The sequence below is a fragment of the Mauremys reevesii genome, linkage group 6, assembly GCF_016161935.1.
Source record: "Mauremys reevesii isolate NIE-2019 linkage group 6, ASM1616193v1, whole genome shotgun sequence".
Taxonomy (NCBI): domain Eukaryota; kingdom Metazoa; phylum Chordata; order Testudines; family Geoemydidae; genus Mauremys; species Mauremys reevesii.
This window is the reverse complement of record NC_052628.1, coordinates 32,675,518-33,154,161: the sequence shown is the minus strand read 5'-3', so window position 1 is coordinate 33,154,161 and position 478,644 is coordinate 32,675,518. Positions and strand designations below refer to the sequence as shown.

General features: G+C 42.2%; 8 protein-coding genes and 1 non-coding gene across 18 annotated transcripts; 7 read left to right on the top strand and 2 right to left on the bottom strand.

Annotated features, from left to right (window-relative positions):
• Positions 1–10,872: 10,872 nt before the first annotated feature.
• On the top strand, positions 10,873–88,974 carry SLC38A9 (solute carrier family 38 member 9). 5 transcript variants are annotated; one of them, XM_039544324.1, is made up of 15 exons: positions 10,873–10,981; positions 19,496–19,643; positions 35,874–36,006; positions 37,123–37,244; positions 37,383–37,446; positions 37,574–37,667; positions 38,194–38,364; positions 39,086–39,145; positions 45,004–45,204; positions 47,630–47,737; positions 54,787–54,893; positions 72,177–72,290; positions 73,896–74,044; positions 85,891–85,980; positions 87,740–88,974. In XM_039544324.1, the coding sequence occupies exons 2-15, from the start codon at positions 19,525–19,527 to the stop codon at positions 87,903–87,905; spliced, it is 1,698 nt and encodes a 565-aa protein (XP_039400258.1). In that variant the 5' UTR covers positions 10,873–10,981; positions 19,496–19,524; the 3' UTR covers positions 87,906–88,974. The 5 variants fall into 5 exon arrangements, with proteins under 5 accessions (XP_039400258.1, XP_039400262.1, XP_039400259.1 ...); XM_039544328.1 differs by lacking the exon at positions 19,496–19,643 and having other exon boundaries at positions 10,930–10,981; XM_039544326.1 differs by lacking the exons at positions 10,873–10,981; positions 19,496–19,643 and adding an exon at positions 27,563–27,724.
• Positions 25,060–25,219, top strand: LOC120408781. The gene has a single exon (XR_005600959.1). It is a non-coding gene; the product is annotated as a U1 spliceosomal RNA (small nuclear RNA).
• Positions 88,975–112,066: 23,092 nt separating the features above from the next.
• Positions 112,067–229,724, top strand: PLPP1 (phospholipid phosphatase 1). 2 transcript variants are annotated; one of them, XM_039545915.1, is made up of 6 exons: positions 112,067–112,271; positions 157,143–157,294; positions 163,436–163,716; positions 195,255–195,312; positions 224,538–224,714; positions 229,322–229,724. In XM_039545915.1, exons 1-6 carry the CDS (start codon positions 112,214–112,216, stop codon positions 229,448–229,450), a joined length of 855 nt encoding a protein of 284 aa, XP_039401849.1. In that variant the 5' UTR covers positions 112,067–112,213; the 3' UTR covers positions 229,451–229,724. The 2 variants fall into 2 exon arrangements, with proteins under 2 accessions (XP_039401849.1, XP_039401848.1); XM_039545914.1 differs by lacking the exon at positions 157,143–157,294 and adding an exon at positions 132,387–132,541.
• MTREX (Mtr4 exosome RNA helicase) lies at positions 229,672–311,988 on the bottom strand. The gene is made up of 27 exons (XM_039545913.1): positions 311,701–311,988; positions 310,872–311,009; positions 309,293–309,359; positions 306,404–306,466; positions 305,790–305,902; positions 304,201–304,375; positions 301,451–301,541; positions 300,545–300,669; positions 298,682–298,780; positions 297,241–297,343; positions 296,953–297,084; positions 295,525–295,604; positions 292,539–292,649; positions 289,169–289,270; positions 287,821–287,946; positions 270,760–270,910; positions 267,903–268,075; positions 267,409–267,477; positions 255,430–255,558; positions 248,599–248,709; positions 248,003–248,191; positions 246,630–246,793; positions 244,718–244,823; positions 240,624–240,680; positions 238,910–239,072; positions 230,468–230,572; positions 229,672–229,970 (listed from the first exon to the last, which is right to left on the bottom strand). Exons 1-27 carry the CDS (start codon positions 311,793–311,795, stop codon positions 229,918–229,920), a joined length of 3,090 nt encoding a protein of 1,029 aa, XP_039401847.1. The 5' UTR covers positions 311,796–311,988; the 3' UTR covers positions 229,672–229,917.
• Positions 311,989–312,009: 21 nt separating this feature from the next.
• On the top strand, positions 312,010–348,109 carry DHX29 (DExH-box helicase 29). Of its 3 annotated transcripts, none has more exons than XM_039545911.1 (27): positions 312,013–312,351; positions 314,939–315,012; positions 316,675–316,788; positions 317,851–317,980; positions 318,878–319,014; positions 319,702–319,827; positions 320,372–320,498; positions 320,803–320,958; positions 321,636–321,801; positions 323,393–323,513; positions 324,512–325,114; positions 328,077–328,220; positions 328,328–328,504; positions 329,833–329,973; positions 332,103–332,247; positions 332,524–332,641; positions 333,282–333,360; positions 334,019–334,107; positions 335,567–335,695; positions 336,850–336,925; positions 337,747–337,971; positions 340,643–340,779; positions 341,475–341,568; positions 342,536–342,838; positions 344,834–344,965; positions 346,570–346,666; positions 347,343–348,109. In XM_039545911.1, exons 1-27 carry the CDS (start codon positions 312,162–312,164, stop codon positions 347,396–347,398), a joined length of 4,086 nt encoding a protein of 1,361 aa, XP_039401845.1. In that variant the 5' UTR covers positions 312,013–312,161; the 3' UTR covers positions 347,399–348,109. The 3 variants fall into 3 exon arrangements, 2 of the variants coding, with proteins under 2 accessions (XP_039401845.1, XP_039401844.1); XM_039545910.1 differs by having other exon boundaries at positions 312,014–312,351; positions 333,276–333,360; XR_005600914.1 differs by lacking the exons at positions 344,834–344,965; positions 346,570–346,666; positions 347,343–348,109 and having other exon boundaries at positions 312,010–312,351; positions 333,276–333,360; positions 341,475–341,673; positions 342,536–342,654.
• A 4,060-nt stretch (positions 348,110–352,169) lies between these two features.
• Positions 352,170–356,108, top strand: CCNO (cyclin O). The gene is made up of 3 exons (XM_039545032.1): positions 352,170–352,684; positions 354,178–354,363; positions 354,869–356,108. The coding sequence occupies exons 1-3, from the start codon at positions 352,346–352,348 to the stop codon at positions 355,322–355,324; spliced, it is 981 nt and encodes a 326-aa protein (XP_039400966.1). The 5' UTR covers positions 352,170–352,345; the 3' UTR covers positions 355,325–356,108.
• An 8,185-nt stretch (positions 356,109–364,293) lies between these two features.
• MCIDAS (multiciliate differentiation and DNA synthesis associated cell cycle protein) lies at positions 364,294–366,562 on the top strand. Its single transcript, XM_039545448.1, has 3 exons — positions 364,294–364,488; positions 364,841–364,951; positions 365,241–366,562. The coding sequence occupies exons 1-3, from the start codon at positions 364,294–364,296 to the stop codon at positions 365,691–365,693; spliced, it is 759 nt and encodes a 252-aa protein (XP_039401382.1). The 3' UTR covers positions 365,694–366,562.
• Positions 366,563–425,240: 58,678 nt separating this feature from the next.
• Positions 425,241–477,149, top strand: CDC20B (cell division cycle 20B). The gene is made up of 11 exons (XM_039545772.1): positions 425,241–425,312; positions 446,728–446,953; positions 448,140–448,270; positions 454,461–454,560; positions 460,514–460,633; positions 462,429–462,625; positions 464,354–464,448; positions 467,174–467,402; positions 469,726–469,851; positions 470,639–470,756; positions 474,794–477,149. Exons 1-11 carry the CDS (start codon positions 425,250–425,252, stop codon positions 474,892–474,894), a joined length of 1,506 nt encoding a protein of 501 aa, XP_039401706.1. The 5' UTR covers positions 425,241–425,249; the 3' UTR covers positions 474,895–477,149.
• On the bottom strand, positions 434,313–442,547 carry GPX8 (glutathione peroxidase 8 (putative)). 3 transcript variants are annotated; one of them, XM_039545774.1, is made up of 4 exons: positions 442,348–442,547; positions 440,001–440,050; positions 439,087–439,348; positions 434,313–435,141 (listed from the first exon to the last, which is right to left on the bottom strand). In XM_039545774.1, coding segments are annotated over exons 1-4 (477 nt in total). In that variant the 5' UTR covers positions 442,349–442,547; the 3' UTR covers positions 434,313–434,977. The 3 variants fall into 3 exon arrangements, with proteins under 3 accessions (XP_039401708.1, XP_039401707.1, XP_039401709.1); XM_039545773.1 differs by lacking the exon at positions 442,348–442,547 and having other exon boundaries at positions 440,001–440,356; XM_039545775.1 differs by lacking the exons at positions 439,087–439,348; positions 442,348–442,547 and having other exon boundaries at positions 440,001–440,373.
• Positions 477,150–478,644: the final 1,495 nt, after the last annotated feature.

The window sequence follows — 478,644 nt, the reverse complement described above, 5'->3', positions numbered from 1 at the left end:
AGGGAGCCTACATGCCTAATTCAGGCTTTGTGGATTGCAGTGTTGTCCCAGTGATTTTTTCTAGGTGCCTAAGTCCATTTGTGGATGCAAGTCTTCAATGTAAAGTGGTACAAGGGAGATTGGAAAACTGGAATGATTTTGCTCTCAAAGCCTGACTACATTAGAGCACTGCACCATTTCAACCTCACAGGTAGGCAATTATAACACCATTTGCTTATTAAATAGTTTAGTGCATCTGCATGCATTTACTCCAACTATCCACTGCGAGTTATCTATTCCACAGTTCTCAACACCACACATCCCTGAAATCTGGGTTTGTAGGAGACCCTAAAAGGCAGGGCTGTCCAGGGGGGGTGGGCAAGTGGGGCAATTTGCCTTGGGCCCCACAGGGGCCCCCACGAGAATATAGTATTCTATAGTATTGCAACTTTTTTTATGGAAGGGGCCTCCGAAATTGCTTTGCCCCGGGCCCCCTGAATCCTCTGGGCAGCCCTGCTAAAAGGTATTGTGGGACCAAAAGAGTATTTGAGAAAACTAGGGGTTTATCCCAGAATTGTCTAATCACTGCCATTTTCTTCAATTATCCCAACAGGGGATAATAGCTCCTCTGTATTGCAGAGGAGCTAAGCCATCTCTTTACTGTTTTCTGATGGAAAGACTGGCAATGCAGAACTGAATGGCTGTCAAGGCTGACAGACAATAGTAGAGGGAGTTCCTGCTGCTGGAGGGCAGTTACTGAAGAAAAGGGGCTCTGGCTTCTGCTACCTTGTTCAGAACTGGCTTGGATGCCTGCTCATTATGGACCATTATTGGATTTTTTCCTGTGCTCATGCCAGGACCATCCTCCGGTGACTGGTGGAACAAGATTTTGCTGAAGTCTAGGGATGAGGGTAAATAGCAGCAAAACTTATGAATTAACGTTTCTATCTCTGTGAAGAGCTTACTGGAGCAGACAGTGCAGGTGAGACAGTGCAGGTGAGAGCTCTGCTCACTGTGAATAATAAAGTGGATATTACTCTATGACAGCTGGTAATTCTAAGCAATTATCATTCAGTGAGATATACTGTATGTTTGAAGTTGAGAAATTCACAATGGCAGCTGGCATGTGGGCAAAGGCACAATGCACCTGAAATTATTGAGGGCTTTTCCAAGCTATATGTTCAAACTGTCCTGGTGCTATATAAGAGATAGCACTGATAGTCCCATTTTGTGCCTACCCAAGGAAGCAGGTAGAATATGTCAACCAAAAAGGCTGCTAGCCCTGCAGCATCAGTTATGCTATTTCCTGGACATTTAAAAAGGCTAGCCAAGCAAAGTACGTGTCATATGCATTTTCAGGAAGCCAGTGTTATTCAGGAGTAGACAGACTAACACATTCTCCCTACCCCCATCCCTAGATAGCCTGGAAACAGCAGGGACAGAGCAATCTACATCTTTATTTTGCTCTCATTACATTAACAGAGACAAGTCTCACACTTTAACCACTGCTTCGCCAGAAGCCAGATGGTGACTGAGTGCTGTTAATACCAAAACACTCAAGTGTAGATGTGGCTAGAGAGTTCAAGCACCAGACAGGGGACAGGATTTTTCTAAGGGTATGTCTAAACTATGGAGACTATAGCTATTTCGGCAAGGCATAACTATGCTGGCAGAGCCCCATAGTGTACACAGCCTACTCCAACAGAGGGTTTTTTTCCATCACTATAGGAACACCACCTCCCTTAACAACATTAGCTATGTTGACAGAAGAAGTCTTCTGTCAACATAGCTATATTTACACTGGGGGGTTATGTCTGCATAGCTAAGTTGTTCAGGGGGGTGTTTTTGTCACATCCCTGACTGACTTAGCTCTGCCAATATAACTTTCAAGTGTACCAAACCTAATACCTAATGTAAGCAGTGGAGTTAGAGCACAGGTTCCAGGAGATGTTTTCTGGGAGTGAAGCTTCCTAAAGCTCTGAAATAAGACCTATTCTTGGGTACAGATTTATACTAAATTGTAATTTTTAAAATAAAAATATGGGGCCAGATTATCTTTTATAATCAGCAGTGCTCAAGTCCTTTAAAAAAAAAAAAGAGAGTGCCAGAACTCCCCAGACCCATCTCCCTGCTCTGGAAAGAGAGATGAGTCCAAACTCTGAGGGGCACCCCCTGGGCACAGCTACCTGCTCGGAAAGGAGAGATTGTTACTGAGCGACCATCTCTTCTTCCAGAGCAGACCTGGAAGTAGAAGAGGTGGAGGAAACAGTGTGAGGAAATGCTGCCCTTGCCTCTTCCACCTCTTCTCCTTCAGGAACAGGGAGGCAGAATGCTATGCTGCCACTCAAAAAGATGCTGGAATGCTGTTCTGGTGTGACTTGGTCACTGATTATCAGGTTCAATAGCACCAGTTAAGCAGTGCACAGGAGACAAAATCTGTCTGTAACTGTCCAGCTGGCCAGCTGGGATATCCACCAGCTGCCCTTAGGCTACTTTGAGGTCATGGCTACACTTGCAAATGTAGAGTGCTTTGAGTTAAACAAGCCTTCGTAGAGCGCAGTAGGGAAGGCACTGCAATCTGTCCACATTGACAGCTGCAAGCGCACTGGCATGGCCACATTTGCGGCACTTGCAGCAGCCACAGAGAGTAATGCATTGTGGTAGCTATCCCAGCATGCAAGTGGCTGCAATGTGCTTTTCAAATGGGGTAGGGTGGGGTGGAGTGTGACAGGAAGTGTGTTGTGTGTATGTGGATGAGAGAGAGGGGTTTTTTGGGGGGCTGAGAGCATGTCAGCATGCTGTCTTGTAAGTTCAGACAGCAGCAGATCTCCCCTCCCTCCCACCTCTCTCTCACACACACAGCTTTCCATAGAAATGGTTTGTTTTGATATCTGCATTCCTGCAGCGATTCCAAAACAATTACTAGAGTGGCCACTTGACTTAAGGGGATTAGGGGACATTTCCAGAGGCCGATCAGAGCGCAGTAATGCAACACCTCGTTCACACTAACACTTGGGCATTTCACCCGAGGCACACCAAGCATTATGTTTCTCACCGAGGGGGAGTACGAGGAGTGCTGTAGCCATGGAATCAGAGTGCCTTGCCAGTGTGGACAGGTCGTGAGTTAGGGCACCCGGGGCTGCTTTAATGCACTGTAACTGACAAGTGTAGCCAAGCCCTAATTCATGCCAGTGGCTTGAACAGCTGTGAACTAAGAAGCATGGTCCCCTTTACCTCCCAACAATTGCACCAAGTGAATCTTGGTGCATGAGAAAATGTGATGAATGAAGAGCAGCTTTTCCCTAAATAATGTATTACAATACTGAAAATTAGCATACTTTAGGAAAAAACATGTAGATATTGTAACACTAAAAAGGCACTGAAAGTTTTGTATATACTGGAATACAAATTCAAACTGCCTTATTTCATAATTGAGATAGTGAGATACAATTTATATGTGATCAAAAATGAACTTTGGTCTCAGTTTTGTTTTTTCGTGTCAGCTTTTTTTTTTTTTTTGGCATTTGCAAACACCCTTGATCCTTTCACAGGCTCTAGTCTAGAATAACTCCTACAGCCTCTATCCCACATCTCTCTTCTGACCACAGCGCTGAGTATGCAAGAATTGATGATTCAACCCAACTTCTCTTTTTCTTTTGTACCACCAAAAGTTAAAGTAGTAAGAGTCACTGAAAAAAAAATAGTGTCAGTGATTACATTCCTTTGGGGGCACTAGATTCAGCCCAGGTTTGAAGTGAGCTGGGTCAGTCTGGAAGTTCTTTCTAACACTTTTCTTGCAGTATCTTGAGTGTCAGTTTCCCTTATAGTTGCAAAGAAAAATCTTCTTAATGCTCTAGTGTAATATTGAAACATCCAGGGCACCAGCCTCATTACAATAAGATGGTTAAGTCCTGTCCATGCTAAAAAAAGTTAATGTTGTAAATAAGACCTGATTCCATTATATTTATAGCGTAGCCTAGGCCTTCCTCAGTCTGCAGAGAGACACCCAAAAATAATAGCTCTAAAAAAGATTTATTATTAATTATTATTTGTCCAATCTACTCCTTTCCGTCCCTGTTACATGTAGAATGTGTGAAGGAGCAGAGTGTAAGGGGCCAAGACATAGATGGTCTGGCCTAACGGTCACCGCTGGGCTGAGATCTGCACACCATGGACAGTAGTCATCAGGCTGGAGTTGGAAGAATTGCAAGAGCCAGGTTCCGTAAGTGAGAGTCAGGCCAGGGTTGGAGACCACTGGAGATAGTACCAGGATGGAATCAGGATGCAAGAATCAGAGTCAGGCTGGAGTCAGAGACCAGAGGCAGTACCAGGCTAGAATCAGGGTCAGAGACTGGAAACCAGGAGATCCATAAAGTCTGATGTGGCAGTTGACCAAAATCTGTGTGCTTGCTCAGACAACTTCCTGGTCCAACCCCTGAGGTTAAATAGGGCACATAGCCAATCAGAGGGCTGCAGGGCACTGTCACTCTGGTTCTCTTGGGTGGTGCCAGTAGCATAGCTAGCGGGGTGCAGGGGAAGCAGCCGCTTCCCCTCAGCACATTTTCAAAAAGCAGCGCCTGCCAGGCCGGCACTAGCGGCAGCACGGCCGGAGAAGCCATGAGTGCGGGAGGGCGGCAGGCGCTGCCGGAGGAGCGAAGAGGCCAGCTCCTTGGCCATCGCGCCCCACGCTCAGCACGGCCCCAGCATCGCCGCAGCCATCTCCTGCGGCGGCTCAGGGCTCGGTGGCCAAGCGCTCCCCGCCCCTTGCTAATGTGGCAGGCGAGGGGTGGCCTTTAAGGCCGCCTGGCTGGAGGGACCCACATGGAGCGCACCGAACACCGGGAGCAGGCCGGGGACAGGCAGTGGCACAGGGCAGAAGGTGAGTGGTGGGGGTCCAGTGCTTTGCACTGGGGGGTCTGGGTGAGGGGCTCCCCGGGTCTGGGTCCGCAGGGCAGGGGCGCAGGCCATACTGTCTGGACGGGGGACCCTGGCACGGTGCAGGAGCCTGGAGCGGGGGGGATGGGACCCCGTGGGTGGGGCTGGGTGGCGCAGCCTGACGGGGGACACCTGCAGAGCGTGCTGGGCAGGAGAGACTTTCCCGGGCCTGCAGGGGGACGGGGTATCTGCACCCCCGGGAAGCCCGCAGGAGTCCTGAGCCAGGCCCGGAGTTAATCTGGGGGGGAAATGGGAGGATCCAAGGGGGGCGTGGCCAGAGGAGGAGCCACGGGGGGCACCTTTTTTATGTTTGCTCCCCCTACACATAGAATCTGGCTACGCCACTGGGTGGTACTATTTGTGGTGCTTACTATCCATAGTTCTCTGGGTATGCCTCCTGGTGGCACCTTGGGAATATCAGCAGTCTCAGGCTCTTGCAGTTCTGAGTTTTAGTTCCTAAGTCCTTACACAAAGTATACTCAGAACACATAGAGGCCTTCTCTACACTACAGATCCTTTGCCAATATTGCTATATTGGTATAGCTTTACTGGCAGGACCCCCTTACCCTCCACCCCCAAGTGTAGATGCATCTTATGCCAACAGAAGGAGTTTTTCTGTCAGTATGGTAATGCTGCCATGCCCCCCTCCTCCCAAATAAAAAACAACATTATCTATGCTGCTAGAAGCACTCTATCAGCACATCAGCATCTAGACTGGAGGTGGGAGTAGGGAGGAATATTTGTTTCACACCCCGACCAACATATTTATGCTAACAAAATTTTGTAGAGTAGACTTGGATGGAATCACTGGGTATTTTAGGTGCTAAACTAGAAGTCTGTACTGAGAATGTGAAACAGATTTTTTTCAAAGGCTTATAACTTGTTCAAATCTGGGTGCATTTTTGCAAGAACAGCAAAAGATGCTTCTCTGACACAAAGCAAATTTCGAGTCTCTGTTTCAAAGCACAGGAATGCTGGAGTATTTCAAAGAAAAGTTTACCAGAATTTTTAAATGACAAAACATATTCTTCCTTAATTTTTAGAAATGGCTGAACTGTTTTGGTTGAAATATTAAAAAATGTTAGTCTGAAGCAGACAACTGGCATGGAAAACTTCAGCCCAAACAGTTGAAGTTTGGCAAAGTTATAAGAAACTGAAAGCAGGTTCTTATCATGGGAAATACAAGGCAACACTCATAATAGGTGGTGATAATGGTTCCTCCTATAACATTAATAAGATTTTTATTTAAAAACCTCATTGGAACACACACAACAATTTTTTTTAACCTAACAAAGAATTAGACACTACTTTAAAGTTAATTTATAATGAGGGAGTATTTACACACACTCATCCAGGACAATGAGATTTGGCAGCAGGTCTGCCTGTGCTCCTCAAGGAACAATAATTAGGCAGGACTGAAGACTTTGGCAGTATGTCTCCAGTTCACAGTGGAGATATCACAGTTTATAACAGAGACCACCATAGTTGCCTTTATTGACATTCTCATAATTAGGCTTTGATGGATTAGATTTTTATCAGTAGAATCATAGGGTTAGAAGGGACCGCAAGGGTTATCTAATCTAAACTCATGCCAAGATGCAGGATTTGTTGTGTTTAAACCATGCAAGACAGATGGCTATCCAGCCTCCTTTTGAAAACATCAAGTGAAGGAACCCCCCACAGCAGTCTGTTCCATTGTCCCACTGTTCTTAAAGTTCGGAAGTTTTTCCTGAGATTTAATCTAAATCTGCTACGCTGTAGTTTGAACCCATTGCCTTTTGTCCTGCCCTCTGTGGCAAGAGAACATCTTTTTTATGGCACCCTTTCAAGTATTTGAAGACCGCTATCATGCCCCCTTAATCTCCTCTTTTCCAAACTAAACATACCCAATTCTTTCAGCCTTTGCTCATGTCTTGCATTCCATCCCTTTGATCATCTTTGTTGCTCGTCTCTCAATCCTTTCCAGTTTCTCCACATCCTTTCCTTTCTATACATTGGTGACCAAAATTGGACACAGTATTCCAGCTGAGGCCTAACCAGTACTGACTAGAGTGGTACTGTTACCTCCTGTGACCTGCATGCAATTCTTCTGTTAATTCAACCTAAAATTGCATTTGCTTTTCTTGCAACAGCATTGCATTGCTGACTCACGTTGAGGTTGTGATCCACCACAACCCCCGTATCCTTATCAGCAGTGCTGGTGCCAGGCCAGTTATTCCCCATTCTGTATTTGTGCATTTGTCTTTTCTTCCCTAAGTGTAGCACTTTACATTTTTCTTTGTTGAATTTAATTTTGTTGTCTATAGCCAAATTCTCCAATTTATCAAGATCCCTCTGAAGTTTAGCTCTATCCTCCAAAGTGTTGACAACTCTCCTCCAGCTTTGTGTCATCTGCAAATGTAGTTATTGTCAGTAAATATCAATTCACCATACACACACAAACCAATGAAAAAATATTGCCATTGGTAATAACAGAAATTTACAGATAGGCTTAGTAAGGAAATGTTGCTTGTGAACCTTAATTAGAGTTTGATTTAAGGATATTTATTTAATATATTTTGACATGTGATGTTAACAATTTGTGTTTTAACAGTTATAAAGCTTTAACTTTTTTAATCTCAGCATCTACTGTCATTAAATAATTATTACCAGATCCACCGTGGTTTCCCACAACTGTGCAAATTAAAATCAATATAAATAAAAATATGCTTCAAACCCAGACTTTTGTAAAACTGTAAATATTTAAATCAATAATTTTAAAATGTTTAAAAATAAACATTGATATAATGTATTGACATGATTAAAAAAAATCAGTTTCTGTCAAACCTACTCCTAAGAAAGACCCAGACTGCACAGACATAGTTATTAATGTCCCCTTCTTTCAGTCTCCAGCCTATCATACATTAGAATATGTTGTACCTGTTTTCCAACCACAATGCATCTGAACTAGTGCTAGCAATAGTCTTTGGCATTTTTATTACTCTATCATGAAAACCTGCAGATACTCCCTCATGGTTGAGGCACACGAGGAGAATCTTGCACCCACTGATTATGCCATGGATGCTCTTCTATGGATAGGTAAAAGTAACTTCACTTCCACAGCTATGCATTGAGCACATCTCACTATCTCTAAATTCACATGAAAACATTCAAAAAATGTTTCTAAGTGGCCCTTTCCCCACTCAAAGATTTTCTTCTCTGCATGAAAATGCCAGTCACTGGGAATTACTGAGTTTTCCACCATGTGTTATTCTTACTATTAATGCTGCTGCCCCCCTAACATGGAACTCAACAACTTTCCCACACATCTACTAATTAGGTTGCCAACCCTCTAGCATTGTCCTGGAGTCTCCCGGAATTAAAGATTTTTAATTAAAGATGATGTCAAGTGATGTCCAGGAATAGGTCCAACCAAAATTGGTAACCCTATTGCTAATACTCTAAATATTGGCCTTTAGAGGTATATCTTGGCTAGGGCCTTGTCTTCACTATGAAATAAGGAATATTCTACCTTGAGTTATCTAACACCTTTTTCTGTTGTGGTGAAGACAAGACCTAAAATAAAAAACTGGGCTTGTGTGTGTTAACTAGCACATCCTAACATATTCTAGTGTACCCAAGGCAAGTTTTACTTTAGCACAGAGTGAGCCTAGGGTTCCTGGGCCAATCTTAGAGGGGGGCAGGCTGGGCCCCTGCCCAGGGTGTGGTACTCTAGGGGGCATTGCCCATGCTGGTACCTCACAACCACCTGACCTGCCAACAGCCAGTGGGGCTTAGAGGCAACCAGGCAGGCACGGCAGCGTCTGAAGAGGGCGGACGGACTGAGCTGTGGGATGGGGGGAGGAAGGGAGAAGCAGCTGGACCAGTCAGGTGACTCCTCTGAAGCAAGGGTGCCCCTCCTTTCCCGCTGCCCTGCTCTACTGCCATCTGTATCCGCTGCTGCTCCTGCCCCACTCCCCCCACCCATGGAGTCACTCAAGGTCAAACTGCTCAGAGCTGGAGCCTGGTTCCTGTCTGCTGCAGAGTGTGTGTGTGGGTGGGGGGGTGTCCCTCTCCCTCTACCTGTGTGCCCAATTTCTGCTGCTCTTGGGTAGGGGTCAGGGAGAGCGTGTTTGTGCTGGTGCCTCTGGGTCTGAAGTGGAAGCTGCCAGTGCTGCTGTTCAGGCTCCCTGATCATGCTGACATGATCACTCATAGGCGCCAACTTTTCCCAGCGCTGATGGGTGCGTGACCCCCCCCCATCACCTCCAGCCTCACCCCCATTCCAACCCCTTCCCCAAAGTCCTCGCCCCAACTCCGCCCCCTCCCTACCCTTATTGGACTCCTTCCCCAAATACCCGCCCCGGCCTCACCTCTTCCCCGAGCATGATGCCTTCCCCCTCCTCCCCCTCCCTCTCAGCACTTGCTGTTTCGTGGCAGCAAGTGCTGGGAGCTAGGATGAGAAGTGGGTACGTCACGTGCTCAGGGGAGGAGGCAGAGGTGAGCTGGGGCAGGGTGGGGAGCTTGGCTGCCGGTGGGTGCAGAGCACACATCATTTTTTCCCCATAGAGGCTCCAGTGGGTGCTCTAGCCCCGGAGCACCCATGGAGTCAGTGCCTATGTGATCACTGATCACTCAGACACACACTCTCTTCCATCCACCCACCACACACTGTCACTGTCACACACACACACACACACAGTCATACATACAGTCCCCCAACACAACACACACATTCTCTCACTCATACACACTCCCCCCCAACACACACACACTCCCCCAAAACTCAGTGCTGGGCACCCAGCCAGTGCAAATTAAACACTGTGGGGAGGGAGGAAACAGCGGGGCCTAGAGGTGATGGGGTGAGCCCTGGGAGTCAGGGCAATATGGGAGTGGGGTGCTGTCAGGGCCAGCGGCATAGGTGCTGGAACTAGGGGTGCTGCCACACCCCCTGGCTTGAAGTGGTTTCCATTATCTATAGGGTTTATGGTTTGGTTAAATGGCACCCCCACTATAAAAGTTGTTCTAGCACCCCTGGTCAGGGGCACCAAAATACGTTTGCCCAGGGTACCATTTTCACTAAGGCCAACCCTATTCACCTCTACCAGCTACCTTGTGCTAAAGTACACTCTACCTGTAGAGAAAAAAAGGCAGGGCATAAAAGTGTGTGTGTGTGGGAAGGAAATCAAGGGGTCATAGACCTGGCCCAAGAAAACCCACTTAAAAATCAAGCTGGGCTGTGGAGCAGCACACTTTATATACTGTTTAAAAACTACTGCTACCAGAATAAGACAGATCGTCACCTCTTTTTTCCAGACCATTAGGCACTGAAAAAGGTGCTTTTTCCAATCAGGTTAGCTCAATTCCGCTAGTTTAACTCATTGAAAATACCACAGCAGAGAGTTTAATGCCTTCATCTTGACTTTAGCACAGCTAAAACTCAACCTTACTACAATCGAGCTATGGGTGTCAAACTGTGTCTACACTGGCTGTAAGCATGGAGCAGGGTCCATCAAATTAAACAGTGGCTTGAGATAACCTGATGGAAATAAAGCACCCTCGCCTTCTCCCTAGTCAGCAGGAGGCAACAGAAAACAGGCGTTAGGGTAGACACACCCCGTGTGCGAGCCCTGACACAGCCTGGGAGCGCTCAGCTTGGTAACAGGTCTCAGGGCGGGTGGGGGAGAAGACGACTTAGCGCGCAAGTCACTCTGGGAAACGTAGAGTGGTAGCTGTGTTCGTCAGTATCAGCAAAAAGAGAAGTATTTTGTTGGTCTCTAAGGTACCACAAGTACTCCTCCTCCTTGCTGGGAAATGTAGGCAGTCGCTCTATCCTGCTAGTTGCCCTCCCCTGGGAGGAGTCCGGGGGGGGGAGAGCCTGACGCAAGGCTCTCTGGGAGTTGTAGTCCGAAGTAGGCAACCGTTCCCTTCGCTAGCCTGAGCGACTCGCCCACTGAAAACTTCCTAGCCCATTCGCCCTATGGGCGCCAGGCCCGCTCCCCGGCAGCCGCCCCGCCCTTCCTGTTTGTGCCGGCGAAGCGCCGGGCGAGAAGGGGCTGCGGCGGAGTGCAGGTCCCGGCTGCTGAAGGTACAGCCCTGCCATTGCTTGGTGCTGGGCCGGGCGCTGCCGTTCCCCGGGCGGTCAGCGAGCCCTGGGTCTGGGGCTCCTGCCTGTGGGGCGAGAAGAGCTACATGGACACGAGCAGGCTGTTAATGCTGCCCCCAGCCCGCCTCAGGCGGTGCTTTGGGGCACTGGCTGCAATGTTGTTGATAAAATCCTGTCTCGGGGGCCGGGGGAATAGCTAGGAGGAGCGTAGTAAGTAGTTGTTTCCATATGCAGAGATTTCTGTAAAACACGAGGCGTGAAAGCTGAGCCCCACCGATGTTAATGGGAGTTTTTCCATTGAGTTCAGTGGGGGCACACTTTCACCCTAGCTCCTTATTTCTCTTCCTTGGCTGCTGCGAGTCAAGTGACAGCCACGTTTAATGTTCACAGTGAATATCTTACAACTGTAGGTAAGAGATTATATCTTGCATCACATGGAAACGACAGCCGGGGCACAAAGCTTGGAAACTAAGTATTTCTAAAAGCAGCAATGCTCAGCATGAAACTGTTTTAAACGAGTGAACTAGGATATAGCCAGAAAGTTGGGGAGAGTTATAGATTTTATGGTTTATAAGTGATGGATTATTTTCTACAATCTAGCTGCACTGATGTGCAGTACAGCACATATTGTAATTAAGTAGTGCAATGCTTTCATCAGACTGATTTACAGCATTTGGTACATCTCTCTGTTATGGAACTTTTTTTGTAAGAGTTGTAGAGATCATGTGTGGTTGTAAAGAAAAATAATGTAATTGTCCTCTATCACATAAAATTAATTCTAAATATAACTAGTATTGCCAGCTTAAAGTGATTGATAACATCCTCTACTTCAAGTGTAAGAATTTGGTTGGAAAGTTTAAAGGAAGTGTGCTGTTCTGAAATCTCGAGGCTGTGGCTAGTGTATTTGCTAGCTGTCTCACCTCAGATCCCAAAACAGAACACACATTGATGAGTTTAAGTCAGCCTTAGCATCCAGATGCTTCCTATTGTAGCATTCCCCTTCAGCCTAATGAAGAAGGTGGTAGAACTTGAGAGTTGGTCCATGGACAAGATAATTGTTTTAAATTGAATATAATTTGCAAAAATCTTTGCAGATACTGTCCAGTAATATCTGCAAGAGCTTGAATTGTTTTTTTGTAAATGTTAAAGTTATTTGAATGTGGAAATTACTTATTTTAGGTTAAGATATATTGGCTGACAACTGCTATGTCTATTGATTTGTTTCAGATGCACTTAACTTGGAACCTGCACCATCTTTATGTAGTATTGTCTTTCACCTATCCAATATATTTTATCAAGATAGTTAGTTTCTGTTTCGTGATCAGTGGAATGACATGAAGTGGTTTAGTTAAGAGTAGGAAAGATTCATCATATTTTGGTAGTAGTTCAGTTTCCTTTGAGTAGATTGTGCTAATTTCATTTGAATATTGTCATTAACATTTAAAAATGAGAGTTTAATTATAAAATGTTTAAATAAGGGTTTTATTTATGCAGACTAGGCCATCTATAGTTGGTTCCCAACCAAATGAAAAAACTGGTTAGAGAACAGTTTAGGAAAGTTGTTTTAGCACACTAGCTAAATTGCTAAAATCCAACCAACCAAACCAAACATTCTAGGGTCAAAGTACCAAGTCTTGCTTGAACTGTGTTAAAAAGACATGCCTTAAGTTTGTTTTTAAAATGTAGTTCTGATGTTCTAGCTTTATTCATAATAGCTGGACAAACCAGAGTGAGCCTTCTTACATTAGGGAAGGTTACAAAACTGTTGGTAACAAACCCAGTTGCAAGAGTTTTTGCAATAGTGGAAACTCTAATGGAGACACCTCTCTGGCTCCAGCAGCTATTTTTCAACACTGCATGTTGAGCTTCACCAGTTACTCCTGGGGGAATTCTGTGCAAAAAATTAAGTTCTGTACACATTTTAAAATTCTGCACATTTTGTCAAACACTACATAATCACCAGTTTCAATTATTTTGGTAATGTATTTCAAAACACCCATCAACACCACAAAAATCGCCCCCGGCTTAGAAAGTTGAAGAAACCCATACAACCCAGTTCCTACTTCTCCCCCCCACTCCAGCCCAGACAGACAGACAGACACACCCTTTCCCCCAGACCCCAGCCATGGGCTCCTGCCCCACCCAGACACTCTCCCCCTGCCCCCCCCCAAAATCCATAAGAACTGCCATACTGGGTCAGACTGAAGGTCCATCTAGCCCAGTATCCTGTCTTCTGATAGTGGCCAATGCCGGGTGCCCCCAGAGGGAATGAACAGAACAGGTAATCATCAAGTGATCCTTCCACTATGGCAGAAGCTGGGAATGGGCAAGTCAGGCTAGTGACACCATCCCTACCCATCCTAGCTAATGACCATTGAGGGACCTATCCTCTATGAATTTATCTGGTTCTTTTTTGAACCCTGTTATAGAATCCTCTGGCACAGAATTCCACAAGTTGACTGTTGTGTGAAGAAATACTTCCTTTTGTTTTAAACCTGCTACCTATTAATTTCATTGGGTGACCCCCTAATTCTTGTGTTATGAGTAAATAGTGCTTCGTTATTTACTTTCTCTACACCAGTCATGATTTTATAGACCTCCCTCATATTCCCCTTAGTCGTCTCTTTTCCAAGCTGAAAAGGCCCAGTCAATCTTTCCTCATACAGCAGCCATTCCATACCCCTAATCATTTTTGTTCCTTTTCCAATATATCTTTGAGATGGGGTGACCACATCTACATGCAGTATTAAAGATGTGGGCCTACCATGGATTCATATAGAGGCAATATGATATTTTCTATCCCTTAATGATTCCCAACATTCTGTTCACTTTTGACTGCCACTGCACATTGTGGATGGTTCTCTGAAAATATCCACTCAATGACTCCAAGATCTTTGACTGGTAACAGATAACTTAGACATTTTATATATATAGTTGGGATTATGTTTTCCAATGTGCATTACTTTGCATTTATCTCTGCCATTTTGTTGCCCAGTCACTCACATCTCCTTCCCCAGAGCCCAGCTGTGAGCCTCCCTAGGCCAGAGACACTCATCCCCTCCTCTCCAGAGCCCAGCTGTGGGGGCTCCCCCAGCCTAGACATTCACAGACCTCCCCCCCCAGCCCAGACAGTCACAGACCCTACCCTCCTAGAGCCCAGGGATCCAAGGGGAGAAAGCCTCATGCTGCCCCCTGCCTTCAGGGCATGCTAGGAACTGCAGCTGCCAGGAACCCTCCAGTCCCCCCCGCCCCCTTCCAACAGCCCTGCAGACAGTTTGTGTTTGGTGGTGTGGGGGGAGGAAATTCTGCACACCCAACAGTAATTTCTGCAAAATTCTGCATTGCACAGTGTTGCAGAATTCCCTCAGGAGTAACCCATTGTTAATGGAATTGTTAGAATTCTTTAGGGAAGACAGGGCCATTAAGTCTAACTGTTCCAATGTGTGGTTGTATGACAGGTTGGATATCTGTTCTAACAGTCGTGTCTACTGTGGATAACATCTTAGGGAACAATATTACATGGCTTAAGGCAAGGCTGTAACTATTCCCTAGAAACAGTTCTATAAAATGGTTGTCCCAGCCTTACTACAAACAAAAGAAATTAGAACACACCTCTGTGTCCCATGACTGACATGGCTAAATTCATAGTGTAGACAAATCTCCTAGTCCTGTCATTCATTGTGGAGAAGGCCAAACCATGTTATAACTATGTTCACATACAGAATTCAAGGGTTTAGACTTAACACTTTCAGTGTCCTTAAAACTTAGATGCTTCTCATCACAGGCTGGCTGGTTACTTTTCAGTCCGGCTCTCCCCTTTGATCAGCATTTCAGTCGCTTGGTGGTGGTGGCTGCTGTAGATGTAGGTGGAAAAGAGACAGCATGGCAAATGTCTCACCCTTTTATCATGTCCTTTCTTTCCTCTTGGCTTTGTGCCCTCATCCCCCACTTCAGTCAGGTGAGCACTACCTCATTGTGGTTCCAAACTGACTAAAAGAAGGGGGTGACTCCCTTGAGGCAGTAAGATTCTTTTGTTGCTGCCTAAGCCAGTGTCCATTGTTCCTGTGAGGCTGGGCTGGTCCCATCCATGCCCTGACAAGGTGTGAATTGCCTCTGTTCTTAGTTTTTGCATGGGTTTGCTTTAAGTCATGAGGATACATTTTCAACCTCAATTATTATATACACGAAATTATAACCTATAACATTACTGTAACAATTACTGTGTCACTATAACAACCATGCTCAGTGTGTCATGAGCCTTCTAAAGACACCCAACATGACAAACTTTGTATTGATACCACACAATCATTTATAAAGATGAACATGGGGGTGTAGGGTGTTCCCAAGATACAGAGTGTCATGCTTTGTACCCAGGTCTATTTGGGGCTCCTTCAGGAGCCCAGAAGGAAGAGGAGTTTCAAGAAGCTGCCCTTTACTTTAACACATTTATAGTGGAGCGTATGACTAGATCCAAGATCATTCAGCTCCCCTGCTTTCCAGTCTTGTCTGCCTCATGTCTTCACTGGATTAGACAAGCAACAGGGACCCCCAGGCTGGAAAAACACTGTAGTTATTTCTTAGCACTAAGACAATTCCTGCATTATTAATATTGGCAGCAACAGTTGCACATTTATCCTTTAATGTTGAGCTTTACTTTTCCTCCTAACTCAATTGGTTCTATACAGCTTTGGCTAAATTAAAGTTGTCTCTTCCTGTTTTAATTTTGACAGGTTTGTTTTTATAGTACATTTCTTTCCCATCTCTCTCCCTTTTAAACTGCAAGTATTCACTAGTTTCCCCTGTGGAAACCTACACCACAAGGACTCCACTCATTTTCACATCAGTTTATAAGTGAGAAGTTTAAGCCATTTGGTGATCAGGGCCCTCCCTGACCTGCCCCCAAATAAATATTTTAAAACATTCTGCTAAAAATCACTTTGAAAAGGCTGCAAGGAGATTGCTGTGCAACAAAACCTACTAAACTGAGTAACTTTGTTTCTTGAAAAAACGACTTCCTGATTTAATATAGTGAGTGTCCTATATTGTGTGCAACTATTGTAGGACTCAAGTTACAAAATTTAAGATGTTTGGATCTGGGGGTGTAGTTTAAAATCCATCTCTACTTTAAAAACAATTCTGTAAAAAGGAAGAAAGATGGTCTTTTAGCTAAAGCAGAGGACCACAAGGCATAAGTAGTCTAGGTTCTTATTCCTGACTCCTCCAGAGACATCCTGTGTAGCTTTCAGTAAATCAGGGGTTCTCAAACTGGGGGCAGGCCCCCCTCAGGGGATCATGAGAGGGTTACATGGGGGGGGGTCATGAGCTGTCATCCTCCACCCCAAACCCTGCTTTGCCTGCAACATTTATAATGGTGTTGAAGTGTTTTTAATGTATAAGGGAGGGGTCACACTCAGAGGCTTGTTGTGTGAAAGGGGTCACCAGTACAGAAGTCCAGGGCTGCCCGGAGGGGGGGCAGCAAGTGGGGCAATTTGCCGCAGGCCCCACAGGGGCCCCCCATGAGAGTTTTTCAGGGCCCCTGGAATAGGGTCCTTCACTCGCTCTGGGGCCCCAGAGCTTTTTCTGCTCCCGGTCTTTGCCAGTGAGGGATCCTTCCGCTCTGGGGCGGAAGGACCCCCCGCTGCCAAATTACCACCAAAGTGGGACCCCCAGCCGAAGTGCAGCCGGGTCTTCGACGGTAATTCGGCGGTGGGGGGCCCTTCCCTTCCGGGACCCGCCGCCGAAGTGCCCCAAAGACCTGGCTGCACTTCGGCAGCAGGTCCCGGAAGGGAAGGGCCCCCCGCTGCCGACTTACTGCTGAAATGTAAAGTAGACATTACAGCAGGCCTGCACAACTCCTAAAGTGGCGAGGACCATATTACCCCAAAGAAAACAGAGGGCCAAAGCCTCCCAGCACCATCAAGCCCCCCAAAAACACCCCCCCCAGCACCTCCCACCCCACAGAAACAAACCCTCCTTCCCCAGCGCTGCCCCACTGAAACAGTATTGAACCTTGGTAATATGTTATAGCCAGCCCTTAACGTAGTATAATTAAGGTAAAAGAAAAATATCTTTTTGCTAGACGTAGAATAAGATCTTCCCCCAACTTTGTAATCAATTGCCCTGTTGAATGAATAAGGTGTGAATGAGGAAGGCATGGGAGGCAGGTACCTCCAGACAGCTGCAACCCTTGGAGAGGCAATGGGAGTCAGACCAAATCAGTAGAACAGGTCAGCCACTGACTTCTCACTCACCTCCTCAGCCCGCCACCCCCCAGCTCGCCTCCTCAGCCCCCACCACTGCCTGCCCGCCTCACCTGCTGCCACCCTCCCCCCACTGTCTGCCCACTTTCCTCTTCAGCCCCCCGACCCCCCTGGCTTGCCTCCTCACCCCCTGCCACTGCCCACCTGCCTCTTTAGCCCCCCCCCTCACCCACTGCTTGCCTGCTCACCCCCCATAGGCCACACAGTGAGCCCATGCCGGCCACATGTTGTGCAGGCCTGCATTACAGCAACTGAAGGGATTCTTTATCACTGTAGTTAATATGCCTCTGAGAGGGGGTGGCTAGGTCAACAGAAAAATTCTGCCATTGACCTGCCGGTGTCTACACCAAAGGTTAGGTCAGCTTAATTACATCACATAGGGGACAAGATTTTTTGTAGTTAAGCCAGCTTGACTTAACAGTGTAGACCAGCCTGTAGTGTTTGAAAAAGGATAGGAGGGAGGAATTGGAAGTAGTAAGGCTGGAAAAACTAGGAGTCCAACATTGACATGTGCTGACACTTTGGGGAGGTCAGAGAAGAGGCTGTATGATGGGGTGCAATAGGAGAGGTGATGTCAGGTGGGAGGAGCCAGGTTTCAGGGAATGCAAGAAGAGATGATAAATATTCCTGCTCCATCTACAAAACTTACCAATTCCAGAAGCAGCCAGGGAAGGAAGGAGGCAGGAACAGAGGAATAAGCACAATCAGATTGGTTAGAACAGAGCCAGTGGGACAGCAGTGGTGGCACGGAATGATTCAACAGAGGGATGACAGCCAGCATTAGGGCAGAGATTGCCAGAGGTGAGAAGAAGAGTCAGAAGAGGCTGCAGAAGTTATACATAGATTTAAGAGGGTGAGGGGAGAAAGAACTGCAAAGGAGAGGTGAGTTCAAGGAATGGGAGATGATGCTTTTGGAAGGAGGGGTAGGGAAGGAAGAGAGGAGGAAGATTTGATGGAACAGGTGAGGAGTGTGGTGAGCACTTTGGGAGAGGCTGAGTGGAAGTGGTGTAAGGAAGTGTTGCATGTTGCTCAACATTCAGATGTACATCTGCCAAATTCTGAGATGTCTGTGTAAATTATGCACAGTATTTGTTACCTAAGCTCTTAAGCATTTAAATTTGTTTGAAGCATTTAAATTTGTTTCAAGCAAATATTGCAAATTTTGTGCAAGCATAAAGAATATGGTTTGTATTTAAATTGTACCCTCAGGGATTTCCTCAGGTCTTCTTTGATATACCACTACAATTCTGATTAACTCATTAATTGTCAAAGATTCTCTTGCCTCCACATGAAAACCAAAATAAAGAAAATAAAATCTTGTGTGTTTAAAGTTGGATTCTGATCCCAGATATATTAGTTTCAAACTGGTGTAACTCATTTGAAGTCAGTGGCATTACACCAATGTATGCAAGATCAGAATCTAGTCAGGGTTCTTTTCCAAAACTATCATACACATTTATAATCCATTATAAGTAGGAATATGGACAACTGATTCCTTTTAGTTTGGTGGTGGCTGAACATGAAATATTACAATACTACCATAATCTGATCTTTATTTTGGGAAATAGACAAGAAATCTTTGTGCAACTTTTAGGATGTATTTTCTGGAAAGTTTGCACTAGTGGAATGAAACAGCAAGGCATTTAGTCCACTGAACGGGATAAACTCTGTTCTCAATTACACAGCAGCAAACAAAAAGTAATTTCATTGAAATAAGTGAAATTATTTCAGTTACACCGGTGTAAGCTTGAGAACAGAAGAGAGTCTCATGTTATGAAGGTCTGAACATGACAAAAGCTTAAAAGGAAGTCACCCTATTTAATGTTAATTTGAATGCCATGGGCCTGATTTCCATTTGTGATCTGCATAGCCTGGGAAAGGGGAAGAATGGTGGTGGTGGCCGCTGGATTCTGAGACCAGCTAGGGAGGGACCAGTCCTAGTCCTCAGCAAGGGTGCTCTAATTTATGCATGGCTATTCCAGCAACTGGAGAGTACTGGTATTCTGGCAGCATCCCTACACTGGTAGCAGAAGTATGCTGTAGAGGCACACTATGCCAGCTATCCACCACCAACTAAGTTCCTTTTATGAAAGGGGAATTACCAGGTAGCTAGTTAAGTTGGCTTTCTGCCTCCCTTGTACCACCTGGACTCTATATGCATGCAGGCTTCTGCCCATGCCAAACTCATAACAGGACCTTAATTACTAATTATAATTGTCTTGTTTCACTTGTTTAGGTCAGAATAATTTACAGGATCTAGAAGAAATGCATTCTTCAAATCTGGAAGAGGATACCAAACCTCTCCTGATCCCTGTTGGAGGTGATGAAAGTGATTATGGAATCATGAGCATTCAGTTTAATCCAGCAGACCTAAAATGCAAGAGGTGAGGGGCAGTGTAACCTTATACAGTGATCATAATAGTAGGGTGACCTGATGTCCTGATTTTATATAGACAGTCCCAATTTGGGGTTCTCTTATATAGGCTATTACCTCCCACTCCCTGTCCTGATTTCACATTTGTTGTCTGGTCACCCTACATGATAGTGACGGTCTTATCTTTACCTTTAGAACAATTCAATAAAGATAAAATAACCATACTAAAAAGGTTTGGCTTCTAATAAACACCTCCTGAGCTAAATTATAAATATGTATTTTTCTATTCTAGGAAGAGACAGGTCTATTGAGTTTGCTGAAACCTTGACAATTCAGGGAGGGCAGTGGGAACTTGTTAGAAAAGATATATTGGTAGCTTTCCAAATCTATCTTAAACTGAATAGATGTAGTGAATACATATTGATTTCCAGGTCTATTAAAATTTTTAATCTTATTAGACAATTAAAACCTCAGACTTAAATGGTGAGAGTATGCAAAAGATTGAATGGCTTGTGTGAACACAGGTATATAAATAAATGCTGTGTGCATGTGTATATGAATTCATAGGCATGTAGGAGTTTAAAAAAACGTGCGCATGTAAGAAGGGAAACCCACTGACATGCTGCTTGGAGGGCCTCCAGAAAATTATGCTTCAGAAATAGGCAATCCTGCAGCATTCTTAGGGATGTGATGGCAACATGTCAGCTATACTTAGTACGATTATAGGTGGGGCTTGTAACAACCTATTAAGGCAGCCTGACACTTCCCTTTAAGACTGCAGTTGTTCACAATTTTGCCAAACACTTCAGGCTGAACTTTTCCATGCTGGGTGTCTGATTACCTCAGGCTCAATTTTTTTGAAACTAAAAATGTTGAAACTTTTGAATTGGAGATGCAGGGGGAAAGGAGACAGGTCTGACAAAGAGCTGGAGTGCAGAGGGACAACTGGGACTGGCTGGGCAAGTTGACTGGGACTAAGCTATGGGGACAATTGTCATGACTGGAGCTTGGGTGGTTAGGCCCAGTGGTCGGAGCAATAGCAGTCAGAGGGCAGGAACCACATCAAAGGTTGGAGCTGGAGTCAAGAACCAGGAGTCAGAGCCAAGGGTCAGGAACCAGGAGTTTGCTCTTTGACTTCTGACCCCAGCTCTATCTGAGAGGCAGGTCCATAACTATAGCTGGCAGGTGAATCCACCTGATTGCACAGACACTTCCTGGAATTCCTCCTGGGTTTAAATAAGGCACCTGGACCAATCAGGGGCCACAAGAGAAGCCTTCCAAGGTGTTTGTCTCCACAGGGTTCAAGTGGAGATGTATACTGCCCTATCATGGCTGCCAGGTAGTGGCATGGAGGTGTTGGCAATCCTGCAGACCCCAGCTTCTAGCTTCCATAGAACCTAACAGCAAGATTGGAGTTAGAACAAGAAGCCCAGGAAGAGACATTGGGACTAGTTGTCTGTGTGGACAAGGAACATGGGTAGAGAGGGTATGTGATGGGAGGTCAGTGGTGGGGCAAGAGACCGATCAGATAGGAGCTAAGGGCAGGGAGAACTGGAACTGGCTGGTCAAGGAGATTGGGACTGGAAATGTGTGGGGTGGGACTTGGACATGGAGCCTAGAGGGGTGAGACTAGTACAGTCAAGGAGACTGGGATGAGAAGCCTGGGGCAGAAGCAAGTATGATCATGTAATGAATAATCAATCCATACATACAAATGGGCTGAATTAAGGATGCACAGACAGCATTAATTGTCATTTCCTAACTTAAGTGCTTGACTTTGAAACCTTAGTAATATTTTTAGTAGAGTGTGTGTGTAATTTCCTAGGTCCTTAAAAATGCAAACTAAAAAACAGATTGCATTATGTGGCATCATATTCACACACATGGTCAGCAGCAGGTTGGAATCTTTAGATCTGCCCCACAGACTTGGGTTAACAGAGTAACTGATAGCAGTAATAGGTTGTCATCCTCTATATGGACCAGCATTAGAGGGGGATGGAACACTGCCAGTTTTACAGATATTTGCTTACAGCAGAGGGATGGTGAGACTCAAGAATCTTAGCTTCTGTTCCAGGCTATAGAGAGGAGCAGGCTCTAGTGGGCTCAGACTCTTCTACCCATTCCCCCAACCTTGACCCCTTTTGCCTATTCCCCTCCAACCTGTCCTTGTCTCAGTCCTATCACTTCTCTACCCTAGGCTTCTTATTCCAGTCTCAGTCTCCTCACTGAGGGTACGTTTACACTTACCAGGACGGTCGACGCGGCGAATTCGACTGCTCGGAGTTCGAACTATCGCGTCTGATCTAGACGCGATAGTTCGAACCCCGGAAGCGCTAGTTCGAACTCCGGTACTCCACCGCGGCAGGAGGAGTTGCCGGAGTCGACCTTGGAGCCGCGGAGTTCGCTTCCGCGGCGTCTGGACGGTAAGTAAGTCGAACTAGGGTAGTTCGAATTCAGCTACGTTATTCACGTAGCTGAATTCGCGTACCCTAGTTCGACCCCCGAGCTTAGTGTAGACCAGGGCTTAGAAATTCCTGGTCTTTATTCCTCAGGTTTCACATCCCAGGCTCCTTGTCCAGCAAGTCCTCATCTCCCACTCCAGACACCAAGTTACAGTCCCTCCCTCACACCCAGTCTTCACTGCTCCCAGTCTCCTTGCCCAGCCATTCCTAGTTCCCTTCCAACCCTCCCCAGTTCCTTTCAATTGGTCTCTTTGCCCAGCCAGTCCCAGTTCCTCCCTCCCAACTCATCATCTAAGTCAGTGGTTTTCAAACTGCAGGTCATGACCCAGTACTGGGTCATGGCAGCTCTGGTCAGCACTGCCAACCAGAACATTAGAAGTCCTGTCAGCAATGCTGCCCAGGTAAGGCAGGCTAGTCCCTACCTGTTCTGACACCGCACTGTGCCCTGGAAGTGGCCAGCAGCAGGTCCAGCTCCTAGGCAGCAGGGCCACAGAGCTCCACATGCAGCCTGAGCACTGGCTCCACACTCCCATTGGTTGGTTTGGACAGTGCCTGTGGGAGAGCCACGCGGAGCCAGACCTGCTGGTCACTTCTGAGGCTCAGTGTGGTCTGTGGTGCCAGGACAGGCAGGAAGCCTGCCTCTGCACCCTGGCTGCACCACTGAGTGGGAGCCACTGGAGGCAAGTCTGTGCCCCAATGCCCTGCCCCAGCCCTGAGACCCCCAAACTTGAAACCCCTTCCTGCACACCAAACCCCTCATCCCTGGCCCCAGCCCAGAGCCTGCACTCCCAGTGCAGAGCCCCCTCCCACACCCTGAACCCCTCATTTCCAGCCCCACCTTGCAGACCTCACCCCAACCTTCTGCCCCAGCCCTGAGCCCCTTCCACACCCCAACCCCTCATCCCCAGCTCTGTTGGATCAAAGGCATCAGTTTTCTTTAACTGGGTCACCAGAAAAAAGTTTGAAAACCACTGATCTAAGCTGTCTCTCCCCTTCCCCCATATTCCCCATCCTCACTGGTTCCCAGTGCCAATCTGCCCTCCTCATCCAATCTCAGTGACTCATGCCCCAGGCTCCTTGTCCAGCCTCTTTCAGTTCTACACCCACCTCGTGTCTCACTGGCTAGTATTTCTCCACTCCTCTCTCCACCTCACTGATTCCTAGTCCCAGTCTCTTTGCCCACCAAGTCCTAATCACCCCCCGTTCCTCATTTTAGCCGAGGATGCTTTCCCCAGCCACCAGTCCATCCCTGCCCATTTCCATCCCGAGACTCCTTTTCCAGACAGTTTCATTCTCTACCCTCACCTCAACTCACATTTCAAATTTGTCATCCCTGGCAGCCTCCAGGGTCTCTCTCAATCAGCTTCCCCCATTCTCCCTTCCCCGTCATCTCCTCCCACCCCAATTCTGGTACTTTGCCCTGTGCACTCAAATAAAACAATTTCCTCTTTCCTGCTGCCTGGATCCAGTGAGGGATGGGTGGGGTGTTGTCATTGAGGGCACAGGAGAGACAGGCTCCCTATTCTCAGCTATGGTGCCTGGCCCACAGCAGTGATGGCAAGGGAAATTTTGCTCATCCCCAAGTAGGAGCATGCTCAGTGCAGATGGAATAGTCAGGGAATTTTAGTTGCAAAGCTCTAACAAGTCTGAGGATCTGTAAGCTTCACATTTTCAAAGGTTTATAACTTGGACAAATTTGAGCAGATTTTCATTGAGACAGCAAAAGGCACATCCCGGACACAAAGGCCACCCTGCTGCCACATTTTGAGTTCATACTCAAATGCATGGGGCAGCAGAGGGTTTCAAAAGGTTGCCAGAATTTATTATGGGCAAAACAGCATATTTTTCTTTGGCCTCATTCTTGGAAGTGGCTTAACCATTTTGGCTGAAATTTTCCAAAAAAGTTTAGTTTGAAGGACACCCCCAACATGAAAACAGAGCCCAAACCTAAACTGTTGGTAACATTGTAAGCAACTGACAACAAGGTCTTATAGTGGGAGGTGCTGGGAAACCTTAATGTTAGGTGGTGCTACTAGCCCGGCCTATAACTTACATTCTTAACATTCAAAATTATTCTGCAGTTGAAAATAGAATAGAGTATGCCAGGTACCACTGCATCCCTTTAATAAATACTAATTGCAAGACAGTAACATTTAGTAAGTGGGAGGGAAAGCGTGTTTCACTATTAATGGAGCCCCTAACCTACTTTCCAGATGGAGGGAATAGCACCATGCTCTCTCGGACATTTGGCTCTGCTACTTTGTCTTTTCACCAAGCACCATATCTCTGGGATGCAGTATGCACAAAAGGGCTATAGAGGGCAAGGTCTTCTCTAGAAAGCCTTACTTCTCTGGCAGAGGAATGAGGTCTGCATAGAAGAGTCCCCCCAGCATGGGCTGGGGTGACCAGATGTCCCAATTTTATAGGGATAACCCCAATATATGGAGTTTTTTCTTATATAGACACCTATTACCCCCCTCCTCTCCCCATTTTTCACACTTTATCTAGTCATCCTACCATGGACACTAGTGCAGGAGCACATCTGTGGGCTGATTTCCTGCCATCCACTTTTGCTGAGACTCCAGTGACTGAAAGGCTTCAAACTTACATGCAAGTCAAGGGCATAGAACCTCCAAGACATGGGTCTCTACTTACCTTCCCTGGGCAAGGCAGGGAAGGAATGAGATGATGGATGTCTGCCTGAGGCAGCTCACAAAACAGGGGCATGGCCTGTGCAGGTAGATTAGAGGCAACAGAGTACTCTGGGATGAGGAAAGAGGAAGTGCAGGACAAATTCTTGCCATGTACTTAATACTGAAAAGTGTCTGGGGCCCTTGTGGCCCAGCTAGCATGAACTGGGCTACCATGTAATACAGCTGTATGGCGCTGCAAGTGGCAGGGGAAAGATTTGCCATATGCTAAGAATGGTGGGTGAGAGGGTGACACATGCAACAAGTGTAGCTTATACTTCCCTGGTGAGGAAGATACTATGGTTAGGAGAGTGGTTAGTTTATGCTTTGGTTCATCCATTGCACTCCAGAAGCACTGACTATCCCATATTAACAAACATCACTCAGCTGTGTCATTTGTGGTCATGAGGGGGTTGTGTTTATGCTTTTCCTTGGCATTTAGTCATCCACAAAGAAACTAAAGCATGAGCTCTGTTAAGATACCTGAGCAACAGAAACTAAACAAGAAAGCTTAAGGTGCCTGTAGGCTTTTCCTGCTCCTGCCTTCCTGTTTTGTTTCCCTCATTGCCTGTGCAGGCCTGCTGTTTTCTGATCCATGCTTGGCCTTTCAGGGCAGCACTGTTTTTCGATACAGCTCTGCCTATAGTAATGGCAGGCTTGCTCCCCCCTTGGCTTGGCTGGTAGTGGGTATGTTGACAACTGTGGCTGGAAGGTGAGATTCCCAGTACGGGTAGACAAACTCACTACCTCAGCTCAAGCTAGCATGCTAAAAAATAGTACTATGGATGTTGTTTCATGGGCAGCAGTTCAGCTAGCAGCCTGATTGTAAGGCCACCTGGCTGCTGGTCCAAGCTTAGGTGGCTAGTCTGAACCACTGCCCAAGCCACAATGTCTATGCTGCCATTTTTAACATGTCTGTCTACCTGTGCTGTGAATCACACCTCCTAGCTGCAGCATAGACATATCCTGTAGGTCACTGTCTTGAGGGTTGTCCCCCTCCAAAAAAATCTCCCTACCTGGCCTCAGCCCAGTGGTACTGGAAAAACTTACTGTGGGGGGTGCTAAAAGCAGAAGCCATGTATTTGGGTTACTACTAGAAGCCAGGGGGTGTAGCAGGACCCCCAGCACCCATCATTCCAGCACCTATGATTAAGCTGGTTCTCTTGATTATTTGTCCTTACTTGGGTCTAATCTGTAGGCAGCAGCTGCAGCAAAGGAAAGGATTTTGGTTAGAGAGCTACAGAAGAGTGCTGGGAGCAGACACTTTCTCTCAGAACTAGCTGCTTTCATCTTGAAATAGATCTGGTGATTTCTGCTTGTTACAAGACTCACTTTCTTTCTTGCCTTCCCTGGCGGCAGCAGCCAGTGCTGCTAGAGCAGAAGGAAGGGAAGGGCAAGGCCAGATGCTCTGACCCACTTCAGCTAAAGGCAGTTTTGAAAGAAGTGCAGTCAGTGCCCCTGCTGCCTCTCAATCACCCAGATTGAGCTTTTCAGCCCTGCTGCCTTTCTGATTACCAAGCCTGTGTCTGTGAGGTGCAGTTTGCATAAAAGACACAAAGATGGCACTGTTGTCTTTGGAAAGTCTTTTTCCTCTCCACCACAGATTTAAGATTGATAGCAGCATTATAACAGGGGTTTTCAAACTGGGGGTCAGGAACCCCTCAGGGGGTCACAAGGTTATTACTTGCAGGGGTCACAAACTGTCAGCCTCTACCCCACTCACCATTAGCATGGCATCTCCTCCTAGTCACTCTGGCAATTAGCTCTCAAAGTCAGTGCCCCTTCCCATGGTTGCATGCCTAGGTCTAGGGTTGCCAACTTTCTACTTGCACAAAACTGAACACTCTTGCCCCACCCCTTCCCTGAGACCCCACCCATTCCATCCCCCCCTCTGTTGCTCACTCTCCTCACCCTCACTCATATGCTCATTGTCACTGGGCTGGGGCATGTGAGGGCTCTGGCTGGGGGTATAGGGATGAGAGGTTTGGGGTGCAGGAAGGTGCTCCAGACTGGGATGAGAGGTTCAGATGGCAGGGAGGAGACCAGGGTGCATGCTCTGGGCAGCAATTACCTCAGGCCACTCTCCTCAACAGCTCCTATGCAGAGGCACGGCCAGGCAGCTCCACATGCTGCCCTTGCAGCTCCATTGGGCACAGTTTCCAGCCAATGGGGGCTGTAGAGCTAGTGCTTGGGGGGCAGTATGTAGAGCTCCCAGCTACCCCTAGGCTGGATGACCAGAGCCACCAGGGTCCCTTTTTGATTGAGCAGTCTGTTTGAAAATTGGACACCTGGGAACCATACCTGAGTTAGAGGTCTGTAGGTCCTCTCTCATCTTAGGGAGAACAGTATTCTCTGCATGACTTAGCCTACTAGCTAGGTCACTTACCATTCCCACTTTCAGGATATAGCAAAGTCCTTTTTTCACTAGTCATAGGCAGTCTTCCTATTCATTGTTTTAGGAGCCCCTCCTTTAGCATCTGGTAGGGGAACCACAGGTCTATACTTTACTCCAGGAACCTTTAGCCCACCAATTTACTTCTTTCATGGATTACTTCTCCTAACTCCTGATAGCCCTCCTTGTTCTGAGTGCAATTGCAGCCTTTCTCTAGGGCCAGTTTCCTGGCTTTATAGGCCCCACCTATTCCTGCCCAGCTGAGCCTGCTTTCAATCGCCCGGCTTCCCCTCCAGGTGTAGCCTATGGAGTTAATTGGCCTGCCTGGCCATCATAACCTCTTCTAGTTGTGAGTGTGAGGTGGATTGACTAGCACAAAGTAGGTTACCTGGTTGTATGGTTTTAGGAGCCATACCTAGGAGAAAAAAAAAATCTGCCTTATGCTAAAAGTAGGGGGTGAGAGGGAGTGGGAGTAGGAGCAGTGCAGGTGTACTAACAGAAGGCTTTTTTTAAAACCTGTTCCTGTGAATACCATGATCAGAAACAGGTTTGTGGTGTTTTCTAGTATCCTTTGTTGGTTGGTTCTAGAATATTCTTTTCTTGTGTTTAAAGACATCATGTTGTATTTTTATGTTTAGTATTTGTCTATTGTATATTGTGGGATGTTATTGTTTGTTTCATAGTTGACTCTTTTCCTAGTTAATAAGTTAATTATTCTGAGTAGCCTTGGATGGATTTTTAAAAACTATAAGGTGACCGATTGGGTTTGTTGGTTTAAGATGTGTTGTTGAATTGCCCAAAAAATAGTTTTTTACTGGTATGTAATTATGTCTCTTAATCTAGTAAAGATATTTTTTTTTACTTTGTTTAACAAAAAAAATACACTAGAGATGTAAATGGCTTTAAGTAATATAATACAAGTCTATTAAAGTAGACACTGTTGCTTTTTTTTATTCCTTTAGAATTTCTAATTATTCAGTATGAATGATTTGCTAATTATGTAATTTTTAGGTTGTTGGTAATCTTAACATAGTAATTTTGTACACACCTTAATTTTGGGATGTCACTATGAAGTTGCAGCAACGGCACCTGTTGAACTAAAGTTAGGGTGGGGTTTTTGCCTTTCAAGCTCTTTGATTATAACATTTTTATGTAAATAAATTTTGTAACTGTCTTAAGGAATGTTTGGAGTTGTGAGGATGGTACTTGAAGGCATTTGTGTTAGAAGTAATTCTCCAGTGTAAAAGTGTTTGAAAACCACTGTAGTGGATGTTCCTAATGTTCCTGGCCTTTAACTACAGGGGAAAACAATGGGAGAAAAAGGCAGGGAATTTAAAAAGAATAAAAGGGTGGAAGTTAAGATGAAAGAAGATTCAGGAGCAGTCAGTATGAAAAATAAACATCTCTAAATTTCACTACTGAAAAGAATAATAGTATGGGTGAGGGAGCTAAGGAGTTTCTTTTCTTCAGAAGTGGTTCTTTTTACCTCTTTTAAAGTTTTCTTGTGAATTTAGAGATAGTGAAGGATGCTGGATAGATATCTTTGGAGGGTAAAATCTTCTAACTACAGAACAGATGTAGCTAAGGGCCTAGTGCAAAGAAATAGACTATGTAATTGAGCAAAAAGGTTCTTCTCAGTGTTTTCTTTTTGCAGGAAGGGATTCATTATTTCAATAGCTGGGTTAATATCCATAGTATTTAATGATTAAATTATTACAAAACTCAAATATTGGGGCAAGAGGAGGTCTGTGGTTTAATTTAGCATTATTATTTGTCAGTTTGTACAGCATTTTGTAGAATAAAAGCTACGTTAGTGTGAAGAACTATAAATAACCAATATAGGTGTACTGATAGATGCCTATATCAGTATAAGAACACTGATTGATAGATATTGTAACTGAACATGATATGCTTTCCACAGAAAAATATGCTAAACAAACACAATCCCTGCCACAAAGAGTTTATCTGGCCCTGTTCCTTCAGTTGGATCTGCATGGGTAGATTACTTATCCCATGCAGATCTAGTTGCAGGATAGGGGTCTGCAGACATGAACATGTGAAATATGCACAGTTAGGACCCAGATTAGCCTATGAACAGTGCTGCTGGTGAGTTTCATAGAGCAGATTGATTTCCATGAGTGAACTGGAGAAGAGGGAAGGCCCTTAGTACATCTACAGGCCTGAACCAGATTGAAGCCCCATTGTGCTAGGTGCTCTACAATCATACAGTGAATGGCCATGCCGGTCAAAAGACATTTTTCTTCATTTAAACAGTAAGGGCTTGGCTACACTTGCAAGTTGCAGCGCTGGTAGAGGCTTTCCAGCGCTGCAATTAGTAACCGTCCACACCTGCAAGGCACATCCAGCACTGCAACTCCCTGGTTGCAGCGCTGGCTGTACACCTGGCCAGGTTGGGGTGTAGCGATTGCAGCGCTGGTGATCCAGCGCTGCTCATCAAGTGTGGACACACACCAGTGCTTTTATTGGCCTCCAGGGAATAAGGAGATATCCCAGAATGCTTTTAACTAAATTACTCCCTTTGTTTTGTTATGCAGCCTGTCTTTGTTTTGTTGTGAACCTCCGGAGCTCCGAGCTCCATTTCTATCGGAGCTGCTTATCAGCTCCTGTTTGCTGTGATCAATCTGTGAACAATCAAATGAGATCCTCCTCCCTGTTGTGAACAGCTCTGTGGAGCTCCTCCGTTGCTGCTGCTGCTATCTAAAAAACAAACAGAGCTCCTGTTTGCTGTGATCATCTGTACTTGGCTGTAAACAATCAAATGAGAGGCAGGCAGGGAAACAGCGGGGAGTCGTGTTGCCTGCAGGCTGTTTGCAATTAAGAGTTAAGACTAAGGGGTCAGAAAAATGTTCTGATTTTTCAAGTCAGGAAGCTAAACACACAGTGTTGGCTCCAAAAATCCCCTCTCTCTTTCCCCCCACTCCCTGTCACACTAGACCCCACTCCACCCCCCTCTTTTGAAAAGCACGTTGTGGCCACTTGAATGCTGGGATAGCTGCCCATAATGCATCACTCCCAACAGCGCTGGAAATGCTGCAAATGTGGCCACACACCAGTGCTGGTAGCTGTGAGTGTGGCCACACACCAGCGCTGCTCCTACACAGCTGGATGACCAGTGCTGCAAACCGTAAGTGTAGCCAAGCCCTTAATGAAGTCTCCTTTCTCTCTCTCCAGCCCCAGAGCATTTAACACATTAGGGAGCATACTGACAGCTCACACATTACTCCCTCTTCAGCTTTGTAGCAGCTCTAAAGCTTCATATATGAAACAAGTAAAGTGTCTTCAAGTTGAAATGTTGCGAATGTCTTCGAGTTATGGTGAGACAGTATAATTTGAACACAAAGTAAATGTTTCTATGACTTGAAATGTTAGTGTCATGGAGGAGCACTAAAATAATACAGTGAAGTAAAAAAAAGTCTTGTTTTAAAGGCCTCATTCTGAATATTATTCAGCAGATGTACAGCACTGGCTATTCAGATCCAAACAAGGCTAACTCTATGACATGAAATAGTATGTTTTCCTTCTCCACAGAGTGGCCCTAAACATACCCCTTTCCAGTTATTGTTCTGAAATGTGCATTCCATTTTGTAGGACTTCTAAAATATTACTCATCACTATTTTCAGAAAAGCAGAATATACCAGTTTTTCAAGATAATGAAAATTCCGGCAGATTTCAGCACACAACTAGACTAGCCAAATTTATGCCATATTCTGCCCTTTTCTGTTGGTGCAGTTTCTATAGCCACATTTTTGCACATAAATAAATAAAAATCCACGTTTAATCTACATTTACATTCATATATGGGACTTCCTTTACTCTTTTTGCCATATGTATCTTTCTGACAGTTCCATCCAGAAAGATTTTAGAGGGTTTCTTTTCCTGGACCTAATGCAGAGCATCATCGTATCTGAGATTATGATTATAAAAGAAAGAAAAGATATGTATTTCTAAAATGGCAAGGAATAACCCTGAGATATAGTAGGTCTTGGAAATTCAGTCCTTCATCCATATTTTTATTAATATGTGCCTCAGTTGTCCTGTGATCCTTATGAATGTTAGTCACAAAATGCATATAGCTCAGCAACTGAATTCTCCTGACCAGTGGTATTGTACCAAAAAAAAAAAAAAAAAAGGCTTCAAGAAATTTCCCAGTCCTTTGTATTGTCCAAGATGTGATATTTGGAAATAAATAAAATGAAAACTAACATGTCTGATTAGTATCCAGGGTTCCTTGCATTAATCATGGACCAAGTACACAATATGACTAAGGAAGCTGGGGAGGAAGCAGTTCGGTTCCCTGGCAGTGGAGCAGGGGTGGCTCCAGGCCCCAGCACACCAAGCGCATGCTTGGGGCGGCGTGCCTCAGGGGGCACTCTGCCGGTCGCCGGGAGGGTGGCAGGCGGCTCTGGTGGACCTCCCGCCGATGTGCCTGCGGAGGGTCCGCTGGTCCCGCAGCTTCGGTGGAGCCGCGGGACCAGTGGACTCTCCGCAGGCACACCTGCGGGAGGTCCACCGAAGCCGTGGGACCGGTGACCAGCAGAGCGCCCCCCGCAGCATGCCGCCGTGCTTGGAATGGCAAAATGTCTAGAGCCGCCCCTGCAGTGAAGCTGCAGTAGCTCCACGTTTACTGTGCTATCGTGCATTAGAGAGAATGGTTAGTGGGTAAATGTAATAGCCAATCCCATGGCCTCCTCCCATTGCATGTCCCAAGTGAGCTGCTGGCCTTGGTGTCCCATGCACAGAACAGTTGTGTGTTGTGCAGGAGATGTAAATCTCTAGTGTGGAATTCCAGCATCCTGTCTGTACCTACCATTCAGTGGTAAACACACTGGTTCCCCTGTGGTGGAATTTCTGCCCCGAAGTGAAGAATATTGTCAGCTGGATTAATATTTAAATGTAGAGTATAATAGTATGTTGTCCTGGGAAAAAAAGCAGATACACTGAACTCTGCTGGCCCTCCATTTACTCTTTCAGTGCTTGGGTGTCACCCACACTATTGTTTCTATAAATTAACACTCATAGTCATGCCAATTTCCCCCGCCCCCATTATGCCTCTTTTGATTCCTATTGCCTTTTGAGTGACCCCATGTGAGTTCCCTCCTGAGAGTGAAGGTTTCTCAGTGATCTGATAGAGCTGTTGAGCTTTATGTTGATGGCATTCCCAAGCCTCTTTATTCTATACGTGGTCACCACCAAAAGCATCTCCCTGATACTCTGCTCTCTATGGAATACTTGGTCAAATTAATGGTCTCTGGTCTCCATCTGTAAGGTGCTCTTTGGCAGAGGTTCTCGAGCTGTGGTCCGTGTTTCACCAGTGGTCTGTGAGCTCCATTCAGATGATCTGCGGATAGTTTCCCTCTAAGGTGTGTGCCTGGGTGGCTGCACATGAGAGAATGAAGGGCCACCCACCTAATTAGTGGCCGTGCAGGTGTGGCTCCACTAATTAGGTGCCTGGACCCTGGAGAAGATGTACATGTGAGGTGGTGGCCTTCAGGGGAATGGGGAAGGTGGAAGGGGGCAGTGGAGTAAGAAGAAGAGGTGGAGGGAATTTGGGACATGCAGGGCTATGGAACACCAGCAAAAGAGGCTACTTTCCCCAGCTCCAGGGCTGTGGCTGCTGGGGAGAGATGGCCCTCCTTCCCACCCTCAGCTCTGTGGCTGCTATGGCGGAAGAGAGAGGGAGAGACACCCCCGCCTCTTTCACAGCCCCAGCTTGGGGGCTGCCACGGTGGGAAAGAGAGGGCACATCAATCACGTTAGAAAGGTAAGACTACTGATATTAAAATGAGTTGTTTGATTTTATTTGTAGAACAAAAAAAGTGTATTATTGTGTTTCATTTTGTTTTTAAATATAGCGCTTGTATCCAAAGTGCTTTACAATAGTTAGCTAACAGTACAAAAAACAGTTGGCAGACCACTTAATGATCTTTCCGAGACCCTCAGCAATTTTCAAGTGGCCCTTGGGGCAGGAGGGGTTTGAGAACCACTGGTCTTGAATATTGGCCCACACTGCTCTGTCTCAGAACCTGATCTCCTTCAACAGCTTAGTGCCACATAGCAAAGGGAAGAGCTTTCATGGCAGCTGGTCCAAGATTATTGAGCGCCATTCCAGAAGAGGCAAAGTGGCAGAGATCTCACACTCCACTTCCATGTGCTAAGCGTCACTTCTTTAGTGTAGCTTTCCCACAGGAACAACAGAGGAGATGTGCCAACAATATTAATTCCAGGTGGGGCAGAAGAAGCTAGACCTCACTGGATTTTTATACTGTGCATTCAGTCTGAGTAAGGTATAATTAGATGTACATCTCTCATGCCACCATATCCCATATGTGGAAAGCAGCATGTGACAAAAACCCAAATGAGAAAGAGAAACAAATTATTCATGCAGGTCATTTTAAAAAACTGTGGGTTTCATCCCTTTATTATGAATAACTTTAACCTTAGTTTCCCAGATCTTGCTTTTGTTGTTGAAAGTTATTTACATTAGAAGTGCAGGGAGACCAAATGTATAGAGAATCAATAACTTCTCAACTAAAATGAGTGTGCCTTGAAATGAGATCTGTGCATAGATATGTCCTTTCTGTACCTATGTTGAACTAGTTAACCCTTCATTTTCCACACTTAACTAAATTCAGCAACAGTTTTACTTCATGATTGTGTTCTAATATATTTAGTTAAGAAAAAAATAAATCCTAATTCATATAGGTACACCTCCATGTCCCAAATATAGATTAAAAATAAAATTAGTATTTTCCCCCTTCATAGTTTTATAGTCCAAAAAAGTAATCTTGATTGGGAGTACTTAAATTTTTTTTCATTTTTAAGTGATGAGATGTGGGAAAGGATCTAGTGAATTAAACCATTTTTTTTTCCAAGAGGGGGAGAGAGAATGAGGGGGAGGGATGGCTCAGTGGTTTGAGCTTTGGCCTGCTAAACCCAGGGTTGTGAGTCAATCCTTGAGGGGCCCACTTAGGGATCTGGGGCAAAAATCTGTCTGGGGATTGGTCCTGCGTTGAGCAGGGGATTGGACTAGATGACCTCCTGAGGTCCCTTCCAACCCGGATATTCTATGATTCCTTTAATACTTCCAGATGGACAAACTATTTGCAACTTGTACAAAGTACCATGCTTTTCCTATCTGCTTATATCAGCTCAGAGAAAAACATGCATTTCTGTCTTGTGCTGTTAAGAGTGGGGAGTATTACAGAAATGATTTTCTCAGCATTCAGGGCTTGAGCAGCAAGTTCCATCTCTCTCAGGTGTCTCCTAGCAGCCAGTCACTGAGATGCATTGCAGTTCCAGATCAGGCTTTATTAACCTCCTGATGCAAGTTTGTGCTGTGATATAGATGCTTAATTTTGTAGCTGGGAGGAGGATGGGAACTTGTTCAGGGAAAATGGTGTTCCAGAATGAAGGCGGAGTTGAAAACCATGCAACCCTTTAGAGAGCATCCTGTTATTGGGAGCTGCTGTAAAGGGAACTGGCCACCATCTTTATGTGTCTTGGCTCAAACTCCACACGTTCAAATAGACCTGGTTCTTATTGCAGGAAAAATAAAAATTTCTTCATGACTCGGTTTTTGCTGCTGCTGTTGTCTGTAAGAGCTGTTTTGATTGTTACCTGTAATTTGCTGGGGGGGAGGTTATTTTTATAACTTTTTTGCTTTGAGTGTGTGTAAGGTGAATTAACAAATCTGAATATTGTTGTTGTGTTTGTAAATCTTAGTGAGTTTAGCCAATAAAAGCGGAGGTGAAGAGAAGCAATAAAAGTTTAGTAAGGTTTGCAAGCAAGTAATACAACTTTTATTTCTATTATCTTGAGAAATAAACCCTCATGTGACTTTGGCTAATGTCTTACTAAGCCAATGGAGTCCTGTACCTATATAGAAATAAAGAGTTCTTGACAAAGCATTCAGATTCTGTGTCTATATATTGCTATGATTCAGAAGTGGAAATTATCATTTTTCTTTACCTTAATTGGGGTAAGATTCTGTATTAAGGGCAGTGAAGAAGCAAGTCCAGTGAAGGAACTGAGCCCACTGCCTACCCCTGTCCACCCAATCCCTACATTCCTATGTTTGAGGAACTACTGGGTGTGGAACCTCTACATCCGATGCTGGAAGGAGAGATGAAGATATTATTCTGTACGGTGTATGCTGCCGCATGACTGCTTAGGGATGGGCCATAATCTGTCCCTTGGTATTTTTTTGTTCCTGAGAGTCATGTTCCTAGTGATTAATCAAATGCCATTCAAAGGGAAACAGTGAGGTAAATGAGAACTAAAAATTGACTTTTTAAAAATATTCTGGTATAAAGCTAGAACAACTATTAACTTAATTGAGCTTTGGAGTTATGCTAGTGTAACACAATGCAATTTGGTCCAGTATTTTTAACTAGATACTGGTCACCATTCTGCTCTCAGTTATGCAGGTGCAACCTAACACATCAGACTTTGGCCCAATTACCTTTTAAAATGGGTTATATAAGGAGATAAATATTGCATTTGTGGTATGTTCCTTGCCTTCTTTCAGTTAGAAAGCAGTGCATTAAGGAGTTGCAATGTGTTAATGGATGGTAGTCTATATTCCTGAGGGATACAAAATCATTTTCTGAATATCTAATTTATTTCTCTTCTGTTAAGTTTCATAAAGGTTTTTTGTTGTGCCTTTTCCCTTTAGGCCATTCCACGTAGAGCCTTCAAATATTGTTAGTGTGAATGATGACACACACAGAGTTACAGATGAAGCCTCAGCGATGAATAAGCGGATTCATTACTATAGCAAGCTCACTTCTCCTTCAGATAGGGCACTGGTAAGGAAAGGATGGGTTAAAGATGCCATTAATTAATGGACATGACATGCGGGGTGTAGTGGGTATTGTAAGTGCCCGACTTCTGCAATTTACATCTGAAAAATAAAAAGGAAAAACCCCGGTTAAAACAAACCTAGCTCATAGAGTTCATAGACTTTAAAGTCAGAAGGGACCGTTATGATCATCTAGTCTGACCTCCTGCACAATGCAGGCCACAGAATCTCACCCACGCACTCCTGTATCAAAGCTGTGCCTGAGCCATTGAAGTAATCAAATCATGGTTTAAAGACTCCAAGTTGCAGAGAATCTTTCAGCAAGTGACTCGTGACCCATGCTGCAGAGGAAGGCAAACCCCCCCCCCCGGGCTTCTGCTGATCTGCCTTGGAGGAAAATTCCTTCCCGACCCCAAATATGGCGATCAGTTAAATCCTGAACGTGTGGGAAAGACTCACCAGCCAGACACCCAGGAAAGAATTCTCTGTAGTAACTCAGATCCCACCCCATCTAACATCCCATCACAAGCCATTGGGCATATTTACTGCCAGTAGTCAAAGACTAATTAATTGCCAAAATTAGGCTATCCCATTATAACATCCCCTCCATAAACCTTGAGGATTGCTTCTAAATTAGGTCTTACTGGCTGAGCATGCTTGAATTTACATAGAACCACAAGTTACAACTGCCTTCTTAGGTGATGGAAAAATATGACTAAGATATGCAAACAATCCTGAGTCTTACAATATTGGCCTAGTCTTAATACTTTGTCACCAGAACTTTCATAAATACATATTTAAGTTGTCAACATGGAAATCTATGCACCTAAATTTAGGTATCCAAGCCTGATAACTTAGGGCATTTTCTGTGTATAGCTTGTCACTGAGAAAATATTTTCATAAAGTAGTTGGTGGATTGTGATGTGGATGAGAGCAAATGCTGTATTCTACAGAAGAATAATTCAAAGCCATCAATTTTTCTTTAAAAATAGAACAGATCTGCTTGAAAATGTACTTTTCATTAAAAGTTTCATGTTTTTCTTATAGTAAGTAGTCTGCTTAGTATAACTGAAACATCAGAGATTCTTTGTTATTAATACATCTTGTTTTATCCATCTATTAGATTGCTCCTGATCATGTACTTCCAGCGCCAGAAGAAATTTATGTGTATAGTCCATTAGGAACTGCTTTCAAAATCGATGGTTGCACTGATGGTTATGGCAAAAACTCCAGCATAGTGACAATGTATGTTAAATACTTTCTTGTATGGTAGCCCAAAATTGCATTATATTGGAAGTTGTCTATTGAAATTTAATAAGTTTTATGTTTTTCTAAAAAGGTGGAATGAAATAACAATGCTCCTTAATTCTCTGTGTTCTTCAGATTTATGATCTGGAATACGATGATGGGCACATCTATACTAAGTATGCCATGGGGAATAAAACAAGTAAGATCAATGTTTATTAGAAAAAAATATTTGCATGGAAAACCATTTACAGTGTTCTTTTGTTCCATTTGCATCAACATTTATTGTTAATGTGTAAAAATATAACTGTAATTCTCTTCTTAAACAGGCAGGATTTACCACTGGAATCTGTTTGATCTTGCTAATGGGCAGCTTGACACTTTATTGCTGTTACAGAGTTGTGAAATCACGGACAATGATACGTAAGAATCTGTTACATTACACAAAGTGTTCTTGTGTAAAGTTTGAGATCTTGAATGATGATGATTTTTATTATTACTGTTTGTGTTTCTGCCAGTGTTTGTCTGAATATTTCTTTGATTTACTGTTCGTTAGATATGGGACTCAAACAAAAACTCCTCATTTGGATCCCCCTGAACTTTGGGGAAGTTTGGGTTCTGGTTTGAGACTTCGTGTCTTGGGGCCCATCTCCACCTGTCATTACCTCTTGAATTTATAGGGACCTGTTTCTTTTTAAGCAAATTTAACCACCTCTGAACTCCTTCAGTCAAACTCCACCAACCATCTGATGTAATAGAAATCAAGTTATGGAACAGAATGTTGTCCCCTGACAAGTGTTGTACTTTAAGTTGGTGGCATTTATCTAGCAGTAGAAGGAGACTTTTACTTTGAGTCAGAGTTTTATGTAAACAGCACAATCTCTCTTAATCAGAGTATTCTCGTGTTTAATCACCCTTTTTAAATTTTTGTATTCTTGTCTTTATTCAGCTTTAATAGATACCTCAAACTGGGAATTCCCAGATGTTTGCAAGTACTATTTTGGATCCTTTGGTCAATGGTCCAGTCTTTTATTTTCAATGGTGTCTCTTGTTGGAGCCATGGTTATTTACTGGGTACTTATGTCCAACTTCTTGTTCAACACAGGAAAATTTATATACAGTAAGTATCAGTGTTTTGTCTTTCAATTTGGTTTGAATCAAAATTCTAGGTACTGAAACACAGGAACAAATTGTTAAAATCAGGGTTTTTTTTTTGTAGCACCAGAGAAATTTAATCTTGGGCACCATAATTATAACCTCTCTAAAAGTTCTATAATTCTCCAGGTGCATGCCTTTCTTTGAGTGATTTCCAGTTAGACTTTCTTTAAAGAGCATCACAAAGCAAGGATGACTTTTTTTGTTGCATCTTCTGCTTGTTCTGTGTGTGTGGTCTATAGTGATATACGTACACACAACAGATTTGGTCCTATGGACTTCTTTAATTCAGTGAATGAGAATGAGTTTTTCACAGAGGTAAAGCAAGGCATCTTATACAAAGAAGACAATGTTCTGATGTTTATCATGGGTTATAATGCCCTGAGTCACTGGAGAATCTCTCATAGCTATGGGAGAAGTTCAATGGGTATATGAGAACTCACACCAGTAAATGACCCATGTCATCTAAAGCTGCTTTTAATATTGTGGAGATAGACAATCAAGCTGCAAATGAAATAATCCGGTATCTTTAGATGGGATTGAGACTATTAATTTGGGAGTTGGTGAGACACTGCAAAACTCCTATTCTACCTCTCTCATTTCAGTTCCATAAATTTACAGAAAGAAGGAACAGGATAGCAGCAGGAGTAGAGCAATCATAGTAAGATTGTTTTTCTTATTTTCAGATTATGTTCATGACATCAACATAACAGATCTTGTTCCTGGTACTAATGGGAGTAATAGAGGTAAGAAACGCACAATAGTACTATGTTCCACAATAAAATAACTCTAAGGGATATTATATGCAGTGTTGTTGTAACCATGTCGATCCAAAGATATTAGAGAGAGCAGGAGGGTGAGGTATAGTAAAACCTCAGAATTACGAACCCCTCAAGAATGGAGGTTGTTCGTAACTCTGAACAGAACATTATGATTGTTCTTTCAAAAGTTTACAACTGAACATGACTTAATACAGTACAGCTTTGAAACTTTACTATGGAGAAGAAAAATGCTGCTTTCTTTTTATATTTGTTTAATACCGGTAATTTACATTTAACACAGTACTGTACTGTTTAATTCTTTTTTTTTTTTTGTCTCTGCTGCTGCCTGATTATGTACTTTTAAGCTTCCAAATGAGATGTGCGGCCCAATCAGCACACAGCTGTGGCCCATGTGACATCCTATGGGCCATACAGGCAGTATTGGATGTGGGCCACAATGGTAACTAGGTTGAGAACCACTGTCCTACTGCAATTTATTTTATTGGACCAACTTCTGTTGGTCCGAGAGACAAGCTTTTGAGCTTACATAAAGCTCTTCTTCAGATCTTCAGGGTGAAAATTCAGACCTGAAGAAGAACTCTCTGTAAGCTCGAGGGTGTATCTCCCTCACTAGCAGTTAAGAGGGAAATCCTGGAGCCTGGAGTTTCCTGTAAGAACAGGAGAGGCTGAGGGAACACTCCGCCCAGCTCTGGGAGCCTTTTATCGTAAAACCCAAATTTATCTTGAATTTGAATGGGTTTTTGTACTCTGCAAATACTTTACACAGCCCTACACTAAAAACCCACACTAAGGCCTGGTCTACACTAAGAAGGGGGATCGAACTAGGGTATGCAAATTCAGCTACATGAATAGCGTAGCTGAATTCGAAGTACCCTAGTTCGACCTACTCACCCGTCCAGACGCGGTGGGTCGAACTCCGCGGCTCCCCCGTCGACTCCGCCACCGCCGTTTGCAGTGGTGGAGTACCGGAGTCGACCGCAGCGCTTCCGGAGTTTGAACTATCGCGTCTAGATCAGACGCGATAGTTCAAACTCTGAGAAGTCGAACTCACCGCGTTGACCGGGAAGGTAAGTGTAAATCTACCCTAACTCTGGGTATGTCTAAACTGGCAGAGTTACAGCGCCAGCAATTACAGCACCACTCAGAGAGCGCTGAAGGGAAACCGCTGTTGTGTGTTCACACTGTCAGCTGCCTGAGCATAGCGTGTTACACTTGTGGCACTTGCATCAGTGTTCGCAGCAGTGCACTCTGGGCAGCTATCCCACAGAGCACCTCTTCCTCTTCTGCCACTAAGAGTTGTGGGAAGGCGGAGGAGGTCGCAGGGCATCCTAGGTCCTGTCCCAATGCCCTGTGATGCATTGCTTTGCATCCCAGCAATCCCTGTGCTTCAGTCCACATTTGTCACCATCTTTCAATGGTTTGTGTACTGCACACTCTGCCTTTTCGGTCTTCAGGAATGGATCCCGCACTGTTGACCAATATGCTGCTTTCTCTGACCAACATGTCACAAGTGGCAGTGGAGTTATTCCTTAAACTACAAAGGCAAGAGGAGTGCGATATTGATCTCGCCACATGTAGTAGCTACGACAAGAGATTGCTTCTGTCAAATAAGCACTGAGTGGTGGTATCACATAGTCATGCAACATCTGGGATGACAAGCAGAGGCTGCAGAACTTTCGGATGAGGAAAACCACCCCAGCCTTGCAGTGCAAGGATATGAGAATGAGAGCTTCCCTGTTGTTGAAGTGCGTGGCGATTGCTATGGAAGCTGGCTATTCCAGACGGCTACCGATCAGTCGCTAACCAGTGGGGAAAGTCTACCGTTGGACATGTATTGACGGAAGTGTGCAGGGCTGATAATCACATCTTGCTCTGAAAGACCATGACTCTGGGCAACATGTGTGACATTGTGGATGGCTTTGCACAGATGGGCTTCCCTAACTGTGGAGGGGCAATAGATTGCATGCATATTCCAATTCTGGCACCAGACCACCTAGCCACCGAGTACATTAATCACAAGGGGTATTTCTCAATGGTTCTCCAGTCGCTTGTGGATCACTGTGGGCATTTCAAGGACATTAACACAGGCTGGCCCGGAAAGATGCATTATGCACACCTCTTTCGGCCTGTTCAGGAAGATGCAAGCAGGGACTTTCTTCCCGGACCAGAAGATCACCGTAGAGGAAGTTGAAATTCCCATTGGGATCCTGGGAGACCCCGCCTATCCCTTAATGCCGTGGCTTATGGAGCCATACACATGGCACCTTGACAGCAGTAAAGAGCGGTTCAGCAACAGGCTGGGCAAGTACAGAATGACTGAGTGTGCTTTTGGCCATTTAAATGCCCAGTGGCGCTGCCTATGTGGGAGGCTGGACCTGGCTGATGACAATATTCCTGTGCTTATAGCTGGGTGCTGTATACTCCATAATATCTGTGAAGGGAACGGTGAAAGCTTCACTCGGGGGTGGGCCGCTGTGGCTCAGCACCTGGAGGCTGAAGTTGAACAGCCAGAGACCAGGGTTATTAGAGGGGCTCAGTGTGGGGCCATAAGGATCATGGATGCCTTGAGACAGCAGTTTGAAGCTGAAAGCCACTAATATTTGTTGCTATGCTCAGGAGTGCAGCGCTTGTAATGCGAGGAGGTGATTGTGATTGGTGCAGATGATGCACTGTGAAGGTGTAAGAAAATTGCCTGTTGCTTTGCAGGGCTCTGTTTGCTTTCAATTAATGGAATAAAGATTGCCTTCAAACCAAACCAATTATTTTATTTAAAAAACCACAACTGGAGGAGAGAGAGACAGACAAAACAAAAAACACATCAGCACTGAGGGGGATGGGGGAAGGAAAGGTCCCAGGAGGAGGTGGGGTCCCAGGATGGTTAAAGATTTGTGTATGTCCAGGTATCATATGCAGCCTTGTCCTTTGAAGTACAGTGCAGTGGGCACTGTACTTCAGGGCTAAACTGCAGAGGGATGGGGGTTGAGTGCAGTGGGTACTGGGAGTACGGAGTAGGAGTGGAATGCAGCAGGTACAGACTGTAGCCAAGAGGTTAAGAGTGTGTGGGTGTGTGCATGTATGGGGGGGGTGGCGGCATGGGGAAGAGTTTTGTGACAGCGGCAGCAGGGGAGGGCGGGCGCAGAGCTCCTCAGTTTGCAGTGCTAGTAGCACCTGGAGCGTGTCCACTTGGTGCTCCATAACGTGTAAGAGCCACTCCATGGCTTCGTTCTGACGCTTCACATTCTCCTCTCACTGTCCCACCACTCTTTCAATTCTTGTTTTTTGGCCACAGAGTGCATCATGACCTCATAGAAAGTCTCTTTAGTTCTTTGTGGCCACTTTCTAATTCTGTTCAGCCGGTGATAACAAAGAGGGAGGCTGGGCTCCCAAGGTCACATATGTGAAGCCAAAATGCAACATTTTACAGAAACAGTATTGGTTGCAACACAGGCCACTGATTTTAAAACAGCCACTATTCACATACCTGGCACTAACTGGCTGACCCCAGGCAAGCACACACGAGCCCCAAGACCCCCCAAAATGGTGAGTAACCGCAGGGGCAGGGGAAATCAGTGTTCCAGGAATGTACTGTACACTGGGCACGTTGCTCTTGGGGAGAGCCAGCACTATGCGGGGGCCTTATAATCATTACTGTCCCCACATTTTCCACAGGCTGTGTTCATTAAGGAAGATATCTCACTGCTGAGGATGAGCAGGGAATCAAGGGAGGGGCTTCTCCAAGACTGCAGCTTCTGCCCTGGCCCTTATGTGGCTTGTGTATGCGCAGCAATGGTTCCACCCCACAGTGACAGCAGAGTGGTGCAGGAAAGTTACCCTTAATGGGGCAAGAAACAAAGCAGCTCTGCTGAAGAACCTGCGGCAGCAGATTGCTCGGTATCTCCATAAGAGTTTCCTGGAGATCTCTGAGGCAGATTCCTGTGAAGTGAGGGAGTCAATCCTCGCCCTGTTCTGCTGTTCAGACTAGACATGTGGTGGGAACCGGAGTCTCTCTGGGGAACTGGTGGTTGGAGCCTCTCTGGAGAGGAACGTCTTGGGGATTCAATCTGGGAAGTAGCTGAGGCACTCAGGGGCTCTGTCACTTACTGTCCCCGCCAGCCAGGTTACTCACTACTATTGCTGCCACCCTGGTTGCTCCTGCACTTTCTCTCACTATTGCCACACCTTTCCCCATTCAGCTCCAGCAGAAGGTGCAGTCAGAGGAGAAGCAGACATTCTGTCAGGCTGCCTGAAGCCGTGTGCCACAATCTTCTCCAGTGACCAAACAGTGCAACTGCAGCTTCGCAAGCAGGCAGAACAGGGCTGTCAGATGCTTGAATATCACTTGGCAGCCCTGAATACTTCTCTGCTAATCAGAAAGGGTTCAAATCAGTAGTGACAAAAGCATTTTTCAAGGGTTTGTGAAACAATGGAGAGAAAACCAATTAGAAAACAGTAATTAAAATGACTGTTTAAATTTCAGAAAAGTCAAAACACTGTCAAGAGTTTTGTCTTTAGGTTATTGTAACCTGGCAGGCATGCTGCCACCGTGGGAGGAAGAGATTAACAGGGTATAAAGCATTATGAAGTACGAAGGTATAAATGGAGACTAGGAGAACATTAGAACAGGTTCATATTTCAACATATAAGATAGGAATTGCTGTTGACATTTTTCCACAAAAAGCCCCAAGTACACTCCATATTTTAAAATGTAAACATTATAAGGGTCCCCTGTTGTAGGTGTCTCATCCTCCCTAACATTTGGTGGCTGTGGTTGGTACACCAACAATATGATACTGTAACTTATGTTAATTCAAGGGTTTTAGAACAGCCACTGATTGTATTTATTCTCTTGATGTGTACAAAACCATGTGTGCACTACTGTTAATGCAGGCACCCATGCACCCAGCTTACACGCACAGCCAGATATGTTCACTTATGCACTCAGACATGCATTCAGCCATGTATTTGCTCATATGCACAGAGGCAGCTTTGCAGACACTGCTATGTGTGCATGCACTGCAGCACAGGCAAGCTGCTCTCTCTCACACACACACACGCACACACACAGGAACCCATGTATGCACAATGGAGTAAACACAGCTACATGCACACGCTCATGCATACAGACAGCTATGCATGCATGTCCTGCATCCATGCCCCTGGATGTTGATCCTGTGTAGCAGTCAGCTCAGACTGCAGGCCTAGTTGGTATTGCCTATCCTCACATTCAGCTGTTAAGTTATGTCAACTCTCTCTGCACTCAGTGCTGAGGTGAAGGAGGTACCAGCTGAGAGTGCAGGGAGAACTGGGTATGGCCCAGCAGTGAAAACTTAGGCTATGTCTGCACTTGGAGCTGGGGGAATGATTCCCAGCTCACATAGACCTGCTCATGCTAGTTCTCATCAAGCTAGTATGCTAAAAATAGGAGTGTAGTCACGATACCATGGGCAGTGGCAGCACAAGCCAACTGCTCCAAGTACACCCCTACAAAATCTAGTGGGTTTAGGCTCAAGGCACTTAGCCTGTGCCACTGCTTGCCGCTGCACATGCTGTAGGGGCTACACTACTATTTTTAGTGCCGTAGCACAAATATATTCTGTTCAAGCTGGGAATCACACCTCCAGCGCCAAGCATAATGCACCCTTAGTGGTGGGCCGTAATGGATGGAGACAAGCAGAGGAGCAGCAGCTGAGCTGCCAGAGTGCTGCTTCTGAGTGCTTCTAGGCTCCCAGTGGTAAACTTTACTCCCTTGGAGATTAGGTACTGAATTTGTTGATTCATTGCATAGCTTTTGTGTAAACAAGCCCTGTTGTTTGTTCTTTCAGTCATCTGTCCAGGTACTGCCAATGAGGATCAAGGAGGCAACAAAAGTGGGCTGTTTCCTTTTGTCAACAACAGCACAGGTTTTGAGCTGTTTGAGGAGTGGTGGAGCAAATCTCGAACTGTGCCATTTTATCTGATTGTTGTTGTTCTGCCCCTTCTAAATCTTAAGTCTCCCTCTTTCTTTGCCAAATTTAACATCCTAGGTAGGTAATAACATTCCTGGATTGTTCGTTTATTATTGTTAAAATACATAGCAAATACAGTGAAACCTGTAGTAATGACCCCACCTCCAGTGGCCAACTTCTTGTCTTAAGCAAAGTCTTTGAAATATCTCCAAGGTTTCCAGTACTGTTTTGTTTGTCCTTTAGAGAATGATCAGCCTTTGCAAGGGAGTTGGGTATTGCTGCTCCCTTGGGTAACCCTTTAAATAGGTTTAATTGTATTTAGAGTAAATATTAAGTGGTTAAATATACACTGTTCTTATTAGCATTTTACATAGAAAATAATATCAGAACAACAGCATTCAGCAGAATCTCAACCCTCCCTTGTGTTCATGCCTGAAAATAGTCTGCCATTATCTCATTGTTAATTATTTAACAATTCAAAACTAATACCTTATAGAATACTGAAAACTGAAATTGCTTATAAAGCATTACGTATAATAAGTTATGGTGTAGTGCATCTGCCTTTCAGTGTTGGCTTTATTTTTAAGTCAGCAAATTGACAGGTTTTATTTATTTATTTATTTATTTATTTATTTATTTATGTCTGTAGACATACAGAAACCTAGGCCAGTTTAGAACATTAGGAGATTGTGCAGCATGTTAGCTTTAAATTGATCTTCATGTTCAGAACTGTTTTCTTATTTCATTCCTTAACTTGTTCTTTATATTCAGTGAATGAATAATTCCCTTCATTTATTTTGTTACCTTGAAGACAGTTCTCAACTGAAATCCTGTCTCCCGCCCCCAGCCTGTTTTCTAAACTGTTGTGTATATACTCGTTCATAAGCCGAATTTTTTTTAGTAAAAAAGGGAAGCACCAGAGAAGGGGATCAGCTTATGAACAGGTATAGAGAGGGAGCGGTGGGACACAGCCTCTCTCCCCAACAGAGGGAGCAAGGAGAGGCAGCACAGCCAGCAGACACAAAAGGGAAGAGGCGGGGCCAGATTCTGGCCACGCTGCTCTCCCCGCAGCCTCAGGAGCAGCTCCAGCCAGGTCAGACATTCTCCCCTGGCCCTCCTCAGATAAGGTGGGAAGGGATGGGATGGGGAGAGTCCCGGGCTAGGGGTGGGGTCATGTGGGGGGTGGTCCCGTGGGGTCCCGGGCTAGAGGTGGGGTCATGTGGAGGGTGGTCATGGGTTACCCCCTGACTCCCAGCTTCCCCCCCCCCCCCGCCAAAAAAATTTCCCCACCAGTTGCTGTCCCAGCCTGTCAGGGTAAGCAGCTGGCGCATCGGGACACTTTGTTTACTTAGGTTTACCTCTGTCCCTGCGGACGCTCGAGGTAAACAAACCATCTTGGCCCACCAGCGACTTATCCTGATGGCCTGGGAGCCAGTTTGCTGACCCCTGAATTATAGGGTCGTCTTATGAAGGGGTCATAAAATTTTTCCATTTTTACTTATCCATCTTGGGGGTGAAGGGGGGGTCAGCTTATAAGTGAACCGGCTTATGGTCGAGTATATATGGCATATAAATCCTGCTCTTCCCCTCACATATATTTATAAACTTTTCTCTGATGCTCATCATTGTAGCATCAGGATACATCTCAGTTTTATAGCATTAAAATAAATGGACAGATTATTTTTCAGTCTCTGAATAATTATTGACCTTCTTTATAATTTTCTGGGTTTCTTTCCCTCTATTCTTAAACTGGGGGGGCCAGAACTGCACATTCTCATGCAGTTGTAGTCAGACTAAGGCTGTAGACTTGGTATTGTTACCCATCTCTGATTTTATATGTGATCCTCTGTGTCCCCGTGGGACATTGTATGACTCCTGGGAATGATATAATAAAATGTGGATCCTGGCATGTCTAAGTTGCTAGCTCAGATGAGGTATAAGTCAGACGTGACCAAAGGTCACTGCAGCTAGTGTCAATCCTGGTCTTACTGGGGAGTTCACAGTTGCAGTTTGCCCTAACTGGCATCTTGGTGAATGATTTCACCCAAAAGGCCAACAACTAAATGGGTCTGGAGAAAGCTACTTTGCACTACGAGTGATAGTCCCTGCAGGTACACTGGAGGAAGTTGGTTGGGAATCTCATTCTGCTGCTGCCCATGCTCAACCAGTGCTGTGGATAATTGGAGACATTAGTTTCCTGGGTTATTAATCCAGCACCTATCGAGGGAACTAGACTCACTTAAAATTTAAATAAATGGATGTAGTGCAGCAGCTCTCTCTTGTGCACATTCTCTCTCTTTACAAGGAAAAACGGTGATTTGGGACCAGAGAACTAGTGTTTAAAATTTGGGATTGTCCTGCAGTCTTCAGGATGACTAGCACCCCAATTTCTTTGGGCTGGTGGCAACTAACTAGAGGGAGCCAATGTAGAATGGAGCATGCATAAATTTCTATCACAGTTTATCCTGATGATGATGGTTGATTGTCTCTTTTGTGTGTGTAGGTACTGTTTCAGTTGTCTACTTAGTTTTTCTTGTTACTCTGAAGGCTGCACATCTGGGATTCCATTTAGAATTCAACTGGTTTACAGCTGATGAATTTTTTGTACCAGGTAAGATAGCTAAAATTAAACACAGTGATTAATTTTAAGCATGTATATTGTGCTTTTAATCTTTAAAGCACTTTATAAACGTTCATTTTTATCCTCCCAACATCCCTGTGAGGTACAATAGGTAAGTAAATGTGCTTATTAGTGCCTTCTGAAGGGTGAGTGACAAAGGTACAGGGAACCCCTTTCTTCCTCCTTCCCAGTTCTCCTTCACAGGAGATAGTAATAAAATTGCTGCCTGGGGTCCAGAAACACAAGGGTTGAAGGCTAGTCATTGCCTGGTACCTCCACTATGCACCAGCTCAGAGAAAACTTGTCTGTGGATAGGCAAGGTGAGGCCATGATCCCATCACTCCTGTGTGCGGGCACCTTTTCCCCTGCTTCATTATTAAAGTAGTGCTCACTATAGACAAACCTAAGAGAGAGTGATTTATAAAGTGTTGCAAGTACTCCACTAAGTTCTTATGTGGTACCCATCCCCATGTGTCCAAGTGCACCTCACACCTACTTCCCACTTTCTCGTGGTCCTCAACCCATAATTTAGCCCTGTATTTTTAAACTCCCATTAACTGGCGTATACCTTTCTCTGTCTCTTCTTGGCAGCATTGGTTGCCAGTTGTTTAAGGGATATTACAGTTCAGTATATAGGGTGTCACAAACACTTTCTTGTGGAAGACTTGGGAAGAGACACTAAGGTCATCTCTCTCTTTACAAGAGGCAGCATTACATTGGAGCTCTGAAGAGATGTATGCGTATAGTATCTAATTAGATCGTTCTGACTTCGTCTGGGAATGGGGGAGTAATTTTGCCCTTCATTAATATTTAATTATTGACTCAAGCATAATGTGAAGCTCGGGGACATTCATCCATCTGGTACATTTGGTTTCCCTTGTGGGTTTCCATCTTCTTTCTGTGTACTGCTTTTCAGAAGAAAGAAAAATACATAGGTTTCCCAGTCATGATACAAGTTACAACAACAACTTTATAAATGCGACACTGGCTATTGTTACGATGAAGAACGATGACCTGAAGAGGACAACTAGGATAATCAAAGATATGAGGAAATTTTAAATGGATATAGTACAATAAAAGAGGACTAGATGGTGGATGGTTCCACAAATGATGAGCAGTGGTGGAATCTGTCTAATCAGTGAAGTTAAATGTCCACCATTGCCACCAAGTGTCACTCACTTCCTCCATTAGGACATTGATTAGGATCAGTTAGAGATCAGTCAAAAATCCACAATTGAGGAAGACTATTGTACGTGGGTTTTTTTTGTTTTTTTTTAAAAAAAACACCTGGTTTAGAGGGGAAGTGAGGGCAGCTATAAAAATATAGAACAAATGGAAGAAAGGGAAAGCTGCTGCTGCTGATGAATATAAATTAAAAGCTAGGAATTGTAGAAAATTGATAAGGGACACATGGAGAAATCTAAGGTCAGCAGAGTTATGGACAATAAGAAGTGCTTAAGTATGTTAGGAACAAAAATAATTTTAACAATGGTATTGGTCCATTACTAGATGGAAATTACAGAATTATCAATAATATTGCAGAAAAGGCAGAAGTGTTCAATAAATATTTCTGTTCTGCATTTGGAAAATCAACATATGATGATTATACTCTTACATCCTCCTGAGAAACCAGTAGCTGCTCTTTTTTCGTTCCACTAAAGTTAGACATTTTTAAATCGGCAGGTCCAGAGAATTTGTGTCCAAGGGTTTTAAAAGAATTGCTGAAGATCTCTCTGGACCATTAATGTTTTGTCAATAAGTCTTGGAACACTGAGGAGTTCCAGAAGTCTGATTAGAAAACTAATGTTTTGCCAATATTTAAAAAGCATAAATGGGATGACCTGGTTAACTATAGGCCTGACAGTCTCTCATAGGTCCCTGGCAAGATATTAGAATGGTTGATATCAGAATCGATTAATAATTACATTACCCTCCTTTAATTCTTTGATGCCAATTAACATGACTTTATGGAAAACCGATCCTGTCAAACTAACTTGATCTCTCTTGTAATCTCAAGTTTCATTGATAAAGCTAACCGTGCTGATGTAATATACTTAGACTTCTACAAGGTGTTTGACTTGATACCGCATGACATTTGATTAAAAAAACTAGAACAGTATAAAACTAGCCTGTCATATATTAAATGGATTAAAATTTGGATGATAGGTCTCAAAATGCAATTGCAAATGAGGAATCATCCTCGAGCAGGTGTGTTTCTAGTAGGCTCCCGCAGGGATCTCTTCTTGTCCCTATGCTATTTAACATTTTTTGTCAATGATCTGGAAGAAAACGTGAAAATGTCACTGAAAGTTTTCACTTGACCCCATAAATTGAGAAAGTGGTAAATAATGAAGACAGGTCACTAATACAGAGCTATCTGGATTGCTTCATAAGCTGAGTGCAAGCAAACACTATGCATTTAATATGGCTAAATGTATACATCTGGGGGGGAAAAAATGTAGGCCATATTTACAGAATGAGGGGCTCTCTCCTGGAAAGCAGTGACTTTGAACAAGATTTTGGGATCGTGGTGGATAGTCAACTGAACATGAGCTCCCTGCGCAATGCTGTGGCCAAAAAAGCTGATGCGATCATGGCTGCATAAACAGGGAAATATCAGGTAATAGTAGATAGTATTTGGCATTGGTGTGACTACTGCTGAAATATTGTGTCCAGTTCAGGTGTTGTAACAGGGTGCTGGCTAGGAGAAACAAGCCAGTCCCCTGTTCCAGAGGAAGGGTATTAGTTGGGCTGGCTGAGAGGCTATGCCCTAATTACCAGAGTGGATCGGCCCGGGTAGCCAGCCTGCCCTATAAAGCTGGCTAAGACAGGAAGCAGGGGGAGACAGGAAAGGGAGGAGTGTGGGCTCTAGTTAGTAGTCTCTCTAAATATCTATAGATAATAGGTGGTGGGAACGGACACAAACAATAAAAGGACACGGGTGCTGCACTTCAGTTGGTCTCTGACTGTGTTTGTGGAGGGGCTGAGAGAAGGCACCACTACAGGTGTCCACAAATCAAGAAGAAGGTTGATAAATTGGAGAGGTTTTAGAGAAGAGCCACGAGAATTATTAAAGGATTAGAAAACCTTCCTTATAGTGATAGACTCCAGGTGCTCTATCTATTTAGTTTAACAAAGAGAAGGTATGAATTGATTACAGTGTAGAAGTACCTTCAATGGAAACAAATTTGCTATTGCGGGTTTTCAGACTAGCAGAGAAAGGGTATAACATGATCCAATGGCTGGAAGTTGAAACAAGACAGTTCAAATTGGAAATAAGGTGTACATTTTTAACAGTGAGTAATTAATTCATTAGAACAATTTACCAACAGTTGTGGTTGATTCTCCATCACTGTCAGGTTTTTAAATCATGATTGGCTGTTTTTACTAAAAGATCTGCTCTAGAAGTTATTTTGGGCAAGTTCTATGGCCTGTGCAATTTGTGTGTGTAGCTTGGCCTATCTCTAATTGCCTGGGTGAGGTCTCTTGGGCAGCTACAGGTGGAAGTGGGAGTCTTTTTTTTTTTTTTTTTTTTTTGTAGCTCTAGGTTATTGGACATCTAGGACCCAACAGGCCCAGAGCTAGTGAACCGATTTATTAATCTGTAGCGAGACACTCTCTGCATAGAAGGGGATTAATAAATAGGCAAATGCTTGTCAGTAAAAGCCAAATAAAATCACTGCATTAATTTTACTGTAACATGAGGAAATAAATGTTTGCCATTACCACGAATGACAGCTTGACACCACGGGCTGTATTTCCATTAAATTTGCTACCAACTTCTCTGGAATGTTTTTCCAGCTACGTTAGCTGACTCATTGCTGGGGGTGATGAGTCTTGCAAAGAAAGCTGAAATAAGATAGAGACATTATCTGAATATACTTCTCTACCACCGAAAAGTATTATATAGGTATTACACAGCCACAGTTGTGTGGTGGTGGTTTTTGCAGGAGGAGAGAGAGTTGTGTGTGGATTTAGTTTAATTAAACTCAAATTGCACTGGTGTAGAAGGTGAGAAACTAGACAGACTGGCCAGTGTGTTCTGTGTATTCCTGGCTAAGAATACTGCTCTAAAATCAGTTTTCCAGCTAGTACCTAGCCTCTGATTTTTGTTCTTGAATGTTTTCATGAATGGAGGTCAGTGGTGCCTGTTCTTGAAAAGAGGACCTCAATACTAGGCAACAAGGGGGAATATGGATAAAGTAGTTTCTTTATCTCAGCCAAAATAACTTTCCTTTCTGGTTGCAACACTCATCATCTCAGAGGCAGTAAATTCTTGCTGGGTGCAGCTGTACACAAGACCAGAACATATACCTTTAGGGTGTACAAGGTGCAAGAATGTGGTTGGTAAGTCCCTAAGGATCCTACTGGGCTAGTGATCTCGAGATTCTGAGATCATCAACACACAAAGCGTCATGTCAGTGCTATCTAACCTTCTCTCTGAATGCAGCAGAGGGAGAGGACTGGGAATGAAGAGGAGTATTTTAGGGACAAGCCAGTTAGTTTTATTTGTTGTAACAATTTCCACTCAAAGCATTTGATGCCTGACCTCTATAATAATGACATACCTCTGATGGTATGGCATTATTTCCACTGACAGATGGAATTCAGAGTAACTTGGTAGTCTGGGCCACTCGGAGTCAACTAATGAGACAAAAAGGTTATGTCTTTGCTCTGATGCATGACTTGTATAGGTAAGGTGGACTGCTATCCACACATCCAGAAGTTAGGACTTGGATCCTGGGAGCTTTTCCCTTGCCAAAATCCTATAGTAATATGTGTGATTAAAATGAGTCCTAAAATAATTGGTTTCTGGCTGTTGGTTGGTTGGTTTCCAGCAATAGATGGTTTCCAGCTAGCTAATTAAATTAAGAATGATGAAGTGCTACTGTTGGCTGCTTCTTGACCGTCTCAGGCCTGGTCTGCACTAGAGCGGGAGATTGATCTAAGTTAAGCAACCTCAGCTACGTGAATAACGTAGCTGAAGTTGACGTACTTAGATCTACTCACTGCGGTGTCTTCACTGCGGTGAGTTGACTGTTGCCGCTCCCCCGTAGACTCTGCCTGTGTCTCTCGTGGCGGTGGAGTACAGGAGTCGATGGGAGAGCGCTCAGGGGTCAACTAGACGTGATAAATCGACCCCCGCTGGATTGATTGCTGCCTGCTGATCCAGCGGGTAGTATAGACATACCTTCAGACACAGAGGCTAGGGTTAAAAATGTCTATGGTGTATCCAGCTGTATCAAGGAGCTCAACTAAAATACAGCCCCCCTGCCCCCTTTCTCTGAGAAACCCCAAACTGAACTTTGTCTGAAAACGTTCTTTGATTTTGAATTGCACCAGCAAACCGTCTCAGAATGTTCAGAGTATTTATGCATATCCAAACAGGTCGAAAAAAGTTCATCTCCAAGCTTGCTGAATAGTCTGGATGTGAACAAAACTCAAGCAAACATACCCCAGGGCTGCTAACCAGCAGTCATGTGAAACTAGACTGGTTTCAAGTGCACTTGAGGTTCAGATCCAATGTTCTATTGAGCAGCCTTGGCATAGATTGATTTACAGCAACGCATAGTGCCGTATGTCATCATAAGTTGTTATAATTCTGTCTGCAAGATGACCAGTGTGCCAAAGATATAGCCAGACTTCCATACGTAGAACTTGCATCTATGATATATACAGCATAGCTTCAACTGATGTCACTATGGTGGGAAGGATACAACACAGGGTAATGAGTGATTTTGAATCTGCCAGTGTGACTTATTGTTAGGATTAAAGTAGTGGGAACTAAGCCTAAAGTGAGACTTTTTTTTTTTCTTCTCTTTCAGTTTAGCATTGGTACTGCTTCACTGCTAATAAGATATTAAGGAAAGACAGTGAAACCAGCATAACACCCTAGAGCAAGGGTCGGCAACCTTTCAGAAGTGATGTGCCGAGTCTTCATTTATTCACTCTAATTTAAGGTTTTGCCTGCCAGTAATACATTTTAACATTTTTAGAAGGTCTCTATCTATAAGTCTATAATATATAATTAAACTATTGTTGTATGTAAAGTAAATAAGGCTTTTTAAATGTTTAAGAAGCTTCATTTAAAACTAAACTATAATGCAGAGCCCCCCGGACTGGTGGCCAGAACCTGGGCAATGCGAGTGTCACTGAAAATCAGCTCGCATACCGCCTTCGGCGCCCATGCCATAGGTTGTCTACCCCTGCCCCAGAGATACAAAAGTGCTCTATTACTTTAGACCAGCTATCTGTTTGCTAGTACTTTGGTACTACCTCTCAAAATGGTGCTTAATGATGTTCTAGCTTAAGGAAATTCGCACGCCTGGCCTAGTAGCAGCATTACCAGAACTACTGTCTACTGGATGGAACGCTTCTGAGAATGATGCTAAAAACAGCAGTGCTGTTTTCGGGGGATAAAGACATTGGTTGGCTGGTGCCCATTATATTCTCCCATTTAAAGGGCAGTCGAAATGGTATCTTGAGGCTTTCCTAATCCTTTATTTTGTAAGCAATCATTTGAATCCCCTCTCTTGTAAACAGCAACAGATGTCTCTTGTCCTCCTAAAGTGAGGGTCAGCAGCCTCCTCAGAGTTCGACTCTTGTTGACTAATCCAGAGAGCATTACCAGAGTCGATCACACAGCAAACAGCTTTTCCTGTCCTCCTCCCCGTGCTGGTACACACACAGTCTCTCCAAAACTGGTTTCCCCCATCAAGGCATTGGGATGTCCATGAACTGCAGTGCTGAGAAGCAGAAAAGTTTATATTGTTCAAATCATGGAATAACAAGACCTCTAAGTACTGGGAGTTAGTGGGAAACTTTCCCTGAGAGCAGGTTTTTGCTCCTTCTGCTGAAGCAGCTGGAACTGGTTGCTGTCTGAGACAAGATACTGAACCAAATGGACTGGCCTGATCTAGAATAGCAATTTCTACATTCCTAACATCTAGAAATAAACTTTGAGTGTCACTTTGGCAGCTATTGTTTATTTCACTGATGCAAATATAAAAACAAATGTTTATTTTCTTTTGTTTTCCTAGAGTTTAGAATTCAATTTCCTCAGCTCACAGGGGTCCTGACGCTTGCTTTCTTCATTCATAACTGTGTTATCACGCTCCTTAAGAATAACAAGAACCAGGAAAATAATGTAAGTAACTTCATGAGAAATCGTTGGTTTAGATATAAAGATGGTAGACCACACTAATGTTCATCCAGAAAAACATCTCTCAAAATAGATCTGGAGGCTGTAACAACTGCAGAACACAGATCTCTCTTGCTTTTTCAGATAAGAGTGAGGGAGTCATTTATACCGGCTTTCCCCTGGCTGCTGGTGGACCAAAAGTGCATATAAATAACTTACACTCCAGTTTCCCATTCCAAGAGCTATTTATCCAAAAATTGTAGTTATCAGAATCCACAGTGTGCCCCCCTTTAGCCCAGTGTTAGTTAACTTCTCAGTTATCGTTTTAGCATTAGTGCTCATTAATACAAAGCTGTTTATTAATGCTAACAGACTCTGAGAGGTTTGTTAATTAAGAAGCTATTCGCAAGCTAATTAACTAATATAGAGATCTGGGGGACACACTGAATTCAGATAACTAGGATTTCTATATCCGTGAAACTGCATCTCAAAATAGCACTTCTGTATATTCATACGCCTGGTTCTCCAAACACTTTGGCTGTCCCCCAGGCCGTTTGGATAAATGGAAGTGTGCTGTAATTCAAATGTAGTCAGGCTTTTCAAACTTATTTGTTGTCAATTTGACAACAAACTTGCCAAATTTCAGCCAAGAAGGTGCAAGTTTGAAGCTGTAAAGGCCCTGAAAAGGACCATTTAAAGTGAAAACACTTGAGCAGCCTTAACTATAATTATTACTGTGCCTAGGGGGCTGAACTATAATATTCAGATCTAGATGCAATTTTTCCAAGAGTTTAGAAGTGTTCAGATTCAGGGTTCCAGTCCAGGCTTATCAAGATATTCAATGAAAATGTAATTACTTACATCACAAAGTAGATAAATGTTCAACTGTGGTTGAAGCTCTCACTTGACAGCTCAAAAGTGAGGCTCAAACTGTCCCTAGATGTATATGATACACCATAAAATCACCCAGTATTTAATGATCCTGTCAGTAACTTCTTAGGCATGTTGTGGTAACTCAAGGATGGATGGGCAACAAGTAAACTCCTTTAGGCAGGGACATGCCACCTTTTCTGTTTGGAAAGCATCTTGCATGTTATGGGCACTACTGAAAATAAATTAACAGGGCTGTCAAGCGATCAAAAAAATGAATCACACTGTTAAACAATAATAGAATACCATTTATTTAAATATTTTGGATGTTTTCTACATTTTCAAATATATCGATTTCAATTACAAAGTGTACAGTGCTCACTTTATATTTTTGATTACAAGTATTTGCACTGTATTAAAAATAAAAGAAATAGTATTTTTCAATTCATCTAATACAAGTACTGTAGGGCAATCTCTTTGTCATGAAAGTTGAACTTACAAATGTAGAATAATGTACAAAAAAGAACTACATTCAAAAATAAAATATAAAACTTTAGTGCCTACAAAGTCCATTCAGTCCTAGTTCTTGTTCAGCCAATTGCACAGACAAGTTTGTTTACATTTGCAGGAGATAATGCTACCTGCTTCTTGTTTACAATGTCACCTGAAAGCAAGAATCTCTCCCTAGGTTAAAAATTTCCTTGCTTGTATAAGCTCAGATAATATCCTTAACATGTCAAGGCTGTATTCTTAATTTCCTTTCTGATATAATACTTGATAGTTCTACAGCACCTTCTCATCCAAAGATCTCAAAGCACTTTTGAGACCTTAATTAAACCCAAACGCTTCTGTGTAGCTGATGCATCATTTAATCCTGTAAGTGGTCAACAAGCAGAAAGTATGCATCTGTTAACAAGTGCTAGCCTGTATTAGATGCTCCTGGGTGTGATAGTAACTTACTCTTACAGATTTGCACTGAAGAGATTTTTCCAAGTTGTCATAGAATTTCCACTCTAACCTGTTTTGGGACCAAAATTTCATGGGTTTATGTGGAAAGTTCTTTTTTAACTCAGCCAAAAAACAGTTTTTGTTCTTCAGTCAGTCCTCTTTTGATGAGGAGTCTGTGAAAAGGCACAGAAGAACACAAAACTGAGAGTATATTACAGCCTCATAAAATCAGAGAAATGTGGAGTTGGACTAACCTCAAGAGGTTGTCCAATCCATTTCCTCCTTGCTATATGAGGACCAAGTAAACTTAGACCCTTCTAACAGGTGTTCGGCTAACCTGTTCTTAAAGACCTGCCATAATAGAGGTTCCATAACCTACCTTAGTAACATGTCCCATTACTTTTCTAAACTTAGTTAGAAAGTTTTTTTTCCCTAATAACTAGCGTAAATCTCCCTTGCTGCAGAATAAGTCCCATTACTACTTGTCCCACCCCTCCGTGCACATGGAGAACAATTGGTCACCACCTTTTTTTTTTTTTTTTTTTTATTTTATAACAGCCCTTAACAATTTGAAGACTCTTAGCAGGTCCCCATAGTCTTCTTTTCTCAAGATGAAATATGCCTGGTGTTCCAAACCTTTTATCATTTTGTTGTTCTCCTTTTAACTCTCTCCAGTTTGTCCACATCTTCCCTAAAGCATAGTGCCCAGAACTGAAGCTTCACCAGTGCCAAATTGAGTAGTGGGACAATTATCTCCTGTGTCTTAAATACTACACTCCTGTTAAGACACCCCAGAATTATATTAGCCTGTTTTTGCAACTGCATCACATTATTGGCTCATGTTCAATTTATGATCCACTATAACCCTCAGATCTTTTTTTCAGGAGTACTGCTGCCCAGTCAGTTATTCCCCATTTTGTATTTGTAGGGTTTTTGTTTTGGTTTGGTTTTTTTCCTTTCTAAATGTAGTGGTTTGCACTTATCTTTATTGAATTTCTTGTTGTTCATTGCAGACCAATTCTCCAATTTATGAAGGTCATTTTGAATTCTAATTTTGTTCTCTAAAACATTTGCCATCCCTCTCAGCTTGGTGTCACCCGCAAATTTTATAGGGATACCCTCTACTCCATTGTCCAAGTCATTTAATGAAAACATTGCATAATACCAGACCCAGGAAAGACTCCGGCAGGACCACTATTTACACCCTCCCGGTTGGGCAGTGAACCATTGATAACTACTCTTTAAGTGTGTGGTTGTGGTTTTTGGTTTTGGTTTTTCCCCAACCAGTTTTGCACCCATCTTATAGTAACCTCATCTAAACCACATTTGCCTAGATGAGAATGTTTGCTTCTGGTTAGACATTATTATTTATTATTTATTACTATTCATACATAAATGAGAATCTGGAAGGTTCCTTTTAAAATGGGAAAGCAGAGATACGTTTGTATTTTGAGTCAGATTCTGTTTATATGCAGATCACTTGAACAATCTGAAGTTGCGTTGATCAAAAGCTATTTCCTCTAATACAGCAGTACTAAATACCTGCACTTATGTAGTGCCTTCAGTCTGAGAACTGATGAGTGCTTTACAAATGCTAATTAAGTCTCACTGTACCCCTGAAAAGTGTAGAGCTATTGGCTGAGATCCTCAAAGGTATTTAGGCACCTAATTCCCATTGGTTTTTTTTGATGCAAGTTAAGGAGTCTAAAGGTCTTTGAGGATCTGGGCCTATTATCTCCATTTGTCCCTTGCCAGCCCTAACCCCTTCCCTGTGGTTCCCCCTAAAACCTATAAACCGAACCACATTTCAAAACCCCTTTCTGTAAACCACCCTACCATTAACTAGGAGACAATGCAGGCAGAAGCCCAGCAGCAGAGTGGGGGCAATTCAGTTTATTGCGCTGAGTGTTGCATGTATGATTACCTGCCCTGTGGGCGGGTGGTGTATGTGTGCAGTCGGTGCAAGGAGCTCCTGGCCCCCAGAGACTATGTACGGACTTTGGAGGCCAGGGTGGCAGAACTGGAGGAGCTAAGAGAGGCAGAGAGGTATGTTGATGAGGCTTTCCGGGACACTGTAGAATTGTCCCACCTCCAGTCAGACAGCCCCTGCGCTGTTGAGGAGGATGAAAGGCCCAGGGAAGCAGAGCAGTCAATGGGAGCAGAGGGAAACCTTCCTGTAGTTGGGACCCTCCTTCCAGATGGTGCTGGGGTTGCCTCTCGCACTGAGGTTGCCTCTCCGGGGGAGGGAACTCCGGTTTCAAGGAAAAGGCAGGTGTTAGTAATGGGAGATTCGATTATTAGAAACATAGATAGCTGGGTTTGTGATGACCAGGAGAACCGTATGGTGACTTGCCTGCCTGGTGCGAAGGTTGCGGATCTCTCGAGGCATCTAGACAGACTTATGTGTGGTGCTGGGGAGCAGCCGGTGGTCGTGGTACATGTAGGTACCAATGACATAGGGAAGGGTAGGAGAGATGTCCTGGAAGCCAAATTTAGGCTGCTAGGGTAGAGACTGAAATCCAGGACCTCTATGGTGGCATTCTCAGAAATGCTCCCAGTTCCACGTGCAGGGCCAGGTAGGCAGGCGGAGCTTCAGAGTCTCAATGCGTGGATGAGACGATGGTGTAGAGAGGAGGGGTTCACGTTCATTGGGAACTGGGGAAACTTCTGGGATGGGAGGAGCCTATACAGGAGAGATGGGCTCCACCTAAACCAAAGTGGAACCAGACTGCTGGCAATATACATTAAAAAGGTTGTAGAGCAGTTTTTAAACTAGGAGATGGGGGAAAGCCGACCGCTGCAGAGGAGCGTGTGGATCGGACACAGACTTTTCTTAGGGGAGAGTCTGATGATAGAGAATCTCCAGGTTATAGTCAGGAGCAGAGGACTGAAGAGTATAATGTAAGGGCCGGATCAGATGATAAACAGTCACATAAAAAAGAATCTGGCACATCAGAAAAAGGCAGGCTAATAAACAGGGACAAGTTTTTAAAGTGCTTGTACACAAATGCCAGAAGTCTAAATAATAAGATGGGTGAACTAGAGTGCCTTGTGATAAAGGAGGATATTGATATAATAGGCATCACAGAAACCTGGTGGACTGAGAGCAATCAATGGGACACAATCATTCCGGGGTACAAAATATATCGGAAGGACAGAACAGGTCGTGCAGGGGGAGGAGTGGCACTATATGTGAAAGAAAGTGTAGATTGAAATGAAGTAAAAATCTTAAGCGAATCCTCATGTTCCATAGACTCTCTATGGATAGAAATTTCATGCTCTAGTAAAAATATAACATTAGGGATCTATTATCGACCACTTGACCAGGACAGTAATAGTGATGATAAAATGCTAAGGGAAATTAGAGAGGCTATCAAAATTAAGAACCCAATAATAGTGGGGGATTTCAATTATCCCCATATTGACTGGGAACATTTCACTTCAGGACGAAATTCGAGAAATTTTATCTCTGCTACTTTAAATGACTGCTTCATGGAGCAGCTGGTACGGGAACCCACAAGGGGAGAGGCAACTCTAGATTTAATCCTGAGTGGAGCGCAGGAGCTGGTCCAAGAGGTAACTCTAGCAGGACCGCTTGGAAATAGTGACCATAATACAATAACATTCAACATCCCTGTGGTGGGAAGAACACCTCAACTGCCCAACACTCTGGCATTTAATTTCAAAAGGGGGAACTATACAAAAATGAGGGGGTTAGTTAGACAAAAGTTAAAAGGTACAGTGACTAAAGTGAAATCCCTGCAAGTCGCATGGGCTCTTTTTAAAGACACCATAATAGAGGCCCAACTTCAATGTATACCACAAATTAAGAAACACAGTAAAAGAACTAAAAAAGAGCCACCGTGGCTTAACAACCATGTAAAAGAAGCAGTGAGAGATAAAAAGACTTTCTTTAAAAGGTGGAAGTCAAATCCTAGTGAGGCAGATAGAAAGGAACACAAACACTGCCAACTTAAGTGCAAGAATGTAATAAGAAAAGCCAAAGAGGAGTTTGAAGAACAACTAGCCAAAAACTCAAAAGGTAATAACAAAAGGTTTTTTAAGTACATCAGAAGCAGGAAGCCAGCTAAACAACCAGTGGGGCCCCTTGACGATCAAATTACAAAAGGAGCACTTAAAGACGATAAAGTCATTGCGGAGAAACTAAATGGATTCTTTGCTTCAGTCTTCACGGCTGAGGATGTTAGGGAGATTCCCAAACCTGAGCTGGCTTTTGTAGTTGACAAATCTGAGGAACTGTCACAGATTGAAGTGTCACTAGAGGAGGTTTTGGAATTAATTGATAAACTCAACATTAACAAGTCACCGGGACCAGATGGCATTCACCCAAGAGTTCTGAAAGAACTCAAATGTGAAGTTGCGGAACTATTAACTAAGTTAATAGTCCTGTCCTTTAAATCTGCTTCGGTACCCATTGACTGGAAGTTAGCTAACGTAACTCCAATATTTAAAAAGGGCTCTAGGGGTGATCCCAGCAATTACAAACCAGTAAGTCTAACGTCGGTACCGGGCAAATTAGTTGAAACAATAGTTAAGAATAAAATTGTCAGACACATAGAAAAACATAAACTGTTGAGCAATAGTCAACATGGTTTCTGTAAAGGGAAATCGTGTCTTACTAATCTATTAGAGTTCTTTGAAGGGGTCAACAAACATGTGGACAAGGGGGATCCGGTGGACATAGTGTACTTAGATTTCCAGAAAGCCTTTGACAAGGTCCCTCACCAAAGGCTCTTAAGTAAATTAAGCTGTCATGGGATAAAAGGGAAGGTCCTTTCATGGATTGAGAACTGGTTAAAGGACAGGGAACAAAGGGTAGGAATTAATGGTAAATTCTCAGAATGGAGAGGGGTAACTAGTGGTGTTCCCCAAGGGTCAGTCCTAGGACCAATCCTATTCAATTTATTCATAAATGATCTGGAGAAAGGGGTAAACAGTGAGGTGGCAAAGTTTGCAGATGATACTAAACTGCTCAAGATAGTTAAGACCAAAGCAGATTGTGAAGAACTTCAAAAAGATCTCACAAAACTAAGTGATTGGGCAACAAAATGGCAAATGAAATTTAATGTGGATAAATGTAAAGTAATGCACATTGGGAAAAAATAACCCCAACTATACATACAACATGATGGGGGCTAATTTAGCTACAACGAGTCAGGAAAAAGATCTTGGAGTCATCGTGGATAGTTCTCTGAAGATGTCCACGCAGCGTGCAGAGGTGGTCAAAAAAGCAAACAGGATGTTAGGAATCATTAAAAAGGGGATAGAGAATAAGACTGAGAATATATTATTGCCCTTATATAAATCCATGGTACGCCCACATCTCGAATACTGTGTACAGATGTGGTCTCCTCACCTCAAAAAAGATAGTCTAGCACTAGAAAAGGTTCAGAAAAGGGCAACTAAAATGATTAGGGGTTTGGAGAGGGTCCCATACAAGGAAAGATTAGAGGCTAGGACTCTTCAGCTTGGAAAAGAGAAGACTAAGGGGGGGATATGATAGAGGTATATAAAATCATGAGTGATGTTGAGAAAGTGGATAAGGAAAAGTTATTTACTTATTCCCATAATACAAGAACTAGGGGTCACCAAATGAAATTAATAGGCAGCAGGTTTAAAACAAATAAAAGGAAGTTCTTCTTCACGCAGCGCACAGTCAACTTGTGGAACTCCTTACCTGAGGAGGTTGTGAAGGCTAGGACTATAACAATGTTTAAAAGGGGACTGGATAAATTCATGGTGGCTAAGTCCATAAATGGCTATTAGCCAGGATGGGTAAGAATGGTGTCCCTAGCCTCTGTTCGTCAGAGGGTGGAGATGGATGGCAGGAGAGAGATCACTTGATCATTGCCTGTTAGGTTCACTCCCTCAGGGGCACCTGGCATTGGCCACTGTCGGTAGACAGATACTGGGCTAGATGGACCTTTGGTCTGACCCGGTACGGCCTTTCTTATGTTCTTATGTTAAAACTGAGGCACAGAAATTAAGTGTTTGGTTGGTTTTTGGTCTGGTGTTACACAAGAAAGTTGTGCAAAACCAGGCATAGAACCAATGTTACCAGGCTCCCAGTCCTGTGCCTTAGACCACAAGTCATCTTAAGGTAATCAGCACTAAAATGATTGATTTACATTTGTGATTTTATGTAAGTAATTGATGCAATTAATTTAAATTTGTGAATAGTTTCTTGTACTTTCAAATCTCTCCATAATCTAACCCCACCCCACCTATCCAACCAGTAACCCAGTAAGGATAGGCAGGTGGCAAACTGTAACCACTATTATTGACCAGCTATGAATAGTGCTCATCCTGTTATATTTATTCATGACCACATCTTCTCCGGCCAGCTTGTTTTTCTCATGCATCTGCCATGTCTTGTCTTTTAGACTGTAAACTCATTGAGGCAAGGACTGTCACTTAATATAGATACAGTGCTTAGTACAATGGGGCCCAACCTATATGAGGCTTTTTAGGCAGTACTGCAACAGAAATATTTTTAAATAATGCAACTGCATGCCCATGTTTCTAGATTTAATCACCTTTGTGTCTCATTACTCATAATCCCTTCTGAATTTTATCTGGAATGATGTCTTCTAAAAGCTGTTCATACTCAGTTTTTGGAGACTGTTCTGAGGCTGGCTTAACAATAATAAACAAAAATTTTAATTGTTTGCAAATAATGACCATATGTTGTTCAAATACAATCTGAGTCAGGAAAAACAAGCTGGGACAATTGCAACAAGGGAACTATGTATGTGCAGCCTGTACCACCAAATGAACTCCTTTTTTGGCTTGCAGAAAGTATTTAGAGCTAAGGGTTGCTTTCTTGATTTCTCTATTTTTATTGATTGATTTTTTTTGTATTGCAGTAACACCTGTAGGCCAGGGTCCATTGTGGTAGGCACTGTAGAAACATATAACAAAGAGAGTGTTCCTGCCCCAATCTCAGTATAAATAAGAGACAACAGGTGGTACAGTATACAGCTAGAGGGAGCATAAAGGGAACAATGAGAGAGATGATATTGGCTGATATAAGCAGTGGTCCCAACAACTGTCTAACCATTATTGAGTCTAGCTTTAATAGCCATCTGTATCGAGGACAGTCATGTTAGTCATTCCCCTTCAGGACATTTTCCCTCAAAACTACGAACAGTAGTCACAAGAAAGAGTCTGTTAAATATAACATTTACTGACTGCAGGCAAAATATAAATAACAGAGAGGGAGAACTCAGGAGAGGAACTATATACATAGTTTGCAGAAAAACTACGTTACTTGTATACAGGAAAACCACTTCAAATAATTATTTTTAAACTAGAGTGAGCACAGGTACTTATGTTCTATAGAAGATCTAGAATAAAATGTTAAAAATCACCTAAGCTTCATTTTCAAATATAACTTAGGAGCCTCAGTCCCACTGACTTTTAGTGCCAAAGTCACTTTTGAAAATGAGACTGAGGCTCTTCAATCACTTAGGAGCTTCTGAAAATGTTATCCCTGATCTCATACAGCTTCTCTGATCATTCAAGAAACATCTCCTGGTTGTCAGCTCAAGTAATTTTGAGAAAATTCCAGTGGTCAACCCTTTCTTCTACCATGTAGTATCAGGAAGGAGGTTCCAGCTTTAAGACTCCACCCATATTTAAAGGCTGTCTGGCTGTCCTACTGTTTCAAGAAACACCCTTTCCAGAACACAGCCTGTCAGTTACACCTTCTCCCAATGGGTGTCTCGCCCTCAAAGGACGCTGGAGAGAGGTGCATAGAATGAGTATGTTACCTAGACCTTAGAACAGAGGTCTTCAATCTGTCGTGTGTGCCCCCTTAGAGGGGCACGGGCAGTAGCATAGCTGGAGGGGAGCAGGGAGCGCGGCCGCTCCCCCTGAGGACATTTCCCAGACTCTGCACCTTTCTGCAGCCAGCACTGGGCTCTCAACTTGGAGTCTGGAGCTGGGTTTTGCATGCAGCCACCGGCTGGTTCTAGGCTCCACACTGCCCGGCTCTAGGCTCCACACCACCCTGCCCCCATCCCCAGCCTGACTCACTCCGGGGCTGCAGGCGGCAGCAGCTGGTTGCCTGGCTCCCCGGTGAGGAGGAGGAGGCTCCTGCCTGCCTGCAACTGCCCAGCTCACTAAGCCGAGCCCCAGCAGGGGTGGGCCCTGCCAGGAGGGGAAGGGGCGGCAGTGCAGCCCCCCAGTGTGGCGGCGGTGCAAGGGGCTGAGGAGCAGCAGGCTCATGGAGGCAGCTCAGTGCCGCTACAGGGTCACCCCCTGCCTGCCTGCCCTGCAGCCTCTGCGCCGCCTGCTCCCTCACTCACCCTGCTCTGCCTGGCGGGGGCTTAGGACGCTCAGCCGCGACCGGGGCGGCTCGGGTCCCTGCAGCCTCCACACACGCCGCACTAGCTCTTGCTTTTCCCCACAGCTTGTATCTTGGCTTCCTGAGCCATTTCAGTCTTATATTTACATAGCTGACCCGGACGATGTAAGTCAGCTGTAGCTTTTATCACATAAACAAACATAACATGCAGATCACACAGAACATCAGTTACACGATTTCTCCCCTCATTATTAAGCAGGTCATATTTTGTCATTTGTCTGCTGCAGGATACTTAAAATAAAATGCTTTCAATGCGATTCACATATTAAACCATTTCTGCTTTGCCAAAGCAGAGTCTTTTTGTTATTAATGTATTATTATTATTAATTATTATTGTGAATCACTTCAGAACAGGAGAAAATACAAATAGGGGAAGCTTTCAACATGGCACAGAAAAAAAATAGACTTAACACTCTCCACACAGTAATAGGGGACTTGCAGGTTTAAGGCACAGGGATGCCAGTTTTGGTTGCATATATTCCTGCAGGTTTTATCACATGACATAATCTTTAATTAAAGATTAATATTTAATTCCTGGAGATTCCAGGAAAATCCTTGAGGGTTGGCAACCCTAAAGCTACTGGGCATAAATCTGCCTAATTTTTCAAAGGCTTTTAGGTGATTGATTACCTTTCAGTGTCAGAGACATGATTGATTAACTTCTGGTCCCAGGTTTTTTAATTCTCCTTGTTAATTATGCCTGGTGGGAGAAGGGAATTGATGCCAATTTTTTGCCCCTAACTCACATCCTCACATGACCAATCCTGGACATGGAAAACAACTCTACTATACAGACTGTCCAAATTAATGCTGATCAACAAGGTGACCAACATCTGCGTGTGGGACAGAGAGAGAAAGCGAAAGCAAGAATGAGAGAAATCTGTGTTGCTACCCCAAGTTCTCTGAAGAAATGGACTCATGTATAAATCATCATCTCATATCGTTAGAATCTGCTGTGAAGGGTCTATCTTGTAACTCCTTGACTGTACTGCTGATACAAAATCAGTGACATGCAGGGCCATAACTGCTAAGTGCAGCAGCATAAAAGATGTGCTGCCACGTATACCTAGGACATTCATTTATCAGCAGTCGAGTAGTAAAATTATACTACGGTTTCCTAAAAAGAGACTTCCTTTAAATTGCACTCCTAAGCAGGCAATGAGAGACTGTTTGCAGGGACTGAAAGTGCAGGGATTTTGTACTAGGCAAAGTGAGACTCAGAAAGAACCAGAGCATCTCACTATTATCTCTGCTCAAGGCAAATTGTTTAGTGGAATTTCTAGGGTGGGCAAACAGTGCGGGGGGGGGGGGGGGAAGGGATTGGAAGACAATATTTTCAAATGGGAAGTGGCCTGCCTACAACAATACTACCTTTGGCTGGCATCCTGTCAGCTCTCACAACCTTAGCGTGGTTTGGCCAGGTTCAGGACTTACAGGGGAGACCTCCAAAACATGCCTAGCTTACAGTAGGTGCTGCTAAGTATGGTGTTGGTTATTCCGCAGATAAGTACTCTTCCATCTGAATAGGTATTGACCCAATATCCTGCGCCGCAGCCTCCTTCCTGCCCCTGCCCAAGCACGTTACCCCGGCCTGTCCCCACTGGAAATAGCTCCCGCGGCGCTCGGTTCTGATCCGCGGGGGGCTGACGGGGCCATGCAAAGGGTCAGCGGGGAGGGGAGCTGAGCTGACTCCGTCCCCAGGCCACCTGGCCTGTATTAAGGGGCTCCCTTTGGGGCCCAAAGTCCTGCACCAAGGTGGTGCGTTAGGACCCTGCTGCCCATCAAGCGTTTGACCAGCTCCTGCGCTTGGGGGGAGCCTGTCTCTCTCTGTGCTGATCAATGTGGGGTTTGCCCTTGACTTCAATAGGGGAAGGGGCAGGATTTCACCTTTCCTGGTTTCCGAGCAGTGCCTGTGACTTACCACACAATGTCTTATGGTGCCAGGTCTCCCAACAATAACCTTTTGTCCTTGATTTTTTTCATAGGGATATATCCTGGATGGCCTTGAAAAGCAGGTGATTCCCTTACTAGTGCTAATGCCAAGCACTCAAAAAATCATGAGGCAAGCCCCCAAATATCCCGAGATTGTCTTAAAAATCATGAGATTTTAAAATATAGTACAGTTGGGGTTCTTTTTATTTGCCTTCTGGTTTTTGAGCTTTTAGGGTTCCTGTTTTCCAGCTTTGCCCTTCTCCCATGAGGGCCCGTATCTTGTATTTCTTATTGTTAATGATAGCTGAGATTCTCACATACTCACAGGTCTCTATGAGCTGAGGCTCTAAAAAGAATAATGTCGCTAGATCAGTGCTTAATTCGTAATGAAAGGTGCCAGGGCTCAAGCTATTTTTTTACTTTCATAACTGTCTCAGCAAGCCCAAAGGTACCCAGGCTATGAATTGCCAAGCCTACAGGTGCTGGGAGTCAGCCTTGGCAAACCTTTGCACAATTAAGCAGTTTGTGTACAGCTTAAATTGGTTAAAAACCCAAACTTTCAGTACTCAGTGTTTCAAAAATGTTAGACTGCCAACCTGTGTCGTAGAGATGTCTTTCATTTAAAAAACAAAACAAAAAAAAAACAACCATGAATAAAGCTACTTTAAGGGAAATTACTGCTTTGTCCAGCCCCGAAGAGCTATGAGATCTTGTATTTGTCGTGCCTTTTTGGTGACTTTAGTATTACGATCTATTACAAATGAAGTGCATTTCATTGATTGATTTTAAAATGAAATTAGTAACTAGAAAAAATGGCCAGTATTTTTTTTTAAAACCTGTGACAATATAAACTACTGTAATCTGTCATTTACTTTGTAGAATCTAAAGTATATCTAAGTATAATCTAAAGTTCTCCTGCAAAATGCCGGCTGTGCAAACCCTTCCGTGGTTGGATCATTCTTGTGTTTTTATTTTAAGTACAAAATAAATATGTATAACGAATTTAAAAGTATGTAATTAGTAATTTGATATGTCGGGTGGCGCCTTTTTTTGTGTGTTCGCTCCCCCTGATGTTAGAACCTGGCTACGCCACTGGGCATGGAGTAACGTTCAGGGGGGCGCAGCTGGGGCCCAGACCAGCCCCCAGATGGGGCGAAGAGGAAACTCAGCTCTTGGCTCCAGCCCCAGCTGCTGGCCCCGCCCCCATCTCTGGGGGAGGGAAGCAAGGACGGGGTGTCCAGGGGAGATGTGAGGTAAAAAGTTTGGGGACCACTGCCTTAGAAGATGTTGTGAAGACATATTTCCATATTCCATAGCACCGAGCAGCAACTCTTACATTACAGTTGAGTTTTGTTTAAAGTGGCTGGAGACTACTGCACTCCTAAAGTGTAGCTGCACTTTGAAAAGTGACTATATAAAAATGTTTCCATCACAAGCATTTTATTCATTGTATGTATTTTAGCTAAAGATGACTCTGAATAATCTATCTCCTTAGAAATAAACTTATTTGGCTGATGCACCAACAGAATTGTTAAACTCTAATATTTATATATCACAAAGGTTTTACTAAGCCAAAAGAACCCAACTTGCCTTTCAGGTTTCAGGGCTGGATATTGCAAAAAACATCTTTTTACTGGCAAACAGTGCAAAATTGCTCTGGAGATCATTGGTACATATAAAATATGGAACTCCATAATGCCATTTTTACACAGTCACTTTTCAGACTAGAACCACACTTTAATCAAAATATCCTTTTTGTTGTCTACTTCTCCATTTTCCAGATCAAATTTATAGTAAATCTCCTGAGTCTAGGTCCTTTATATGGTCGTGTAGCATTAAACATTGCAGCTTTTTTTTATCAGAATCTTCCTCTGCTGTAGTCCATAGGTATTTTGAATGGTTGTATCCACCTTCTCCAGGTATCGGGTACATTCTGGCTAAAACTTAACTGCTAATGTGGGGGATGCACATCTTCCATTGTCCTGCTAAATCCTTCAGTTCATTTCCAAGACACCACCATCACCATGTTTGAGAGAGAAGGTGGCTGAACCAACTTCGCTTGGTGAGAGAGACAAGTTTTCGAGCTTTCACAGAGCTCTTTTTCAGATCACCACCACCACCACCACCACCGTGTAATATTTATACCATCCACTCAGACAAATTGGTCAGGCAGTATGCTTTGTCCTACCGTCTCCTTGTTTGCTTCCTGGCTAAGTAGGAGTGTAGCAATGCATGTACACCAACATTTTCCAACAGTAGGGCATAAGTTACACACTCAAAATATACATGAACAATGCATTGTATTGTCTGTATATATCTTAGCACTGTTATTAGTAGTAGTATTATGTTATGTATTATTATTGTATACATGTGTGTTGTTTTTGCACATTCTGTGATGTCTTTTTTGCAATTTTATTTGCATCACATTTAGTAAAATTTCTCTTTTTTTAATAACACAGCAAACACACAAATGTCTGTTGAGTCTCTAAATTGTCATTTTAGACAGTACTTATCAGATTTTGTTGGGCTTGGTTATGTTTTTACACTTGATAGAGCCTAATGTTTTAATTAAAAGGTAATCTAACACATTATGTAGCCATTACATTAACTCATTATGCACTGGTAGGAGCTGGGTAAATGCATCCAAAAAAAGTGGAAAAAAAAAAAAAGAAAAAAGAAAAAAAGAGAGAAAAACATATGAAACTAAAAAGGTACTACTGATGGGTACCACTGCTCAGTTGTTAGTGGGTGCTCAGTTATTAGTGTGTGTGGATAAAGTAAAAAGAAAAAGAAAAAAATTAAACTATGAAAAGAAAAGAAAACTTTGAAAAGATATAATAATAGAAAGACTACTAATGATAATGAGGCTACTATAAGTCCAAGTAAAGCTATAAGTAAAAAATAAAAATGTAAAAAATCAAAAGTGATGTCAGTATCTTTAAGTTGAATCATTTAAAATGATTGTGAAGTGGTAATAAAGTGGTAAGAAGTGAGAGTGAAGAAAAGAAAAAAAAACAAATATAATACACAAATAAAAATAATAAAAAAAAAAAAAACATAACCAAAAAAAGTAAAAAAAAGTAAGAAATTAAAAAAAATTAAAAGCATAATGTTAATTAATGTTAATGTAATTAATTAATAAGTAAGTTTCAAATTCAAAAAAAAATTTTTAATCAAATTTTTTTAAATTATTAATTAATATAATAAGTATTAAGTACAAATTTTAACATAATAATACATATTATATATATATTTATATTTTTAGTTTTTTCAAGGTTTTTTTTTTTGTTGTGTTTTCTAAAGTTCTATTTTTGTATTTAGGTATTTAATTTTAATTAATTTGCTGTGTGGGTAATTAATTCCAGTAATTTAATTGGAAGCTATTGGGTCCTCAGCACAATTTCAATCATCATTCAATAATTATTAGCTACCGATTTAGACACCCACTTTGAAAAACTTTAACCACTTTGAAACTTAATTAATCTTATACATAATAATATGTACAATATACAGAACACTATAGTGAAGGCAAATAATTATAGTGAAAAGATTTAATATAAAAATAAAAAATAATATTATATAAGCATATATAATGCCTGGGGAGTATGGGGAAATGGAAAATATATGGTTTATTCTGGATCTATTTATCTATCTCTAAAAAATAAAAAACCAGCTCTCTCAAAAAAAACCATTGTTCCACATTGTTGTGTGTGTGTGTGTGTTATGTGTGTGTGTTTTACAATATAAATATTAGATTATGTTATTTTATTTTCTTTATTTACATACACACATAAGATGTGTATGAATGAAGATGTGTGTTTTTTTTTTTCATTGTAGACAAAGCACATTGTTAAAAAAGATCATTTTCGTTATAGCTTGAATCTGGCCTGCTGATATTGCTAGCTGCTGTGCCAGTTGCCAGTTTTGACAGACTTGACATGGTATCACATGACTCTTCAATTATGCTATCACTTCTCTGCTAGTTGAATGTGTCCTGTCCTGAGGTGAGTGTGTATGTGGGTGTAGAGAAAGAGGAAGAGGCTCTATTTAGTCTTTATATTCTTTGCATGATTGTGGCGGTTAGCAGTAACACCCTACATCTGTTGAGGAAGCTGTTTCTGGGATCCTTTTGTTGTCTGGATCTAAATATATCTGTAATACCTGCCTAGTGACTGCTTTTGTGAACTTTCTTCCTGCTTAAAGGACCAAATTTGCCTTCATTCAGGCAAATTGCCCATTTAACCCCATAAGAATTTAACAGATGTGACAAAGTTCCTCCTCTACCTTGGTGGGTCCTGCGCTTATTGGTGGATTTGCTCACCTCACAGATTCACCCTGTGGGTCGGGAAACAGCCCAGAGACCTTTCCCCTCTGGTAGAAGCCACAGTCCAGGCCAATTCCTCCTGTGTTTGAGTTGGGAGGTTTGGGGGGAACCTGGGCCCGCCCTCTACTCCGGGTTCCAGCCCAAGGCCCTGTGGATTGCAGCTGTCTAGAGTGCCTCCTGATACAGTTGCGCGACAGTTACAACTCCCTGGGCACTTCCCTATGGCCTCCTCCCAACACCTTCTTTGTCCTCACCACCGGACCTTCCTCCTGATGTCTGATAACGCTTGTACTTCTCAGTCCTCCAGCAGCATGCCTACTCACTCTCTGCTTCTTGCACCTCTTGCTCCCAGTTCCATGCATGCACTTCCTCTCCTCTGGCTCCCTTCTACTATTCTGCTGTTCCCAACTGGCTTGGGTCTATCACACAGAGTAAGGACAGCAAGATTTGGCTCATATTGAATGTACTAGACTTCATATTTTTGCAGAAGAGGGGAGCATACTTCAAAAATCTGTGCATGGGGTCCAAATCCCAATGATGTCAATGGGATTCTTTCCATTGACTTCAATAGGATCAGACTCCAAAGCTAACTTTGTCATTGTCTAAGCTAAGATTATCAGTGTCTTGTTCAGAATCTTGCAATGAACTATTTTCATGTATAACTATTTGCATTAATGCTCCACATTTTATCAAATAACTTGCTTTACAAAGAAACTAACCTAGCATGGTATATTTAGTATATTGTCAACCAGTAAGTTAGTTCATCAGATTTGTACTTTGCTATGTATGTTAATGCCAAAATAAAAAGAGAATTTTATTTTTGCAGGTGAGAGACCTTTCCATTGCTTATTTCCTGGTAGGATTAACATATCTCTATGTTGGACTGTTAATTTTTGCTGCATTTCCCTCTCCACCGTTGTCCAAAGAGTGCATTGAACAGGTAGAGAAAGACGCTTTACTGCACTGTTTCCATCCCTGCCCTTCTAATTATTGTGTGTAAAAAAATCCATACTTGTTCCTCATCCGCTAACTTCTGTCTATCTCTGTGACTGGCTCTTTGGGGCAGGGACTGTCTGTTCTTCAATGTGTGGAAAGTGACTAGCATGTTGTGGGCACTTTGAAAAAAACATACTGATGATAGCGTTGACTCACTAATCTACCGGCCACTACTTGATAAACATGGTAAAACAGATATCTAACCGTTTTGACTAGGAAAACCAAAGTGTCCTAAAAAAACCAATGAAATCAAACTTGTGAGCTGGCTGGGTTTTATTCATTTTGTGTGGGAGAGGCGCTACACTGGCTAATTTTGTCTGAGGGCATATTGACTATGAGCTGAACAGGCTTCCTTAGGCTCTGATCCTGCAAAGATTTATGTATGAATGTAAGTTTATGTGCAGTGACTAATTCCACTGGAGTCATTGGGGTTACTCACAGCTGCTAAAATAAAATACCCGCCTTAATCCATACATGATTGGTGGTTTAGACGGTAAACTATCTGGGGGCAGGAACCATCTTTTTGTTATGTATGTACAGTGCCTAGTACTGTGAGGGGTCCTGATTGGGGCCTCTGGGCACTAGTGCAATACACTGGCAGGAAGACTATCATATCTTCCACTCCCTCGTCCATCCATCCATTGGGCCACCCTGATCTCCTTGCCTCAGGCTGCTTCGAAAAGAGGTGGTCTTTTCATGAATCATTTCATGTAAGATGCTGTGCGTGTCCTGTTGAGAATTCAGCAGTGGAGCACCACATGGAGGGAAGCTATAGCCATATCAGGACTGAAGATAATGTTTAACCATGAAGCTCTTCTGTGAGCCATTTGAAAGAATTTCATGGGCTGATGAGCTATGATTAAATAATGGCGGTCAAACACTTCTTTCTTTTATTGTTAGTAATTATACAAAACATTTATGAAACAGTTTTGTACATTTAACAGATGTTTCAAATTGTCAAATCCCTCCATTCCGTATGATCTGTAAAGGATCCAGCTTGAATTATTACAAATAGGTTTGCAAAAAGGTGGCTTTGTCGTGGAGCTGCAGTTTCTGAAAACAAATAAGGTTTTATGAATTTTTCACAGGGAGGAAGGATACTTTCACTTGCACCAAGAGCTGTTTATGCAATTTATTGGGCAATTAGATGCCTGCTGGAATATCATGATTCCCAAGGTAAAGGGACCTAGAGCCAATAAAATATTCTTAAGAGTTATCAGTAATTATGTAAACGTGGATAATAGGAGCATTTGAAATCCTTTGCATATGAAGTCGGGTGCCAGCTCCATATTCGGTACTCAGGGATGTGTGCTGTTTGGAAAAATAAATGTCATCTAGTGAGGGCAATACACAAGTTAAATCACTGGCCTTTCATATTTACAAACCTTAGGTTGTATTTAGTTGTATACAAGCTGCACAAGAGAGAGTTCAATTTTATGTCTTTGATTTGAGAAGCACTATTCAGGCTTTGTTTTTCCCCCTTGTAACACTTTTTAGGAATCTAATACAACTGTTGTCAATCCTGCCTAATTAGCCTTTCTTATTTTAGAATTTTTTAGACAATTTTCCCAGCAATGACATCATGTCATTTGTTGCAAGATTGTTCCTGCTGTTCCAGATGATAACTGTGTACCCGCTGCTTGGCTATTTGGCACGAGTTCAGCTATTAGGACATGTCTTTGGCAATGTTTACCCAAGGTAAGGACTCTACCCGGTGTCAAGGGGTTGACATACAATGCTTCACTGGTTTCTTTTGTGCCAGATATTCTGCTAAGGTTATGGAGTTTGCAGTCGGGGAGACGTGTGTGTTTCAAAAACTACCCCTGCAGTTTTGCAGTGACTTATTTGATGGCCAAGTTTGTGAAGGCTAAAGATTGGATGAGCATGAAAAAATAAACTATGCTCTTGCCTTCAGAAGTGGGCTCTGCAGGTCAGGGCAGAGACACATTTGTTGGGGCAGGATGAGAAATATTGCATTTCAGCTGCCTGTTGTATGGAGCCCTTAGGCTTTAGATGTAACCAGGCTTGTGCCCACCCACCCCAGGAACTCAATAGGTGCCCATCCAACAGAGTGGGTGCTATCTGAGGTTCTCTGTTCAGTGTCCCCCTCTGACTCCCTGCTTTTGACCCTCATTCCCATCTGTGTGTTTTCATGTGGTGTTCCCCCCATATTTGCTTGAGCCCTGGGTTCAGTGGTTCCTCCCCTTAGGCTGGGGGAAGTACTTTAGATGTGGGCAGGTTTGCACACCACCCCCCAGAATGCCATAGGTACCTGTTCTGTAGATAAACAGTCAAAGCCAAAAGTCTGAAGCCAGAGGGGAGCAGAGATAGGAACAAGGGCAAGCACAGCTACAAGCACTGTATGCCTTGAACAGCCACTAAACTGCTGTGAGGGCTGGGCTTTTGAGCAGGACTGCTAAACCAGCAGGCATCTAGGCTGTGGCCACTCTGACAGTGCTAAGGCAGTGCAGCTGGCTCATTAGTTGCCTAGCAGCTAGGGTTGCCAATTTTGGTTGGATGTATTCCTGGAGATTTAATCACATGCCATAATCTTTAATTAAAGATTAATCTTTAATTCCTGGGGACTCCTGGCCAATCCTGGAGGGTTGACAACCTGGAGGATTGGCAACCCTACTAGCAGCAGTTAGTCAGGGAGCAGACCAGCAGCTGTTCCTAGCCAGTCTGGTCCCTGATAACATATAACTGTTTGTTTCTTCCCAGCTGCAATCAGGAACAGAGTTTAGACAAAGGATAAGCATCCCTCTTTGGGCAGAATTTTCTCTCCTGTGTTGACTCCACAACTCAAATTGGTTGAAGGGGAACTTTTTGCCAGTTTACATTCCAGCAGATTCACTTAGACAAACCAATGCTAGTTAATTAAACAGTTATAGCTTACTTGACCCCATAAGGAAACAAAAAGCTCCGGGAGTCCTACATAGGCAAGTCTGCTAACTCTTCATGGGGAAAGGAAGGGAATGCCTCATTGCTCTAAGGATACGTCTATACTACTCGATCAGTGGGTAGTGTTCGATGTATCGGGGATCGATTTATCGCATCTTGTCTAGACAAGATAAATCGATCCCTGAATCGACGCCTGTACTCCACCTCGGCAGGAGGTGTAAGCAGAGTGGACGGGGGAGCCGCGGCAGTCGACTCGCCGCTGTGAGATGGCCAGGTAAGTCGAACTAAGATACTTCGACTTCAGCTATGCGAATGTGAAGTCGAAGTTGCGAATCTTAGTTCAAACCCACCCTGCTAGTGTTGCCCAGGCCTCAGCTCTAGCTCTCACTTAGTGAAAGGTGAACTATTTCACAGTTGCTCCAAGGAAAAACTTGATCTTTTGAAGAAAGGGTTCTCCTCCCTGCCATGTTCCAGTTCCTGGTAAATAAGTGAAGGATCTCCACCAGGTATAGGTCTGCTAATGTGGGGAGTGTCCATCTCGAAAACATTATTCCAAATACATTAGTTCTCTGGTACCTTCACAATTCATTGTGCTAGCGTCTTTTTGCACATATTTGCCCCACTGCTTTTCTTCACCGGTAGCTGAAGGAGTTAAGTCAAAAGGGCAGATAATTTTCTTGTGGTCTTCTCTTTGTCAAGATATGTCCTGAGTTTGTAAATTGCTAGCGTAGGAATTGCCACACTGGGTCAGACCCAAAGTCCATCTTGTCCACTGTCCTGTCTGCGACAGTGGCCAGTACCAGATGCTTTAGAAGATCAAAAAATCTTGTAGTGGAACTATGGAAAAATTGGACCATTGGTAGGAAGATGCTTCCTAATCACCATTATTTAATGGTTAGTTTATGCTCTGGGGCATGAATGTTTTATGTCCTATCTAATGTAACTATGAATGTTCTCTTTGCCTATATAAATGGCTAATCCTCTTTTAATCTTGCTAAGCTCTTGTCTGTCTTGATATTTTGTGGCAGTGAGTTCCCCTGATTAATTATGTGTTGTGGGTTAGATACAAAAAGATATTTCATTCTGTGAGTTTTAAATTTGTTGCCTCTTGTATTGAGAGGATAAATAGGCTGATATAAAGAAATCATTGAGCATCTCTGCAATGTTTTTCCTCCTTATTTGCTCCCTTTTCTGCCTGGTAGCCCAGCAGACCCATCTGTCCTCTCACAGGCTTGCCACTTCTGCTATAGTTCACTATTGAGTGCTAAGAGTTAGTTTCTCAGCCTTTTTTCACAGAGTCAGACCTTCCCCCAGATCCTGGCAGCCTGAGCAACAAAATGGCAGATGAAATTCAATGTTGGTAAATGCAAAATAATGCACATTGGAACACATAATCCCAACTATACATGCAAATCGATAGGATCTAAATTAGCTGTTACCATTCAAGAAAGATCTTAGAATCATCGTGGATAGTTCTCTGTAACATCCACTTAATGTGCAACAGCAGTCAAAAAAGCTAACAATGTTATCTACCCATGCCTAATGGTTCCTAACAAGACAGAAAATATCATCATGCCACTATTTAGATTCATAGTATGCTTCCACCTTGAATATTGCATGCAGTTCTGGTCGCCCCATCTCAAAAAAGATGCATTCTCTGTACTTTTTCCAATTCTAATACAACAAAAATGATTAGGGGTTTGGAACAGCGTGCATATGAGGAGAGACTTTAAAAGACTGTGGCTGTTCAGATTAGAAAAGGGATGAGGGGAGATATGACAGAGGTTTATAAAATCATGAATGAGGGAAGTGTTATTACCCCTTCACATAACACAAGAACCATTAGCCCAGATGGTCAGGGATGCAACTCCATGCTCTGGGTGCCCCTAAGCCTCAGATTGCCAGAAGCTGGGACAGGATGACAGGGGATAGATCACTCAAAAATTGTTATGTTCTGTTTGTTCTCAGAAGCATCTGGCATTGGCCACTGTCTGAAGACTGGATACTAGGCTAGATGGATCATTGGTCTGACCCAGTATCGCCATTCCTATGTTCTTAGAGATTAACTCTCCAACATGAAACATCCCTGAGACTTTATTAAGATCCCAATGCTCCTCTGTTTCCTGTTGCTGTTAGAATAAAGGGGCTAGAATTGCTGTTCCTTCAAAGTGCAACTCAATACAAGGATGGAGTTGGGGGTGGAACATAGATGGCTTTCAGCCATCTTTGCTGCATCAAAATTGTGGGACCATCTGGGGTTCTACCTTGCTACCAGTGTAAATTAGAACTCTCCTGAGGCTACTCCTAACTTATGCTTGGTTGCAACATCTTTTAAGGGGCTGTTCTGGCAACTGAATATAGCTAGTGGGCCACACTCCCATCTAATCCTCCAGGCTTCCTCTACTATTTTCTTGATGGTGGAGGCTGTGAGAGGGAGTGGTACAACCACTGAGTCAACTATGTCCCACCAGGGGAATTCCCCAGTAGGCTGGCTACGGGTTAAGGGACTGATACAGAATCAGATTTAAGGTCTCTGAAATCTTACAAATGTATTCTCAGTAAAATCCTAGACTTTTCTAGAGAGGGTAGCACCATCAAGACTCTGTTTTTGCAGTGATTATGGTGATTAGGGTTGTTAGGTGTCCGGTTTTCGACCAGAACACCTGGTTGGAAAAGGACCTTGGTGGCTCCGGTCAGCACAGCTGACCAGGCCACTAAAAGTCCGGCTGGCTGCAGCGGCCAGCTCCACATGGCTCCTGGAAGCAGCCAGCTGTTTCCTGTGGCTCCTAGGTGTAGGGGCAGCCAGGGGGGCTCCACACGCTGCCCCTGCCAGTGGCGCAGGCACTGCCCTGAGCACTGGCTCCGCAGCTCCCATTGGCTGGGAACCATGGCCAATGGAAGCTGCGGGGACAGAGCCTGTGGGCAGGGGCAGTGCACATAGCCCTCTGGCTACCCTTCCTCCTATGAGCCAGAGGGACATGCCAACTGCTTCCAGGAGCCGCCTGAGTTAAGCACCAACCAGAGCCTGCATCCCGAACCCCTTCCTGTACCCCAACCTCCTGCCCCAGCCTTGAGCCCTTTCCCGCACCCAAACTCCCCCCCCAGAGTCCACACTTCCGCCTGGAGCCCCTCATACACCCCAAACTCCTTATCCCTGGCCCCACCCCAGCTCCCACACCCCTTGTCAGAGCCTTTCCCGCACCCCTGCCCCAGCCTGGTGAAAATGAACAAGCGTGGGGAGGGAGCAAGCGACATAGGGATGAAGGATGGAGTGAGCAGGGGACGGGACCTTGGGGAAGGGGCAGGGAAAGTGGTATTCTGTTTTCTGCAATCAGAAAATTGGCAACCCTAATGACCGCACCCCTCTAGTCAGATTATACCTGAATGTATTGTACCTACCATAATGTTGAAGGTTCTGTGTAATAACTATCTTCCTGTTGAATGTCTCCCATCCTCCACCCCCCAAGAAAAAATCCTAACATTTGAGGGCCTTTTTCTAGCAGCTGTTTGTGTCTGACCCCTGTGTGCTTGAGGTAGCAACCCTGCCTTACAGACCTCCTTTCTTAATTATTTGTAAGGATAACTTTGTTATAGAGATTTTGTTTTCATTTGTTCACACGTCCTCCTAAATTACATTGAAACTAGGAAATTGTTGTCCTTCCATGTGCCATTCGCCCTAGAGTGAAGATGAGGTATCCTTATAGCCTGGAGATAGAATGGGCTGTGAATTTGTACTTAAACAGAAGAAGGGGCTTGCAGGTTAGAAACATAGCAATTGCCATATCAGATCAGACTAATAATCCATGTGGTTCAGTAACCCTGGCCAATAACCGATATCTCAGAGGAAGGGGCAAGTGGGGTTATAAGAGATAATCTGCCTGTAGGGAAAGTTTCTTGCCCTGAAGCAGAAGGGTTTAGATCTTTCATTGTAGCTGTTGTTTAATCCTAACAAATATGACTGCTCAGCTCTTGGCTTCAATGATATCTTAATAATTGGAGATATACCAATCTCCTAGAACTGGAAGGGACCTCAAAAGGTCATTGAGTCCAGCCCCCTGCCTTCACTAGCAGGACCAAGTACTGATTTTTGCCCCAGATCCCTAAATGGCCCCCTCAAGGATTGAACTCACAACCTTGGGTTTAGCAGGCCAACACTCACAGGCTAATTGCGTGTTTCCTTTTATTAGCTTTAAATTTGCTGCCTTTCTATGTAGTTGAATGTCCCCCTGTTCTTGTATTAGGAAAAGGGTAAACAGCAGTGTGCAGTTTACCTTCTGAATGCCATCACCAGCATTGCCAGCTCTTGCAATTTTTATCTCAAGTCTCACAATATCTGGTGTTTTTCTTTGGTCCTGCACATCACCAAGAAATCACTGGGAATCAGTGAGGTCAAAGAGCCAGAACAGCTCAAAAAGATATGTCACCAAGACAAAAGGAAAGATATGACAGCAGAAGAAACAGTCCAAATCTAGAGGAACAAGATTAGTATATAGGGTAAGATATCATGGCAAATAATGGATATTACATTCATATGGTTTTAATGGTGTTGAGATAGAGTTAAATGAAAACTGGACTGTACAGCACCCAGGGCATTTTAGGGCATGTTTATGCTGCCGTGTAGCCCAGACTATGGGGTGTGAGTCAGTTCAGCACTTTGGTGCACACTGCTAAACTCCCCCGTGTGAACAGGGCAGGCACACACTTCAAGGTCCCCGGTTCACACTAATGCAGTCTTCTTCAAACAGGACTGCATTAGTGTGAACTAGAGACTTGCACTTCATGCCTGTAGTATCCCCACAAAGGATTTACAATGCAACACTTTGGTACACAAAGCTATTTGCACCCCCATAGCCAAAACTATGGGGCAATGTAGACATATCCTGGGTTCTGTACTGTCCAGTTTACATTTAACGCTCTCCTTTTATCATTATCACCACATGGATATAAAATTCATTATTTAGTGTAATGTCTTAGCCCATATACTATTTGCCCAATTTAGAAAATGAGGATCTGGTGAATGTCTAGTGGGAGATGTATAGTCTCTGACATCTAGATTCATATTGTTCTGCTACTCATGGGTTTTATGCCAGATTGATCTGATTTCTGTTTCTTGGCTAATTTGGTTTAAAAAGGTAATTTGGGAGGTATAACTTGGTCTGATCATTCCCCTGCATATATTAGATTAAAAGTCTGGGACTCAGTGGAAAAACAAAGGGCCTGGTTGAGTAGAACTTTGTTATGAGATCCCCTTAGAATTCAAGACTTGGAAAAAAATGTCCAGAAATCTATAGAAGAAAACGATAAGGATGGAATCAGTAAGTACTCACTGGGATGCTAGTAAGACAGTAATGAGGGGGACTCTCATAACTGAGAGAGTCTGGTAGAAGAGTTCAGTTAAAGAACTGTCAGATTTGGAAGGTAGACAGACATAAATCTACAGGATCTAAAAGAGTATACAAGAAAACAATTGAGATGAGGAAAAATTAACCTGTTACAAACAGGTAAGGCTCAGCAAACAGTTAGATGTAGTAAACAAAAATATTATGAAACAGGCAATAAAGTTGATAGGCTTTGAGCCAGAAAGTTTAAAAAGAAACAAGATAAATCAGCTATCGCTCTGATTAGAAATAAAACGGGAGATTTAGTAACTGACATCACACAGATCTCTGAAATGTTTGCTAACTTTTTCCATACTTTGTACACTTCAGAACAGCCAAATTCTGAATTCATAAATAGATATTTGAGAAATGTGAAACACCTCAGCTCTGAGGATAATGTGGCAGCTCTTGATAGACAAATTGCTGCACAGGAAGTTGAAGATGTATTTAAGAACTTAAAATCCACTAAAGCTCCAAGTCCCAAGGGGGTTTCTGGGAAGCATTACAGAGCTCTAAAGCAAGTGTTGGCCCTAGTTTAACTGGGTTATTTAATGGTATATTTCAGGGGAATGAGATTCCAGATTTAATGGAAAGAGGCAGAAATTGTGGTCATTCCTAAAGAAGGAAAAGATCTTTCCAATTGTGCATCATACCGACCTATTTCTTTAATGTGGATGCTAACATTTTACGTCCAGGTGCTAGCAAACAGATGGTATCATTTTGCCCAAATGTATTCACCCAGACCACTCTGAATTCATTGCTGGCAGGCACCTATCTGATGTATTAGAACTCTGAATTTGATCCGTAATGTTAATTCTTATAATTCTTCCTGTATGCTGCTTTCACTCAACACTGAGAATGATTTTGACAGGCTGGAATTGGGGGTACCTTAGCTAGATTTTTGGTAAGGTTTGATTTTGAAAATCAGTTTTATAAGGGCATATCAGCCTTATGTATTCATCCTCGAGCATCTTCTTTGGTTAATGTTCATCAATCCCCTCCTTTTCCTTTTATCCAGGGGTACAAGCGCAGGCTTGCTGGTTTGTTTTGCTTTGGCTATGGAGCCATTTTCCATCAATGTGAGAAATAGCCCCTTGATAAACATCTTGTTTAGAACACAAAATAGCTTTGTATGCTGACAATGTCCTGTTATATTAGCAGGATCCAGAAGCCTCGTTAAAAATGATAGAACAATTGACTTTAGAATTTGGGCAGGTATTGGGCTTCAAAATAAACAACGATAAAACTGAAATTCTGGGAATTAATGTTCCTGAAAGAATCAAAACCAACTGCTGTCAGTTAGATAAATGTAAATGGGTAAGGGAATCTTTACAATATTTTAGGAATAAATATTGTCGAGAAACATAAATCTTTTAAAGGAAATTAGCCTCCAATGTAGAATAAAATAACAAAACAAATAGAAAATTTCTTGGCTAGATAGAGTAGCCTCGGTAAAGATGACTGTCCTCATAAAGTTGTTACTGTGGGTGCCATTTATTAGCAGACTCTTGGTTCCCAGCAAAAAGTTGCTAATAACAGGAGGTTGCCAATAAACAAAAGGCTGGTTTGCAGGGCAGCAGCCAGGGAAATAAATGCTGGAACATGCCAAGCCCAGGCTATGAAGCTAGGGCAGGGCACAGCCTGGAGAAAGCAGGGAGAGGTACCATGCAGGCCCACTCTCTCTGAAGAGCCCTGGCATCCAGGTTGCAGCCTCCCTCCCTTCTGCTGCCTTATCACAGCCTCCTGTCCCAGCCCACAGCTCTGGGACTCCAGCAGGGACTCCCCTGCTGAGAAGGATTGTGGGCCCTTTACCTCCTGTGCAGGCAGTGGGACCCTGGCTGCAGGCAGGTTTGCAAGGTTGCAGCCAGGAAAGGAAGTGCTGAGCCCAGACCCCCAGTACCAGGGCAGGACACACCTCTCCCTGTGCTCTTGGGCTATCGGGAAGCCCCATGTGCTTCCTTCCCTGGTTGCAGCCCCGCAAACCTGCCTGTGGTAGGGCCTTTCTTTCCAAGACCGTTGTTAATAAGTGGTATGCATATTGCCACTATCCAAATCCCATTAACATTGAATTCAGTGTCGCTATTAACCAAAAGTTGTTAATATTGAGAGCACTGTTAACTGGCAGCCACTATGTGTGTTTGTTTGTTTCACTGCATCCCTGTTTCATCCCTGACATTAAAAACATGGCAGGATGCACTATTAAAACCATATGTAAACATAAAAGACAAAGGGTGAGTTCTAAGCTCTGTCTAAGCCTACAAAGTAAGGTGGACTAGCATTCCCTAATTTGGTTTATTATTATGTATTACAATTAAAATATCATCAATTGGGTTAACAATAGACCATCCAAACACTAGGTAAAACTTGAACAAGACTGAAGCCTAGATATAGCTGTTCATAGTAATTGTGAGATTAAAAAGAAATTTAGATCACCAAAAATAAAAAATCACCCATTCATCCAGACCACCTTAGCAGCTTTGGACCAATTTTTAAAATTCCTGTCACCCAGGGCCTTTCCCTTAGCTACTTTCATTTAAAAATCAGGAATTTATCCTTAGGAAGTATGCGATTATTTGTTGTGAGTAAGAGCTGAGATTAGTGAATTGGGACAGCTCTTCCTGGGTTCTGATCTGAAATCCTACTACTAGATATGTGATAATGTAAAGGTCCCGTATTTTTCAATATTTACAAATCAAACACTTTATTGTGAAATCTGGATATGAGGTGGCTCTAACTGGACCTTTAACAACATTTCAGGAATTAACCCAGGAACAAGCTGGAACAAAAGGTTTAATTTCTAAGATACAATTTAGAATGAAAAAGATGTTAATAAAACAACCCAAATGAAAAGAATGGGAGGGGGATTTGGACAAAGAAATTGATCTGGATAAGTGCATCCCTTTATGGGAAAGGGGATATATATCTTCAATTTGTGCAGCTCATAAAGAACATTTTAATAAATTACTGCATAGATAGCATTTGACTCTCTAATTAATATCCTCCATATTTTTGCTATTAGGGAGGTGCTCTGTTGGAGAGGCTGCGGGAAAAGGGGAACGTAGTTGTACACGTGTTGGTTGTGTTCCAAGAATTAGATAGTTTGGGAAGGAAATTATTAAGAAGAGTCATCTTATGATAAAGTGCTGGCTTCCTAGAGATCCCCTGACTTGGTTTCTTAATGCTGCAGTAAAGGCTCTCCATTTAAATAGAAAAACAATTAAAAAAAATTGTCAGCAATAAGACTCTATATATTGCACATTACTGGAAATACATGACCCCTCCTCCTGTGGAATTGTGGTAGTAAAATATGGACTGTCCTTGTAATGGAAAAGCTTTCACACGAAGTATGTACACAAGAGAAGTGCTAAAAAAAAAAAAAAAAAAAAAGGATGGGTATTTAGAAATTTGGTCACCTTTTCTAGTGTATTCAGAGAAGGAGGACCTCCCAGCCAGCAAGCCAATATCTTAACCAGGTTCTCTGAATACAAACTAGATGATGAATAAGTAATAGGTTATGTAGTATGTTCATGTTTTATTGTAACTTTGCCTTCATATAAAGTTTCAAATATTTAGTGTTTTTCTTAAAGCCGCATCTGGTATTTCTCCAATGGACAACTTCAATCTAATACCCACCCTTTCTTCTTGTACTATTAAAATGCTAGCTGTGTAATTAAGGGTATTCATTTTACTGTCCTTCTGAAATGTTCCTTTAAGAACAGTTGTTAGTGCTGTCTATCTTAGTTTATTCTTTTAGGTTAGAAGTTATCCATTCTTCTCCATAGTTTTATAAGATCTCTTTATTTAATGAATTTTATTAATTTAACTTCCTACCTTGTAAATTAGCACTTAACATTTCAGCCCTTAAATTGGTCACTCATGCCAGTTCAAGTGTGATATAGTTAGAAGCTCATCTATTTAGAGACTGACCTTTTCCATCAGAGAAATACCTTTGATGGGTAAGCAAAAATGGTGACTTCAGTCAAAATGAAATAAACACAACAGAGTAGGTAAACAAAAGCCATAAGTATTTGTGTCTTTACTGTGTTTGGTATTTTTCATTCCCAGATGAACATCTGTGTGACTAATACATCCCAACATTTTCTAAGTCAGATCTTTCCTGATACTTAGATGTAAACATTTTTACAGGCCCTAAAGGCAGGTGACATTTAGGTATTTTCTGAGTTCAGACTCCATGCACAGCCCTTTCACTAGTATCTAAACAACATTAATGCTTTTTGTGCATTAGAAGGTTCATTCAAAAAGCAAAACCTGTTCAAGTTTACTCACTAAATACAAAATGTAAGAGTAGAAAATACATTGTTTATCCAAAAAAAGCAGTCTAATGTAAATTGTAGGTCACGCATTATGTGAAGTTCAGAAACGTAAACATTTGTCTTATCCGTCAATCAAAATGTGACAAGTAATGTATTAAGATTTCTTGTTATGTATTCTATATAATGCTTTCCATTATGTGATGCATCTTTCTCTGGTATCCATTGGTTAGGGTGACCAGCTGTTAAGGGGAAAATATCTGGATCGCCGCAGGGCCCTGTTGTTTTTTTAACACTCATCAATTTGGGAGTTAGGCGGCAATTCAGCGGAGAGCCCTTCAGTCGCAGATGGTCTTCGGCGGTATTTCAGCAGGGGGTAGTAAACCTTGCTGCTGAAGACAGAAGCACCCACTGCTGAAATACCGCCAAAGACCGTCCGCGACTGAAGGACTCTCCGCCGAATTGCCACCGAAGACCAAGAAACAAAATTATCGGGAGAAATGGTGTACCGACCGTACTCTGGTCGAGACGCAGGACAAACTCCTCAAAATCGGGACAGTCCTGATTTTATCAGGACGTCTGGTCACCCTACCATTAGTCCACTCATATAGCTCAGTTCATTCTCTGGATCCAGGCACTTCTTTCATGTGGGAATTCAATTATACAGTATTGTTTCTTTGTCTTCGGATGTTTCAGATGGATTTTCAGATGCTAGAGTATTAAGTATGTTGTTTTAAGAAGAAATGCCAAATTATACATCATCTCTGCTGAAGAATTATTTGAGTCTGAGTCTGTTTAGAATCTGGTACTTGACATCTACAGAATATTGCATGTTAACTGTGAAATTAATTAGCTCTGAGAGGATGAGTCATACTAGTAGAAACACTCCTACTGGATGTACATTTAAATTGTAATACAATAAGTGAACGATGTTCTTATTTCATAGTGGTATTATACATATATTAACTGTTTTTTTTTCCTCTCCTCGCTCTAGTATTTTCCATGTGTTGGTTCTAAACATAGCAATTGTAGGACTTGGAGTGACAATGGCCATATTCTATCCAAATATAGGAGGTATCATAAGGTAGGTACTAGTCCTGAATATTAATGAAATTTACTTTTTGGTGTCAGACAAATTCTCAGAGATCAATCTGTTGTCTCTTTATTATTGTTTATAATCAATATGCAAAAAATTAGTGATATCAGAGGTTGACATGTGGAGCTCAGTTTAATCTTAGTTCTTGGAAAGGGACATTCAGAGGGTTGAGGAGATTCCCAATTCACATCTGTCTGGCAATAAGTTTCCTTCAGATTTCATCCAGGGTCACCATAATTTACCTGCTTATTCTGAATCAGATGCATCATTTTTCAGCATAAAGTCACTAAGTTACTGTATGGCCCCATTTGTATGTTACCACCAATGGTTTCTGTGGAGATGTGTGGTTGGCTTTGTTTGTTTGTTTTAATTTTTTAAAGACCGTCTCTTTTAAATCAATTTTTAAATTGTGATTAAAAACAGCAAAAATGAATAAATAAAAAAGCAGAGACAAAAGGAAGGCCAAAATAAAAATCACACTTCTGACTGATTTTTATTTAAACCTACTATTGTTGCAATTAACTCCTGTGATTTCTGTAATTGAGAGAGATTGAGAAAATATATTGTCCATTTTTTCCAGAGGGTTTACTTTCGGCATTTTGGAAATGCTTTGGGAATAGTCAGTTTCCCCTGCTAGTCTGGGTTTTTACACAACAACCAGAAAAGGAAGGCATTAAAAAAACAGGAATATGTGATTATAAAACCACAGCAATTGGTATTGGGGCCAGTGTAGTCACTGTAGCTACTCCTCACTCATTTTCTGAAACTGGCGGACTCAGATTTTTTTTTTTAGCTCCTTTTTGTCTTTTTTTATTTTTTATAATCTCTATTTAATTTATTTTTAGGGAAAACTTCTATCCTCCGATAATAGAACTAGTCAGATTAGTCACTGAACATAAATTACATGGTGTGTTCAGCATGTTTTTCTGTTTGCGAATTGATCCTGATTTTTGCTAATGTGTTCATTACTGATAGTTGCCAAACAGTTTTGGGCAAACAATTTTCAGCCTGTGGGTGGTTCATGAACTGTGTAGTTCAACTATTTGTTATTCTTTGGCATGCGATTGTTCACCTAAGTAATACGTTGCTGTTTCTGCTCCCTGATTGGACAACTGAAACTTGTTGAATAGGAAAAAATGCCTGTGAATAATGAATACTTGGTAGCACCGGGGGTTTGATAGCTGTCAAAGAGCCAGACTGGCACTGGGAGAGGGTAGTGAGAGCGCTTTGGTAGCTAGCAGAGAGTCAGGCTGGGAGTCATCACTGGAAGGAGGAGTAGGAAAGGGTTTAAATAGCTATGGGTTGGTCATTCCTGGTGCTTGCCTCACTTCATGTTCTTGCAGTACCAGAGAAATGCTTTTTAGGAGTTCATACACATTTTGTTTAAGCCCCTGGGATGTTACCAGATTCATATCTTTGATAATTACATGAAACAGTAACAAAAGATATTGTCTGGCCTTGTTCTGACATATATGTAAACAGATTCCTCAACCAAAAACAAAATACATCAATATCAAAGTTAGGAAGTCTGTCTCCAGAAGCATCTGGCACATTTGACAGTAGGATTACTCTGGGGGGAAATGCTTTATCAAGTAACTAAATGCCATTGGAGGAGGAGGCAGATAACGAGGAACAGAAAACAATGTTTTTTTGGCTGTGGCCGCAAATAATCATTATTCAACAAGACGGTTTTGGGAAAAACCCCAAGGAACCAGAGTTAACACCAAGCACTTTTATTTTTTTGCAGATATTCTGGAGCAACGTGTGGTCTGGCCTTTGTATTTGTGTATCCATCCCTCATCTACATGATCTCCTTGCATCAGTCAGGGCAGCTGACATGGTCAATGCTCATTGTTCACATCTTTATAATCATCCTAGGACTGGCTAATCTGATCGCACAGTTCTTGCTGTGAAAACGCTCATGCTGGCTTTCACAAGTAGTATTTTGAGGTTTGACAACAGACTCTATCATAAAAGCTGAGAACCTCCTGTCTGTCAATTTCTTCCTGAGAAAATCTGCTCCTTTGAAAGCAAAGGATAACTGTGTCCTAGTAACAGTTTTCAGGGGTTTGTAGGGAATCACATCTTTGGAAATGCTACATCACAATAGACAACGTGGGCCAAATTTGTAAATGGCCCAACTCCACTGACTTTGAAAGTACATCAGGGATGATTTTGGCCAAAATGTTTTTATTTTGTAGAGAGAAATATTTCCACACGGATAAAACATGCCGCCCTTCACTTTTAGAAGTAGTTACTTTTCAGCTTTATGCTACAGAATTCTTTTCTTCCTGCCCTTACTAGCAAACAAACCCTCGCAATATTCTACAGTGACAGTTGCACTAATTTTCCTATGCTGTTTTGGAGTGTTACTGACAACAGGGTTGTATTTGTAAAGCCAATTTATAGCCAATCAGATGACAGCATACTGTTAATATAATGTTGTGTAACCTTTTAAAATATATATGCAAGAAACCTCAGCTATGGAAACAGCATAAGAAATCAATACCATTTCTACCTGCAACCGGGATGCTGCAAGCACACTATCTGGCCTTCGAGAATAGGTCAAGTAATGGGGGGTGTCCAAAGTTACAGAGCAAGTTGATAGTTCAACTAGAAGTTGGACTGGGATCCTCCTCGTTCCAAGTCCTATAACTGTTACCATTGGAATAGATACGTGTTGTGTATTTTCGTGGGCAGATGTACTTCATATATGTACATAGGACACAAGTGTGCAGAGCATTCCTGTATGTCCCGTGTAGTTCTTGTGCCCCTGCAGGATTTCAGACTGTGAAAATTCCTTGCTGTGGGAAAACTGTGCTTTTCAAACATCCATTCTATATGTGTTATGACAGTATAGTCAGAGAGATGTACAATACAGGCAAACTGACAACAATAACAAATTAAGATTGTGTGAAAATTTAAAAATCGTGTTTCAGTGTAGCTGCTTAATATTTGGTATTAAAATGCACTATAATCTAATACACAAAATACACGTGCTGTATATTTTATGCAATATGGCGCAGTTTCAGAATCACTAGTGCAAAATTGAAAATGCATCATCTGTATATGCAATCACCATGCACAACTGTGCCTGCAGATGGTCAGCTAGGTGGCTAACTGGTCACATGTACTTAGAATTACTGTGACTGAAGGTACAGTTGCACATGTGCAACTCTGAAAATCTGAGTCTATCAATGTGCAGTGAGTAATAACAAGGCACTACCTTGTAGGGAGGCCCTTAGGACTTTATGGAAGTATGCACATAATTGGAAATAATAATCTCAGTCTTTGTGGTTTATATATGTGCAAGTCCACAAAAGGTCCATTTCTGCTCCCATTGAAGCCCGTGGCAAAACTCCTATTGTCTTCACTGGGAGGAAGTTCTGGATGAGTAATCTCCGTTTTGGTGGGAGAAGAGTGTCTCTGAAAAGCTGTTGCCCCATAGCCAGTATCTGTTAAATGTCACATGATGCAGGTGTAATGCTGGTTTCTGAGTGATGGAACAGTAACTTCTCTGAGAGAGCATCTAATCGAATCACAATCTCACACCTGCTGCACACACAAGTGTGAATGCACATATTCAGAGAGGGAATTGTTGGTGTGATGTTTCTATATCAGACAATCCTAGTACTCCATCAGCCTGGTGATGGAATTAAACAAATGTCAGATTTCATTGCCTCTTGCCAAAATGAAAAATGAATTTAGAGGTGCTTTTGGTTAGAAGTATCAGAGTGTGGAAGATTGGTGAGGAAATAGGAGTCTGAGTTGGTGGAAGAGGACTTGGAGACCGTAAAGTTTGTGGGTCAGGTTTGGGTCCATTGTGGAAACAGCCCAAAACAGACAATCAATGCTATGCAAAGTATGCCCCAGCCCCCCACATCTCCCTGCACAAATGATTCTTGTCAGATGGGCACATGCATATGCACACATCTGACCCAGAACACTTTTGTTGTGACTCTTGTTGCAGGGTGGCTGGGGAATGTTTTTTCTTTGCAGGTTTTGGGGGAAGCAGAATGCTCACTCTCTGCCCAGAGCTTTCCTGTCATATGCCTATGCACACCTAGGAGCCAAATTTTGGGGGCTGTAATAAAAAAAAATTGACAGGTGTAAATTGAGTGGAATGGTCTTCTGAGAAACTGAATTCTAGAATAATTAAAGGGAGAAAAGTTGAATGTTTCAATAGTTATAATGATGTGGGGGATTGAGAGAAGCTGAGAACTGGGAAAAGAGAATTTAATTGGGGGTAAGAATTTTTGTTTTTATCTGAAAGTAGAATGGAAGGCATAGTCTAGAATAATCTTATTGTATTTCTCTAATAAATAACCTGAGATTTTAGAGGTGATCAAGGTCATATTAATGTCATGGCCAGAGGTCCTCAAGCTGTAGAGGGCCCAGGCCTTCCATAGTATTGCTCAATATGCAAGAAATATATAAGAGAGTAGGTCAGAAGTAGTCACTGTGGAGTGAAAGAACTGCTTCAAAGCAACTACTTTTCTTTTTACCTTGCACAACTTTGTGCCTTTCAAGCAGGACTGCTGTGTACGTGTACCATATGTCCTATGCCAGAGAGAAATGCTTGTCATTCTCCTGTGTGTCCTTATCTTTGGTATTTCTTAGTTCTCTGCAGCATATTTTACCCACCCTTTTCTCACTGCCTCACAAAGATCTTGATCCTGCAGTATTTTATGCAGTCAACAAGGGTGTTTGCCTACAGGATTGTTTGCATGTTTACTGCAATATTGGGCCCAATCCGTCATCTTAGAGCATCTGCACTACAGCGTTACAGTGGTGCAGCAGCATTGGTGCAGCTGCACCGGTGTAAGCTCGGTGGTGTAGCCAGAGCCGGCTCCAGGCACCAGCACAGCAAGCAGGTGCTTGGTGCGGCCAAAGGAGAGGGGCTGCACGTCCGGCTCTTCGGCGGCAATTGGGCGGCGAGTCCCTCGCTCCCCCTCAGAGGAAGGGACCTGCTGCCAAAGAATGAAGCGGCAGCAGTAGAGCTGCCACCAAAGTGCCGCAGATCACGATCGCTGTCTTTCTTTTTCTTTTCTTTTTTCTTTTTTTTTCCCCCTCTCTCTCCCCCTCCTGCTTGGGGCAGCAAAAACCCTGGAGCTGGCCCTGGGTGTCGCCTTAGCCTAGATATTTGAGGACTTCTCATCTAAAAGGACAGACTGATGCGGCAAGATGCCTCCTGCTAGATACTGAGAGCCCTTTAACTATTGTTGAAGTTAATTGCAATTGCAGATGCTCATTACCTCTCAGGCTTAGGTTGTTAGTGGGCCATGTCCAAAGCTGGTGTATATGGGACTTCAGTGTTAATGGTGTTGGAGCAGGTCTGAATTTGACCCAGTGGGTGAGATCCTGGCTCCATTGAAGTCAATAGCAAAACTCGCATTGACTTCAATATGGCCAAGATTTCACCCAGTGTGACTTACCTTTTTGAAGAATATTGGTGTTTTAAACGCTTCCAGTATAGATGGTTTTTTGCAATTATTAAAAAACCTATAAATTGGTTTGATTCTGTACAAGTTATGATAAGCAAGTTAAAGCAATTATTTCTAGCATATTGGGGGTACATTATCAGAAAAAGGGACATAGCATAATGAAATATATTTAAAGGTGAACATACCACCTTGTTTTCTTGCTCTAGCAGTTCTTGGGGAAACCAAATGATGGCTTCAAGTATATACTTTCAAACATAGCTCCAGATTTTTTAATCTAGAGACCTCCCATTTAGAAGGAGACTGTCTGGGATGTCAGGTATATGCTACAGCTGATTTTGCTGTTGTGTACAAAGAAAGATGGGAGTTGGGGTAGGCCTTATAAAAATTGATGACCCTGACATAGATATGGCCTCTTCACTGTATCTCTTTTCCCAAGAATTAGCAAAATGCCTGTAATCTTTGGACTGAGACTTCTAGTAACTTGGCTCATAAGCAACATTTAAATGTTACCATTCAACAAAAAAACTCCTGAAAGAGGAGTCCGTGGCAAGGCATCTATCTTCATCTCTAGTCTATTTCTTGTTCTACCTAAGTATTAAAGCCCAGTGGCCTAAGATGGGTTAGTAATTGGTAACTGATTGTTTAGTGCATTTAAAACCAAAAAAAGAAAAAGCCCAGCTTCGGTCAGTATTGCAAAGACTTTGTGATGTTTTATTTAAATCCCTTTGCTGAGGAGTTTAATTATTTGGGCCATAATGATATCAACAGGCATTATAAGTTGATTTTAGTACTTAATGAAAGTGGTGATTTTAAATACCTTCTTGCAGTGCCTCCACCTAAAATATAGACAATAGAAACCAAAGCCTAACTTTTAGAACATTGTAAAAGTTGGATTTTTCAGAAGTGCCTAAGTGACTTAGAAGCACAAGTTTCCTTGAAAGTCAATGGGGCTTGTGCTCCTAACTCACCTAGGTGCTTTTGAAAATCTCACTCGACACCCCCCCCCTTTTTCTTTTTTTGGACACTGGTTTAAACACAGCTTAAATGAGTATCATGTACAAAGTTAGACAAAAAATTAATTGTTATACTTGTCTGTGTGCCAGGATGAAACTAATTTCCCCCATACATGCACACACTTAATACTAGTGTTGACCCATTTTGGAATTTATTGTATGTAACCGTGGCCAGCTAAATCTGATACTCTACACTGTGTAATCACATATTTTTAACGGAAGAGCGAAAAGAACATCCTGACCTAAACACTGTTTTGTGAAATGTAATTTATTGTCTTTTTATAGGAAAAAAAATTAAATTTGACTGGAAAAAACCCCACAAACCTGTATGTTTCTTAGCTTTGTTTTTTGCTTAAATATTTTTGGCAAAATAGGAGTGCTCTGGAAGGTAAGAGGCTGATAGATCTGGCACAAGCCAAGCATTGAGTAACAGTGCAAGCTTTCCCACAGTTTTGCCAGGCTCGCTCTCTCCTGAACTGCAGAATTCCCAGCTCTTTGCAGTCTGGGAATTCAATTCTTCATATTATGTGGTAGTTCTATGATGCAAACTAAAATACCTATTGCACAAGCTTAAAGCCACTGTAATCAGTCTCTCTCACGATACAAGTCACATTGGAATCCAGGTCTCTGGCTGTGAAAGACGTTAACCCAGACTTCCACTTTGGCCCAGCAACATCATTACCACTGCTGTACTAGGAATACCTGGGGGCTGCCCAGTGCTTCAGAATGGGACGAGTGGAGAAAAGATGGATCAGGCTCCCACCCCCACATCCACCACATGGCCCAGATATACATGTCTCACTGGGGCCACCACAGGGGCCATAAGGTTCCTCACTTCCCAGAAAGAGAGAGACAGACTTGCAGAGCTCCCATTCCAACTATCTATTTCCACCCATGGGACTCAGTACATAACCCCCGCAGCATTTCCCTCTGCCTTCAAGGGACCACATGGGAGATCCTCCCTTCCTGGAACCTGGGGATGGAGGGGGAGCACTGAGCAGCCCTTATCACCACTCTGCCTCCAGTGTCTGTCCCTACTAGTTCATCCCTTTTCCCTATTTGGAATAACAGTCTTTGGCTGCTCTTCGGTAATGTTAGTTTTGTAGCTCAAGTGGTTGAAACCTGAACCTTCAGCTCTGCAGCACAGGGTTCTATCACTTGAGCTACAAGACTAACTACATTATTTGATAGCTGGGAAAGGCTGTTATTCCAAATAGGAAAAGGTGGTGACCCACTAGGGACAGATGCAACATCGACTCTTCCCCTTTACTTGATATTTTGTAACTGTCCTTTGGGTTTATAAATGAAGCTCAGTTTCTGATTCTGTTGAGAAATGGTGGTTCAGAATCATTTCATGGTGGAGCTGAGCCAGAACAAGTATGATTTAGCCAGTCCTCCACTTTTTATACTTTAGGTTTTGAATTAAATGGAACCCAGATTTCATCGTATCACAATTGTTTTACAGTTGATGTTTTGAAACACCAACTGATCTGAGGTTTTGTGTTAACTCATCCTGGGGTAGCTTTGCCTCTATCTCTTTCTGTAATCTATAGATTATACAGTCTGGATGAAAAATGCAGCACTGTCTGAAACATTTTTCAAGCTTTCTATCCTGTGTTCACCAGCTTGGCTAAAGCAAATTGAAATGTGTCCAATAGTCCCAATGAATAATTAAAAACTGCTGCCCATGTGTTTCTTTTCATCTGTATTTGAATGTTGTTGTTCATGTTTGACATTTAGTCAAAATGTTAAGAGGACACTGAGATTAATCAGGTCATTTCAAATCAGCACAGCAGTATCATTCAGCTACAATGTGTGGGGAGGAGAAATGTCTTCACATTACATTCCAGATACTAAATGCCACACAAAATAGAAACATTGTCCCTGCTGCACAGCTGGTTTGATCACAAAACAAGCTAAGCCTAAATAAAACTAAAACAAGGGAATCAAAATATAGACCAAGTTTAAGGGATTGGCATTTATGACTTATTAAAAAATGGTTTATATTTTTGATGGATTTTCAGCTGTTTGCATAGAGTAACAACAATAGCCCAGATTCTGGTCTGTGTCCCCTGTAGGCAGATTCTGGACTGAAAGTTGGTATAACTGGACACAAGAGGCTTACCCCAGCATAGAAGGATACTCTGGTGTCAGAGCCAGGGGCCTAGACCAGCACAGGATTGAGAAAGTGGGAGGGACACCTTTACGCCAAGTTTCCCTGATCTCCCATACCCACAAGCTGTTCTGTGTTGTCTCCAGCAATAGAGGACATTCTGGGCCAATTGCTTTCATTTATATAACACTTTTCTTTCTGAAAGAGCCCCAAGTTCTTTACAAACTATGGGCTGGATCTTGGAAACCCTTGCTTGCATGAGTAGTCTATTTGACTTCAATGGGGGAACTTGCCTGAGTAAGGATTTCAGGATCAGCTTTGCATTACAATCTTCAGTGGTTATTAAAATGCAGCTACATCTTGAACAGGGTGGTAGCCAAGCTGATACACCACCTTGTAAACTTCACAACAGTGGGGAGCTGAAGGGGCACTTTTGGCCACAGACATGGGAAAGTTGTTGTGGGAGATTTACTCTTGTCATAGATGCTTCCCCCTTCTTATAAGTGAAACTAATGCTAATGACCAATGGATGTAACTTACATTTGTTTATGATGCCACTTAATTGAGAGACTATGGACTATTTCAGGAAGTGAGTAATTACAGTGATCACTGCTAAACATAGAAGTGCTCTTGCTGTACATAACTTTCAGTAACTTTTAAATAGGGATAAAATGTTATAGACAGAAGGGATTTACTGAGGCACATCACAACTTCTCATGTTCTTCGGGAGAGTTGACCTAGTCATGAGCAGCTTCAGGAGTGCAGTTTCTCCCTCTGATTCCCAGGCAGGTGTAGCTCTCCTTCCCCCTGACTCTGGGGAGCTACCCCCTGAGGTAGACAAAATCTGTATTAAAAAACTAGGAACTTAGCAAACCAAAACTATATTTAAGGACAAAGTTGCATCCGGACAAATGTCATGCACCTAAAAAGCATGGAAATAAAGCATTAAGGGAAAAGACTTGTGCATTCCTTTTCACCTCCATATTGCTTACAACACTGTTGATAGCCCAGTCCAATGCACCAGAAGGCTTTCACTTCCATCTCCAACAGATACCTGTATGTAATACATACACAAGCCTCAAACTGGCACTCAAAATGCAAAACCTTAACAGTGACCTCATTGTTAAGGCAGAATACCTTCCCAACTGCATGGAATGAGGAACAGTCAGATGTGCCTATCTGTGATTATAACTGATAAAACCATCTAAGGTCACTGTTAATGTTTTGTGTTAGTGTGCAACCCTCATGGGGTGTTGGAGACCATTATCTAGTATTGCAGACAATATGAAGGTAGAAAGCAGTGCACAAGTCTCTCTTTACAGCTTCTGAGCTCTGGGTGGTTGGAGTGTCTTACTGCAGCAGGTAATTTTTGTTTGCTGATTTAAAATGAGTCTTGGAGCAAGGAAAGATTTCCTTTCACACACCATCCTAAAAACCCTCAGGCTGACCCTGCATTAAACAACTAGACTGTCACATGATTTGTTTCTGTTGTGAAACTAATACTATTATAGACATGGCATTTAGAGTTTCTTTAAGTTTCAAGATGACCAAATTGTTCCAGTAATTTCTGATCTCACTGCCAGTTTATTAGTGCAGTTGGCTATAAACAAATTGACTGATGTCGGTTTCATAATAAAGAATGACAACACTGGACAAGAGGCCCATGGGAAGGTGGAGGAGTTGGAGCAAGATGACAAGATGATTTTCTGCTTTTTATAGCAATAATGATCCAAGAGGGTTTTTTCCCCCCTTGTTCGGCATATGTCTGTGCATCTCTCACTCGCGCTGTCCTTATTTCAATAGAGTACATAAATATGCTTATTTAGCATTACCAAATACACTATTTAGCATGACACAAGAAAAGATTCCTCAAGATAAATTATCAATGGAATTAGCTACACTGCCAATTGGTATTTCAGATTTCCTCCTTGTTGTTATATAAATTAATATTAATTGTGAAATAACCTTTGTCATCCAGTCGATTCAGCCGTCCTGTGCACAGCCACAGCCCTGCACCCACACAGAGACCTGTTGACTTCATTGGGGTTCAATGGGAAGAGTCATTGGCCAAGTTATCACTTCGGGAGCCCCCATTGTCCTTCTCTCCCAGTTTTCACTTAGTTCTGTTCTCCCATTATGCCCTGTCTGTCACTGAAACCTTTAATAAGAGCCTTTTCCAATGAATGTCCTTGCTAGCAGGGTGCTGCTATAGTTTTCCTGGTCAGTGCAGACAGCAATGAATAACATTCTAAATTACGTTACATAGACTGGTGAGTGCTTTATGGATAAAACAGTTACAGTACTTGTAGACAGGGCTTTAGGCCTTAGGTCCTGAGCTGCCAAACATGTGCTTGCTTAACTTAACTCAGCCTTAGTGAGACTTGACCTCAGCTGCCCTGCTCAAAGTCTTACAGTTAAATACATGCGTAAGTATTTACAGGATTGGGTCCTTAGGGATAACCGTTGCTGTAATGTCTCTACACTTTGTGGTGGGCTACTAACAAAGCCATACTACTTATTATTTTTGAAGCAAGGTGCATGTGGAATGTACCTTACTGTTGAATATTTCAATAAAAAGTTTATGGATAAATACACAGTACAACAAAACCATTCTTATTCATCCCAGTACACTGAAGTATTTTTATTTTAATTCAATTCAGAGCCAAGCTCCAAGTGAGTAGGCTTGTGATTTCTGGAGCTACAAATTTGCCCTGTGATCTCAATTGTGAAAAGTGAGTGAAAGTTCATAAAATGATACAATAACCTATAATGATAAATGTAAATGGAAAAAGATGCAAAAGGGAGACAAGACTAAATTAGTCTAAACAAAGAAGACCTACTATTATAACTCAAGGACTGTGTTAAAATCATGTCTCGTAAACAAGAAAGGTATGGGACTGGAAATCAATGAACCAAAATTCACATGTTGGAAATTAGGCCTAATTTGTGGGCAAAATAATGAGAGGATGGGCTATTCTCCCCATCACTCACTTTTGGGATCCTCAAAAAAAAAAAAAAAAAAAAAAGCTTTTGGGGAAAATGCCAGCTACCACAACACTGGCTCCTGGCTGATTGAAAGAAGGGACAGGAACCAGATCTACCATCATGGCTGCCACCCCCACAATCTCCTGGGACCCCAGACCTTCTTTGTCGTAATCCTGAGAGATGTCCTGACCAGGCCAGACCAGAGAGAGGGACACAGATGACACTGCCATCAGCTCAATCCCAAACATCACTTGGAATGTGCTATTTTGTCTCCTGCAGAGTGTGTCCTTTCCCTTCCCTACCTTATTTCTTCCCTTTCCTATTTCTCTCTTTGTTCCTTCTGTCTAATGAAGGTCTGGATTAGCTGGCCAAGACTGCATATGTTGCCACACTGCTCCAAGCCTGTGACCAGAAAGGCAGCTAAAAAGCAAAATCCTGAGGCCTCACCCCCACCTCACGGCAGCTCCCCTTATCCGCCCTGAAGCACCCCCTCCCCCACGGCAGCTCCCCGCCCTGAGGCACCCACCCCACCCCAGCTCTGCACATGAGCACAAGCACCCTGAGCATGCCGTGGCTGCTTCACTTCTCTCGCCTCCCAGGCTTGCGGCACCAATCAGCTTAGGCGCCGCAAGCCTGGGAGACGGGAGAAGTGAAGCAGCCACGGCGTGCTCAGGGAGGAGGCGGGGCAGGGGTGAGCTGGGGCAGGGAGTTCCCTGCGTGCTGCCTCCCCCCCTTACTTGCTGCAGGCGGCCCTCTCTGCGCTCCCCTGCCCCAGTTCCCTCTGCCTAAATGCTGGGTGGCAGGGGCGGCCAAAGATCTGGCCACCACGGTTGCTGCTGAAGAAAATGGCGCCCCCCCAAATCCCAGTGCCCTAGGTGACCACTTACATCGCCTAAATGGTTGCACCGGCGAATACTGGTACAAATTTGACAGGTCTCGGAATGGCTGATCAGACCATGTGTTGGGCCTGTGTTTTCCAGGTGCAAGGCTGCAAGTGAGAGTCAACAGCAGAGACAGAAGCTGCATTTTCTATCTTTGTTGTTCCTGTCTCTCCCCTTTTGTGTGTTTGGCTTGTTTTGTCTTCCAGGAAACAGGATCAAGCTTTAACAGCATCAGCAGTGACAGCTCCCGTCCATCCCAGTAACTCCTCTTTTCCTCAAAAGCAGAGTTATGACCATCTTTAATACTATCTAAGAGACAGCCAAACAAGGGGTTTTTTCCTTCTAAAAATGCTCTAAAGTTAAAGGGAACAAGAAGTGCTGTTAACACACAAAAAATATTTAATACTTTACATTTCAAATGCTTTAATCTTTATTTCCCCTTTTTTTTCTGTGTCATAAATAAAAGGTTAACAAAAACAAACTATGTGTTTGCCATGGTACTAAGCAGGTTGGGGTCTCTATATGCCAAACACCAAACCTTGTTTAACACTGTTTAACGCTGGACAGTGACTGGGTCATGTTAACACCTTTGACTCTTTGGGCCTATTTATTCAATCTAAATGAGTACAATAGCAACAGAAAGAAGCAAAGTTGCCTAGAAGGAACGATGAGGTGAGGTGAAGGGATCCCCTGCTGTCGCTGGAGATGAGATGAGCGAAGAACCAGGCTGCTTTCTGTCTACCAGGGCTGCCAGCGGCCTTAGAATCATACAATCATAGAATATTAGGGTTGGAAGAGACCTCAGGAGGTCATCTAGTTCTGTCCCCTGCTCAAAGAAGGACCAACACCAACTAAATCCCAGCCAGGGCTTTATCAAGCCAGGCCTTAAAAACCTCTAAGGATGGAGATTCCACCACCTCCCTAGGTGCTTCCAGTGCTTTACCACCCCCCCCTAGCAAAAAAGGTTTTTCCTAATATCAACCCTAGACCTCCCCCACTGCAACTTGAGACCATTGCTTCTTGTTCTGTCATGTGCCACCACTGAGAACAGCCTAGCTCTATTCTCTTTGGAACCCCCTTCAGGTAGGGGAAGGCTGCTATCAAATCCCCCCTCACTCTTCTCTTCTGCAGACTCAATAACCCAGTTCCCTTAGCCTCTCCTTGTGAGTCACATGCCCCAGCCCCCTAATCATTTTTGTTGCCCTCCGCTGGACTCTCTCCAATTTGTCCACATCCCTTCTGTAGTGGGGGAGATCAAAACTGGACACAATACTCCAGGTGTGGACTCACAAGTGCTGAATAGAGGGGAATAATCACTTCCCTTGATCTGCTGGCAATGCTCCTGCTAACGCAGACCAATATGCTGTTGGCCTTCTTGGCAATGAGGGCACACTGCTGACTCATATCCAGCGTCTCATCCACTGTAATCCCCAGGTCCTTTTCTGCAGAACTGCTTCCTAGCCATTCGGTCCCCAGTCTGTAGCAGGCCATGGGATTCTTCCTTCCTAAGTGCAGGCCTCTGCACTTGTCTTTGTTGAACTTCATCAGATTTCTTTTGGCCCAATCCTCCAATTTGTCTAGGTCACTCTGGACCCTATCCATCTCTCCCCCCATTTTAGTGTCAGCTGCAAACTTGCTGAGGGTGCAATTAATCCCATCATCCAGATAATTAATAAAGATGTTGAACAAAAACAGCCCAGGACTGACCCCTGGGGCACTCCACTTGATACCAGCTGCCAACTAGACATCGAGCCGTTGATCACTACCCATTGAGCCTGATGAGCTAGCCAGCTTTCTATCCACCTTACAGTCCATTCATCCAATCCATACTTTTTAAACTTGCTGGCAAGAATACTGTGGGAGCCCATATCAAAAGCTTTGCTAAAGTCAAGATATATCACATCTACCGCTTTCCCCATATTCACAGAGCCAGTTATCTCATCATAGAAGGCAGTCAGGTTGGTCAGGCATGACTTGTCCTTGGTGAATCCATGTTGACTGTTCCTGATCACCTTCCTCTCCTCCAAGTGCTTCAAAATGGATGCCTTGCACTCACAATCCTGCTGTCTCTAAAGAGGGGGAACAGGACACCAGCGGTATTATCCCATAAGCCAACTGTCTTCTGAACCTTGACAGCAAGGACCCCACCCCCACCCCAACCCTGCTGTCTCAAGGGGGAGAGAGGAGCTGGGGACCTCTGAAGAGCCTGATAGATGAGGCCACAAAGCTCACTTTTTCCCTTGCAATAGCATAGACTGTCATAATGACTGATATTTATCATAGCACCTCCTAAATATGTATGTTAGCATGTAACTAATTATCTTATTCTCCCTTTCCAGACTGCCTAGACATAATCTGCAATTAATTTTGGAGGAGAGCTCCTGATATTCAAAAAAAGAAGCAAAAAGGAGCCTTAGTCCTCTTTTATGTCTATTTCCTAGTTCATACATTGTCATAACTCACTCAATTATATTCCTGTATAGTCTTTACAAAAAATCTGGAGTCTGGTTAAAGTTTGTAATGCTAGAAAATTACTTTTATTAATTTTTTTAGTTCAATGTTTTATTTAGATTCTAGGCACTGATGGTGAGAAAAGAGGAGAAAAAAAATCAGCAGTGAAGGAGATAGAAGGGTAAGCCTATGGGGTGTTTGATGAATGAGGAACATGTACATTATTACATATCGAAAATGAGCAAGCATTACTGAATTAGAACCATTTTAAAATGGAACAGTAAAGGAACAATATATTTGTGATGGTGCTATGAGCAAGGAGAAATGGAGAAGTCTGAAAATATCAGATATCAATGTTTGCAACAACAGAGATTAAACGGTGTTCATGAGCTTGCTCTGAAGCCGCTTTCAATGAAAAGAAAGAGGGGAATAGTTTGAGTTCAGTAATGATAGTACAGTACTGTACTTTGAATATTTTATATTTGTACAGCTCCTTTCCCCTTGTAGATTGTATTAGTATTTGGCTAAAGGGAAAGCATAAAGGAAGATGACAAAGATGGATTATAATGGTCCACTGTTAAAATGCTGGATAAACTAACTTTGCAGACAACCTTTTATGCTTTCCAAATTAATTGTACATCAGTGTAACTAGAACAAATATATGCAGAAAAGGGTCACAAATTCCAGAAGGGTCAAGTGAAGTGACTCATATTTCCAAAACAGTAAACAGTATTATAACAAATTACTGTCCAGCTTTTCCACTATGCTATATCTGATGCACAAACCATGCTGTACTGACACTTTTCCCTCTGAGTCAGTACTGAACCAATGCCCCAGCTCAGTGTTAGAGTTCATGCTGGAGTCTGACTTGTGAAAGGGATGAAAAAGAAATGTCTTGATCACCTGGGCTCATTAATATTCCATGGCCCATTTTACAAAAGTGGGAGTGCTAACTATCCCCTCAGTTATATCTACAGAGAACCTACACAAGTGGCAAGTCACAAGGGAATATGGGGCAGTGTATATGGTAGTGTCCTCATTTGGATGGCCTCAAATCCATAAAAACATTAGAAGATCCACAGATTCCAAGGACCAAGTTACTTGTTCATTCTACAAACACAGACACCTGAAATAATACTCTATGGGTACCTTGCAGCTTTTCCCTCTTCTCTAACCCCCTTTCCCAAGTTTTACTATTGGAAGAGGTGCTCTGGAAATCCTGCATGCCATAAATTTAATCTGAAGGGTCAGAGAGTTATTACTACTACTACTGAATGATCTGGAGATCATAGATATAACATCAGAGGGGTAGCCGTGTTAGTCTGGTTCTGTAGAAGCAGCAAAGAATCCTGTGGCACCTTATAGACTAACAGATGTTTTGCAGCATGAGCTTTCGTGGGTATTCACCCACGAAAGCTCATGCTGCAAAACATCTGTTAGTCTATAAGGTGCCACAGGATTCTTTGCTGCTTCTAGATATAACATGGAATTAGAAGTGAAGGGTCTTAACTGGAATACCACAACTTAAAGGTAATGGCAGGGTGACTAATGGGAACCAGGATATGGAGGTGGAAATTACCACAACTAAAGTAGAAGTTACACTCAAACAGTTTAATGGGACTAAATCAGAGGTCCCAGGTAATCTCCATCCAAGAATATTAAAGGAACTGGCACATAAAATTGCAAGACCAATAGCAAGGATTTTTTAATGAATCTGTAATCTTGGGGGTTATATCATATGACTGGAGAATTGTTAATATAGTATCTATTTTTAAGAAAGGGAAAAAAAACATTATCCAGGAACTACAGGCCTGTTAGTTTGGCCTCAATTGTACAGGAAGTCTTGGAACAAATTTTGAAAGAGAAAGTAGTTAAGGACCATGACAAAATTCCTTCTCTGCCTTGGTGGGTCCTGTGCTTTTTGGCAGATTTGCTCACCTCAGAGGTTCACGGCAGCCCTCAGTTTGGCCACTTCTTCTAGAGGCTCAAACCTGCCATTCACTCAGCTAACCTCATCACTGGCCAGCATGGGGGAAATGGCGAACAATTCCCACTGTCCCTGTGTTCCACCTAGTGGATCAGGGACAGGCCAGATCCCTTTCCAAATTAGACCTTCCCTTCTGGTGTTCCTCACAGACCAGGTCAACTCCTCCTGTGTCCAATCAGGAGTTGGGGGTATGGGGGGAACCCAGGCCCATCCTCTAGACCAGGTTCCAGCCCAGGGCCCTGTGGATAGCAGCTGTCTACCTGTCCTGTATCAGCTGCATGCTGGGCCGGCTCTAACTTTTTTGCCGCCCCAAGCAAAAAAAAGCCAAAAAAAAAACCCCCGAGTGCTGCCCCGCCGAAACAAAAACCAAACCCCCTGAGCACTGCCCCGCCAAAACAACCCGCCCCCAGCGCCGCCCCGCTGAAACAAAACCAAAACCCCTGAGCGCTGCCCTGCCAAAACAACCCCCCCGAGCACAGCCCCACTGAAACAAAACCAACCCCCCCCCAAGTGCCGCCCCGCCAAAACACCCCCCCCCCCAAGGGCCACCCTGCCAAAACAACCCCCCCACCTTCCCGAGGGCCGCCCTGCCAAAACAAAAACAAAAAACCTTGGGCTCCGCCCCACCGAAACAACCCAGCAGCGCCCTGCTGAAACAAAAACAAAACGAAGAAAACAGAGTGCTGCCCCACCACCCCAAGATTGGCTGCCCCTTAGAAGATGCCGCCCCAAGCACGTGCTTGGTCGGCTGGTGCCTGGAGCCGGCCCTGGCTGCATGACAACTACAGCTTCAACTCCCTGGGCTACTTCCCCAGGGCCTCCCCCCAGCACCTTCTTTATCCTCACCACAGGATCTTCCTCCTGAAGCCTGATCACACTTGTGCTCCTCAGTCCTCCAGCAGCTCACCTTCTCACTACTTGCTCACCCTCCACTAACTGATGGGAGGTCCTTTTTAAACCAGGTATCCTGGTTATTCTGCCTGCCATAATTGATTCTAGTATGTTCTTAATTGGCTCCAGGTGTCTTAATTAGCCTGCCTGACTTAATTGCTCTAGTGCAGCCCCTGCTCTGGTCACTCAGGGAACATAAAACTATTCATCCAGTGGCCAATATATTTGCCTTCTACTAGATTCCTGTATCCCATTGGTCTGGGTCTGTGACAGGACATAGAGATGAATGGTCATAGGGATAAAATATAACTTTTTTCTTTTTTTTTACAAAAAGTAGATTGTGCCAGACCAGCCTGATTTCCTTCTTTGAGAAAATAACTGATTTTTTAGACAAAGGAAATGCAGTAAATCTAATATATCTGGATTTCAATAAGGCATTTGATACAGTTCCACATGGGAAATTATTAGTTAAATTGGAGAAGATGGGGTTAATATGAGAATTTAATAAGATTGAATTGAATATGAGAAAGGTGAGTAAGAATCTGGTTGAAGGGGAGACTACAACAGGTCATACTGAAAGGTGAAATGTCAGTCTGAAGGGAGGTCACTCATGGAGTTCCTCGGGGTCGGTCTTGGGACCAATCTTATTTAACATTTTTATTACTGACCATGGCATAAAAAGTGGGAGTGGGCTAATAAAATTTGCGGATGACACAAAGCTGAGTGGTATTGCCAATATGGAGGAGGACTGGAATATCATTCAAGATCTGGATGACTTTGTAAACTGGAGCAATAGAAATGGGATGAAATGTAATAGTGCAAAGTGCGAAGTTGTGCATTTAGGGACTATCAACAAGAATTTGTGCTAAAAACTGGTGATATATCAGTTGGAAGTGACAAAGGAGGAGAGAGACCTGGGTATACTGGTTGATCACAGGATGACTATGAATTGCCTATATGATGCAGCTGTGAAAAAGGCTAATGCAGTCCTAGGATGCATCAGGCAACATATTTCCAGTAGGGATAGGGAAGTGTTAGTACCATTATACAAGGCACGGATGACACTACTGGAATACTGTGAACAATTCTGGTCTGCCATGTTTCAGAAAGATTAATTCAAACTGGAACTGGTGCAGAGAAGGGCTACTAGGATGATCTGAGGCAGGAGTGCCGTAACCTTGGTAGAAGTGGGAAGGCCACAAGGGCCCACCTCCCTCCATGGCCCCACCCCGCTCTTCCTCTTCCCTTAGGGCCCTGCCGTGGTTAGAGCCATCCAGGAAGCCTAGACTGCTCTAGGGAGCCCCACACCCTCCACCTGCCCTGGGCAGCACATCCTGGGGGGCAGGGTTACGGGCTGGGGGCTGCTCTTGGGCAGTCTATGAGTCTATTGAAGTTGGAGGAAGTAAGAAACCAGGCACAGTTCCAAACTTTGTGGTTTGGGCCCATGTCTAATTACTGGAATCTTCCACAAATAATATGAATGAATCTCTTTTCTTTTCTGAATGAATTGACAATTTACTTGTATTAGAGACTTTCCAAGGACTTATATGGCTTCTCTAGAAAACATTAGCCTTTTGTATACAGAATTATCCTGCTTTTCCCAGAATTGTTTGATAACATGTTGAACTCTGGAAACCAAGCTGAACTCTTCGAGCCAGTAGCGGAACTGAAAGTTTACTCTTTGATGATTCAAGGCTCAATTTTTTCCAGATTGCACTATTTGTCTGTTGAAAAGTGGGAAGTTTTGCAAAGGTTAAGTATTGCCTCAGGTGCATTGGGAAATTACCTTTGCAGGTTTGGCCTGTACTAGGATGAGACTTGAATTGTTGGAAAGATTTACATATTTACATTGCCCAAAGGTTTGGAAAGTTTTTATCACTAGCAAAGCACCATAGACCACAGAAAATATACAGAAGTCCAGGCACAGAAAAAATCAAGTGAGGACACTGATTGTGACTGAATTTTTCTTTATGTTATTTTTGAAAAACGGAGGGCCAGATCCTCAGCTGACTTCAGTGGAGCTGTACTGATTTACACCAGTTTGACATAATATATTGAAGCAATGAAGGTCCCTTGCCTGGCAGAATAGATCTCTGTTCTTAAACGGGATTCTTCATATTTTTATAGTGTACACATAGCTGATGCTAGTCTCATCTGGATTCTTGCTGGGATATAATGTTCAATAAGAAGTTAGGACATAGGGCTTGATTCACCTTGATTTATGCCTATGTGAGGCCACTGAAATCAGTGGAGCTACAATACTGGAGTGTATGGAGTGCAACTGGAGTAATGCAGTGAAGATCCAAGCTTTGTGGTCTTTAACTGACATTTAAGCTGATTAATAGGTCTGTACTAGAGAACTGGTTCAGTTGCTATGTATGCTGGAGACCTATTCCCAAGTGCACCTTTGACAGGGCAGCTCTAATTTCTGATTTGTCAAATCTCTCTAGGGGCTGAGATGCCAACCAGGGATCATGCTCTGGATCTTCATGTTGGTGGAATCCTCGGCTGCCTGTTTTGACCCTTTCATGGCTATAGTGATGCAAAAGGCCTATAGCGTGGGCTAGAATTTGGCCCATTAATCTGTACAGGACTCCAGGATTAGGGTCTGCATCCTTGTTCCCAGAAACCCAGTACCTCAGAACAATCTGAAACATGCCAACTGCTAAGTGCCAAAAGTGCCAGCTGCTAATTATAGCACTGGCCCAGATCTATATCAATATTCCCTGTTTTAATGTCCTTACAGAGGGGTTCCTACAAGTCCCCCTCTATAGGGGAAATAATGACAGCGCTTCATTATTGATATTGCTACAATGTAGAGGTACGGGCAAGCCAATGAAAATTGTTCAGGTTCTTTATCTGAAATGTAGAGACAGAGCTTATCCAAGGGAAGAGTCTGACCTAAAACCTATTTCTAAAACCCTACAGTGAATGGGTGTTTGGAATTGCTATACTACCACTACTAATTTTAAATAGTAACATTTCCAAACCCCCCTTAACTTTGGAGGGGTTAAATACTAATTCTAAATTTGAGGCTTGATCCCATCGTTAGTTCATTCCTTTCCTCAGCAGCACCGGTATTTATGAGACCATTTTATACATATAATGTGTTTGTGTTCTCTTCTGTAATCACAGAATAACATTTTTTAAATCTGTAAAGTTAAAAAGACCAGAGAATGGTTTTACAACACTATATTGCACATTGTTTATATCATGTGAGAACTGCTTAGCTATAGTCCATTTCGGAAGCACAAGTTATTGCAAAATTTGGAAGTAATTTTAGGAGCCCAAGGACCTTGTGGTCCAGGGACTCACTCCCTGAAACTCCCCAGATGTGGAGCCACTAGGCAGATGGTGGGAAATGTGTTTTTACACATTTATCTGTTAATGCAAAGGTCCCAGTGCAGATATTAGCACTAGAAAGCGTTATGTGGATTTGGAACAATCCCTGGAAGAGTTGTGTTCCATAAAAAATGATTCTGACAATCTGTGACAGAGATAATCCTGTCTTATTTCTATACCAAAAACCTGGCTTCCAATCAAGAAGCCAGATCTAATGAGCCAGACTCACTCCTGTACCCACACCAGTACTGGGGTGCTGCTTCCACCACTCCAGCCACTCTTCACAGCAGCACCTCAGCCCAGTGATGACATTATTACTATTCTTTTAATTTTTGTTCATTATTATTTTAGGTCAGAAAGAAGCAGCAACAATGCTGGGAATGATAAAGTAGTAGAAACAAATCTTGCATTTTTTCAGTTGTAGAGATGAATGATGAGGATGATGATGATATATTTGTAGTACAGTAATGCCTAGAAGCCCCATCTGAGATCAGAGCCTCATTATGCTAGGTACTGTGCAAACATAGTAAGAGACAGTCTCTGCCCTTAAGTCTAAATACAAGGCAGATAAAGGGGGGGGGGGAACAGAGGTGATTGATCCACCCCACTCTCTGGGTGAGCCAAGAATAAAGTTCACATTTCCCAACTTCCAGCCAGGTGTCTAGTCACTGGACCACACTGGTCAGACAGTCTACAATGTTTTACAAGTGTTCTCAAATTATGACAATTTAAAAGGTATAAAGAAAGCCTACACTTTTTTTCTTTAAAGGGAGGAGGAGAAGAAGGGGAGAGAAGAAAGGAGGTTCTGCTTCCTTTCATTATTAGAAATTCAGGTCTCGCCTACAGAGTTCTTTTTCAAAAAGACTCTGTGAACAACTTGAGAACTAATAGTCTTATGGTAATGATGTCAGAGACACCAAGTGAGTAAAATCTGGATCCTCCAAGTTTAGAGGCACACCCATGTGTCATTACACAGAAGACAAATCCTGTTCCCCTGATAGAATGATGTAGGGGAAATTTGGTATGGGGATCTTTTCAGAGCTTTCCTTCCCCTTAATCTCCTCCTGCAGTTATTACTGCACACTAAGGGTGACAGAATCAGGCTCTGAGTGCACCAAAAGTCCTAATTAATTTTAATTTTGCATGTCTATTATAATTGCTGAGTAGCCTTCCACTAAAGCTAAATCCTGAAATGGGTGATTCATCTGAAAGCTTGGGAAAATCTCGTCACACACTGAAGTCACTTGTCTATTTGGTTACTAATTGCATTTAAGAGTCCTGTTTGGCTACTCCTACTCAACAAGTAAGTTTCACCAGAGAAAGATAGTAGGTTTCCTAAGACGTGGGTAGTAGCATAAACAAAGCTATTAAGGAGGATGGGGAAAACATTATCGATAATTTCTGGGATAACCAGTAGAGGCAAAACAAATTCAGAGGACATTAACTTGGTCATAAACATCCTTTATTACTCAACTGCTCCACAAGAAAATACAGGGGGAATGGAGAAAAGAAAATAAAGAAAGAAAGAAGGAAAGAGAGGGTATTTTGTGGTGTCTGGGACAAATTACATTATCAAGTAAGGTAATTTTAATTTTAATTAAAGGACAATGTCTTTTGAGAGTATCATCTCCTGCCTTCTTCCAACCTTCTACTCCAAAAGGAGATGCACAGATTTTGAGGTCAGAAGAGACCATTCTGATCATCTAGTCTGACCTATATAATATAGAAACGACAACATGAGATTAATTTGAACATAATGTGATTTCACTGCTTTACTGGAGATTCCTAAGAGGCAGATAAGGTCAAAGATAACCAATACACATTGGAGGGACTGAACATTTCAGCCACACTCTGTGGTCCCAGTTCAGCAAGGCACTTTAGCATGTGCCTAACTTTAAGCAGGTGGGTAGTCCCATTGATTTAAATGGGACTAATTCTGTGCTTAAAGTTAGGCATGTGCTTAAGTACCTTGGTGAATCAGTACCTGGACAGGAAAGTGTCTCTTTTTTTGTAGTCAGGGTCCCAATTAATGGTTGCTCTATGATCCTTAACAACAGTTCTGCCAGTATACATGAGACATACAGTCACTGTAACTGATCACTACAGAATGTTCCTGGCACAGGGAAAATTGGATTGAGATTTGGAAGTTCCGATGTTTATTTTGTATGTATTAAATGTTTAAAAAAACAACCTTGATGTTAAACATGATTTCTGCTTCTGCCAGACATCTCCACTACAAGCTACATATCCAATGATATAGCTCAACAACAGGGATAGTCAAAGAATAGTTAATGTGGATAATATAATTACCGTATTATGATCACAAATTACAACAACAATCATATTGGTCTTTATGTGGGTGTGTGAGGAAGCAAAATTCCTTCCTGAGCATCCCCAAAGGCAGGGCAGAGAAAAACCACCCCCAACATGAACTATAACTAAATGGTTGTGGTTCACCCCCTACCTTCTGTGGGCTGGCCTCCATAATGGTGCAAATAAGCCATGTCCCACAAAGACATGTACCAGTGGGAAGTGCTCTACCAGTACACTGGAAAGCTTGGAGCTTTCCGAGACTGATTTCTGACCCAAAGTCTTTTGAGACAGTGCAGAGCTTCCTCCCCATCCCAATGCAGGTTTTACCTAACTGGCATAAATGGCTTCTAAGTCAAAGGACTTAATTTGAGGGATTGACCCAAGGATTTCAACGTAACAAAGTACAATTAATTTATCCTGTGCCTTAGGCTGCTAAGCCTCCATTTTGAGGTGTTTTATGCTGCACTGCCACCACTATTGCTAATGACATTCATCTCGATAACTTTTTTCCATTTAAACTAGACGAAAGCCACAGGAGTGTGGATGAGAGGAGCTGTCTGAAGTTTGATCTGGACAAGACAAAGATAATGTGGTGGGTAAAAGGAAAAATCCACAATACTTGTGGGGGTATCTGTTTCCCTCTTCTCTTGATCAAATAAGTTTGCAACTTAAAAGTTCTTTTGGACCATTGTCTGCTTCTGAATTACAGGGTAGAAGTAGTGGCCATAACTCCAGTTACCAAAGCAATTGCAAACTTTCCTTTCAGAAATGGATCTCACTATGAATAGTCAAGTCTTTGTCACTTCCTGATTGTACTACTGTGATTCACTCTACTTGGGGATATGCTTGAAGACCACTCTGAAGTGTTACTTAACGTAGAATATGTCAGACCAGTTGTTTAGAATTGTGATCTCTGCAAAGCACATTACATCCATGCTCTGCATGTGGTCTTGACTTCATATTTGCTTTTGAGCACAATTCAAGGTGTTTGTGTAGGCCTCATCTACACTTAAAAATTAGGTCAACCTAGCTACATTGCTCAGGGCTGTGAAAAATGTCATGCTCTGAATGCCATAGTTACGCTGAGCTAACCCCGTGTAGATGCAGGTAGGTCAACGGATGAATTCTTCAGTCAACTTAGTGACCACCCCTTTGAGAGGTGGATAGACTACATTGATGGAAAAAACCCTTGCATTGATGTCGGAAGCATCTGTGTTACAAGTGGCATAGCCGCAGCTGTAGCGCTTGTAATGTAGACATAGCCTCAATCTTTAAAGTCATATTGGCTCAACTGCTAGCTGTTCAAGACACCTCCCCATATGTATTACCTTGAGAGATGAGATCAGCTAAGTTGCTCATTGACAGTCTCTAAATTTGAACTCTAAGGGATTGGAGATAGAGCATCTTTAGAAAAGCATCTTCAACCCTGCAACTTGTTTCCCTTGTTGATCTGCCAGAGCCTGTTTTTCAACCTTCCAGGCATAGCACAAAGCCCATCTGTTTACTGACAGATATAGTAGAAGGTAGGTAGGATACATGGGAAATCTCAGAATAGTTTGGGTCTAGTGTTTCTGCGTATAGTGTCAGTAAATCTGTCTGCAATTTAATGTTTCTTAAGAATATGTAGATATGCTCAGGGGCTTGAATGATGGATTTTTGTTTTACATCAGTACTAAACTAGTGATTTTTCCATTAGCATTTTGCTGGAAAAAGCCATTTCAACCAAAACAAAAATGTTCACAAAAGGTTTTCATTTGGGTGAAAAATGTTAGTTTTTCAATTAAAATTTTCTAAATTAAAAATTCTTTCTATTTTGGTGAGGGAAAAAAAGTTTCTCTGACTTTTTTTTTACTTTCCAGTCCCTTTTCCAGTGATGGTGGTGGGGAAATAAGTAAAAAATAGTGTTTTAAAAAATTGCAGTGGCAACCTTAATCCTGGAATGTCCTGGCATTTTAGTGCTTGACGTCACCACATTAATGTTCTTTTAATGCAGTTTTGGATGTAATTTCCTAATTTACAAAACAACAACCCTGAAAAACTGAAATTCTAACATGTGGAACCATATATAGTGACCCCCTCCCAACTTGGGTCATCAGCAGGGTTTGGACGGCTAGAGCCACAGCACAGGCTGCTAGGGTTTGCGCTAGGACAGTGACTGATAGAAGTAGTAGGCTGTTATCCTTTATGTGGTTCACAGCTCCTGGCTGCCAGCAGGGGACTGCAGAGACTCTGGACTCCCGGGTTCAAGAGGGGAGTAGTGTCTGGGGTTACAGACCACTCTGCCCCTCTCTCCCCCGCCACTGCCCGGGCTGACCACGCAGCCAGCTCGGGCAGTGCCCTCACACCCGGCTCTCTAGGGCCTGGCCCAGCTGGGCGGTCACCGAGGCGCGGGCTGCACGCGACCGCGCTCCAACCGCACAGCAGGAGCTGAGGTATCACGGCCAACTCCCGCCTTCCCTCGCGGCCACCAGGGGGCGGGCCACGAATCTCGGTCGCCGGGGCGGGGGCACGTAGCGCGCGGCGGTGCGAGGCGATTGGCCGGCGGCTGTTGCGCGGTCCCGGAATGGAACGTCTGCACAGGGGCGGCCGCACGCGCGCCGCAGCCCGGCCGGGGCCCGCCCCTTCCTTAAAGCCGCATCCCGGGTAGGAGCCGCAGCGGCGGCAGCAGCAGCAGCGGCCAGTGCCAGGCGCCGTTGGCTGGATGCGGCAGAGCCCCTCCCGCTACCCCCAGGCACCAAGCCCCGCCGGAGCCCGCGCCCCTCGCAGCGCAGCAGCCGTCGCCGGCGCCCCGGGCTGGCAGGATGTTTGACAAGACGCGGCTGCCCTTCGTGTTCCTGGACGTGGTCTGCGTGGTGCTGGGTACGTCTCCGGCTGCCTCGGTGCCTTGCGCTCGCTGTCTCCTGCCCCGCTTGCTTTCCCCGGGCGGGCTGTGCGGGGCGCGGGGCTTGGCACCCTCCTTGCCGCGGCGTGGGGTGCGCGCCTGGCTGCAGCAGGGCTCCGCTCGGCTCGCGGTGCGGGTCGCACGCTAATCACGGGCTGTCCGTGCTCCCCTGGGACGGAGGCTGCTCCACAGGGGCAGCCTTCTCTGGCTGACTGCTTCCACTGCTCTCCCATCACCTCCCCTCCCCGCCCGCTCGCTTCTCCCTCCGCGACTGGGAGACTCTCTCCCTCCCCACCCCTTCACCTGGAGAAACCTGGTCGCTGAGACTGCCCCACATCAGGATGATCAGCAGCTGGCTAACGCAGTTAATGGCTTTAAACAAGAAGCACGTATATAGTCCTACCGCGGTTCGTTCCCGGCAGAAGTGAAGCATTGGAGGGGGTTGCCCCGTGGCAGAGCTAGTTCCGCAGGAAAGCAGATGGCTTGGGCTATTTTTCTGTAGGTTTTTGAGGTTCACTAGGATTTTGTTCCTTTCTTTACCTAGGTATGTTAATGTAGTTGACGAGCTTGTGACAGTGGTGATGAAGAGGAAATGAGCGTTTGTTTCTAGAAGGCGAAGCCTTACTAATTTTGTCTTGTGTAATGTGATGCAAAGCTGCTCTCTCAACTTCTTCCAGGTCTCTAACCTTTTTCGGGTTTTTATTTTTCATCTGCTTTGACAGTCAATGAGTAGCAAACCCATTCTGGTTACAGCTCAGGAAACTTCTGTATTTTGTAGGCTTTGTCTTTCGGAGATTTGTTTTTCTTTCCTCCTTGGTTTAGGTAGCCCACTTTCTTCTGCAGAAAAATCAACAAGAGGGCTAGTTGGGAAAATGTGTTTTGTGGCATGAAGGATGGGTACACAGTAGTAATGATGCAGTAGATGAAATATATACAATAAATCCTTTCCTGCTTCAAATGAATAGGCTTATCCAAAATGTATTTGTCCTCATCTTAATAGGTTATTGTACTATAAGCCTGGTCTAACAAATCCCTGATGATTAGAGCATCTGGTTGTTGTCCATGTCCTCCTCTCTCCAACCCTAGGCACTTGTAAAGATAACTTCCAATTTACATAGCTAGTCGTGGGAAAACCACTCTTTAGTAAAAGCTGATACAAGTAAATGGATGGAATTCTAAGTATAACTCATAATCTCGGCAGCAGGCTCGTGGTGATGTAGCATCTTCTTCCATAAGCAGATGTTAGTATTGGACTTGGTGGAGACTAATAGGAATGTTTAAGGGTTTACAAGTTCTTTCACTACTGTTTACTAATGTCTACTGTCTAGCATGCCCCAGCCCTGTTAAAACTGTTAACAGCATTTAGTGTGGCATTAATACCCATCTTTCAGTAATAGTGCAAATGGTAAAGGGCTAATGGATGGTTTTAGTGTCATGTCATCAAAACCTTGCCATACTGCTGAGAGGATCACATATCCAGTCTTTGGGCTGTAGGTGAAAACATCCTTCAGTTGATCCTAAAGACAGATCTATTTTTTTTAAATGGACCTTAATAAGAAAGCATAGCTGTAATCTTGCTGAAGAAACAATTTCATGTTATCAAATAATAAATGCAGTGGAATATTTTAATGTCAATTTGGAACAACCCCTCCTTTCATTATTTATATCTAGATCTGCATCTAATGATCACTCACTTTAAAAAAACAAAACCACCAACAACAAAAAATATATGCATGCAGTGAAAACATTTCCAAAATGGCCACGAGCATGCAACCATCTCATCAGTTTTTAGTGATATACTGCCAAAGCAGTCGAGTCAGATTATAATTGATGCTGATTGGCCAACTTGGAACTGTAGTATTCCCTATCTGCAGCTCCATTAGTCATCATAATACATCGACATCAGTAGGACACTACTTTTGGAAAGCAGATTTGGCTCCATGTAGCCAAATGGCTGCAAGTTGTGATCAGTTACAAAAACTTGGAATATTTTTAACAGCCTTGCTATATTAAATTTGATACCTTTTTTGTGGCCTTCCAAGCGGTTGTCTTAATTTTATATTGGGATTTTTTAAATGCCTTTTTAATGGGTCAAGTATTTAGCATTACACATACTAAATACTTGACCCATTATCTCTGTACAACTTCACATAAGTGATGTACCCGAATACTTGGATGCTAATATCTAAACTGTATTCTTAAATTTATTCACCTAAATTTGAGTTATTGCTGATTATGTACTCTATGTATCATATGACTTAAAAACAAACTGTAGTATTCCCTATCTGTAAGTCGGGTACATCACTTATGTGAATTTAAGACAGTAAAATTTTCTTTAGTTTAATTTAAAATATGTAAAATATATAAACACTTCACAGCAAGTTAAAATTAAGGGAAGGTGACCAAAAAAATTACACGAATCTTAAATTTCCAGTGATGGATACTATTAAAATCTGAGCCTGTTTCTCTGACCTCCCCTTAAGTCTGTCGGATCAAACTTAACATAGACTAAAATTTCTGTTTTAGCTTTCTCCTCCCCACTATCTCCTTTATTGATTACTGTGGACAACACTACCATTCTGCTTGGTACTCAGGCCTGGGCTTTCTCTCTGACTCAGACATCTCTCTAGGTTCTCTCACCAAGGTTTATATAGAAGCCTTGCAGATATTTGTGCATAACATCCCTAAAATATGGCCATTTGAATCCACCCACATAGCTAAACTTCTCATCCTGGCTTTTCTCATATTGATTACTGCAATGTCTCTTTCTCTGGCCTTGATAAATCAATCCTGCTGTGCTCATTTCCATTCAGAATGTTGCTGCAAAGATCGTTTTCCTACCCTGCTGTTTTGACCATGTCATTCTTCTCTTTGAAGCCCTCCACTTGTTTGCCTTTTGATAAGAACTGATTAAAAAATGTAATTAAAGATAATGTTAAAAAAACCGTATGTAATACATAGGTTGAGAAAAGAGTGCCTGTACATCTGGGTGTAGTGCTTAGATTATCCACAAATACAGAGTTTGTTTTTAAGTCGTATGATACATAGAGTACATAATCAGCAATAACTCAAATTTAGGTGAATAAATTTAAGAATACAGTTTAGATATTAGCATCCAAGTATTCGGGTACATCACTTATGTGAAGTTGTACAGAGATTTGGTTGTGGAAAGCAAAGTATATCAATGAGTGGAGATTGTCCCTCAGTAAGTGAGAACTAGGGTAGGTTGTCCATTTAGGGAATACAATCTATCAGGGAAGTCTTTCAGTCACTTTCCTTACTATGCTTCTCATTGGCACTATAGCATCAAACATAAGCTATTTGTCTTCACTTTCCAGGCCCTTCACAATCAATCCTTACCCTACCTATTCTCACTCATTCAATATCTTATCAAAAAGTTGGCACCTACCTCTGGCTCACAGCATCATCACCTTTATGCTTTCTCCTATGCTGCCCCCCATGTTTGGGAGTAGCTTCTTGTAAACATCTGCAAACTAACTGATTATTCTCTTTCAAAATCCTCCTTCGCCATGAAGCCTACAGAAAACTTGACAACAGCTAGGCTGTCAATGTGCTGACACCATAGCCTAATCAGTCTGACCAATGCTATCTCATTGTTTCCTTGTACTTTTCCCCCATCTGTCTGTATGCATCTGTTGTCGTCTTTGGACTGTAAGCTGTTTGGGGTAGGCACGGTCTTTGTTCTGTATGCAGCAGTTAGCACAGTGGGGTCACAGTCCATGACTGAGGCTCCTAGGCAATACAAATTATTATTAATAGAATGAGCTCCTGCATGGCCCATGAGTGAACACTCCTCTTGCTCAGCAGCAGAATATTCTTCTTCTTTGCATTCTTGGACCCTTCTTGAGAAAAGAACGCACTTAGGTGCCTTGCTGCTTGGAGTACTGGATAGCTGAGAGTCTCTTCTACAAACGCATTTTCTTTAGCCTAAGCTAGTTAACAAGATTGGGGGAGGAAGGGAGGGAAATTTGACCAGTGTGTCACATGAAGAGAGTTGTTCCATGCCCGCAGGCTTAAGTGCATTAACCAAACCTGACAGACGAGGTGGGGGAGGTGCTATCTTTTATTGGACCGACTTCCGTTAGCGTGAAAGCTTGTCTCTCTCACCTACGCAGAGCTCTTCTTCAGGTCATCTCTAATTCATTAAGATATGTGGGCTGTACTCTTTGTAAAATTAGGGAATGGCTTAGTTTATACCTGAAGGGGATGGGACGGGAATAGACTTTGGTGCTAGATTGTCTGTCTTGAGTGAGGTGAGCGAGTCCCTGGGAAGAGCACCTGATTTTAGTTCAGTGTATTATGGAGAGTGTGGCTTTAGCCTCAGGTCTTCATGAAAGATATTTACACTTCTGAGGAAAACTCCTCCCTGATATGAAATGCTTCTAGTTCTCCAAACATCCTTGGGTCTCACCTTGTGCTACTCAAATGATCTGTGTGCCTGTGGGACTAAAGATAACCACAGGTCCCCTACTGGAGATTAAACTTAATGTTTCATGAATGTGACCACTGGGAAGTGTCTGATATATCAGGGGAAACCCTCCTTAGCAGTGTCATTCAAAACACTTCTAGCTTGATAGACCAGCCAGAGTCTGGGACCAGCCTCAAATTTTGATATGCTATCATAAAAAAGGTTGTTACACTATTGGGGGATGGTGGGCGGTTTGCTAAGACTTTATATATAAACTTTCTTTTTGGAGTCTACTACAAAATTATTCGAATTTCGCTGTGTCTTGAGTGTCTTTTATTTTTTTACCTTTCTTTTCTCTGTAGTGTTTCCTGTACTGGTCTGCAAGACGGTGGGCAATAACCTATTTTCAAGGTTATTGTACTGTATATCTTTGCTTACAGGGAAATATTTTCTCTCTCCTCTAGAAAATACAGATTACCTCCTCTTCCTGCACACCCCAGAACATCCCTCTTTTCTAGTGGAGAAGTGTGTGTGTGTGTTGTCCAAGTATCTTGCAGTTGAGCCCTCACTTGTATATTAAGATTACCATAGAGGAACACAATGCTTACAAGATAGTAAGATGCAGTCCTTGCCCCAAAGAATATACAGTGTAATACAAACAAGACAGAATGAAAATGCAACACCCTTACAAGTAACACTGGGTGTCAAAGTGCCATAGAAACTGGTCAGTTTGTTTTCTAATTAGACAAGTTTGTAGTATTTACAGGGCTTTTTATTTCCTGACTCATGTCTTCCCTGAAGATCATAGTTGTTTGCACTCTGGGCCCACAGGTAAAAGCACATGACATTTGCCTACAAGATGTGCTGACTTATTGAAGAAGGTGAACAAATTCATCGGTTTGAACAACCGAAAAAATAAAACCCCTTAATCCATTACTTAACCCATACAGAATAAACTATTGACTTGACAGTTGATGACAGGGATTTCTACCCCATAACTGACTGTAGGTACAATAAAGCTGTAAGCTATGAGGAAATAGAATTTTTTTCTTCTTCCCGTTGATGAATTATTAACACTGCTGATGTCTTAACATGGTTGATGAAACACCTGTGACGCTGTTAGATGAATACTCTTCCAACTAGATAGTTTAATTCCTCAAGTTATTTACAAAAGGAGAGGATTACCTATCATTTTTCTTGTATTGTGTTGTGTACATCTAAAAAGATGAGTAATTTCTTTTATAGCGCAGATCATCTTGTCTACCTCTCATAAAGCTGGTGCAGTGTGACAGAAGCAATAATATGCAAATATCAATTAGTCACGGACTATAATTATGCTTTTGTGTTTAATAATACTTCAGATAAGAGAGTGCTGACTCTGTTAGATTTAAATCAGCTTCATTTTTAAAATATTGAAAGTGATGGAGTTGTGAAAGTTGCAGAAGAGTATTGGATCACATAGAGCATTGTGTTATAATTTGTCTGGAACAAATGTGGACCAGTATCTCTCTTCCACTCTGGGTGGATCAGAGACTAAGGCGATGTCTCTACTGCCAAAAAAGACAGTGGTGTGGGTCTACAGAAGGATAGCTGAAGTGTTTAGTCATAATCTTGCTGTAAAAATCCTAGTTAATGAGCATTAACCATCTCTGGTTTTAAACGCCCCTTCCCCATATTTTTCCCACATGGTGTGTCTATACTCCATGTACTCTATGCTGCACACTTCTTTTGGTGAACATGTAGCCCCTGCCCCCAGCACAAATAGCAGCATAGCAGGTGGGGCACAGCTTAGGAAAGCAGCAAAAAGATGCCCTGAAGGGAGTGGTTATGTATGTGAGTACATACCCTAGACACTTCCTACTATCCCAAGCATTGCTTCCTGTCTACACTGCTATTTTTAGCAGCATAGCGTCATGCTGCTCCTGTGCTGCTGGAGCCCTTCCCTGCTATAGGGAGAGGCTCCAGCAGCAGCAAGGTGCAGTTCTGTTTTTTGTTCCCCCACCCTGCTCTGTCTGCTCCCCACCACCGAAGTATTTCACTGATGTGCAGCTACACCAGGGGTGAGCAAACTTTTTGGCCCCAGGGCCACATCTGGGAATAGAAATTGTATGATGGGCCATGAATGCTCACAAAATGGGGGTGGGGGTGCGGGCTCTGGGGTGGGGCCAGAAAGGAGTTCAGGGTGCAGGAGGGGGCTCTGGGCTGGGGGTGAGGGTTTGGGGTGCAGGAGGGTGCTCTGGGCTGGGATTGAGGGGTTTGGAGGGTGGGAAGAGGATCAGGGGGTTGGGGTACAGGGGGAGGCTCAGTGGTACAGGCTCCGGGCAGCGCTTACCTCAAGTGGCTCCTGGAAGCAGCGGCATGTCCCTTCTCTGGCTCCTATGTGGAGGCACCACCCCGTCCGAAGGCACTGCCCCTGCAACTCTCATTGGCCGCAGTTCCTGGCCAGTGGGAGCTGCGGGGGCAGCACTTGGGACAGGGGCAGCGTGCAGAGCGGAGTCCCCTGGCTGCCCCTACATGTGAGAGCTGGAGGGAGGCTATGCTGCTGCTTCTGGGAGTCGCATGGAGCAGCCCCTGACCCTGCTCCCTGGCTGGAGCCGGGCAAGCCTCAGACCCCGCTTCCCAGCGGGAGCTTGAGGGCTATAGTTTGCTCACCCCTGAGCTACATGCTGCTGTGTGTGTGTGTGTGTGTGTGTGTTGTAGATATAGCCTCAGTGAAGGCAAAGCTTAAATGACAGTTGAGGTGTCAGTGCTGATCAAACAATGCCTATTTCTGTGTGGTGTTGCAGTTCCTGAATGCTGTAGTTCACTAGCCTTGCCACCTCTACCTTGGCTTCTTGTGACTCACAAACATACTGTTGGCACCACTTCCAAGTTTCTCATCATGTAGATGTTAAACTTCTAGAATGCAAATTGTTGTTGAATCTTCAGAGTCAGGTGAAAGGGGCAACTTGTCTTCAAATTAGCTACAGCACCCGTGAGAGAAGCATTCTCTTCTAAAATCTACTGAGAACACAGGTGACTGAACAAAACTGCAAGGCTTTTTCTTCACCCTGTTTTTGTTCTTCCTAATCCTTAAATGCTTTTGCTGCCAAGAACAGCACCCAAAAAACTCCCTTCGCTTTGCATAATGTGATCCACCTCATGCAGAAGCTGTCACTTCTGCCATATTAGGAAGCAAAAATCCAGAGTTAGTCTTTCTAGTAAATGCTAGATTTAGTAGCTGTTGTTTTAAGCTGCTGGTCTGGCTCTTATGTTTTAGATGGAAGCACCTGGGTTTTAGTAGCTTCAGTTCAAACTGTATATAGTTTATTTACTGTAGTTGTTTGCCTTCATGGAAAACTTTTTTTATTTTCTCTCCACTACCTATATTTTAGGTTAGTTCTCTATATTTCTCATGTCTCCTGATGGATTAAATTTTAAAACCTTATCATTCTCTCCTTGGAATAATGTATGAAGATGCAGGTGAGCACTTCAGCTGATCAGTAAACATCTCTACCTATATTAGGTGGTTGCAGGGGGAGGGGAAGGATGGAGATCAAATGAGATAGTCAAAAGAAAGTAAAAGAGGTTCTCTTACACAATCAGTTAGGGAGCAACTGACTAAAGAGACCTTTTACATTGGGCAAACAACATAGAGGGTCTTAGCCGCCCCCCTCCCCCCACACATGACTGGTGGCAGCACTTATGCGTGGAGGTGGGAAGAATGTCTTCAGGTTTAGTTCAGCTGGATCGAATATGTGAAACCAACTATCAAAAGTGTGATGACTGGAAGAACACAATATATAACTACAAAAGTTTTAAAATTCCCTACTAGTCACAAAAGATTAAGCTCAATAAAAAGTAATCACTTAGCAGGTTATGTTAGAATTCTAGACTCTACTTACGGAAATCAGAGATGGTAAAGACCCATAAGTACAAGCAGTCAATCCTCTTGGTCTGCCAGTGTGGTTTGTTCCCTTTCATATGGTCTTGAGTGCTCCATCCAACCTGCTTTTAACTGTCCATTTAAAAAAAGGGAGGGGGGGCTTCCCCCCCTCTTTACTGGGAGTCTGCTTCAATAAAATAAGTTTGGGCCTCATTCAAAGCCTGTTGAAGTCGGTGGAAAATACTGACTTCAGGAGACTTTTTTTAAACAGTAATTGTCTGGATTTCAGGCATCAGTGTAAAATTAAAATAAAACTCCCAGTTTTGCCAATTCCGTACGGTATATTTATAGTCTGTAATGAAGCATGGAAACCCTAATGTAAATTTTTTCACCATCACCTGTCCAACTCCTGCTGAAATCAATGGCAAATCTCCTGATTGACTTCAGAGGGAGCAAGACTGGGCCATGTGAGATTAACATGAAGACATCACAGTGGTGCTGTGTATGAGAAATAGGATACTCTTAAAATATACTTTAACTTCTTGGGATACATTGTTACATGACCACAGCATTGCAACTACTATGCATTAACTGATGTGTGGCTACAGTTCTGACCACAGAATAAACTTGCAGCATAAAACCAAATTATAACTGCAAAGATTCTGGATGGGGGGAGATGTTTGTAAATTGTAATGAGGATATAGTAACCCCCTATGGCAGCGGTGGGCAAACTACGGCCAGGGGGCCGCATTTAATCTGGCCCTCAAGCTCCCGCTGGGGAGTGGGGTTGAGGGCTTGTCCTGCTCCCCACATGCTGTGGCTCCGTGCGGCTCCTGGAAGCAGCAGCATGTCTCCCCTCCAGCTCCTACATGTAGGGGCAGCCAGGGGGCTCCGCACGCTGTCCCCACCCAAGCACTGCCCTCACAGTTCCCGTTGGCCAGGAATGACGGCCAATGGGAGATGTGGGGGTGGCACCTGCGAGCAAGGCAGTGCACAGAGCCACCTGGCTGCACGTCTGCATAGGAGACTGAGGTAGGACATGCTGCTGCTTCCAGGAGCTGCTTGAGGTAAGTGCTGCCCGGAGCCTGCACCCTTGGCCCCCTTCCGTGCCCCTGCCCCAGCCCTGATTCCCCTCCTGCCCTCTGAACCCTTCAGTCCCAGCCTGGAGCACCCTCCTGCACCTCCAACCCTGCATCCCCAGCTCCACCCCAGAGCCCGCATCCCCAGCTGGAGCCCTCACCCCTTTGCACCCCAGCCCAGAGCCCCCTCCTGCACCCTGAACTTCTCCTTTCTGGCCCCACCCCAGAGCCCGCACCCCCAGCCAGAGCCCTCACCCCCTCTCATAGCCAGCCCCAATTTTGTGAGCATTCATGGTCTGCCATACAATTTCCATACCCAGATGTGGCCCTCGGGCCAAAAAATTTGCCTACCCCTGCCCTATGGGATATTACGTTTGTGCCCTTTTTTTAGGGGGGTGAAGGCTGGCTCTTTGAGCTAGTTTTTATTAGAGAGAGAGAGAGAGAGAGAGATATTTTTTTTTTAAAGCGGAGGTGCGGGGGGACAACTTGGCAGCAAATCTTCCATCTTCTTCTTTTTGGTCCAGATATGAAAACTTTTGACTGTTAATGATCTAAAGCAGGAGAACCCCTTAATGATTTGGGGAGTGCTTATACTCCCAGTGTCTGCGTATGTTCTAAGTGATAGGTAGAGGGGTGGGTGGGTGTGTGTGTGTGTGTGTGTGCGTGCGCGCTCAGGTATCACTTCAGAAACTCCTATGCAGTCCTAGTGCAGATATTCAGAAATTGGCCCCTTTTCATTAATTGTGGCTATGCTGTTTCCTCCTACTGCAGACTTACTCATGGGAGACCTAGCCATTCTTCCAGGATGACAGGGAATGAGCTCACCATTTGATTATAACTGCTTTCCAACCTTAATGCTGAATTGCTTTATTGCCATTGTTTGGGTTCCACTCTGGTTAACTTCTCCAACTAATATTAATCTGAAAACTAGTTAGATGCTGTCACTTTGTATTCATGAATTTTTTTTAATATTAAACTTTTGAGCTGTGTAAGTCATTGAAGAGATTTAGCTTGTGAAATCAAGATACTTTTAAAAGAGACCTACAAAAGATGTAAAAAAATTAAATTTTCTGCCCCTTGTGCTGCTTGTATAATATAGTCTCCTTCTTGACATAGAAATATCAGCAAAGGTTTGTTCTTTTTATAGTTTTTTCTTGACGATGTTCTGTGGGACTCCAATGTTCACTGTACCCCTCCAATTAAGCTGTAAGAATTTAATGTCAGCTCTTTAACTGACATCCTTTCTACCAAGTGACAGTAGATATTGGCATCAAATGGATATTAATTTAAAATTTTTTTTAGACAGGTTGAGTAAAAATGTCTCCTCCTTTTTTTTCTTTGGTTTAGCTTTCAGCCTCCTGTAATGTCACTTCATGAGGCTCTCCTGCCTTTTTAAGATGATTCTGTGGTAACTGATCTGATTTTTTTTTTCTTTTCTAGCTAAAATTAACCTTTCAGACCTCCTGCCTATTTTGTGGTTGCTTCTTTATATGCAGAAGTCCACTTCTTCTACTTCCATCCTCCCCAATACACACATTATTTGCTTTCATGTTTACAGTTCTTTCTGTGGCTTGTATTAAAAACAGAATTTCATTCAAACTCAGGACTCCGTCACCTCTTATTCTCTTCTTAGATCTGTGGTCACATCAGCATTGGAAATGGAATTTTCTTCCCAAAGGGAAAGTTCTTAATAACGGACATCTAAAATATATGGCAAGGCAGTTGTTGATCTGTATATTGCTAATGGTTCTATTATAATCTTCAACAAGGCAGATAATACCTCTACACACATGAAATATTGTGGTATCTAAGCACTTACTTCCCTATATCACCTAGCTTCCTTCTTATTCATACAGATAAAATGTGAGAAAAGTTAGATGAGATGTATCTGAACATACTGTAGAACCATTCTGTGTACTCAAATGTGACAATTACATAAAAAGCTTATTGCTTTTAAACTAACTCTGAACAAACTTGTCCAGCTTCAAAAGTAGAAATATTTTTTTGCAAAAACAAATACTATGTCTAATTACTTAAATGTGCATTAAAATGCAGTTTATTTTCAAACACTATAATAATGACAGTTTAAAGACACAACTGGTGTGCTCTGGAAACAGTTACAAGTTATGAAAACTCCAGTTTGCCAAGAGAATGCCTGGCTCTGATTTACTAAAATAGTTCTCTTATTTATATTCTGATGCATGCTATTGTGATACAGTATGGAAAAATGGCATGGTCTTAGGGATGGTGTAGTGTGTTATGGAAAACCTGTAGTTTCTCTGACACTGCCATCATAACCTGGATCTGTTAAGAACCTTGTTTGTTTAAGTAGAACACTGCTATGCTACATTCTTACTAAGCTGCACGGGAAAGGAGAACCATTGCGTCTTTCCATAGTTAAAAATCAGTCATGTATACAGGTTCATGGTCATTGACTTGAAATTACTTTCAGCAGTTGCAGCCCAATGTATACTAGCTTGGGGTGGGGAAATGGTCAAACCATCTAACTTGACAGGCTTTTAATAAAACCTGAATCGCTAGATTCATTTTACACACAGACTTTTAAGCAGAAAATCTGTGATTGTAGCTGCAGAACTTCTCCACCTGTTTGACAGTCTGCTTCCTTTCTGGGAATAGGGAAGGCAAGATAAGAGTGGGCTGGACAGCTACAAAATCTGGAAAAACAAGGTCTTGACCCCAGGTTGATTTCCTTTTTAATAATTTTACGTGATCACGCTAGTGCAGCCAGATTCAAATTCACTGTATATTCCTACCTGTACTACTGTGATAAAATCAATTATTCTAATATGTGCTGAATATTTGCAGCAGAATGTACAGGTGGCTTTCAGTAGGATTTACAGGCAGTCAACAACTCTGAAAATCAGGCCACTGACCTCTCACTGCCTGTATTTTCTCCGTCTGTAAAACTCAAATTGTATTTGTTTGCATACTTAAAACAGGAGTGGTGAAGATTAATGAGCTCATGTTTATAAGGCACTTCAAAGATGTTATGTGTAATTCATTTTTAAGTGGGGTGGATAATGTAGATAATGAACTAGAATCTCATTTCCCATAGAACTAACTTTAATTGGAGGTGAGAGAATAGCTTTAATCCTTACAATAAATGATTTAAACAGAAATCTTCACCCCTCCCTTTGCCTCCTCCAGCCCCAAGAATTTCTATGAACAGTCTCCTCCGAGCCAGAGGACAAATCCTTTCCCCCTCCCTACTTCTGCACTCCTGAGCGGCCACAGCCATCCTTATCCAGCAGGAATGGCACAGTAAATGACTTCCTCTTTGAGGTATCATCAGTATCACAACCCAGGCTGGGCCAGTGAGGTGGCTATTAAAGAGCATTGTGGTTATTACTCTTCTTAATCTTGTTCCTTCTCAGCCACTCAGCAAATTATTGGCATGTTTTCACTAATGAAAAAAGAACTTAGCTCAGCTTTATTATAGCTAGTTCAGTTTTAATCAAATGTGTACCCTCTCTGTTTACAAGAGGGCTTTCTTAAATTACAGTATCAGAATCATTAGGTTGGTATAAACATGATAGTATTAAAAATGCTTCAGCTAACAATCTTAGGCACTTACAGTCAGGACAGGAAAGATCTACTAGCCAGGTATAAATAGGAAAGACAAGGTAAAGGGAACCTGCCAGTGAGGTCCAGGGGCAGCATTCTGGCAAACAGCCCAGTTTTTCTCCCTTCACTCATTCCTGGCTGCTGGGAATAAAGAGGGTGCATTGATCTCCACCTTCTGTATCTGCCTCTGTCTAGCTACTAGGTGTTTTGACAAATTCTAAGCACCTCTTTCCCTCTTCTGTTTCAAGGAGCTTTCTGTCTCTTCTCTCTTCCAGTCATTGCAGAACCCCCTGGCTGTTCTGAGGGGCTCTCTCTCTATTGGTCTATGCTTTGTGCCAGCCTCCTGGCTGCTCTGGGTAAGGTGGGCAGGGAAGAGGGCTCTGCCAGCTCTACTCCTCCAGCTAAGGTGTCTTTGAGGTGGTCTTCCCCTAAGTGAATAGTCCCAGCACCTTTCTTGGTGGCAGCTGCTCACTGACCTTCCTCAGCAATGTGAATCTTTCATTGCTGGCCGTAGGATTCTGATAAGCTGTGGCAAAACTCCCACTGATTGCCAAATTGAATTTTTAATAGTACTGGGCACTAGCTTCCCACAGAATCTATCCTTCCATTATCCTATAGGAATGTTTGTATAACACTTATATTTGCATAGTTGATAGGGAAAACACAATTTTCCCTGTAGCTTGAATCCTGAGAACCTATGGTTATAAGGTTTGTAATGGAATGTTAGCTGAGTGCTGGGCTAGGTCACAGCATAATTCTAGGAATTAAAATACACTTTTACAGGTCACATTCTTAATTTAAAAAAATCACTAAACTTTGCTAATGAATAGCATTCAGTTGGAGACTCCTTGTGTGGAGAGGTGTGACCTGCCTGAGTGATAGGGTGACATGATTTTTGCAAAGCAAGAATACCAGCTCTCCAGCATAACTCCAGGAATTAGCAGGTGTGGCATTTTGAGTTTGACAAACGAGTTCTGACTACATTTAAAGACAAGTTGAAGGAAGACATTGGTGTGGATTTGACAGATTCGCAATCCACTTATATTACACAGACTGGATAAAAATCAATTTTTTTTATATTAGGTTTTCTAATACATAAACCTATTTGAAATTATGGCATCCTCTGTTAAGGCCAAAATTTACTCTAATCTATTAATCACTTTGCTTAATTTTGTAAAAAATAATAATTTGTATATGTTTACTGACAATGTTTTAAAAAAGAAATTAAGACCAATAAACTTCTGGAAGCCACTGGCTAAGGACCTGGAACTAGAGTTTGTTGAAGTGCTAAAACATCTTTTTTTACAGTATTGGCCTTTTTGCAAGCACAGAGAGAATATTTTCTTCATTTCAGTTTATTTAGCTAGTTTACTCAATGATTCATTCATTCAAAGTTAAAAAACCAGAAAGTTTCCTCATCCAGTCTATGAATAAAAAATAGGTGTGAGAGGATGAGATCTACTAATTCTAAAACTTTGAAAGGGTGACAAACAATCCAATTCATGACCTGCTGATAATACTTGTATTGGTTAATAAATGCCAAACGTGCTTTGATAAGAAGAACTCTTTTTGATGCATTTTTATGTATCCAGCAGTTTTAAGGTAGCCTTTTATAACTAATCAAAAGAAAACAACCGACTTTAAAATGCTGTTTTTGTGGATTTTAATTGTATTATATTCCCTTCCAAATAGACTTGAGACAAATCACAAGTAAAAAATTAATACTATTTAAAAGAGGAAATGATGAATAATGCATTTCTTTACATAGCAACAAAAAAACTAAGAATTGGAGTAAATATAGGGTAAGCTATATAATTGCTTGAATAACTATGTATAGATATACCCTCCTGGTTTTGAGGAAAGAAGCACCAAAGACAGTGTAAAGCAGGGATCTCAAACTCAAATGACCACGAGGGCCACATGAGGACTAGTACATTGGCCCGAGGGCTGCATCACAGACACACCATCCCGCTGCCTCTGGCCCTGCCCCCACTCCACCCCTTCCATGAGGCTCCGCCCCACCCTGCCTCTTCCCACCCCTTCCCCAAAGTCCCCACCCCAACTCCACTCCCTCTCTGCCCCTATTCCAACCCATTTCCCAAATCCCCGCCTCTTCCCCTGAGCATATGGCTCCTCGCTCCTTCCCCGCCTTCCTGGAAAGCGCTGCCAAACAGCTGTTTGGTGGTGGGAAGTGCCTGGAGGTAGGCAGAGGAGCAGGGACGCAGTGTGCTGGGCAGGGTGGGGGCGGCAGGTGAGGGGAGCTTGGCTGCAGGAGGAGGGGGTGCTATGGGGAGCTTGGTGGGCTGCAGCAAATAACTCCGCGGGCTGTGTGTTTGAGACCCCTGATGTAAAGTCTATACTTAATTGCGAATAATAAACTAGGAGGAAAAAAAATCATGTCATTGGGTACCCCCCCCCCCGCCATGATGTTCTTACAGAACTGGAGCTTCCCCCCTTATTGAGCAACAAAAATGCTCTTGAAATAGAAGAAAGATTTTATACACAAAATAGAACGAACTACAAAAGAAACCTTCGAATTTGTAAGCATAATAAAGGGGTTGTGTAAAGAGCTGATTGGAAATCTTCCAGTAAAACTAAGTTTTTTGTTGGAAAATGCCGATTCGGTAGAATGAAATGTTTCAGTGAATCTTGTATAGATTCCACTAAACTTTTGTTGAAACACAGCAGGGTGCTATAGCTCTGCTTCCCCCAGCTCCTGAGAAGTGAGGGACAGAGTAGCTGAGTTCTCCAGCAGCTGGCCTGAAAGCACAAGTGAAATTGACACAACCTTGAGAGCAGCTGGAAAACCATAAAATTAAGTTTGCCTACAGTGAAATCTTTCTTGAAATGTGAAAATTTTCACATTTCATGTCATTGCATTTCAGGATGGAACTTTCTCAAAAACACAAGTTTTTCGTGGAAAGGGTTTCCTCCTTTTAGGTCAGCTCTAGTTTTGAACACTGGTGGAGCCTAATGCTGTTTCCTGTCAAATAACGTTCTTGTCTATGGGAAATACTGTAGCATTTCAGCCAGCTATAACATGCTCCTGAGTAGAAGCAGATTTTAATCCTGAATGGCAAATCACTAGTTAATAAAACTGTATTCTGAGTATCCCCTTGGTGAAGCCCCTTCACTGTCAGAATGAGTTCCCAGAGACCCTCAGACAATATTCCAGAGTTAATAGTCTTGTGGTATAAGAAGCTAGTTTAGCGAGCTTTTTCTTGGCCCTGATCTCTGTTGCTGCTTCTGCTGGCTAGCTTGGAGGGGAGCAGAGGGTGAGTCATGGGGTTTAGGAGATAGTGTCAAAGAGAGGTTGGCTTCTAGACTCGCCCTCCTGTCACTAGCTGCCTTTCTCCACATTGGTCAGAGGTAGGGTTGCCAGGTGTCCAGTTTTTGTCCAGAACATGGTCAGAGTAGCAGCACCACTGACCGGGCCATCAACAGTCCGGTCGGCGGTGCAGCAGGGCTAAGGCAGGCTCCCTGCCTCCCTTGGCTCTGCGCAGCTCCTGGAAACAGCAGCATGTCCCTCCATCTGGCTCCTAGGCATAGGGGCAGCCAGGGGGCTCTGTGCAGTGTCCCCGCCCCAAGTGCCAGCTTCGCAGCTCCCACTGGCCAGGAACCACGGCCAATGGGAGCTGTGGGGGCAGTGCCTGCGGACGGGACAGTGCGCAGAGCCCCCTGGCCATGCCTGTGTGTAGGAGCCAGTGGGGAGGATATGCTGCTGCTTCCAGGAGCTGCCTGAGGCTAGTTAATAAAAGAGCCTGCACCCCCTCCTGTGCCCCAGCCCTGATTCACCCCCCTCTGAACACCTCAATCCCAGCCCGGAGCACCCTCGTACACCCCAAACCCCTCACCCCCAGCTGGAGCTCTCACATCCCCTGCATCCCAACTCCCTATCCCAGCCCTGATCCCTCTCCTGCACCCCAAATCTCTCATCCCCAGCACCAGCCCAGAGTCCCCTTCTGCGCCCCACCCTGGAGCCTGCCAAGTATTACTCTGTTTGACTTCTCATATTCAGGTTCCCCATTCCCAAGTTTTGTTAATTTAAAATATTTCATTAGGTCCCTACAAAGTTTTTTCAGTTTTGAAGTGAAAATAAACTGTTTTGCTTTTCCTCTTAAATTTTGGGGGGCTATGCCATTTTTGGCTGCAGCCAATTTCTTTTTTCTGTTAGACAAGAAGAGTAAGAGTTTCAGGAACATAGTTATGTGCTTAACTTTATGCTGTGGTGCTGAGTAGTTCCAGTGCATATGCATAACTTTGTTTTTTATTTTTGTGACTAAAACAAATGCACATGAGTATATGACTGCAGCCCAGACTATGAAACTTGTGTGCCTAAAACTACTTTTGTTTCAGGTTCAGTTAAACAAAAGTGTGTTGTGTCCAAAACATTCCCCTACAATGTTTGCAAACCAAATACTATATAGTGTGACTAGTATGTGAGAACCAAGAAGTGAAATCAGTGATGCCTAAAACTGAAAAGAGCTACAATAGGTTTCTGGCTACCCAAATTGAGGAAACGGGAGAAAGAAGGGTAAGTAACAGCATAATTACAAGTAAACTAGACGCTTATTCATGTAGCCAATATTAAAATTGGCTTCATGAATAAGGAAATTAGACTTAAAATCTGAGATTTTAAGTTCTTGATGATGCCTTTTTAAAGAACAAGTGTCACCAAACTAAAAGAGTAACTTGTGATTTTTGTTTTTAAATAAAGTGAGGAAACTTTTTTTTTCTTATCATGAACTGAGACCTGTTCTTAGAACTGTACAGTAATGCCTTTGTCCTTTACCCCGAGTTCAGGATCCAATCATAGAATCTCAGAGTTGGAAGGGACCTCAGGAGGTCATCTAGTCCAACCCCCTGCTCAAAGCAGGACCAAACCCAACTAAATCATCCCAGCCAGGGCTTTGTCAAGCCTGACCTTAAAAACCTCTAAGGAAGGAGATTCCACCACCTCCCTAGGTAACCCATTCCAATTCTTCACCACCCTACTAGTGAAAAAGTTTTTCCTAATATCCAACCTAACCCCCCCCCCTCTGCAACTTGAGACCATTACTCCTTGTTCTGTCATCTTCTACCACTGAGAACAGTCTAGATCCATCCTCTTTGGAACCCCCTTTCAGGTAGTTGAAAGCAGCTATCAAATCCCCCCTCATTCTTCTCTTCTGCAGGCTAAACAATCCCAGTTCCCTCAGCCTCTCCTCATAAGTCATGTGTTCCAGCCCCCTAATCATTTTTGTTGCCCCCCGCTGGACTCTCTCCAATTTATCCACATCCTTCTTGTAGTGTGGGGCCCAAAACTGGACACAGTACTCCAGATGAGGCCTCACCAGTGCTGAATAGAGGGGAATGATCACGTCCCTCGATCTGCTGGAAATGCCCCTACTTATACAGCCCAAAATGCCATTAGCCTTCTTGGCAACAAGGGCACACTGTTGACTCATATTCAGCTTTTCGTCCACCGTAACCCCTAGGTCCTTTTCTGCAGAACTGCTGCCCAGCCATTCGGTCCCTAGTCTGTAGCAGTGCATGGGATTCTTCCGTCCTAAGTGCAGGACTCTGCACTTGTCCTTGTTGAACCTCATCATATTTCTTTTGGCCCAATCCTCTAATTTGTCTAGGTCTCTCTGTATCCTATCCCTACCCTCCAGCGTATCAACCACTCCTCCCAGTTTAGTGTCATCTGCAAACTTGCTAAGGGTGCAGTCCACACCATCCTCCAGATCGTTAATGAAGATATTGAATAAAACCGACCCTTGGGGCACCCCACTTGATACCGGCTGCCAACTAGACATGGAACCATTGATCACTACCCGTTGAGCCCGACCATCTAGCCAGTTTTCTATCCACCTTACCGTCCATTCATCCAGCCCATACTTCTTTAACTTGCTGGCAAGAATACTGTGGGAGACTGTATCAAAAGCTTTGCTGAAGTCCAGAAATAGCACATCCACTGCTTTCCCCTCATCCACAGAGCTGGTTATCTCATCATAGAAGGCAATTAGGTTAGTCAGCAGATCCATTACGTAACTGCTACTACAGTAATAATCACTTTGGCTTATCTTATAAATTATGTTGAACAAAGTTAATGCCTGTGTTTAACTTTATATTCTGTCGTCAACTTCTATAAAATAAGGAAGAACAATAAGTTTAACAGAAGGTATGTAATGCTGTGGCTGCAATAAGAGACAGTTGCAGCCTATTCCTTTTGTTTTAGATTGGTGGTACAAGACACTCCTGTTGCACAGCCAGGAAACTTGAAGATGGCAGCTGTACATGGAGTAAAGACTTTTCCAAGAAACTTCTAATTCTCATGTAGCCCAAGGGGCTACATATGACCTGAAATGTAGAGCATGTGTGACCTCATTGTCAAGATTACTAGTACTTGGTTATTTGTCTCACAGCTACCTTTTAGAAATGATATATTATCAAATCGATGAGATTACTACTGGAAGAGTTCAAATATAAAGGGCCATATCCTATTCACTTTATGCATGTCCTATTTAAAGCCTACAATAATTATATATAACATGAGGCAAGCACGTTTTTTTTTGGTCACAATGTTTTTTAAAAAAAAATTATAAACTAGCTTATTCCATTCAGGATGTCCAGTTTCCTGACAGTGTCTTTGAAATTCCCCTCCTCTTCCCATTTCAGAACTGCTTTTTCCCATCATGAGACTTGGTCCCTTCTTATTTTTCCCTTCTCCAAAAAAAAAAAGTTTGAAAGGTTCTCCTTCCTTTGGCTTAAAAACTCAAATTTTTAATGAGATATTTAAACTGTTCTACACACTATTAATTCAATGAAAGGTCAATGTCATTTAAAAAAAGAATGAAGTACCTGGCAATGTTTTCATCAATTAAAAAAACCAAGACTTTGAACTCCTTTACCTCCCTCCAATTTCTGCGATTATTGGCAGGTGACATTATGTATTGTTCCTAACTAAGAGGCAGCCTTTACATTGGCTATAGCAAGGGTTGGGCAAGCGTGTGCGTTGCATGGTATCTAATATCCTGCACTGACTCAAGGGAAACTTAAGTTTTGCATGTTGTTTTGAAGTTTTCTCCATGCCTGATAAAGTGAATTTTAATTTAACCCGTTGTGTCTTTTTTTTTCCCCCTTCCCCCAACAGCTGGCTTACCCCTGGGTGTTCTAAACTTGGCCAAAATAAAGCCATATCAGCGAGGCTTTTTCTGTAATGATGACAGCATCAAGTATCCATTCCATGACAGTACCGTCACATCCACTGTCCTCTATGCAGTGGGGTTCACCCTGCCCATTTTCTCTGTAAGTAGCCAAATTTCTAGCCATCTGTGTGCGGGTGGTGGGGAAAGACTTAAGAGGGTTCCAATAGGTCAGGGGTAGGTAACCTATGGCATGCGTGCTGAAGGCAGCACGCGAGCTGATTTTCAGTGGCACTCGCACTGCCACCGGACCAGGGCGCTCTGCTTTTTAATTTACTTTTAAATGAAGCTTCTTAAACATTTTAAAAATCTTATTTACTTTACACTGTACTGCACTGTATTGCATATTGTACACAGTTATAAAGCTAGAACTTATGACTGCCTTCTGAAAATAGACACAAATGCCATAAAAATGGTTAAACAAAAGTTCTACAAATGTTTCAGGGAGGGAACTAACTAACATAAAGCTCCAAAACCAGAAAATTAATATATTGGTTTTTGTGTCTTTAAAATATGAAATTTGGAATTCATAGAGTAAACTGAAATTTTCATCTCAGTAATCAAGGTGAAACTTCATATTATATACTTTCATCATGCCTTTTTGCAAAGAAAAGTGTAACACATTTCAGGACTCTCACAAAGATGCAGGCTTTATCAAGCCTTAAGGAAGCCTACTGCAAACTGGCCAATAAATATTAAGTTTTTCAGGCACAGATGTGAAATCCACCACTGGCATGGGCACAGGTGAACATGGTTATTACATATCTCTGTCTAATTTCAGACGTGCAAATTAGATGTACTTGCACATTTTTCAAGTGCAATGAAGGATAGCATCAGAAAAATGTAAACTATACACAATAGTATAAAACATCTCCTTATCTTTTAGACTTCAACTTAAAAAACTAAAAATAGTCTCTCCATCCCAAGCTTATTTAGGCTTAAACTTTTTTGCCTTTCAGATAGGGGCAGTCATGTTTGAGCCTTCTATGACAGCTATGTTATATAGGACTTTTTGTAACTTTTAATTAAGAGAAATATATATACCCATGTACTGCTTTTTAGATTGAGTGCCTGAAATATCCTTAACTGCAAAGATTTTATTGTTGACTTATTACAAACCTGCTTCCTGAAACCAATACTCTGATCAACTTCAGAGGACTTTGTGCAAGCTCTGTAATTCTTGGCTTTCTGTGCTCTTGTGTTTTTTCTTTACTTCAAGATGTGAAAGTTACTGGCGATTTTTCCCCCCCACCCCTTATTTCTACTAGCAGGCAGCCACTGGGGAAAAGCAAAAGCCTCACATACACAGTAACCTAAACTTTTAAACTGTCTTTTCTCCTCTGCCTTAAAGCAAAAAAAGAAAACTAGCTCGCAACCGGTTTTCACTAACCAGATAGCCAAAGTACAAAGTCTGGCAACCACCAATCAAGTGTTAACACGGCAGGGATCTTGTCTAAATATGTATAAAAATCTGTTTTACACAAATTTTATAAAGTCTTCTGTGCCTAAATGCAAGGGCTCTCCTTTCTTCTGCAAAATAAAGCAACCTTTTCCTTATCCCTGTCAGGCTGTTATTGGCTCTCAGCTAGATGAACCCAATATTTCGGTAACAAGCACATGACATTACTATGTTAATATTCCAGATCTCTGATAAGGCAAACAGATTTGTATATGCTGCCTGACACCTTCTACACAAATAATTTAACTAGCATAAGGAATTGTGCCAAAAAAAAGCACAATAGTATTGTATTTCAACAACTCAAATGAAGAGATTCTCAAGATTTTTTTTTTTTTTTTTTTTTAGTAAAAGCATGGACTTAAAGCCAGAACTTCAGACACTGATTGAGAGCATACACTATGTTCCTTTGCAGGATATGCAAGGGAAAACCTTTCTGAACCCGTCTTACCTACTTCATATCAGATTAAGGTCACTAAATCTGTTTACAGTTTTTTCCAACTGAGTCACTGGATTTATTTCTTTGTGAAGTCAACCGATTGATTCTTCTGGATAATTAGTTTGGCACTTTATAGAATGCCACTGACGTGGATAATTAGTTCATACACCCTGAGGTGCAACCAAGTGGCCTTAGAAAAAAGATGACTTAGCTTTACTATCTGAAAGTTTTGTGCTAATATATGATGATGCATTCAGATTGCAGGCAAAACTGATATTATATATTGGCTGTCATGTGTGTAGGTCCTGCATCTAGGAATTGAGAATATAGGCTTTGCTTTTAGGATGGGTACTGCTTTTTAAAGCAGAGACACAGTTGGGAGTTTCTGGTGGATAACCAACTCAACTTGAGCTCGTAGTGTGATGGATTTGATCTCAGCCAATTCTTGGATGTGTATGTAGGGGGAATGTCAAATAGAAGCAGGGAGGTGGTGATACTGCTGTGTATGGCAGTGTTCTTCAGTTGCAAGTGTTACATTGGGCATCAGCTGTTCCCATCCTGCTCCCCTCTGGGGGCTCTGTTGTAAGAGCAGCACTACTAGCTGGCTCCAGCTCTGCTTTGGGACTCCTGACAGCTCCAACCCACGCACTACCCTACTGGTCCTGGCTGTAGCATCCCTGTACGGGCCTGCTTTTGAGAGGCCCACCCCAGCCTCTGCCCAGGCCAGCACGTGCCAGCTCAGAGGATGCCTTGCAGCCAGGGAGGGAAAGGGACCAGAGTTCCTGAGATTCCAAGCTGGATAGAAGGGAGGAGGGGGCAGCAGGGAGTAGGATGGAACAGCTGATGCCCAATGGGCCAAACGGAAGGCCCTCCTGGGCAGCTCCAGCCCCTGTGGTCCCCTGCTAGGTGGCACCTTTTCCTTCCCGGCTGCAGAGTATCTTGCAGGGGGAGGGAGGGCACAGAGGCAGGTCAGCATGGGGATGCTGCAGCCAAGATTGGTAGCGACTGGAGCTGCCAGGACTCCAGCGCGCAGCCAGAGAGCTGATTGGCAAGGCCATCCTTGGTTGGAGCTGGAGCCAGGTATCAGGGCCAACCTTACAGCAGGGTCTCCAGGTGAAAAGAGGAGAAACAAACTGAAGTGCATCCCCAGCTGTGCACTTGATTGGATTAACAGTCTGCGTGCCATTCAAAAATCAACTAGTGTGACATCTTTGGCATGCATGCCATAAATTCTCAATCTCTGACAACAAGGCGACGAATTAACTTGGTTTCACTAGAGAGCACACACCTGAAGAGCCCTTTGGCCTGCCAAAATTTGGACATTGCCTTATCTGGTATCTCAGAAAATGTTGTTTAATGCCATTGGTTTATTGCATTAGTGAGATGGCTACTGTAGCCAGTTCTGGTACTACTTCAAAAAAGGATTTTGAGAAATTGGAAAGGTTCAAAAAAGAGTTACAAGAATGACTTGAGGTCTGGAATACCTATCTCACAACAAGAGACAAATATTTGTATTTAATCTATTAATTTGCCCAAGAGAGTGTGAAGAGGTAGATAAGTGATGACTTGATTACTGCCTATAAGCCTCTACGTGTCTAATTTAGCAGACAAGGGAATAACATCCAATGGCTGGAACCTGAAGCTAGACAAATTTAGACTAGAAACAAGATGCAAAATTTTTAGTGAGGGTAATTTAACCACTGGAACAACTTACTAGGATATGATGGACTGTATACAGAGTTACATGGTGATGCAGGAGTTGCTTGGTGAAGTCCTGTATCAGTCTTAGTCTAATCTGACTCCCTAGAATATCATAATGGTCCCTTCTGGCCTTAAAGTGTGTGTGTGAAATTTTAGTTTGTACTGACATTGTTAGTGCTTTTTATGTAGTCTGTTGTAAAACTAGGCAACTAGACAAGTTGATGTATCCTCTGGAAGACTTCTGCATATTCCCAGGGATACATGTACCGCTGGTTGAGAATCACTGAGCTACAAGACCTTGAGGCCTAGGAAGTAAGTAACTTCAGACAGTCAGTTCTAATAATCTGAGCGGCTCATGTCCATGAGATGTCTGCTATCATGTATCCAAGTAAGAGGAACCTTTGACACACCCATCCCTCATGTAAAGATTAGATCTGCAAATGTCTGACTCCATATTATCTAATAAATGTCTTGATGTCTGTCAGTATTCTTGTAACTTCTAGTAATAGAACAAATACACAGTAAAACAGCATCGCTGATGGCTTTCAAAATCATTTAAAATATTGATAGGTAACATAACAGTTTCTTGTTTGTAAGTGGAAGTGTGAAGCATTTTTGAACAGTTAGGTATTTCAAAAGTGACAACTCTTTATGGTGTGGTTGGTTTTTTTCTCTCCTTTTCATTTTTTTCCTCTTCGAATTTTTTTTTCCATCTTCTCCTTTGGATTTTGGCAGGTGGGTCTATTAAAGGTCTTATAGTAGTTTAAAATTCTCCTTTGCTTTGAAGGCATGTAGAATGACATGTTTAAAATATGTAAAGTTTGGGTGGTCGTATAGCGTTTTGTCTGCTGCTTTTAAATTAAGACTTATTTGACTTGGCAAAACTGGTCTCTAAGTGGCATGTTGTCTGTCTAAAAGGGCATCTACTACCTTTGTTCCTTTGCCAACTTTAACATGCTAGGTATGAAGCTTAATGATACATGTGGTAAGAGAACTTAATCAAAACACCTAAAGGGAACTTTCTGAAAATAATACTCTGACTCAATTTTTTTTTTCCAGCGAACTGCTGTGGTGCATGCTTTGGAGGCCTCTTTGTCAAGATCTGTGGGGAGATGCCTTCTTAGGCAAAGGCTCGTTATTCTATAATGTGGAACAGTAAAAATATATTGCATTTCTGCAAAACCAATATAAAATAGAACAGGTTTTCACACATACAGTAACTGCCTACTTTTTTAATCGTAAAAATGATTAACTTTCAAATAAAATCTAGCTGTCACCCCACTACTTGGAAAAGACTTAATAGCAGAGTGCTGTAGTGAAGCCTCTTACTATCTAAATCTTCATTACATTGGCAGAACATGTCATTGCCACTGTACACACTTCATTTATCAATATTTTTGTAACTAGTTTAAACGTGTTATAAATATTTTTAATGCTGTATCCTTTGTGAATGAACAAACTTGGTAATGTACAGAAGGTCAAGCATTAGTTAAAATAGCAATATTCTATTAGGAACTTAGAGTACACACACACCACCCCATCCCACAGAAAAACTTTTTTGTAAAAGGGTAATGAGCTTTCATATCTTACAGAACTTTGGTCTCCTCTTCTTCCCCTGCACGCCCCTCCCCCCCTCAAGTTCGCTATCTCCTGGGAAGCTTTCTGGGCAATACTAGTGAGTTTCATAACCTAACAATTTGATCGCACATCTCAAAACAATCATCAAATAGCCTCCATTACATTTCAGATAACAATGGTTTATCAAAGTGCTTGAACTGTTGCACTTAGCTGTTTTCTCAGAATGGGAAATCATGCCTTTACTATGCTCTGCTTAATGCAAGTCAGATACTGTAATATATTATCTCAAGTGAATATGACTCAATTGTTTTGATTAAAGGGTAAGGTTTGTAAATTGGTGATTAGAGTTTGTAAGAGGTAATTAAGCTTAGAGAAATGGTGGTGTTTGAGTGGGTTGGCTTTTTAAATGTGCTCTACAATTGGCAGTGGCTGGAGCAACCAGGGTAGTTTGTAGTACTACATATCTTGTAAATACCATGATTATACCTTTTGCTTGAAGGACAGGTATTATGGATACATATTCTCTCAATAGTTAAAGTTGCAGCCCACTTCCATTATAGATGTAACTGAGGAAGAGAACTTGGATACCTTTCCAAAGTTTACACTGGCATTGCCATATAAGTCAATGGATATGCGCCGGACTGATCAGGTCAAAGGTCCGTCTAGTTAATTATATTGACTCCAACAATGGCCAGTGCCAGCTGAAGGTGTTTGGAAACCTTATAGTGCACATATTAGGAAGAAGTTTGCGTAACTTGTCAGTTACTAGTTATTTTATGCCTCGAAGCTTGAGGATTAATACCAGTCTACACTGATGTTCTTAACTGTATCTAGTTATCTGTTGGCCTCGTTACCTTTTGATAATGAATTCAGTAGCCTAATATATTATGCACTTAGTTTTTTGTTTTTCTCAGGCCATGTCTACACTACAAAATTGTCGACCTAACTTACATCTGCATACGATCACCACAGTTATTAAATTACTTGTGTGTACACTTGGCTTCTTGTGTCAGCAGTGCATGTCCTCACTGGGAGTGCATGCATAGATTGTGTTGTCAGTGTGGGGCGGCTCCTGAAAGGCAGTAACAGTCGATGTATAAAATGCAACATCTACACAGATGCTGCATCGACCTAATGACATTGACTGACTGACTGATGGTACGCTACTTGGGGAGGTGTTACTAAATCGGCATAACATAAGAACATAAGAATGGTCTGACCCGGTACGGCCTAAGGTCCATCTAGCCCGGTATCTGTCTACTGACAGTGGCCAATGCCAGGTGCCCCAGAGGGAGTGAACCTAACAGGCAATGATCAAGTGATCTCTCTCCTGCCATCCATCTCCATCCTCTGACGAACAGAGGCTAGGGACACCATTCTTACCCATCCTGGCTAATAGCCATTTATGGACTTAGCCACCATGAATTTATCCAGTCCCCTTTTAAACATTGTTATAGTCCTAGCCTTCACAACCTCTTCAGGTAAGGAGTTCCACAAGTTGACTGTGCGCTGCGTGAAGAAGAACTTCCTTTTATTTGTTTTAAACCTGCTGCCTATTAATTTCATTTGGTGACCCCTAGTTCTTGTATTATGGGAATAAGTAAATAACTTTTCCTTATCCACTTTCTCAACATCACTCATGATTCTATATACCTCTATCATGTCCCCCCTTAGTCTTCTCTTTTCCAAACTGAAGAGTCCTAGCCTCTTTAATCTTTCCTCATATGGGACCCTCTCTAAACCCCTAATCATTTTAGTTGCTCTTTTCTGAACCTTTTCTAGTGCTAGAATATCTTTTTTGAGGTGAGGAGACCACATCTGTACATAGGATTTGAGATGTGGGCATACCATGGATTTATATAAGGGCAATAATGTATTCTCAGTCTTATTCTCTATCCCCTTTTTAATGATTCCTAACATCCTGTTTGCTTTTTTGACCGCCTCTGCACACTGCGTGGACATCTTCAGAGAACTATCACGATAACTCCAAGATCTTTTTCCTGACTCGTTGTAGCTAAATTAGCCCCCATCATGTTGTATGTATAGTTGGGGTTATTTTTTCCAATGTGCATTACTTTACATTTATCCACATTAAATTTCATTTGCCATTTTGTTGCCCAATCACTTAGTTTTGTGAGATCTTTTTGAAGTTCTTCACAATCTGCTTTGGTCTTAACTATCTTGAGCAGTTTAGTATCATCTGCAAACTTTGCCACCTCATTGTTTACCCCTTTCTCCAGATCATTTATGAATAAATTGAATAGGATTGGTCCTAGGACTGACCCTTGGGGAACACCACTAGTTACCCCTCTCCATTCTGAGAATTTACCATTAATTCCTACCCTTTGTTCCCTGTCCTTTAACCAGTTCTCAATCCATGAAAGGACCTTTCCTTTTATCCCATGACAGCTTAATTTACGTAAGATCCTTTGGTGAGGGACCTTGTCAAAGGCTTTCTGGAAATCTAAGTACACTGTGTCCACCGGATCCCCCTTGTCCACATGTATGTTGACCCCTTCAAAGAACTCTTATAGATTAATAAAACACGATTTCCCTTTACAGAAACCATGTTGACTATTGCTCAAGAGTTTGTTTATCTATGTGTCTGACAATTTTATTCTTTACTATTGTTTCAACTAATTTGCCCAGTACCGACGTTAGACTTACCGGTCTGTAATTGCCGGGATCACCCCTAGAGCCCTTTTTAAATATTGGTGTTACATTAGCTAACTTCCAGTCATTGGGTACCGAAGCCGATTTAAAGGACAGGTTACAAACCTTAGGGCTAGTCTACACTTACCAGCCGGGTCGACGCGGTGAGTTCGACTTCTCGGAGTGCGAACTATCGCGTCTAATCTGGACGCGATAGTTCGAACTCCGGAAGCGCCGCGGTTGACTCCGGTACTCCACCACCGCAAAAGGCGGTGGCGGAGTCGACCTTGGAGCCGCAGACTTCGATTCCGTGGCATCTGGACGGGTGAGTAGTTCGAACTAGGGTACTTCGAATTCAGCTACGCTATTCACGTAGCTGAATTTGCGTATCCTAGTTCGACCCCGCTTCTTAGTGTGGACCAGCCCTTAGTTAATAGTTCCGCAACTTCACATTTGAGTTCTTTCAGAACTCTTGGGTGAATGCCATCTGGTCCCGGTGACTTGTTTAATGTTGAGTTTATCAATTAATTCCAAAACCTCCTCTAGTGACACTTCAATCTGTGACAGTTCCTCAGATTTGTCACCTACAAAAGCCAGCTCAGATTTGGGAATCTCCCTAACATCCTCAGCCGTGAAGACTGAAGCAAAGAATCCATTTAGTTTCTCCGCAATGACTTGATCATCTTTAAGCGCTCCTTTTGTATTTTCATCGTCAAGGGGCCCCACTGGTTGTTTAGCTGGCTTCCTGCTTCTGATGTACTTAAAAAACATTTTATTACCTTTGGAGTTTTTGACTAGCCGTTCTTCAAACTCCTCTTTGGCTTTTCTTATTACACTCTTGCACTTAAGTTGGCAGTGTTTGTGCTCCTTTCTATTTGCCTCACTAGGATTTGGCTTCCACTTTTTAAAGGAAGTCTTTTTATCTCTCACTGCTTCTTTTACATGGTTGTTAAGCCACGGTGGCTCTTCTTTAGTTCTTTTACTGTTTTTCTTAATTTGGGGTATACATTGAAGTTGGGCCTCTATTATGGTGTCTTTAAAAAGGGCCCACGCAACTTGCAGGGATTTCACTTTAGTCACTGTACCTTTTAACTTTTTTGTCTAACTAACCCCCTCATTTTTGAGACGCGTACCTCGGTGGGAGCCAAATTTAAGTGAATGAAGATCCTTCCATAGATAAGTCCACATAAGCTGTCTTGCATTGACCTAACTGTTTAGTGTAGACCAGGCTTTAGTCTTTTAAATATTTCCTTCTTTTGACTGTCTGTCTTTAACTCTCCCATAGAACAAAGAACAAAAGGAATAAACTGGCACTCCCATTTACTTCTTTAAACATCAGTTACTTTATATAGTTGTCATAGTCCCCTTATTTGTTGTTTCCTCTTGCTAAACAGTCCTGGTGTTCAGTCTCCCTTTGTATGGCAATTCACCCCCTCCCCCCTGCCTTATCTCTTTATTAATTTGCATCACTATAATTTTAAGACTAGTACAGAGACAACAATGTGTTACAAGATTAAATAATTTTGCCACCTCATGGCTCACTTCCCCCTAGCCCTCCTCGCCACCCCCCCCCCCCCCCCCCCCCCCGGTCCTAGTATGGAGTATTGGGCCACTTCACCTTTTTAACTTTTTTGCAATAATAAAAATTTACCGCATATTCTTAATCGACTGGCAGAGTCACAGATAATGTTAGGCTTTTCAAAGAGTGGAGGAAGTCTCGGTACAAATTCTTCAATTCTGTTTTCATTCCTAACACTTGCTCTAACTAAATCTTATTTAAGTGAGCATCTCTTATATCCTGCAAATTGCAGTTTAAAACCAGGCTTTTAGTTAGTGAAAGAATTCTGTGCATGCAGTAGGCTATTAGTAAGGCTAGGAAAGTTTTGAAGGGGATGTGTTCACAGTAGGTGAATGCAACTTTCTGTAGCTTCTGATGGAGAATGCCCTTAGGTTTTGTCAAAGGAATATTATTTTAATTTAAATTTCATAATGCGGGAATCTTCTCCAGGAAGACTGGAGAGAGTCCATATGTACTGTTATGAGTGGTGTTTTTTAAAATAATAGGTACAGTATATACCGGCTGCTCCACAGTACTTATGATTCTCATACGGACTGTAATACTTTGTTCAGTTCTGGGCACCCAAGATGATTGATACCATACTGATGAGTTTGTGGTATAAGAACCTGAATAGAATAATCAGGTTGGACTGAACACAGAGTGGAAGGAAATCGGGAAGAGCAAGACTCAAAAATGTCATTTTCTCCCTGCTCTTCTTACCTCGGGAATCTTCATAGAGGCTTTTAAAATATCAAGTAAAGCTTGGCAGTAACCAAAAGAAGGTGAAGTCATATAGCAGCTCAATTCCTGTCTATTGTACATTCTTGGATGGCTCTTCCAGTGGAAGTGGTGCGAGTCCCATCCTTAGAGATGTTCTTAAAGCTGAAAGCACACACTGCAGGGAACATGCGTAGTATAGTGACAGGAGGATGGATTAATGTCTTAGACTCTTCCCTTTCTAAATTTGTATAAATCATAAAATGAGTTACTTGATCACTAAATTCAAGTGGAATGAGCTGAACATCTTAAAATTGATAAATATGAAATACTGGATTGCGTACAGCAAGTTGGTTATAGCATGAAGGGGTCTGAGTCAGTCCTGTTCTATAAAATGCTTTGGGGTACACACGTTTCACCCACCTGAATTCTTTATGTTCCTTTCTAGCTATTACATACACTATGTGCAGCAACAATAATTTCTTTGCCTCCCTACAGCTGCACATCGGAAGCAAAAGTGAATTCCCAGAATAGTCCTGTTTCATTGTTTGTTTACAAAGGAACATATGGGGAGCTCTTTCTTTGCTGTGTATTACTTTCCTTATGGGATCAGGTTGTTCTCTTCCTACATTTTCAGTTGTTCTTGCCTCAGCATCTTTTTCAGATCCTAGCGGTAGGCTTGCCATTATAGCGAGAGTGGTGTTTGGTGACACTGCAGTCTGCTTTGAATGCCACAATTTCCAGATTTCTGGTCTGCAGGACTTGAGGGTTTATGAAGCACTGCAAAATCTCCAACTTTGCATGTTGAGGTAATGTCACTTAGGTAGTGCTTCTGTGGTGAGTGTAGCTACAAGCAGAACATGGAGTTTTGGCTGAGGCTGAAGACTAAGAACTAGAGATAGATATTCGGGAATGTCCAGGGTGTAACACGTGCAGCAGTAACTGGCATAGATTTTAAATCTTGGAACAAAGCGATGCTAGGCCTGATCAGCACTAAAGTAAAAACTGGATTTGCTCATGGAAGGGAATGGTGGAAAGGTGGATTGTGGGGGACTGGAGGAGGATGAAATGATCTGTTGGAGGCAGAACATTTTAAACTATAAATCTCTTTACTCACATTGCAGACTCAAAGCAAAGCAGGAGCATTGCAAGGTGTGAATATCTCATTTTGATACCCTAGTTTAGTAAAACTACTTACAGGTCACTGATGGCAATCTAGATGACTGTCCAGAGATTCTCTGAAAGGAAAGAAGATTTTTATTGGGGAGCAGAGAGCGGGAGGGGATTGGGTATGGAGGGGAGAAGAACAAGTGAGTAAAATCTACAGGGTTTAGTTAGTGGCAGAAAAAAGTGGAGGAAGAACAAATGGACACTTCCTTCTTCTGCGCCTCCTTACTGACGAATGTCCCATACCTCATCACCCATTTTAGTCTTAGTCATGCCTTCTGTACCCAGTATTCGTCCTCCTTACTGGTTTCAGAGTGGTAGCCTGTTAGTCTGTATCAGGAAAAACAATGAGGAGTCCTTGTGGCACCTTAGAGACTAACAAATTTATTTGGGTGTAAGCTTTCATGGGCTAAAACCCACTTCATCAGATGCATGGAGTGAAAAATACAGTAAGTAGTATATATTACAGCACATAAAAAGATGGACTATGTATACTGCTTACTGTATTTTCCACTCCATGCATCTGATGAAGTGGGTTACACATGTTTGTGTAGCACTCAGAGAACCCTGGATGAAAGAATGTTTTTACTACTAGTTGTGACAAGTTTAACCAAATCATAATCCTTTGCTGTTCAACCTCTCTCACTTTTTTTAAAGTTATCTTAGCATTCAGATGTTACAATATTCACTTGGTCAACAGAATTCAGCTTCTTCTGGGCCTGAGAAGAAGAATTCCACCCTGGGTATTTTAAAGGGGCTTTTTTTGTGCTGGAAAGCCCCTTTAAAATACCCAGGGTGGAATTCTTCTTCTCAGGCCCAGAAGAAGCTGAATTCTGTTGACCAAGTGAATATTGTAACATCTGAATGCTAAGATAACTTTAAAAAAAGTGAGAGAGGTTGAACAGCAAAGGATTATGATTTGGTTAAACTTGTCACAACTAGTAGTAAAAACATTCTTTCATCCAGGGTTCTCTGAGTGCTACACAAACATGTGTACACAATGGATGTGCTTGCGGACCTGGCAAGCATAAATAAAGAACCTTCAAAGGCAAAAAATAAATTAGATTTGTGCCTGGAGTGTTCCTTTTGGTTTATGTATGAAAGGTATTTATGGGTTTCTACAAAATTTTCTGCTTAATGTTTACATTAGATATTCAGATCTTCTCCGTCTAAGACCAGACTCGTAAAACTATGACATGGGAGAGAAAGGACGAAAGATGAGAAGGAACAGAATTCATAGGCCTTGTCTGTGGCTCAAATCGGGAAATTGCCATTATAGGTTTCCAGCTGGCACAAACCATAGTGCGGATTTGTAAAGCTGCTAATTTTTTGCTAGTGGGAGTCACGCACAGTGTGTGTTTGATCTGCCCTCTTTCTCCCCTCCCCCCCCCCCAATGTATAGAGGGGTTTACACATTACAGCTGTGATCCTGTAGGTAGCACACTATTTAAAACTCTAGTGTAGTTGGGGCAAGTTGTGCTTTACTCTGTTAGCTGGGTCAAGGTGAATTCTACAACACGCCCTGTCTATTAATTTAAAATTGCACTTGTTAAATACACCTTTTTTTTTTAATATATATAAAGTTAAATGGGTGTTAATGATTGACATCAGCAAAACCAGAAGAGAACGGAATTAACATTTGTGTGTGAGAGAATATGTATCTGGTCCTTATGGTGGATGTATAAAGAATGTTAAGTTGAGTTTGTGCCCTCTTTAATCCTTTTACAAGTCTCTTTTTTTTTAAGAGCTCATTTGCATAGCAATTTCTCTTGCTCCCTGAAAATAGGTAATCAAAAACCCTTAAACACAGACCAAACTTTTTCTTTTAAAAATCCTCCTTAGCTGATCATATCTTCTAAGTAGCCTAGCACCTAATGATCCTGGCTGCAAGTAGTCTGTCACAGGTCATCACTAGATATTCAAACGCAGAGCAGCAGCTGCTGCTGACAAGCACACATTGCCCTGTAGCTATATTGGGTACATGCTTCAGACTTTGAGCCTGGCAGTGGGTTCAAGCCAAAGACTTCTGCCTGCCAGACTTAATACAGATCAGGCTTAGGTCTTCTAATCTCTTATGCTAGACCCTGTCTCCTGACAAATCTGAGGGAAGCCTCTGGTTTAATACCTTGAGAGCTGTGTGAGGACTTTGTAGTGAAGTGCTACTGGCTTCTCAAAAACACAATAAGGCTCTGGAGTACAGAAGGCCATATTCAGGACTTTTTAAAAATCTTTTATTCTTCAAGCATTATGTGAGTAACCATGTTGGTTCACTATAGACATCACCTTGCAGCTATTCATGCTTTCAGTAGCCCTTTGGTTGCTGTTGCCTTGGCACATTGAGTTGGAAGGCTGAACAATTTGATAATTTAGCTGCCTATTTTTATATAGTGTGTTACTCAGTTACGGAGCTAATTTTGCCTTTCAGATTATGCCTCCTCTCTGCACAGAAGTTACTCATTAGACATTAAATGGACTCTTAAGTTTATGCAGGTTAGAGAAGGGCTTTGAGTTTAGTAAAATTTGTTTTACTGTGGACAGGCATGTAAAAGGTCATGAGAACTTTCCAGACATGCAGACCATGTCTGTACTAGAAAAGCTTTGCAAAAAGTTCCCCTAGCCACTGACATCAGTTCAGCTGTATGGGTGGTAGCACCTACTGCAGACAAGGCTCTCGCAGCTACTAGTCTTTCCTGCTCACTCAGTTAACCCTGTTGCAGCTGAACAAGTGTTAGGCCTGGTTCTGAGCTCTGCTTCTGAGATTTTCCAGTTTAGACACAGCCTCACATGCTGGGAGGAATAGCAGCCTTGTGCTTAAGGTACTGGAGAGAGAAACTGATTTATATATTCTAGATACTCACTTTTTACCTTTTGCCACAGGCTTAGTGTGTGGCAGTGGGCAAGTTACCTAACTAAACTCTCTGCCTCAGTTCCCCTCTGTAAAATGCCTCTAACTCAGGAGAGTAGTGGTCACCAGACGCTTGGATTGTACAATAATGTGTGGGGGCACTCATGTACATAGATCATGGATGACTGAAACCCATCCTGCAAATGAATCTCTTACTTGCTTAATAGCCAAACCTGGTTTTTGTCCTTGGAGGCAGATTTTGGCTAACCCCTACAAGCTACTATTTAAATCCAATCCTTGCTTATAGTTGTGTTGTGTTTTTACCTTTCCTAGTCTCCCCCTCCCCCATATGTGTAAAGACCCAAGTTATAGTTCTTCCTCTATCCTCAGTTCTTTTCCTCCCCTTGGCTTTGATACCACCCCCCTCTCCACCCCGGTCCTCTTTGACTTTGGAAGTAATTTTAATCGAGAAGAAAGCAGATGAATAGAGAGGCAAGTTGTAAGAACTTCTATTTTACCTTAGTTTTACACCTCCCTATTCTATTAACTCTACTGTCCAGAATATGACTTTCTTCACTTGTGATGTGACCCACACATGGCTAAATAGAACCCCAACATCAGCACTGACAACATTTGAAGTATTTTTGTGTGTCCAACAGCACTGCTGGAAAGAGACCAGACCAGTTTTTATATGAAGACTCCTTCAATCTTCTGGACTAAATAATAGACTGACTCTTATGAGTACTATAGTCCAGATGTAGCACTGTCAGCACTACAGCCTTGATCGGGTTATTTTCTAGACAGCAAAGAGACTTCAAGAATCTTGCCAGGTGGAGACATGGAGCAGCTGTCTGAAGTTTATAATGTCTATAAGGGTGGTGATGAGAGAGAAACTAGAATCTCTTCTTGCTGCATTTAATAAGCACAAAAGGGCATTCAGGTACTTTGACTACTTATTTGCATGTACACTCATATTTTGAAGAAGCCTTGTTCTCTGAGAACACATTCAGTATCTTGACAAATATCCTCAGTGATACAGAAGAGGAAGGCTATTCTTACAGTTTTTGATTTGACCTGTGGTGTGATTTCCTCAGGAGACTTTCCCAAAAATTATCTAGAGTGCTGATTTGTGACTGGATTGATTACCTGTAGATGTGTTCGTGCCTTCTGCCATTGCATGGTGGGTATATTTGAAGTAGATTGGCACTGTAAGTTTTGTAATTCAACATCTCATACTTTTTTTTTTAAGACTTCAGATGGCTTCTCATACGCATTAGATAAGATTGAGCATTGTTTGAGTAATGTGACATCTGAGCAATCAGAGAGCTTATATTCCCCTAACACTGTAATAGTGAATTCATACTTCTCACAGAGAGTGAGTATCCATTGCTGTAATGATGATGACGGCTTGTGCTGCTCCAGTTGATTTGCCCTCTCCTACTAATACCAATTTATGCTTGGATGGGTCTAGGTCTGCCAGCCATATTTATAAACTTCATTAAATAAAAATCTGTCTCCCAGTCTGGTTCTAAGCATTCATAGGAAATTATCAAAGCCATAACAAGGCATATTAGCACCCAGGGCAGGCAAGCATATTTGCATCCCCTAGAGGTGGGGTGCGTGGGTGTGGTGGTGGTGGTGGTGGGAAGGTATGTGGGGTCATATGTCCCACTCTCAGATTTCCACCTTCCATTTAGCATAGAGGTTTTCAAACTATTGCCTCCTGCTAGGAGCCAGTGGCTTGGAAGCTGGTGGGAGCTGCACAGGCCCCTGGCTCTCAGCACTGTGGAAGCTGGAGCGCTGGCTGGCTGACTGGCAGCCCTCCCTGCTCTGCTCCCCAGGCAGGGTGGGTGGCGCAATCAGCAGCCTGTTCTTTCCTCTCCCCAACGGAGCCCAGCACTGCCCACTGGAGCTGGCCCCTGTCCACGCAGCCTGGCTGCCTTGATGACTTACACAATCGTTCGCTGCTGCCCTGGGGCTCCTGGCTCTGCTGCTTGGTCACCGGTGCCCTGGCACTCCTGGCTCTGCTCTCTGGAGCAGTGGCAGAGCCAGTCGCACCAGGGCAGTGGCAAGTGAGCTCATCGGGGAGTGTCTCATGGCAGCCAGGCTCAGAGGCCAGCTCCAGTGGGCAGCACTGGGCTCCTTTGAGGAGAGGCAAGAGCATGTTAGCTTGCAGCTCAGAGCTGCCTGGGGAGCGCCCAGCTGTGGAGAGGCAGCACAGCTTGGGGAGCAGTGCAGGAAGGGTTGTCAGGCAGCCAGTCAGAACCCCAGTTCCCACAGTGCAGAGAGCCAGGGGTCCAAGGAGGCCGGGTGGCTCCCACCAGCTTCCGATCCACCACCTCCTGCCAGGAGGTAACAGTTTTTAAACTGTGGGACTTGCCACCCCATTTTTCTGCCCTCACAACTTCGTGCCCTAGGTGGCTGCCCTGCTCGCCCCACCCTGTTTATGGTCCTGGAAGTTATGGCGATGGAGTATAATCAAGTCATGAAAAACTGATACCAGTAGCATAATACTGTCTTGATAAGGCAGTATATTTGTTTTGGTTAGTGTGACACTGTAAAGGGTGGAGAACTAACCAGAGGCAAATTCATAAAGCTAGGGCGTCTAACTTAACAATTACAATTTAATTACCCTTCTGCTGACTGTATGTCTCATCCAGAAACTAGACCTTTTATTCTGAGCATTCCTAGAATGTATGTCCTTTTGCTGGAACATGTTAAAGGCAGTAAACAGTCCATGGCAACTCTTACACTTTTAATCTTCCTGTGTGCTGGGGAAATTTAGATGTCTTGCAATAGAGCATTGTATCTCTTTTTTTTTTTTGTAGACATTGCTCTAAGTATATTTTAAAAGTAAAAAGTAAAGCTGAAAATTTTAAAATAAAAGAAAACTGTGTAAATATTTAGAACTTCCTCCACCAAAATGCAACAATTTTAAGGTAGGTTGAACCTAAAACTCCTTACCCATTGAGACAAAAATCAGTTTTCTTTTCTAACTGTTTTGAGATTGGTGCACTCAAGCTTGCATTTTTGGTTTATACTGGGTGAGGTTGTACAGCACTAAACACAACAAAATATGGATTGGACAGTATATCAATTGAGCCATTTTAACCATTAGACTACGAGGAGGAGAAGGTGGTGGTTGTAGTTAACTTTATTCAACTTAACTTTCCATACTGGAAGAACATCTGAGTGGAGGAAGAATACATTGGTCCCTCTCTTCAAGCATAAAGGACATATGCAACAAAGTAGTGGTCACTGACCCATTAAATTTAATGTTACATGAAGAAATGGCTGGAAAGAATCGAGAAAAAACTTTGGGAGGAGCTGGAGCATCAAGTAAGTGACAACCAATTCAGATTTCTGCCAGGAAGGTCAACAATGGATTACACTGTTTGTAGCCTGAATATTGCAGGAGAAGTACAAGGAGAATTAAAAGGAATTGCACTTAGTGTTTGTGGATTTAGGGAGTTTGACGGGTTTCCTAAGAAATTGTTATGGTGGTGCCTATGGTGCAATCTGTCTGAGACGTGTTCAGACTATCATGGACATATGTGAGGGTGGCACAATAGTAGTGAGAAACAGCTGTGGCTACAGTGAAGCCTGCGAAGACTGATCCTTTACATAGACCTACCCTAAGCCCATTCCTATTTGTGATATAATGCCTACCTTAATACGGGAGTTTAGGGGACAGGCTTCATGGATCATGCTTTTTGCTGATGTCATTGTGCTGTGAAGATAAATACAAACTGGAAAGGGACCTAGCGCTATGGAGGTATGCATTAGAAGAAAAATGGCTTACAAATCAGCTCACAAAAAAAGAATATATGTTATACTTCATTGAGAGGGACAATGAGGAGCCAATAAAACTAGATGGTATAGTGTTAAAATCTGTACAACAATTTCAGTATTGCAGTTCAGTATTGAGCCATGATGGGCATGTGGATGTTAGGAGCCACATGAAAAGCATTTTATGTAAATAGAGGGAGTCAACAGGAGTTCTTTGTGATGATAATATGCTGAGCAAACTAGAGCGGAAAGTTATAGATAGAAGGTGTGTGAGGTAATATCTTTTATTGGATCAACGTCTGTTGGTGAGAGAGACTTTTGAGCGACGCAGAGCTCTTCTTCGGGTCTGGGAAACTTATGCAGGCCTGGTCTACACTACAGATTTCGGTTGACGTAAGGCAGCTTACGTCAACCTAATGGTTTATACTAATAGTCTATACACTATATAACCTAATAGTCTATACACACTACAGTCTTGCTCCTGCCAATGTAAGTGCCTTCCTGCCTTGACATCATAACTCCACCTCCATCAGAGGGCTTATGTTGGTGTAGTTAAGGTGATGCAGTGTCCCTGTAGAGGGTTACTTACCTCTGCTGTTTGGATGTCATTCTTGTCAATTTCATAGTTCCCTGCTGGAGCCTTGAAATTGACAAAGGCTGGTAGGCTCCCTGCTGTGAACCCTGCACCTGCTCACAGCTCTGGCGGTCGTGTGCGTGTGCGTGCGTCTCCTTGATCCGAGCAGGGCTGCTGCCCAGAACTCCATGCACAACATCTAGGGGTTCCTCTGAACAATACAAAACAGAATCATCTTGAACTCCCACCTAGTAATTGGGGAAAACTAAACACCAATCCATGGCACTTCTAAAAGGCTTCCCCTCTCACCAGCACTATATCTGTTTTTTAAGGAGGGAAAAAGGAACCCATTATTAATTTGGGAAAGCACGGCCACAACAATTCGAAAGCATAGGACCATGAGTATACATCCACCCAGAGTATGGTGGGCAGTGTCCTTCTGGTCTCAGTTTCTCACCTTGCAGTGTGAAAGCCCAACACGCCACTCTCCTCTCTCTCCACTCTACCCCACTCACAGCTGGTGTCCTTGGCCATCTAAGACCCATTAACATCCCCCCCTCCCACCTACCTACCCCATGTTCCCCCACCTCCACCCCGCCCCCCCCAGTGACTGGAGAGGTGTTAAAAGGCCACTTCACCTTGAATGGCTTCTTGAAATATGTATTAACTAGTTATGTTAAACCAACGGGTCTCAACCTGCGAGCTGCATGCAGCCCAATTAGCACACTGCTGCGGCCCAGCTCAGTTGGGTGTTAAAGGCTGCCACAGTGGTGGTGGGGGGCTGGGGGTCGGTTTCTGGGCTGCCGCTGCCCTGCCACCCAGCCACTGTGGCCCAGGTAGTACATTGTGAGCTGCATATGCAGCCCACCATGATAAATAAGATGAGAACCACTGTGCTAAACAATCCACTCCACCTTGTATTTAGCTGTGACACTGTGTAAGTTTCCCAGACCTGAAGAAGAGCTCTGTAGAGACTGTAAGCTCAAAAGCTTGTCTCTCCCCAACAGAAGTTGGTCCAATAAAAGATGTTACCTCACCCACCTTGTATTCCTATCCTGGAACTGACATTGCTACAACAACACTGCATAAAGAGCAAGTGCAGGATGATTAGGCCTGCCATAATGTGTGGGTTGGAATGCTGGCCAACAAGGAAGAGAGAACAACTACTTCATGTTGTCACAATGAGCGTGCTTACGTGGACGCTGGGTAAGATGAACTGGACAGCTATGCAATGAAATGGTATGAGCCATGATGCTGATACTCCCTCAGCTTTTCCGTGGTGGGGGGTAGTATGTGACCTGACGAGATGTGGTGACCAAAGAGGACAAAGACAAGGAAGATGTAGAGAAAAGTGGTTCAAGATGCTGAAGGAGTGCATGAAGAAGGCTGGTGTCGGTTTGGAAGCCGCGCTGGACGATATATAGAGTTGAACAAGAGCCACCAAATATGATTTGATGGGACAAGGCAAAGAAGATTTGGATGACTTTTTCTACGTGGGTTTTCTCAGTATCTGGAAGAATTGCTTATGGATACAGACTAACACTGCTGCTACTCTGAAACCTTCAGATACTGACCGCTCTCATTCCTCAGAACTCTTGTCTGGAACAGATTTACTCTATAGTTCATCTAACTTGGCTGTCATAGCACTCCACTAATTGTAGGCTGTCATACCACACAATACCACTTGTGGTGGTTTGGCATAAAAGCCACCATAGAGAAAACATGAAGCACCAAAGGATTTTGAGTGTCTTAAGATGTTTATATAAACAGGAATTCTTTCATTCACCACTGCAATGCAACTACTTCTGGGATGAAACAGCAGCTGTTTGAGACACAACCATGCTGAACAGTCTTTCCTGGACAAAAGGTGAATAGTGCATCAAATTACAGCTACGTGGGAAATCTTAATCAGACACCACTCTTCTTGGAAAAGGTGCCATAACCCATTCAGTGTCCCCAGATGATGATCAGGGCAAGGGCTTTACCTCTCAGCTGAAAGGGAGCACCTTCAGTAGTGTTCTCCTAACACCCCCATAACCTTTTACTGAAAGGGAAGAATACTAATTGAAGGTCCTTGCTGGAGAATTGACCAGGCTTTATGACACCTGAAAATAATTTAAAAAAAAAATTGGAGATATACCAATCTCCTAGAACTGGAAGGGACCTTGAAAGGTCATTGAGTCCAGCCCCCTGCCTTCAGTAGCAGGACCAAGTACTGATTTTAGCCCCAGATCCCTAAGTGGCCCCCTCAAGGATTGAACTCACAACCCTGGGTTTAGCAGGCCAATGCTCAAACCACTGAGCTATCCCTCCCCCTGATCTGATGTATGTGCTTCCCACAATGGTATGGCTATGGACAATTAAAATTAAAGTACTCAACATGACTAGGATAAAAGTACGCTTTAACACTTAATAAAGACTGCAAGTTAATATATTATCTGCTTTTTATTTTACTAGCATCCAAAAGTGTGCTAACATCTCCTAATATGGACACGCTTACAAAGAAAGGGCCATATCCTGCAGATACTTATGTACCTGAATAAATAGCCATGTGCAAATCTTATGGGACTGTTGGTGTGAATAAAATTACTTTCATGCATATTCTGTGTATGATCAGGGTGTAATTGCAGATAAGATATGGGAGGAGTAAGGGAAAAGAGAAACATCCAGTAAGACTGTCTGGGTACTGGTTACTAGTGCACAGCATGATGAAGCAAAAAAATTTGACACACTATGAATAATTTCCTCCAAGAAACTTGCCATTGCTGAACTGGGTTCTGGAGGAGGGAGTATAGCTTTGGAGACTGCCTCAAGGAGGATATTCATGCATATTCTTTGACAATGAAGAGAATGAAAATGACTTTGGGAGAAGTGGCCAAATAGGCATTCTGCCTGCCCCCTCCTAAGTGGGATGTAGAGCATGTGGGTGAGCATACAGAAAGATCAAAGTGCATCTGTAGAGAGAGATTTTGTTTCATAGGGACTCGAAAATGGTGAGATACGGCTTGCACGTAACACACTGGAGAAGGGGGAGCCACTGCAGCAATTCAAAGGGATTTGTGGATGATGATGATGATGTCAGATATAGTCTGTCTGCATTTGAGTTTCTAATCCCCTTAACTTGGAGTTACATTTTGTGTTCCTTCTCATTAACGCCTACAAATCATTCTGGGGGCAGAGATTCATTCTAATGAAGCTAAACAGGTGGTAAATTAACTGAATCTTGTTGGGTTTTGGTTGCTTCATGAAAACTAGAGCATTTGTAACATTTTGATGTGAATTAAATGCCATGTTATAGCTGTGTTTGTCCCAGGAAATGAGACAAGATAGATGTGATATCTTTTATTGAATCAACTTGCGTTGCTGGAATTGGATGGATTTTTGAGCTTCACAAAGCTCTTCCTCAGGTCTGGAGAAAGTAACTGGAACCTCTGCTAAATAACTGCATGCTCATCATGTTAAGTCTTACACCTGTGCTCTGTTACATTTTAACCTGTGCTGTACTTTCTCCTAGGGTTTTGCACACTTGTCACTTTCAGCTGTTAGTCACTAACCAAAACAATGAGGTCAACATGGCTCATAGCCCAGAAGCAATTTAGATTTTGTGAAGAATGGTGCATGGTGGAAAATTCCTGACCCGAGAGAGCTGAGTGGTGGTGGTTATGTATAGCAGTAGATGCATGTTAACTAAGCTTTTACGTTTTGGAAGGCCTGGTTTGAAATATTAACCAATAGCTGATGCTCCGAAGACACACCTTTCACCCTTGCAATACAGCTAGCCAGCTCTACAATTCTGTATGCAGGCTTAGAGATTGTTTTCCCCTGTGACCTCCTGGTTTATATCTTGAATTATGTGGAGGAGAGAAAAAATAAATCTGTCTATAAGCAACCTGACTTATACTTTTTTCTTTAGCTAATGAGATTGCTACTCTGCTACATCCTCAAGTCTTTCTTAGAGCAGCAAAGGTTAGGGAGTGGGACCTAGGTTGCATCCATACACTTGCTATACTGGTGATCTAGGAGATCCCAGGGTAGCTGTTGGTTATAGACAAGAAAATATCTATCCTGCTAAAATACAGCTCTTCACTGAGTCTCTGCCATGCATACAGAAGATGAAATGGCACAGTTTTTTCTCTCTTGATATATATTCTTAGATTAGACTTTGGGTTTGATCTAATTAATAGGAGTAAAGGGGTGGTGTTGGGGGGATGGAAGAGCATGGTTTTGAGTAATGATGATGTAAGTGGGGAGACAAGAGGCTTGGTCTTTGACAATGTTGGCTTACAGTTACTAGAGTGCTTGGTTTTTGTATTTGTCTCAATGCCATTATTTGCTTGAATCTTGCGGGTGTTTTCTGTTGACTAGAGTACTGATAAGAAGCTCAGTGTTGTACAGAACATGCACTAGACAAGGTCCCATAGGTTTGTTAGGATGCTTGGATACCACTGTGATAAGCACAGAACTACTTGGTTAAGTAGATGGAAAAACATTATCTCAGACAGACCTCTTTAAGGTGGTACTTTTTTAGCATCAAAGGAAACGAGTGTCCCTCGTTGTGTGTGGGGTTTTTTTTTTTGCTTGCCTGTTCTCGTAAGCAGCACTCTCTGTAACCTGCATGAGGAACTGTAGTTTTACTGCAGTGAGCAAAATTCTTAAATCAATATATTGGGCACTTAAATATTCTTCACTGTGAACTTAATGACTTCTCTAGCACAAAGTGTGTGTGTCTGGGGAGGGGGGGGGGGCGAGAGGCTTCCAGTCGTCCACCCCCAGCCACATAACTTCGCTCTCTTCCAATGTTCTGTTGTTGGCATCTTTTCCCATTCTTCTTCTGCCCCTCCCATGCCTACCTGCTGGAGATGTCAGTTTCCTCCTTGTGGGCCCGTACAGAGGGATTGGAGGTTCCTTCTCTCTCTCACAGAGGAGGGATGTTTCTCTTGGCAAGGGTGGCAAAGTTCTTCCTCCTCTCTGATGGAAGACTGGGAGATGTCTGACAGAAAATTCCCTCCACTACTTCATTCCTTCATGGTGAGAGGACTGAAGAGCAGGATTGCTGCTGACCTGATCTGTTGCCTCATGCTAGATCAGAACATCTGTTGTAAATGCTGCTTGGAGTCTTGGTCACAGCTTTGTACTAAGAAACATCCAAAATGGAGCACAGAATAAAGTGCTCTCACGGCACTGACTGGGGAGTCACTAGACCTTCACATGGGACCAGGGAAAGGGGAGAATTAACCTACTTTTATTTTTCATTTGTCCAGTTTATTAGCTTCATCTTTAACTTCCATTGCTTAATCTCTTCTCTCTCCCACCACTCCCAAATTTCAATTCATCCAATGTTGGGGTTAATTTTACTACTTGATGTTTTACATACTGGAAGAAGAAATAGTTTCTATCCCCAGACAGCTAAAGAGGGACTAGGGTGACTTAGTGTTCTTGAGTTTGAACCTATTCTGAACCTCTGTAGAGCCAGCTGATCAAAGAACTAAACCTAGTGAAAATGCCACCCCAGGCTTTTGATATGACTGCCTAAGCTTCTGCACACCTCTGCCCAGACAATTTCTGTAGATCATATCATGATTAAGGTGATTTAAAGGTGTTCTTTAATAAATGTTGGCTCCTGAAGGCTTCCAGCACAGACAGTGACCATGTTTGTTCCAGGGCTCTATCCAGTATGCATGAACTGGGGAAACCATGTGTAAAAGCATTCTTTCCTCCTCTTCCCTCCACCCCCCAGCTGCTTTACCTCCCCTCAACCTCCCTGCCTTGGTGAAAATGAAATCAAACAATTTGCACTCTCTGGAGTTGGGGAGCTGGCCAGAGAAAAGGGCCAGTTGGACCTTGCTTAAGAGTAGGATCAGAGCTGAAGAGGCACACTGGACAACTTAACAGATGCCTCAAAACTGTTCAAAGAGTCCTATTTTTGGAATATTTTATACTGGATACATAGTCAGTACACTGGTGAGGGTGGAGGGAAATTCTGATTATTCTGTCCTTCTCTGTGCTTATGAACATGTACACTAGCAATTTTCAGCTAAGGGCCATGAAGCCTAGAAAGCAGCCTTTTGATAAAAACCCCCAAACATATAACCTTCTGACTTGCTGCATGTTTGCTCTTTCCTTTTGAGCACTTATTTCTCTCTGACGGAAAATGCTTGGGGATACTCTTTCTGATTTTAAATTTCTGAATTTTCCTGTGTAATATTTTAATTTTATTCCTTTTGCTAGCGGGCCTGCCTTTTGCAATTCTCACTGCGAGGCATATCCCCTTCCAGAGAGGAGTTTTCTGTAATGATGAATCTATCCAGTACCCTATCAAAGATGACACCATTTCTTATGAGTTGTTAGCAGGAATAATTGTTCCTTTCAATGTAATCATTGTAAGTTAAACCTATTTTTCTCCATTACATTCAATTTTAGTAGGTGGGAGTGGGGGGTATAAATGATGTATTACTAGATTAATATATTGGTAAAGCAGTGCATTCTTCTTAAAAGCAAGGACAAGCTCCTCTGTCCTTATTCCAAGTGGAGTTAGAATAACGCAAGTGTTTGCGTCAGGGTACCTAAAAGGTTTCTTATTGGCCCCAATTAATAAATTCCATCAGAAAGCGAACACCTTGGCATGACAGTGGCATACATATTTTGATTATAGATGTCTTATTCACATTTGAGGAATTATGGGACTAATGGCTCCTTTTCCTAGTTACAAATATACATCTTAAACAAGGAAGTAAAAAGTACTGCAACCTTGTATGTTCTTTGAGAGTGTCTCTAAAATATAAGAGCTTGAGACAACTGCTTCAATGTAAGTAGTAATTTGCCACCCAATAGTCTGATACTTCCATATAGAGAAACAAAGCTGTAAATTCTGACTTCTGAAGAGTAGAACACAGTGGCTACCAGTCAGAATTGATTGCAAACAGTAGCTTGTAGTAGATGTATAACTTAATTTACACCAAATAAGCAGGAGGGTTGAATAAGAGTGGGTTCTTCAAGTACTATTACATTCGGTATTTTGTTTACATCAAGGATAAAATTTGGCTTGGTGCAAAAGACTACCGTCAGCATCAATACTTATTACCCTGGTTATAGTTAATGCTGCCTGCTCTAGAAGCAGCTCAACACTTTTAACAGTTTTAAAGCAAGTATTGTGGAACTCCCTTAAATTTTTTGTCCAACTTTAACGTGGCTGTATAGTCACGGCACCAGGGCTGGGAGAGAGCTCTCCCAGCGTTGTAAAAAACCCAACTCCACGAGGGGAGTAGCTCCCAGCGCTGTCTATACTGCCAGTTTACAGCGCTGAAACTTGCAGCACTTGGGGGTGGTTTTTTACACCCCTAAACGAGACAGTTGCAGCACTGTAAAGTGACAGTGTAGACAAGGCCTTTAGCAATCGGCTGAACAAGAAGTAGGACTGAGTGGGCTTGTAGGCTCTAAAGTTTTACATTGTTTTTGAGTGCAGTTTGTAACAAAAAAAATACATTTCTAAGTTATGCTTTCATGATAAAGAGATTGCACTACAGAACTTGTATGAGGTGAATTGAAAAATAGTATTTCTTTTGTTTATCATTTTTACAGTGCAAATATTTGTTATAAAAATAATATAAAGTTAGCCCTGTAAACTTTGTATTCTGTGTTGTAATAGAAATCAATATATTTGAAAATGTAGAAAAACACCCAAAAATATTTAATACATTTCAATTGGTATTCTATTGCTTAAAGGTGCGATTAATTGTGATTGATTGTTTTAGTTAATCGTGTGAATTAACTGTGATTAATCGACAGCCCTAGTCTTTTTGTTCCTCTGTAAAGCGCAAGTGTGTTCTTGAAATGCTTAAATTTAAAACGGCCTATGTCTGAGGTGCTCTATATTAATCTGTAACCTTTCAGATTTTAACAAAGCTTAGAATTGTCAAACTCTCACTTTTTGGGGGGGTTGATAGATTTTTAAAGGCAAAAGGGACCCATTATGATCATTTAGGCCTTGGCTACACTTGTGAGTTACAGCACAATAAAGCAGCCCTGGGCGCCCTAGCTCACTCCCCGTCCACACTGGCAAGGCACGTAGAGCGCTCTGACTCGGCAGCTACAGCACTGCTGGTGGTACTCCACCTCGGCGAGTGGAATAACGTTTGCTGTGCCCCTGCTGGAGCGCCATGGCACCAGTGTGAACGAGGTGTTGCGTTACTGTGCTGCAATCAACCTTCGGAAATGTCCCATAATCCCCTTAAGTCAAGTGGCCACTCTTGTCACTGTGAAATCAGCTGCAGGGATGTGGAAATGCCCTTTCAAAGCTCCATTTTGGAGAAGCCGGCTGCTTATTTACTGTTTGCTTTGAATGAGTGAGAGAGGGGAGGGGGGTCTGAACGTACAAGACAACATGCTGAGACACTCTCAGCACTCCAAAAACCCTCTCTCCCCCCACATAGACACAACACATTCCCTGTCACACTCCACCCCCACTCCCCCATTTGAAAAGCACATTGCAGTCACTTGCATGCTGAGATAGCTGCCCATAATGCACTGCTCCCAATGCCGCTGCAAATGTGGCCATGCCAGTGCGCTTGAAGCTGTCAGTGTGGACAGACTGCAGCGCTTTCCCTACTGCGCTCTATGAAGTTGGGTTTAACTCACAGCGCTCTAAGGGCATGGCACTTGCAGATGTAGTTTTATAGCGTACATAACACAGGCCATAGAGTTCACCCAGATTCCTGCATAAAACTTTACTTGAAGTTGCCCCAGCACACTTTTTTTTTTTGTAATATAAAGATCTCCTCCAATCTTAATCTTTAAGTTAAGTGTCAAAACTGGGACTAGTAGCCAGGGCTGCCATGTCCCAGTCTGGCACCTTATCCCCTGGACCTTTCCTGCTGCTCTAGGAGCAGACCTTTTGCGTATGGGACTGCTCCACACTTAACTTTAAGCATGTGCATTTGTGGGAGGTTTTTTTTGTTTTTTTGTTTTTTGTTTTTTTTGGGGGTGGGGGGGTAAGCCTGTTGATGAGAAGGACTTCTGGCCACAGATAAAACGTCAACATTTCTGAAAATGAAGTGCTCATAACTCCTCCTTTTCAAATAACTAGGAAAACTCTAGGCTAATAGTAAACTGGCAAACTTGAAAAGTAGCAGGTTTTTCCAGATCCGCTTGCTGGTGATGTCAGCAGCCATCTTATAAGGGGGTGAACAGACTTCCCACCAGATTTTTTTTTTTAAAGCAGGTTTAGCAGGAGGAAGTACTAATGTTAAAAACAAATTATGGTGTCTTTTTTTCTGGTTCTGTTAATTTCTCCTCAGGCTGTGTACACCATTTACTAAAAGAGGAAAGTGGGTCCAGGGCCCTGCTCTGATTTCTCTTTACACTGATGTAGCCCCATTGACTTCAGTGGGGTTCTAGTTCTCAGCAGGATGAGATCAGAATCACAACCAGTGTCCACAATAAGATAACCGTTACTTGCTTTCACAGAGAGTCAGTTCTTGGAAGCCACTGCCACTAGCTGTTCAAGAACTGCTAATTGTAATTTAATTTTTTTTCATATGCAACTTGTTGGCTGTGTGAGGAGAAACTTTTCACTAAGAGCTTTCAAAACCCCGACCTCTGTTTTGCTGGTGTAAATCGAAGTAACTCCTTTGATTTTAATGTCTTTTTGTGGTACAGGGAACAGAATTTGAGCTGCCAGCACAAAGCAAAATGAATACAGCTTTCATTAAATACAACCTTCATCTTTAATATTGAAGTCTTTTGTCTGTGTCTGTGTGTTATCCTAACTTAAACGAAAGGGGGTTGTAAACCTATAACTGGAATGCCTTTGTGTGCTTGTATGTAATACACCCTGTGCTTCGCTCCCTCTTCCCCATGGGCCCTCTGTGCCCCATGCTCACATACATACTTTCACACACAAGCCCCCCAGTCAGTGACCATCCTTCCAGATGAAGATGGGATCTCTGAGGGTCTGATCCAGCACCCATTTGAGTCAATGGAAAGGTTCCCAATTGACTTCAGTGGTCATTTGGATCAGTCCCCTAAACAGCACTACTGGGCCTTTCTTTACTGGGTCCCAGAATGAGTCAGGTTCTCAAGTACATGTCTGACTTCTAGCATAGGAGTAGTCCCATTTCTGAAGTTAGACACTTGCTTAAGTACATTGTTGAAGTGGGGCCAGTTTAGGGAAATACTGCTTAGCGTTTCCAGCCCAGGACAACCAGACAGCAAGACATCCAGTCTGGGAATTGCAATAATGCTTTACTTGTATTATAGCAATTGGAAATATATTTTCTTTTAAAGAGTGTTACTACTACAATAGTAATGTAATTGGCTTCTGAAATATTAGGGCTACAATTCACAGATGGTAAAACGTGAGGGAAGAGACAGGTATGGCTTAGTACCTTTTACACACAGGAACGGTCTTGCAACTGAACAACCTGTTTATAAAGAATTTTTACAATTATGGGTAGAGTAATGTGAGCCACAAGACTAAGTCCACTTACACCTTACTGAATATCTTCCACCTAGGGGTCTCAGTTTTTTTATTTGGTTGTGTGGGTGAGGGTGGCATGTGACTGTATGCTCTGCAGCAAGATTGATACAGACTCCTCCTTCCCCACCCATCTATCCCCAAAGCTGTTGACTATCTTGTTCCACAGAAGTGGATAGCACCTGTCCTATGGGATAGATAGTAGGAAAGAGGTTGCTAACCTTTTTGTTGTGCTAAAAGTAACGTTTCACATTCAATGAGTTCACTAAGTGTATGTCTACACTACGCACCTTTTAGTGACACAACTGTGCTGCTACAGCCGTGCTGCTAAAAGGCGCGCAGTGTAGCCACTGTTTGTCGGCAGGAGAGCTCTCTCTTGCCGACAAAGCACTGTTCACACTATCGCTTTTTGTTGGCAAAATTTTTATTGTTTTGGGGGGTAGGGGAGTGGGGTTTCACACCCTGGAAAAACAAAAGTTTTGTCGTTCAGGTTTCAGTGTTGACAAAGCCTAACTTGCATCTTGCTCTGATGCTGAGTGTAAAAATTGTCAGTCCTGTACACATGGTTGAGCCATTGCCTTACACCTGGTAGCTACTTACGTCTGTAAAAAGTAAGTGTAAATCAGAGTGGCAGCATTTTACAGTTATTTTGCACAGGTCTAAACAACTAGACAAAGTGCAAAGCGGTAGAGAATCAAGCCCTGCTTTTCTTAATCCTTAAAAGTATGTCTTCAGAAGTAGAACAATACTGTGTTTTGTTAATTAGCATAATTCAAACTATTTTCAATAATTTCTAAACAGCTTTTCCATGTGTGCATGGAAGGAAAAAACTTCCCATTACGTTAGTTGCCTTAGTGGGATGAAGTATCAGAGGGGTAGCCGTGTTAGTCTGGTTCTGTAAAAGCAGCAAAGAGTCCTGTGGCACCTTATAGACTAACAGACGTTTTGCAGCATGAGCTTTCGTGGGTGAATACCCACTTCTTCGGATGCACCCACTTATTCACTTGCATCCGAAGAAGTGGGTATTCACCCACGAAAGCTCATGCTGCAAAACGTCTGTTAGTCTATAAGGTGCCACAGGATTCTTTGCTGCTTTTAGTGGGATGAGTCTCTCTTGTTCATCGGATTTTTTTTTTCAATAGGTTGACTGATGATTCAAATCCAACATTTCTGCTGCTTTCTCCCCTGTAACTGTGTATATAATGACATTGGATTAAGTAGTTTTATATTTAACAAAATTACTTTTTACCCATTTCCCACAAGAGACTGAAGTGAAGGGAGAAAACACTGAAAACGTCTTGGTTTTATGAACACAAGAGAATACTCTTTGTTCTACCAATACGATGCCAAAAATAGAAAAAAATCAGACGCGTGAAGCATTCTCCTCAATTATTTTTGTTAAAACTTAGCTTCCTAGAGGAAACCTGTCTTTAAAGATTATATTTAACTGAGGAATAGGAGGTTCCCATTTTACAGAATTGGCCTTTAGCACCTCTGGCACCAGTATTCAGATTCAGCCTTTTCAATTAAAGTTGTGACTTCCGCAAACCATGCTTCTGGCACAGCTGATAAATTCTATTCAGAAGAAGGCTAAGAATGAACGGAAAGTTTACTTAGAATTAAATGTCTCTTGGGAAGGGGCTACTCATCAAACTGAGTGTGAAGTAGTGTGGGAAAGGTGGGGTTTTTTGTTTGTTTTTTTTCTCTGAGGAAAAAGACTCAAGTTTCCAGTGTTTCTATTAAAACCATCACCATTACAACTGAATATAAGGCAGAGAATGAGAACAAACTATCTTGTTTATATTAAAGCTGTTTAAAATTATGTTGGCTCAGCCGTTGGAATTTATTCTTCTGAGTGACTCCCAGAAAAATCTTTGTTGCTTCCCCCAGCTTAACAATTGTACAAGATTTTAAAACAGGAAATTGTACAAATATTGATGAGATTTACGACAACTGTTGATGTTTGTGTGTTTGTTTTGTTTAATTTTTTTCCTCTAAGGAGACATAGGTGTGTTTCTCTATTTAACTTGTCTTTATCTCTGTTTTTCAGATAATCGTAGGAGAAGGCCTGTCTGTCTATTATAACTGTTTGCACTCGAATTCATTTGTCAGAAATAACTACATAGCCACTATTTACAAAGCCATTGGGACCTTCATTTTTGGTGCGGCGGCTAGCCAATCCCTGACGGACATTGCCAAGTACTCCATAGGTAGACTGCGGCCCCACTTCCTGGCTATATGCCAACCAGATTGGACACGAGTCAACTGCAGTCTAGGTTACATTGAAAACTTCCCATGTCAAGGCGACAAAGTACAAGTTAATGAGGGAAGGTGAGTAACCTAATGTACTTTGGTCTTGAAGGATGTTATCTTGTATTATAAATCCCTGGAGACAATGAGGGTTTGATGGGTTGATTTCTCCTACTACATGCTCCATGAGTCCATTGGAATGGATTTAGTGATCTAATAGACATACAGAGAACCTCAAAGCACATGCTCAGGCACTAGACTATCTTCTTTTATCTCTCCTCCTCTTTCCCCTAAACCCACAAATGTATTCTTTATAAGCTATAGGACAGGGGTCGCGACCTTTCAGAAGTGGTGTGCCAAGTCTTCATTTATTTGCTGTAATCTAAGGTTTCGCATGCCAGTAATACATTTAACATTTACAGGGGCCACGGATGGAACCCCAGACTGGCAGTGGGCTGAGTAGGGGCAGGACCCCAGGCCGGCAGCAGACTGAGCTGCTCAGCCCACTGCCGGTCTGAGGTTCTGTCTGCCAGCCCCTGCCAGCCGGGGTCTTGGCTGCTGGCACCGCTCAGCCCGGTGCTGGCCTGGGGTTCTGTCCATCCAGGCCGGCAGTGGGCTGAGCAGGACCGGCGGCTGGGACCCCAGGCTGGCAGCAGCGTGCCACTGTAAAATCAGCTTGTGGGTGCTGCCTTTGGCACATGTGCCATAGGTTGCTGACCCCTGCTATAGGAACAGGACTTCAGCTTATACACAAAGTGTACTCTTTGTTTTTTTTTTTTCAGTTGTTTCCTTCATCAATTTTGGGTGACCAGAAATGTGCACCAGCCCTTTAAATTGGTAGTTTTGGGGACAGTCAAATAAGATCCATTTGGAAAGGAAACCACTGTATATTCTTCCTGAATGAATAAGTCTGAAAGCTGCCTTCCCAAGCTTTTCTGGGGTGAGTTTGAGGAAGGGAGAATAATTTATTCATATTTAAAATAGAAGAATAAGTTAATCAAAAACAGATGTATCTGTATAAAATGTATAACAGGCAAGAGGATAATGTTGTGCATTTTGTCCATTAAAAGCCCAAATAACTAATTTTTAACAAACATTTAATATCCATTGAAACTAAGAGGTGAAAAGGGAAACAAATTAATAGAAACAGATGTGCCGTGACATGCTTCAAAAGTGACCTGTACTTGTTCCCCCCTCCTGCTAGTGTCCTGTAATCTGATATCTGTCTGAGGAATGTCCTCAAACAGCCAATAATGTTAAGTGTTGAAATTTTAGATGTAGTTTGAAGTATTTTTCAGAATAAACAATCCTGGTATTAAAATGGCTCGAACTCCCAGCAAGTTCTTTTTGTTCTATATACTTGGAATGCTTGCAGTTAGGAAACTTCACCAACTGACTTTCCAGGTTTTTTTGTTTGTTTTTAAAAAAGGGAAGCTTTTTAATAGGGAGAATTTCTTCAGATTGAAGACCTTCTACATCTCTTTAGTTCCATCATTCCACTTCTGCATTAGCCAGCTTTCCCAAAATCTCAGTCCCCTTCAGAGCTCTTATAATACCCATAGAGTCTCCTTATAACCAGGGAACAGTGTAGTGACTTGAATACATTTGGGACCAGGTTCTGCCTTTTAATCAGGGGCGGCTCTAGACCCCAGCGCGCCAAGCAGGCGCTTGGGGCGGCATTTGGCTCCCGTGGAGCTCCCGCCGGCATGCCTGCGGCAGGTCCACCGGAGCCCGGGACGAGCGGACCTGCCGCAGGCATGACTGCGGCGGGTCCCGTCTTCCCGCGGCTCCGGTTGAGCTCCCGCAGGCATGACTGCGGCGGGTCCCGTCTTCCCGCGGCTCCGGTTGAGCTCCCGCAGGCATGCCGGCAGGAGCTCAACCGGAGCCGCGGGAAGAGGGGATCCGCCGCGGGACCGGGGAAGGGCGGCGCAGCGCTCCGCGCTGCTTGGGGCAGCGTGATCTCTAGAGCCGCCCCTGCTTTTAATGGATGTTGTGCATGTGTCAAAGTACCTGGAAGCTGTACGTACATTAGACAATAGTACTTGGTCCCTGACTTGGAAAATTGTTTTTGTCTATTACAAACTTATAATAGCATGAACAGCACTTCATTAAATACATACTCCATAGGTAAACCACGGCTTACTCTGTTGAGTGAGTTGTAGAGCAGATGACTTTTTTGCTTTATATTCAGGGCTTTTTTTTTTTCCTGATTGAATATATTGTGGCCAAAGACCATCTTTGTTCAGTTAATTTGAGTTCATTCAGACCATAATTCTTGGACAGCCTTCTCACTTGTGGGTAGCTGTGTTTAGTCAGAATACCCATTCTTAAACGATCACCCCAATATCTCCTTCTAGAAAGGTAGGTGGCCTATTTTAGTGGGTGTAGGGTGTTTTTTGTTTTTTTGTTTTTTGGGGGGTAGGGGGGTTAATCATCAAGTACTTCCTCCATGACTGTCTACTTCAGGCAGGGAAAAGGCACCAAAATCCCATTTTCATGAAAATCATTGTCTTTGAAACTTTTTCATAAGGCATTGGCTTCTTTTCTAGGAACACTGACTAAGCAACTTTTCCAAAGAACTCTGACTTACAGTAGAAGTAGCTTAAAAAGCAGGAATAATTTAAAAGGAATTGCCTTTTTCTTTAATTTTCTGCCCAAGGGTAGTTTGAGTGTGTGTATTTGTATTTTACTTTGTTACAAAGGACAATAAAATGGAGGAACAGAAGTGTCTTGAGGTTAAATAGGAGCAGAAGCAAGATCTTGGCAGTATGGTATCTTGTCAGCTTTGCTTTGTTTAAATACAAAACTAAAAAATTGCAACAGCTAAAAGTCTCAAGTTCATATCAAGCAAGGGAAGGTAAGTGATATATATGTAATGTGTAGGCTCTGCAAGCTCACTTTTTCTCTAGACCAGTTTTGTCCTTCATATGACCTTCTGTGACTTGAGCTATTTTTGTTTATAGTTGTAACATTTGACCACTGTTGCTCAAAATAAGTTTTGTTACACGGGACACTTACTTTTGGTATTATACATCTATACAGAAAAACAGATGGGTTGTGTTTGAAACTTAAACTTAGAACTCTGGTGTCTTTCCAGGTAGAAAGGGGGGGGGGGGGTGGCTGCACAGACTCCGCCTGTTGAAGGAGAATGTACTAAGGGTTTAGTTGCATTCAGCACAGACCAGGGTCTAAATGCAGCTTTTGGTATCACTCCATTGACTACTTCAGTGGGGTTTGCTCAGACAGTGGTTGAACTGGCCTCTCCTTTGAGAAATCTCACTTGAGTGGGGAGGTTTGTTTCTCCCTTCACTCTTCTCAAACTGTCTTAGATTGACATCTTCATTGGGGAGGGGAGTGGGAGATGCAGAATTAGCTGAGTTGATTGTAGCGCATAAAAACCTATATAATCTGGATTGTGTGTGTCTTGCAGTTGGGTGGATGGTCTAGTGGTTATGGCTCTAGCCTAGGATTTAGGAAACCTGGATTCAAGTCCCTTGTCTGCCATGGATTTCATTTCCTCTGTGAACTTGGCGTCTCTGTACCTCGTTATCCCCATTTTACAGATGGGGGAGGGGGGAAATAGCACTTCCTTACCTCATAGGAGTATTGTGAGGATAAATACATTAAAGTTTGAAGAGCTCTGATACTATGGTACTGGGAACTGTAAAAGTACTTAAAATAGATTAGTGTGGAAAAATAAAATCTGTTAAGTATCTAAAGATTTTGATCTTGAAATATTTGTAGCCTATGACTAGCATTCAGGAATCTTGGCTTACCTCATCGTTCCATCTCCACTTTCTCAGGAGCCATGTCGTTATGAACGCTTAAAAGCTACTTTCAAAAGTGTGTGTGTGTGTGTGTGTGGGTTTCTCCCATCCAGTACAAGATATCAGTGTTACTGCAAATATTTTCTCCATTAATCCAGATCCTGGGAACCCTACTTAGCCTCACCCTGATACCGCATTATGAGATATAAGGCCAAACCTTCTTGTGTATGCCAGTGGCATGGGGGAGCAGGCAGGTTTGGGCTCCCATTGTTGAATCACGGTTGCTACTGAATTACTTAATTCTAAAACTGCAGTCTGCTTCCTACATAGTTTTTTAATAAAAAGAACAGGAGTACTCTCCATTTTAAGCAATGGAATCGATGGCCTGCAGGCATATGTGCACCAGTGTTGTTGCAGTTCATGTACAAATGGTCAGTCATGGATCTAGGTATAGGCATTTGTGGGGGCCAATAACCTTAAAAATCAGATCCTAGCAAGTCACTAGTGTATGTCTACACTACAGCAGCTCAGCTATGGCGCTGCATGTGCGCCATCGTAACAGCATAGTGAAGATGCTTCCATCCATGTGGTTAATCCACCTCTCGAGCAAGGGTAGCTAGATTGACAGAAGAATTCTTCCATTGACCTACTTGTGTCTACACAAGTGTAGACCAGGCCTAAGACATTAGGAAGCAGACTGCGGTTATAAAAGCCCGACTTGCACCCACCTCTGTGGTGATTAGACACACAAACATAGCCATCTGTTAGTCTATAAGGTGCCACAAGACTCTTTGCTGCTTTTACAGATCCAGACTAACACGGCTACCCCTCTGATACTTGACAAACATAGCCATGCAAATTAACCTAGGCTCTGTAGAAATTTGCCACTGTACGATCTAGTTAAGTGAGTGACTGAAATACCAAGTCTTGGGGCTGTCTGTGCTTGTGAAGTTTGTGGTCGTGGTGTAGGTGGGACCTGAAAGCCTTGGTGCATGCAAAGGCCAGATACTTCAGACAGCTGAACTGAAAAATGTGTTCTCTTATTGAGCCCAAAATATACTCCGGCTATGAAATACACCTGACCTATATACTTAGTGAGATGCTCCTAAGCATTTTCCATTTCAAGTATTCATAACTAGCTTGTTGAAAGGTCATGGCAAATAGAGAGGGTTAAAAGTTTAACCATGTAATCCATTCACTATTCTAGGTAGTAAGTCTTAGTGACTGTCATAAACATACATAATATCAGAATCCAAGATATTTATCTTTTGGACCTCTAGCTGTAGATGTAGGACTTGGATACTACCTATTGCATCTGCCTTGATAGCTCATACTATTGATCTAACAGTGCTCATTGTTAAGTGGAGCTTTAAAGACAGCATAGCTATGGGAAGTTTTCCAAAACTGCTATTATTTTATTCTATTTTTCAAACTCTCTTGCCATATTTTATTAGGCGTAAGGGCCCAGTGGTGTTAGAAGTATTGTAAAATATATAATTTCTCTTTGGGAGGAGAGGAGGAAAGATAATCTCTGTAGACTGAATGTCCTTTCACTGACATTGTATTTCCAGGACTGAAAAAAGATGTAACTGCATGTTGAAATCTTGTCCATACTTAGAGGTGTCTAGAGTTAAGTTTTAAAAAGTCTTTAAACCTACATGGAGTCCCACATCTCCTTTTTGGCTTAAACATCTGTTTGTTCTAAAACTCTATTTGAATGCAAACCTTCCCAGGAAGCTAATACAGTATACAAGTATAATAATACTGGCTTACCCAATGGAATCTTTATAAAGTATGTGTGTATTTTTAGCATATATAAAACAATATTGTTTCTCTTGCATAGAAAACGGAGTGCTATACTTTTTTTTTCTTTTTTTAAAAGAAGAGCTAATCGTATCCCTTTTTAGCATTTTACAGTCCTGGCAGATTCAATAAATAGAACTAGTAAAACAGGATGTTGTACTTAGTCCCCTTTTAGTTACAAAATGCTGTTGGGTTTGTTTGTTTTTTTTAAAGAAGTCTTTGACTGAAAAGTGTCTAATATGCAAACTTTTCACAACATACACAAATTATACATGTGTGCCTATGCACACCATTGTTTTCATGCTTGTATGTGTGTATATACTGTACTGACGAGAATAAGGAAATAAGGGTGGAAGCTCTTCTTTGGACTGTAATTTTCTTAGTCATTTACTTGTTTTTGGTGTAAAATGTTGATCGTTTCACTAGAGTGAAACCATCATAATGGAGTGATCATTTATAGCTTACGTTCTGCTCTGTGCAACCTCAAAATCAGCAGCCAAATTCCCATGGAACTTAAGTTGGGTCAGGATTTTATCCATGGTATCTTGCCAGGTTCTGCTCTGCCCTGTCTTGGATTCCCAGCTGCTATTTCTTTTCCATATTTATGATGAGTGATTTAATGGTCTCAATCTTCAAAAATACATAAGGCCTTGCTCTCTGCTTTGGTTAAGGAGCACTGGTGAGGTACAAGGTTGCTGTAAATCTCACGTTTGTGCTCCCCACTCCCTCCCACTCCTGATCGTGGGGCTGCCACATTCACTGCTGGTCCTTAGATGCATGTTAGAGGCACTAGTGTAAATTGAACTGCTTTAAATGCAGATGAAATCCTGACCAGGGATCAGTTGTGTGGGCTGGGATTGCCCCTGGCCTCTCTGTTGATACTGGCAGAAAAGTGAGAGTTATCGTAGGAAACTCTCTGCCATCAAAAAGACCCCATAGCCAGCAGAAGTACTTGTAGGGCTGGATTCTACTTGGAGTGTGGGCACCCTGCATTTGTGAATCTGCCACAAGGCTGTTATAGGACTGTGCAAATTTCACACTGCCTGCCTGTTTCTAAATGCATCCAGTCAAAGCGAGTGGGCCTGAAATAATGTAACTTTATATTATAAAGGACCTCCTTGCCCCTCCTGCTGAGGAAGCAATGTAAAGGGATAACATAAGGCAAAATAAATACAGGTTTAGAAACTTGGCCAATGCAAATATGAAAAGGATTTGGAGGACATGGTAACAAATAAGCAATTGCTGATCTTTTCCAAAAATGTTTAAAAGTGGAGAGAAGTGGCTGGCAGGGCATATTGCAGCTGAGGAGAGTGTGCTGCTGTTTGACACGACATGGCTGAGATTATTAAAATGTGGATGAGGATCCGTACTCAGGTGACCACTAAGACATGGCTCAAGGAGTTCTTGAATGTAGCTTAATCCTATCCCATATAGGCCTCAAAAAAATTTAAGTGGCAGCCTAGTCAGTCCATCCATTTTATAGCAGGGATCCTTATATTGTGTGACTTAAAGGCAGAGCTGTAACTAGCTATTTTTGTGCCCGAGGCAAGAATATAAAATTGTGCCTTCCCCCCCCTCCATATAACTTCATAGTAGTTACTTTGTTTACATTTTTTTAAACAACAAGAATAATAATGATAATAAATGTTCTATTTATTTTAATCCTTAAGATCTGCATAAAAAATCAACTAATACATATAAGGTTTGCATCGTGAACTGTGGGGGTTGGGGCTCGCAGCCACGTGCAGGTGTCCAGGTTGGGGCTTGCCTCACAGCCGCGCGTGGGGGTCGGGGGTCGGGGGTCGCAGCCTGGCGCACGGGCTGGCAGCTGCGTGTCCCGGTCGGGGGCTCGTAGCCCCATGCAGGGGTTGGGGCTAGTAGCCCTGCAGCTCCACACAGGTCGGGGCTTGCAGCCATGCATCGCGGTCGGGGCTCGCAACTTGCAGCTGTGCGCCGGGGTCAGGGCTCGCTAACCCCCACATAACTGGGTCGCAACCCCCAGTTTGAGAACCAATACTTTATAATTACTGTAGGGTGTATTCTATTTATTTTCCATTTATGTTGTACATTTGTCATGACAATGTACATATTATGTGCTTTAATTCTTATTTTATGAAAAATTATAACTTAATTTGTCTTTTTCTGCGCCCCTCAGCTTTGCACGCCTAAGGCAAGTGCCTCACTCGCCTCACCCTTGTTATGGCACTTTTTAGAGGACAGGGATGTTGCCACAAAATCTTCCTCTTACTGTCGAATTGTGCTCCAGAATCTAAACTGTCATTTAAAAAGAAATACATAGTTTCTAGCCTTTATGGTATCTGAGGGAATATTCAAAGAAACTGAACATAAACCCATGCAGCAATGTTGTCTGGAATCTGCAGCCAACCTAAAAGGATAGTGTTGGGAGGTGTGAGCCGGTCTATTCAGCTTTGTAAGGTGTTTTTGGCTCCTAAAACGAAAGATGACAACTTAATGTCAACATGCAGCCATTCCACTCCTAATGACTTGAACAGAAATATCTATCTAATGTGCTGGCCTCAGATGCACGGTAGCTTACTGAAAGATCCAGCTGCCAAAATCTCCAGCCTCCTCCTGACAACTTCTTCAGTGCATTTGTGCTGTCAGTGCTAATACCAAATAGGGCACTGGAAAGCTAGAGGCTGAGGGACTTTGCATAGGTTTACCAACAGTGGGTGGGATTTTCAGAAGTGGTTAAAAGAGTTAGGAGTACAAATCCCATTGATTATTCTCCCCCGCCCACTGGAACTTGTGCTCTTACTTCCCTTCGGTGCTTATGAAAATATCCTGCCTGCACGCTTGATAGGACTTCTAACCTTTTGACTCACTGCATTCCTTTGTTTGCAGGAACTTACTACAGGACCCTCTTTAGACAGATTTTTGGTATTTCAGAAAGCTATATGCAAAAGTTAATCAATCACTCTGGTAAAGCTGTGCGAGGCCACCTAGGCCACTTTAACTTATTTTGGGGGGGTTTAGAGATGGGGGTTTTGGTTTTTTTTTAAACTGAATTATTGTAGAAATGAAGGACTGGAAGGACCTTTGAGAAGTCGTATAGTCAGTCTCCCTTCCCTTCCCCCTATCTGCCCCTTGGTACTGAGGCAGGACCAGGAATACCTAAATCATCCCTGACAGGTGTTTTGCCTTACCAGTTCTGAGTGGGGGTTCCTCATGATGGGGGTTCTACAACCTCCCTTGGTAACTTATTCCAGAGCGAACTATCATTATAGTTACGTGTGTCTCCCCCAGCCCCCTAAATATCTAACCTAAATCTCTTACTGAAGATTAAGCCCATTGCATCTTGTCCTACCTTCAGTGGACATGGAGAACAAATGATCACTGTCCTCTTTATAATAGCCCTTAACTCAGTCATCTTTTCTCAAGACTAAATATGCCAATTTTGTTTAACCTTTCCTCATAGGTCAGGTTTTCTGTCTCTAATAATTTTTGTTGCTCTCCTCTGTCCACATCTTTCTTTAGGGTGGTACCCAAAACTCTGAGATTTCACCAGTGATGAGTAGAGAGACCCAATTACCTCCTGTGTCTTGTGTATGACACTTTTTTGTTATTACGTCCCAGAATATTAGCCCTTTTCACAGTTGTACCACGTTGGTGGATCATGTTCAGTTTGTGATCTGTTGCAACACGCAGATCCTTTTCTGCAATACTAGTGCCTAGTCAGTTATTCCCCATTTTGTGTTTGTGCGTTTTTTTTTCCTTCCCAAGTGTAGTGCTTTTCACTTGTGTTTACTGAATTTCATCTTGTTGATTTCAGACCAATCTTCCAGTTTAGAAATCAAAATTACCTTGATAATATTTTTGTAGCCATTTTAATTTAAAAAAAAATCCTCTGAAAAGCCTTGTTGCTACTTGAACTTTCTCATCTCAACACTTACTAGAAAACTATATATAAAAATATGCAACTAATTTTAAACCAACTTCATTTTAGCGAAAGAAAGGAAACTACATACTTCTGAGTAAAATAAGGAGAAAGTTGGAAGCAAACTGCAGTCATTTTCCTAAAGATAGAAAAGCCACCTTTTTTGTAAACCAATCTAGAGCGAGGAAATTTGTCTTTTGGGTGGTTGTTCTGTATACAAAAATGTTATAATTGTAGTTTGCTTGATATAGAGACCGTGTTTGTTTTGAGATGGTGTTTTGCTTATTTTGACTGTCCTAGTTAAAGATAAAGCATTAGAACCAAAAGAAACCTTCAGTTAAGGAGTGAATTCAGCTTGTAACAAACACTGTCTACACGGATGAGCACAGCTTGAGGCAGATTGAGCCTTGGTAATGGATCATAGATTTTTGCAATGGGATGGGATGAGTGTACAAAGAAGCAATATTATGCAAATTGACTGCATCCCTGTTGGGGGAATCTATTGCAGGATACCACATTTCATATACAGAAGTAACCTTTAAGATCCTATTTGCAGATTGTCAGTCTTTATTCATAGACACTAAAGCTAATCCATTCAAATGGTGCTCAGTTGCAGTTTTAGTGTAACACTTAGTTCTTACAGAGCACTTTTCATCAGTAGATCTGAGTGCTTTCTATCAAGAGTTAGCATCACCATTTCTGTTTTACAAATAGGAAAACTGAGGGACAAAGAGGTGAATGACTTGTCCAAAGTCTCAATGTGTTGCTTTTCAGGTAGGCAAAAGTGGCTGTTGCAATATGTGGTGGGGACCAGATGGTATTCACCTAGGAGTTCTGAAAGCCGTCTTTAAGAATGTAGAGAAGCATAACGTGCATCTAGGTTTGTTGGAGAAAGTTTTATTTTCAGTTGAAAAGAGCATTAGAAGTTAAAACTACACTGTAACTCTATAGCATGTGCTATATGCAGGTTATAATATTTATAGAATTTAATATAGGACTTGTGCTGCCAATTTTATATTATGTATTATAAACTTGGCATTGCAAACATTGCATTATAGTTTTTTTTGTTTAAAGGTCAGGTATACTGAGACTGCCATTATTAAATGTACTGTTACCATTTCTAAGAATCGCAAGTGTTTATTCTATAAAAGTCCGCAGCATCGTTACTTAATCTGTCCTGAATAGACTCACTTTGAATTTAAAGGAACAGTAACTTAAATCAGACTTTTCTCTGAATGCTTAGTGCAGGTGATTCCTATGACACTATAATTAAAAATTTACAGGAATTCTTAATTTTACTTCTCACTTAATCCATTTCTCTGTTGCCTGTTATGGCTGCACAGAGCCTGTTTTTGTGGCCTTTTCCCATACTAAGGAGAGGGAGGAGGAAACCACACACAAAAGGGAAATGTGATTGTGAAACCACAAAAATTGGGGACTCGGTGAGTCTTCCTCTTCCAAGCCAAGCCCATGATCGTAAATAGTTTTGGGTACAAGAACTGATTTTTGTCCTCCCAAGATTATCTGGGAGTTGGCTGTCTTTTTTCCAGTCCTATAAACGATGATGCTGGCGCACTTCATTTTAATACAGTTGACTCTGCTCTTCTGTTCCAAATCTTCAAGGAAAATGTTAGCATTTATTATGTGCACTATTGAAACACTGGACCATCTGACCATGCTAGTGCCTTTTTACACACATCTCCTCAATATTTTTCCTGGCCATTCATTGCAGGCAAATCTCAAATGTATTCAAACTCCCACGTTCCTTTCTCTTTGAAATTGCACTGAATCCTTTGACTTTTAGCTACTGTATTGATTTGATGCTTTCTTTGTGCAATGTATCATAAACAGGGTGCGTATGGGAACTCGACAAGTGTCTAATGAACGTGCTTAAGAACAGTTTAAATGCTCTGGTCTTGTGATCAGATTGGGTATTAATATGAAGCTAGGGCAGTGTGGAAGAGACAGGCCATACTAGACTAATCCATGCTGTAGCTTGTTGTCTAGGCAGACACTAGGGCCCAGATCCTCCCAGGCATTTAGGTGCCTAATGTCCCATTGAAATCAATGGGACTTATCTGTCTAAATACCTTTTGAGCACCTGGGCCAAAGATCCTCAGCTGTAGAGAGCATAGTGCAGGAGTGGTGGTGGAGGTCAGGTTTGTCCCCTGTTGCAACCTAGAGCAACCCAGAGGCTACTCTCGGGCCAGGTCTACGCTAAAAAGTTAAGTTGACTCAGCAGTGTCACTCGGGGTGCAAAAATCTATACCCCTGAGTTACATAGTTATGACAACCTAACACCTGGGGTAGACAGCCTTAAGTCCATGGAATAATTCTTCCATTGACCTAGCTACCGCCTCTCGGGGAGAGGGATTAACTAGTGGGATGGGAGAACTCCCCCTGTTGCTGTAGTAAGTGTCTACATTGAAGCGCTACAGCAGTTCGGCTTCAGCGCTGACACTGTGCTGTTGTAGCAATTCCCGTATAGGCATAGTGGAGTTTAAGCTATCTGTCAATGGCTCCAAGGAGCCTAGACAGCCGTAAGGTATTGTATGGGCATGGGGAAGTCCTGGTCAAATTCTTACCCCAGCTATGCCCATATCCTGGCAGCAGAGAGGGATGATGGGGTATGTAGAAGCTACTACAGAGGCTTGGCTAAACTGGGGCAACTAACTATATCTTGTAGCTTGCTTCAGATTCAGAGTAAGTAGGTGGTGTGCCTAAAGCCCCCACACTGCATCCCAGGGTCTGGCTGGAGGCTAGAACATGTCTGAATACAGTTAAACATGGTTGTCTAGCCACAATAAGAATATAAACTCTGCTTCATGCCCATTCCCTATAATACTTGTAAGACCTGCCCCTAAGGAGGGGCAGTGTCTTGGGGTCCGCCTCTGCCTTAATTTTCAAGAGATAGTTGAGGTAGAAGGTATAAAATCATCATTGGTAACTAGCGGTCAATAGGCTCGTTATTTTAACTGAGGTATTGCAAAGGCTGGTTTTACTCTTGGACAGAATAGCTGGACATACTTGCTGTGCAAATCAGTGTGACCAAGCAAAGTGAGCTCTCAGTTAAACGGCAATTAAGCTCAAGCTGTCAAAGGTAGTTTCTACATTTTCTCTTTGCTAGGTGGGGGGCTAATAGCACTTTTAATCACTGGGCTCTCATTAGTTAATCCCCTTACATCCCCACGAGGTGAGTACTGTCATTTTAGAGATGTGGGAGGAACAAAGGCTGAGAGGATAAATGGCTTGTCCAAGGCCTTAATGGGTGGCTATTCTCAGTGTTGGCATCAAAATGCAGGCGCTCCTGGCCTGGAGTCGTGCTTGGATCACTACACCATGCTGCTCTGAGGGTATGTAGTCCTGGTAAATGCCCAGCCCTTTGTTCTGTAACTCATCGTTCCTCCCTGATTTCTATTGTTTCATCTGACTGCTATTGCAGTGCCTTTCTTCCTAAAACTGACAAACAGTCTTTTGTGCCACTGGCATTAATCTTGCTCTTTATCTGCCAATCAGTGGAGCAAGAAAGTATTGGGGTCAGCACATCCTCTCCTAGTGTTCAGTCTTGTCAATCCCGTTATGCGTCTCTCTCTTTCACTGGCTATCGGTAGCAGGAATCCTGAAGACTTTTTATTTTTATTTTATTTTTTTTTTTTTTTAAAGAAGGTGTTCTGTTCCATAGCAGAGTCAGATGCTGCTGACATTTTACCAGGCTGGCAACAAGTAATGCTAAGTACTTTAAAACAATAGATTACTTTTGGTCCACTTCCTCTGTTCTGTGTAAAAGTTTTAGCATGCAAACAACAATTATTTTTTTTCTTCTGCCCTGCTTTGTAATTTCCATTGACCTCAGCTCTTCAGTTGTTTCTTAGCTGGAAACCTGAAGTCTGGTCTAAACACCAATTTTTGTACTAGTATAACTTGCTTTTTTTGTTTTTGTTTTTTGTTATGGGTGTGATTTGTTTTTATACCAGTATAATTATACTGGCACAGCCTCTAGTATGGATGCAGCTGTAGCAATATAAAGGTACTTTATACAGGTGGAGCTTATTCCCCTTCCTGTGTGTGAATAGCTGTCGGTGTAAGCACCTTTATACTGTAGAACTTTGCCCACACTAAGAGGGTTTTATTGTTTTAACACTGGCACAGTTAAAACTGTACAACTTCTTGTATGTAGAGGAGCCATAAATCTTCTTTCTTCTGTGCAGTGTTGGATTTTTCTTTCACATTGACACTTGGTGCTCAATGGTGCCCTCTGCTGTCCTGAATAGAGAAGAATCAGAGTGAGGTGGGTGGAAACGGACCTGGGGTAGACGGTGTTGGTTTTGTGGCATTGCTCCTCACAGGGGCGGCTCTAGGCACCAGCGGGCCAAGCGCCTGCTTGGGGCGGCATCCTGGGGAGGGCGTCATTTGGCTCCGGTGGAGCTCCCGCCGGCATGCCTGCGGCAGGTCCACCGGAGCCCGGGACGAGCGGACCTGCCGCAGTCATGCCTGCGGCGGGTCCCGTCTTCCCGCGGCTCCGGTTGAGCTCCCGCAGGCATGACTGCGGCAGGTCCGCTCGTCCCGGGCTCCGGTGGACCTGCCGCAGGCATGCCGGCGGGAGCTCAACCGGAGCCAAATACCGCCCTCCCCAGGATGCCGGAGCCGCGGGAAGAGGGGACCCGCCGCGGGACTGGGGAAGGGCGGCGCAGCGCTCCGCGCTGCTTGGGGCAGCCTACTTTGTAGAGCCACCCCTGGCTCCTCATCCCCTCTAGTCCACCAGCCTTTTCCTGGAGGGCTTGTGTTCACCCCTCCAAATCTGAACAACCTGAGATCTGTACAGGGCTATGTCAGAATTGCCATGTCATCCGTCGTCCACTGTGTCCGTTGTCCCCCCCCGCCTTGCAATGGAAATTAGCTTATCCAGAGGATATCAGAAGCATCAAGATATAAGCCTGGTTCCAGTTTTTGTAAAAACTTAAAATGCATTCAGGAAAATGTAATTAGAAGTGCCTGCAGGAACACTTTCTCTTGAATTTTTTTTTAACTTGTGAAAAGTGGCATACAACTAATTCCTCAACTAAAGTGTGGGTGAATAGGGGCAGAGGGAAGAGTAACTTCTTAAATAAGATAAAGACCTAGTTTATGAATAAGCTCAACTAATCAAAGCATATTTTTCTCATATTTTAGTATATAAGGAAACATACACATAACAAAGCTGTTTTTCATTTAAAATTTGATATGGTACATTAAACTAGCAGATGCAGCTATAGTTTATATATGTGCTTCTGATTATAACATAAACATTTTGTAGAGATGTGCTTTTCATCCCAGTACCTTTTATAAACACTAACTCTTGCTAGCCCTTTGGGATAGGTAGCTTATTTCCAGTGTACAAATGAGGAAAACTTGAGGCACAGACTTCCTCTGGTATTCTCCCCCCTCCCCCGCCTTTTTGTTAACACATTGGGTTAGTGGCAAATCTGGGAGTGCAGAACCCAGATGTCTTGGTTCCCATGGAGGATGTAATCATTAAATTCCAAATGTGGTACTCATGAGGAAGCACTGGGTTTGTGACAGACCCATCCATTAAACATATTGCCATAGCTAAAATTAAGTTAATTATACATTGAAAACAGAGCATGGAGGGAAGGGCTGTGAGTTGAAATGCAGATCACCTACCAATTAATGCAATAGTTGATGCGCAAGGTACCTAATTTTTGTTTCAACCCTTTGAACGAGCGTGAACCAAGTCTGAATACTAGAACTGGCTGATTTATCTTTGTCTGCTCTGGGAGTGCAAAACGTACTACTTTATGGAGAGGCTGTTGTGGTTCCATATTTTCTTTTGCTCTTGAATTGGGGCGTAGGTACCCCAATTTAAGCCTAATTCACAAAAATCCATGTCAAACATGGATTATTTCAAGGGCACAATTTTGTTTTTTGGATACTTTCTTCCTCATTAGGGCTACCCTTTCAGAGTCTTTAAGACTTTTAAACTGCTAATTTTATACCCTTCCACAGAGATACTAAAATTTTTCAGGCCCCTAAATACACAACTATTCAGAGGTTGCACTTGTGGGCTTTTTTATAGCATGAAATTCCAACATAAAGAAACTTTTTTTTTTTTAAATAAAGAATTCAAAATACAGTTTACCTTTTTCATTACAACTCCTATATAATGCTGGATTTTATGTTCTATGATGCTGCCTCTGGCTCTCTAGCCCTTGACTCGCACTGCCTGGCTTACACACAGCTGCCTTTAATGGGGAGGGCATGGATGTTGGAAGGGGGACTGAGAAACAGCATACATCTGGCTACTGGTACCCACTTGTCCCAGTCCTGTTGCAGAGCCTTGTTCCGTGTTCACTTGCACGTGATTGCCAGGAATTGGTTGTGTGCATCGCTGGTGGTTCTGTGTTAGAATTCAAAGTAGAATTGTTCAACTTCAGTCTGGGTATAAAGGCTTGTGATCTGAAGTGTATATGTGTGTGAAACTAGTGCATTAATAAATGCATCTGAGCATACTTATCTCTAAGTTGTGAAGGCTACTGGGTGTGTACCACTTCCCTCCAGTGTTAATATCCAGCATTTGTGCAAATTAAAAGCAGGGACCATCTTTTAGTTCTGTTTGTACATTGTCCTAGCATGATGGGCTTCCAGGCACCATAGTAATGCCAGAAATGCACAGATCAATATCACAACTCATAAATGCTATGTGGGAAAATGGAATAAGAGTTCAAATAAATCAGGTATTAATACATTTTACCCCGTTAATAATCTTGTTCATAAATACTTGAATCTGAATACTAACAAAATTCTCAACTTACAAAAAAGTGGTAGAGCAGTCCACAGAGAAAAGCATTTTACATATGACTGACTTTGATAGTGTGTGTTTGAAATGAGGCATTATCCTTTGCTGTACACTTGCCAGGAGTTTAATGTTTCAACTTTTGCCATGAACCTGTTTTGGCATATGTGTAGATGTTTCAACACATGGCCAAACTTTACCCACTGTTATGTGCACACACAACATCCATAAAAGTTTATCAGAGCTGTGCATGTGTATCAGAAAGCTGATTTTGGGCTATTAGACTGGAAGAACAGCGGGGAACCCATCTACATAGGTTCCTTTGAGTTGGAAATCCTTTTGAACGCTTTAAGTTGTATTTAACTCTTACTTAGTAGTATTGTGGTTTATGGGGGAATTTTGAGTGTCTAATGGTACAGACATTTAGTCCTGATGTATATGTATATGGGTTATACAGGATCTGATTACTTTTCTGTTGCATAGTGTTAATGGTCTGTCTCAAATATCTTATCTTATACAACACTTTGCTACTGAGGCAGTATCCTCTGTCTATTTTGGAAACTGTTTCATGCAGAAGCTAGGAGAGGATAGAATTTCATTTAATACAGAGCAGAGTTTGGCATTCTGAATTGTCAGCGAGTGGAAAATAGGTGTCTGATTTAAAGGTAGAATATTGTTTATCAAAAAACAAATAACTTAGTAGCAATACACTCTAGTTTTTGAAATTTAGTTGTGCAATTCTGTCAGAGTTCATACTGCACTTAATCATTCGAGCATAACAAAATAGTTTACTTATCCAATCTGGCAGCGTCTATCTGCATCATGCATCAAAAATGTCTCCAGAGATGTTTCTACAGCATTGTTTAACTAAATGGCATGCCAAATCTGACTGGGAAGATGAAGTGCTGTGTTACTTATGGCATTTGTGACCAGTTCAGCTTCCTAAAGGGCTTCTCCTATAACTGTAGAAGACGTGCTGTGTAGGAACAATGCCTTCAGAAAGCACAGCAATGTGGTAGTCTTGTAATCTTTGTGATCACAGATATGACTAAATCAAACACAACACTGACTGATTTAGGTGGAAAAATGCAATAAACTTAACTATAGAATTTTGACCAGTGTCTCAATTTAAACAGAATAAAATTAACTAGCAGTTCCTAATATGCTGTGGCTCAGACTAACCAGAGCATAACAGGTAATTGCTCAGTTGAGAATGTCGTCGTGCATGCAGAGGGCTCTGTGGACTCTTTTGAAAAGCATTCGAGTGCTTCAGCTTTACCCACAGCTCTAAACTGAGAAAAGTAACCAGGCTGTAGAGCTGGCACTTGTGTTGCAGATGGAAGCACTGCACTGTCTTATGGTGCTAAAATATTATCAAATTTTGCCATAAACATTGGATTTTTTTATCTAATTTTAGGAGGTGCAGAATGGACATTTTGCCAACTCCCTGGTGAACAGAAAAGTTTGGAAAACTTTAAAACAAACGAAAAAAAGCTTGCTTTCTTCATGTTCACTATTTCTCTCCTCTGGAGCCTGTCTTCTTAAATAACTCAAATCACTTGATCAGCTCTGCTACATATATGCTAGTTCTTGCACAACACTTGGCACAAACACTGAGACTGCCAATAAGATGAGAACATGTTGTAATGATTGAGTGGGAGGTTTAATTACCTAGCATACTGCAATTATAGGTAGATGCTGAATTAAAACTATTGATGAACTACCTATGTTGACTGAACCTGGTATAATAACTTGGAAGATTTTAGGGGTCAATGTGAAATCCTCTCCTGCTGAAGAGCATGGTGCAACTTGGTCTAGACTCTACATCATCTACACCTATCTGCATAATCACCAAATACAGATCAAGTAACTATGTATTCACAATCACGGACAGTTTTATAAACATGTAACCTTTCTATTACCATAAAGTTTTTTTGCAAATGTTGAAATCAATATGGGAGTGGAACAGCAGTCAGTTATTACTTCTTTGGTAGTTGAGGAGGCTAAGTTGCAGTCAAGACCTCTCAAACGAGATAACTGCTTTGATTGTGGTCCTGAGCACTACTTGATTTTAATAATGTGTAAAAGAATGGTCACTAACATGGTATGTGATTGTTTAAGTGGCACTTGTGCTCTAGTGAAGGATTAAGAAACATGATGAAAAAGCAGCAAGGCTGAGATTAGATAAACCAAACCCAAACCCAAGTGGCGTGTTGATCAGAACAGCCTTTTCCTGCTATTGTCTCTTAATGCTAGCAGAAGGCTTTGTGATCATGCAAATGGGCTTTATGTAATGTTGCATGTCTGAGCAGTCTTGGTAACTTGATGAAATTTTTTGATATTGTAAGAAGTCCATTACTTGGCAATTTCTTTTCCTTCCACCCATGTTCTTCAGCTTTCTTCTTTATCATCCTTCATATAACTGGAATATAAAAAGCATCTGTATCTGCAGAGTCTCCATGCTACAGTTTGCATGTTGGTAATATATGCTGCCTCCAAAGTTACAACCCAGTCCTTAACAATAAAAAGTTGAAGTGTCTCAAACAATTGCTGTATTTATCAATCTAATGCAAAATTGCCTTGAGTGCTTATGCAGTTTTCTGGGGTAGATGATAAATTGAGCAGTGATTTAAACTGTGCACTCTAAAATCCTGTAGCTTTTTACGTAGATTGCAGATAACTGGGTCTGAAGCAATAATCTCGAACTAGTTTTTAATTCATCCATTAGACATGGCAAAGGCACTCGCACACAGGCTCTTCAGGACTTGAGGAACAGGTTGTGAAAGCAATAAAATGTTACTTTACAAAACAGTGGGGTTTTTTTATTAGCCCCATACAAAAGAGGGGAGGGGAGAGAGATAACTCTCTTCTGCTTTCCTCTCTTATTCGAGGTGTAACTTAATTGGTTTGGAACTTTTTCAGTCCTATAGATTCTTCCTGTGGACTTAACCTGTTTATCACTGTTATGTGGGTGATAATGTTGCTAGTCTTGGACACATGAAATGTTTGATAGGAGTGAGTTTGGAAGGAAGAAGTGACATGTAGCAGTGACCCATTACAACGTAGGTAGGAAAATTTTAAGGGGCTGGATCATGGCACCAAGCCATACGAACCCATGAGTGTTAATTTTTACTGCTGAAACAGTGATTCACTAGCAGCAAATGGAAATGGGAACACATGGAGCTCTTAAACTATAACAAATCAAGATGCAGTTTTGAAATCTGGAGCCAGACCCATCCCCGGTATAAGTGCCTCCATTGACGTAGTTATTTGGTCCTTAGTCATGAAAATTATGTCCAGCAGCACTTTGTGAACAGTTTAGTTAAGAGACTCAGAACAGCCTCCTGAGGAATGCTGCTGCTTGCAGCCATTTGGCCTTTGGTTTGGGGCTCTCTTTGGTGTAATCCAGGCTCCAGTGGGGAACTCTGTAGGTCTATGCTAAGCTTTATAATACCTTCAATATACGATATAGTTTTTAACTGCAATATGCCATTTATGTCAGTTAGCCTTGTCGTTTGATATTCTGGTGTAATTAAAGAGTTGCAGTGCGACTAAAAGGCATCTATATCTTCTTATAAGCACATTTTTGCCTTTTATAAATACAGATAAATGTCAGGCTTACTGGAAAATGTGAAAACCGGTTTATACTGTGGTTGTTTAACAGGTTAATGTTCTCAGTCCATTAGAACTCAGCACAATTACCACTTGCATTCAGAGGCCCACTGAAAACCATTTGGAAACAACTTATGGATGCGGTTGGTGAAGTTAGTCTTTAGCAAAAATGTCTGCTGTTGAAATTTTCTTAATTAGCAGAGTTCCTTTTCCTGGAAGCAGGGTAAATGCTCAGCATCTAAAATCTGGGAATCTGCGTACATTGTATGTTCCCCAAACAGAAACCTTGGAAATGCTGTGTCCAAACATTGACTATAAAATGGCCATCCCTACACTAATCTGATCAGTTACGAAATTCCATGTAATGCTGATGCAACACAATCTTTGGACTGCTGAATCAGAAGAAAATGTGTTGCTTTTGTCCTCTGCTACCATTGTTAGTAGCTGTTTGTTTGACACCTAGAAAGTGTTGCCTGAGGATGGGATTGGCACACGAGAGCTTCTGAGTGCTAATCTTTGCTCTAACATGGACACTCTGGCCATAGTCAAATCATGTAACCTTTTATCCCCTTTTCCTAATCTGTAATATGGGGATAATACTTGCTTAACTCATAGGGGTGTTGTGAAGACTAACTATAAAAATATAGCTCATCTGAGACATATAAGGGCTTAGTATTTGGTCTCCTCTTCTAGACTTTTGAATATTATTTTTAAATTCTTGGCTTATCGAATTTACTGCATAATTGCTAGAGAAAAGATGGATAAGACGGAACATGATCAAATATACAAAAGGACGAATGGTATAGAGACGGTAGACCTGGAATGTCTAATTCACCCTCATAATACAAGAACAAGGGGATATTTAATGAATTTGAAACAGCAAATTCAAAACTGACAAATGAAAATACATTATCACACTGCTTGCATTTAGAGTGAGGAATTCATTGCAACATATTAAGCTCTTGGTCTCAGTGATATCAAAGTTCAAAAAAAGTACTAGATGTGTGTGGATAACAAGAATATCCAGAGTTGTGAAAGTAAAGATTAAACACACACAGTTGAAGTTTTGAAGGGATATAAACTCTTAAGCTTGGGGCACAAACCAACCTCTAACTATGGCAGGAGTGGTTTGGACGAAATTTTTTCTGGGGGTAGGTTAACCATAACTGCAAGATTTATTCTTCCTGACGCAGCTGGTACTGGCCAGCATTAATGAGAGAACACTAGACTAGATGGATTGATCGTCTGAGCCAGTCTGGCAGTTTCTTTAGTTTATATTTTTTCATTAAAACAAACAAACAAAAAAACAAGACACTCCCCCCCCCCCCCCCAATATACTTGTTTAACAGTGTTGTGGTGGCAGCTTTTTTGTTTTGTTTTTTGATTGTTGAAGGGGGGGTGATCCTTTTTCTGGAGCTGTTTGGCTTGATGCCCGACACTTAACTACCACCTCCTGACCTCTGACACGTAGATCCAACCAACCATTCACCTCAGAGTGGGAGAACCAGGAGCAGCAGAAGCTGTTTTTGCAGTGCAGTATCTACCATGAATTGACAGGGGGGAACTGCTGCACCGTGGGGGCAACTGTTAGCTATTCCTACTGGTGTGTCTGCACTGCACATGCCTTTTGGTGGCATGTAGAGTAGATGCACTACACAATGTGTAGCTGGTGAGGCATTGCTGAGGAGAGTAGAGGAAAGATGCACCTAAACTCATAGACTTTAAGGTCAGAAGGGACCATTATGATCATCTAGTCTGACCTGCACAATGCAGGCCACAGAATCTCACCCACCCACTCCTGTAACAAACCCCTAACCTATGTCTGAGTTATTGAAGTCCTCAAATTGTGGTTTGAAGACCTCAAGCTCTGTGGATGTACATAGCGCTCTATTCCCCTCAAGCAGTGCCTTCCCTCTCTGTATTGCTATTTGTAGCTGTATTGTTGTGCTGCCAGTCTCTTCCCTCTGTTGCCTCCTCTCGCCAGAGCCTTTCACTACGCATGTAGCTACACACCACTGTGTGAACACAGTCTATTTTTCTCTGTGACATGTAGCTACGTGTACGCTGGTACAACTGGCGTGCAGTGTAGACATAGCCTAAGGATATGACTTGAGTGATGGTCACCCCAGTGTGGGCAGCCATGCTACAAAGCCATGCTTGAGTGATTCCACTTAACTGTATCCATACTTGTGCTGTACTCTCTCTCTCTCATATCAGAAGCTATGCTTCTGTGATCACATTCCATGGTCCTTAGTGCTGCAGGAAGCCGAGACAGTGAATTGTGGGAGAACTTTTGGGCACTTGGGATGTTTGGAAGAGTGTCAGCACTCAGGTGGTATAGCCTGCATCCTTGCTGAAAAGTGGGCATGTTTACCAGCCTGAGTGTAAACAGCATACTGGCTGTATCCTAGCCCCAGGATTGGCTGACTAGCCCACATGTAAAGCATCACCAGACTCAGGTCAGAGGCTCTAGGGTGTGGATGGGAGCGGTGTTGGGGCAACACATGAGTAAGAGTTACTTCTACAGTGAAGACAAACCGTATAGCACACATTATTGTGGTATTTAGCGGCAGCTTCGTGTCCACTCTGGGATGTTGGGGGAAGGCTTCCAGCCGACTCCCCACATGCTGAGCCTGGCTGCTTGGGCTTGGCAGGGAACACTGAGGGGAAGAGAAGGCTAATCAAAATGCAAAATCTTTTCTAGTTCATAATTACCTGACTCACTAGAACATACTGTCTCTCTGCCCTGTAAGTGGGTTAGCAGGAAGTGATACTTTTCCTGATGGATTGATTGATTTGAGGGGGGAGGGGAGGACATAGGATGGGGGAAAGATTTTTATAGTAGCCCTTCAAATATGTAGATACCATATTTGTATCATCAGGTACCTTGACACTTGAAAAGATCCCTGCTATCTGCCAAACTTCCTAAAATAGAGCCATGTTCAATTTTGTGGGGGAAAAGATTACTAGTGACAAACCTACCCTCAAAACTGCAGTTTATTGAGTTGAGGTGCTTCTGGCACCTCCTTTTTCATCTTATTTATATGGCTCTGGACTTGGTTTATAGTTTTTATTTTTGGCTGCCCCTTTTTTGGATCTCCAGGTTTTTTCAAAATTGATGCCTTTTTCAGAACTCTTCCAAGCTTTTTTGAATAGTTGCAGATAACTGCTAAGCAGATGGTCTGTTTTCTGTATGCGATTAGGAATGATTTATAAAACTCTTCACACTTCACCATATATATAAAATATTGTGTGTGTGTGTGTGTGTGTGTATTTCTACATGTCATTTGAAATCTTTGAGAGAATTTATGTGAAATAATAATCCTCTGTCCAGCAGCAGTGTGCTGGTTAGAATAGCATTTGTATCAGCTGCTTAATGCCTAGATTTTTAACTGAAAGCATCTATGTCTTGGGTACATTTCAAACAATGTTTGTAACATGTCTGAACCCTTTTTTTGGTCTGGAGGAGATTGATCTAAGCCCTATTGAAAGAACACATTGGCTCCAGTCTAACTGCCACTATTGTGTCTCCTTTTAAAGCCTGAAATCCTTTCTGGAGTTCAGGGTTGTTTAAAACTCATCAGAAATATTAATGTTGCTCAATATCCTGTTGCGGGGCGGGAAGAGGAGGAAAGGGGGCCTAGTCTAGATCAATGGTTTTTAACCACTTTCTATCCCCATTTGTGTATTAATTCTTTTAAGAGATCTTTCTACAGATGGGGAGGAGTAAAGGTTGTTTCTTGTGTGTCCCTCCTACTCTGTGTATGTAAAAATGCACAAGCCTTGAACTTCCATTTGTGTTCTTATAACTTATACATGTAAGTACATGGTATATCAATAGAGAATAGAGTCTATAAAATAGATCTAGATTTTTGTGCTGGATGGTAGTTTGCTTGCTCCTTTCTAGCTTAAAAAAAAAGTGGGATATTCTACACATGTAGACTAAAGTATATAATTTGCTAGATCATGTCCTGACAGTTTGAAAATGTTAGGGATAATTCCCTGCTTAATATACAGAGCTCTTTGGCTTTTTTTAAATATTTGATTAAAACTGCAATGCATAGCTTGTGTTTTGTCTAAATTTATTTCCATTCTGTGCTCATCTGGTCCTCTTCCCTACCATTGTGGGGTTGTTCCCTGTTGTAGATTTGCTAGTGTGTTAGACTGGACTAGGTTTAATGTTCCCAAGTGAAGGGGCTTCCATCACTGTCCTTAAATCAGTCTAATATACCTCTAGATCAGGAAGGTTGCCCTAGTATTCAGCCTCCATTTTCCCTTCAATTCATCCCATGTCTCCTAGTTATAACCTCCTTGTGCCACACTAAACTCTTCTCCTCCTTATTTATGCCCTTTTGATATGTTTAGACTACTTTCTCCCCATTACTCATTGTTTAGTCAACTTATACAGGTCTGGCACTTTAACCTCTCCTTCCTTAAATCAGTTCATTCAGTCATCTGTTTAATTTTTTCCCCCCAGAGTTGTGTTTGGTTCCTCCCCTGCCATGCAATATCTTTCTGGTGATGGGAGCCCAGGAAATATAGTTGTAATGCAGGTGCAAGTGTACCAGAGTCATAAAGAGAGTCCCCTGTTATGTGAAGTCTGGCATATTTAACCCAGAGTTGCTTTTGTCTTGTTTATGGCCAATATATTATGACATTCAAATTTTAACATGCAGTCCATTATTACCTTTCATCTTAGCATTACAGTTCTTCGTATTCTGTGATCTTGTTTAGTGTGTGCTAGATTATTTTTCCTAGATCTGTTTTGCCACCCTTCCCCCATTTTCACCCAAGCTGAATCTTCTGTTTTCAGCCCATATCTTTTTACTCTTTCTGTGTTCACTTGTATGGTTTTTCTGCCCTCACTTGGGTTAGCAATTCCTCCTTTGATATTGTCTGCAAATTTCTTAACACTTGAATTAGACTAGCTCTATTGCTGATCTTGGCAGTACCCTACTAGCTGAACTTCACACAACTTGCTCTGGTTTAACTAAAATCTATTTTAATCAAACAGGTTTATATTGGATTAGCTTAATTTGGTAAGGAATCAACTTAATTCAATTTAATGTCTTTTTATTTAAGAGTTTCCATGTGGCATTTTGCACCAGTTTACTTGGTGATTTTTAAAAATTTTTAGTTGAACAGCAATTTTGTGTGTAGAATAAACTTTACTTTCTTGACTATTTTTCAGCTTCCTAACCAGTCTTCCATCCACATGAGTATTTCTAGCCACTCAAACTGAATTTCAGTTTCCAAGAAAATGTGTGAGACATAGTATAAAATGCTTTACTGAACTCCAGATACATGACACATACAGTGTTCCTCCATCCACTAATTTGGTAGTGCTCTTAAAAGAACAAAGCTTTTTATCTGGCAAGATTTATTCTCTAAACCCATGCTGCTTCTATCAAAGGGACCTGTAATGTTGATGTTGTTTTCCTCTGATTTTATTCCATTATCTTACTAATGCTACAAGACAGACCTACAGGACTGTAATTGCTAGGATCACTCTTAATTTCTTCTTTGAAAATTGGGGCTACATTTGCTTTTCTCTAATGTTTTCATAACACTGTAGCTTTATCGTCCAGTTTAAGCAGTTGGTCCTGATTTGGCACTCTCAGTTGGGTCCTGCCAGAATCGCTCCGTCACAGTGGCGTAGTCGGCAGGATATTGTGACGGAGCGATTCTGGCAGGACCCAACTGAGAGTGCCAAATCAGGACCAACTGCTTAAACTGGGCAGTTACAGCCCTAGGCTGGGGTTTTTCCACCTCTAAGGCAAACCAAACCAGCCAGACAAAAAGGACTTTGGTCTCACCCCACTGGCTAACCACAAGTCACACAAGCAATTTCCTTAGACACTCCAGTCTCCCAGTATCACCACCAGTGCACTCGTCCTGGGGATGAATGGTTATGAAAACCAACACCCCAATAAAAGAAAAAGGTTCTCTCGATCCCAAAAGACCAAGCCCCAGACCCAGGTCAATATACACATCAGATCTTACCCACAAATCACGCTGTTGCCAATCCTTTAGAATCTAAAATCTAAAGGTTTATTTACAAAGGGAAAAAGGCAGAGATGAGAGGTAGAATTGGTTAAGTGGAATCAATTACATACAGTAATGGCAAAGTTCTTAGTTCAGGCTTGCAGCAGTGCTGGAGTAAACTGCAGGTTCAGATTAAGTCTCTGGAACATCCCCCGCTGGGATGGGTCAACAGTCCTTTGTGCAGAGCTTCAGTTTGTAGCAAAGTCCTTCCAGAGGTCAGAAGCAGGATTGAAGACAAGATGGAGATGATGCATCAGCCTTATATAGACTTTTCCAGGTGTAAGAATCCCTTTGTCCTCACGGTGGAAACTTACAGCCAAAATGGAGTTTGCAGTCACATGGACAAGTTCTGCATACTTTGCTGAGTCACAAGGCGTGTCTGCCTTCTCTCCATGGGTCAATTGTGTAGCTGATGGCCCTTAATGGGCCATCAAGCCAGCTATGCAGGGCTGACATCAGCTTGTCTGGGACACTTCCCAGAGGCAGAGCATAATACAAAATACCGACAGTACAGAGCCAATACTTATAACTTCAACTACAAAATGATACACAGACATACAGATCGCATAATCATAACCAGCAACCCCTAACCTGGTCTTAGACACCTTAGATGACCCCCTTTACCTAAGGTTTGGTGCCACTACAGGACCTGGGTTGCAACCCATGTTCTATATGGTCCCCATTTAGATCAATAACGTCACAAGGATCACAGAAGTTAAAAAGGCTTTAGAATAAATTATACTTTGATCATTCGTTCTCAGTAAAGTTCATTGCAATGGCTCTGAGAGTGGCTCTGATTCAGGGCTTGTTTTCTGTAAACAGACTACGGAGGTGCCAAAGGACCCCAAAAATATTACTGACTGTTTTACTGTGAATGACTTAGATCTAGGTATACTTCCCATTTTACTTGAGCACCCCCAAATCTTCTCTTGCCACGGTAGAGAGCTCTGCAGCACTGTACAGGAGTTGGGGGCTGTACTGGAGAAGCACAGTGCGGATCCTCAGAGTAATACCATCTGCATAGGGATTTGTAGTGGGAAGCTACATTTTCCCCTAGCCCTTGCAAAACTTCCTTGGGCAAAATCTCTTCAACCAGGCTTTGCACAATGTGGAAAGTTTCAGTTCTTGTTATTGGTGTCCAGGGTTGATAGGAAAAGGTAACTCTTTAGAATATGTGTGATAAGCCTATTGTAGGTTAAAATGGGTCTTTTGACTCTCAGAGAATGAATGTGTCAGGCTAGAAACTAAGCATTTTGAAGGGATTTGATTATTGTGAATAAGGGAAATCTCTGGTTAAATATACACCTTTTACCCCGATATAACACTGTCCTTGGGAGCCAAAAAATCTTACCATGTTGTAGGTGAAACTACGTTATATCGAACTTGCTTGATCTGCCGGAGGGTGCGGCCCCGCCCCCCTGGAGCACTGCTTTACCGCGTTATATTTGAATTCGTGTTATATCGGGTCGCATTATATCTGGATAGAGGTGTATTTAAAATAGCTCCTTACAAAAGTCTCCTGTATCTGGAAGAACAATTCAAATACAATTCTGTGAAATGTGAGTTTGTATTAACAGGCTCAAGTAGTTATTGTAACTTGGTTGCACTGCTAACTTGGAAAAAGTAGCTGTCAAATTTACTCTGACTTTTAACACAAACCATGTGAGACTTATGGCACAGTTATTGTGATGGCATTATGAAAACGCTGTAGCAGTTGATTAAAGCTTATGAAAACTATGTTGTCTGACTGTATTTTGCACAGTGTGTTCTAAAATCTTGCTTCTGATATAATTAGCAATTACAGTAAAATTGACTTTGCTTTTTTTGAGGGGTTTTTCAAACGGGTAGAAGTGGATAAGTTACTTTGAGCCTGCATTGCCCAATTGAAAAGAATTAATGTTGCGTTCTTTCCTGGTTAAGTGAAGCATTGCAGTGTGTTTTGTTGGAAGTGATCCATTTACTCGGTGGCCTTCTGTGGACTAACTAGCTTACTGCAAAAGCAGAATGTCAGCATTACACTTGGCGGCCAGAGTGGAGAGAGTCAAAATTAGAAATGCCATGTGTTTGTATTATCAGATTTATTGAAATAAACATCTCTAGCAAAAATATATAAAGCCAGTTGTCATGAAACAATAACATACATCCTGACAGCTACTGTGCCTGATGCATGAGTTGTTACTGGAGTGACGTCCATTTAGTTTAAACTGTTTTTAAAAGACAACAAAGACTGACGTTTCAGATATGGGGTGCTGCTGCTGCTGCATGTGTGAATGCTTGTCTGTGGTGAGCTAGCACTCATACTAGCATCGTGAAGAAGCCTGGAATGTTCAACCACTTGGCTGGCTTGACAGATGGAATGTTCTGATAGCTGCTTTTGGAAGAGGTTGTGCACAGGGGAATGTTGAATAGACCTTTTAACGGCCTCCGTTAAAACATGGCAACGGCTTCATTTAGTAGAAGGAAGAAAAACTTTCAGCTGGGTGCCTGTTCTGTTCAGAGACAAATTCTACCTAAACTCATCAGTGAAGTTGCTCATTGAGCTTACACAGGGTATAAGTTGGTTCGTGGTTTGGCCCCAGACATATGTCTGAAAATTTTAAAATGGCAAGCATGAAAAAGAACATACATAAGATATTTCTGACAGGAAGAATGCAATTCTTTGACGTGATCTGCGGTAATGAAGTAGTAGTAGTATCTTGTGGTACAGTCTGATCTTGAGACAAAATAATAGAAATGTGCAATATCTCTTTCTCTCAGAGCAAAAAGCATTCTGGAGTATGATATTGGACTAATCCGTGCATTTACCTATGGAATATCTAATGGAAAAGAGTGCAGACTATCAACCCTACATAAAACCACAATATACTGTGGGGTAGAAAGTGTCTCAGAAAATTAGGGCTCTCTATAGTTTTTCCTCTGTCCCCAATCTGAGTAGACAGCTGGTTTCTTTCTCAACTTGGTTTCTTCATTCTGTATGTACTGCATGCAGGAGCCATTGACCATTACCTTAGAGCAGGGGTGGGCAAACTACAGCCCGGGGGCTGCATCCGGCCCTCCAGACGTTTTTAATCCAGCCCCCGAGCGCTCGCCGGGGAGCAGGCTTGCCCCGCTCCAGCACTCCAGACAGGGAGCATGTCAGGGGCTTGCTTCACTCTGCGTGGCTCCCAGAAGCAGTGGCAAGTCCCCACCCCCCACCCCCACTGGCTCCTATGCGTAGGTGCAGCCAAGGGACTCTGCACGCTCTCCCCGCCCCAGTCGCCACCCCTGCAGCTTCCATTAGCTGGGAACTATGGCCAATGGGAGCTGCAGGGGCAGCGCCTGCGGACAGGGCAGTGTGCAGAGTTGCCTGGCTGCACCTCCACATAGGGGCCGGAAGGGGGACATGCCGCTGCTTCTGGGAGCTGCTTGAGGTAAGCGCTGCCTGAAGCCTGCACCCCTGACCCTGTCCTGCACTCCAACCCTCTGCCCCAGCCCTGATTTCCCCTCCCATCCTCTGAACCCATCAGTTCCAGTCCGAAGCACCCTCCTGCACCCCCAACCCCTCATCCCCAGTCCAACCTCAGAGCCCATACCTCCAGCCGGAACCCTCACCCCTCCTCCCCCAACCGCCTGCCCCAGCCCAGAGTGCCCTCCCACACCTTAAACTCCTCATTTCTGGCCCCACCCCAGAACCCTCACCCCTAGCCAGAGCCCTCACCCCCCCGCACCCCAACCCCCAATTTTGTGAGCATTCATGGTCCGCCATACAATTTCCATACTCAGAGGTGGCCCTCGGGCCAAAAAGTTTGCCCACCCCTGCTTTAGAGGATTGTGGATTGTGCAGTAAACTGGGTTCTGTTTTCATTTCTGCTACAGGCCTGCTATTCTTTGTGCCTCACTTACCCCATTTTTCAGATGCGGGGACAAGGATACTTGCCTTTCTTCGTAAAGCTTTGATGTTTCATCCTTAAATTTCAATGTACAAGTTAAGAATGAGTACGTCTACACTGGAATAAAAGACCCGGGGCTGGCCTAGGTCAGCAGACTCAGGCTCATGGGGCTCAGGCTGCAGAGCTGTAAAATTGCTGTGTAGATGTTCAGGCTCAGGCTTGAGCCCAGTCTCTGGGACCCCACAAGGGTGGGGCTCTGGGACCCTCACCCCTTGCAGTTCCATAGTCTGAGCCCTATGATCCTGAGTCAACTGACCTGGACCAGCTGTGGGTGTTTAATTGCTGCATAGACATATCCAATATGTTTACACTATGGGGACTATACTGATGTAGCTATGGTGCTGTAGATATACTTGCATAAAAACAGCCTTCACTGACGGAAGGGGTTTTTTCAGTAGTATAGGAACACCTCCCAAGCAGTAGTAGTAGTAGAAGCATTCTTCCAACAACTGAGCTGTGTCTACACTGGGTTAGATTACCATAATTGTCGCTCAAGGGTGTGAACTTTTTCACTCTCTCCTGAGGCTCATAGCTATGTTGACCTAAATTTTTAAGCATAGACTGGGCCTAGGTATAAGCTGTGATAGGCAAAGAAACATAAAAGGAGTGCTTTCTATATTTGAGAAGGAAAAAATGACCTGGTTAGTAATGAGTGGAATTGGTTTTGAAACCCTTGACTAATACGTGGATTGGATATGATAAAACTCCTAAATTGGTAATTTAACACATTCTAGATGGAGGAAAGGAGGTAACTATCTGAAAATTTAAAAGAATCAATGATATGTCATTTCCCCTCCTCCTCCTCCTCCTCCCCCCCCGGGGGGGGGGGGAAATCTCCATTCCCCTACCATTTTCAATATTACGACTACTACTATTAGGATACTGTTTTCAATAATATCCCTCTGAAAAATACTGACAGTGCCATGAATCATCTCTAGTCTGAAAACTAAGTAAATGAGAAATGAGCCTCATCCCTTACAGGACAGTTCACATATACTAAATACATGTTGACTGATTCAGGATGCCCTGATATCTGCAGTCAGGTCTTTCCTCTTTCTTTCAGATGATATTGTGTACAGATTCCCCCCTGGTTATGCAAACTCAACTTACACAAAAATCCGCACTTCCGGAAAAAGTGCCGTAAGCTAGAAACAGGAGGTGGTGGGTTGTTTTATTTATTTATTTATTTATTTTGCGTAATGGTCAGGTATACGTTTCCGACTTTTGCAAAATTCAAGTTACGCAAGGTGTTCCATAACGCTTGCGTAAGTCGGAGAGCATCTATATTTGTTCTTTAGGTTCTGTCACTCTTTTGTTAATAACATGCAAGTGAGAGTAATGGCTCTTTCATATTAATCTGGGAGATAAAACACAAGTCTTGTCATATTGCTTTAAAAAGCCACCTGAAATATTTACATTTCAGGAGGCACTCCTTTTCCACTTACGTTTTAATCAGTGGATTGTTATTGGTAATTACTGCCTGAGTAGCTGTCTTGGTTTGAGAGCTAATCCACCAAAAATAATCCAGTGCAGCTATTAGATAATTCAATCCATTCTATAGTTATAGATCCTAATATAGAAATTTGCATTGAAAGAACCCCTTTCTGGGGGTGGGGTAGAACTCATTGCAAAGATAGTGTCTTTGAATAAAAAAATGTGAGGACATCTGCATTTTACCTGCTCACTTTTTAGAGAGACTGTAAATTATCCTGCAACAAGTTATTGTTATTTTGTAAGTGAAAAGTGATTAATATGTCTATTTTTTTCTCTTCCAGACTGTCATTTTACTCTGGGCATTCTTCATTCTCCATGTACTGCATGCTGTTCCTAGCAGTAAGTATATTCTGCCCATCTAAACTGGTTTATGTTGCCAAGCATGAAGTTGAAACACTTGCTGCATCAGTATTTTCCTTTGGCCTGTGTTATGTGAGAGATGCATTAAATCATAATGCTTGTGTGTGTGGGTCGGGGTAGTGTTGCTCTGAATTGATTTTTGCTCAGTGGTGGGTGAGGGCCAGCATGTGTTTGGGGTGGGGAGGAAGGTGGCAAAATTATAGAGAGCAGGTATTCAAGTTTTAGTAGGGATAAAAGGCATTTCACAAGGTAGCTGGCTTTTATGTCCTTTCTCCCTATTGAACCAGATTACAGTGGGTTTGGAAAATATGTAGTTACTTAAGTTGGTGGTTAAAGTATTGCAGGGCATTAAAAACAGAAGACCTCTTTCCATAGGATATGCCTCATATGGGTTAGGAAATGTCTGCTTTCATAATGTGTGCAAAGCCTGTAAGGAAACTAAATTAACCTTAACTGAGCATTGGCAGGTCTGTAAATATAGTGTAAGAGAAACACCTAAATGTAAATTGTTCTTAAAACTACCCATCTGCAGAAAAGCTCAGTGGTGAGAAAAGCATTATGTGCATACAAATTGTTTACAAAAATATTCTAAAATCTGGCTATGTAAAATAAACCCAATCAGACTGAAGACCGTGATTCAGCGAATGCTATGTATCTCCAGTCACAGGGTAGGGCTGCATGCTAGACAACTTCACGGCATCGCAGGCCTGATTGGCTGCTTACTAGGGCAGCACTTAGATCGCTTATTCATATATTTTAAAATAAAAAGTGAATGCACACAGCCACGAAATGGGCTTGAGCTTGCATCTTCCTTTACAGATGAATAAAGCAGCAAAGAATCCTGTGGCATCTTATAGACTAACAGACGTTTTGGAGCATGAGCTTTCGTGGGTGAATACCCACTTCGTCGGATGCAAGACGAAGTGGGTATTCACCCACGAAAGCTCATGCTCCAAAACGTCTGTTAGTCTATAAGGTGCCACAGGATTCTTTGCTGCTTTTACAGATCCAGACTAACACGGCTACCCCTCTGATACTTGAGATGAATAAAGGATTGTTTTCTCTTGAATTCCCCAATATAAAAACCTGCAGTTTGACCAGCTTTGCCCTCCTGCCTGTAGTTATAGGAAGGTTGCAGGCTGATATGGATTCTTTTTGGGCATCCCCTACCCTTGATTTATACTGGAAAAAAGGGGAAAACGATTTAAATGCTTTTTTTACTTGCTTATAGCCAAATTTTATAACTCTTTCTAAGTAAGAGATTAGGTTAGATAAACCTCTTCACCTTTGTAGTTGCTGATTTAGAACTATGCTAGTGTTACTCTTAATGGAGTATACATCTTTTCTGTTCACTACAGGCAGATGATCTGTCTAAGTGGATAAATTTCTTGAGCCATCAAACAAGGCATCAGCAAATTTGATAATTATTTAGTAGAAAAACTCTGCAGGATAGGGTAGTTTTTCTATCCAATCCAGTGAACAAATAAAGCTGCTCAATGAACTGCTTCATATCTTAAAGTATATGGGGCCAAAGAGGCCGTGTCACAAGATCTGTAACTGACAGGGTGGCTAGCCCCAGCTCCAGGCTCCTTTTGATAAGTACCTAAGAACACATCTAAACATACAAACAATCTCAGCAGCAACTTCCACCATATGCAACAGTAGGCAAAATCAATCAGACCTTTTAGCAAAGAAGGAAGTGAGTGAAATGACCACACCCTCTCTACAATGTGAACCCTGCATGTACAATGTGCTTCTCTCCTAAAGCCTCCAGGAAAAGATGACCCGGAAGGCCTGGAAATGTGGACTGTTTCTGATTGAGTTCCAAAGCTGAGGGACCCTCATGTACTCTGTGTGCCCTGCCAGCAGCCCCCTCGCTTCTATACTGAGGGGTTTGCAGCTTGAGCACATGTACTGATTTAAGCTACAGCAATGGGACATGGTGGGGAGAGGTGAGCTTCAGAGTTCACTGCCACAAGAATTGAGGGCACACAACATGCATATTTAGACCAGTAATCTTATACATTGGCATCAAACCCTCATGGCAACAGAACTGCTAAACTGTTAATGTAACAGGATTTTCTTGGGTTTAGGAAGCATCTAGACACCTCATCTGTGGCCATCTCCACACTGGGACCAGAACCATGGCGGCTATTGCCACGTTTAAAGATGTTGGTTGGTGGGAAGATCCTACCACAGTTGCCAGAGTGGGCTAGAAATCTTTGCTGGGTTATTGTGTGTGACATAGACTGTGACATAGACTGTTTAAGGATTATCCACCCAATTTTAAGGGTTATCCAATCAATCTTCCCACCACAGAATGATTGCTCCTTACTGCTTTTCCCAGTCTAGTTTGGAATTAATCCAGTTGGTTTGGAGTTAATCCAAATGAGGAGCCCTTGATTAAAATCCAAATGGCTGAATGTTGGATCTGTACTACTGTGGATTGGCTTCCTTTTCTCTCCTTTCCCCTGCTACAAAGCATTGACTCTTTTTAGTGATAGGTGTCTTAATTTTCTGTCATTAAGTACTAATGCAAAAGGGATTAAAACAGCTTGTTTTAGAGTCTTGTTTACCTGCTCAATAGAAGGCTTCAATCTTGGGTGTAAATTTGTGCATTTGCAAAATCTTGATTTGCTACACAGTATTTGAAGTTCAGGATTACAGTTTTGCAACTCTCTGATGAAATTCACTTCTCCATTTTGGCTGCATACCCCAAGATTTTCATCTTGTGTTACATTTCTTTTGGCACCAGAATAACCTCTGCAGCAGTTGGATAGTCTATTCAAAATGGAAGCTTGAGATGCATTTTTTTTTAATCTTTGTAAATACTAAAAAAAAGTGAGCACACTTTTCAATGAGGCATGAAGAGCAAGTTTTTAAAACGTGTTTACAGCATGGTTTTCTGGACACTTTTTTTTTTTAAAGCTTAATAAAGCCCCAAAAGCTCGCATTCCACAGACACCGTTCCAGCCTCTAGGTCAGAATTGCTCTATGGGAAGACTGTCTTTAGATTTGTTTTTCATTTTTTTGCCTCTTCCTCCCCATGTACCCTACCTATCTGTATGTGCAGGCTACTTTTTACCATCATGTAAATCCAGTAGTGGGGTGAAGGGGGTGTGTGGTGTTTTTGTTTTGTTTTTTTTTTAATGTTCAAGTTCACAGCAACAACTTCCTCCATATATCAGCTTACAACAACAGAGGTTAAGTGCCTTATTTTGTTTGCTGCACACCAGGACTGAGTCTGACTGTCTCCGTAGTATACGATCACTTCTTTGTTCTTGGAATTTTTTTGAGTCATTTGGGTCAAAATCTCCATTTCTGTAGTGGAATGAAGTAATTGATTACTGAACTCTGGAAACAGAACCCGTAGATTTTCTTCTCACTGAATATTTGAGCTACTCTTCCTGCTCTGTACTATGAACAGAAGTTGACAGAAAATGTCTATGCCCAGCCTATTTATCTGTAAGCTATGCAAGAAAAATTGATGCTAGATGTGCCTCATTGCCTGACCTAACCAAGACCGTATCCCTAGCTGAGTTCTATATGGTATGCTCACTCAGTTGTACAACCATTTAAACTAGAGGGAAGGGAAAGGCCTGTTAGGTGATGTGGTCCCTCAGCTTGCCAATAGTGGGATTGCTTCCCACTGTGTGTGTTTGCGTGGATATGTACATATGTGTCTGTATAAAACTTCTGATCTTGTGCATTGCTGTCACACTTAACATTTTAAATTGGATGGAGTCCTAAGAATTGCATTACTGCAAATCCGCATGAGATTCTGTACTTAGGGGTCCATTGTGGCTTTGGATGTGACCCACCAAAGAGCACCACACTCCCCCCCAAATGTCTTTCTGCACATCTGATAACCGTAACTGTACTTCTGAAGATCATGTTGCTTTATCAGGAATTTGTAGGGGGGTCCAGAAGAATATGTTGCCTTTTATTTTGTTGTTCAAAACTACATAGAAAACTACATTACAAGTGGATTCATGTGCTATGCTGCAGTAAGGCATTCTAGCACCTCTTCCATGCTGCTGCCTTGTTCTCTATGTAAGCAGACTTTTCTTTTTAAAATGGAAGTCTCCAGCTGTAGTGGTTACTGAGATATTCTGCTCTTGCTGGGAAAACTGGCAGAATTTATATCTGTGCGCACCAGTTACAGTTGGATGTGGTGATAGATCCTGGGTTGCTGCTGGATGCCTGAAAAGTGGCTCTGGCTAGGAGCATTTTCTCAATCTGTGCTTGGTGAGGAATTCAGCCTTTTTTCTCTTTGATGTGAACCTGGCTTTTGTTAACCACACCTTTTGTCATTTTGAGATTAGCTTGCTGTAATGTAGCTCCCCACTGGAGCCACATCTTGAGACTGCTCTGAAACTGAAGCTAGTGCAGAATTCACTGGGTCAGCTTTGGAACTCACCCTGCCCAACTTGGTCCATCAGATGCTAGGTTTGTTGATCTTCTGGGGCCTCTGGAAAGACCATCATTACTCCCAGCTTTTGGTGAGGTAGTGAGCTGAGGTTGAAGGGGTTTGTGTGTGTTCATCTGTCCAGGTAGGATGAGCAGTCCTTTCTATGTATGATGTATTCATGAACATTATGAAATGAGCTCCCACAGGATCAGATGAGCAACAACAGAAGTATTTTATATCATAGGGGAGATATTTTGAGAACTATGACCACATTCTGTACAATAAATATACAAACTATGTACATTCTTAGATGCACATGTCTAACATTTTGAAGAAATTATACATTTAATTGTGGGAGATATGGTAGTTGTCAAATAGCTGACTATTGCATAATTAATTTCTTTGTAGAAGTATATAACTAAAATGTGTACCAGTTTGTAGCCCCGTGTATTAAAAGGGTATAAGAGAAATTGTTTCATACTACTACTGAAATTTTGTAATAGAGTATTACTCTGTTATAAAAATGGAAGTGTGTCATAACCTACAGGACTGTTTAAGACACATTTGGATGGTATGTTTCATTCATTTTTAGTATAAAGTGACAATTTTAATACCTGTGTGAATGTATTAGCAAACTGTAAATAGTTAAGAGCTGGAAAGATATACATCTATATTTCTTTATATGAAAATGGATCTGAATTAATGTGTAACCTTTAAAATTAGTTTTAATGTAATTGTTTAATAATAGCAGTCAGTGTAATAGTTAGTTATTTCATACTAGTTTTAAATAAACATCAAGATGTTGCAGTAGTTTAGGAATCTAGTAGAATATAGTCTTACTGACTGAAGTACATTTTGGAAGAGTTTGATTTTAAAATTTTCTATTTAGTTTTAGGAGTTGTTATATTAACAGCAACAGGTATTTCTGCAGTAAGTGTTAGAGTATTTAAACATTAGTCAGTAAGGGTGCCGCCCTCTATTAATATTTGTGTAGTTCTTTACATATAGTCTAGCACAGGGGCAAGAAACATGTTACAACATCTTGCACATATGCATCAACTGCTGTAGAAGCTGTATGATATTTAATTTGAGAAACAACATGGCCTTGAAAGAAAACACTAAGTCATAATTCACTTTCAGGAGGACAAAGTTAATTTGAGTGCGCAACCATAGCTCTTCTGTGTGTGTGTGTGTGTGTGTGTGTGTGTGTGTGTGTGTGTGTGAGAGAGACTGACTTTATAACTTTCAAGATAGCTTAATGTGCAGCTCTAGATTGAAACTCTTTGGGCAAACCCATTCTCTTTCTGCCCCCTCTAACACCTGTGTTACAGTATGAAGGGAGGACACACTGCTTGTCATAGAGCAGTGTTACAAATCTTAGCATGGCCATGGATAATTATACATGCCAGCTGAGAAGCAGAGACGTTCCAGACTGCTCCTGCGTCACAGATAACAAACTGGCTGATGCATTTAAGGTTTCCATCTTTGTTCCTAATCTCCAGCGTGTATTTATAGGAGTATAGACAACACATTTACAGGGAAGAGCATTGTGGTGGTACATAAACATGACTTCTAGAGGGGTCTGACTGAAATGGACTTTTTATTGGTCTCCTCCTATCCTAGCTGACAGGCCTTCAGTGAAATTTGGTGATTAATAGGCATGTAGCCAAAATTCTGATAATTTTAATGTTAGCCAAATCTGTTCTCGTCTATTTAACTGGAAGCTGATTAGTAAGGAAATGGCACCACTACACTTCCATCCCAGTACCTGCTGCATGTCTCACTTGGCTGCATTGCTCCTCTTACGTGTGGTCAATTGTAATGGTGACCCAGTACAGGTTAAGGAGGTTTTGAGGAAGCTCTGCTTCCTTCCTTCCTTAGTTCTGGGATAAGTTTAGTGGTCCAGAAAGTTCTGAGAGTATTTCAGAGGGATTTTTATAAAGGTTACTTACAACTTCTGTGCTGAATGCTTGGTCAGCAAGGACATTCAGCACTGCAGTCTGTACTTGCTGTGTATCAGGTCTTGCCTTGCATTTCTTATTTAAAAGAAGCAGATACTCCTATCATGTAGGCAGTCAGGGCAATGGTATAAGCAAAAGAACTATCTAACCTTTCCCATGTGGCGATGCAGAGTGCAGCCACTGGCCCTGACCCAATCGCCCTGCATGCAGTAACCTGTTTAACTTTCAAACCTGGCTTCGTTTTACTATGTGTATACTTATTCCAAATGCAGTTTGAGTCACAAGCAGCACACAAGCTTTAACATGTGGCATTACTCAGTGTTAATCATAACCAGACCCTTGAAATCTCCTGCTCCTCAGAAGGAACAGAGGAATCTGCTGTATATTACTGTGTTGGGGAAGGCAACCTAGCACAGACTGCAAAAAGCATGCAATAAATGCTGAATATCTGCCAGCTGAATATCTTCTACCGTGACAGGATGTGTGTTTCAGAAGTAAATAAGCATTTGGAAGGTGTGGGGAAAGGTGATAAAACCACTTCACTTCTTCCCTGCTATTTCACCAAGCAGCTTAATCTTTCAAGCCAAACCTCTTACCTTCCCCTCATTTTAAGGGATACATTTCTTTCTAGGTGCAGTGTTTGCCCCATCCCACAGACAGTTGCCACAATTTGTCAGTTACAAACTTGGTATTGCGAGTCTGCTGTAAGTAGCTGATATTGTCTGTGTTAGAGAAGTTTAATTTTGACAGTTTAATCTGTCAGGAGGTTGAGGAAAGTAATGTAAATAATCTTTTCTGCCTCTGTTCATGAATTGCTTAAAATATAAAGCAGTTTGGTCTGTGACCAGTTCTGTGGTAGGAGGCTCTATATGTTCGTAAATCATACGTGGCTGATGCTGACTCTGACTGGAGCACTAAGTATTGTTTAGCAAAATCTAAGGTTGAGAAATGGCTCAGTTTTTGTTCAGAGATTACGAAGAGTAGCTGCATGACCTTCTCCATTGGCACAGCAACTCCCTTACGCTCCTGACATGCTTCTGGGAGGGACCATCTTGGTGATCAATGTCACAGTGTATCTCGCTGGTCTGCCCTTTTTGCCTTTTTGAGTCAGGCCGTTCTCATCACAGCTTCCCTAGATTATCAACTATAACTGCTTGTCACTTTGTTTTGTTTTTATTGTATATGCCCATAGCTATGGAACTGGCCAGACCCTCAGTCAGTGCCCTTATCAACAGCAGAAAGCTGGCATACGTGACGGGGGGGGGGGAGGAGACAAACATTTTTGTCATGAGTTTTTTCCATGGACATTGTTAGTGTCTGTCGTGTCACCCCCGCGCCCCCCCCCACCCAAAAGAAAACCCTCAAAATTGTGGTAAGGTGGAGGCAGTATCTGAAGATTGAGTGGGAATCTGAAAAAGCTTTTCAGGAAGATAGTTGCAGTGGCAAATGACAACGTGGCCAAAGACAGTATGGAAAAAGACAGGGGAGATGCAGAGGCAAATCCTGGAGGCAATACAAAGCAAAAATGTCCTGTTGCAGCTCATGTTACTCTGAAGGCATCAGGCAATGCAGTAGTGCAAACCAGCACTCAGCTAGGTTATACAGCCTCTGGATAAAAGAGGCTCCTGGGAACAATAACAATTCCCTGCTGTACTGATGTAGCACTGTTCCCAGAACCTATTCCTCTCCTAGACTCTAGATCAGGGCAGTGAGTACAGTGGCACTTGGGACCCCAGCTCGTTTGAGTCCTCTATCACCCTCCAAAGTCAGCACTCCATGCCATAAGTTCCATGAACCAGAAGAGGGAAAGCCCAGATGCAGACTTGCCTGTGACTTTAAGCTCCCCATCTCCTTGTGTTGTGTCCTGAACTGTTGCATTTTACTGTTTTGTTTCACTGTGGGTATAAAGAAAGTTCTTTGTAGTTAATACGTTTATAATATATTTCATAATTAAAAGTCACTAGCATTTTTGGTTCAGCTAAAGGTTCATTTGTTACCTAACCGATTGTTCAATAATTTTTAAAATCTTCATCAGGAGTTGACAATTCACTTTATGCAGAAAATTAAGTTTGCAGTAATTCATAATGTCTTAACACATGTAGACAAACTTTTTTTGTTCTCCTTCATGTCAACGCAGAAGGTACAATAGGAATTGCTGCAACGTTGCACTTTCACTGCCCACAAACGGCATTGAACTGCTCCTTCCTCCCTCTGGTAACAGCTGGATGTACAGTTGCACAAATTCAGCCTTGAGACTCAAAAGAAGAGCAATAGGCATCCCTGGCAATATTGCCTTGGCTATTTTGCATTTTATATTGGACGCCTTGCTGGCTGCTCAAACTGCTGCGAGAGTCTCTGCACTTCAGCCTTCTGTCCATCTCTAAGGCTTTCTTCCACAAATACTGTGCCAAATACATCATGCTGCTATAATCTTTTGGGATGTCTTTTTTTCCTGCTGCTTTCAGCCTATTCCACAAACAGCACTATCTCCCTCTCAGATGGCCAAATGTACATTCCACTGTCATTCTGCAGTCTTTTTCCTCTATTCAAGCAGCCTGTGAATGGCTTCATTAACCAGAGAAACAGCAGGTAAGCAAGGATATTGACCAGGATGTCCATGGTGTTGATGTGCATAGTGTTCCCAGGGACAACCAGCCCTTTCTCCATTAATTTAAATAGAGCTGAATTTCAAAAGATCCTAGCATCCTGGACCTTTCCACATCCACCTGGCAATGACTGATTAGTTACTTGGTGTCTTCCTCATCTGTGTCCCAGTTCCACCGTGGCCGAATACCCTCCTGCTGCTGAAAGAGCTGCTGCAGCCGTGTCCTCTGCTCCATGGTGAAGCAGGTGAAGTTCCAAGACTAATTCATTAGGCTTTGAGTGCTGATATACAGCCCAAGCAGCCTCTGCATATTCAAGGTTAGCAGAAAAGCGGCATGGAGCATTGTTGGTCCATGCTGTATAATAGCAATTCAAATATGGTGCTGGCCCACCCATAAAGGAAATATGAGATGGAGACAGATGAATCGGGATTTTTTTTTTAATTAACACTGGCTTCTGCTATGCATCCCACAATTCACAGTGAGAAACATCCCAGCATGCCCACAACTCAGCAGCAAAGGAGTATGGGATACTCTCCAAGAATTACCATGCCCTCAGTTTGCAGTAAACTGCTGCCATCTGGACACAGTGATGTGTATTGACAGACTGGATACCATCCCATGTGCACGCTTACTGTGGCTTGCTCAATGCGTGCTACCTGATGTGTAGTAAAAAGCTGTGGATTAACGTCCACTGCCCACCAATGTAGACAAACCTGGAGTGTAGCTGAAGCAGTGGTGTTTGCAGAAAGTATGGATACAAACTCTGAAATGCGAAACATCACTTAAATAAGTGGGGCAATTATTTAAGATGCCAATGATGCTTATTTTTCTACTCCTCAAAACACAGAAGAAAGAGGAGGCATTATCAATTGCAGTATTATCAACACCCAGCATATAGGTTTGGTTTACACGTGTTGTATCAGCGTACCTGTGTTGGTCGGGGTACAAAAAAAACACTTCTTGACTGATATAGCTATGCTGACACACAAACCCAGTGTAGATGCACCTATGTCGATGGAAGAGGGTTTCTGTCTATTTGTAGCTAATGTTGTTTGGGAGATGGTGTTCTTATGCTGACACCACTGCTTCTGCCGGTGTAGGCTCAGTTTATGCTAGGGGGCTGTGCTGCCATAGCCCTCTAGTGTAGACTCCTCAAAAATGCAGAAGTCAGATCCCAAAAATCATCAGATTTGCTTAAAAATCATGAATTTAAACCAATATTTTAATCTTCTGCACTCTGAGCCTTTAAAGTGCACTTGTGCTTGACATTTTCAAACTTTCCCCACAACCATGAGAGCTAGAAACATGGATTCTTTTTAAATTGAAAACTGAGATCCTCATATATTCACATGACTCCATTAGTTGGGACTCTAAATACAAATATTGCAATTCTGACAATAACATTGCAAGAGTTGGCAACACTGCAATGTTGTATGGATCGAAGATGTTCTCTAAATGCTCATTTTGGTACAACATGAGCATGAGCTGGGCTTGGGAGAGTATCTGTACTTTCTCCCTCCCCCCATCACCAGCAAGGAGGAGCCAAACACAAGAGCCTAACAGGGTGTCTGAGTCCCACTGAGGGGAACCAAACCCTAAGGAGTCCAGCAGAGCCTACAGAGCATGAGTGAGCAGTTATTCAAAACCTGATCAATGTACTGACAGAAGTAACTCCATGTTGGCATTGCAACTATTTTGGAGCTTTTTGTAGACAGTGCTTCAAAGAATAACCCTCCTTTTGAATCCTGGAGACCTTAGAAATGCCACAAGTCTCCCTGGAAACCATGGTATTTTTGAAGTCCCAGGTTAATGCATTATGTAGCCTTTTCAGAATCAAGAGGATTTAAGAGTGGAAAATTTTAGAACTCCTAAGGCTTGGGCTGCACTAGTGGGGGAGGGTTTGAACTAAGATACTGCAACTTCAGCTACACTGTTCGCGTAGCTGAAGTCGAAGTATCTTAGTTCGACTTACCTGGCCGTCCTCACGGCGGCGAGTCGACTGCCGCGGCTCTCCTGTTGACTCCGCTTACTCCTCCTGCCAAGGTGGAGTATGGGCATTGATTTGCAGATCGATTTATTGCGTCTAGATGAGACGTGATAAATCGATTCCCAATACATAGAACACTACCTGCTGGAAAGGATCTGAACACTTCTGGAAAGGATCTGAAAGTTACAATGGATCAGAAATTGAATGAGTCCGCAAAGTGATGCAGTTGCAAAAAAAGGGCTAATACCATTCTGGGAGGTATTAATAGGAGTGTTATATGTAATTGTCCCACTCTAATTGGCACTTGTGAGGCCTTACCTAGAGTATTGTGTCCAGTTCTGAGGGCTACACTCTAGGAAAGATGTGGACAAACTGGAGAGAATCCAGAAGAGCAACAAAAATGATAAGTTTTTAGAAAACTTGACCAATGAAGGAAAGCCTAAAAAAAAAATGGGCATGTTTAGTCTTGAGAAGATGACTGAAGGTGGGGACTTGATATAAAGAGGATGTTAATCAGTTGTTCTCCATGTCCACTGAAGTACGACAAGAAGTAATGGACTTAATCTTCAGCAAGGGGCATTTAGGTTAAATATTAGAAAGTTTTTCCTAACTAAGGGTAGTTTAAGCTCTGGAACAGGCTTCCAAAGGAGGTTGTGGAATCAGTCATTGGAGGTTTTTAAGAACAGGTTGGATAAACTTCTATCAGGGATGGTCTAGGTTTACTTGATCCTGCCTCAGCACAGGGGACTGGACTTGATATCCTCTCGAGGTCCCTTCCAGCCCTACGTTTCTGATTCTGTTGTTCTAAACTTGCATGTTGAATGATCATATGGTATAGTGAGGACAATGTACACAGAAATATATGTTGTAACTCAGCTTTTCATGTTTGTTTTATGTATTGTATTCAGTGGGAGAGAATGTTTAATTTCCTAAACTGTATCTTCTAAGTAGTTTGCTATTTTTCCCATTGTGGTGCTTATTACTTTAATGTAAGAAAGCCTTTGACTTCCTGAAGACCACAGGAAAAAAATGTTTTGATTGCGGGGGCCTAATGATAGTACAGCTTGTCACATTGCCCTCAAACTGCAGGAGCCTGCAGAGGGATTGCACGAGTTTCCAAGAAACTGGAGAAAGAGAACAATGTATAAGTATTCCCTATGGACAATTAAAGAGTATTACTGAGTCCCAAAAGGAATCCAGTCTCTCATGTTGTCAGGCAAGATAAAGGCATTGGTGAAGAGCCGAGAAACGGAATTTTATGAGCTCAGAAAGGGGAGTGGGAATTGCTGGGGGATCTAAAGTTTTTTATTGAAAAATATAAATTTTGTGTCTACGAAGGGCTTTAAAAAATATCCAGAGGCGATTACCTAGCCTCTAACGTACTCAAAATGAATAGGTTTGTTTGAAAGCATGTGTTTGGGAGCTTGAGGCCGTTCTCTTTAGTTTAACTTCTGGTTAGTCGGACAGAATTGGGCAGCTGTGCTGAGTTTTACTTGCTCAGGAAAAGAAATATTTACTTTGACATGTGAGTTGGACTTGTATGCCTGTGAATACACAGCTGTCCTCTTGCTCTCTAGCATTTGTATTTATTCAAAATATTTTTCCACGAGAAAAAAATCAAGTTCTATACAGATGACTCATTTCTTCTCTTGAGTATCATGGGCAAGCAGTTCTCTGCCATCAGCCATCTAATCACAAGTGTGGTATGCAACAAACTGATACGTCACTGAAATGTAGGCACATATCAGAGGGAATACCTTTTTCAGAGTCTCTCAAGCACCATGATAACTTTGTATATCTTTATAGCTCAGGCGGAAACTGCTGTTTCCTTGGAGTAAAGACTGCCTACACCTTGCTCCAAAGCCCTTTGGGGTTTATACACTAACGAAATAGATTCTTTACACTTTCCTGTTATAAAGTAGATCACACAAGTAGAGCCCTGCATGGACACAAAATTTGTATCCGCATCCGATCCACAAACATGGTCTGCAGATATCTGCAGAAGTCAGACTTAAACTAGTTTTGTGTCCAAGATTGCTGGAGTTTTAAAACCCATTAAGTACAGCAAATCTTTCCTTTAACTCCTATAGCTTCTAATATATCTGACATGAGAACAAACCTGTGAGAAGAATGCATTTTACTGCAGATTGCTCCAGACCACCTGTTGTTCAGGGAATATATTTTCAGTTATCTCTAATCAAGGAGAAAATTGGTTAAACAAATTTTACTATCATGTATCCAATGTTAATGCATTAAGGATGATCAAGTGCGTTATTTGATAATGTTTCCTTGGTGGAAACAAAGACTTTGAAGAACCCTCAATGTACATTCAGTAAAATAGTTCATATAATCCTCCAAGATAAACCTAGGCAGAATTTAAACAGCACTGGAGTGTATATTCTTATCTGATAAATATACAATTTCCTAACCATAAAGGAATAGACTAGAGAACACCGCGGTTAAAACTGAAGTTTCTATTCAACATATCTGTCAGCCAGTGAGGCTACTTGACAGAACACGCTGCACTCCAGGCATCAATTCTAGTTCTAGGGTTAGATTAGTTTGGTCTTTTTTTTTTTTTTTTTTTTTTTTTTATTTTTTTTTTTTTGGTGGACATTTGTCCACATTGCTAAAGCAGTTACTGCTGACTTTGCTTAATTGGTTGTGTGCCAGAATAGGTGCCCGAGTTTCATTGGTGAAGCTGTGTGCATAAGTTTGGCTCTAGCAGCGGTACTAGTCCTTGAATTGAGCTATTATCTCATACTGGAACTTCTTTGCCAGCAGCAGAGCATGATGTGGACTCTTTAGGGAGTTGGAACAGAGGCAGAGTCCATGTGAACCATGTGACCTGATGATGTAAGCAGGACCACAATAGCTATTTTCCCAGGCTGTTTCTCTCTAGCCAGCAGGGAGAATGGGCCTGCATTCTTCTCCAGCAAAACTGGCTTTGCTCCTGCATGAGAGGAGGGGTGGAAAAGAGAGCCTCCGTTCTCTTCTTTCTACCACCAATATCTGTTCTACTGAACCAGCACTTTCTCTTTCCGGTGTGAAACCTGGTGCAATGAACCATTTGTTTTTATGAACTCCAAATTCAGCCATAATGGTTTGGTTATCTTTAAGAGGATTGGATCTGAAAATCAATGCAGATTCTTAAAGATTATGGGCTAGCCTCTGGCCCCTAATATGCCTGCTCTTAAAAATCCAGTATAATCAGTTGTGCTGAAGAGGGAAACCCCTGCAGTGGTGTAGGGCGGTATGTCTTTCTCCCCAGTCCTGACACAAGAGTGTTGTAAGAGTTCTGGTGCGCTCTAGCTGCCCCAATGACCCTTTCGGGATGATCAGCACCCATCTTATCCTACCCCAGGTGTGTGCTGCCACACTGCAAAGCCATATTCAAGTTATTATGGGAGCTGTACTTGCCCGTGTGTGTCACTAGGACTCCTGGGGCATATCCTATGGTTCTTTGTGCTGCAGTAAGCTGAGGTGCTCTGATTTTTCTCCCAGTGACTTGCGAGAGAACTGTCCTTTTGGGTATACAGGGGCAATGATGGGAAGATACTGGATGACTATCAACACTTGAGTGATTTTTTTTTTTAAGCCTGTGTCCTTGCTGCAAAAGGGGGAGGGTTCCAACCGGCATGAAAGCAGAATCCATGCTCTAACCCATACCCCCAGCCATGCCAGCTAGCCAAAGTTGAAAGCCCCATTTAAAATTGGTGAGACGGTTTTGTGTGTGAATAGGAGGGAGACTAGAGGTACACCCAAGTAAGAGCCATGGTTTATTCTAGCGATGACATACCCAAAGTGGCTTACAGTTCTGCTGCCTCACCCCTGAGTTTTGCTAGCTAGAGAAGGAAATGATCCCCAGAATGTGGCCCTATGTCTGCACAGTATTTGAGGACCTAGCTGTCCTTGACGAACAAACCGACATTTCTTTGTTTTGTGCTATCTGCATCATGTTGACTCCCAGCACTGGGTACTGCGAAGGCTTGTGGCCTGGTTCTGGAGCACAGATGAAAATGTAAATATTTACATTGGAGAGGGAACCAACTATGTCAGGAGGCTAGGTTGACATTTGTCCCCCAAATGGTAGTCATTAACATAGGTACATTTAGATTCCTTATGTTGGTTTAACCACTGCTGTCTTCATGTATCTGATCCAGATTAGTCAAACAGTTACTGCTCAGTCGCTGTCCTGACTTGACTAAAAGAGAAGTTTATTTGCAGGTCTTTTGGAATTATGGTTACCAGCAGTAATGGGGATCTTGTGAAGTGACCTGTGGTGTTATGAAGAAAGGAATGCCTGCAGTGCTCTCCTCCCTTTATTTCAGGGCTCTGTGACCTGATAGACACAATAGAAGAGTTTATCTCCTTCAGCCAGAAAGAAAATGTGGTGTTTGTTTTCTGCTGTTAGAAAATGGCCAAACATTGCATTTGTAATTAACTAAGTAGCTCATGTCCATTGTATTGTTGAGAAGCAATTTCTGCTTTGCACAGACAGCTGAAAAATATTTCAAGCATTTTTAGTTGGACTTCCACCATGAAGCTATTTCACCTTCTATTGGTGGGGCTTTTTTGAATGAGTCCAGTCACTAGCTTAGTAACAGAAGTGGTTTGTGTGGTATGATTCACACCCTTATAAAGATGAGGGAGATACTGAAATATGTTCCAGCATGTTAGTTGACACAGAATCTATCATCTGGAGTCTCTCTTGCCTGTGTGGTCACGATGACTTACTACTGCTCTGACATGATAGGCTGATATACTTACTACTTTTTTTTTTTTTTTTTTAGCGGTTGCTTCACAGACAAGGACAAAAGCTGAGGCAAACTAATACTGAAGTGTTGCAATGCATAGTTGTATTCCCCACAAAAAAAGGTGGAGCTAACACTGCAGACACCCAACAGTATTGTGAGCATGGAGCATTTCAGGAATTAAGTTTGGTTTTTTCAGACAGAAAACCAAGAGATCCAGAGTTAACTGTCACATTGCACTTCTCAAATAGGGCACTGACTTACTCAAATCAGTCAATCTTAACTCTGCCCTGTGTTTTTACAACATGGTGTAATGAAACACTAATTCTTGTGCCTCTGTTTTTTGTGCTTCCGTTGTGAGTGTATTATTGGTGAAATTATAGGGGGAACCGATGATGATGATGATGATGTTCTATAGATCAAGGTCTCTGGCTAAATACACTCTTACCTACCCTCCTGTGGCAAGGTCTCTATGATACAGACATCTTAAGGGCTGCAAGAAGGTGTCTCACTTTTTTGCAAACCCTTTGTGGACTCTCACTATAACAGCTTCCTTCCTGCAGAGCCCAGGAAATGCATAGGAGTGGAGATCTTTCCTGTTACCCTCCTAATGCTCATAGAAGTGGGGCTGTCCTCTTAAGGTCTGCACCAATGGCTATTGGTGGAGAATGCAGCCAGCAGGAGACTTGAGGGTCCTCAGAAGCAAAGAGGGGTACATAGAGATGAAAGAACCTCTGCTGCTCTGCATCCTCTGACAGGAGTTGTAGGGAAGGAAATCTCTATGCTCTCCCACCTCCAAAAGTTTTACAGGCCGTTCAGCCCCCTGTGACTGCTTCATTTGCTAGAGAGGCTAGAGGTCAGCTGCTCCATGCAAGATGAAACGAACAATGGTGTAAGTGGTTACAGAGATACGGCAACCATAAGCTGCTCAGCAATAGCAGTTCCAACAATAACTGCTGCAGCAGTGAACCACCTAGCAGCAAGTTTAGATCACACAACTACTGTTGAGGGAACTGATCGCCCAGCAGCAGGAGATGATGCAGCAAATGTGCCACCCCTACACCTCCAGAGAGTTCCAGCAGGTCATGTATCCACTGAGGGGGTTCCCCCAACAGTACCATAAAGCTAACTAAGCTGGGGCTGGCCAATGACCCAAAAACCTTCCTAGTTACATTTGAGAGGGTGGCACTAGCAGCCCAGTGGCCCCTGAACAATGTGCTTTGATCCTGGCCTCATACATAATGGGTCTGGTCCGGGTAATTTAGTTTTGGAGAGGGCAGAAGACTACAAACAAGTAAAGTCCACCACTTTGGACTACTTGGATATTTCTGAGGAGACACCCCATCAATTGTTCAGAGCAGTGAGCTACCCCAAGGGGGCCATACCCCAGATAGCAGTGAAACAGTTGGGAGAGCACTGTGGGAAGTGGCTCCATCCAGAGGAGTAATTAGGGGCCCAGGTGACAGAGACAAGAACAATTCATAAAGATATTACCCATGACAGGCAAGGAGTGGGCACTGCCTGGGGATATTATCGGGAACGGTAAGGCTAATGGAGGACTCTGAACAAGCCAAAGGATTACAAGAGGTAGAATTACCCCAGGCCTCAACAGGGTGGGAGATGGAACAGCAAGAGACTTGGGGGAAGGGGCAGTGAGCCAGAATTAGCAACAATCTCTCTGAGGGGCTCAGCCCTGAAAGCATCCTCCCAGATGATCAGACTACCCCTTGGAGCATGGGTAGTCCAGGCTAGGCACCTCAAACAATGGGAGCAGGGTGCAGCCGCCGCCACCCCACGACAGGGCCCGCACTCACCTAGGAAAGGTGCTGGTAGCACCAGCCCATTAGTGTGCTATTCTTGTGGTCAGGAAGTGCCCTCTTTATAGAATGTGAATGTGCCCAGGGCTGGACGTTAGAAACCTGGGCACGGAAAAAGGCTCCTCATAAGTTGATGGTACTGGTGATGGTCCAAGGGAAGATGGTTCAAGAACACTTGGACTCCGGTTACAGCCAGACAGTGGTTCTGGCCTCCATGGTGGGAAGTGATGACACACCTAACCATACAATCTGCCTGCAGTGTATACATGGTGATGTCAAAACATGCCTCAGCCAGTGACTACATCTGACAATGGGAGCCCATAGTGCAGTGAACAGCAGACCTACCTGAAAAATTGGCCTACCCCATAATCGTAGGCTGAGGCTGGGACTGATCCTTCTGGCAAGTCATTAATGTACAAGCCTGGATAGTGAGTGAGAATCCAGGCCATAGGTACAACCAGTTTCCCAGAGCTTGGTGAGCCTTGGGGAAGCCACTGACCCTGAAGAAGGAACATCCAGAGCAACACAGCTATTGACACCCACAGGGGAAGAAGAGGTAAGCAGCTGGGACCTGGAAGCCTTCCTACACAACAGGAATTTTGGGCAAGGACAGAGGACCCACCCTAACTTAGCCTTTGTGGTGTGAGCAGTATCTGCTCTTCATGCTCAAGGAGGAATGCTTGTACTGAATTGAAAGGGGTCAGAAAGCTGGGGTGGGTGAGGGTCCAGCTGCTGGTGCCATGCAGGTACCGCTGGGTGGTGGTGCAGCTTGTACAAGATATCCCATGTGTTGTACACCTGGGGAGAGAGAAGACATTGTATTGGATATTGGCCTGGTTCTACTGGCTAGGGGTGCATCCTGAGGTGAGAATACTATTTCTCCTACCTGGGATGTCAGCGAGGCAACAGCAAAGGTCCCTGACCTTGATCGAGTCACCCTTTGGGAGAATCAGTGGAGATGATCAGGCCCCTATAAAAAACTGCGTTGGGGCATCAGTATATATTAGTGATCGACTATGGACACTTGGTTGCAGAGGCTGTTCCTCTGCACTCCATGAAAGCTACAGCAATAGCTCCAGAACTCTTGGAGCTCATCTCACGTGTGAGATAGTCCGTTATCTGTTAATATTTTTTGGGCAAACTTCACCTCCCAGCTGACGAGTGAATTATGTTCCCTTCTGAAGGTCACATCCCTGAAAACCTTGGTGTACCACCCACAGACTGATTGCCTAGTAGAGCAATTTAATGAAATGCTGAAGGGAATGTTGAAATGCTTTGTCAACACCCGCAAGCAGTAGGACCAACTACTTCCATCACTCCTGTTTACCATAAGGAGGTATTGCAAATGTCTACAGGGTTCTCCCATTTGAGTTGCTTTGCGGTCATCTACCATGAGGAATCTTGGACTTGTTATGAAAAGGTGGGGAGGAACAAGACATAAGCGCCTTAAGCATGACCCAATATGCTTTACAATGAAGGGAACAACTCAGAAACATAGGGGTTTTCGGTAGAGAGAATTTGAGAGAGGCCCAACTCATCAGGAAAGAAATTACGATAGAGGGGCATGACTACAGACTTTCCGACCAAGTGACCGTGTTCTCCTGCAGCAGAATCTAAATTAATGGCCCAATGGCAGGGTCTGTTTGAAGTGGTCAGGCAGGTCATATGAGATAAGACTACCAGAGAGGAGGAAAGGAACCAAGATCTATCAGGTGAATCTTCTCAAACTTTGGAAGACATGGGAGGCCCTGCTGATAATTCAAATCCCTTTGGAGAGGGAGTTAGGGTCCCAGGTAGCCAGCAGCCAAGAACCGACAACAGTACGGGCGGGGGGGGGGCGGAGTGCGGGGCTCTGCCCTGCTCAAAGGAAGCAGCTCCTCCAATTTGTCGGATTTCACAAAGGTATTTTCCACCTGCCCAGGAGAATACAGTTCATCCAACATCTATAGACCACATCAGGCCAGCTGGTCAGGGAGAGCTCTAGACCATTACCATGGTGGTTGTGGGATACAGTCTGAGAGGAAGTGTGAGCGATGCTGGAGATGAGGATAACTGTGAAATCCAAAAGTGAATGGAGGAGCCCTACAGTTCTTGTTCCCAAACCAGACAATTCGGTTTGAGTTTGCATTGACTTTAGAAAGGTTAATTCTATCTCGAAATTCAACACCTACCCAATGCCAGGGTAGATGAGTTACTGGTGAAACACCTGAGCACTATTGACTTAACAAAAGGGTTTTGGAAGATCCCTTTATCCCCCTTCCTCCCAAGAGAACACCTTTCTCCACTCCTTTTGGGTACTTCCAGTTCAAGGCTTTGCCTTTTGGCCTCCGTGGAGGTGCCGCAACTTTCCAGTGGCTTATGAAGAGGATCCTCAGCCCCTACCATCAATATGCTGCAGCCTACATAGGCAACATCATCTATAGTCCTATCTGTGAAGACCACCTACAGCACTTAAAAGCAATATTAAAAGCCCTACAGGATGCAGGACTTACTTTTCAGGGATGGCCGTAAGTTAGCCATAGATGAAGTAACCTATTTGGGATACTGTGTTTGGAGGCAGCCTTATGAAACCAGTGGTCAACCAGGTATAGGCCCTAACAGCATGTCGCATTCCCCAGACAAAGAGGCAAGTAAGGCATTTTCTCGACCAGGTTTATCCCCATTTTTGCCTCGATCACAGCCCTACTTACGGACTTCATGAAAGGCAACAACTCTGAGATGACCCAGTGGGATGAGAAATAGGAGGATGCTTTTAGTGAACTGACAACATGACCATGCCAGATGCCTGTGTTCTTCAGCCCTGATTTTTCCTAGGAGCTCAGACTGCACACCGATGCCTCAGACGTTGGGCTTGGCATTGTATTGTCACAAGGCTTTGGAGAAGAGCACCTAGTCCTCTACCTGAGTAGGAAGCTTTTTCCTAGAGAAGAGGCTCACTGAAGTATTAGAGATTAACTGGATCATGGATTCCCTCGGGTATTACCTGTTGGGTAGCCCCTTCTCACTGGTAACAGATCATGCTCCCCTATGCTGGATTCACACAATGGAAGACCTAAACCCATGTATAATGCTATTATACCTTGCACCACAACCCTACAGTTTCAGAGTATACCACCAGGCAGGAAAGGACCATACCAAAGCCACCCTAGAACAGCCTTTCCAGCTTGAGGTGTGGGGCATGTGAAGGGACACGCCCTCACACTGACAGTGAGGAGACTAACGAGCTCCTCTGGGCCTGTTAAACACCAATGAGGCACATCTGCGAGGATTGTTCTGCCTGGAGGGTGGGGAAGCTTTAAAAAGGAAAATTGCCACAGGAAGGGATGGTGAACAAGAAGAGGGCTGCCCCATCTCGGGCAGCAGGGACAGACTTGTCAAAAGGGAGATGGTGGCAGGCCCCTCTGCTCCCAGAGCTGCGTGACCCAGTCTCTTAAAGCAGTGTGTCCCAAGAGGAGGGACCCCATTTTAAACTAAGCCCAGAGGGCTGACCCAGGAAGATGGCCTGATATCCAGGTCATCCTTGTCTCTGTCTGCTTATGGACTCTCAGATGAAGAAAGAGGGGAGAGGACTTTTCTTTTGTTTTCTTGAAGAACTTCCCATTGGGTGTCTGCTGGGGTGGGGAGACAGACATAAAAGACCAGAAGTTGGGACTTGTGGGAACCCCTGTCACCAACATGGCTGCTAAAGAATGTGCTCTGCTCTTTAAGAGGAGAAAAGCAAATTTCATATTGGTTTCTTTTTCCCCACCTCCTTCCTTACTCTTGTGCAGGTGTCATGAAACATACCTTAGAAAAGTTAGATTACTTCCCAGCAGGCCATGTCTGAGCCTATTTGCTCTCTGCCACAGTCTGTAGCAAACTGTTCTGGTCTCTCCAAACCTCTTTTCTTCACATATGGTTTATCTCATACAGGGAAATTCATATTTGTGGCTTTTTTCATCTATATACTCAGTTGCGTTGGTCTCATTTATTGTCTTCAGCCCATGTTTGAGGCACGTTCAAATGTGTTGCTTCGAATCCTCCAGCCCTTGGGGAATATTCCTGTCTAAGAAACCTGCAGTCTCTCCCTGCTATGTGTTACTGTAACTACACGAGTCTATAGTTATGGACTCAGGAAAAATTTTTGCTGGCCTCAGAATGTGGCCAGCAACTCTTGCTGATGACCACTCTCACACTTTTTCCCCTAAGATGCTTAATTAGCTTTAGAAAAATCAAATAAATATGCACATATACATGCCCAAATCATTGTAACTTATTTATTGCTAGCTAGTCCGTTGTGAAAAGTGATATTAACAAACATACATGTATCACTTTTCGCAGCAGATTTAATTAGCCCTGGTAAGCCCTTGGGGCAAATTAAGCCCTGGATGGAGGGTTGGAGAAGGCAGTGGGGGTCAGGGGAGATGTGGTGGGAGGCAGGGGGGGGATGGAGCTTGAAGCCCTGCAGCCAGAGGACATGGTTCAGGGGGCCTGGGGCCTGCCACTGTGCAGCTGGAGCCCAAAGCGCCATGGCCAGAGCTTGCTGCCCCGCCACCCCAGGGCTGAAGCCCAAATCCTGAGCCCACCACCCCTGGGAAGGTGGGGAACTCACTGGCTCCCTGATCCTACAGCGTTGGTGACTCCAGAGTAGGGCAGGGCTCAACCCCTGCTGCTGGCCCCAGCAACCAACAGCAGGACGGTGCATCCAGGAGCAACAGGGAGGGGGAAGAGGCTCTACTTTGCCCTCCCCCCCCCCCATCACAGCCCAGGAGGTTGTGGCTACAAGAAAAGCCCTTGGTGGCTGCATTTGAGAAATGCTGGGCAAGAACTAGGAGTAATGGGCTGAAATCAAGGGGAAAATATGGGATGCCTATTGAGAGCAACAAACTAGGAGTGAGGTACAAGGGCTGTGAGTGTAATAGAATACATGGCTATGGAATGACCATCCCAAGGAACCTGTAGAACCTGTAGCTTGGGACCTCCTGAAGTTGGACTGGAGGAAACACTATAGTAGGGAATAATTCTGTTTTGCTGGGACATTGACTCGATGAGCTAATAGGTTGTTTCTGCAGTTAACTCCTCACTTAGTTGTCCCGGTTAACATTGTTTCGTTGCTGATCAATTAGAGAACATGCTCGTTTAAAGTTGTGTGATGCTCCCTTATAATATTGTATGGCAGCTACCTGCTTTGTGCACTGGTTGCAGAAAGAGCAGCCTGTTGGAGCTAGCTGGTGGGGGCTTGGAACCAGGGTTGACCGGCAGCCCCCCTATCAGCTCCCCGCTCCCCTAAGTTCCCTGTGTGGCAGCTGCCCAGCAGGCTTTCAATTGCCGGCAGTTCAGCTGTCCCTCCCCCAGTGCTGTGTGCTGCTACTGCTCTCTGCCTTGGAGCTGCTCCTAGGAACCTCCTGCTTACTGTGTTGAGGTGGGGAGGGGCAAAGAGGGTTGGTAATGTCAGCGTGTCCCCCTGCTCCTGCCCCTCATCTCCACAGAGCCGGGGGGACATGACAGGGTTCAGGATGGAGGGAGCTTGCTGGCAGCAGCTGCTGTCTAAAATTGCTGATTTACTTAAAAAGGCAATGTACTTAGAGTGGCGTCAGTGTACTTAAAGGGGCGATGCCTGCCACACACTCACACACATACTCACTCACTCACTCACTGTGTGTGTGTGTGTGTGTGTGTGTGTGTGTGTCTGCCATGCTGTCTCCCTTCCCTCATTCATCCTGCCTTGTAGCGTGTGAGGCTACATTAACGTGTTAACCCTTGAGGGCTCAGCCGAGGGCTAGTTCATCATTTAGCAGTAAGGCATTCCCTGGGAAATATTCCCCTCTCTCTCTCTAACGTGATCCGATATAACACGGTAAAGCAGTGCTCCATGGGGGGGAAGAGGGGCTGTGCACTCCGGTGGATCAAAGCAAGTTCAATGTAATGCGGTTTCACCTGTAACACGGTAAGATTTTTTGGCTCCTGAGGTAGAGGGGTGGGGGTGTGTGTATATATATGTATGTAAATTTCCCTGGAACCTAACCCCCCCATTTATATTAATTCTTATGGGGAAATTGGATTTGCTTAATATCATTTTGCTTAAAGTAGCATTTTTCAGGAACATAACTACGTTAAGAGAGGAGTTACTGTATTTCTAATTGGTATGATTTTTTTTTAATTGATGCTGTTTCTGCAAAGTAGGGGAAAATCCAGAGATTCAATTCTGAAATTTTCTTTTTGGTGTAAATTTGTCTGGAAACAGTAAACCTCTTGAAGACTGACATCTGAAATAACTCAACTCTGCCAGGTGAAATGCATAATTTGACTTAGGTTTTGTTTCAAAGCAGTGTTCAGTGGCAGAGTATCTGTTCTGCAGACTCTTTAATTAATGTTTGCAAAAGGCTTTGAGGAATACTGTAGAAGCACAAAGTAGTATAAGCTAGCTTTAAATACATGACCTGGATTTAGTAGAGTTAGCCTTAGTGGCCAAGAAAGAACACTGTGTCCTGAGGGCAGGGTTATAAGGCAGCTGGGGGGGATTGCACGGTTAATTATTTCAAGTAACATTTGTATAGCAAAGTAAAGTTTTTATAATATTTTTCTTTCTTTTTTGGTTGTATGAAGTAACTGTACTTGTGGCCTGAAAAAATAACATTTCAGTCTTTTCAAAAGTATTTTTCTCAAAGGATTTCTGAATTTTCTTATGTAGAGCTACAGAATTCCATCTCAGCAGTTTTTGCTCTCTGGGAAACAGAAGTCACATCTTTAAAAATATTAGGTATTTATAAAGTTTATTTTAAGTCCCCCCCCTCTTTTTTGGGGGGGGGGACAAATTTTTTAACAGCAGCAAATAATTCTCTAGTTGCAAAAACCTTTCCATTTGTGTCTGTGGCTTCTAGCAAAAACCTCTAAGTGGCTGTTTTTCAGCTCCTACCTAGTATTTTTAGAAATGGAGTATTAGACCATAGGCTGGGAGGAAATTTGTGTTCAGCATGTGTGTGGTATTTTCATTATAGGGTAAGCATTAAGTGAAAAATGGCTAAAAATTCTTTTAATCATACTCTATGAAAGCTTCTATAAAGTGTGTGTGTGTGTGTGTGTCTCAACTTAGTAAATCAAAAGCACTGTGGGGGAGCTGACCACTGTTAATGGCACCTACCATTTCTAAGGTAACTTAATAATGACAGTTTACATAGGGACAGAAGACAGCAGGAGAGGGAGGATGGACAAATCAACACCTATACATGCTGTTTGTGGAACTACTTAAGATATTTGAATGGCATCCTGTATTTAAGCATTAGTTAGTATTTTTTCTCTTACAGGGATCTCTCTCAGATATAGTGATACCTCCCTAATAAATCATATGGTAAATCCTGTTGATCTAACATACTTTCTGCAGTAATGCTGTGTGAAATGTACTGACAAGTTCCACAGTTTGTGACAGAATGTTTAACTCTGAAATTCAGTCTGCTTCCAATTATACATGAAACTTTTCACTGCACTTCAAGAAAAACACAGCAAAGGGAGCAGGATTATCAGTTTTAATCAGTGACTTCAAATAGGAGCAGGATTGGGCCCTAAATAAATCAAAAGGGGACATGTCTGCATGTACAGATACACTCCACGTGTCAAGCCTGCATTTTACATATGTATTGTAGGTTACTATAACCATGAATGTACTAAAATTCACGCCTCTGGATGTATACAAGGATACACATTTTATGTGGAACTGGCTTTAACTTTCATAGACCTGTATATTTATGGGACTACAGGGGAGAAGTTGTATTCCTTTCATGTCTTGTGAGAGGATTATTTTATTGCACTAAGCAATGTTATTCATCTTTTTTAAACTGTTCATGTCAACCCAGGTCTTGCTCCTATTGCTCAATTCAGTTTTTAAGAGTGATTGATTAGAAGGCAAAAAACCCCAAACCACTGGCAAAGTCTATTAAGTGTAAATTCAGTTAGAAGCAGCCTGATAAAAATAACATGGAATTTGCCACTGTAGCAGCTGGCTTATGAAAAATAACCATTGCAAGCACTTAATATCAGAAAATGCACTTGTAATAAACAGCAGCGGCTGTTACTCTTTGAAAGTAATTACAGCAGTAGATATTTCAGTGAAGTGACTGAAAAGAAAATGCTGTGGGATGACTTCTCCCTCCTTCCCAGGTTGTGAACCTACTCTTAGAAAAATGTGGGACTCTGTCCTCTTTGGCTGTGGAATGTGGAAGGGCTCAAGGGTTTTACACTTGCTGTAGGTTTCACTGTGCAGGCCCTTCAGAAAGGCCCTAGGATGGGTAAAATATATGTATCTAGCTGCCTCCTACATATTGTTATAGGATATTTCCAAATCTTGAACCACTAGGGCTAGTGGTTACTTTCTTAATGTGGAATCAAAGTCTGTTTAAACATAAAACCTGGGCTTCGTGTTTGCCAGCTGTCTGTTACACAGAAAAGGGCCAGCATTTTGCTTTGGGACTACATTCTGCTTGAGGGAGGTTCAAACAGCATTTTACCATTAGCTCAGCTTGCTGTAGGCTGGCAATGAAAGCTCTTACCAGCTAATCTGCAGCAGGGTCTCTCAAAATGTTCTTCTAGTATAGACCACCATTTTAAAGGAAACTGTCTCAATCCCATAGATTGCCTCCCATCCCATTCATGATTGTAGAATGTCCTTCTGCCAACTACATCAGTGACCTACATAGGAACGTAGTATTCAAGTACATGTAGCTGTCTTCCGGGGACTTTAGCAGCTGGAGAAAAAAGAGAGCTAGCACTGAATGACCAGCCAACTCTTTGTAGGCCACTATGTGCTGTATGGACCACTGGAGGCCCATGTAGAACCACTGAAGCTATCCTAGTGTGAAAGCTGAGGTAACATAAAACAGACCACAGCTTTTCACCCTTCACATACTACATTTCTCTAAACTATACTACCTGGCAGTTAATATACACAGTAGCAAAATAATGGCAACATGGAATGAAGTCAGCTTATTCTGCAGATTGGTTTCAAAACGTGTGTCCTAAGAGGACCTGTCTGGCATTTACACTCTGATTAAACTTAGCTTATAGCTTCTTTTTCTGGGACTGATTTCACCGTGACCCTGCTGTAGGGGGGAGAAGTTGGTTCTGTAGAGGGTTGATCTTTTGACATGCTGTTTATAGCGGACTGAAAATACCAACATGATGATGTAATAGTTACTTTGAAAAACCAGTGGAACATTCCCCAAATATTTACCTTTGGAAAGTAGCACCTTTGAATGTACAGTGTGCACACTGTACAAGTATTTACACAATAAACTTAATGGTTATAATAGATGCACGTGGTTTTTTAAGTTGGCTGTGGAAGCATTGACCATAGGTGGTTTGTGTATCATGTTAGCACATGAATCCTGTGTGGCTCAGTTGATAGCCCTTCAGATTCCGGACTGCAAGGTTATGAATTTAAGTTTTACCCCAAGATTTAAGCTGTTGACCAGTGCTGCTGCTGTAGTTTTGAGACATTGAGCACGCATCCCAGCTCCATTAGCTCTTGCTTGTATAACTCTTGTACATGATAGGGTAATACTAGTATGCTTTTTTTCCTGGGAATGGACGGGGTTCAGTATTGCAAACTGAGCTATTGCTCAGCTCCCACATGGCTGCTGTTTACTAGCAGTCACTCTTCAAGTTTTACCACAAAGCAAAATTAAAACTGTCCCTATTAAATATATTGTAAAGCATTTAGATTTCCTACGTTTGGAAGAGGCTCTGTAAACATCTTGTGAACACTGAAGACACAAAACACAGTACAGAATAGTTGGGGTAAAATAACAAGGAGTTTTGCTTAAAACAGCATCACTAAAAAGCCACTCTGTAAACTTTTTGTGGTGTATATTAATTACTAATCTTTATAACATGTTCAACTTCTTGCTTACATCCAGTACAAGATTTCTTAAGCGTGTCTAGGGATTTTTAGTTGTATGTCGGATGGACCGAGGAAAAGCTCCCCTCAGCTGGAACATGGGGTCTCTAGCATGTCTCTGTACTGGAGATAATGGAGTGTGATAGACAAATAATGTGGATTATATGGGGAAGGTAACATAAGATTGTGTGACTTGTGTTTTGTACTCTAAAGGGGGTTTGTAGGAGGGAGTACAAAAGCTGCGATGGAAGGACAGGCTGATATGAAGTTAGAAAGTTTGGTTATGCTTAAAATAGCTCATGCGCCCTATCTGAGTATAATACATTTTAATATGAATCTGGCAAACCTCTTCCACTTGGGGGGATTTCCACATTCTGTAGAGTAAAACATCAGCTGTTCAAAGGCAATAACCTAGAGCCAAGGCAGGTTAAAATGCATTTCAATCTTACTGCTGGGACTTGGCTTTGGCTCACATCAGATGCATTTATTTATCGCAGGTCAGGCCTCTGGGTGTGTTGTGCTTTTTAAAAAACTTTTTTAAAGCAGCAGAATGCACAGCAAGGCAGCTGCTTCACCAAGAGGCAGGAAAGAAGGGGGGAGGGGGGAATAAAACAAGCTGTGGGGGAAGGAAAAAATGGTCAAACTTTATTTAGTCCCTCCCACCCCCACACTAAAAATCTTTTTCCAATATCCCAGGACTCTTGGGGTGCAGTCTGTAGAGTAACAGTTTAACTCACATGTAGGTGGTCACATTATTGAAACTTTGTCAAAACAGCTTGTGAACATATTTGTAGTTTTGTGGTGACAGCTGATGAATGTTGGTATCCTTTGTTGTAATAGCTAAATTAGCTTTCTATTTTTCAATCAGAACCAGAATTTTATGCTGAATTTACACTATTATATGGGCTTTATTTATGTCTACACTAGCACTTATGTCGGCCAAACATTTGTTGCTTGGGGGGATGCTCTCCTGCGGACATAGCTACCACTGCTCATTGAGCTGGTTTTATGGCTACAGGACAGCTCTCTCTCAGCGGTACAGCTGTGCTGCTGGAAGCTTGTATGTGTAGACATGGCCTAAATGGCAGGCTGTATTTAGCACCATTAGTTATTGCAATCATGTGTAGACAATTAAAGGCCTGTATACTCCTACTTACAGTCATTGTATAACTTATGTATTCTATACTCACGCTGTTGTCTTTTGTTGCTTCCTGTCTGGAGTAAAAAAAAGTGTTTTTTGAAACCCTGTATGTTACATCTGACAGCATTTTAACAGCCTAAGAAGATGGTTTAGCAATGAAGGAAGAGCTGGCTAGCTTCAATCAGTAAAAAATAGATATTGATCTAATCTCCACTGTTCACTGAGATCTTTCTTCCACTCCTTAAATGGCTTTAGTCTGGCACCAGCATCTTATAATTCTGAAACAATTTATTCCTTTGTCAAATCGTGTAAAGGAATCTAGTCCATTAGCACTAACATACAACAAACTAAGGGTGGGGAGTAGCATAACTACAAAACATTAAGACTATAGTGGAATTAACACTGAAATCTCTGTATTCATGTTGTACTGAGCTGTTGGGTATTTACACTAGAGTAACATAGCTTGGATTTGATATTCTGGAACTACTATGCTGTTTCAAACTAACTTAATATTCAGGGGTATGAAGCATATTATACTTCTGAAATGTGAATAATGAATCATGTAACTTGAGTAACCTGGGGCCATGACTTATCAGCTGAGCAGTTCCAGATGAAAACTGCTTCAGAGGTGCTTCATAACAACTTTTCCTGTCTTTCAGCTTTATCTTCAGGCCAGAATGAAAGGAGATTGGGCAAGACTTGTACGTCCCACAGCACAATTTGGTCTCATTGCTGCATCTATCTACGTGGGTCTCTCCCGTGTTTCTGATTACAAACATCACTGGAGTGATGTGTTGACTGGACTCCTTCAGGGAGCCGTGGTAGCTGTGCTCATCGTAAGTTCATAAGTAGTTCACTAAACCTGAATCAAAACTATTTTAAAAGTAGGTTTCATGCCATATGTGGTAAGCATAGGCTATGTTCAGGGAGAAATGTACAGACCTTCCACATGCTCAGAAAAGTAGCAGGGTTGGGGTAGGGAATAGAAGAAAACTTGTACAGAATTAGATCACATTATTACCACCATAGAATGTAGAAGCCCCCATAATGGACCAGGAACCTAACTGTGCTAGCCTCTGTACAAAGAGAGTGTAAGATCTTTGGGGCAGGAACAATCTTTTTTGGTTTAAGACAGATGAATACAGACAGGGGAGTACCAGGAAACCATGAGTGTGTATTGGCCAGTCGGATAAGCAGTGATCTCAACACGCCAGTACTATAACTTAATTTTTTTGTAGGCTTAATGGGAAAGGAGGTTTAAAGATGAATTTGAAGGAGGATTAGGTAGGTTTTTTTCCTCCTCCCAAGTACAAGGGGCAGCCTGGGAAAGATCATAAAGGTGCCTGTTTGAAAATTTAACAAGCGAGCAATGGAGGATAGCATCATGGGTAGATCAGAGGCAAGTGTTGTCACTTCAGTCATGAATGAGAGATGACAGGTAGGGTGGTGATTGGCAGTGAAGGACTTTGAAAATGAGGACAAATAACTTGTTACGGGAGGTATGTAAAGAGGGGTGACAAAGCCAAAGTGACAGGCTAGGAAAATTATTTTTTGCAGTAGCATTCTGAAGTGAGTGTGTAGAGGAAGGCTCCGTCTGTCAAGACCAGAAAAAAGGATGTTCCTATAATGGACATGAGTCTTAGCTGTATGGAGAGATAGGAAAGACCATATCTTAGCTGTTACGTGAAAGAATCAGCAAAATTTAAACACAGCCTGGATATCAGGACCTAGAGAGAAGTCAGAGTTGAAGGGGATGTCCAGTTTGTGGGCCTGAGTGACAGACATGATGGTGGTGGTGTCCTGTGCTTAGGTGAGGAGGGAAGCGCCGGAGAGGAGATTCAAAGCTATTAGCCATGTTGAGCTTGATCCACAAGATGTCAGAAATGGGTAGCGACTTTAGTATGGACAGAAGGCAGGCTTGGAAAAAAGGGTAGATTTGAGTTGTCAGCAGAGAGATTACCCAGGAATACGGTGTAAAGGGGACCAAGGACAGAGCCCTGTGGAAAGCTGGGGTAAGTGGGAATGAGGAGGATCCCTGAAGGACATATGGGGGACAGCTAGGGGTCACCAAATGAAATTAATAGGCAGCAGGTTTAAAACAAATAAAATGAAGTGTTTCTTCACACATCACACAGTCAAGCTGTGGAACTCCTTGTCAGATGATGTTGTGAAGGCCAAGACCATAACAGGGTTCAAAAAAGAACTAGATAAATTCATGGAAGATAGGTCCATCAATGGCTATTAGCCAGGATGGGCAGGAATGATGTCCCTAGCCTCTGTTTGCCAAAAGCTGGGAATGAGCGACAGGGCATGGATCACTTGACGATTACCTGTTCTGTTCATTCCCTCTGGGGCACCTGGCACTGGCTGCTGTCGCAAGACAGGATACTGAGCTAGATGGACCTTTGCTCTGACCCCGTAAGGCCATTCTTTTGACACACAGAGCAATTTGAGAGGTCAGAGGAGAAGCGGGAGGACATTCATGGAAGCCAAGAGAGGACAATTTCAAGAGTAGAGTCAGTTTGAAAGGTGATTGACAGGTAAAGGATGAGGATCGAGTACTACTGCTGATACTGACATGGCTAGGAAAGGGTAAGTGAAGACTTAGAGTAGTTCCAGGGGAGCGCAAGGGGCAGAAGCTGTATTTCAGAGGGTCTAAGACAGAATTGGAGGAGGAGAATGTTGACAGTGATTTTTAACTGGTGTGCTCAATAAGATTAGAAGGAGAAGGGTTGGTAGCTGGAGAGGTAAGTGGGGTCAAGGGTGGGTTTAAGATGAAGAGACTAAAGCAGGTTTCTATTGTGATGGGAAAGAGGCGACATTTAAGTAAGGGAGGGGATGAGTGGTAAAGGAGAGCAAGAGCTGGCATTGGGTCATTTGGGACAAGTGGAGAGGTTAAGAGAAGGCAGGAAGGAAGATCATGTCTTTTTACAAATTTTCTCTTGGTAAAAATCTGTAAGATCCTTTTGCAGAGAGAGGAGGGGAAGGTTTGAGGAGTGAGTGAGTCAAAGGTGGTGAAAGTGGCTTGGATTGAGGACATGAGATTCAGTTAAGCTGGAGAAATACATGTGTTACTAGGCCAATGTGAAGGAGTAGAAAAATTGTTGAGGAGGAAGTCAAGGGATGGGGCAGATGTCAGAGGCAAGGAGATTTGTGCTGGGTGGGAATTGGTGAGGGGAGAGGGCAGAATAAACAAAATTAAAATAATCCAAATTGTCAATTTTATGTTGAGGCCTAAATTTACTATAATCTAGCATTACATTAAATGGACAACATTCAGGCATTACCTGTGATGCTTTAAAGAAGGGCCAACCACTGGATTGCTGGAAGGCAGTGGCTAAGCCCCTGACAGCAGTTTGCTGGAGTGCTGAACTAGCTTTTGGATAACAGTAGCCTCTTCTACATGGTCAGAGAATATTTCCTCTTCAGTTTAGTCAACGTTAAGCAAATCTGACTCCCAGTCAGATTCTTGTTTTCCCTTTACATTTCATTTTCATTCCTAAAGGAACAGAATGAGGCCTTCCAGTTCTAAAATCTTGGACAGAGAATCATAGAACGGGAAGGGACCTCAAGAGGTCATGTAGTCCAGTCCCCTGCAGGTATTTGTCCAACCTACTCTTAAAAATCCCCAATGATGGAGATTCTACCACCTCCCTGAGCACTTTATTCCAGTGCTTAACCACTCTGACAGGATGTTTTTCCTAATGTCCAACCTAAACTGTCCTTATGGCAATTTAAGCCCATTGCTGCTTGTCCTAGCCTCAGAGGTTAACATCAACAATTTTTCTACCTCCTCTTTGTAACAACCTTTTATGTACTTAAACTGTTACTGTGTCCCTCTGTCTGCTCCAGACTAAACAAACCCAATTTTTCAATATTCCCTCATAAGCCATGTTTTCTAGGCCTTTAATCATTTTTGTTGGTGACCAGAAACATAATTCAGTTCACTACTAGGGGTAATATATTTAAAAACTGAATTAAATGATTTGTCATGCCATCAGTAAAAAGTTAATCTTCCGCTAGAAAATGAGAGAGTCACCATTTTCTAACATATGTAAAAATTAAGGCTCTGAAATGCATGTTAAATTATGCTGGTTTAACTGGTTTTCCTGGCAGGATGATTTTCACTGGTTGTCTCTTTAGGAAGATAAAGTACAAATACAAAACAAGATTATAATCTAAATCATGATTTCCTACTTGCTTTAAATCAGTCCACCCTGGGTCAGTATAATGAGGGGAAATGGAGCCGAAAAGAGGTGGGGTGAGAGCCATAAGTGAGTGGCAGATGGACAGACTTCTATAAAATTTGAAAAATGCTGTGAAGGGAAGCTGGAACCAGGTCTGCTGCTAAGCAGCTAGAGAGGGGAAAGTGGCTGGCATAGGAAGCTCTGGGCATCAAGAACTTTAGAACTAGTAAATCTCATCCTTCCACCTAGCTTTTATTCATAGATTGGAAGAGGACAACACTCTTGAACTAAAATGAAGAAAATACACTCTGTACCTGCAGAAGAGGCTACTTCTGTCAAACACTAGGTTTAGCACTTTGGTGTTAGGGTTAGCCAGTGCCTTCTAGCAGTTCAGTGTTTGGACTGTTTTAAAAACTGGCAGCAACCATCTGCTGCTTAAAAGTAAGTTTATCTACTGAATAAAATATTAACAAAGGTTGTCAATTTCAAATAGTTTTGAGGATGCTGATAGGCCTCTATGAATATTTTGTCCTGCTTGGGTTGAGTGCACAGTACATAAATGGCATAAAGTTAACCACAGATACTCCTAATGAAGCATTTACATTATAAAGCAGAATATGTATAACAATTTGCAACTTATTTAAATATAAAATTAGAGGAATGCTTTGAACTGTGAACTTGGAAAGCAGTAACACCCACACTGATGCATGCAACTTACACCTTCAGAATGTCCACTGATAAGGAAGGTTGTAGTGATTCTCCAGAAACTAGTGTGTGCAGCATTTCCTTGATAGTATGAAACAATCTTAAACTGAGGTCAGACAATAAGTAGACTGAGTTAAACTTACTTTCACCATACGCAGCAAAGAGTCCTGTGGTACCTTATAGACTAACAGACGTATTAGAGCATGAGCTTTCGTATTTATGTACCATAAATACATAATCTTTTTCTATTGCATCCCAAAATACTACAAGGGAAAATAATGAGCAAGCTGTCACCTGAAATATCTGGATAGATTTTACAGATTTTCTGGTAGTTCATCAGAGCTTTAATGTAAATAGCTCTTGTAGTCACTTTTTTCCTCTCAGAACCAGTTAATTTAGTGCCCTGGCTCCACATACCACTACACAAGACCAATCCAAATGCATAAGAACTTACAATACAGGACTACCTCCTTAATGTGGATAGTTTTAGTTGACAGACAATGGGCATAAGGTTTTACAGGATTCTAACAATGTATAATTTGTTCCCTTAGGTGGTGTATGTATCAGATTTTTTCAAAGTGAGGGGATGTACCTTTAAACCCAATGAAGAAGATTCGCATACAACTCTACATGAGACACCAACAAATGGAAATCACTATGGCAGTAATCATCAACCATGAAGAATTGCTGAGCATGATCCTGTGAAGCCTCCTGCTTTCTAAAAGAAAAATGATTTAATGAGTCTCCCTATGTAAAATAAATAAATGCCTTTAAGGGACTGCTGCTGCTATATATCTCTTGGATGCTCACTTTACATGTGTATATAGTAACATAACAGCATTATGTATATCTAACAGCTTTAAAAATCTTTTTTAAAATTCTATTAGTTCAAGCTTACTGCTTATAAAAACACTTAAATGTAATTTTTTTATTAAAATAACATGGTAACACTTATGTACAAACAGCACTGTGTATGTAATATGCTTTGCTAGAATGCTTCCTGTTTTAAATACATACACCATTAAATGTCTGTCTTGGGGGTTAAGATGGCAAACTGGCCTCATGCCACCAGTCTAAAATTATTCTGCTCTGTGAGCAAGTCTCAGATTGCTCCCAATCCATAATGGTCTTCCAGAAAATAGATTTCTTACAGGTAGAGGCTTGCAGCAAACACAATGTCTCTCTTGATTTTGGTAATTCCTATCAAAAAGGAAAAACAGATCAGTATTACTGTCATACAGGTAGAAGCTGAACCTTGGGACACTAGATAATGTGGTACCTTTAAGAGGCCCTGAGACTTGTATCTTCTATGTGCACAGTCTAAGTTATGACTTCAGATCCATGGATAAAGTACAGAGAAACTCTACCTTTGGAAGGGTAGATGAATTATGCTTTTAAGCAGTTATAGGCATAAATCTACCAAATATTTATGTGGGGAAAAAAAGCTAGTTTTTACTCCTATTGCAAATAAACTCTGAAGCCAAGTCAGACTTTCTAGCACCCATACCTCTATAGAAAGAATCAAGTTGACAATGTGTTAAATTAAAATAGTGCTTTCATCTCAGATAATGTAGCATTTTCAGTAATTCAAGAGGGAAGAACGTGGCTTGAATATTTTCTTTAGAAGCTGCAATGGATTTAGTTCATAGGCACATGCTTTCACTCCTTCTATTTATAACCATATTCTAAATACATACCTTCCGCAAACTTATTTTCCAGCTCTGTGTTTCCAATGGCCTTTGCTGCTTGACACATCTGTCGAAGCAATTCTTCTAGCCGCCTCATACAACGAATTATGCTACCTGGATAAAAAATGAAACTTGTTTTTGAGCTGTCACTTCACTTAATGGCAACAAGAAAGTTGACTAAATTTGTTACATGACATATTAATGTAATTATAGGATGTAACTTGTACTGTTTTAAGGATATCCTTCATGTAGAGGCTCAAGTTCAGGCCTACTTACGTACAATGCTTTAGATTTGTAACAGAATTCCATTTTAAAACCACTGACTTTATGTGCCAACTTACATTCCCACAGTCCAGCTTTCATTTCTAGAAATTAAGTTTATTGGCCATGTATAAGAACTAACTTTGCCACTTATCTCACTCAGCTGCTCAAGAGTTTTAGAAAGCCTGACTATTGCACAAGAAATTTAGCCTGTAGTACAGGTACAAGAACTAGAGCTGCTCAAAGTATCAATACCTCCTTCAACCCTAACCCTGCATTCCAAAAAACTCCAACCCCATCTAAAGTAACTTTTCTATTGAAAGGTGATTGTCACTTGTCCAGACAATCTTTGCAGCTAGAGATGTATAAAAAAAAGTCATGAACAGCTGAAACAGAGAGAGCCTTGAAAGGAACAACCAATAGGCATTTTACACACAACTAGCTCTTTTTCCAGAGCCTTTCCTTCACTACCTGAACTGGATTCCCTTGTCCACTATTCAAACTTTAAGGGGCAATCTGATTCTAAAAGCAATGGGATATAAAGCAGGGAGATTACTGAGCAGATGAGCTTTGCATGTAGGTGTCAAAGACTTTGCAGCAGAGAACGTGAGCGGGCAATGGGACAATGAATGGGGCTAGTAGAGACTGCACTAGATTCTGGTGCATGACATGTTCCCCATCCTGTACAGGTGTGAAGCATAACTAAGTACAGGGAAGCACAGTACTTGATATACTTACCATCCCTTCTGTTTTAGGTAAGTAGTGTGTACTATTAGACAATTTTTGATGCATTGTTACAATCTAATTTAAAGCTAGTCTATGGTGTGGAAATATCTGTTCAGCATAGATTTCACCTTTGAATAGTTTGACTGTAAACGGCACTGAAGTGATAGCTGTATGGAGAACAAAATGCTTCAGTGTAATTTTTCACCTAAATTTCTGCTGTGGACAAGCTTCTGTTTGATGAATTTTTTCAGGCAGAATTGTGACACCACAGACAACTGACACTACAAAACAGAAACTGGTCTGTAAGAAGACTGTGTGACAGTTCAGAGTAATTCATCTCTGCCACCCAGGCCTAAAGAGACACACTCACTCTTTGAAAATAAAGCCCTAATTCCACAATTGTCTATATTCAATGAAAACCTGCACACATTTGTTTTGTTAAGGCATGGGCATGCATATGAACACATTCATTGCTGCCATTATGTCATCTACTACAGCAGGAGTAACTCCTGTGAGGAGACAGTATCTGTAAAACCGCTTGCAGCTATTGTAGGTTAAAAATCATATGGAGTCAATTACTGAGACAAAGCACAAGTCCAAAATACGTGAACCATCAGCAGTTCCCCTGAGCATAGCCACGCTGCATTTTGGCAAACATCAACTCAGTTTTCTGGAAGTCCCTGCTATAGTCTGTTTACAAGAATATAATTCTACCAAGCACCAGCTTACACAGACAGGCTTCATTATAGCTGGGATTGTTGCAGACAGGCTTTTGTACATTCAAAACAAAGTTACCACCAGCAGCCAGTTACTCCTAAACTTACATTATCTTCCTTTTTAAAAAAACAAGTCACTTTATAAATGTTTAAACAGATTATTGCTTGGCAGTTTTCTTTTTCAAAACTCTAGGTCCCTTTTCTGTCCCCTCCACAGCTTGTAAGTATGAAACCCCATCATGGCCACTTTACTTCTGATTGATAGGGACTGGGTTGATTTCTATTCACAAATCAATGCTGCTATTTAGCAAGAAACCTTTCTTTGGGAAAGATGCACAACACTCCACCCCCCATTTTGGAAACAGCTTCCTGCACTCAAAGGCTCAGGCTGCAACAGCAACATTAGGAGCCGCAGTTGGCAGCTGTAATGTAGAAGGACAGAGCTGCTCAGAAGTGTTTTCCAAAATCTATTTCAGATTTGATAAAACTTGTTCAAACACCAGGCAGGTTTCCACTGGAAACCTGCGCATGTTCCAGCATCTACAGCTTGTGGCAGGGAGCCTGCCAGCCACTGAAGTACTGGCAGGAGTCAGGCATTCAGTTTATAGTGAAGGAAAGGCTCTGGAAAAAGCTAATTGTGTATAAAATGCCTAGTGGTTGTTTCCTTCAAGGCTTTTATTCCATTTTATACATCTCTAGCTGTAAAAATTGTCTGGAAAAGTGACAATCACCTTTCCATAGAAAAGTTACTTTTGATGGGGTTGGGTTTTTGTTTTTTTAATGCTTGCTATGGCAGTAGGGGGTAGTGATATTTTGAGCATCTCCAGCTATTGTGCCTGTAGTACAAGCTAGATTTCTTGTGGCTCAGGTCTCTGGTAGCTCTGGGGATTCCCAACCCCAGGACAGTCTGCATGGCAGGGCTGCCACAGACCCTCAAACTGACAATGTCAGTTTCATTTATTCCCACCCCCACCCCCCCAACACCATATTTCACTATTTCCAAAATGACATTTTTGTCTTTCTGAAAAGTTTCAGCAAATTTGATTTTATTCCAATGGGGAATTAACTCAACTTCTGAAAATCCAAAATTTCTTACACACCAAAAATCTCAAGTTTTGACCAGCTGCAAAAGGGGGGAAATCAATTTGTTTGTTTTTACCACCATCACTGTTAAAGTTTTCCAACCCCCATCGACCCTACAGCTTCCCTCATTGCTACTGTTGGTGATGGAGCTATACTGATGATGAGAGGCAAAGCCTCATTTTTCTACCAGAGATTCTGCCCTGGTGCCTGCTGGTCCAGAGCACAAAAAACCTGGAGCAGGATGGAGTTGTCTCCCATGTAATAGTGAAGATACCCACTAAGCAAGCCCTTCCTATAGCCACGCGCTGTGAAGAAAAAAGGGAGGAAAAAATGGGGGTAGTATCCAAAACATCAAATTGTACTGAGTTAAAATGTTTTTGTAATAATGAGGAACAAATTAAGTATGCAAATGTTTATGCTCTCCCCTTCCCCCCAGAATGTCAGATCCTCATGTCTACCCCTGCCCACAACACAAAGGGGAACAGAAGGTATTAATCCTGTCCTCAGTGCCAAAGGCTTCCACCCCTCTCGTAGGTGCCAAATGCCTCCTACCACCATGCCAAAGTTTCTAGTTCTCACCCCATCCTGTCCTGCCATACTACATGTTGCTTTCAGCGTGGAAGAGAATCCTGTAGTATGGAGCAGTATTAAATTAGAAAGAGTTAGGGTTTGTCCAGACAAAACAGTTAGTGCGAGGCATGCCAGGGCGTAAATCTACAGCTCACTAGCAGGCCATGCTCTGCCTATGGGGACATTGCTAACACGCACTAAAAGTTCCCTCATTTGCACTGGCCTACTGCCAACATCTAGACAAGCCCTTCAATGGAGACTTGTATTTAATATCATAATAACCACAGCGTTCCTTATTTTATTATTCATTTTCATATTCAATTCAATAAAAGCTTGTTTTTTAATTTACTTGAAACCCCTATGTCAATGTACCACAGGATTCAGTGCCACTATGCTGCAGAAACTCAGGTGCTTTGATATAAAATGTAGGTGCAGTGTGGTACAAAGTCCACAATGCTCTATCTGGGTAAATCCTCAGAGTCAGCATTTATTTTTGGACAATTCTGCAGGAATTGTCTCCTTTTACAAACCCTCTTAAGGGCAGAATCATGCATCTTCACCCTCACAGAAGATGAAAGATAGACCTGTACGGTTAGAGGAGAAGTCTGCTGGCTCCACCATTGCAAAGAGTGACCAGAAGGCTAGGGTAGCCATAGCAGCTAATAGCCAACAACCTGGGCTGTGACTCTGTTCCCCATTTGCAGCCAGCCGTCCTCTTATTCAGAACACAGGCAGTATGTAACAAATGGGAAAATGGTATTTTTAATTTGTGTGTGGCTTATTCAGCCAAGAGTGACCTGGGAAACACAGGAAGAACAGCTAACTGGGAGTAGCTCTTGATTTCCATCATCTGTTTCCTTCCGCATTCCTTTGGAGCGTATCTCCAAGGGATACAATTTCTTCCAGTGGTCAGAAAGGCAGCCTCTCAATAGGAGGAATCTGCTGAGTCCAGAAGTACTGATTGCCAGGTTTTCTGTTGGTCGCAGGAAACCCAGCTTAGTAGGTTTTTGGCACCGCACTACACATCAGATTTCCCACATAAATTAACGATGGCCTGGCATTCAGAGTAAATGAGCAAGAATGTGTCAATTTCCTTATTTCAACGATTACCGAACCCGATCAAACAGTAATATCGTGTAGTGAAGAAAAGTGCTAGCCAACACAGTGCTGGCCACAGCGCTGCTGGCAGGGCAGGCTAGGACACGAGTTTCAGCATGTCACCTAATCATTATTAAAACACTGGTTCTTAAGATCAAAGGCAACACAAACTCCCCCCGTTTTTGATCTTACGATGAAGAAATAATAATTAAACTGACACGATGCTGAGCACCATTTTGCTTGGACTGCTGCCTGAGATGTCACAGTCATGCTGGCTAACTTGATTCTCCACAACCACCTTCAAACACAGGGAGATTCTGCCGTACAGACCAGCCCCTAGAGCTAGGGAAATTCTGTTTTTGTCCTTTTGCTTTGGAGGAACTTGCTGTCTCTTACCTGTGTATGTAGGCGATGTAAGCCATAGGAGTGGAATCCTAGGGCAGGATAATGCAATGGTAGAAGTTTCCCTTCTTCAAAGAAGAAAAGGGAAGGAGTGAGACAATTTTTGGTTCGAGGCCCAGTTTCTTGCAGAGGCCTGGGGGTTGCTGCCTTCACTGAAAGTGTATTATACCATTTGAAAAGAGGCAAAGGAATTAGGTAAGGTTCATGCTGGAAGCTCTATGTAACCATGAAGTCACATCAAGGACATAATGGCCCACAACCCTCAACCTCAGTGGAATTAAGCATTAGGAATGATCTAACTCCTTAAACTCCAGCTGCCCTTCAGACTCCTTGATGAACAAAGAACAAAAGCCACCAGGGCTAAGGAATCAGCAGAGTTTTCATAAGGATAAGATGTGGTAGTGGAGACGCTGCTTGCCTGGAGAGTATTGAGTATTATAGTAAAGCGCTGGCTCTGCCATAGTTAAGATCAACCTACTAAAAAAGGGCAATTAGCATAAAGAGAGTCTGCAAGTGAGGCCAGTTGGATGCTTATGCACACAGTGCACTAAACGGCCCAGAAAGGCTATAAATGTGTATGTGCACTTTCCCTCCGTTGTGCTGAATCCTTGAATGAACATGAGACAAGAAGATTCCTTTCACTGACACACATGCTTCATATCACGAAATGACATGACCCACTGGTAGTACAGGCAAGCAATCTCCTTTCCTTGTGTTCTCCACAGCCCCAGATGTTCAAAAATATCTACAGGCCTGTCTACATTGAACAGAGCCCTAACAGGTAACCAAGCAAGGTTACAAAGCTCGTGAAGTATTTATACTCAGCACAGGATGTGAATCCTATTCGCTCTCTCCTTACCAGTAACAGTCTAACAGTCTATGTCATTTAAGAATGTGCAGAACTTGCGTCTTAGACTTCTCAGCCCAACTATTATCACTGCCAATACCTTTGTGAGTATCACAGGGCAGAGGACAGACCAAAGTGCAATCTTTTATCTTGCTAGTGACTATTTCTGCTGGCAAACCACAAACCGATGACAGTGCTAATGGGAAGGAGCTTCTAAATCTCTGCCAGATCCACCATTATTAGGCTTCATGGAGAAATATTGATAAGAGTATAAGCTAGTGCAGTGGTCCCCAACCTTTTCGTCTGGCAGGTGCCAGACGAAGGACCGTGGCAGTGGTAGAACATCTGCTGAAATGCCGCCGAATTTCGGCGGTGACGCTTCTTGATGACGTCGCTTGTCGGCGGCAAGCGGCGTCATCCAGAGGCATCACCGTCGAAATGCCGCCAAAATTCGGCGGCATTTCAGCGGATGCTTGACTGCCGGCCAGTATGCGGGCACATTTAGATGCCCCCATGGGTACCATGGCGCCCCTGGGCACCGCGTTGGGGACCCCTGAGCTAGTGTCTTCATCCCACTGTTCTGGCCTCCTTATGATCTTAAGGTGGCCCAAACTCCTCTCTATCTTCTTACTATGAAGATCAGGGGTACACAGTACTGAGTACCTTTCCTGAAACACAAGTTCAACTGACAGAGCTTTAGGAAGTGAGATATAGCAGCCAGTATTGTGCGTTTCTTGACATCTTGAGATCTGTGCTGAACTTTATACTGAAGTGGATTGACTGCCATCTGCTTGTGACGAGTGATACCCCGTCCTCATTTCTAGGAACCCTACTGCAGATACACCAATGGTTTGGAGTGGAAGGAGGGACTAGTCCCATTCCTGGGTCCAGGCTTCCCCTTGGTGATCCATACCTAGGTTTACCCCTAGAGTCAGGAGTCTCTTCTCTGGTACCTTTGCTGTGGATAAAACTAGGAAGGTTTGTAGCCTTTGGGGGGTTTTGTTGTAGGGAGTGAAATCTTTGGCTATTGTCAATCACCACTTTCATAGCAGGCCTCTCCCCAAACAAGATTCTACCTGAGAATTTTAAGGCAAAAGAAGAAAAGGGAGAACAAAGAGCAAGAATGCAGCTGTTTTGAAGGGGGACATCATTGGGAAAACAAATAAGTGGGAGCTGGGGAAGGAATAAATTCTCTGAAGTGGCTGCACCTAAGAAACTACCAACAGCTTAAGAGGGTCTTCCGTGGATTAATATTTGTATGGCACTTGGCAAAGTATTATTAATATTTAATTCTCACTCAGTTCTTTACTCATTTTTCCTCCCATAAATTAAAGCTTGGATCATGGTGCATCACAAAAAAGTAATAAAATAATATTAGCAGCCTTACAATGTTATTGAGGAAGAAGTCAATTGTAACACTATGGAAGTTAACATTTTGTACAGCACCAAACCGAGCTTAGTAAGCAAAAAGTAAACTAAAGAATCTTCTAGTGTTCAATTTTCAAAGGAAAATAGTTTTTGATAACCCATGTAGTTTTCTGAGCTGGCAACAGAACAAACAAAACAATAAAATACAAAATAGTATCAGTAGGGATCAGCTTTCTAAAATGCTGATAGCTGAGACTCTGGCATCAAGTTATAAGGTTTGAAAGAATTCCCTACAAGGCTTTACAAAATACAAGTTTCACATTCTGTGCTCTCCACTAAATCAAACTGCATGCAGTGTCCCTAAAGTATCTAACAGAGAAGAGCTAGAAAATTACAACACCACATTTTTACTTGTCAGTAAGCAATACGCAAATATTCCTGAGTGCATTAGATACTGAACTCAATCTAATGGATTCTCTCATCAGAATACAAATCAAGTCCCTTTGCATCTCATATTTTAAAAATCAAACTGTCAGGAAAACAACTTTGCTCCTTTAGATGACAAAATGAATCATCTTTGTTGACTTTGTTATGGAAACAAAAACTGATTTTACTATGACAACTCAATGAATTGGGCAGGGGATGGGAGAGGAGGGGAGAACTGACCTTCTGTAATCACAATTGAAATTAAATCAGGATGTATATTCATTACAGCTGACTTAAGTAAAGAATCTTCCCTATCTAGTACATTTTTAAGACTCCCTCCTAGCTTCTTTCCAAAATATTTTCTCCTCTGACTTTGTAATTAAGTGCTAATGACTTAACTTTTACAAAACTAAAATTATGAAGCAAAACTCTCCACTTTTCCTTGCATCCTATTTTGCTGGTCATCATTAACTGATGTAGTAAGAGTTATAGATTTGTTGAGGCAAACATTTCTGCTTTGAATAAGAAAACTGAACATTAAAATTCTTCTTGTAAGCACAATATACTGCAATGTTTAGGATTTCTGTGTTTTATAAATGGTACTCTTTTGGGTTAAAGAAATTGGTTATTTATTATCAAGGGGTCAGTCAAATATTTTATAGTTTCCAAAATTACCTAACAGTTCAGTAGACTTGAAATGATTTCTACACAAAACTAGAAAAAGTTTGTCGTTTTCTACTACAGAGAAAGCAAATACTTGAAATATCTGGCTTGAGTAATTTACTTTCAGAAGGATAGTCAGAACCAGCTTTGGGCCTTTCAGAGTCCTAATTTTTTCCCCAACAGAAGAATGCAAACTTGAACTACATCACAAAGAACAGAAGTCAATCACACCGAATTTGTGAGCTGTACCACCCTAACATTTCATAAAATGGAAGTTTTAAAGCAACATACCTTCAAAGACATCGGTCATTTTGCAGATGTGAGCAAAAGTAGCTCCATTCGCCCACGTGTACACTACATCCATCAGGTTGGGTCTGAAGGAGTTTAGGTAATTTTCCTCATCAATTTCCAATTTAGCTTCTGCTGAAACTTTGGCAATTCTTTTAGCACATTCCTTTAACAATAAAAGGTTTAGTTTTAAAATCAAGTTGCAGTGTGACAAATTCTTCAAAATCAGAAACTAACTCATTGTTTACACTAGAATTTGAAATCTCATTAGAATAAATGTAACCAAGCAATTTACAGTGCAGTCATTAACTTATATGTAAAAATCTAAGAATGATGCATGTTAATTGGCCAAGCTCATGAAGGCCTTCCACACAACTTGATGGCATTTCTCTGTTTACGTATGTCTGAACATAACACGGTAACTTTTGAACTCTGCACCTCATCAATTTCAAAATTTCAGGTAATGTGTTCTAGGCCATCAACAGCCAGAATCCTACTGATTTCAGGGAAAACTGGAAAACCAAAAAGGGGAAAACAAGGGGCACATGAAGCCGATTGCATCTGGTTAGCAGAGACACAGCTTCAAGGATGTCTTCAGTTGTCTACAGCTGCGGTTCTCTACCAGGGCTATGCATACTCCTGGGGGTACACAGAGGTCTTACAGGGGCTACATCAATTCATCTAAACATTTGACTAGTTTTACAACAGGCTACATAAAAAGCACTAGCGAAGGCAGTGCAAACTAATATTTCATACAGACAATGACTTGTTTATACTCCTCTAAATACTATACACTGAAATGTAAATACAATGTTTATATTCCAATGTATTTATGTTATAATTATATGTTAAAAATGAGAGAGTCAGCAATTTTTTCAGTAATGGTGTGCTGTGACACACTTGTATTTTTATGTCTGAATTTGTAAGTAGTTTTTAAGTAAGGTGAAACTTGGGGATACACAAGACTAAACTCCTGAAAGGGGTACAGTGGTCTGGAAAGGTTGAGAGCCATTAGTCTATAGAGCAAACATCTCACTGAAGGCACCCAAATAAACACCTTACTGCACACCACCACCCTGCTCATCCTCCCAATAGAATTTAACATGTTGACACCTTGGAATGACTTTTTATCCCAGACTAACAAGAATAGGGTGGTGGAGGGAATGGGGGCATGCATATAGCTCCTAGCATGGGGGAAGAATAGGGGAGCCTGTTATAGGGGAGGAGAGAATATGGGGGAGACAACCCCTAATGAAGGGGGAGGGGGAAGATTGGGGGATCCTGGTATGGAGAAGGGGGCATAGAGAGTCCCTGGCCGGGGGAAGGGAGAGTGGAGGGCATTGGAATTCACAGCAAACCCCTGGCTGCGGGGAGCTGCAGGGAGTCCCAGAAATAGAAGGAGATGGGAGGGTGGCACACAGGAAGCCCTGAGGGGGTGGGAATGGGAATGGAAGAATTCACAGAGTCTCTGGTGTGTGCAATAAGCTTGAACTACAGAAGCTACAACCCTCTAATTTGCACAGGCCTCAAAAAGAGAATGTATAACCAAGAACAACAAAATCCACTATTATGATGGCAAAGTCTTGTGCTAGTATAATTAGACAAAGAATTCACCAATTTTACCAGAATTAAATCTCACTCCTGCACTTACGCATATGCTTAACTTTATGCCAGTGAGCTGTCCCACTGAATTCAAAGATTTTCACTGGAAAACTACCTGCATTTGGCGAAGCGGTCCTGCCAACTGCTCTGTCAATTTGGGCATTTCGCTGGACTGAAAAAGAAAACATTAAACAAACTCATGAGCTCCATATTCCCAATTTAAATCAAGTTAAATGCAAAATCAAACCTGCAACATTACCAGATACATTAGTGCCACATTAAACCTTTCTAATGCCCTCTCACACCTGTTATCACAAATACTAGAATCTACTGCAAGTACGTTTATTTAAAAAAAGAGCATCTATCCGTTTCTCCAGGTATCCTTAACATGAAAGTTAAAATATAAATTAACTGAACGCAAAAGAAAGACTTTCAATAAAGAAAACATGCTAATGGGAATAAAAGGCATCCTTTTTCTGTACTAGATACACTCAAGACAGTCCCTCTGTTAAAACTTAAGTCTGAATTTTCAATATTATAAATTATTCTAGAATGTACCAATCAACAGCCATTTTATTATGAATTTGAAGCTTCACTTTTAATTAAGAATGTAGAAAAATGTATAGGCGGAATTTTTATTTTTAAAAGAATGAAGTATAAAGTGTCAATGGGTATGAATAAGAATCTCTAGGCTAATCAAGTGCAACAGCCTTGTGTGTCCTGCTTTGAGCCCGGGTTCATTGCTGTTACTAACAGATTTTACAATCTATAATATGTTATTATGTGTTCTGTTACTTAACTTTCTATGACACCTGAGAAACGGTGTACATAGGCATCACTCCCATTACAGTAAATTATTAGCATCTGTGACTCTTCACTTCTAGAGTCAACATGGGTGCCCCATTTTGCTATCCATCTGTAGCGATATCTTACATGAATGATCTTTTTAAAATATGTTCACAATACTAAGCATCACTACAGAAAAATACTTTGAATTTCTTCAAGTATCAGCTGCGTAAATAGTGAAGTATTCAGCGCCTAGCATTAACAAACTGCATCACATTTACAGGAACTGACTTTACTACTGTAGGAATATTTATTTTGAATTTCAAAGGCCATAAATCCTTGCCAACAATTAGCACTACGAAATGAATTAAAAATAAGATGTGTGATCTTGATACTTTTATGAAAGAGGCAATATTAAAATTCTGAGTAACTCTTACTTAAGTCCGTCATATACAGTCATTACTATGACTTGCCTCTAATCCTCCTAGTGAGGATTCCACCCCACCCCCCACACACAAAATACTGGAGTAAAATTAGAAAATGTCTTGCAGTTCTAAATGGGGGAAGTCTTTGTGAAATTAGTATAATTTTATAAGCCAGTAAACACAGAGATACTGTTTCTGACAAAAGCTGTATTTACTCCTCTCTCACAAGAGATGTCTTCTGAACAATCAAAATTTCCATGATTAGAACATTTTCTTTTATGTTGGAAAGCACAGAAACAGATGACAGCATTGCAGATTATGTCATTGAGCTTTATTTACTGAATCAGAAGCTAGTATAATGGGGCATCCAGCACAAGCTGTATGATTTAGAAAGTTTGGCAGGCAGAGGCTGGGTATTTCAAAGAGGTGACATGGGTCAGCTGTTATAAGAGGTGTATTTATATTTGCATCACATTTTAAAAGATGGCAAACGTGCCAGTACAAAAAGTTTAAAAGGGCTCGGACCCTCCAGCTTGCTATACATCTCAGACTTTTAGATTTTATCTGAAAAACTTGATCTTTGTATTGTGTTGTCTGCTTTTCAGCAGCTCTACTGGTGTCCACAAGAGCACAGGTCAGGATTCTAGAATTGCATGTAAAAAGTCAGAAATACCCTGCAGTTTTCAGTAGTGGCAACCCTAATACAAGATTTGCTGTAAATCCAAATTTGCTACCTACACTGGAACCCCGGCAGTGTCTTGACAGTTAAAGTTTTCAATGTAGGTATGACTTTTCCCTCAAAACAGAGAGTTCATGCTGATGTGCTGCTCCTCCATTGAAATCTTCACTCTAGCTTCTTGGGAGGGGGGACTGTATGCGTGTGTCAGGCTCTTCATTAACAGCCCCACTGCATGGGGACCAGACAGCAACAGATTAGTCATCCCAAGGAGTTTAGAGCCCTGAATCTTCATGAAAATATTTTAACAAACTCATTCATGTCAGACATGCTAACAGGTATTTTCAATTCCAATTTTTTTTTTTAAACAACTTTATTGGGGGAAAAAAAGTCCCTCTCCTATGGGTTGAGATGAAAAGAGCTTCCACCCTTGTATATGAGGGGGCCTGTAGACCTACTTGGAATTTTCTTGAGTAGGGATCAAGTGCTTGGATTCTCAGTGTTAGCTAGGACCTCATTAGGCATCTCCTTAAATAGGCTTACACCTGACAAATTTTGAGGTATGCAGCTTTGGCCTTACGGTTTATGTCAGTGTTTATGCCTGGCCACTGAGCTTGCTGCCAGCCTCATGGAGTCCATGGATTCATCCTTAGCTTCAGTGGTGATGGTGCATATTTTCTATACTATCAACTTGAATTTACCATGGTTCTAAAAGTTAAGGCTTTTTAGGTCACTGCACCAGAACATTATAATTCTAGCAAAGTCTATGGCTGCCAATGAGTCTACAAGGGCTGCTGAAGAAGTTTAGAAGTCCTACTTAGGGTGGCTTCCTATGTGGTGTTCTGAGCAAGGCAGAAATTAAAACTGACATGCAAAGGAGGGAGCCCTAGAAAGTGGGAAAATCTTGGATGTGACTGGTCATCATTCTGCATGTCTGAGCTCTGAGAGAGGAAGAATTTTGCACGTATGCTATCCCAGAAATTATCTTCATTTAAAAAAAAAAAAAAAAAAGCCAACTCTCCTCCAAAATGAGACACTTCCACAGAAACTCAATTTATGTCATCCAGCCTACTTATTGGCTGCTAACTGCCATCACCCCTGTCTCCACTGACACCGAAGTTGTAAGAACCCTCAGCACTCCCAGTGATACTCACAGAGATTAGATGTAGGCATAACCAATTGTAATTTGTATTCTGTATACATGGTATACCACTTCCTTTATACTACTTGCTCCTATGTAATTCAAAATAGATTGTTATACTTTCCAACCACTCTCTGGGAGAAGCAGTCGTTCCTAAAATATAGTTTAAACCTTGTCCTGTAGCTTCAAATCATGACCACGTACAATGACTCTGCTAGTATGTTTCACCTCAGAGTATGTCTTTTTTAGATACGGTACCCATGGCAACAGGCACCTTGGAAGTACCCAAGTTAGATTATGTCAAGGAATTGAAGCTGTTGCTCACAAAGAGTGAGTGAGTGTGCGTGTGTTAAAGCAACTCCAGGAGAGGGATGGAAGTGCTATTGTCAGAGAGAAGAGGGATTGCTAAAATTTGATTTTATCACAACTTGCCAAATACTACTACTTTTTCTTTAGTTATATAAAAATTACTACCATAAGATGGTCCAAGAACCTTCCTGTACTTTCCCCTCGTTCGTGGATATCCTTTTAAAGACCGCTTTAGGCAAACAAAACAGACCACAATATTCCAGATGCAGCCTGACACTTTCCATAGGAAATATCATTGTTTCTTTTCTTTGAAACTTATTTTCCTTTTCATACAACCTAATATGCTGCTAGACTCAGTTTGTGGAGCTGGGTACTGCAATCATCAGGGTACTGCTCATCACACAACTCAAACACATTTAATTGATTTTTTTTCAGTTGTATTTCACCATGTTTATAATTACTTAATTTTCTGGCAGTAAAAACTCACTTGATACTCCTCTCCCCCAGGGACTTACTGTTATTAACTTCACACCAATCAGCTTTTGATTTATCCTGCTGGGTTGATAACGATGCCTATGGTTTCAAAATTTACAATTGTCTTTGTAGTACCTTAAAGACTTTATCAGAAATGCAGGGAAGACCGTCTAACTCCTAGTGAATACTTTGACAGCTGTAGCAGAGGCAGGAGAATAGACAATGCTGGACTATATTTGGACCATTCAGCAACCTTCACTGGTCTGTACTTCAGTAAAGTGGAAACCTGGAAATCTGATTTCAGTGTGGGCCTGGCATGTACTGGAACATGAATTTGGTTGTTCTACTATAGCTTTGATAGAAACAAACAAATCTATGACTTCCGAAAAGTAACTCACATTCTCTTGAAATACAAAGCAGCTTAGTAATGCAGTTGCTTGTTCTGCAGATAAGTCATTGAAGAGCCCATTAAACATCATTTCTGTCAGGAGCAGTTCATCAGCACTATAATGGAGAAAACGAGAAGGAAGCTTAAGTAAAAGACCTCTTAAAGTAATATTTCTAATTATATACTTTTTGCATTATAAAGTACATTGCGCGCACAAGAGAGAATAGCTTTTTATTTTGACAATTTACTGGAAAACTGAAAATTAATTTTGATTTGTCGGGGAAGGGAAAGGAGAGGCGAGAAAAGATCAAGTCCTTCTAAACCAAAAAAGCTTTACTTAGCCACAAAGAATCTCTTGCCAGTTTACAAGTGAATTGTTACAGCAGCTATGCCCAGTGTTAGTTACCACTTTGACAGCTAGGACATAAAGGAGATTATACAGATCCAGAGAAAGGAAAACAGAATAATAAAAAGGTTTAGAACATTTGGTTTGTGATAAAGCCTTGAAAAACTGGGATTGATATTGTTGGAGAAGAGATGGTTACCAGGATACAATTTACATTTTCAAGATATTATAGGATATAGCAAACAGTTCAATGTGCTTATAAAATCTAAAGCAAACCTGGTCATGAGCTATATAAAAAACAGATCTGCAGACAAATCATGAGTTTTCTTTGATTGGGCATCAGCTAAAATACTGTTGCACTTTTACTTCAGGCTTTTTCTACACAAAACTCAAATGAAAATCAAAATGTAAAAGCTCAATACAGCAAAGTAGACAATTAGCAAACAATTCCTAAATTACATGGAAGTATGGAGTTTCATAAGCCACTGACCAACTCTTGTTATGTACTGCTTAATTCTACTGTGTTATTTGATGTAATAAGATGCATCAGAATAGCAAGAAAGAATTAGGGCAACAATTTCATGGAGCAGACACAAAAACAGCAACCACTGTGGTGTTAAGCTTTAAAAAAAGAATTGTACTTACCAAGAATTACAAGTTTTTAGTGGATATAGCCACTTGTACAAAATAAATCTGACAAATTTTCTGAGATATTGAAGTTTGATTTAACTGATACGGTTCCCATCTGAATCTTTTCTGAAATACCTGTTCTAACATGGTACATGCCTAGTAAATGCATTACCTTCCTACAATCACATTTATTGTTTTTCACACATCTATTCCTGCAGCCCTTTGACATCAATTAAATTATACTCGTCAGTTCATTGACACTACTGAAATTAGAATAACTGTTGCTACACCTAAGAGTTTATGGGCAATCTTGATTAATGGAACACAAGGAACTGGGCTATAGAAATTTAGGGGGCCCTAGTTGTCATGGCATAATGTAGGATATTTGATAAAGTAAATATTACAGGAGACTAAGGCCTGGGCTTTGTAAAGAAAAGCCATTGACTTGGCCTTTTAACAGATCATTTTCTTATCAGTTCAAATTTCCATTACATTTTATCTTTAGGATATTAGAATCTTATTGCTTTCACTAGCTTATTCCTTTTTCTTTGGGGGAGGGATAGCTCAGTGGTTTGAGCATTAGCCTGCTAAACCCAGGGTTGAGAGTTCAATCCTTGAGGGGGCCACCTAGGGATCTGGGGCAAAAATCAGTACTTGGTCCTGCTAGTGAAGGCAGGGGGCTGGACTCAATGACCTTTCAAGGTCCCTTCCAGTTCTAGGAGATTGGTATATCTCCTATTAATTATTATTATTATTATTATAAAGAAAATCACTGTTCTTTATAATACACAGAAAATGTATTTTTAACATGTGCATTCCTATTAAAGGTTTTTAAAAGTGGCCTCTATCATGCTGTAACAAGGATTAGAAATATAATACGTTAAGCATTAGTAGGGTTCAGCAAGGCATATGTATGCATAACACGTCCATAGGAACTCTCAGTTACCTGCTGATTTCACAAGCAACTCGTCCTTTCATCTCTATGACATCAGAAGATGTGGCAAAACCCAATCTTCTCAATACACGTTTGCGGCACTTGAGCTCATCCATTTGTAAGACAGTTCTGGCTTTCTTTAGTTCTCGCTTTGCTGTTCTAATATCCACTGCAATCTGTGAACCCAGAAGTGTACAAACATTTTCAGACCCTGTATTCATAACACAGACACTTAAGACAACTTCAGCAGAATACAAAGATACAGATAGTTGTATTTTAAAGACATGTACTAACAATATGGCCTCCATCATCATAGTATATCTATACCCATAAGAGGATGGGAAATATCATCCCCATTTTACACATAGGGAATCAATGGACGGACACACACACAAAATGACCTGGTTAAAGTCACACAAGAAGTCTGTGGAAGAGCTGGGAATTCTGAGTCCCAGGCTAGTGCCTTCACCACAAGACCATCCAACAATAATCAAATATAAATAAATTGTGCCATAAAACTTGTAATCATCTGCTCCATAGGATGACAGACGCTTTCTTGATGATGATTGTAGGGTAGGATAATCAGTTTCAAAATGCATAAATTTAAAAAATTCTTTGATTCCAAGAGCTTTCCAACACAGCTGTCCCCAGCCCTCTTGGCACCACACAGTTAAAGAAGACTAGACTGGCGGCCTAATTCTAGGCTAATTTACAATCAGAGCCAGACTCCAATACCCAGCCTAACTGGAGCTAAGCAGCACTTTAGTCCAACAGTCCTATTCATTTTAATGAGTATACTCACAGAAAAAGGGTGCTATTTCAGCATGAATAAGAATGGAAGAATTGGGCACTGAGTGACTTCTGTGGGATTACAATGAATGTAAGGCAGCAGAGAATTTTTCCCAGTGTATGATTTCACTTATTTTGATGATCAAATATTTTATATGGGTCAGTTTTTAAACAGTCTTTTACACCGAGCCTATCAATCTTTCTGGAATTGTTTTGGGAATAGTCTGAAAGTGTAGAAAAACTGGTCACTTTAAAGTATATCTGGCATATGTGACACTGCACATTATGTGTATTATGCACATTGCTACTTAATTTTTCTTAATGATTAGGATTAGTGATAACTGAGCAGCCTTCTGGTCCATGTCAATCTTTCCAGATAAATCTTTTTCAGATCAGATTTGCACACTTTCTATCAGATACCTCAAAGAGTAAAGCGTACTCCATGAAAACTCAGCCAGACCTACTGAGATTCTGCAATATTGCTTTTTGGGAGGAGGGTGACTAACATTTCGCTTTCCAGATAAAATGTAATCAATGAGAGGAGCACACTTATTGGCTGTGCCTTCAACTAATTGCTGATATAGTCCATCTCTCACCTGTGCTTTTCTTTCACAAAGCTTATATACAGTCTCCAAACTGGAATCATTGTGAAGTGGATGTGAATACATCCTATGTTCAAAAGCTTCTATTTTTTGGATGACTTTTTTCAGTCCTTGCTCTTTGATGCCCATGTCATCAATGGGGTCCAATAATGGTACTCCATCAGGGAACCGCTTCTGTACTTCCTGCAACAAAAAGATTTAAAAATGCACTTTTGGGAATGCAGACATTAGTAGCAACACAAGATTTTATAGATTAAAATGTACATTTAAAGGACAGACTGCAAAACAAAACAAAACAGCACAATTAGACTATTTAAGGTATAGAAGAAACTTTTATTGAAGTTTCATATATGCTGAAACTAGGCACATTAGATTTCAGTTTTTAAAATAATCAGGTAAGTCATTTTGTTTGAAGGCAACCAACGTTTTACATGTATTCTGTTTCTAAAACACTAAATCTCAGATCACTGAAGACATGAAGCAAACCTGAATGTGAATGTAAGAAACAGTGTTCTCACGCCCTATTGTGTCTGGCTGTTTAGAGTATACTGCTTGTTTTGTTTTTTAAAATTCTTGTGGAAGTTACGTACCTGTATAGATTTTAACACACTTTGCCTATTGTCGATAGGCCTCAGGTCTTTGGGTATGTAAAGTCGGACACTGCTGATAGCTGAGAGAAGATGCACCAAAACAGGAACAACCTGACAACAACAAAAGAGTGCGGTAAATGACAAAGTAACAATACAGGAGATTTTTATTGATGCCTTTCAATCATTGTAAAATTCATTTTTCATTGATTTCTAACTTCTTAGCAGAAAGCAAGTTGTGATTTCTTTTGCAGATTATTCCAGAGTTGTAATAACTGCACATTGTATCTGGAACAGAATAAATAACCCATATTGAAATGGTGGCTAAAGAATTCTTCCTACCTGATTTTGTAACAGATTTTCTGACCTCATGAAACTAACTGAACAGTGGTGTCATGCTCAAATTATAATTAACTGCATGATCCTTCAGTGTTATGTTAGTTATTACTTTAGCAATAGTAGAAAAAGGTCCAGATTTTAAAAGGTATATAGGCTTGGCTTTGGCCAGCGTTGCAAAGCCTACGTGATTTAGGAGCCTATCTGATTTTCAAAAGGGTTTTAGACACTTGGGATTTAGGCTAAATGCTTAAAATCCCTTTAAAAAAAGATTTATGCTCCTAAAGCAGTTAGACATTGCGATGCTGAGCACAGCAAAGCCTGTACACCTTTAAAAATCTGAGCCAAAGTCCCTTACGAAAAACTGTACATGAATTTTAAGCAGGCTTTATTTTATTCTGTTCCTATTTTGGAGTCTTGACTTTTAAACTTGCAAAACACACTATCATACAAATATGAATATGTGCTGTTTTACATTTTTGAAAATAATGTTCTAAATATGCAAGTAAGATGAGAAATGTCTTGCTTACGTAATAACTGAAAACTTTTTTCCCCAAGGTTCAGTACAAAAGTTAAAGTATTAGTTACTGCATGTTTTTAGTCTTCTCTCTGTTTAGCACACCTTGTTTCATTCTATTTTAAATAGTTCAACCAATGTCTTTATAATCAACTTTCTTCTGGATCATTACTAGGCTTGAAAGGATTGGCTTTTTATCAGTAAATGTCAATTTCACCACACAGGGATGAAAAACAAAACAAAACAAAACAATAATAGTAATTTAATTTACAAATAGGTGAAGGAAGAAAAAATGCTGCCTGAGAATGTATTAGAATTTAAGGATATAAACTCTACATTTTGACATGTGACATTGACAATTTGTGTTTTTATGGTTATAAAAAGCTTTACATTTTTTGAAACTCAACATCTAGCATCATTAAATAATTGCCTGATCCCTCCCCTATTCTGACTCCCTCCATAATTTCCCGCAACTATGGAAATTTAAATATCAATAAAATTTGGAAAAAAGCTTAAGAATAAACAGATATTATCTACTGAAATTATAAAATAAAAATCAAATTCTGCCAAGCTTAATTAAATAGTGCTTTAAAAAACAGAGGTTAATATGTCCTTGAAAGTCTATAAAAAAAATGGTGTCAAGTATCAGAGGGGTAGCCGTGTTAGTCTGGATCTGTAAAAGCAACAAAGAATCCTGTGGCACCTTATAGACTTAGAGAGAAGGTGCCACAGGATTCTTTGTTGCTTTTATAAAAAAAATAAACAGCACAATCTTCTGAACTGTAACTAAGTCCAGTTAGTCAGTAGTATCATGCATTTGCAAAACTTCTTTCAAATTCTTCAGATATGACGCACAAGTATGACTACCAACATGCCTTGCTGAGTCAATCCTGTTAATATCTATCAAAATGTCTTTTGTTTTACATGGTTTAAGAGCTTGTGTTGCATGTGGTGACAAACGTCCATCTTTCACATTACTGTAAACACTTGTGACTGTTTTCAATGCAATACCTGAGAAAAGGGCATCCGTATTTTAGCGTGTATATTCTCAACTTCTTTCATGACTTGTTTATACTCTGTTGCAATCTCCACCGCATGTTTATTAAGCAGTTAGAAATAATCTTACCATTATGCAAGTGACAAAGTTCAATGGGTATGACAGAAGCATGAAATATCATTAAGAAGTTATTATGAAGTGTGTCCGATGCATGTAATGGACATTATGCCTACTATTCAAAAGTTACTAGATATTAAATAACCAAATCTTTAGAGAGTTTTGTAAGGCTGTTTCTGTTTCAGAAATCTGAATGCAAGGATATCAGAGTGAGACCTACTTTACACAAATTTTAGAAAAGTAACTTTAATACCTAAAACCACTTGAACACATGCTTTGCTGAGCTGGAGCCTATATTTGCATTATTCTCATCAGCAAGCATTTAAGCACCAATAATTCCCAATCTGTAAGTGTGAAAATGTTGTTAATAAGCTAACTCTGAACAGCATCCCAATTCTATTTAGCAAATTGTGACATGCTTTTGTATTTCAGGGAAAAGTCTGTTATAGCAAAGTAGCAGCATTAAATTGTACTTTATAGAAATATCATTAGAATTTGGCTTTAGGGATTTTGAAGAAATTAGTTTACCAAAGCAACTTCTACAATGTCGATTACAATAGCTTTATGGGCAGATAAGTTGGGTTCTGTTTTACCACATATAAGAACAAAATGTTTTCTGTCTGCAGCTACATAGTTAAACCTAACATTCTACAAAACTCATTTACTCATAATGTAATAAACATCTCTGCAACTATTAGATTATTTTCCACAGTACATAGTAGGTTGTTATTTTTTTTTATAAAGGGCAAAAGTTAAAGTTAAGTAGTACTTCTCTGAAGTACATCAAAGATAAAGCTTACTTGGAAGAGGACCGAAATCCTTGCACTTCAAAATAGGGTTCTGGCAGAATAAACACCACAAGACAGATTTTGCAGGTTTTCAGATAGTTTTCAGTATACAAAGAACTATGATACTGCAGTCTTTTAAAATATATATCTTTCAAATATCAGACAATTTCATTAAAGTGACAAACTAATAGTGCTGACTTCAGCCACACAGTTTGTGGGCAGATGCAGTCCAAATTTCCCCATCGTTTCCCCCCCATGTTTTCTATCTGCCAATGCACCTCAATGTTGAATTATAACTCCACTGAAACCCAAAAAACGAAGAGCAAAACCAAACAAAACAAAACCCCTGCAAGAGTAAAATAATGCATGCAGAAGTCCATCAGCAGAATGGGGGCTATCAAGTTTATTTCACTGCATGCAGCACATATGATTACCTGCCTTGTGGGCAGGTGGCATATGGAGCGGCAGCTCCAGGCACCAGCGCTCCAAGAGCGTGCCTAGGGCGGCAAGCCGCGGTGGGGGCGGCCTGCCAGTCCCTGCAAGGGCAGCAGTCAGGCAGCCTTCGGCAGCTTGCCTGCGGGAGGTCCGCCGGTCCTTGAAATTACTTTATGTCAAAGTTGCAGAAACTATCTGGAACCTGCATTCCAGGCTACAGGAAAAAAATTGCAGGGAAGGGTTGCAGACCAAACTGGATGAACAAGCATCTCAAATAGGGTATTAAAAGAAAGCAGAGAGCATACAAGGAACAGAAGACTACCACCTTGCAGGATCCTAGAGCCCCAGGCTCCAGCCCAAGCTCAGACATCCATATTGCAATTAAACAGCCCTGCAATCCGAGCCTCACGAGCCCAAGTCAGTTGGCACGGATCAGCCATGGGTTTTTAATTGTAGTGTAGACATACTCAAAAAATGCTGTCTTTGTAGACACACATAGATGGCCTATTACCCAACTGAGGAGTTGTAACATATCAGACTAATATTAATATTCTAATCTATTAGAACACGGGTCGGCAACCTTTCAGAAGTGGTGTGCCAAGTCTTCATTTATTCACTCTAATTTACGGTTTCGCGTGCCAATAATGCATTTTAACGTTTTTTAGGTTTCTCTCTCTAAGTCTATATATAATATAACTAAACTACTGTTGTAGGTAAGGTAAACAAGGTTTTCAAAATGTTTAAGAAGCTTAATATAAAATTGAATTAAAATGCTGATCTTAAGCTGCCAGCCTGCTCAGCCCACTCCCGGCCTGGGGTTCCGTTCACCTAGGCTGGCAGCAGGCTGAGCGGGGCCGGTGGCTGGGACCCCAGCTGGCAAGGGGCCGGCAGCCAGAACCGCAGACCGGCGGCGGGCTGAGCGGGGCTGGCACCCCAGACCAACAGTGGGCCAAGCTGCTCAGCCCGCTGCTGATCTGGGGTCCCGTCCGCTGGCTCCTGCCAGCCAGGGTCCCGGCTGCCAGCCCCGCTCAGCCCGCTGCCAGTCTGGGGTTCTGGCTGCTGGCCCCTTGCCAGTTGGGGTCCCAGCCACCGGCCCCGCTCAGCCCGCTGCCAGCCTGGGGTCCTGGCCCTGCCCATATATAGTGGGTACCTACCTTCTCCCTCGTTCTGGCCCATTCTCTTCCTCTCTCTCTATCTGCACTGAGTTGAGGGTGGGGGTGCATTGAGCACAGGGCTGGGGGTGAAGGAGCAGGCTGGGGTGCAGGGTCTGGCCAGGAGCTAGAATAAGGGAGGGGGCTCAGGGTTGGGGCAGGAGGTTTGGGTGTGGAGCGCTTACCTGGGCAGCTCCCATTTGGTGCAAGGGGTGCAAGTGGGAATGTGGGGGGGGGTGGTGCAGGAGTTCCCATTTGATGCTCAGGGTGCAAGAGTCAGGGCAGGGGGCATGGGGGGGGCTGGGTACGTGTGGAGGGTGCAGGAGTCAGGGCAGAGGGCTGGGGGCGTGTGAGGGGGTGCAGGAGTCAGGGCAGGGGGTATGGGGGGGGCTGGGTATGTGTGGAGGGTGCAGGAGTCAGGGATAGGGTCGTGAGGGGGATGGAGGGAGCTGGGGTGCAAGGGGGTGCAGGGGTCAGGGCAGAGGGCTGGGGGACTGGGATCAGGGGGGTGTTCCCAGCCCCCTGCCCTGAGCGGCTCACAGCAGGGGGCTGGAGGGATATGCCCCCACTCCTGCCCCCCTTCCCCAAGGCCCCACTCCTACCCCCCTTCCCCGCTTCCTTACCGGTCTGAGCAGCAAGGGCACTGGGGCTGCTCTTTTCCCCTCCCTCACAAGGGCCATCGGTGGCAAAGAGGGAGAGGAGTCAGGGCTCGACGCAGCACGCTGGGGGAAGAGGTGGAGGAGGGGAAAGCTTGGCTGCCGGCGGAGCCTGCCGCACAGCAGCATCACCAAGCTTGCTTCTACCCCCTGCCCCCGCCAGTGAGAGCGGTAGGCGGGGGGGGGGGAGGGGCGGAGAAGAGTGGGCTGGGTCGGGCAGCATTTTTAATGGCACAGTGCTGTCTGCCAGGGTCCGGCTCAGCCCGCTGCTGGGGTTCGGCAGGGGGCTGAGCGGGACCCCGTCAGGAGCAGCGTGCCATTAAAAATCGGCTTGTGTGCCGTCTTTAGCACGCGTGCCATAGGTTGCCAACCCCTGTATTAGAATATACTGAATATGTTTTTAAAAATCTGACCAAAAAGTCTGACACCAACACAACTGTCCCAACACCTATGGAAGGAGACTTGTGATGCAGTAACTATTCTGGCCTTTAAAACAAGATTTCTATCACTTTTTAAAGGTTCTTGCTTAACCACCTCTTCCCAAGAGCTAACAGAGATCTAACTGTTAAAGGTGCAGTAGTAAGAATAGCTGTTAATGTAAAAGATCCTATCTGGCAACCAAATAAGCACATGAGCATTCCTGAGTACTAACAAGACAAACATGGAGGAATCAGAGTTAAATCTTCAGCTTAATCAAAATTTGTAGAATAAAGGGGCAAGGACATAAAACATACAGCAGGCTGAAAACCCACTTCTGCAACCTTGAGATTAAATGGTAGATACCATTTTATGGGGTTGAAAACTGCCAAGTCTGCTTGAAGTGTCATCATGTTTTCTATACAATTTTGCTACGTATTTTCCTGAGTTGTGGTTCTTATCTCAAAATCAGGCATTACTTTTTATTATATTACAAAATGGAAAATGGCTAGAAGTGTAAGTGTTTTAGAATAAAACGCTAGGTTAAAGTGAACTGGCAAGGCTTAGAGGCTCATAGAAAAAAGAAAAATTGTATTTAAATAAAAAAAATGAGACAATCATGATATTCAAAGATGAACAAGACCCACAAGATGAAATCAGTATGTGTAGAACTGTATGATTAAGTCAACTACAGTGCTTGTGATTTCCAAAGCAGTGTAGGGAGTTCAGTCACACATTTTTCATTACATTTAAAGGAAGATGTGTAGCTGCCCTTGAAAATTTAAAATTTCAACTAGATATCATAGAGAAACCAATGATACTTCTGCACCTGGAGGCAATATCATTCTTAGCACACTTCTAAAATTTATAAAGTACTTTGACGATTTAAGTGTCTTTCATCCAGGGATTTCAAAGCACTTATAAAACATTAGGTACATCACACAACATTCCTTTGAGTTAAGTAATAGATAGAGAGGAACCACTTGGTTCACCACTGAAAAGCAGATTCCTCTGAGGTGAAACCTACCAGCTGTTTAAGAATGCAAAGCTACATCAATCAATGCATTTCCCTTCACTTTCTTAGAGAATAAAATTCCCTTCTTTTCTTAACGTTTACAAAGGCTTTTATGATATACTCTAAAAGATGCTATATACCAGGTAATCTACTTTTTGTGAAGGTCCAAATTTCTTGGTCAAGGTATGGTCAAGGTCCAGACTCCAGAGGGGAAAAAAATAATAATAATGAACAATAATAATAAAAACAAATTAATAATGATAATAATTAAATATAAAGGTTTTTGGGTCCATTCAAAAGCATCAGGTGAACCGTGGGCCAAACCCGGACCACCACTGACTACCCCTGCTATATAGAATACATTTTAACACTATGGATATTTAACAATGAAACTGAACTACAAACCTGCATCTCTCCTTTCTCATCAGGCTTTGCTGGCTTTGCAGCCTCAGTAGCAGAATTCTTCAAACTCTCTTTGCTGCAGTGTAATAGGACTTCAACCACATATAATGGGTCCAGCTCACCAGAGTTAGGCTATTGTGGATAGAGAGAGAAAAAGTCAGCAATAGTAAATATCAATTGTTCAAATACAGGTAACAGAAAGGAAAATGTGACTTCAATTGACATTCAAAAATTTTGAGAGGTACTGCCCCTAAACTTTAACAGTTCAGTACTTCAGTCCTGAAAACCAATACTACAATTAAGTATATTTTAATATACATATGTCTCCCATGTGCGCGTACACACACACACACACACACACACACACACACACACACACACAGAGTAAAGGTTTTGCAATTTAATTACATCTACCCCTTTAGCCCCAACCAAAACCTGCCCTTGATAGAATCGCTTTCAAAGGAATGTTTTAGCAATGTCAACATTTCCCTACAGTGTAAGAATTACTAGCTGTTCCAAATCTATATAGCCTTCTATATTTCCTGAGAGAAGCGGCTGAGAGTGGGAAGGGGCTCTTGACATCCATTTTGGAATCCAGATCTCCCAAATTCTTTACTTTCCCAAGCTTCTGCATCCCTTCTTCTGGTAGAGAACTGAACCCCATTTGATCCAATCAATAATGGCACTCAGTTCGTCAGGCAGTCTCTGTTGTCCACATGTGATGCACACACTCACCACTGAGTGAGAACACTACTACCTGAGAACTCCTAACTCTTGTTAGTCCGGGTACTGAGGTCTGGTCTACACTGGTACGGGAGGCAGTGGGAAATCGAACTAAGTTATGCAACTTCATCTACGTGAATAACATAACTGAAGTCGACGTACTGAGATCTATTCACCACAGTGTCTTCACTACGGTAAGTAAACAGCTGATGCTCTCCCGTGGACTCTGCCTGCACCTCTCACTCCAGCGGAGTACTGGAGTCGACAGGAGAGCGCTCGGTGGTCGATTTATCATGTCTAGACTAGACGCGATAAATCGACCCCTGCTGGATCAATCGCTGCCCATTGATCCTGCAGGTAATGTAGACAAGCCCTGAGAGACCAGGCTTAGTCAACAAACCAGCATCACTCACATTACATCACAGAACACTTGCATGATACTACCAAGCAGCATTTATATTTAACATTGCCAAGGGTTTTAACAGGAAAGTAAATCTACAGGTTTGCAAGTCAGTATTTCCCCCCACAACAAAGGTCATTCAACAACAAATCTTTGCAGCATAATAGCATTTATTTTGGGAGAGAGGGGACAAGGAAGGGAAATGACATCTTGTGGGTCAAGATTTCATATGATTGTGTAAGGGGCACAAATATCTGGCTTATATTTGCACAGGACACAAGTCTGGTGTTCCAACAAAGTAATACTTTTTAAACAGCGATAATCCTAATGCTCTAGTTTTCTTCAAAAAATTACAACTTGCATGGAACAATCTACTTCTTTGTAGTAGCGCTGCACTGAAACATTTCCTTTTATTTGGCAGTAAACCCCAAGTATAGAATCACAACAGAAGCTCCATTTTAAAGTATCATCTACAAGCTTTTTAAAGTATTAATCACAGATTAACGTAAGATTTTACAAAAAACAATGTAATCAAGATCAGCTTTAAAAGTGTTTTGTATTGCTGTGATGAAAAAAACAACATCAAGGGATTTCATTTTATAGGTACCTGAAACAGAATGTAGGCAAATAACATTCTATGAGAGTCTCAGTGCTTTGTACGCAACTTAATTTGCCCATTGGTAAACATAAAATATCAGGTTGTCCTGTCTCACAACTAAGTCGTTTTCCAATAATTTAAGTTTTCATTTGTGAAAAGATTGTTTCTCTTAATTCTGTCCTACTTTGTGAAAAAGGTACTTGGCAGCTGTTTTAATTTAGGTTTACAAACCCCCTGTGACCATTGCCATCATCTGAACTATATTTGAAAATGAAATCCATGTGCGGTAAAGCAGAGTCTAGCCACAACTTTTAAAAAGTATGGTGCTTATTTGAGCCCAGAACACACTAACATACATTAAAATAAACTGAATACAGTTCAAGCACTAGAAACCCATGTAGCAACAAACATATGATTAAATCATCTATGTAAATCAGCTGTTTTGAAAAAGATTAAAACTGGAGATGTCATATATTGCATTAGTTAGCTGCATTTTGAGGCTTTTACCCCTGGCTCTGAAGCATCTGATATTTGATGTTGCTGGAAATAAGACAAGAACAGATGGACCACTATATTTCCAATAAAGAAGAGTTGAAAGGATCTGAAATTCAGATTCCTGGATAGATGATATTCAGGTTTTTTTTTAAAAAACCCTCAGATCGTGGCATATCTTGTTGAAAAGGGCTCAGATCATCAGGCTAGAAGGGACCGCAAGAGTCATACAGTCTAACTCCCTGTCAAGATGCAGGATTTGTTCAATCAATCTTTATATTCTATAAAGGTGTATTCTCAATGTAGCCCGTTGAGATAAGGAGAACTGAGAAGGTGTAAGGGAGAGATTACATTTTAGTTGACAGCACTGACAATGTTATCAAGACAAAAGTTTGAAACCCACCCTGCTCTGCATGCTATCAGGAGTCTCCAAATACCAAATGATAGTGTGGACTACAACAACAGTGTGACAGGTATACAAACCCCACACCAGCAAAAAAAAAAAGAGAGTTAAGCAGCTGCTCTAGATACAGACAGCCCCACCACACCACACCTACAAAGCATGCATGGCTTAGAGTAGGAGTTCAAAAGAAGGGCAGGACAGATCAATACGCAGCAGACAGTGGAGGTGAACTGACCTACATTCTGAGCTCTTGCTGCCCAAGGTCTGACTACAGTGATGCGGCCAAACCCAAAGGGAAGAAATTTGGGATTCTCAGAAGGTCTAAGACTTTATCTTTGATTATCCAGTTATTTAATGTCTTGTCTTTACTTGTTGGAAAAGAGGTGATGGATAGGAAGTGATCCAGGGAGGCAGTAGTATAGCACTTCGGTGGTGCAGGACTCAGCTGCTTACACTGGGTCCTGGCTCAGAACCCAGTGGAGAGGGTGGGTTGGGTTGCCCTACTAACTCCTAGGGGTGCCAAAGGCTGAAGCTGACCCCTGATATGGGGAGTCTACGGGAGAGAAGGCCCTGGGGACTGAAGAGTCAAGACCTCAACCCAAGGGGAGACTCAGAGATCCTTGCTTAACCCAGAGGGCTACCCTGTTGCTGGATTCTTTATACCTTTATCGGGGAATAAACACGCAGACATTTATAGGGGAACCTTCATTTTGGAGAGCAAATTTTCGGGAAAGGACGGAGGGGCGGGGGGGGGCGGGGACGGGGGGGGGGACGGGGCCGGGGCCGGGGGCGGCTGGGGGGGGGGGGGTGGGGGTCGGGGGGGAGGGGCGGGGGGGGGGGGGGGGGGGGGGGGGGGGCGGCGGGGGAGCGGAGGGAGGAGGGGGGCTAAGGTGAGGGGCGCTGTGGAGAAGGTGGGGGGCCATCGGGAAAAAAAAAACAAAAACCCCTACCCCCCGCGCCGCCCGCCTCCCGCCGCCGTCACCCCCCCGCCCCCCCCCCCCCTCCCTCACCCCCCCTCTCACTTTCTCCTCTTCCTCTCCTGAAAAAAAAAAAAACCCGAAAAAAACAAACGGGGCCGGGGGCGGGGGTGGGGGGCGGCGAGCTCCGCGGTTTTTTCGGTTCGCCCTATTTTCGCCCCCCCCCATACGCTGTCCATACTCGCCCCGCGCCGCCCAGAGCTGGGACTGGGAGCAGTTCAGGGGGTGAGTGTTACCCTCCTTCCTTCCAGCTGCGCGCGCAGCAGATCAGCCTGGGCTGGGGGGAGAGGAATGCGGCGCGGCGGGGGGAAGAGGGGGCAGGGGCAGATTTGGGGGGGGGGTCCAAGGGGGGGGGAGGTAGCAGGACTGGGGGGGCGGGGGGTGCGCGCTGGGGGGGGGGGGGGGGCGGCGCGCGCCCGCTGGGGGGTTATAGGTTTATATAGCGTATAAACAACACACATTCCCCCCCCCTTTCAGGGGGAAAAAGTGCGTGTTATACGCTGATAAATACGGGTACATTCCGAGAGAGGAGGAAATAAAAATACATGACCAGGCCAGAGGGCTGAGTCACAAAACAGACAGACCACCATCAAACCAGAGTGGCTAGCAACAGGGATGCCAAGAAAAGAATGAGGGCCTGCTATGCCCTGCCTGACCACTGGGTGATACCTGCAGTGAGTGATCCCCTTCACATACAGCAGGGGATCGGGACCCCTCAGGGGGTCGTGAGGTTATTACATGGGGGTTGTGAGCTGTCAGCCTCCATCCAAAACCCTGCTTTGCCTTCTGTATTTATAATGGTGTTAAATATATTTTAAAGTGTTTTTAATTGGGGGGGTGGTTCGCACTCAGAGGCTTGCTGTGTGAAAGGAGTCACTGACATACGGCAATATGTAGGCATTGCACAGTGTATTGGAAATAAAGCTTCTTAACCAAAAATAACTACTCTTCGATTTTATAAGCGCCAAAGCAAATTTTTACAGTTTGCTATATATTTATACAATACAGCACACGGCATGCATAATTTGAGACAAATTCTTCTTGATATAGTAATTCAGCAAAAAGATTATCTGAGCAAGAATAATTTGAACTTTGATTTTTAATGGAAACACTTTCATCTGAAATTATACTGATATGATTGCGAAGTGAATATGAATTCAGAAAACTGATAACTAATTAAGCACCTGACTAATTATACTAGAAGGTGTCTAGTATAATTAAATAAGTTAGATGCTTAATTTTTACCTCAATTTGATAAAATAATAGTATACTCTTTATAGCTATTTTGCTATATTCCTATTATAAAATTCATATTTCATCGGCATGACATTTTATAGTTCAGTAAAAATGGACAACTGCATTCCCAACAGTTCTCTGTGGCTGAGTATAACAATGTGCTACTTGGAACGTCTATAAAGTGCCATGGAAGCGATTCAATGAGTTAGATACAGGAAGGAACGTGTAATAGAAATAAAATGTTTCTGTAATGGAGACAGTCAAGAACAAAGTTCAGTTTGGAAGGAAAGTTTCAGCTTTTCAGGTTAAAAAAAAAAAAAAGACATGTCAGAGATTTGTGTTTGTATGATGGAATCTTTACATTTTATGTTAGACCTCTAAGATTCCCCTCCTCTCCAGGAAATCACACAGAAGCCAAAATCATAAGAGGGTAACAAAGATCAAATAAGTTTCTCAATTCAACCCATTCCCCAAATCTTTGTTTTAGGATTTAGAGTAGAGTCTCTATATTCACTAATGAGGTACATTAACTCTAACACAATACCTCACTAGAGAAAGAACATTAGTCAACTTTCATACAGGGAGAAAGCTGACTACTGAAGAAACTAGTAGTATTAATGGTATTCACCAAGGATATTATTGTGGAAACAAACAGAAAGAACTGTTCCAGCTGAATTCTTATGACACAAGTGGAGGAAGGAGTTAGAACAAAAGTTAAAAAAAATATTGCTGAAGAAACTAAGTATATATTAAAATGACAAATCTGTGAAAACTATTATATGATCAACATCTATATCCCAGGACAAACTCATAAGACAAGAGGCACAGTGGTTTTCACTACTATGTGTATTAAAGCAGCTGTTAATTATCTACTTTTAAAAGATAATTTGTCTTGCATTGGCCCACAGATTTAAAGAAATCCTCAAAGAAACTAGCTTTTCCATATGAATGCTAGGAGTGGCATAGTTCTAAGTCTATTCCATAATTTTCAGTATCTGTTATACTTTCCACTACACTCTGAAGGAAAAATTTAGCAACTGTCACAATGGCTCAACTAAAAGTTACTGTTCCAACTGGAATTACCCTCTCCAGCACAGATCATTATTTCAATAGTAATATTAAAACCTAAAAGGCTTGTAAAAGATTGAGATGGGCAAAATAGGAGGCGTTTATATATATAATAAATAAAACACATGCAACGGAGGTGGAAAGAAACACCTCAGAGGGACACAGAAGTTGGAAATGTTAAAATAATAAGGGGGGAGACCTGTTTTACTGCTCGTCAAATGGTTCATAAGAAAGCAGTTTAAGAAACAGCACTTCAGTGTACAAAGGCTATTTTCCAGTCCACTTTCTTAACTTGAATGAGAACGGAATAAAAAAAAAAAAATAGAAAAAGCAACATTCAAAAGGACAAAACAAAAGCTCCGCAAAAAGTTTTGTTTCTGCATCCACATCTGCTGTCTTTTCTCTATTATTATTATTAAATATTTATATTTAGTAGCACCGAAAGGCCTCAGTCACACCTGAGACCACATTGTGCTGTGCAAAGAGAGAATCTTCCATATAAGTACAGTAGTTGGACCCTTGTACTCATCCATCATAATTACAGAATCTCTGTATTATATGACCATTCCCATACTCAGCTACAGAAAATATTTTTAAACCTATTCTGAATGCAAAGATTAGAAATATCTCAGTGTCAAAAGTTTCTGAAATGAAGGTCAAAATGTAAGACCGAGCTGTGCAAACACCAGCTGCAAAAACAGATTTCCAAAGAGGTTACTTACCCTGCACAGTAATTGGAGTTCTTCGAGATGCATGTCCCTAAGGGGGCTCCACTTGAGGTGAGCATGTGCTCTATGTGCCTTTAATTGGAGATTTTCGATAGCAGTGCTCATTCTGTGCGCACACCTAGCTATCCTGTGCCCTGTACTATGGATATATGGAATGGAGATAGATGGACTGCCCTTGGATTCTTCTCCACTACAAAGCCCTAAGAAAATGAGGCTCCAAAGCAGAGGGAAAGGAGGGTATGTAGTGAAAACCACAGGGACATCTCAAAGAACCCCAGTTACTGTACAAGCTAAGTAACCTCTCTTTTGAGTAGCGTCCCTGTGGGTGCTCCTCTAGAGGTGACTGCCAAGCAGTATCGTCTGAAGGCAGTGGGAGTGTCAGAGCTTGATGTAGGACTGACTCTAAACTGCAGAACCAAAGGCAGCATCTGCCCGAGAATCAGCAGCCATGGCATAGTGTCTCAAGAAGGTGTGGACTGAAGCCCATGTAGCAGCCTTGCAAATCTCGACAATAGGAACGTCCCTCAGCAAGGCAACAAACAGACTTCGATTTGGCAGCTTGGGCTATAATGCTGGGCATTGTATATTAGCAGCTGTATACCAAGAGATAATACATCCAGAAACCCACTTAAAAAGTCTCTGCGCAAACACTGGGAACTCCTCTAGCTCCGTCCACAATAGAAACAAAAAGTGTCCTGGAGGCTCAAAAAAGGTCTAGTCCTGTCTAAGTAATAGGTCAGCCCTCTCCTAACATTCAAAGTGTGAAGGGCAGCTTTCTTCCTAGGCAGATCAGGTGCAGGATAGAAAACTGAAGATGAAGGGACTGGTTTATGTCAAAATCTGATATAACTTTGTGAAAGAAACACAGATGTGTTCATGGAGATTCCTTTTCTCTGAAAAACAGTGTAGGGAGGGAGAGCCAGCCATGAAAGCTGCTAGATCACCAATTCTTCACGCAGAGGTAATAGCTATTAAGTAGGAGAGTTCAGAAGCAAGCACTTAGCTAGCAGTTGAAATGGAAGCTTCATTTGAATATTGAGAACTAAGTTTAAGCCGCAGGAAGGTGAGGGGTATTTAAGACTTGGGAAATGATCTGCTAACCCTTTGATGAATCTGAAAGTTGCAGGATACGCATATTCAGAGAAACCCTCCACCAGAGAATGAAACACTTATGGCTGCTAGATTAAATGCAATGGAATTCATAAGAAAAATTTCCTTTCTTCAGAGGGAGAAGATATTCCAGAACCTCCAAGATGGAGGAATCAACAGGAGTTAGGTGACAGTAGGTACACCAGTGATGAAGGCTTTTCCATGTCTGAAAGTAGGTCCTCCTGGTGGAATTTTTGCTACTAATAAGCAGGATTTCTTGAACCTCTCCTGAACAGGAGAGTTCTAATCCTAAGAGCTATTTAAGTATCAAGCCTTGAGCTATAGAGAGCTCAGGATGGAATGCAGAATGGTCCCTGAGTCTTGACTGAGAAGACTGGGCATTCACTGAACATTGACAGCCGGATGCGAGGAGAGGCAAAGGAATCACACTTGTCTTGGCCAGGTTGGTGCTATCACAACGACTGGCCTTGTTTCATCTGATTTTGTTTGAAGCCCTCTCACTGAGCGGCTTTGGGGAAAAGGTGTCAAGTAGACCCCTGACTATGAGAAGAGAAAGATGTCTCCTACAGAAGGATGATCCAGACCTCCTCTTGAACAGAACTTTGCACACCTCCGGTTGCGGTGCAGCGAATACCACCAGAACTTTTGTGAACACCCTGAGGGGCATTAGACAGTCTAAAGGGAAGGACTCGATCTTAGTAACGTTCCTGATCTATCATGGAGTTTAGGAACCTCCTGGAAAAGGGTGTATCCTGATATGAAAGGACACATCCTGAAGAGATCAAATGATAGCTGAAAGTGTCACCATCTTGAATTTCTGTATCTTGACAAAGGTATTCAGCATCCTTAGCTCTAGAATCAGTCTCCACCCTCCCTTTCTTTTAGGAACCAATAAGTATCTGAATTAAATCCTCTTCCCCTGTACTCAGTGGGAACTGGTTCCATGGCTTCTATGCAAATAAGGGACAGAACATCTTGTTTTTGAAGAGGTTTGTGAGAAGAGTCCCTGAAAAGGGAGGGGAAAGCACACTGGAAGTGGATGGAGTACCCAGCACTATACCCTCCAAAACCTGTTGGAGGTAATTTGCCCCCATAAGGTGTGAAAGTGAGAGAGACAATTCCAAAAAGGTGGGAGACAGGACGGTGCAGCATCAGATCTGGATCAAAGGAGCATTCATGCACCTCAACTACTGCATCAAAAACATTTTGTAGACAATGACTGCTGTGTCAGGGTAGCAGTAACAGTTGAGAACTTTCCCTCCTGCATCCTGGGTTTTTTTCTTAGGTGGCTCCAACGACCTGCAGTATATGGAGAAATGGGATGTATGTCATCTCTGTGCTGTCGGAGACCAACTACATTTCTTCTTATTCACAGGCTTATATATGCCCAAAGAATAAAGACCCGCACCGGAGTATCTCAGAGAACACATCTGTGTTCTGTAGCGCATCATCTCTGGAGTCACTAAACAATTTCAAACCATCAAAGGGAAGTTCCTCTACTGTGCTGATGTTCTGCACAGAATTCCCTCCCCACCCCCACCCTCCACCCCAGAAATGGGCTGCAGAGTTTCTGGTGCCACTAGGGTCTGCTGGACCCAGCAAAGCCCAGCTTGCACATAGAAGATACTGCTGAGGGGACGGCGAGGGAGCCGGAAGGTTCCCTGCTGCTGCAGTTCCCGGCATGTCCTGAAGGAAAGAGGCAGCGTGCAGGAAACTCCACAAAAGCCCGGGACCCAGCATTAGGCTGTTAGTCCCTCTGGATCCCTGGGCTGTGAGCATCTGGGCTGGCGGAGAAGACTCCCTGCAGCTGGGCTCCGGGAGGTAAGGAGTGTGGGTTTCTGGTCCCCCAGCTAGGCTTGGGGGCGGAGGGGGAAAAGAGGGACAGAGAAACACGAACTGGGTTGTCATAGGGGTTTCTTTAATTCTGTACTCCTGGGGGAATGTGTGTGTGTCTCTCTCTCTCTCTCTGCATTGCTGCTGACAGGTATTTTGAAATAAATTACCAAAATAATTGAAACTGGTACAGTGTTATTTTGACAAATAAAATTTGCAGAATTTTAAAATATTGTACACAGAATTTTTTTTTTTTTTTTTTTGCGCCACAGAATTCCCCCAAGAGTATATTTTGCCAGAGTCACCTGACAATTAGCAATCCAGAATTGCAGGGCTGAAGACAAATAACTTTTGTAACCAGAAAGGTCTAAACACTTGTGGTCTTTATAATGTGGAGTCACCTTTGAATGGCGTTGCCTATTACATTCACTCACTGCATCCACGACCAGTGAACTAGAGGCAGGATGAGAATGTAAGAATTCTGAACCCCTAGCTGGGACATAATATTCTTTACCTGCCCTCTTAGCTGTTGAGGATAGGGAGAGTGGGGGCAAGGAGTGTGAAAGGGCAGTAGAAGGAGTCTGTTAGATCATCTGACAAGTTCTAATAGTTCCTTATTTATAGGCAAAGCTACCTGTGCTAATGATGGTAAAGTATCAATTTACGCTGGGTCTCTTGAACTACTTCTAATGGAATCTGGGGAGTGTCTACTACTCTCTTCATCAAATCCTGGAATCGCTTGATGTCATTCACATAAGTTGGTGAGGGTATCACAACTTCATCTGGGGAGGATGAGGATATATTAGTCTGTGGAGTTTCACCCAGTAGCTGATGAGGAGGCATTTGTGCAGACTCTTGATGAGTCCTGGACGTTGAAACTTGCAGTACCAAGATGTGTATAGGACACTAACTCTGGCTGTACTGGCACTCTTGGTACCAAAGAAACAGCGGCAGATGGTACTGAATTCTTTGGAGCCAACTGCAGGGACCCAGAAGCACCTCATCAGGCTCTGATGGTACCAAGGACTTGTGTATCCAATGATGGGTAGTGTGTGTCTTTAACATGAAGGGCATCTTGGTACTGAGGTCATTTGAACCCTTCTCAGAAGCCTTTAAGGGGTACAGGGTCTCCAGTACAGAAGGCCTTGTAGGAATACAGTCTCTCTGAGGAGATCTAGCACTCCTCTTGGATGAGGCTTTCTCCATTTCACCCAAAGGTCTGTCTTTCAAAGACCTAGAAAGCGAATGAACTGTTGAGACTGATGGGGCACTGAAGGCTGGTGTTTGGAGTGGGGAGGGGAGTCTCTGGGTCCTTGATCTGAAGCCAGACAAAGCGAACATTCCATTCTGAGGAGCTGAAGTTTTGTTTTTGTCCCTCTTGGAGTGACTCTTGAAGTTCATGCAGAACTTGCACTTCGAAGGCATGTGCGTGTCCCCAAGGCAGTGATACAGTGAAACTGGCCATTACTAACTGGGAAGGATTCCCAGCAAGTGAGGCAATGCTTGAAGCCTGGGGACTCAAGCACATCCCACAGGGAAAAAAGAACAAAACAAAACAAAACAAAACACCATGCTTTGAGATGACCTCCCCCTACAATGCTACAATACATCTGTTAGTCTATAAGGTGCCACAGGACTCTTTGCTGCTTCTCTAGGGAGGTCATGCAGCTTGTGGCAGTGTTTCCCTCCACATTTTCCAAGGCCTATCTGGCCCTTTTGGTATGTCTTCTCTTTCCTTGCCGCCTCCTCCCCCATCAAATTCTACAATGAGCTATTAAAGAAGGATGTTCCTGTGGTTAGGGCACTAGCCTAACACTTCGGAGACCCAGATTCAATTCCCTGCTCCACCAGACCTCCTGTGTGACCTTAGGCAAGTCACTTAGCCTCTCTGTGCTTCAATAACCCATCTGTACAATGGAGAGATTTATCTTCAGCGGGCAGTTGTGAGGATAAATAATACAGTATCTATATCTTTAATGTATCTCAAAGTATCCTTCCTGACTGCGGATTGCTTAGGATGCAGCTGTACTGCACCACGGCTCTCAGCAGCCAATTCAAGTAGCCTGAAAGGTCTGGTGTTATTCAATACACTGTCATAGTGTCCTGGATAGACTCTTAAACAGGACACCACAGATAACTCCATCAGTTAACAGGGGACCATCTAAACTAAAAAGATAGATCTTCACCTATCTCCCAACTTCCAAGAACCTTTTTCTTTCCTCCTTCAGTGTGAAGAGTCTACAAAGGCCTGGGCCTTTTGTAGCTTTTCTAGCAAGGGGACAGACTTTTTTTTTTGCCTGTGAAAAACAACTAAAAATGCAGGTTTTTATACCTCCATTTCATCTTCCTACACATTTAGTTAAAATATGCATCTTTTGCCAGTGAAGGAAAAAGAAAAAAGTGTTTTATTTTACCTTAACATTTGATTTCTTGGAGAAGTTAACAACCACTCCCCAACCAAAATCGTCATCTTCATTTTTTACCTGAAAAGATGAAAGCATGTTATAAAAATAACCCCTAGAAAAAAAAGCATAATGACAAGTATACTTTATGGATTGCTGTTTGCAGTGTTGTAGTCATGTTGGTACCAGGCTATTAGTGAGACAAGGTGGGTGAGGTAATATCTTTAAATGTAACCAACTTCTATTGGTGAGAGACACAAACTTTTGAGCGACACAGATCTCTTCTTCAGTCTGTTTATGGATTGTTGTGATTTATAACAAAGCTGACTTTGAAGCAAACCTTACTAAACACTCAACCCTAAAGGAAGGTTAGAGAACTACAATTAAAGTCAAATTTACTATTCACTTGGGATAAATAAAATTTTGCCAGAGAATCAACTGGCAAGTAGACACAAGCCTTGAAAGTTTGATGGGCAGGGGGAGATGATAGAAGAAAAGCAATTTACCTTTACCAGCCTGCCTGGCTGTAAAAACGGCAAGCAGTATTTTGGCTTGTGAACATATTCTTCAATTTCTTTACCCAGTTTAGCAAGCTGCTGTCGAATTTTATAGTAGATGACCACACTTTCCTCATTTGGAATTTCTATTTTGTTGTACTGTTCTTCCAATTTATTTACCTCTGCAAATAAAACAATCTTGTGTAAATGAACAGATTCACACACTATCTTAAACAATATTATAGCAAAGACACATTCACAAAAATATGTAGTTAAATAGTATTTGAATATCACTTTCAATACAAGTTTTCTATTTAAAACAAAACCAAACTAAAATATAACCTCTTTCTAGAAAGCTTGATATCTATAAGTTTGTCCTTTAATATTTAGCACAAATACAATGAAAGTTATAGACCAAGAGGTAATATTTAAAACACATTCATCATTATGAACTAGCGTTGTAGAAATGAGGGGATTTTGGATCTTATTTTCCCTGCAATCCCTGGCTAATGGCTGCACAACAGTCCTATTAGGACCCAAGACGGCCAAATTCATTTGCAAGAGGGATCACTGTTCAGCAACACAAAAGAGAAAGTTACTCACCTTGCAGTAACTGAGGTTCTTTGAGATGTGTGTCCCTGTGGGTGCTCCACTCTAGGTGACGGTGTGTCCCGGCACTGCTGATCTTAGAGTGGAGCACCCACAGGGACAGCACTCGAAGAAGAACACTCCCTTCTACCTCACACCTATACATGGGAGGCAGCTGCAAGGTTGGTTGCATAGTGCTGAGAACAAAACACAGGACCAGGAGTAAAAAGCCTGAGTTTGTTTCCCATTTCTGCTAGCCCTGTTGTGACCTAGTAATACCCTCTCTCTGTGCCTCACTCCCCTTCCCTATCTGTAAAATTGGGGGCGGGGGGAGAGGGAGAAAAATACTCTCCTGTCTTTGTAAAGTACTTTGAGATTTACAAGCCTCAGCTGACTGGGCTGCTGAATATTGAAGAGATTGTGGGACTGCAGTGAGTTTTGGGTTTAAGCCCTAAGTTAGTGGTGCCAACAGGTTCCTGGAAGGCCTACATGCCACCAGAGGGGAAGCAGCTGGTGAGGTGCTCACAGACTCATCTGGTGCAGATGAGGATGAAGGTGTCCTCTATGGCTCACCAGTCACTCATCTTCCTCTATTACCGACCCCTCAGACTGAAACACCAGCTATGGGTTGTTTCCAGTGGAAGGCCAATAGTACATGCTGATCTCCATGAGACCTCAGGGATAGGGTACAAGTTAAGCAGATGCCAGTCCAAGATAAGGACTTCTGGGGCAGACTACCCCAGTATGAGTATAAGTCCTAAATGGGTCACAGAAAAACCGGCATGAGCCTTAAGCTCCATTCTTGATGGCACTGGGACAGTGACCGGGGCCTCAGGGAACCAAGGAATAACCACTTCTAGGGAACATTTATTGAAACCTATAGTGAAGTAACAGAGAGAGGGTGACACGATATCAATGGAGACACAGCCAGCACAGATTCCCCACTCTTCCTGGGGTCAGAGGGAGCATCCGCAGAAGCTGATGTCAAAGGAGCCAATGTTGACAGATTGAGAGCAAAGAAAACTGCTGGTGCTGTGCCTCTTCTGCATCCTCTCCCAGCCAAGGGATAAAGAATCCTGACATGAAGAAGCCAAAGTCAGTGAGAGTATGGCCTGTAATATACATCCATAGAATGGACTGCATCTCCAGCCTTAGTAAGCCGTACTCCACTTCATAAAGTTAATTGAAGTTGAGGTGTCTACAAAATTCTAAAGCACAGTATGGTTTTTGGTATAATAATTTCCAGGAAATACCCAGATTGCTCTCCAGCATAGTTTTCTGAAGCAATGCTGGACTCTGAACTATGGGAACAAAGATTTGTGCATGTCTATGGGTGCAAACTGTTCTCTGAGAAATGCACATCATATGCAAATACTGTCTTAAATGCCACCCCTGCAATCCAACACATACACAGTGCAATGGGGTGCCAAAACCCAAATTCCAACCCTGGTGTGGATCTATTATTTTCCCCACTTAATGCCACTGAAGAGGAGAATTGCTCATTCTTCACCGGCAGATGAAGTAGATACATCTGCTGTGGTTTTGGGATTCCACTGGGTAAAGCTCCTGGAGGAGTTTGAACTGTCAAAAACTGATTGACAAGAAGAACTTTGGAAATTAATCTTGGCTCATGGAAATATAGTTTAAAGCAGGCAGAGCATGGCTCACAAGGCTAGCCACTCAAGAGAGTAGAAAACAAAAGCCTTGTTTCCATCAGGATTTTGCTTCACAGTTGACCAATTTTCCACACTATTCACAAAGCCTTACTAGAGTATCTTTTTTTATGGTGGTTTTGACACCATAGGACTTAATTCTTTTTTAGATACTGAAATATGCTATTAGGCTTAATTCGACTTATCTATGTTTTGAACATGAACAGAAACCTTGTCTGCATCTCCAATGAGCCCAAATACACTTTTTTTTTTTTTTGCTCCTCTTCCTCTCCTACACATTTGCAATGTGGTGACCCATCCTGGTATAACCTGTTCACTGGATATCTCCAAAATCAGTAAATTCTGTTCCCCAAAAAGGCCCAAGTGCTATTACAGAATAATAGAAGATGGCTTCCCTCCCTGAAAACCCTCTCCCGTCCACAACCATAACAGCAAGTGCACTAAGCATTCTACTGCCAGGGAAGGCGAGGCTGTACAGTACTAGAATCTCTTGGTGGATTCTCATTATAAACATAACACTCTATCTCAGCTATCCAACCCCATAGTTAAAGTATCCTTGACATGGTCTCTCACATGGTGAAGTATGTGATACATGTAATACTTACTTTCTACTACACCTGGAATAGCTCTGTAGTGCTGAAACTGGTAGAAGGATTTTTCTAACATGTATTCAGGGTTAATTTCCTCTACTCGGAGTAAGTTCAACACCATGTTGTACGTCAAGTGAAAAGCACTGTTTAGAGGATCAGCTGAGCCCTTAAAAAAGAGATGCCCCCACACAAAATATTAGTTACAGCACAAGCAAAACAATCACAATATATTTGATACAGTGTCTTCTGTGAAAAATTATTAAACTGGTGCTTTGTATATCTTTGGATAAAGGTTTTATAAACTCCATAATACTTTTCTAGATCTCACATCAGATACTAACTAGCTGTATGATGAACATCCAAGAAACATAAAAGTACTTTACATACCATTGTGATGAAGGTAAGTTTACCGAGTCAGTGGGAATTAGAACCCTTTATATAAATTGATCCTAATAAACTCAGGAGAATGATCTATTTTTATAAAATATAATCTAGTGTCTCTTAAATTCTTTTAAAAAAATGATATATATACACACTTTTTTTACCCTCTCTACCATATCTTTGTAACTATTTAGATACAAACAAAAACTTTATCACAGCACACCACCTGAGAAAGAATATTTCCTCTTCACTTACCAAAAAATCTAACAAGATAAAGCCTGCAGGATTGGTCCCCACATTACACACACACACACACGCAGCTCTGATATTTGCTCTGTTATGCTGCTAGGGATTACTTCTATAATAGAGGATAGGACCCTTTTAGATGGAAGGCACTTTTGTGCACATGCAATGCCTATGTTTTGGAAGGTCTTCACAGCTCGTTTCACTAGGCCAGTGAAGTACGGGCGTGTTAGATCAGTAATTCGCTTGTTTGTCAGGCAGGTCCAGTGACGCGTTCTTGACCCAAGGGCTGAAATTCACAGAAAGCCAACTTGGTAGCTGTGCTTCCCTCTTAGGAATACCCCATTTGCCACTGAAATTGATATGCAGCCTATCAACCATTAAAATAGCATAATACTTTTAAGACATTTTCCATTTTAATCTCCTAAGCAGGACCACACAACTGATGGCTCTGCAGCACTTGACAGGTGTCTTTCTCAATTTGTAAGAGACTGAACAGAAATTACATACTCATCTACACACACACACACACACACACTTTGTGAAAGTGAAATATGAGGTCATCTGATTTGATGAAAAATATTAAATGGCTAAAAACAGACTAGCAGTGACAAAAAGCAATGCTTTTAAATGAATTTATTTGTGAAAGGAAAATGAAATGAAATGAAGACAAAAACTAGTAGACCACTACATTTGCCTTTATACCATGGTATCAAGATTTAAGGGAAAATTATGTTTCCTCCTAAAGTATTAACTGCACATTATACCACTGTAGATTGTTACTTATTGGTTTTCCATAACTTAATTCTGGAAGCTGCAACTAGAAAATTCACATAGGAGTCTGAGATTTGCATTCATCCTTTGAAGATTTAACACTTTCTGCCAACTGGCATCAGTATCTATTCTGAATTTGCTAAACAGCAGTATAGTTGCTGTGGGAACTCTGAAACAGGCCACCTGAGTATGTCCAGCCCCATTCTGACTAGCCATTTCTCATAACATACTCTTTAATTCAAACTCCTTATACATTTTTAAGAAGAATTTGAGCATCAATGAGTAAATCATAATACTTATTAGAACTGACAAAAATATTTATCATATTGGTGAGAAAATAATTAGAATCTAAAACAGTGTTACACATTTGTGAAAACTTCTATCTCCTAAAAAAACAAACGCTATCTATATCTCCTCAGAGACTTCACAGCCATAAAAAATTAAAGGTTGGTCAAGTAATTTCTATCAACAGAGTAAACATGCAGGGACTCAATAGTTAAACCAATGTCCACATCCACAAATATGCTTTTACCACTGAACCATCAACAACACACATTCACAGACTCCTTTGCTCCAAAACTCCCTTTCAATTCCAACATGTCACCCATAATCTATTTCCTTACAATCACAAAACAATCATAATTTCAATTCCCACTTCAGGGAGATTAAAATATTTTCTTTATAGATGTAAAGTCTATAAAAAGTCAGTGTATATGAAAAGCATAGGGATGGAATTAAGGTTGTACATTGATGTTTGATTGTGACAAATTACACGCATGCACTGTGGTTGGTTACATGTTGGAATTAAAAAGGAAGTTTGTTGTGCATTTCAAGTAGGCCTGCCAGTAAGCTTGCAGTTTTATGACTGAACACTTTAACCTTTGCTGAAACAACAGGGTAAGCTTCTCAGAGCTGAACTATAAGTTTTAAACTGGCACAAAGGAAAGAGAAGTAGACGATTTCAAGATGTAAGTGTTTTCCCAGCCAAAGTGAAATAATTTTTAATTTTATTAATTTACATACTCTATTGCCATTGCATCTAAATGGATTATTTTGATTCATTTAATTCATTCATTCCAAAAAAGAATGGAAGACTAATTCAGCAGGGCACTTAAGCACATCCTTAAGCTGCTTTGCTAATCGGGTCGTTAATAATAGTATTTCAAAACAATCTGCATGCAATTGTAGTCAGTGTGGACTAAAATTGAAGCTATAAAAATATATATATTTAAAAATCAGATTTTTTAAACTTTAACTTGGATTTTTAAATTTTAAATTAAATACATATTTTAAAATAAACCTATTTAAATTAAATTAAAAATTATGATAACTTATGTTAATACCTAAACATGCTGAATCTATTAAAATAATTTAAATTAATTTTTAAAGACAGTCAGACCACTGAACTGGTGGTAGTCATTGGCTAAGGACCTAGAGCCAGAGTTTACCGAAGTGCTAAACCAGTTTTTACCAGCAGTAACCTCTTCTGCAGGTGAATATTTTCTTCATTTCAGAATATCAAAGTAGTTCAGTTCAATAACTAGATCATTCAAAGTTAAAAAACCAAAGGGAGTTGAAAAATCAGAAAAGATGTGAGAGAATGAGATCTACTATTTCTAAAATCTTGAAGGACATGGTGACCAGAAACAATCCGTTCATTTCACCAAATACAGATAATACTTCCTTTGTTTAATAAATCAGTTAGTTTAAATGCAAAAGTTTCTGATAAATGTACTGAATACATACAAAAAGTTTAAGAGCTTCATTTAATAAAAAAATTAGAATGCTATTTTTGTGCATTTTAATTTAAATTTCCATCCAAATAAAGCTTGATACACGTCAAGTTAAAACAAATAATTTCATAAATATTAAATGCATAATTCACCATTTTAAAACAAAATAAAAAACATAAAAATGAAGAATCTGAATAAATGTAAGTTGAGTTATATAACTGCTTAAAGAAATGTATATATATGCGTACTTCCTGAAGAGCAAAAAAGAACCAAATTTAGTGTAAAGGTTATACCAGGGGTAGGTAACCTATGGCACGCGTGCCGAAGGCAGCACGCAAGCTGATTTTCAGTGGCACTCACACTGCCTGGGTCCTGGCCACTGGTCCGGGTGACTCTGCATTTTAATTTAATTTTAAATGAAGCTCCTTAAACATTTTAAAAACCTTATTTACTTTACATACAACAATAGTTTAGTTATATATTACAGACTTATAGAAAGAGACCTTCTAAAAACATTAAAATGTATTACTGGCACGCAAATTTACTTTATAAACTTAAATTAGAGTGAATAAATGAAGACTCGGCACACCACTTCTGAAAGGTTGCCGACCCCTGGGCTATACTTAGTTGCAAATCAACATGTTTTAATGGTTACCAGCCAATGAGAATAAACCTTTCTTGGAAAATAATTAAAAAGTACAAATGCCGAGAATGATTTAAATAATCAATTTTAATCTATCTACAGTACTCTGATTGTTTTGCTATTTTAAGCTTATTATTTTGTTTCATGTTAACGTATGCTAACAATATTTAACAATTATTGTAACAGTCCTTTTTATAAAAAGTCCAGAAAGGGTAATATTTAGCATTTGCTTCTCTTTTACGTTATCTTTTGAATACAAGTCATCTTCATCTAAAAACAGTTGAACCTATGTCTTGTCTCATCTCCTACTGATGCAGGGTTCAATATCCACATGGTACTTAAAACTTAACTGATAATAAATAGGATTTATACAAATTATAACTGAAGCATGACTGTCTCTTGGCACCAAAATATATGGAAATTTCTACAAGACAAAACCTGCTTATGTGCACTATGCAGAACATCCAAAGTCAAGAGAAGTACAAGATTTTGACATTAAAATGTACCAGACTATGTTTGTTATTCATTGCATACGATTTAGTCAGAAGCAGCAAGACTCCAAGATTCATCTGGAAACAGTAGATCTAGATTTATTTTTCCACATCTGTTTAATACGAGATAAAAAATTTTCTAATGTGTCCCAAAGACAAAGCAACAGTAAGAACCTTACAGAAATTGCCTGATTAGTCACTGCCATCCTATGGGAAAAATATCCTCCACCTGGTCAAAGCAGTTCACTCAGAGGGATCCAGAGTACAGACGCTCCCCATGTTACGCAAGATCCGACTTACGCAAATTTGCACTTACGGAAAAAGTTCCATAAACCAGAAATAGGATTTTCGAGTTGTGGAAATATTTGCATAAAGTACAGGTATACGTTTCTGACTCACGCACGAGTTACGTAAGGCTTTCTGGAACTGAATGATTGTGTAAGTCGGGGGGGGGGGGGCGTCTGTATATTGGGAAGAATGCACATGCAGCTCTATGGGACAGCAAAATAAGTTTTAAACAAATCAAGTAACGATACTTTGCCTTCCAAGCAAAAACTCATTTGATTGTGCTAACCAAATTCTGGGACTAGATCACAGTGGTACATATGTAGTTATTTCTCTTTAAAAAGGAGACATCAGCCTCCTGAAGTTCAGAGCAAGAAGTGCTACTTAAATAAGACTACAAATTGCATACTTAAAATAATTAAAACTGGCAGTTTAGAATCACCTGCAAGCTGCTACCACCAGCAACAGTGTGTCAATGTGTGAAATGTCATCAGTATGGCCAGTCCAATGACAGCTAATGATTGCAAGACAAGCTTTATAGACTGAACTCCTGGGAGAGGAGCTGGAGCTTGTACAGATTTCTCTCTTCTGAAATAGTAGACAGAGAATGGAAAGGCTGGAGAACCCCTGATGGAGAGGCCAACAAATCTGCAACAGAATAGTCTTTAACTAAGGGTTTGTTTACACTGGAAACACCACAGCCACCCACAGCTGCAACTGAGCTGCTGTAGTGCTTCAGTGTAGACACTTCCTAGGCCAATAGGAGGGGTTCTCCCATCAGCAAGGATATACACCTCTCCAAGAGATGGTTTCTTCTGTCAACCTCACTCTGTCTGCACCGGGGGCTAGGTCAGCCTAACTATGCCACTCAGGAGTGTGAATTTTTCACACGCCTGCTTGATGTAGCTGGATCAACCTAACTTTTCGGTGTAGACCAGGCCTAATTGAGGGCTGATCTACACTAGGAATTTACATCAGCACAGCTATGTACCTCCAGCATGTGAAAAATACACACCCCTTAGAAACATAGCTATGCCAACCGAACCCCCAGTGTAGACACTGCTAGGTCTTCTTTCAACCTAGCTACCTACTGCCTCTCGGGCAGGTGGATTATCTACAATGATAGGAGAACCCTTCCTGTCAGCATAGGTAGTGTTTACACTTAAACCTCTACAGCAGTGCAGCTGCAGCTGTGCCGCTGTAGTGGCTGAACTGTAGACATACTCTGAGTAATGAAACAAGGAGGTTACACCAATATTAAATGCAACAGGGCCAGATTCTCTCCTGTACTGAAATTCCCTGTGCTGGCATTCTCATCAGTTAGAGAAGTCTAGGGACTTACACCTGCAGGCTGTGGGTCCCTAATGGTACATCTGACTTGCAATTCAAAAACCTGCAGCTGGCCCAAGCTCCTGCTCACATGGCTTGGACTAAGGGGCTGTTTAATTGCAGTGTAGACATCTGGGTTCAGCTGGAGCCCAGGCTCTAGGTCTCTCCGAGGTGAGAAAGTCCCAGAGCTTAGGCTGCAGCGAGGGTTACCGACACTCCAGGATTGGCCTGGAGTCTCTAGGAATTAAAGATTATGTCATGTGATGAAATCTCCAGGAATACATCCAACCAGAACATCTACACCGCAATTAAACAGCCACGCAGCCAGAGCCCATAAGCCTGAATCAGGAGGCATGGACCAGCCACAGGTGTCTAACTGCAGTGTAGACCATAACTTGTGGGACTCATAGACCATATGAGAATTAACAGAGGGCTTCTTTGCTCTACCCTGCCCTCAACACGTCTTCTCCTGCCCTCTCCCACAATCCAGGGGGAGTGTTGAGGATGGGGTAGAGGTTGGCTCTGCTATTATCTAAGCTTGTTGCTCACCCACTTAAGGGGAATTATCAGATGGGCAACTATAGCCAGAATAAATCTGCAGATTACAAGACACAAGACAACCAACAGCACTGCCGGATTTAATGTCCTGCTCAAAAAAAACTGCCCTTAATATAGAGTACAGTCTTTCTCTTACACTGTGTAAAATGTAACTTGTCCTAACTTGGTGAACACACGTCATCTAAAAGGAATAACCTCAGCACTATCAAATAAACTATTCCTTTAAAAAAAGGCAGGAAAACAAACCAAGATATTTTAATACTATATTGTGGTAGCAAACTAAGGGTTAGAACATACCAATATATACCTAGCACATCTGCATATTTACTTGAAAGATTTTTTTAAAGATCTTTGTACAGAAATATAAAGCAGAGTGGAATTTGATCTACACCTTTCCAACTAAAACCTGAAACAGCAACATTTTGATCTTTATGATTAATGACTAGTGTTAAGATCTTTAAATAAAGTCATGCCATTTAATTCATACATTGTTTATGAATGAACAGAAAGAATGAATCATATTCTGGGGTAAGCAATTTCTTTTCTCCTCTCTCACAAATGTACGTATCTCCAAATTTTAAAAATCTTTGGTTTCTCTATATTGTAAGATATAGCCTTGTACTAAGTGATGATAGAGCTTTAAGTTTCTAATTAAAGCTGCCACTTCTTAAACCTGAACATGTAACTGTAGCAAATTTAATATTTTTGCTCCTGAAATTTTAATAAAAATAGTTTTAAAGAGCACAAAGTATTTCTTAATTTAAAAAAAAAAATACATTTTACAGTACCATTTATAATAATTTCTTGGAAAAATGAATTGATTAGTTTTTACCCTGGTTTATGGCTGTAGACATCTCACGAGCGATTGGCTGGGGCACAAATTTGTTTTGTGTAACTTTTAAATTTATTTAGAATAGTTTTTGCACCCCAATCCTTGAGGGGGCCACTTAGGGATCTGTGGCAAAAATCTGTCTGGGGATTGGTCCTGCTTTGAGCAGAGGGATGGACTAGATGACCTCCTGAGGTCCCCTCCAACCCGGATAGTCTATGATTCTATGTGGATTAAATTTCAGGCCTACCTAATGTTGCTAACACAGCTTTGCTGCCCATTTTTAAACAAACACACACTTGAGAATGAACAAATATGAAAGTTTGTCCAGTGCCAAATTCTCTTCCATCAGTGAATGCAGCTTAATAAAATTAAATATATTACTCAATATTTATAAATGATAGATACAAAAACATGTAAAGTAACCACAAAGACAGAATAGTAAGATCAACAGACAAAAAAGCAATTCTGAGAAAAACAGTATTTCCAGAACAGAGAGCCAAATTTTTGAACCACATGGCCAGCAAATTGAAGCAGACTGGTAATCTTGATTTAACTTTTTAGGGTTTCTCTTTTTTCCTTAACGTTCTATGAAGGCAAAGTTACAATAAAAGGTTAACATACTACAGTGTACATCACTTGTTCTTGATTTACCAGTGTTAAAGGTCACCACAGGGCATCAACTCACCTACAACTGGTGGGCATCACCTGTTAAAATGCTAGCTCAGATGCATCCTTGCTAAAAGACTGATCACCCAACATCTGCAGCAGCCAAGCACAAACAGATGCAATCAGGTGAGCCTAAGAGCCAACTAACACTGGACACTGAACACCTTTAGGAAAATATAGTCTTCCAAAAACACACTTGCAAGTCTGAGAATAGCTTCTCAGAAATTAACGACCTAATTGAACTGACTTAAAAATTCTTAGGACAAAAGCAGTTGCCAACATCAGTAACAGTCAGTTAAAGTCATTATGTTCATGTTTTCCTGATAAAGAGTGCTAAAAGCCCAGAACATAGCAGCATGCAAGATTTTCTACAGGAACAATGCAGTCAAAAATTATCTGAAAATTATATCAGCTAATTGTTGTACTGCTACTACGCATCTTAGGGTTTTGAACTGGTGTCCATCTGAGCCGGGGTGGCCAACCTGTGGCTCTAGAGCCACATGCGGCTCTTCAGAAGTTAATATGAGGCTCCTTGTATAGGCACTGACTCGGGGGCTGGAGCTACAGGCACCAACTTTCCAAAGTGCTGGGGGCTGCTCACTGCTCAAACCCTGGCTCTTCCATAGGCCTAGCCCCCACTCCACCTCTTCCCATCCCCTCTCCTGAGCCTGCCATGCCCTCGCTCCTCCCCCCCCTCAGAGCCTCCTGCATGCCACGAAACAGCTGATCAGGAGGTAAGAGGAAGGAAGGGGAGGCACTGATCGGCGGGGCTGCCAGTGGGTGGGAGGCGCTGGGAGCGGGGAGCTGCTGACATATTATTGTGGCTCTTTGGCAATGTACATTGGTAAATTCTTGCTCCTTCTCAGGCTCAGGTTGGCCGCCCCTGATCTGAGCACTAAATAGGCTGTTAAGCATTTATTGTTAATAAAATATAATTAACTGGGTTGTGTTTTTACTGGCAAACAGATGTAAACCGAAAGCCAAGTTAAATAAAACTACAACCTTTCAGGGCTAGGGAGTTCTCACCATCTAGATTGAAATGGGAGAGGACTCCCAGTTTTTCATCTCTTAGAGTGACCCCTTATTTTCAGTGCTAGAGTTTTTGTTTGTTTTAAAAACTGGAGCCTTGCCTGACCCACAACGTGAGAACTGTTGTTCTTGCATTACAGTACTAAATATTGATCAAGCCTACATTTGCAGTTCTGCCAGATCTCCAAGGCTCAGTTACTGGACTAGTTTTCTCTCTCATATATATCTGAAAGTGAGGAAAAGGGCAAAACTGAAGCAAGTCACCAAATTTCCCCCCACTGACCATGTGACAGAAGAGTAAGAACTCAGCAGGCAGCTTCCAAGCAAATTATCCCTAGCGTCAATCTTTTAAAATGCTTTCATGGAGAATGTAAGACATTATCTGGAACCAGCTTACATCATACTAAGAGCTATTCAAAAACACAAAATGAAGTAGGTCTGATTTTTTGACTAAGGGCATGACTTCACTAGCCATGTTAAAGTGCTGCTGCGGCAGGGTTTAACATGGCCGTGTAGTCACAGCACCAGCGCTGGGAGAGAGCTCTCCTAGCACTATAAAAAAAATCAGCTCCAGGAGTAGAATAGCTACCGGCACTGGGAGCGCGGTGCCCAGTGCTGGTGCATTGCCTACTCTGGCACTTTACAGGGCTGAAACTTGCAGCGCTCAGGGGGGTGTTTTTTCACACCTCTGAGGGAGGAAGTTGCAGTGCTGTAAAGTGCCAGTGTTGACAAGCCCTAAATACACTTACACACACAAAGATGTGCCAAATACTTAACAGAATGTGTTTTAGTCCTTAATTAACATGCTAGGCTGCCACTACTTCACAATGTTGATTTTATTTGACTTCCCAGTTTCTAGACATAAGCTAGATAAGCGAGCTTCCAAAACTAAAGTGAGCAACATCACTATAAGACAGAACACTTTCAGGAAGTTTAAGACTATTCGTCATTTTCATAATGAGGGGACACAAGTATGCGACCCCATGTTCTGGGTGTCCCTAAGCCTCTGACTGCCAGATGCTGAGACTGGATGAGAGGGGATGGATCACTTGATAATTGCCCTGTTCTGTTCATTCCCTTTTAAGCATCTGGCACTGGCCACTGTTGGAAGCTGGAATACTGGGCTAGATGGACCATTAGTTTGACCCAGTGTGGTCATTCCTATGTTCCAAGTATGATGTATGTTTCACTGTGTGCAGAGTCATCATTCTGGGATACTAATTTGTACGCGATGGAGGAGAAAAATACTTTCATCTTATGAAAAATGGTGAATGACCCCTATAAAAACCACTAACCATAATGAATTCACAAAAAGGTAGAAATAATGTGAGTCATGAAATCCAGCAGGCAGCTTTCCTACACATCAGTTATATTCTGTCATGACACTAAGAACAAGATCTTAGGTGAATTCAAAAAGAATTGTTCATTTATACGGATAACAGGGACACCCTGAATTGCATTAGCAAGGATTACAATCCCTTCCCTCCCACCCCCATCCCCAAAGTAGGGTGACCAGACAGCAAGTGTGAAAAATCGGGATGGGGGTGGTGGGTAATAGGAGCCTATATAAGAAAAAGACCCAAAAATCGGGACTGTCCCTATAAAATTGGGACATCTGGTCACCCTACCCCAAAGAACACAACAAAAAACCCTCCAGGATCACTAAAAACAAAAACCCTAAAGCAAACCTCTAAGGGGGGGTGAGAGTAATAAAAGAATTTCCATAAGGGGAAGTTCAAGGTTTCATACTCCTTCTTCTGAAGCATCCCAGTACCAGCCACAGTCAGGATACTAGACTAGACGGACAAATGGTCCAGTCTGGTAAATCAATTTGTACGTTCCTATGGAAGATGTTAAAGCTCTTATGTTTAACCTTTAAATTGTCCCCTGTGAGTAAAACATGGCAAAAAAAGTAAGTTTAATGTATAAACATATCAAAATCCACAAAAAAGGAGTTAAAAATGTGAAAACTGAGTAATTAGAATAAAACAAAACCCCAGTGACTGAGGTTAAGTTCTGATAAACAGACTAGAACTTTCTTAAAATGAACAGAAGTCTCTCTCTCTTTTTATGTATACACGCACACTCACCATCAGAAACTAATTCTGATTAGAAAATTACGATTGGACAGATTTGCCAACGTTTTGGCCATTTAGTTCTTCTGAGGCACATAGCTCAGATTAACAGGTTTAATTAGAGCAGCAACATAATAGTTAACCATCCAAATTCCACCTAATGTGCTGTATGCTGTCTTCTAGCAACTTGAGTGCAAGCACCAGACACAGAAACTGCATCACTAGCTTTTGGTTGTCTTCCTATTCCCCACTGCATATGCATTCGTCTTGCTTTGTCTTTAAAAAAAATTGAACTTCAATTAAAAATAACCCTGAGAACTAAAATCTATCATTTAACTGACTTTTTTCACAGACAAGAACGCCATTTAACAAAAAACTATGAAGCAATAATTTCCCCCTTATTTGTTGTGTTTAATAATTGTTTAAAAAACAAAACAAAAACAGCTTCTTCAAAAGACCCTAGCAACAGAATTTCAAACTCAAATTTGTTGTAGCTTTGGCAGTACAAACAAGTAAATATGATAAATTCTAAATCAAGGCCTTGATTTAGAAAGATCCTTAAATATGTGCCTAACTACTTTAGGCAATTGAGTAGTGCCACTGAAATCAGTGGGACTACTCAGATACTTAATTGTGCTTATGCAGCTTCCTGAATCGGGGCCTATTACATCCCCCCATCTAATGAGCATAAGCTCAAAACAGTACTGCAAATAAGCTCAGTAGTATTTCATCGCAATAAAAATACAAGAAAAATTACAAATTAACATTTTTGAAGAGTAAGTAAACATTTGTTATTTTACTAAGAACTGTGCCCTTGTCACTCCGGCTTGGGCAAATCTTTGAGCAACACCCAAAGCAGCGGAGATGTTACCCCTTACCTAACCCAGTGGCCCTGCCACCATGTTATTCATGTCAGCCTCTGACTGGCAGGTCAATTCTCTAGCAAATTTAGGGTATGGTACATTTTACAAATCATGCCATCAGAAGTGGTTTATAGTTGAATGAGCTACATGTCAAACCAGACTTCAAGGCTGCAATTAAGTTGGTGTGCTCAGCAGATGTTTATAAATGGACAGTGTGCAGTTGGAATGGTTCTGCTCTGGCAGCTTATGCCTCACTTGAAGTCTCTTGGTCTCGCATATGGTTGCATCACAAGCAGTTAGATCAAACACAGATAATTCATATTTATCACTCAAAATCAGGAGTAAGGAGAAATGAAGTACAAATGCTATTCCTCTGTAAACACCCTTAAAATATTAGAAAAAAAAATAAAAAATAGAAGTGTACTGTTTTAGATGGGATGGAAAACCAAGGACACTGAAGACTCCACAACATTTTCATCAGAGTACAGATGTCAGCCATAATGTTCTATCCAAAGTCCAATTCAGGTAATTACATTTTGCCTCAGAAAATTCACTACAAATTCCAAACAAATAACATCTTTCCCTTCCTGGACTACACTGCCACATAGTACTGCTGTATGCTGTTAAACAATTACCACATACCATCCAGAGTATAGGGGGGCTATACCCCACTATCACTGATTAAGGGAATGGAAAGAACAACATTGTCCTCGCCTTCAGTAGCAGCCGTGTACAGTAAGGAGGCGCACTAACTCCCCACTTCAGACACCACCATCTGTTTTGTGTTTTCAAAAGAATTTGTACTGGAGCTATAATCCCAGGTTTTAATCCTTACCAGATAGCAAAGACTGCAGTATAAATTCCTGAGCTGTTAGAACAGATATTGGGAAATACTATACTGGAAGCAAAGAACAGGAGAAACCCCAGTATAATTACATGAACCCCCAAGCCCCAAAATTGGGAAACCCATTTATTTTTGGAGTTTTCCCTTTATGTTGCTACAAATACTGCAGAGATGTCACAATAAAACCAAATTATTTTAAAACCCAGACCAGATATTTTAAGAAGGAAGTAACCAAGATAACAACCAATCTTCACTTAGGAGTCTCCCGGATTTATTTAGTACACTGGATAGTTAATCATACTTGCCCAGTAGGGTTATCAAATTAAAAACCAGAATCCATATCCTGCTCTAATTCGTGAGAGCACATTTACAAATTTTGTTGTTTGATTTAGTCCAATTTAAAATCGTATATGTGAGGAAATGTGCTTATGAACATAAGAAGTGCCATATGGGATCAGACCAGTGCTCCAGCTAGTCAGTTTTGTATCTCGGACAATGACTCATACCAGATTCTTCAGAGGAAGGAACAAGAAAACCCATAGGGAGAAATTAAGGAATAACCTGGCCATAAGGGAAGAATTTTTCCTAACCCTAGTTTGTTTGAACCTTCATGATTCAGGGGCATACAGACATATTTTTTCTTAGCTAATGTAACTATAGATAATCTCAGTATTCACACCATTTTATTAAAAATAACACTTCCTCCCTTAGTAACCTCTTGGCCCCAATTACATTTTGTATCAATCTGTTCTGCAGATATGTTTTATGTAAAGAAAAAGTATTTCCTTTTAGCAGTTTTAAATTTGCTGCCATTCAATTCAATTGAATGTCTGTTTGTTCCTTCCATTATTGAAAAAAATAAATAGGAGTATCTCAATTACCTTTTCTGTACCACCCATTTTATATACCCCCATCAACTCCCGTCTAAACTAATTACTGCCAATTTTTTATTTTAAAGCCAATGATCAACTCAGAAAATAAAGTGCTTATGTTCTCATGTTTCTCTATATATACACAAGAAAAAAAAGTTTTAAGTCTAATTGCTCCTTCTCAAATCACTGATCTATATCATTTGTAGTGATCCATAAAGTGGTTTGTGAACATTGCCTCAGGTTATGTAGGAAGAATGAATTGGGCCCTTTCAATTAAGTGCACAGAGATACCATAAGAGAACTTTGTGTGTGGTGGGTAGAGGGATAGAGAAAAATGTGTGATTATATGCAAGGCTTCTGTCCTGGGCATTTTGCTAGAGTAATAATATGTGAACTAAAATAAAATTAAACAAAAGAAGACTAGACAGATTTCTCGGCTGCCTGCAGGATGAAGAAGCCCTGAGCTGCCAATTGAATAACTGAAGATTCTGCCAAGGAGCCAGATGCAGCCAATGGTATACCGCCTACAGCTTGGCATTACAGCTCTGAACATTCCATACACAAACAACAAAGAAAGCAAAATACTGGATATTTTATCTGGCTAGATTTTAAAATAAATAAGAATGTTTTCTTTCAATTTTTCAATCCATGTAATTTTTCCCACGAATAAGTAAGTAGATGCTAAACACTGATCCACTCAAGTTTGAGTCTTTCTAGTATACTTACATAAACACATTCTTTTTATTACAAAATTAGTCATTTTCCTCCTATAATTATGCTAGGTTTTTCTACTTCATGAGACAAAAAACAGAAGTCCTGATTGCTTGAGATCATTAAATACAACAATGCTCTTTGTGAGAATACTTCGTAATACTGGTGCCTTAACTAAATTTCAGCTATGGTAATTCCACCCTGCCTTCAACTACCATTTAATCTAGAAGAAACAGTCTTCAGTTCCTACTTAAATTAATGCTGCAGTTCTCTATTAAATAATTGCTGTAGTTCACCCCAGTAATGGCTGTATTTCTATGGTGGATGAAGCAATTTCTATGCAGCTGGTATAACAGTTTGAATTTATAAAACATTCTGGAATTTTTTGGGATGAGACGCAATATATAAATACATTATTATTATTTAATTTATACTACTTAGAAGTTCTCCAACTGTCCTGTGCACATTTAGTTTTATTAAAACGTGTTTGTTGACAAATTGATCAACTATCCACTGGTCAAACATGCTCTGGATAAACAACATTAACTATATTACAACGGACTCATTCTCCTGCTACTGAGTTTAAGAAATAAACCTCACAAATGTTTATCATAAGAACATGCTCAAAGATTTGGATATTTTTGAAAAAAAATCATTAAAAGTTTATGGCTTGTTTTTAAAAAAGTCAGCAAGAAAAATATTTTACACAATATTTACTCCCGACAGAATTCTGCGCCCCCGCATTGGTGCAGAATTCATGTGGCCCACATATTTCTGTGCCCTCTGTGCAGAAAAACACGAAAGAAATCTTTGGGGGGACACGCATCTCTTCTCCAGCAGCCAGCCCAGGCAATGTGTCTGTTCCAGCGTGCCTGGAGCAGCTTCAGAGACGCAAATCACTGGGGGGGAAAGAGGGCTTGTGTGCATGCCTGTGGGGGAAGATATTGATTGCCGTCAGGGCGTGGGGCTGACCAGCAAGTGAGAGAGACTCTGAGCTAGTCTACACTAGCAACACTTAAGTGCTGCTGCGGCAGCACTTTAATTTGGCTTGTGTGCTTGCAGCACAGCGCTGGGCGAGAGCTCTCACAGCACTCCTTAAAAAAAAAAAAAACAACCCACACACCTCCATGAGGAGCATAGTGCCTCAGTGCTGGGAGCTGTCTACACTGGCGCTTTACAGTGCTGAAACTTGCTACGCTCAGGGGGGTGTTTTTTCACAGCCCTGAGCAAGAAAGTTGCAGCGCTGTAAATTTCCAGTGTAGACAAGCCCTCAGTCGCTCTCTCTTGATACTGTGACTGGAAGGGCATGGAAGAGGTTAGCTCTTTTTGTTATGCGGGAAGAAGGCTCTGTCCCGGAGGCAGAAGTGTAGCAGCCTGCCTGCCTAGTAAAAATGTAACTCCTTGAGAATTGAAAAAAACACTTTAGTACGTTACACCCGGTGCGACGCGACCGCGCGGGCGATCGACTGCTCGAGCGCCATCCTAATCGCGCGATATCTGAGCGAGAAGCGAGAGACGAAGTTTCGAAACTCCCGAACTCCACCGCTCCAGGAGGAGCCGAGAGGGAGAGCTTGAGCCGAGAGCGAGCGCGCGCGCGCCTGCTCTCTGGTAAGTGTAACTAGTAAGGGGTAATTCAGCCACGTTATCGTTATGAGAATTCGCTGCGCGTTAGTTTTCGATTTCCCAGCTTAGTGTAGACCAGGGCTTAATTAAATATTAGTATCATGTTACTGAAAATTGTTTGTTTTTAAGTTAAAGAAAATAGCTTTTGTTAAAAAAAAAAACATTTTGTGTTGCTGTTGATGGTTAATTGATCTTATTCTCTGATGCAAAAATTTGGCAACCTGTCTGCATAGTAATATTGTTAATTATTCTATTGTTGGTTAACTGTTCCCATTCTCAGTCAATTCCCATAGGAGCATATGTGCTTTCTCACTTTTTTCTTGTGCCAAAGTGATACAATGGGATTAGATTTTTATTTACCCATTTAAAAAAAAAAAAAAAAGACGACTTTTGAAGGCAAATAAAACATTTAGCAAGCAGTCAATAAAATGTCAGGACAATCAGAACCAAGCACTTCCTGAAGTATCCAGCTAAGTCCAGGACAACGATTAGCAAAACTATACAGGTTTCATGTGTGAAAGTCTAAGCAATTTAAAATTACATTCTACTTCCCCCTCCCCCCCCCCCCAGTTCGGTGTTCTGTAATGTAATTTAAATTAAAATCCAGGATTATAACTGGAATGCAGGGTATTAGTTACCAAGTATTTGTAACTTAACTTTCATGTGTTTAGGAAATGCTGAATAGTTGTGACTTTTTTTCTGTATTGTACTTTAAATAACTTACCAAAACAATTGAATGGTGTGCATATATTGCATTATTTTGACAAATAAAATTTGCAGAATTTTTAATTTTTTAGTGCAGGATTTTTAATTTTTTGGCGCAGAATCCACCCAGGAAGTAAATATTAAAATGAATCATGTTTCAGTCAAATGTGACTTCTGCAATATTGAACTTATTCCTGTCATACTCCCAAGTGCAGTCTCACAACACGCTTCCCTCATAAGGAAATCACTTCTTGTATTAGCTATCTGGGATTAGGGTGCTCCAGGGTTCCTTTGTGCCACCAGTGCATTTGAAGAGTTAACGTGAGCATTTCATACAAAGAAACTTTTCAAATGCATCAGATTTAATTCCATTCACCTTTCACATTCCTTGTATTTAAACAATCATAGTCTCAGCATACCTTAAGAAGCTGTTTGCCAACTGTTGGGCTCATCTTCTCATCCACCATAAGAATTACTATTCCTCTGTCATCCATACCTCGACGTCCTGCACGACCAGACATCTGAATATATTCACCTGAGGAGATCTAGAATTATAACAAAAAAACCCTCTAACTTTTGCTGTAACTTAAGCAACAGCAGCACATTGATCCAGTTGCATATTACAGTGACTGAGAACTGCATTAAAAAAAACCACCAAAGGGTGGTATGTGACCATTTCATGGAGTTAAAGTAACCATACTATTCACAAAACCACAAGTCCACGACTAAGGGTTTGTCTACACAGCCCCGCAGTGCAGACTCCCAGGGCAGAAGGTAGGAGGATGTGAGCTGCAGGGTGCAGTAAAGTGGCACGCTATAAATGCAGCTCAACATTTTAGTGCAGTCCACACTGCGGGGCCATGTAGACAAGCCCTGAAGCACTAACGGCTTGTCTATACCAGGAAACTCAGGTAAGTTTTCCAAATTTACTAAAGGTGTGAACTAAAAGTAGATTAGATAAACTGTATTAAACCTGTTGTGTGGATGCTCTCATTCAGAATTAAAGTGGCCTTAATTTGGTTTAATACAGTTTATCTAATCAACTTTTAATTAACACCTTTAGTTAATTTGGAAAAACCTTCTTGAGTGTCCTCACATAGGCAAATCCTTAGATATCACTGGGGTTTTTTTTTTGTTTGTTTGTGGGGGCTGCAGCTAATGTATCATGAAACTGCTGGGGGAGGAAGAGGTTAGTGAAAAAAGTACAAATTCCAGTGTCCTCTGTATACTGGTAACAGCAAGTGCTGTATTTCCATCTCAATCAACTCAGAAATTGTAGTGGAGAGTGTCGCCTAATGAGTATTTGGTTTTGCATTAGGCACTAGAAAACTACTTACCCAAGTTTTTTATATGAATGGGGAACAATCAATGGTTAGCTGGGAAAGATTCTGAAAGAAAACATGGTTTCAGAATTGCGAAGAGGTTGTGTAGAATCTTTCAAATTTTTTAGACATACAGATCTTGCCTGTGTTTGGGTGCCCTTTTACTATTCTTATTAAAATAAAGTGCGTCTTTATGAATACTCTATAATGAATTTTATTATCTAGAATTTTAAAGAGGGGAGTTATAGATTTGAACATTTTAATATGAATTGCACATTATTTAAAAATTACATTGATTATGAACGAAGTAAGAGCTTTGAAGTAAATATTTTTACTGCAGTGGATAAAGTGTCTCAAACAAATTCGTTTCTCAGAACTATCTTCTATATGAATTTAAACAACTAAATTCACAATTATTCATCCCTGCATATTGAATTGCACTTACCCATCTGAAATCTTTCCCATCAAATTTGCGGGCACTTGTGAACAGCACTGTCCTGGCTGGCATATTAATTCCCATAGCAAAGGTCTCAGTTGCAAATAAGGCCTAAATAAACAGGTAACAATATGAGACAACAAAATACGAAATGTGTAACTTTATAACATTTAAATGATTAGAAGCAGCTACCTAAGACTTTTCCACATTTTAATCAGATTTAAAATGTACAATACAATGCCTGAAACTGCAAACACTTATTTACCTGAACTGTGCATTACATTAGATAAAATGTTGCCAATATCTAGGTACTTCTAATACTTCCCCACCCCACCCCCCAAACACTAAAAACTGGAACAAGAACAATCTCTCCCCACCATTTCCCCCAACAGAAGAAACATATTAGCTAGTTTATGGTTATATGTTAATGTGGGCATGTGAAAAATGAACAGAAAGCAAAAGTCTAAGTGATGAGTTTTGCATTAAACACTGAATACAGTGAAGTTAGTGGTCATTCTAAACTATTTTGATAGTAAGCCTTATAGTTTTGGCCCAGATTCTGGGATCATTTTGTCACCTGAGCTCACATGACATGTTTTTTTCTTTAGATTAAATGCATCAGAAAGTTCTCTTTATATTTCATCTCCTGATCAAGCTGAGAATTTAAATATACAGGGAAGGAGCTCATAAAAAGACGGATTGTGGGGGAAAACATTTGACTATAAAGAATAGAGCGCTGACAATTGTTTCCACCTTTCTCATAAAAATATACTTTTTGTTATCTTTAGAACTTTATCACATCAAAGACAGTTAGCCAAAATTACTGCAGATCAAGAAAATTATATGAAAAAATTATTTAAATTTTAAAACACTATTTGCCCCCTCCTACAACGTCAGCAATGGTATTTTAGTAACGAAAAATAAAGAGTGTTAGTGAATTACAATTACAATCTGGTACCACCTCTCAAGGTAGTGTTCTCATAAAAACAACAAATTACAATACATGGGTATACAGTTGTGTGTCCTGCTGAGAATGTTTCAACTCCCCACCCCACAGTAACAGCAACTGATTTCATTTCTTGAAAGCACTTATTGTTAATTTTTAAGGCTTTTATTTAAACTACAACTCAATACTGAGAGCTGAACTCTGCCTAGGATAACCCTAGGATATGTGTGGAGTATATAGATTAGCATCTACAAAGGTGTTAAATAATTTGTTTGCAATGTTGTTGTAGATGTGTTGGTCCCAGGTTATGAGAGAAATAAGGTGGGTGAAGAAATATCTTTTATTGGACCAACTTCTGTTGGTGGAAGGGTCAAGCTTTCAAGCTTCACAGAGCTCTTCTTCAAGTCTGGAGAAGGAAACTAGAGTGTGTAAGCTAAATACAAGGTGGGACAGATTGTTAAGCATAAGGTATTCAAACATGTTGTAGGAGACCACTTTAAACGAAGTGGGCAATTAATACTTCTGCAGTTGCAGGACAATGGAGGGTTAGTAGGAAGCAAGGTGTGTTACAAGTTGTTGTAATGGGCCATAAACCCAGTATCTCTGTTAAGTCCATGTTTTTTAGGCCTGGTCTACACTAGGGGGCAGGGTCAATGCAAGATACTCAACTTCAGCTACGGGAATAGCGTAGCTGAAGTCAACGTATCTTATTTCGACTTACCCCCCCGTCCTCACGGCGCGGGATCTATGGCCATGGCTCCTCCTGTCGACTCCGCTACCGTCACTCGCCCTAGTGGAGTTCCAGAGTTGACGGGAGCACGTTTGGGGATCAATATATCGCGTCTAGATGAGATGCGATATATCAATCCCCGATAAATCGATCGCTATCCGCCAATCCGGCGGGTAGTGTAGACATACCCTTAGTGTCCAGCAAAGTTATGTTCCCAGCTTGTCTTTTGAAGATGTTATGAAGTTTTCCTTTGAGAACAATCTATCCCACCTTTATTTAGCTTCAACACTCTAGTTTCCTTTTCCAGACCTGAAAAAGAGCTCTGTGAAGCTTGAAAGCTTGTTCCTTCCACCAACAGAGGTTGGTCCAATAAAAGGTATTTCTTCACCCATCTTCTCTCTTTTAGGTAATTTGAGTTAAATGGCAATCAATCAATTCAAATTACAAGAGGAGCAAGAACTCCAGTCTAGACATACCATTACTCAGTTTATAACAGAATGGAGGGTTTGGCAACTGGCTGCATTCAGTCTGGGATTATGTCTACACAGCAATTTTCTGTGTTTGGAGTTTGTGAAAGTATAGTAGCAGATGGAGGCTCACAACAGACAATTTAAAAAGTTCTTCTTCTGAAGCAAGATTCCCTGAATTGCTATCACTTTGGGCTGCAGATGAAAAGGATAGGAAATGGGAAAAATTTATATAGATGAAATTCTATAATTTACTGCAATTCTGATATTTAACATGTTATTTATTTTTTTGCATTTTTTTAAAAAAATACTGAACTGTTACAATTGGAACTATAAAGCACCCAAATAAAAAGATACCTAAAGCAACAAAAGACTGGTAAATACATTGACTTTTCATTAAGGAAAAGTCCCTTCTCCATTGCCATGCCCAGCTCCCTTAAGGAATAGCTGGTGCTTGGAAAAAGTGTTTCTAAAGTGGAAAAAAGGCACAGAGTTTGAAGCCTGATACGTTTGTTCTCCCTGGAAAATGAGTCATCTAGTCATGAATAATTAAAAATAAAGTGGTGCCTCAGAGGAAGAAACTAAATGCCAATTGTGTTAGTTAATCCAAATTAGTAGAAAAACCTTGAGCTTTCCAGAACTGTTGTATGGGTGTTCGAAGACACAGGCCTCTAGAGAGTAAGCTTCACAAGCCCTTCTCTTCTCTGGGGCTGAAACCGGCGCTCCCCTTGTAACTAAAGCCCCAATCGTTCCTCCCCCTCAGCTGAAACTAGGATCAGAGAGCTCAGATCCCCAACCCATCCCACCCCCCGCTGAAGATGGGAATGGAGCTGCGGGGCTGAACCCCCGATCCCTGCCCCCGGCTGAAACCAGGAGCAGAGCTGAAGCCCCGATCCCTAGCGCATCTCCCTCGCTCCCCGCTGAAGCTGGAAACTGAGACGCAGGGCTGAAGCCCTGAGCCCCAGTGGTGGCAGCTCCAACTCCCCAGTCACTGAAGCTCCGACGCAGTACAGTATTTCTTTTTTTTTCTTTTTTGGTTTGCGCTGCTGCCTGATTGAGGACTTCTGGTTTCACAGGGTGTTGGTTAGACTGGCAAGTCCATAACTCTGGTGTTCATATTTTTGAGGTTCTAGTGCCCCACAATGTACTACTGTAAATTTCCAAGGGAGTCAAAGCTAAAATAATTATGAAAAATACACAGACTTGCGCCTAAATACAGAGGTATGAACTATATACCTTTATCAATCCTTCAGAAAAAAGAATTTCAATTGTTTCCTTTAAAATAGGAAGCAAACCACCATGATGAATGCCAATTCCTCGCTTCAAAAGAGGAAGCACATGCTCAACCTGTGAATACAGAGGGTAAGTGAATACATCTATTTTGAAATACTTTTAAACAAAAAGATAACAATTACGTGTAAAACATTTAACAGCTTGCTCTTACAGTTTTCATGTTATCTGACAATTTAAGCACAAACAGCTAAACAGACCTTTGACTTATTAAAGATTCACCCCCAACAAAAAGTGAACAAAGACAGAGGTCTGTTCTGGCTACTTGGTCTAGCACCTCAGATCACACAGGGCTACTCCTGTCCATCCAGGGCTAAGCTATCCCATTCCTTCAGCAGCCACTCTCTGCACACTCACACTCTACTGCTCTTGCCTCAGGTGACACGTGCTTAAAATGCCGAAAAAAAAAAAAAAATCTCTTCCTGTTTGCTGCTGCCAGGTGTGGAGTGAAATTAGTTACTCAGTTACAGGTACACAACCATGTGCCCCTCCACGCAAAGCGAGCCCCAGCATGGAGCACAGGTGGTGCAGGACCTCATCAGTGTTTGGGGTGAGGCATCTGTTCAGGCTCTTCTCAAGCCCATGTCTGGAGAGAGATAGTGGAAATGCTGCCGTGTTAAATGTTGTCATTTCTGTGTCTACAGTGACCTTGACTGGACTGCCCAGATGTTCAACATCACAGAGAATGAAATGTTGTGTGTCTGTCTGTCTGTCAAAGTTTTTTTTTTTTTGATCTTCCTGACATAAGAGGAATTTCCGATCCACAAACAGTAGTAGCGTCTAGAGTTCTATTCAAGCATTCAAAGTTAAACAGGAAAATTCTCTAAATGCACTGTGAAAGGGCATATAAGAAGTGACACGGGAAAGAAACAGAGGCTCTACTTTCTTGTGACCCTTGAGCACTCCCTGGAAAGTGATGCATTTATCTATGAAAGTAGAATGAGAACATACGGGATGTTTTGATTATTTTCTCTCCCAGTCAGAGGAAATAGATATTCCCAAAGCCATGAATAGTGCCCAGTGAAGCAAGCCTGACCTTGCTATTATGCCCAAGCAGCGCTTTACCTATTGCTTCCAAAAGAGAAGGTAAACAGAACTGCTGACTTGATATATACCCAACTTGGAAATAAACAAATTTGAAGACCATAATCATTGCATCAATTTCAGCCAATCATATCCCTTAGTTTGTCAACATTCCAAACTCTCATAGCTTTGTTCAATATTCATAACAACTCAGCATTTCCTTACTGCTAAGCATGTTTTAAGTAATTTTAAAAATGTGAATATTTAAATTTGTAAGTTTACTTAAGAGTTTTTCTTACCCACATAGAGCATTTTTGGTAAACCAGACACATAAAAAAATGGTTTTGGTTGGCTGCAATTTGATCATAAATGTATAGTCTTGAATTATCTTGCTCTGGGAAAGCAGAATGTTCTGTTTGCAAACACTATATAGTTCAAATTCTGAACACTTTAAATTCTTCTAATCAAATCTAAAAGTCCAAAATTATTTTTAAACAAACACATACTTAGTTGGTTAGCTTTGCTAATTAGAACTTGTTTTGTTCAGTTTCAGTGTCAAAACTGATGCAAGATTTCAGGTTTAGATTTAATTATCCACAAGAGGCAAAATATCAATCTATTCCATATACTATGAATAGGATTCCATCCTTACAAGCTTATATATCTATATCTGTGTGTGTATCTATACTATATATAACACACCAGGCTTCAAAATAGTTTCAATTTTTTTCATTCTGAATCCTGATTTTCAATTGCTCTGAACATTTACAAAAACTCAAAGGCTGAACTTTCCAAGGTTTGTCTGAGAACAAGTACTTTTTTAAGACCTGGGTAAACTGCATTAAGTCATTATATAAATTAAAAGGAATGAAAAAAAAAAATCAATCTTCCCGTTCTTCTGTCAGCTGTTCTCATGCAGTTAACTCCAAAATGGCTCCACTCTGAAAGCTGTAACTTTGCATGCTAGTAGTCCTTAATGGAGAGTAGCATCTTGGTTAGGTTTTGAGGAAGAGAGAGAAGTATAAGTGATTGAAAAATAATTTCTGAGCATGCTTACTGGTTATCTACCAAGATTTTTTTTAACAGAGCCTCATGAAGTGACACCATAAAGTGATGATGGCAGAACTTAAAAGCTCCCTGTTCTGCCTCAATTGTCTCATCCATGCTAGGGATTTTCAGGAGAGATTCCTGCCATCAGTGAAGCTGAACCGGCGGTAGCACTGGTGAGATGTTTTCCCTAACACAGGTATGGTCAAAAGCACAAGGGCTGCTACTCCTATGGCAATTTCCACCTCTCACTGAATCACAATGAAACTCTCCAAAAGGCTAATCAATAACAGGACAAGAAAAAGTTGTGCATATAGAGCAAAAAACAAAATAAAAAATATTAACTCATAATTTTAGCAACCGTTACAAATGTGTTGCCTTTTTAGTATTCTGCAACTCTAATGTTTTATATATTTATATTTTTTCCATTGTAAAGATGCAACCATTCTCCTATAAATCGGTATGCAGCTGCTCTGTTAACTCGACTTCACACAAAAAATGACGACAAAATTTGATAAAAAATTTGATAAAGAACAGAGAATCAATATCAAGTTGATTTGAGCAACTTTCAATTACAAAAAAATTTCCACCTATTTGGAGATGTACACTTTATTAAAAAATAAGTAATTCAAAGTTACCCAGAAAATTGAGTAGAGCTATGGTTCAAAACAGTGGTAAAGTATCTTTACCCTCTATGTTTTAATTTAGCCCTCACTTTTAATCAAAACAAGCTACTGACATTTTTCACAACACTGTTCATAAACAATCCATCATATATTTATCTAAAATACACTGTATCACATCAGGTATGAATTTTAGTATATGTTAACTGAAATTATTCTTAAGCAACCTCCACACTCACCTGAGGAAGTTTCTTGTCTTCATCAGACAGACAGTCAATTGCATTATTAAATACTTCTTCAACCATCTTTTTTTCTTCATCTAAAAAAAGGAAACATCTACACATCAGCAAATTTTTTCCCGCAAATACCAACATGTTGGTATTGTAAACCATGTCAAATATAACTGCTAACTATTTTAAAGGTTACATTATAAAAAGTCATGCTGAAAGTTAGGAAATCAGCATACATACTCAGCTAGTTAAAGAAAGTGACCTCCTAAAGTTACCTGCTTTGTACAATTGAAACACATGTATGAGGTACCAAAATAAAAGGTATAATTATGCAGCTGTACACTTAAGCTAATTAAAAAAAACATCTGTTATTTATAAACAAGTAGAGGGGAGAATTGTTAATTACAATGATTACAGTCTGATGGTTGTACATATGGATTATGAGAACAAAAAAACCCGCTGCATGTGACAGTGAATGCTACAATTAATTACGCTGTGCCAGCATTGTGCAAAGACATTCTGTTGACGAGTAGACAAGGTCCCTGCTCTGAAGAGTTCACAATCTATGATGACTTCCATTATAGCTCCCTCTCTACAGTTACTGCTAAGATTCTCAAAAAGTCTTAAATTAATCTTACTCTTTTCCCAAGTTAAGCTGAAATGTGGGAGGGCTTTTTTGGAGGGAGGGAAACTGAGCAGCTCAGGAAGATCAGTTTAGTTATGTTACATGAGCACGAAAAACATTTTTCTGCTTCTGAGAAATTACTCAGATGCCAAACTCATAACTCAAAAGACAGGAAAGCGAGGTGGGGAACAACTTGGCATGTGGCCAATCATTTCTTGACTTGTGCAACTGTATCCGAAAGTAGCTGTACTATTACTTCTGTTCCAAGATGCACTGCAGGTAAAACTAAGGGCATGTCTACACAAACACTTACTTCATGGCAAACCAGGATGTAAATCTTCAGCGCTCCAGTGTGCCATGTACTAATTGTCTGGGTAGGCCTTGCTCTAATGGGCACTAAAAATTCCCCAGGTCACACTGATATACTGCTCATTCAAACCACAGAACATCACTGTGCACTAGGAACCACAGAACACAGTAGCAGAGTCTACACAGACAGTTAGTGCACTAGAATACTATAAAATTACCGTGTTTATGTACCCATGCCCTATCTAAGGTTCAGAATGAAAAGCCATCTCAGCATTGTACGCTCTACTGGCGCCAGCAATTTCAACTACAATTAGCTTAATTTATTAAGACTATATATAACTGAAAAGTTCTGCATTCCATATCTATGTATTGTAGGTCTACTTTTTTCATATTAGATACAAAAGTCTGAAATAAAGTAGAGACCTGACTAGAAAGGCCTCTCACATAATTTATGCAAACGTGCATTTAGAAATAAAACCACACTACAACTTATTTATCTGTACCTGTGTTGAAGTCTAATTTTGTCATCTGAAGTGCGTAGGCTTCACAATCTTTCTTACTGAAACTGAATATAATTACAGGCTGGAAATTCCTTTCCATGATCATCTTCACTATCTTAAATACATTTGATGGTCCTGCAAAGACAAAACATTAATTTAGAAGTTACATTAATAGAAAAGTCTCTTAATCTAGACATGCACTAACAGCACTCTTGCTTTCAGTTTTAAAATAACTTAATTCATCTTTGTATTATCTAAGAACCATTTTAAAATACAAGGTTTCAAACTCACCTTTTGTTCCTCCTTTCCTGCCTTTCTGGTCTCCTTTTGCTAAGTCACCTGCATCTCTAAGTACTTGCATCGCTGTGTTAAAGTTATCTTCTCTGAAATCGCCCTAGAAATTAATGTGACTTTTGTAAGCAATTTCACTTCTCCAATTAAAACTTTATAATGGGTCAGAAATAAGACATTTTAAGTCAGAATACAAAGCAAAAAAAATTTAAATTGTTTATAAAAAAATAAAGTATTACCATAAATTAGCCTACATCCCCTTTTATTGGGGGAATGTAGAAGCATATCTGAATGCAAGAATATGAACTTACAGAGAAATTAACAAAGAAGCAGCATACTATGCTGCCTTTATTTGGCTCTGTATTATGATACTAATATAACTGCTGGACCTTGAATTATGAATAGCCTGATTTGAGTCTAGTACTGCTCCCAGTGACAATAGCTGTTATGAGTAGGGTCCTACCAAATTCACAGCCGTGAAATCTGATCTCCCCCATTGAAATCTGGCTGTTGTAGAGAAGACCAGATTTCAGAGCTGAGTGGCCAGAGAGCAGCGGCTGCTGGCTGGGAGCCCAGCTCTGAAGGCAGCACCGCTGACAGCAGCAGCACAGAAGTGAGAGTGGCATGGTATCGTATTGCTACACCCTTACTTCTGGGCTGCTGCTGGAGCTAGCACTACCTTCAGTACGGGGTGCCCAGTCAGCAGCTGTCCTTCGGCCACACAGCTCTGAAGGCAGCAATGCAGAAGTAAGGGTGGCAATACCGCAACCCCCCTGCAATAGCCCTTGCGACACACCCCCATAATCCCCTTTGGTTCGGTACCCCCACAATTACAACACTATGAAATTTACTATTTAAATAGCTGAAACTGTGAAATTTACAGTTTTTAAAATCCTATGATCGTGAAATTGACCAAAATGGACCATGAATTTGGTAGGGTCCTAGTTATGAGATGTGTATTTTAAGATTTTGTATTTCTGGATCACAAGTTGTTTTTTGTTTTTTTTTAAATGCAGGAGAGAAACAGTGTTGACAAAATAAGGAAACAGTGCAGAGATAATCATGTCAGCACCTCAAGAGGGGGAAGTTCCTACTCAAACTCTTGAGCACCTCAATGTGGCACATCATACCCACCTGAATTTTGGGACATAAAATAAAATAATTGCTGTGTTCCATACTACTGTAATGTTTAACAGCAATCAGAGCATCATGGCCAGAAGTTTTTCATTTTTTTTTTTTAAATGAAGAGAGAGAGAGGGGTTATCCCACACAGAGCTATTTTATCTGTCAAGCAGGGTAGGGATAGGTTGAATCAGTGGTCAAAATTTTTGCCACAAGTTAATGGGTGGGAGGAAATTCAAAGCCAAATTTTAAAAAGGACAGTCTCATAATTATTGCAAGCACAGACCATAATCTTTCAAACAAACTAAATATGTCTTACATTTTCATCAACCACAAGGTGGAGTCCATCCCCCCCTGCTGGGAAGATATAATGTTGCAGAGGAGTAGGTCGATAATCTGTGTAAATCACGTGGCAAGGCTGGGGGGGGGAGAAACAAAACAATTTACTTCATTGCTACTATAAATATGGTATTTATTCAAACAATAAGTATACCCCCTTGACCATAGTCTGGAGACAGCACTTTCCAGAGAAAAATAAAAAATATTTTAAATCTCAAGACAATAAAAGATTGTGGTCAATCACACTTCTCTTATTAGAGCACAATCAGGAATGCAAAACCATGTTTGCTTTAGACGCTCATACGTTACTGTCTGCACTGAGAGTTATTGTGTGGCAGGCTAGGGTGTGACTGTACAGTGCACAAGCTTGTGTGCGGACACTGCTACAGTGCAGTCAAAGTCCCAGAGTAAACAGTGTACTATGCATTCAAGCAACATTATTCTAAGGGCTAGTCTACACTGGCAACCCTAAAGCACTATCATGGCAGTGCTCTACCGTGGCTTGTGTGGTTGCGGCAGAGCGCTGGGAGAGAGCTCTCCCAGTGCTCTAAGAAAACTACGTCCATGAGGGGTGCAGCTCCCAGCACTGGCGCATTGTTTACACTGGCGCTTTATAGCACTGAAACTTGCTGTGCTCAGGGGGTTGCTTTTTCACACCCCTGAGCGAGAAAGTTGCAGTGCTGTAAATTGCCAGTGTAGACAAGCCCAGAGTGAGTCTGTCTCACTCATTCGCATGCAGGCATGGCCCCACCCCCACACTCTCAACACCTCTCCATGGACACATGTACACCTAACCTCCCCCCTGCGGTAATCTGCTCTCTGTTGCTGGCTGCTCCAAGCAGATGTGCACGGGCTGCCACGGAAGGGGCGAGTGTTCCCCACAGATTTCTTCGCTCCCCCATTTTTCTGCAGGGCACAGAATTCCCCCAGGATTAAGATTCAAACCCTGGCTCACCATATAATAACTTGCCATGTAGACAAGCCCTGATGAAAAGTTAGGCCTAAAACATATTATCAAAAAAAAGATTTATATAGTACTAACAGTGTCTCTTGGGGAAGGAAAACAAATACTTTTCAGGAACAATTACAAGCTCTGTGTAAAAGCCTCAATTATTGGAGAGATACAGCAGTAAATAAATCTCTCTCCAATTTAATGGTTACAAAGAAACCCTATGACTTAACAAATGCTGAGACCTACCAGAACATAAAAATCAAAACAAAACAAAGATTAAAAACGTCCTAATTTCATTTCCACTTACTGCTACACATTGCAAAGAAGTTTGCATTGTACCCCCCTCCCCAAAAAGCACAAAGTATTCCTTTTATAAAAGATTAAAACGTCACTGTGAACTTAAAAATTGTATTTTACATCAATTTCCTTTCCTAGGTTACTATAACTGGATTATTGAAACTGAGCGTTTTTAAATCCAACTCATGTTTCACGATTTATGCTTTTTACATTTTTGTCCTTTAGACAAATGATAAAAAAAAATGTAATTTTCTATTTTTTCCTCATACATACCCCCACACACAATCTTTTTGTTCATGTTCTCTGTGCTGCATTGTTTGGGATGCAAACACTACAGGGGAATGTTTATTTGTTTAAAACAACTCCCGCCATTAGGATTTTAAATATATAAACATTTATATTGTTTTACAAAACAGTAGATTTGTTTTCACATAGTCAAAATTTTGTGCCAATTTTGAATTGACATCTCTTTAATTTAAACTCTAAAAACACCACAACCTATCTGGGCACTGTATTCCTAAACACTTATCAGATCGTCCACTTTTTAAGATGAAGATCTTGTGGATCAGACCCCACCCAACAATGACTTCAGACCTGTTTATGAAGATGGCAAATCCATTCAGCAAACTGGCGGGCATTCGGAATAGTGGCGGAAAGAAACACATAGTGAACATTGTCAGGTAGCAAAATAATGGTCTCCTCCCAAACCACACCACGTTCTGAAAAGAGAAGATGCACATGACAAATTATATGAAGGCCGCACAACCCCCCTCCCCACCTATTGAGTTCCAGGCGCAAGCACTCTGGTCACTGCAGCTCTAATTAATTATTCCAGAGCAGACCTCACTAAGAAGAGCTGTGCCTAACTGATGGGCTGAGGAGCACTCAAAGGCTAATTAGACCATTAGGCAGATGATACAAAAGGCACAGCAAAGAAGTAGGCTGAGGGGAAGCCGACAGACAGACACATACAGAGGCTCTCTCTACACTACCGCAGTAAATCAACCTATGTTACGCGACTACACCTATGTGAATAACGTAGCTGGAGTCGACGTACCTGAGGCCGAGTTACTGCAGGGTCTACACTGCAGAGGGTCGACAGGAGAAAAATCTCCTGTCGACTTACCTTACTCTTCTCGTTGGGCATAGAGTACAGGGGTCAACTGGAGAGCGATCTGCAGTCGATTTGGCAGGTCTTTACTAGACCCGCTAAATAAACTACTGGTGGATCGATCTCAAAGCCTCGATCCTGGCTGGAGTGTAGACCTTCCCTCACTCTGCTCGTCACTGATGACTCCCCAGGACTGTAGGTGTAAGGCTGTCCAGCATATAAGATGGTGGGAACCAATATTGTAAATAAACCATATAGGGTGTTTTACCAACAAAAAGGTCTCTGAGCTGTTTGTGGACTTGAGCAGAGGCAGGAGCGAGCAGGCCATGCCACAGATAGGAAAAAGAATATACTATTTATTTCATAGCAAAATTGTAAATACACCGTACCCGAGTCTCTCATATAATGGATTTCATCAAATATAACCCAGGCAACTTCTCGCATAACTTCAGAACCTCTGTAGAGCATACTTCTCAAAATCTGAAGAAAATAAAAGAGTGCAAATGATGCATCTAGCACTTAAGTAACATTAATTATTACTACTGAATGTATTCTGTTTTCAAGGATCTCCTTAAGAAAGTTTCACAGAGGTGTTTGGCTCATTTATATGGTAATATGAAACCTTAATTTGCAATTTAAAAAAAAACTACACATTTAGAGTTAGGCTATTAAGAAGAATATCAAATCTGTAGCAAGCTTCTCCTAGAAATAATTATAAGATACTCTGCACAATAAACTCTAATCATGAAACTCAACAACATGATCTGAACCTGTTCCTCCTGAGATATAGTGAAGGAACAAGGGGCTGAATTTATTGCCATAACTCTGATTATCCATTTGACAGCATGTTATCACTAAATTTCAGGACAAGTTCAGCTTAATGTTCTTTTATACCTTCATTTACCCAAAAGATGCCACACAGGTAATTATTAAGGGGGTAATCCTTTAAAGCCTAAGAGTTCTTCCCACTCAAGTTTTTCTCCTAAAAACTATTTACTTCTTTAAAGTGACTTCTGCTTATTCCCACTTGTGGGAATCTATTGAGCAGTACAGCCGCCCCCAGGAAGGTAGGCTGAGAAGTTCTAACTAAACAAAGTAGCAGAATTGGTTCCAGAATAAGCATCTGACCTAGATGCCAAGCTGAGAGAGCAATGCTAAATAAATGTATATAGCGAACTGCAGGTCTGTGTTCCACCAACTTCTAAGATGGAAACACGGCAAAGACTTGCTATCAGTGCTGCCTTAGCCACAGTGGGGTGAGTCATAAGATCCTGAGGAACTGACACCCAAGCTAAGGTAATATGCCAATGTACTCAATCTAATCTACTGATGCAGGGGATGAATGGAATTCCTTTTAAAAACTGATTCCCAAAAGCTATAAAGAAAAATCTTGCTAACTTTAAGTGCCTCAGTCCTACCCAAATAAAAACTTAAAGTCCTCAACATATAGGATATGAACTCCTACTTTTCCCCAGGTAATAAAGAAATTTTGGAAAGACCATCAGGAGAGCAATAATCTGAGTCAGGTGGAATTCAAGACACCTTTTTTATATAAGCTTGGACCACTTTATCCCTGTGATATATGGTGACAAGAAATCAGCTATTAGAGTATGCAACACTCACTCTTCTTGCAGATGTAACTGATTAAAAATACTGTCTTTAATAACCGGTGGAATCTCCAAAGGTCTCAAGAAGAGAGTCAATCAACCCTGTCAGCACCAGCTTGAAGTACCATTTTGCAATGGCTTTTCTGACTAGTGGGAAGATTCACATTTCCGGAGTCTTGTGACTTGACTGAAAACAGTAGAACTGTTTACTGACAGATATGGTGAGAGTGTATGCAATTGCACTTTCATAGAAAAACAAGAGAGGATGAGAGGCCACATATAATAAATAACCTAAAATAAATTGTATGCATGTAACATATGGATACAGATTAGCTGTTCACAGAGAAAGCCATGTCAGAGCAGAGGGCATTTTGGACTATGATAAAATTAGTCAGCCTCCTGTGAACAAACAGCGAGGTCAACTGAGATGTTCAGATATTCCTGAAAGAGCTGGTCTGATGACATCACTAAGAGAAACAGAAGCTTCCCTGAAAGATCCATTCATCAACACAGTCTAGACCAGTGTTCCTCAACCTTTTTGTATGGGTGACCCTCTCTGGACTTAAAAAAAAGGGTGACTCCCCTCTACATGAAAAAAATTGCAACCCCTTACCCAGAGGGGAAGCATTTCACATTGCTGTCCGTTACCCAACAAAGTTTGAAGACAGACAGCTCCATTTCTTGAGTCAGATCTACCATGGTCTAATTCAAGGACCATGGACATCATCTCAAACCTGAGTAAGTCAGGCACCAGCCCCACAAAGTCATTGCCTCCTGATAGAATTGTTGGGAAATAAGCAAAACCTTAATTGCTGAGGACGACATGGAAGCTCTGCGGCCTACTGATGCAAGCTTGAGATATGAAGCCCTTAAACAATGAGCAGTGATCTATTCTAGACTTCCCCAGGCAGAGGAAACAACAGACATGTGAATCCACTTCTGGAACTACAAGAAGCATGAGACATACTACTGAAGTAAATCCTTAGTGACTTGATTGGCCAAAGGATCATACATTTAGAATAAAAATGTAATGTGCCATGGGGCACACTACCTAATATTTACCAACTAGCTAAACTACCAGTAAATATGGAAGCATTAACATTCACCTGCAGCTAGCTGAGAAAAGGAAGAAACTGCAATGTTTGAGGCCACGTCACCCTTTTACAATCTGGTTCCAAAAATTCAGTACTTAGAAAGGGAAAACATGCAGCCCTAACAGGCACTGCTTTCCAGAAGCCTCCTCCAGTACCACAGTGCCTGGGACACATCTCAAAAATGTGAACATAGAGCAGTCATTTCAAAGTAGTTAATTCCCACCCCTGCCTCCAATCAGAGACTAAATTAAAGGCAGGGGAAGTTGTGAGGGCAGAGGGAACTTAAAATGTTGTGTTATTTTTAAACGTAATTCACCCAGTATAATCTTTGTTGGACATCTTTCTGTTTCAGCCATTCTCAACAGCATGGGCCAAAAATACTCCAACTGAGACAAAAAGGAAAAGCAAAAGGACTAAGTACTACCTACTTAAACATACCTCTGTTGTCATTACAAGACAAGAAGCTGTAGGATTAATGGTGACATCCCCAGTCATCAAACCAACATCCTGAAATTCTTCATACATCTCACGATACTTCTGGTTACTCAGAGCTTTAATGGGACTGGTAAATATCACACGCTGTTTCTCCCTCAAAGCCAAGGCAATTGCATATCTACAATATAATATTAAATACATGTGAGACATTTATACCTTTCTACCCTTCCATGAAAAGTAAAAATCTAACACAGAAGACTGGTAACAAAATTGGAATCCTTTCACCTGTTGGTTACCAGCTTCAATTTAATCCAAGCTGGCAGAACTTGTATATCATTGCATAGAGACTCTAAGTTACTTGTTAAATAGGTTAAGTAGTGACTGTGACGGGTTATCCCCCACTCCGGGGTGCCACCTGATGTACTGGGGTACCACTGAGCCCGCCTGTTCCACCAGTCTGGGCTCTCTTACACTGACCTGCTGAGCCAGGCCCTCAAGCCTCCTCCAGTACACACAGGTAGGGGGACACCCAGCTGCAGAAAGACACAGACACTGAGATCAGCTCTGCATGGAAAGACTCAGGTAGGGAATTGCCTAGCACTCAAGTGGGCACCTCCTCTGGAACGTAAACCCAAAATTCTGTCGTCTTGCACTGCACAGGGAACTGTACAGCGTAAGCTAACTGAAATTCATCTCCTCCCGCAATGTGGAGGAAGATATGCATAGCTTTTTGCCCCTCCCCGCAATTATGAATTTCACAAACTGGTTTTAGAGAAAACAAAGCCAAGTTTATTAACTATAAAGGTAGATTTTAAGTAATTATAAAGGGATAGCAAACAGATCAAAGCATATTAATGAACAAATAAAACAAACACCAAACTAAGCTTAATACACTCCATTCTATGCATCCGAAGAAGTGAGCTGTAGCTCACGAAAGCTCATGCTTAAATAAATTTGTTAGTCTTTAAGGTGCCACAAGTACTCCTGTTTTTTTTGCGGATACAGACTAACACGGCTGCTACTCTGAAACCTGGCTACAAGCTGTGTTCCCTGTAAGCTGCGCACTTGGGCGGCCACCCAGGAGAGATTCAAATGCCGCCCAGCTGATTAGCATATCACACACAGCAGGCAGCATGTGCTCTGTCCTACAGCTGCTCCCAGGACCCTCCTGCAGGCTGTGCAGAGCGGGAGGGCGGGGGAAGAGGGAAGGGGAGGAGGATGCAGATCTCAGGGTGTGCCCTCTCCCCACCCCAGCTCCGCAGAGCAGGGGAGAGGGGACACAGCCTGGCTCAGGACTGAGTCAGGACTTGGAGCTGCTGCGGTGAATTGAGAGTGACTGAGTGCCTTTCTTAAACAGACAGTGCATAGTTTCTGAGATTTCCCCAGCAGCCAGTTCACACAGTTTCTGTCTCTCTCTCTCACACACACACACTCTCACACTGTACCACTGGAAACAGACTACTTTAGAAAGTGTGACTGATGCTACAGAACCTTTAAAAGTTTTCCTCTTGAGTCTGACATAGTTCAGCAGAATGAACAGGGGAAACACCACATTATTCACTCTCAAAAAAATCTATCACAAAATTACTTACTCTGCACACACAGTTTTGCCAGCTGATGTATGAGCTGACACTAAAACAGACTGATTGTTATCCACACAAAGAATGGCTTCTCTTTGAAAAGCATCAAGAATAAATGGGTATTCCTAAAAAGAAAAAAAATGTATTTAAAAGAAACATACTTTATAGCTTAAATTTTCAGCCTCGAGTGAAATTTTGTGACTAGTTACCATTTCATTCCACTTGAAAATAGTATTTTATAATATTTTTTTATTTAGATTTTGAATTAACTCACTTTGAGAGTCTCAGCCAGATCCGTAACTGATCTAGGCCTTTATATGTTTAGATTTTGTATGGAGTCTATTACAAAAATAAAATAAGAACAAACCCACAGTTTATACAACTGGAGCCACTGAATGATGCTGCCAAATGGGCAGTGGAAACCAAACCAGAGCAATCTCTCCATCTAGCTCTAACCAAAATTACATTAAAGACAAACATTCATCTACTCATTCAGTGCAGAGACTGGTTTTTAAAGGTTTCCCTTTACTTCACTGTTGCTGATAGGGCCCATTTATCCCCATCTATCTAATTATGGCCTACAGGTTATACATCTGTATTTTTTTTCTTTTAAATCTATAACACACCTTTGCAGCTTTTCCGGTTCTTGGCTTGAGGGCTATGAAGTCATCATTTGCAGGAAGTGCAACCTGACAATACATATTTTAAACAGAAACAGAAAAAAACACATCAAGTTTTAGAATGCTGTGTGTTCATGGTGATTCTTAATTATAATGCAGCCACTCTGGTTCAAACTACTATTTAATCAGTACTATCAAGCTAAACAGAGCGGGTCAGGTCTCAGGAGACAGACAAAATACAGGAATTTACTTTTGACTTTTCAACTTTCATGACACTGCTGCTTATGTTTTGTCAAATGCTCCCTTTTTTTCTTCAGATCCATCTTTTCAAGCTATCACTAATAAATTCCATTCTCTCCTTTTCCTGGTGTATTATCTACTGTTTTGTCTTGTCTTAGATTGTTAACAATTCCAGATAAGGAACATTGCAATATATGACTGTAAGCTACTGTTTTACTACTCCTAGGGAAATTCTGCATCAAAAAATTAAAAATTCTGCACACAATATTTTAAAATTCTTCAAAATTATGCATATTAGTCCAAATAACACAATATAATCACAACAGGTTCAATTATTTTGGAAATGTATTTCAAAATGCCTGTCAGCAAGTATGTCTGTAACAATACAGACCAAAAAACAAAGATTCAGGAAACATTTTTTGATAGATTCCTTACTAGGCATATGAATACAGAACTTGGATGTATCTTTGTTGACAGTTATCTTCTTTCTCAATGAAATTAAATATTTCATTTAAACAAAGTCATTGTACAAAAGTACTGTAATGACCAGACCTAAGGGGGCACTAGCATCTGTCATGTCTTGTCCAAGTTCAAGCTTCTATGTGTATTGTAAGGTTTTTGGGTTATACCACTGTAGCGGGAGGGGGATTTGGTGCGTTAGCGGTAGTTTAATTGTAGGATAGGAGGTAGTTAGCATGGGGAAGGGAGACCCCAGGTAGCGTTTATATGTCGGGGCAAGTGCATACATGCACATTTGTGTGGGTTGGGTTGTGTGCCTGGTTCGCCAGCCAACAGCCCTTTGCCTCCGGAAGTAGTAGGAGTGCCCCTGTGCCAGGCGTGGGCAGGAGTGTTGGGGAGGCAGGGGGCAGCGATAGCTGGAAGGGTTCAGGCTGACAGGGACTAAAAGAGGAAGGGTGGCGCCACTAGAATCAGATGTGCGCAGATGGTGCTCAGGATGTACAGTGTGAGACTTCTGCACCCATCCAGAGGGCCTACAGTTCCAGCCTGCGTGTAAGCTGAGTTATAGGGCTAGAGCAGGGGTCGGCAACCTTTGAGAAGTGGTGTGCTAAATCTTCATTTATTTACTGTAATTTAAGGTTCTGCGTGCCAAGAATACATTTTACATTTACAGGGACCGGCAGACAGAAGCCCAGACTGGGGTTCCATCTGCTGGCCCCTGCCAGCCGGAGTCCCAGCCGCCGACTCTGCTCAGCCTGCTGCCGGCCCGGTGTTCCGTCTAGCCCGGCAGGCAGTGGGCTGAGCGGGGCCGGTGGCCCTTGTACGAAGGCTGTTCACATTGTGCAAAAGAATGAATATCCCTTCACCCTTTGGTAACTTCATCCGGACCCAGCTGGTTACTTTGGGAAGTACTTTGTCCTGACATTTTATTGACTACTTCATAAACACGTGATGACCAACTTAATAGTAAACTATGAGGTTTTTACATCAAGCCTCGCTGCTAACACAGCAGGCGTGCTGATGTGCGTGCAAAGACATTAGGGGTGTATACATAACTAATATTTTGCATTTAAAACATGCAAAACTGGAAAAAGGAAGCATTTTAGTGGAAATCACAAATTGTGTGTGAAAAAATAAAATTCTATGGGGAACATTAATTCTGCACAAATTCTGCATTGTGTAGTAGTGCATAATTCTGGGAGTAGTTTACATTCGCAGCACTACACAATAGTCATATTTACAAACACACAGCTATTTTCATAACTCCAGAGAGGGTTTTAAACATGATGTCTTGGCTAAATACCAGATCAGGTAAATCTATTCCATCCATTTTACACCCATTTAATTAGAACTAGATTATTAAAGGGACATTAATGTAAAGAACAATTATATATTTTTAAAAAGTCACCAGCCGTACTAATAGTCTTTATTAATAAAGATTTTTTTGTAAATCTAATTAACTTTGTTCAGCATTAATGACACAAGCTAAACAAACAGTGAAAACAGACTAGTTTTTTCCACTTGCTGCCTATCATACACTAGCACAACACTGTTTTCTACAAAAGCCTTATTTAGGTGTACAATGATTTGACGAGTTATTTTCATTTCCTGTACTATTCTGTAGTAAGATCATGCACTGTTGAAGAGCTGCACTGCATTTCATTGATAGGTTCAATTATCATTACAGCATCTATAATCTGTTAGGCACTTTCCAGACACAGGAAATTAATGGTAGCCATATAGAGATATATATTGGACTGTAGAGATTTAAGAGTTTCTATGGTCAGCTGCTTTCTTACAAGTTTAACAGCAGAAGTGGGTTGAGCAAGCTCTATATCACTGAAATGGATGTTGAGAAGCTTAATTGATGATATCAGAATGCAAGTCTGAAAGATACAGCTAATTTAGAATGTAAGTCCTTTACAAGAGCATTTTTTCTATCTTTTACAGAGAACCAAAAACATTATGAGTATTCAGTAAGTGTTAACATAAAATGCTTTGAGATTCACAGATGAAAGACAGTGTAGAAATGTAGAGAGTACAAAAACACCAAACAGATAATTAAGATAGTAATCATTATAGTAAAGAGATTAAAGAGCTTCACTGGATAGTTGTAACTCAAAAAGGTGAAAGACAAGACATTCATCTAAAACAAAATTCTACACACCATAAAATAAATGCTTTTACAGTGCTCACCTCATGTGTACAACCTTCAACAGTCTCAACAGCTTGCACCTTTACTTTCGGCATCAGGTCTGCCAGACTAAATAAAGAAATGTTAACTAATACTATCAAACTATACTGAGGTCATATTTCTACATCTCATTCCTACATCAATAAATTAAACATTTAAAAAGATTACATTATGACAGAGGAAACTAGTACCAAAACTATTACAGGGTATCAAAATTGCTAACAAATATACTTTAACCATCATTTTTGGATTTGCAACACAATTTTTAAAATGAATTATATAAATCTTAAAAATTGCCTTATCCTATCAACACCACCTTCACAGCAATCAGCATATGCTGAAAGCCTCTTAATTCCAACTGTCTTCAAAACTGATCAAAGCAAAGTATAGGCATGGTGCATATACTATTGTTTTCAGATCCCCCTCACAAGACTCCCCCCTCTTGATTTCTGAAAGTGCTTGTACCTCAGAAATTAGACTGCCTCTCAGGCAGCAACTGAACTGAACTGAAGCTGGCAAGCTCCTCTGCTACGGAACCAGTCCCACTTATGACAACAAGGAGGGGACACCTCAACAATGTGACAGGCCATGTAGCCTAACAGAAAAGGCACAAGACTAAGAACAGAGAACTCCTATATTCTCCCAACTCCAACATGGACTTTTTGCCCTTGGTCAAATCACAGGCTTTCTGCCTTAGTTTCCCATCTGTAAAATGCAGGACTCATTATCTCCCTGTGATACTGCAGCATTTAATTAATTTTTGCGAAGAATAAAAGTTAAAAAATTCCCCAAAATGCATGCAAAACCCTCCATTGACTTAGTCCACTGGAAAAAAATTAAAATGTACATAGACCATAGTATAAGTGGCTAGGTTCTTCCACTGAAGCAACAGGCTGCAGGGACCAGAAACCTTTCTCTATGTTTCTGAGGCCAGCACTACGCATAGTGGTTTGATCACTGTGGGCAAGAATCCATCACACTTAGAAATTCTAATCTTTTCAGAATGCTGTGACTAATTTTACCCCAGCAAGCACAAAGAAACTTCAGTCTTAAAAGACCTCTAGCCACTTCTAGAGCCACAACAAGATCACAGGTCTTCAACACTTTTCATGACCATACCCCATTCACTATCTTGTCTCTATATACTCCTACAGCTCTTTCCTCTGTATGCCATTTTCCACTGTCCATCATTCAAAGACAATGGTTTGTTTCAGTGAGCTGACCAGCAGCTGCCTCCTTGTGCCTCTCTCATTTTCCCATTCCTTTCTATAAAACACAAGTCACAAGTTCATCACTTTTAAGGTGGCTTCAACCAATAACCCACTGACCAATTCCAATGGCAACACTTATTAGTAGCCATTCACACCACACCAGCCATTTTTGTTTGTTGTAGTCACCACCTTTACATCTCTTTATTTTAAAATCTCCAATGTTGCAACTACTCTTCCCTGTATGACTACATCTCTTTAATAACATCCCCAAGCTTTCTCATTCATTTAAATAATCCTGAACTTGTGATATAATTCAGACCACCATAACAGCAAACACTTTGCCTATACCAGATAACAAACTAAGTCTTACTTAATATCTTCTGAAACATCCTCTAGCTTGGATTTCTTTCCAAAAATGGCACAATCTGTGCTATCAACCTCTGCCTCTCTTTTGGTTTTCCCTGGGATGTTCGTAGAACCTGCTGGAGATTTGCCATCTGAGCGTTTCCTGTAATGCAAATAAACAGATTTGCCATTAAAATACACCACTACTTCAATATAACGCCACCGGATATAACACGAATTTGGATATAATGCAGTAAAGCAGTGATGGGGGTGGGGGGCTGTGCACTCCAGTGGATATAAGAAAGTTCAGTGTAACACGGTTTCACCTATAACACAATAAGATTTGTAGGCTCCCAAGGACAGCGTTATATCGAGGTAGAGGTGTACCTCTAAAGGGGGGGAATGGCTCTGCTATCTACAGTGGACTATAGCTTGGGAACCCGTGTTTGTAGAAAATGTTGTTTACAAAGCATTAAAAAGTCTCCCAAATGGCTTCTAGAAAATGCCAAGAAACCCTCAGCCTCACGCTCTTGGAGATCACAAGCTGTCTGGGGGAGAGACCGTGTGTATGTACCGCCCTGAGCACAGATGTAAATCCCCACTAACCCCACAGCGCAAGGGGCCGCCTCTGCCCCAAACGGATACAAACAAGGCCTGTGGCCAACACTGCCAGTACCGCCGGGGGCGGGGGCAGCCCCACCGCTGCATCCCGGGAGCCGGACTCTCTCTGCGGCCCCCACCCCGCCGTGGTGACGAGCCAACCCCGGTCGCCACGCGCGCGAGCCGGCGTTGGATGGGGAGAGGAGGCGGCTTATACGAGGGCAGAGCCTCGGCCGCGCCGACCAGCCTCTCACCCGGCCTTGCCGGCAGCCTCGGCCGCTTTGCCCTTCTTGGCCCCCGAGTCGTCCTCGAACACGCTGAACAGATCGTCTCCGAAGGCGTCCGCCATCGCCGCAGCCTGTCCCACCGCGCCCCGCAGATCTGCTCCTCCTCCGACCCTGCGCGGCGCCGGAAGGGGAAGGCGCGCGGCACGAGCCGGGCTGCAGCGGGGCGGAAATCCCGTAGGCGCCCAGCCCACGGCTGGAGATAGAAGAGATGGTCTCCCACAATACAGCGCGCTGCCACCAGCACCCTAACGTGACCTTTGGCCGGAAGTGACCATAGAGTTTCAGCCAAGCGCGCGCGGCGCTGGCCAATCAGAATATTGTGTGAGTCTCTGTGGTACCCGGATGTAAAAAGTCCGGCGCTGTGGCTGCGGGGCCGGCCGGCCGCGTTGCTGTGCGGACTCGGAGGCGGCGCCCCTGCTGCGGGCGCTATGGGCGGCAAGAACAAGAAGCACAAGGGGGGCGGCGCGGGGGCCGGGGCCGTTCACGCCGCTGTGTCCGCGGCCACCGCTGCTGCCAGGGCTAAAGCGGCTGCCGAGTCCGGAGCCGCCGGGGAAGCTGCGGGCAAGAGACCCGCCGTGAGGCCGGCCCTGGTGTCCAAGGAGCCCCGCGTCAAGCAAGGTAGCGCCGGCGGGGGGTCCCTCTCGCCCCATCTATCTCCCCGCTCGGCGCGCCGGTCCCTGCCCCGCAGGCCGCTGCGTTTAGCGGGAGGCTCCGGCGCGGGTCCCCAGCTGCAGAGGCCGGGGGCTGGTCTGGCCCCTCAGGCGCTGCCCGCCCCGCACTTTCCCCAGCGCTAAACCCCCCTTCAGCCGCGGAGACGGGCGCGGTCACCCTCCGGCCAAGGCAGAGAGGTGCAGTCGGGACACGCGGTAGGACGGGTTTAGTCAGGGCTGCTGCTGGGAACTCCCTGGGCCTGGGAGCCTGCTTTTTCAGCACGGGCAGCCCCAAGGGTTCCAAAATCATGAGCCGGACCCACACGGAGCAGGTGATTGACTGAAAAATCAGGATACTTTAAATTTAAAAAAAAAACTTTGAAGATGGGGGTTGCCTTTGCGGTTTAGATTTCCACCCACAACCAGGAGGGCTCAACGCTGTTGTTCAAAGAAAAGTTGAGAATGAGTTTTAATCAAAGGAGCTGGAGTTTTAGGAAGAGCGAGAGCCTCCCTTACCATATGAATTGCCAACACTGTGATTACCAGTAATGGGCGTTCTGCAGTCAGCACCACCCTCAGTGATGTCTCTGCAGCATTACACAAGTGTCTTTGTGGGCAGAATTTGGTACTGAAGCAAACATTTCTGATAAAACATAAGAAGGAATAGTATCCAGCTCACTTACCACCAACTGTGCTGACTTTCCAGCGCTCATAGGAATAAAAAGCAATAAAAACCTATTTTATTCAGTAAAATCTGCAGATTCATAGATTCTAGGACTGGAAGGGACCTTGAGAGGAGGACCAAATACTGTCTAGACCATCCCTTATAGACATTTATCTAACCTACTCTTAAATATCTCCGGAGACCGAGATTCCACAACCTCCCTAGGCAATTTATTCCAGTGTTTAACTACCCTGATCTACTAAGCTGGATAGTTATAGTGCTTCTATTGCTGTAGTATTTGAGCACATTCCAGTTAAAAATATAAATAATATCTTGTGTTTTTCCTAGCCACTAGGAGGTTAATTTTTTAAAGAGCTTTCTGTTAATAGGACTATTATATGTTTTTATACATATGAAGAATATGATTGAACACTAAACCAAACAATTGGACATTTAGTTCTGTATATGGTTAGCTCTGAGGTCGTTCTTAGCCCTTCATGAAGTGAGTTCCAGTCAAGTTCCATTACTTGTGAAAGTTTTGTAACCTACACACATGAGCCTCTCTTTATTGGTCAATGTGGAACATTACAGAAGCAGACTCCAGTGGAGCTAGGGCTAATTCCATAGATGGCTGTGGTTAACAAGCATGCATATCTTAAACATAGACTCTCTGCTCAATAGATTTAGAAAGTAGAGCGTTGGAGTGATGATCCTGGTAGTTTGGTAGACTGCTGGTTTTTGCATTTGTAATGGAATAGCAGATCTGAGTAAGATGTCTCAGTTTGTGTAGTCTATATGTAGGGCCCTACCAAATTCACAGTCCGTTTTGGTCAATTTTACGGTCATAGGATTTTAAAAATTGTAAATTTTATGATTTCAGCTATTTAAATCTAAAATTTCACTTTGTTGTAATTATAGGGCTCCTGATCCAAAAAGGAGGAGTTGGGGGTTGGGGTGTCTGGGTTGCGGTATTACTACCCTTATTTCTGTGCTGCTGTTGCTAGCAGCAGCATTGCCTTCAGAACTGGGCACCTGGAGAGCAGCAGCTGCTGGCCAGGAGCCCAGCTCTGAAAGCAGAGCTGCCACCAGCAGCACCACACAGAAGTATGGATTGCATGGTATTGCAACCCTTACTTCTGCACTGCTGCTTGCCACTGTCTGGCTGACCAGGTCTGAAGGCAGTAACGCACAAGTAGGAGTGGCTTGGTATGCTATTGCCACTTCTCTGTGCTGCTGCTGGCAGAACACTGCCTTCAGAGCTGGGCGCTGGGCCAACAGCTACCGCTCTCCAGCCGCCCAGCTCTAAAGGCAGTGCAGAAGTAAGGGTGGCAGTACTGCAACCCCCACTAATATAGCTTTGTGAACCCCCCTGCAATTCTCTTTTTGGTCAGGACCCCCAATTTGAGAAACGCTGGTCTCCCCTGTGAAATCCCTATAGTATAGGGTAAAAGCACACAAAAGACCAGATTCATGGTGGGAGGCGAGATTTTATGGTCCGTGACGAGTTTTTCCATGAATTTGATAGGGCCATGTCTATATGTAAAGTAAACTCTGGAATAGGGAGGCGAACAGAAAGTATAATCCAGAAGATTACACTAGAAAATTTTGCCAGAGTTAATGTGTCTACCAAATACTATGGAATCCCAATAAAACCATATGCCACAAGATACTTAAAAATTTCAGTTGCAATAAATCCTCTACCTGAAAAATGTATTAATTCACAAGCAACTCCTGAAATAAAGTAGTTACTTAAGGGTTGAATATGTCCATCTACTTATCAAAAAATGTTATATACCTTCTCTTACACTATAGGTAGGCCACTGCTTTAGATCATTAAATTATATTCCTATCTGCTTTGCTCGTTTAAATAATATTTCTTTGGAATTTGCAGGTCCAAAAACCTACAGTTTTGGTTCCACACCTGATTCTGGTGCTGCTGCAAATCTGGATAAATCTATCCTTAAAGTGAGTATGTCTTTCAAGAAAAAACAGCTTTCTTTTATTTTTAATACCAGGGTTGGAAGGGACCTCAGGAGGTCATCTAGTCTAACCCCCTGCTCAAAGAAGGATCAATCCCCAGACAGATTTTTGCCCCAGATCCCTAAATGGCCCCCTCAAGGATTGAACTCACAACCCCAGGTTTAGTAGGCCAATGCTCAAACCACTGAGCTATCCCTCCCCCTTTCTTCCTAGTACCTAATTCTAGCAGGAAAAAAAATCTTTCTTGTTGTTTAGTCTGTAGCTCATGAAAGCGTTCTGGACTCTAGAAAACTGCAGGCTTCCTTTCTGTTGAGTTTTATGTGACGGGTGGAGCAGCTTCAAGAAAACAGACAAGACATATTAGTATTTTCATCATGAGGAAACTTTATCTGATTTGAAATATAATTCTGTGAACTTTAAAATATTTGATCTCTGAAATTAACTTTGGTATATTGTAAAAATATATTGCATGCCAAAGAGCTGTGCAAAACCAGTTTCTTTTGGTGGTGGGTTTTTTATAGGATTTTAGTCTCTTATTGACATAAACTTTGTGTCCATTACAGGATTTTGTTACCTATGTAAGATCTAATCCTTTTACATAAGCAGTTTCAATAAGATTGACATGGGGATTAAGGGCAAGCAGGATTTGATCGATAGTCTATATATGACAGGTATTCAAAGGATGTTGAAAATAGCTAAATATTGTGGCTTGATCAAATCACTTGTTTCTACAGTGTTTTTTTTTTTAATTAGTATTGTCATATGTTAAAGATCATGTTACAACTTGTCTCGATACAAAATTAATATAATATGACTTGAGCAATCTGGTTGGTACAGGGTTTTCTTAAAGAAATAATGCCATGTTCTTGTTAGCTGAAACTGCCTCTATGTTTTTTTGGAGTGAGAGTATAGGTTTTTTTTCTACATCCTTTCAATTCTTTGAGTCTGCAGAGACCACTAGCAAGGGTGCAAAGCGGGAACTGAACCAAGTCCATCTGCTTATTTCACAGAGCCAGTCACAAAGTAGTTATCTGCAATATTCAGTTGCTGACTGCCCACTGTTTGGAGCTGAATATGTGTGTTTTGGTTTAAACTAAAACCAAAACTTTAAATTTAAGATGGAGGCCCAGGTCTCACTTAAAGGTTTCAGTGGTGCTCAAGCAGATCTGTATATTTCTCTAGCTTAAACCTCTCTAAGGGCTACTGTATGTTCAGATAGCTGACAGTTTTTGTTGTTGTTTTTTTTAAGTCCTAGTCCTTTGTCTTTGGGTTGTTTTTTTTCTCACCCGGTCAAAAAGATTTATTTGGCTCCCACTCACGTGAACAAATTGCATTTCCCTAAAAGCAAAATAGGCTCTCTCTTTAACAGAGAAAGCTTTCTCCACAATTTAGGTAAGAGCATCATAGCTTTGAATATTCTCTTTTTTTTTTTTTTTTTAATCTTCTGCTAGTATCTTGCCCAATAATATACATAAGCGGTTTCCTAAAGTAGGCAAGACTTGGAAAAATAAAGGGTTTTGCGGGTAAGGAGTCTTCTGCCTTCCTATCTCTCTTTTTTTTCTTGTCTATCTCTGATGTTGTAGTGTATCTTAGTTTATATTTGTAAGATTTTATTTAGTTTATAATGACTAGGATCTGTCTCCACAGGTAGTGATTAACAGTAATTTGGAAAAAAGGATTATTGGAGTAATCAATGAGCACAAAAAGCAAAGTGATGATAAGGGAATGATTTCTAGAAGACTTACTGCCAAAAAATTACAGGTGGAGTATAAATGTTTTTTTTTTTTTTTGGTTTCTCAAACAGGGGTCGCCGCTTGTGTAGGGAAAGGCCCCGGTGTGTTTACCTGCCCCGTTCGCAGGTCCAGCCAATCACGGCTTCCACTGGCTGTGATCGGCTGGACCTGTGGACGGGGCAGGTAAACACACCGGTCTGGCCCACCAGGAGCTTTCCCTACACAAGCAGCGACCCCTGTTTGAGAAATCCTGCTCTAGATCAACATTTATTCAGTGATCGTAAATAGGTTACTTTTCTGTCACTTTTACTTTAGTATTTGGCGTAAGCCAAGTTTTCTCATTTTACAATACAACATAATTTTGTTAAAAACTCTTTAAAATCTCAGATATCAAATGTAATTGGCCAGTTGAATGTCCTCGCCAATGTAAGTCAATAGTTGAAGATGCTTGGGTGTGAGGTGAAATAAGTAATCATTTGAGTGGAACATGAGAGGGCTTGAAAACTCCAGTGGTGAGTGGGAAGCTCTTCTTGGCAAGTATGACTGTAAACCACTTATTTTTCCAGAATTTAAGATTTTATTTTAAGAAGTTCTAGTTCTTATGGTGACAAAGAACCTTCCAAACTTAAATAGCTGCAGTGTTTTCCTGAGCATGCATATGGCTCTAATGCCTTTGTTGCTGCAGTTCAAATCCCAATGGGGAGCCATAAAACTGTCAAGTAATGTCAGTTTCATGCTTGGGAATGCAATTAGCACATTAAGCTTACTCTGGAGAAGAGGACTGAAATTGAGGCTGAGGGGAGGGGCAGATTACCGGAGACTCTTCCTCTCTCCCTCCTCCTATCTGCTATGAAGAATAGAATAGTTGTTTCCTACCCCTCATGCTAACCAAGAAGCCCTGATGTGAGAGTGAAGAAATACAAACACCTGTTCCCTTCTAGCAGGTTGATGGGAGTGATGCTCCACTCCCATCAAATACCTAATAACAAAAAGCTAGAGTCCCCATGCAGGATCTTTTTCTAAATTGGCATTATTTCTACAACTTAAATCAATTTCCTTCTTAAAATGTACTAATTATCTTTGTTTGTAGGATGTATATATGGCTTTGCAAGGATTTTCTTTTAAGACTGAGGACATTGAGGAAGCTATGAAAAATACAATTTTATACGGTGGTGATCTTCACTCTGCACTTGACTGGCTTTGTTTAAACCTTTCTGATGGTAAGGATCATACCTGAGAAGTGACTTTTAGGTACCAAAGTTTTTTGAATCTTTTGTAACTGGTTTTTATTGAGCAAGTTTTTGTCTTGCTTTTAGTGACTGACAGTGTATGGTACCACTTATTCTTAAAAGCAGGGATTTCACTTTTTCCATCTTCTTTCACTAGCAACGCCATTAGGTATTCTCTAGAAAAACTGTTTCCATAAAAATATGGTATAGAAAAAGACAAGGTGGGTGAGGTATTTTTTTATTGGACCAACATCTGCTGGTGAAAGAGAATTTGGTCTGGTGAAAGATATTACCTCATGTGTCTCATATCCTAGAACCAACAAGGGTTTGACAACACTGCAGATGGCGTGGAAATATGTTCCTATTGTAGACTGAAGGAGCACTCTGCAGCAGAGAAATCTTAGCACCACAGTGTCCCTCAGAAGGCTCAAAGGAAATTCATTAAATCATACATAAAGATAGAAAATCCCCAAGAGGGCCTCATATTTTACAGTTGCCTTTAAAGATGTGAATTACAGGTGGTTTATGTTAATTTGACCATGTTATACAAGAGCAATAGCAATCACTGTGGTATGGGAATGCTACATAGTAGTAACAGTTTATTTCAGTAGGATTAGTAGCAATTAGAACTAGGTGCAGAGTTGCTACTTTTTCTAGCTGTGTTTCGGACTTTCTGCCTAACTTTGGACAAGTCATTTAATCTTTCTACCTCCATTTATGCATCTACAGAATGGGTATAATAAGCAGAAATCAGTATCTGCTCAGGTGAATATCAAGACTTGGGGTTGATTCAGTCCTACATGGTGTTTATTTCTTATTTTTAGTTTGTACCCAGTGCCATTGAAAGTTATTTTTTTCTGTTACTTGGAATTACATTTTATTTTAAAGACGCATTACCTGAAGGATTCAGTCAGCAGTTTGAAGAAGAGCAACACAAACCTAGAGCAAAATTTCGTTCTCCTGTGCCACAGAGTGAAACGCCTCAGATACCAAACAACAAAAAGGACGATGGACCTGAAATAAAGGTAATTTTGAGGAATTATGGGAAGGAGTTTTCAATGGCTAAACTCCCACTGACTTTTGTAGGAGCAGAGTTATGTCAACGCAGAACATTATTGAAAATCCCATCCTGTGTGTTCAGTAATTTAAAGTACATAGAAGGATTTCTATTCTCTAGAGTGGAATGGTTGTAAAGATGTAACTTTTTTCACTTAAAGCTCAAAAAATGAAAGGTTTATGAAGTTTTGGTGGTAACATTTGACTTGCTGGAAAAAATACCAAGTCCCAACACAGCTAAATCTCCTACTCTCCAGCCCCCATAACCCATTAATTCCATTTACCACTGCTGTATTCTATAGAACAACACATACACCTGGATGCAGTTTTTATTGATTTGTGCCTATATAAGTTGGCCTCTGTGGTTTAGGAGTCCAGTACCACAAGTTATCAAATCTTAATCAAGATTCCCCACATAATCCTCTCTCCCTCCCTTCCCTGTTCCCCCATAGTGGTTGTAAAACATTTATCTCACCATCAAAAAAGCATATATATATATAAATTGTGTGATGTTTTGCAAGATCTGAGAAGCATCTTCATTTTTTGAATTGTTTTGAATTTCAAGCAACATTTGTCAAATATTGACCAAACAGCAATTAAACCTTTTCAGTTTCCTTTACAATTATCTTTTTAACCCTGGCTGTTCTTCCTAATAGAGACATACCGCGAAAGACAAAGAGATGAGTATGAAGGAATGGATTCTGCAGTATGCTGAGCAACAGAGTGATGATGAGAAAAGCGAGTCTGTGAAAAACACAGAAGATGAGGAAAAGTTTGACCCTGTAAGCCGGAGAGCGATTTGTATAGGGAGTCTTTCTTTCAAATGGCAGTTTTCATGTGGTATTTATCTGTAAACTCTGGCTCTAGTGTATGTGTGTATTTTTTGAAAATCAAGGGCTGAATAACTGATTTAATCATTGTCTTAATTTTTGTAGGTTTGACAGATTTGCAGGCAGAAGGAGAGGGTTTTAAAAAAAAAAAACTTCTATAAGTAATGCTTCCTAAGTCATTCTCCCTTTTGTTTTTTGTATTGAATGCAAAACTTTTGCTGCATAGTGCTAGAAAGGAAAATGCAGTCCCTTGAGAGACTTAAACAAATGGGATAATTGTTGATTTCCATTCCCGCCCTTGTGAAAAGAAATATTTAGCCTTTTATTTTTATTTGTGGAATTAGAATTGTTCATTCTCCTGCACAAGGATTTCTTTCATATAAATATTGTGTTGGTGTGGATGGGGTTTGGGAGGGAATATGCTTTATTATGTAGTTTGTAATTAATTTCACCTTCACAATATCCAGGATGTAACTAATGATCTTGTTTGGAACAGAATGAAAGATATGTGCATTTGGCTACAAAGCTTTTGGAAGCAAAGGAACAGGCAAGTTCCTCCAAGCAAGATAAAGACAAGCAAAGCCAGAAGGTGGCACAAGAAAAAATAAGAAGAATTCAGCATGGTATGGACATTCAAATTATCTGTACCTTTTAATAAACTTACATTTTTAATTGTACTGTCGCACTTTTGCTGGTAAATCTATCAACTATTAGGAAAAATCTCTAGAAGATGATACTTAAGTACCTTTTAACTGGTTTCGTATCACTGCATGAATTGCAGACCTTCATGAATTTCTTTCGGTGTGACCCAAGATATTGAAAAATAACTGATTTTACTAGGTGCATTTCTGGCTGTCCAACCTGTCACATTTTCAAAGGATGAATGGTAAGCACATAAGAAAAAACAGCACCCGTTTCCTTTTGCAGAAATGGCAGCACTAGAAGAACATCCTGTGTTTAATCCAGCTATAAAAATTTCAAACCAACAACAAAACGAAAAGAAAAAATCTCCTTTGCCTCCTGAAGCTCATTTGAACCTGAACTTGCTTGAAAAATCTGCAGCTGCTGCAGAGGAAGAGAAGGGTATGATTGAAATTAAGAACAACAGAAACTTCATTTACTGTACTCCAATTAACTAAAGATTTGTAAAGGCCCCTGTATTGTGCATTCTTCTGTATGGTGTGGGACCCCGAACCCTGGATTACAGTGAAGATAGGATGAGCCAACTTAACTTCCTAGCTGGCTTTAAAAGCAATATATTTATTGTAGCACAGCTGCTTTAAAGCTTTTTATTTTCTTTTTCTACTAATTATCACTTACGAGTCAGATCATGATTTGAATACATCTTTCTGTAGATAGAAAGCTAATGTGCTGATTCACTGTGTCACCAGTCAGATGTTAATTTTCTTCAACGAAGATCTTTAATTGAAACCTTTGACTATTATTCGGGATGAGTGGCATCCTATATTGGTCCTGAACCACCACAATCAAATATAGTGTTCTTTTTAAGAATTATAGCTGTATGCCAGATTTGCTATAATTAAGATTAAGTATAGATGTCGCCATATTGAACCAGGCCAGTATTGTGTGTCTGACAGTAGCTAGTATCTGTACTTACTAAATATAAATGCAGAGTCTTTCTAAAAAAATTTACTTTCTACTAAAAATGCCTAAGCCGAGAAAATTATTTTGGGTTCATTCAAGAATTAAGCCATCATGTGAACATCTAAAATAATGTAAATTTTGTTCTACCATTTCAGTGAAAAAGAGGGAGCCTCGAGATGTAAGGAATTTTGACTACACTGCTCGAAGTTGGACTGGTAAATCTCCTAAACAGTTTTTGATCGATTGGTGCAGGAAAAATTTCCCCAAGAGTCCAAATCCTTCTTTTGAAAAAGTTCCGGTGGGTAGATATTGGAAATGTAGGTATGTACTTCTAGTAAAGCTAAATTTTCTACTGATTCACGTAACTATCTTAAACTTTAGCTGCTTCCATTTAATTGAATGACTGTTAACATACTTGTTACTCTTTTGGGAATTGACGCAATTTGACGAATTTTACACAAATTTGTAAAATCATTGTAATTGAATGTGCATTTTTCATTGAAAAAAGTGTTGGCTGAAAAATTTTACCCAGCTTTACATATGATAGGCTTTCATACAATATTTTGCAATAATGCCCACATCATCTAAGTACAGTAACTCCTCAGTTAGTCGTCCCGGTTAATGTTGTTTTGTTGCTAATCAATTAGGGAACATGGTCGTTTAAAGTTACGCAATGCTCCCTTATAACGTTGTTCGACAGCCTCCTGCTTTGTCCACTGCTTGCAGAAAGAGCAGCCCATTGGAGCTAGCTGGTGGGGGCTTGGAACCAGGGTGGACTGGCAGCCCCCCTATTAGCTCCTCTCTCCCCTAAGTTACCTGCGTGGCAGCTGCCCAGCAGGCCATCAATTGCGGGGTCAGTTCAGCTGTCCCTCCCACCACTGCTGTGTGCTGCTCCTGCCCTCTGCCTTGGAGCTGCTCCCGGGAGCCTCCTGCTTGATGTGCAAGGAGGGTGCTAATGTCAGGGTGTCCTTCTCCCCCTGCAACTTTACCCCATTGGGCCATCTCCACCGTGGGGGACGACACATGACAGGGCTCAGAACGGAGGGAGCTTGCTGGCAGCAGCTGCCATCTCAACTTGCTGATCTTCTTAAAAAGGCAGCCTACTTAGAGTGGGGTCAGCGTATTTAAAGGGGCAATGCTTGTCTGTCTCTCTCTCTCTCTCTCTCTCTTCATCATGCTGTCTCCCCTCCCTCCATTCGTGCTGCCTTGTAGAGTGTGATGCTACATTAACAACGTGTTAACCCTTGAGGGATCAGCCGAGTGATAGTTCATCATCTAGTAGTAAGGCATTCCCTGGGTAATATCTCCTTCTCTTCCACCTTCTGACTTCACCACCTTAACCATGCTTCACAATCATCATTGTTGTGTACAGTATTACATTGTTTAAAACTTATACTGCGTATATGTGTGTGAAATAGTCTTTTTGTCTAATGGAAAAAAATTTCCCTGGAATCTAACCCCCCTATTTACATTAATTCTTATGGGGAAATTGGATTTGCTTAACATCGTTTCGCTTAAAGTAGCATTTTTCAGGAACATAACTACAACATTAAGCAAGGAGTTACTGTAAATGTTTGTTTCCACAAGTAGGTCACTTTACATTTTATCAAAGGTGCTTTGGGTCTACTTGGTTTTGCTTTTTCAAAAAACAAACAACCCTACAGATTACTGTAATCTCCCCTAGAGATCAGTTCCATAAATCTGTTACTACACTTTATTTATTTGTTTTATGTTGAACCCTTAACAGTTAACAATTTTATTTGTGTAGTGTTTTGTCTGATAAGCTTCAGTTTCCACTTATTTAAATGTTACATATTAAGCAAAAATAGTAGGTTTAGTGCTGCACCTACTAGTAAATAGAAATGTCTGTCTGAAATATGATTTTATAGAACTGGTTTTTCTATCTTTGAAGGGTTAAGGTTACCAAATCAGTTGATGTAATGGCAGTGTGTCCTACAATTGTGACCGAGGATAGTATGCAAGCTCAGCATCTGGCTGCTACATTGGCTCTCTATCACTTAGTCAAAGGACAGGTAAGATTTTCACTACACTAGATGCTTAGGATGGAAGTATTTTCACATTAAGATTTTATTTGCTGACATAATATCCATATTAATCTTTTCATAGTCTAAATCAGTAAAGATTTTCCAAGCTCGAATTCTCCCTGTAAATTAAACGTTCACTTGTCCTAATTGAAGGTGCCAAACATAATCATGTGAGGCCGCAACATGTGGCAAGACTTCATGGTGTGGAATAGTTAAATATTGTAAAAAGTTAAAAACATCTTCTACCAGTTGCAGTACCCATAGGTAGAAACAGATGCTCAACATGGTTACAAATATATGAGCTTTCAACTTTTGCTTTCTCCCCCTTTTTATTTGTCGGACTTGCTCATTTAGAGAGAATTAGTGAGCTCTGGTATTTAAGTTGTTCTTTGGAGTAGTTTTTGATAATGTGAGAAATTATCTTCTGAATACTGTTCAGCAGTATAGTTGTCAAATAAATAAAACAGCAATACTTCTGCATCAGAGTATAGAAGACTTCATATTTTCATTTAATGAAAAGTCAATTAATTGATGTAAAATCCTTGTGACCGTGTAAGAGCAAAAGGCCTTTAAACATCCCTATTATATTTTTAATATGGTCTGTGAAATAACTGATACTCTTTAAGTTTCATATATACTTTTTTCCTTGTTTTTATTTTTTTATATATCTTTATTCTAAATGTAGGATTTGGGAAAACTAATCATTCCTTAGCTGCAATCAAATACTAGCAACATATTTAAGGGACGATTTGAGGTCTCAAATAAAAATGTTATCATAGAAAGTACCCATACAGACTCTGGAGACAAGTGATTAAAATCTGCATCTATAGAGAGGAAGTTTTTAAGTATTTGGATCAGTGGTATAGTCTTTCATTTCTTAAAGATTTTTTAAGGTAACTTCTAGAATTTTTAAATTGATTTGTAGGTGAAATGTCAGTGAAACTACAGAATAATACATATTGTCACTTTTTCTGTTTTCTCTAAAGTCGGTCCATCAGTTGCTGCCTCCTCCATATCGAGATGTTTGGTTAGAATGGAGTGAAACTGAAAAGAAAAAGGAAGAAGAAAGCAAGTTAGAAACTAACAAACCTCGTGATAACTTTATTGCTAAGTTATTAAACAAACTCAAACAGCAGCAGCAACAGCAGCAATCTGAAAATAAACCCAAAGTATCAGAAGATCCAGAGGACTCCTGGGAAAACTTAGTTTCCGAAGAGGACTTCAACAGACTGTCTCTTGAGACCACAAGCACAGATGATTTGGAACCTGTGAGGATCCTGTTTAAAAAACTTCAAAGTTCCTCCAGATACCAGAGACTTTTAAAGGAGAGACAACAGTTACCTGTGTTTAAACACAGACATTCAATCATAGAAACTCTTAAAAAGCATAGAGTAGTTGTTGTGGCTGGAGAAACAGGCAGTGGCAAAAGTACCCAAGTGCCCCATTTCTTGTTGGAGGATTTGCTGTTAAATGTGGAGGGATCAAGTAAATGTAATATTGTCTGCACACAACCCCGAAGGATCTCAGCAGTGAGTCTGGCTACCAGAGTTTGTGAAGAAATGGGCTGTGAAACTGGACCTGGAGGAAGAGTAAGCTACTACTTGATTCATGGCTAATGGCTTAGACAACTGGTTTTATAGGAAATTCATTTTTCTGTACATAGTGGAAGCCACATAATGTTTAGCATGATTTTACTTAAAGACCGCTTTCGTTTGCCTTAAAATGCATTTTCCTTTGCTTTTTGTTAAACACTGGATTACTAATTAATAGGGCTGTCAAGCAATGGGGAAAAAAAGTAATCGCAATTAATTGCGCTGTTAATAATAGAAGACCATTGATTTAAAAATTGTGGATGTTTTCTACATTTTTTTAATATATTGATTTCAGTTATAACAGAATAAAACGTGTACATTCCTCATTTTATATTTATTTTTTATTACAAATATTTGCACTGTAAAAAACAAGAGATATTAGGTGAACTGAAAAATACTATAAGTACTGTAGTGCAATCTCTTTGTCATTAAAGTTGAACTTCCAAATGTAGAATTATCTACAAAAAAAAAACTGCATTCAAAAATAAAACAATGTAAAACTTGAGAGCCTACAAGTCCAATCAGTCCTTTTCTTGTTTAGCCAATTGCTCAGGCAAACAAGTTTGTATACATTTGCAGGAGATAATGCTGCCCGCTTCTTGTTCACAATGTCACATTAAAGTGAGAACAGGTGTTCCCATGGCACTGTTGTAGCCGGCATCACAAGATATTTACATGCCAGATGCGCTAAAGATTCATATATCCCTTCATGCTTCAACCACCATTCCAAAGAACATGCATTTGTGCTGATGACAGGTTCTCCTTGATAATAGTGTAAAGCAGTGCGGACCAACGCATGTTCATTTTCATCATCTGAGTCAGATGCCACCTGAAGAGGGTTGATTTTCTTTTTTGGCGGTTTGGGTTCTATAGTTTCCTCATTGGAGTGTTGCTCTTTTAAGACTTTGAAAGCATGCTCCACACCTCATCCCTCTCAAATTTTGGAAGGCACTTCAGATTCTTAAACCTTGGCTTGTGTGCTGTAGCTATCTTTAGAAATCTCACATTGGTAACCTTTGCGTTTTGTCAAATCTGTAGTGAAAGTGTTCTTAAAATGATAGTAGTCCTCATCCAAGACTACTATAACATGAAATATATGGCAGAATGCTGGTAGAATAGAGCTGGAGATGTACAATTCTCCCCCAAGGAGTTGAGTCACAAATGTAATTTAATACATTATTTTTTTAACGAGCATCATCAGCATGGAAGCATGTCCTCTAGAATGGTGGCCAAAGCATGAAGGGGCATATGAGTGTTTAGCATATCTGCCATGTAAATACCTTGCAATGCCAGTTACAAAAGTGCCATGCAAATGCCTGTTCTCACTTTCTGGTGACATTGTAAATAAGTGGACAGCATTGTCTCCTGTAAATGTAAACAAACTTGTTTGTCTTAGCGATTGGCTGAATGAGAAGTAGGACTGAGTGGACTTGTAGGCTCTAAAGCTTTGCATTGTTTTGTTTTTGAGTGCAATTATGTAACAAAAAAAATATTCTACATTTGTAAGTTGCACTTTCACAATAAAGCAACTGCAGTATGGTACTTGTATGAGGTGAATTGAAAAATACTGTTTCTTTTGTTTGTTTTTACAGCGCAAATATTTATTATAAAAAATACTATAAAGTGAGCAGTGTACACTCTGTATTCTGTGTTCTAATTGAAATCAATATATTTAAAAATGTAGAAAAACATCCCAAAATTGGAGGGGCTGCAGCCCAGGGCCTTGGGCTAAGGAGGGCCCCGCAAAAATAAATCCATAATTATGATTCAGTGGTCACCAACCCATGGATCGCGATTGACTGGTTGATCCTGGAGCCTCTGCCAGTTGATCGCAATCTCCAGGCAACTAAAACTCCAGTGGCGCAGCAGGGCTCAGGCAGGCTGCCTGCACGCCGTGACCCAATGCCACTCCTCTCCGCACTTCATCCCCACCCCCAGAACCATCCCCACAGCTCCCATTGGCCGACTCACAGCCAATGGGAGTTGTGGGGGTGGCACTTGCAGGTGCGGGCAGTGCACGGAGACACGCTGTCCCCCTCCCCCCAGAGGCACGCAGAGACATGCCAGCAGCCAGCTGCTTCCGGAAGCGGCATGGGGCTATGGCAGGCAGCCTGTCTGAGCTCTGCTGCACCGCTGGCCAGGAGCCACCTGTGGTAAGTGCACCCTGGCCGGAGCTTGGACCTCACACCCCCTCCTGGACCCCAACCCCCTGCCCCAGATCAGAATCCCCTCCTGCACCAAACTCCCTCCTAGAGCCCTCACCCTCTCCTGCACCCCAACACTCTGCCCCAGCCTGGAGCCCCCTCCTGCACCCAAACTCCCTCCCAGAAAGAAACTAATATAACAGCTATTTTGAATGAACTATATTCTACATGTTTTAAGACTGAAATGTAACCACAGAACAGCTTTTTGTTAATTAAAAGGCAAGTTTAGTGTAGCGTTAATAGCCTCAATGCCATAATTGTGATCATCTTGTTTTAAATTAGGAAAAAGACTTGTACACAGGGGCTCCATAAAATCGAATAGCCCCGGGCCCACAGGAGAGTTAATCCAGCGCTTTCGGGGGGGTCAGTCAGTGTGAGTAACACTGATACAGTTGCCTTAAAAAATCATTGCCTTAATTTCCCAATATGTGGGCTTTGTGAGGATTTATTAATTGATCACAGTAAACTTTAAATATGAGCTGTACAGGTGCTATTCTAATTGTCTCATTGGTGACTGTCAATATTCTTAACTTTCTAGTCCAAGACCTCCCTTAATTTATATCAAGTAGAAACTAATAATTGTTTCAAATTTTGTTTGGATTTGAAAATAATTCACCATGTTATTTTACTAGTAGTTTATGCAGTGCCTGAATCCAGTGTTTAATCTTAATTTTAATATTTTTGTATCTGTGATATATCTAGTATTTTAAACCACTGCTATACATTTAAATACTATCCTATAAATTGTTTTGTAGAATTCTTTGTGTGGATATCAAATCCGTATGGAATCCCGAACGGGAGAAGCTACTAGATTATTATACTGTACAACAGGAGTTCTGCTTCGGAAACTGCAGGATGACAGTCTTCTTTCAAATATATCTCATGTTATTGTAGACGAGGTTAGCAATTCTCTTCTACTTTGCTTTTGCACAATTGTATCTTGTAATAGGAATTATTTGTATTGATACATCAGACTAATTCACTCTTTACATCCTTTTAATTCAAGGTTCATGAAAGAAGTGTCCAATCTGATTTCTTGCTAATCATTCTGAAGGAGATCTTACATAAACGTTCAGACCTGCATTTGATTTTAATGAGTGCTACTGTAGACAGTGAAAAGTTTTCCAGCTATTTCACCCACTGTCCCATTCTAAGGATTTCAGGAAGGAGTTACCCTGTTGAGGTAGGTAAATGTTTCTTTATCTCTACCCACACAAATAAGCTCCAGTAGTATGTCATCCAGCTGTATCGTCTACAGCAGCAAGAGACGGTAGTCTTTCATCTGAATTTAAAACCATTTTAGCTCTTTCTATCTTTAAAAATCCTAAAATGGCATCAGTGGTCCTAAGAACAGAACTTTGTACTTGGATTTACATCATATTTCGCCTCTGGCAATTCAGACCATCCACAGAATAATTGAGACCATCCACAGACATTCTAAAACACCATTTTTATTATTGTGCTTTTTTTTTAATGTGCAGTATAAATGAAAATCAAATTTTGAGTTCCTTCCGTTTCTGTGGCTTGCCATTTTGTGGCTTGCCCTGAGGCTTGCCATTTTCCTTTGGTGTGTTCTGTTGCGTTAGGCTCTCATGGTGAGGAAAACTTGAGCATTTTAAAATCTCTCCCCTCTTACTATTTATCTTTCACCTTATAATTTTTTTATCAAATACTTAGTAACTTTGAGATGCCAAGTAATGTTAAAGCAATATTTATGGAGTATTCTATGCAAATTTCTGCACATCAGTACTGACTGATATATCTCTGTTGCTGAAGTAAGTGCACCAGTCATCTAGTATTAAATGACCAACTACATTGATTGGTTACTTGTTATTGTCTTCATTTTTATTTGCGGGGAAAAAAGGTAAAATAACTAAAATGCTGCTTACAGGGGGGTTTCTAATATACCACATACAGTGCACTAAATACACAATCCATCACAATTTATTTTTATGATCCAGCATTGTTAAAGCTGTGATACACAAGGACAAAGCCTCTAACGCATCCTTCTTGCTGCTTTGTTAATTTGGTTTACTGACTTGCTAAGTTTTTTTAATATACATGTAAAGTAATAGCGTGATCACTTTCTATTTCCATATAAATAAGGAAATCATTGAAAAGGGAAAGATCTCCTTGTGATTTTTTTTTTTTCCTCCCACCCCACCTCACAGACCTCTGGGTTGCTGTTTGGGTATGGGAGTGGGTGCGGAAGGGGGTTCCTTAACACTGTTATAGATACTTAACAGCTGTATATTGCTGTACATTGCTTTGCCCTTTTAGAGGAAGGAGCAGAAAAAGGGAGTGGCGCTATGTTGAGGAGCAACATATAGCGCGACTCCATTTTTCTGCTGTTAAGGAGCAGCATATAGTTTACTGTAGAAGGTAGGATCGTCTTTCTTAGCTAGTGTTGTAGGAAATTCCCTTTTCAATCCTAAGAGTGTGTGCTTTAGAAAGACAAAAAGGATGCAAGTTTATTTTTTGTACTCTACCCCTCTCAAACTAATTCTGTAGGTTTTCCATGTGGAAAATGTTATTGAGGAAATTGGTTATGTTCTGGAGAAGGACTCTGAATATTGTCAGAAGTTCATGGAGGAGGAGGAAGAAATAACAATAAATGTTACTAGCAAAGGAGGAGGAATCACAAAACATCAGGTAAAACATGTATTTTCTGTTTGGACAGTCTTGTTTAAGAACGTAACAATGGCCATGCTGAGTCAGATCAACGGTCCATCAAGCCCAGTATCCTATCTTCCAACAGTGGCCAGTGCTAGATGTTTAATGGGGCATGAACGTAACAGAGCATCTTATCAAGTGAGCCATTCCCTGTCATCCAGACCTAGCTTCTGGCAGTTGGAAGTTTAGGGACATCCAGAACATGGGGCAGGGACACAGCCCCTCTTGGCTAATAGCCATCGATCAACCTATCCTGCATGAACCTATCCAATTTTTTGTTGAACCCAGTTATGTTTTTGGCCTTCACAACGTCCCATGGCAACGAGTTCCACATGTTGACTGCATGGGGTGAAGAAGTACTTTCTTTTAAACCTGCTGCCTATTAATTTCTTTAGATGATCCCCAGTTCTTGTATTATGTGACTGGGTAAATAACCCTTGCCTAGTTATCTTTCTCCACACCATTCATGATTTTTTAGACCTCTGTCATATCCTCCCTTAGTCAACTCTTTTCTAAAATGCATAGTCCCAGGCTTTTTAATCTCTCCTTGTATAGAAGCTATTCCATACCCCTGATGATTTTTGTTACCCTTCTCTGCACCTTTTCCTATTCTAATATATCTTTTTATGATAAGAGGTGTCCAGAACTGTGCACAGTATTCAAGGTTTGGGCATACCATGAATTTGTGTGGTACTAGTGTATTTTCTGTTTTCTCTTTTTTTTCTTTTTGACAGCTGATCCATTTGCACAGTGGTATCAAATCATCACAATTAATACAATATTAATTTAGCTAGATACAATTATGATATTTCCAATGGTTATAAAACCATATATTCAGCAACTTACTGAGTCATCAACTGAGTGTGTTCTGGTGACTTCATCAACAATTATTTGCGGCTGCTCTGCTGTGACTACATTTTTAATGTTGATTCGCAGTTAAATTGTACCTTCAACATCTTGTGCACACTCCCAACTCTTGATACATTTAAGCAAATACTGGGCAAAGCTCTTGAATATACTGAGGAACAATTCTGCTCAGTTATGAAGATGAACTAAGGAGAGGGGACAGAGGAAAAGTGATGTCCCTCTTCCAAGCTGCTTCCTGCCACTTGGGATGCCAAAATGAGACACTGCTTACAGTGGATTATCTAGATGTAAAAAATATTATATCACATGTTCTGCTCCTCACTTCAAGGTTAGCTCCCCCTAAGTGTGGCTTGTATGTCTTGCAGGGCTCTGTGGAACTAGTTTCCCTTGGTGAGGCTTAGATGCCCATTTGGGCTTCACTCCTCCCCACTGGCTAGTTGGCTGTATGTTGCATGAGAAAGGGAGGAGAATAAGTGGTAGCATTCTCCTGAGCACCACCCAGTCACTGCCCAAAATGATATTAGGTAGGGCAGTAGTTAGGGCAGATCTTCATATATTATGATTGTCCCGCTCCTTTCTGAATGCTTTGATTAGCAGTGAAATAGTTGATATTAGTGGCATTTAAATTATCATTAGACTTAAGAATTCTCAGATTATTGAGATAGATAGGGACAGCTCTGTTGATGTAGATAATCCATCTCCCTGAGAGGTGGTAGGTAGATTGTTGGAAGAATTCTTCTGTCAACCTAGTACTGTCCACACTGGGACTTAGGTTGGCTTACCAATGCCGCTCAGAGTGTGGCTTTTGCACACCCTGACCGATGTAGTTAAACCAACCAAATTTTCTAGTGTAGACCAGAGCTCAGACAAATATGACTGCCTCTGTTTACATTTAATTCACATTTTCATGGTTTCTTTTGCAGCTATAAGGGCTAGAGACTTGTTTATTACTTTTTAAATTAAAGCACAGGTTCTGGAGCACAGGATAGCAGCCTAAAAACAAAAAGTACCAGCTTGCCAGGCCTTTGTGAGATGGTCCAGTGTGAGCACTAGGGATGGACAAGATGGACCTAATGGAACTTTTTTATTATTATAAAATGGATTATATGATGTCCATTTTGTACATATTTTGCCTTACAAGACAATGAAGCTAAAACACTTAAAGGGCATAAATGTCTACGTTCTCTTTTCTTGCCTTTCTCTTGCATAAAGTTAATGTTACCAATTTCTTTCCCTTTTAGGAATATGTCCCACTCCAGTCTGGATCAGGTGTTGATTTGGATCCTTACTATCAGAAGTATAGCAATCGTACACGGCAAGCAATCTTCTACATGAATCCCTACAAGATCAATCTTGACCTTATCTTGGAATTGCTTGCCTTCTTAGGTACTTTGTCACTTCCTAAAATGTTTGTGGATTTTTAAAAATTCTTTCAATGCTCACTTTCCTCACATTTTGAGACTCCACTTTCATGGATTTCTTATTGTTTACTAATGATGCTTGGTACTAGTAAGGATATTTTATTTCATTCCTGTTAATGATGCCTCCTGGAAAGGGCCCAGCTCAGGAATCATAGAGCAGTATCTCCTATTTCAAACAGGGAAATGACAAATAGGATTTTTTCTAGCTTTTTAACGAGGTTTCTATATTATATCCCTACAGATAAAAGTCCCCAGTTCAGAAATATAGATGGCGCTGTACTGATCTTTTTACCAGGGCTTGCTCACATCCAGCAGTTATATGATCTCATTTCAGCTGACCGAAGGTTTACAAGGGACAGGTAATGAAAGCATTCTCATTTGAGAAATGTGTAGTGTTCTTGTCTTAGTTTTTAAGACTAGCTGTTCCTGTTATAAGAAAAGAGAATTGTATTTAGCACATAACTTACTTTTTTTCTCAGAATATGTTTTCTCAATCCATCTTCATTTTTTTTCTATTTCTCTTTCAAATCTGAGCATAAGTGGTAAATATTTAGATCATTTTGCAGTCAAAATTGCCATATTTTTCCTCCAAATGAACTTATTTGCTTTAACAGTGAAGAGCTTCTGTATATTTTAATTCTGAAATAAAAACTGACACTTTCTTCCTTTTTGCTGCACCAGCCAAATACTGTTGCTGTAGTTTAGAGTCAATATAAAATTGCATAACAATGGTAGAAACTCTTTTTTTTCACCTATCTCCACCAAACTGGAGAATGACCATATCGAGTATTATCATTTCACACATTTTTTCTTTCATATTTTACTATCCTTTTATTTTTAGTATTATGTAATCATTAATTAGTTATACAAAGTCTTCTTATTATTTATATATATTCTCTTTCCTTCCTCTAACCCACCAGCATTACCTCAGGCTTATTTAAACATTTGTTGAATAGTGTAACTTAATTGTTGAATAGTGTCTCCTTCTTTCAGGTATAGGTTAATAGCTCTGCATTCTATTCTTTCAACTCAAGATCAAGCAGCTGCATTTACATTGCCCCCTTCTGGAGTTAGAAAGGTATGGTATGTTTAAAAATGTAAAATTCACTATTGTAACATAAATCACCATCTTGCTCCCTCTACTTTATATACTTTTCGTGTATATGAATTCTCGTAATAAAAAACTTATAAAGTTATACAACCGTAAGTTGTCTTTGAAATTCTCTTGCTGAAAGCAGAGCATTGTACTCTATGAACAAGGTGTTCAGGACCAGATAAGAGTTAACTTCAAAAGATTGTCAAGTCATCATACTAAATATTTTATATAGAACACAAACATTTAGTTTTTAGTATTTTTTGTTTTACTGTAGCTTTCTGTTGTATAAAAAAAATGGATCCCTGTCACTTTCTTAAAACAAATTTTTAGGAATCTTTTCCCTTGCAGTATTTTGTACACCTTTATGCACACAAGCTTGTGAAATACTATTTTACTTAATGACAAATTGTTCAGTGGAAAGTCAAGCAACCTTTGCAAGTGCAAGCAAAATTTTAAACCAATTATACAATAAAAAACTAGTACAAAAGCATGTAAAGATCCCCTTGTCCTCCCAGACATTTCTGTAGGGGTCACTTTTTTTTATCAAGTTCTCTCCAAATCTGAGTTTAAAGGGATGAAACTTACAGAAGGACTATTTCCTTAATTCATTTATCTGACGATATGGCTATTTCATTTGCAGATTGTTTTGGCAACCAATATTGCCGAGACAGGTATTACGATACCAGATGTTGTCTTTGTAATTGACACTGGGAAAACAAAAGAAAACAGGTAAGGGATGATCTTCCTAAGTCTTTGTGTTGTGTACAGTTTGGGAAATAGATTCCACAGGGGCTTTCCACTAGGTTTGTACCTCTTCAGATCTAGGTTTAAATTCAGGCTTTGGTCAAAAAAGTAAGTTGATTGGTCTGACGATGATGGCCATATGTCCAAATCACAATACCATGCTACAGCTTGGTACAAGTCTGCTGATTTCAAATGGTGGTGGTGTCACAGATCCACAGGATCAGTGCTGTGCGCCTAGCTTTATGAATTGTCTCTTGGAGGGGATCCCTTTGGTGTGCCAGACCCCCAAGGGGTCATACTCTTCCTTCAGAGTAGGCCATGCAACATTGTCGCCTCCTGAGACTGAACCTTTGGGCTTTAGCCCTCCTGCTTCTCACCGTAAGTTCGGTTCAGAGAGTCCAACTGGGCCAGACTCCTGATAGAGACTTGTACACTCTTCAGGGATTAATGCACCTCACCAAATATTACAGTAACACTCAAACAGCTTTTCAAAATGGTAGGGTTTATTAGTCAACTAGAACATAACATAAGGATATCCTTAGGGTAGCACATCGAGAAACCTAAGGTTAAAGCATAGTCTGATCAGCCCAGAGCCCCAGTCAAGATGTAGTGAAACTCCATTTTCACGCTCGCTCTCTGTCTGACCTCCTCCTTAATTGATTCCTAGGGGAAAGAGCTCCCAAGCTTCTGCCAAAGCTCACACTTATCCCCTCACCTCATACCTCTCAATCTTTTTTTCTGGAACTGAGAACTTTTCTTAGTTTCCCTGCTGAGAGGCAGGGAAATCGGTGAGTCATTGGAGCTTGCATTATGTCTTTGGCCCCCTCGTTTACCTAAGATAGTTTCAACCAGTTCTTTAAGGATTCTTCTTTCCACCAAGACAGGGAGGTGATACCCACCTATATATCTTAGTCTGTCCTGAGAGCAAATTTAGTCCCTTTTTCATCTCCACTTGGTAACAATGCATCAAATAGGGGAAACTGAGGCACACATAGAATTCATAAAAACATTACAAAAATTCCCACTTTGTCACAGTTATGAACAAGGAGGGGAATTATTTAGAAGTGATGGAATGCACAACTAGAAGTAATGGGATAAAATTTTAGGTAGATTACCTTTTCCATAACTTCCTGACACAGAGATGCTGGCTTTGGTCTACTTCAAATGTACAAAGTATTAGAAAATGTATAGTAAAAAAACAAGTCAGCATTGGCAGGAAGATGGACTTGATGAACTAATACAATAGGTCTCTTTCACCTCTATCGACTACACTTGATTACTTCATTAATCAATCATGTGTAAGGCTTACAAAATAAGGCTTTCAAAACTAAATTTTGTAACTTTTTATGAGTGATTTTATTTTTAAAAATCAATTTTAAATTTGATGAAAATTTGAATCTGACAGTAGTCCTTATCTACACATTCTGTGCAAATACTTTTTCAGGTACCATGAAAGCAGCCAAATGAGTTCTTTGGAAGAGACCTTTGTCAGTAAAGCAAGTGCTTTGCAGCGTCAAGGGAGAGCTGGACGTGTCAGAGATGGATTCTGCTTCCGAATGTACACAAGAGACAGGTACAGTAGCTTTAATGAGCAAGATTTTGTAAGTCAGGCAACTGTTACAGTATTAATTGCAAAAGCCTGTGTTAAAATGCAGCGTAGTGGTTGCAAATTAAACTGAAGTGAGGAAATACAGAAGTTTGGGATCTCATAAAAGTACTTACATGATGTGTGTAATATGGATAACTTTGTGCTGCGTATTCCTTAACTTTTACAGTTCCTGGCTTTTTTTTCAAATTGAATTTATAGCCTTAATGTTTGTTTATCAGAGGTGACTCACATTTTTAATTTCCTGTTTAATAATGCTTCAGTTATGATTCTTTTCCCCACATTTTTTTTTAAAACTGTAGAATTCTGTTTTAAACATCATCATAAATTTGCCCCACTGTCAGATATAAACAAACCCTAGCTCTGGAATCTTGAAGTTTAGCTCCTTACCTTCCAAATCCATAGATTTAAAGTGGGCTGTCTATGGATGTGAGGCAGGGGAACTAACTCTGATAGGTATATCTCCAGAGAGAGAACTGGAAAGGGACCCTGAAAGGTCACTGAATCCAACCCCCTGCCTTCACGAGCAGGACCAAGTACTGATTTTGCCCCAGATCCTTAAGTGGCCATCTCAAGGATTGAACTCACAACCCTGTGCAGGCCAGTACTCAAACCACCAAGCTATCCCTCCCCCCAGTATGTTATACTGCTCCATAGTATGGAGAGCAACAACATAACTAAAAACCTAGAATTCCTTTTTTATTACATCTGATTGAAAATGATTTGGCCTTAACTATGTTTCAGTGTTATATATATAAATAAAATGTAACCTTTACTTCAAGGGCTTAGCCACATGTAAAGTTTGAAGTTCCACTTATTTGAATTAAGCATGAGCAAAAATATATTAGAGATTATTTCAAGTGCCCCATTGTCCATCACTATTTTTTCTCTCTCTCTCTCTCTCTCTCTCATATGTATGCACATGCTTAGCTCACAAATGGGAAATATATTCTATTCACTGTTTACTTTAAAACCCATGCATGTACCCCAAAAAAGAATGTCTATCTGAAAAACAAGCATATGAAAATGGGGGATTATAATTTAAGATGAGTTGTAACCTTAAGTCAAGGCTTGTTACACTGAAATATGTAATACTGTATGTCTTTATTGTGGTATTGCAGATTTGAAAGTTTCATGGAATATTCCGTTCCAGAAATACTGCGTGTGCCTTTAGAAGAGTTATGCCTTCATATTATGGTACAGTCTTGTTTCTTGAATTTCTCTTACCTTTGTTCCTTTAGAATCAGCCAGAAAGGTATGCCTCCTGCTCTAGTGCTACTATTTGGGTTGTGTGGGTCTGTGGAGACATCTGTTTCCTCTTAGTGGAAAATCCACTATATGTATTCACTTTAAAAAATCCAGAGCATGTTGTGGAGGGGTAACTCATCTACTAGAATATAATACTATCTAATCTTCAGAATGGAATCATTCGCATTTCTTCCCAACATCAATCTGAAGGAAATGTTTTATGAAGAAAGGTCCCTGTTAAAGGGCCAATTCCCAGTCCCTGTCCATATTACAAATATATGGAATGTGCATGAGGGAACTAAGCAGAGGGATGGAATCCTTCTTTCCCAACCCAGGAATGTGGGGTGCAAGGCATGTGCATATCTTCTACATATAAATTTGGGCTAATAGATTCATGGAGTTCCAGACTACTGACCATGCCAGTGCATTGCCACCTCTGTAGCTCTGCCATAAAGGCCAGATTGAAGCTGTGCGTGATAGGTGCATAATCCCTTCTTCACTTTCTCTACACTCTGGCCCTTCCTCTACAGTGGAGCCATCCTAATGTCACTGTGTGGGCCTGCTGCAGTCCTGCATCAGGGAAGACTTGGCATGTATGAGGAAGATGAATGAGGAGGAGGATGGTTGGCCTCAGAATGACTGAACAGGCAACATGCCTTCTAGATGTCTTTGCAGCCCATAATTTTAAAAATATCTGTTTTTATTGTTATCTTTTGGTTAACATTTACCAGATAGGTTTCGATTGAATTGTCTATCCATTTAATCCACAGAAATGCAATCTTGGTTCTCCTGAGGATTTCCTCTCCAGAGCATTAGACCCTCCACAGCCTCAAGTAATCAGCAATGCAATGAACCTGCTACGGAAAATTGGGGCTTGTGAATTAAGTGAGCCCAAACTGACTCCATTGGGCCAGCACCTTGCAGCATTACCTGTCAATGTAAAGATTGGCAAAATGCTTATATTTGGTGCCATATTTGGTTGCTTGGATCCTGTGGTAAGTTGATAGATATTGCAGTTTTCATCTTGATGGTTATGATAAAAACAATGCTAAAAACCTTGAGACAGTGAATTTCTATGGGTGAATTTCTATGAAATTTGCTTTCTTACAAAAACTCTTGGAATAAAATATAGAAAATGAGGACACAACACGTATTAAAAAAAAATCACTAGAATGCAATTTTTGGTTACTGCTCTTGTTTCTATGCTTATTTTTAAGAAAGCAGACTGGTATTTTTATTTTATCGATTTTCTCCCTCACCCCCTGTCCCTGCGCACACAAAAGAAAGTGGACAGGCTCAGTGCTCTTGTCATTGGTTTCCTCCCCCACTTGGAGCTTTTGGGTTCCAAGATGGGGACCTGCATGGGCTCCTCTAAACTAATCCTAGTCTAGATCTGGTTCTGCTGCCACCAGTTAAGTTTAAAGTGGGTAACACACTGCCTGTCCCCCAAACTTCCCCTGGGGAACCCAGATTCAAACCCCTTGAATCTTACCAGAGAGAGAGAAACAGCCAGTTCCCCTCCCCTCCTTCCCCCTCTCCAGCCTGCTTCGGAGAGATTACACACCGAGTCAAATCCTTGACTCAACACAAAGAGGGACTCACCTCCCGCTCCCCTTCCCTTGAAAATGCAACCAAGAGAAGAATCAATCAAGTCCTAAAAAGAAAAGAGTTTATTAAAAGAACAAAAAGAAAGTACACTATCTCTGTATTACCAGGATGCAAAAATACAGGGTCTAACTTATAAACCTGGAGAGGCTCTCCCCCACCCCCTCCTTTCTCAGAATAATCAAAGTAACAGCAAACAGAAATAAAGATATTTCTCCAACAAACACACAATTGCATATGTAGAAATCAAATTATAAGACTAATTCGCCTTTCTAATACTCACTATACTGGATAGTAGGAAATACTCCAGGAGAACTTGGAGACATGTCTGGCCTCTCTTAGATCCAAAGAGAGCACACAACTCAAACAAAGAACACAGACAAAGGCTTCCCTCCACAGAGATTTTAAATTATCTTGTCCCTTGATTGATCCTCTGGTCAGGTGTTCATCAGGTTACTGAGCTTGTTAACCCTTTACAGGTAAAAGAGACCTTAACCCTTACTATTTGTTTATGACAGCTCTAGTCACTCTTCCAGTTCTGTCTACTAGTGAGCCTATGAAGTGCAGTGTTAACATAAACTATCTTCTTCACGGTTTTAAAGGGACAATGACAATTGAAGTCACATCTGTCTGAAACTTTGACCGACGGTTGTTACAAGCAGTACTTAAGATGGTTATTTTTCAGTTTGTTTTACTGTGAACATTTGGCAGCACTTGAGTGTACTCATTTTCAGTCTGTTTTTGTTCTTTGTTTCACAGAGCAACAGGGGTGAGAAAATACAGTACTTTCAAAATCTGAAACACCTTATGATTTTTGTTGCACTCAGGTGCTGATGTGGGACCTGAAACTGCTTTTTAAGTTGACAGACTTCAGATTAGTGTCCTTTTAAAATTATTTAAAAACAAACAGTTCATGGTAGTGTCAATATGCAGCACACATTCTTCCCTTCAAAAACAAACCCATTTCACCCATTTTCACCATATCCAACTACTCAGTGCTGGAAACTGTCCCTTCTTCCCCAGCAAATATAGCAATAGCTCAAATGCAATTTAGATCCTTTGCACCATATACAACTTAATCTGATTCCCCTGTGTAAAACAGAATCCCACTAGTTGCCAAAAAAATAGTTAGCAAAATCCAACAAATGGTTGTGTATAGGTTTTGTGTTTAGGGAAAATTGTATATAATAAAATACTCAGGATGCAAACAAATATTCAATACTTATTACACTATAAAAGCCTGTAGTTCCCATCTTAAAGACCCAGGAGTGAATCTAGCTAACTTTGCAATCCGTTTATCAAAATGCCTCTCTTCACTACTGAAATATTACTTCAATAATTTTCAAGTACCATCACTCAGATATCACTGTACTTCATATAGAAACAGTGTGAGAGGAACATCACTATTACAAAATTCTACTAAATCAAGGAACTACCGTGAAGTGCAAATCTGAGACAAGGATTTGCACTTTATTCTGCTATTACACCTGATCAGGTCTTGTTATGACTCAGTCCAACCTTAACATTATCATTATACAATAGACTCTTTACACTTTTCACGTATCCTAGTTGCCTGTACTTAGTAAGAGGAAGTATGATCCCTTGGTTGAAAAAAGGAACTAGGAGTTCAGATTCTATGGTTCTAGTCCTATTTGTACCACTGAGTTGGTTTGATTTGGGGCAGGTCACTTATTCTCTGGGTACTTCATTTTACCTATCTATGAAAAGGTATATAAATACTTACCTGCTTCACACAAGTGTTGAGATTTAATAAACTAATGGCGGAAAGGACTTTTTAAAATATTTCATGGTGTTATGTAAGTACAATATCTTCAGTGAATCTTACACTGTAATATACTATATAAAATGCAATCATTCTGTCTCTTTGTGACTTAATGTGAAGCAAGACAAGGAATATGGTAAGTCTTGTTGAAACAGGAAATCTAGATTTTTATTTATTTATTTAATTTAAGTGGTAAAAGCCTGAAGCCTACTATTTTAATTTTTGTTTATATTATGTTGTTTATATTTAACTTCTTAATATTTTGCTATTGATTACAGGCAACTTTAGCTGCTGTAATGACAGAAAAATCCCCTTTTACTACACCAATTGGTAGAAAAGATGAAGCAGATCTTGCAAAATCTTCCCTGGCATTGGCAAACTCAGATCATCTGACAATTTACAGTGCATATCTAGGGTAAATAATCTTTTCTAAAATATTGAAACTTAAAGCAAATAGAACCTTTTGATTGACTGTCAGTAATGGTGTATCCTTTAAATATTGCTATTAAATACATGATCCTAAATGGTTTTGTAAATTTCCTTTTAGAACAGCAGAAATGTGTGATAAGTACTATGCTACTTGAGGATTAATAAATGGCCCAATTGGTTAGTCACTTGGCCTTCTAACACCACCTTCTAACAATGCAAGCAATGCAGAAGCATACTGCTTGTTGTGTCCTAATGCTTCAGGTATTTCTGTAGCTGTCTTGTAGCGAGCTACACTTTAAAACAAACACACACAAAAAAAACCAACTACTACCAATTAAGGTTACATTCTTCATGACTTTCAACCAGGAACATTGCTATTCTATCTCCAACTGTCAGAACATACAATCATCTGTCAGTTTATAGAAGAAACACCTTTGTTTATTCATGGGCATGTAATTTTACATGCTGTGAAATGCTTGTCCTCTCCTGATCTCTGGTAGACATACATTATTGATCCAGATGAAACCAGTTAGTGTTTTATCATTAAGTCAGTGGAGGATCCTTTGTAAGAGTCATTATCACTTTTTTTTTATGTATTTGAACTTGGATTCCTCATCTCTTTGTAGATAGCCATCAGTGTTACTTTTGTAATTGTAGTAAACCAAGACTTTTTTTGTCTAGGTGGAAAAAGGCTCGTCAAGAAGGAGGTTATCGCACTGAAATGGCTTACTGCAGAAGGAATTTTCTTAACAGAACCTCACTGTTAACTCTGGAGGTATATCAAGATACAAGCCATGTGATTCTGCCCAGGAAGGATGACTGTTAATTTCCCACAGAAAATTCAGCATATAACTTTAAAGCAGTGATATACAGTACTCATGTTAGTATACAGACAAGATAACAAATATGGGCAAATAGAATGTTGAGAATGGGTGAATAGCTTAGATTCTTATTCAGACTGGCTAGATCTGTCCTTTACACTTTTTGAGGTGCAAGCCCCATTGATATACATGTTTGCCTAAAGTTTCTCTGATGAAGTTCATACTACAGCACTTTATACAAAATAAAACTTGTAAGGTAAAATATTACTTAACAAGGGTAAATAAAATAACACATGGTTAGCCTGTATCACTCCTTATGTTTACTAAGTACTTGTATTTCACTGTCAAGCTTGGAAGATGATAGGTATTAGAATAGTTTACTTAAGAGAGATTGTGGAATCCCAATGTGGTCCTGCTTCAGCATGCGAGGCTGGACTAGATAACTTCTCAAGGTCCCTTCCAGGCTGAATTTCTATGATTCTGTGATGCCAAATCCTGACTTTTTTTCTAAATGCATTTTTGCCTCTAAGATGAAGGCTCCAATAGTCCTTTCCCGGACTAATCCGCAGGAAATAGGAGAAGGGTGCATAACATAAATGTGTGCATTTTTTGCTGTCAGTTTGTCTTCTAAATAGCTGGGAGACAGAGACATACTTGCATCAGTTTCAGCCCCACATTCTCAGTGCCTGAATCCTAGAAACCTGATTTTTGTTTTGGTTACTCATCCAAACAGCCAGGATTCCAAGGCCTCTGCAGATATGACTATTTTTTTCTAGATAAGTTTCTGAGTCTCTTCACTGTTAGTTGGGAATATTGGGGAGGAGTCTGAGTGTGCTGGTGGCTTGATAGTGTCCCTTTTTTATAATCAGTATTTTACTATTAAGTTATTAATGTACCTGTTTTGATCAAAACTGATTTCAGGATGTGAAACAAGAACTAATAAAGGTGGTCAGGGCAGCAGGATTTGCAGCACCCACAACTCATCATACGTGGGAAGGAAACGGAACCACACAATCCCTTTCTCTTCAGGAAATAGCCCTTCTTAAAGCTGTGCTGACTGCCGGGCTATATGACAACGTGGGGAAGATAATGTATACGAAGTCTGTAGATATCACAGAGAAATTGGTGTGCATGGTGGAAACTGCTCAAGGTAAAGCACAAGTGCATCCCTCCTCAGTAAACAGAGATTTGCAGACATATGGATGGCTGCTCTACCAAGAGAAGGTAAGGATCTTGTATTTATATCACTATCTGATTAATTAGAAGCAATTATGTGACAATCTTTAAAGCAATTGCACATTGGTGTAAACCCCATTAGACCAGGACTTATCAATTTGCAAACACCTTACATGCCTGTAGTGGTAATATACATGGAACATAATGTGAAATATACTTGGATGTGCAGTTCATCTTCAGAACCATCAATGCCTTGTCCCTGAAATCAGTGTAGGTTTAAAAAAAAAAAATGCACCAGGTCCTAAATAAGGCACGCACAAATGTGGCTAGAAATAAAGGCCAATAAATCTAATATTGACTAAACTGACAAGCTTACAAATGAAAGTACCCTACTGTTTATCAGTCAGCTTTTCACAAAGGGTTAATGTATTGGGTATAGTACTGTTTATTTAAAAAAAAAAAAAAGTTGATCACTTTTCTGCTTGGTGACTTAGAAAGAAGTGTCAAAAATATGTAGTCAAAGTAACAGTTGTACTTTGACCTGTACTATGCTATCTGTCCCTACTCACCTTTATGTCCTTAAAACACGTATCAGCAGGGCCTTTTTAAACCCTTCCATGCCCTCTCTTGGGCCTGAAGAGATACTAACTGTTTTAACATAAAACATATTCACAAAAATTGTGAAATCCAAGACACGCCGAACTTCAAAACTGAACTGCATTTTGTCGCTCACCTTTTCCCACCTACTTCCACATCCATGTCTGTGTGTGGTCTCTTTAGACTGTCAACTCTTTGGTGAAGATGTATGTTTTATCTCGGTATAAAAAATTATACAGCAATTCTTTTCAAGTGTGTGTTGTCGTACCAGTGGACGTTTTATTGTAAGAGAGTACTAAGCTACCTACTGATATTTAATGCTGTACATACACAGGGCTCTTTCCAAACAGAGCAGACAACATTCCCTGCCCAAGGAGCTTGCAGTATAAAGCAAGATGTAGGACAACAGCTAAAGTTAGAAAGGGAATTGACAGACTGATGAGAACAAATTAGGAATAGTTATCGAAAGTAATAGATTTCAAGAAAAAAATACTTTAACAAGAAATGTAAGATTTGCCAAGCCTAAAATCACAGATGAAGAGAAGAGACAAAAGGAGCAAATCTCAGGGAGGGAGAAGTGGGAGCCCAAGCATGTCAGTGGGAGTGGGATTATCAAGGGAAGAAACCTTGTTCAGTAAATGTTGTTTAATAAATTTTTATGCAAACAAAATACTGTTTCAGTGTTAATACATTTCAGACCTTTTTAAATGCATGTTTAGTCCCCTCGGTTGTTCAGAGATTAAAACAATCTACATTATGACTGCTTTTATAAAAGCATTCTAAAAGAAACTTTATTTTTGGTGTATATTATGAGAATTTCAGTATTAAAAACCCTTGTTGCATTAATTCTAATATGGGGTTTTTAACATTAAAAATGTTCACTGTATCAGGAAATAATTTCTGGCAAGCAATATTGATCCTGGCTTGACTGGGAAAAAAACCAGTAGTGCAGTGCATATAGACTGCATGCATCTCTAAGTATAGATGCATTAAACTAATTTTCTGACTGTACCCACTTAAATTTTCACGTTGCAATAAATGTTATTTCCCTGTCAAACACTGCACATTCTGCTGTATATTCATAGCCTTTGTACAATCTGCTGTAGGCTACCATTATCTTTTGTTTATAATCTTAACCACATAATTGTGGTCTTCCTATTCATCCAGTGCTCTTTAAAATTCACCTCTGAAGGATCACGAAAGGAAAATTTATCCTAGTGGCATAAGCCTTTTTCCCTTCCTTACATACTAAGATTTTTACATATCACACAAAGTATAGGGCAGATAATTGGGCATAGCCTACATTCTTTCACTGTTTACTAACGTAAGTAGCATATGTAATGCAGTCTCGGGGGGGAAAAATTGACAACTTGCTTCATGAAGGTAGCATTCCAGTTCAGTGTTGTAGTTTTTAAATGCTTCTGTTTGTGTGTGTTTTATATGCAGATAAGATATGCCAAGGTGTACTTGAGAGAGACTACTTTAATTTCCCCCTTTCCAGTTTTACTTTTTGGTGGAGACATAGAAGTTCAGCACCGTGAACGCCTCCTGTCTGTTGATGGCTGGATCCATTTTCAGGTACACATATGTTCTGGTTATTTCTTGTGCCTTTAAATGGCTCTGCATTTTGTACCCGAAACACATTGAAGTGTGAGTTTAAGATAGTTAAGCGAAATAATGGGAATTTTGTTAAATGTGTGTAATAAGGTCATGTGCTTCCAAGAGATAACTATTAAATTACTCTTGCATGCTATTTTAAAAAAGGAATGTTTGCCTTTGTTCATGAAGAAAGATTGAGGTATTATAAGAAGAGATACTATTGGAAACACACATTTACCTGATTTGGGGTAAGAGGAAATACTTGCTTTAAGTAAGTGTCATAACTGAAAATGTATTTAACTGGAACATTTTGAAGTCATAGGTCCCAATCCTGTAAACATGTAGGCACCTGCTTAACTTTAAACCCTTGAGTAATCTCATTGATTTACATCTCAGATTAAATGAGTCTTGCAAGTGAAAGCTGTGAGAAACATCGAAAACTTAAAGCAAACACTCTCACACTCTCTCTTTCAAAACAGAAGAAATTCTAAATGCGTTTTCTGAATGCATTTAATCTGAGGCTGAAAATGAAAACTGTCCACCTGCTCTTTTTCTTGGTAAATGCTACCAAATAACAGAAGAAATATGGGAGTTGCCCACCTGCTGTCAAATTGGTTACATTTTTTCTTCTAGCTCTGTTCGTTTACACCTCATGTTACACCCTAGGAAGAATACAAGTTGCTAATTTTATGTAAGCATTCCCTGAAACTCAGAGTGAATACAGATATTGTTACAAGGAAACACCAGTTAATGACTGAATGCACTTGTTACTCAACACACACAGAATTTTTAAGATCAGCCTTTCTTTGAGAGGGGGGACAGGTAACACAGCTTTCTGGCTGTGACACTGAAATGAGAGACAACCATATGTTCTTATTAGCCAATTCAATTTGAGATCCACATTTTTCCTTGGCAAATCAACGTAAGTTTTTTAATGCCCTGCAGGTGATAGTTTGAGTACAGGGGGTATCAAATATCTACCATGTCTATTATGTCTTTTTTTTTTTCTCCCCCTGCCCACTGTATATTCTGTTGGTCTATAATCTACAGGCAGTGATATTAAATCTCTGGTCAACACTTTGAGTTACTTTAGGCCTTGCTCCTAATCAGGGCCAGCTCCAGCTGTTTTGCTGCCCCAAGCAACAAAGGAGAAAAAAAAAAAAAAAGCCTGATGGAGCAGAGCGATTTAGCTGCTGCCAAAGTACCTCCGAAGAGGAAGCGAGGCACTGAAGGACCCGCTGCCAAATTGCCGCCGCAGACCCGGACGTGCCGCCCCAACAATGGACGAACTGCTGCCTCTTTCTATTGGCCACCCCAGGCACCTGCTTCCTTCGCTGGTGTTTGTAGCCGGCCCTGCTCCTAATGAAGTCAGTGGGACTGCTCATGTGCTTAACTTAAATGCATGCTTAGTCCCACTGACCTCATTAGGAATACACAAAAGTTAAGCATGTGCATAACTGTTTACAGGATTGGGTCCTTGGCCTCTTGTATGATGGGTAAGCTTTAATCTTGGGTTTCCTCAATATGAAACTGCTTTGAGAAAAATGCAAATATATTAATCTTCTCTTATCTTCTTTCTACAGGCTCCTGTAAAGATTGCAGTAATTTTCAAACAACTGAGGGTTCTCATTGAGTCTGTTTTAAAGAAAAAACTTGAAAATCCTAAAATGTCACTTGAAGGTAATTGTATTGCTGTACTACCAACATAAAAATGTGTGATAAATATACATTGTATATGTACAGTGTGTGTATAGTTCTTTAAACAAATATACTAATACACTTCAGCCTTGCTCAAGAGACCACATTGTAGCCATGGTGTGCCTAATTCAACTCTCATGAGAAACAGAAACCCAAAAGGTCATTACTGAACCTAGGTCTCCTTCATGGCATCACCCCACACAGCTGTAAGACAATGTGCAATGTACTGATAAAGTTATAGGTAAATAGTGTGGGAGGGATTACATGACAGCCCCAAAAATAAGGGATAAATGGGCATACTCCCTGCTTCTAAAATTTGAGAGAAATGTCAAGAAATAAAATCCTAACTGGAGGGAAACATGTTAAAATGTATCTGTGAAAGTCCTCTTCACTTCTCTTTTTCTCCAGTTTCCTTAGGGGAAACTACTGAAATGGCTGCAGGCAATTTATTAGTAAACAATATGCAGTATAACAGTCCTTAGTGTGTGTAAGGATAATTTCTTATCTGCATATTTGGGGGAGGGGGGTGCACTCTGCCTCACTATTGAGTCTGACACAGCCTAGCTAATTTAAAGCTTTCCTTGTTAAATTGCCCATCTCTCCCATTTTGTTAAATTTAGTTTTTTTCCCCCACTAACTTCTGTTTTTTTCTCCCTAGATGACAAGATTTTACACATCATCAAAGAACTGATAAAAACAGAGAATGCCAGCTGAAACTGGAGTTCAGTAACAAACTACAAAGCTTAAAGCTTCAATAGTGGCAGGAAAACAATTATGCTTAAAAAAGACTTCAGCTAACGTATTTCAACATTTAAAATGTGGTTGATACCAGCCATAACTTGGAAATACTGCATGAACTTGACATAGAAGTAATTTTGTAGGTCATTTTTAATTATGAGCATAAATGTATTATGTTTACAATAAATTTTGTTGCCATTTGTTTGAAGGTATAAATGATGGTAGTAATTCATATCTTTTCAACATAAAAATGAACATGACCAATTCACATTTGCTTTGTTTCAGTTTGAGGTATTTATTAGTAGTGTACTAGAAACTCAAGATCAGGTTCTGAATCTGTATGGAATAGCTTTTAACTGCTATACAAAATAGCTTGTCCTGTTTAGATATGTAAAAACTGAAAACAAAACAGATTTTTGTGCATTTGCCAAAACATTACTTCACTGTTTTTGTACCTTAAGCTGTAGACTTTTATTCCGTAGCAGATTTAAGCATTACATTTTAAGAACATTGTCATTTTTCTATATGGCTCATTATGATGAGATGAAAACATGGGGACACAAACTGCAGATCAGTAGTCTTTAGCTTGGGAATTTCATTGGGATTTTGAAATCCTAACACTGTTGGGCCTGAACAGACAGAGGACTAATGCTGAAGTTTTCTTCATTTAATAAATATTGATTCCTATTTCCAGGGAGTTAATAGTATTTCTTTCCACCTGAAAAAGAGGCAAGGAGGAAAACCCAATGTGCTCTTGAAAGATCACGCTATACAAAATAGACCAGAATATGCTGAGCCATCTAACAGACATTCTTTGGTACACCTCTACCCCGATACAACACTGTCCTCGGGAGCCAAAAAATCTTACTGTGTTATAGGTGAAACCGCGTTATATTGAACTTGCTTTGATCCACTGGAGTGCGCAGCCCCGCCCCTCCGGAGCACTGCTTTACCACATTATATCTGAGTTCATGTTATATCGGGCCACGTTATATCAGGGTAGAGGTGTAGTAACAGTACAAATTTACAAAGCCATGCTATAAGAAGAAAAAAATGCAGCTATTAAAGACCACTAAAAGAGGCAAAATGATCAGCCAAGTGTGATTTAGTAAGAATTCTATAAAAGTAGCTACACTTCCCTAGGTTGTGGAAAGGTTATTGGTGTTCTGAGCTTCTAGGGACGCTGGCTAGTGCTGTTTTTTCCCCTTTCACCACTGTAAAGTGTACTAAATTGCCTTTTATAAAAATCCATGGCTTATTCAATGTCCCACAATGAAAATATCACTTCTAACCCTTTAATTTGGAGCCAGAATCATTTTTTTTCTAGGTGTATTCATACTTTTACTATCAGAGGTTTTTCAAACCTATATGCAGATCACTTTTTATTTAAAGGTGATGTAATGCACAAAAAAATTAAATATGCAACCCTACTGATAAAAGTTCAAAGACCATAAACCATTCAGCTTAATAGTTCCTATTGATTCCTTTGGTGTGTTTTACCTTTTACATCTTTTTTCCTATTGAAATGCAAATAAAAAATTGATTTCAGTAGTCTGATTACAGAAAACATGTCTTCTCCCACACCTGTCTATAATGTGGCATGTTAAATGTAAATCAATCTTATTTTTAAATGACTAAACTCTAGTGAATGTCTTGGCTAAACAAAAAACCATAAAAATAAGAATGATTTCTGAAGAATAAAAGTTTGCCATTTATGTCTGTGAATGTTGGTGGGATTAAAAATTCCACAGCAGTGAGTGGAGAAGGTCCTCATCCATTGGTTTGTTTGCTGTAGTATGTTTTGAGAGAGAAGGTGGATGAGGTAATATCTTTCATTGGACCAACTTGTTGATGAGAGACAAACTTTAGAGCTTACAGCGATCTTCACCTGCATAAGCTCTAAAGTTTGTAAAAGCAGCGAAGAGTCCTGTGGCACCTTATAGACTAACAGATGTTTTGGAGCATGAGCTTGTGCTCATGTGTCCACTACGTGCATCCGACGAAGTGGGTATTCACCCAGGAAAGCTCATGCTCCAAAACCTCTGTCAGTCTATAAGGTGCCACCAGGGGTGGCTCTAGGCACCAGCAAAACAAGCTGGTGCCTAGGGTGGCAAAATCTAGGGGGCGTCCCCTGCGGCCGGGGGGGGCGGCAGGCTGGGCCGGCGGACCTGCCGCAGTCATGCCTGCGAGAGGTCCACCGGAGCCCCGGGAGAACTGGACCTGCCGCAGACATGACTGCGGAGGGGGCGCTCGTCCCGCAGCTCGGCTGGACCTCCTGCAGGCATGACTGCGGCAGCTCAAGCGGAGCTGCCGGACCCGCGAACCATCCGCAGCCGCGGGAGGTCCAGCCGAGCCACGCGGGACCAGCGGTCCCTCTGCAGTCATGCTCGCGGGAGGTCCGCGGCTCCGGGGCGCCTCCCGCGCATGACTGCTTGGGGCGGCCAAAAACGTAGAGCCGCCCCTGGGTGCCACAGGACTCTTTGCTGCTTTTACAGATCCGGACTAACACGGCTACCCCTCTGATACTCTAAAGTTTGTAAAAGCAACAAAGAATCCTGTGGCACCTTATAGACTAACAGACGTTTTGCAGCATGAGCTTTCGTGGGTGAATACCCACTTCTTCGGATGCAAGTTTGTGTTTCTCAACAGACTTTGGGTTAATAAAATACATAACCTCGTTCACTCTCTTACTCTGACATCCTGGGAGGAACACTACACCAACATTATAGATAAAACATCTGTTGTCATATTTAACTAAGGGTGCAGTCTTTGTATTTTTTTTTCAATGGGGGCTTGTGAAATTCCTAATAAGGAATCTTACCCATGAAAGCTATTGGAAACGACCTACTAAAAAAAGAGGTCAACGCTACACGGACTACAGAAGGTACAGAAACTACAAATGATTACAGTGGCTTTCAGCTCCTATAATGCAGTGTAGTGGCAGTTGTGATCCTTGCCCCCTGGGTAGAGACAGCCTTTGTGCGATCTTTTGATAAACTTATTTCAGTCCTTCGGCAGTAACTTTGATCTACTCAAGGAATTTAGCAGACATAAACTAAGTATAGCAAAGGTTGTGATCTCAAACAGAAATCACTGTGCGGCTCTTTGGAGAATGTATTTTATTGTAAAGGTAGTGCTGTGCTTTGTTCAGGAGAATCGCTGGCCTCATGGCTCATCGTGGGGGACCTATTTCCTTCTCCCCCTCTCCTCGCTGCTTCGGAGCTCATTCGTTGAAGTTATTCGTTCACTCCCCGTGGAGCCCTACTGCGCGCCTTGCCCGGCCCACGGCAGGCGTGGTCAAATCCCATAATCCGGGTACCTCTGATAGAGCAGCTGCTTGGTACACAAGGCTTAGTCGTGGCTCTCTAAAGGAAGCCGCTGCCGTTAATTTGGGAATAACACGATCCAGCCGGTGTCAGTAGAAAGTACCGCTGGTGGTAATGGTGATATGATTTTTTTTTCGGAGATTCGTGTGTCCTGGATATTGCTTCTGTATCGTTTGCAATAGGAAGTAACTGAAATATATGAGCTGGTAACAGACGAACCTGAAAAACGGCCTGACGGAAAGGTGGTAGGCGGAAGACATTTGCCTTAAATCCCTATATCAAGTAACGCTCCCACGTAACTCCACCACTTCCATTCCCCAGTGTTATAGTATTTACATAAAAGCAGCAAAGAGTCCTGTGGCACCTTATAGACTAACACGTTTTGGAGCATGAGCTTTCGTGGGTGAATACCCACTTCGTATTTACCCACGAAAGCTCATACTCCAAAACGTCTGTTAGTCTATAAGGTGCCACAGGACTCTTTGCTGCTTTTACAGATCCAGACTAACACTTGACACTTGATACTTGACAGCATTTACATAGTTCTCTGGCCAATAAAATGTTGAATGAAATAGCCAGTAGGTTTTAATCAAAAATGGAGAAAATGTGAAGAAATGTTATTTCTGGTTATTTAAATTATTGTAATTTTAACGGATAATTGATCTCTTTATATGTAAACAAATACGATCTACTGGAAATCTGGAATAAAGACGCTAATTCATACAGAGCAAGACTGGTTGGATTCCCAGCTGTTAAACTCCCAGGAGTTTTTGTTTGTTTGTTGGCATCAATCATTCCCTTCCGAAACAACACAGAGGAAAAGTCCAACAACTTCAGCCGCTATGTCTAGTTCCCTGCCACTCACGCGTGTTTAAGTCACTCGCCTGGGCTCGCCACAGCAAGGCGCTGAGGTTTTGCGGAGAGTTACCCATGATACTTTCGATTCCTAAAGCGAAACAAACCCCAGCTCTGGTCACAAATCCATCCCTCCCGTAGCTGCCTGCACACGTTTTACTGCTGGGGCAGGGATTTAATTACTGGAAGGGACCGGCGTGACTTCAGCTTCTCTGGAGAGGCCCGATCCTACCAGACCCACGGAAGTCACGGGCAAAATTCACTGACTTCAGTGGGCGCAGACCCTCTGCGGTAAAACCAGCCCCAGCAGCTGTACCCCTGTGTCCAGCCGGCTGTACAGCGTTTACTACCCAGAACGGTCACCCCGCTCCTGGCCCCATCGTCAGTGCCACCGCGTGGCCAGCTCACTGCCCAGGGGGTTTAGGTGCTTCCGTGAGGGAGGGTGAGCAGTGGCCTGGCAAGGGCTTTCCCCGAGGGGCTGCGGGGCACGCTGCCAGCGGCGGGCTCATTACTAGCACCCCGCGGCGCTGCCGGCCGTGCTGCTCAGCCTGGTGCCGGAGCCGCTAGTGCTGGCGGGGTGGCAGCGCCTGGCCCCGCCTCGGCTTGCGGCGGGGCGACGGGCTGGGGCGGCGAGCGGGTCTTTAGCCGGGAAAGCTCCGCGGGTGATGTCAGCAGCAGGGGCTGGGCGGCTGCTAAATAGGCGGGCGCCGCGGCCGCCGCCTGACTCGGGCCGGGCCGCGCCATGGTCACGCACCAGCTGAGCCCCGAGCGCCCCGGCCGGCCGCGCAGCCCCCCCAGCAAACGGCGGCGGGCGGCGGGCGCCACCCCCGAGGAGCGGGCTCAGCCCCTCTGCCGCGGCCTCGGCCTCCGGGCGCCGGTGAAGAAGAGCAAGTGCCCGAGCTGCCCCGGGGCTCCGCCGCTGCAGGGCGGCGCCGAGCGGCTCTGCGCCCCCGGCAGCCCCGAGCCCGCCGCCCGGCTAGAGCTGCAGGCCTTCCGCGAGTACGGGGCCAGCTGGTACCGCTTCCGCAAGGGGCTGGAGAGCAAGTTCCACCCGCGCGAGCCTCTGGCCCAGCAGCCGCAGGTAGGACAGCACGGCCCGGCCCCCAGCGCCCCGCACCGCCCGGCCCCCAGCGCCCCGCACCGCACGGCCCCCAGCGCCCCGCACGGCCCGGCCCGGACACCCCGCCCGACCCGGCCCCAGCGCCCCGCACAGCCCGGCCCGGCCCCAGCGCCCCGCACCGCCCGGCCCCCAGCGCCCCGCCCAGCCCGGCCCCCGACACCCCGCACGGCCCGGCCCCCAGCGCCCCGCACGGCCCGGCCCCAGCGCCCCGCACGGCCCGGCCCGGACACCCCGCACAGCCCGGCCCGGACACCCAACGGCCCCCAGCGCCCCCCACCGCCCGGCCCCCAGCGCCCCGCACAGCCCGGCCCGGACACCCAACGGCCCCCAGCGCCCCGCACGGCCCGGCCCGGACACCCCGCACAGCCCGGCCCCAGCGCCCCGCACAGCCCGGCCCGGACACCCCGCACGGCCCGGCCCCCAGCGCCCCGCACAGCCCGGCCCGGACACCCCGCACGGCCCGGCCCCCAGCGCCCCGCACGGCCCGGCCCGGACCCCCCGCACGGCCCGGCCCCCAGCGCCCCGCACCGCCCGGCCCGGCCCCCCCGCACGGCCCGGCCCCCAGCGCCCCGCACAGCCCGGCCCGGACACCCAACGGCCCCCAGCGCCCCGCACGGCCCGGCCTGACACCCCGCGGGCCCCAGCGCCCCGCACAGCCCGGCCCGGACACCCCGCGGGCTGTGCTGCCCGCGCTCCACAGCGCACTGTCTGCAGCACTCCGGTCCCGTGCGTTCATGCTGTGCTGCCTCTCCATAGACACGTCCAGGCCATATCCCGGCACACAGTCCCCCTCGCCCTCTCTCTCTGCTGCACACATGGAAACTCGCACTGACACCCAGACATCGCCTCTCTCCATGCACTGCCCCCCCTCCCCCTGTACTGTACATAAGTGCACGGGAATCCCTTTCTGTGCCCTGCCCGGCCCCACCTCTCGCTCCGTACGCAGCAGCGAGTCCTGCTGCACCCTGGACACCTCATGTGGCGCTGCCCCGTCCCGTGTCCCTGCTCTTTCCAGTCTCCCGCCTTCATCTCACCGCAGTGCGGGCACGTTCCCGTCAGTGTCTCCCGGGAGCCCGTGCCCGTTACTCGCCCGCGCTCTCCGATCTCCGCACACGCACCACTGTTTAGCCTGTACAGTATAGACACGTCCAGGCTACGCTGGGCTTTGCACACGCCCCTCTCCCCGGCTCTCTTCGGTCTACACATTGTATATTGCCTCGTGCTCCATTGCATGTGCCCAGATCTTTAGCCTCACTAAACATTCGGGCTAGAGCAGTACAATGAAGGGCCCCGCTTGTGGCCACGGGGAGGAAGAGTGAGTAATAACGCCTTAGATCACTGTCGTTATGGGTTAGCTGGCCGGACAGTATCCAGGGAAATTGTAGCCTAGCCTGTGGCAATTCCCAGCTTGCAGAGGTGTCACGTGGCTTACTGAGCGCTTCTCTCTCTTGCAGGTGACTGCAGAGGCCCGGTGTAAATTGATCAGCTGGCTGATCCCTGTGCACCGGCACTTCGGCTTCTCCTTCGAGTCCCTGTGCCTGGCAGTGAATACCCTGGACCGATTCCTCACCACCACCCCAGTGGCTGCCGACTGCTTCCAGCTGCTGGGAGTCACTTCCCTCTTCATCGCGTGCAAACAGGTACTAGGCATGAGACGCGGGCGGCGGGGGCCCCTTTCTCTTGGGTGCACATGGCGGGAACGTCAGGCACCGTCGGGGAAGAGAGAATGAGCGCAGGACAAACGCTTCTCTCGTCCTAACTCTAGAGGTGAACTGAGCTCTGTGAACAAGGCTGATGCCACACGAGATCTCTGGGGAAACCGCTCAGGCAGGTAACCCTGCTCGAGTGGCGCAAGTTCGGCTGCTTTTTAAAGAAGGTTTCAGCCCACAGCGCTGGGTTTGTATCATTTCACTACGCTCTGCACGGCGCTTAGGTAGTGGCAGTTTAGCTCTTTGATGCTGTGGCCTACCTGCAGCTGATGCACTGCAGGGCATGCGAATGCAGGGCCGGCCTCGTGCTCAGAGCTGCCTTCTGCCCTGTTTGGAGCGCGGGGGAGCGGGTTGCTCTCTGCCTGTGTAGCAATGATGTATTTGTTTCCTGGGTCTGTTTGCACTGCAGTGACGTTTCTGCTGGCGTGTCTTGCAGGTGGAAGTGCATCCGCCCAGAGTGAAGCAGCTCCTAGCCCTTTGCTGCGATGTCTTCTCCCGTCAGCAGCTCTGCAACCTGGAATGCATCATCCTAAGCAAACTACATTTCAACCTGGGGGCACCGACCATCAACTTCTTCTTGGAGCACTTCACCCACCTGCGTGTGGAGTCCTGCCAGGCAGATGCCAGGGAGGCAGACAATGCCAAAGCTCTGGCCAAAGGGATGGCTGAACTTAGCATGGCCGACTATGCTTTCAACGCATATGCCCCCTCCCTTCTGGCCATTTGCTCCCTGGGACTCGCAGACCAGATGTTGCACCACCAAAATCCATTGGACTTGCATATAAGTGGCTACCCGGAGGAGGTTTTACAGGACTGCACGGACAAACTGCATTTACTGGTGTCTTTAAACGGAGATTCTTTACCGGATGTACTACCCCCTGGATATTTCTGAAAAGTGCCTGCAGCTGGGAAGTTAAGCTAACCGGACCAATACACTTGAAACCCTCTTATGGCATCCAAAGCATCTGTGAATTTTAAGAACAATTTGGTTCCTTTTCATCAATGCATTGTATTTGTATAAACTAATAATTGCTATACCTCTAAAGATAACAGTATTGGCCTTATTCTCTTACATAATTGACTAATCAATGTATTATATTTGTATTTATTTGAACTCTACAGTGTTGGTTTAGAATTTTGATAGATGACAAAAATTAAATCACATTATGCACATTTAATTACTGTATGTTAATTGCACTGACAGATTTTATATATCTACATTCAATGTGTAAATAGTGTATACAATCCAAGTACTGTACAGTTTGTTTATTTATTTAGAAAATGGTTCACTAAGCACACCTTAACAGAAGCCACGGGAAGAATAAAAGAACTGTATAAGCATTTCTTAATACACTGTCACTGATCAATGATGGTCTGTTTCCTTGCAATGTTGTACATATTCCACAGAGGAAATTCATTGCTAAAGAATTAACTATGACAGATCTTAAAAAATACCAACCAGTAGAAAATAATGGTGCATTATTGTATTATTTTCCACTAAAAATACATTTGCATCATCTTGCTCGTATTCTGCATCTGAAAAATTAGATGATGTAGCACAGTGAATTAGCCCCACAAGTACCCTTATGGGGGTACTATTCCCCCTTTTCCCCTGGGCAGTGCAAGTCCATAATATGGGAGCACAAAGTGTCCCTGACTCTTATTGCCTGGGTGCATCCAGCTCCAGGTGTGCTTGAGGCACTTTCTGGATGAGGGTACCGATTCAGCAGCCTCTCAGTGCCATAGGTTCATTGGGGGAAATGGCTTACTTCTGGCTTCACAAATATTGTGAAGAGAACAGCACAATGTGGACAGTATTAATGACACTGCCATCTAAGTGGGTTTGTAGACATTTTCAATGGGCTTTCAATCTGCCAAAAGCACATTCAACAATCATTCTACACTGTCTGGGAATGTAATTAAACAGTCTTTTGTCAGGGCCTCTGAAATCATGGTACTGTTCGATAAGCTAAGGCAAAAGGGGACATGCAGGGTTCCCAAGAATAATGGTGGGGATAGTAACTCCATTTATGACAGTGTCATTTGGTGGGACTAGTGTCCCAACCTGTCCATGGATGTAGATGCCCGATCAGCAAAAAAGAATTGCACTGTGAATTTTTCCAGTGCATCTCACACTGACAGTCATAAATTGACCTCTGTGGTCCACAAGGGCTTGTATAATAATGGAGTATTACCCTTTGTGCTTTAGGTACTTATGTGCTCCTTGAGGAGGGCAAACTATGGGCCCCCAAGTCCCATCAAGGGCCTGGTGCAGTTTGGAAACCACATTCTCTGACAGTCAGCAATTACTTTAGGAATATCTTTTACGCCCACCACCTTTGGGTAAAACACTGGTCTGATTGCCTCAGAAACATCTGCCACCATTTTACCCATCCTCGACTTTCCCACACAAAACTGGTTTGCAGTGGACCTGTAGCAGTCTAGGGTAGCCAGCTTTCAGGCAGAAACAGCAACCTGCTTCAGGACAGGCAAGGCACATGTACCTTTACACTGGAGGGTTGGGACATGCTGATCACAAAGCTCCAGAAATGTAGCTTTCTTCATGAAAAAGTTCTGGATCCACTGTTGGTCATCCCAGGTCTGCATGACTATGTGATCCCACCAATCTGCATGTGGCCCTGCATCAGAAGCACCAGTCTACCTAGAGTGGGGGAAGGGGCATCAGTAGCTATACTGAGTGTCATAAGCCGCATCAGCCAGTTCAAGTCTGTTATACCTGTATTCTCCTCCTCCAGCGCCATTATAAGCTCTGTCAGGTGCCTTAGGTGGCTCAAAAAATATCGCCGAAATGTCCATCAGCACTATTGGAAGCTCTGCCCATTTCCTGACACAGGAGGAAAAGCGCTGCGCAAGCAAAAGAAGTTCTTGAAAAGGCACCTCCTCGGTGTCACTGGCTGCGGTAGCTGGGAGTACGCAGACCAAAATGACTCCTTGGCAGGCTGTGTTGGCGGGCTGTTCAAACATCTGGAAACCTGCAGCGCGGACAGTCAAGTTTTCCCACAGTGCACCACAGTCAAAGCACTAGAGTGGCCACATTGCACGAAGCAGTCTGTGCTATGGCTGGTTTGACTCAAGTCTTTGTGCTACAGAGTCAAGTGCATAACAGAGCCCCAGGTTCAAACCCTGGGGTCAGGAAAATCTTAATTTAGGGTTAACAATCAGTATGGATGCTCAAGCTCTGGGTTCTGTAACCCATGGTCAGCTGACTCATGTCCCACTAACCTGGGCTTACATTGCAGTGTAGACATCATTGTGTCTCCTGCTTTATTCTGCTATCAACCTAGTTTTTGATCAGTCCTGGCCCTAAAAGGTAATGAATATACTAAGGCATAAATGGACAAAAACAGGGCCAAGCAAAATCAAACTTATAGCTTGATTTTGGAAATGCTGTCCTGCAGATACAGTTTTAGATAAAGACTTAAAATGCTTCCAGGAGGGATCCAAATGTTTCAGTCTCTTAAGGCACCCTTACCTGATGCACTTGTAATGTTAGGAGACTAGAAAAAACACCTGTGTAGAGAGTGCAATGCATTTAAATGTGTCACGGTCATTTAAAAATGTATATTGAAACACCCAAACAGGCTTGTTTGCATTTATTTCTCACTGTAATGTATAGTAAACCGCAAGTAACAGATGGTTTGAAAAACCTCACTGCCTGCTTTTTGCTAGGGTCCTCTCCTATTTTGTAGGTCATTGTGGAGGGCATTAGTTATTCATTATTATTATTTATTTATATTATCATATGGTCTGGTAATTTCTGTCATGGACCAGAACCCCATTGTGCGAGGCCCTGTACAAACACAGTCGCTACCTGTCTTCTCTTTAAAGTGAGAGCCACCCGCTTGCAGGTCTAGGTTGTGCATTTTAAAAGACACCATATGCCTATCCATCATTACAGCCGGTTGTGTTGATCTCTTTGTACACAAGGTTGTGTCCCGCTGGGGGGTATTGCTGAAGTTTGTGCTTCAGAAAACACCGTCTTTTCCAGATACTGATGATTATTTGTTGCACTTACACCCAAGCGTGTATGTACACAGCACTCTGCAGACCAGACAAAAACAAACAGGTGGATACAATCTAGATGAGGGGGATAATGCAAAGAATAAAGACAAGGGGCCTTGGATTTTAAATTCCTCTGGACCACGCCCTAGACTATGTAATATAGGGAGGTCTCCTGCTTTGGTAGAAGGATAGTTTGGATGAACTAACGCGGTTTCACCTCTGATGTCAATGATTCTGGGGGAGTTACATATTTCCCCTCCTTTTTGTCAGTCATGTTTTTAATAACCGCACTTATTGCATGATGGTGTCCTGCATGGGGAGGTCTCTAGGTATGGCCCAGGTGAGTTCTTCTCTCGCCCATCACCGTGCTGTGTGAGCCCTTAGCCTGTGACTTTGCTGCGCCCCGTCAGCTCCCTGGCACGCTGGAGCCAACGAGTCCAGCCGAACAGATTCTGGTTCGGGGCTGGGCGTAAGCCCGCTGGATACGGCCCTGTGCCGGCGCCAATGTGCGCTGCAAGGGCGCAATGCTGCCGCTGCTGCAGGACCCAGGCGATGCCCTGTTGCCAGGTTGACTGTTAGCGCCTCTGCAGGGCGCAGATTGTGCCAAGGCGAAGGCGCCACCTCTGGCGCTCACTCTGCAGCCAGCCCCGCCCCCGCTCTCCATTCACCCCCCCTCTCCGCTCCCCCTGGACCCGCTGCCCTGGAGACCGGTCGGGGCCCCTCCAACGGTGTCAAAACCAGCCCCGTAACGGCCATGTGCAGCCTCTGGGCCGGGCGCTGGACGGGTTTGCCTGCAGAGAGCGGGGCGGAGAGAGCCGCGGGCGGGGAGAGCCGCGGGGTCCCAAAAGCCAGAGCTAAGCTAAGGCCCGGGTCCAGCCTGCGCCATGCAGAACCGCAGCGGCAGGAAAGCCTTTGACAGCATCTGTCCCAACAGGGTGCGAGATCTGTGCAGCCGGCTAGGCAAGAAGCCCGCCAAGCTCGAGAGGAAGGTGCGTTTGGGAGACGGTCCTGCGCCGCGGAAGAGCTTTGCCAGCCCCACTCCAGCTGCAGTTTACAGTGAGCAGCCTCCCGACACGGTAGAGCTAGGTGAGTTGTGGTGAATCCGAATTCTAACTGGTCGAACCCCCTTCCCCGCTTTGTGTGAAAGCAGGAGTCCCCGGGCTTGTGCTTAGCCTCTTCTGGCCACCCGTCTGGGCAAGGACCAGGGCAAAAGCGGAAAGTGGGTGTCAAAGGAGCTGCTGCGCTCCCCTGCACCTGTCGCCTCCAACGAACATTTGTTGTAAATGTCTGTTTCTTCTCTCCCCCGCCCCGTCCCCAGCACTTGCCACCTACAACGAGCATTGTTGTAAATATCTGTTTCTCTTCCCCCCAGCACTTGCCACCATCGACTGGCAAGATTTAGCAGACTGCACCTCGGTCTTTCAGCAGGAGACTTCTAGTGTTGCAGCTGCCCCGCAGGTAACTGAGTCCGAATGGACACCCCCTCCCCTCCCCGGACACCCCCACTCCCACGAGGCAGCCTCTGAGTATCCCCCAGTTTAATTCAGATATACTTTTTCCTCAACTTCATCTGGCGCACGGGCGTTCGCAAAGGAAGAGGAGGCATTTCCACGCACGTTTGAGCCGCTTCTCTTACCTCCTTCCTCGCTCTTCCTAGGCAAGCTGCGGTTAACCAGCCTTTAAATGAACGGGCAGGTAGCTAGGATGGCTACTTGCTATATCCAATCCGTTCAGAAATAGTGATGGGTGGGGTTTGTACACTTCAGCTAAGAAAAGATCAAGGCATTCTGGTAGCTATCAGTGCAAGCGGTGGATGAGTCTCTGGATATATTGAAGTGCTTACCCTTTAATAGAGCTCCCTTTAGCAAGTCTCCTGCTGACTTCTGGGGCAGTTCATAAGGGTTAAGACGTAGCCATCTTCCCAAAGCGCCCTTGAGGAGTCCCTGATTCCCTGGCTGCTGCAAAGGGAGGGGGGCTGTTTAATGAGCTCGCTGTGCATTTCGTTTGGAAGTATCACCTGCAGGTCACTCATGCCCCGACCAGCAGGCTCTGCGCGTATAGCAAGGCGAGCCTATGGACAAGCAAACAGGGACCAAGCGACCTTCGCTTTGCAAATCCAGAGTCAGGCAGGACCATCTTCCCCCTGGTTCCAGCTCGGAACAGGTGTTGGTGGTTCCACCCCTTCACAGAATCCCGCCGGCTTCAAGCTGAGTGTTGGCTCAGCTTCATCCTCGTGCTCTCCCATCTGTCCCACCCTCTCTCGTTGGCAGATGGGTTGATTTAGGGACGACTAGCAGCTCTAGGCTGTATGGCGAAGACGGAGGACCCAGTGCGGGAACTGGCGAAGGGGGCACTCAGTGCCTGTGTTCTGGAAACAGCTAGGTACTAAAGACAGACGTTGGTCTCTTTCTTACTCATCCTGGTGCTAATATGGAGCATACTCCAAAGCCTGTTGCAATCATTCGAAATACTCCCAATGACACCAGTGAGCTTTGGATCTGGCCCATGCAGGCCCTCCAGCGAGTAAAGCAGAAACCTCTAATGCAGAGGTTCTCAAACTTCATTGCATGGGGACCCCCTTCTGACAACAAAAATTACTACAACCCAGGAGGGGGGGCCTGAAGATGGAGCCCGCCTGAGCCCCGCTGCCCTGGGGGTGTGTGCAAAACTGAAGCCCAAGGGCTACTGCCCTGGGTGGGGGGCATGTGACCTTAGCCCTGGGTGGTGGAGCTTGGGCTTGGGCCCTGGGCAGTGGGGCTTGGGCTTCAGACTTGCTGGGGCCCAGGGCCAACACCAGACTTGGCAACCCTATTAAAATGGGGTAATGACCCCACAGTGTGAGAATCCCTGCTCTAACAGAAATGCACCGCCTTGAGTTTCAAAAGGGTCAGAAATCAGTCACTCCAGAGGCTGAGACTCTTCCCGAAATGGGATAAGAAATGTATAAATCAGAATAAATACTGCCTAGCATTTTAGAAGCAATCCACAGATGGGGTAGGTGGAGGGCTAGTAGGGACCTCCGCTCTCCATTGTTTATTCCAAGCTATTTAGCCCTGCTAGTTTATGCCACCATCTCTTGCAATGTTTGTACCACTCCTAGCACAATGGGGATTTGATTGTGATTGGGGCGTCTGGACGCTATTGTAATAATATATTATAGCTAGCTCTTCTAGGAGACTTTTCATCAGTAGAGCTCAAAGTGTGTTACAAAGGATGTCAGTATCATTACCTCAATTTTACAGATGGGGAAACTGAGGCACAGGGCAGGGAAATGACTTACCCAAGGTCACTCAGCAGGCCAATAGCAAAGCAAGGAATAGAACCTAGGTCTCCTGAGTCCCAGTCCAGTGCTCTATCTACTAGCCACTGATAAAATGAATGACAAATCCTACACTATTGTTTCAAATCTCCCTGCACTAGCTACACCATTTGAAAAGTTTGTAGCACGCTCTCTTTTCAAGCAGAGCTGAATTACAGAGCCTGTATGAATAGGCATTTAGCTGAATAGCGCTTTGTCCCTTTACTTGTCAAAATATTCCATTTTGGGGGATTGAAATGAAGATAAAATTACTGGGGTTCACTCCAAAAGTGCGGGAGAGCAGAAAAAGATCACTCTGGTACCAATGTAGGAAAAGGGGTTATTGATAGCAGCGCATGCTCACTGAGAGGGGGAGTGGTGATGTAGGTATAGTACAAGACCACTAGGAGTCAGGTGATCTGAGTTCTAGTCTGTCATTCCCAACTGTGACAGACATCTCTTTGCAGGTCACTTACCCTCACCGAGCTTCAATTCCCCCATATGTAAAATGGGCACAATTTCTGTCCAAGATCTCTCCCTCCTTATGTTGCTCTCTTGAGTGAGGTTATTCTTTATTGTGTCTCTTGAGTGAACGGAGCTATTCTGCAGCCGGCATTGTTGGAGCAAGGCTTGCTGAAAGAGAGAGACACTTTTGCACTGCACCTTAAAAGTGACATATATTGCTTTCATCCTGATCTCCATTTCTAAGGAGGGTCTCCTACCACAAGAATCGTGGCCCTAGGTCATGTCTTTCTATGTATTTATGATACACCCAATGACTTTGGTATCCAGACCAATAAAGCTAGGCTCTGAGCTTCATTAATAGCAGCATCCCTGTTGATCACAGTTGATGGGTGATGGAAAGGGAAATGGTTTCAAAGATAGCTAGACCCAACCCCATTCAGGCCTTGAAAGATTAGGATGAGGACCTTTACCTGGATCTAGAATCTGAGAATGAGAGCAGAGTGGTATCTCCTGGTTGCTCTGTCTTAGCTGGGAGTCTGGCTGCTGCATGTTTAAAAGATGAATATATGAGATCTGAAATAGAAACGGGAAATGTATATATGAAAGACACATATACAGCTAGCTGTGTCCTCTGCAGTACCAGCTAATCTGCGAGGGAGGATGCCAGAGAACACAGGTGGGGCTTTTGTTGTGTCTGGATCTTTTTGTTGTGTAGTGGAGCAGACAAATAGATGACAGAATGTAGCAAGAAGAAATTAAAAAAAGGTAACCGTGCACACTTTTTTTGCACAATTTTCTTTCCCCTCGGTGTAGTCTATACCTGCGTGCAACTGCACACGAGCTAAATTCATATTTTAAAGGATTGTTATTTGCCAGGATGCCCACCGTGCTTCTGGCCACGATCACAGATGTACTGGTCATTCAGAATGCTATATGGGTGCACAAGAAAGTGTGTTTTCTTCCATCCATCCAAAATCGAGAGAGAGAAAGAGATTGGAAGAGAGGAGAAGAACTGTGCAGGAATAAAGCGATCCGTAGGAAGGCAAGACAAGAGGTTCTCTGTGAACAGACACCTGCCTGGGCGCACAGTATCTGAGAGCGAGGTGTGGGTGGGAGAAATGCTGTTGTAGCAGGACTGCTCAGGTTAATCGTTCACCGACGCTGGAGGAATGCGCAGGCTGGACGAATATGGTTGGCTCGTGTTGCTAACCAATGAGAATAGAATAAGCACCCTATATGGGGGCCCCAGGGCAGGCAGGCTGCAGCCCAACGCGTGCCATCATGGTTAACGGATCAGAGATTGCTCTTTTCTTCTATGACTAGTCACCTGCCACATTTACCTTTATACTGGCAGAGACACAAAGTGCTGCCCATCAGCTTTTACACTGACCATGGCAGTGCAAGCTTGCCCTTTCCAGTGTCCAGCTTGGGGACTAGAGTTCCAGGTATGTGAGTGTGTACACAACAGAGCGTGTGCACACCGACAAGCAAACTGAAGCAGCGCTGGAGACCCGTCATTAGTGTGTGGGCAGATTTGATTGACGAATCTGAATGCGCTGATTAACTTGTATGTTTCCTTTACATGTTTCAGAGCCACTGCTTGCAACCTGAACCCGAGTTCGACTTCCAGGAGTTCAGAGATGCTGTCGATAGTTTTATATGTGGCAAGTACTTTTCTTATTATATGTTAACACCATTATTCATACAGAGCACCGGCTGCCTTTGGTCCCCTAGCTTCATACACTGCATTTTGGTCCCCTCTCGTGCTTTTGTCTTTTTGGGTACCAGTTTAATTTGCTATCAGTTTAGTCATTGGACATTACATAATTGAATGCACCAATGTAGCATTCGTTAAGAAAAGTTTGCACTGACATATTGATTTTGTAAAATGTTGTCCAACCCCAAGGAGATGCAAACGAAATATGTGTGTTTGGTACATACCAATGCTGTGGTACGTCAGTAGGGTTCCAGACTTACACGACTGAATTAAACACCAGTTCAGATATTTACGATTTTTCCGCGTAAAGAGATATGATCTCACTCTTATGATTTCCTCCATAGACCCATCCTCCTTAATGCCACCTCCACTGGACACTGCGGATTTCACGTTCCCTCTCGGCGACGGATCAGCCTTTAGCCCTTGTATTCAACGGTCACAAAACAATCCTCTTCCGCACATGAACTTGCAAAACTCCGCGGAACAGTACTGGAAAGATGTGGCAGATCAAAACCAGAAAGCGTTAGGGGATGCACTGGTGGAAAATAATCAGGTATGAAGGTAGAACGAATGCTCCTAAAAGCATCCTGATCAGGTATTGCGGAGATTACTCAGACAGGGTTGTCTACGTTTTATATTTCTTCCAAACTAACTGGTCCTGGCTCGATAGCTGAGTACTTGCAAGTGTCACCTATTGCGCCCCACTTGCTAGCTTTGCTGGGCAAAGTCGTTTCCTGAACGGTCCTTGGTTACTGATCAATACTGTTTGCAAAGGTAAAAAGCCTAAATCGGTTTGCGTACGGTGTGTGAACACTACAGCGCCCGTGCACGCGTGTGAGCTGTAACCTGACTTTCTACGGTAGATGAAATGTTTGATTTCAAACTCACACCTTGTCGTTCAACAGCTGCACGTGACATTAACCCAAAAGCAGGAAGAGATCACTTCCCTGAAGGAGAGAAACGTGCAGCTGAAGGAGCTAGCCAGCCAGGCGAAGCAGCTGGCCTGTGTGCTCGATGTAAGTGCTCCGGTTTCCTCCAGGTTTCTTTTCCAAAGCATTACTCACCGTCCTCAGGGTATAAAAGTGAGCGATAATGGGATACAGGGCAGGCCAGCGATTCCTCTCACTGCACTAGGCTTGCAGCCCGGAGACCCCCAGGGGGCGCCCTTAGGCCATAAACGCGGAGCCGGAGCCAAAGCTAAGCTCCCACGCGTGTATATTGCAACTCCCCGGCCCACGCGATGCGCCCAGTGGGAGCCACGGCGATCGGTTTAAAGCAGCCAGTTGCATTTTGTTTCACCTACAGAAACTGATGATCCACCAGTCCAAGGAGGGGGCCGACGCTTTCCTTCCCAGGAGCTCAGCTAAGAGAAGCCTGGAGCAGCGGTACGCGGCCAGGCAGGAGGACTGCGCAGAAGTGGATGAAATCCTGAGGGAAATATCAGACACCTGTAACGCGGCGCTGCAGACTATTGATGAGAACCGAGAGGCGAAGCGCCCTCGGCTGCAGGCGGAGGCCACACAGGCCCCGGACAGCCAGAGCCAGGCTATTAACATGTACGGGGCGTTCAGCGGACTGCAGACTTGCAGCAGTCGCAGCTCGGTGGATCTGAGTAACAGCGAGCTGGAGGAAGGCGGGTCTTTCAGGACCTCCATCACAGATCACTGCACGATCCGGACACTAGCTTTCCCCCAAGGAAATGCTTTCACTATCAGGACAGCCACCGGGGGCTACAAGTTTAGATGGGTTCCCAGCTGAGCCAGGAAACGATCAGCTAACTACACTGGCCAAGGTCTCCAATGAAAACGTCGCACTGCCTGCACTGGAACTTAGCACTGTTCCGCCTGCCCTAGCCCCCCAAGGTGACTTCCACTTACAGGACGGGGTCTGTCGCAGAAACTGGAAGCGATTTTTTAAAAAAGAAAAGATACATTTACCACAATACAGTTGTGGTGGTTTTTTTTTTCTTTTGAAGCCATTGTAGTGACCCTTCCAACTTCTGAGCAGGTTTAGAGAGATACTTAAAGGGACACTGTCCATTTGGATTTTTTAAAATATCTGTAAATAGTGTGTGTGCCTTGAAACTTTAAAAAAATAATTAAAATGTGAATAAGGGGTTCTCTGCTCCCCTGTTGATGTTTGCGAGGGTCTTTTCAGCAACTAAGTAACTACACAGGGGAAACAACAAAACTGACTGTACACACTAGTCAAATACACACCCCAAACGAACTGAAAAAAAAATTGCCTCAGCAACTTCCTTCAGTTATAGTGATCGTGGGTATTGTAATTAGAGCAGGTAGAACATTTTCAGACAGAAATGTGACTTTCAAATTGTTAGTGTCCCTTCACAGACAATAATTATTTATTATCGGTAACATTACTGTTGTTGAGATATCTTTGAAAGAAATATGTTGCCTGGTTTCTCGCTCAGCAATTTTGCTAGAACTAATGTGAGGTTATAAAATAGTGATTATAGATAGCATCTTTGGAAATGCACACACTATCTGAAGTATATTAAGCATACTACACTTTATTATTACTGGAATTTTAAATCCAGGAAGTTTACAAGATCACATTTAGACACTGAGTGACTTGTATACAATTGTAAACGTATTTTTACAGCTACTGTGAGCACTAAATGGTTTTGTACATTAAATTATAATGGATTTTAAAAAATATTTTCAAGTAAACATTGTTTTGCATCAGGCATGTTCATTTACTTGGGTTTGTGCAAAAATAACAGTGTGTTCAATAACAGTAGAAGAAGAATATCTTTCTTATCGGAACTTGTTCTGATATAGCAGGCAGCCTTAGGACAAAGAGACACTGCCTGTTAACAAGCAATAGAATTCTGTCTGGTAAAGAGAAGTGCAAATAGCAATTTCAAAGATTAAACTGATACATTTAAATTGCAGCTACCTGTTCAAAGTTGTGTGGTTAGCTTGTGAACCGAATAACATTGTAATTAATATGTCATATAAGAAGTTTCCATTTCTATGGTACATAAGCGAATGAAGATCACAATCAGGGACTCCTTTGCACATCCACTGGTCCCTGCCTAGCATGGCTTAGCTGAGATTTTAAAGGCTCAAAGTCAGGGACTTCTCAGTTAAGGCTACAGTATCTGCCTGTTGCACAGGGCCATGCACACCAACAGAACTTTATAAATACATAGCATGATGATGAAGGTGTGACTTGCAGACAGTACAGTTTCCTGTGAGCAATGCTTCATCTGATCTGAGTGGCAGGCTGCTTGGTAAAGGTGCTATCTTGCATCCACCAGAGACCTGTGGTCTTTGCAAACCACACCGTTGTCCTAAAAATTAGAGTAGATGTGGTCTCCTGCATTTAATGCAAATGAATCGCAAATGTGACCCAAGGACGGTTAATCACATTTTGGGCACTGTGATTTTTTCCAGGCACCTCTAGAATCAGTGGCGGCTCCAGGCACCAGCACTCCAAGCGCGTGCTTGGGGCAGCCAGGGCCGCCTGGGGGGGGCAAGTGGGGCAATTTACCCCGGGCCTAGCGGGGCCCCCATGAGAGTTTTTCGGGGCCCCTGGAGTGGGGTCCTTCACTCGCTCCGGGGCCCCGGAAAACTCACGCAGGGCCCGGGCCCCCAGAGCTTCTTCGCTCCCGGTATTCGCTGGCGGGGGGTCCTTCCTCTCTGGGAAAGAAGTTCCCCCCGCCGCCGAATTACCGCTGAAGCGGGACCCGCCGCCAGAGTGCAGCTGGGTCTTCGGCGGTCATTCGGTGGCAGGGGGGATCCTTCAGTTGCAGGACCCGCCGCCGAAGTGCCCCGAAGACCCGCGGTGGGGGCTGCACTTCGGCGGCGGGTCCCGCTTCGGCGGTAATTTGGCGGCGGGGGTCCCCGCCGTGGGTCCTTGGGGCACTTTGGCAGCGGGTCCCAGAATGGAAGGACCCCCCCCCCCGCTGCCGGGGGGGGGCCTGCCGCCGAAGACCCTGGGCCCCCGGAATCCTCTGGGCGGCCCTGGGGGCAGCAAGCCCCGGGGGTGCTCTGCCGGTCGCTGCTAGGACGGCAGGCAGGGTGCTTTCGGCGGCTTGCCTGCAGAGGGTCCGCTGATCCCGCGGCTTCAGTGGACCCTCCATGCTTGGGGCGGCAAAATGTCTAGAGCCACCCCTGTCTAGAACTATGAGGGCTCAGCGCTGGCACAATTCCAGTCTGGTTCCCTCCTCAACGGAAGCACTTTGCCATCCGAACTGAAATGCCTGGGAAGAGTGATGGCTCTGCTTTGGGCAGCAGAGGCAGAATCTGCGACATCTGTTTTCAATGTGTTTAGACATCACTGTCAGGGCCGGCTCCAGACCCCAGCGCGCCAAGCGCATGCGTGGGGTGGCATTTTAATGGGAGGGCGGCAGGCGGGACAACCGGACCTCCCGCAGGCATGACTGCAGCGGGTGCGCTGGTCCCGCGGCTCGTGTGGACCTCCCGCAGGCATGCCTGCGGAAGCTCCACCGTAGGCGCGGGACCAGCAGCACGTCTGCGGTGCGCCGCCCTGCTTGGGGCGGCGGAATTCGTAGAGCCGCCCCTGATCACTGTTACCATAATTCAGTAGGGAATACACTGATAAAACACACCAAATTGCATCAAAACCTCCAGCCTCCCCGCTCCAAGTTTTTATTAAAATAAACACAAAGCTTACCAAGTAAATACATAATTTCATACTCAATATTTATTCCTAAAATATAAGAAGGTCCAAATGAAAAGCTTTTAGTTCTATAAATAAGACACAACAATATAATAATCAACTCCCCAGACTACAAGCTAGTGATGTTTACTGCTCTTTTGAATTGGCCCAGAGATACCAATATTCTTTTACTCACTTATTTTGTTTTTTAATACTTGTTACAGAGTTTCCATCAAACCAGTCCAAATGTGATGAGGTGGCTGGGCAGATATGCAGGTCTTTTAAGCATTGTCAATATTTTGAATTCAAAGGTCTTGTCTTCCATGACTTTATTTCCACCTGCTCCTACCATTCTGATATAGTGCGCTGTGACACCGTCTTCTCATACAGGTTTAAAAGTAGAAGTGTAGGTCTTCAACTGGAAATACTAGAAGAAAAGGCAGGGACTCAACTCCTTTTCATCAGCTCCCCTGTTTTGGGCTCAATCTATTACTTTTCTATTTGGGATTAGCCATGCTAGCTGTCTAATGGAAAAGTTCCCCAGCTCTCTGAATCATTTTTCCATTTTGTCCTTCTGGTGGCTCCAGGTCTTTGCAGTTAATAGGATCAAGCCAGATTCCCACTAAGATTATGACAGTAGCATCATCAGGCCCTGGTTCTCTGCTGTGGCTGAGGGGCACTTGATACAAATCTACAGGGGTATGTGTTTGCAAAGGAACCTTAAAGCCACCTTTCTGCCCTCTGCTGCCAAACAAGGATTATCCAGGAACTGGGCCAGTCCCTAGCACAAATGAGAACTGCCTGAGAGCAATTCTCACCTATACCAGCTGCCAGCAGCCCTCCATGCCCATTCTGGCAGCCCGTGATTATTCAGGCATCAGGGAGCCAACCCACCAGCACCTGGATGTGGGGTGAGGGTGGTTGAGAAGTCACTACATTGAGCCTACATCATAAAGGATACCTATATATGTTGGGAATCCTCCTGTGTCCAAGCAGATTGGCCTTTGGGCTGTGCTGGTGCACAGGGCAGGATTTAGTCCATAATGCCCCTGAGAGTTGCATCAAGAGTCACTGAGAAGTAGATGTGTCTACTTTCCTTTTTAAATTAACCAACCATCAGGTTGCTGGTGGCTGCAGAGGGATTTTTTTTGAACTTCTGTAATGTGTGTTAGGACTTTGTTAGGTGTTATTTCTTTCTGAGTGAGCTTTAAATAGTGTGCCTCTCTGTCAGAAGTTTATTATGAATGCATCCGGGAAGTAGCTTCATCTTTTTCATTTTATTTTTGTTGTTTGAGCAAAAGAGTATCTTGTCCTACTTTTGCATGTGGATGTCAATTTCATTTTGCGTGTCAATGTGGATTTTTCAGTTTTTTCCTTTAAAATTGCCCTGTTTATTCACCTGAAATATCAAGTGAATTTACATCAACTTGGAGGAGTAAACCTAGGGTGAAATGCTCCACTCCTTTGTTTGGATTCTTCATTTTGTGCTACACTGAAAATGATAGCATCAGCCCGGTAGCCTGAAGGCCCACAGAATTGGGAGCTCACTATTGTCACCCATTGATGATGGAGAAGAAAGAGCAGCTCAGAGCTACTTAAGATTTGCAGATGGGCAGGGGCTCCACTGGCAAAGAAGAGTTATGGGAACTACAATTACACACTTACCCAAGGTTCCTTCCCCTGCATCAGCCTCACTTGTTGGGACTGACTGGACTGCGTGGAATCTCAAAGAGGTCCTGGCTCGTAGCATATCTGAATCCCCCTCCAGTCACATGTCCTCCATTCTCTTCCTCCATCTCCTGGTTCTCACTGTTCATGCCAAGGGCCTGTGGCTTGGGCTCTTTGGAGATATCCATGATGGTGTGCAGAGTGGTGGTGGAGTCTCAAAAAGTATGCCAGGCAGATCTTTGTAGAAAGGGCAGGTCTGCAGCTTGGCACCAGATCAATTGTTGGAGTACCTGGCCTTCTATATGCTTTCATGAGGCAATTCTGCTGGTCCTGGTTGTATCCCTTCTCCTGCATTGCCCGTGCAATCTACTTACAGACATCTGTGTTTCTATGGCTGCTCCATAGCTGTGCTTGCACAGTCCCTTCTCCACACAGGCTCAGGAGATCCAAGATCTCCTGTCTACACCAAGGTGAAACATGTCTGGAGCATGTAGCTGGGGTGGTCAGCTGACAGTTGTACTTAACAATGGAGAGCTGATAGGTGTGCTTTCCATGCTGGACAATCAGGAAAAGGAATTTCAAAAACCAGCAGGGTATTAAAGGAGAGGGGAATCATCTGGTCTCCACGACCCCTGGGCAGTAGAGTTCACAACTATGACCAGAGTAGTCAGTGTTGGGCATTGTGAGACAGCTGCTGGAGGACTGTGAGGATTGAGACAAGTAGCACAGTGTCTACACTCATGCTGTGTCAACCTCAGTACATCAACTATGGCTCAATGCTGCAAGGTTGTGTTAATGTGTCGCTGTAATGAAGCACTTACATGAGTGGCAGACAAATTTAAGTGTAGACACATACACAACTAAGTCAACACAAAGCAGCTTATGTCGACCTAACTTTGTTGTGTAGACCAGGCCTAAAGCCCAAATCTTCGAAGGTATTTAGGCTCCTAATTTTCATTGAAATATCAAAATACCTTTGAGGAGCTGAGTGGCACTATATATGAAAGAAAGTGTAGAATCAAATGAAGTAAAAATCTTAAATGAACTAAACTGTACTATAGAATCTCTATAGATAGTAATTCCATGCTTGAAAAATAAGAATCTAGCAGTAGGACTATATTACAGACCACCTGACCAGGATGGTGTTAGTGACTCTGAAATGCTCAGGGAGATTAGAGAGGCTATTAAAATACAAAACTCAGTAATAATAATGGGGGATTTCAACTATCCCCATATTGACTAGGAACACATCACCTCAGGAAGGGATGCTGAGATAAAGTTTCTTGACACCTTAAATGACTGCTTCTTGGAGCAGCTAGTCCTGGAACTCACAAGAGGAGAGGCAATTCTTGTTTTAGTCCTAAATGGAGCACAGGATCAGGTCCAAGAGGTAAATATAGCTAGACCACTTGGTAAAAGTGACCATAATATAATTAAATTTAACATCCCTGTGGTGGGCAAATTGGTTGAAACTATCATAAAGAACAAAACTGTCAGACACATAAATGAACATAATTTGTTGGGAAACAGTCAACATGGTTTTTTAAAGGGAAATCACGCCTCACCAATCTACTAGAATTCTTTGAGGGAGTCAACAAGCATGTGGACAAAGGAGATCCAGTGGATATAGTGTATTTAGATGTTCAGAAAACCTTTGATAAGGTCCCTCACCAAAGCCTCTTAAGCAAAATAAGCAGTCATGGGATAAGAGAGAAGGTTCTCTCATGAATGGGTAACTGGTTAAAAGATAAGAAATAAAGGGTAGGAATAAATGGTCAGTTTTCAGAATGGGGAGAGGTAAATAGTGGTGTCCCCCAGGGCTCTGTACTGGGCCCAGTCCTATTTAACATATTCATAAACAATCTGGAAAAAGGGGTAAATAATGAGGTGGCAAAATTTGCAGATGATACAAAACTAATGAAGATAGTTAAGTCCCAGGCAAACTGTGAAGAGCTACAAAAGAATCTCACAAAACTGGGTGACTGGGCAACAAAATGGCAGATGAAATTTAACATTGATAAATGCAAAGTAATGCACATTGGAAAACATCATCCTAACTATACATATACAATGATGGGGTCTACATTAGCTGTTACCACTCAAGAAAGAGATCTTGGAGTCATTGTGGATAGTTCTCTGAAATCATTCACTCAATGTACAGCTGCAGTCAAAAAAGCAAACAGAATGTTGGGAATCCTCAAGAAAGGAATAAATAATAAGACAGAAAATATCATATTGCCTCTATATGAATCCATGGTACCTTGAATACTGCATGCAGATGTTGTCACCCCATCTCAAAAAAGATATATTAGAATTGGAAAAGGTTCAGAAAAGGGCAACAAAAAGTATTAGGGGTATAGAACAGATTCCGTATGAGGAAAGATTAATAAGACTGGGACTTTTCAGCTTGGAAAAGAGGCGACTAAGGGGGGATATGATAGAGATCTATAAAATCATGAGTGGTATAGAGAAAGTAAATAGGGAAGTGTTATTTACTCTTTCTCATAATACAAGAACAAGGGGCCACCAAATGAAATTAATAGGTAGTAGGTTTAAAACAAACACAAGAAAGTATTTTTTCACAACACACTGTCAGCCTCTGGAACTCCTTGCCAGAGGGTGTTGTGAAGGCCAATATGATAATGGGGTTCAAAAGGGAGCTAGATAGATTCATGGAGGATAGGTCCATTAATGGCTATTAGCCAGGATGGGCAGGAATGGTATCCCTAGGTTCTGTTTGCCAGAAGCTGGGATTGGGTGACAGGGCATGGATCACTTGATGATAGCCTGTCTGTTCATTCCCTTTGGGGCACCTGGCATTGGCCACTGTCAGAGAAGAGGATACTGGGCATGATGGACCTTTGGTCTGACCAGGGCCGGTGCAAACACTTAGGCAAACTAGGCGGCTGTCTAGGGCGCCTAGTGGTTGAGGGCGCCTAAAAGCCCGCTCAGGTGAGCTGGGGTGGGGGTGGGGGCGCAAGGAGGGCCACCCGCAGTAACGGGGGGGGGGGGCGCGCAGGGAAACCACTTCCCACCCCAGATCACCTCCACTCTGCCTCCTCCGCTGAGCACACAGCCCCCGCTCTAAGTCTCCTCCAATCAGCGCTGCAAGCCTGGGAGGGGAGGAGAATTAGAGCAGCGCCAGCGTGCTCAGAGGAGGAGAGCTGGGGCGGGCCCCCCAAGCGGGGTTAGCTGCCGCGAAGGGGTCGGTGTTAGCTTCCATGGGGGAGGGGAGGCTCCCTGGGTGGTGTTAGCTTCCACGGGGGAGGGCTCCCCAGGGGGGGGGGGTTAGCTGCCATGGTGGGCGGGGTTAGCTGCCATGGAGGGGGACGGGGTTAGCTGCCATGGAGGGCTCCCGGGCCAGGTTAGCTGCCGTGGGGGCTTGCAAGGGTGAGTAGCTGCTGCGAGGGGCTCCTGGGTGGGGGTGGGTTAGCTGCTGCGGCGGGTGGGATTAGCTGCCGTGGGGGGGGGGGCTCCTCGGGTGGAAGGGGTGGGTGGGTGTGGTTAGCTGCCACGGGGTGGTGGTGGGCGGGGTTAGCTTGGTTGGGGGGTGGCGCAAGGTGGAAGTTTCGCCTAGGGCGTGAAACTTCCTTGCACCGGCCCTTGGTCTGACCCAGTATGGCCATTCTTATGAGTCTAAGTGAAAACTGAGACTGGATCTCAGGATTTGGTCAAAAAGGACTTACTCTTAGTAGGCGTGTGTGTGTTGGGTCAGGGGCCTAAGCCTCCCTCAAGGTGCCAGGACAAGCAAGGGAATTGAGAGGATGTGGTTAGGTGAGGGGTACAACATTAAGGCATAATAACAACTTGTGGATGCTTCCTTTATATGCAGTAATAACTCTCTCTTGAACTAGTGACATATTGGCCTTTGGGGTTGTAGTTTTCTCACCCGGGATACATTTATAGCCTCACAAAGAGCAAGCACCTTCAGTTTAAGTAGTCTAATTAGTTGTTACATATGAGTCTTTGTCTCAAATAGAAAAATAAGGTGTTTTTTTTTAATTCCATTCAGTCGTATGGCAGTATATAGCTTTACCATTATTATCCAACATTTACCAACTCATATACCATAGAATCTCAGAGTTACACCACTGTGGGAATGGAGGCTGTTGGTAACTCTGAAATGTTCGTAGTGCTGGACAAAATGTTTTGGTTATTCTTTCAAAAGTTTACAACTGAACATTGACTTAATATGGCTTTGAAAATTGAATATGCAGAAGAAAAATGCTGCTTTTAACCATCTTAATTTAAATGAAACAAGCACAGAAACAGTTTCCCTACCTTGTCAAATCTTTTTTTTTTTAAACTTTCCCTTTTTTTTTTACTAGTTTACGTTTAACATGGTAGTGTACAGTATTTGCTTTTTTTTGGTCTTTGCTGCCTGATTGTGTACTTCTGATTCTAAATGAGGTGTGTGGTTGGCCAGTCAGTTTGTAACTCTGTTGTTTGTAACTGAGGTTCTACTGTAACTACCTTTTGTACTAGTAAGAGGTTTCTTTCTATTAAAAAGTATTCTCCCTCCACCCTCAAATAATCTGGTTTGCTGTAAGGCCCTACATTGTGACTATTAGGTCCTACGGTGGCCTTGATGCATGCATATGGAGGCCAGTATACAGCCCAGTGAGTTGTTCTGTGTAAAGCAGCCGTTGTTGGTTTTGGCTCTTCTCTTTAATGTGACTACAGAGAAATGGAATTTTACTGAGTTCCCCCCGCCCTCCTTGTTTTCCTGAACATTTTTATGAAGTAAAATCGCACATAGCTCTAACAGTGGAGAAAAACAAACATTTTACAGACAGTTTAATATGACAGCAGCAGCCCTCTTCATCTTTTCTAAACATTGACTTACTCCTGGTCAGTGGCCGTTATTTACATTTTGCATTGTATATTCTTGACAAAAAGCTAAAGCTAGTGAGGTCAAAAGAGGTAATAGTTTGCTTTGGCAGAAGTGTTTCATAGGTGTACTAGAAATAGGTGCAAGGGAGACTTTAAGGCTAACACCTGTTCAAACTCTTATAGCTAATGACTATTTATTTTCAATATTTACTTTATACTTTGCAACAAAACAGTAGGGAAATCAGAATTAGTAAATGTCCTCAAGTTTATTCACATGGCTTGAGCTATTTTAGTAAAGAATCAGGATTGTTTAGTAGGGATTGGCATGGGCAATGCAGTTGTAATTAGAAATCACTTGTTTTAAATAACAGCGTTTGGAAGTTTCGAAGCTGACTCTCTCTCTCAATCTCTCTCTCAGTCCAGGAAGCTGTCACTGCAATGGTGTGAGCCTTTACTACCTAGAGTGTATAGGAAACTTTCTGCTGTGTAAGTCTCTTTAAAGCAAGAACAGATGCATTTTGCCAGAGATGATCTTGCCTTTTTTCCTGGTGACTGAAGGCACAATCCAAAGGCAGTGGAGTAGCCAAATGGAAATAGAGGCAGGATCTGAAGGCAATGGAACTGCAAAGAAATAACCGAAAGCAGAGTTTGACCTGCAGAATCTTTATTACTGGTGATGAGACACAAGTCAGAAAAACTCAGTTTGACTTTCCAATCATGGAGAGAATTTGCAGGGCTAGCAATTAATACACACACACATTTATCTAGCTAGATAGATATAATTTAGAAAGTTACTTTTCAGAGTCTAACTTTAAACATTTATTATCTACATTCACATGAGAATGAAGTCTTCCTACTCTTGCAGGAACTGAAGGACACAACATGCATGTAGTATGCATGTTTCCTGGGAAATTGTACACAGCATACAGGATATCACATGTACTTGAGTTTATTAGACTATGGAATGATTATATAAAGGTCACTGTCTAAACATTTTACTTTAAATAATTTATTTCTAGTAATAAGAATCCTGGCATGTCCACTTAAAGTGGAGGGAAACTTGTACATTTGTATGCTTGCCATGGATATAGATTCCATGAGGGATTATAAAGGAGCACCAGCTCTGCTACAGTTAAGGCTGAGCATCGCTTCTTTTGTAGAGGTGGACCAATCTAAAAACCATATGCTCTCTCAGATTGTCTTGAATCTGCTGTGCCTCCTGGGGATGCTGGGTAGTGCTAGTGAACCAGATTTGGGGTCATGGAATAATAGGGTCCTGAGATACAGCTCCCTAAACACCATTTTAAAAATAATTTGTTCTTTGAACTTTTTGCACAAACCCAGGGAATTGAACTGGCCTGATCCTCCCCAAACAGACTCCAGTTTCTCAGGATTTATCTCAGCTAGAGTCTAGCACCCTTGTCCCTTTGGAGAAGCAATATTGAAAAAGATCAGATAAAGTTTAGAACTCCAGGTCAGCATGTTCTAAACAGACATGCCTAAAATAGTGAAATGCATATTTATATCCAAGACTAGGGTGCTGTTTAGGCAAGAGGGTTTCCTGGCAGTCTTTTGTCATAATAACGGGGTGGCTCAAGGTGACAGGCTGTGGTCAGTAAACGTGCACTACACCCAGGCACTGTGAGGCTGAGCCCATGAGCAGTTTTCAGAAAATGTGTTTTGTGCACATTCCTTGCATTTTACAGAGGTTCCTTGTGGAAGCTTTGCCCTGAGACCCAAATTTCTGGTTTAAGAATGATATTTAAAGTGCTCTAAAACCCACAGGCAGAATCTTATTTTATTTGAGAAGTATTGTCAAGGAAATTAGCATTGATTAGCCAGAGGGAAGATGAAAGACTAATAAGCAGTTAGGATAATATAATCATGTTTCCTGAGCAATGGAACTGAATATGATCAAAGGGAAGCAAGTCTGGATCGTTTGATCGAGGGTTTCCTGATACACAGAACCACTATCAGAAGCTCATAGAACATTTTCAGATTCTTACAACTTTTTGGGGGGCAGACCTAAGGAATGTGGGGGGTTAGAGTAGTAGAGATTGTGGGGAGGGTGTTGGAGTCATTGCAAGGGGTGTGAAGGTTGCGGCAGGGAGGAGAGGGGGATTAGGGGCTGGAGGAATGGGAGAGAAAGGAATGGGATTAAGCAGGGGGGATAAATGGGGATAGTGGAGGAGATTAAGGGGAGAGAAGGGGAGTGTGGGGTGTTTAGGACAGCAGGCAGGGAAGGAGATTAGGAAGCATGGGAGGAATGGGGGCCCCCCGCCGCCGAATTGCCGCCGAAGACCCGGCACTTCGGCAGCGGGTCCTGGGGCAGAAGGACCCCCCGTCATGGGTCTTCAGGGCACTTTGGCAGTGGGTCCCGGAGCAGAAGGACCCCCCTGCAGCCAAATTGCTGCCGAAGACCCGGAACGGAAGAAGCTCTGGGGGCCTGGGCCCCACGAGAGTTTTCCGGGGCTCCCGGAGCGAGTGAAGGACCCTGCTCCAGGGGCCCCGAAAAACTCTCATGGGCAAATTGCTCAACTTGCCCCCCCTCTGGGCGGCCCTGGCAATCTTTCTTCCTGTTTGAAGCTGCTGACTCTTCCCCACCCCCGATCCTGTTGTCCTGGCCCGCTAGTGGTGGGAGATGCCTCCCATTCGAAGTCCCATCTCTCCGGAGAAAGGCAAAAGGGGCTCAAGCCTCACACGAAGAGGGAAAGGGAGGAATGGAGCAGCTGCAACCCCTACCCTTAGGGATGGCAGAGACCTCCCCCAAGTGTGAAAGAGGATTTGGTGGTCTCTGCCTGCGGGAGGAGGTAGGAAAAAAATCCACTGAGATGAATGGAGCAGTTCACACCTCTTAGAGCTGTTGTTTCAGGCTATATTCATCTGAACGGGGTGGTCTCATTCAACTGAGAACATCACATGGAGATACAGGGGCCACTTCACACCTCTGTGAGCCTCTTATGCTCCTATGGATGTATAGAGCCCCTTCCCCATATATTAGGTCCAGATTATGGGCAGGGACTCTGCATCTCCACTCTCCTGTCCCTTTTTACCTCCAGCTGCCACGTGCACTCCTCAAAGCCCTGCCACCTTTCCACAGCCAGTCCAGGCTTAGCAGAGGCATGGAGTGGCAAGAAAGAGGGTGGAGCTGTGGGCATGTGGTGGTGGGGGACTTGAAGAAATGGGGCTGTTGGGGTGGTCAGAGCAATGGCCAAGATAGAGGGAATATTGGAGGAGTTGGAGCAGTGCCAGGGCTCAGAAGGTGGGGGAAATCTGGACAGCTGGAGGGAAAATGGTGGGGTTGGAGCAGTGAAGGACAATATGAGGGAGTGTTGGAACAATGCTGTGAAGAATGGGGTGGAAACCAGGCCTGGAGGCAGAGTTGCACAGTGGGAGATATTGGGGCGGCTTCATCTCTTTTCCACCCAAATCCCCCATGTCTCTCAATGTCTGCCCCCTCGAAATATCCTCACTCACTTCATGCTTGTCACTGCACTGTTCCTGTGCCCTCTCTCACTCCTCAATCTGTGGGTCCCATGCCAATGCCTGTCTCTCCATGGAGAGGAGGGAGAACCAGGCTGTGCTGGACAGGTGGAGAAATGCACACTGAGGAGATGATGCTGTGGCAGTGAAGGGCCTCACATACACCCAGTACATTCTGTGTCCAGGCTAATCATTGTCAGTGACCCAGATGCAATGGAAGGGCTGGACTGTGATACATAAAGGTGCAGAATATAAGAACGTCAGAACAGCCATACTTGGTCAGACCAATGGTCCATCTAACCCAGTATCTTGTCTTCTGACAGTGGCCAGTGCCAGGTGCTTCAGAGGGAATGAACAGAATCAACAATCATGGAGTGATCTAGCCCCTGTCATCCACTCCCAGCTTCTGGCAATTGGAGGCTAAGGACACCCCAAGCATGGGAGTGCATCCATTACCATCTTGGGCAATAGCCATTGATGGACCTATCCTCCATGAAATTACCTAATTCTTTTATGAACCACATTATAGTTTTGGCCTTCACAACATCCCTTGGCAATGAGTTCCACAGGTTGACTGTGCATTGTATGAAGTACTTTCTTTGGTTTGCTTTAAACATGCTGCCTATTAATTTCATTAAGTGACCCCCTAGTTCTTATGGGAAAGAGTAAATAACACTTTCTTATTCACTTTCTCCACACCAGTCACGATTTTATAGACTTTTATCACATCTCCTCTTAGTCATCTGTTTTCCAAGATGAAAAAGTCCAGTCTTTTTAACCTCTCCTCATATGGAAACTGTTTCATACCTTTACTCATTTTTGTTGCCCTTCTTTCTCTCTTTTCCAATTCTAATATATATATATTTTTGAGATGGGATGACTAGAATTGCATGGAGTATTCAAAATATGGGTGTACTATGGATTTACATAGTGGCAGTATGATATTTTCTGTCTTAATAGCTATTTCTTTCATAATGGTTCCTAACATTCTGTTAGCTTTTTTGACTGCTGCTGCACATTGAGAAGATGTTGTCAGAGAGCTATCCACAATGACTCCAAGATCTCTTTCTTGAGTGGTAACAGCTAATTTAGACCCCATCATTTTATATGTATAGTTGGGATTATGTTTTCCAATGTGCTTACTTTGCATTTATCAACATTGAATTTCATCTGCCATTTTGTTGCCCAGTCATCCAGTTTTCTGAGAGCCCTCTGTAACTCTTCACAGTCTGCTTTCGACTTAACTATTTTGAGTAATTTTGTATCATCTCTGAAATTTGCCATCTCACTGTTTACCCCTCTTTCCAGATCATTTATGAATATGTTGAACAGCACTGGTTTCAGTAAAGATTCCTGGGGAACATCACTGTTTACTTCTCTCCATTCTGAAAACTGACCACTTATTTCTACTCTTTGTTTTCTGTCTTTTAACCAGTTACTGATCCATGAGAGAACCTTCCCTCTTATCCCATGACAGCTTACTTTGCACAAGAGCCTTTGGTGAGGTACCTTGTCAAAGGCTTTCTGAAAGTCCAAGTACACTATATACATTGCATCACCCTTGTCCAAATGTTTGTTGACCCCCTCAAAGAATTCTAATAGATTGGTGATGTATGAGTTTCCTTACAAAAGCCATGTTGACTCTTCCCCAACAAATCATGTTAATCTAAGTGTCTGATAATTCTGTTATTTACTATAGTTTCAATCAATTTAGATTTTTTTTAAAACAAGGAAATTAAATGTCCCAAAACTTTGTTAATGCAGAATTAAGATTGCCTCATGCCCTTCCAAAATGTGGAGAATGGCTGAACGTAAACCTCTGGGTTCCAGGAAATATAAAGTTAAGGTACGTGGCATTCCCATGACCCAGTGGTAACTCTGCTTTCTTTGAGCAATGTCTCAGCATACCAATAACACACAGATTAGCACTCCTCCAGCAAAGATGCTACACTCTGGCAACAGAGCACATGAGCACTGTAGGACAAAATCTAACACCTTCTCTTTGCTAAGGCAGAGCTTGGGTTTAGGTCATGTATAGCAAACAGGAGCTACCTACACCTGGCCTACACTCAAACACTGCGCCTACTCCACACAAACCATCCCAGACTTGCTAACTGTTACCACTCCTTCACCCTTGTCCAGAGGATTCCTTTTAAGATACTGCCTTTACTTACCTCTTATTAAGGCCTGGAGGCCAATGTCATATATGCCACCAGACTGCTGACAATCCTTTGTGCACCTCTACTGATACAACCTACAACATTCAGCACCGAAATGAGGCTTGCTTTAACTCTTAGGGTACACATGCACCTCTCTTCATATCACGGTCACATGACAGATCACAATCCATCTACTTTTCAGTTATAGTTACATCTAGCACTGTCAATGCAGATGTAGTGAATGCAGATAAATGCTGAAATTCCAATCTGTGGAACATAACACAAACAACAGCATGTTCTTTTAATACTTCCTCATGTCTACTTACTATAGATAGATAGATTTTAAGGCCAGAAGGGAGAATTAAATCATCTAGTCTGACTGACTTTCTATATCACACAAGCCATAGCATTTCATCCATTAACTTCTGGTCTGAGCCTCATAATTTGTGTTTGGCTAAAGCATACCTTCCAGAAAGGCATCCAGTCTTCATCTGAAGCCATCAAGAGATATAGAATCCATCACTTCCCTTTGCAGTTTGTTTACCTTTGCACCACCCTTACTTGACTATTACCAGGGGTGCAGAATTAAGGCTGTGTTGTGTGGGTGGTGTGTACCTTAACTTAGTATTTCCTGGATTTCAGTGGTTTAACTTTAGCCACTCTCCACATTCTGGAAGGGCATGAGGCACCATGGGGCACTTTAACTCAATAAACCAAAATTATGGACCGTTGTGCTAGGCACTGTGCACGCACGTTGTAGAGGACAATCCTGAAGCTGTTTGACTGTAAATAGACATGACTAGCAAGGGAGCAACACTATACCCATTATACAGATGTGAAAGAGAGGCACAGAGGGGTGAAATGACTCGCCGAAGGTCTGTGACAAAACTAGGAACAGAACCCAGATCTTCTAAGGTCTGGTCTACACTGGGAAGGGGAGGAGGGGGAGGGGAAATTGATCTAAGTTACACAACTTCAGCTACGTGAATAATGTAGCTGAAGTCGACATACTTAGATCTACTTACTGTGGTGTCTTCACTGTGGTAAGCTGATGGCTGACGCTCCCCCATCAACTCCGCCTATGCTTCTCGCTCCGGTGGAGTACCGGAGTCAATGGGAGAGCACTCAGTGGTCGATTTATAAATTGACCCCCGCTGGATCGATCGCTGTCCGTCGATCCAGCGCTTAATACAGACATGCCCTAAGTCCCGTCCAATCCCTTAACCGCAAGATCAGACTTCCTCTTAACCCCTCCATCAATACACACAGCAGTTCTGGACATATTCCAGGTTGCCCCTTGGGCTTTAACTCCCCTTCATTTAGCTGGTGTAAGAGTTTGGGGCATGTGTGCATGTGTGTGTGTGTGTGTGAAAGAGAGAGAATGAGAGCAGGCAGGGAGGGAATCAGATTGGACATAAAATTGTGTACTTCGTAGCGGGTGGCCAAACAAATAGCTTTGGAGAATTCTAGACATGTTTCAACTGGATCTGCATATGAGACATCGAGTCAAAAATCAATTTAAAAATTATTTCTGCAAAGTTTATTCATATTTACCCTTCTATTCACAAATCTTATTTGCCTAGATTCCCTGATATTTTTCAGATTCCTGTGGTATTGTATTCCAAACTGGTTCTACTTGTTAGTTCATGTTCATAAAGATACTAATAATAATTAAAACAGCATTTAGAAAAACAGAACATATTACTTTTCTTTTAATTGACAGAATATTTTTGAAAAGGGGTATTTTTTTCTTTACTCTATGTAGTATATTTGTTTGTCTGATGTAACCTACCTACTACTGGGAAACAATTCCTAGGACACTTTAATTTGGTTCTTTAACAACATTATTAAAATGACTAAGCAGAGGAATTGCTAATGGCTGCAGTTGCTTTTGTGCAGCATTACAGAACATGCAACTGCTGGGGTAAAATATATGAAATAGCTTTATTTGTGAACAATGTACCCCTGTCTGTCACACTTTCACGAAAAATAAATTATATGGGAGGTCACAAGGGCAAAGCAGACAGTATCCTCCTCTTGAACTTCACTGGCATTTCAGTTTAGCTTCACGGGAGATTAAAGTGAATATGTAGAGCAGAAAATAGAAGTGAGTGGGAGAAGTCTTCTTATAAACCAGCTGTATCAAAGGAACTCCCCCCCCCCAAATGGGGAGGGGGAACAACCATGAATAAATGAGTTAAAACAAGTCAATAGGTTGCTTGCTTTTACAGTCTAGACTGGATTCTGTTGCATCAAGATTTTAGTATACATTCTTAAAAGCTGCAGAACACTATATGGTAAAAACATTAATGAACTGTACATTTGACACTAAAAATGTCTGCTTTTCATGCTGCATCATGAGAGGCCTCTGAGCAGCTGGACAGGGGAAGGATAAAGGCTCTTTGCTCTTGTAGAGCTGTACAAAGGCTACTCACAATGGGCTGAACCTGCATCACTGATTTAAATGGTATGGGGGCAAGATCAAACCCAGTAGAAGTTGTTATATTCTGGGGAGCACAGGAGCTGCTCGCTCCAGCGCTCCCCTGAGGTATAAGTCTCCAAAAAGGGGTGGGTGGGTAAGACCAGGCAATGGCCTTGTTCCCCTCCCTGGCCTATGAAATAGGACTGATGAGCTATGAAGCATTTTTCACACCCCCGTGTGACATACGTTTTGTTGATGTAAGTGGTAGTGTAGACATAGTCTTAGTCATATAGCTTTGGTTTTGCAAGGCCAACACCAAAGCCTTGGATTCATGGTCTATAACAAGCAGTAAAAGGTCCCAGACCCCACTGGATATCCTAGAAGCACTATTATTTTCTTATATTATTGTAGATTCCACATCTAGGTGTTATACAGACCCAGAGGGAGATGCAGTTACTTCTCTGAAGCACCTAGCATTGGCCTCTGTTAGAAGACAGGATACTAGGCTAGATGGACCATTGATCTGACCGACTGTGACATTATCTGATTAAAATATGACCATATAGAGCATTGTTGCAACCACTGTTATATATTTGCAGCAAACCTTGTACAAAGGTTGTCAAGTGTGGTGTCTATGAAAAGGTTATGATTTGCTGGTTATGATTATGCTGGCTGTATGCATGGATCATTTTTGTATTTGAAGTTATGAATATTACCTTCATCTAGCTCTATACCTGGATTTCAAATGTTTGCTCTTGGGCTGACACCTATGAAGTAGTTAGCCAGAACATCTTGGAGGGAGTATTCAAATTGAATGTCCCATCAAAAGGACACTTAACTCACAATGGGAGACACCCATCTACACTGAGTGGACTGTCATGTAAATGTGCTGTCTGGAGTATAGGTAATGGCTTCCTGCGATGACTGAGATTGGGCATGAACATGTGACTTGCCCATGTGACTCCAAACACTATCTGGTCACCTGTGATTTTCCACTAGCTGTGCTGAGGTTTTTGTTTGAAACAATGGGTTTCCCATCACATGGCAGAGGATATAAATGGCCCTGGAAACACCTCCATTTTGCCTCTATCCTGCTCCATCATGAGGACTATGGACTTATACTAATGGGAGCATTTTAACCAAGGGACTGAGGTCCTTCCAGTGATTTGGAAGCAACCAGAGACTTATTAAGCCAGCAGTTTATTCCATCACTTCTATAAGCCTGAACCAAGAACTTTGCAATTACTGTATGTATTTGATTCCTTTAACCAATTTTAACTCTCACCTTTCTTTCTTTTTATGAATAAACCTTTAGAGTTTAGATACTAAGGGATTGGCATCAGCGTAATTTTTGGGTAAGATCTAAGTTACAAATTGACCTGGGTGTGTGGCTGGTCCACTGGGATCAGAAGGCCCTTTTATTTGATGAGACTGCTTGTAATCATAGAATCATAGAATCTCAGGGTTGGAAGGGACCTCAGGAGGTCATCTAGTCCAACCCCCTGCTCAAAGCAGGACCAAACCCAACTAAATCATTCCAGACAGGGCTTTGTCAAGCCTGACCTTAAAAACCTCTAAGGAAGGAGATTCTACCACCTCCCTAGGTAACCCATTCCAGTGCTTCACCACCCTACTAGTGAAAAAGTTTTTCCTAATGTCCAACCTAAACCTCCCCCTCTGCAACTTGAGACCATTACTCCTTGTTCTGTCATCTTCTACCACTGAGAGCAGTCTAGATCCATCCTCTTTGGAACCCCCTTTCAGGTAGTTGAAAGCAGCTATCAAATCCCCCCTCATTCTTCTCTTCTGCAGGCTAAACAATCTCAGTTCCCTCAGCCTCTCCTCGTAAGTCATGTGCTCCATCCCCCTAATCATTTTTGTTGCCCTCTACTGGACTCTCTCCAATTTATCCACATCCTTCTTGTAGTGTGGGGCCCAAAACTGGACACAGTACTCCAAATGAGGCCTCACCAGTGCTGAATAGAGGGGAATGATCACATCCCTCGATCTGCTGGAAATGCCCCTACTTATACAACCCAAAATGCCATTAGACTTCTTGGCAACAAGGGCACACTGTTGACTCATATTCAGCTTTTTGTCCACTGTAACCCCTAGGTCCCTTTCTGCAGAACTGCTGCCCAGCCATTCGGTCCCTAGTCTATAGCAGTGCATGGGATTCTTCCGTCCTAAATGCAGGACTCTGCACTTGTCCTTGTTGAACCTCATCATATTTCTTTTGGCCCAATCCTCTAATTTGTATAGGTCCCTCTGTATCCTATCCCTACCCTCCAGCGTATCAACCACTCCTCCCAGTTTAGTGTCATCTGCAAACTTGCTAAGGGTGCAGTCCACGCCATCCTCCAGATCGTTAATGAAGATATTGAACAAAACCGGCCCCAGCACCGACCCTTGGGGCACTCCACTTGATACCGGCTGCCAACTAGACATGGAACCATTGATCACTACCCGTTGAGCCCGACCATCTAGCCAGTTTTCTATCCACCTTACCATCCATTCATCCAGCCCAGACTTCTTTAACTTGCTGGCAAGAATACTGTGGGAGACTGTATCAAAAGCTTTGCTAAAGTCCAGAAATAGCACATCCACTGCTTTCCCCTCATCCACAGAGCCGGTCATCTCATCATAGAAGGCAACTAGGTTAGTCAGGCATGACTTGCCCTTGGTGAATCCATGCTGACTGTTCCTGATCACTTTCCCCTCCTTTAAGTGGTTCAGAAATGAACCACTCACCTTTAAATCCAGTGTTTTTGGTGGTGATACAAGGACTGGCGTGCCAGTCTTGTTAGCCAGTGTGCTGAAACAGAAGTTTAGTTTGTTGCTGGTTTGGTATATCCTATGGGGGGTTAGCCACGCCCTATTTCTCAGCAGTTTGTCCTGAATTTGGCATCCTCACTGAGGCACAGTTACACCCACTATGGCCATCCTTATGTTCCTCTTATTATTTGTATGGTGGTAACACTTAGAGGCCCCAATCAGGAATTGGAGCCCTTATGGGCTAGGCGCTGTACACAATAAATAATAATAATAAAAAAAAGACAGTCCTTGCCACAAAGATCTTACAATCTTAGTGTGAAACGAGAGACAAGAGGTGATAAAACAAATGAGGATGAGAAGAAACAAGTGAAACAATTTTGAACCATACTGGATTCTAACACACGACAGAAATAATCAGTACTTTCATTGTGGATTGCGATGCACTGAAATTGGAGGAGAGTATAATTGTAATGTTAGTTTTAATTCTTGAAGTACTCTACTACCTTCTGAAATGATTAAATAGAACAATATTTCAAGTTCTTCATATAATACTAATTCCCATTTAAATTATTAATATAGCCCAGAGCTGGTGGAATCTCAAATTCAGGACCAGCAGCTAAGTATTTGTTTTACATTAAATATTTGCTGTAAGTAGAATTCATGCCCAACAACGGACACAACTACTTCAAAAATTCTACATTTTTTACACCTAATTTGGGGGTTTTGGGCCCAGGCCAAAGTAAATCCTGGTATCAAGAACAGTGGAAGTGCAGTGTGTATTTATAAGTACTGTGCTGTTATTTTTACGTGAACTGTTTAACTCTTACACAATACGGACTTAGAAAAATTGTTGAGCGTACTAGTACATCAGAAATAAAGGATGTAGAAATGAAGGTTATCTAAGTGAAAAAGGAGAGCTGGCAGTTTCTAAAAGTGACAATATGAAAGGCACAACAGCAAATTATCCAGATGCAGAGGAAAGACAGGAGGAATCGTAAGAGACCAATATGGTGGCATCAAGAGCTCTTTTAGGACTCGAAAATCAAAAAGGAATCATACAAAAAATGGAAACAAGGACAAATTGCTAAGGATGCATATAAAACAATAGCACAAGCATGTAGGGACAAAATCAGAAAGGGTAAGGCATAAAATGAGCTATACTTAGCAAGGGTCATAAAAGGCAATTAGAAGAGGTTCTCCAAATACATTAGAAGTAAGAGAATGTTAAAAGAAAGGGTAGGTCCATTATTTAATGGGGAAGGGAGGAGAGCAAATGAGAAGACATAAGACTGAGCACTTAATACCTTTTTCAATTCGGTCTTCACTAAAAAGATTAATTGTGACCAGATGCTTCACACAGTTAATATTAACAACTAGGAGGAAGGAGGATCTTGGACCAGAATGGGAAATGAACAAGTTAAAAAATATTTAGATAAGATAGATATATTCAAGTTGTCAAAACCTGATGAAATTCACCCCAGAGTACTAAAGGAACTAGCCAAAGTAATCTCTGAGCCATTAGCGCTTATTTTTGAGAACTCATGGAGGATGGGTGAGGTCCCAGAGGACTGGAGAAGGGCAAACATTGCACCTGTCTTCAAAAAGGGGAAAATTCTAAAAGGAATGCTCTCAGAGTAATTTTGGGGAAGTTCTATGGCTGAGAGCATTCCTTTTAGAAAAACTCATAGACTCATAGACTTTAAGGTCAGAAGGGACCATTATGATCATCTAGTCTGACCTCTAATCTTGATTTAAAAATTGTCAGTGATGGAGAACCCACCATGACCCTTTGTAAATTTTTCCTTGCTGTTAAAAAAAATTACACCTTATTTCCAGTCTGAATTTGTCTAGTTTCAACTTCCAGCTATTGGATTGTGTTATACCTTCCTCTGAGAGATTGAAGAGCCCATTATTAAAGATTTGTTTCCTTTGCATGTACTTATAGACTGTAATCGAGTCATTCCTTAACCTTCTCTTTGGTAATCTAACTAGATAGAGCTCCTTGAGTCCATCACTATAAGGCATGTAGTCTAATCCTTTAATTATTCTCATGGCTCTTCTCTGAATCTTCTCCAATTATTCAACATCCTTCTTTAATTGTGGACACCGGAACTGGACAGTATTCCAGCAGTGTCTGCACCAGTGCCACACCCAGAGACAAAATAACCCCTGCTCCTACCTGAGATCCCTTATTTATGCATCCAAGGGCATTAGCCCTTTTGGCCACAGAGTCACACTGTCAGCTCATGTTCAGCTGATTATCCACTGCGATCCCCAAATCTTTTTCAGAGTCACTGCTTCCCAGGATACAGTCCCCCATCCTGTAAGTATAGTCTACATTCTTTGTTTCTAGAGGTATCCATTTACATTTAGCCTTATTAAAATGCATATGATTTCCTTGTGGCCATTTTATGGAGCTATCCAGATTGCTCTGTATTAGTGATCTGTCCTCTTCATTATTTACTGCTCCCCCAATTTTTGGGTCATTTGCAAACTTTATCAGTGTTGACTATATGTTTTCTGCCATGTCATTGATAATGTTAAATAACGTAAGGCCAAGAACAGACCGCTGCTAGACCTTACTAGGAATACACCTGTTCAATGAGTCCCCATTATTTACAATTACATTTTGAGACATATCAATTAGCCACTCTTTAACCCATTGAATGTGTGCCATGTTAATGTTATGTTCTTCTCGTTTTTTAATCAAAATGTCAAGCAGTACCAAGTCAAATGCCTTACAGAAGTCTATTACATCAATACAAATACTTTTAGACACCAAACTTATAATCTCATTAAAAAAAAAGACATTAAGTTAGATAGGAACTTTTTTTGCATAAACCCAAGTTGATTGACATGAATTATGTTACCTTCCTTTAGTTTTTTATTAATTGAGTCCCATATCAGTCGCTCCATTATCTTGCCTGGGCTCGATGTCAGAATGTTAGGCCATTACCCAAGTCATCCCATTTACCCTTTTAAAATATGGGCACAACATTAGTTCTTTTCCAGTCTTCTGGAATTTCCCCAGTATTCAAAGACTTACTGCAAATCAAGATTAATGGTCCAATGAACTCCTCAGCCAGCTCTTTTAAAACTGTTGGATGCAAATGATCTGGACCTGCTGATTTAAAAATGTCTAACTTTAGTAGCTGCTTTTTAATATGCAGCTACTATGATATTAGTGGAAAGGGATCAAGTGTTATTTGATGAGATTACATCATCTGTCCCCATACAACCCCCCAAGAGGACCTGGGAAATTACAGACCATTCAGCTTAACTTTGATACCCCAAAAGATACTAGAACAAATTAGTAAACAATAAATTTTTTCAAATGTAATGGATAAGATAAACAATAGCCAACATGAATTTGTGAAGAACAAATCATGTGAAACCAATCTAATGTCCTTCTCTGAGAGGGTAATTGGCCTGCTAGATGGGGAGAAACAGTAGATATGACTGGATTTTAGTAGGGCTTTTGACAGTCCCACATGACAGTCTCAGAAGAAAGCTAGGGAAATATGGTCTAGGTGAAATTACTGTAAGGTGGGTGAACAACAGGTTGAAAGACTGTATTCAAAGAGTGTTATCAAAGGTTTTCTGTCAAACTGGAAGGATTAGTGAGGTCCTGCAGGGCTCTGTCCTGGGTCTGGTACTAGTCAATACTTCCATTAATGCCTTGGATAAATGGGTGTAGAGTATGCTTATAAAACTTGCTGATGACCCCAAGCTGGGAAGTGTTGCTAGCACTTTGGAGGACAGGATTAGAATTCAGAATGATCTTGATAAATTGGAGAATTGGTCTGATATCAACAAAATGAAATTCAATAAAGACAAATGCAAAGTACTGCACTTAGGAAGGAAAAATCAACGGCACAAATACAAAATGGGGAATAACTCTGACCACTCAGACTGATAGTAGTGGGGATTGAAGATAGAGTCTCCTGGATCCCTCCCACCTGAACTAGAGGGATAACACTAATGAAACATTGAGAGTGAAGCAGTACTGCAGAGAAAGATCTGGGGGTTATAATGGATCATAAATTGAATAGGAGCAACCACTGATGCTGTTAAAAAACCCAAATGTAATTCTGGAATGAATTAACAGTAATGTTGTATGTAAGATGTGAGAGGTAATTGTTCACCCTACTCGGCACTAGGGAAGGCTCAGCTGGAGTACTGTGTCCAACTTTGGGAATCACACTTTAAGAAAGATGTGGACTGTGATGAGGTATACAAACCCTCATTGCGCTGGAAGGGGTTAAAGGCCTGTACTAGACCCTGATAGCCTCACTCCTCCAGCCCTGCAGAGCATGCTCTAGCTGGAGACAGGGATGAAAAGGGAGCAATCCAGCTCAGAAAGAAGAAAGCTGGGGAGGAAAACAGACCTGGGATAGCTGCCCATAACGCACCACTCCTAATGCCGCTGCAAGTGCTGCAAATGTGGCCACGCCAGTGCACTTGAAGCTGTCAGTGTGGACAGACTGCAGCGCTTCCACTACTGCACTCTACGAAGGCGGGTTTAACTCAAAGCACTCTACATCTGCAAGTGTAGCCATGCAAGCGTAGTGTCATTTCCTCTAGCTCAGGTGGGAGGGATGCAGGAAGCTCTGTCTTCAATCCCCACTACCATCATGTCATTCTGAATGGTCATAGTGTGCAGAAGAGTGATAATTGTAAAGTCCTAGGCAGTCATGGATTTGCTAAGATATTCTATTCATGATCACTTTAAGGTTATGTAAATCATAAACCCTGATTAAAATTATAGGTTAGGCATGTTTAAATTAAGCTTAATCAAAAATATTCCTTACAATTTATTGAACATTTTATAGCTGTTTATTTAAAGCAATAAAAATCAGGGTAGAGCCTTAAACTCTTTCTATATAAAAGAGCAATTCAGACAAGATTAACCTGTTCACTGTACCAGAGAACCACTTAGAGTAGATTGTTACACTGTTTTCAGTCAACAATTACAACATAAGTCCTGAAAGCTTATGAATGCATTTGAATGATGTTTCAACAATAGATGTATGCTTAATCAAAGTGCTGAAGTTTAAATTGCAGGTTCTGGAATGCATGAAGTTATTAAATAAAGTTCATGTCTTTTGTATTTGCTTTTCTTCCTGGATGTAATATAAACACCTATAACAGTTCAAAGGAAGACTAAATTCAAATAGCAGAATTGCTCTATATTTTTGTTTGACACCATTGTGACAGTTCAGGGCAACTTCCCCTGTATTCCCTGCCTGTGGTCCAGCAAGGGTTCCCTAGGCTCCGGGCTCTTCAACCATCACTTTTTTTATGTTGAGACCCATGTCTCTCTCCTTCTGACTGGGATTTTTCCAGGCTGCACAGTTCCCTGTCTACTCTGTAAATTCCCAAGCAAGTCAGACTTCCTAAGAAGCCTGTTTTGCTTTCTCCTCAGAGGCTATAAACAGTGTAATTGCTCACACTTAAGTTACCACAAAGCCCTTCCTAAGCAAGTAGATTTATTTTAAGGTGAAAGCATTAGAAAAACAATAACCCCCCCCCCACCTTACACACATTATAATAAGCTTACCAGAGATCACCCCCAGCTCCAACAAGGGCTCTGGTAGGAGTCAGTCCTTCAAACCTCACCAAGAAATTTTCTGTGGGTACAAATTCATAACCACTTTTGCTCAGAACAAGAAGCCTTGTGACTCTGTGAGTCACTCCTTTATACAATTTGTGACTTTGATCTTAGGACCAGGTAAACAGCAGACAAAGGTCCACTCCTCAGGGTGAAGTGTCAAAAGGCTGAGTTCTTGCATAATTGGAGGGGGCACTTTTGCATACACCTCCCCTACAAATTTCCTGAGAAACCCACCTAACATTGTTTGTCCCATAAATTCATTCTTGTCTGGAACATTTTTTCAGATAGTTCTTTGAAGCTCAGAACACTTCCCAATGTTTATATTGGTCATGTCTCCCCCTATGGAAATTCCATACAATTCCACAGTAATACCATAAACTTTGCATTTTTAATACAATTGACTCCAATGCTATTTAAAATTAATTCAGTAAGGTTTTATGAGGATATTGCAAGAAATTGCCATATCTGTTACAATAATCAAATAGCTAGTCAAATTTAAAACAAGGAGATCTTAAAAGGATCAGCTTCATCTCTGACATGGTGCTGGTGGGAAGAAAGAAGAACTCTCATCCTCCATAATCAGCTTCATCCATTGTCAGCATCTGTCAGCAGATTGTTAAACTGGCCTGCAGCTTCATTGTCCTCCTAAACTCTACATTGCCCTTGAAAACCCAATAGGCATGGCAGCAAAAATCCACTTGAATCTGCAGCTAGTTAGGAGATTGTGCCCAGTCCCATCAAACTCAGATCTAGCCAAGTCTTTGTAACATCTAGGCTCAACTACTGCAGTTCCCTGAAAGCACCAGCTTGTGCAGAACACAGCAGTTCACCCAGTCAGTGGCACGGGGCCCAAGGAACCGATCTTATTAATTTAAGAACATAAAAACACAAGTGGCCATGAGTGGTTCATCTTGCCCAGTATCTTGTCTTCTGACAGTGGTCAGTGACAGAAGCTTCAGAGGGAATGAACAGAACAGGGGAATTTCTCTCTGCACAGGCTTCCCATTGAACCCAAAGTCCATTGCAAGGTCTGTGTCCTGATTTTCAAAGCCCTGCATTAAACTGGTTTTACCTATCTGAGAGACTGTTCCTCTCTTTATCCACGACTATGACCTCTCATGACCAGCTTCATTCCACTGGAGCAAAGAACTGTCCACAATAAAGGACGCTCATGACCTTTAGCAACATAACCTTCAGCAACATAACCTTCATATGAGGCAAACCCAGACTGTGGAATCAGTAGGCAAATGAGAATGATCACTTCCCTCATAGCATTCAGAATAAAATGCAAAACCCACCTCCTCCCCCAAGCTTCCCTGCAACAATACCCTCACAAGAGTTAAAAACCAACAAAAACCCTACACTCACCTTTTCCATCAGGAAAGGAAGGGACATAGTTATTGCCATTCTTACTCTTAGGCAGAGTTCAATTACCGTGATGAGATATTCCAATAAAAGAACTGAGTGATAGATCTTTACTTGTACAAATTGAATCAGGTAATCACAGTAACAGGATCTAAGAGTATAACAGAATATAATAAATTTACTCATTTTCATGCTGAGACTTTTTAGTTTTAGTACTTTTTCTTGACAGCCATGCCCTGGGTATAAAACATGATACCCAACGTGGCTATATCTCACCATCCAATGCAAAGGTCAAAGTAATTATTATTCTCCTTCTTCTATAAGAAATAATATGCAATAACATCAGAAAGTAGGAGAGTGGAGGTGATTGTCATGGAAATCATTCCACACCCCACTCCCATTCAGTACAGTGACTGAATTTTAACAGAGAGCTCCTAAGAGTCGTCTCCAACTCATCCTTAGAAAATATACTAATGACCTTTTACTGGCCTACTGTGAAACATCATCTAAACATTATTCAGACTAAATAACACTTTCCAAATAAATAAAGTACATTTCATAATGTATTATCTTTACTTTTAACAAAAGTTTGCTTGCTTCCCGGCCAATTATTATGTTGGTTATGTGTCAAAAGTGCCCAGAGACACTAGTCAAATCTGAGTCCCATTGTACTCAGTGCTACACATAGTTTAAGTCTCTGCCCTGAAGAGTTTACAATCTAATTTAAGCCAGTGCGCAACATATGGATGTGACAATCAAATGGCCAGTGAGGAAATCTGGAGAGCTTAACACTTTTCAATGATTCTCCCAATTATTTGCGCAAATTAGCAAGTTCTACTCTAGTGCACAAATTCTTTAACAAACTCCTGCTATTCAAGGTCGAGCATGAGAATTATGAAATATTTAATACAACAGTGACTACTGAGGAAATCAAACAAGCAATTAGAACATTAATAGCTTGGAAATCCTCTGGTGATGGGTCCCTGCCTAAGTTCTATAATATTCCTCTTACTTTGCTCATATTGGGCTCAGTCTAATGCCTATTTAACTCAATAGAAAGACTCTAATTGACAATAGTGAGCTTTGGATCAGGTTGTGGTGGGGACAGGGCTCCCTGGACTTCACAGGTCCCACTGACCATCACTACCCTCTCTTCTCCCCCAGTTGGCAACCACAAGCAGGGGGCAGACTCCTTTTCTTCCTTTCCCCTTGCAAGAGAGAAGGATCTGTCTGGAAGAAGGACCAGCCTCTCAGGCAGCCCCTAGTGAATCATGGGGTTTACTTTCTACCTCTCTTCCCATGGTGTCTTGCTTTACTGTCAGTCAAGGTGGGTTCGGGAGCAGTGTGTCTCACAGCTGTCTTCTGAGATGGAAGACCTCTGTTACCAGCCATCTCTGGGTGGAGCAGCCTTCTTCCTGTTCATTCCTTTTAAGATCCTTCCCCTCCTTCCTGAACAAGCCTTGCAGGTGCATCTCCTTATCATGGAACAGGCCCAGAGGAGCTAGTTAGTCTCTCTATACCAGGGTGAGGGCCTGTCCCTTCATACAGGCCCACTGCCAGCTGCTGGGTTAAACTCTCAATGGCTAGTGGCAGAACATCCTCATCGGGGGCCTGGGCTTCTGGTACTCTGGCAGGTTTTTGGTGGTATATTGATAAAACAAGTTCCTTACGTTGCTGGAGATAGCTATATTTAATTCTGATCTCACTGTCACTGATATAAATCAGGAATAACTTCACCTAAGTCCATTGAGTTACACTGATATTAATGAGATCAGAATTAGGTCCACTGAGGCAGATTCTCCACTCCTCCTGAGCTCCACTTGTATGAAGTGTAGAAAGGGGGTTTCGGGCAGTTAGTGCGACTCTCTGAGCCTCAGCCACCTAGCCTTAGCACAAGCTAGAGCTGCACAGGAGCAGTTCTGATTTATAGAGGAAAATTGGGTGTAACGGATCTAAGCTCTTCCATGCCACCTCTGCTCCCTATTCCACCACCTCACTCCCATAACATGCACCTCTCCTGTGCTTTCACCCATGCAAGGGGGATAGCTATACAGGAAAAAGCAGAGCCGTCTCCGACAGAGATTTCTCTACTGGCCATGTCTGGTTGCTTTAAAGCCACTTTATGCCACTTACATGGAGCTAAGTGGCCTTAGTGAACTGGAGAATCTGGCCCAGTGTGTTTAATTTATAGTGACATTGCCTACTGGCTATGTTAGTGCAATCATAAGGCATTGCCAGAAAATGATTGTTGTATGAATGAGCTAAACACCAGGATGGGGGCTGTGATAAGAAAAGAAAAGTACCTAAGTATCCAGTGAATGTTTTCAGCAGGGAGATGCAAACACGCAGGATGACTGACATAGTTACCTTCAGTGCCATGAGAGCCAGCCTAAAAATAAGATGAATGCGTCATTTCAATACTATTGCACTTACAGATGCACCTGTTAAAGCACAGCGACTCTGAACCACCTGAATGTTGGATCTGATTCAGCAAAACTCTACTCTTGTTTAACGTCATTAGTCCTCCTTTCTCTTCTATTCTGTACAAGTGCATGTGCATACATGCACACACATGCAGAGGACACACACACAAACACTCTAGCTCTTCAGGATTACTTTAATAACGCAAGCAAAAGCAAAAACATGTGTATTAGATCTGAGCTCTTGTCGCCAACCAGAAGGATTAGCTAAAGAGATGCTTAGAACTGTTATTAAGTCTTGTAGACTCTTTATACTCTCTGATCATCAGCCCAAGTCTCCACTGTTTTGGAGAGTGATAGTCTCCCCTCCCATTTGCTACCACATTAGGAGTCTGATTGTCCTCTTGCTTGCATTGATTTTACAAGTCTGAAACTCCATTGACTTTGACAGACTCAGGCCTGCCAACAGCAATTCCGGGCCCTAGGGCAGAACAGTCAATGGGCCCAAGCTGCTGCTGGCTGTGCTGCTGGTGCCCAGTGAGCTGCCGGCTACGCTGCTGGGAGTGCTCTTCTGGCAAGGCCAGGGCTTCCACATGCCTGCCCAGCTGACTTCACCGCCACCGGTACCACCCTGCACTCACCTAGGAGTCCTGCGGCCCGCCCGAGCGATTTAAAAGGGCCCAGGGCTCCCAGAAGTGACAGCAGATGGGGGTCCCTGGGCACTTTTAAATCACCCGAGCCCCTGAGGAATTTTCCCCTCCCCTCCTGCCCGCATCAGTGGGCCTGGACGGACTTACTCATTTTCTATGCCAACATCAGTAAGAGAAGGATCAGGCCCTATATCTCACAATGTGCTGCTTCTCCCAGTCTTTCAGTATGGTGTGGCAGGAGTGAGTGAACTGACACCATCTTACAATAGCAAATGCTTTTCTAAACTAGTTCATAATCTAATCATATCACCATGTTTAAATGAAACACGTCCAAGTCTGCTTTATCTAAAAGCAAACATACCTGTGTAAATAAGGGACATTTTGCTAACATTCAGTACAGTACAAATTAGCAAGTGGGTCATAATTTCAACATAATGGATATTTGTCAATTATGTTTGCATTACAGTAATACACAAGGGCTAGAATTAGGAGTGAATACAACAGCAAGTAAAAGCTCTTAAGTAAAACCCAAGGACGGGAGACAAAGCAGCATGCAAAGAAAAATGTTGAGGCATCACCACTGATTTTTAAAAAAAAAATATTCAAGTCTCTTCAAAGATACAACAGTAAAATAACAAGACAAAGAAGAAACAGTGCAGAGATACAATACCCAGAAACCACAGAAGTGTAGCAGGGTTACTTGTCATCATGGCAAATTGAATGAAAGCAGAAAAAGTTAGAGACAAATGGGAGGTCCACAGTATGTCAGGAGAAGAATGCACTTGTATGTAGTATAAGAAAGAGAACGCAAGCAATAATCTTTATCCAGGCTATAGGCTGGTTTAGAAGAATTATTGTGCACCATTAAAGGGGTATCCCATGTTGCAAGGAAACTGTGGTTAGAAGCGTAAATCCCCTGACCTCTTGTGCTGGGAACAGATTCCATGGAACTGTTGGCACGAGTCGAGGGTTGGAAGGGTTTGATTTTGTTTTGCACTTCTGTAGTCCATTATTGTATGAAATTCTAATTGCAAAAGGCATGATAAAAGGAAACATACCAAAACATCCACCCTCTCTGAAGGTCAACGGGTAACTCTGTTGCTTAAAGGTATTTGAATTACTGTCTGGGATTGCTAACTTTAAATTAATCCTAGAATGTATACATACATGGGAGTCTTGGTTTGCTTTTAGATAACATACTGCAACAAAAAATCTACTATGGTCTTGAGCTGCAAAAATGTGTAGATGTCAATGGCATTATACCTGGGATTAGTGTGGCCCTATTGCTGTTCAATTCAGACTGGTTTTGGAAGGGATTTCTAGCATCAAAGCAATACATTGATTGGATTAGAGAGAGTTTGTCTGCAAACATCTCTCTCTTAAAGCCAGTCCATATTGTTACACGTTCCTGGGACAAACTGACTGGTATGTGGCAACAGGGAAGCAAATTCAGAATTCACTAACTCACGTAGATGGCTTTTTTGAAGCTTGCCAGTTTTGCATGACCAGAATGTTCTAACTTGTAACTTTCCATCTGATTGAAAGGTGCTTAACTTTAGATAAATTGGCCTGTTATTTTTGAAATATATGATATGGATCTAAGTTTTCTTTGTGTTTCTCATTCCTGTCCTCCTCATTCTGTCCTTCCTCTGTTTCTGGTTCCTATAAAATCTGATCTAACAGTAATTAACAACACAACAAATGAATGCTGTTAATTAATATCTAAAACTAAATCCAGCATGAAAAATTACACTTATTTCGCCATGGTGCCTGTTCTTCGTGTTGTTATGATCTATAACAGCGGTTCTCACACTGGAGGTACCGACCCAAAAGGGGGTCAAGAGAGTAGTGTGGGGGCAGGGGTCACAAGAATGGCGGCTGCTGGCTGAAGGCAGTGCTGCAACCAGCAGCAATGCAGAAGTAAAGGTGGCATGGTAAGAAGGGGGATCATCACAGCCTGAAATATTTTCAAAGGGGGTCCCAAGAAAAAAAAGTTTGAGAACTCCTGATCTTTAAATTGGGAGGACATGACTTTCCCAAATTCACCCCTCCATCGAGAGGAGGAAGAAGAGGAGGAGGGGGCCTTGACTGTAGGATCATTTCTGTCTTTCTCTCACCAGGATTAAAGAAGGTGATAGCTGCTGTGATCATAAAATATTTTCATTAAATTAACATAGCTACTGTAAGAAACAGACGTGACGTAAATGGGACCAGTTCCTTTGAAATCAATGTTCCATAGTCCTCAGTGCTCCATTTAAGCAATCTGTGAAGGCAAATATCCATAAAAGTGAAGTGGAAAGGCATTCCTTTCTCACCATATATTCTGTCTCATGTAGCAGAATAAAGCACAGCACACATTCCACAGGTAGGCAATCTGTAGGACAAGGGTGGGTGTGCACAAAGGAACAGAAGAGAAAACTCTGGCTGAAATTCAAAAATTACAGTCCTGTGTGTTGTTACTCTAAAACCAGCCCACCAATAGATTCTGGTGTTGGAAGAACCTCAGCAATGTTGCCTGGAGAACAGGTTCTTAGTAGCAACACAATTGAACAAGTTCTCCCCTAGCGTAGCTCTACTAATTACACCAGGGCAGAATCTAGCCTTAATTTTATATATTCCTGGGCCAAAGTCTGCCCCCGTTTCCTCTTTGTTGTTGTTGTTGAACTTTTAATTCAGGAATAAAATGTAATGAAGAGAACAATCATGTACAATACATATCATCATACTATACAATTGCACCATCAGTAGAGCTGTGCAAATAATTTTTTGGCTTGCTGGCCAAACTGGAGATAAAAAATTGGATTAACCTAAAGCAAACATGTTTTGGTTTCCTCAGTGAAGAAAGAGGGGGAAAAATTGGTTGGACAAAATGTTTCCTTTAGATTTCAGGCATTTTTATCCTTTTATTTTTACTAAAAGCAAAGGAAATTTGGAAAAGCCATTTACAAAACGGCCAGAGAAAAAGGTTGTGGTTTATTGAGCCTGAGAAACAAAGCGAGAATGACTCTGTAGCCTGGTGGTTTGGCGACTCACCTGGGAGCTGGGATACTCACATTCTAATGTCTGCTCCAATGATTAGCTAATTATTTATCCAAAGTGGAATAGCTTCAACAGGAAAGATTGAGAGAGACCCACCCCTGACAACCTAATAACACATTAGGGCACTTACCTGCAATATGGGAGACCCAGGGCTTGTCTACACAGTGACTTCAGATATGTCTACACTGCAATTAGACACTTGTGGCTGGCCCATGTCAGCTGATTTGGGCTCGTGGAGCTCAGGCCCAAGGCTGTTTAATTGCGGTGCAGACATTTTGACTTGGGCTGCAGCCCAAGTTCTGGGACCCTCCCACCTTGCAGGGCCCTAGAGCCCAGGCTCCAGACGGAACTCGGACATCTACACTGCAATTAAACAGCCTCCTAGCCCAAGACCTGTGAGCTTGAGTCAGGTGTCATTGGCCAACTGTGGGTTTTTAATTGTAGTGTAGACATGTCCATAGTGGGCAGCAAGCCAGGGTGTGAAAGGACAGTGCACTAGCCTGCTGTGCAGTAGATTGCTCTGTGGACCCTGCTACAGCATACGAAAAGGTCCATAGTCAGTTTTGATGAACTGGCATTTCAAATAGCAGTACATCAAAGTGTACTATGAAACTTTTAGCATGCAGTAGCGTAGCAGGGTACACACATAGTGTGCGGCAGGCTAGTGCACTGTCCATTCACACCCTGTCTTGCTGGATATTAAGTCACCATTGACACCAGCCGCCCAGGTCAAATCCATGCTCCAAATCAGAGTGGGGACTTGAACGAGATCTCCCACATCCCAGGTGAGTGCTCTGACCATGGGGTGTAATGGAGGTGGGCGGGAGGGAGAGGATAGTGAAGACATTTCCTCCTCCAGTGGTTTTGTGAATGGTTCCTAAGTCCCTTTGTGACTTGAGCCTGAAAAAATATTTTTTGGCTGGAACTACTGGGTGAATTCTCAAACAGTTTCAATCAACCTGAAATGGCATTTTTTCAGCAAATAAACTATTTGTCCAATTTTTTTTGCCCAGGAGTTGATCCTGCAAAAGCCTGAGCACCCTCATCCCACTGGAATTTGAGGGTGCTTAGTACTGTGACGGATCAGACTCTAAAGGCCAGATTCCTGGCCCTATTACAATTGCTGCAGTGGTGCTCTTCTGGCAGAGGGCTGTATTGGGGGTGGATGTGAAAACGGCAGTGATCATGGATCTCCAGATGCTGGAATGACCCGGGGGCCAGAGTAGGCCATATGTGATATAGAGCAGCTCTGGGACTGCTGTATATCATGCTGGGGACCAGTCTTGGGGTCAATAGTTACACAGGGCAATTCACTCTCTCCCAACCTCTCCAGAAATGCATTTGCTCTGGGCCATACCCTGCTAGCCTAACTCCTTACTCAGGCAAAATACTCATTGATGGCACTGGCATAGCAGAGAATGCAATTGCCCCTAGGAGCTTTAATATAAGATAATGTGTATAAATGAAATTTAACTTGGGATCAATTATATGACAAAATGACCTGTCACACAAAGAGCTGCTAATTGTGTGGAGCGTTCCTGTGAAATAGTTGCTTACACTGATGGTGTGCAAACAGTGAAAGGTTTAAAGCACACATGCTAGCACTGCTCTCTGTCTCTCTCTCTTTAAAGTGATAGGTACCCTATCAATTGGCCATGAAGTGCTGTTAACAAACTGAACACATTTTATTTATAGATAGAAATATGATAGCCAGATTACCGTATCTGTTTGACACAATCCATAGACCTGACCACTCCAAGTCTTTTCTTTTACAGTACAGTGAAAGAAGGAAGATAATTATTTGTGATGGAATGTGTCTATAAAAGTTCTTAAGGTACTGAATTAATTGCATGGTGACAGGTTTCAGAGTGGTAGCCGTGTTAGTCTGAATTAACTGCAACCTTCAAGAGAAAGCTCAAGGTTTCTTGAAACAGCTAGAACCTTTGAATCTTTAAAATAGAAATCAATGGTAGTTTTGCTTGCATAGGTACAGTGCTTACACAGGATGATCTCTGAGTTAACTAATGAGAGTTAGTTCTGTATGTCAAAGCAGAAATCTTTTAAAACAGATTTTAGATTTTATGGCCAGATAACCTTATGATAAACTAGTCTGATCACCTGCATAAAACAGGCCATAGAAACTTAATCGAATAATTTTTGCAACAAGTCATAGCTTCTTGTTGAGCAACAGCATAGCTTCTAGAAAGACATCCAGCCCCGGTTTAAAGACTTTGTATCCCCTCTGGCAATTGTGACCTCACAAATCTCAGCATAGATCTTTTCATGAAGTCAGGATCAAATTACAAGGAAACAAATTGCAAGTGAAGTGAAGTGAGGAGCCATTAGTGGCCTCTCTCACCAGCTGCTCATGTGATGGATGGGACTGAACTGCAGTAAACCAGACACTACCATACATTCCCTCATGATGCAAGAAAGGGATTTCTAGTTAGGGGAATATAGTAAAATATAGAAAACATTTTCTCTGCCCTTCCTAATACTTCTTCTAGTTCAAGGGATTTCAGTGAAGTTTCCCCCCCCACACACTAATTTTCCTATCTATTTATATCTTTCAAGTATTGGTAGATATAAATGAACTGTTTCTATCAATGGAAGGTTTTTTTGTGGGGGCACTTATTGCTGTAAAGGCCCTGATCCTTCAACTGCATATGTGTGAGTGGACTCCATTCGAAGTCAGTGAGAGTTTTGCTTGCATAGATGCAGTGTCTATATGGGAGAACCCTTGGTTAATTAATGAGAAGGAAACGTGCAGTTGCAGGAGGAGGGCCTTAGAACTAATAACCTTTGGTTATTTGAAAGATATTTTTCTTTGTTAGAAGGAATTAGTTTTAACTGCTGAATATGGTGCTTTGAATATGCAAAGAACTATATGGGTCTGTCAACTGCTCTTGGGGCAGTCTCCCTGAGGTCTCAGGTTTTTTCCTAACTCGCCTCCTTCTATTCACCTCCAATTAGCCCGGTCCATCAACTTGACCTAAAATGAGTCAATCAGCCCTTAAACTCCAAGGCTTACAGTCATTCTTTATCTCCTTGCCAGTTTCTTTAGGGTGTGTCTACACCACAATAAAACATCTGTGGCTGGCCCATGTCAGCTGACTTGGGCAAGCAGGGCTCAGGCTGCAGGGCTATAAAATTGCAGTGTAGACATTCGAGCTCAGCTCCGGAGCCCGACGAGCTGCACATTCCATATGAGTGTTTCTGGATCAGTTACATATTATTTTACAGAGAGAACATAACTACCAACAGAACTGCCTTTTTTGGAAACAATTTCATACTCATAGATTTCTTTTCTGATTGTGTACGATACAAAAGTTTGTGAATTAATGGCAAATAGTTACAAATACAAATAGAAATTGGTGATAAGAGGTTTCCTTATACAAATTTCAACCTGCCTTCCCACGGTTCTTTGTACCCTTAGGGCATTTTATATCATTTTGAATGGTGGGAAGTTAATACAGAGCTATGATGAAAATCTCTAAACCGTGACACAGCAGAGCTTGTGCTTTTAAATATCCTGATGCAGTTCTTTCTACTTTGGGATACTCCTTCCTATCATTCACATTGCAATTAGCTGGCTTTCCAGGCATGACTGCATATCTGAGGGAGAATTATACTTGGTATATGTGCAATAGATTCTTCTAGAACATTTTAAGCAAAATGTTCAAATATGCACTCAGTTTAGATTATTATGGTCATGTGTTATGTGTACTTAAGTAATGCTCACAATGCACTGTACAAACACACACAGCAAGTCCCTGCTATGAAGAGTTTACAATCTAAGGACCCAAGCAAAATGTGAAGGGGGAAGGAGACAATCAAAATATATAACTATTTTACATATGTTTTAATTGTATTAATTTCTCTGGCCCTTTGTATGTTGCTTGTCTTCTTAGGTCCCCACCCCACAGTCAGCTTCATGTAGAGCTCCATTTACTTCAGTATGCCTCCGTGTGTGCAGAGATTCACTCATGCAGAGGTCATTGCTGGTTTGGGGTCTCAGACTGTAAACTCTTCAGGGCAGAGACCAGGGGTGAAAGTAACATTAAGCACTTACCAGTATGGGGGCTTGGCTCCAGGCCACCAGAAGGGGTGGGGCCTCAGGAAGAAAGGGTGGGGCTGAGGGTCAGCCCGGGGTGCCCAGGGCTTCAGCGGCAATTTAAAGGGCCCGGGGCTCTGGCTGCTGCCATGGTAGCAGTGGTGGTGGCGGGGTGTCTCGGGTTCTTTCAAATTGCCAGCCCCTGGACAGCTGCCCCTTTTGCCTTCCCCCCGATGGTGGCCCATGGCAGTGCCTTAAGGAGGGTCCTTTGCTGCAGTAGCGCTTTAATGTCGCTGCCCCTTTTGCCTCCCTCTCCCTGTCGGTGGCTCTACCGGCAGGGCCGCCAATGGGGAGTTGGGTTAAAGGGGCAGCGATGTTAATGCGCTGCCATGGTAGTGCTTTAACGTCAGCTGGGTATGGGTCGGTACCAGCAGCCACTTCTTACCGGTACACTGTACCAGCCCACTTTCAACCCTGGCAGGGACCAAAAGCACTTATATTTTCCTGTGTGTGTGTGTAGAGTACTTAGCACATTGTGGGTGAATACAAATAAGTTAATATAGTGCTGTGTATGGAATATTATTATTAATTATTAGTTATTGTTATTATTTATGGAAGGATTATTAGAAGCACTAAAAACTGTAAAATAGAAGTATATCCATTCCATAGTTAAATTTGAGTTACGTGCTATAACTATGCTACTAACTAAATGTGACACCTGATACTTAAATGCTAATCTAATGTATTGTTTCCATTTATAAGATTGACCTGTCATTGACTTCTAGGTGTATTTACAATAAAACACCACCACAATACATCAGCTAACTAATGTTATTTAATGTCATCTAATACTAACCACATAACTTCTTTACCAAACCAAATCAAAAATCCCCACTCGAGCCATGCTCCCCCATGAGAAAAATCTTGGATTGTTAGACAGGCCTTGCAGTTCTGAAAGTCAATAAACTTCAGATTTGTTGGAACTGTGGCCAGCTGAATGCCAGGAATATAAGATTTATGGAAAATTAAATAAGTACCATTTGATGACTGAAGTTCTCAATCAAGGTTGAAGAATGCTGTATTTGAGATTAAAGCACTGTGCAGTTGTTTAACTTCAGGCTAGCTATTTTACAGGTACTGTTTTTAAATTTGTCCCAAACTTTCGTAATTAAACCATAGTTTTGGGCCTGATCTTGTAAGCCTCCTGTTTGCAAGATGATGTGCAAGTTAATGAAAGTTCTTAAACTAAAACCAAGATTCACCAAAATCTAGTCCTGCGATTTCAGCTTGAGTGTACAGACCTGGTTAGAAAAATTTTACCTGTAAACAGAAAGCAAATCGGATATGGAGTCCCTGAAACAGTAAACCCTACCATGCAATATTTTTTTACATTGCTGTGGCAGTTTAGACCCCTGAATTGGCCAGGGGAGAATTCCCTTTGGTGCAGATTTTGCATGTAACTCTTCTGCCAGACATTGTTAGCAGCAATAAGGCCTGGGTTCAAATGTTTAAGGGGTTACTCTGAAAATTAACAATCACCACTGGCTTAAACCCCCACCTAGAAACCTAGGAAAAACTAAATACCTTCCCTCGGTGTTCTTAACACAGTATTGCCCACTCTCAGGATTTTAACTGGGCCTGGAGCCAGCCTTTGATGGCATGCCAAGCTCCAGCCCTCTAGGGAATTTGAGCCATGCCTGGTGGAAGATCCCTCTGATTGGCTGCCTGCCTCATTTGCCTGCCTGCTGGGGAAGAGAAATCAGTGAGAGCTGCTACAGGAAGAGCTCTCTCTTCATCCCCTTCCCCTCAGCCATTCTCACAGGACAGGAGGGAGAAGAGGGCAAGGAGCAGGAAGATTCCAGCATCTCAGGACAGCTTTGTCTCTTCTTGTCTCCCCTCTCCTGCCCTTCTATAAGCAATGGGGTTGGTTCCTCTTCTCCTTCCTCTTTCTTTCCCTCCCTGCAGCATCTGGCCTAAGAAGGGGCAGAGAGGGGTGAAGAACGCCTAGAACTGCCCCCCCTCCCCGAGCCTGTTCAATATCTTCATTAATGATCTGGAGGATGGCGTGCACTGCACTCTCAGCAAGTTTGCAGATGACACTAAACTGGGAGGAGTGGTAGATACGCTGGAGGGTAGGGATAGGATACAGAGGGACCTAGACAAATTAGAGGATTGGGCCAAAATAAACCTCATGAGGTTCAACAAGGACAAGTGCAGAGTCCTGCACTTAGGATGCAAGAATCCCATTCACTGCTACAGACTAGGGACTGAGTGGCTAGGCAGCAATTCTGCAGAAAAGGACCTAGGGGTTACAGTGGACGAGAAGCTGGATATGAGTCAACAGTGTGCCCTTGTTGCCAAGAAGGCTAATGGCATTTTGGGCTTTATAAGTAGGGGCATTGCCAGCAGATCGAGGGACGTGATCATTCCTCTCTATTTGACATTGGTGAGGCCTCATCTGGAGTACTGTGTCCAGTTTTGGGCCCCACACTACAAGAAGGATATGAAAAAATTGGAAAGAGTCCAGCAGAGGGCAACAAAAATGATTAGGGAGCTGGAGCACATGACTTATGAGGAGAGGCTGAGGGAACTGGGATTGTTTAGTCTGCAGAAGAGAAGAATGAGGGGGGATTTGATAGCTGCTTTCAACTACCTGAAAGGGGGCTCCCAAGAGGATGGATCTAGACTGTTCTCAGTGGTAGCAGATGACAGAACAAAGAGTAATGGTCTCAAGTTGCAGTTGGGAAGGTTTAGGTTGGATATTAGGAAAACCTTTTTTGCTAGGAGGGTGGTGAAGCACTGGAATGGGTTACCTAGGGAGGTGGCAGAATCTCCTTCCTTAGAGGTTTTTAAGGTCAGGCTTGACAAAGCCCTGACTGGGATGATTTAGTTGGGAATTGGTCCTGCTTTGAGGAGGGGGTTGGACTAGATGACCTCCTGAGGTCCCTTCCAACCCTGATATTCTATGATTCTATGAGCCACTGGGTCAGAGAGGATGATGGATGTAGAGACTGCCAGAGGAGTGCGCAGCACCTGGAAAGAGTTAATCCTCAGAACGGCCAGGAGGAGGTGACCCTAGTGGTGAGTGCACCCCATGACAGCCTGTCTCCAGCCCCTTGGGGAAGTGCTGCCTGCTGTGGTCCTCAGAGTCCACCATCTAACCTGGCTATAGTTATTCCAGCTTTATTGGTGCCTCTCTAGCAGGACCCTCACCAGAATTCACTCAGCTCTATTGTTGTCTTCTGCAGCTTAAACAAAGAGCCATCTCTTCACAAAGTCTTCACTAAAGAGGAATCAATGGCATTAAGGACCCTTAAGCAGTGTCCTTGCCACGAAGGTAGGAGCTCCTTTCTTTCTTCTCAGTTCAGTCCCACTACCCCACCAATTCAAAGTTTTTTTGTTTATTTGTTTTGTTGTTTTTTTGTATAGTTCTGGTGAGAATCCAAAGTGTCACTTTTGACCAGAGACAACTTGAGCCTGCTGATAGTGGGGGAGGGGGGCAGAGTGAGGGCAGCTGCCTTCAGCAGGCTACCTCTATAGCTCCCTTCTTCTGTAACTGTAGTTCCCAAACTTTTTAGTACTGCAGCTTCCTTACCTATATTTTTAAACCTACTGGCTCCCACAGTCATACTGTGGTGGGTGTGGTTTTTTTGTTTTGTTTTTACTGATTCAAGACACTAGAGTCAAAAGAGGCACTAGAGTTCAGATGGTTTTGCAACATTACTTGTGCTGCAACCCCACTGTTCTTTCCAGTCATGGCTACTGCCCCAGCAGTATACTGCCTCACGCACATAGCCCAGTTCAGACCATTGTCCACTATGAGTTTATTGAGGCTCTTGAATATTTCCTACCACTTGTTCAGATTGGGATTTCTTTGCAAAATAAAAGTTCTTCAACTATTGTACCTGCTTTGATAAATCTCACATAACAGAGAAGATGAACCATATTTTCTATATCTGTGGATTAATCAAGCTGCGGTGAAGAATACTGAATCTTCTTATCTTGTTCTATCAACTGGTCCTGGGTGTTTTCTGTAAGATCACCAATCATAATTCTACACGTCTATTGCTACTGGAAGTAGACGGGTTTCACCACCAGCACATGCCTGCTTGCAATTCACATGGCTGAAACATAAGATGCTTTTGAGGCTTTTTGAGGAACAGTTGCTTCTTTAGACATGACTCTTTTCTGTTTTTGTTTTTGCTGCTTTCCTTTTTTCTAAAGGAAAAAACCACAGCTCTTGTTTACAAATTGTAGGTGTTTGGTTTCTAAATGTTTCCCTGGCCTCATACTTTCATTTACTAGCACTTGAAAACGAATAACAAATTGTGGCCGTGGATTTTCTCCAGTGATATGGATACACACAAATCCAAACCTAATGTAACTATCATCATATTGTCTGCTTTTCTAACTTTGCTGTGTATCTTTATTAAAATCTTCTTCTTCAGCCAAATGTTTGCTGCTTGCTTAGCACTTGGTAAAAATAGGAGAAGGTTTATCTTTACAATGGAACTATCTCTCCCTCTCTTGCAGTCCTCTTCCCCTATCTGCTAGAGCTGGTGTGCCAGAGTCTGTCCTCTGAAAGCCCCCCAAAACACTTATGGCTCCCCCATGAACCCTTCATGGCTCCCTAAGGAACACACAGCTCATGATTTGGGAATCATTGCTCTGTAGCATCAGGCCATAGGGCTTACATGCACAAGGCAGGTTATAATACCCTACAAGGCCCCCCTGTGAGCCCTGGCATAAGGAGCCATGTTGGGGATGAGGCCTGGCATGGGAAGGCCATGTTGGGAGGGAGCTGTAGGGACACAGTACATGGGGCCAGAGTGCCCCTTGGGGGTCTCAAGCAGGGGACACGAATTCTAAAATATTTATTGAACATTTCCCAAAATTTTACCCAACAGAATCAATGGTGGAGAGAGGAGATTGGGATAGAAACCCCCAGGGGGCAGAAGGGTTTAGGGGCTGGAGTTTAGTAGATCAAGGAGGGCAGAGGACAGGTCTCACCATGCCTGAGCCAGAAAGTTGAATTGCTGAGTGCGGCTGGTGCTCTTCTGTGCCTCCCCCCGACACTGCACTAGTCTGGCTGGACCCTTCACTCCAGCCAGATGCCTGGGACTGAGTCGAGCCAGCCCAGCCCCACCCGGCGCTGGGCCCACCTCAGGTGTTACTGGGAGACGGTGGTGGAGTTTGGTTCATGGGTGGGGCCTGAGCAGGTTGCACAGTAGAAAAGGCCTGGCAGTGGAAACACTGCAGGTCACCACCTTGTTCTCCCCCAAACCAGCACCCCCAGAACCAGCTCTGAGTCCTTGGCACCCCTCCACCCACATGGGCAGCATGTGGGGAGCTCCAGAGAGGCAGCACTGCCCCGGCCAGCAGCAGTCACAGCTGAACTCCTCTGCTGCTGCTGTGGTCCATGGGTGGAGGGGAGGAAACCTGCTGGCTTGGCACCATGCTGGCTCTGAGGCTGCAGCAGCAGTACTACCGGGGATGGGAGGGACACAATCTTACTGAATGCATCAGCAACAGGTGTGGAGGCCGTGGCTCCTCTCTGCCCCTTTCCCTGCTTTTTGGCACCCCCTGTATAGTCCCATGCAGCCACTCATTGCAGCCTGTCCCCAGCTACCCATAATTTAGTCAGCAGTCCAGAACTGGGAAGGCCCAGAGATCGCTTAAAGCCATGTTAGTCCTGCCCACCCTCTGGGTTGTATGTTTTATGGCCTCTAAGGAGCGCAATACAAAGTTGCATCCTAGGTATATGCTTTAAGGTGCCCATGTTTGAAAATGAAGCTCCCTCCCTTCAGAGGTGTGTAAATGTATGTTCTGAGGAATAATAATGGCTGAGTTAAATTTTTTGGACAATTTATTTTATGATGTGTGACAATGATAATAATGTTCTGTCCCTGTGTGCGCCCCACATTAGAAAACACGCCCAGTGAACGATTGAAACTGCATTTCCTCATTGCACCTTTTCAGTGGCCATCATTTTTAACTGTCATAAACCAATGAGTCATATCTTATTCGAAATCACATGAGTGCACATGAACAATTTAGTGATAACAAGTACACGCAGAAAAAAATACTCCCCTTCAAAAGTGAAGGATAAACGTTAATGTTGTTAATCTGTAATAAGCCATTTTGACCTCTGACTTTCCACACTCCAACTTGACCTTCTAGGCTCAGTCATGAATGCAAAAGTGGCCATTAAGCACCCACTGTAGATATACAGATGTTTACTTGGAGTTGATTTTTGTAGTGATGAAGTGATTTAATCCTATTTGATATGAGAGCTCACTATTAACTATAAATTGGATACTTTTTTTTAAGATTACCTTGCTTTTTAAATTTCTACAGGGCCCAATACAATGGGGGCTCTGAACTCAATTAGGGGCCCTGGATGCTACTATAGTACAAATAATAATAGTTATTTGTAATACAGACTGCAAAGGGGAAATCCCTTGTACAGATCCCGTCCACTGACAAAAGCAGTCTGGTAGGAGAAATCTGATTCACAAACTGATAATTTTATGCAGCTGTGTACCCACTCACCTCTCTCTCCCAATCAGCCCCAGCATGTTTGGCAGGAGCTCAGCATAATAATATTTGTTTGCTGTAACTCACATTCTATAATGGCTCTGTATGCCCACCCTCTGATGCTGATTAATTACCATCAAAAACATTATGTACTATCAATAATAATTTTTTGTTTAAAGAGAGAGATTAGGAATGCTGTATGGATTCCTGCACATGGAATACATGCAGGCAGTGCTTTCCTAATGCACACAGTCTGATGCTCAGGAACAAATACCATAAGAGAGTAGTACTAGAATGTGTGGAATATCAGTCATTAATGGCTAAGTTTTCAAAAATTGGTGTGTGTTGTGTCTGCAAATATGCTATGACAGAAGCCATTGGAATTAGTGGATACTGATCAAAGCTGTGAACTGGGGTCAAACCTTGGTGGGTTTGAGGCCATGAGCTGGGAGGAATGTGATGCCTGGGCTGTGGGGAGCCCCCTGTTTATGTGGGGACCCAATGGCTGGCTCCCTTGAGTTACGGTATGTGGAGGGGAGGGAATTAAATTGTGGAAGGTCCATATGGTATTTCTGTGGAAGCATTTGGGTTGTGACCTCCTGAGATGCAGACCGTAAATGGGTTGTGTGTGCCCTGAGCCAAGCGGAGTCCTTTTTGGTGGGCCCCTGAGCCATGGCTTCCTGAACTGGTAGGCTGTGAAAGCATGCCTTGAAACAGTAGGATGTGGTTGTCCTCTGAGTGAATGCCATTGGGAGACCTCCTGAACCATGGAGTATATAGTCTGGTGTGCCAGGTCCCCCTGAACTGAAGCTCATGGGAGATGGGGTGGGGGGGCATGTGCCATATTGAATGAGCCAATGGGCTATATTCTATTGCAGAGGTAGGCAACCTATGGCACGCATGCTGAAAGCAGCACACGAGCTGACTTTCAGTGGCACTCACACTGCCCTGGCCCTGGCCACCATTCCGGGGGGCTCTGCATTTTAATTTAATTTTAAATGAAGCTTCTTAAACATTTTAAAAACCTTATTTACTTTACATACAACAATAGTTTAGTTATATATATAGACTTAAAAACGTTAAAATGTATTACTGGCACACAAAACCTTAAATTAGAGTGAAGAAATGAAGACTCAGCACACCGCTTCTGAAAGGTTGCCAACCTCTGTTCTATTGGGTTGAACAGTGTGGATAGCACCCTCAGCAAAGGGCCAGGTGATCTCCAGCACTACTGGCAATAAATGAGTTGGGCATTGATCAAGTACCTTGAGCTGTGGGCTGAAGGGGGTAAGGCCCCAGGGACTGAGTCTTCCTTGGACATAAATTGCTCATGTGCCTAGAGGCCTAGTTTGCCTTAATCCAGCTTTTTCACTGAGGACTCCTCATGTACTGCCAATTAGGAGTTTTTCGGGGAAGGACAAGGCCTATGGACTTCTAAACAAGTTGTTGTGACTGGAAATCCAAACCCTCAGCAAGAACAACGCTCTGTAGAGTAGCTAATTCTTTGCTCCACCCCAGCTACCTTTTGCTCCTCCCTCAAAATATCATACAGCTCCAATCCTTCAGAGCTACAAGGGTGGGGCTTTTGTGGGGATCTGGAGGCAGGAAATGATTCAGTTGAGAAAGTTCCTTCTTGCTACTCTTTGATTTTTCTGCCATATTCACTAGATCTGAGCCCCTCCTCCACTCACAAAGTGCAGGGAGAAATCTGATCCTAAAGAGACTTGCCCATGTTAGGGTATGTCTTCACTACCAATGTTAAAGCGCTGCTGCTGCAGCACTTTAACGTGGCTATGTAGTGGTGTAAAAAACCCACCCCCACGAGGGGAGTAGCTACCAGCACTGGGAGCATGGCTCCCAGTGCTGGTGCACTGTGTACACTGCTACTTTACAGCGCTGAAACTTGCATCGCTCAGGGGGGTGTTTTTTCACACACCTCAGCGAGAAAGTTTCAGCGCTGTAAAGTGGCAGTATAGACAAGGCCTTAGAATTTATTCATTTTGTCATTCGTGTAGCCTGATTAACATCTTGTTTCGGTGTAGTTCTCAGTGTGACAGCTGTCAGACCAACCTTTCTGTATGTTACAACAGCACACTCGATCTAAGATGCCAGACGACATTAAAAAAAGTGACTAATTCAGTTTTTTCATAGGCCAGGCTTCTTAAGAAAAGTGATTAAAAGGGATGCAGCCTCAAATGCCAGCTTCCGTGAATCAGTTTTGGCTCTAGTCTGTTTATTGTTTTATACACTGATATGAGTGAAAGGAATATTTTCAGTCTTCACCAATATCTATATATCCCCCTACCCAACACACCTTTCAAGATCCAGGGGTCCCACACATGCCTCATCCAGTGCACTAAATGCCCCAATAACAACTATGTTGGTGAAACCAGACCCTTGCTACACTTCTGAATGAACTCGCACCAGATCACCTGTGGATGAACATTTTTCACAAAGTGATCACTCCATATCTGACCTCTTAGTCCTCATCCTCAAAGGAAATCTGAAAAATACCTTAAAAAAGATGAGCATGGGAACTTAAATTCATAACTTTGCTGGACACTAAGGGCTTGTGTACACCACACAGCTTTTAGTGACAAGGCTGCCTTGTTGCTAAAAGCGTGTGTAAATGCTCTTTGTCGGTACTTTGTCGGAACTTTTGCCAACAAAATACTTCTAGCTCCGTGAGTGGCATTAGCTTTGTTGGCAGGAGAGTGCTCCCGCCGACAAAGCCACGTTCAGACTGCCACTTGCGTCGGTAAAACTTTTGTCTTTTGCGGGGGATGTGGGGGGGTGACCCGTGAAAGACAAAAGTTTTGTGGACAACTTTGCAGTGCAGACATACCCTGAAAATCATGGACTTTATAGACACTGGATTTGTAGCTTATTGCAACAATCTGTAACTCACTAACCCCTCTTTTTCTTCCTGTGACTGCAGAGGTGTTAACTGGCTACTTCGTCTTGAATGATCTCTTGCAATATGTGTTAACTACTTTTGCTAAACAATCTATTCCACCTTCTGTTTAGCTGTGACTCTCTGAGTACCTTTACCAGACCTGAAGAAGAGCTTTGTGTGAGTTCAGAAGCTTGTCTCTTTCAGCTACAGAAGTTGAACTAATAAAAGATATTACCTCACTCACCTCGTCTCTAATATCCCGGGACCAACATGACTACATGGATGAATTTAGTTGGTGTTGGTCCTGCTTTGAGCAGGGGGTTGGACTAGATGACCTCCTGAGGTCCCTTCCAACCCTAATCTTCTATGATTCTATGGATACAACACTGCAGTGAACACATTCACATTTAAACGCCTTTTGCTGTTGTTGACCATAGCTTTACTTAGTGGTAAAGCTTGATGAGCTTGAACGGCTCATCTATCTGTTTTATTTGGTATTGTATTAAAAACTGGAATTGGGAAGGGTTTAATAGGGTTTATTATCCAAACTCTGGCCAAAATTCTCCTTTCAGATTCATATGGTAGATCTCAAATTTGATTTTCTGCTTGATGTTTGTAAAACGAGCAGAATACTGTAGCTCAGATTTGGCATGCTGAACACAGCAAAACTAGCAACAGGGACCTAAATCCATCAAATCTGCAGATTTTAATTGTTTCTGGCTTTATGGGAGGGTTACTCCCGAGTGCCCTGATTTTGTGTGGTATGGGCTATTTAATTTGATTTGTTTTAGTAATTAATGGCAGGGATACCTGGAGCCCTAGATGCCCGTTCTTAATCTTTGTATAAATCTAAATTATTAATATTAATTAATACATATCCTGCCTATTGCTGAAGAGGCAATGGAGAGACGGTGTCATACTTTCATATGTAGTGGTGGAGGTCTGGAATTCAGGAGGTCTGGATTTCAGTATGAAATATTATTGGCCAAGGTAACTGGGATATCTCTAGTCATGAACCCAAAGGTTTTGTTGTTGTGGTGGAATCACCAGGTTAATTCCTTTAAACAGAGTGGAGGTCTTACATTGTATATAGTCCACAAAATTGACAAATGATTGTTTTGATTTTGAAACCTAGGCAAGATTAAGAAGGATTTTTTGATAAAACAACTAATGCTACTGGTTTTGAATAGCTAGACTATTAATGTGCACAGAAAAAAAAAAGAGCAGACGATGAACAATGGGATTAATTGGAAAACCCAGAGACGGATCATCCACTATTAGAATTTTTGTCATACAGACTGAAAGATCTATAGGGATCCCCCCCAACAGAGGGAAATCAGGCATTGCATCAGGAAACAGATCTTTCTCTTCTAAAAGAGTTTCTAACTCATTGCTTTCATTGTAATTTGCTGTGTAAACAATTGTATTGTAAATTGCAACTTTTACCTTTCAATAAAGTGGTAAGTTAAAACCCCACTACAATTGTGAGCTAGCAGTGCAGTATATGTAACCCTGAAATCCTCAGACTGTTTGTTTACATACTAAATGATAATTCTCTGGGATAAGGGTTTTAAATAGAGTACTAATTTGTTTTGTTTTTTTCATTGTTTTACTTTTTTACTGTTGTTTTAAACAAATAAGTCACAATTTATGAGCTACAGACTGACAACTGACGCAAATCCTGTCCCATGCCAAAGTATTTCTTAGTCTACTTACACACACACACACACACCTGCCAACTATATTAGTCATTATTGCTAAATTTAACATGGGAAATAAAAGGAGATTAAGCAATGTTAAGGTGTGGTACAAATTGACAAAAGCCTGAAAAAGTTGAGGACGAAACTCCATCTTTCATGTGCCAGTTTGTGCCTACATAATGCAGCACATATACTTGAGATTAGCTATTTCCTGCAATGTCTGTAATACCTCTGCACAATGGAGCACATGCAGAACAAAGTTCCTGCTTCAGCTTTGTATTTCCTGGTTTGTATCCATTTGTGTAACAAACATAATGTTTAACCTCTCAACAGCTGCATTGACATAATGGACAGTCACCTTCAGCTTTTGTTGCTACAAGAAGGATGCCTGGAATGAAAGGTTGTCCTGTGGATAGACCACTGGACTGGCAATTGAAAGACCTGGGTTTTGTAGCTTTACCAGTGATCTGCTATATGACGTTGGGCAAGTCATTTTACCTCCGTGGACTCTGTTTCCTGTTTCCCTTCTGATACCTTATCTGTCTTGCCCATTTAGACTACTCTTTGGGGTAGGAACGGTCTTTTACAATGTGTTTGTACGGTGCCTATCACTATGGGGCTGGGATAATGGTTGGGACTTCTAGGTTAGTTCCCAGGGAGAAATGGTAGAAATAAAGGGAGGGTTTCCTCTTCTTCCATGGTCCTAAACCAGATACATCATATTGCATCACGTTCCACTCACTTGGAAAACAGAGCACTGTGTCTTGTAGATGTGCCCTTTGTATTTATTTATATTACAGGAATCCCCAGAGACTCCAGTCATGATCAGAACTACTTTATTCTTGGCACTGTAGAAGCACAGTAAGAAACAATATCTGCCCCAAAGAACCCACGTTTTAAAGACTGAATGTTAGCAGTGGGTGTAGTACACAACAAAGGGTGTTGTAGTAAGTGGAGGACCAAAACGGTAGTAGTTAAGTATGGTTACGTAGAGTAGTTACATGTATAATTTGCAATGTCACAATAGGGTGTGGAGGGAGAGTCCCCATCCAATATTTTTATTTGTATGGAATTTAGCAACTTGACTGATTTTACTGTCAACCTGACTGTCATCAGCTAATCAGATAAGATTTCTTGAAATCCTGCCACACTTTCTACTCTCTTGAGTAGATACAGGATATTCAGATACCTGTCATACTTTCCAGAGCCCAAGTGTTTGGGAAATGGTGTCATATGAACTCCTTAAATTTAGCATATACATTTCTATGGAAGAGGATTCTGGTATTCCTATGCAATTCATCTGAAACCATTACAATACAGTTTTTTGAACCATGAATGTTCTTCTGTTTTTATTCTCTGTGAAGAATTTCACACAACTGCTTTACAAGCGTTCAAGAAAGCATAGAATGGAGAATGCGCTAATTCATCCATTGTGTGCAGTGTTGGTCCCAGGATATTAAATAGACAAGGTGGGTGAAGTAATATCTTTCATTGGGCCAACTTCTGTTGGTGAGAGAAACAAGCTTACCTAGAGTTTACTCAGAGCTCTTCTTCAGGTCTGGGAAGAAGAGCTCCGTGTAACTTGAAAGCTTGTCTTTCTCACCAACAGAACGTGGTCTGATAAAATATATTACCTCACTCACCTTGTCCCTCTAATCTACTCAGACATATCTGAACAGACAAGGGAGGGAGGAAGAAATGAGGAGCTCTTCAGTGAACTAAGAAGTAATAGAGACAATAGTGGATGTAAAATTAGCATCCTTAAGTGTATGAGTCCACAAGAAAAGGTAGGTCAGAGCGGGCACTACATAAGTCATCCTCCAAGTAACCAGGCAGCTGGGAGCCCTTCAGATGGATCTGTTTGTCACAAGAAAAAGCCTCCAGCTAAGAAAAGTGAAAGAGATCTGGGAGTTATGTTGACAGATACCCTGTCACGCAAGTGATCCAAGACTTTGTTGTACATATTGGGGCATGGGTCACTTGCTGGAGGATTCTCTGCACCTTGACATCTTTAAACCACGATTTGAGGACTTCAATAACTCAGACATAGGTTAGGGGTTTGTTACAGGAGTGGGTGAGATTCAGTGGCCTGCATTATGCAGGAGGTCAGACTAGATGATCATAATGGTCCTTCTGACCTTAAAGTCTATGAGTCTATATTACCTCCCCTATGATTGATAGAAGAATGATTCAGAAGGTAAAGAAAGAACAAGGTGAAGTAATCCTTGTTACCCCAAGATGGCCAAGAAATGTGAATATGACTTTCAGTGACAAGAACAAGGACCAGTCCTTCATTTACATTCCAAACCTCTACAGTTTATAGCCTGGACACTAAAAATGAATAAATGGATGAAATCTCCTGGGTTTTTTTAGAGTTACTTAGACCTCATTTTCTTCAGGACATCTACTCAGCAACTTATCCTAATGCCTGGACTGTATTTTCTTTTTGGTGCAAGGATAGAAACTTGAACCCCTAAAATGCAGACATTCCAGCAAAACTTAATTGCTGAAAAACAGGAAGGCAATTGCGGAAAAATATAGTCAACATAGTTTCTTTCAATTTTTTTGTAGCAATTCAGAATCTGAATGAAAATTTCACTAAACTTTAAAAAATGCCCACTGTCTTCAGTTATAGTTAAAAGTTGCCTGGTTATTTATGAAGTTTTAAAAGTTATTACATTTTGGAAGCACTAGTTTAGGCAGCAAGTGGATGGGTTATGGTTACGTGAACGTTCTTACTGGGCAACAAGTCTTCAGCTGCCTCTAGTTCTGCAGAAGGGATACAACCTAGAAGTCAGGACTAGCAGTAATGTTATTGAGAGAAAACTTTCAATGTCTCTGTAATTGGATAAAAAATTTTCTATTCCACGCACAATTCATGCAAAACTCCAGTTAAATTCAACAGGTCTGATTCTCATTTACACCCAGGTCACTATTGCCAAAGGAATGTAATCTGGCCTTTGTGTAAATAGAAATCAGACCCAATGGGATTTTTGCCTGAGTGAGGCCTGCAGGATTGGGTCCTATGACTATAAAACTAATTGAGATGGTAAATAATTAATTGCATTTGGTTATATGACAAACTCAAATGTTTTCATGCTATTGTTTCTTAATTATTTCTGTTAAATACAGAAATTAATTTTGCAGAAAAGGTAAGGATTTATGCCTATCTTGAATAAAAAAGTCTTAAGATAATGGGTTAAAGTTGAATTTTCTTAGCATTTATGGCACCTGCATCCTGAATGGATAGATCTTTCTTCTCTAGGATAATTTGACATCCCCGTATTAGAGAGACAAGGTGGGTGAGATAATATACCAGCACCATCTAGAGCTAGTACAGGAAAATTGCACTGTTTTCATTTGTAAGCCCTGTGTTTTAGGGGTTTAGTCTGTGCTGCAGAAACTTACAGCAGACTGAAAATTGGAAGACCATGTTTTTAGCAGTAAGTAAAATAATATTTATTTTCCAAATCACTAGTTTTTTTGTTGTTAAATAGAGTCAATGTGATATTTAAGAGGCCTCCTAATTAAAATGGCTTTTGGTTTTTCTGCTTAACTCTGAAGAAACTTTAGTTTAAAAATACCATGGATTGATTCCTTAGATAATCCAGATAAGCCCTGAGAACAGAAGCTATCATAGAATCATAGAATCTCAGGGTTGGAAGGGACCTCAGGAGGTCATCTAGTCCAACCCCCTGCTCAAAGCAGGACCAAACCCAACTAAATCATCCCAGCCAGGGCTTTGTCAAGCCTGACCTTAAAAACCTCTAAGGAAGGAGATTCCACCACCTCCCTAGATGTCCAACCTAAACCTCCCCCTCTGCAACTTGAGACCATTACTCCTTGTTCTGTCATCTTCTACCACTGAGAACAGTCTAGATCCATCCTCTTTGGAACCCCCTTTCAGGTAGTTGAAAGCAGCTATCAAATCCCCCCTCATTCTTCTCTTCTGCAGACTAAACAATCCCAGTTCCCTCAGTCTCTCCTCATAAGTCATGTGCTCCAGCCCCCTAATCATTTTTGTTGCCCTCCGCTGGACTCTCTCCAATTTATCCACATCCTTCTTGTAGTGTGGGGCCCAAAACTGGACACAGTACTCCAAATGAGGCCTCACCAGTGCTGAATAGAGGGGAATGATCACATCCCTCAATCTGCTGGAAATGCCCCTACTTATACAACCCAAAATGCCATTAGCCTTCTTGGCAACAAGGGCACACTGTTGACTCATATTCAGCTTTTCGTCCACTGTAACCCCTAGGTCCTTTTCTGCAGAACTGCTGCCCAGCCATTCGGTCCCTAGTCTGTAGCAATGCATGCGATCCTTCTGTCCTAAGTGCAGGACTCTGCACTTGTCCTTGTTGAACCTCATCATATTTCTTTTGGCCCAATCCTCTAATTTGTATAGGTCCCTCTGTATCCTATCCCTACCCTCCAGCGTATCAACCACTCCTCCCAGTTTAGTGTCATCTGCAAACTTGCTAAGGGTGCAGTCCACACCATCCTCCAGATCGTTAATGAAGATATTGAACAAAACCGGCCCCAGCACCGATCCTTGGGGCACTCCACTTGATACCGGCTGCCAACTAGACATGGAACCATTGATCACTACCCGTTGAGCCCGACCATCTAGCCAGTTTTCTATCCACCTTACCGTCCATTCATCCAGCCCATACTTCTTTAACTTGCTGGCAAGAATACTGTGGGAGACTGTATCAAAAGCTTTGCTAAAGTCCAGAAATAGCACATCCACTGCTTTCCCCTCATCCACAGAACCGGTTATCTCATCATAGAAGGCAATTAGGTTAGTCAGGCATGACTTGCCCTTGGTGAATCCATGCTGACTGTTCCTGATCACTTTCCCCTCCTTTAAGTGGTTCAGAATTGATTCCTTGAGGACCTGTTCCATGATTTTTCCAGGGACTGAGGTGAGACTGACTGGCCTGTAGTTCCCTGGATCTTCCTTCTTCCCTTTTTTAAAGATGGGCACTACATTAGCTTTTTTCCAGTTATCCGGGACCTCCCCCGATCGCCATGATTTTTCAAAGATAATGGCCAATGGCTCTGCAATCTCATCGGCCAACTCCTTTAGCACCCTCGGATGCAGTGCATCCAGCCCCATGGACTTGTGCTCGTCCAGCTTTTCTAAATAGTCCCGAACTACTTTTTTCTCCACAGAGAGCTGGTCACCTCCTCCCCATATCGTGCTGCAGAGTGTAGCTGTCTGGGAGCTGACCTTGTCTGTGAAGACAGAGGCAAGAAAAGCATTGAGTACACTAGGTTTCTCCACATCCTCTGTCACTAGGTTCCCTCCCTCATTCAGCCAGGGGCCCACACTTTCCTTGACTTTCTTCTTGTTGCTAACATACCTGAAGAAACCCTTCTTATTACTCCTAACATCTCGGCTAGCTGCAACTCCAAGTGTGATTTGGCCTTCCTAATTTCACTCCTGCATGCCTGAGCAATACTTTTATACTCCTCCCTGGTTATTTGTCCAATATTCCACTTCTTGAAAGCTGTTTTTTTGTGTTTAAGACGAGCAAGGATTTCACTGTTAAGCCAAGCTGGTCACCTGCCATATTTACTTTTCTTCCTACACATCGGGATGGTTTGTTCCTGCAACCTCAATAAGGATTCTTTAAAATACAGCCAGCTTTCCTCGACTCCTTTCTCCGTCATGTTATTCTCCCAGGGGACCTTGCCCATCAGTTCCCTGAGGGAGTCGAAGTCTGCTTTTCTGAAGTCCAGGGTCTCTGTTCTACTGCTCTCCTTTCTTCCTTGTGTCAAGATCCTGAACTCGACCATCTCATGAACTGTCGGCTTCTCCCTGATCTTTAGGCCAGTTTTCTGCTAGTCCGATCCCTAGAGAAATTTAAAGCAGCCTCAGGGCTGCTTAAAACTACACCAGCTTACAGCAGGGGCTGATCACTAGCTCACAACATGAACCCAGAGTGATGCAAAGAGACCAACATGGGATCAAAGATTTGATTCTATCTGTGCAAAGTGAAGCCCACAATCCAATTGATTCTCACCTGCTTTATACAGTTGTTATAAGAGTTGTTCTCTTCTTTAGTTTTAATAAATCTACTTTAGTGAGACCCAAAACAAAATGTGTGTAATGTACGGCACAAAGGAAAATCTCCCACCTGCCTATCGATCTAGTAGGATTAATACCTAGGGGAGCATGGAACCAGGGAATGAATTAAAGGGGAACTTGTCACCGAGACTGTTTACTCCTTGGCTCCATCTGTCACTCTGATATGCCTCCCATAAATACATGAAAACCCCAATTGCACAGAGTTGTCACAGAGAAGCTGCTACAGGCTCTGGGGAATGTCTCTGCTACCCTCCCCTTTGCAAATTTAGGGTCCTCTCCACTCCTTTCTTACTGTTTCATTCCCCTTTGCATCTCACAGCTCCTACTGACACACACAAAGCAGTGAACAACTGGATGGGGCAGAGAGACAAGGATCCTCTGTGTATGCTGTTCTGCCTGGACAGTGGTTCCCATTCACTCCTAATGCTCTTTCTGGGCTTCTTCTCCTACGCTCACAAGTACTTTACAGAATAATATGCAGCAATTTTCTAACACTTTCCATCTGAAGGTTTCAAACCACTTTACAAAGGTGCATGAGCAGCCACATCCCTATTTTATAGACAGGGAACATGGCACAGAGAATTTAAGGCCACATTCTTATAAGTAGGTGCCTAAAGTTAGGAAGTTAAATCCAGATTTAGGCACCGAAATAAACTGCCTGCTTTTCAGAGGTACTGATCACTACAGCTTTCATTGACTTCCAATGGGAAGGAGGGCGGAGGAAGGAGCAATGGGAATGAGAAAGGCATCCTTTTCTTGGTAAAGAGGCCTTGCTGTTTAAGTGTGGTAATGCTGGTGATGGCTGTCAGCTTTCTCTCTATCACTTGGGCAATTGGAAGAGGCCTGGAAGAGCTCACCTGACCCACCTGTAATTATAGGGAGGATGTGTATGTGGGGCAAGCTTCTCTCAGATCCTCAGGCAAAAGGAAATGCTCAATGGAAAATATGTTGAATAATGCAAAGAAAGGCAGCTTAGTGGTTTTATGCCTTATGTCAGCAGGTGCTCAGCCCCTAACTGCTATTCTAAAAACAAAACACATTGTTTCAAAATTCAGTTAAGGTTCCTAAGCAACAACATTGTACTTACCTATCACATTGTTTACAAACCCCCACACACTTAAAACAAGGAAATGAGTATTAAGGCACATGATAAGTCTTACTGTATTCATCAGTAAACACTTTATTCTGACCAAGTACAAATAAATCCATATTTCACAACAACCCTAACTCTATTTTTTTTTCAGAGTGGTTTCTGCGTGGTGGGTGGTTTTTTGTCTATTTTGATTTCAGTATCTAAATATGGTAAAAGGGTAATATTTTATCGTGCATTCTCCTTTGCTACCCAACATGCATAGGACATTTACAAAAAGTTCCTCCCAAATCCACTACATTATCTTCCTTCAAATTTCTCCTTAAAAATCACTCCTGATGTCTACACGTAACAATGACTAGAAAACTGGAGTGATCTGATCATTGCTTAGTATTCAAATCATAATCATTTCACAATTACACTGTGCTTCCCTCCTCCGCTTTTTGTATCTACCTCTTTTCTCGTCATATATTTAACTGTAAGCTCCTTGGGGCATATTTTCATTATATTGGTGTATACTGACTAGCATTACGGGCCCTTGATTGGAGCCTATAGCCACAGTGTAATACAAATAAATAAGTTAAATTTATCAACCGACAATGGATTTTTGGCAATGTATTTATAACAGGATTCTTGAGAATGAAGTCTTATATGTAGTTTAATAGGGAGGTGCAGAACTACATATCCTTGAGAAATTTTGCTACGACTGTGGACTTGTATTTGAGGCAGATGAATATATATCATTCATGTGCATGTGTATGGTTTTTGTTTCTTCTTCTAAAGGGTTTTTATTGCATTTATATTTTGACATGACCGTTAAATGAATATTTATTTTGGATTGGTCTTAAGGTGGCTATGTTGTGATGAAATATACATTTTTACAATCTTCAGAAAGCAAAGAAAATTGGGATCAACAGAAGCAAAGTTAGGCCAAAGCTGAGCACTTCTGAAAACCCCACACATTACATTTTTATAGATCGTAATTCAAATTGACAAACAAAGGCCAATAATATTATTTTAGGATTTTACTTCATTTCAAATTCACTGAAGAGCTCACAAAGGACCACACTGCAAACCCCTTGCTCACATTGTTGAACACTTACACATGACTAGTCCCATTCCATTCATTTCAATGAGGCTACTCAGGTAAAGAACTGCTCACCAGTGTGAACAAGAGGTTCACAATCTAGTCCAAAATGACAATTCCAATTCCCTATACATAATAGTTAATAATTCTTGCTTGGTTATTGCTTATTCATCCACCATATTGGTGGTTGCACATGCTGTATTGCATGCCAGCATTTATTACTGTCCAATTATTGTGCACTGTAACATTATATGACAATGTTTACTGAAGAGCATTATTGTAAGAGGAATTAATATTCAGTTAAACAACCATCTGAAGTGTTGAAAATGCAACCGTGTGTGCGTGAAATGCTTACAAAACCTAGTGTATTATTTGTTTTGAAAGAAATCATTTAAAACAAGGTTAAGTGACTCAGACACTTTGTATTTCACAAATAAATTGTGGGATTATGAAATGACACACTTGAAATAAATTAAGCAGAAAGTATATTGTATTTGTATGGTGTGGTATTCATTTAAGTATTCAAAGCCAAAGTGCTAGCAAACGTTCTCCTTCATGACCTTGCTTCCCCAGTGCCTCCCCACTTTAGGAGTTGTGTGTACAGCCACACAGCTATAAAACTAAAGCTGGTTGTGAAACTGGGATTTTTTTCCTGCAAAATAATTTAAAGGAAAAAAGTCCCCTTTTAAAAATTTCTCATCAGAATAGTCCAGTCTTTCCCCAGGAAGTTTAGAAAATGTGGGAAAGTGTTTTTACCCACTTTACCACCCTAGAGGAAGGTGGTAATGGCTCATCTGCCTTCTTCAAGGCATACTTTGGTCTTGTCCTTGATACTGGTCACATAGATGCGTAGCTTCATGCATGTGAATATTCCCAGAAGTTCAAATCAAATCTGTGAGATATTTTTATGTGGTGTGTTTAATGCTATTGGCCAGCAGTGTTTCTAACACTGCTCTCCACATACCATACACAAAACATGAATGACATACCCTTTTAAAAAGAAATCAAGGAGTTTTTTTGTTACAGCATTAGAGATATCACATATAGCGTAGTACTTGCAAAATCACATCACACTAATGACAACACAGTTTATGCTAATGACAGCACACAGATTTCCAAATAAATCAATATATCAAGGATTAATTAGATCATTTAGATGAATGGGACCATTTCTTAGGAAGAGAGGAGAGGACTTGTCGATGCCCCTTATTTCTGGAGTAAAGCAGACACATCCCCTGCCCCCGCCCCACTGCATCCATTTTAAGAGACTAAACAGGCCTGTGATGACGGTTTTGCATCCAAACCGGGCCAAGATTCACACTTCCAAAGGGAAAACAGGCGTTTGCTAAAAAGGTGGCATAATAAAATATTTCGCCGGTTTGTCATTTCATTTCATGCACTTTTCCTCGGTCTCCCCCTCTCCGTCCCGCACCCCCCAAGACGTTTGGCATACAGTGAAATGTGGGGAGGAGGGAAGGGAGGAAGAAAGAGCCCAACGTAACATTTGATTAAAGACAGCGCGTGGCTTTCAGCTTCGTAGCTGCAGGCTCGGCAGAGTCAGCTTCCTAGCGCCTGCAGCCGGGATCGCTGCTGCTGCCGAGCGATCCTCAGCCCCGCAACTCTGCTGTTCAGCTCCAGCGAACGCGCCCCCGGCTGCGGTGGGGCGGCAAGCAGGCTGGGATGGGGGCAGGGCAGCTCCGCCAAGCCCCGCTTCTTTGCCCGCCATCCGTGGCAGCAGAGGGACCCCCGCGAGCCTTGGCGCTGCTGCCAGCAGCTCCGCCCCGCTGCAGACAATGCGGAGGCTCGAGCCGCCCAGCCACCGCGGGCCCGGGAGCAGGAGCCTCCAGGGAGGGAGCGGGCAGGCCCCGCCGCTGGCCCGCGTTCCGCGCCCCAGCGTTCCAAAGGAGGGAATCCCCCTTCAGTCACAGAGCCGGGCGGCCAATCAGCTGCCAGGGCAGGGGATTCCCGCTTTGCCTGCCGCGCGTGCGGTCTGTTTAAATGGCACGCCGGGCCCTCCGGGAGATCTCACCAGGGCCAGGCAGGGCGGGGAGGCAAGGGGTGGACAGGGGATCGGGGGCTCCTACAGGGCAGAGTGTAGGGCAGGCAGAAGGCGCGGGAGAGCTAAGAGGCGCATAGGGAGTATAAATAAGAAGGGTGGCTCTTAGGGGCATCTAGCCCATCACTCTCTCCTTGAAGAGAGGCAAAAAGACAGATTGGCTCAGGACATTGGTGTCTCAAAAGTGAGTGGTGTTTATTCACATGGGTGCACATACGTTAATATAGCTACATTATAAATAAGTACTTTTTAAGGTAGATAATCGTGGCAGGAGCTTATCTTCAGAGATGGAGTGGAAATTAGAAAGATCTGCTTCTAGGAAGGTCAAGACAGATGAAGACATGTTGTGGGTAAATGTCATTCATTTTTCTTTTTATTCTAACTCACCAGTGCTTTGCTGGAGTAGAGTAAAGTGATTTATCTTCTCACAGTTACACAGTACAATAATTGTGGAACAAGTCATAAAGATCATACTTTTTCCTAACTCAGGCAGAACTCATGAAGTCAGCTGAGAGTTTTAGCTTAGCAAGAATGTAGAAAAGGACCTCCAGAGTTCAATAATTTTGCTACAAGAGGGGGAAGGACTGCAGGATTTGATCTTCCACAAACATCTGGTTTCATGTGACCAGTGATTTAGACTGGTGATAAAAGTTGTTGTTGCTCAGATGACACCTGAACATATAATAGCATTGTTTGCACTTCTGTATTTTTTTAAGGAGAAAGTAATGAAAACACTTGGGAAAGACCTTACACAGATGAGAAAACAAAGTTTACAGAAGTTCACTAAGGTAAGTACATATACAAAAAAATCTGTGTTGTATATTTTTAGGGGCAGGGAGGAAAAGACAGAAAAAAGTAGAAAATCTATATAATTCTGAACACAAAAATAAAGTTTTAAGAGATTTTTTTCCTGTATTATTAGAGTCACTACAAATGAAGTTCATTGAAATGCATAATGTGAAACCATAGAAAAATCTACTTAAGCCATGCTAGTGGCAAAGTGGCAGTGGTATAATGAAAACTTCAGAAGTAGATCCTGGGATTCGTTCTTCATAGGGTTATGGGGACTGATTACTGAATACAAGCTACTTGATCTGGTTGAAGTGGGTGCAGGCCTGTGGGGAGATGTCTGTCCATGCAGCATCACAAGCCAGCTGTCACATACTTGTGTTGTTGCATGGTAAGGAATAGAAGAAACAATGAAGAGTGAAAACATAGTGGATAGATGTAAACTTATAGTTTACTTTATGTGTTAATCACCAACAGTGTGCTTGGCAATTTACAAGATGCAAAATACAGACAGCCCTTACCTCAAAAGCTTACAATGTAAATCTGGTGAGTCACTTTAGTAGAATCCTAAGTGAGATTCAGTTAGGGATGGAGGTAATGTAAAGGGAGACTCCTAGACTGGAAATTTTAGAGCCGAAGATAAGCAGAGTGCATTAAAGACAGAACATGGTACAGAAGTGTAGTCACTGACATGCAAGTATATTACATAACTGTTAACATTCATACACACAATACTGTTGGGAAGGCACAATGCTAGACTAAACATGTTGAACAATAGCTAAGCTATAGAAAGTTGTCTGTGGGGCACAGCAAATGGCCAAGAAGCACTGATGGAGCACAAGGATGTGACAGTTTGGCAGTGCATTGCTAGCTGGCTGTTGAGAACTTGATATAGGAACAGTTGCTAGCTGCGCTCCACATTGTTGCAGTCAAAAGCATCTTGGAAGTCATGGAAATGTCAGCCTCTTGTGGACTGTGATGGGAATCAGATCCATATTAACCAACTCATTCAAATGGCTGATGCCTAGCCGTGGCAACTGGACAAGTAATTGTTTATATAGGTGGGTTTTTTTTGATAATTCAGGAGTATTGTAAGATAGAATTCCCTTTGAGTGGCATAGGAGCCCGGTTTTGAAAAGCAAAGAGAGAGGACCACAATCTGTCTTTATTTACATCCATGCAACCTCTTTGGTTCTGTCTTCAGTAACATCCATACAGATCACTACCCATATGAGTCCTAAGATCCAAACTTATACACTGTGAACTTGAAGGTGATTTTTTACCAGCAACATCAATTTTGCTCATTATGGGTCTGATACAAAGGCCCATTGAAGTCAATGGGACTACTCACACGCTTTAAGTTAGCCACATGCTTAATTGCCATGCTCAATCAGGGCATGAGCTAGAATGGCTACCAAAAAATGGCAGAATTTGGCTTGATTCTGATTTAAATTACACCAGTGTTAATCTAGGGTAATTCCAGTTAAATCCAGTAAAACTGGTGTGACTGAAAAGCGAATCTAGTCTAACACTTTCTGAAGTTTTGGCTGACAATTTAGGGCCTGATTCAGATCTCACTTTACACTGGTTTACACTATTGTAACTCCACTGACTTCCTTGGAATTAGTCTGTATTTCCAGTAGTGTAACTAAGATCAGAATCATGCCCTTGATATTTATTGCATCTAAGTATTTACATTTTGTGTTGAAATACATATTGAGTTAATTTTGAAAGAGGTTAGCAACATTGAAATTAGATGGAAAATGGAGTGATTGCTCAAATGGATCTTTAACTTTTCCATCACTCCACTTTGCAAGTTCCTGTTACGAATAAAATTCAGTCACACCATCTTTAGAAAGGAAATATGTTGCCTTGCTTAGACTCCCTGTGTCTGGTAGGCAGTGTACTGTTAGCTGGCTGCTTTGTGTGAATCTAGCAGTCTCTACTACACTGTCACCTGCTGCAGGGCCAGCTCCCTGTTATTTTAATGAGATGAACTAGGAAGGCATCAGGACACCAGCTTGTGAGAACATTGGTGGTAACTGTATGTGTGTGCTAGGAAGGCAGTGTATTGTTAGCTGGTTGAAAATCTGACACCAGCTAGCTTACATCTGCTATCTTATTGCACATACTATGATCATCCAACTGCAGCACAACTTATTTTACATGGTGCATCTTGTAGGCCCTTTTTATTTTCTGTGTAAATGGTATAATCAAACAATAGTGAAACCTAGTATTTACTGTTATCACTGTTTCACACACTCCCGTTATCCAAAGTACAAAGGGGAAAACTTTTGTTTAGCTCTTATAATGTTTTTTAATTTTGATCAGCACTTAGAGACCAATATGATTGGAGGCCTTATTTATACTTAAGTCAGATAGACAGATAATAGAATTCAAACCATATCAAACAATCACAAATTAACTGACAGATTTTTTTTTAGCAGGACAAGCGATGACTTTCCTAAATTCTTTTCTTTGAAATTTTCTTGCTGCTTTGTATAGAATGTGTCAATCCATTAATAAAATAACATTAGGCAAAATTTACATTTTTTTCAATGAGTAATTAAAAGCTGATAGAGTTTAAAAACTGACAAACCCAAAGGTGTTCAATCAAATGTCCTACCAAATACCCCCAAATTATATTTTAGTGTCATCATGACATTTCCACTATTGTACTGGTGTGGGGGTGAGGGGTCGGGCGGGGAACGATGACAGTGTCTTGAAAATGATTCCCGTCTTCTCCAAGTGCCTTCATATTTGTCAGCATCTTTGTGGTTCTGAAGTACTAAAAATGTATGTAGTGTTTCTAGGTGTTCTCACCAGTTCCGCAGAGAGAAGAACTCTAATCTGAATGTTATGATCCTGCATAATGAAGACCAAAGAGACTGACTTTTTCATGTTGTTAACAAATATATATAACATGCTGGCTACAATCACCGCATTGCTGCTTTGCAAGAAGTATCAGCCTCATACTGAATATTGTTTAATTTTTCCCCCATCCATATGTTAACACCCTTGATGGGTACAATTCCATTAGGTTCTGAAAACCACTCAGTTCCCACTATCAGGGATGAGAAGGTGCTTAGAACTTTGTGGGACTGGTCTCTTTATCCTTGTGTATCATTTCTCTGTTCTCAGTGATTTTTGCAACATCTCCTAATGTAGCATTACTTGTCAATATTATTGATGTGCTGTTAACTCCTCTTCAGGATCATTAATTCAGATGTTCAGGAAAACTGGGGTTATTGTCTTCTGCATCACACTTATTGGATGCTCCCTCAGATCAATGCACTGTCGTTTATCATTCACATTGCTAGGCATGCTGTCAGTTTTCAGTTCAAGGGAAATGGATCATAGCCAGCTAATTTAAATTAATTTTAAAAGAAATAAAGTTTGTTTCTTGATAGGAGTATTTCAATATTAGCTTAAGGCATCTATCACCATGGTGTCCAAGTGCTGGTATTCATCTGATGAAATCCATGCCTTGTATTTTTATCTAAGCAGTTCTTATTTGCAAAAAACAGACTATTTCATTATATGAACTCCCAGATAAGCTGAGTAACACATATAGCCCATCTTTCTTGCAGACTCTCCAAGTGAAGACCTCCCAGTGAAACAGCATGTGTGTATATGTGGAGGGCTTGCAGCATTAAGACCCATAATAGAGCTAGTTTTGTGTATGTGCTGATTAGGCAGTGTATTGTTAGTTAGCTGTTGTTACATACCAGCAACTAAATACACTTCCACATTAGCACATGACCTTGCATCAATGTTTAGACAAGCGGATTACAACTGGTTATTATAAGCCTCTCTCTGTAAAGATAGTGGGCCAGTTCCCCAGCAGATGTAAATGTGTGTTGGCATAGCTCCATTGACTTCAGCGGTGGCTAAGCCAAATTATACCAGCAGAGTATCTGGCCTATAGATATTGTGGTTTGTGTGACATTAGGAGTTAATATGTTTGGGTCTGATCCTACAAAATTTTACTTATATGAACAATCACAACCCCTTTGACTTCAAAGGGACTACTTGCACATGTTAGTATTGCTTTTAGGTTTGGGTCCCATATGAAAATGTGCATTTCTTACAATATTATGTAATGTAACTTTATAAGCTTGAAACATTCAGAGCGGATATCAAAAGATTCCTAAGGAATCCAGAGACACAGTTCTGGAATTGTTTGGTTGTGCTTGACACTACTTCTGTTGGTCCTTTTGGGGTCAGAACATCCAACAGAGAGGAGGTGAGATACTACAGCTCAAGTCAGGTTGGTTGAAATATGTTTGGAAAATTTGTATTCCTGGTAGCTCTTTATGAAGGAAAGGAGTCCCAGGTCAAACCATTCCCTCTGTAGATTATGGGGAAGAAGTGAAGATCTGTGGAAATGGGTAATCACTTGATTTCCAAGATATACTCAGACATCAGCGCTTAATTTGTGCCAGGGCTTGCCAGGGCTGAGCCCCGGCACCTCTAGGCTTGGCAGTTCATAGCCCTGGTACCTCTGGGCTTGCTGCGTCAGTTATGAAAGCAAAAAAATTGCTTGAGCCCCGGCACCTAATTACTTGAGCCTTGCACCTCTTTCATTACCAAACACACTTAAAGGACTCAAGACACAAGTTTTCCTTCAGGTTTCCCATTGGAGAGCTCCTTGCTCTCCCCTGGGTCTTTTCCTCAGCCAACTCAGCAAAAAGGCCTCTGGCCTTCAGGAAGAAACCATCAGTCCACACTCCTCCCAAGTCACCCTCAGACACTGCTGAGTTTTCCCCCTTCTAAGTCCCACACCCTGCCCAGGTGTGGTAGGGTGGTACTAATTGAATAGGGCTGCCAGGCCCCATGCCTTCTGAGCCAGAAAGGAGCAGGCTGCCCTGTCACAATGTCGCTTACTGTCACTACCAGCCTGGATGGAACTACTAGTCAGACTAATGACTCTGAGGTGAATGCCCAATATGCCTATCCTTCCCAACTCCCAGCACCTTTGTGTAGATTACAAAGGATATGCAGCATTTTGCCTCTTACATAATCTCTGTGAGATTAGTATCCATCCGCATAGCTGTGTGAATAATCAGATTTTTTTAAATTCTGGGTTGACTCCCCCCACCCCAATTTTTTTTACTTTATTTCATTTTTGGGTTTTTTAGCCTTTAAAAAATAAATTTGAAGTAAAATTTGAAATAAAAAGTCATTTCAAATAAAAGAATTGAAACACTTTGATTTTTTTCAGATTGTTTTTTGTGTGGGGGAATTCTTGATTGAAACAATTTGACACAAATGTTTTAGTCAACCCGATTATGCACTTTCTGATGAAAAACAGTTTTGTCTGGAAAATTTCGCCCAGCTCTATCTATCAGTACATGTAGTGCACACTTGGACATTTGTAAACCTACATCAGAGTGTACACAAATCCAGAATGGCATTTCTAGGTGGAGACTGGGAAGTGAAAATCAAGCCCACGACATAGGAACATAGAAACTGTCATATTGATTCAGACGTGAGGTCCATCTAGTTTAGTCTCCTGTCTCTGACAGTAGTTAGTACCACTGATACATTAGAGGAAGGTACAAGAACTCCACAGTAGACAGGTATGGCCCCCACAGAGGTTTCCCCCTTATGTCTAAGTGTTAGAGGTTGGTTTATACTCTAAAGAATGAGGTTTAATATCTTTTCCAAAATTATTGTTGTCATAGATTATGACAACTCTGGATATTCTTGATATCCATATAACTATCCTATGCCTTTTAAAATCTTAAATTCCTGGCCTCGGTGTCTTCCTGTGGTAAGAAGCCGCACAGTTTAATCACACATTATGTGAAAAAGTATTTCCTTTTATTCATTTTGAATTTCTGGTGTTTTAATTTAAATGAACATCCGTCTGTTCTTGTGTTATGAGACGAGAGAGAATTCCCGATCTACCTTCTCTGTATTATTCATTATTTTATATAATTTTATTATGTTCCATTTTAGTCATCTCATTTCTATGGGAAGCAATCTCAGTCTTTTCAATCTTTCTTCATATGAGAGCTTTTCCAAGCACCTGCTCATTCTTGTTACTCTTCTCTACATCTCTCCCCCACTACTAGACAGGACATTCAGAGCTAAGGTTCCATTTAAGAAATGCCCCCAAACATATGAAGGTTTGGAAAAGCATAATTAATGTCTCCTTCCCTTCCCTGCTCATCCACATGCTATCAGGACATGCTGCAGGCATTTCTGTCTGCTCCCCTCCCTAGCAGAAAGAATCTGCTGACTGACATAATTTTGTGACTATGTGGCCTACTTTGTATGAAATAAATAGGCACAAAAATATAATGGTTCTACAATATAATATATTTTTGATAATTCCCTGAGAACGGCAGTGAGATTAAAAAAACAGTTTGATTCAACTACAAAATTATATTAAAATAATCTTACGGCTTTCACTTAGACCCAGGAAAATTATGGAAATTCACAGTTAAGGGTTAAAGTCCCAATCCTGATTCCACTGAAGTCAATAATATAACTCCCATTGACTTCAGTGGGAACAGAATCACACCTTCTTTTCCAATCTCAACTGCACCCAATCAGACTGCACTCTGGTGCCTACATTCATAGAATCGTAGGACTGGAAGGGATCTTGAAAGATCATCGACTCCAGTCCCCTGCACTCATGGCAGGACTAAGTATTACCTAGACCATCCCTGATGGCTGTTTGTCTAACTTGCTAAATCTTAACAATCTCAAATTATGGAAATTCCATACCCTCCCTAGGCAATTTATTCTAGTGCTTAACCAGTCTGACATGTAGGAAGTTTTTCCTACTGTCCAACCTAAACTGCACTTGCTGCAATTTAAGCCCACTGCTTCATGTCCTATCCTCAGAGGTTAAAGTGAACAATTTTTCTCCCTCCTCCTTGTAACAACCTTTTATGTCCTTGAAAACTGTTATTGTGTCCCCTCAGTCTTTTCCTCTCTAGACTAAACAAACCCAATTTTTTAAATCTTCCCTCAGTCAGAGGTCATGTTTTCTAGATCTTTAATCATTTTTGTTGGTCTTCTCTGGACTTTCTTCAATTTGTCCACATCTTTCCTGAGATGTGGCACCCAGAACTGTATACAATACTTCAGTTGAGGCCTAATCAGCATAGAGCAGAATGGAAGAATTACTTCTCTTGTCTTGTTTACAGCACCCCTGCTAATACATCCCACAATGATGTTTGCTTTTTCTGCAGTAGTGTTACACTGGTCACTCATATTTAGTTTGTGATCCACCATGACCCCCAGATCCCTTTCCTCAGTACTCCTTCTGAGGCAGTCATTTCACATTTTGTATGTGTGCAACTGATTGTTCCTTCCTAGGTGGAGTACTCCGTATTTGTTCTTCTTGAATTTCATCCTATTTACTGCAGACCCTTTCTCCAGTTTGTCCAAATCATTTTGAAGTTTAATCCTACCCTCCAAAGCACTTGCAACCCCTCCTAGCTTGGTATCATCTGAACACTTTATAAGTGTACTCTCTGTGCCATTATCTAAATGACTTGTGCCATTATCTAAATGACTGATGAAGATATTGAACAGAACTGGACCCAGAACTGATCCCTGAGAGACCTCACTCAATATGCTCGTCCAGCTTGACTGTGAACTGCTGATAACTACTTTCTGGGAACAGTTTTCCAACCAGTTATGCACCCACCTTATAGTAGCTCCATCTAGGTTGTATTTCCCTAGTTTGTTTATGAGACGGTCATGCGAGAGAGTATCATAAGCCTTACTAAAGTCAAGATATACCACATCTACCGCTTCTCCCCATTCACAAGGCTGTTACCTTGTCAGCCCTATTAGGTTGGTTTGACATGATTTGTTCTTGACAAATCCATGCTGACTTTCGCCTAAGCTGCCTTCCAAATTCTCAATCAGTTCTTCCCTATTTGTCCAAATCAAATCTAGAACAGCCTCTCCCCTAGTAGCTTTCTTCATCTTCTGAAATAAAAAAATTGTCTCCAGTATATTCTAAGAACTTGTTGGATAATCTATGCCCACTGTATTATTTTCCCAGGTGAGAAGATTGTGATTTCCAACCTTACAGCAGAAATTGAGCTCATGCCCCAGCCAGACACTACAGTACAAAAATATAGGGGTGTCTTGTACTCCTGCAGCTGCTGTTGTCCCGATGAAACCTTAGGCAGACATCTTTACTGCTTGTCTCTAGTGTATGATGTAGACCCCCAAGTATTTTTGAAAGGCTTTTGGATAACTCCAGTACCGTGGACAACATCCTTCTTCTCAATGAAACAAAATGGTTTTAATATCTGAAGCTGTGTGTAGCTGCACATTAATGACTGCTGTTTACTTGTACCTACATTACATTATTTGTACTAACAGTACAAGGGCCAAATTCCTCCCTCTTGGACCAGCCTGGCACCATGTGCATTGGGGGATTCATTCCTAGTGTTTCCAGTGCTGCTCTCCCTCCAGGTTTCTGGCATCAAGAACAGCTTCACCTTCCACTTTGGCAGTTTTGGCTATACCCCTCCCCTCCCCAGCAATACCTTCCTTTGGCCTGGGGGCTCCCCAATGAAGCCACCGCCTCCAACCAGATTCAGCTTCAAGATCCTCTCAGTTCCTACCCTCCACCATCGCAAATGGTGAGAAAGTGTGAATACTTTACTAACTTTGGTTTGAGAATGCCACACATAACCAGCCATCTTTATTCATCATTACACTTCAGCTCTTTCAGATGTGATATTTACTATGGCATATCTGCTCTTAGAATTATTCTAGTAATTTATCCTTTGTCTCAGACTGTAAAATCCAGCCAGCAATGCCTGATGAATCCCAGCTTGTCTGCTGCTTGAGTCACAAAGTTTAGCAATCTAAGTTTGCCTAGCTCCAAATAAAATAGGGGCTGATTTTATAATTGCTTTAGTGTTAGATTCTCCCGAATGCTCTCAGTGTGTATGACTGCACAGTGTCACAGAACATTTTGTGAAATATATCAAAATACACACAATGTAGGCTAGGAACCATTTTGTAATTCTTCTCTTTTTTAATAAACAATCTTCATAGAACTATCTATTTACAATTTTTTTTAAACTTAGTTTGTAATTTTCACAATTCATCAACCTTCCTCTGTTAATGTAGCAAAGCTGGTATTTTCAGTGGCATTCAGTTTTAACTACTGTGGTGTGATGCTTCTGGATTGATACAATGGCCCTAAAGTAATTCAGTCACAGAAGTTTCATGTTTGGCAATCAAATATTAAAAAAACCCCTAACACTTGTTACAAGTAGCTAGGAAACAAAGCTCTTAGCTTGATAAATTAGTCAACTTCATATTCATATAAATCCTCTGTCTTCTTTTTTAAGCATTTTCATGTTGGTGACATTATTAACCATTGGCAGCAGTGTGAACTTACAGGGAACATTAGCAACTTTATGCCAAACTAAGGGTCTGGTCCTGCAAAGTGCTGAGTGCCTTGCAACTCTCATTGACTTTATTGGCGCTCAGCATGTTGCAGGATTGGGCCCTATATTACTGCTTAAATAATTTATAATTATTCTCAGTACTGCCATTAAAACCAAAGAGAAATTAAAACACTTGATGGTCTAGCTTCTAGCATCATTTAACAGGAATGTATTAAGATTGTCTATACATGTGGTAAAATGGATTCATAGACTGAATGGCCTTTTCAGAGATCTTCTTTCTTTTTCATGATGATCTGCCTGATCAGGGATGCTACTTCTGGCCTGATGTTTTCTATTGGCTCTTCAGGTGTCCAAAATTTCACAAGTTTACCTTCTGGGTTGATGAGATACTTCCAGAAATTCCACCTAGGCTCTTTCTTTGAAGAATCTGCAGAAAAGGCATCAGATACTTTTAACGGCCTCAAATACTGCTATCCTTGCAATTGCTTAGCCACAGAGCAGCTATTCTTTAACAGTATTTTGAAAAAAGGAAACTCCCATTCTGTGTTAAGTCTCTTGATCTGGACGTTTGGATGGTTCTATTGATCTAGGAGGGTGAAATGAAAGAATTTCCCCCTTCTCTTTGAAGCAGTGTAAGAGCCAAATACTCTCTTCTGCTTCCTGGGGAGCATGACATGGGAGAGTGCTGCCACCTTTGTGGTTAAACCTCTTCTCCCTGCCCTACAGATGTCCCTCAGTAAGGGCTCCATAGTATTTCTAGCTCTATGGGCTGGCAGGGGGCAGGTGGGTACAGGAGATGGGGATGTTGGGGGTGACGGCTGGGCAATTTCTGCTTGATTCTACCCCCTCAGTCTCATGGGACAAAGCCTCGGCAGTTAGCCTGTCCTATGGAATTTCTGGGAGTGGGGGTTTCTGGGGACGACAGGCTGCTAAGAAACAGCTGGCAGCATGGCCCCCAAAGGCAGCAGTAGTAGAGTCCCTTGCCTTTGCCATGTCCCTGGAGACCCTCACAGATCCCGCACGTTTAGTTGGTGGAGCCCCTGGCCTTTTCTTGGGGGAACTCATAGCCTGATGGAAGAATTTAAAGAAAATGGTGAGTTCACAATTGTGACTTCTATAGGGGAATAAGTCATGTAGTGGAGAATAGGGTCCTACATTAATTCATTAAAAGTAGCTTGGCAGAATTTGATGGTATTTTTTATCATTTTGATAGATAATATCAATGTTTATTTTTAAGTAATTTTAATTTTTTTTTCAATGTAAATTTTCACAGTTGCACAAAACTATGGGTTTTAGGTATTTTTTTCCTGATTTTTAGCAATTTACATTTTCACAGTTGCGGGAAATTAGGGTGTATGAGACAATGGGGGTGTCAGACAATATTTATTTAATGACAGCAGATGGTTAGATTAAAAAAATTAAAGCTTTATAACCGTTAAAACACAAACTGTCACATCACATGTCAAAATATACAGATATACTAAGTAAATATCCGTAAGTCAACTCTAATAAGTTCTTAAGCTGCACTTTTCTTACTTTACTTATCTGTAAATTTCAATGATCATCAATTGAAATATTTTTTCATCATTTGTGTGTATACTGTGAAGTCGATGTTTACTGACATTTACAGATACAAATCTAATCCTTCCAAACCTAACGAAAAGCCATTGGGCCAAGCCTGCCACTGAACCGTATTCATAACTTCCACAGCCTCAATAGGAATTTTCCATGCCAAGGGATGGTGGGATATGTTCCGTGTCATGTTGACCCTTTTCTGTTTAATAACTGTATCTTGATTTAATTGTTATATCTAGGCTCAAGCTGAACTGCACACAGTGCAAGTCAGAAGAGGAAGTCTTGGGGTGGTATAAACTCACCGTTGCTCTCCCCCTGATTCTGGGTTAGAATGCAGAGCTAGACTCCCAGTGTAAGTTAGAGCAGCTGCAATAGCTCCAATGGTCCAAAACTACTGCTGGGGATCATTGAGATTTAGCAGTGTCCTGGGCTCTGGCCAAGCCCCGCTTTTGCTGTTACATTGGGATGAAGGAGTGAAATGGCAGTGCTTAATTTGTGCCAGGGCTTATCAGGACAGAGCCCTGGCACTTTTAGGCTTGGCGGTTCATAGCCCTGGTATCTCTGGTCTTGCTGCATCAGTTATGAAAGTCAAAAAATTGCTTCAGCCCTGGGACCTAATTACTTGAGCCCCAGCACCTGTTTTATTACAAATTAAGCACTTCATAAGAGTCTCTGCACACATAGGTGCCAACTTTTCCCAGGTGCCAACTTTGCTCGCACCCCCCCCACCCTGGCCTCACCCTAACTCCACCCCTGCCCCGCCCCTTTTCCAACCTCTTCCCCAAAGTCCCTGCTCCAACTCCACCCCCTTCCTGCTCCTATTGGACTCCTTCCCCAAATCCCGCCCCGGCCCCGCCTCTTCCCTGAGCATGCCACATTCCCCCTCCTCCCAGCGCTTGTCGCCGTGAAACAGCTGTTTCGCGGCAGGAAGCACTGGGAACTAGGGGGAAAAAGCAGCATGCGGCACGCTCAGGGGAGGAGGTGAAGGTGAGCTGGGGTGGAGGGGCGGGGCGGGGAGCTGCTGGTGGGTGCAGAGCACCCACCAATTTTTCCCCATGGGTACTCCAGCCCCGGAGCATCCATGGAGTTGGCGCCTATGTCTGCACCATCTCTATGCTGCTGGAGGATCCTCCTCACACTAGGACAATTGCTCTGGGGCTGGATATGCTAGCTGTATGGTCAGAATCAGCTGGTGGTGTAGTGCAAAACTGTCCCAATGTGGCTGAATTTGACCTAGAAAATATTAAATGTATAAGAGAGTGAAAATATCATCCCCTTTGGGCAGAAGCTGTACAGTAAATTCCTTGAGGCAGGGGGCTGCAGGAAGGGAAAGGATGACTTTCATAAAATACTTTCAAAATATACAAATAGAAAATAAAGTGATGTTTTGTCTATGTCAAACAAGGTATTATGCATTTTAGAACTGAAAGAGTGAATGTGGTATCTCTCTCCATCCATGGGTATGGATAAATATTTATATAGCGAATGGGGCATAGTCCGCACTAATTACACCGTCTGTAATGTAACTGAAGTCAAATGCTCCCCTTGTCTTCATGATCATAATGCACGAGCATATCTGTGGGGATAATAGGATTGAAGGGCGTATAAATTAGTGCAGAATTTGATTCATTGTTTTTAGTTAGGTGAAAAGAAAACGTTTGAAATTCAGACTGGTGAAAAGATTTACAAAATCTGCAGTATCTTGTTGTTTTGCTAGTGATATGGCAAGTGATTTTTGACCCTTATCTCCTTTAAAAGTACATAGCTGGCCCCCATCACCAAAGCAGCTGAGCACTGCATGCTCATGGCACCCTGTGAGGCTGGGAAGCATCACTGTCTCTGTTTCCCAGATGAGGAACTGAGGGTAAGTGACTTACTCAAAGTCACGGAGGAAAGCTGTGGCAGAGCATAGACTTGAACGTTCTCTCTCCCAAGTTATGGCCTAGTTCCCTAACAACTGGACCATCCTTCCTCTATTATACAGAAATTCAATAGGAACCAAAGACCTGATCCAAAGCACATTGAAGTCAGTGGAAGTCTTTCAATTGGCTTCATTGAGCTTTGATTTAAGCCCTAAGTACATACAGCCTCATTCCAATTTATGAGAATACAGGGCCCTTCCCTACAAACCCCTACTCATGTGAATAAGTTGCAGTGGCTTCTCATGTGAATGAGGCATAGTTGTGTGAATAGGTTTTGTAGATTGGATCCCAAAATTTACAAAATGAGTTAATGTAAACCAGTGATTATTTCCCACTGTTCATGCATAACTTCCATCTAAGTCAATAAGATATACAGGTCTGGTAAGAGGGGAATTTGCTGATCTGCATGTTTGTATTAACTGTTGAAATATTAAGAAAGATAAGACAATAATGGTGATACTTCTGTATTAAATTCTCTCAGAATGGTTAACATAGTTATTTGAACAACTTTTCAAATAAAATATTTTTGTAATGATAATAAAAAATAGACAACAACAATAAATCAAGCCATTACATGTTTGCTTTAAAAATAATATTGTAAAGAGCAGGTAACATTTTGGAGAAGAGGAACCTCATATAAATTTGAAAAGGTTTGGTTTAATGTTTTAGAAACCTTTAACTAATTCCTAGCAGATGGAAACTGAGATGTCTCTGTCCCTGTTCCTTCTCCTCCCTCCCCTCCCATTCCTTTACCTTTCTGTTCTTCTGCCATTTTTTCTGTTCTCCCCTTATGTTTTGGGGAAAAAATCAGTACAATATAAATGAAAAAAAATTGCAATTATATGCAGCATCATATATAATAGGCAAATATTTACCTATCAGAAATTTAAATGCAGGTTCTGTTTCAGATCCCAGAATCTTAATTTTGTGGAAAATAGGGAAAGTTGCTCCATAGTTTCCCTTGGCAAAAGATTCTATTTCCTGGCTTGAGCTAGGCTCCAATTCTCCAAACTGATTGCACGGGAAGGCCAGCACAGTGAAGTGGGACGGACCAAACTCTCTGTGTAATTCCTGCAGCGCGATGTAATTTTTGTCTGTGTGCTGGCAGTAACTGGCCACGTTTACAACCAAAGTCGCCTTCAGAGAAATAGAAGGTGGAACATTTAGAAAGAAACTGCAAGTTCCTAAATTACTTCAAGTCTTAAAGATATAACTTCCAATAGCATAATCTTTCCTGTTTGAATACTATCTGTAACCATTAGAACATAATCTCATCAGATATAGTAAGAATATCAGAAGCTGAAATCAGTATTCTTTAAGAGACATTCTTTTAATAAAAATCATTAGACCCTTGAAAAGGATACAGTGTTTTTTAATTACAGTTTTGTTTTAAAAGCACACATGCAAAGTCAGACATTTAAGGTTTGTGCATAATAAATAGTCTTACATTATATATTTTAGATCAACCTCTAAAATATAATTGCAATATGCTGACATTCTTAGCTACTGTGATTAAAATATATTTGTTGCATTGTTAGAGCATTTCAGTTATAACAAATCATATTAAATGACCATTTTACATTATTTAGTATCACTAAATTGAATATAGCAAGTTAAAATTCATCTGTACTGCTAGCTTAGCACTAAATACTGAAGGAACAGGGAATTTTAGAAAACATCTCTATCTCCCCATAATGCTACAGTGTTTTTACCATATATAAATTGAGTATATCCGTTGCCCTCTAAAGATTTAGTAACAAAGAAATAGTGCTTTGAAGATGCAACTTACTTTGCCTCTGTACTTCTCCAGAGAAACGGTCCTCCCTCTGGAATCCTTCACTTCAAAAGAATAAAAATCTTTGATTTTAGGTTTTAAGAATTTGAGCTGCAACAGACAGAGCATTACTGTACACAAAACCATCGACAGGAAAACAACAAACACCCTGGCTTTGGGCACTGAACATTTTAAAGGATAAGTTGTGAGAGGCTCCATTTTGGAGAATTTTGAGGGAAGTCTCAGCAGGCCTGGAATGTGAGGAGGAGCTGAAACATGAAACCTGCATCTGCCCTACACAGACCATTGTAGCTGCTCATTTTGTCCCAAACTTGGGAGAAATGTTTCAGGGTTTGAAAGCTGCTGCTGGTTCCCCCATACATAAGCCAGTAAGAAACACTGGTTTGATAATATGCATAAATGTCTCTCAGTGAGATAGAGATAAATTAAAACTCAGTGCCAATTACATTAAAAAAATAGTTCCACTTAACTGACCCACACAAATAGACTCAGAGAGCATGTTCTCTTGTAATTGACATTAATGTTACACCCATAGAACACTTAAAGGGAGGTAGGGCCTGATCCAAAGCCCATTGAAATCAATGGAAACACTTTGGGTCTGTTGTGCAAATGCCTGTGCTCTAAGTTGTCCAAGGTAACAAAAGTTTAACTCAGTTTGTTACATAAAATTGTTCATAAAATTCAGCAAAAGTGAAAGACCAAATTAGTCCAGACAAAAATGGTCTATTTACTCCACCCCAGGACTGCGTTAAGACTGTCACTGGAAAAAAATGGAGAATAGAACTGGAAATTAATAGACCCAAATTGGTGTGTTGAAAATTAGGCCTAATTGGCAAACAAAATAATAAGGGTATTGGCTGTTCTGCCCACCACTTCCTTTTGGGGTCCTTAAAAAGAGACTTTGGAGGGAGGTGGGGAGGATCAAAATGGTAGAGAGAGGTGAACCAGAAGAAGTGAGATTTACCATCATGGCTTCCACTTCCATCTTCTGGGATTCCAGAATCTACCACAACACTGTTGGACCTTCACTGTCCTGATCCTGAGAGATGTCCTGGCCAGACTGAGCCAGAAAGAGTGACCCAGATGACATGACTGGCTCTGGCTAAATTCCAGATGACACCTAGAATGTGAGACTTGGTTTCCTGCTGTCTTAACTTATTTATTCTCTTTCCTATCTCTCTTCCATTTCTCCTGTTTTATAAGAATCTGTTTTCACCAGCCAAGACTGCATCTTTTGCAACACTGCTGGGAGACCATGACCAGCTAGGCAGCTAAAAGCAATTTATTAAACAGCTGGATGCTGGTACAAGTTTGCCAGGTTTTGGAGTGGCTGATAAGACCATGTGCTGAGCCCATGTTTCTTTAGCAATGAGGTTGCAGGTGAATGTCAGCACCAGAGACAGAAGCTGAATTTTCTATCTTGGCTGTTCTCTTCTCTTCCCTTTGGTACGTGTTTGACTTATTTTGTCTTCAAGGAAATGAGACTGTACTTTTAACAACAAGTCCAGTCATCTCAATTTCTTTTCATTTCACCAAAAAAGGCTAGTTATTACCATCATTAATACCATCTAAAAACTGTCATACTGAAGGATTTCCAGATAAAACTCTAAAGGGAAATAGAATGAGGGATATAGTTAAAATCCTTAATTAATATTTTTCATTTCAAGTGCTTTAACTGTTTTTTTCTTTTCTGTATGTTTAGTGAAAAGTTAAAAAGATTTTGAATGATGTGTTTGTCATGGAACTAAGCAGTGTCTGTACCCAAGCCCCTGAACAATGTTCAGCTGTTTAGTGTTGTACAGTGACAGGGTCAGAGTAACACCTTTTACTCTCTGAGCCCATTTAGTCCATTGAATTTGACACAATAGGCCCCAATGAGCTTTGGGTCCTATTGACTTCAATGAGCTTTGGGTCAGGACATTAATCTGGATTTACCTTTGAGAGAAAGTCAAGCTCAAACCATTTTTTTGGGGTGGGCATGGTGCGTGGAAAGCTGGCACAGAAGATGGGCATAGTTTTGCTACTGTGTATCTGGCTTCTAATTCTGACTGAGGGCTGGAGAGGAAGAAGGGAATGCATCAGAAAGAAGTGAAGTTGCTGAAGGGTTGGAATCCCAGATATAGGCAGGTTAATTCCAGGGGAGCTTCTCAAGAAAAATGTGAAGATGCTCTACAAGTATTTTAATGACACAATTCTGAAACCCTCCCACTCTGCCTTTGTTGTATTTTTTTTTAAATAAGTCTTCCTCTGTGTCATTCTGGATCACACCTGTCAATCCCCAATACCTGAATTGACATTTTTGAAGGCATCACTATGTACCTGTGGCAAAAGTTGCACTTACTGGATTTTTTCTCTTTTCTTTTCCCTTATTGTGTTGGTTTTCCTCTTCTTTGGTTTTTATCCTTCATCACTTCTGACCTCATGTCCCCCAACATTGCCTCTTCTTCTTTCTCTCTGTTCTTTCATCTCCTTATTTTCTTTCTTTATACCACACTTCCATTTTCAGCCTTCTCTAAAAAAATCATTTGTCTTTCTATTCATTCCAGGTTCCAATTTCCCCTTATTCCCCTCCCCTCCCAGTCCTTAAATTCCATTCAAGAATTATTCCTTTCTTGGTAATTTCTTGCCTCTCCATCAGTCTATCTCTCTGACTTACACAAAAAACTTGCTCCATCGCCTGCTCAATATGCTACATCTGTATTGCGAAGGAGTGATCAGAATGGAGTGCAATGTTTCAAGAATGAAATCCTGGCCCCATTGAAGGCAATGGGAGTTATATAAGGATTTCATCCCAAATGAGGGCATACTTTGGATTTAGATACTAGCATAATACTGGTTCCAGTATTTTCTATCATATTCTTTATACAGCTACACATTTTGTTTGCTGTTTTTGACCGCCACTACACAATGAACATGTTTACATCAAGCTGTCGAGATGACCTGAGGTCTTTTCATGAAAGGTTACAATCTCCTTTGCATTTGTCAGCACTGATTTTTCTGCCATTGTGCTGCTCATTCACTTTGCTTGATTAGTTTAACAGAAAGATTGAGAGCAAACATTAAGTAAAATCAGATATTTGTGTGTGTGGCTCCTCTTAGAGTGTTGTAAGTGGAGCTTTGGAGTGCTGTCTGGGATCAGGTATTCCAGCAGCATGTGTGGAGAAGGGGTCATATGCGTCATTGAAAACAAACAAACAAACAATCAATCAAAAGGAAACATATAAAACCAATATTCACGTAAGAAAAGTTTGAATTTGTCTTTAAAGTCTGGGAAATCCATGCAGGAGTTTAGCCTTCCTGGGGTTTGGCTTGCATTGATTACTGTTATTACTATTATAGCTAAAATCTTCTAAAGCTCTCTAAAATGCAGAAAATCACATCTGAAATTTCAGAAAATTTCTGGGGAAGGAGCTCTAGATTCTCCCATTTAAATATTGTTGCTTCCCTATTGTCTTTTCACAGCTTCCCTATTCTTGTTTGCATAGTTGCATGCCTGAGTGTAGCCACTGAGTCTCTCAAAGTTTTCTGCTTCTAATATAGTGAGAGACTTTCTGGAGGAAAGATGATTTAGGGGTTACGGGTGCTAGTCCAGAACTTGGGTGACTCAGGTTTAATTCCCTGACCTATCATAGACCACCTGTGTCACTTAGCTTGTCACTTAGCTTGTTTGGGCAAGTCACTTAGCTTCAGTTCCCCATTGGTGAAATGGGGGTAATAGTTTTGGCCTACTTTGGAAGGATGTTGTGATGCTAAATATGTTAATGATTGCGAGATGCTCAGCTACTATATAAGAATCTAAGGGTATGTGTACACATACAGCGCTGCAGCAGCGCAGCTCCTATCAACTTTATTTGGGCTAAATTTCCATTTTTTGAAGGGTGCTTATTTGACCTGGAAAACCTCCGTATCTTGCCATTTCACCATGCTTTTTTCCTTTTTGCTTACTGTTTCCTTTTGTTTTTAGTGCTATCCATATCTTCTCTGACTCTATAGTTTCCATGCAGAGTTTAAGGATTTTAATTTCCTTATTTCAGGTACTTTGCAACTAGCATAATCACTTAAAAAAATCTCCCTGCTGAAAGTTAAATGTCTGAGTGCTAGATTTTGGTACTATCTCTCCCCACAAGGGTGTTAAACTTAATTATAATGTGGTTGCTATTACTTAGTTGGTCAATGATAGTTATACCTTGACCAACACCTGCGTACTACTTAGTACTTTGATGACAGTAGCTGCTCCTCTTCTGTGCTCCAGAACTAGTTGATCCTGGCAAACTGTCCTGCAATGAAATGAGTAGCAACTTCAGAGCAGCCTGTTAAGAAGCAGGGCACAAACCCCAAATTAGTTGTGAGTTCCATACTTTAATTTCACAAGCCAATTATCAAGTGTAAACTCCTTAAGCACTATAACAGCCTTAACATGTCACAGACAATCTCCTTGGGTACTCTCTAGTTTGCACCCAGTTAAGCTCGGCTTTGTGGTAGATGGTCCCTTCCACCAAAAATCACAACAATATTCAAATTACTCCCAGTCCCAAAAGACCAGTCATTTATCCCAGGTCAGTAGCATTTTAGATCTCACACCAAAGACAATACTTATAGCCAATCCTATAATAATCTACCTAAAAATTTATTAACTAGGGAAACAAAATAAGAGAGTTATTCACAAGATTAAAGCAGATAAACATACACACACTCAAATGAGTTACAGTCATAAGTTTCAAAAGGTAGTAGCTTCTATAGTAAGCAAGCTTTATATGTCCCTTAGGGCTAACCCAGCTAAACACTGGGGATCTCTTGCTTATGCCTAGAAAACCTTGGTCTCGAGAGTCCAAGCAACATAGACATATGGTTTCTTCTAGCCAGGGATTTTTATTTCTTTTCCCTCTTCTCTGAGCTGCCACTTGAGCTGATGGGAGGAATTTATTTGAACTTATCCTCTTCATGAGCGGGGAGAGCAACCAATGAAGTCTTTTGTCCTCTGATGTTCCATAATAATTTGTCTGATGTTGATGGGCCTTCTCTGTTGGGCAGGACATCACACCTTTCGTTGTAGATCAGCATTTCCCACTAATTAACATCTCACTCTGGTCTGGTGATTTAGAGTCATGGTCAGAGGCTTACAATGCAAATGCTCAAATATTACCTTACAATATAGGATACAGATGTTGTAAGCACGGGTGGAGGTTATAAGAGCTTGGAGAGGCTAAGCCTCCCCAAACGGAGCAAGAAATGGCGGATGTGGTGCACCCCCTTTTGGAGGCCGGCCGGTGCCTTTGGAGCAGCGCTGGTGGAAGCTCCTGAGAAGTGTGGGGGACAGTGGCACCTGGACCATGGCCCTGCCCACACTCTGCCCCGAGGCCCCACTCCCTGCCAAACTCATCCCCCATTACCCCCCTGTGCTACACCTCTTTCTCCCGAGGCCTCCCCTTGCTCTGCCTCTTCCCACCTCTGCTCTGCCTCTTCCCCCCCCCCCCCCCCCAGGCCTGCTGCTTGAGCCTCTCTGCCACCACCCCTGAGGCCTCCCCGCTTGCCGCTTGTGACTCTCCGCTCTCTCTCCGGAGGCCCTCCCCCAGCCTGCTGCTCGCTTCTCTCCGCTCCCTCCCCCAAGAGGTGCACTGCTTGGAGAGGAGGGGCAGAGAGGAGAGGGCTGAGGGGCCTCAGGAGAAGAGGCCAAGCAGGGCAGGGTCATGGGGTGGAGTGTGGGGGGCACAGTCCAGGCACTAATGGCTCTCCCACTTATAAGGATCTTCTGGCACTTGCGCCCAGCCACCCCAAATGCTAGAGTCACACACCACCTCTGGGTTATAATCCATACAGCAATTTACAAGCATTCAATAAAGTCTAAACTAAGCACATTTTTACAACCTTAATACCTATTTTAACAACAGTAATACACATAGGTGAGCCTGACTAATTCCAGCTATGTATTTGTCAATATCCCAGTGCAGCTTGGCATAAGCTGGCACCTGGTTTGCCAGTGTCACAGATCCACGAACCATTCATTTAAGGTGTTAAGAAATTGTGTTCCGAAGTGACCAGTTTATATGCGAGAAGTTGAAATGACCCATTATTGCTTTATTAGTTGTGCTTACCTCTTTGGTCTCGCTTAGCATTGCACACCCAATGTTTTTCTCCTGATCTGGATGTCAGTAGTATGCTTTATATTCTGATGGCTTTGGAATTGTATACAGTGGTGCTGTATTGTCCTTTAGGGAAAAACTGGCTCCTGTAAGGATCTGGAGGACCTTGTTAGCAGTGGCACTGATGTGCACCCACATGCCAATAACCATCGGAGTTCTGAGAGGGGTTGAGGGAGGAGCAGGGACAGAACACTTGGATTTGTGACCACCTAGATACACTAGCAATTTCTCTTCATAGAGCAGAGGCACAGGCACTGCGGAGACTGCAGTTGTGTTCACAGAACAGCTGTGCTGCTGCAGATTTGCAGGTCTTGGGGAGGAAACTTCCTTCCAGGCAGCTCCCAGAGATATCCCCTGCACAACCTGAAGTTATACAGGCTACATGCTGGGAGGCAGGTTTGCCCATATGCATTAACAGTGAAAAGCCTTTTCTAAAGATATAAAGTGATATAAGTGTCAATGCTATATTAAGTTACAGGATCTTGTGTCAGTCATTTGGATTGTTTGACAATAGGTTTAATAACCAGTTAACCTTCCTATCATATAATTATGACAGCTAAATTCTCTACTTTTTTAAATAGACGCCTGATTCAGGAAAGCCCACCTATTCAAGATTTAAAAGTTGCATTGTGAAGAAACTGACATGCAGTGTCCCTGTTGCTAGTAGCCCTATCGTCACAAGATGGCAGCAGACACACGCAAGAAATCATGCAGAGCAAACTTTCACAGAGTGTCAGCCTATTAATCTCTTTCCAGCTGATGGATCTGAGCTAGTAAGGACTCCTGAGAAGATCTCAACAATCCCAGGTCAGTCCGCAGGTAGAAGAACAGCATGGAAACTGGATCACTCTGGAGATTCACAAGAACCTCTAAAGCCCCCTGTTAATCTGCATCCAGCCAAAGCTGGTAGTGACCAAAAGTAATAGGCTCAGTGTCCCACCTGAGATGTGTGCAGGGGCGGCTCCAGGCACCAGCACAGCAAGTGCGTGCCAGGGGCGGCAAGCCATGGGGGGCGGCCTGCCGGTTGCTATGAGGGCAGCAGTCAAGCTGCCTTCAGTGGTGTTTCTGCGGGAGGTCCACCGGTCCCGTGGCTTTGGCGGCAATTCGGTGGGAGGAGACCCAGGCTTGTGTCTGTCCTTGTGTGTGTTGGCAGAGAGGAATTATGAGGGAGCAGGCAGTGAACTGGCTGGACCTATGGTAGCTTTAACTGAGAACCTGAGGCTGTGTGGGTCAGGTGATCTCAGTGCTGGCTCACTGAAATAATAACCATGAAAAGGGGACACAGTTTCCTTGCCTTTTCTGGGATGCCTGAGATTTGGTTCCCATATGCAGCAATATCGAGGACAGATGGGGAAGTTGTTCACTCATTGCATGCACACAGTTGGCTGAGTTATGGGACAAAGTGAGATCCATATTTACCTGATTCAGGATGCAAATCATTAGATACTTAATAAAGGTTGCTCCTAAAAATAGAGAGTGGGTTGTCACCCTGTTCCTACCGGCCAAAGACTGTTAGGGACACTTGCAATGTGTGCCACTTTCCTCTATTGAATGGAATGTCACAGTTGCTCAAGAGTGTGATCCTAACTCTCTAGTCTCTGGCTCACAAAAAGTATAAGCCCTTAAACAAAAGGAGCTTTAATGGTAGGAGCTTGTCTTTATGATGCAGAAATCCCTGCGTTCCATTTCTGATGGCAGTGGTGAAGTCATGTGTAGCCATGGAATCCTTGCCAACATTCCTAGGAGACATTTCCTCTGGGGCTGAGTGAAGTGCCCTGCTCCTATCAGCCATGAAGCTTAGGCTCAAGCTATCTACATAACATTTGGATTCTCTGTGTCATAGTGCATTGTTCTACTGACAAAGCATCAGGCCAGCCCTCAGGATTAGTGTTACCAAAGAATCTGCTCTATAATGGAAAGGAACAATACAAGCATTGGGCAAACGTACTAGTATTTTTTAAAGGAAATGTATCAATTAAAATCTTTTTTGCAGTATCCTTCCAGGTGCCTATCAAAAATTCTACCAATGAACCTTATATCATTACTAATGCCACGGCCAGATGTCATGAGACAATTTACTTACAAGGAAGAAATAAAAGGAGAGCTGAAATTGCAAAGAAGAGGGTGAGTAATGTAACATTGCATATGTGCTGACAGGATTTATATTAAACCCTTTTCTGATATTTGCATTGTTAGTATATTTTGTTACCTTGTCCTCTTCCCAGAATCTCTTGCTTATTTTCTACCTTTCTAACATGTAAAATAGTGACAAGAACAGCGGGCTCCAGAGCAGCCTTGATAAGTGTAATTAAAAATTGCTCTGTCACTTGTGGTTAATTTACATTCATGTGTCTCTGCTTCTCCAGACTATAGAGAGACAAGGATGGTGAGGTAATATCTTCATTCAAAATTTTATTGAAAACTCACTTCTCCCATGAAGAACATGATGCTGATCCATGTCAGTAAAAATTATCACATCATTAAACACGGCTCGGCCCAGGAGGCTGCGGTGTGCAGCGCCGCCCCCGCTGTCCGCCGTCGCGTCCCCCTCTCCCGGTCGCTCGGGTCGCGCGCCGCGGGCAGTGGTTGGGCTGCGCGGCGAGCGGACGGCGACCTGGGCAGCCATGACCGGGCGGAGCAGCGGAGGAGCCGCGGGCGGAGCGGCCGGACGGCGGGGCGGACGGCGGGCGCGGCTCCGCGGGCCGCGGGCGGTCCGCTCATGCCTGCGGGCGGCTGCCGAGAGCCAGCCCAGCAGCCAGCCCCCCCGCAGTCGCATGCTGGTGCAGGTCCGGTCCGTCGCCCGTCTCGTGGACCTCCGCAGGCATGACTGCAGGTCCACCACCCCGCCCCAGCCTGCCGCCCCTAGATTGCGCGCTAGGCACAGCTTTGCTTTTGCTGGTGCCTAGAGCCGCCCCTGATTAAACATAGACTACACTTTCTCCTTCTCTTCTGTCTTAGTGCTATCTGCTTGGACTCTCAGTACAATCTTATGTTGTTCATTTGCTCAGTCTGTAAGCTGTTTGGGTCAGTGACAGTGTGATGGTTGCCATCTTTGCTCATACACTGGGGTTTGAACTGGGGATCTCCAGAGTGCAAAGCATGAGCTAAAGAGTCAAGGTTGTATAGCGAGGAGCTGGAGCAACTGCCTCTCTCTTTGGCTTGTACAGCACCATTCACATGGTCAATATTGTCACAGGGTAACTAGCCCTCTGAAGAGGTCAGGAACCCAGCCTACCTGTGACAGGCTCTGCTAAGGGGAATGAACCAATGCAGATCCACCAGTGAGTAATTAATTGCCTAGGGTGGCAGTTAATTAGTTAAGGAACACCTGGGTCTAATTAGGGTCATGAGGGCTCAGTCAGGAGGTCCTGGAATACAAGAAGCTCCTGAGGAAAGGTATTTCTCAGGGGAGCTGGTTAGAGAGTTCACCAGGAAAGGAGACCTAATTAGGGTTGGAATACTTGTGGCACCTTAGAGACTAACAAATTTAATTAGGGTTGCCGTCTCTGAGGAACAAAAAACTGAGACCATAAAACTGGACAGCTCACAGTGTGTACTGAGCATCCTTACAGATTTCTACCTCAAAAAATGGAACAATCCTGGGGAAACCTGGAGGGGTGGTAACCTGAGACCTAGGGAAGGTGCTCCTAGGAGGAAGACATTCAAAAAGGGAAGCACTAAAAGCGTCAAGTCCTAGGAAGATCTTGTCCTGGAGCAAGGACAGCAGCAGGAGGTCCAGAGTGCAGAGGAACTATACTCTGCTCTGGAAAAAAGTTGCAGTAGCTTGATCTGAGCCCAGAGAAGGAACCCTTTCCCCAGGTCATGGCAAGAGGCCTGACTCCAGAGTGGGTCCTGGGTCAAGAGGACCAAACTGGTAAGGAGACTTGATGGAGGAGATTGATGGACCCAGGTGGGCACAGGTAGATTAAGACTAACTTGGCCCACTGGCTAGAATGAATGGGGCAAAGACTTGCTTGTGTGTCTGCTTGACCTTTGGTTAAATAAATCAGAGACCTGAAGGGGCACTGTTCACTACATAAAAGCTTTGTTGAACTCACCAAAGTCCATTAAGGGAAACTGATGCAGGTACGTACCCACGGTTTGGCACTGGGCTACCAGAAAGTGCTCCAGGGTTGTGTCCACCTTAATAAATAATACATATGAATAATAATAAAGAATAATGATGTGCCATTTTCACAGTCTTTTTTGTGACCATAACCACACTTTAAGGACAGAGCACAGTTTTTAACTCTGAATGTCTTTGCTTCTATTGGCTTGTGTCACACCATTAACATTATTTAAACATAAATGTTTAATTATAACATGTATAGTGTGTCAGTCTTACCATATAAGTGACTGGGTGGGTAATGGATAACTGACCTGACAAGCTGCTGATTGGTATCCTCAACTGCTTGACCTCCCCATGAGTGCATCAGATATTGTGGGAAGACCATGGTCTTATTATCATTTAGGAAGCATGGTCCCTGAAAGCATGGTCCCTGATCAGTTGGCTAATCAGAGGTACCCATTCTAGAAATAACACATTTTCAGGGCAATGATGTTTTTTATGACTCATGGTAGAGGCTACTGATTTTGAGGTAGATTCGGCATTCAAAATTTACAAACTATGTGACTTCAGCATTTTTGTTTGATCCAGCCACATGGAGAAATATAATAAAATAGTTGTATTTTGTAGGTACCTTTTATGACATAATAATACTACTTGTATAGCACTTTTCATCCTTAGATCTCAAAACATTTTACAAAGGTGGGTAAGCATCATGCTCCTCATTTTACAAATGGAGCTCTAATGCACAGAAAGGCGAAGTTACTTGCTTAGGAGCACACTGCAAGTCAGTATCAGAATTTAAACTAGAACCCAGAGTGCTTGACTTCTAGTCCAGTAGCCCATCCTCTGGAACACGCAGCCTCCTTCAAAGATGATGCCTACAAGTTATTTATTATTTTTTGTATTACCGCAGTGCCTACGTGCTCCAGTCATGGACAAGGAGAGCAAGGGTTGTACAAACAGAGCACAAAGATAGCTCTTGTCTCAGAGAGCTTATACTCTAATCTCAGGCAAGAGAAAACAGATGGAGACAGACAGGCTGATGGGAGAGCACTAGAAAATGAGACAATATCGGTCAGCATGATAGGCCCTGGTCTCAGCACATGAGCAGCTAAACTGTTGTCAAGTTTTTAGTAGGTGTCACGGCAAAGGAGAGTTAGTGTGGGTGTCTTTTATATTAGACTGAAAGAAGAACAGAAAACAGTGGTCAGTGCTGACTAGAAATGTATGGGAAGATGCTCTAATAATTTTCTACAGGTATAGTAATGAATAAGGCAGGGGTTGGCAACCTTTCAGCAGTGCTGTGCCGAGTCTTCATTTATTCACTCTAATGTAAGGTTTCGTGTGCCGGTAATGCATTTTAACCTTTTTAGAAGGTCTCTTTCTAGAAGTCTATAATATATAACTAAACTATTGTTGCAGGGCCGCCCAGAGGATTCTGGGGGCCCGCGGTCTTCGGCGGCGGGGGGCCCCCGTTTCGGCGGTAAGTCAGCGGCAGGGGGTCCTTCCATTCTGGGACCCGCCGCCAAAGTGCCCCAAAGACCCACGGCGGGGACGCCCCGCCGCCGAATTACCACCGAAGCGGGACCCGCCGCCGAAGTGCAGCCCCCACCGTGGGTCTTCGGGGCACTTCGGCGGCGGGTTCCGGAATGGAAGGACCCCCCCCGCCGCCGAATTACCGCCGAAGACCCAGCTGCACTCCGGCGGCGGGTCCCGCTTCGGCGGTAATTTGGCGGCGGAGGGTCCTTCTGTCCCAGAGAGGAAGGACCCCCCACCAGCAAAGACTGGGAGTGAAGAAGCTCCGGGGGCCCGGGCCCTGCGAGAGTTTTCCGGGTCCCCCGGAGCGAGTGAAGGACCCCGCTCCAGGGGTCCCGAAAAACTCTCGTGGGGGCCCCTGCTGGGCACGGGGCCTGGGGCAAATTGCCCCACTTGCCCCCCCCCCCGGGCGGCCCTGTATTGTTGTATGTAAAGTAAATAAGGTTTTTAAAATGTTTAAGAAGCTTCATTTAAAATTAAATTAAAATTCAGAGCCCCCCGGACCGGTGGCCAGGACCCGGGCAGTGTGAGTGCCACTGAAAATCAGCTCGCGTGCCGCGTTTGGCATGCATGCCATAGGTTGCCTACCCCTGCAATAAGGCTATGATTAAGTCATGGGTATTTTTATTAAAAGTCATGGACAGGTCACGGGCAATAAACAAAAAATCACTGCCTATCACCTGTCCAGGACTTATATTAAAAATACCTGTGATTAAATCTTGTGGGGGAGCACGGTGGCCGCTGCTTGGGGGAGGTACCCAGGGCTAGTGGCACCAGCTGCCCAGGCCAGTGGACCACTCCAGCCAGCCAGGGACCACTGCCCGGGACTGCCGGAGCAGCAGCTGCTGTGGCTGTCCCACAGGCCACTCCAGCAGTGGCTGCTGTGGCTGTCCCCCAAGCCGCTCCAGCAGTGGCTGCCGTGGTTGTCCTGGGGGCCACCTGAGCAGCTGGCCCCGGAGCCAGCTGCTTGGGTGGCCCTGTGGTCAGCCACACAGGATGCTGCAGAAGTCCCGGAGGTCACAGAAAGTCACTGAATCTGTGACTTCTGCAACCTCTGTGACAGAAACGAGCCCTAGTAATGAATGACCATTTAATGTGATAAATAGTGCTCATTCTGCCTGGTAGCATAAGGGGGTGGTGCAGATCAAGAATGAAAGTCTCCTAGACATTCCAGTGAATGTGTGGTCCTTTTATGGTCCAAAAGACTATTTCCCCATGTATATAGTATGTTTTCCATATAAATGTCTGCACTAGTTTCAGAGACATTCAAATCCAAGTAATCTGATTAGCTTTTTGCCAAGTTGTCTGTATAAATCATTAATAAAATGCCTCTGAAAGAGGGCCTGGTTTAGAACAGCCTCTGGGACATGCAAAGAAGAAATATTATTTTCCCAGTGATGTGTTTGTGAGACATTTCTTGTAATTATTAAAATAGGATTTAGAAGAAGAGTAACATTTGGTCCATTTGGAGAGATTGGATTTCATAAACATTGTTTAACTAACATGCTATTAATCAAGAGTGGTTGGTGAAAGCATCAACTATATTTCCATCTGTCTGAAAAAAAAATATTACAGACCAAACTGACATTTCTTTGACCTCATAAAAAGCCCACAGAGAAGCTGTCATAATAGTATTCAACACAATATGAATAAACGTTTTGGCCTCATTACCATCACATATTAAGAAGAAACGTGTTGTTGTTAGGGATAGGTGAAGAGGTTAGGATCAAATAAAAACTGACAGGAGCCTTTGCCCAAATCTTGACCATAATCCTAAAAAGGTCTTTTCTAAAGACTTAAAAAGTTCCAATAACAGTTTGCTTTCCCCCCTTACTTTCTATTATCACATGTTTAGCATTTTCTGGTTATATCTGAGACCCAACACAGGGAGTATCAGAAATCTCATTAAAGAGATTAGCAGCCCTGATTTTCAGCACCAGGAGATTCAGATAGTTTTGACAAGGTTTGGATAAGCATCTGAACTTTTGGGTGGTAAGTAGATGTTCTATGGAGGGAGGATGGTGTTAAGATTAAGGCACATGGTTTGGAGGTTAGAGACTGATATTCTACGCATCACTTTGGTATAGACCCCACTGTCCGACAGTAGCCAAGTAACTCAACCTCTTTGAACCTCAGTTCCCTCATCTGTAAAATGGGGATGATAATACAGGGATAGTGTAAAGGTTAATTCCTGAGTGTTTGTAAAGTGTGTTGAGTCCCTTAGATCAGTGGTTCTCAACCACGGGTCCGGGGCCCTCTAGGGGGCCTCAAGCAGGTTTCAGGGAGGCCTCCAAGCAGGGCCAGTGTTAGACTCGCTGGGGCCCAGGGCAGAAAGCCAAAGCCCCACCGCATGGGGCTGAAGCCCAGGTTCTTGAGCCCTGCCACCTCGGGCTGAAGCTGAAGTTTGAGAAATGTAGCTTTGTGGGGGCCCCTGTGGCATTGGGCCCCAGACAATTGCCCTGCTTTCTACCCCCTAACACTGGCCCTGGCTTTTATATGCAGAAAATCAGTTACTGTGGCACAGGTGGACTTTGGAGTTTTTATTGAATGTTGTGTGTGTGTGTGGGGCGGGGGGAAGGGCGCTCAGAAAGAAAAAGGTTGAGAACCTCTGCCTTAGATGGAAGGGGCTATGGAAGTGCAGATAATGATGTCATGCATAATACTTCTAAATTCCTCCTCAACGATGTTTTCATTTGAATATATTTGTAGAAATGCCTTACTCAGCTGTTAATGCTCCAAGAGGGTGGATTCGGCATCCCAGAAAATGACAGTATAAAGATCTGTGGAAACACTGAGTGTATTTGGAAAGGTATGATACTGGGACAGTGAATGCTAGTACTATATCTTGGCAATAAGGACAATATAGGATGTTACTTGGGCACCAAGAGGATTCTTTGATTATCATATGACTTGTTTTATCTACTGTTTATGAAATATGTTAATTTGTTTTGATGGTCTAGTTATTTCTGTGCACCTCAAATTCTCAGCAGTTAGGTCCTGATCCAAACCCTTGTAATCAATGGGAGTCTTTCCATTGACTTCAATGGGCTTTAGATCTGGCCCTTAGTACCAGACTGCAAGGATACTAATAGCCATGCCGATCAGCTGAATGCTCCATTGCTACTGACTTTAATTATGAGTCAAAGCAACAGAAATATCTCTCAAGAGTTCTTTTAGACTAGCTGGATGGAAAGATTTCCTCCTCTCTTTGGCTTCTGCTTCATTAATTTTAACTAGCGAGAGGCTCAGATATCGGATTTTTGTTTCAGGGGCCCTCAATATGGAAGCTGGAATATGTGGGATGGAGGGTACCATTTAGGTAGACAGCAGTGGGCAATTGCTTGCCACCAGATTTTGGTAATCCTCCTTGGTATTCTGACTGAGAGAAATTATTAAACCAGATCACATATGTTGTGACTGCAGGAAAAGAACAAGAAGCCTTACCCCACTAGAGTTTTACATGTCATTATGGAACTTTGGTAACTGCCCACATAAATGACTACTTATGTCTGCAATAACCTCATGTGCCTGCAAAAATATAGGTGTGTGAGCTCCCAACATACATATGTATAGTTTTGAATCCACAATTTAGGAAGCTGCATGTGAATACTTAGCTTGCTGGATCAAATTGTAGAGGGAGGTAGGAGGGTCAGAGGCTCATCCTTCTCAGGGTGCTACCCTGAGCTTTCTTCTGTTGTGTGTCTATAGCCAAAATCTTTAGGCATTAGGCCCAATGGTGGCTGGGGAGAAATTTTTAAAGGCATAAATGGCAGCTAGGTGCCCAGTTCCCATGGAAAGTCAATGTGAGGTAGGTGCCTAGCAGCCATGTGTGCCTCTGAGATCCTGATTCTGGTCTCAGTTACTCCGGTGTAAATAAGGAGTAACTCCAATGAAGTCAATGGTATGAGAACAATTCAGGCCCTGGGTGGTTAATAATGGTGTTATCTAGTGGTGGAACAGGGGACTAAGTGTCAGGAATACCAGGTTTTATTCCTGTCACACACTTGCTATGTCATCTTGAGTAAGTCACTTAGGGTAAAATTTTCAAAGGTGTCTAAATTCCATTTCCAGAAGTGGCATAGGCACTTGGGCCCAGTTTTTAAAGGTATTTAGGAGTTGCTCCACTCATCTTTGCAAAGCCTAAAACCCAGATGCTAATCCCCCTAGATTAGCACCTAACTCCTTCTGGGCCTAAGTGATTGAGATGGCTTAAATCCCATTTTAAAAATGATTTAGAAGCCTAAGTCTCACTGCAAATCAATGTTAATCTGTTAATACATCTGTAAAGTAACACAAGGGGTGCAATGTGGCTTCAGGCAGCTCCATGACGTAAAAAACTCACACGTGGAATATATTAGAATGCTGTGGTTTTAGCAGCATGCACTTTGGGTGGGTACATTAATCATGAGAGAAAAAACCACAAGTGCGTTAAGCTGATCATCCCATCCTTCATAATAGACTGTGCCATACCATACTCTTTATATGCTACAGAAGAACTGTTTTAGGAATGCTTTAAAGAGCTTTTCAATTTTTATTGTGTCTATTTTATTATATTCCTCCCTCTGTAAAGCCAGGTGTCTTAGTTGTTACTAGTTCAACTGTACTGGCCTGAGAGAGAGTCATACAGGTCCCTAAAAATAACCTAAAATAACTTTTCTGTACCCATATATGTCACACCTTTATAGTCAGTTATTTTGGGCCCATCCAGGGTTAGAAGTGTGTGCTGTGTGTCCCCCTAGGCACGAGGGAATTTCCCTTATCCAGTGATTTTTGCAGGACTGCAGGATATTGGACTTCAAAGTCCAAACATGTTTATGAATGGAACAAGTTGTCACTGACCCAGGGCTGACTTTTGCTGTCTTCGGACTAAGACAAGTGTCACCTTCTGGGAGCAAATTCCATATTTGAGAGAGGAGAAAATGTTTGTCTGGCAGTTTGATTTTTTTATTTTAATGGCATCTGTTTGAACCTGCTCAGTGACATTGGAATGCTAGGATAAATCCTGGGGAGAAGAATAGGAGGTAAAGCAGGGCATCATGAACAGCGTTGTTTATGAAAAAGCAGATTCGTCCTAAGAAGCATCAAGTTCTCATCACAGACACATTGATTAGGAAATTATCTGTTAAAAGTCTAGGGCTATTAACTCTTGAAACCCAGATACGCTGCATCTAAACTGAGGAAATGTACAACCTAATCCTGCCATGAGCTCTGCCCAGATGGGCTCCACTGGCGTTCTGCACAGAGCTCCTTGCAGGAGCACTGGCTTAGTCTTAACTTCATATGTAAGAAAGAAGAAACAAAGAAAACTCTTTAAGATGAATCCTCGAGTATGGCTCCAAACCCTGCATTTCCCACAATCACACCTCACTTACAGACTCCAGTGGTAATGTTAAAGGGTATTCAGAAACTCAAATACAGTGAAAATGGCTTAGAGTCAAGTGATTTGAGCCCGACAATCAGCTTTGTGGAATTTTCATGAAATGTATTAAAAGTTTTCATGAAATCTCTCTATAAATGTGGAAGGAAAACTGGCCGTTTGGATTTAAATCTTGCCCTGAAGTGACTGAAAAAAGAAGGAAATGTTTGGGTTGCAAAACCACAAAAATATGCTAAATTCTGCACAGAACAAGTAGAGACATGGCCCCTGCTCTGAAGAATTTACACAAAACACCAAATTAATGCATGAGAGCTAGAAAGTGAAACCAGCTAGAAAGAAAAAATGAACCATTTACCGTGTTTTCCATGTCCAAGTTGAGAGAAGTACAAAAAGGTAAAGGGTGAAAAGAATTTTTAGCAGTGAAGGTATTTAGCCATTGGAACAATTTACCTAGGGATGTGGTGGATTCTACATTACTTTAAAACAAGATTGGATGACTTTCTAGAAAATCTGCTCTAGCTCAGCCAAAAGTTATGGGCTTGATGCAGCAATCACTGGGTGAGTTCTGTGGCCTGCACTATGCAGGAGGTCAGATTAGGTTACCCTAATAGCCCCCTTTGACCTTCACATCTATGAATCTAGGTAATCCAAGGTGAGTGCTAAATTCATTTATCATATGTCTCTGCAATTTATGACAGATAGGACTTTCACAGGTGATGTTTGTGTGTGTGTACGTATATAAGCACTGAGGTTATAATAGCTTTGTGATAGATTGCAGAGCCATGTAATAATACAGATTTGTTCTTGACAAAGTCAACGTTTACCAATTTGAAAGCTGAAAATTAATGATCCTTGTAAATCAGTTTCCTCAGAATGCCTGGAGCATTCCTTATTCATTCTGAATATCTTTAGCTAAAGAATTTGACAAAAATATTGTTTGTAAAGGGGGGTTTCAAAATGACACAAGGCAAGGTGCACAGATGCGAATGCCCGTCATGCTGCTGCAAGACAATTTCTGAAGCGTAACAAGAAAATAAAATCTTGTTGCAAATTACATAGCTCTTTTCTGCAGGACTGGGGTCTTTGCATCAGAAAGAAGACAGTGACCACAAGGCTGACTGTTCTGCTTGCTCAGACTTGTGTTTTACTGATGGTTTTTTTTCTGTTTCTCACTTCTTCCTCATCACATACCTAAAATGGAGTGATCAAAGACATCAAAGGCGGGCCTGATGTGAAAAGTCTTTTCCTGTGGTTTTGCATTTGGGGGGGGACTCTTTTGATGGGAACTTAAAACCAAATAGCAGCATTTATTTAGAGAATGAATTAACTGCTTCATTTGGGGATTTTGTGGTGACCAAGCATCTAAGAAGCCTTCGAAAGTTAAAGGCCTTTTAACAGAAAATGAAAGCAGGAGAAAAAGGCAAAGCTAAATTTTAGGGCTGTCGATTAGTCACAGTTAACTCATGCGATTAACTAAAAATTATTCACGATTAAAAAAATTTAATCACAATTTTAATTGCACTGTTAATTGAAATTTATTTACTATTTTGAATGTTTTTCTACATTTTCATATATATTGTACTCTATGTTGTAACTGAAATCAAAGTATATATTGTTTTTTATGACAAATATTTGCACAGTAAAAATGATAAACAAAATATATAGTAGTTTTCAATTCACCTCATACAAGTACTGGAGTGCAATCTCTTTGTCGTGAAAGTACAATTTACAAATGTAGATTTTTTTTGTTACATAACTGCATTAAAAAACAAAACAATGTAAAACTTCAGAGCCTACACATCCACTCAGTCCTACTTCTCATTCAGCCAACTGCTAGGACAAATAAGTTTGTTTACATTTACAGGAGATAATGCTGCCCTCTTCTTAGTAACAATGTCACCAGAAAGTGAGAACAGGTATTTGCATGGCACTTTTGTAGCTGGCAGTGCAATGTATTTATGTGCCAGATATGGTAAACATTTGTATGCCTCTTCATGCTTCAACCACCATTCCAGAGGACATGCTTCCATGCTGGTGACACTCATTAAAAAATAATACGTTAATTAACTTTGTGACTGAACTCCTTGGGAGAGAATTGTACGTCCCCTGCTCTGTTTTACCCACATTCTGCCATATGTTTCATGTTATAGTGGTCTCAGATGATGACCCAACACATGTTGTTCATTTTAAGAACACTTTCACTGCAGATTTGACAAAATGCAAAGAAGGTATCAATGTGAGATTTCTAAAGATAGCTACAGCACTCAAGTCAAGGTTTAAGAATCTGAAGTGCCTTCCAAAATCTAAGCGGGACAGGGTGTGGAACATGCTTTCAGAAGTCTTAAAAGAGCAATAATCAGATGTGGAAACTACAGAACCCGAACCACCAAGAAAGAAAATCAACCTTCTGCTGGTGGCATCTGACTCAGAGGATGAAAATGAACATGTGTTGGTCCGCACTGCTTTAGATTGTTATCGAGCAGAACCCATCATCAGCATGGACGCATGTTCCCTGGAATGGTGGTTGAAGCATGAAGGGACATATGAATCTTTAGCGTATCTGGCACATAAATATCTTGCAATGCTGGCTAAAACAGTGCCATATGAACACCTGTTCTCACTTTCAGGTGACATTGTAAACAAGAAGCGGGCAGCAGTATCTCCTGCAAATGTAAACAAACTTGTTTGTCTGAGCGATTGGCTGAACAAGAAGTAGCACTGATTGGACTTGTAAAGTTTTACATTGTTTTATTTTTGAATGCAGTTATTTTTTTGTTCCCAATTCTACATTTGTAAGTTCAACTTTCATGATAAAGAGATTGCACTACAGTACTTGTATTAGGTGAATTGAAAAATACTATTTCTTTTTTTTTACAGTGCAAATACTTATAATAAAAAATAAATATAAAGTGAGCACTGTACACTTTGTATTCTGTGTTGTAATTGAAATCAATATATTTGAAAATGTAGAAAACATCAAAAATATTTAAATAAATGGTATTCTATTATTGTTTAACAGTGCGATTAATCAAGATTAATTTTTTTAATCACTTGACAACCGTACTAAATTTGTTCCACACTGGCCTTTGATATAATTGAAATGGAATATAATGGGACTGATGCTTTATTCTAGCTCAGGTACACTTCATGAGGGGATGAACAGGGTAGAGGCTTTAATCAACACTTCATATTTATATCTAATATTTTGGGTCTGGCTGGGTGTGTGGCCAGCCCCCACTGTAAATTAGAGCACCCTCCAGGTGCTGTACTTTATGCCTGGCTTGCCTCTGGCCTCATAGGAACCACAAATAAAACAGTTATTGTCTGAGGAAAACTAGTGGCATTTTTTATGAGTGAATCACATACTTTGAATCTTTACACGCAGGCTGCCAGAATGGAATGCATAATGAATTTACTGCTCACAGAGTTTCCACTAATGCCGAATCTTTCATACCATTGGAGCCAGAGGTCAGGCTTCATATTACTGGCTTACGCAATGATTACTGTAAGTTTTTATTCTCTTTCATTATTTGGGAGCTTGAATTTGTGGCAGAGAGTGGGAACTTTTGTATCTTATGTCTTAAGATGGGTAGCTGAAGTGTGGCCCTTACACCAAATGTGGCCCATGGAGTTCTACAGTGAGGCCTATGGCTAATCTCATTTTTCTTACAGGAGTGCAGCCTGTGAAAACTATAGGTCCTAATATGTAATTCCAGGCTGCTTGGATGAAAATGGAGCAGACTGCATGCTGGGAATTATAGTCTCCGTGGGTAACACCTCTGTAGTCGTAGTAATTATAATACCTAGTTCTTATATACTGCTTTTTCAGCTGTGAATCTCAAAGCATTTACAAAGAGGATAATCACCCCCACTTAATAAAGTCAAGTGCAGAAAAGGTATTATTCCTGGGCTCAGAGCAATTTACCTGTGGGCCAGTCCTTCTATTGGGCAAAACTTGAAATCTGGTTGTATTCTGAGATTTAACAGAGGTAGTTTGCTGTTCATATGATATATACATTTTGGGGCAAATTTTCTCCCAGACCTTTAGCAGATCTTCAGTAGTGCACATGCAAAATTACACAGGAATGTACATATGCTTGCGCTTTGCAACTGCAAATACCTGGGCAATCACTTAAAAAATACTAACAATCATGAACATGCAAGTGTTAGAACTTGCACTTGCAAAACTACCTTGTCACTGTGTTTTTTTGTGGATGAACATGAAAACATTTGCATGTGTGTATTAGACTAGTTCATTTATATCTGTGAATGTGCACAATTTTGCTGATGCATACTTTGGGATTCTACCCTGGTTATTTGCACCTATTTCACTCAAGCTGCATGCTCTCTGAGGGTGACAGCATAAGCACAGCTCTGTTCCTGCAAATGATTCCTTATTAGTGTTGGTTTATATTTATTTTTGATGGCAGCAATTTGGTTTATAGGCAAAGTAAAGGAATGACAGATTTAATAATTCTAAAGGGTAACAGCTTTGTTATGGAAATATTAAGCAAGATCCTGCCGTACAGTATGGTCACTCCATGCTGCTGGAGCGATGCAAAATGACCTTAGAGTTGTGCTAAACAGGCAGCTGAGAATTCCCCAGTAAATGGAGGGAATCCTTGGCTGGTGTAGCCAGCTGTAGAGTATAACATCAGACCTAGAGTGTAGCCAATGCTACATTGGCCCTTCCTGGTATAGGTAATGTTTTGGAGGTCTGGCCAAGGTATGTAGTGATCTGACTTGCCAGTGTACAAGTCAGTGCAAATTAGAGCAGCTCCTGACCATCACAGCATCAGAAGACCTGGAAATATTGCCTGGAGCCATCTTTGCCTGCCCACTCCTGACCCGAGCTCTGCAGCCGAGGATGCAGCTCTTTGTCTGATTCTTTTTTGCTTGTTTTTATAGTGCAAGGTAAATTTAAGGATTAGCCCTGATGCCTACAAAATAGGGGAAGGATTATAATCCTTTCAGGTAGGGATTTTTTCTTTCTGTGGTTGTACAGTTTCCAGCACATTGGGACCTTTGGATGCTAGTGTAATATATATATTTAATAATAGCCTGCAAACAAGGGCTTAAGTGGAATCATGTTTGGTGTACTAACTATGAATCTGGGAAAATAACATCTTATACTCATTCACAAAGGTGGACATGGGAAGGATCCTGGCACTATTAGAGTAACTTGATTCATTTGGTTCTTTCTCTTTAGTGTCCCAATTGACTAATAATCTGACAAAGCTGCATAATTAAAAACTATCCCGTTACAGGCTTATTAGTAATTTTAACTAAATTTCTTCTAGATCTAAACATACTGGACTGGAACCAGGAAAATCTCATTGCCATTGCTCTAGGATCTGCTGCACACATTTGGAATGGGGAAACCCACCGAAGCACTGAAGGAGTTAATTTAAATTCCAATTTAAAATATATTTCTTCTGTAGCCTGGATAAAAGAGGGAACTTGCCTTGCAGTTGGCACCAGTGATGGAGAAGTGCAAGTACTGGATACTTTATTTTCAGATCTTTTTTTCTGTTTAGATAAAGTGGTCACAAGACAATTCACATCACATAGAATCTTTTTATTAATAAAAACAGTTATGAGCAGTAAACTATATAAAATTCAGAAAATCTGAGAGAGATTTATAGCATCTCCTTAAGTAGTACTGCACCTCACTAAATGCCTTAGTATTACCCACCATTACCTAAAGTTAATGGAGCTCCAAGAGCCACATAAGAACTAGTAGCTGGGTAAATGATTCAGTCACCCAGGGGCCTTGTGACACGGTAGGGACTCACCACCGCAGCGCCTCCTACTGGTTGTGTCTGGGAATTAGCTCAGTCCAGTGGAGTGCCTTCTCCTGGTGGTGTCTTGCCCATTGTGTCCCCCTTGGTTGATGTCTGAGCCCACATTGCTCCCAACTTGTGGTATCCTCTTCGAGCCACTGCCCTCCGGCAGTGCCCCTCAGTCCATCCCACTCCCTTCCGGGGGGGGGGGAAGGGGGGCAACCAATCAGCTGTCTCTCTGTGCCCCAGCCAATGTGGGCAACTGCACCCCCAAAGTCACATCCCTCTTGGCAGGAGGTTGGTGCAGCCCCAGACGGCCACTCCCATTGGCCGGGTGTAAGGCAAGGGGGAAGTGGGGGACCCAGGCCCACCCACTACTCTGGGTCCCAACCCAGGAGCCCTCTAATGGCAGCCGTCCTGCCCTCCTTCTCTCCCTCCATCTATCCACATCTCTGGGCCACTTTCCCTTCGGCCCCTCACACCAGCTAGGCCCTTCCCCTCACGGCCTGAAGCCTGGCAGACACAGGGCTGGAGTTCCCTTCTGCTCCCCCAGGCCTGCCCAGCACTGCTCTGTCCTAGGTACTAGTCTCCCAGCTTTGGAGACAGACCTTCCCCTATCAAAGGCCTGGGACAGACCACCTGCTCCCTCCCTGAGCAGCCATTTTATAGGGTTGAGCCTGGCCCTGATTGGCTGCCTCCAACCTGGACCCTGATTGGCTCCCAATAAGCCCTTTTCTTATTGGCTGTTCATCTGCGCAGGCCCACTGGCCTGCTGCAGCCTAAATTCTCAGGGACTGGGGCAGCCGCCCCACTACAGGCCTCTAGAGATTTTGCAACCATGAGTTGGAACCTCTACACATGATTATTTTGTCCAGGATGCATAATTTTTTTACTAATTCTAATAGATTGCCACATGATGTCTGCTGCAATGACATTTGCAATTAGAATCCAGGGCAAAATTCTCCTATCAGTATCACCGAGCAGATCTTGCCCTCAATATTCTGCTGTCCTTATATGTATAGAACTCCTAGTGCAGTACACTCCATCCAGAGATTTTGGGGGATACCTGGCTGACACTTCCAGATAAAGGGGATAAGCCAGGGGAGCCAGCCCTCCGGGCTTGGAAATCAGTAATCAAAAGAGCACCTAAGACAACATTATCAAATGTGGATTTCTAGATAGAGGCACCTAAATTAATGGCTGTAATTTCAGAGGTGGTGAGTAGCTGCACTACTTTGGGAGTGTTGATTTAGGAACCCAAGTGTGGAAGTGTTGTCCAGAGAGCCCAAAATTGAAGTCTTTGCGTGAATAATGGTTTTCAGGATTGAGCTTTTGACCATCGGCATCATGTCAAATTAAAATTGAATGGTGGAAGAGGCGTGGCAGTAAAAAAATCTTTTTTACTTGATTTTAGAATTATATTTTGTGTTTTGTTTTGTAAGTTATGGGACATTGAAACCAAAAAGAGGTTGAGAAACATGTTTGGTCACCTGTCTGTGGTGGGAGCCATGAGCTGGAATCATTATATACTTAGCAGGTGAGCAGGTCAATATATTCATAGGATGCTTTGTCCCACAGCTTTTACCTATGCTGTCTACCTATCTGCCTACCTATCATCTCAGATACCAGGGTGGGAGGTGCTATTATAACACCCTGGATATCTACCTATCTATGGTCTCATGAGGTGAAATTCACCCTTATGCAGAAGGCCAGCACAATGCCTATCCACCAACTAGGTCCCATTTTGAGGACTCAAGTGATACATAAATGATTGTTAGGCTATTTGCTGGCCCTCTGCACAACGGTAAATTTCATCCCAATTGCCTAACACTTTGTATCTAAGCACTCTTTCAGTACAGAGGTTGAGGTAAGTCAAACATATTGCTCAGCCATTTTGGATTTACAGTCTGCTTCATTTTATTTTCCCAATTCATTTTCTCAAAGTCTTGTAGGGGTGAGGAGAGACCTGCCAAAAATTGTAATTATATTTGGTGTTATATTCTATGCTATGTAAATCCATGTGAAATTCTGATAATTTGGGTTAAAAACAGAAATAAAAGCTGTGTTCCATTCATACTTGGTTTACAGCCTTGAACCTTACAGTAAAACTCAAAATTAAACTTTTTACTATCTCTGGACAGGGACACATTTCTGGAGAGTTTTGTGGTTTCATTTTGATTTCACAACAAAAGTTTGTGACTGTTGATTGTAATACATCTGCTGGATAGCCTACCTACACAATATTCACTAGTTTCAGTTTGCATTTGAATTTTGCCATATGAGACAGAGGAAACAGAAACCTATAGGTGACACATCTGTCTGAACAGAAAATGACAGTAAGATTCAACAATGCACATATGAACAAACACTAACAATTTGATCAGTTTCTGTGGGTTAAAATTCATGTAGGAGTGCTCTGCTTATCATTTCTTAGGAAAGTCTCCATGCCACTGCAGTTCCTCACGTATAAGGAGATCTTGTTGCATGATGACATACACCCTGCATACCGTGTGATGCTGTTTGACATATGCTATCCAAATTTGCCCTGTGGAGCCAGTATCATTCGATAGAATATTAATGAATTAGGGGTCTTCTAATTCCCCTTAAAGTATCCAGAAGAAGGTATCACCCCAAACCCACAATACACAGAAATCTGCCATTTTGTAACCATGTACTTACGCTTAAGTGGTGGCCTATCTTGTTGGAATCTATTCAGGCATTTGGGGGCTTCATTAATTTCAGTAACTTAGCACATCAATATAACACAGGCTAATGAAATACTCTCTCTATCTTACAAATCAGTCATTTCTTTTTGCATTTATGTTAACAAGAGGCTACAAGTCAAAGTGATACTTGACTTGCATATGAAAAACCTAAGAATAAAAGCCTTTCTTGAAGAAAAAGCTCAACACTTAGGGTACGTCCATACTACCCGCCCGGGTTGGCGGGTAGCGATCGACTTCTCGGAGTTCGATATATCGCGTCTCATCTAGACGCGATATATCGAACTCCGAACGCGCTCCCGTCGACTCCAGAACTCCACCACTGTGAACTGCGGTGGCGGAGTCGACGGGGGAGCCGCGGACTTTGATCCCGTGGCATCTGGACGGGTAAGTAGTTCGAACTAAGGTAGTTCGAGTTAAGCTACGCTATTCGCGTAGCTGAACTTGCATACCTTAGTTCGACACCCCCCCCTCCCCAGTGTAGACCAGGCCTAAGTTGCTTTGACAATATACTGTATGGATAGTTTGCTATAATTATTATATTAACCAGATCTTCTTGTAGTAATGTCAGATGCCTGGGCTTACCAAGTAAGGAAAGTTATTATTAATCTAGATGGTAATTTTCCATCTAGTTTTGGTCAGAATGAATTTATGGATTTCCCATGGAAGGATCTCTCATTTTGCCACTGATTTGCTGTAGATGGAATCTTTTGCTGGGTAGAGAATGGTATATCTGCAGCAAGGTATTTTTAAATATTATTAATTTGCCTGGTATTTTTGTGCTGTCTAACAACCACGCCACCAAGAACCAGACTGTGACCTGGCTATGCTCCCAGGGTAGTAAGGGAGCCCCCTTAATTCCCTGGGGGCCATTACTTGCCTTCCTATAGGAGCATATATCAGGGTTCAGGAGAGGGTGCAGCCTTGGATCCATTCCCCAGAATGCCAGTTAGCACAGCTGAGCCAGCATGGCAGGGAAAGTAAATGGAGCCAGGTTTGGGGTTGGTATCGATTACCTCTCACCCTGCAGGAGCTGGTGAACCAGTGACCTGATGGTGACTCTGTGAGTCAACATCTTGTTCCTGATCTGTTCCTGGGGCTATGCAACTATGTACTGCCCCTGAGCTGGGAGTCGTGGCAAAGCCACAATTGACCTTGCAACATTTCACAATACAGAAAAAATGGCTGAGTGCTTTTCTTAAGGATAATGTAAGTGATTGAATTGTCTATAGGGGGAAATTGGTAACATACACTAGACTATCTCTTCAGGTAAGTGCAATGTGTAATGGAGAACAATTAATCTCCCTGACCTGGGCTGGACATCCACTTATCCCTGATCCATTGTATGGCAGCATTAAAACTTGAGTACGCTTTTGACACTGGCTTGTCTTGCCTTTGGTTTGTCATCTTGTTATTTGACATACATGATCCCCCTCCCCCCTTGTTGTGTTTTGCTTCTGAAACCACAGAAGACTTGTGAATTTGCAAAGATGTCTGAGCTCTATTGTGCTAAATGATGCTGTCTCCTCCCATCTACAGTGGGTCAAGACTAGGATTAATTCATCATCATGATGTTCGGATTTCTCAGCACCATGTAGGGACCTTTTGCCATAACAAGCAGAGCATTTGCAGCCTGAAATGGTCCACAAACAACAAGCTGCTGGCAAGTGGGTCCAGTGATGGTCTATTGAATATCTGGCCTAATGACCCCGGTGCGACAGTGCATTGCAAGCCATTGAAGGCCATACCCCATGCCTCAGCAGTAAAGGTACAAAGGAAAAATGCTCTAATATTTTATTTCATATATAGCACATTTAACAGAGAGAATAGATGTTTTTCTAAACATATTTACTTGCAGTATTATTGCTGATGCAGTAAAACTATGATCTGAATAAAAGGCTTTCAAGACAAAATAGTGTAGCCTTTTATTTTATTTAAAGTGAATTTTGTAATGTGGTATTATATCACTGTGGATTCGGCTCTGGTGGCTACAGTTTCAAGCTTAACAGAGTGAAAGTCACCTCTACTACTTGCTTTAGATTTAGAGTGTCTAGGAACATACAAAGACCAAAGGTAGTGACCACACAGACATTCACAAGTAAACTAGGTGAGCCCTTGTACACCTCTACTCTGATATAACGCAACCCAATATAACACGAATTCGGCTATAACGTGGTAAAGCAGCGCTCCGGGGCGGCGGGGCTACGCGCTCCGGTGGATCAAAGCAAGTTTGATATAACGCAGTTTCACCTATAACGCGGTAAGATTTTTTTGTCTCCCGAGGACAGCGTTATATCGGGGTAGAGGTGTCCAACTTTTATTAAAGTTACAATTAAAGTTATGATTGCCCAAGCATATAGAAATTTTCTACAGACCTATGCACAAGTCACAAATATAGTTATACTTGTATCCTTAACAATAGTGTTAGGGTCCGGGGGCTTCTCACGAATTGCTCATCAGTAGAGGGATGGTTCCTGCTGGAGTTTCCCATAGGGAGCTCAATTTTCCCGCTCTGGGCACCCTCTTTTTATAATGTAATTCCGACTATACCTCATTAGCATGTATGCATGTAATGCACTCTATGGTTAGGGCATGTGCTAGAAAAATGTGATTACCAGGTATTTTGTAAGCAAAAATTACTCTTACTGTTAATTTCACCCATCGGTACATCTTTTCCCGTAATCTGAGGGCATAGGATTATCATTTCTTATCTCTATGGCCTAGTATGGCTAAGCTAAAATCTTACAGGCCTCAGTCTGTAGGCCTTGTGCTTCAGCCCTAATTACTTAGATACCTAAAGCATGATTGTTCCTTCTAACTACTGATCAATTTTATACTTCTATAATCCTACAATTTACTCTATTTAACATACAATGATTATATATGACATGTTAATCATAGCCGCACAATAAATGAACAATAAACTAAAATCATTGGCTACAGTAGTATTTCTTCCATTGCTGTACATGGTCTTTTAAACTTTTAGGGTTGTCTGAATGGTCCTGCTTAACTTCTGCTACCCAGAATGCACTAAAGTTAATTTCAGACACCAGTTCCCCTAATGAATCATTCTAGACCACAAGTAAGTTATTAGTAGTTTTTGCTGGTGCTTTGGTTTCTCTGGTGTGTTTTTCTTTCCATTTAGGAGCTATATTAACTATGATACCAAATAAAAATAAAATGTACAGCAACAAAATCAGTAGCTCAGCATCAGAGGATTAATACAAAAACTTTCTGCCACTTCTAGAAGAGAAGCATTAGAATAAAATTGTAGCTATTTCTCCTGGAATTTTTAAAAAACAAGGTGTTTTCCTCCCCCTCATAACCTTGCTTTCCTTCATGGGTGTGACATCTGGTGACAATGCTTATGATGGGATGAGTAATGAGGGGAAGCACTAGATGATTGAAAGTGGGGGACCTAAATTTTATGGGCTCCTTCATCTTTAAAATGCTGGAATCTGTGGAATAGGAAAGATGGCAGAAAGCAGAAATGGGAATTGGGGGAACCCAGGTTTTATGGGCTGTGTATCCCTGAAAATAGTCTGAAACGGCAATGGAACAGCAGCAGTAAAAGGTACTGGCAAGCAGCTGAAATTGGTGGAACCTGGGTTTTATTGGCACTCGACTAGGTATAGTCTACAACTCTGGAGTAGGCCAGAAGCAGTCTGAAGAAGTCCTAGAAGCCTGGAAGCATATAGGTCATATAGAGTGAGGTGCTGAAGTCCTGTCTGGCCTTAAAATGTATGGATCTATGAAACATGAGGTATAAGCAACAGCTGGAGCCAAGAGAACCTAAATTTTATGGGCTTACATGGAAGCAGTGAGGCCACAGTGAAGCATTGGCAATGGGGGCCTGAAGCAGTGGTTGGAGCGGAGGGAGCCTACATTTGTGGTTTCCCTGGAAGCAGTCTGGGCTGAGTTAGGTATGTGTGCATTGGGATGCACCTCGAGTTCTGATCCAGGTGTGTTCTGAGTGACTGTGCTTCATTTCTCCAAGCCATTTTATAGGCAAAATCAATTACATTCCCCATTTCCCCTCTTCCAACTCACCACCTTCTAATCCAGCATCTTATCTATTTACTTTCCTTTAGGCTATGAACTGGTGTCCATGGCAGTCAGAAATCCTTGCCACAGGAGGTGGAATGAAGGATGGATTTTTACGTGTCTGGGACGTAAGCACTGGGAAAACCATCGAAACCACAGACACAAAATCTCAGGTGAACGCATAAAATATCTTCATACTTAAGCTCTGTGAGCTGAACTCACCTCATACAGCTATATTCTTCTGGCATAACTCCCATTGACTTCAATGGGAGTTCTGTGTACAGAGTGGCTGCAGGGTTCTGTCTATCTGTATATGCATTTCGACTACACTCAGTGCTGTGTTATCTCATTGGGCTCAGGATCATTCATTCATGTGCCAGTCATCACCACCCCTGTTTCCTCACAACTTTTAATCTGGTCAGAGAGGAGGTAACAGGGAAGTGGTCTCATAGTAAGCCCATGTGCTATCCATCAACCCTGGTATGACCAAATGCCTAATGAGGAGAGGAAGATGTGAGAGAAGCAGGTTTCCCAGGAAGCATGAGAGCACTAGGGTGGGAAGAGGCATGAGGAGTCAGACAACAACAATCAGTCTCCATAGGTTGAATTTGAGGAGATAGTGGGACAGATTCTCAAGTGATGTAAACTGTCATGGCCCCATTGATTTCTCTAGAGCTGTACCAATTTCCATGAGCTAAGGCTCTGGCTGAGGATTTTGTTTTTAGATCTGGCAGGATGCCATCCTTTTTAGAAAGGATAATAATGCAGCTGCACTCAGCAACAGTCGCTATAGAGGACAATCAAATAATCCTTCCTACATGAATATGGAACTATTTTTCTGTTGTTGCTCAGGAACTTGTACATTTTGAGCATTTACTAAGAATATTGTCAGTCTAAAACAGTTGAATGGTACATGTAGATCCTTTAAAAAGATGACAATGATTTTTTAAACTACACTAGATTTGCTCCCTGTTCTGGTTACCCAAAACCAATGAATTAATGACTGGACAAGGTCTCCCTAAAAATCAGATGAAAATATGGAAGTATCCCACACTTACAAATTCAACTGATCTCTATGGTAAGTATTTCAGTAAACCAGTTTTTATCTCCTTAGTTGCACTTTCTCTCTACATATATGTAATCTATGTATTTATATATATATATATATATATATATATATATATACACACACACACACATATAGTTAAATAAAACAAGCTAAAAAGCAGCTTTTTCAGTCACACAAACTGGTGTGATTGAATATACTTTGAATATTTTATATTGAATATACACATACGCTGTGTGCTGATGAATTAATATCTATATACAGTATATATACATACTATATATGTGCATCTAATTATCCATGTGCACACATGCACATACAATGGATGTCTATGTATGTGATTGGAAAGGCTGTTTTTTAGCTTATTTAACTTAACAATGAACTACCTCTTTAAAAATACGTTTTTGGCAATGGGATCCCTTTACATCAGTATATATTATGCTGGAGGCCATCTAAGACCCAGTCTGAGGGTGCCCACCATTTCTTCCTCTTCTGTAGGTCCCACAGTACAATTTCACTGAGCATGGAGGACTGGATAGAACTCTTGTTTCATCACAGTTTCTCAAAAATTAGCTGATATGGACAATACAAAGCTTTCCCAGACTTATCCCTTCTTCCTTCCATGGGGTTGAGTGTACTAATGCAAGACTGCTCCCATCCTGTTCTGGCCTGGAAGATACAGTCCACAAGCTGAACGTGGATATTGAATCTAGCAGCTCAGAGTGCTACCTGTAGAACACTGGGCCAGCAGCTGCTTCCAAAGTAACTTTTGAAATAATTCTTGCCACATGTCCATTTGCTAATTAGCTTTTTCTTTGTTTTAATGAATGACTTTGACCTGATAGTGCAAAGGAATGTGTGTCATGTACTGTAGTGACAGCTAGAATGAGTGTGTTTTCCTTTCTGCTATGCGAATGGTGTTTCATGGGGCTGTGCTGCAGGAATACATCAGATTAGAGTCTTTTCTTGCAATTTGTGCTTGTTTTAGCTGTCACTCCCATGTGTTAAGTTATAGACCATCACTTGTTTCAGCATAATCTGAAACAATTCAGCACAGGCATCCAAAATTAAATTAAAACTCATGTCCAGTTTATGTACAAAAATGCACACATTTGTATACCTAAATTGTGTAAGTATTTACTGCAGTTCCATTTGTGTGTCATATATTTGCCTGCTCAATGGCAAGTTATCGCTAACATGGCTTTCTATTTTTTGTATCATAAGAGTGTCTGTTCATTTAAAAATACTTTTTCTGGCACCTTTTTGGTGCATTTTTTTGCAGTGTTTAATCACTGATACACACTGGCTGGCTTTCATACCACTCTATGTCTTTCTACCATGGTACTGATAGTAAATCTTAATCCATTTCCATCCTGAGGTGAAATTCACCCACCATGAAGCATCCGCATAAAGCCTGTGGAACACCTAGATCCCTCTTTAGACCTATTTTGAGGGGTTAAGAGGAACTCGGATAGTGTATACTCCACAGAGTCTCTGGGGAGGGTCCAGCCAACCAAGTGGCTGCACAAATATATTCCTATGCTTCTGTTGTGTGCCAGCAACTTGGTCCCAACACCAGCCTATGGGGGACTGGCATCAATGGTCAGATTGAGGGTAAGAGGGGGAGGGAACTGATGCATGCGTATACATATGTTATGGCCACAGTATTCTTGTGCAATTGGCAGAGAAGGCTGAAGAATGACTTGTTATATTTGTTGCACTATCAGTTTAAACTTTTGCTTTACATTCAGTCGATAAGTACAATCTGAGACTTTTCATGTGTTTGAATAGCATATGTGTAAAAAGCCTGAATGCATATGGAAATTAAACCTGCTTTTGCTTTAACTTTTGATTAAAAACTCAGCTCTCATGCTTACATACGAAACACTCAGCACACAAGTGACATTTGCTACAGCAGCATAGTTCCCCGGGGTCACTCCATTTCCTCTTCAGTTTTATTTCTTCACAATGGAAACTAATTTTCTTAACTGTGAAGGCCAGATAATTATGAACCAGAAGATGTTTCTACTGAAGGGGACTCTGCCCTGTCATAAGCATATGGGGTTAAGAGAGAAAATTGATATATATATATATATATATATAATCTGAGAAACCCTTAGTCACATGAGTTTCACAAGAAAGAAAGTAACAGATGAGTCATTTTTGGGTTTCATTTTTTAGAGGCTGGATGGAGCACCTCACTTGAGGGGCTAAGCTCCCGCAGCTACCATTGAATTCAATAGGAGTTGAGATTTCTCAATACCCTGCAGGTTCAGAATACAACACCACTGGAATAGAACCATCTTTTTAAAAACATTGAGTCCATTCTTTGGATAGTTCTCATAAGTCTCTGACTCTTTTCCTTCTGTGTTTATTATAGCCACCCAGAGGAGACTGGTGTTAAGAATTCTTTGCAATGCAGACTTGGAGGGGAGGGACAGCTCAGTGGTTTGAGCATTGGCCTGCTAAACCCAAGGTTGTGAGTTCAGACCTTGAGGGGGCCATTTAGGGAAATGGGGTAAAGATCTGTCTGGGGATTGGTCCCGCTTTGAACAGGGGGTTGGACTAGATGACTTCCTGAGGTCCCTTCTAACCCTGATATTCTATGATTCCCACTCAGCATAGGACCACTCTTGCTTAATGACCCAGTAAGGAAGCAAAGCCTGAAAACTAATCCATTGTGCTAATAAATTAGTGACAGGGTTGCACTTTAATATTAAACCTAGGGCAAAATTTCAGCCTAAGGATATGTCTATACTGCAATTAAACACCTGCTGCTGGCCTGTGTCAGCTGATTGGGTCTCATGGGCCCCAGCTAAGGGGTGGTTTGATTGTAGTGTGGACGCTGGGGCTTGGGCTGGAGGACTGAGCTCTGACACCCTCCCCTCTTGTGGGGTCCCAGAACCTGGGCTCTAGCCTGAGTAATTAAACAGCCTCTTAGCCCGAGCCCCATGAGCCTGAGTCAGCTGACACGGGCCAGCCATGGGTTTTCAGCTGCAGTGTAGACATACCCTTAGAGCCTCTGCCAAGTGACACAGTAATCAGCATCAGGACTGCTCTAATTTGCTCTAAATCACAATGGCCACAAAGGGCCATTCCAGCAGCCTGGCAGTATTAGGCCACTCTATCTAAGAGACTCATATGGCCCTCATTGCCATCTGAGCATCTCATCTATTTAATGTATTTGTCTGTTCAACATCCCTGTGAGGTAGGGAAGTGCTGTTATTTCCATATTACAGATGGAGACTGAAGCACAGAGAGATTAAGCAAGTTGCTCAGTCTCACACAGGAAGTCTGTGGCAGCCCAGGGAACTGAACCAGCTCTCCTGAATCCCAGTATAATACTTGTCCATCTTTCCGCTATGGCTCTGTCTGAATTTTCTCAGCTATGCCTGCTTGCTGGGGGAATCCTTGCGTAACCAGGTAAGCTAGTTTTGCAGCTTTGTGCTGGTGGACTGGTGCAAAGTGGCCACAGCAGGGAGCCAGAATAATTTTTTCTATAACTATGGGTGCACTCAACGTACAACTCCAATAAGTTATTGTGTAGGAGTTTTTCAAGAGGGCTTTATAGTGCAAATAACTCAGAAGTCAGAGCCACTATCTCATAACTGCTGGATCAGTGGCAAAGTGTCTGAGAAGCATGTGCAGCCACAGGAGAAAGATCAGTAATGAGACACATTACCAGTCATAGATTAGATACATATTTTGACTGCAGTGGAGAATCAAGAGTTCAAGTTTAAGACAAAGTGGCATAAGATTCTCCTTTGAGAGAAAAGCCTTGCGGAGCTTTTGTAAAGTCCTGATAGTTCAAATGTGGCCCCAATAAGAGGAAAATTTTGCTTTTAGCTTTTTCTTAATGTAAAACAGCTGTAAATCTTAGGCTTGCCCAAACCAAGCAGCACATCCTATGCAACATGTTGTGCAGCTGTAGTTATAGTAAACCAGGCCTTACCATGGGTGGGCAATTTTCAAAATGGCAAAGATTTCTCATTTTAAAATCATGACATCTCCCTGATCTCTGTTATAAACATTGTGGTTTTGTTTTGTAGGTCATAAAGGAAGAGTCTTGCACATAGCACTGAGCCCAGATCATAGCAGGATCTTTTCTCTTGCAGCTGATGGAATGGCTTGTGTGTGGAAATATTGCTAATCTGGTGAAAGCAAGCACAGAAGCAAGGATTTTCAGGAGGATTATTCTAGTTAGTTGTGTCAACTTTTTTCCATTTACTTTTGAAAGTGAGGAGTTAAAAGTTTTTGGCAATGTCAGTAATACGACAGTAATACAACAAATCTGCATTCTTTCCAAATGAAACATGGAATAAAGATAACACCTTCGTTCATTATCACATGGAACGCGCTTGAGCCCACACTGTCTATGCTTTAGATGAAAAACATTCTAACTTTGACTAATAATATCAGATTTGTTTTCCTTAAACTGATAACCATGGGTGGCATTCATACATGCACCGAGAGCCAGCATGAGGACCATGCACCAATTAAGTCTCACTTAATGCCAGTTTTGAGCCGTAGGCCTAATGAAAAGTTCTACATTGGCGATACTCAGGAGTACAGTCCCAGGGCATGTATACACAGTCTACAGAAGCAAGCCTCCCAGCCTGGGTTGACAGACTTGGGTTAGCAGGGTTTGTGCTAGCACAGTAAAAATAGCTGTGTAAACAGTACTTTGAAGTTGGAGCTCAGATTCTGAAACCTAGGGAGGTTTTTATTAAACCCCACCCCTCTGTATTTCAAAAAGTTTTTAACTTCTAAAATAATAAATGCATAATAATCATAATTATGCGGCCTTTTTGTAACTTGCTAGTCAGTTACTTGTCTATGTCCAGGAAACAGAGGTGTGAGTCTGTTGCAGCCAGGATGTGTGGCTTTTGGCTTAAGCTGTGGTGACTTATGTCTTTTGCTTTAGAGGTTACCAGTTTGATCCCCTGCATTAGCAAAGATTATAGCTATCATAGTTACATGGGTTTTCATACTTGCTGGGGCAAATTCTCTATGATTTTTAGTAAGACTTTGCCTGAATAAGGACTGAATACTGACATAAGCTAAATAAGGACTGCAGGATTTGGCCCAGTGATCAGCAAACTCTATTCAAAGCATTTTAAAGCCTTTGCAACTCCACGAATGTCTCGGCATTCTCCTTCCATCATCTGAAATCAGGAGAAACAATGGACTTGGAATGGGCTAATGAGAGACAAGAGAGAAGGAAAGGCTTGCCTCTGTTCCCCAAAAGACCCTTGAAACACTTTTTGTGTGAAAAGAGCTCCATAGGAGTAGAAAATTGTGGCCCTTTCGATCTGAAAAATATTAGAATGGTTCTTGTAACTCAGCTGGGGAGGTGGGAGTTGCGATGAGTGATATAAAATCAGCCCATGGTTTTCAGAAAGGAAAATTCATCTGTGGCTGAATGGGTGACGAAGGGCAGACAATGTTAAGGGGGCTGCAGAGGCATCTGGAAATGAATCTACGATGGTCACATCTTTTGTTCTCATCCATTATTTTAAACCACATCTCTGCTGTTTATAAATCACGTAAGAACTGACTTTAGGGCCGGAGAGCAGACACCACTAGTTGCATTTTCTCAAATATCACAAGCACATCAAAAGTTGTTCATTTACAATAAGTGTGATACAGCCCAAAGCCTCTGGTTTCGTGGCCACCTATTGTGGTCTTACTTCAAAGCAGGCTGGAAAATAAGAACTCTTTGGTGGTGCACGTAGAAATAACTACAAAAAAACTGAGGTCTAAGAACAGGAAATTATTAATTCAGAGTTTGTCTTCCAGTATGAACATGGCTATTGCTGCTGAATTTAACAAGCATTTAAAATCTGTGACCAGAATAGTGATTTTTTTCCCCTCTCAGTTGCAGGGAAAGCAGAGGGAACAGTAAATTGTGAATTTGTTTATTTTCTCCTTATTTCTGGGATTCCCCCCCCCCCACACCTTTTTCTGTTGGGGAAGTTTGAACATCATAACCTCACCAACTAGATGAGAGGAGATATTTGTTTTGAATCTGATCATACATTGTTTGATAAATTGGAAGAGGGTTCTCAGAAAATACAGTGCTGTGAGGCTGATCCTTTCTCCTTCTTACATTGCAGAGGTCCTTAAAATGTGAAATCTTGATTCATTCTAATTTTTCCATTGGCATTACGTTTAATAGTGATGTGGGAACTTGCTCCTCTCGTTGGGCTGTCAGAGTTAATATTTGTTAAGTTTCTGAGCACACAGCAAAGCCCATCTTTTCTCCCTCTTTGCTAAGGCTGTTGAGGATGAAGTAGATTGAGATGGATATATTTATGGGCAGTCCTTTTTCTATGTGTATGTTGTATTTTTTGTTTCTAGGATCGGTGCCCAGAACACTGGATGGGTACCTAGAGACGTATTTAAATAAATAATTAGATTACATTGAATTAATGCACTAATGAATGCATCCATCTTAAGTATTCATGTATTAAAAACACAATAAAAAAGACTGGATTTTTACTTTTATTTTTTACTGCCTTTTGTGACATGGACATGATGTAATTTAGCACTTCCGCCATGATGGAACACTATAGAATGAGTATCAGAATAAAGAACTGCACAAAAATTATGTCTACAAATAGCAGTCTCTTGAACTTTTGAATAATCTGTTCAAGGATTGCATCATCCTGGGTTCTCTAGAATATAACAAGGTTGTTCTCAGAGTGCTGCATAACTGAAGAGATTAGAAAATTTAGATCCATGGAGCTCTTCTGTTAGCTTACAGTATGACCTACTGAAATGTCCACTAAAAAACAGACCAGGGGCTTTCTTGCTTGACTTCATCACCTTATCTTACATGCATCAGGTCTTCACTGCTACAGGATGGTTTGCTGTGATGATTCAATGATTAAATAATTATGCCTGTTCATTTCTCACTGGCTACCTCATTAGTAAATGGAAATCATTGCATCCTAGATGGCAACACATCATTAGATAATCATGGTCATTCTTCCCTATCCAATACACTTTTATTGGCCTTTCCCTAGAAGGGGAGATCTGATGGGAATGGATGCTGTTTTCTTGATCTGAAGATATTTCTAGTTTAGGTGAGAGGGCATTTCAGTATCCAGGCTCACCAGTGTCTTTGCTGTAAATGCCAACAAGTTTAAACAGCGACAGAGGTATTTAGGTTATTTTTACTATGTGAGTCCTGAGCCACTAGGAATGATGCTGAGTCCAACTGATCTTACCGAAGCCGTCAAACAACATTCAGGTAAAATAATTGCTAGCCACCAGAATCAAAGTTGGCAAGATTCAAGACACTGCCCTAGAGAAGGAAGGCTTCATATTTTGTACATGCTTATCACCTCTCTTCTAGCTCAGCATATCTCTTAGAACTTTACTTTGCCAGACCCACTCTTTCCTAGTCTCTTGGGTTCTTTTGTGCTAGGAGGACCATGAACATTTTCCGACTGTGAAGTGGAGAAAGGATGAATCTTTGGTTCAGAGCAAATTGTTGTTTTTAACTGATAAGTATGGTGTCTCTAACATCCAAAAGGAAGGTAAAGAGAAGGAGCAGATCAGAAGAAAAGAAGATGGAGAAAATGCTACAATAAAGTGAAAATAAGACAATGACAACAAAACAAAGAGTAAACAGAAAGAACAGAGAGGGAATTAAAGGGAGTTTGTGGGAAGAGAGCAACACGAGAGAAACAGTCCCAAATGGCAAGTGTCTTTGACTATCAACTACATATTTTCCATTACATTTTACTTTAAAAATCTTGATATCTTTTTCTGTCTACTTGGATTTTTAGAATCACTTCACCACTAACCACTGGCTTGGTGCTGGTAAGAGAAAAAGAAATTGTTCAGACTTTTATTTAATAGAGTACAAATAATTTTATTCCCTCTGCGTAGG

Coding starts and splice junctions, on each gene's coding strand:
- SLC38A9 (XM_039544324.1), top strand. CDS start 19,525: ATGCATTCTTCAAATCTGGAAGAGGATACCAAACCTCTCCTGATCCCT. Junction 19,644..35,873: donor GCAGACCTAAAATGCAAGAG/GTGAGGGGCAGT, acceptor TTTTCCCTTTAG/GCCATTCCACGTAGAGCCTT. Junction 72,291..73,895: donor CCAAAGAGTGCATTGAACAG/GTAGAGAAAGAC, acceptor TTCTTATTTTAG/AATTTTTTAGACAATTTTCC.
- PLPP1 (XM_039545914.1), top strand. CDS start 112,214: ATGTTTGACAAGACGCGGCTGCCCTTCGTGTTCCTGGACGTGGTCTGC. Junction 163,717..195,254: donor GTACAAGTTAATGAGGGAAG/GTGAGTAACCTA, acceptor TTTCTCTTCCAG/ACTGTCATTTTACTCTGGGC. Junction 224,715..229,321: donor CCGTGGTAGCTGTGCTCATC/GTAAGTTCATAA, acceptor TTGTTCCCTTAG/GTGGTGTATGTATCAGATTT.
- MTREX (XM_039545913.1), bottom strand. CDS start 311,795: ATGGCGGACGCCTTCGGAGACGATCTGTTCAGCGTGTTCGAGGACGAC. Junction 297,085..297,240: donor CAGGAAAGGAGGAACAAAAG/GTGAGTTTGAAA, acceptor TTGTCTTTGCAG/GACCATCAAATGTATTTAAG. Junction 295,605..296,952: donor AAAATTAGACTTCAACACAG/GTACAGATAAAT, acceptor TCCTTTTTTTAG/ATGAAGAAAAAAAGATGGTT.
- DHX29 (XM_039545910.1), top strand. CDS start 312,162: ATGGGCGGCAAGAACAAGAAGCACAAGGGGGGCGGCGCGGGGGCCGGG. Junction 312,352..314,938: donor GGAGCCCCGCGTCAAGCAAG/GTAGCGCCGGCG, acceptor TGGAATTTGCAG/GTCCAAAAACCTACAGTTTT. Junction 340,780..341,474: donor ATTTACAGTGCATATCTAGG/GTAAATAATCTT, acceptor TTTTTTGTCTAG/GTGGAAAAAGGCTCGTCAAG.
- CCNO (XM_039545032.1), top strand. CDS start 352,346: ATGGTCACGCACCAGCTGAGCCCCGAGCGCCCCGGCCGGCCGCGCAGC. Junction 352,685..354,177: donor CTCTGGCCCAGCAGCCGCAG/GTAGGACAGCAC, acceptor TCTCTCTTGCAG/GTGACTGCAGAGGCCCGGTG. Junction 354,364..354,868: donor TCTTCATCGCGTGCAAACAG/GTACTAGGCATG, acceptor CGTGTCTTGCAG/GTGGAAGTGCATCCGCCCAG.
- MCIDAS (XM_039545448.1), top strand. CDS start 364,294: ATGCCACCTCCACTGGACACTGCGGATTTCACGTTCCCTCTCGGCGAC. Junction 364,489..364,840: donor CACTGGTGGAAAATAATCAG/GTATGAAGGTAG, acceptor GTCGTTCAACAG/CTGCACGTGACATTAACCCA. Junction 364,952..365,240: donor AGCTGGCCTGTGTGCTCGAT/GTAAGTGCTCCG, acceptor TTTCACCTACAG/AAACTGATGATCCACCAGTC.
- CDC20B (XM_039545772.1), top strand. CDS start 425,250: ATGAAAACACTTGGGAAAGACCTTACACAGATGAGAAAACAAAGTTTA. Junction 464,449..467,173: donor AATCATTATATACTTAGCAG/GTGAGCAGGTCA, acceptor TCCCATCTACAG/TGGGTCAAGACTAGGATTAA. Junction 469,852..470,638: donor CCACAGACACAAAATCTCAG/GTGAACGCATAA, acceptor AAACTACACTAG/ATTTGCTCCCTGTTCTGGTT.
- GPX8 (XM_039545773.1), bottom strand. CDS start 440,204: ATGGAGCCTCTCACAACTTATCCTTTAAAATGTTCAGTGCCCAAAGCC. Junction 439,349..440,000: donor TGGAGAAGTACAGAGGCAAA/GTAAGTTGCATC, acceptor ATTTCTCTGAAG/GCGACTTTGGTTGTAAACGT. Junction 435,142..439,086: donor TGCATTTAAATTTCTGATAG/GTAAATATTTGC, acceptor CCTTTTCTGCAG/ATTCTTCAAAGAAAGAGCCT.